At 40.3% G+C, this 507,904-nt stretch overlaps 3 protein-coding genes across 15 annotated transcripts; 2 read left to right on the top strand and 1 right to left on the bottom strand.

The window, feature by feature from the left end:
* The first annotated feature begins 24,525 nt into the window (after positions 1 to 24,525).
* On the top strand, positions 24,526 to 331,764 carry FMNL2 (formin like 2). 4 transcript variants are annotated; one of them, XM_035008027.1, is made up of 27 exons: positions 24,526 to 25,071; positions 198,145 to 198,228; positions 225,302 to 225,382; positions 231,015 to 231,091; positions 240,078 to 240,161; positions 243,364 to 243,516; positions 263,302 to 263,410; positions 267,367 to 267,443; positions 269,120 to 269,213; positions 293,193 to 293,267; positions 297,871 to 297,981; positions 300,419 to 300,568; positions 302,557 to 302,658; positions 304,386 to 304,695; positions 305,015 to 305,227; positions 310,104 to 310,228; positions 311,756 to 311,958; positions 313,508 to 313,742; positions 314,803 to 314,871; positions 315,004 to 315,084; positions 316,753 to 316,882; positions 319,230 to 319,393; positions 320,536 to 320,637; positions 323,046 to 323,144; positions 323,887 to 324,010; positions 327,783 to 327,829; positions 329,729 to 331,764. In XM_035008027.1, exons 1-27 carry the CDS (start codon positions 24,955 to 24,957, stop codon positions 329,765 to 329,767), a joined length of 3,255 nt encoding a protein of 1,084 aa, XP_034863918.1. In that variant the 5' UTR covers positions 24,526 to 24,954; the 3' UTR covers positions 329,768 to 331,764. The 4 variants fall into 4 exon arrangements, with proteins under 4 accessions (XP_034863918.1, XP_034863917.1, XP_034863916.1 ...); XM_035008026.1 differs by having other exon boundaries at positions 327,783 to 327,876; XM_035008025.1 differs by lacking the exon at positions 327,783 to 327,829.
* Positions 331,765 to 337,141: 5,377 nt separating this feature from the next.
* On the bottom strand, positions 337,142 to 393,119 carry PRPF40A (pre-mRNA processing factor 40 homolog A). 10 transcript variants are annotated; one of them, XM_035008015.1, is made up of 26 exons: positions 392,661 to 393,119; positions 391,261 to 391,392; positions 378,498 to 378,578; positions 377,369 to 377,399; positions 375,071 to 375,087; positions 360,164 to 360,274; positions 358,518 to 358,638; positions 358,232 to 358,285; positions 356,673 to 356,697; positions 355,606 to 355,980; positions 353,051 to 353,159; positions 352,518 to 352,582; positions 352,020 to 352,184; positions 350,797 to 350,905; positions 349,795 to 349,945; positions 348,683 to 348,816; positions 345,067 to 345,181; positions 344,804 to 344,907; positions 344,576 to 344,692; positions 344,114 to 344,251; positions 343,681 to 343,776; positions 341,311 to 341,397; positions 341,128 to 341,224; positions 340,803 to 340,864; positions 339,550 to 339,681; positions 337,142 to 338,185 (listed from the first exon to the last, which is right to left on the bottom strand). In XM_035008015.1, exons 1-26 carry the CDS (start codon positions 392,934 to 392,936, stop codon positions 338,093 to 338,095), a joined length of 2,997 nt encoding a protein of 998 aa, XP_034863906.1. In that variant the 5' UTR covers positions 392,937 to 393,119; the 3' UTR covers positions 337,142 to 338,092. The 10 variants fall into 10 exon arrangements, with proteins under 10 accessions (XP_034863906.1, XP_034863908.1, XP_034863912.1 ...); XM_035008017.1 differs by having other exon boundaries at positions 344,804 to 344,895; XM_035008021.1 differs by having other exon boundaries at positions 392,535 to 392,918.
* A 736-nt stretch (positions 393,120 to 393,855) lies between these two features.
* ARL6IP6 (ADP ribosylation factor like GTPase 6 interacting protein 6) lies at positions 393,856 to 428,899 on the top strand. Its single transcript, XM_035008023.1, has 4 exons — positions 393,856 to 394,301; positions 395,895 to 395,948; positions 404,702 to 404,834; positions 427,839 to 428,899. Exons 1-4 carry the CDS (start codon positions 393,902 to 393,904, stop codon positions 427,930 to 427,932), a joined length of 681 nt encoding a protein of 226 aa, XP_034863914.1. The 5' UTR covers positions 393,856 to 393,901; the 3' UTR covers positions 427,933 to 428,899.
* Positions 428,900 to 507,904: the final 79,005 nt, after the last annotated feature.

The raw sequence follows: 507,904 nt of genomic DNA, 5'->3' as shown, positions 1-507,904 counted from the left end.
GATAGATAGATAGATAGATAGATAGATAGATAGATAGATAGATAGATAATCTGTTAAGTCCATCTGGTCTAATGTGTTGCTCAAAGACATGGTTTCCTTATTGATTTCTGCCTGGTGATCTATCCACTGATATAAGTGGAGAGGTAATGTTTCCTACTATTATTGTTTTACTGTCAATTTCTCCTTGTTAATATTTGCTTTTTATATTTAGATGCTCCAATTTGGGATGCATAAATATTTACAATTGTTATATCCTCTTGGTGGATTGATCCTTTTATCAATATGTAATGCCTTTCTTTGTCTCTTGTTACAGTGTTTGTTCTAAAGTCTATTTGTCTAATACAAGTACTGCTAACCTGGCTTTTTTTTTTTTTTTTTTAACTTCCATTCACATGGAATATCTTTTCTCATCCTCACACTTTCCAGTGTGTCTTTGGACAAAGTGTCCAAAGACACTTTGTCTTTGGGTCTGAAGTGAATCTCTTGTAGGCAGCTTATAGATGGGTCTTGCTTTTTATCCAGTCCACCACCCTATATCTTTTGATTGGAGTATTTAGACCATTTAGATTTAAAGTAATTATTGATATGGATGTACTTATTGACATTTTGTTAATTGTTTTCTGGTTGTTTTTGTAGTTTTCTGTTCCTTTCTTCTTCTCTTTCTTTCCTTGTGAATGATAACTTTCTGGAGTGCTATGCTTGGCTTCCTTTTTCTTTATTTTTCATGTATCTATTAAAGGTCTTGGGTTTGTGATTACCATGAGGTTAATATATGACATTCTGAGTATATAGCATTTTATATTAAGTTGATGGTCACTTAAGTTTGAACACATTTAAAAAAATTTTTTAAAAAGATTTTTAAAAAGAGAGCAAGCAAGAGAGAGAGCACAAGCTGGGGGGAGAGGCAGAGGGAGAAGCAGCCACCCCGCTGAGCAGGGAACCCAATGTGGGGCTCCATCCCCGGATCCCAGGATCATGACCTGAGCTGAAGGCAGATGCTTAACCTACTGAGCCACCCGGGTGCCCCAGTTTGAATACATTCTAAAATAACTTCTACTTTATTCTCCCTTCCATGTTTTATGTATATATTGTCATGTTTTGCATCTTTTTATTCATATTTTTTAACTTCTTTTTTTTTTTTGAGAGAGAGAAAGAGTAGGAGATGGGGAGGGCAGAGGGACAGGGAGGGAGAGAGAATCTTAAGTAGGCTCCATACCCCATGCAGAGCCCAACCCCAGGGGTCTTGATTTCACGACCCTGAGATCATGACCTGAGCTGAAAGCAAGAGTCGGAGGCTTAACCGACTGAGCCACACAGGCACCCGTATTTCTTTTTTTGTACTTCTAATTACAGCCTTTTCTTTTCCACTTAAAAAAGTCCTTTTACCATTTCTTGTAAAGCCAGTTTAGTGGTGAAGAACTCCTTTAACTTTTGTTTGTTTGGGAAACTCTTTTTTTTTTAAGATTTATTATTTATTTTGAGAGAGAGAGCACAAGTGTGGGGGTGGGGGAGGAGCAGAGGAAGAGGGAGAAGCAGACCCCTTGCTGAGCAGGGAGCCCACCATAGGGCTCAATCCCAGGACCCTGAGATCATGACCTGAGCGGCAGGCAGATGCTTAACCAACTGAGCCACCCAGGTGCCCCTGTTTGGGAAACTCTTTATCTCTCCTTCAATTCTGAATGATAACCTTGCCCAGTAGAATATTCTTGGTTGTGCGTTTTTTCCTTTCAGCACTTTGACTATATCATGCCTCTCTGGTCTAGCCTGCTAAGTTTCTCCCGAAAAATCAGCTGATAGTCTTATATGGTTTCCCTTACTGCTTTTATTTTATTTTATTTTATTTTTTATAATTTATGTCCACTTTTTTTTTTTTAAAGATTTTATTTATTTATTTGAGACAGAGAGAATGAGAGACAGAGAGCATGAGAGGGAGGAGGGTCAGAGGGAGAGGCAGACTCCCTGCCGAGCAGGGAGCCCGATGCGGGACTCGATCCTGGGACTCCAGGATCATGACCTGAGCCGAAGGCAGTCACTTAACCAACTGAGCCACTCAGGCGCCCTCCCTTACTGCTTTTAAAATGTTGTTTTTGTCTTTAATCTTTGACATTTTATTTATTTATTTATTTATTTATTTTTAAAGATTTTATTTATTTATTTGAGAGAGAGCACGAGTGGTGGGGAAAGACAGAGGGAGAAGCAGATTCCCCGCTGAGCAGGGAGCCCCACGCAGGGCTTGATCCCAGGACCCCAGGATCATGATCTGGGCCGAAGGCAGACCTTAACCACTGAGCCACCAGGCGCCCTCCAATCCTTGACATTTTAATTAGTATGTATTTTGAAATGGGCCTCCTTGGAGTCATCTTCTTTAGAACTCTCTGTGCTTCCTGAAAATGGATGTCTATTTCCTTCCCCAGGTTAGGGAAGTTTTCAGCTATTATTTCTTCAAATAAGTTTTCTGCCCTTTTTTCTCTTTTCTTCTTCTGGGACCCCCTATAATGTGAATGTTCTGTTTGCTTGATCTTGTCCAAGAGATATTTTAACATTCTTTTTTCTTTTTGTGATTCAGCTTATATGCTTTCTATTATCCTGTCTTCCAGATCTTTGATCCATTTTCTGCACCTACTAATCTATTGTTGATTTGCTTTAGTATATTTTTCATTTCAGTTATTGTATTCTTCAACTTTGATTGAATCTTTTTTATAACTTCTCTTTGTTGAAGTTCTGAGTTCTTCTACTCTTCTTTCCTTGAATGATCTTAGTGATCTTTATAATCATGTCTTTGAAGTCTTTATCAGGCCTATTGCTTATCTCCATTTCGTTTAGTTTTTTTCTGTGATTTTGTCTTGTTCTTTCATTTGGAGCATATTCCTCCATCACCTGATGTTGGTTGACTTTCTGTGTTTGTTTCTATGAATTAGGTGGAACAGCTACTTCTAAACTTGAAGGAATGGTCTTAGGTATGGTCATTCCTTGTGTAGGTTGTGTGCCTGGTGACTTTGGCTGGCTGGTTGAAGCTGTGCCTGCTGTGGGCTGGGGTCCTGGGGCACTCCATGCTGAAGCTGTCCTGGTAGTATGGCTGGAGCTGAAGTGGGCATGGGTTGGGGCAGTCCCAGGGCTCTCCATATAGACAGCACCCTGGCAGAACAGCTGAAGTTGAAGTTGATGCCAGCCAGGATGTCCTTTGGTGCTCCATGCAGGGGGTGTCCTGGTAGTTGCCACCCAAGGCTTTTAATTGCTCTAGAAGAGTTTAGGAGAGTTGTTCCATGCCCTTATCCTGGATTTAGGCAAGCAGCTCTGATGGTATTTGATTCGTTTGTTTACACTTCCTTATAAGATTTCATCCAATCAAAGATAAAAACAGGTTTTTATGCCCTGATGCTATTAAAGACAAAGGCTTCAACTGAATCCCTTGTCCTGCAACTCTGGCCTGTGGCTGAAGTTCCAAGACCACAGGCTGCACCTGGAACTCTGTGTGTCCATTTTGTAAACAAGAATCCTAGGGTGCCTGGGTGGCTCAGTCGGTTGAGCGACTGCCTTTGGCTCAGGTCATGATCCCGGAGTCCCGGGATTGAGTCCCAGCGTCGGGCTCCCTGCTCGGCGGGGAGTCTGCTTCTCCCTCTGACCCTCCCCCCTCTCATGTGCTCTCTCTCTCTCATTCTCTCTGTCAAATAATAAATAAAATCTTTAAAAAAAAAAAAAGAATCCTTGACTCACAGGAGAATGAAGAAGAGAGAGGCTGGGTCAGAGCAGATGGCAGGGAGGCCAGGCTAGAGTCCCTTGGCTGTTCTTTCAGTACTAAGATTGGAAACCACGGGAAGCACCTGTGTGATAGACACTGCTAGTGACATAACATACATCTAGTAAACAGAAAAGGGATTACAGTAACATTGTAAGGAAGCATATTTATATCCAGAAAAAATCTTAATTAGGAAATACCATCAAGGAGGAAATTTCCTCACTTCTTCCTTGCTAATAAACCTTCAATTTAGGGGGGTGCCTGGGTGGCTCAGTCAGTTAAGCATTGATCTCAGCTCAGACCTTGATCTCAGGGTCATGAGTTCAAGCCTTGCATTGGGCTCCAATCCTTAATTAATTAATTAATTAAAAATCGGGGCGCCTGGGTGGCTCAGTCGTTAAGTGTCTGCCTTCGGCTCAGGTCATGATCCCAGCGTCCTGGGATCGAGCCCCGCATCGGGCTCCTTGCTCAGCGGGAAGCCTGCTTCTCCCTCTCCTACTCTCCCTGCTTGTGTTCCTGCTCTCGTTATCTCTCTCTCTGTCAAGTAAATAAATAAAATCTTAAAAAAAACCAACCAAACAAAAAACAAAAAGACACTTCAATTTAGTTCAGGGCATCCATGTTCACAGTCCCAGGCAAAAATAATAATGATTAGTCTAAGTCATGATTATGACAACCCTATTTTCTCCTTTCTCTGCCTTTTTTCTTTTGGTGGGGGAGGGGAGAGGCTTTTTTTTTTTTTTTTTTAGGACAGTTTTAGGTTTACAGCACAATTGAGCAGAAGGTTCAAAGGCTTGACATATACTCTCTGTCCCCACACACCTACGACCTCCCCAACTATTGATATCCCACACCACAGTGGTACATTTATTACATTCAATGAACCAACATTGATACATCATCATCACCCAAAGTCTACAGTTTACATTAGGGCTCTTTCTTGGTGTAGTACATTCTATGGATTTGACAAATGTGTAAGTAGTTTCACTGCTCTAAAAACCTTCTATGCTCTGCATATCCATCTTTCTGCCCCCTCTCCATCCCTGGCAACCACTAATCTACACTGTCTTCATAGTTTGCCTTTTCTAGAATATCATATCGTTAGAATCATCCAGTATTTAACCTTTTCAGATTGGCTTATTTCACTTAGTATTATGCATTTACGTTTCCTCCATATCTTTTCATGGCTCAATAGATCATTTCATTTATTTATTTTTATTTTATTTTCTTAGGTCATTTCTTTTAATGCTGAATAATATTCCATTGTCTGGATATAAAACAGTTTGTCTATCTATTCATATACTAAATGACATCTTGATTGCTTCTAAGTTTTGGCAATTATGACTAAAGCTGCTATAAACATTCATGAGGTTTTTGTGTGAATTTAAGTTTTCAATTCATTTGGTTAAATAACAAAGAGCAGTAATCCTGGATTGCACGGTAAGAATATGTTTTATAAGAAACTGTCTTCGAAAGTGGCTGTACCATTTTGTATTCCCAAAAGCAATGAATGAGAGTTTCTGTTGTTCCACATTCTTGCCAGCATTTGGTGTTGTTGTTTTGGGTTTTAGCCATTCTAATAGGTATATAATAGTATGTCACTGTTTTAATTTGCAGTTCCCTAAGGACGTATGATATTGAACATCTTTTCATATGCTTACTGGCCATCTGTATATCTTCTATGGTGATGTGTCTCTTAGAGTCTTTTGCCCATTTTTAATTGGGTAGTTCATTTTTTTATTGTTGAGTTTTAAGTGTTCGTATACTTTGGATAGCAGTCCTTTATCAGATGTGTCTTTTGCAAGTATTTTCCCCCAGTCTGTTGATTATCCTGTCATTCTCTTGACAGTGTCTTTTTCAGAGCAGAAGTCTTTAATTGTAATGAAGTCCAGCTTATCAATTATTTCTCTCATCAATTAAATTTCTTTGGTACTGTGTCTAAAAAGCTATTGCCATATCCAAGGTTATCTAGATTTTCTATGTTATCTTCTAGAGGTTTTATACTTTTGCATTTCTTTTAAAGTTTTATTTATTTAAGTAATCTATACACCCAATAAGGGGCTCAAACTCACAACCCCAAGATCAAGAGTTGCATGCTCTTCTGACTGAGCCAGCCAGGCGCCCCATACTCTTGCATTTTATATTTAAGTCTATAGTCCATGTGGAGTTAATTTCTATGAAAGGTGTAAAGCCTGTCTAGATTTATTGTTTTGCATGTAGATGTCCAGTTGTTCCAGCATCATTTTTTGAAAAAACTATTTTTTTTTGTTGTACTGCTTTTGCTCTATGGTCAAATATCAGTTGACTATATTTATGTGGCTCTATTTCTGTGCTCTCTGTTCTGTGTCATTGATCTCTTTTTTTCTATTGATTTATTCTTTCACCCGTATCATATCACCTTGACCATTGTAGCTTTATAGTAAATCTTGAAGTGGGTAGTGTCAGGTCTCAAACTTTGTTCTTCTCCTTCAGTATGTTGTGGCTACTCCTATTCTTTTGCCTCTCCATATAAATTTTAGAAACAGTTTGTTGATATTCACAAAATAACTTTCTGGGATTTTGATTGGGATTGTATTGAATCTATAGATCAAGTTGGGAAGAATTGATATCTTGATAATATTGGGTCTTCCTATCCATGAATATGGAATATCTCTCCATTTATTTTGCTCATCAAAGTTTTGTAGTAGTTTTTTTAATATATAGAACTTGTACATGTTTTGTTAGATTTAGACCTAAGTATTCAATTATTTATACCAAAATATTTTATTGGGGGTGTTAATGTAAATATATATATATATTAGTTTTATGTTCTACTTGTTCATTGCTGGCATATAGGAAAGCAACTGACTTTTGTATATTAACCTAGTATCCTGGAACCTTAACTATAATCCCTTATTAGTTCCTGGAGTTTTTTGGTTGATTCTTTCCTATTTTCTACAAAGGCAGTCATGTCATCTACAAACAAAAACAACTTTATTTCTTCCTTCCCAATCTGTATACTTTTCATTTCCTTCTTTTGTCTTACTGTATTAATTAGGACTTTTAGTACAATGTTGAAAAGGAGTGGTGAGAGGGGACAATCTTGCCTTGTTCCTGATTAGCAGGAAAGCTTCTTATTTCTCATTACTAGGTATAATGTTTGCTTTAGAGTTTTTTGTATATGATGATCCTTATTTAGTTGAGGAAGTTTCCCTCTGTTCCTAGTTTGCTGAATTTTTACATGAATGAGTGTTCAATTTTGTCAGTGTTTTTTCCAATGATACGCTAATGTGATTTTTCTTCTTTAGCTTATTGATGTGCTGAATTACATTAATTGATTTTCTGCCTTTTTAACAGCTGGGGGTGGGGGCAGGCAGGCTTGTGTCCTGCACTGGTAAACATGGCCTTAGGGGAAGTCTCCTGGGTTTGTGTAGGAGGATGTGCTCTAGATAAATAAGGAGGAATACCACTGACACTGCCCCTTCCCCTTTAATTTGGTGTTGAATGTGGATGCAATAGCTGGAGATACAGCAGCTGTCTTGTCATCATATGGAAGGGAAAGGTCAGAAGAATTGCAGAGACATTAGCTGTGAAATCACTACAGTATCTTGTGCAAACACTGACCTCTAAACTTCTTGTTATATGAGAAAAGTAAACCACTTTTTGTTTAGCCATTATAGTTGGGTTTTTTGTTCTATGTAGCCAAACCTGCTTTTAATTGATATTCATGTCATATCCATAACAAGACACATGGAAGTCATCAGAGAAGACTACATTATTGCTTTGGCTCTTTAAGTGGTATTCTATGTTTGGGCAAGACTGGCCATGAAGGAGAAGCTGAGGGTAGGAAGGAAAGTGGCTGAGTAACAGGGAAACAATAGAGCATCTAATTGCTAGGGAACTCCTGTGTGAGACCAATTCAGGGTAGGGAGACTAACACTTGGCCAAGGGCAAAACCCATGTCCTGGGCAGGGGTGGGGGGGGTGGGGTGGTGGTGGTGGTGGTGGCAGAAAGGTGTTTGAGAAGTTGCAAAATAAAGTGAGGAAGCAACATGATATAGTAGAAAGTAGATGAGCCTAGGGACCAAAGAAATGGGAATTGAGTCCTGGCTCTGCCACTTCTTAGCTATATAACTTCGTCGAGGTATACGACCACTATTGATGTGAAATTTTGGGGTCCTGGAATGAACAGCCAAGAAAAAATTCTTGAGATGTCTTCAGTGCAAAAAAAGTAGTTTTATTAAAGCACAGGGACAGGACCAATAGCAGGAAGAGCTGCACTGGGGTCGTGAGGGGTGATTGTATACTTTCAAGTTGGGAGGGGGTCAGGGACAGCAGAAGTCTCTAAGGAATTTGGAAGCAAGGTTTTCAGGACCCTGAGGGGCTAGTTTTTGTTAGGATAAGGTCATTTACTACTGTCTAGTAAAACCTTAGTCATGAGACCCTTCAGTTGTGTATCGTTGGGCCTTATGTTTGGAGGATGATTGCTAACATATATCTTATGTTATGGGGGGGGGGGGGGGGGGGGGGGGGGAGGAAGTAGAGATAAAAGAAGTTTCCAAAGCGATGTTTAGATGTTAAAGAGGACTTAGAGGATCTTGGAGGTCGGGCTAATGTCAAGCTAAGGTTGCCTTTGCCTCTAGCAAAGTATTAACATTGAGGCAGTTGAGTTCCTGGAGGAAGGTCACTCTGCCTGTCTCAAGTACTTGTCAATGAACTGTAAGTTATAAGGAAGGTTGTTTTTTTTTTTCTATTTCTTTTGCCTTTGTTCTCCACATCTCTATTAGCTTTAACTCTTTTATAATATGGAAAGAAAATTGTCTGCCTCGCAAGGTCATGTGAAGATTAAAAGCAGTGACATGTTTAGAGTTCACAGCGATATCACCTTTGCTCCATCTCGTTCTTCACATGTTCAGTGTCAAAGTAAGGTTAGCAAAGAGATCAAGGCAACATCTATTAGAAAAACAGACAAGAGGGAAGCTTGAGTGTTAATGAGTTATGCTGATAGAAGCTCTGTGAACTAGAGGTCTCTCAAAGTCAGCAATCCAAAGTGTCTACCTGGAGTCATCCAGCATTACATGGCCTGCAGCTAGGGAGCAAAAAGAGCTTTTAAACCTAATTGAATAAAGAAGTCTAAATTAATACTCCCAGGGAGCAATAGAAAATCATTGGCTTTCATGTATGCACTGCTTTGGATAACAATCTGAATGTTTAAGTACAGTCAATATTTGTTGAATTAATAATATGTTAAAACATCAAAACCTATCTAGTAGTCCCTATAACAATATTTACCTGGCTTATAAAATCTTTTGGTATTTCCTTGCAGTTATAACTGGAGAAAACTCTTACAGCTTCTACCCAGGAGGAGGTCTAAGATGAATTAAAGAACACCTTGAGTGTTTTGAACCAGTTTGATATGATATTTCATCACAACCAAAATAAACTTAAATTACATTATTTTAGGAAGAAGCAACATCCAAAGGAGATTTAAGCAGTTTAACCCATGAAGGAATGAGGATTATACTAATTGAAGTTGGGATTATGGGCACATTTAGTAAAAATTGCAAATATTTCCTTAGAGTAGGGAAGATTTCCCATGACTAGATTTCCTTCCAAAGTTAGATTTATTCATTCTTTAACCCAAGGAGCAATTAGTGATAATCTTCCAGGTGCTAAGCACAGAACTGGAAGTACCTGGAGTATTTAAAAAAAAAAAAAAAGTCTGTTATCATAGTATCTGTTCTTACAATACAATGGATCCCAAGCTCTGTATGCATAAGAACCACCTGCGTAGGGGCGCCTGGGTGACTCAGTTGGTTGAGCCTCTGCTGTCTGCTGGGGTCAGGATCCCAGGGTCCAGCTCCCTGCTGGGGGGGTGGGTGGGGTTTGCTGCTTCTTCCTCTCCCTCTGCCTGCTGTTTCCCCTGCTTGTGCTCTCTGTCAAATAAATACTAAAATCTTAAAAAAAAAAAAAAATTACCTGGGTACTTGTTAAAAATGCAGCAAAGGGGGCGCCTGGGTGGCTCAGTCGGTTAAGTGTCTGCCTTCGGCTCAGTTCATGATCCCGGGGTCCTGGGATGGAGCCCCACATCGGGCTCCTTGCTCAGCGGGGAGTCTGCTTCTCCCTCTCCCTCTGCCTGTCGCCCCCCCTGCTTGTGCTCTATTTCTGTCAAATAAATAAATAAAATCTTTTTCTTTTAATATTTTATTTATTTGAGAGAGAACGTGCAGAGAGAGAGAGTGCACGAGCCAGGGGGAGGGGCAGAGGGAGAGGGAGAAGCAGACTCCCCCCTGAGCAAGAAGCCCGATGTGGGGCTCGATTCCAGGACCCCGGGATCATGAACTGAGCTGAAGGCAGGCGCTTAACCCACTGAACCACCCAGGCACTCCATAAATAAAATCTTAAAAAAAAAATGCATGCTAGGAGTCCCTGGCTGGCTCAATCCGTAGAATGGTAACTCTCAATCTCAGGGTTGTAGGTTCAATCCCACATTGGGTATAGAGATTACTTAAAAATAAAATCTTAAAAAAAAATTATACTTTTTGGACTTATTTTAGAAATTCTGATTTGTGGTGATGGAACTAAAAATGTTTATTTTCATAAAACCTTTAAGGGGCACCTGGGTGGCTCAATCAGTTAAGCATCTATCTGCCTTTGGCTTAGGTCATAATTTTGGGGTCCCACAATCGAGCCCCACATCAGGCTCTCTGATCAGCGAGGAGTCTGCTTCTCCCTCTCCCTCTGCCTCTTCTCCCCACTAATACTCTCTCTCAAATAAATAAAATGTTTTATAACAAAAAAAAATAAATAAATAAAGCACTCCAGATGATTCAAGTGCAGATGGACTGAGAATCACACTGTGAAGCACATTATTCTATAGCTAGGACATATAAGCTAGTTGGGAAAATAAAAAATATATATTTCTGGAGGTCAAGGATACTAGATGACAGGTCAGAATGAAGGGCCTCAAGGCAGAGGCAGGAAATCCAAATATGCTGGTGTAGGGAACAGATACACCTAGCATTTTCTGGGAAGCTGTGATCATGAGTAGCTAAAACTAGACAAACAAACCGTCCCAATTAGAACATATAATAATCCTACAAACCAGGGCAAAGCAATAATTGAGACTAAACAGAAGGTCATAGGAACCAAAGTCAGTCAAGAATTACAGATTAAAAAAAAAAGACTAAAAATAGATTCTGATTTAGGTGATAATTCAGTCCTATCCCAAAGTTCTGTTCAGGCCTCCGATTGGGAAAGAAAGGAGTTCAGGGTGAGGCTTCCTAGCAGATGCAGAGGAGCAGTACAGAGAGGAAGTGAAAAATTGGAATGCAACCATGGAGCATAGTCACTCTGGGAGAGCAAGAAGCAAAGCAGCCTGGGAAAGTGAAATAAGCTTCTCTGGCTTGAGTTCACACTCCTTCAGCGTGGTAATGGCCATGTCACCGGCTTAGCAACTGACCGGTAACCAAGATAGGCTGATGGACAGAGGCGACAGACAGAAGTGAGAAATAGCCACTTCTCTTAAATACACTGGCTGATCACCCCTAGGTGCTGGGAATGCTGGGCTCTCAGTGAATAGTCTTCATTGAAGGCAGAGTTCAACATTATTCATCAGTGTCCTCATCGGCAAAATTGGAATAATACCAAACCCATCTAGTGATGGTAAGTATTAAGGATGTAAACCACTCAGCTTCCTGCCTGGCCTACAGTTAGCACTCAGGACAAATTATTTATTTGTAATTATTATCATTATTAACCCTGCTTTGTGGTTTCCACTTTTCACCATGCCTGTTGTTTTTCTGACAGTTGGGTTAAAATTGCAGTCAGGTGTCAACTTCATTTGGGGGTATTTTTCTAATCAACAGTGCCGGAAATCTCGTCACTTCTTGTCCTTTGAATTGTGGGTCCCACTCCTGTAGTTTACTGTTTCTTAACCTCATGTCTTGGGGCGCCTATTGGTTGACATTTATTGAGCTCTTTCCATGTGTTGAGTCCAGTATTCAGTGATTTCTATCAATTATCATAATTATTCCTCCCAAAAACCACTTGAAGTAAATACTGTTAAGATTGCCTTTATTTTACAGATAAAGAAACCGCATCTCAGAGAGTTTTGAAAACTGTTCAGTTCACCAACTGCTCTGTTCTTGTATAAGTAGGATTTCCAGGCAGATCTTTCTCTCCATCTCCTACCTCTACATGTTACATCGGCTTCTTTTCTGTCTGCCTATCAGTCACCATGGTCATCCACCACATTTCAGTTTTATAGCCTACAGCGTCAGCCATCTGAGGAAATGTAACCTGATACTTTTAATCCAAAATCCAAAAATCAGAAAGGAGAGAGAAGGATTTTTGCCAAACCTGAGTTAGAATCCCACCCTTCATCAGGTCAACAGTGCCCAAGAGACCTACAGAACTATAGCAGCTCCTTTGTTAATTATAGCGTGGAACGGAGGGAAGAGCAGTTCCTACAAGAGGGTGATTTTCTAAGAAGTGGTGCTGGGCAGACAAAAAAATACGTGTCCATCGTGTCTACTTGGGCTATGCATTCCCCACAAACTCACTGCATTTTTAAGGTTTTTAACTCCCATTTTTAATCATTGCCAGTGCAATAGAATATTATTTTGGGGACTTGCTTCTTTCTCATAGATTTCAGTTGGGTATTTTGAATGGTTTCTTTAATAATTTTAAGAAACACCTTTCATTCCCTAAATCTGGCAAAACAAAGCAACCAGGCTATGTGAATTGGACCTGAGACAGGTCTGTCTGGCCCCCATTGCAAGCACTTTTTTTTTTTTTAAGATTTTATTTATTTATTTGACAGAGAGAGAGAGATTGAGAGCGAGCGAGCGAGCACACAAGCAGGGGGAGCGGCAGGCAGAGGCAGAGGGAGATGCAGACTCCCCGCTCAGCAGGGAACCGATGCGGGACTCGATCCCAGGACCCTGGGATCATGACCTGAGCCAAAGGCAGCCGCTTAACCGACTGAGCCACCCAGGAACCCGCAAGCACTTTTCTAGTACAGTCGATAAGGTTAGCAGAGTTCAGTTCTCTTGAGGGAGTGGGAGCTCTGCAGGTGTTTGTAACTAGTGATTACAGAGCAGGAAAAAGGGCTTGATACTTTGAGGGTGATCTTTTAGTTCTACTAATTAGCCACCCAGCCCTCTCCCCTTCCTTCCACCAGTGAACTTCCCTTTGATCTTAATTGTGTATGGAAAATGATTGCAATTAGAATGATATAATACAATAAGCATATGTTAGTAAAATTAATTTGATAAAATCAAATGCAAAATGGTGTAAGTAGCATTCAGTAGCTCTGGACAATTTTATTTATTCTGTGTATAATGTCATCTTTGGCATCTATTCAGCCCATTTTTGCATATAAATGTGAGTCTGAGGGCAAGAAGAAAACTGCATACCCCAAATTCCTCCTCAAAATTTGGACACCTGACAAATCCGCCCCTAGATAAGTCATGGACAATTTACACAATGATGCTTTGTCCTCCTCCAAAACCTAAAAAGCACAACAAATCCAAATATGAAGAACTAGTGACATTTTAAAAACTTTAAAAATGTGTATAAATGTATTCTAAATGGAACAATCCCTCTGATTGAAATATTAGCTAATTCAATTTTTTGAGCAGTGTATATAATTATTCAATGGCTTTAAAATAACTTGGCATTGTTCCTTAAGTAGAGGCATTATTGCTTAATTGCAGATGAGTCATTTCTCGAGTCCCAAGCAATTAATCAGTGTTTCCTAAACTTGCCGAAAATAGGAACCATCTGGGGTTTTTGTTAAACATACAGATTCCCAGGCCCACCCCAGACCTACTGAATTAGAATTTCTAGGGAAGGCACGTAGGAATCTGTAAGTTCAATAAGCATCCCACGTAGATCCTATTATCAGACAGGTTTGGAAAACACTGTTTGGATTCCTTTGAAAGTGGCATTAAAAATTTCATTTACTATTATACTGAATCACCAGAACAGAGCTTTATCATTGGGAGAAAAGAAAGCACTCACCAGTGCAAACCAACACATGTGCTATTTTATAACAATATATCTTCCTGTTACCTGAAACAAGTACCGTGTATTTACATATTTTCCCTTTACCCATTCAGGTACTGCAGAAATTTTTATTGCTTCATTAATAATTCCAAGATTAAGTCCATGACCATCTTGAAGAAAAGAATATAAGAAGGAAAATACCTTATTGAGCCTCTCACCATACATCAGGCATGGTCTTGATAGTTGTACGTTTATTTTCCCTAATCTCTACAATTAACTGGTGGCGTAAGTATTTACTTTCATTTTATAAATGCAGAAACTGAGGCTTGAAGGGGTTAATGAATTTTCCTGGGATCACTCAGTAAGCAAGAGAAGCAGGGATCAAATCCACCTAGCACTTGTTCTTACCAGGATACTAGCCCTTAGTATTTAAACTGGAAGTCCAGGAACTCAAAATTCATTAGGCAGAATAATCGTGGGCTTGTGAAAATTTCTTCTCTGAAGGTCAAAAAGGGCAATTTTTTCATAGAAGTGGGCTGAGCCAGAGAGGGAGGAAAGGACAGGTTTCAGAAAGTCTGTCTCTTCTAGGATGATAAGCCTCCTTTTTTCTTGTGATCAGAAAGAAATGTATGGTTCTCCCCTAAAAATTAACTCTCCCAAAGGACAAATGAGAAAAGTAAATAAAATCGTAAACCTAGATATTCAATATGTGTAATATATATTGGTGGAACTAGATTTTACTCCAACTCTTTCTCTGTCTTAATCTCCCTGTGGTGTTTATTCTGGTTGAAATGGTTGCAGCCGGAAACAAAAATGCCCCCTTTGGGCTTTCTTGTTTTAAAAAACCTTTTTTTTAAAGGGATTGTTTTCTTAGACTTGGAAGCTGTTGAAAGGTGCCAGATGGATAGCCATGGTCGCTGTTGAGTTCTGTGTTTATCTGCAGAGGAGGCAGGTGTGGATGGGGCTCCCTGGGCTACCCACGCAGCCTGGCTTAGGAACCCTCACCTCCTGGATGACAGTTAAGTTGGGAAATTAAGAGGACTCCCTGAAATAAAAGCAGACACTTCAAGTCAGCAGCACATTCCTTTGTTGTTGCCATTGTTATTGGTATCACAGGCTAAGACCTCCCCACACAGTCATTTTTAAAGTAGGTTGTTAAGGAGGATTTTGCAGGAGGCAATCCAGTACAGGAATGCAGGAAGAAGGGAGAGAGTAGGTGAGAGAGAGGGGAGGATGGCGAGAAATCGTCTGAACTTGGCTTTTCATACAATGCTATCCACATTTTGTGATGCCTGTCTTCATTCCTTCCCTTTTTTTAAAAGCTTTTATTTATTTATTAATTTGAGAGAGAGCGCACCCACAAGAGTTGGGGGAGGAGCAGAGGGAAGGGGAAAGAATCTGAAGCAGACTCCATGCTGAGTGCAGAGCTCACGGGGGAGGGGAGCTTAATCTCAGAACCCTGACATCATGACCTGAGACAAAACCAAGAGTCAGGGGCTTAACCGACTGAGCCACCCAGGTGCTCCTCTCTTTCTTTTCTTTTCTTTCTTTCTCTCTCTCTTTCTTTCCCTCTCTCTTTCCTTCCTTCCCTCCTTTTTCTTTCTTCCTTTCTTCTTTCTTTCTCTCTTTCTTTCTTTCATGTTTTGATGTCTATAGAGATATAGTTGTTTAGTATATTAGCTATTTTGAAAGAAGTTTCAGTATGTTCTTTATATATATCCATATATATATATTTACAAATGTGTATTAAACTTCTATAAATGAAATTAAGTTTCTGTATTATTATCATTCAAAAATAACCCAGATGGGGGATGCCTGGCTAACTCAGTCAGAAGAGCATGTGACTCCTAATCTTGGAGTTGTGAGTTTGAACCCCATGTTGGGTGTAGAGATTATTTAAAAATAAAATTGTTAAAAGAAAAATGACCCAGATAGATTTTTGCCAAATTTGAAGGTATGTTTATGTGACATGGTACATACATTGGGGCCTAAAGGAAGTGGAATCTCAGAGATATAGGCAAGATAAGAGCTGGGATTCAAAAGCCTACAAATAGTTAATAATTCTCTGGAACAATGTTGGACATGCTAGAATCTATTAAAAATTTTTAAATTATAGAGGTGGCATTATTTTAGATATAGTTAAAATTCCTAATGCTTATTAAAACAAACCAATGCAAAAGAAGCAGATGATAGGTTTCTACCAAAATGGTGAATAGAATATATATCTATGTTTTCTGTCTTCCAAAAATATCTTGAAATGATGGAATAGAGCAGTATTAAAAAAGGAACCAGCAGGTAATAAAGTCAATGATATGGTAATAGCGTTGTATGGTAACAGATGGCAGCTACACTTGTGGTGAGCATAACCTAATGTATAGACTTGCTGAATCGCTAAGTTGTACACCTGAAACTAATGTAACATTGTATTGTCAACTGTACTCAAATAAAACCATTTTAAGAAAGAGATTAAAAAAATAATAAACAGGAACAGGTAGACTGAAAAAGAACTGGACCTTCTTCCAGAAGTTCTCCACCTAGAACTTCTACCACAATTTCATCAGTGAAATTTAAATCTCAATGAACAAGGAAACCAGGGAGAAAATGATACAGTATCTATTTTTTTTTTAAGATTTATTTATTTATTTAAGAGAGAGAGAGGGTGGGTGTGCAAGCAGGGGGGAGGGGCAGAGAGGGAGAGAGAGAATCTCAAGCAGACTCCCTGCTGAGCACAGAACCTGATACAGGACTCAATCCCAGGACCCTGAGATCATGGCCTGAGCAGAGATGAAGAGTAGGCTGCTTAACTGAATGTGCCACCCAGACACCCCTACAATATCTATTTTTAAACAGTAGGTGACAATTACAGTGACAGATTTCTCATCACCAACGATGAGGGCAGGGAGATAATGAACTAATATCTTTAGAATGAGGAAGGAAAAGAACTTTCAGCCTGACGTTCTATAACCAAATAAACTATATTTCAAGACTGAGGGCAAATAAGACATTGCCAGATAATTTTGCCATTCACAAACTCTCATTGCAAGAAACACTAAAGAATGTTCTTTTGGAAAATGAACTATAAATCTAAAAGAAAAAAGGGGAATGCAAAAAGCAAATGAATTTGTAAGCATATTAGTAAACCTAAGGATTGGCCATGCAAGTAATATTACTACTACTAAAGGCTAATGTGAATAAATAAAGAGGAGTTAAAATGATAAACAATATTAACATGGAAGGTAGGAGGAGAGATTTGAGTTAAGGTGTTCTGAGTTCCTTAAAGGATGAGGAGAGAGAAAACAATTGACTTGACTGTTATTTTTTGTAACAGCTTTATCGAGCTATAACTAACCAACAATAAACTATACATAGTTATAGTTTATAATTTGATAGTTTTTTTAATTTTTTTATTTTTTATTATTTAAAGATTTTTATTTATTTTTTAGAGAGCGAGCGAGAGAGAAACAGCATGAGAGGGGAGAGGGTCAGAGGGAGAAGCAAGCTCCCCACTGAGCCGGGAGCCCAATGTGGGACTCGATCCCAGGACCCTGGGATCATGACCTGAGCCGAAGGCAGACGCTTAACCATCTGAGCCACCTAGGCGCCCGATAGGTTTGGTTTTTTTTTAAAGATTTTATTTATTTATTTGACAGAGAGAGAGATAGCGAGAGCAGGAACACAAGCAGGGGGAGTGGGAGAGGGAGAAGCAGGCTTCCCGCTGAGCAGGGAGCCCGATGCGGGACTCGATCCCAGGACCCTGGGATCATGACCTGAGCCGAAGGCAGATGCTTAACGACTGAGCCACCCAGGCGCCCTATAATTTGATAGGTTTAACATAAGTATATGCCCATGAAACCAGCACCATGATCAAGCTAATGAACATATCCATCATCTCCAAAAGTGTGTGTGTGTATCTATATACACAGAAGAGACATTATACATTTTACACATACTAAAAAGGATAATCACACACACACACACACAGATTTTTTCACCATACAGTGCTATTAAAATGCCATCAACTATATTCTCAATACCTTTCATCCCCATGACTTATTCATTCCATAACTGGAAACCTGTACCTCCTACTCCCCTTCACCCATTTTGTCCATCCCCATATTTTAATTTTGTATATCAATCTTATATACTGAATCCTTGCTAAACTCACTTATTAGTTCCAGTAACTATTTTATAAATTCCATAAGCATTTCTACATAGAAGATCATGTCATTTGTGAACAAAGACAGTTTGATTCATTTTTTCCAAACTGGATAGCTTTTTGTTTGTTTTCTCTCTTATTGCACTGGCTAGAACCTCCCATACAATGTTGAATTAAACATTGTTCCTGATTTTAGGAGAAAACACTTATTCTCTTACCATTAAGTATGATATTGGTAGTAGGTTTTTTGTAGATGCCTTTTATCAAGTTAAGGAAGTTCCTTTCTATTTCTAATCAGCTGAGGGTTTTTATCAGGAATGGATGTTGGATTTTATCAAATGCTTATTCTCCATCTCTTGAGATATCATGTGTTTTTCTGTTTTAGTCTGTTAGTATGTTGAATTACATTGATTGATTTTCTAATACTAAAACAGTCTAGCATTCCTGGGATAAACCCCACTTGGTCATGATGCATTACTCAAATTTTGTTCAGAATGTTTACATCTACGTTCATGAGGAATGTTGGCTATAGTTTTCTTTCTTATAATGTCTTTGACCGGTTTTGGGATCAGGGGAATGTTGACCTTCAGAATGAGCTGGGAAATATTCACTCATTTTTAATTTTCTGAAATAGTTTAGGTAGAATTGGTATTCTCTCTACCTTAAGTAATTGGGGAAGTTTCTTTTCTTTCATTCGTTTTCTTTTTTCTTTTTTTTTTAATATTTTATTTATTTGACAGAGAGAGCACAAGCAGGGGGAGCTGGAGGCAGTGGGAGAAACAAACTCCCTGCTGAGCAAGGAGCTCAATATGGGACTTGATCCCAGGACCCTGGGATCATGACCTGAGCCTAAGGCAGACGCTAAATCCCCTGAGCCACCCAGGCACCCCAACTGGGCAAGTTTCTAGTGAAGCTATCTGGGCCTCTAGTTTTCTTTGTGGAAAGATTTTAAATACAAATTCATAGATATGACTGTGCTGGTTATTTATTTCATCTTGAATCAGTTTTGGTACTTTGTGTCTTTCAAGGAATGAATATGTCCATTTCATGTACATGATTGAATTTATTGACATAAAGTTGTTCCAAACATTCTCTGATTATCCTTTTTACTTTGTGTAAAATGTATAATGATGTCTCTTCTGTCATTTGTGATATTGGTTATTTGTGTCCTTTCTTTTTTCCTGATGAATCTGACTAGAAGTTTGTCAATTTAATTGACCTTCTCCAGAGCTAGCTTTTAGTTTCATCAATTTTCCTGTTTTCATTTTACTGACTTTTGCTCTTGTCTTTATTGTTCCTTTCTTCCTCTTTGTTTGGTTTTCACTTGCTTCTTTTTTTCTAGTTTCCTAAGGTGGAAACTAAAGACACTAATTTGAGCCCTTATTCCTTTCCTTTCTTTTTTTTTTTTAAAGATTTTATTTCTTTATTTGACAGAGAGAGAGAGACACAGTGAGAAAGGGAACACAAGCAGGGGGAATGGGAGAGGGAGAAGCAGGCTTCCCGCGGAGCAGGGAGCCCGATGCGGGGCTCGATCCCAGGACCCTGGGATCATGACCTGAGCCGAAGGTAGACGCTTAATGACTGAGCCACCCAGGCGCCCCCCCTTATTCCTTTCTAATAGAGGCATTTGCTGGTCTAAATTTCTAAGTACTGTTTTTGTGGCATCCACAAAATTTTAATATATAGTGTTTTCTCTTTTATTCAGTTCAGAATATGTTATAATTTTCCCTTTTATCTTTTAATTGATCCATGGTTTTTCAGAAGTTTATCTTTTTTCCTAAATATTTGAGGATTTTTCAGATATTTTTGTGTTCTTGACTTCTAATTTAATTTCATTGTGGCAAGGAGACAAAATTTGTAATATTGGAATCTTTTAATATTTATTGACCATTTATTGAGAATTTCTATAGTTCAGAATTGGTCCATCTGGTAAATGTGCCTTGTGCATTTGAAAAGTTATGTATTGTGTTGTTGAGTGAGGTAGTTTATAAATATCAATTAGATCAAATGGTTGATAGTATTTTTAAAGTTTTCTATACCCTTACCGATTTTCTGTTTGTTTTAACAAATATTAAGAGAGGAGTGTTTAACTATAACTGTAATTGTGGATTTATGTATTTCTCCTTGAAGTTCATGTATTTTGAAGCACTGTTATTGGGTGTCACGTTCTCTTGATGAGTTCAGTCATTTATTATAAAATGACCAGCCTTGAGTCTTTTCCTCACCACTTACTAATCAGTACTCAACTGAATACTGAATGGGAACCTCTTCAGGCATCTGAAGTTCTTACAGCTCTTTTTCCCCCAGTATTCTGTGCTGAGAACTCTGGCCTGTTTGGCTTCACTGGACTCTCACCTCTGCCTTCTCAAGTCAGGGACACCAGTAGGCCCAGTCGGGGTTCCTTCTCTGGGCACGGCGGTCTAGAAACTTTCTGCAGGCAGTAAGCTGGGGTGATAGTAGCGTTCAGTTAATTTATTCCTTATCTCTCAGGGATCATTGTTCTTCACTGCCTCCCAAGAGGATAGGGTTGGGCCCAGTCTTCTTTGTAAAACTCCTGAAACAAATCTGTTATGGAGGAATAAGATAGTTACAGACCAATATCATCTCTGAAGCCTCCCCAAACACTCTGTCCTTCTTTTGACATCACATAACTCTTTTTTTTTTTAAAGATTTTATTTATTTATTTGAGAGACAGAGAGAGCACAGGAGAGGGGGGGAGGGTCAGAGGGAGAAGCAGACTCCCCGCCGAGCAGGGAGCCCGATGCGGGACCCGATCCCGGGACTCCAGGATCATGACCTGAGCCGAAGGCAGTCGCCCAACCAACTGAGCCACCCAGGCGCCCGACATCACATAACTCTTGAGGGACATTCTTTAATATATTTTGTCCAGTATGTTATTACTTTCAAATTCAGTCTGGTCCCTATTACTCTATCTTGGTCAGAAGCAGAAATCTCATTATGCTTCTACCTCTGAATGATAATTTTAGAGAACTATTTTTTTTTTTTTAATGCAGTGAAGGATACTGGTTTGGGAATCAAAATACCTAAGCTGTAACTTTATCACTTGTTGTATAAACTAGAGAAAAATCACTCTGTTGAGGTCTAAATTCCTTGTTGTTGTATTGACAGGATGAAATAAGATAAAGCAAGTAAAAGTATTTTGTAAAATATGAAGGCAAATGTAAAGTATTATTCGAAGATATGAAATGTGTGGGGGAGGGGTTAGAAGATGTTTCTGTCTACCCATTTCTTACCCATGTCTATCCTCTTTACCTTTTATCCAAATCTTGATTCTATCCAGGTGAGGAAATGTGTCTAGCCCCAGCCCCCAGTTATTTCTGTAACGGGGGATGGCCGTGTCATTCAGTTCTAGAAAATGAGGAATAATGGACAATAGTCTGCTAATGGTATTTCTGGACAAACTTTTGATTTTCTGACAAGAGAAACAGACTTAACTGAAATTAGCTCTTCCCCATTATTTGTCCCAACACATACTTGATTCATGACACTCTAGTAGCTATTTTGTAAGTATGTGGAAAGACCAACCCATCACATGGATCCTGGTCCTAGCCATACGAAGTTGCTGAACCAACACTAGCATCCACCTTTCTCCAGATTTTTTGTTTAATGAGAAAAGATATTATTGAAGCCATTATTACTTGGGTTTAGAAATTGAATAAACTATGTTTAAACTTTGTTTAAAATCAATAGCAGTAACTGGCTCACAGTAAGTGCTCAATAAATATTTAAAAAATAAATATGGCTAGACATACGAATCTTTCAGGACTCTTGTAGATGTAACTTGACATAAAGCAATCCCTCTAAAATCTCAGATACTACAAGTTCCCAGTTTGATTCAGGGCTATATATGGCTTTGCTCATCATAGGGTGCTTATCTCATTTCTTATAATTATACACACAAAGAGAATCTTCCCTGGGGTTGCACAAGTGCTTTTTTAAGAAGCTAAGTGAACTTAGCTATAGAGCACTTCCTTACCTTTAAAACTTAAGGAGATACCAATGAAACTCAGCTGACGTGTTAGGAGTATTTGTTTTGAATGATGGAAGAGCTTTTGGAAAGCAATTGCACTGTTATGGGGGAATTCCTATCAAGCCATCCTTGGCATAACTTGCAAATGCCTAGTACACAGAATATAAAGGTCTAACATTTCAGTTTGCATGGAAGGTGAATGGATTGTTTTAACAGTTTATTTTTTTGCCATTTTTTTGCAGCATCAGCTATAATAAGTCATATGTATGAGTAATTAGAAAATGAAATTCATATTTAAAAGTGATCACCTGATTTTGATTTTATGGGGAGGATATGAGTGTTACGATTAAAGTAATGTCTTCTTCCTCCCTCTCCACGCCATACCCCAAACAAATATTTTCTTGAGATTTTTGATAGAAATTCTTACAGAAGTCCTGTAATATAATGGAGTGTTTTGTTTATTTTTGTACTAAATACCCCCATAAATAATAACCAAATATCAAAGATTGCAAACCTTGACATGGCTGAGTTCTTTTGGTTCATGGATTTGCACACTATGTCCTTGGCTCTTCTCAAAGTGTGAGATTATGAGAGAGACTAGATGTGATAAAACTTAAGGGGAGAAAAAGGTCCTGGTTACTGGCAGAAATATGGCCAGAGGGAACCATAAATGTAATAAAAAGGATTTCTCAACTGCAGAAAAGAATTCTAGCTTTTCCATCCAGATGGGCAACCCCCTGGGTGGGCTCATTTTGTGTCAATCAGACCCAAAGTATATGTCTAGAGATTGGAAGAAAACAAATACATTTGTGGGTCAGAAATGTCTCACTTGGTTTGAATTAACTGCTTTTCTTTCTCACTCATTTTCACTAGTTGGGGTGTGTGTATGTATCTATATCTCTGTTTTTCTTTCTTTGATGGGTAACACTGTTAACTTTGATACAGTGTAGTTTTGGAATACAGATTGCATTTATTCAGACTTTTAATTTGAATTTATTTATACTTTTTTTAAAAAAAAGACCAGAAGTGCTTTATTTAATAGATGATACCGACACGATGTATCTGTGTGTGTATTTGCTCCATAGGCTTTTGGTAAAACTCACTTGTCAATTCAACAACTAGTCATTGAACATCTACTATGCTCAAGGCATCTTGGGGCTTATAGAGCTGAATCAAATGTGGCCCTTGATGTTTAGTCTTGTTGTGTTACCTTCTCCAGAAGCAGTTGCTTTTTTTTTTTTAAAGATTTTATTTATTTATTTGAGAGAGAGAATGAGATAGAGAGCATGAGAGGGGGGAGGGTCAGAGAGAGAGGCAGACTCCCTGCTGAGCAGGGAGCCCGACGTGGGACTCGATCCCGGGACTCCAGGATCATAACCTGAGCCGAAGGCAGTCGCTTAACCAACTGAACCACCCAGGCGCCAGAAGCAGTTGCTTTTTAACAAGAGAGTAACAGCCCTGCTTGTATATCAGAATAACCTGGGGAGCTTGTTAAAAATACACCTGCCCATGCTCCAACTCTTGGCTCAGGGAAATTCTGATAATAGGCAGGGCCCAAGGTGTGTGGAGTTTTAACAACAAGCTCCCAAGTGAATCTGATACACAAACCAGGATTAAAGAAATGCTCTAAGCTAAGAAAGGATGACTTGTGAGTTCAGTCACAAGTCAACCAGGTGGATGCCCTTGAAATCTACAACATGAGCACCTGGCTAAAGTTGTTTATAAGGTTGTTTCTATTTCCACTGTTTTAAAATGGGTAGTAATAGTCTGGAAAGCATCCCAGAGATAAGGTTGGGCCCAATCTTCTTTGTAAAACACCTGAGACTGTTATGGAGGAATAAGATAGCTATAGCCAAAGATCATCTTCAAAGCCTTCCCAAACACCCTGTTCTTCTATCTCACATGAAATACGCTTATTTGTGTAAATTTTCTCCTTCACTAGATTGTGAAGTATTCCAGAGCAGGAGCAATCCTCTTCTCCTCCCACTAAGGAACCCAGTAACCCATACATAATAGCTATCGACAGGTGTTTGTTTTGAATTGAATCCTCCTTCAACTCCTGGGTCTGACCATATATGCATATATCCATAGCGGATATTTATTTAAAAAAATCCATGAAAGTGTATATTTGTTTATAAAACATTTCGATCACACGCAAGAATACGTTACATAAGGAAGAAAGAACAATGAAACAAGCACCCACGGACCCATTTCCCAGTTCATGAAACAGGACGTTGCCAATGCCTTTCAGGTCACCTGTTAAACTAGAGCCTTTTGAACGGTAACCAGCTTCTGAAATTTAAATCAGAATGCTGGTATTCAATCACCGATTGATTGGATCATTCATTTGTCAAGTGTGCCTAATTAATTAGTGTCAGAACCGACGTAGACGAGGTAGTGATTTCTACTGTTGGAGTGAGGGAGTTCTAAAGGGTCATAAACCATAGCCAGAAGCGCACAGATCGCCTCCGAAGCAAGCGGTCTCGACCCAGCTCTTTCCTCCAGAGCAGGCGTGGATTCGGCGTGCGGACACTTTGGACAGAAACTACGCGTCCCGGCAGTCCACGGGGCAAGCGGGCGGAGCCGGGGCGGGGGCGGGGGCGGGGGCCGGGCGAGGGGGGCATTGTGTCGGGAGCGCGGAGCTGCATTTGTCTGCTCGAGGTGCTCGCCGGACGAGCGTTGTGTGCGCCGGCCGTGGGGCTGTAAGTGTCAGCGGCGGCCGCGGCCCGGCGGAAAACCGAGTTCGGAAAACCACGCGCCCGCTGGCCACGATCGCTGGCAGAGGGCGGCGTGCCAGGGGAGCAACATGCAGATAGGCGCCCCGCGCCCTGACGACCCCTCCCGAGGAAAAGAGGCCGGGACGGCGCTGGGGCGGCGGAGAGCATGAGGGAGGCCGGGGGGCGGCTCGGCGAGGAGCGCTGCTAGGGAGCGGTGCGCGCTGCACACTCGCCGAGGCGCAGCGGAGGGCCGGGGGCCGGGCAGGTCGCGCCAGCGGGCGGGAGCCGGCCGCCGGGAGCTGTTCTGATTTCCGACGCGAACGCGAGGGGCCCGGAGCAGCCCCCGGCCCCGGCGTGCAGCCAACATGGGCAACGCGGGGAGCATGGATTCGCAGCAGACCGATTTCAGGGCGCACAACGTGCCTTTGAAGCTGCCGATGCCCGAGCCAGGTGAACTGGAGGAGCGATTTGCCATCGTGCTGGTGAGTGCGCAGCGGGGGCCCCGGGGCTCCGGGCGGGGAGACGCAGCTGACCCCCGCCCCCTCCTCTTCTCCGCGCGCCGGGAGCGAGCCTCCTGTCCCAAGGGGGAGGCGCCCACCTTCCCCTTTGTGGCCTCGGCAGCCTCGGTCTTCTCCGTTGCCCTCTAGCCCCCGCGCTCAGCCCTCTTGGGGTCCCGGGATGGGGCCGGGGGTTCGGGGCGGGCTGCCGGGCCAGCCCAGAGCCCATTGTCTGGCGGGAGAAGCACCTCGCAGCGCGTGTGCCCGGGAGGTGCGGCGTGGGCGAGAAGGGAAGGTGGCGCGGGCCCGGGAGAAGGGGGCGGCGAGCCGCTGAGGCTTTTTGTTTAGAAAAACAAAAACCAAAACCCCCGCAAATCCCGAGTCCCTGCGGACCATCCGGCGCGCGGGGTCCCGGGCAGATGGGTGCATGTGGCTGGCAGCGGGCGGGGAGCGAAGGCGAACTTGGAGGCGGACGTAGCGGCTTGGCGGAGGGGAGCTCGCCCGAAAGGGGAAGATAGGGAAAGCCGCGGCAGTGCGGCGCCCCGGTCCCTAAGCTGGGAGGGGGGCATCTGAAACCCAGGCGGGAGAGAAGCTTTGCCTCAGCTCGTTCCTTTCGGTCTTAAATCTTAAACCACAAGAATGTGCAGTTTTGCGGGGACGTGTTTCGAGCTGTTCTGACGTCGGGGGCGACCCCTTCCCTCCTCCAGCACACACAGCCAAGTCCCCGGCTCCCTCCCGAAATCTGCGTTTAGCTTTTTAGCTTCTCAAATCCAAGACACTCAAGACTCGTTTCTTTCTCCCTTTTCCTGCTGGGACTAAGTTTCTGAGCTCCTCCCAATTAGAGCTTGACAGTGCTGTGAGCTCAAGAGGGTGTGGCGGCCTCCCCCTCGACCCAGCCAGAGTCTGTCTGTATTGCAGCTGGTCCCCAGACTTCCGATTTTTAGTGACCCAGCCTCCTTCAAGGGATGTTGGGAGGGAAACTGGCAAATCCGATGCGTTCCTATTCCTTACACTTGTCCATCTACCTTGTCCTAGCTAGTTATCTCTGAACTCTACGCGGTTAGGCAGCAAGAGAAACTTGTGCTCCAGGCAGCCAGTTTTGTGTCTGCTGCGGATTTTTGTTGTGTAACCTCCCAACTTTGGGAACGGACCTGAGTCTGAAGACTGGGACATTTAAATTGCACTTCTCAGGCCTTTAAAAAGGGCTGGTTTGAGAGGGGGCGTAGTGTCCTGGATGGCAGGTTAGCTTTGTGCCCTTAGGGAGAACGGAGGCTACAAGCTTTTTTCACCCCCTCCCCAAGGTCTGGTGTGGCTGTGGGGAGATAGAGGAGGCTGCCTGTCTTGCTTTGCAAGATCTCCCACAGCTGCTCCCACTGTTGTGCAAAATGGGACACACTGAAACGAAATGCATCAGCTTAATTCTTTCTCAAGGCAGCCTGGGTGCATACTTGACCTGTCTTTCCAGAGACAAACGTTGTTATTCAAAATCCTCTTCCTTCCAGACACATGGTTCTTACCTCCTAGCTCTGCGTTTTCTGTCTTTTCATCCTGTGGTGGTGTGTGTGTTTGTGTATGTGTGTACGTGTGTACTTGAAATGGAAGGGCCAGTGACACAGGGAAACCAGATAACAATAATGCAATTAAGTTCTGCTAGATTGGGATAGTGTGTTTTGCATGAGCTTTTAGTTACTCTGCTGATTAATAACACATGATCTGAATTGATCTTTAGAAGAATGTTTCATCATTACCATGGTGGATTTGTGTTACTATTAACTCTAGCAGTCACAAATTTAGTATGTAGACATTTATGATTCTACATCACAAGCTCCTTGGGGCAGTGGTTGGTTGTTGCGGTTACTTCTCTACTGTGTGTCACACAGAATTACTGGATGTGGTACTTTTCTTGTTTATAATACTCTGAGCCTCTCAAAATAAAACAAGAACAAAAAATATCAGGCTGAACTTTTTTGAATAGAAACAAAGCTTTTGGGAAAGTCTCAGCTTGGGGTCCCTCTTGTTAGTGATGCACTTGGACATTGATGTGGTGTTTACTGTAACTCTCCCTAGTCAGCTCCAGCTGCTCTTTGGAAACCTACAAGGGGAGTTAAAAGGAGTCCTCTTTATGGGCTGATAGAAGCCCAGAGGGAAGGTGATTCCTCTTAAGGTCAGTTTTTTTTTTCTTTTTTTTTTCCCCTGGAGTTGTACACGTGATGCTCTCAACTTTGCTTTTCTTCATGAATTGCTTAAGAAATCAACTCAAACCATTTAAATCTAGAGATCAAGCTAGAAGGACAAATTTTAGGTGGCAAGTTTTTAAGTATATATGTAGAGAAATTCTTTACCCGGGGGCAAAGGAAATCATGTTGGCATTGTTGATGCTAGCTTTATTTTCACATACGATAAAGATCATATATATCTGTTTTGGGAGGAAAACAAGATAGTAATACTGTACAGGAAAGTACAGGCACCTCATTGTAAGTATGGCTTACATCAATAATTAATAAGACATTTCAGGCATGGAAAACAATTCCATCCTCAAGCTCTAGAATATTTAAAGCATTGGGGAAGAGTAAATAAACATTAAAATGACAGAAGTCCATCTATTTCTGGAAAATCTCCAGACCAGACCTTCTCAATGACTGTCCACCTACCCCTTCATCAATCTAAATGATATAAATCTAAAAAATTAATTGGTGTGAATGGAAAGGAGAGAGTAAAAGATTGCAGAATTAAGATCAATGGAAGGGTAAACTTTAAAAGTAGTGACTTTTTTTTAATAGGAAAAATTTTTTTTAAGTAGATTTAAATTATTGAAGTTCTGCGATGAAAGGCTAGTGCAAATTGGTTCCAAATCTTGGGAGCTTAATCTTCCTAAGGAGAGCCTCTCTCTTCTTAAACTTGTCTTCAGTATTGTTAAAATAGTTATAAAACATATGTATGGGAAAACACTACTGACTCCTTTTATACATTTAACTATTTGCGTCCTTGTACCTACCTTTCAGCTGTAAGGTGATATGCCTTTGCGCGCACATGTGTGATGTTTTTGTTACACTGTTTGATGGAAGTATTTCATAAATTATAAATTCACTCATCTAGTTTTATTCCTTTAGGGTGTATACATGTCACATATTTTACAGGTAATATTGGCGTGTACATATTTTTTGGGGGGGTCCTACACATCTATCATTATCTATGTGGCTCTTTGTTGTATTAAACATTGCCTAAATGTTGGGAATACACATATGCGTGCACACACACACTCCTGTGTCCTTTCTTTTTTTTTTTTTTTAATTTTATTGATTTATTTGACAGAGACACAGTGAGAGAGGGAACACAAGCAGGGGGAGTGGGAGAGGGAGAATCAGGCTTCCCGCCGAACAGGGAGCCCGATGCGGGGCTCCATCCCAGGACCCTGGGATCATGACCTGAGCCGAAGGCAGACGCTTAACGACTGAGCCACCCAGGCGCCCTGTGTCCTTTATTTTCAAAGATGATGCTATGAAGTTTATTTTGGGGTGGGGTGAACCGCTGATGGTCTGTGCCCAAGAATACCTCTTTCTACATTAGACCTTCCATACCATTCGCTAATTTTTGGCTTGAAATCATTACAACAAAACCGTTAAGTCCCCCAATGCCTTTGTCAAGGAGCTGTCCTAAGGATTCTTTCTGTAAATGTCAGAGGAAAGGATAATTTTAAACCCTCTGTCTTAGCTGGTGTGTCTGTGTGACACCAGATGTGCTGCCCTGCAAACTGATTTAGGACCTCTTAAAAAGTGATGGTTTAGGGCAGTATTGTATGTTTGGTACTGGGAACTACTTTGGTGTGTGATTAATTTGAGTCCATTCCTTTCCAGGTTTTTTTTTTTTTTTTCCCTCCTTGCCCTGAGGTTGAATGTAGTTCTTCTGCTTTAGGAAGAAGTGGAAACATTTTGAGTACCTACTCTGAGTACACCCTATGCTTACATATTCATTTAATCCTCACATTAATTCTAGGAAATAGAATTACCTAAGTTGCCTAAAGTCATGCAGTTATTGAATAATTGATCTAGGATTTTTACCCACATTTGTATCTCTAAGCCCCCCCCCCCCCCCCCCCCGGCCCCTCACCCTATATTCTATTATACTTCTGGGGCCCTTGACCTAGGAAGGAAAAAAAAATACTTGGAGCTAGCAGTAAAACTGTTTTAAAAAAAAAAAATCTCTAAATCTAATAAATGCCAGTTTCAAACTGTATAAAATTGGCAAAAATGTCTTAGAAGTGACTGCTGTGAGGTGCGCTTGATGTTTCACATTCAAGGTCAGACATTTTGGCATCTTCACTATGCTGTTTCATTTTTCAGGCATGGCGTTAAATAGTGATTTGGTCCAAGTGTGCTCTTCAGTTTTTTCTATCAAGGTAGGCTTGAACTACCTTGGTTGGGAATTTAGGATTTCCAAATCATAGGAAAGAAACACTCTGTCAGTGCAGTGCATATACCCCCAAATGCAATTACTTGTGAAAGGACAAGGGAAGTCAAGTTTTAGCATTTATTTCCCTCTGCAAGGTGTTGTTCCCTTTTAACTACTTCCAAGGAGAACTCTTGCCATGAAGTCTGCTGAGCAGATGGATGGGTGAGAGTGTAGTTAGGTCATCGTCAGATGCTTGCTGATTTTTCTCACATCCTTTCTCCTGTTAGGGAAAGGAGGTAGAGAAGGGGAAGGGGGTGGAGTGTTGTAACTTTGAGCCATTACAATCTTATCCTAGGTACTAAACCTCCGAGCTGCTTTATTTCACCAAACTTGGGAATATAGGCTTATTATTGGGGTGCATTTCACCCCCCAGTAATGCCAATATATTTGGATATCTAGTATAGAAGTTGATCAAAGGCTGTTATCTAAATATAAGTATTTGGCTACCATGAGAGACTGGCAGAAACACAAATGGATGACCTTTGGGAAGAAAAGGTATGCATGCCGTTACATCCTTAGGTGATAAGAATTACTTTTGCTTGTGGCCTTTCACTTAGCAAATAGCATTGGCCTGGGAGGCAGGAGACCTAGTTTCTAAGAATCATACCTGCTGCACCAGGTTGAGCGAGTTAAATTCTTTCCTTTTGTCCTTGATTTTCTTCCTCTGTAAATTGGAATACAATTTGACACAACTGTTAAGATAGCAAAGAATTTTTTTTTTTTTAGATCCTAGCACTTGAAACTGTAAAACTTCCAGAACATACCATACTGTGATCCATTAGCTGACTTTGCATTTTGAAGAGCTTTGTGCAGAAAAGTGTGTAGTTGTATTCTGTGTGGTCTAGAGAGTAGAATTTCCAGGGTCAATGATGGAAAGTCACATAAGTTTAAGGAAAAGTATTTTTAACATTTAGAGTTGTCAAAGAAGTGAAGAGTGAGCTTTTCATTAGAGTTGCTCACACAGAAGCTGTAGAAGGAATGCTGGTGATTGGGTTATTTACAAACCCAAGACGTGGCTAGTACATTATTGGCCTGAATTGCCCTCCTTGAGGTGAGCCTGCCACCTGCAGGTTTTAGACCTAGAATCCTAGTACCTGAGAGTGGAGAAGGATTCCACTTGTAGTTTCCTCCTGGGCTGGAGAAGAAAATAAGTGTAGGTTCATGTTTTTCTGGAAATTTATTTGGCTTTATAAAAACTGTTGCTTGAGGGGCTTGGTCTTAAAGAAACGTGCTCTTCTCTCCCCCCCCCCCCCTTAGTGCTTGGGGCAAAAGGGCAAGGTGCAATGGGCTTCCTTATGTTTAAGCAAATAATAGGTGCCATGAAAGTGGCTGACAGAAGAAGCATGGATTCCGGATAGTCGTCTCTACTTTGCAAGAGGGTGCTGGTAGCTGGAAGCCTCTTAGGAACAAAGCAGTGAATCCTTAGACAAGAACAAACTGAATTGCTTAGGAGGGAGGGTGAGTTACAAGCTGGCTCTTCTACTCTAAAATGGGGCATGTTTCTTCCCTTCCCCTATCCCAAGGACTGTGTCCCCAGGCTTTGGGGTCACGGTTTCTGTAGAGGGGCTTCATGCACCTTGTTAGCTCTCATCTGCTTGAATCATGCGGGCAGCGACAAGTCATCTCTCATCTTTCCTTTAAGATCGTGTCTGCTCACCCTGCGGGTGATCTTCTTCCCAGATGCTCTGTCCTCTTTTCCAGAAGTCTCTCTTTCAGCATAACACTGAGGAGTATGCAGTTTCTATTGGATATAATTTGGAAGCAACGTCTAGGGATGAGGGTAGGCCCAAGAGCTGTGATTCTGCTGAAGTCCACAGATGTGGGCCAGAATGGCTGGGAATCCCTGCTTGAGGTAGAATGGTATTTGTTGTCAACAGTAGAAGTGTACTTTCTACTCTCAGTCTTAAAAAAAACAAACTGACAAAAACCACGAAACAAAAGTCCCCTGACCAGTGCAGAGCTTAAAGGTAGTCACCTCATCACAAACTTTGTGTAGTTTCTAGGACACACTAGAGGTGTTCTTCTGGTCACTTTTTTGGTGTTCTTGGGCAGCTTATAACTGACTTCTGTGACTTTGAATTCACACAGAACCTTAGTCCACTTTGTTCTTTGATGAAGAGTTGCTGTTTGTAAGCCCCTCTATCCATTGCCACAGAAGCTGACATTTTGAGGTTTTTAAACCCTGCTGTCTATCGCCAGAGGAATCTCTCTTGACTGATTTCTGTGTGGTAGATGGTACACGTGCCTGGCTTATACTAAAAACTTGTTGGCTTTGGGAAAGGTGTCAGGTTGTTGACATTTTTGGCTCTGTGCCTGGTGTTGGGCCCTACGGTGTGACTGGTACCTGAAGGGCCTGCCTCGAATTGAGGATTTGCTCATGAACCTGACTTCTTTTCCTTGTTTTTCTTTCTTTCTCTTCTTTCTTTCCCCATGGAAGCTTGGCTGAACAGTTCATTTAAGGCAGGATTGTAAAGGGATCGACAAGCTGAAATAGTAGTCCTCAAACCTGGCTGCCATCAGTCTCACCTGGGAGCCTCAGAAAATATAGATGCCTGGGTTGGTAAACATGGTTATACTAAGAAAGGAATTGTTTGAAAGGTACCAAAAATTGTGGGGAAATTAGTCAAAGTGGAGAAGGGGTAAACAAACAAACTCTTAAAGATGTTTGATGCAACCAAATCACCAAGATGAGAAATACAGAAGGAATGGATCAAAAAGCCTGTTGAATGTTAGACTTCTTAACTAAGAAATGATCATCAAATAATCATTATGAAAATCTGCAGAAAAAGTTCTACATATAGCTCAGGAGTGAACAGTGACCCTGAGGTGTACTTCTGGAGTAGAAAAATCAATAAATCACTTGTATTTTTGCTTAGGTCTATATTCTCAAGCCTAATTGTTTGTTGGTTCAATGCAGGCCTTTTGCTTTGATCTCTGGTTTTACCACTTACAAAGACTTGATGAGCTTGGCTTCCTGGAGTGAAATTCAAATACACTTGTGAAATGTAAACAACATTCATTTATTAAGAATCCTATAATCAGGGCAAATTGGCATGCTTATATAAGCAATTAGCTTTGAGAATAGAAAGATAAATAGGATGGTAGGTCAAGAATGAGCTGATTGTTCTCAATGCAGGAGTCTAGTTATTCCTTTAGCAGTTATAAGCACATAGACATTCCTTTTATTCATAATCTTTAGCATTTGTGGTTTGGGATTTGAGGACAGCGTATGTGGTTTTTTGAATTGAGAGGATAGGAGCAATTATTGTCTCATTTTCATCTAGAAATATAAATCTTTCAAGGAAATGTAGGTAGTTGAGTTTATGACCAGATAAAACTTTATAGTAATTGGGAACAGGGCAAGAGAAGGTTTGGATTTAGATAGGAATAGTAAGGAATATTAATGGAGTTTTGTTTTTATTTTGGTGGGGAAGGTAAAGAAGACGACTGCTTCACAGTGGGAGAAATATTGAAAATAAGCTCATCTACCTTTAGGGAATTTTTTTTTTTTTTTTTAATGTCAAAGGAAGCAGTAAGAAAACTAATAGAAGTTGATAGAACACCATTAGTTTTGTTTCATGGCAACATTGCTCAGTGAGGTCCGTACTGCCCCATGTCGTCTTTGGGAAAGCTGGGGAGCCCCCATGCAAAGGCGATGAATCGGGTGAATAGTTCTGTGGGTTAGTCTCACTTCTGGCCCCTTCAGTCCCCAGTATGGTCAGCCTTGGTGGTTCTTCCGAGGAAACTATCTCTCAGTGACAGTGGGCTGTCTTGAGTAATTGGGATTCGTTCTCCCCAAGGACTTCTGCCTGGTGAACGTGGGAGGCCAATTCAGTCCAAATGCCTTGGGACCAGGATGTTACACACTTGGAATTGGGAGTCCCCAGGCCTTAGCACAAAATCATTATTCCCTTGCCGACTAATCGGGCTATCCAGATGCAAACCAGGAGGGACCGGTTCAGGCTGTGTGGCCTTCTGGGTTTGGAACCATTCAGCTCGCCAGGGTGCAGCCTCTCCAAAGGCCCTTCACGTTAGGAGTTTTGAGTCTCATAATCATTGGCTTTTTGGAAAGCATTTGTTTGGTTTAGAAATCTCCAGATTGTCTATGAATTCACCAGGTCCCAATCCTTGTTTAATGGAGTCCTCCTTTAACACTAGACAGCAATATTTTTGTTATTTCACCAGTAATTATCAGAAATGCCAGAGTTTCCTCTCAGTTTTCTGTGGATAATGGAGAAATTGAAAAACTTCTCTTGGTTGTTCTTGAGGATGATATCTCCTAACCATCCTTAAGATCTTTCTGTTGTAGAATAATATACAAACAGAAATGGGTCCATAACATTAAGTGTACAGCTTGACGGATTTTCACAACCTGAACACACCATTGGAATCCCTGGATCAGGAGTGAGAATCTTTCTGTTTTTCCTTCATACATGGTTTGGCTTGGCTCCCTGCCACCCTGGCTGCAGTCACTCACCTGAACTTACTTTCCAAGTGGTCAGACTTAACGTGGAAGAAAGTAGACCACAGGATCGTGCCTTGTGGTCTGTCTTTAAGTGACTCTAACCATGAGGTTTCCACTGTTTCCTTTGAGAGAATCGCTCAGTCAAGTAGGAAACATTGACATTGTGGCATCTTCCTGTTGCTTTTAGATTCTTCCTCATTGATAACCCTAATGGGATTCCTTTTGTGTGTGTGTGTGTGTGTGTAACGTCTCTGTTTTTCATAATACTAAGAAGACATTTTGATTTGTATTCCTAGAGTAAAGCATGAATGGGGAGCGTTTGCAGTTTGGGCTTCACTACTTGGAATTCTGCCCTTGCAAATACAAATTATGTTTATTCACTCACAAGCCTAAGTTCTGGCCTTTAGCTTTTGCCATCTATCTTGATAATTCTTTTGAAGTGTTAAGAGGTATAAGGTTGTGGATTTCATCCTGTGGCTCAGTTTTCCCATCAAAGCACTATCATGTTATTCCAGACATCAGTCCAACTCTTTGGCCTGTTTGTGGTTAGCGTTTCCCCTTCATATTCTTGTAACTTCTGTCTTCCCCCCAGCCTTCTCATCGAAGCTGTCCACAGTCTGGCCAGACCCCTCTCCTCTTCTGGTTCCTTGCTTGATTCCTCTCCACAGAACTTTCCCGCCATTATACCTTGGCGCGCAGTGACTCTCCTGCATGGCAGGGACTCCCTTGGCTGGCTCCTCATTTACTGAGATCCTATCCAGCCTTCGAGACTGTTCTGAAATCCGCCCCCCCCCCCCGCCCCGTGTCCTTGCAGGCCAGCATCAGCTGGGGGGAGGTGGGAAAAACAACTCTCCTCTTTTTGATCTTTTTATTGTAGGAATAGTATGAATTATTTCTCTTACTCATCAGGCCCTTGATTAAATACCACCCTGTATGAGGTGTGACTGTAAAATAAAGGGATGCTTTTATGTGTAGCTTCATAGCCACTCATTACACTCCTAGCCGTTGTTTATGTCTGTTTTATTGGCCAGTTCACAGTGTGCGCCCTGGAAGACCAGGATCACATCTTACAGGCCCTGGCGCTTTTCCTTCTCCAGCACAGCGCTTGGCCCGGGGAAGAGTCTCGGCAGACGGTTACTGACTTGATTAGAGAAGGACACGAGACCATGGGGTGTGGGCTGACACAGGACAGGAACTGAGTAGCTGACCACACTGGGCTGACTGTTAATTGCACGTAACTTGCCAGTTGTGTGGAAATGACACTTTGTAACAGATTCTTACTCATTCTGATATTTCCCGTATCACTTGTTTGTAGTAGGTGCCCACGAATACTAAGCGTTCAGAGAGAGAGAGTTGGCATCATGCTTCACTTGGCTCCTTCGGGAAAACTGGTGAATTAGGAGAAGAGGGCAGTGAAGTGGCGGAGAAAATCAGTGGTTTTTTCACTGTCGCTAAGCCAGATCAGTGTGTCGTGATGTACTATCATCGAGTTTGTAGCTCCATAGTGTAGGGCTTTCTTCAAGTAAGATGTCCCTTACGATGTTTTATTTGGAGTCAGGCAAGTTTAAGTGAGCAGCATTCCTTACTTGAGCATTTTGGTGCTTTGCTCTTTGCAAAGCGCTTTCAAATGATGTTTTGCAATTCTAAGAGTTCTTAATAGAGGCAAATGGGGGCATGAGGGTGTGTGGCTTGAAGTTCTAGAGAAGGTGGTGAGGTTTGTCCTCTTTGGCACCAGAACCCCGGGGGGCATTCTGCTGTAAGACAAGACAGTCCTGTGCTTGCTAGTGCTCTGTCCTGCACCTCCTACCCCTTCTCTCTGATGCGCTCAGCAACCTTCGGAGGGAGATACTATCTTCCTTTCACTGATGAGGCAGTGGGGCTCAGAGTGATAAAGTGGTCTGGACCAAGGGATGGAGGCAGGATTGGAATCCAGGGCCGTCTGGTGAGAGAACCTGCTGCTTTTTACTCTGCTACACAATGTATATTTTCTGCATGAGCTGTAAGAGGTCATTAAATGTATGTGCTTTTTTCTTCATTTTTCATATACTCTCTGGACTAAATTCATCAATTCAAACTATTGATGTAATTCGTCTAGGAGTCCATCATCAATATAGCTGTAGGTATACTAAGCTGTAAGGGTTCAGAGGAAAAGTGCCATTTCTATATTTTGAGTATTCAGGAAAAGTTTCCTTGGAACAGGAGGTAGAGAGATACCAGCTTGGGTCACACTCACTGCTAGACTATACTTTATATGACATTATGCAGTTTTGCTCACTTGTCACTGCTTAAGAAGTGATTATACTTTTTTTTTTTTAAAGATTTTATTTATCCATTTATTTGAGAGAGAGAGAATGAGAGACAGAAAGCACGAGAGGGAAGAGAGTCAGAGGGAGAAGCAGACTCCCTGCCGAGCAGGGAACCCAATGCGGGACTCGATCCTGGGACTCCAGGATCATGACCTGAGCCGAAGGCAGTTGCTTAACCAACTGAGCCACCCAGGCGCCCCAAGAAGTGATTATACTTTAATCAGAGCTCAAGAACATGTAGGGAGCCCTTACTATGTGCCATGCAGTGCTGTAGGATGCAGGGGTGCGTGAGGCTGTCTGGTCCTCTGCCTTCAAGGAGTTTATAATCTAAGAGAGGACCATAGGAGTGCGGGGTGGGCGAACCAAACATGAAAGGGGTCCACAGGGTATACAGATATATAACTGTAGCTGTCCCAATGCTGCAAGGTGTGATGGGAATAAAACAGGATCCTGTGAGGTGGTGCCTTGTCTGTAAGATCTGAGGGATGGGGAGCAGGCAGCAGGCAGCCAGCATGTGAAGATCAGGTAAGGGCCCTCCAGCAGGAGGAGTAGCCAGGGTTTCATTGGTTCTCCCTTTCTGGCTCAGGATGGGGCTCCGGGGACCTTGGAGCAAACGGGGGGAGCAGCTTGTAGCTGTCCAGTCGGTTTTAGACCTCTGTAGGGAAACCTCCAGGTGAAAGCACAGGAATCTTCTTTCCTTTGTCCTAACGGAGCTGTTTTTGTCAATGGCTTTGTACAGTCACAACCCTGCCACTTGTTAAATTCAGATGACTTTTTTTTTTTTTAAGATTTTATTTATTTATTTGACAGAGACCCCTCGAGAGAGGGAACACAAGCAGGGGGAGTGGGAGAGGGAGAAGCAGGCTTCCCGCAGAGCAAGGAGCCCGATGCGGGGCTCGATCCCAGGACCCTGGGATCATGACCTGAGCCGAAGGCAGACACTTAACGACTGAGCCACCCAGGCGCCCCATAGATTCAGATGACTTCTAACAAATGATCATTGCAGTATTGTCACTGTTCTAGACCCGTGGGACATACAGTTTGAGAATGGAGTATTTGATTAGTGTGAACAGAGCCCTTGTAAGTAAAGACCTTCTGAAGGCTGGTACTTGGAATGGCCCATTTTCTCTGCTTGAAGCCAGACCTGGGTCAGGCAAGGCACAAAGAAATGTGGTTTTTTGTTTTTGTTTTTGTGGTTTTTTTTTTCCTGTTATTTGCTACTAGTTTGTTCAGATTTTTTACTACTTTTTCTTGATCTTATTCATTCTTAAATTTTAAGGGCATATAAGAGGTTTGATTCTGAAGTTAAAAATACGAGAAAAGTTGTGTAGAGCTAAAATTATCCCTGAAATCTCTAAGTTGCTGTGAAGGTGCAGCATGCACAGTGCTGGGTAGACTATCCTAGGAAGCAATTGTTACGCTTGTTCAAGTTGGAGAATCTCTGAGCTTGCCTGAGGGAGAAGCTGCAAAAGAAAAGCGTACATGCAGATGTCTGGACATGCAGGCCATTCTGCCTTTAACTCTTGAACCTCTGGCCATGACTGGAGGATGTGGGGAGAATTCTGACATCTTGCTTGCCCGTGGATTTACCCCGTTCACATCACAGGGAACCTTTAAATCCAATTAGTGATTGTGTTTCTTTCTCGTGGGTGTGTGAATCTGTTAGAATTTTAAGGCATCCCTCAAGGTAAAGGTGAGCTTGGTGCAGGTATAGCAAGGTAGGGCGCCTCTTGTGCATTTTTTTAATTGCTGCAGTAGGCATGCCCCGGAAGAAGGTGGGTGTCACCCCTGCTTCATATGAGAAACTCAGAGAAGTTAAGGGCCTTGCCTGAGGACATAATTTCTAGAAGGCATTGAAGCTGAAAATCAACTTTGTTGACCCTACAGCTGTTCTTAAAATACTGTTTTGAGTCCCAATTATAAACATATGATACAATAGAAATGTAATGGTTCAAAGTAAATTGAAAGCCCTGTGAGGGTAAGTTCAATATCTTTTTAGCCTGTATTAATTTTGTTGGTATCTACCCAGAACCAACAGTAACTATATATATCCTTCAAAAAAAATTTAAGATAAAATAAGAACCAGATGAATAAGCCACTGTCCACTGTTGAAATAGTAAAGGCCAAGTAAGCTTGCGATCAAATTGGCTTTTTTCTAGTAACAGTTGTCCTCTGAAGGCTTTCTGAAGGCTGTCTTTCAGACAACTGTCTCTGAACCTTTGTTTTTTTTTTTTTTTTTAATGTTCCTAGTAAAATGGCTGTGTTGTTACAGCTTGATGGCTGTGTAGTAAGCCTTTTGATCAGCACTCAGTGATAACCCACAGACTTGGGCTTCCTTGTGTTGGGAACAACCATTATTATCTTGTGTTAATTAGTAGGCGTTATGCCAGGGCTTACTTATTTATTTTTTTTAAGATTTTATTTATTTGACAGAGACACAGCGAGAGAGGGAACACAAGCAGGGGGAGCGGGAGAGGGAGAAGCAGGCTTCCCGCGGAGCAGGGAGCCCGATGCGGGGCTGGATCCCAGGACCCTGGGATCATGACCTGAGCCGAAGGCAGTCATTTAACCAACTGAGCCATGCAGGCACCCCGGGGCTTGCTTATTTTTAATACACAAATTTCATATAATCCCATTCATTCACTAAATAGTTTGTTTGCTCCAAGCCAGACACTGTGAAGATGCTGGGACACAAAATGAAAAAACATCATTTCTACCTTTGAGGCGTTGACTGCGTAGTTGGGGGAGATAGATGTGGAAATGAAAATAATAGGACCTTTAAAGACATTTATATACATGTGTGCTATATATATATATATATATATATATATATATATATATATATATATATGGTGTGCTATATTAAGGGTAAAGTCTTAGAACATTTTAGGTAAGCTGATGAGTCTGGACAAGTTAATGAGTTTGGCTGAAGGTTATGATTCATGAAGTATAGACAAAATGAATTCTGCTCTGTGCCTGAATGCTTAAAGATTCAGGTGTGCCAGGGACAACGTTTCAGGTTGTAGAGGATTCTGCCCCGAAGAGTAGTGGACTGTGAGGCTTACTCCTGTAGGTTGCATGCATTGGAAGCGCAGCCGGTTGCTGTACTCACTTTGCTAGTAAGCTTGCAGTCTTATCTAAAAGCTTACCACAGGAACAGACGGCAATGGATCATTCGGACCCAGAATGGGCATTTAACGCAACTGTTTCTGAATGCTTGTGTCTGAATACAGTCTTTGGAAGGAGACCTGAGTTCGAGTCAGGATTTTCCTGCTTGCTGAATGAGTGTTCTTTCTAAGTCTGTGTAGCCGTGCTTAAGTGCTACCTGTCCGGGTTGTTGCGGATATTAAATGATACTGCTTAGTACAGTCAAGTTGTGACATTCAGGCAAGCACTTCACATAAAGTGGTGGTTCTGATTATTTTGTACCTGTTCTATTTCGTGTCATTAAAGCACTGACTTTAGGGGCTATGCTCTGGACTCTAATGGGGTTTTAGTTAAAGCATCATTGAGCTCAAATGGGAACAGCACCCAGAATTGAACTGATGGTGGCTTGTGCTTGCTGCTCTTACCCTAAGATTGTACTTACTGAACTTTTTTTTTTTTAATGTTTCCAGTGTTTCCTGTCCATTGTATGCACCCTCTAATTGGATATTTTATCCTGATCCCTGGCCTCTGTATATTTTGTGCTATCTAGAAAAAAAAAATCAGTTGTTAACCTTAAAAATAGAGCAGTCATTTTACCAGCAAAAATGGGTTTATTTGGGAATAGCCGAGAATTACAATTTGGGACATATAAGCTACAGCAAAACCATAGGCAAGTCCAACAAGCAAAGGAGAGGAACATTATTTTATGGAGAAGGAGGAGGGAATTGGGTGGGGTTGTTTTGAATGTAAGTCCCATTGGAGAAAAGCAGGAGTTGAAGGTGATGATGGTTTCTCATTGGCTGAGTTGTCGAGATAGTCGATTTCTTGGAGGAGATGCAGTATACATTTTTTGACTCTTGACTCTTTCCTGTTGACAGTTCTTCTGTTGAGGTCTGTATTTGGCAGTCTTCCTGGAATTGATGTGGAATGGTACATCCTGAGAGCTCCCCTTTCTGGCCTCTCGAATCCATCGTCATCAGGTTTCCCTTTATCCGTTCCTACACAGGGCATTGGACTCTTCCATTTAAGAGCCTAATGGAAGCGTTAGTGTTTTCATAATTGGAGCAGACAACCACCATGCAGTGGACAACTGTGACCAGTAAGGAGCTAGTTCACATGAGAAAATACATTCAAGGTCATGACCATCTGGGCCCTGAAGAAATTGCTGTTGAAGTTGTATTTGGCTCCAGCTCCATCCTGGGATGGATGGAGTCATTTGGACTTTATGCTGAATTCCAGGAATGGCAAAAAAAGGATTTGTGTAACTTGTGTATAGATGGCCTTCTGTTTGATCTGATTGAGATAGGAGCATTGTTTAATAAAAGCTTCGTCCTTGTTTCAAATTAAGAATACAGTGCCACCTCGTTTGATCTAGGAAGCAAAGTAATAAAGTCATTATAGTTTGCATTCCCCCAATTACCCCTTGCTTTTTTTTTTTTCTAGAAGGTTTCCTCAGTTTATTTGGGTTGCATATCCTACACAGTTAATCTTGCTGAATCAGAGCAGAGCTTATGAAACAGGCCAGTCTCAAATCAGATCAATACACTACCACCATCTAGAAATGAGAGCCTAAAATTTTTGTTTTTTTAAAGATTTTGAGAGCGAGAGAGAGAGAGAGCACAAGCGGGGTGAGGGGCAGAGGGAGAAGCAGACTCCCCGCTGAGCAGGGAGCCCGACTGGGGACTCGATCCCAGGATTCTGAGATCATGACCTGAGTTGAAGGCAGACGCTTAACCGACTGAGCCACCCAGGCGCCCCAAGAGCCTAAATTTTCTAAAGATACTTTGTACCCTTCTTTTTTCCAGTGAGGAAAATTGTTCCTTTTTCTCTCAGTGGATAAATGTCACTTTTGCCCTAAATTTTAAAGTGGCATTCTACTTTTAAAATTTAGATAAAAGAATATTTGATAAAACTGTCAGACTAGTATGAAATGAAATTCTGTTTTCAGACCCTGAAGGGTCTTTAAATCTCACTGGCTGAGGCTGTATGCATGTTTTTCTTGGTGCCCCATTTCCATATCAAATAGCTGTAATTTTTGGATTTTAGTAATGAAGGTATGAACTCAATCTGTCAGGCTTCTTGTGCCCTGTATTGTAGCCCTTAGCTTAGAATTGCACGAAAGGAAGTAATAAGCCAACTCTGAGAAGGTCCAGATGAAAAGGATTATACCATGGTACAAAAATATTAGCGCGCTCGGCCTAGCCATGTGGCTCATTCCTTTCGGAGTATCCATTTTGACAGCTTTTTTGAATCACGCATCAATCACAGCGTTGGTATTTTTGGCGAGGTGGTAGCGCTTTACCCTAATGCTCGTGATCATAACTGCCAAAAATGAACAAAGAAGAGAATTACAAATGAAACACCACAGCATCACACACACTTAAGTTTTTTCTTGAGCAGGAACAGAATCAGGAGTTCTTTGATGTCCTTTTCACTACCCCAAGAAAGCCACTGCTTTATTCCGGGGAAAATAAGGCCCTGGCGGGTCATACCCAGCCTTTGGTTATAGGAACTATTTTTTACTTTAGTTTTCACTCAAGAGTTTCGCTCCCCCAACCTTTTCTTGTATCCTAGGAATAATTCTTCTAGGGCTCAAGGTTTTTCCTTCTGATGTCCCAGTGACTAAGCTTGCTTTGAGGTCCTTTCACCCCGCACTGCATGTATTCCTTCTGGGAAGAGAATCCTCTCGCTTCAAAGGAGAAGCAGATGCCCAGGGTGTATCTAGAAATAAAACTTTGACCCTTTGTCTCTGTCCTTTTCATCTCTCTCTCTTGCGGGCATCCTTTCCTTCTGTGCCAACAGACCCTTGTAATAGTTGTAGCCTATCATGCTGTTACATGATTGCCGTCACTGCTCCAAATGCGTGCTGTAATTTCATGCAGAAATCTCCTTTCAGGGGCGCCGGGGTGGCTCAGTCGTTAAGCGTCTGCCTTCGGCTCAGGTCATGATCCCAGGGTCCTGGGATGGAGGCCTGCGTCAGGCTCCCTGCTCCGCAGGAGGCGTGCTTCTCCCTCTCCCGCTCCCCCTGCTTGTGTTCTCTCTCGCTGTTTCTCTCTCTGTCAAATAAATAAAATCTTAAAAAAAAATCTCGTACAACGTAACTGCTGTAAAGTACATGTGTAGCTTGCAGCATATGTTCTTCAGTACTGAGAAGGAGCTCTAATGGACATACTCTTGAAGGAGTAGTCCCAACATCACAGAATAGTTGGATAAAAGACCGCCAGACCTAAAGAAAATAAAATGTTATAACAGGCCAGGCTCCTCTGTCCTCGTTTCCTTCTTTTCCTCTTAGGCGAACTGCGCCGACTTGGCATACGTCACTCCTGTGCATGTTTGGCAAAAGTGATTTACAGTTTGAGTTTATAGAAATGAGATCCCAGTCCATGTGTACTTTGGAATTTTTATGCATTTGGTTGGAGAAGTATTCACATGGATGCGCATAGCTTTAGGTGGTTTAACTTGTGAGTCCTATTCCTTGAAAGAATGTACTGTAAATTATTTATAGTTGGTCCTCATTATTTGTGGATCCTGGATTTGCAAATTTGCTTATTCAATAAAATTTATTTGTAACCCTCAAATCAGTACTTATGGTGCTTTTGTGGTGGTTCATGGATCTCAGAGTAATGAAAAATTTGAGTCACCCGATGCACCACCTCCCTGCTGAGGTCAAACAAGGCGGCACTCTGCTTGCTTGTTTTAGCTCTCACAAACAAGGATCCTTTTTGCATTCTTTTTAGTGCCATGTTTTTCGAATTTTTGCGCCTCTTACTGGCGATTTTGCTATGTAAGGTGGCCTCCAAGCTTAGTGCCAAAGTGCTCTCTAGTGTTCCTAAGCTCAAGAAGACGGAAATGTGCCTTAGGGAGAAAATACGTGCATTAGATAAGCTTTGTTTGGGCCCCAGTTAGCTGTTGGCTGCGAGTTCAGTGCTAATGGATCAACAGTAGATATTAAGTAAGGTTTCTTCAAACAGAAACATACCTAACAGTTTTATGTAATGATGTGACCAGAGGTTTGCAGAAACCTAACTCTGTATTTCCCATATGAGCAGTGGTTCAGTATTTGCTAAGTGTTCGCTGGGACTTTCTAGACTTTGACCACTGTGAAGAACGAGAATCAAGCATCACCCTGTTGATAGACATTTAAGGTTATTTGCAGTTCTTTAATACAATCAATGTTATGTTTACAAGTCCTGGTCTATGTCAACTGAGGCACAGGTGTAACTTCTTAAGGTTATATACTTAGAAGTACAATTGCTGGGTCCTGTGTATGCCCCTCTTCAACTTGAGTGATTATCATTGCAGTGATCCCTTAGGTGGTTATTTGCCCCTGGTGTAGCCGATGTTAGTGGGTTCATCCCTTAGGCTGCTCAAATCGTGCCTGTGTGTTAGTGAATGAAATATTTTTTAGTACCTATGTGGTGTTAGAGATTGAGTAATAAAAGTGAGCTGTCATCCAGGAGTTTATCGTATATTTTTGGTTATAAGATTGAGAAACATAAACTAAAAAAAACTGGTTGCCATCCATTTTAACCTTTATCTTTGAGTGAGAGGAGTATAGATTGAGATTGTTTGGGGAGTACTTAATAATAGCTAATATTTATTGACTTACCTTTGTGCTAGACTGGAAAGCTTTTAATGCATTTCATCTTAGTAACAAGCTAAGGGAGTAGATGCTGTCACTCAGTCTTTCTGAAGAGGAAACTGAGGTGCAAAGAAATTGGTCAGCTTTGTCCAAAGTTACACAAATGGTAAGTGACAGGATTTGAACTCAGGCTTCCTGGCACCTCAGCTTCCATTCTTAACTGTTGGGCTACACGTGCCTCAGTTCACCATTTAACTTCATGTAGCCATGACCTAAGAGGTGGTCCGTCTTTACAGATAAAAATACTGAAGGGAAGTTGGGGGATTATGTAGCAGGAAGTAAGTATGAAGTTGTATGTGTGTTTTAAACCAGGGGCAGAGGTGAGGTTGGACACATGGCGCCATCTTGACTCCAGTACTCATTGTCGAATCCATCTTTTATTTTGGCGAGAGGAATTCTTAATATTTAGCCATTTTCATCACCATTTACAAAGCCTTTGAGGAGTTTTGGAAGGAGGGGAAAATTGTGTATTCTGTCTGTTCTTGTTTATTTGCTCAGATGAGGGTTTTGCTACTTTTACAAGACAGAGTTGAGAAACTTTACAACTTTCTGAGGGCTTTCTACAGACAGAGCACTACATATATTTCCAGAACAATGCTGTAATAGCGTAATAATTAGTGTTGGGAAGGATTTGAACTAGGTAGCCCACCTCCATAGGGCTCATTCATCGGCTCTGCTCTGCACTCAGTCCCTTGGTGGAGATGGAGGCTGGGGTTGTCAGGGCAGAGGGTGGAGGGTGGAGCGGGCCTGGAGTAACTACCGCTTAGGAAGGTGACATCCTGCGTCGGCAAGTGGCAGGCTGCCTGTTGGAATGGAATGCCACTCCGCGTGTTAATTTCTCATCGGAAAGGAGAAACCGCAACTGAAGCATAATGAAGGGGTTCCGTAAGCCACCAATAGCAGCGTTGTTCTTCAGGGATAGCTTACCTGTTCCTAGTAAGGTGCATGAAGTCTATGAGATGTTCACCGTGAGGTGTCTGAGCACAATTGCTGCCTTATTTGTTAGACTCGGTCACTTTTTTCTTTTTCTTTTTTTTTTTTTAAAGATTTTATTTATTTATTAGAGAGAGAGAGTGAGAGCAGGAACACAAGCAGGGGGAGTGGGAGAGGGAGAAGCAGGCTTCCTGCCGAGCCGGGAGCCCAATGTGGGACTCGATCCCAGGACCCTGGGATCATGACCTGAGCCGAAGGCAGACGCTTAACGACTGAGCCACCCAGGCGCCCTCGGTCACTTTTTTCTTATTAACATATGAGCTAGCCTTGATCTTCTGAAAGCAAATATTCACGGCCCACTCTGAGAGAATTCAGATTACTCCTTGAATCCGTGTCTTCCAAACTCTTTTAACTATCTATTTATTTATTAAATATTTTATTTGACAGACACAGCGAGAGAGGGAACACAATCAGGGGGAGTGGGAGAGGGAGAAGCAGGCTTCCCGCGGAGCAGGGAGCCGGATGCGGGGCTCGATCCCAGGACCCCGGGATCATGACCTGAGCTGAAGGCAGACGCTCAACGACTGAGCCACCCACATGCCCCACCATGTCTTCCAAACTCCTGATTGCAACCTATGCTAAAATACATTTTACACTCATGGCCCAATGTATGTAAAGTCTATAAATCCAAATAAAAGATGCTTTTTCCTAAAACAGTACTTACCTTGGCTAAGTGAATTGCACTCCATTTTCTATACCATTTTATTCTTCTAAAATATGGTCCTCTTTTAGATGGAGAAGATGCACTTACGTGATTTAAATTCCAGAAATTATTTGTAATACAGTATTGAAACCACGTGGTCTCAGATATCATTTAAAGTCGTTAGCTCATAAAACCCAAACTGAAGAAATGGTCTACTCTTTAGATTTGATCTTGAGACTACTTAAGTCTTTGATGAGTTGCCAATGTCTATTCCTTGTGGTTATGCCAAGATTGGAAACATTTGCTTTATAAAATTTTTGACTGCATGATAAACAGTTGGAGAATCAAGACTCAAGAGGATATTGAGAAAGAGAGCTTAAATGGAGCAGGTATGTTAATATATTTAGATCTATAGTCTCATTTTTTTTTTTCTTCTAGAAAAACATTTATCTGGGAAATACTGTACTTAAAAGTAAAGGAAACCTTTTTTAATTCTTTGATAACTCCTGATGTATGTCTTCTGATGTGTGATGTTTTTCATATGTGCTGGGAATCTGGGTAATAGCACACTTTGGCAAATTTTTGTTTGAAATTTTGCTAGATATCTTCAACTTAATTTTTACTCAATGCAGTGCTTCTGCTGAAATAAAAATGAGAAACCAAAATCACAGGGTAACCTGTTGGAGTGTCTGTTCTAAACGGTTTGTGGGTGACTACTGGAGCTTTTTGCTTTGTTTCAAGTATACTTTTTAAAACGTTCTGATAACTTTATTTTTTAATTGTTTTAATTGTTTATTTTTTAATTTATTTTTTTAATTGTCTTGTTTATTGTGTTTGTATTTTGCTCAGTATCTCTTCTTGACTTCAGTAGTAAAATACTGTCACATTGGAAGGTGCTTTGATAGTTTGTTTCTGTGTGCCTAAATTTTACATCTGTAGACTTCACAAAGTAGCACAATTCTCGAGAAGTCGTTCCTTTTCTGGGGTTTGTTTCTGATTTACAGTTGAACCAGGAGGGCTGGAATGACTTAACCGTAGGGTCTTTAATCCCAGCTGTGCCATTCGCAGTCGTAGGATCTCCTGTATTTTAACTTTCTCATCTGCAAATGGGAGTAAATAGTGCTCTTACCATCTCAGAGCATTGATGAGGGATCAATCCTGCAAAGAGCCTTGTTAGAGGGAAATTTTTTTATATGTAATAATATGGGAAGATGCATTATGCTGAATTTCAAAGTCTTGTTACTATAATGTTACCAAATATATATACCAATTCACAAGCAATGTGAATTCTAAACATATTTAAAAGAAATTTTTTTTCTACTAATGTAAATAGTGGATTCTCGTAGAAGATTAGAAAATGCATTTTATTTATTTTAGAAAACGCATTTTAGATACCAAGTGTAAACGTTTCTAATTCCGGTGCCCAGAGATGAGCACTGTTAACTATTTTGGTATGTATTCTGCCACCATGGTTTTGTTTTCTTGTGTGTTCATGTCATGAACATCTTTTCTTTAAAATTTCTGAGTGCTTGCAAACTGATACACTGATGGACATTTCACAGTTACTTTAGTTCCTTAAGCTTTGAGTCTCAGGATGGCCTATCTCTGTCTGCCTCTTAGATTTTTCACCAAGATGAACATCTGTGTTGCTGAGTCTTGGCACACATTCTAAATCATTTCTGTAGGATCATGTTGAATATGGTTTAAAGAGGCAGTTCACAGTGGTGAAAATAAAATGGGCATTAGGAGAATTAGGTTTGGCTTTTAACTTTACTTTTAATTGTTGCTGTAACCTTTAAAATCACTTTCTTTCCTGGGCTTCATTTTGCTTCTCCATTACATGGGTAAAATGAGCTAACTCCTGAATGGGATTTAATTCTGAGTGCTATCATTTGGGGTATTTTACAGATAAGGAAACTTGGATGGAAAGGGATTCGAGGGTCTCTTCTTTTTTTTATTTATTTATTTGAGAGAGAGAGAGAGAGAGTGAGAGAGAGAGTGCAAGAGGGGGTAGGGTTAGAGGGAGAAGCAGACTCCCCGCCGAGCAGGGAGCCTGATGTGGGACTCGATCCCGGGACTCCGGGATCATGACCTGAGCCGAAGGCAGTCGCTTAACCAATTGAGCCACCCAGGCGCCCTCGAGGGTCTCTTCTAATGAATTCTGTGTTTGGTAGTTGACTCTTTTCTGGTGGTGCTGAAGGTACTGAGCACCCTGTGCTTTAGAGTAGTCATAGCTATAATCCTTGATAATCATCCATGATGATTAATGGTGTCTGAAGCTGAGCCTATTCTGACTTCAGGAAACCCCTTTATTGACAAAACCCCACTACGTAAGTTATTGACTCTAACATTGTTTCCTTTAAAAGTCAGTCTCAGGCCGACTGGATGTTTCAGTTGGTTAAGCATCTAACTCTTGATTTTGGCTCAGGTCATGATCTCAGGGCCATGAGGTCGAGCCCCGCCTTAGGCTCTGCGCTGGATGTGGAGTCTGCTTAAGATTCTCTCTCTCCCTCTCCCCCCCCCCCCGTGCTCACTCTTGCATGTGTGCACGAGCTCTCTCTGTCTCTCTCAAATCTTAAGAGTCAGTCTTACCGGGCGCCTGGGTGGCTCAGTTGGTTAGGCGATTGCCTTCGGCTCAGGTCATGATCCTGGAGTCCCGGGATCGAGTCCCACGTCGGGCTCCCTGCTCGGCGGGGAGTCTGCTTCTCCCTCTGACCCTCCTCCCTCTCATGCTCTCTGTCTCTCATTGTCTCTCTCGCAAATAAATAAAATCTAAAAAAAAAAAAAAAAGAGTCAGTCCTACCACCTGATGAACAGATAAACAAAATGGTATATCCATAAAATGGAATATTATTTGGCCATAAAAAGGAACGAAGTACTTTTAAGCACAACAACATGGATGAACTTAGAAAACATTAAGCCCAAGAAGTTAGTCACAAGAGACCACTTAATATAGGATTCCATTTATATGAAATGCCTATAACAGGCAAATCTATAGGGACAGGAAGTTGATTAGTGGCTGCTGGGGCCTGGGGAAAGAGAAGTCCTGGGTGGAGATTGGGGTGGGTGATTGCTAAAAGGTACAGGGTTTCTTGTTGAGGTGATAAAAATGTTCTGAATTGACTGTGGTGATCATTACACAACTCCTGGAATACACCAAAAACTATTGATTTATATCCTTTAAATGGTTGAATTTTATTTCAGTAAAGCTGTAATCCCTCCCCCCCTCCCCCGCCAAATTCTAAAACCCTTTTGTTTTGTTTCTAGATGTTTGGTAAGTGAAAATTGATTATATTAGAGACCCCTGGGTGTCTCAGTCGGTTAAGTGTCTGACTCTTGATTTTGGCTCAGGTCATGATCTCAAGGTTGTGAGATTGAGCCCCATGTCGGGCTCAATGCATGCAATCTGCTTGTCCCTTTCCCTTTGCTCCTCCTCCCGCTTGTGCATGCTTTCTCTCAAATAAAATCTTAAAAAATTGATTAAACTCCTTATGTGTTATTTGATTTCCTGAGAATCTCTGAATCTCAATATAGGAAGATGACTGAGTTACAGGGCTCTTCTTTGCCATTTGGAATTTGTTTAAAAAAATTTTTTTTTTTTTAAGATTTATTTATTTGAGAGAGCGAGAATGAGAGAGAGAGAGAGTACATGAGAGGGGGGAGGGTTAGAGGGAGAAGCAGGCTCCTCGCCGAGCAGGGAGCCCGATGCGGGACTCGATCCAGGGACTCCAGGATCATGACCTGAGCCGAAGGCAGTCGCTCAACCAACTGAGCCACCCAGGCGCCCTCTTTTAAAATTTTTTAAAGTTAGTTAACATACAGTGTAGTATTGGTTTCCTGAGTAGAATTTAGTGATTCATCACTTACATGTAACATCCAGTGCTCATCCCAACAAGTGCCTTTCTTAATGCCCCATCACCCACTTAGCCCATCCCCTGTCCACCTCCCCTCCAGCCACCCACAGTTTGTTCTCTGCAGTTCATTCTCTTATGGTTTGCCTCCCTCTCTGTTTTTATTTTCCCTTCCCTTCTCCTATGTTCATCTGTTCTGTTTCTTAAATTCCTCATATGAGTGAAATCATATATTTGTCTTTCTCTGACTTATTTTGCTTAGCATAATACACTCTAGTTCTATCCACATTGTTATAAATGGCAAGATTTCATTCTTTTTGATGGCTGAGTAATATTCCATTGTACAAATATACCACATCTTCTTTATCCATTCATCAGTTGATGGACGTGTGGGCTCTTTCCATAATTTGGCTATTGTTGATAGTGTTGCTATAAACATTGGGGTCCATATGCCCCTTTGAATTAGCACTTTTCTATCCTTTGGATAAATAACTAGTAATGCAATTGTTGGGTCATAGGGTAGTTCTATTTTTAACCTTCTGAAGAACCTCCATACTGTTCTGCAGAGTGGCTGCACCAGTTTGCATTTCCAGCAACAGTGCAAAAGAGTTCTCCTTTCTCTGCATCCTCCCCAACATCTGTTGTTTCCTGAGTTAATTTTAGCCATTTTGACTGGTGTGAGGTGGTATCTCATTGTGGTTTTGATTTGTATTTCCCTGATGCTGAGTGATGTTCAACATATTTTCATGTGTCTGTTTTTCATTTGTATGTCATCTTTGGAGAAACGTCCGTTCATGTCTTCTGCCCATTTCTTAACTGGATTATTTATTTTTTGGGTGTTGACCTGTTTGGAATTTCTTCTGAGGACTTCTGTTAGGAAGATACTCCAGATGTCAGCACTTTATCATCTGTTTCCCTTGTTTCTTAGGGGTTCTGAAGTGCTTTTGTGATACTCACTTTGGCTGCTTCTGAAAAGTTAGTATTTCGATAGCCTCAGTGGTGGGCTGACTTTTATATTTCATATCTGATATCTGATGGATAATACTGTACGTTAATTATTTTGCCATAGCAGACCTAAATAGCTTGGGGTTAATATTTTGTTGTTCTTGATGTTGTTTACATTGGAATTCATAGCCTTGGGTTTTCTTGGTTATTTGCCTGAGTATATGGATGAGTTGCCCATGGGGAGCCTCAGACACTTGTCCTCTCTGGGGGCACTTCTTCCCCTTACATGTATTAATTATGGAAAAGTGAGTTTAGCCACAGAAAGCAGAAGTAGGGGTAAGCATTGAGTTCCTTAGAAATTCAGGACATGTTTGTTCATTTTCGGTGAAATTTTCACATCCTTTAGGAATTTCTACCAGATCCATAAACATTAAGGTTAAAATTCAGTCAACAAATATTATTTGTTTTTTCTTACAAGGGCTACAGATTGTCTGTAGGAGTGTGTGGAGTCATTTAAAGGTAGATTACCTGAGGGGCAAATGAAAGAAAATGTTGGCAGTTTTGTCTTAGGGCTTTCTTGTTCTGCCATTACATATTGTCGTGAAATCAGCCAGAGAGCCAGGCTTTTAAACCAAAACATGAGTGAACTATAAAATGTATCTTGAGAAAAATCTAATGCAGCAATAGCAAGTTTGGCAGAATTTCTGAAGCAGCTCCATGACTAGTATTTCCAATAAATTAATCTATTTAGATATGTTTGGGGTACTTTTCCTGGCAAAATGGTGAATTGTGCAACTAGGAGAGACTAACTCGGATCTTGGAATTAGTCTGAGACTTTGATCTTACATAAATAAGTTTCTTCGACAATGTTTCTGTTTAGTATCTGAAATAAATCCAGCTTTATTCAAGAAAGTTTTTATCTGGGTTATTTTCTGTGTTATTGAGAGGTCAGAATGGCCTCCTCTAGAGAGTGAAATTTGTTAACAATGGGTTCCTGAGGGGCACCGCACTGGCTCACTCGGATGCTCAGGGTTGTGAGTTTGAGCCACATATTGGGTGTAGAGATTGCTTAAAAATAACATCTTCTTGAAAATTGAGAGTTTTTTTTTTTTTTTTTCCTTCCCTCATCTGGAACATCCCTCTTGTAAACCCTAAATAATATCTTTATTTAAGCTGTGAGGACTTAGAGAATTGAGATATCAAATGAAGTACAAGTATTTTTGAAGACTTTTCAATCCACATATGATATAGCATACCTAGCACATAACATGTGACTTACTGATTCATTCAGTGAAGATTTATTGGGGGTTGGTGATGTGCTGCAGCATTGTGTGCGGTTACAAAGATGAAAAGGCAATGTATTTACATATTCCTTTTTTTTTTTTCTTTTTAAAGGTTTTATTTGACAGAGAGCACAAGCAGTGGGAGGGGCAGAAGGAGAGGGAGAGGGAGAAGCAGATCCCCGCTGAGCAAGGAGCCCTATGTGTGGGGCTTGATCCCAGGACCCTGGGATCATGACCTGAGCCAAAGGCAGATGCTTAGCTGACTGAGTCACCCAGGCGTCCCTGTATTTACATATTCCTATACAGCATTTACTGTATGTATTAAATGGTAATCCAGAGGCAGTATATATATGTTCTTTGGGGGCAGAGATTGACACGGAGTTAGAAAAGAAATGGAAAAAGCAGTGTCTTTTGAATCAGAGGGTGGGAGGGGAGTGGGATGGCTTGGGGTTAGGGAGAGCTGGGGAGCAGTTTTGGGGGAAGGCATTCTAGGGAAAGGCCCGAAGGTGATGGTGTGTTTGCAGGGACTGCATGTAGTTGATATGGCTAGAACATAGGGTGCCTGTGGAAGTGATGAGAAGTTGTGATAAGTTATGTTTTAGGAGTGTCATCTAGGAACAATCTTAGGACAGCTTAGAGTAGATGAAGTCCGTTAGAAAGCCCAGTCGGAAGTCTGCTGTCATAAGCAGGCAATGAAGGACTGTGGAGCTAGAAGAGATGAGTGTCTAAGAATGAAGAAGGGGAGACCCGAGAGTGGGTGCCTAGGAAGAAAAGGGCAGGACTTGGATTCCTACAGGTTCTTACTTAGATCGGGGATTCCTTTTGAGATTCTGATGAAAGCTCTTGGCCTCTATATCAAAAGAGGTCCATAGATCTATGTGTAAAATTAACATGCAGTTCTAAAATCCCATTCATAGACTAGACTGCCAGAGGTCTGTGGATCCCAGGTTCAGAACCCTTGATCCAGTAGAATGGTAGAGAACAGAATAACTCCATGTTTCCTCGAGCCTGGGAAACTGGCACATTGTTGGTACAGCCAACAGACTAGGCCAGATGGGTAGACTGTCTAGAGGATGAGGATAGATTGAGATTTTTGAATGTATTGAAATTTCCCCATAAGGATAAGAACTGCATTTGTCTCTGTTTTTTTTTTTTTTTTTTTTTAAAGATTTTATTTATTTATTTGAGAGAGAGAATGAGAGCACGAGAGGGAAGAGGGTCAGAGGGAGAAGCAGACCCCCAGCCGAGCAGGGAGCCCGATGCGGGACTCGATCCCGGGACTCCAGGATCATGACCTGAGCCGAAGGCAGTCGCTTAACCGACTGAGCCACCCAGGCGCCCGCATTTGTCTCTGTTAACATTTATTGAACACGTACTCTGTGCTAGTGACAGCCTATTCCAGGATTGGGAATAATAAAGTGTACTTGACTAGATGCAGGCTCTGTGTACACAGACAGTTACTTCCGGAAGAGCTGCAGCTCCAGCTGTGGTGTATCCTGGTCTAAACGCTCTAGCCGTGGTTTTATTTCACTTGTTCTGTGCAGGAAGCTGCTCTCTCACTGTATGTCGTCAGTCTTGACTTCAGGTGGTTAGTGACATTTGTGTTCTTATTCTTTGATGAAAATGTAACTAATTGCTGGAGACTTGTCAGAATTAGGCTAAAAAAAGTGGATTATCACACTAAGCAGTTCTTGTTTCTACACATTGAATGCCTTTGCACTGAGGCATATTTCCGTATTTTAGTTGACAGAGTTCTTAAGTGATCATTTCTGCATCTGAGGCATTGCTGCTTGGAGAATCTCTCGGATCCCCCAAGAGCACTGATAATTTGTAAAACAGGTTGGAAGGGGATTGTGAAATTAAGTCTGTCTTCCAGGTGTGTGAGCTCCTCCGTCTTGCTTCCTTCCTGCCGGGTTCAAGCCACACCTCAGGGCTCCAGGAACCTGTTCAAAGAGACTTTGTATTCTGGTATTTAACAGTTACTTTTCAGTGTTCTTTGTAATTTCCATCTTAAAGCTCATTGATGAGGAAGGTTTATATGATCTGCTCCCTTTGGGCTAGCTTCTTGATCAATACCAATGGGTGTAGGCCCAGGCAGTCCTGTGGGAACCCCGTTGAACTGAACTGATAGAATGAGCAGTCTTACCGCTCTGGTCTAGCTCCTTCTACTCCAGGTTTAAGAGCATCACGGTCACCTGGGAACGCTTTAGAAATGCAAATTTTCACTTCCTGTTCCGAATTAGCTGACTTGATCTGTATTTTAACAGGATCCCGCAAGCGAGTCATGTGTGTGTTAATGTAATGCTTGCAAGTTACCGGAGTAGTTCACCTGCTGTACAGGGACCTGGGGTCTCAGAACCCTTTTGCTGAAGTTTAAGCCTTTTTCCATTTGTTTTCTACTCAGAGGTGATGGGGAACATCTGGTGGCCATCTTTCGTATATAAATTTTTGTGGAATTAAAGATGATGATTTGGGTGCCTCGTAGCCTTCTCTTCTTAAGCTTAATAACTGAAGGTTGTATAATATCTCCTCATAGGATTATCTTTTAGCCTTTTATCCTATAATGCTTCTGGTCTCTGTTTCCTAGATGATTTTTTACAAAATATTTCTGAAATGGGCAAAATACCCTTATCAGGGTCTGGTTGCTACTAAGTCAGCAAAATAATTCCTGATCCATGTATTTTATGTTCTTATTCTTAAGATCTATGGGCATTTGGCTGTATTTTCAGTTTCATTTTGAAGTTATTTTTTAAGCAGTAAAAACAGCAGCTAATTCTTCCTTGAGGGAACTTGAAACCCCAAAAGTACTGGCTTCTCCTCTTGTTTCTGAAGGATGGAACAAGTTGACTAGTGGTCTTGGAGTCTCTTTTGGTTGGTATTTTAGGCTTATTTTAAAAGAGAGAGAGAAAGAAGGATTTAATAAAGGGAGGCAAGAAGGGAGGGAAGGGAATAATTCAAAGCAGAAGAACTATTAAAAGTCAGTCAGTCAAATAGGAAATAAGGAGTTTGATGTTCAGGGTGGTTTTATATGTCTTCTGGTTTTGGGATTCAAAGGAGAATTCCTTGAAGAATTAACATTTTCTCCCGATTTTTAAATATCAGACCTTTATCCACCTCTTGTTAATATAAAATTTCACTTTTGGTGAAGGGGAAAAAAAGAAAAGCCATAAAATATGACCACTGTGGTCAAATTTTTTTTTTTAAGGCATCAGGGATGATACCTAAATCTTTTCCTTTTGCATATTTTTAGTCTGGATGTCCTTGAATTTAGAGTAAGTTGTAGCTCTAAATGAGATGCTCCTTAGTTTTCTGCAATGGAGTATCCAATTGAGAAAGGGACAGTAGTCTAGGCAACATATTTTAAAGTGATTCTTTAAATTATGCCCCCCCTTTTTTAAAATTTGAGAGCACGTGCATGGGAGTGCGAGCAGGGTGGGGAGGGGCAGAGGGAGTGGGAGAGAGTATCTTAAGCTCTATACCCAGCTTGGAGCCCGATGTGGGGGCTCTTTCTCAGGACCCTAAAATCATGACCTGAGCCAAAATCGAGCCAAAATGGACGCTTAACCGACTGAGCCACCCAAGTCCCCCCCCCCCCTTTTTTTAAAGGATATTTGTGTGATTTTAAAACATAAGAGTCGGGGAAACTTGGCACATTCAGGATTTACTTTAGCATCTTGTCACAAAGGGAGGAGACAATGGTGATTAATTCGTTCATTGCTTTCTCTCAGATTTACCTAAGGTTATAGGTTTGGCATTACCTTGTTGGGTTGTAATTTAATGAACATGACCAGTTTCTCTATCTTACTGAAGTCCAAATTAGTACTTACACAAGCCGTGAGACTGATTGGCAAATAAGACTTGGACAAGTGCTTGCTCTGCAGTTAAGTTACAGTGTGCTCACCTTAAGTGTGGCTTTCATTGTCCAGTAATGTGTATTTGCTTGAGGTCCTGCCTTCGATACTTCATTTTATTGAATTTGTTTGCATCCCTGGTAATCCTCAGAATTTGTAGGTCTGGGAGGGCTCTTCATTGAAGGAGGTAGAGGTTCGTTTGTGCAAGCACTGCATGCTGATTGCCTAAGCCACTGAGACCTGCAATTTAGCCTTCCATGACTGGACATGTACCTAGTTACCATGAAAGCATTTCTCTTTCCCTAGGCAGGCATATGGCGTCTGAGTTAGTGTGAAAGAATGCAAGGATGCGGAACCTCAAGGTTGTTTTACTGCTTCTGTGTTTCTTGGAAAACAGCCATTGCCCAATTTTTTTTTTTAAGCTGGGGGAAGCAGCTTTTTTTCTAGAGATGCTATAAAAATCAAATACTTCATGATAAGGCATTTATAACAAATGATGAACTATTGTTTGGCTACTTATGTGCATCTCCTTGGGTCTTTTTGATTTTGTGGTTTTGGTGGTTTCTTCTTTGCCCAGTTTTATGAGTGGGGGTAGAGGGATGAAGCCCGAGGGGAAGAAGGGTGGATGGAGAGTCAGTAGAAGTTCAGGGATTTGATTTAGTTTAACAAGGGAAAGTTCAGGTGACTAAATATTTTTGTATACATAGTTACTGGTTTACATCTCTTCAAGTAATAAGAAATTCTGTTAGCATTGGGATGGACTATATTGACTGAGTTTGTCAAAGTGGAATGTCAGAAGTAATATCCAGCGTGTGTTGATATTGTGAAAAGGTTGGCTGGTAAATGAGAGGAATTTGTCCCTTAGGAATGATGCATTCTTTGCAGAGAAGAGTTGAACAAGAAGTGATGGGAGTCACTTGAACCATTGCAAAGGACAAAATTAAAAATAATTAAAAGCAGATGCTACACTTTTATTTCTGGAAATTTGAGTTCATCAGAAAAAAAGTATATTAGTAATTTATTGCTGTGTGACAAATTACTTCACAACCTAGCAGCTCAAAAACAATAGTAAACATTATCTTAGTTTCTGAGACTTCTATCTCCAGTTCTCAGGAATTTGAATGGTTCTGCCTCAGGATATCTTGTGAGGTTGCAGACCTCTGAGGGGGCTGCCAACATATGAAGGCTTGATTGGGTCTGGGGGCTTCACTTCAAAGTGTTTCATTTGACAGGGTCGGTGAGTTGCTGCTGGCTGTTGCCAGGAAGCCACAGTGCTTCTTAGTGAAGGTTTCCACGGACTGCTTGCTTGTCCCCACAGCGTGGCAGTTGGGTTGCCCCAAAGCAAGCAAGTAATCGGAGAGACCGTAAGGTGGAAAATGCAATGTTTTTTATTCCATAGCCTTGGAGGTCCTGTACCATCACTTTCGTGATGTCCAATTGGTAACACAAGTCAGCCCTGTTCATTATGAGTGGTGACTATACAAGGGCATCAATACCAAGAGAGTAGGATTTTGGGGGGGCTATCTTGGAGGCTTGGCTACCACAAAAGGACACTTGATTTTTTTTTTTAATTTTTTAAAGATTTTATTTATTTATTTGACAGAGAGACACAGCGAGAGAGGGAACACAAGCAGGGGGAGTGGGAGAGGGAGAAGCAGGCCTCCCGCCGAGCAGGGAGCCCGATGTGGGGCTCGATCCCAGGACCCTGGGATCGTGACCTGAGCCGAAGGCAGACGCTTAACGACTGAGCCACCCAGGCGCCCCGATTTTTTTTAATCTTAGATGCTTTTCTCTTTCTAATGGCCAGGTAACACAAATTTATTGCTTCCTTAATTTCACACATGAAGTGGAATATATGGAAGACAAGAGTTCTCAGTTGGGAGAACTCATACATGTTAGGGTAAGGATTTTCTAATGGCTAATGAAAGTATTTAATATAAATGCATATGCTAATTAGCCTTTATTACTAGCCATATGTATTAATGTTAAAATTTTTGAGCTCTAAGATTACTCTCTAGGAAGATGAACTATAATTAGAGGTCCACCAATGGGGAGTCTAATTTGTTATTTGAGGCAGATTTATTGTTTATAATCTCTTAATTATATGAAAGATTCTTTTGGAAATTTGGTCAGTTGCCTGCCCTAAGATAGCTTAAATAAACTGCACAGCATTGTGCATTCATAGTTATTGTCTTGATAGTTGGAGGTTTTGGTTTATTTTTAGATTTTGAGTTTGGCATAGGGTCCTATGGGAGAAAGTTCATTATTACATCTGACAAATGACCCATGTTTATTTTGGGGAGGCCTTCTACATGTTAGTGCAGAGTTTACATTCTGTGCTCACTTGCCTTGATGAAGACCTTGACCTCCCCCATTGTGTTTTAACCTTGGCAAGATCTTTATGGCTGACCTTGCACTTCTCAGGACTTCTTTGCAGTTTCCTCTGGGAGCCTGAACAGTGGCCATTTAATAATACCAGTCAAGAGCTCCTGTTCTCAATGGATTGTGATCAGTTATAGCCCATATTTCAGTCACCTGAGGTGGAGCTGCTGTCTCTATTTTCATTGAAAACTATTTAGTTCCTTTTTTTGTTGGCGGATACAATCTGAGGAAAAGGCAAATGCTCATTTGAGGGTAGGAAAAATATTCTGACCTTAAGGAATGGTGGTAATTTAATGAACATGACAGGTTTCTCTATCTTACTGAAGTCCAAATTTAGTACTTACACAAGCCGTGAGACTGATTGGCAAATAAGACTTGGACAAGTGCTTGCTCTGCAGTTAAGTTAGTGTGCTCACCTTAAGTGTGCCTTTCATTGTCCAGTAATGTGTATTTCCTTGAGGTCCTGCCTTCGATACTTCATTTTATTGAATTTGTTTGCATCCCTGGTAATCCTCAGAATTTGTAGGTCTGGGAGGGCTCTTCATTGAAGGAGGTAGAGGTTTGTGCAAACACTACATGCCCATTGCCCGAGAATCAGAAGATGTGCACCATTCCTACCTTATTGTGGCTGTGTTGGGCATGTAAAGGAAGATGGTAGAGTCCGACAGCCCAGGACCCACATCAGGGGTCAGGGTTCTGGTTCCAGCCTTCCCACTAACTGGTTGTGTGACTTGGAACAAATCATTTCACTTTTCTCTGTACCAGTTTTCTGATCCATAAAATGAAAGGTTTAAACCAAGTTATCTTTATTGTCCATCTGCCCCTAAAATTCTGTTAAAAATTGGCTGTTCTCTTTATAGAGGACATTACATATTATGAGACCAAACAAGTCTAATTCTTCAAGTTGAGGTTTTGAGAATCAGTCTTTTAAAAAGAAGTTCTTTGGGCATTTAGTGGTGATGGGAAAAGTCTGGTCCCTCATGACAGGTATAATTAGTGGAAGATTTCTCCATAGTTTGGGAGAGTTTGACTTTGTGCCAGAACATAGAAGAGTAGAATTGAGTTTGGTGTTTTGGAAGCACTTCAGCTCAGTGGGATTTTAAAGGAAATCTCTAGATAGGATTATTTTTAACTCTTAGAAATCCGGGATATGGGAGTCCAACCTAATTTATGAAGCATGATTTATCTCTATAGTACTTTTTTTTTTTTTGGCATTGAAAAAATCAGGGCACAGTAGGCTAGGAGATGTTCTTGGCATACAAAATAGAATTTCCTAGATATTGTGATTGGTTATGTGGACAGTGGGAAAGAATATTTGAAACTGGAGTTGATCTGCAAGACTCTGGGCATGTAGAGGCTTTGCTTCTAGTACTTTTTCCTTTCAGAGTGGTGTTCAGGGTAGAAACCATCTCAGTTATGTATGGTAAGGGTCATTAAATTAATAGTAATTAATAGTAATAGAATGAATGAAGAGACTTAGTAATAGGTTTAGCATAAAGATGTAGGCTGTAAAGGGGAAATCCTTTACCCTAAATTCTGAAGAGTGGGGTAGGGGATTAACCACTTTGAGGTTGGGGTATTGTTTTTTCCAAGTGCTAAAAGGGAGAGAAATGGTTGTTCTTGACATACGGTCATCAGGGCTCTGTAATATAGTCAACCATGCATTTGTAACAAAATCATTTACTGGGTCTTTAGCACTTAGACTTTCTTCGTTAGGTAATACTTTGACAACTCCCGAAAACTGAGTGATGATCTTGTTTCATTTGTAAGTGTGAGTTTCAAAGTTTCAAAGATAGGAGTTGTACCAGTGGGTTGTTTCAGTTGAGGTATTTGAAAAAAAGATGGATAACTGGGATGACAATGAGGTAGGTAACTGAAAAGTCTTCATTTAAATGGCTTTCCACTTATTAAATATCTTGAGTTAAGCCTGAATAACTAGAGACAGACCCAGCGGAGGGACTGAGAACGTGCTTTGCAATTGATTTTCTTTTTCTTTCTTTCTTTTTTTTTTTTTTTTATAGATTTTATTAGAGAGACCGCGAGAGAGGGAACACAAGCAGGGGGAGTGGGAGAGGGAGAAGCAGGCTTCCCGTGGAGCAGGGAGCCCGATGTGGGGCTCGATCCCAGGACCCTGGGATCATGACCTGAGCCAAAGGCAGACGCTTAATGACTGAGCCACCCAGGCACCCCATATACATACATATATATATATTTTTAAGATTTTATTTATTTTTTGAGAGAGAAAGAGAGACAGACGGGGAAGGGAGAGAGCAAACATGAGTTGGGGGTAAGGGCGGAGGGAGAAGCAGACTCCCCACGGAGCCAAGAGCCCGATTCGGAACTTGATCCCAGGACCCTGGGATCATGACCTGAGCCGAAGGCAGACGCGTAACCGACTGAGCCACCCAGGCGCCCCTGCACTTGATTTTCTATGGGCACCACATCACTGCCATTTGGTCAAACCTATTTTCCTTCTATTCGAGTAGGGAGTTAGATAAGGCCAGTTGGCTGCCCCATCATCTTCTAATCGGCCTGTGATCCCATGTGCTGTTTCTTTTTCCTTTGCCCCCAGATCCACTCCACACTCTGTTCTGTGCACCCCTCCCCTCATGCAGCTCACCTTTATGGATGCTACCTGAGGCTCCCTTGCTCTGATGTCTGGTTTTGTTCAGCCAGTTGAAATCAGAGAGCAGGAGTGAGTAGGCAGCTTCCTCTGTTCCTGTTGCCTCCTAGCTGTCCTGCCTTTAGGCCTACACGTGGTCACCTCTCTTCACTGTTGCTGTTGATCTGGAACTGTAGTTTACCATTGGTGGATATGAGATGTTACAGTTTTTCATATATATGTGTTAGTATATATATATTTCATATGTGTTTTTCATACAAACAACTCATGGAGTCATTTTTATTGTTTCTGTAATGAGTTAAGTCATTGGAGGGCTGAGTTTTATTACTTTCTAGTGCCCAAGAATAGTACTACCTATGCTAGTTACAGAACCTTTTCCTAGAGGAAGAGCTTTGAGATTTTATCAGTTTGCAGTGAATGAGAAGTGGAATCCAGAGCACCGACCAGGTGTTGGAGGCCAGACAATTCAAGTCCTGCCCGTCATTCACTGCTGAACAGCTTTACTACCAGTGGTAGCTCTTTGGACCCTGAAGGAATAGGCACAGGCTCTGGAGCAGGACCCCATATAACCCTAAATCTCATGCCTGAAGATGGGGGGTTATGAGGATTAAGTTTGGTAAGGTTGTGTGAGCGCTTAGAATAGGACTTGGCACGCGGTAAGTACTTGGTGACTGATTATGATCTAGTCCATTCATATTTAGGAGAAAAAAATAGTAGCTGGGAATGTCAAGTTTAATTCAGACAAGAAGAATTTACTAGAAGGCCTTTCTGGTGTGGGTCATCTAAAGTTAAATGTATATATGTGGGACTTAGTTTCTTTATCTCTGAAGAAGTCTTTAAACTTTTAGTTTTGCTTATCTGTAAGTTGGAGATGATCTTGGCTTTTCTTTGACCTTTGTGTTTCTTAAGATTGTTTTTTTGAGCGAGAGAGAGGGAGAGAGCGCACATGCACGAGCAGGGGGGAGAGGGAGAAGCAGACTCCCTGCTGAGCAGGGAGCCTGATGTGGGACTCGATCCCAGGACCCTGGGATCATGACCTGAGCTGAAGGCAGGAGTTTAAGTGACTGAGCCACCCAAGGCGCCCCAACCTTTGTGTTTTTAAAGTTTCAGTGGAAGACAATTTGTGAAGTTTGAATCTGAATTTAGGGAAGACTTCTGGAAAACATCACCATTTGGCTTATTCTATTTTATTTTATTTTTAAAGATTTTATTTATTTGACAGAGAGTACAAGCAGGGGGAGCGGCAAGCAGAGACAGAGGGAGAAGCAGGCTCCCTGCTGAGCAGGGAGCCCGACGGGGGGCTCAATCCCAGGACCCCGGGATCAATGACCTGAGCCAAAGGCAGACGCTTAACCAACTGAGCCACCCAGGTGCCCTGGCTTTCTCATTTTAATTAAAAGTTTAACTACAGCTGGGTTGAGTTCTACCCCTCTGGGCTCCAGCCATTACTTTGTTACTCCAGCCATTACTTTGTTACTCCAGCCATTACTTTGTTATTGTCTTACCAGCTTGTTTCTTTAAAAAATAACTTTATTGAGATACAATCCATATACCATAAAATTCACCTCTTCAAAAATCTGTAATTCAGTGGTTTTGAATGTATGCAGAGTTGTGCAGCCATCACCAGTGTTTAATTTTGGAGCATTTTAATCACTCCATAAAGAAACCCCTTACCCATTAGCAATCAGTCTCTTACTTCCCCCTCCTCCTACCTGTGAGGAACCTCTCTTCTACTTTCTGTCTTTACAGATGTACTTATTATGAGTATTTCACATAAACCGAGTCAGATGATATGTGGCCTTCTGTGACTTGGCTTTTTCCAGTTAGCACGAGGTTTTCAAGTTTCATCTGTGTTGTAACATGTATCAGTACTTCATCCCTTTTTAATGGCTGAATAATACTCCATTGTATAGATATACCCCATTTTTAAAGGATTTATTTATTTTAGAGTGTGTGTGTGGGGGGGGGGGGGGAAAGGGGGGGGGGAGAGAATCCTCAAGCAGACTCCCTGCTGAGCATAGAGCCCAGGGACCCCGAGATCATGACCTGAGCCAAAATCAAGAGCCACTTAACTGACGGAGCCACCCAGGTGCCCCAGATATACCCCATTTTCTTTATCCATTTGTCAGCTGATGGGTATTTGAGTTGCGTCTGAATGATGCTGCTGTGAACAATTGATTGACAGGTTTTTGTGTGGACATATGTCTTCTTGGGAGTTATTCTTTGTTTCTAGCTGAGGCCTCCAGTGCCAGGATCCTTTGAACTCTGTATGTGTCTCTGGTATGGTGAGGGGAGAGGAGGATTCCTCTGAAGTCAGGGAGATGTGCCCTGGGGAGTTCTGCAAGGGGTCACATGGACTGCCAGGAATCAAGGAAGAGTTGTGAGCCAGGGATGTCTGAGGAATGGAGGCACAGCTATGTGGGATGGCCTTTTGGGCGACTGACCTGCCAGCTGCCTCATCTGTAGGGGAAGAGTGATGTCATTACTGAAGGTGGTGACCTCCTGCAGACATTAGGGAAGATTAATGAGTACGTGTTGGCTGTTGTGAGCTATTACTTTGTTCTCCTCTCAGAGGCAGTCCTGCTGTAGGGTTGAATGTAGTGAGATCTTCAAGGAAGCTGGAGAAATGGAACTTGCATTGCTCTCTTGGGAATGGGGGATTGTCTTTTGCTTGGTTAGGACAAATGTAAATTTCCAGCATTCTGGGTGGAGTGTACCAGATTTTGGTGATTTTGGGAGCTTGTGATCCACTACTTCATTGAAAGTCTGAGGTTCAGAGGCCTGGTAGAAACCTTGAGAAGGACAGAGTATGGTCCTGTGGAAATAGCCTGCTCTCTGGAGTTGCGGAGATGGGAGTTGGAATCCAGTTTTTGCCAATCTCTGTAGAGTTACTTAATGAGAATACTGATGGCTACTTGTCAGAGTTGTAGTGAGGATGAAATAGGACCTCAGTTGTGAAGAACCTGTGTCTCAGTGGCTGACACATAATAGGTTATTTGAAAATATTAATTTCCTTTTTCATCTGGTTCATTGACGAACTTCTAGGCAAACTATCGTGGAGAGAGATTGGTGGAGAGGGCCCGCATAGCTTGTAACTCTTAGTATTTATTTGACCTTGGACATGACTTTGCTTCCCTTTGCTGGATCTTGAAGGGCTGTGTCAGTATTAAAATTCTTAGATAGGCACCTGGTCTTATTCTTAGACTTACAGGTGTGAATCTGTCCTCTTTTAAAGACTTCTTGTTGAAATTTAATGCATTTCTTTTTCATCTTCTATAGCTGTTTTCACCAGTATGGTAGCCACCAGCAAGCACCACATGGGGCTCTTTAGATGTAAATTAATTAAACTCAAAACTAAAAGTTCAGTTTCTCAACTGCACTAGCCACATTGGAAGTACCCAAAGGCTATAGATGGTAAATAACTACCATATTGGCCAGTGGAGATCTAGAACATTCCTACCGGGAGTAGGAACTTCAATAGAGGCTCATTCTTAGATTTATTCATATGAATCTTTGTGAGGCTAGAACTCTTATTCCCTCACTTTGGATTGCCAAATGGATGGTACCTGAAGTAATGACCCGCAATAGTATCTTTGTTCAGATACTTGTTTCTCAAGTCTCCTTAAAGTTTCAAACTTAAAAGATACAAGATAAATTTAGCCTACAATCTCACCAGCTTTCCAGACCTTCACCAAATCATGGGGATTGATTTGTGTTTGGGTGCGAGTTTATACGCAAGCATCCTGTCAAGTAGGATCATTTAGAAAGAATGTGTTTGAAGTGAGTTTGCTCTGAGTAGTATTTAACACTTCAATATCCTTTTCTATTTATACAAATATCTAAACAAGATTTATACATCATTCTCAGAATTCTAGTGTTTTTCTTAGTTCTTGAATGACCATACGTCCAGATCCTAAGCTGGGCTTATAAACCTGTCATCCTGATCACATTCGGGTGTAAGTACCTAGATGTTTGTAATATGTAGTTGATTTTATGTTTCACCTCGTCTTCTGTTTTTCTTTGTATTTTTTTCTCAGCATTGAGTTAGTAATGAGACCTAATGTTTATTCTATTCCACCACTCCATACCCCTTTCCTGCTTATTAATTAAACATTGTCTTTGGAAGTTGCTGAGAAAGCAGAATGATCACAGTGTGGTTTCTGCTTTGGAGGGGATCCCAGTTCCTAATGTGTGAGTGGGGATGGTAATACGTGGCCTGTGTGTGCCTTCCTTCTTTGTTAGTGGATTTACCGAAAGCCTAAGCGTGAGGTGCTGTGTAGATGGCTCATTGTTACACCAACATATGTTATTAGCATCCTTTTTAATGGGATAAGTGGAAGTGTGGGCTCTTAATGAGATGCTTCATGGAATGAGTTTTCTGGAGAGATTTTTTTCAGGAGCAAGAAGAGGTGTGCCTTGGAGCTGGTGAGGTGGGAGAACCTGTTCCAGGTGTTGAGAGGGAGCGTCTGGGGAAGGACGAATGGAACAACTATGAAACAGGCCTAGATAGAGGAAAGGAGGTAAAACCCAGCTTTCTGTCCTTTCTGTAAACTGTGGTTTACAAGTGCTCTCTTGTAAAAAATAAATAAATAATAATAAAAAAAATAAGTAAAATAAAAAGGCAAACTTGGCGATCTGCAGAGTGATGTTGAGCCCTGCTGATGAGGAAGGGAGATTTGTTTAGACTGAATATGGTATTGGTCTGTGCAGTGGGTCCACGTGCTAGGGATGAGCCATTTTAAACTGGAAGCCACCCCAGGATGCTTTAGCGCAGGTGCCGGGATGTGGCAGCTGGGGACATGGTTACAGCGCTGTGTTGGTTTATCCAGGAACCCGCTGTGAGTGCTTCTGCGTTGTTAGTGAACTCTGACAGGACTGTCGGGTAGCCTGTGTGCAGTAACTGCATTTAAGACTCTGATGGTTTGTAGTGAGGCACATAATTTTCCAAATTGTATCACCTCATTTTATTGGTCTCAGTTAGGTATCTGGGCCATCTTGATGTGCATAGATCCGTGCTTGACTAAGTGAAGTGCCCTGTTGGAATAGGGTTAATATTCCCTTGTTTGTTGTGCTCCTCACCCTTTAATTTTGCCTTTAAACTTGTATCTAGTATTTTTAAGGGTCTTAACATCATTTTTACTGGGTTTTCCTTTTAAAACCCAAATATTTTAACCACCTGCTAAGGATGTAGTTGTACTAGAAGGGATATTAAATACTATTCTCTTCCCAGGACCAGGTAGGTGCCATATACCTAGCTTTGCTATGGTAAGGGGATTGCTAAAACAAACAAACAAACAAAAAACCTTACTGGAAAGAGAAGTCTTAAATATTGGCGGGCGGTGGGGGGATGGAGATACTCTGCATTCTGACTTGACAATTTTGAGTTGCCTCTCTTGAGTAGATAACAGGGCATGATACAGAACTGGTGTAAAGGCATTTGTTGGAAGGACCCTCCCTTGTCCCCATCTAGTTGATTATGTCTCTTGGATGAAATCTGTGAAAATGGTAGCTTTGTGAAAATGCCTACAGACGTATAAACTAGAAATAGATGCAGTCATATCCGAGGTAAGCCTAGATGTGGACAAAAGGGTGAATTAAGGAAATGTTTCTGCTACCACCTTTGGAATGTGGACCTAGTTAACCGACACTAGCTGTTCCCCATTTGCTATTTTTATGGCACTCATTGCCTTTTAATTTTAGTGGCTGCCTTCTCCTGGGCTTTGAGCAGCCAAGAATAAGGTCAGTTGATCTTTGTATCCCTAGCATCTAGCACGGTGCCTGGCACCTAGAAGGCTTTCAATAAGTGTGCGTTGAATGAATGAACCATTTGTACGTGCAAAATCGGGTCTGCGTGTTTGAGCTAGAGGAGCCATTTGTCCGCCTCAGTGAGCACACGGCTGGGGGAGTTTGTGCAGTGACCTGGCAGCTGAAGTCGTCTGTATACCATGAAAACACCTTCCCGTGACTTATCTCTTTCTGATCTTCATCAGGGCAGCAATACCTTATCCACACTCTCCTACTTGTAGGTAGTCAAACAGAGGCTAGAAGGATGTCCACCGCCCTCCAGAGAGCCTAATGCCAACAGAAGCTGGGTAAAGAGTCGCTGGAGGCTTCAGCTCTGTGACTGCATTATAAAGGCTCTTAAAAATAGGAGTATGGTGAGAGGAGGACCAGGAGGTCAGAGAGAAGTGACAGTCTTAATTTCTGGGAGGAGAGATGCTGATGTTAAATTTACTTTCCTTAGGAACTCTGGAAAGAGGTAAGCAGGTGGGCACTGAAAGTCTAGAGGAAACTTTAGGTGTAGACTCCTGAGAGGCATTACTGTTGTTTGTTTGGTAGTAGTTTGGGAGGCAATACTACGTTAGGCTCTAAATTTGGGCTTTGTAATTTCCTCTTACGAGTTTATTTTCTCTTCTGGAATTTTTTCTTGCAGTGATAAGCATTTGCTCTTCATGCAGCATATTACAAGCTTACCTATATAAAACTCTGAATGTAGTAAGTACTCCATAAGAAGGAGCTGCTATTAATAATATAATTATAATAATGTATTACTATTAATTTCCAGAATGGTTGTAGCAGATTTGGTTTTTCTTTCCTTGTGAAAATTACCATAAACATTAACCTTGGAAATCCAAGAAGGTCGTGGAAGAACTCATAGCTATTCCCAAACTTAGAGGAAATAAATTTACTTAATCATGGAGGGTCTTGATTACTTACGGTGAAGAAATAAGCAGAAGTCATCATGCAGTTTGATCACTAGCATCTGTTTAGAGAATTTTGACATCATAAACTAGGAATTTGTAAAATTGGTGTGTGTGTTTCCTGCATCAGGGTAGCAACCATATGTTATACAGATCTCAGCCTTTACATTTTTTTTAAAATTTGTTTTGGAGTGACGGAGCATGCAAGCGCACCATGAGTGTGAGGGGCAGAGGCAGAGGGAGAGGGAGAGAGAAACTCGAGCAGACTCCCTGCTGAGCACGGAGCCCATTCAGCGTGGGGCTCGATCTCATGACCCTGAGGTCACGCCCTGAGCCGAAATCAAGAGTCAGACGCTTAACCGATTGAGCCACCCAGGCACCCCAGCCTTTACATTTCTAGAGTTGTATTGTCAGAATTGTGTATTATAAAATCTCACTTTTGGCAGGTGTGCATTTGGAATTGTCTTTTGACATAATAAAGAAATGGGACTGTTAATTACCACTTACTGAATGTTTACTTTGTACTCATATAATTTTCATAACAGCTCTGCAAAGTCAGAGTTGTCTCTCACAGAGGGGGATACCAAGATTTTGAGGAGTGAAGTGATTTGCTTAAAGTCTTTTGACAGATGAGTAAGAGTACCCAGTTTGACCAAGGATTCCAGAGCTCGTTTTCTCTTTATTCCTTAAGTGGTTAAAGTCTCTCTCTAAGTGTGTGTGTGTATAATCGATACCTCGTTGCCTTGTTCTCACTCTAGAGTCTAGGTTGCTGGTTTCTGTGGAGTCCAGTAGTAGTCGGGGCTGTTGACGTAGGCTCTGCAATTGGGGTGTAAGCACCAGTATAGCTGGGCAGGTGAGGGCCAGGCCATAGGATGAGTTTGGGTAGAAGTAAGCCGGTGGGAGGTATGGTCCGATAGAAGGCTGACATTACTGAGAGGGTGGCAGGGTTCTTTTGACCGGTGACTGGTTCCCCAGGGCAGAAGCAGAGCTTTCCTTTAGGTTTAATGAGTGGGTAGAGCATCTTCAAGCATCACACTGAAAGATGGACTCTTTGTCCTTGGCTCAGTGAAGGCAGTCTTACTGGGTTCTCCCTCAGGTTCTCTTTCAAACCTGGGACATCTCCGTTCTTAGGAAGCTTGTATCTGGATTTTGGAAAGCAGGAACTTCTGGCAAAGAAAGAAAAAAATAGCTAGACCCTAGGTTTCTTGTTTCTTTAAGGACACTCCTTTAACTCCTAGTCCTGAAACAGTAATCTGCTAATCTAATAAGTCCATTTTAATATCGATAATAGAAGCGTGTTAGAGGAAGAATTCTTTTTTTAGCAGGAGACTCCAAAGGCCATGCTCTACTTCACGGGTGACTCTGGCAGTGAGAATTTTAATCTCGCAGCTCCAGGCAGACACCCCTCTGCACAGAGGGTGGGGTTGCTCCTATCTTCTGCTGCTGCCTGTTTGCTTGAAAGAGTTAAGGGTAACCTTCAACAATGGGGTATCTGTTTTTGGTGCTAAAGACACACACGTGTGCAAGAAGCCACATCTGCATCGGGAATGAGGTGATTTGCTTGTGATGTTACTTGGCAGGTACATTTTCTTCCAGAGAGTTAAAATGAGATAGAATCCCATCCATGGAAGGCAGGAGGGAGGGAGGCTGGAGGGGTGGGTGGGAAATGAGTGCTTGTGGCTTTGAAGCTCAGGCCGAGGCTTTTTACTTCTCTGTGTTCTCACAAATATGCTTCCAATAAAAACAATTTGAAAGGCAAAATACAAAATTCTTCCATTTAGGAGCACCTTGCTGAGATCTAGGGTCGTTGTTTAAGCTGTGCCATGATTAGAACCATACTCCATGAATGTGTAATATGTCATCAGGCCAGATGGTCATACAATGTTCACTGTCCTGGTGACTTTGTATTAAGAAGACCCAAGGTGGGGAACCTTGGCTGGGCAAGGTAGGGTAAGGCAGAGTTGTCGGAGGGGCAAAGTTGCATTCAGCTGATTTGATGTCTGCAAAAGCTTACCATAGCCGCCTGTCAGGATTCCTTGCTTTTTAAATTTTTTTTTTCTTTTAATTTTTTTGAAGATTTTATTTATTTATTTGACAGACAGCGAGAGAGGGAACACAAGCAGGGGGAGTGGGAGAGGGAGAAGCAGGCTCTCCACGGAGCAGGGAGCCCGATGCGGGGCTCAATCCCAGGACCCTGACTGAGATCATGACCTGAGCCGAAGGCAGACGCTTAACGACTGAGCCACCCATGCGCCCCACTTTTTAATGTTAATTGGGGTTTTAGTCATGAGCTGTGCGGTTAGTGAAGTTCTTTGTAAAATGACTTAATGAGGACTGTCAGGGTGGTTGCTCTGAAGGCCTAACTTATGTTCTTTCACTCTTGACTTTCTTTTTTTCTTTTCTTTAGTTTTCTTTTCTTTCTTTCTTTTTCTTTTCCATTCCCTCTTGCCTTTCTGAAGATGCCCAGTTTGACCATGTGGTTGCCTCAGCAGGTTGGCCGCCACATTGTGGTACAAGTAATGCCTCGGTTTCTCTTAGACCCTCCTGGACATGGTGTCTTCTCACCAAGTCTACTTGGTACATACTCAGTACTGCGGACAGTAGTCTGTGCTTTAGCATCTCGAAGGTAGAAGTCGTAAGGTCCCCCAGCTTCTCTTGGGAGGGAACGTGCTTGCTTGTTAATATAGCAGAGAAGAAATGAGAAGTAAGAGTATCAGGAGAGGTTCCATAGTTGGTGACAGTAGAAGGCAGGACAATTTTAGGGAAGAGGTGAGCTTATCTTTCCACCTGCATACCTTGATGAGAGATTTGTTGCTGGCACCATCATGGATGGTTATCTTGAATTCATTCACCAGTGGTCTCAATGAAATGGGAGGAGTAACATAAGGGGTTCTACTCCTGCACTCTGATCCTGGGTGCGGGCTTTTATCCTTGATCTGTAAATGGGAGTGTGAGACGGATTTCAGGGAATATAAAGCTCTTCTGAGGACTTTGAAGGTTGTCTGCTTAGAACCTCCCTCTGCTCACTTTTGTGTTACTTCCTTATTAAGGAAGTTTGCTACTTGTGTCTTTACCCTCTCCCTGAGAGGGTTAGACTTTTAGTTGTTAAGTTATGTGATTTAAAAATACCTCTCAACTTGGTAGGGTCAGTGAAGGAGGTAAATGATTTGGCCATTTATTCATTAACTTATTCAGCGCATTTTAGGCTTAATTTATCACTTTTTTTTTTTTAAGATTTTATTTATTTATTCATGAGAGACAGAGAGAGAGAGAGGCAGAGGGAGAAGCAGGCTCCCAAGGAGCAGGGAGCCCGATGCGGGACTCGATCCCAGGACCCCGGGATCATGACCTGAGCTGAAGGCAGACGCTCAACCATCTGAGCCACCTAGGCGCCCAATTTATCACTTTTTAATTATTATCTCCTTTGCTAATTATCTTATTTTGACTTTCATCCTATAGATTGACCTCGAATATGCCTGCCTACCTATTCTTCACTGTAGGACTTTGGTGACTCTCATTTTCTTGAGCAGTTTATTGTCTGTCTGATTTAATAACACTGGTTTGAGGACTGGGGTCTTCTTACACAGAGGTGTTTTCCGTTGACCTGGATAAACTCAGAAGCGAGTTCTCATAAATTACTGACTTTTGACATCTCCCCATACTACATTTCTCTGTTCAGTATTCACCATAGTCTAATGAAGTACATTAAGTAGTAACATGGAATGAGATGTTTCTGGTTGTGTAGGTAACCATTGCTTCAGGAGACGAGGGGATCTCCTGGACAAAGTTTGCTACTCTTCCCGATTTTTTCCTCCTCCTCCACCATATGTCCAAGAAGCTTGAAGGGCGATGGGTCATGAGGGAGGACTGGTTCCCAGATATTTCAAGAAAAAGTCTGGCTGGTCTTGGGCTTACGCCCTTCCTGGGAAAGAGGAATGAGCTTTGTAGGTGACCACACTATGTAGATAGATGTCTTACAAGAAAAGTCTGGGTTACATACGAAAGCCCAGGCTGCTGTCTATGAAGTCTGTGCTGTTACCAAGCTCCCAGTAAAGTTTTCGTGGAACACACCCCATTGTGGCTGAAAATGATTTGTGTTATCTCTGTTGGATGGCTGGCTAGCCTAAGTTTCTACCCCAGACAGATACTTTTCTTAATGACAGGCACCAGCCCAGAGGCTGGCTTTTGTAGGCCTTTGATAAATGTTAAATTGAATTGCTTGGGAATTGTCAGTACTGAGATGTGATTAGCTTAATCCTAATACTTTGTAACTTCAGCTGCAAAATAGGAAATTCTCTTCTTTATTCTAAGAACATACGAAGTAAAAAACGAAGTGATAAAATAAGCCTAATGGAGGAAGATTGTGACTTCTCAGGGGAAGCCTGGGTGTCCTGTTTGTACTGCTTTCAGTAACTGAGGTTCAGTTCATTTTAACATGTGAGTTTGAACTCCATGCTTGGCTTTTTTTTTTTTTTTTTTAAAGATTTTATTTATTTGACAGAGACACAGCGAGAGAGGGAACACAAGCAGGGGGAGTGGGAGAGGGAGAAGCAGGCTTTCTGCTGAGCAGAGAGCCCGATGTGGGGCTCAATCCCAGGACCCTGGGACCATGACCTGAGCCGAAGGCAGATGCTTAACGACTGAGCCACCCAGGCGCCCCTCGGTACAGTTTTTAAATCTGCCCCCCGGTCATAGGCAAAACTAGAGATCTCACCATCTGTTTTTCTAAATTAGAACTAAAACGGTCTGTTACACATTTTCTTTAGAAGCTAATGCTCATTAAAACGCATTCTATTCTTGGTGGTTTATCATGACAATTACAGGTAATTTTTTTTTTTTTATATATCGATGTCTTGGTGAATTGTTGATAGAGATGGAAGACCATGTCTAAATTAGATTCAGGACTCGTGCCTTTTGGGCAACTTCACTTTGAGCCTTCAAAGTATGACCTAGAGAATGCCAAATAAACACTCTGGAAACTGGTAATGACCTCCTGAGAGATTCTGATAGGTTGAGTGTTCACAGCAATCACAGGTGGAGAGACTTAATTTTTCAGAAAACAGTTCCTGAAACAAGTAAATAAAAAATAACCGTGAAGGCAGTGGAGGTACTTGGAATGTATAAAGGGAGAAGCTGGGAGGACAAGTCTCCTGTGTATGAGGTTGGGGGGCGTGACTAAGGTGGAGAAAGGGAAGGGTGGGGGGGGTGGGAGGTGTAAGGAGGCACGGTGGTAGGGGTGAAGCTGAGTGAGTGCTAGGGATGGCGTGTGGACTCTCATGGTTGGCACCATGCATTCCTCTTAGATTAACTAGAAACAAAGTTAATGTTCATTTTGAGTGAGACCTCTACTTTCCCATATTTCCCTATAGGAGCTTTCGATACAGTGACTTGCAGCAAGGACAGTTACCAGACCTCTGAGGTCACATTATTTATGAGATAATTTTGCTGTTTAATCCCCTAAAATTTGCCCTTTCCCACGTGACAAGTCTCTGTATGTTCTTAATGAAAGAAGTCTGGATAGAGCCCTTACTGAAAATCTGACTTAGAAATAGTGAATTTAAAAGATACGGAAGAGTAGGAACTAGAAATGGATTCTTTTTAGCCCCCATAGAGTCTGGAAAACATGAGTTTATTCACATCTTTGACTTTATCAACTCCTGGATTTAATTTGCCAATTACCCACCTCCTGCTATTTAAAATAACTCATTCTTGGGGTGCCTATGTGGCTCAGTTGGTTAAGCATCTGACTCTTGATTTCTGCTCAGGTCGTGATCTCAGGGTTGTGAGATTGAGCCCCTCGTTGGGCTCTGCACTCAGTGGGGAGTCTGCTTGAGATTCTTTCTCTCCTCTTCCCCGCCCCCCGCCCCGGCCAACGTATTTGTTGTTTCCAAACATTGTGGAAAGTGTTTTCTTTTATAACTTTGCCTTGTTAGGAGAAAAAACAGTTTGACTTCAAATCCCTGTTTCCTCATCTCATCATCAGTTCTTTTTGAAGTGACTAAACCATTCAGGTTCTGGTTTATTGGGTGATCTAGGGTGAAATTGCTTAAGCTTTTGAGATTTACTACTTCCCACTAATCGTCAACAGTGGGAAATCACTTTTCATATTCCCTGTTGGGTGATAGGAAGATAAGATGGTTATTCCTTTATCCCCCTCCCCAGATCTTTTCTCTGCCCTCTCCTTGGGTGAGCAGTGATGCTGACTGTGTCCTCCAGGATTCTGATTGGATTGGCCAGTGGGGGTACTTGAGAGCTGAGGGTGGGAGGAGAGAGGTACCAGGCATCCTGACCCTGTGCCCTCCCTGCTTCTCTCCTGCCTTATCACCATGTCCCTCTAAGGAATCCTTCTGCCTGGTGGGTACTCTTCCAGGGCTCTGGGGGCATGCTTTTCTCCCTTGTGTCTTCACGTTGCTTTCTGCCTGAACAGCCTTTGTTGGTTCCCTCATCATCCCCACATCTTTGTAAGTAAGTCCTTCAATCAAGTCTCTCTTGTTTGGAACTACGTAGTAGTCACTCACATATGAGACAACATTGATTAAAAGCTGCGTCACCATTTTATTATGAGGAAACATAGTACATTAAATGTACCTGATTATAAGATATATCTTAATTTCACATATATTAAAATTTGAAAAAAGACTTAGAGTTGAGGGAAATTTATTAAGCTGTTAATGGTTTTGTTTTTTTTTTATAAGATTTTATTTATTTATTTGACAGAGATAGCGAGAGCAGGAACACAAGCAGGGGGAGTGGGAGAGGGAGAAGCAGGCTTCCCGCTGAGCAGGGAGCCCGATGCGGGGCTGGATCCCAGGACCCTGGGATCCTGACCTGAGCCGAAGGCAGACGCTTAACGACTGAGCCACCCAGGCGCCCCAATGGTTTTTTTTTTTTTTTTTTTAAGATGTTATTAGAGAAAGAGAGAGAGAAAGCGAAAGCTTGGACAAGCACTGGGAGGGAGAAGTTAGACTCCCCACTGAGCAAGGAGCCCAACGCGGGGCTTGATCCCAGGACCCTGAGATCATGAGCTGAATAGAAGGCAGATGCTTAACTGACTGAGCCACTTAGATGCCCCAGTGGTTTTTCACTGTATTAATGATACTGTAATAAATAACTTCATATCCGAATCTGCCCATATTCCAGGTTAGTTCCAGAGAAGCAAGTTATGGACATTTTTTTGGACCTCTTTTTGCCAGATGGCATTGTCAAGGGTGGGACCTTTTGAGAGTGCCACTAGCAATGTGTTAGGTCTTGTTTCATTGCATCCACGACAGCATTGTGTTGACTCTTCCAAAAATCTTTCTTAATTTGACAGGTGAAAGAGATTCTTTTAATTTGGCAGGAAGTGAACATTTTCTTTTTTATTGTGTTTTTTTTCTACTTAAGAAAATCCCCTTTGCCTACTTATTTATTGGGCCTCGTTGTTCTTATGCATCAGCCCTTTGTATAATAGGTCAGAGGTCAGCTAAATTTTTCTGCGCAGGGCCAGATAGTAATTACTTTAGCCCTCGTGAGCCAGGCAGTTTCTGTCCCAAGTACTCAGTCCTGCCACTGTGGGCCGAAAGTGGCCTCAGATAATAGGGAAGTGAGTGTGGCTGTTTTCCAATATGGCTGCTGAAATGTGAATTGCATAAAGTTTTTACATGTCCCAAATAATCTTTCTCTTGACTTTTTTCGACCATTTAAAAATGTAAAAACCATTCTTAGCCCATAGGCTGTGCAAAAATGGGCAGCAGACTGGATTTGGCTTGTGGGTCATAGTGTGCAGACCCCTATAATAGGTAAGTCATTTAATTTTTGGCTATTTGTCCCACTTCACCTTTTTACTTTATTTACTTTGGGGGGGGGAGGGGCAGAGGAAGAAGGAGAGAGAGAATCTTAAGCAGGCTCCACCCACAGGCCCGAACCAGGCAGCAGCTTGATCTTAAGACCCTGAGATCATGACCTGAGCCAAAATCAAGAGTTGGACGCTTAACCAACTGAGCCACCCGGGCGCCCCTAGAGCTGCATTTTAGTTTTACAGAAGTTTAACCTTCCTACATAATCAAAAAATTTAAATTTCGATTATTATTATTATTTTTAAAGATTTTATTTATTTATTTGACAGAGAGAGAGATAGCGAGAGCAGGAACAGAAGCAGGGGGAGTGGGAGAGGGAGAAGCAGGCTCCCCGCAGAGCAGGGAGCCCGATGTGGGACTCGATCCCAGGACCCTGGGACCATGACCTGAGCCGAAGGCAGACGCTTAATGACTGAGCCACCCAGGCGCCCTAAATTTCGATTATTTTTGTTATTATTTTGAAAGTATGTCCTTGCTCAAGATTGAATCCAAAAACACACGACTTGACTTTAGCTTTAAGAAACTTATTTTTTAGAGAATTAACTATTTTTCATCTATAATTTATTTTGGTGTATAGTTGGATTTGAAGGTCTAAATTTTTTTCCAAGTAGCAGACCACTAATGGATGGTTTTTGAATATTCCCCGTTAGTATTGGTTTCCCAGCTATGCTTTTGGGGGCTTTCGATCTCAGCCTTGCACCATGATAACGCTGCCACTTTTCATTTCTGTGCAAGAAGTATGGCACTAATCTAGGACATCAGTTCCCCTTCTTTTTAGCTTGTCTGTTTCCATTTCAGCTTTGTAGGGTAGTCAGTTGGAACCTTTATAGGCAGAGTAGATACATGTGGAAGTAGTTCTATAAAAAAAAAGGCTTATTTTATGTGCACATATATTTTTTTAATGAATGACAACCTGATCTGCTACACTAAGAAATAAATATACAGTTCAGTTAATAGTTTATATTACAGACTTTATCTGTTGTTTTTTGGCCTTTGGAAAATAATGTATTTAAAATCTATCATCCATCCATCCATCTTATCTATCCATCCAACCATCTGTCCATCTAGCTATTGATCACAGGCTACCTTGTAAAGTTTGGCAGGAATTATCTTCTGTTTAGTTACTATAGATGTGCTGAAGTGACTCAAAATATAATTTGAGGATGAGCAAACACCTGTTGTGCTGAAGATTACAAAACTAAATATGCAGGAATGGTTTGCTTACTCCTGAGCCTGGCCTATTCCCAGTTCAGTTGGCTATGAAGAAGAGATACAGTGCTTTTCTTTTCTGATAGCGACAAGTTAGTCCCCCTGAACCAGAATGTTTTTAGAGTGTCAATGATGGATTTGACTTTATTTTCTCAGCTGTACTTTTTACAAAATCTGTTAAAAATTTCTAATTGTTTGGTTCAAAGAGGAAAAACCCCACTGCAGAAGCCCTTCGCCAGTGAGCCCGTATTTGCAGTTAGAATGTTCTTTCAGGCTCAGGAATGTCTGTATGTTCAAGCAGGGTTGCCATGGCGCTCTGGGACATGAGGTGGCAAACCCACACCAGAGTTAGAGATGAGTAGTGCTTGGGGTACAGATTACGGGAAGTACAACTCGCCAAGAAGTTCCAGGCGTGAGGCTGAACGAAATGTCTTAATCCAAAGAGGAAGAGCTCCATTCCAAGGTGCCTTGGGTTTCAGTGAGATTCATTGCTTGATTATGCCCCAGATGGGCTGTTAGCTTTGCTTAGGAAACTCGTTCCAATTTTGTGTCTCTGCACTGGTCCTCAAGTACCATCTGGACTGGTCTCTTAAAATTAAAAGTTAAATTAGATGTGATCTTTTGATTTGAAATTTGAAACCTGTGTTTGTGTTTAAGGTGGACTGCGGTGATTTACTTAGAATTTTTGTTCAACATCCCCCACTCTATGAATTTGGAGAAAAATAGAAATGAGTAAAAAATCAACAGGTTCAGATGAATGAGAGGGCAGTGTGGAGATCTTCTTGAATTCCTGTTTATAAGCCAAATTTATTTTTATAAACCTTTAACAGAAGACAGCGTGTTCTTCTTTGGATAATTTGCCCAGGCTTTGTCCTCCTTTTTCAATTATGCTTCAGCCAGATACCCAACTGTGAGATGAATAGGAAAAATGAATTTGGGAAGTAAAAGAAAAAAAACCTATTTTTTTTTTCTTAATGTGAAAGCAAAACAGTCATTGTGGACTTTTTTTTTTTTTTTAAATCTCATGAGCTGCTGTCTTTCGACAGAGTCAGAAAGTTGTTGTTTAAGCATATTTGTCACTACAGAGAGTAAATGGGATTCTGAAGTCTTTAATGTGGTTCTGTAAATGTAAGCCCTGATGGTTTAATCAGGGCACTGCTGCAGAAATGAACCGCGCCTGCATTTCTCCCTCTCTCTCATTTTGTTCAGTGTCTTAGATCTAGACTAAGCATTTGAACAGCCATTGCTAAGTATTTCCACATTGGAAAACTAGAATAACTTGGCTGGATAGAGTTCTGATTTTCATGGGAGGGAATTATTTTTCCTTTTTCTGCTTTAGAAGTCATATACTATATACTTGCTGTTTGGGCTGAACTGGCTTGAAAAGTCAAACAGGAATGAGTCTTGCTACTAAATTTAGAGAAGGGATTCATAATTTCTTGATCTTACACAGTGGGCAGTATGGTCATTGACTGTTTCATTGTTTCAATGCTTGCCAAATCTAGAGTGAAATCCAAAGCTGCTGCTTAGCCCTCTGTGGCCCTCAGTGTCCTGCTCATTTCTGAAGATAACATGTAACCAAGGGTTCTGGTGTAGTGGATCCTACTGTGGGCAAATTTCTGTATTTCAGAATTTTAGATACTGTCTTGTCCCCCTGCCCCAATTAAAAGGTATGTTTTTATTTAAGCTTGAACATTCCTGTGTCATTAACATTTTCTAAGTCCCTTTGCAAGTATAGTTAAAGCGAGATTTAAAATAGCTGGGGAGAGAAAAACAAAATAGTTGGGGAGGGGTGCCTGGCTGGTTCAGTCAGTAGAGCATGTGACTCTTGATCTCGGGGTTTTAAGTTCAAGCCCCATGTTGGGTGTATTTAAAAAAAAATAAAATCTTTACAAATAAATAAAGTAGCTGAGAAATTACTTTTTGTGTTCTTTAAATTTATTCTCATGTGACATTTCTACTTGTCATTTAGAGCAACAGTTGTTAAAGAGCATTACCTAGATTGCAGCATTTTAAGAAACTATGGCCCCCTCTGCATACTCCCCCCATCATTATTTCTCAAGCTCTCTAAATGCCTGTCTCACTTGAGGAATCGTAAGACCATGGAGGTGAAACGCACTTGGCTTGTCGTTCAGTATTCCATGAATTTGCAGACTAAATATATTGTTCTTTCTGTGGCTCATCCAGAAGATGTCGTCATCTTTTAAAATTGCAGTTAGCACTGTTGTAAAATTGGCTTATGGAAGATGATATATTAAGGCTATGTATGTTTTGGATTTCATGTTGCTTTACTTAAGGATGTTCGAGTTGACCTAATCCTGCTTCACCTGGGATATGCAGGAAGGAAAATTGAGAATGTAATTTTTAAAATTAATAAATTACAAATGGAAGAACTTGGTAACTGGGTTTGAAGAATTTTTTTTTTTTTTTTTTTAAATCACAAGCACAGATGGTTCACCTGGATCATTTGCAAGGAAACCAGATGGGCAGAATGTAGGGGGAGATTTAGGGAACTAGTCTGGATAATTGGGCCCCTTTCTCTTTCACGGAGTCACTTAGAGTAAATTGGGTTTTTGCCTGTTAGAATTACCTGCTGGAATTGTACATGAACTTTCCAGAATAAACATCAAAAGGGAGTTGTTTAATTTTCCAGTATGACATAAGAAAATAAACAAACTGAGACGCTGGGGAAAGTGGTAGAGCACTTCCAGGCTGTGACCCTCGGCTTATTTCCTCGCCATGTCTCACAGCTTATAGTTTAGTTTCCCTCTCCCTGTTTCTCCCTTGCCTCCTTCTGTCACTCCTTCCACTTATCAGTGGAAGGTCTTTGGAGAAAAATACAACATCTGTGAACTTCTGATTCCCTGTCCTTCTTCCCTGAGAGCTGGCATTGGTAGAAAGCCTCAGCCTATTTGTCTTCTAGCCATGAACTTGCCAGGGGGAGCCTGGTATTTATTCACTGTTGTATCCCAGACCTATGTGAATGGGGAGAACTCCACAGTATAGAGGCAGTGGGCAGAGCTGAAGGAAAGTGGCATTTATGGTCAGACTAGTTATCTGACTTTAGGCAAGATACTTTATTTCTCTGATCCTTATGTGTAAGATAAAAATAATACATAATTCAAAGAGGCAAGAGAACTACAAGTTACACAGGAGGTGAAGTACTTTATATGTTGTGTGGTGCACATGGAAGCTCCTCAAGAGATGCTAATTTCTTTCCTGCTAGGCCTTAATAATGGTCATTTTGGATAGCTAGATAAACATGCAACTGGTAATTTTTGAACAATTAAAATGTAAGACTTTGAGCTCAGAGAGGGATAAAACGTGAATGGTAGGTAGCATTTGTGTGCACAGGAACTGTTTTAAGCCATGTGCACATTTTCTCAAGTTTAATCTTCTCTATATGGCTGACATACGCATCATTATTATCCCCAGTTTCTAGATGAAGAAAGAGCATGGAGAATTAATTTACCTGAGGTCACACAGCAAATAAGTGGGGGATTTGGCTGAGGCAAAAAGAGATAAACTAATGAATATAATACAAGGCACAATAGGGTACTTATTCTAAAAAAAAAAAAAAGAGTGAGTCATCAGCAAAATGAAAAGGCAGCCTACCAAAGGGGAGAAAATATTTGCAAGTCATACATCTGACAAGGGCTTAATATCCAAAATATATAAAGAACTCAATAGCAGAAAGAGAAGCAATACAATTAAAATTATCTATTGAGGTCTTCTCATTTTTCCAAAGATGATCTATAGATGGTCAACTGGTACATGAAAAGGTCTTCATACCACTGATCATCAGGAAATGTAACCTAAACCACAATGAGAATATCACCTTACATCTTTTAGAATGGCTAGTATCAAAAAGACATAACCGGGGCACCTGGGTGGCTCAGATGGTTAAACATGTGCCTTCAGCTTAGGTCATGGTCCCAGGGTCCTGCATCGAGTCCCACGTTGGGCTCCCTGCTTAGCAGAGAATCTGCTTCTCCCTCTCCTTCTGCTGCTCCCCCTGCTTGTGCTCTCTCTGTCAAATAAATAAAATTTTTAAAAAACAAACAAATGTTGGAAGGATGTGGAGAAAAGGGAAGCCTCTTACACTGTAAATTGGTGCAGCCACTATGGAAAACAGTATGGAGGTTCCTCAGAAAATTAAAAATGGAACTACCATATGGCCCAGCAGTTCTACTTCTGTGTTTTTATCCAAAGAAAGTGAAAATACTAACTGAAAAAGATACTTGCACTCCCATGTTCACTGCAGCCAGTTCATTACAGTAGCCAGAACATGGAAACAACCTCAGTGTCCATCAGTGGATGAATGGATGAAGAAGATAACGGGTCCACATCATGGAATATTACTCAGCCATAAAAAGAAGGAAATCATGCTATTTGCGACAACATGGACAGACCTTGGCGGGGGGGCATGCTAAGTGGAATAAGGCAGACAAAGACAACAGATCATACAGTAGTATGATCTCTCACAGGTGGAATTAAAAAAAAAACAGAACCAAGCATGTAGATACAGAGAACAGACTGGTGGTTACCAGAGGTGTGGGTGGGGGGAGTGGGTGGGGGGGGCAAAAAGAGGTGAAAGGGGGTCAAGAGGTACACACTTCTGGTTATAAATAAGTCATGGGGATCTAAGGACTCAGGACTCAATCCCAGGCCCCTGGAATCATGACCTGTGCCGAAGGCAGACGTTTAACCGACTGAGCCACCCAGGCACCCTTTCTACATAGACTTTTTTAAAGGCGGTTTTCAAGGGCTTTTGTTTTGTTTTGTTTTTTTCTTTTTAGGGCTTTAGAACAAGGTTTCTTAACCTTAACACTGGTGTGGCATTTTGGGCCAGATCACTTTGGTTCTGTGGGAGGCTGTCCCAGGCATTGTAGGATGTTGAGCATTGTCTCTGGCACCTGTACCCACTAGGTGCCAGTGGGTGGCCTTGGGTAGCACTCCCTCCTTCCACTTGGGACAATCAAAATTGTCTGCAGACACAGCCCAGTGTGCCTGGGGTGGGGGTGGGGTGGGGAGTCACCTCTAGTTGAGAACCACTGCATTAGAAGTTAGCATTTTGTCATTGTCTTTAATTTCTTTTTTTAAATGTCTTTCCCTCCGAAACCACAGCCAGGGAGGAATTATGGGGCAGACAGTGCCAACCCAAGGCTCGAGCCTTTATTTGACTGCAAGGGTTTTGTGACTCAGTTCCCTATAAAGTTAGATGGGAAAGCGTTGGAAGTTGCCCTGGGAAGCGGGTTCCTGACAAGAGGAGGCACAGACTTGCAAGACTGTTTGCTTTCAGCTCTTCAGTTCAGCAGGCCTGGGTCCGTGTTGTGATTGCACTGACGGACGTCAGTGAGGAGCAGAGCGGGGGACTTCAGCTTTGGAAGTTTGGGGAATTTATCAGTTTTAAAAGGAGTATTATTTCACAGAAGTCCTTGTTTTAGGAAAAAAACCATGCATTTAAATGTATCCTATCAAAGAAACATAGATATGTGTCCTACTAAAGCTCCCTAAAAGTTCACCTTGAACACCTCCCTCCACCAAATGAATTGACCTAAGAGGCGTATATACGGTTCCAGTGGTTTCTCTGTAACCAGCACAGTACCTTTTCACCTAGTAGACGAGTTAAGTTAAATGGAAATCCTGGCTGTCTGTCATGCTTGAGGAGGTCTTCCCTTTTGATCTTGAAAGAGGTAAGAGAAATGCTGCGAGGCAAAAAGTGTTCGCTTCAGTCTGCGCAAGATATCAAAGACCAAGTCCGTGGCTATGTCAGGAGTGTTCACGTTTTCACTTGAAACCTCTATTTTCAGGTTGCCTGTGGATTTGGGTGTGCTTATTAGGTCAGCAGAGGGGAGGATATTGAATCAGGAGGTTCCTCCCCCTCCTTGGAGTTCTCCAGGTGCTCCCCTCTTGCCTTTGAACCTCAGATTGATTTCTGACAAGTGGTTGATGAAGAAGTGGTTCCTGTGATCAGTTTGGTCTCCCAGGCTATTCACAGGGCTGGAGACCTTGTCAGGAAAGAGAAGCACAGAGAAAAAGAGAATTGTTTCTAAGTAGTTTCAGTTTTGTGTTTAATCCTCTAGAAGCCTGCAGTGCTGAGTTGGTTCTCATTTATAAATAGTGGTGAAATAAAAGCAAAGAGATGAGAGTGCATGTGCTCTTACTCAGAGGGCGGGCCTAAGCAGTGTAGGCAGATTCCCTTAATTCTTTTTTCTTAAAGATTTTACTTACGTATTTGAGAGAGAGAGAGAGAGAGAGCATGAGCAGAGGGGAGAGGGAGAAGCAGACTCTGTGCTGAGCGGGGAGCCTGACGCAGGGCTCGATCCCAGAACCTTGGGATCATGACCTGAGCCGGAGAGAGATGCTTAACTGACTGAGCCACCAGGTGCCCCAGATTCCCTTCATCCTAAATGGAGTTTTTGGGGAGCAGGTCTGGGGATCCTTTCTGTCTTTGAAAAGCGCAGAAAGTGTCCATTTCACTTCTGGCCACTGATTAAGATTTGGACTACCCCCTGGGTGTGGTCCCGCTATTAACAGAAGCAGATGTAGACACCAACAGAGTTCTTGCGTTCAAGACCTTGGGTAGCGGTTACTAGTCCCTGAAAATAGTAGTGAGGGAAGATAGGCAGTTGCTGCTGAAACGAATCTGGCCAGATTTGACCCATCCATTCTCTTTTACACACTGCTCTCTCATTCCCTCCTCTTTTTTTTTTTTTTTTAAAGATTTTATTTATTTATTTGAGAGAGAGAGAAAGAGAGCGAGTACATGAGAGGGGGGAGGGTCAGAGGGAGAAGCAGACTCCCTGCCAAGCAGGGAGCCCGATGCAGGACTCGATCCAGGGACTCCAGGATCATGACCTGAGCCGAAGGCAGTCGCTTAACCAACTGAGCCACCCAGGCGCCCCCCCTCCTCTTTTCTTTTTTCTTCTTATTGTAGAATAATTTTAATTTATAGAAAAACTGAGAAGACCATACAGAGTTTCCATATACTTTCTACCCAGCTTCCCGTTGCTCACAATTAGTGAACCAGTATTGATACGTTATTATTAACTGAAGTCCATACTTCATTCAGATTTCCTTAGTTTTTACCTCATCTCATCCAGGATACCATATTATACATGTAGTCATCATGTCTTTTTAGGCTTCTTTTGGTTGTGACAGTTTCTCAAAATTTCTGTGTTTTTGAGGATCTTGACAGTTTTGAGGAGTGCTGGTCGGATATTTTGTAGAATGGCCCTCAGCTGGGATTTGTGGGATGTTTTTCTCTGATTAGACGAGGGTTATGGGTTTGTGGGAGGAAGACCTCAGAGGGAAAGTGTCCTCTCATCACATCATGTCATGTACTGTTAACATGAGTTGTCGCCGTGGCTGTTGACCTTACTCAGCTGGCTGACATAGTGTTTGCCCGGTTTCTCCACTGTGAGCTCCCCCTCTGCCTCTCACACACTGTCCTCCCACTGCCCCCTTGCATCCTGCACTCTGAGGAAGGGAGTCACTATGCACAATCCACAGCTAAGGAGGGGGCAGTTAGGCTCCACTGCCTTGAGGGTAGATATCGGTGTAAGTTATATAAGGAATTCTTCTGTGCGGAAGATTTGTCTCTTCCCTTCTCTTTATTTAGTAATTTCTTTAAATCAATATGCACTCATAGATCTTATTCTTTTGGTTATAACCCAACACTATTCAAATTGTTCCAGTTCTGGCCACTGAAAGCTCTTCAGTTGGTTCCTCTGTCCTTTTAGCATATTCTCTTCATTGTTCTATTTACTTGTCTTATATGAAAGCTCTTCCTTACTTTCTGGCAGGCACTACCAGTTCCCTTTTGACTTTTTGTCTGCCTTTGTAACGCTTTCTGCCCAGGGTGTAGTAGTGACAGGGTACAGCTAACGTTTTGGTCTCATTAGTTCCCCCTCACCTTGTGATTCTGCTTTCTCTAAAATACGCCACAAGTCTTCAGCTAATAGAATTGTAAAACTCAGATAAACTAAAACGAATTCAGTCAAACTTAAAAAGCTGCTTTACAGCAAAGGGAAACCATCAACAAATTTAAAGGTAACCTACTGAATGGGAGATGTTCTCAAATACTATATATGCTAGGGGTTAATATCCAAAAAAATACAAAAAATTAATACAACTCAGTACCTAAAGTCCCCAGATCCAGTTAAAAAATGGGTGGAGGACTTGAATAGACACTTTTTTTTTCCAAAGAAGACCTACAGATGGCCAAATAGACATATGAAAATGTGCTCAACATCACTCATCAGGGAAATGCAAATTAAAACCACAATGAGATAGCACCTCACACCTGTCAGAATGGCTAGTATGAAAAAGACAAGAAATAACAAGTGTTCTTGAGGATGTGGAGAAAAGGGAACCCTTATGCATTGTTGGCGGGAGTGTAAACTCATATAGCCAAAAATGGAAAACTGTATGGAGTTTCCTCAAAAAAATTAAAAATAGAAATACTGTATGACCCAGTAACTCCACTTCTGGGTATTTACCCAAGGAAAACAGAAACACTAATTTGAAAAGATACATGCAGCCCCTACATTTATTGCAGCATTTCTTAGAATAGCCAAGCTATGGAAGCTAGTGTCCATCAATAAATGGATAAAAAAGAAGTGATATATATTTACACCGTGGAAAATGGCTCAGCCATAAAAAATGAGATTTTGCCACTTGTGACATGGTTGGATCTGCAGGATATTACGCTAAGTGAAATAAGTCAGACAGAAAAAGGTAAATACCATATGATTTTGCCTACATGTGGAATCTAAAGAACAAAATGAACAAACAAAAAAACAGACTCATAAACACAGAGAACAAGCTGGTGGTTGCCGGAAGGGAAGGGAGTGGAGGATAGGCAAAATAGGCGAAGTTTAAGTACAAACTTCTAGTTGTAAGTAAGTCATGAGGATGAAAATACAGCATGGGGAATATGGTCAATATTATAATGATTTTAGTGGCAAATGGTAACTATACTTGTGGTGGTAAGCATTTCATAATGTATATAATTGTTGGATTACTATGTTGTACAGCTAGAACTTATTATAGCTCTACAGTACTCCAGTTAAAAAATGTAAAAGGGACTTGTTATCAGTCTATGCCTATTTTTTTTTTTTTTTTTGGACATGCAAGCATGTCTTCAGAATTTCCTCTCTGGGCCTTCCCGCAGCTTCTGTACATGTTTATTGAATGAGCCCCAGAGCTCGTTCAATGAACGTGATTCCTACACTGCATTTCGTCTGTTCGGCCAATTTAATGTTTATCCGTCGGTAAGCTTGTTCTTTCCTACATAAGCATTTTGGGGTTTTTTATGTCTCCTCAGCACACATAGTACAACTGACATCTACAGAGAAGCAAATAATGGAGAAAGTGGACACCAAACCGAGTTTAAATACAGAAAACGAGGGGATGTAAATAAGCTTTCTGGACAGTGCCATTTCTTCTTTCTTCCTCTTACCACAACCCTTGAAATGATCCCCTTTCCTTGTAATCCAGACCTTGTGCCATAAGACTGCAGTGATAGGTTAATGAGTGAGAGAATGCGTGCTGGGAACCACACAGAATTCTGATGTAGGGTGGGATTCAGAAGCATTATCTTTTGGATAATTCCCCTGTGAGGTTTCCTAGATGCTAATCGGTGAGCATGGTGGTGGCATTAAACACAGCAAAGGTGGAACGGAGGCCTTACTTACATTGTTAAATCCAGTGGGGATTTGCAGTGAGGTCAGCCACTGGCCTAGAGGCAGCACAGAAATAGATTTGTACTTTTTATATGTTGGTAAATAAATCTCTATCTCCTGTACATATTAAGATTTTTTTTTTTCTTTGTAAAGAGGGAATGGTGGTGGTCAAATGTGACATTTTGTAACATACGTTCCAAAATAAAGCGAGGTGGAGGGCATTCGTGTTGATGTTTCTCTAAGAGGTGAGTTTCGGGAGGTCGGGATGAGCAGGGCCCTCCGTGTCACAGCCCCCCAGAGTGCTGACTTCTTGCCGCCGTTGCTCATCTTCTTCCTCCTGCTGCTCATCTTCTTCCTCCTGCGTGCTTTGAACCTGTCGGGGCTCCTCACTGGCCTTGGTTCATTTTTCCTGCCTCTGAAGGGTATGGCGGGTAGAGGGCGCATTTCTGTGTTGGCATGTTGAGGAGAAAAATGTCTGCTTGGGGACAGGTGAGGAGGAAACTGGTGGCGGTCTCGCTGGTATTGGGAAGCTGCTTTGTCAAACAGCATCTGGTTGCACGTCCGGACTCTGAGGTTCTAAAATAAGTTCTTTCATTCCCCACCGCCCCTCCCCCCACCCCCGCAGTGAGGCTGGGCCTTACTATTAAATAGAAGGCTGGATTACAAAGTGCTTGGGAAGGAAGGAAAGGTCCTTCTGACATTCAAGGAATCCCCCTTTCTGGTTTTTTCCGGAGCAGGTTTTTCCTCTCTCTAGGAAGCCAGTCTGGTTCCTGTCCCCTCACTGACCGGTACCTAGAATGTTAACAGAATGACTCATGTTCCCAACATCCTGTCCTTGTTCTAGAGAAAGGGGACTGTTTGCCTTTGGAAAACACAAAGTTTACCTCTGTGGAAAAACCCCCAAGCAAGCATTGCTTTGGCATAGTTTTCCTTAAATGATGTCTTGCAACTTTTTTTTCTTGGGACTTTTTTGAAAACCATGAAGGTGTTGGGTTTTTTGGTGTATACTATGTGTGCCAGGTGATGGAGAATTTGAGAGCCTGGACATGGGAAGGACTGACCATTTGTTCCAATTCCCTTTTCATGGTTCTAGAAACAGAGGTCTGGGTGAAGTAAAGTGATTTGAGATCAGAAAACTGGTCGGTGATAATCAGGACTAACTACTACCTGAGTCTCTCTCCTGCTTCCTGGTTCTGGGCCTTGACTTTGTGGTTTGTGGTGGGATTTTGAACATCTCATTGGCCTAATTAGAAGTTCTATCTATGTAGCATGATACTGATTGTCAGCGGGTGTTTGCAGTGGCATAGAGCCTAGTAGAGCGGTTAAGAATACATGACATCATACATTATGTTGTTTCTCAGAAACTGAGAAGATGGAGAGAGGTGACAATTGTCCTGAGTCTTAGGACATTCTGTCACATTTTAGCCTCCAGACAGGTTTTGGGCCATTCTTCTCTCTTGGGACTTGACTCACAGCGGGGCTGGATTTGACTCTTCCTTCTGTTTCAAGTTCTGAAACTGTGATTTCATGTTTTTCTGAACATACATTGAACATCTTTTCCACAGTGAAACAGAACATCCAGGATGGGCAAATCCTTATGCCTCAATTCCAGTGTTCTAGAACATGGGTTTCATGTTATTTACAGGAATGTTGTTTTTTCTCATCAAAGAGGGTACTGAGTACCTCAGTTCCTAAAGTTACCTGCTGTGTTGGCTAGCGTTCTGAGTGAGGGGAGGTGTAGTCAGTTAGGTCCAAGTTGTTGTTACAGCAGGTAGAAGAACCGTGGGAGAAGAGGAAAGCAATTAGTGTGTGGGAGTTATGGACCCATCATGTAGCCTCACCTTTTCTGGTGTCTTCAATGCTGTGCTTAAACACATTTGGCTGGTGCCATAAAGACAATAGTTTCAGTTTCTTCCAGAGTCCACACTGTGTTTTAGATTCTGACTTTCATCATGGTGGTAGAATCTTTGTCTGAATGGTGTTAGAGAGTGTTTCACTGCTTTTGCCATTATTATCTCCATTTTTTTTTTTTTTTTAAAGATTTTATTTATTTGACAGAGAGAGACACAGCGAGAGAGGGAACACAAGCAGGGGGAGTGGGAGAGGGAGAAGCAGGCTTCCTGCCGAGCAGGGAGCCTGATGCCGGTCTCGATCCCAGGACCCTGGGATCATGACCTGAGCCGAAGGCAGACGCTTAACGACTGAGCCACCCAGGCACCCCTATTATCTCCATTTTATGGATGAGAAATTTGAGTCCTAGCGAACGTAGGTAATTTGCCTCGACTCCTAGAGCTGGCATGGTGGGATCTCAAACCTAGGTCTTTCTGACGTGAAGGTTCATGCTTTTAACCCTGGTACCTTCCACATGTCGCCTGCTGCCTGCCCCATTTTAAGTGGGCGATGTGTCCTTTACCTAATTTTCGGACTGATTAGAAGTTCATCATTTTCTGTTTTGCACTCAACTCTCTGTTATGGTTCTATGCCAGGCACTAAAAACATTTTTATTAATGATTTAAAGGTAGTGGATGTGATGAACTGAAAGGGAAGAAAAAAAAGGCCAACTAGCTGCTGAGTCACTCAGACTTACACTGGCTCTGTCACTTTGTAACCTTGGCCCAAAAAGTAACTTCTCCATGCATCCATTTATTTCTTCGCCTGAAACAGTAGGGAAACTGTTATTGGCTGCACTGGGCTGTTGTGACATTAGAAACTGAGGACGTTAAACTTGTGGCTAGTGCTTAGCACGTAATAGGTAATTCGTGATGTTAAATTGAGAAAAACCCAAAAGGTTTTCTTTGACTGTATCTTCTTCTTCTTCTTTTTTTTCCCCTCCTAAGGACAGAGCTTGTCATTTCCGCTAAACGCCTGCTAGCCTCAGGGAGTTCTCAGTAATAGGACGAACATGTCATCGATGGAGAATGAGGGTTGGGTGTTATCAGATACCGGTTCTTTTGGTGCCTCTTCCCCCGCAGCCATTGGGGAAAACTGCCGCAGCCGGAGGCCCTGTGGAGTGCAAGCCCCAGCTTGGCACGCGGACTCCTGGCAGGGCCCCCCTTCAGGGAGCTGGATGGAACTTTCATGAGACCATTCTCTTTTCTTCAAGCCTCTGGTGTTCACACGTCTCAGCTCACTGGAAAAGTCCCCAGCCCTTGACTTCTGCTGAATGGTGGCCCAGCAACCAGAGGAGGCCTGAGCATGAAATGCAGAGGAACCTCATTCTGCCCTTGCTTTTTAGCATTTTGGTATTTGAAGTTTTATCTGCCACACTGAGTCTGTTGGGGTCGGCTCATTTGTCAGTTTCATCTAAGAAACAAACCTCTTTATCTTCCCTTTCCTTCAGCTTCTTGGGAGAGATGGATTTTCTAGGCAGAGAAAATTGATCACAGTGACAGGAAATTTTGTATCTGGAACACAACAGGTACTTGGTCGATGAAAGAAACCATAGGTGACTATAGTCTTTGTAGCTCTACGAACATGTTCAGTATTTTGGGGGACTGAGGGATCTGTTTATAAAGGAAGAGAGTTGGGTTCAGTAACTTGGGTTGGAAAACTACTGTTCCATCTCCGAGTGACACCTGAGGATGGGAGGGTGCCAGGGAATAAGGGTTGGGCAAGTGGATTCATGTAGCTCCCCACTTAGAATAAGGTCCATATTTGAAAATTAACAAAGAGCCTTGAATTAGCTACTGCTTGTCGAATAATCAATACATATTGAACAGTTGTGATTGGTCAGAATACGTAGCACTTAGGTCTTTCTGTACAGAACTTAAAAAACAAAACAAAACAAAACACTTTAAACGGTGAATCTACCTTGTATTCATCATAGCCTAATGTTCTCTTCCATGTCTTTGTTGTGTTCTTTATTTTTTTTGGTTGAGTGAGTAAGCCAAACTGGTTTATAAAACATCTATGAATTTCACGTCTCTGGGGAGTGAGAATAGAAATGACAGTATCTAGAACTTCACGTTTGCCAGTAAATTGCTTACTTAGCATTCTTCTCCTATTTGTTTTTCCCAAGCTGCAGACTCTATCAATCAGAAATCAAATGAAATTCAACAGTTGTGAGTTGGGTGTGTTTTCCTTGAAGTAGCTGGTTCTGACCACCAGACCTGGTGAAATGCTCGCTGTGCATTGATTTCTAAAGCCAGTCCTTAGCAGGTACTGGGAAAAAAAAAAAAAAATCGAAATTCACCAGTTCAGAGAGAAGGAGGTTTGCAGTTGGCTTCATAAAGTTTTTCTCAGGCTTTTAAAGTGGTGAGTCCAGAGCCATTGATGGAACACTATAAGGTGTGTCCTGTCTTTTCTTACCTCTTCATTGATGTAACAAGGTACTCACTGGGGCGCCTGGGTGGCTCAGTCGGTTAAGCGTCTGCCTTCAGCTCAGGTCATGATCTCAGAGTCCTGGGATTGAGCCCCGCATCGAGCCTGCTTCTCCCTTTACCTGCTCTGCCTGCCACTCCCTCTGCTTGTGCTCTCTCTCTCTCTGACAAATAAAATCTTAAAAAAAAAAAAAAAAAAAAGATACTGAGGTGCTCCAAGGAAATAAAAATATGATTTTCCAAATGATTAGCTGTTTTCTGCCCAAATCTGATGGCTATGTGCAAGGCTTAAAAACCTCCCTCTGTGGAGGATTAGGAAAATGGCAACTGGCAAAACCAATGTTGTATAAAGGTGATATAATACCACTTATTCATTAGTTCTTTGTATATGGAAATGTTTTCAGTGTTTTTTTTTTTTATTTTTGGGGGGCGGGTAGAGAAGGTAAAATTGTGGCCCTTGCCCTGGACTAAATTATGGTCCGAGAGTGGTTCTTTAGAAGCATAAAGAAGAGGCAAAGAGCAGGGACTGAGTTTGGCCAACTGTGGGGAAAGTTAAGGAAAGGAGTGCGATGCAGTCATGGGAAAGCTTGGTGGTAGTGGAGGGTTTTTCAGTCAGTTGCGTAAGCTTCCTATTTCATGTGGGATATAATTGAATGTTAAATGAAGTCGGCATCAACGAGGCTGCTAACGGTGACCCTGGGTGCGAGAAGACATGGTGGAGAAGTCCAGTTCAGCAGGGATGAAGACCTGGTTTATCACGATGCTGCTGCTGATACCGATGCTTTATCAAGGCTTCAGCACATGCCAAGCACTTGATTTGCTTTTCCGCATTTCATCCTCACACTGACCATTTTCAGATGGTAGTTGAGAGGAATCCGTAATGGGCTCAGGATTATCCAGCCAGAGGTAGAGATGGGGTTTGAAACCCTGATGTCATGCTGCACCCTTAGGGGAAGGCAAGGTCATTGAAATAGACTGGAACTAGAGGAATATTTTGGAGACAGAAACCACAGTGCTTAAAAACAAGTATGTGAGCTTGAGGCAAAATGAGAAGGAAAAAGATGACTTTAAAATTACAGTTCTGGAGAAAAGGCAAGATCACAGTGCTGCTAGTGATGGGGGTACAAAGAGTTAACTACGATGCTCTGTCTTGGGCATGTTTCTGGACTCCTCTTCCTAGAGAACAGTCAGTAACCTTTGATCATGGTTAATTTTGTCTTTTGGCTTTCGGGAAACAGCTGCAATTCCAAGTGCTCGCTGTCAATGTGGAGCACAGGTTGTGAACACGATGTTTTAGTGCCAAACTCCTGTCACGCAGGGGCTGTTGACTCCAGCAGCCGGCCAGTCCCCATTGCAGTGGAGCCCAGATTTACACGTCACACGTGATGACGTTGTCCTCTGATTTAGCCCGTGATGTGACTGGTGTCTCTTTCTGCAGTAAAGTGATTGTCAACGATTGACAAAGACCCTCCTTGGGAAGGACTGCATTTATTCTGACCTCTCCAGATCAGCCTTTGGTCTGAGGTCATGCCGGGTGGAGGTAGCATTCTGAAAGGCCTTGTGGCGAGGGCCCCAGCGTTCGCAGGCCTGTCTGAGCCACATGGAGCTGATCAATTTCTCCCTGACTCCGGAGGAATGCTGACTAAATCTTGAGTTCCGTATTGTGACTTCATTAGTGGATCTGTCAAGGGGCCCAAGCCTGTTGGACCACTGTCCCTCCCCCCATGCCTGTCCATGCATGGCTCTTGGGAATCACCATGAATCATTAAACGTTTTTATTCCCTTTATCCCAGCTTGTTTTCTGAGTTTACTGGGTGGAAAAAGTGAATCTTCCCCAATGAAGGATTTACTTGATTGAAGTAAGCCTCCCCTTAGAAGGGGGTATTAGTGTTGTGAGCTCTGGGGTCTTACGGCAGCTGGCCGGCTGCCTAGACGTGTGCTTGTGCCCTTTGCCCCAGATTATTTCTTGCTCCTGCTTGCTACAAAAATCACTGAATGTACTGGTAACTGTTAATTACCTCCAGTTAAAGAATAGCAAGCCACTGCCCCTCAGGTGGTCTCTGGAATGCTTAGAGCAATGCTTTTCAAGGAAACCTTTTCCTTTCCCACCCTCCTCACCCCCAGCAAGTATTTTCTTTCTCTCTTTCCTTTTTTTTTTTTTTTTTTTAAGATTTTATTTATTTGTCAGAACAGAAGCAGAGGGAGAAGCAGGTAGAGGGAGGAGCAGACTCCCCGCTGAGCAGGGAGCCTGATGTGGGACTCGATCCCAGGATCCTGGGGTCATGACCTGAGCCGAAGGCAGAGGCTTAACCGACTGAGCCACCCAGGCGTCCAGCAAGTATTTTCTTTTAGGAGAAACATAGGAAGCCATCACCTCCTTTGCATTTCCTTTACTAAGAGAGAGTCAGTCAAATACCCAGTCCTGAGAGCATTAGATACAAGCAGGTAGTTTTTTTATTTTTTATTTTTTAAAAGATTTTACTTATTTATTTGACAAAGTGAGACAGCATGAGAGGGAACACAAGCAGGGGGAGTGGGAGAGGGAGAAGCAGGCTTCCCGCGGAGCAGGGAGCCCGATGTGGGGCTCGATCCCAGGACCCTGGGATCATGACCTGAGCCGAAGGCAGATGCTTAACGACTGAGCCACCCAGGCGCCCCAGCAGGTAAGGTTTTGATGTGAGTTGTGAAAAGAGAGAAATTCTTGGGAAGTGAAATTATGCTCCCTGAGAAAAGCCTGGACAAATAGACATAATTGGTTGTGTGTTTGGCTGTGTGAGTCAGTAAAGTGGTATTTTACATACCATCAATGGGGAGAAGAATGTTGGAAGAATGGTAAGTGTTTGTTCAAGACGAGAAATACATGACTTCCTTTTAAGAATCTACCCATTGCCCACATTGCGCATTCATTTAATTGACCATACTCTCCTGGAGAGGGAGAGATAGTATGTGAGGTCAGTTTTAAAATCCCCTCCGTCCCTCTTCCTAAGAGACCCTCTTCACAGGTAACCCACTTTGGGCTAAGTAGGTAAGCCTGCGGAGTTACGGCTGACCTCAGGCACTGGGGCCTGATCCTGTGCTCACTCTACCAGCTAGGGCTCAGTGCTGTCCCTGCCTCCGGATCCATCTCTGTTTCACTCCCATGATACCTCAGCAGATTCCTAGCGTGCTAAACGGTGCAGGTTACTTCAGTGACTCCCGTGTGACTGAACTCCTGGGTAGCTGAGCACAGGGTGGTACCCTTTTATTTGATGTCATAAAGTAACCTTTGTATCCTTTGGAGTTGAGCTTTCAACTGAATGTGGAGCTAATTCCCTGGCGCACGTTTTAAGTGAGCCAGGGGCATGTGCTGCTTCTAGTGCATAGCGTCTCTGGTCAGGGGAGGTGACCCCATGATGGCGGCCCCGCAGCTGAGATCACGAAAGCATCCCAAGTGTTATTTGGAAGTCAAATGCTAGGTCACAGTCATTTGGGGGCATTAATCTCCTCCTCGAGATTTTCTGCCGTGGGATTCTTCAGCAGCTGGAATGCTAACTGTTCACTGCCATTTCCTTGACCGTGTTATCACTTACTCAATTCATTCGTCTTTGTATCACCTGTATGAGTGAGGCTGGTTCTTGCTCTGTCGTGTTGTCCTTGAGCAGGTGGCATTTAGAGCCCTGTGAAGGCTCTCCTTGTGTATTGTTTTCATAAGCTACACGGGGCACAGAAAGAACACCAAAAGACACTTTTTCCCCAAGGGTAGGAGGGAAGGGGAGGATAGACAATATGCAGTTTATATATGAATCTCATATGAGTGCCCTTTAGAGGAGATTATTTTCTGATTCTGTCTTCTCTTCAGTCTTAGAGCTTATCCTTTCTTTCCTCCATATTTGTTACATATACATTAGCTTTTTTAAAATTAGAAACAAAATTTATGCCAGTCTTCTGTTGAATTGATTTCAACTTTTTCCTGGATTAACCTATGTTTAGAGCCTCTTTTAATAAGAGACCTATGTCTTTCTAAAGACAATAAAATTCATATGGGACAGGGGAAAGGCAGAAAGAATTTTTGGTTCCAGTCTGATACATACTCTGTGGTAGATGGCTCGGTAGTCAAAGATTTTTGATCTGTCAAGCAGCAATTTTGTATAGGTATTTCTGATAATTACATATTGATGAATATCAAAATAATAAAAGACTTTCATGGAATATTAAGCCTGTCCATTTCCTTCTATCATTCTTCCTTCCATATCCATTTCCTGTGTCACTTTCTGCCTCATTTCTGTTGTTTGTCTATGCTAATTCAAGTATTGATGTGTTTCTGTTCTCCTTTTCTTCTTCTTTGTGCCCCTCTGTGTGGAAGGCAAGCCAGCCATTGACTGGTCTTGGTAAGGATATTGAAGTTGTTTCTATCTTCACGGAAGGGACAGGGAATAGTCTTCATGTTGATATTTCTTCATCCGTAGGTGTAAAGTGTCTTTGCACCTACTATAAGACAAAAAACAAACAGCCACCCCTCCCCCAACCCAAAAACTAGAGCGACCTTTTGGTAGGGAAAAATGGAGAAACTTGGATTGACCAAAGCATCAAGTTACCAGAATACTTCTCTAGCTAGTAGCTGTATTAAAGAAAAATTGATTTTTTTTTTTTTTTTTTACAAGTGAAGAAACTTAACTCTTAAAGTGGTAATAGAGGTAAAACTGAAATGGAGACTTAAATATTCTGTCTCCACCAAGTGATTGTTTCTATTGCCATTTCTTTGAGCTTTATGAACTTGCTGTTATTACAGGTCAAAAATAGTTGAATGACAGGGATCTCCTGTGGTTCTACCCGGCAAACCTGATGCAGAAATGGAGACCCAGGAGGGTTGATCAGCTCCCCCCAACCCGGGCAGTTCTGTCCTTGAACTCAGTAAGCAGACAATCATATGATTGCTGACATTTGTTTTCTCTTTGACCCGTTTTGAGTCTCTCTTTCTTTTTCCTCCTTCCTTCCTTTCCTTGAAGAGTTAACAGATATAAAGGAGTAAAGGATATCTTTGTAGGAGAGGCAAAGTGACTGATACTTTGGGGAGTGAGCAGCAACAACAGAAGCTGCCTCTCAACGCTAGGACAGTAATTACATCCACATTTAAGGACAAGGATACAGTGGAGCCAGCCTCTATAGAAATGAGTGTATTTAGTCATTGGTCATTTTGTTTGAGCCAAATCTTGTTGTCCTTGAGGAGCATGGATTGTGCTATTTTTCATTGCATTCCTGACATGCTTAAAACAAGGCTGCTGCAATCTACTGTAGTTGATTGATGCCGGGAACGTTTGCTGCACCTAACAATAGCCCTTCTCCATGAAACACTCCATTGATACTTTTAGAACTCATTACTGCTAACCAAACAGTAGTGGTTTTATTACTGCACTAATGGAGCCTGGTACTTGGAGTCTGGGACTTGGGGGGGGGGGGAGGGTGGGGCAAGGAATGTGGGCAGGAAAAAAGGACCCCTTTCCATGATTCATGGTGTCCCCCCGAAAAGTTGGTAGGCAGTTTCCAATAACGCAGTGTGATAATCTAGATACAGTGCAGGGTTTAATATGCATATGCAAGGATGCACTAAATGAATTATTCCTAGCAGGGAGGAACAAGGGCTCTCTTAGTAAAGAACCAGCAAGACAGCAGAGTTTTCTATGGCCTTTCCAATAAAGTGATTTGCTTTCTTAACAGTGCATGGAGGCAGACAAATGAGTTGTGAAAGCTAGAGATACTGATGCACACGGGATTGTGCTCGACTTGGCAGGCTCCTCGTTGTGGGCACCAAGACAGGCCCAAGTGACAGCTTTTACCCTCTTTCATATTTTTGGTAATGTGCTTGCGTCCCTCCTTCTCTCCTCTTGTTTTTATCTGTTACTTTAATCGAAGTGGTTTATTCATTTACCTTTCATATGATTGCTGACATTTGTTTTCTATTTGACCCATTTTATGTTCTTTTCTCAACTTCACCTCTTTTGGGTTAAGCAAAAAGTTCTTGGTCTGTTTATCCTGTTTATTGACTTGTTAATTTATTTTTTTTTTCATGGTTATCTCAAGGATTATAGGATGCATCCTTGACTGATTATAGCCTAAAGCAGGCTCTTCTTTTATCTCTTTGTTTTTGTACACTGCTTGTATTTGGGAAAGTTCATGGTTCTTGATGAACCTAACTGGCAGTGGAATGATTTTGTCCTTCTTTCCTGCTTGAATCCCTCCCACAGGAGGTGTTATTTACTGCAGTTGCTTATAATAACTTTCATTAAAGCTCTCACCCAGTGTCACCTGCCCTTGGAGATGCTCCATTGAGAAGTGGACATCCCCACTGTTGCATTGTTGGCTCTCTGGAATAAGTATGGAAGCTTGCCAGTGTCCCTCTGAGACGATCAGCTCTTCAGCAGCAAAGATGTTTCTATCCTTTGTGCTGTGACATCTGGTGCACGGCAGCCCATCAGGAGAAATCTGAATAGCTAGGCACACTTCAGCCAGATCGTAGGGCCCACCTCAGAGGGTGCTGGAGGGTTTTAGCCCATCTTAGTAAGCTCTAATCTTATAATCCTACCAGTTTCTATCAGTCCCTTCTCGAAGTCTCAGTTGAATCAAGGTGGCCATTGGTTTTTCTTATCTCTGATGTCATTCTGTCTCACACACACTCACAGTAACTTTCAGCCATAGTCACTCACGGGTTGCCATCTGTAATGCTATTACAAAAAAATTTAATAAAGTGATAGAGCCCTCGAGTACATCTGTTAGCTGCCATTATTTTTCAGGGAAACGTGCGGAAAAGGCATGGAAATAATGAATAGAAAGATCCTTCAGTTTCTCTGGGACTTGTTGAGCTTTGTGTGCCCGAAGCATATAAATACGAAAATGTCCCAATACAAAATAACTCCCCACAGAGTCAACTGTGCATAGGTCACTAATAATTGGGTCGTTGTGAGCTGCAATGAGGAAAGCCCGTAGTAGAGGTATAAACCTTGTCTTTTGGCACAGCTTTGTGTCACTTCTGTTATGTCATTGGTTTTCTTTAATAACCCCAGAGATTATCCTACGTGAAGTCCCACTTCTCGGTAATGGAGGCCTTTTTTGAATCATGCAGGTTCTTTGCTTGGCGACAACATAGTCTCTGCAGAAGCAGTTGGATTTGTCAGGGTCTAAGTTCCTCATCCAGCTTTCCTAGCTTTTGAGAACCTGTGGATAAGCTCCATTACTTCTTTCTTAACTTTCAGGAGGGATAACACTCAGCTTATTTCACAGGCTTGTTGTAGGGCTGAAGTTATATATTGGTTCCTAAAAGCAGTTTGAAAAACTGTGAGTCACTCTACAGATGCGTTCTGTGCATTTTTCCCTGCTAGGTGTTTTGCATTTGGGCAACTCAGAATACAGGTGTACCTCTCGTATAGCTTGCTAAGATTATTTATTTTTGAGGTGGGTGGCGGAGCACTGAAGCCACTAACTAATATTGAGTATAAGAGAATCTCTTTCCCCACTCTTTTTTTTTTTTTTAAAGATTTTATTTATTTATTTGAGAGAGAGCACATGAGGGTGGGGAGGGTCAGAGGGAGAAGCAGACTCCCTGCCGAGCGGGGAGCCCGATGCGGGACTCGATCCCGGGACTCCAGGATCATGACCTGAGCCGAAGGCAGTTTCCTAACCAACTGAGCCACCCAGGTGTCCCTCTCTTTCCCCACTCTTTTTTTTTTTCTTTAAAGATTTTATTTATTTATTTGACAGAGAGAGACACAGCGAGAGAGGGAACACAAGCAGGGGGAGTGGGAGAGGGAGAAGCAGGCTTCCCGCAGAGCAGGGAGCCCGATGTGGGACTCGATCCCAGGACCCTGGGATCATGACCTGAGCTGAAGGCAGACGCTTAACGACTGAGCCACCCAGGCGCCCAGTCTCTTTCCCCACTCTTAACTGTGCTATGGTTGGTAGCTTCTCCAAGGACCTTAAGTTATAGTTGGTAGCTTCTCCAAGGACCTTAAGTTATAGTTGGTAGCTTCTCCAAGGACATTGAGTTTGCTCCAGTTTGTTCCAGTCTGGGGCTCCGTGATAGGTACCAGAAGTCCGAGGGGAGAGAGCAGCCGCTGCTTCAAAGCACTGTGAACTTTCAGAGAAGAGTTTTCTCAAGATAAATTAGCAAGAAGTTGTTTCCTTGCACAGAGGCCCCCGGCTTGATGTGAATTGACTCTCCAGAGAAATATTTACCGCAGCTTCTTCTGCCACAGTGAATGTGGTCACCAGGGGCAACAACAGCCGCAGCCTTTATCCAGACAAGTGCAAGCCCTGAATTCAGATGCCCCTTCGTAGGGCTGCCAGCTGGTCTGGAATTTGGAGGGCAGGAAATGGATGGTCAGTGTTCGCTTCCCTGGGTATTGGAAGAACCCTACTGATTGGAGCATCTGCCAAGCATGGGTGGAAGAAAACTCTTGAGAGACTAGTAAGTGGGGGGACTGCTGTATAGATGCGCTGCTCAGGGCTCAGAGGCACTGCTGAGATTGTTTCTTAGGTAACGGTAGAAGAGGCAGAGCTGTTCTCTTCTCAGGACCCTGTGAGGGCTGGGGAGGGGTGGTGGAGGAGAGAAGGACGCCTCTCGGAACAGAGCAGGGCGTTTGGTGTACTTACCGCATTTCTGGAATTGACTTGGAGGAGTGATGCTCACTTCTTTTTTTCAAAGCAAGATTAGTGGATAGTGACAGTAACTAGCGACTAGTATTTTGTCTTTCATGGGGGAATGAACCCAGCTTCTAATTTCTGTAAGAAACCGCACCATGGTTGAGCTCTTACTCTAGGGAGCTGGCTAGATGTTTGGCAAAGCTGCTGTGAAATCGCCCAGGTTTTCAAACAGTTGCAGTGAAAGACCAAAGCCGTAATCGAATAGGTTGGGTGGGGACTTCTTCCCCTCTGCCAGCGGCAGCCTTGACAAATGCAGCGCAGTTGGAAGTGCCTGAATCCAGAGTTGTCTGTGCTGACTTCTAGCCAAACCAACACAGGGACACCTGTGTGATTTGGAGGAGACTTTCAATGAGATGAGATTTTAGTTGCTATATTTAACATTTAATTATACCCTATTGGGATAAATTTTAATTTCTCAAGTGTTACAGCAAAGGCATGAGAAAGTGGGTCAAGTAAGCTAACAGAATTAAAAAAAAAAAAAAAGCAACATAAAACATTCTGAACTCTGTTGTATCTCAGGTAATTAATTAGAATAGCCTGTGGTTATTAACATGGGTGAATGTTTCACAGACCTAGAAAAATAGTCCCACTGTCTCCCATATTGGGAGTCTGCTTTTAAAAAGACTTGAAATAATGGGATTCAGGTATAGGTTGTCTTCTGTGGGTATGTGTGGTGAATTCCCATTCTGATTTCTACATTGGGTGTTTATCATCCTAGTCTCATTGGGGAGTGTAAAGTTATCTGAAGAAACATAAGGTAGCATAGGCAAATCTGACATTTGCTAGGCTCTTTAAGTTAAATAGAAAATACATGAGTTTAGGGGCGCCTGGGTGGCTCAGTCGGTTAAGTGTCTGCCTTTAGCTCAGGTCATGATCTCAGGGTCCTGGGATTGAGTCCTGCATCGGGCTCCAACCCCGAATTGGACTCCCTGCTCAGCGGCGAGCCTGCTTCTCCCTCTCATTCTCCCTCTGTGTTCTCTCTCTCTCAAATAAATAAAATCTTTATTAAAAAAAAATACATGAGTTTATGTGGAGTCCAGTTGATACATGTCCCTTTTCTGCCCCTTGGGGGCCAGTGATTGAGAGGCGACTCCTTGAGGTTTGTGTTGAACTTGGGTTTGTAGTCTCCAGATTAAAAAAAAAACACGTCAAGGTTATGGCTTAACCAGAAGAGTTTGGGAGTTCTGTGAAGGACATTGACACACACTGAAAATCCCTTGGCTTTCTGTCAGCTGAATCTGCTGACTGGTAGACTTTCAGGGCAGGAGACCAGCCTTGCTCTTGGTCAGTACTGTATGCCAACAGTGGGGCCAAGAGGGTTTTAGGCGATAGTCTAGGGCATTGGGGGTGTCGGATGTGCAGATACACAGGTGTTCCTGTGATCTGTGCACGTATATCCAAGATCGTCAGGGCCCTGGGACTTAACACTGAGGGGCTGGCTTTCAAGACAAAACAGAAGAAGGAAAACAGGCAAGCACATGAGGTGTCTTCTCCTTTGCTCTGTTCCCATCTACTCTGGCTGCCTTGACCCATAACCTGGCCTTCCATGGGCCTCACTGAGTTAGTGCTACAATCTCACTGCCCCGGAATTGTTATTTTGACCTGCCCTGTGTGTTTCTTTGTGCACCAGTGAGTGTGTGGGTGAATGCACCGACTTTAAAAATTACAGCAGCTCTTGGAACAGTTGGAACCTAGAAAAGTCGCCCATTGTTCTATTACCTTTGACCCAGTAATTTCCCTTTTCTCTTAATTTACGTGCGTCAAAATTTTTTGCCACATATATATTTTTTTAAATTGTGGTAAAATATACAGAAGGAAAATGTTACCGTTCTAACCATTTTGAGGTGTACAGTTCAGTGGTATTTAATACTTCCCCAGTGTTGTTCGGTCATCACCACACTGTCCGTCTCCAAGCTCTCTACGCAGTCAGCAACGCCTCCTCCTCAAGCCCCCTCCCCCCAGCCCCTGGTCACCTCTACTCCACTTCTCAGTCTCCATGAGAAAACTGAGAATTGGCCTATTCTGAGCACCCCACGGGAGTGGAATCGTACGGTATGTCCTTCTGTGTCTGGCTTGTTTCACTTAGCACCAGGTCTTCAAGGTTTTTATCCGTCTTGTAGCTTATTTCAGAATTGTATTTTTTTTTTTTTAAAAAGGCTAAAGGATATTCCATTGTATGTGTGTACCATATGCTGTTCATCTACTGATAGCCATTTGGGGTGTTTCTGCCTTTTAGTGTTGTGAATAATGCTGTTGTAAACATTGGTGTACAAGTGTCTGTGCTCCTGCTTTCAACTCTTTTAGAAATACACCTACAAATGGAATTGCTGGGTCCCATGGTAATTCTGTGATTAATGTTGCACAACGTCTACACCAGTTTATATTCTCATCAGCAGTGCCCAGGCTTCTGAGTTCTCCACGTCCTTGCCAACACTTGTTATTTTCCGCCTTTTTTTTTTTTTTTAATAATAGCCATCCTAATAGGTGTGACATGATGTCATGGTGATTGTGAATTGCATGTGTGCCTAGATTTTAAAAATGTGTATAAACAGCACACTTCTTGTTTTGCATCCTTGCTTAGTCAGTATTTTATCATGTTCCTTTTTGCCTTTAGAATGACTTTTTTTTTAAAGATTTGAGAGAGAGAGTACACATGTGGGTGTGAGTGGGGGAAGAGGGAGAGGGAGAGAGAGACTCTTCAAGTAGACTCCTCACATGAGGGGCCTGATCCCAGGACCCTGAGATCATGACCTAAAGTGAAATCAAGGGTCAGAGGCTTAACTGACTGAGCCACCCAGGTGCCCAAGAATGACTATTTAATTGTATCTTTCTGAGATCCATGTTGAAGTTGCCACTTCTCTGAAGAAATAGAATTTGAACCAAGAATGCAAATGTGGCCTTTGCTACAGACAGAAAAGGACAGAATGAAAGAGTGTGTACATGCCCTTGAGAATACCCCAGGAGGAAACCGTAGGGCATCCTATGCCCATTTTGGACCTCTGAGGAACTTCATAGGGAACACATGTGTTGGATGCTATAGAATATGAGAAGGAGTCTGGTTGTAAGAGGCAAGTTTCTGGTTAGACAAAGTGGATTAGACCAAGGCCCTCCAGGCGACAGAGACAGAGCAGAATCATCCAATTTATCATCTTTTCCCCAAGGCTGAGAGGCTTTTAAGTAGTTTGGGAAAACTTTGAAGAGGTAGGGAAAGCTTGAGAATAATTTAAAAACATGTACCCTGCAGGCCAGTTTGTTAAAAGCCCAATTTAACCAAAAGGCTAAGGCGGAGATTAAACAAAGCCTTTGAAAAAGAGTCTTAAAATACCCCGTTAGGAGAGATGACGGTGTATGGTCACTAAACACCGACTATTTAAAAGAAAAGAGTCAAACAAAAATGAGTGCTTTGTGCCAAGACTAATTTGGTCACCAAAAATTATAGAAACTTTGAGAAGATAACAGAGAATGCTTGCAAGCAACATGGACTCTTTGTAGACCTGAGTTGAAACATGATTAGCTATGGAGCTTCATTTGTAAACATGATTGCTAAGGCTAAAGCTGAATATTATTTAGAATCCTAGTAGGAAAACGCCCATACCCCTTTCCTACTGACTACTTTTTGACTTGTAGTTTTGGAAAGAAGCCTCTCTTTCTGAGTATTACCTGGAAAAAAAACAAAACAGAACACAAAACAACAACCCAACCATTAATCAGGTCTCTCTCAGTGCATGAGGCTTGTCCTACAAGGCCAAGGTGACCAGGACCACACCCAGGCCTGGGCTATCGGGCATCAGTGGTGAGCTCATCTGTGTTTCAGGAAGGAGCTGACCAGCCATCTCTGAGTCCAAAAATTGCCAGCCAGACACAGTCAGCTCTGAGCTGCATAGTCATTCCAGTTGACTGGGTTGAGATTTGCAGACGAGAGCAGAGAGAGGAGTGAATGGAATGGACCCGAGGGACTTGATTCATGTCTGTGGAATTCAGCTCCACGGCGGGGTTGCAGGAGGTGGCCTCCTTGATGACAGTGCCTCTGTAAAGATACTTAGAAACCCCCTGGTGGAAGGAACTTGACCAGGTTCTACCCTGCATCTCAGTTGGAGAGGCCCAAAGAGCCCAAGACTAGCAATAGGAGACCTGGGTTCCAGACTTGGGTTTGCCTGTTGTTTGTGAAATCTACAAACATGGATGATCAGTGATTCTGCCAGGTTTGTCGGCAGTGGGTGGATGCATCACATAGGTGGGAACTTTTTGGAACGGTAGAATACTGTAAGCGATGTTACTAGTAGGTGAAATAGTAAAACTGAAACGAAAGAGTAACTCCTCTGCCCTGTCCTGTCCTCAACTCATTTCCTCTTTGGGCATTTCTTGGGATTCTCTTATCGGGGGATACAAAGCTCCCACGAAAGTCTTTGGCTCTGAAGACATCAGAATTGAATGAACGACTTCAGAATTTGAAAAATAAATGATGGGCGTATTACAGACCTTCTGGTGGTTTGCCTAATCCCAAAGCCAGTAATGTGAGGTACTTCAGTTAGAGAACAGATGAGTTCTCCTCCTTTTTCTGGACAAGGTTAAGGATGCAGGTCCTTGCTAAGGTGTCTGGGAAACTCGGGCGCGATTCTGAAATGTAGTGTCTACCCACCACCCCTGCACGTAGGAATGGCCACTTGGTTTGTGAAATCTGCAAACACAGCCAAGAGTAAATGGGTGGTATGTACAGACTCCCTCGACTCTTCCTCATAGGGTTTCCTCCAGATGCTTATCAAAGGACCCTGAATTCAGCAAGAAACTTCTAGAAATGCAAGACGACTCAATTCTGTTGTCAGAGCATGCTTTCGTGTTGTCCTGAGTAAAGTGAAGTACAGAGAAGATAGTACAAGGGATTGATGTTGTAGGAATGGTGTAACTGGGTAAATGAGCAGGCTTATGAGCTGCCGTGTTAGTTTGCACTGTGATAGCTTTGCTTACATTTTATTGTGTTTGAACAGAATTATAATGTAATTGCTAATACTGTGCTACTGTGTTGGAGCATCTGCCGTGTGCCAGACGCTGGGTGCTTGACCCTTACCGTCTCCATTCCTTGGTAACGCCTACAAGGTGGGTGGTTTTCTTGATGAGGAAACTGGCTTGGATAGGTCTGACGAAGCCATTCTAGGCCATGAAGGTTGGCTTTGAAATCACATTTGCCTTGCAAACCTCAGAAATCCTGAGCTGGTGAAGTTATGCTGTGCTGCTTCCCATGTTTAGGGGAATAGGCTTAAATTCAGGGAAAGTACTTCCTTGTCGAGGCATGTTTTCCTAGTCACAAGTGCGTAAGTCGTTCTGTGCCTGTGTGAAACATTCTTCCCAGAAGCCAAAAGCTTCCTAGGGATTCTCTTGCTCCCCTGTTTTGCCAGTTATTTAAGTCATGGATACCCAGGGTGAGGAAATCACATGTGTTTATGATGCCCTGGGAAGATGCACCGGGAGGAGGGGCTTGCGTCCTAGAGTCTCACCCCGACTTTGCTTCGAATTTTGATTTTCCTTGTTGTGACTGCATAATTGATTTAGTTAGGTTGATAGGTGGTTGTCTCAATTCATTTTTTTAAAATACTTTATTGAGGTATTATTTATGCCACAACTCATTTTGATGTGTCAGTGGTTTTTTAATAGATTTACAGAATTGTGCCACCATCACCACAGTCTAATTGTAGAACATTTCTGTTGTGCGCCCCCCCCCCAGCCAAGAAACTTCGCTCTGTTTGTCCAGTCTTTAAGTTGTCGTCTATGGCATTATCCTCTGATTTGCTGTCAGGTTTTTTAGCTGATTGTGAAGAGGAAGAAACCACTTTAAAAATGTTATGTTTTAATTTTATCAAACATTTAATACAGTGTTCACCACGTCAGGCACTGTTCTAAGTGCTTGGTGAAGATTCACTCATTTAATTCATTGATTTCTCCTAACAGCCTTTGAGATAGGTACTCTTAGTATTTATATTTGCAGATGAGAAAACAGGTTCAGGGACGTTAAATGTCCTGACCCGTGGTGTCGCAGGGCTGGGAATGGTGGGAATCAGAATGCGTCACTCTTAAGTGTTGTAAAGCACCCAAAGGAACTGGAAAGAGTAGCGGAAGCAATCGTTAGCCAGAGGTGTGGAAGGAGTCCAAGGAGTAAGCTAGTTCCCTGCAGGAAAAAGTCAGAGCCTTGAGTCAGGCCCTGCTCTCAGATGCCTTAGTAAAGTGTTAAATAAGGTCTGATTAAGTCCATACATGGGGCGCCTGGGTGGCTCAGTCGTTGAGCGTCTGCCTTCGGCTCAGGTCATGATCCCAGGGTCCTGGGATCGAGCCCCGCATCAGGCTCCCTGCTCTGCGGGAAGCCTGCTTCTCCCTCTCCCCCTCCCCCTGCTTGTGTTCCCTCTCTTGCTGTCTCTGTCTCTGTCAAATAAATAAATAAAATCTTAAAAAAAAAAAAGTCCATCCTGGTGGTCTGCACAGCACTTAACCTGTCATCTAGGATTCAGAGTTCTGTTCACTCTCCCTTTTGCCTGGGAATTCTAGGAAGCAGAGCATGCTGTCATGGACATACTTTGGTTTATGTACTGGACACCAAAGAGCTAGAGTGTTAGGCTAGAGGTTCCTTACCTGAGAGGGGTGTGTGTTGTGGAGGGAGAGTGTGGGAGCTGTGTTCTGGTCCAAAGATCCTTGGTAAGGATCTGGGAAGCCTGGCCTGGAATGATCTGTGACAGGAACGGCCCAGTTCATTGCCCTGTGTCCTGTCCTTAGCCCGGCCCCATTCTTTTTGTCTTGCACATGGTTGTATTATGGCTTTTGGGGGTCTGCCCATTAACCTTGTTTGCTTTGAAGCCTGGGACCTTGTCTCTGTTTAGGGAGATAGTCTCTTGTTCTCTCAGGTCACTAGAATTCTGGGGAGGCAAGCTCATAAGGATGGTACAGTGTTTGAGGTCAGCTGCCCACTAAAACTTTCTTTGGAAATGGGGAATCTGGAAAATGCCAACCATGATAGTAATTCCATCATAGCCTTAAAGGGGAAAATTGCCCTCTGCTTTTTGCTTATTATTCCTTTCTGTCCTTAGGATGCAGGAATGCTCTAGAAATATTGAGGTAGTATAAATGAGGAACCCCCCCCCCATGCTGGGTATGTGTTCACATTTATATTTAGTAAATATCAATTGATTAGTGGATTTGGTGGGAGAGAAATTTGACTCTTCATAATTAATATATGTGGGATTCAGTAATTGATTTATTTGCTCATTTCAAATACACTGGCTTCATTTGGGGGGGGGGCGGGGTTCTTTTTATTCTGCCAGGTTATGGCCCTTATCTTGCTTCTGGCAGATTTTCATCCAGTTGAAGGCATCTGAACTTATTAAAGATCACAGGAAGATGCCCAAGAGGGAATCTGACAGTATGTGGAATGCAGGGCAATCTGTCAGAACTGTTCTGATGTATGAAAAGTTGGGAAATTGCTGAACTTGAAACCCCACTGCTTTTTTTCTTTCTTGCATCAGCTTGTGTGGATTTGTCTTGGAATACAGACTTTAAAAGCAAAATTTGGACATAGGATCTATACTGACTGAGACAAATGAGAACGTATGCCTTTAATAATTTACATTGCTTAGTTTTATAAATTCAACAACAGCAACAGGTTTTGGGCACTTCTGTTGAGCGGTAGATGCTGAGAAGACATGAAGTGTAACAAAAGCGTTTTACCCCATCTAATGAGTTGATGATGTAGCTTCTCTGTCTCGCGTTCATCCGCTTCTTTCTGTTGGAGTCCTGGACTAGGTGTCGGGCTTCGCCACATGTTACTTGTGGCGATTAAGTCACCGAGGATCACCTGACTTGGTGGCCGGCCCTTTGCTCTTGTTTGTGTAGCCTCTGCTCGGAGAGGGGTAGGATGCCATGGTATTGGCTCAGCGGTAATGTGGCTTTGGAGACAGGCTTGTGAACCTTTCTGAGCCTTCCCTGTCTGGAAAAAAAGGATGGGGATGATTGGCCCTCTGCTCGCCTTGTTGCTCTCAGAGGGTTGTTTCTAAGTCTTGGCTTGACCCATGGGGCAGCAGAACTGAACTTTGGGAACCAGAAGAGGGGGAGGATTCAGAAGCACTCTTTTCCCGAGATGATGTGGATTGGGCCATGGGTAGCTTTGTTGGGGACGCAGGGCTGAGGCTCCAGGCTTTGACCTTTTGTTTTTGCCTGTGAATGAAATTAAGTTTTTGTCATTTATTTAGGGACATTCTTTGGCAAATATAGAATGGGTCAGGTGCTCAGTTTAAGAGACTTTCTTAGCATTTGTCCCTGCATGGGTGCTGTTTCCGGGAGCGCAAAAGGCCAATATATAGGCTGAAATTCAACTCCCACTTTCTTTGGGTGGACCTTCCTTAGCTTTGTGAGACACACAGTCATGGTCATGCCATTGAATGTGAAGAGCCCTCATGTTCTTACTTGTGCAGTGGTGTTAGGTACCTCATGGATTGATGCGTGGTTTAAATTAGATGAAACTAAAGCGCTGATTATAGTTTTTGGTATTTGGTAGTCCCATAATTATTTCCTCCTGCCACATTCCTACCGCAGACCATTCACTGCCTTTTCTACTTCTTGATCCTCACTGACCTACCTTTCTGTGTATACAACTCACTCTGTCACATGGTCTCACACTGCGTTGCTCCATAGCCTAACTGCTTTACATACATGTATGAACATCATTTCCATTTGTTAAATATTTTCCCAGATTTGTAGAGGTCAGGAGTCTGACCATTCCTTTTTGTCTCCTACAGCGTTTGGTATAACACACATCCATCAGACACCCACAGGGAATGTTGATCAAAGACGTGTTGGTGGCAGTGTTCGAGTCTCTAATGTTTATTCATTTTCAACCTTCCCGGTGTCTTTTTTTTTTTTTTTTTTCTTTTTCCTAGTTGTAAATTAGAAGAGGTTTTGAAGCTGAAAGAAGCTGTAAGCAAATCAAGCACAACCTGCTCATTTGACATATGTAGGCATTGAAGCCTAGAATGGCTTAGTCCATTTTACAAAGTCCAGTGAGGGGTTAGACGAGATAAGCAGTCCATTTTCCTACTTACTTCTCTGCTACTTCATCCTGAAAACCCAATATGGAGCCTTGCTGTAAAGCCAAGGACACAGGCCTGTGCGATCTTTACTTCCTGGGTAAATGTGCAATATGCTGTGGTGGGATTGGAGACAGAACCGCTGGGGATCAAGCAACTGCACAGTCTCCCTCTGTTCTGTGCTGTTGATTAACGTGAAGTTGGACTTAAGGATTCCCAATGCAGGTGTAGGAGATGTTGGTAAAATTCTACAAATGACAGTTCTGTAAAAATTTTATTTATTACATATTTTTCTGACAACTCTTCAGTTCCCTGGCTTAATTTCCAAACAAAAACCAAAACTGAACAGTGAATGATCAGGAGTCCTTCTTATATTTGTACTAATTATACTCCTTCATTATAATATTGAAGTAAAATAACAAAAGTGCTCTCTCCTAATATGCCAGAACCAATTAGAGTTTAACAGTCACATTTATACCAGGTGTTTTATTCTGAAACATCCCCCCTCCCCCACCCATCACATCTTGAATGGAGTTCTCATTAGGTGGGGTCTGTAACATTGGAAAGAGATACGAATCCCTGCTTAGGCTAAGTAAGTCAAGGCAGGGCCCTTTGTGGTTTTCCATATGTTTCCAGTGAATATTTCTGGGCAGTTTCCAAGTGATGCTCTGTCCCGCCCCATCTCTCTGGAATGAGCATTCCAAGAAACAAACTGTGTGATCTTTGACTAGAATACACAGGGTTGCCAGGCTTCCTAGCACTGTTTTGTTGGAGGAGATTCTGACTTCACAGGTTGGACATAGCCCCAGTTAGCATTTGGTTATACATTATGGAAGATTTATGGTAGGGGCCTGTCGTTTCCGGGATGATGAAGGTGTTTTTTTATCTACCTCATTGCCACCATGGAAGATTATTGAAGAGTTCTGGCATCTGAATAAATGGAGATGGGAGGTAGGGAGGAAGGGAGGAAGGAAGAGAAGTTCAGGGTGTCTGAGGCCACAGTGGACCTTGAGCTGTGTGAGTCATGGGATATTTATTTGCATAGCTGTGTATGGCTGAAATGTCCACCAGCTTAGCCAGACGTGTCAGGAGTAACAGTCTAGCGGGGTGCTTGTGTGTTTATTAGACCTTCTTTGGTGCTGCTGGTGGCCCAGCCAGCCACTGGAAAGAGACACAGGTAAGCAGCCCTTTCAGTATCTCGTATCACTGGTTTTATTCACATTTCGCTCCAAAGGCAGTGTTCCTGTACCCTCTGAGTGCTCAAGAATTGTTTGTATAATTCCTCAAATAACTGGGTGAATACATACCCTGCCTGAAGTGTGTCCTGGGATCATCCGGGGAAATGCAGTGGTTCTGATTTCACTGGTCTGAGGTGTGGGATGTGCGGGTATTGGGAGTTTTTTTTTTAAAGCTCCCCAGACGATTCTGATGGGCAGCTGAGGCTGAGGTGTGTCTTTCTTAGAAAACACGAAGAGGCTGAAGAGCAGTGATGTGTTTTGCATATGCTTGCTACTTGAGAGTTTCAGAAAGGCTGTGTGTAGCCCGTTGCCATTGTCAGTTTGAACTATCCTAAGGAAATGTACTTAAAGGTCGAGTTCATCACCTGTTCATTTAGATAACTCTAAGAAAACTAGAAGGATTTGTAAGAACAGTAGATGCTTAAGCACAACTGAGCCATGCGAGGAAACAAAAGTCCAGCACTCCCAGCATCCAGGGTGGGTGCCTTGTGCATGCTGACACCCTGGGGCAGGTGCCTGTTCGTCGGGCGGACCTGCTGTTTCGTGTTCCAGATCCCTCTAGGGATGCGTTCCTGCCCCGTAGGGGAGCATCGTGCCCACCTGGTTTGTTTCTCCCAGTCTGATGTTGCAATGAGTGGGAAGAGGAAATGATCCTGATTAGGCCCCAAATAAGCATAAAATGAAAACCAGTGCTCTGACCCCTGACTCCTAAAATGTATTATGCAGAAGAGTAAAGACAAGCAGGGAAAAGTTAGTTTAAAATCATTTGTTGTTGTTTTACCTTACATATCCCTCTTTACCTCCCTCCCTCCCTTCTTTCCTTCCTTCCAGCAACATAACATCCCTCCTAGGGGCACCTGGGTGGCTCAGTCGGTTAAGCGTCTGCCTTCAGCTCAGGTCATGATCTCCATGTTCTGGGATCGAGGCTCACAGGGGAGCCTGCTTCTCCCTCTCCCTCTGACCCTCCCCCCTGCTGTGCTCTCTTGCTCTCTGTCAAATAAATAAATAAAATCCCTCCTAAAAAGGAGATTAAAACTTTCAAAGTAATGCATGAAGTGAAAATACATGGGAAGGGTAGAAGTGAAAAGTAAGACTTCTACCCTTTTCACATGTTTTCAGAATGTCCGTTCCATTCCCCAGTATAACCATTCTGAGTGATCTCTGTGAAGTGCTTTTGTCACTCCTTCTAGAATTTGGTTATGTATTCAAACAGGCCCCTGAGATCGGATATGTGGGTTGCATGCAGGTCACGCTATGGATGACTCCCCACGGCCTTGTGTGGTGTGCACGCCCTGGCCATACGAGCTTGCTGTCGCTACACAGAGTAAGGACCCATTGCCTTCAAAGCAAAACCAAGTAGGAGGACACTGAATGTACTGCGCCGTCTCTTGTCTTTTTCACTTAATAGTGAAATAGTGAAAAATGGAAACTTGGCCTTTGTTTTTAAAGGGTCTTACTGTATTGCCGTATTGCCAAATGACAAGTACTCACACACAAGTACTTGTCTCCCCCCTCTTCTTGCCAACTTGGCATTTTATCAAATTGGGAAAATGTTTGCCAATTGTTTGGTAAAGTGTTCACTCCAAAAATGTTTTACGTGACTCCTATGTGTTAGGTTCTGTGTTCCGTGTTCACAAAGACCATAGTAAATCAGAGGCCTGGTTCCTGCTGTTATAGAAGTTCATGGTTTATATGAGTGAGGGGCAAAAAGTAAGCAGATCACAATTCACAATTACTTTGTGTATAAATTTATCATGGAAACAAAGGGGCAGCTGTAGTAATCTGTTCCGGTTTGAAGCTTAACATGCCACAGAAATAGGCCTTATTGCTGCAGTGTTTTTCTTTTCATTTGTAATATATTTTCCATTTGATTTCTTGTTGTATCTTCTAAGTAATCCCGTCTCTATAATTCAAGAGCCTTTTCCTTTCACGCCAGATGCATTGAGTATACAGCAGATGCCAACTCTGCAAATTCTCTTTTCATATCTTTTCTGAAATGATACCATTTGTCTTTTTTAGGGGACCTAATATACAGTGTGTTGTGAAGAGGAGAAATTTCTATACTTGGAAGCAGGAGTTTATAGAAACCTGGTGTTTTAACTAAATTGTGTTTTATAATTCTATAATGTGCTTATTGCTCTTAAATCATTAGTGACTTTGGATGGCAATAATTCAAGTTGTGGGATAGAAAGTGTTCCTAGTTCTTACAGCATGCCATACACCTTCTAGTGCAATGTCTGATGCTATTTTTCTGGTCTGTCTGGACATTTACTTACCACTGTTGCATGAAAATGCTTAAAGCCTATGGCTGTGTGGAGTGTCCATCCAGATGTGCCCACGTGGGGTTGTTCCCTCTTGAGCTGTTGATGCCCTGCCTTAAATTGCATGTGAACTCCTGCTCCCGTACCGGAGTCTGGTTCGGGGCCTGCTGTGAGAACTGGAGCATGAATTGGCAATAGTGTCCTGCTTGTAGCGATCTACACCCTTTCAGAGATAGAGACTTTATTGAAATTTGAAGGGACAAACAAAAGACTAATATTAATATTTCCATTTGCCAGCCATTGCTAACTCGCAGTAAAGCACTCCTGCCCAATTAGTATGGTTGGTGCTTAACACATCCCTTAAATGGTCCACTTCCCTTATTTCTGTCCTTTCTAATGGTCTTTGTAATACCCATCTTCAGGCTGCCTTCAATTTTGGTGGAATTCTTTCACTTTTAACATCTAGGTTTTTAGAACTTCATTTTGTCAGATTTGTGTCTGCATTGACGCAGAATGGTAGGAATCCAACACCTGTTCTTGGGGCACCTGGGTGGCTCAGTCATTAAGCGTCTGCCTTCGGCTCAGGTCATGATCCCGGGGTCCTGGGATCGAGCCCCGCGTCCAGCTCCCTGCTCAGCGGGAAGCCTGCTTCTCCCTCTCCCACCCCCCCTGCTTGTGTTCCCTCTCTTGCTGTGTTTCTCTCTGTCAAATAAATAAATAAAATCTTTAAAAAAAAAACCCAAAAACCTGTTCTTGCTCCCGAGGGTGTGAATGTTACATTAAACAGGTTGAAATTTCTATGCCAAAATTTTCTTTTCTTTGAAATGAAGATTTTTGGACTAAATAGTCTCCATCTTTTTTTTTTTTTTTTTAAATTTTAAGTAATCTCTGCACCCTACATGGGGCTTGAACTCATGACCCTGAGATGGAGTCCCATGCTCTACCAACTGTGCCAGTCAGGCCCCCTCCATCTTTTTTATTCAGCTCAATAATTCCATGCATTTCCTGCATCTGCCTGTTTGTCTTGAACTTAAAAAGTGGCACCAGGGGCGCCTGGGTGGCTCAGTCAGTTAAATGTCCGACTCTTGATTTCGGCTCAGGTCATGATTTCAGGGTCGTGAGATGGAGCCCCACATCAGGCTCTGCGCTGGGCTTAGAGCCTGCTTAACATTCTCTCTCTTCCTCTCCCTCTGCCCTTCCCGTGTGTGCTCTCACACTCTCTCTCTGTCTCTCTAATAAAGAAACAACAAAATGCCTGTGACAATTCATTAAAAAAAATGTGGCAGCAGATGGGTACTCTGAGCAGTTGGTTACTTTGGGATTTTTATAATACTAGTTTAATCAATTTTCCTCTTACCTGCAGAGTGAAATGGTGTTCATTTTCCATGTGGAAGTTGAGAGATTGTAATATGACTGAGTTTAGGAAATGTGTTCTCTCTTCTGCTTTCGAACTCTGGGCCATGTGCGTCTTTGTTTCTTTGTGAATGGCCCCCCTTTGCCGGTGTGCACTCAGTGTGTGCTCAGCCTCTTTCTTCTTACTGATGTTCTGTTAGGGCTAAATGAACATTGTGCTCAAAGTGTTTTACTCAAGTCCTTTAGATGGCGTAGAGCCTAGCTCTGTGGGGTCGGCTGAAGACATGGACACTGCATGGCAAGTCAAAGTGTATGTACCTACTTTTGCCTCTGTTAATCCCTTATTTTTCTTTAAAGTGTTGATTTGGAATTTATTCATTTCAGCAAATCCTGAGATTATAACACCTTACTTTATTTTTCTTTTTTCATGGTTAGAAGTGCATTTCTGAGGGGCGCCTGGGTGGCTCAGTCGTTAGGCGTCTGCCTTCGGCTCCGGTCATGATCTCAGGGTCCTGGGATCGACCCCCACATCAGGCTCCCTGCTCAGCGGGAAGCCTGCTTCTCTCTCTCTCACTCCCCCTGCTTGTGTTCCCTCTCTCGCTGTTTCTATCAAATAAATAAAATCTTAAAAAAAAAAAAAAGTGCATTTCTGAGACTGCCTTGCCTCTGTTTTGAATGATTGTGTTTTCCTTTACAAAGGGCAGAGTGACTTTTGGGCTAAGTGCTCAGCTGGTGTTTTGCTGCTTTCTGCAAGGATCTGGAAAATAATGGTTCTTTTAAGGTCAGTTGTTATTTTCTTTATCATATGAAGAAAAAATAACACCTTTAGAAACCTATTGATAGCTTTAAATGATCTTCTTGAATAGTAGTTCTCTGTTGGCTTCATCCAAAAATGGAGGAGGGAACCTCCCCTCACAGGCTCACTGTAAGATTCAATTGAGATACTGGTGTGAAAACACTGAAAACTAGACTTAAGAGGAATTGAGTTAATCTAGGATTACTTATCAGTGTCTTAGTAACTGAAAGTCTAAAATGTGTTTTGTCTACCAACTTACTCCATGTGCACAGTTAATCTAAGAGGCTCCACTTTTCAACAAATGGAGAAAGATTAATTTCTTTATGGATCATAGTATGGGATGAAACATAGTCCATTCTAACTGTCAGGAAGTGAGCGAGCAACATTGTTTTTGAAACCAATGTGATTTTGACTTAGTCATTTAAACATCAGATGTACCATTTTTAGTTTCAGGTGCCATAATTTGTGTTAGAATTCTGCAGAACGTGCAGTTCTTTGGCTAAATAAGAGAAATAAATGTGCCATGTGTTTGTTTTAAGATGAAATCTGAACATTTTCAATCTGAGCAGCGTTCTGTTTTTGAGACAAGATTCTCTCTCTGTATGAAACTTGATGAAATACGGTTTGTGCTATTGTTTGTTATCAGCATTTGGCTAATATCTGCGTAAAAGGAAAGTGGGGTACTCATATGCTGACTGTGTGGTTTTCTCTCATAAATTGGGACCAGTGGTTGAATTTTTTAAAGAGCTTCAGATGAATCCGACTTCATCTCCACTTTACTTGCGTTCTGGTATTGCCTGTGTTGATTGAGCGTGTTAAAGCTTGACATCATGATTCAATCATTTTCTGATTTTGCAATAATTCAAAGTGGAGCGGAAGCATCATGAGAGAATCATGCCAGTTTTCTTAAGGTCTGACACACCCACGTTAATTTACAGTCTTGTTCTAAGGATGCACCAGGAAGTACACACACAGCTCAGTGAGACATCTGAAGGGACTTGGCTGCCTCCTGTCCTTTTCCTGTCTCCTCCCTTTGTTTTCCAGATGCATCAGCAGATGGCTGTTCAAAGCTCTAAATTTGTACCTTGGGCGACCTTTAGCCTGGAGAAGGGCAAATTTCTTGTGAGGGTGGACTTCCAGGCCATCACAAGGAGGTCTTTTGTTGTCTTAAGTAAACTTTTCTTTGGATGTTCCTTCTGAGGTTTAAATTGAGTAGCTTTTCTTGGGACTATAACAAATTTGAAGGTGAGTGAGACAGACCTGGAGAATGCTCCAGGATCGTTTGAATCCTGTGGTGTACTTGCACTGAGGGTTGGCTTTGAAAGAAGTTTTCAGGCTTTGATTCCAGTTGTCAGGCTGCCTGGCAGAGGAGGCATTATCTTCGGAAATCAGGCAGTCCTGGGTTTGAGTTCTACTTCTGCTGTATGTGAGCAGAGCTTACCGCACAGAGCTGTTAGCATTTAACGAGGTCCTGTATATACACAGCCCATGACTGATCGTGGACCTAACAGATGCTCGATAAATGGTACGTCACTTAATTTCCTGTCATAAGAGGTCATTCTTAAATCTCTATATTCAAGGACAGAAAGGGTCTGGAACTAATGAAGGAAAGGGAAGTTGTGTGCTGCCAAGCAGAGAATCAGAAAGAGGATCATGTGAATAATTTTATTAGCTTTTTTATCTCTTGTGTAATTCATTGCCTTTGGAGCTTTTAAGCTATTGTAACATAGAGAATGCAGGTTGTCTTGAAGAAGTGGCATGCTTTTGTTTGTGACAAGTCACTGTGGGGAGAAGTCATACAGGTTAACGTATGTTCATTGCCCAAAAGACCTAACATTGGTTAGTAATTGTGGAGGAGAGAAAATAAACCCCACCTCTCTTTTCTTCCCACCACCAGGCTTCGGGGTTAGCTTGAGAATGGGAAGTCTTGTTTTCTGTAGTGAGTTGACTCTTACTGTGGTGTAATAAGGATATCCAGGTTGGTTTGACCATGAAGTTGAATGTTCCTGGGAATTTGGTTGCAAGATGAGAGGAAAAGTTGGAAAAAGTAATTGGGGTTGTTGAGGCCTAAGAGACCTTGAGGAAGACACGTCACCACGTTAGGTCGGATCTGACTGTTAACATCAGAGGGTAGTAAGAGAGCCAGGTCAGCATTTTGCGTCCCTCCTTACTGAATTCTTCTAGCCTGTCCCCATTATTGGCCCTACCCTTCTAAAGAAAAAGCTGTATAGACAGCAGTGGGGGAAAATTAGTCTGATGCAGTCTGGAGAAAATTTGTGTCCCACCCTACTTTCTCTTAGCTTTGAAAATCTAAAATGTAAGGCTAGACAATGAATTATTACTAACATGGTAGAAGGAAACTGGTACTATTAATGTCATGTAAGGGGAAAGCCCATTTTGAGTAGAAACAGAAGGACATTTATGAGGGAGAAGTTGGCTGGCTATGGCACCACTGAGTAGTAGAAAATTTAACTATAATTATTCCATTGAATTTTGGAAGTGCTCTTCAAACTGTTGGAGGTTGGCTAGTAATTAGCATAGTAGCTATGAACACAAGTACACTCTGACCTAGAGCAGCAGGGAAGGGAAAGAGTCAGTTACGTAAATTTTGTGCAGACTGTGTTGTATAGCAGGGAAGTATGCACAGTGAATTTCCACATTAGATCAGCCTTGTTTAAAATTTACAAATGCCAGGGGCTGTGGGTGGATGGAGGCATTAGGATTATATGTGATCTGGTAGCTCTTTGAAAACTGCGTGTTTGGGGTTTGTGTTTCTAGTTGGAGCTGAATCTGAATTTGAGATTTTAATCCCCTTGAATCGAACTGGGTGTATTATAAGAATTAAATATTTGATCTCTTGCATCTTACCCAGTCCACAGGAGCTCGAGTGCTTCCTCAACTTGGACATAATCTGGATCCTAGCTGGCCTTTGATTTTAATTTGTGTGCAGTGCTTTGGTGGCACCTTGGTGACAGCGGGACCTTCCCACAAAACCCGAAGGGCCCCGGCAGAACAGAGAAGGCTTATTACCCCTTCTCCTCCTGCTTGCCCCAGTGGGCTGGAGGTTGGCTTTAGGTAGCCAATTGGTTTGTTTTTGGCCATAATTAGCTAGGTAGGCTTAGCTCTTTTGATTATTCATGCCACTTTGGGAAAACATAAGCTGCCTATTCAGAGTTCCAGGGCCTGGATGAGGGTGGGAATTCTTTGGCCAGACCAGCTGCAGGATTAGCATTAATGTGATACTAATCCCTGGGATGGTCCCTCAGAACAGGGCACCGCGTGTTTTTTCTCGTCCAGAGTCCACAAACCACATGCTCAGTAATGCTGAGTGGGCTCTGCCCCTCAGCATCGAGATGACATGGTTTGTGGCTAAGGAGGTTTGGAGCGTTTGTTAGAGTCACGAGTAGAGAGAAGATCAGAGGTACGGTCTAGAAGGTGTCCTGACATTTAATGTCTCTGGAGGCTCTGGAATCCTATGGCCCAGATTTCTTAGATACCCGTACACACCCGCTATTCATTGTACTCTCCTCATTTAGTGTTTAAGGATCAGTGGGATCAGTTATATAAAAACCTGTTGGAATTTGGTTTAAGTTTTGCCTCCAGCCAAGGTGATTATATTTAGGTATCCCATATTGGTTACACCTGGGCATCTTTTTCTGTTCCATCCTTAGGGCTTAGGATGTGTCATATGTGGTACCTGAGTTACTATTTTTGAAAAGATAGTTTTCTCTACTAGTTGGTGGAATGTAAGCTGCTATTAGGTAGAACCTCAAAGAGCCCAAATAGAAATGGCTTAAAAAAAAAAAAAAAAGAAAAAAACCCCCCAAAACCTAACATGTGATGGTACATTCTGTATCCATAAAAATGGTAAAATGAGGTGAGATTTCTAGAGAATAGGTTTTCCACTCTTTTTCTTTTGTTGATGTTGGGAATGAGTGATACAGCTAGTTGAATCATCAGGGGGTGGGAGAAACGAGAAATAACAAACTAAATTGGTAATTATGTCCTCCCCAGGTTGCTATGCTATTCTAGTATGTTATTGTGTGGTACCTTAGTGGAGTTAGGAGGACCCTGACTATTCCCTCTTGAGAAACAAGTCAGGGTACAGAAACCGGAAGAGGCCGCCACCATCACGTGCCTCCCTGACGCAGCCTGCCTGCTGTTCAGGGCCTCAACGTTGTTCCCTCCACCTCCCTTTTTTTTTTTTTTTTTTTTTTTTAAGAGCGTTAAGCTCCATGAGACGTGTACATAAAACGTTGTCCCTGTCACCAGAAGACCTGTTTATTTCTCTCAGTGTCATGCAGTCCTGCAACCCCACGCTTGATAAACCTGACCCATTGTATTTCCTTGCGCTGTGACAAATCTAGTGTAAAAGTTTAGGAACTAAATGCTTATGTGCTGTACCAAACCTCAGAACGTTACTGACCTGTTCTGAGAATTACTCCTCTAGCAGCTTGACACAGATATTCCTAGTAGGTGGGAGGGTTGCCAGATTTCTTTCTTTTTGGGTCTTACCGCTCCTGTGCCTTTGAAATGCCTGCATCTAGCTAGCCGATGGGAAAGCGAGGGTAGAGATACTCCACTTCCTTGCCACCTTTGCCCAGAAGGGATGTGCCTCACTTCCCCTTGTGTTTCAGGTTGTGAGAAATAGTAGCAATGTGCCACCTAGGTGCAGCGGCCCGGGTGAAAAGCCACTTCCGAGTGACCGGTTGACATATGCAGGGGAAGGAGGAATCTTGGTGGACAGGTAGTCTCCTCTGCCCACAACGTTTGTATATTCAAGAATCTGGATTGGATACTGTTTGGATATCCTGGGGCTAGGCATTAGATTTGTCACTATGTATCTGACATGGGGTCAAGTTATAAACTTCTTGGGATCTGTTTTACCACCTGCCATGCCTGCTGGCATGGGCTGTTGTAAAGATGAGAGAGAGGATGAGCGTATCCTGAGAAGAAGAACTTACCGTGGCTGCAGAGCTGCGGAAGAAGGCCAGTGAGCACTCCTTGCAGTGAAAAAGATGCTCTAGCCCAGCACAAGGGATGCTTCGGGAAATCATTCCTAACTTGCAGCAGATTGCTGGACTGATTCAAGGCTGTGTTTTTGAAAACCTTGCTTATGCCTTTTTACAGGGTACCAGTTTGTCTGAAACCGACTATATTTGTAACCAAAGTGACGGAACAGCTGGGATACCATAGTGCCTTAGTAAAAATCCCAAATTCAAACAACAGAAACAAAAGTGACACAGCAGTCCCCTCTTGGCTATTCTTTGCCACACCTACAAGAATTATAGGGTTTGGTCTTTGAATGTTACTGCCTCTTAACTGTTTCTTGGATTTATCTCCTAAAAGAGACCAATTTGGGGCCATTTACTCAGCTCATGTCTGTTGTAAAAGGCATTAGAATGTGTGAAGGAAGAAAAAAACCAGAGCCCTTTATGAATTGTATACTTGAAACAAGAGAGATGTTTGCCTTAAATTTGGTCACGATACATAGAGGAGACTTAGATGGAAATTTTGGAAGCTATCTGTAGCGAAATTTGTCCTTAAAGTCTGTTTTCTCTTACTGCCAAAATGAGAAGGCAGTGTGCTCAGATGCTAGCATTTGACACGTTACAAAGGGGAACGTTTGCATAGAAAGTGGGAAATGTGTTCAAAGGAGACCAACACAGACATTGGGGAAAATAAGGCCTGTTCAACTCTGGATTTAAATAGACAGTAAATAGGAAATGGTGTCATGCATTGTTGACTCATCCTTCTGGGAACAGGCATTCAGAAATCAAAAGCAATTGGCTAGCTTCCACTTGTTATCTACAAGTAAAAGGGTCACAAATCCAGAGAGATATAGGCCCAGGGCCACACAGATCACCTTGGTGCATGATGCAGTTTTGAATTATGAGTGGGAAATGGGGAGATCAAGTTCCTGGAGGAAGGGGGAGAAAGTAGATATTGAAGCGTCAGACAGAAGTGCAGGACCAGTCTTGTCAGGTCTTCAGATTTTTAAAGAAGCTAGAAATGTGTGTGGGTGTTTTTTTTTTTTTTTTTTTTTTTGAGACATTCACTGTGTACGTTAGTGAAAAACTGTCAGCTTGTCTTAATTGTCCTGAGAGCCACTTGTCTGTGGCTTCTATTTTAGTGGGAGGGGAAAGCCTAATTGCTCTGGGCATGGGATAGACAGGGAGGGCCCTCTGATTTAGCAACACATTCTCTGGGTAAACAATCAGGCTCAGTTTTTGCGGTCATAGCCTCTGGGGGTTAATGCCATTTGGAATCTACAAAGTTATAGTGGCTATATGGAGGACCTGCTGTTAGTTTGATACTCTTTCATAAACTGAAACTTTATTTATAGCAATGCCATATTCATCCGTTGCCCACACTTTCGTTTCTAATACTTCGGATTAAGAGATCAGCAAAGATGGTCTTATTGGGGATTGAAAGCAGAACCAGTTTAAAAATCTCCTCGGTACTGAAAAGAAAGTAAAATCAAAGCATTCAAGTTGTTGGCTGGCTCATAAAATGGATGGAATAATTTTTGTGTGTGCAAGTTGCCACAGCTAATTGAAGTGTTCTAGGTTTAATATCCCTATCTTTTTAGGAGGTTTGGCTTTTAGGGAACAAATATTCCTTGGTGTAGAAAAAAAGAAATTATGTAACATGGGAATTGACAAAGATGAAATATAATCAGAGAGAAATTATGTTAGGAGTGCGGTGTGCCTGTTTAAAAACTGCTAGCTTGGATGATTAAAAATCTAACCAACTACTCCTTAAGAAAACAAACATTGAAAATAAGTCAGGAGCTGAATACTGAGTTAGGTTCAAGATTTATTATTTTAAAAGAGAAGACAGGTCTTGTTGGGTGTATGCCTGGGTGTGTGTGTGTGTGTGTGTGTGTGTACATTCGTTCTTGGTTTTGTTTTTTCGCTTTGTTTTTGTTAAGCCAAGTTTCATTTTATTTTACATAATGGGTGTGGTAAATAAGAAAACAGCTTTTAAAACATTTTTACTTTAAAAGGTGTTTTGTTGAATGCATGAAAGTGACTTTGTAAGTCACTGTATCTCTCTGAACCTTCATCTGTAATTTGGGAATAGTTTTCTCTATTTTGCAGGTTGCTCTTGAGCATTAAATGAGTATATCATGTGCCGGTTGCAACATCCGACACACTCATTCCTTTCTTCAGTGTCTTTGGGGTTAAAGATACCAGGACACTGACTCCTAAGAAGGCTACCATACTGATCTTAGCCAGGGAAGGAATATAGCTTGGACCTTTTCTCCTTGGGGTCATGTTTGACTGAGTTTGCTCTGGTGCGCCATGATTATAATTCTTATGCAGCATTGATCTCTTTTCCTAAACTTCCTGGAAGTTATCGGCATATGATATAGCAGGTGCTTAGAATGGGTTTTACATAAATATCTTTTAAAAATCACACCCTTTGTAGAATTGGACAGAAAGATCAGCATTTTAATAAACCACTAGCAGAAAGTAGATAATGAACTTGAAATACTACCAAGTGGACTGCTCTGCTGAGAACGTCTTAAGAAGGAGCCACAAACTGAGAAGTGGGCTTGAAACACCCTTGGATCAGCCTACCTTCCCAGGTGGAAGAATTGGGGCTTTATTGCATATTAATTTGGCATTTAAGCACCTAACTGCTGTGAGATTGCTTGCTTGCGGGAAGATGTGGAAAAGGAAATCAAAATCATACTGATTGTTAGTGTGGCTGTGAATACTGACATGTCCTTCTACTTCTCGACAAACATAATGCTGATAAGGATAAGGGAAACAGCACGACTGACTGTGTGTGGTGGGGTCAGGAATTCTTTCTTTTTCTTTAGAATAAAAAGTGTTTTCTTGGAACGGGAAGTTGAAACTGCCTTCACACAGTTCAATGCCGTGACATCAGTTAGTTTCAGAAACCCTCCTTGATAGGTATCTGTAGTTCACAACAGTGATTAACTTTGTGGTTAAAAAACAAACAAGAATAAGTTGTTACCCTTAGAGCCAAGTAGAGAAGGCGTTGTTCAAGCTGTAAGTCCTTATGGGAGATTTTGCATGTAGAAGACAGAGACAAAGCTTTCATTCTTTTCCTTTGAAGCGTTTTCTGTAGTCCACCGCGCCCCCCCCGTGCCCCCCCCCCCATGGGAAACTACCTTTATAGGAATGATAGGATGCTACTATGGAAAGGTTATTGAATTCTTGTTTACTTAAATGTGAAATATGGCTAAGTTTTCCGACAAGATGTGGTTGAAATGTGAACCTCCACAAAATGGTGGGAATCAAAGAAAAACTGCTGTTACCTTGCCTTTTTCAAAGAGGGAGATACAGAGAAAGCAAGCTCTTTCCTCTTCATGACTTTTTGGAAGTGTGATTTCTGGAGTCTTAGTCAACAACATTTATGGACTCTGTAATATATGCATAGTACTAAATGTGATTATAGGTAATAAAGCTTTAAGTTGGAATTGACCTTAGTTGTCATTTTATTGAACCTACTCTTTACCTAGAAAGAATTTACTGAAAATGAGACCTAACAGACGTTTGTTTGGGCAATTAAAATTGCAATTCAGGAAGAAACCTAAATTGTGTTCAGAGGAAGACAAAAACGGGGGTGCCGGGTGGGGAGCTGAGTTCTGTAGGCAAAAGACTCTGAGTGTAGTGCTCATTTAGGTCTTTTATGCATAACAGGGATTGAAACTAGGTTAACCAAATTGGTTGAGTTACTCTGCAGATGAGGGACTGAAACTTGTTAAATCACATTGGCTCCTTTCCAGGTGAAGAATGCAGATGATTCGGGGTTATGGTGAGGAAGAAGTTAAGTCTAGGCTGAAGGCTTGAGTTGGCTGAAAGGTTTTTTTTGTTTTTGTTTTGTTTTTTATGTTTCTTCGTGAGCGTGTGCATAAATTCTTCCTCCCTTAGGGCCTTCCGACCCTGTTTTAGGGAGACTCTCCTAGCCAGGCTTGCTTGCTCCATTTTGAAATCTCATTTTACACTACTTATATTGAAAATGAGAAATTGAGGGGCGCTTGGGTGGCTCAGTCGCTTAAGCGGCTGCCTTCAGCTCAGGTCATGATCCCAGGGTCCTGGGATCAAGCCCTGCATTGGGCTCCCTGCTCAGTGGGGAGCCTGCTTCTCCCTCTTCCTCTGCCTGCCACTCCCCCTGCTTGTGCTCTCTCCTCTCTCTGGCAAATAAGAAATAAAATCTTGGGGGAAAAAAAAAAAAAGAAAAAGAGGAATTGAGAAGAGAAACAGTTTTGCCCTTGAGGTAGTTAACAACTGTTGAACAGATGCATGTGTCTTAAGTATTTTTGAGTTTTATGATATGGCAAGTGATTGATACACAAACAAGTGCATATAACATTTAAATACTGAGGATCTATAAAGTGACAGGAGCGTGCCTGATGAGAGTGATATATGTGCCCCAATTTTAGTAAAAGGTGAGGGACTTAGGGCAATAGGGTTAAAATAGACGTGGAATTGTGGTGGGAAATGAGTACTTGGTGAGGACCTTAAAGGCCAATCTGAGAAGTGTGTTTACTTTGTAGGAGCAGACATTGAGAGTGTAACTTCTTACTACTTAGGTTTTTGTTTTTGTTTGTTTGTTTTTAAGATTTTATTTGACAGCACAAGTAGGCAGAGAGGCAGAGGGAGAGGGCTCTGTGCTGAGCAGGGAGTCCAATGCAGGGCTTGATCCCGGGACCCCAGGACCATCACCTGAGCCTAAGGCAGACAGACGCTTAACCGACTGAGCCACCCAGGCACCCCTTGTTTTGTATTCTTAATAAGAAATGGTGGCTAGGGAGTTCTGTGTGTGAAATCTGTGTTGTGGAAGATTTTTTGGTTGGTGAAAGGGGGACAGGATGACTGGATAAGGAACAGATCAAATTTTGACACCTGAGAAAGGAAGGGAAGAAAGTATTATTTGCCACCATGTTTTTGGACAGCCTACCTTTTCAGCCCCACCTCTTGAACACTGCACATTATCTTTTCCCTCAGTCCTCCGTATTTCTCTTTTTAGTCCTCTTCACATGCTATTCCATTTGCCAATAATACCTTTTCCATTTGCCTACCAGAAGGCTGACTCATTATCTCTTCATTTATCTGTTTCATCCTTCCCTCTGTAATTCTCATTTTAGCGCAACTGTTTCTACAAGAAGTTGTGTAGAAGAAGTTGACCTTTATTGTAGGAACAATGACAAGCCATTGTGGAATTATATTTTAGAAAAGTGGTTCTCCAACTTTATCGTGTATAACATTTTTTAAAAAAGACAGATTGCTGGGTCCCACCCTCACAGTTTCACGTTAGGTAGGTCTGGGTGGAGCCTGAGAATTTGCATTTCTAACAAGTTTCCAGGTTCTGCAGCTGCTGCTGGTCTGAGGAGCACACTTCCAGAACCTCTCGTTTTGAGAGAGCACTCAGATTGCAGTGGGAGTGAATGGGGAATGGTGGGTGGTTGGGCAGGATAGGAGACAGGGAAAACAATTTGGAAGCTGTATTAATTACTGTTTCAGATGAGAAATACCCATAAAGTAATAAAGAGAAGTAGGTCTATCAAGAGCTACTTAAGAGCTAGGGATTGGTTAGATATGACAAATGAAGGAAAGGGTGAAGCCCAGGTTTTGGATGGTGGTGCCATTCATTGAAATAGAGCATCTACAATAATCAGATTTTTTTGTGAGGGGTCAAGGGGCAGGATGATGAGATGGTGTGCCTTTGACACATCAGATTCAGTTGTTGGGACCCTGGCTTTAAGCTCCGAAGTGAGTGAGGCTATTGATACTACTTTGGGAATCATCAAGAGTTGAGCCCTGAGAATGGATGGAATTAGCTAGGACGGTGAGTAAGGAGAGCCTGGACAGAGCCCTAAGGGGCACAAGTAATTAATGAAAGTAGAGAAGGGAGATAGAGGACAGCTGGAGAGGTGCTAAAGTGCCAGGACTGTGTACTGCTTCCGTCCTGGAGGCCAAGAGAAGTATGTACTTTAGGAGGGAGTGGGGTAGAAGAAACAGTGCCAAAGGCTGCTGATTCAGCAAGGAAACTAAGCACTGAGCAGGTTGCATTTGATTTAACAACACGGAAACCCACCATGCATTTATTCAGTGCTCACTAAACCTGTTAGGGGCCAGGCATTGACACTTCAACCATGACCTAGAATTTTCAGTGACTTGGAAGAGGTCGAAGCTAGACAGCAGTGCGTTTAGGAGGAGCAGGACAGACTGCTTAAACTACATTCTAGAAAATTGGTTAAGGAAGAAGAGAAGACAGTTGGTAGAGCAGAGGGAAGCAGGTGGCATAAGGTTTGGGAGAAGATTTTTTTTGTTATTATGATGGAAGAGATGTGGGCATGTTTACATGTAATAGGAAGACTCAAAGAAAGAAAGGTGGAAGGTTTAGAAGGGAGGGGAAATTCTGATAGAGGAATGTCTGTAACAGTATGGGATGAGATGGGAAGGGAGACCACCGCATAGACCCTGCATGGGTGGTCTGCCTGCCTATCCCACATACCCCACTGTAGCCAACTTTATTTAGACCAAGTGGTACTGTGATTTGAGGGTGCCCTCACCTAGGGTTTTCCTCACTTGGGTGCCACACTGCACCAAAGATTTATATCTTTGGACTGCTTTCCTTAAGAACCATCAAAAATTTTCCCCAGAGGGATAACGTATTACAGAAAAGACTCTTGAGCAGGTGAGTGCTCATCCTCCCATTCATTCTGATGGGAGATCATGAGCTTGGGGCACTGAAGGGGAGAGTTTCCGGCTCTTGGTTTCAGCTGAGGTTGTGATCTCAGGGTCATGAGATGAGCCCTGTGTAGGGCTTAGTGTGGAGTCTGCTTGGGATTCTCTGTCTCTCTCCTGTCCCTCCCACTTGGTGCACTCTCTAATAAGTCTTTAAAAAAATAGGATAGTCCGTTGAATGTTCAGCAAGCGTTTGGGCAACTCAGTGTTCTCTGCTCCACTGCCCTGTGGGAGGATACATGGAGGATACATATGAGGTCATAATAGTTTTAATATGGAAATGTTGCCAACTCTTGGCTCCTGCCCAGGTGGTAGGCAGGATCTCCGTCCTCTTGACTTCTCTTGCTTGTCTCTGCTGACTTTGCGATGGTTCACAAACAGTCCTGTCCAGTTCTACTCTGGCAAAAGCCACTGGGGGCAGGTATCTCACCTCTGCTCCTGGGAGGATGGCGGCACTGCCCAGGAATTTCATGGAATCCCAGTCTGCCCAACTGTTGAAGAGCCAATTTATACTGATACTTTTGGTCCTGCTGCATCCGAGTCTTATCTTTTTTTTTTTTTTTTTGAAGATTTTATTTATTTGAGAGAGAGAGAGAGAGAGTGCATGGGGGGAGGGATGGTCAGAGGGAGAAGCAGGGAGCCTGATGCAGGGCTCAATCCTGGGACTCTGGGATCATGACCTGAGCTGAAGGCAGACGCTTAACCAACTGAGCCACCCAACCCCCCCCCCCCCCCCCCCCCAACACCCCCGTACACACTTCTCTCTTTAAAGAAAACCAGGAGCTTTACTTCCTCCAGTCTCTGTTACACCACGTCCCTGGTGAGAACCGTAGCTCAGCAACTGCCTTGAGTCCCACCTCTTTTCCACGGACACAGACCTGGCCTGTGTGTGGCCACACTAGAAAACAGTCCTCATGCTCTTCCCCCTTCCCGCCCAATTCTCTGATTTCCCACTATGGAATCAAGTCATGTACCAGACACCTGGAGCCTACAGGCTCTGGAGATCCATGCAGGATCCGAACCCCACTTTTTAGGTCCCCCCAGAACTAGAGAAGCCTTGTATTCTATGGGTTGTACATTATAGTTCAGTTTAAATGCTCTAGACCCCTGCTGCCCAGTGGGACTTTCTGTGATGGTGGAAATGTTCTGTCATCTGCACTGACCCATATGGTAGCTACTAGCTAACTGAATGGTTAATTTTATTTAATTTTAATTACTTTAAATTTGAATAGTCACATGGTTAGCAGCTACCATGTTAGTCCAGAGGTTCTGAAATTTTGGCATGCAGCAGAATCATCTGGAGGGCTTGTTGAAGCATAGGTTGCTGGGCCCTACCCCCAAAGTTTCTGATTCAGTAGGTGAGGGTTAGGGCTTGAAAGTCTGCATTTTCTAACAAGTTCCCAGGTGATGCTGCTGGTCTGGAGAAGACATACGCTGAGAACCACCATTGTAGACTGATTTCTAGTATTTAATTTTCATGCTGATTAACACTGATAGAAATACCATCAGCCCATCATCAGAGCTTCTGGTTGGCTAGTTGACAAGCAGCCTAGTAACTGCCCCCCCCCCCCCAACCCACACTAGATCCTTTTTCCAAATCATCACAGTTCATCTTGAAAGCTGACTCATGATACTTTCTGAGCAGCTACAGTAGCTGAAACAGTGGCCTTCTGGGGAAATTCCAGCCTCCAGCAGACTTTGGTTTTCATTCCAGCTTTATTGATTTGTTCTCTAACCTTATAAGAAATGAGACCATGTGTGTGATGTATGTAGAGTGTGAGGAATTTCATCTTTGCCAAGTTCAGACTTGGCATTATATTGAGAGATGCCTGTATCCTTTCTGGCTGGCTGAGCTGGGCACAGATGGACTGTCCCTAAAATCCTGTCTTAACCAGTAGCCTTTTATTTTAAGCAAATGATAAAGTCATTTTTTAATACTCAGAAAGGCTATCTAATTTAAAAAAAAAAAAGGTTTCTCAAAGAACAAAGCATTATTTTGTGGGTGGTTGCTCATAACAAGGTCCTTCTCAGAATGCGTGTTGAAGTATTTGCAGATGACATGACATGCTCTCTGAGGTTCTCTTTAAAGTAGTGGGTGGGATTGGAAAATGCCCCTGATCGTGGAAGGCACGTGGAGGTGCGGTATACTATTCTGTCTGCTTTTGTGATTGTTTGGAATTTTACTTAAGTTAGAAAAGCATTCTCTTTGAGAATCTAAATAGACCATCTCTGTGAAGTACCAGGTGAATAGTTGAAGCTGAAAATGAAAAGTAGTTTGGTGGTTTTGCTCTAGGGAATTCAGTTGAACAAAGATTTTCATTCAGAGGATGATCTAAAGTAAAAGAAGAGAGCAGCAGTTGTTTCAACGTGATGGACTTCAGACCGTCTTACTGAGGAAGCTGCAGATAAATGAGGTGCTTCATGTGTGTGGTGTTTAAGTAGGGATGCATAACCCCTTGCTAATTTTCCTACATACTGTTACAGACCTCTTCTCTTACAAACATATAGCCCCAACACAACTCGTGCTCCCTTGGATGTGGCAGTTTTCCTTGTTTTAGAAAAGGTAAAGTTTCAAAAAGAAGGGGGTCTGGAGAAGGAAAAGGTCGTGAGGAATCACATCATGGGATTTTGTAGGCAGCTAAGCCCTGGTGGATGACTGAGTTGGGAGTTTTCCCGTATAGTGATGATATTTACCCTGAAGGAGAAGAAGATTTTTTTTTTTTTAGAAAGACTTTTCATGATCTTCTAAAGGCTGTTATGAATAAATTCAACTTATTTTTGATTTAGGAAACACACTCAGATTTTTAGCCTAGACGATAGTAGGAGTTGAGTATTTTAAACTCCCTTGATAATTAGACGAAGTAAAAAAAGTTTATTACATAGCAGTGAGTTTCATTCAGATTTACAGTGTATAACCTAGGCCCGTTGTTTCCCTTTCATATGTACAAATTTATCATCCATCTTTACCCACTTGGAATGTTTCTTTAATGCATTTTCAATCCATTTCTATCCCCCATCACCTTCACCCCCTAATGCAATCTAGATCACCCTCTGCCTAGATGACTGCAGTAGATTGACTCGCTGGACAGTCTGCCCACCCAGTAGTGCCCTGTCCCCTTCACTTCCCTCCAGGGATTTTGCTCCTCTCTGATTGTCTTCTGTCCTTGGACCATGTGTTTTGGCATTTGTTTGTTCCTGATTACACGTGCATCACCTTTGTTTGCCCGTTACATGGAATGTATGCCCATATATCACTGTAGGCTATTTCTTAAAGTTCCTGACATTGCTGGCATTCAGTTGAAAATATTTGTGCAATGTTTAGAAGGCCCCTGTCTCATTTAGTTTTATTACTTACCTGTAATTTTACAGGGAATACATTTTCCAAAGGTGGTATCTTCATCAATATGATACACTGCCCCCAAGCCTGCAGGTTGTACTAATGGTTGTAGAGGTGTTTCCAGGCATGTTTTCCCTACACCTATTGAATTCGCTGAAACATACCTGGCTGCATCTGAGAGGGAGCGGCTTACAATAAATACTTGGCAGCAGAGAATTTTGCACCTAGCATTTGACGCTTGAGAAAAAGTAATGATAAAAAGGCTGTTCTGCACTTGATTGTTTCAGTGGTATTTACTGCTTGATTTCAAATTTTTGGATAATAGGATTGATTTTAAGCTCCTTTTATAGAGCTTCTTCTAAGAGTAGTGCAAAACATTAGTCAGGCAAGTGTTGCTACGTGCTTGGGCCTTACATGTGAGAGTGTGTGTGTGTGTGTGTGTGTGTGTTTTAAAGGACATGATACTTTTGACTCTTGAATGGAGTTTTAGTAATATTCATACAAAAGCAACACAAAAGAATCCTCCAGGGACATGAAATGCTAATTTCAGGACAAGCCTAGGCTGCCCCTCACACTGATAACACTGAGGAGCTTGCTCATAAAACTCTTTCCTTGACTGACCTTGGAAGAACAGGCTAAATGTGGAGTATAATTCTTAGGGGTTTTCACTCTCTCTCTCTTTTTTTGTATTTTTAGTGTGGTATGAAAGGAAACCTTTTGTAACTACTTGAGAATGCTCTCAGAGCCTGGATGCATTCATCAGAGCATTTGTCCAACACCTGTGCATTGGGTTCTGCAATTCTCTTGAAGCGTTGCACCTTTTTTTTTCGTAATTTAAAAGTAGGTCAGTGACCACTTTGGGACTAAGAAAAAATTTTTGAAAAAAGAAAATCCTTGGGAAGTGCTTTGACAAGATCTGTTTGCCTCAATAACTGATTAAATGCACGTGCCTGGATTCTCTACATCTCATGCTCTTGTCCCTTGAAGAGTCTCTAACATACAGAATTGTTTGGTGCTTTTAAGCCTTGCACTGTGGCTTTGTGGCGGGGGTAGGGGGTGGGGAAGGAAAGCCTTGTGCCTGACAAAGGTGTGTTGAAGCCTCTAATTGGGTAAGGTAGTGCTCAGTAGTCAAGGTTGACGCTGAGCTCACCAGGCGGGGGTGGGGGGGATGGGGGTGTGGGGGCTGCTGTGGCATGTTTCTCTTTTTGTAAATTTACTTGGATGCCTCTTAGTTACTAGAAAGGACTAGTAGATGTTCAAATCAAGAACACTTCTTTCCTCCCTTTTGCTTTCTTTCCATCTTTTTGTCTCTCTTTTGTCTTTCTGTCTTCTTCCACTCTCTGGTTTCTCTCCCTTAAATTTTTCTCTTAGCTTTTTATTGCATGAGGCCCCTTAGATGTGTGACCTTCAAGCTTAATCTGTGTTCATATGCAGGGAGCAGACTCTGGGACTACTTCCTTTTCGACTCCACTTACAGGTCGTGGGATAGAATATCTTTTTCCAGGATTTTTCTACCATCTGATGGATTCCTGCAAAATTAATTAATAGTGTAATATTTCTCAATTTTTTCTTAACTCTCCCCCCACCACCCCATCATTTGATGGCAGGACGTTGGGGCTTTCACCCCTATAGGGAAGGGATCCATCAGCTTTTTTTTTTTTTTTTTTACAATAAATGCCTCTTTCAGACATTTAACATTACCTGCTGTTAGCTTCTAGAGAGGAGGGAAAACCTTCTGTTTTAGGTTCACTCCATTTGAGAGGGACTTTGTGTTTGTACAGACGAAAAATATTCCTGCTCAGGTCTTGTTTTCATTGCTTAGTAATGTAGTGCAAATGGATATATGTAAGAGTTGTGGCTTTTTTTTTTTTTTTTTAAGATTTTATTTATTTATTTGACACAGAGAGACATAGTGAGAGCAGGAACACAAGCAGGGGGAGTAGGAGAGGGAGAAGCAGGCCTCCCGCGGAGCAGGGAGCCCGATATGGGACTCGATCCCAGGACCCTGGTATCATGACCTGAGCCGAAGGCAGACGCTTAACGACTGAGCCACCCAGGCGCCCAAGAGTTGTGGCTTTTTAAAATAAAGACAGTCATTTAAAAATCCAGAGGCTTTAAAATGAAATTTACTTTTAGAAGCTTTTCTAATATGGTGTCAGAACTATTTGCTAAAGCATTAATGTGGTCACATGTTTAACCACATAGAATTCCTACATTTTCCCAGAGTGGTCTACTGAATTATCACCATCTTTATATATTCCACCCCATATAAACTTCAGTTTATTCAAACAGATTTCAAGGATGAGTCTTACCCCATTCCAGATGTACCCAGTGCCTCTTCTTTCCTCTTCCCTCCAATTTTCGTGTCTCTATAGCTCTAGGTCTTGCTCAGGTACACTGAAATAATTTTTTTTTTTAAAGATTTTATTTATTTATTGGACAGAGACAGTGAGAGAGGGAACACAAGCATGGGGAGTGGGAGAGGGAGAAGCAGGCTTCCCGCGGAGCAGGGAGCCCGATGTGGGGCTTGATCCCAGGACCCTGGGATCATGACCTGAGCCACCCAGGTGCCCTGAAATAATTTAATTCTTGAAAAGATTCCAACAAGAAGTTTCCATCCCTGCGTGTCCAGGGAATAAAGACCAATTTTAATATTTGCACTGTCAAAGCAATTAGATAAAAACATGACAGAAAATGATGCATAGGGGCGCCTGGGTGGCTCAGTCGTTAAGCGTCTGCCTTCCGCTCAGGTCATGATCCCAGGGTCCTGGGATCGAGCCCCACATCGGGCTCCCTGCTCGACGGGAAGCCTGCTTCTCCCTCTCCCATTCCCCCTTCTTGTGTTCCCTCTCTCGCTGTGTCTCTCTCTGTCAAATAAATAAATAAAATCTTAAAAAAAAAAAATGCATATTTCAAAACCAAACACGTAAAACCCGTATCCATCAGAACTTGTAGCAACATCATACCTTTTTCTCTGCTTCATGTTAATAGGAAAGACAAGACGCAAGGGGAGCTAAAAGAAACCAATTAACAAAACACAAGCTTACTTTTGAGTAACAATGAAATGAGGACGTGGTCAGCTTTAATTTTGACTTCTGTAATAGTATTTGACAGTGAGAACTCATGGAACAGGGACTTAAGGTACTGCAAGCTTTTCATGTGTTGTAAGTACAGCTAGGAATTTTATTAATACATTTTGGTGTTATATTTAAGGGTGAAAAATATCTTTTCTGCTTTTAACTAGATTGATTATTCAAAAATCTAAAACTTTTCTGTTAAAAATGATTGGTTAGTCTTTATTATTTATAACATAGCATTACTACACACATACAAGAATTCCTACAGTGAGAAGCCAGAAAGCAGAGTCCTCCTCAGCTCTTCTTCCCCGCCCCTGCCTACCTCCCCCCTCCCTCCTTCTGAGTAAATTAGTCCCATATCCCCTCTGCTGCCTGACATCTGTGTCCTTCCCATCCGCTTAATTTCAGTGTCTCCTGCCTGAGTTCTCACAAAATCTCATATAGCCAGCCTCTTACCTCTGCACTCCATCCTTCAAAGGCATTGGCTGATGTCCTCTCAAGAGACAAAAACAAAACCAGAACAAGGTCAGGAGATTGGGTCCCTGCTCTGTGCGTTTGTTGCCTGTGGTAATGGTTTTCAAAAGTGTTTCTCAGATGGGGCTGGGTCATTGGGCCTCCCCCCTCACCCCAGCCTCAGTTGGAAAAGCTCCACTTTTGTTTTGCCTTTCAACTTGGAGTAAGATTCTGTTGAACAAAATGTTCCAGGATTAAAAAAAGAGAAGTTTGAAAACCACGGGATTAGATAACTGCTCAAGTGCTTTGTCTTCTCCATATTCTGCTGGAGGTGCTAATTTTGACTTTTTGGCATTTTTTTTTTCCATTAAGTTTTTATATTGTTCCAAAGTACATGTGTTTATGTTCAAATCTCTCAGTTCTGTAGTTCATAGGCTTGTGTTTGAGTGCTTTTGTGATGAGGGCTTTTAGGCATATTCATTTTTTTAATCTGTACCTGATGGACGTCAGTGCTATTATTTAGCACCATTTCATGGATGAGGAGACTGAGGCACAGAGCTTAATTATCTTGCCCAAGGTTATGTAGTTAGTAAGTGGCAGAGCCGGGATTCTGACCTCAGTGACTTTCTCCAGAGAGTCTACACTCGTGAACACTAGACTTCCAGAGCAAACTCAGTGCATTGATGTAATTAGGGTGCTTTTTAAAAACTTGACTTTGAGGGCGCTTGGGTGGCTCAGTTGTTAAGCGTCTGCCTTTGGCTCAGGTCATGATCCCAGGGTCCTGGGATCGAGTCCCATGTCGGGCTCCGCAGGGAACCTGCTTTTCGCTTTGCCCCTCTCCCTGCTCGTGCTTGCACCCGCGCATTCTCTCCCTCTCATGCTCTCTCTCTCTTTCAAATAAGTAAAATCTTAAAAAAAATAAAAATAAAAATAAAAAAACAGTCAAAGACTTGACTTGAAGAAGCACAGCCATCAGCCACTTCTGTCTACAAGCTGAACTTTGAGTTTAGGGCTCAGTGGGCCCTCATGTTATTGCTAAGCTCAGGCCTGTGTGGGGCCCTTTGGGGGAGTGGGTTGAGGGAGGAGAAGGGGAGCAGAGGGGACTGATCACAAAGGGGAAAAAAGGCCGGCTCCCCCAGCCTGGAAGGCTCTGGCTAGCAGGTTCCTGACCTTGATCTGAAGTCTCTAGGGTCCGGTCACTGGTCTGTGCATGTAATTGCTGATGTCAGCACAGAGCTTGCAGGCCCCCTGCCCCAGCTGTATGGTTCCCCTGTCCCCTGAACTCTGGTCACTCCTCAGTGTGGAAGTTGCGCTGTTGTTGCTTTGGTCACTTGAGGTGTTGGAATCTTCTCTCCTCTCCCCTTCCTGAGAGACAGGTGGGGGGCTTGTGGGTAGGTTCTGAAGAAAAATCTCTGAAATCGGATTTTCAGGAGTGTGGCTCATTGAACTCTCAAAAGCAACACGAGAAATGCTGGGCGGCAGAAGGCGGCCTCTCTGCCGAATGCCCCCGCCTTCTGCCTTAGGGAGCATTTCAGAACAACAAAAGCTCGTCTGTGTCTTTTCTCATACAAAGTTTTGCTCTCCGGGAGTCATCACTGGGGGCTTGTCCGGGCTGCCACCTTATTTTCCTGGGCAGAAACTACGGCGCAGTGGGTTGATGGAGCAAAAACTTCTTTATAAAGACAAATAAGTGTGGGTTGGTAGGAATTTGCACACAAAAAAAGGTCTTTTAAAAAACGCTTTTGTAATGGTACAAATGTGACTGCTCAGATCGTTCCCACATGGGTGCTTTGGACTGTGTTCTCTCTCTCCCTCTCTTCTGGAGGTGAGGGGGCCGTGTCAGTACGTGGGGGAAGTCATTGAGCGATTGTTCCAGCTGCAGAGGATGGCACGTCCTGGGCCCAGGGCTTCCTTTGCATCCTCCGTGCAGGGCCAGGCCGGGGGGTGGGGGGTATGGGGGTGTGCCAGGTGGGGTGCAATTAGTGGTTAATCTCACGCCTGGAAGCAGCAGGGTTAGGTTCTCAGCTTCTCAGTCCCAGTGTAAACCGGAGTTGAGCCTCAGTGTGGTGCAGGATTAGAAAGAAAATACGGCGGGATGAAAGGTCAGGAGTGGATTCTGGGACCTGGCTGATCCTGGGTGATTGTGAACAGACTCCTCAATGAGGGGTATTCTGCTCAGAAGTCCCCCTCCCAGATGTATAGTTAAAGGGAACTTTCTGCACGGCACTTGAAACCTGAATTATTGGCTGTGATCAGTGCTGGGAGGGGAGGGCCCTTGGTCTCAGAGGAAGGGTCGATCCAGTTTGTGGATTGCCGGGATGCTTGTTTTCGTTCTTTTCCTGCCTGCTGCCCAGCCTTCTGGCTGTTTTACTGCTTATTAGCCTCTTTGTTAGAGCGAGAAACAAACAAAAGGAGTTAAAATTCAACTTCTGGTTTTACTTCTGGCTTAGCGGCTTTCAATAAAGGTTAGTTGGGTGGGTTAGGAGTGCGGAAGGTAAAGATCTGAATTATCTGTTTGGGTGATTGATTAGTTGAGACTGTCTGCCCTTCTGTCCCTCGCAGTATGGCCATTATGAGCAGAAAGTGAAAAGGGAGCTTCTTTGTAACAAAAGGACAGGCGTGAGAGCCTAATTGGAAAGTATGCATGCCCAAAATGTATAGCCAAGAACATGTTTCAAAAACATGAAAAATGAAAATAAGGCAAGCAAAGAATACTTTAGAAAGCTCAAGCTGAGTTACTTTATGGCAGGAAATGAACAAATTAATATTAGGATTGGGTTTTTCTTTGCAGTTGGAAAAGGCTATGCAATTGACTGATAAAGACAGCTAATTTTCAGTATTTTTTAATCCTTTTTTTTGGGGGGGGGGCTTGTATTAAATTTAAGACTGTAAGACTTATCACTAGTTCTTGGAGACACCATAGGTGAAAATCCTCACACATCTAGCTGAAAATATCTCTCTTTGGGAGGGTGTAACATTTCACTTGAAAAGAAGTGTTAAAAATCCTGCCGGATCACAGGTGACAAATGGAGCTGCAAAGGGCACAGAAAATCCGTGGTTTTGATTTAAGGTGTTACCCGAGCCTGTGGCTGGTTACGAACAGTTGTGTGCCTGCAGCCATCCATCCAAATTTGCTCAGTGCTGGCTTGCTTGCTGTGAAAGAATGTGGCATTAAGGGGATCCAAGGAGCTCCTCATTAAGCTCAGGCTCCATGTCTTCAAGGGCCACTGAACGATTGGAACTTTAATCAACATGCATGAGGAAAAGACCTCGGGTGGCTGTTCATACCATTGAATTAATCAGAAAAGGGACCAGAGAAGGGGAAAGGGGGGGTGATGTGGCCCCCCCCCCCCCCCCCCCCCCGCCCCAAGCACTCAGCACCTGTAGCTGTTTCTCCTGTGATAGAAAAAGCAGTGTCCCTAGAGGCTGTCTGCATCCGGAGTGAGTAGAAGCTTGCCATGAATGCAGCTTCAGGGTGGGGATTGAAGTAGACCTATGATAGAGAGGGTCTCCAGGGGTCCCTAGATGCGGGAGAAGCTGCTGCCCTTGGAAGGCCTGGTCGTATTCAAAGCCCACCTCAAAGGTGGTCTCTTCAGAAGCGGATCTGTGCAGCGGGAGGCAAGCCTCCTTTTTATCGATGGCCAGAAAGGAGGTCAGGGAAGGAGGGCGGGTGAGGGGAGACCCTGCGCCAGAAGGCAGACCAAAGAGAGAAAACTGAACCAGACGGGAAAGTGCACTTAAAAGGGATGGGAGTGGGGGTGGCCGCTGCAAAGGCGGTGGAATAAGGCCTAAGGCCTCCAGGAGAGAAAGCAAACAAATAAGGAAATTGAATCAAATCAGATGAAGTCCTTTTAAGGAAAAGACGGTGTTAGCAAAACAAATAAGTCAATAGAGAATAAGAAAAAGGACACTGGTGAAACTGCCAGAGGAAGTTTCAGCAAGTGTGAAGGAGAGAGGGAAGCTCAGATTGGAAACTGAGGCTAAAGTTCTTAAGGAGGTTGGAGGCTGGGGACATCTTTGAGATGGGGGTCATGTACGCTTTCGTGTCCTATTTGTCTTCATTGATGATGCCCGGAAAGTTCCATGTATTTCAGTGCAACATATGTAATGATTAATGCATTTAAAGGTAAAGGTAGAACATCAGATCCATGTAAGGAGGGACGGTTTTGAAAAGAGGGGCCTTTTAGAGCCAGAAAGTTTGTCCTCCTTTATTTGTGTTGCTTTGACTAACTCCTGCCTTTTTTTCTTTTTCTTTTTCTTTTTCTTTTTTTTTAAGATTTTATTTATTTATTTGACAGAGAGAGACACAGTGAGAGAGGGAACACAGGCAGGGGGAGTGGGAGAGGGAGAAGCAGGCTTCCTGCGGAGCAGGGAGCCCTGATATGGGGCTCAATCCCAGGACCCTGGGATCATGACCTGAGCTGAAGGCAGACGCTTAACGACTGAGCCACCCAGGCACCCCGACAAACTCCTGCTTTAATCAGATTTTCTTTCCAACTGTCCTGTCAGTAGTAGGAGGAAGACTTTGTTAATCTCATTTTCTAGAACCATCGATGTGGGAAGTGAGGTTTGCAGAGGTCAAATGAGTGCCTCCATCTCTTTCCTTACCTGTGTCTTGAGTCAGAAGCAAAGAGAACCAGAATTGTCTGTAAACTAGGTTGTGGAGAAGGTGGTGTGCTGGTTTCAATCAAGACTATTTGTGGTATGTCCTTCAGTTTACTCTTGCTACAAAGAACTTAGACGTGGTATATTTTGATAGCGTTTGCTATTTGCTGGTAGTTTCTTTAGTAATATGTTGTTGAGTGACACTGTATGCTTGCTGCCATATTTGGTTATGATATTGGGGAGTCTTCAGTGCTGGAAGAACGGAATTGGCTCTTAACTGAAGTCTAGTAAAAAGACTGAAGTATCTAGTAAATATCTAAATTAGGAGAATGGTGGGCTAGAGTTGGATCGGAGTTGGTTGAATGTTAAGAAGGAAACTTGGAGAGATGAAGACTTGTCTGTTCATTTATTTATTGAGCACCTACTACAGTTGAAGCACGACGCTAGGATCTAGTAAAATAAAGGTTTTTGAAGAGAGCACTGTTCACGACGCTTATTACGGAATGGGATGACAAACACAAACAGACGCTTTTAAACCCTACTGGGGTTGCAGTATCTGGATTGGCTCCAAGACTTTGCATTGTTTTTGGAGATAAGTGACGCTGGGGGAGAAGTCTGTAAAGATGATGTGGGGTGGAGCTACACTAACTCTACGGTGACTGACTGCCGCTTCTTCACACCTGTAGCTAAATCTCTGAAGCAAGTGACACTTACGGAGCTGGGTTTCTGTGTGCTACTCGAGAGACCTCTCCGTGACTCCTCCTGATGGGCGGATGTAGGTCTGAGGGTGATGCATAGTGGAAGAGGCCTCGGTGAGGAAAAGGGAACAAAAGGTGTATTCGTTTTCTATTGCCGAGGTAACAAATTGCCACGAACCTAGTGGCTTAAAACAACACAAATTTATTATCTTGCAGTTCTGTAGATCAGAACTGTGATGAGTCTCACTCATGGCACTAAAATCCATGTGTTGGCACGCCTGTGTTTCTTCTGGAGGCTCTAGGGAAGAACTAGTTTCCCTGCTGTTTCTCGTTGCCCATATTCCTTGGCTCATGGCCCCATTCCTCCATATTTAAAGCAAGTAATGTCCAGCCATGTCCTTATGCTGTCATCTCTCTGGTTTTCTGGCCACAGCCTTGGAAGATTGGTCCCACCTGGATAAACCAGGGTAATCTCCCTATCACAGGGTCCTTTGACTCTCATCAGCCTTTTGCCATGGATGCTAATACGTATTTCCAGGTTCTGGGGATTAGGGTGTGGACATCTTTGTGTGTTGGGAAAGGAGGAATGGGATCTTGCTGCTGTGTCTTTGGTTCTCTGACCCAGGTAAACGGGCCCCCAGATTTTCTTGCAAGTGTTTATACTGCTGCCATAATTGCTAGACTGCTGTTTTTGATAGGTCATTCTTTGACTCAGAAATACTCCTTGGCAAGGCACTCAGGTCACCCTATAGGAGGGTCCTAGTCATCCCTTCTTATCGTGGTCTTGAACGAGAACTCCGTATTCTGGTTGGATGTGTTTACTTGCCATTGCCCTCTGTCCCCTGCTCAGTTCTGCACATTGCACATTCCTGACTCCACGCCTTTGCCTGACTTGTAGTTTCTGCCAGACCAAAACACTGTCTTCCCTTATTTCTGCCCATCCTTCCTATGAAATCTGTGACATTGACCATCCTTACTCCACATTTGGAGTTGATCATAATTAGCTAGTGCTATTATTTAATTTCTTTGTGAATGCATTTGATCTTTCCCTCTAGATTAGCCATCCTGAAGTGGTTAAAAGGCTGGATCCTGGATTCAGCCTTAGAGAGATTGATTGAGTGGTCTGGGATGGGGCCCAGGAATTTGGCTTTTTAATAGACTTGGTGGGCGATGCTGAAACAGGCAGCCTACAGGCAACACGTGCTGGACGCTCCTGGAGAGGGGGAGTGAATGATCTATCCTCTCCTAGTGATAGACATCATGCTGTCCTTGTCGGGGGAGATGATGGTATTTTTGAGAAATGAATGCCAGTTTACCACAGGTGAGTATGAATCTAGAAAGAGCGTGTCTTCTGGGAAGTGTGCATTAGATTGAGTTCAGGGCACCCGACTGTGCACCATCTTTTTGGAACCAGTGTTGAGTTGTAAAGTTCAAAGGCAGACGAAGAGCCAGTCTGCGCACTCCAGTGGGAGTGGGTGAGACAGATAGGACAGCTGAGATTTGGGGATGACCTGTTTGGGATGGCAAAATTGCCGTGCCTCCTGGTTTACTTTTTTATCGAACTTTTCTGTGTTTCAGGGACCTAACGTGAAATATCAAAAGCAGGAATTCTGTCATGGAAAAGATTCGAAAGAGGGAAGATGGCTAATTCTTGGGAACATGCAGAGGGAACGCTGTGCTTTCAGTGCATTCTGATAACAAGCTCTTCTTGATGGTTGGAATGCAAAGAATACCCCAAAATCTGAATTCCCACTGAACCAAACATTTTTGGAATCATGGCCTTTCATGAATATGCCATGATTTTTATTTCTGCTGCTGTTAAGATTGGAATGGAGTCTTTGTTATTTTACATTTATTTTCTAGACCCCCTAGGAGGGCTTAGGTCCAAATAAATAGATTTATTTTTATGAAATTGATTTTGCCTTTTCCCATTTTGGGGGGATCTTATTGCATTAAGTGAAACTCTTGTGAACTAATTAAGCAACATTTTTTTTTTATTTCTTTCAATTTTCTACTTTTCATTAATTTTTCTATCAATTTTATGGCAGAAAAGAGAAGACGTCAGTTTTTATTAAAAGAGCCTTAAATAACTAGCTACTTTAGAGTTCTTACAATAGGTTTCTACCTATTACAAATAATTAAAAGAATTTAACCTTGGCCAGAAGAGGCGGTACTAAACGTAACGCATGTTTCTGTGAGCTAGAAGCTGTCAGAGAGGCGATACACTTGAATTGGAAATCACCAAAATTTCCTTCTGGTTTCCTAGTCACCAAACAAAACATAGGCATTTAAACAATACTGCTATCTTTTGTGAAAGGGGAACAACTATTATAAGATGAAGTGTGCGAGACACTAATAACCAGTCTCTGATTCAATTTAAGCCAGTTCTCTATGTGCCTGTTAAAATAAAAATATTCCATAAATTGAGTAAATTGTGAACATTCACATGTCTTTTTCAGTGAGCTCATTTGCATATCCAGTGGTCATTTTATCTTCCGTTGGTGGTAAAGCTCTATGACAAGACCAGATTCTGATTGAAAGAAGTCAGGTGGGACCAAAGAATATAGCATGTTCTGTGTGTGTCGGGCTAAATTAAAATATTGATAATTAATGTAACTATTTGGTTTCAAATGCTTGATTTTTTTTTTTTTCCAGCAGCCGTTAAGTGTACAGTGTCTGACCAGATAAAATAAATTGAAAGGCAGAAGGAAGTTACTGCTCAAGTTGTCCCTACATACATGATTTCTTCTGGATGGAAATCTATTTGTTACAAAGCTCACAGTTGAAATTCAACCCATATAACCAAACTTAGGAGCAAGCAAAGTATTTTGGCCTAGTATTGAATTAAATTGAGTCAATATTTGTTTAAAACCTTGTCTGTCCGCAGTGGTCCTCTCTGTAGAGAATAAGAAAAGAGTAATATATATAATCCTTGCCTTCAAAGAACTGATAAGTTAGAACAGAGCTGTACAATAGAAATATTGTGAACCATATAACTTAAATTTCCCAGTAGCCGCATTAAAAGATAAAGAAGACAGGTGAAATTATTGTTTTTTAAAGACTTTATTTATTTAGAGAGAATGTGAGCAGGGGGAGGGACAGAGGGAAAGGAAGAGAGAAAGAATCCCAAATCGACTCCGTGCTGAGGGTGGAGCCCCACATGGGGCTCGATCCCACAACCCTGAGATCATGACCTGAGCAGAAACCAAGAGCTGGTCATGCAACTGACTGAGCCACCTAGGTTCCCCGGTGAAATTATTATTTTTTAAAGATCTATTTATTTTTTGTGGGGGGAGAGAGAGCGAGAGAGAACGCACCTGCGCATGTGGGAGAGGTGAGGGGCAGAGGGAGAGGGAAAGAGAAAATCCCAAGCAGACTCCCCACTGGGCACAGAGCCTGACTCGGGGCTGGATCTCACAACCCCAAGATCAAGAACCCAGCCGAAACCAAGAATCAGATGCTGAACTGACTGAGCCACCCAGGTGCCCCATGGTGAAATTATTTTTAATCATATATTTAAAATCCTAGATTTCTATGTTCTTATTTTTTATTAATATAAAAATTTTACCCTAGGGGTAAATTTACTTAATGAAAAAAATTTTTTTAAAATAAATTTTTGTTGTAAATACTTGATCTTTATTTAGATTATAAAATGTAGAGTTGAAAAAGTAGATTCACATACTGAATTTGTCCCAGATATACTTAGAAATTGTCCAGTAACTGAAGTGGATATCTGTTTTTAAATTTGAATTACAAATTACTAAAATTTTAGTTCATCAGTCACTCTAACTGCATTTTAGGTGCCAGTAGCCACATGTGGCTGGGGGGTTAATTGGATTGGACAGCACAGGTTTAGATGTTGAAACAACGTTTTGCACCTTTAATACTCAAATAATTGAAAATGGTATGTAATTACAAAATGAATTCCTATCCATTGTATAGGATAATTAAGAGAAGTATGGGCTAGAGCAGTTCTGTCCAATAGAACTTTCTGTGATGAAAATAATATACGTTGACATAGCCTGGTAAGGTAGCCACGAGCCTCATGCTTTTGAACGCTTGAAAGATAGCAAATAAAACTAGGAATTCCATCTTAAGTTTAATTCAAATTCAGATAGTCACATGGAACTAGTGCCTCTCATATTAGATGGTGCTGAACAAGAGTCTAATGGAGTAGCTCCAGCATGAATTAGTGTAGGCAGTGAGCACTGCGTGGTTTCCAAACATTACTGCGGGACATCTTTAAAAAAGCCCTATACTCTGTTAAGAAAAAAAAAAGAAGAAGAAGAAGAAGGTAGCGGGAGGGGAAGAATGAAGGGGGGGAAATCGGAGGGGTAGACGAACCATGAGAGATGATGGACTCTGAAAAACAAACAGGGTTCTAGAGGGGAGGGGGTGGGGGGGATGGGTTAGCCTGGTGGTGGGTATTGAGGAGGGCACATTCTGCATGGAACACTGGGTGTTATGCACAAACAATGAATCATGGAACACTTCATCTAAAACTAATGATGTAATGTATGGGAATTAACATAAGAATAAAAAAAAATAAAAAAAAAGCCCTATGCTCAGCTGCCACATCCAAATAGGCTGATTTAATTGGTGTGGGTGACCTGGTCAGTAAGAGTTTCCAAAGCTGCCCGAGTGATTCTGATGTACAGCAAATTTGGAAACAGATCTGTGCTTGTATTATACATTTTCCACAAATCGATTTCCTTGCTATTCATATCAGACATAAGTTTGCTAGAAATAAGCACAAAAAAAAGAAGGAACCAAATAAGTACCTGGTATTTTCTGACTTCCTAAGATGCTTGAGTATATACTCTTATTTGATCATACAAAGGCCCGTGTATTAGATGGAGCAGGAATGATTCCCATTAGGCTCTTAAAATGACAAGCGACTCAAACATTGGTTGACTGAAGGTCACACCGATGGGGTATGAGGGAGTCACGCCTTGAACCTGGATCTCGTGTTTCTGTCACCACATAAGCAAAGCAATATGGAGTATCCAGCCTCCTCCAATTTGTGGCTTGTTTTCTCTCTCCATAATAGAGGCCTTGTGCTTAGATTTATAAAGAATGTTTCTTTTGAAATTTAGAAAAAAAAATCTCATTAACAATTGGATGTTTGTAGTCCAACAGATTCATGATCCTCTACAGAGCACTGTGCTGGGTGTTGGGAGATCTGTCCTCTTTTCCTGGTACAACACATGAGCTTGGTGACCTTGAGCCTGCTGGTCAGCCAGTTGATGCATCAGATTTCTAGTTGTTAGAACAGGATTTATCAAACCTGCCTGTTCTATAGCTTAAAGAATTGCTGTGGAAAAAAAAAAGTCACTGCCCTGGATAAAAGACTGTGTATACTATTGCAGATCTTACTTGGAATACTTAGAGAAGTAACATGTTTTTTTCTTGACTGTGTTTAAATAATAAAGAGCACGAATCATATGCTAGACTTGAATGACCTCAATCCTCACAAAGGCCTCGGGAGACTGGGCTTATTTCCCCATCTTACCGATGAAGAAGTTGAGGTTCAGGGACTTGCCCAAAGTCACACATCTTACGACCGGCAGAGCTGGGATTGGAACCAATGTGGTTTTGCTCCACAACCCATGGTAATATCTGCTCCAGAGAACTAAATCATAGCTCTTATGGCCTGAGTGCAATTTGCCTTCGATAGGATGTTGACTGTGGTGTTCTCTGTTGGTGGTAGCAAGAGGTGGTGGGATTGCTTTGTGACTTTGAAGTTCCCCTCCTCCCACTTAAAACAGATGGTGGCTGTTTCCTCAGTCTCACATAAAGTGTGAGTAAAAGGGGTGCTTGGGTGGGGCCGTAGGTTAAGTGTCTGACTCTTGGTTTCGGCTCAGGTCATGACCTCAGGGTCGTGAGGTCGAGCCCCGCATCAGGTTCTGCGCTGAGTGCAGGGCCTGTTTAAGACTTTGTGTCCCTCTCCCTTTGCTGCCTGCCTCCTCTCTCAAATAAATAAATAAATAAATAAATAAATCTTTTAAAAATGTGAATAAAAATATCTTTAGAGAATACTGCTATTCATATGGCTCAAACTTTAAGAGCAGTGAGCAAGCAAAAGCAGCTTTTAGATGATCTCCTTCCCTTCAGCCTTTTCTAATAGGGATTCTGGAGAAACTAGTACTCTTCAGCCAGAATGTAATTTGAATTGAATTAGTAACTAATTGAATGCTGTTCTCTTCTCCCTGACTCCTCCCTGTTGGAGGAAAGGATTTTAAACGTAGAGTATGTATTTGCCTCATTTCATGGTTAGAGTCTCTCTCCCCCCACCCCCTTTTGCTTTTCTCTTTGGCAACAAATGGAATGGTGGATCCTCTTGTTGTTACCCTTATCTTATCCCCTTTGCTACCTATAAACATGTTCTTCTTTTAGTTTTATCACTTTTCTAAAAGTTTGATGCAGACATTTTTTGTTTGGTTCCCATTCACCTGGTGTGACGATTCTCAGGGTTTCTGTAGTTCCTTGGGAACACATCTTTATGAACTGAACTTCGTCCACTCCAGTGAAATTGTTTGGGGGAAAAGGGAGCAGGATACACTTTCTAGAAGGTTTCTTCTGGCATTTGTTGATGAGCTTTTATAATTTCCATTTTACTGTCCTTCCCCCAGAGGATAACCTTGGATCTTAGTGTAGGCTTGATTGAGTGTAAAATGAGTTAGCACAAGTGAAGTGGAAACAGATCAGTCCATGAGGAGGAGGCTCAGATGCTAAATCCTCTTGTTCGGTGAATTGAAAGCATTTCCCTCAGAGCTTCTCTGGGAATGCCTGTCCTTTTTCTTAGAGAAATAAGCTACCGTGCGCATGCGGCTGCAGTTTATGCCTTAGACATTTGTGCTCAGTTCGGGGGGGTGGGCGGGATACAATCTTATCTCTGGCCTCAGGAAGCTTAGAGAATTGAGGCAGAGGGTGGGGTGGCCTTATTATTTCCTAGACATTCATCTAGCTCCTCTCTGCTAGACACAAGATGTATGAAGATTTAAACAGAGCTATGCGTGCTACTCTTGGTTTACAGCTTAGTAGAGAACTCATCCGTGGCTTGTAATGGTGTGATCAGTACTGCTATTGAAACATGAGCAAGAAACAGTGAGGGCTTACAGCCCAGAGTGAGTGATCACCTCTGCCAGGGGACTCGGGGACACTCGACAGAGAGGTGGAGTTGAGCAGATTTTGAAATGGTTTCCCCTCAGACTGGTGGGTTCGAGTGGTTTTGGAGGCAAGAACCCCGTGTGCAGAGTCACTGAGGTGTGGAACAGCCTGCTGTGTTGGTGAAGGCCCCATAAATGTAGGGGAGAACTGGAAGTACCATTTTGTATGTGGTAGGTAGTACAGAGAAGCCCAAGAGCAGGAGGGCTGAATTCGCCAGATTTGGAAATACACTTCTGAGATGTTCCAGATCTGTGTGCTGCATGGTCAAAGTGGTTGAAGTGGGATGAAGGCATAGGATGGGAAGGAATCATGGAGGGAAGAGGAGACGTGGCCCCTTGAGTGCTCTGAAGGAGGCTTCTGGATATTAGCTCCAGTACAGTGCTCTGTTTTCATTGTTTTTGCTCCTGTTTCTTTAAAGACCCATTTCACAATTATTCCAGATGATGACAACGGATCTATCTACCCTTCTGCCCAAACTAAACAGTTTGCATGAGTAGGGAACAGGAGACTTAGCACTGTTGACTAGAAATACTTTTCTTTACTTTTTAAAAATTTTCAAAAATTTTTTTAAATTTATCTGTCAGGGAGAAAGAGACTGAGCAAGCGGGGGGCGCGGCAGGCAGAGGGAGAAGCAGGCTCCCCACTGAGCAGGCAGCCCTATGCGGGACTCTCTCCCAGGACTCTGGGATCATGATCCGAGCCAAAAGCAGACACCCAACCAACTGAGCCAGCCAGGCGCCCCGAAATAATTTTCTTTAGAGGTCAAGTGTCTTCAGTGCAAGAATGATGTCAATACACACTAATCTTAGTGCCCTGGCTCCCAGGCATCAGTGGCCTTGTACCCAGAGCAAAGGACTGGGGTTCCCTAGAGTTTCCTTTCTGCTTTGGCAACGTACAGGCGTGATATGAGAATATCCTTGAAAAGGCATCAGTTGATGGTGGAAATGAGTGTTTGTGACAGGAATCAGAATGATGGCTGGAAAGGTTGCTAAATAGAGAATTAGGGTTTATTTTCAAGAAGCAACTTAGTGTGTTTTGGAAAAAACATGGGATGAGGAGGATTTGGAAACCTTGGGGTCAGAGCCTGCTGCTGCTGCTTTTTTTTTTTTTTATTCATTTATTCATGAGAGTCAGAGAGAGAGAGAGAGAAGCAGGCTCCCCGCCTAGCAGGGAGCCCGATGTGGGACTCGATCCCAGGACCCTGGGATCATGACCTGAACTGAAGGCAGATGCTTAACCATCTGAGCCACCCAGGCGCCCCCAGAGCCTGCTTCTAACCTAACTCAGTCCAGGACCTCGGTCTTTGCGAGCCTCCATTTCCTAATGGGCATGTGAGGAAAATGTTGGAAGAAGCAAAAGAGCAACACACATGCCTGGCCAAGCCCACAGCACCTTCCAGATTGTGAGCTCTGCCTGAATCCTGTCATTTGGCACCTGTTTGGCCCCATCTGCATCCTCTCAGCTGCCCTGAGGGAGGAGGTGCTCCTGATGGGCCTGGCCTGGACCAGCCTCCAGGTGACGCACTATAGTTGTGCAGATCACCTTCACTTTGAAGAAAATGTTTTCGTTACCAGTGAAACTTCATTTCTTGAGTTTATTTTCTCTTCACAGTTTTCAGAAACTGAGATGACTTCAAAACAACATGTGACCTTTTCTTTGTCCCTTTGCCCTTTACAGCCTACCTATCTCCCTTTACCTGCTCTGTATCTCTAATGAATCTGAACGTGGGCCACTATTTGAGGAATCAAAATGGGAGCCTGGCCAGTAATTGGGTTTCAAGAAGTGTTGAGCTGAAGTCACCTCATGACACAAAAATGGCACAAGGCCATTCTGTTAACATGTGGCCTCCTGTCGTCCTTCTCCCTCATAAGGCCCCTGGGGTTTTAGTATTGAGGGGAGGGGAAGAGAAGATGATGATGTAGACAGCCCTCTAAGTGTGCTATTCCTGAACTAATTACTTGTAAAGCATTATACGTTCTTACAGATTTCCTCCTTTGTACTTTATAGAGCAGGTCTTCCTTTTTCAACTTGATCCAAAAAAAGAGTAACATCTGCGTCCCCCTGAAGTGCTGTAGGCCAGAGGCCAGCAATACTATTCACATCTTTCTGTGGTGTTCAGTTGGTGCCCTTGAGCCTGTTGCTTCTCTTCTCGGGTATCAGGCTGCACAGGTTATGTCCCTCAAGCTTTTGATGATGTGGAGGATTATTCCTCTTTCTTCTTCCTGCCTCCTCTGGCCTGGGAAGCCTCACGTATAGCCAGAGGGGCTGAGGGAGGCAGGGCTGCTCCATCAGTGAGAGAAACCACAGTGTCTTGGCCTTGCCTGTTTTTATTTCATCCCTGGACTGACACCGCCTTACTTTAACCCTTGAGTAAGCCCAGTGCTTGAGCAGAATCTCTGTTCTCCTTTCTTGCTGGGAATTGGGCTCCTTTTCCCCCAACAAGAGGTCGAGTCCTGGGCCTTGCCTCTTTCCCCATCCACCCTACCACCCCACTCCTTTTTCCTGGAAGTGCCCACACGTTTCTGTACACGCTGAACCTGTTCATCACTAATTCTTGATGTATTGTCCTTCCTTTTGGCAAACTGAAATAAAACACAAAAATCTCAAAATAGATGTAACCAGACTCCTCCAACTTAATAAATACCATATGTGCTTACACTTGGAATTCGGTTTGTCCTGTTTGGTGAGTGGTACCTCTCTCGCTCTGCTGCCCCTCTCCTACTTCCCTGTTTTCTGCAGATGGAAGGCTGACACAGCTTTTCCAGCAGCTCATGCCTGTGTAGTTGTGCTGCATCTATTCTGATCCCACGAACCCTGCTTTGATAGTACGTATACCACGTTTAAAGAACCATCTGTGTATATACTATTTTGTTGGTGGAGGATGCTGACAGCATGGGATTAATTCTGCTTGGCGTCTTCATAGTGAGCTAGCTGGGGTCTTTTTCCGGTGTGTGCATGGCTCGTGCTCGTGCACGTGACGGGGTTTTGCCCTGCCCCCTTGACTTCTGAGAGCGGGTCTGGTGAGAAGTTGTGCAGGCCAGTAGCCTTCTCTCCCTGAGCTGTGAATGTGTACCAGGCACTGCGCTCAGCGCTCTGCTTTTGTGCTCATTGGATCTCAAAGGAAGCGTATTTGGTGTAGGTACCGCTGTCGTCACCATCCTCATCCCGTTTTTCCACTGAGCAACCCAAGGCACGGAGAGCGTAAGCTACTTGCCCAAGGTCGTGTGACTAGTGGTCTGGATTGTCAACCCAGTCAGTTGAGCCCCAGAACCCATACTCTCACTCAGATCTAAATTTCTCCTCGTAAGTTGCTAAACAAAGTGATCTTCTGAGGAACCGACTTAGCCCCTGAATGAGAGAGCATCGGATAGTCATGGCTTGGGCTTCACAGTGATACCTTTGTTTGAGGGATTCTGAAGAATTCCGACTTCATTACCTCCCTTGAGGTCTTTCATTAGAAATGACCTTCCCTCCTACATAATGAGATAGCTGCCTGGTTTCCTCAAGAGTACGTGTGCATGTCTAGAGCTGTGCTGGCCCGGACAGGAGCCACTTGATTCGTGTGGCTTTGCAGCTTCGAACAGCGCTTGATGTAACGGGGAGCAAACACTTTCCTTGTACGTCATTTCAATTAACTTGAAATTAGGAATGGATACTCAGTGCAGTTAATGGAAAACTTTTCCGTGTCTTTAGAACAACTTGGGTATGAGCATGTATTTTTTCAGCTGTCTATTTTGTGAAATCTAAACATAAATCAAATATACCTGATGGAAATGTAGCATCTGAATCAGAATGTGTTTTAGGTATAAAATACTCTGAGGATTTTGAAAATGAATTTTGCGTTCTTTTCTTAGGTGATCTCATTGATAACATACTGTTTATGTGTCGATGTACCTTACTCAAACCCACATACCTAAAATATTATTGAAATCATTTTCACTTCATTTTACTTTTTAATGCAGCTGCTAGAAAATTTAATTCCATATGTGGCTCACATTGTAACTCTATTTGTCGGTGCTCTTCTGGAGCCTGGATGTGAGCGCTCCCCTATAGAATAATACTTTGCTAAAGCAAGTGCTCAAAAGGTAATTAGTGAATGGGTGATTTGTTGGCAGGAGCTGTCTAGGAGAACAAATTCAGTGGGGAGGGCTAATGGAACCTGATTACTTTTGTTGGAATTGGTATCTTATTTTAGGATATAAATGAAGTAATAATGAGGCATAATGGGCTAGGCATAACATACATAATGCTTTATGACCTTTCGAATAAATTACCACTTTGCATAGCATGTGATAAAATGAAGGTAGAGAAAACTAGCATGAGTCAATTATTCTCTTGGTCAAGAGGAGTCTCCTGTTTCTGCCGTGTGCTGAATTATACTGTGGCACTTGACCTTCCCTTTGGTGGGATTTGGCTTCTGCCCTGCCGCGCACTGTTTCTCTCGTGAGCTGAGAATCCCTACACGTACGTGCCATTGCAGGCCTCCTTGGGATCGTGTGTGACACGTAGGAGGCAGGCAGTGTCTCTCGAATCAGAATGAAGCGTCTGGTAGCCCTTGGAAGCAACACCCCCTGAGCAGGGACACAGAGCTGTTCCGCCACCAACCTCCCGGTGTCCCTGTCCCTCTGACTCCTCTTTCCTGGCCTCCTTGGTTAGTAGTTCTCTTTCTCCATTCCCCTACATGTTTGTGTACCCCGGGGCATACCCTCCTTCCTCCTTTCATTTCTCTTTTATGCTCTGCCCTTGCTGAGTTTCCCATGGCTCTTGTGACTTCCCAGTGGCTCATGAGATGGGTGGAAGTGCCAAACCTCACAAATCCTTGCACCCCTCTTGGGGAGGCCAGCAGCCAAGTCTGCGTTTAACTGATCATGCAATTAAAAGTCAAAATACACTTTCTGATGATCTTCTTTGCTTTTTTTCCTCTGGGCGTCTTTTTTTTTTTCTTTCTTTTTTTTTTTTACTATTACTGTCTCGGTCCTTTGGTGTCCTCCATTGTAGAATGGGAGCGTTTTACAAAGAAGCGTTATTTACACCATTGTAGAGAAACACGGCGACTCTGTGACTACATCTGGCTTTGTGTTGAATTTCACATCAGCTACCTGCCATTGGGTTTGAAATGGTACATTAAACTGAGACGCTGGTTTTACCAATGAGAATTTCTTCCCGTTAAAGCTTTTTGAAAATGGATATCTTATTTGTCTCTTGCCTCCCTCTTTTCTACCCCCACCCCGTTTTGTGTCTGTAGTCTTTAAAAGTTTCAAACGGATTTGAATAGCTCTTAGCTTTTAAAGATTTTTATTTATTTTAGAGAGCGGGCGCACATGCAAGTGGCAGGAGGAGCAGAGCGAGAGGGACAAGCAGACTCTGTGCTAAGAGCAGAGTCCCATGTAGGGCTCAATCCCGTGACCCTGAGATCATGACCCTGAGATCATGACCTGAGCTGAAATCAAGAGTCGGACACTCAACTGACTGAACCACCCAGGCACCCCTGAATAACTCGTAGCTTTATAGATAGTTTTCCCCCTTCTCTCTTATAGAGGATGAATGTGGCTATTGAAGAGGTAGGTAGGTGATGTTGGAGGCAGAAAAATGTCATGTTTAGGGCATATGTTTAGGAAGTGGTGGGACTTGGGTTCTAGTTCCATTTCTGCCCATTCAGTCATGATGTGAATTGAGTATGTTCCTTAGCCTCAGATGATCTCTTTCTCCCTTAGAACAGGGCCTCTTATGTACTGATTGCTCAGTAAATATTAGCCATTGTTATTGGCCGTTTTCTTAGAATGTCACTTGAAGATTTAGATGAAAGTGTTTGAAAGGTTGCTGTCTAAATCATCAGCTGTGGTTGACAACCACCGCAATGTCCTTAGGTCTTAAGAAGCTGATAAAAATGAAAATATTATCTATAAAGGAGATAGAAAATTTTGTCTTCTAGATTGGAAACTGACTGTAGATAAGAAAAAATTGCTTCATCAAGTCTGTTTGCCCTGATGGCCATAATTAATACATAGTCCTGCCAATAAAGGTTTATAATCTTCTCCTAGTGCTACTTAGATTCCCTTTGCAGGTTGAATTCCAGATTGTTTGCAGGATCTGCTTTGTACTGTGGAATCAAAGTGATGATAACGGTCATAAACAGTTCCAATAAAGAGTGAAGCCTACATTCTGGTTAGTACATGGATGGAAGACCCAAGAGTTCAGTTTGGTAAATTGACATCAAGTCAGAGAACACTAAGGGAGTAAGAACAATTCTCATTTGAAAGTGGGAGCAGAGCAGGAACTTCAGAACTATGTCCTCTTTTAATAAAGGCTGCTAATTTAACTGTTTTTTAAAAAATGAAGGATTGGCTTCCTCCTAACAGTTAACTGGCCTTGATCTTGATTTCTCGTGGTATGACCAAACTCTGTTCTGTGGAAGTGTTAGAGAATGTTTGGCTTCACATAAGAGACCTCCCTTTCATGTCTAAAGAGGCAAGGAATGTAATTTTCAGTTGCTTGGAAGATTTAATTTTCAAAGCTGTGCCATAAAAAGGAATGGAGAGTGCAGAAAAGTCCTGTAGGTTGTTGCTTTCTTAGTTTTATCTGAGTTGAGTTGGTCTTGCATTTTTACCCTGTGGACCATCTGAACAGCCAAGGTTCAGATGGTCAGTTTAACTCCCTTGGCAATTTGGGACCACATTTTGTCTTTTGGAAAATGCAGTTACCAATCACTTTTTTTTTTTTTTTAACAAAACAAAGTAAGGTTGTTCAGCCCCTCGTTTTGATCCTCAGAGGAGTGAGAGGCTGTTTACATTGAGCAAGTAAGATATATTTATTCTTCTTGACAAAGAAAGCCAAATTATTTAGCAGAAAGCTCTTTAGTTTCCTTTACCTAGCACTTGACTGCGGGGTGCCTTAAAAAAGCAAGGGACCAAAAATAAGCAAAAGAATGAGCTCTCAGTACAATCCTTGTGGGGGTGGGGGGTCGGCGCCTGGGTAGGGTTCTGCAGCAGCCCCACTCCAGAGCCTGAGCCAACATTTGTTTCCTTGTGGTTAGATTTAGAAACTTTTAACCCTGCCTTCTTGCACTCCCTGAAATTTATAAATAGGAACTTTTTCTAAGGCTTGGAGGCCTGTTAGTAGTTAGTTTGGGGTTCTGGATGATGATGATGATGATGATATTTTGGAGAATAGTGCTCTTTGCTTACAACGTTGCCAGGATGTTTGAGACAGGGAGCCTACCTTGGTGGATATCTTAACCGCACGGCTCTCAAACTTGGCTGCAGAATAGAAGCCTGGGGGTGGGGTGGGGGGGGTGGGGGTAGCCTTTGAAAGCTCTAACACCAGGCTGTACCCTGTACGGAGGCCAAACTGACTGAATCACAATCTCAGGAGAGGGACCCAGGTGTCGGTGTTTCTTAAAGCCTCCCAGGGGATGCCAGAGCCCAGCCAACACTGAGAATAGGTGATCAGATCTCCTCTACTCAAAAGTTTGGATTGTGCACTGCCCACAAGAAGAAAAGATAAGCTTCCTTCCAAATGCAAGGTGACAGGGTAATAGTGACATTCTTATGATATTATGGTCAAGCAGAGTGATTTCATTGCTCTAATTAATTGGCATTTTTAACATTACAGTAGCTGAGGCTTTATGAATCAGGCACATCATAATCTTCCTTTACTGACATAGAAACCTCCCAGTGGCATCCTCAAGTGTCTTCAGGCACCGACAGGGAAGTAATTTCTAATTACCAGTGATAAAAGATCAACACGTTCTAGATGTCCAGTTAGTGTATGTGAAACCACTTCAGACACCTACATCTCAATTTGTACTCTTCTGTCCAGGTCCAAAACCCTATATTTGTGTTTCTGATGAAAGAGCTTCAAAAAAAGAATTTTTCTTTTAAAATAACTCATTTGGTTGGCGGAGCTGGGCCAGACCTAAGCACACCTGGCAATCACCCTGACCTCAGCTAAAGGGGAAGCTGCTGGACAGGCTTGATTTATTCCACTTAGTGGGACCGTTTATGCTTCGCTACTGTTCTGATTGTGGGATGCTGCCCCAAACACCACGACAAGTGTTAAGAAGACCTGATTGTGTTGATTACCTTCCTAAATTCCTAAAGAATTGTGAATTCTGAACTATATTTGGTTCCAAGGGATTCTTATAAGGGATTGTCGATCTGTGTTGTGTCATCATTGTGCCAGGTCTGGAGTCCCCTTTGGGATCACATGGTTTGCCCGTACTTCCCAGCTCTGCTACTGATTAGCTGTGTAACCTTGGGCAAGTTGCTTGACCTTTCTGAGCCTTTGTTTTCCATCTGTAAAGTGGCACAAATGATGGTGTCTGCTTTAAGGGCTATTGTGAGGATTAAGAAGAAGAATGTACCTGGATTGTTTTAAAAACAGAAGTTTAAGGAGGTTGTGAATACCACAGGTTCTTCCTTTGGGAACTATAATGGCACATGGCAAAGCCTCAAATACAGGTTCCTTCCAGGTGGGGGCCTGCTGTGTATTATAATGATACACAATGAAGTGTTTTTATTTTTTTTTCTTCAAGCTGTGGGTCAAGCATTGGGTCTTGGAATCTGTGTTGTCGGTTCTGATCTTGTGACCACTTTATGTGGGAAAGAAATACAGTAATAGAACAAAAAAAATTTGTGCATTGCCTAAAGTAAAGATAATTTTAGCACGTGTGAGTTGATTTTTTGTACATGTACATTTTATGTGTGTGTTCCGAGTCATGATTCTTGCATTGTGGGAGCAGCCAAACAGGCTTGAGGAGTCCCCAAGTTGTAGTTTGTGGTCTGCTTTGTGTTAATTTACTGAGATGGTCCAATACACACATAATACATGATGAATCAGAGAACTGAGAAAATTATGGGGATGACAGGAGTCAAAGTTCCTTTTGCTTATAATATCCAAAAATCAAGTCCACAGGTTTCATTTTGTTTCCAGCTATCTGAACAGTTACTTTTGCTCTTCATTTCATATTGCATATGCAGACCCAGTAATGAAAGGTCTCCATAGAAAATATGGACAATACTCTTCTGTTAGGAAACTCTCAGTGTACGAAAGGCACATACTGCATTTCTTGGACCGTGAAATATTTGTGGATTTTATTGCCCTTGGGATTTCTCGGCCCCTCAGGAGTTTGTTTATTCAGGGGCCAAATTTACTTAAAACCAAACCAAGGCACTGTCTTTGCTCTTGTCCCATCTTGCTTTCTCAGCCAGAGGTCTTGTCCCTTTACCACTCTGCTGTCACATCAGGAAAGGCTGTTAGCTTTGTGATTCACCATTGTTTTTTGTTTGTTGACCGAAGAGAAGCTCTCCCTCTAAATGTAAAGGATTTTAATTAAATGAAAAATGAACCTAAGTAATTTTTGGTAATGGAGGGTCATTAGTTACTTAGTTGATGTACTTAATTAAGTCAGCGCTTATTTCATATACACGTTCAGATGACCTTTGCGGACAGTGGTCAGTGACCATTAGTTGGGTCTGAATGGACCTGTGGAACTGCAGAGCTTTTACTTGATGGTTCTTGATCTGATGGCTGGGAAGCAGAGGAGACCATTGTCACCTACCCATTTGAAAGGGTGTCCTTGTTGTCTTATTTATATCACTAAGTTGATTGCAGGGATTTTGTCTCTTTTAGAGGCTTCATAACAATAGGGGGTAGAGTAAAAACTTGGAGCTTCACCCTTACAGCTTGCTGTCTTCAGTTCTAAGTGACTGTGAGCAAGTCATTTAATCTTTTGAAACCTGCTCGTTTAGCTAGATACAAGCAGAACTGCATGTACCCAGCTCAGCTTGAGTAATTGTGTGAAAATGAGTGAAATGTGTGAAATTGTTTTCGGAAACTGGTAACTGCAATTCAAATGTAAAAGGCACGATGATGGAATACTGGAAAATTTTTGAGATCGGATCTGTATCGGATTCATCTTTGTAGCCATAAAATACAGTTAATAGATTGCCTTGTAGCAGTTGAGCAAATTCTGGGGTGTTGATTTGCCTCTGAATGACTCTGGAAGCTGTGAGTTTTATTTTTTTTTAGTTTTAGATGTGAATTTGGAGAGGATGAGAATAGATGGTCCACTTCCTAGACTGAAATCTTGGCACCGTCAGTGGGACTTTATCTTAGATTTAGCACTTGGGTGATGATACATTTCTAGTGAGGCCAGCTATCCCTTGAATAGGGCACCTGGAGTGCCGTCATTTGGACGGGGGGGTGGGGGGAGTCCCTTGGTACGCTCTGTCTTCTCTTTTGTGAAGACAGTGACAATTCATTTAGAAATTTCTGCCTTAAATGGTATTTAAGGAGCCTCTGAATGATGTCAACCACGTGGCCTCCCTTTCAGAGTCTTTGGTGGCAGCTGGTTGAAATGCCCCACGCTTGCACCATTCTAGGAATGGCTGTACTTAAAGGACTATATTTATTATTTGATGATATATTTTTATTAGCCATTTGTGTTTTTATTGTCCTATAAAGGGGACAGAAATGTTTCAGTAACCTTTTGGAGATGAGAGATGCAGTTTGACTTGCACAAAGTTATACAGTTAGTAAATAGTGGATTCGGCAAGAACCCACCAGTGTTGCATGAACACCCTGGATAAAGTTAGTGTCTGACCAATGTTTCTGGGGTTTTAAAAAACTAATAAGTATGCTGACCATGCAATCCTTACCTCAAAAAAATAGGAGCTCACTGGAAGAGTTCTGGGTGGAGAGGTGAGTCCATTGTTTGACTTAATTTGGAGGCAGAATTTCCTATCTGGGAAGTTAGACTGACCATTTGTGTAACATCCTGTTTACCTTCTCAGTTTTGAACATAGAATTATAAACACCATTCAGTTCCCAAAGCATAAAATGCCCCTGGTTAGAAATAAAAAGTATGGGAATGCTTCACTTTTCTGAAAAGAGGGCAAGTAGCCTGAAAATGCTCTGCTTAGAAGGCTGATACTGATCTAGCACAATCAAGAAAATACTTAGTTTTCTTAGTTAACAGGAATTCTAGTTCACTCAGCCATGGCAGATAGCTTCTTAAATTCAAAAAAGCTTATGAGAGAAGAGGCTACTACTCATCATTATTAGCCTTCACTTTTGGAGCTCACATTTTCCTTCGTAAATTCTGGGATGGGTAAGAGCTAATGGGATACCCGTACAAACTGAGGAAGTCTCTTCACCATCTGTAAAATGAGGGAGTTGGGATTAGATGACCCTTGAAAAGTCTTCCAGGGAAAGACCAAACCCTGGTGTCGAGGTTCTGGTTCTGTGCCACCCTCTGTCCCACCCTTGTGTTCTCATCCTTTGACGGACTCCTTCCAGCCTTGCTTGCTGGAGATCCTAGATCATGACTGATCGGGCATCTCAGGAAAAGCAGTAAACAAGACTGGAATCTTGAGCAGGTTGTCTGTTGAAGATTATTGTTTAGGTTTTGGCCTATTTGAAGCCTCTCAGGTCGTGGCCAATCCCAAGTGGGTGAGATTCTTACATAATTTTACACTGACAAATTAAAAAAAAGCAGAGGGAAGCAGAAGATGGACTTTTGAGTCTAGGTTGGACAATAACAATATAAAAATGGCTTTGGATTCTTTATAATTATGGTTAGACATCGTTCCAGTAAAGGTGTCTTGGGTTAAATGAAGTGGTACATGGTGTATATATACACACAGACTATATACATGTAAACATAGAAGGTTCTAAATATAATGCTCCCATGTTGCTTTCCACTACGGGTAACTTTTCCTGAGTCAGCTAAGCCAAGCCTCAGGAAGACTTGAGCTCTGGCTTCACCTGGGTTAAACACTACTGATAATTCAGTTGGTGGTTGAAAAAAAAAATTGAAATAGCAGAACCTTTGTTTCCTAAATTAAAACTTACACAGCACTGCAGTACATAACACAGTTAAAAGCAAACAGTTCTGTTTTTCTGGGTTCCTCTGGGGTCTGCAGGAAAACTTGGGGGCATAGGTTACATTGTCTGAAAAATCCTGATTGAAATAGCTCTCAGTTACCAGTACAAGGAGGTAAGATAGACTAACGAACAAAATTTTAACACCATTCGCGTATTAGGGTGGTGAAGTGGTTTTGTTTTTAGTAACGTAGGGGTTCTCTTCATCCTTTATGTTTAATGTTGAATGGTCGGAACAAGTATCCATCCTAATATGACTGATGTAGCGGGAGAACTGAATTTCAGTAAGGTTTTCTGCCTTACGTTTACCGAAAAATGTATGATGGAGACAAAGGTGAGCTTTACTAAGAGCTGATATGCAGTTAAGTAGAAAGAGATTAAAATTTGTGCCTTGGTGAATTTCAAAGCAATATATTAAGTAAATATTGTATAAGCCTGAATATAAGGCAGTCCCTCCAGTAAGGCAATATCCTGTTTTTTCAAGAAGATCTAAAACAAAAGTTGTGAATATACAAACTTCTTGGAGTATAGGTAAAATAATAGAAAGTATATCAATAGTTACATAAAATATTATATCAAATTCGCATTTTCCACTGTTTTCATGGACCTATTTTATTTAAACTCTTGGCATGTGCTTCAGCATCAACTTCTCCCTCACCGGAACCCCTTTTTCCTCCTCTTAGAGTTCAGAGCACATCCTCCTCGCTTCTGCTAAATGTTTGAAAATACGGCATTTTTAGAATCTATATGATGTTGTTAAGTTTGTGCTAACCCTCTGCCTTTGAGGTTTCAAAATTGAAATTACCTTTATGGTGTCAAAAACAATTATTTGGAAAGAAGTAAAAAAAGGAGTACGTTGGTTTTCTGTTTTATAACTGGCACATTAATGGATCATGGATGTTGTAGATTATTTTCATGTCTTAATCCCCTCCTCTGCCATGTGATTTACTTTGCGTGAGAGTTTATTTCCTGCTCCATTGATACTGGGCTTGGCCTGTAACCTATTTGGCCGACGGAATATAAATGAATGCGAAACAAGCAGATGCCTTAAATGGAGTGCCTTAAATGTGATTGGGCTGTTGTGCTCCTATGATTGTCATGAGGAAAAAATGCCGCAGCTAGCTGCTGCCTCTGCAGCCTGGATCCAGGGAGGCAGGGGTGTAGGGGTGAGGCAGGGGTGTAGGGGTAGCTGACCTGATCCATACCCTGGGCAGACAGGCTCAGATCTTTAGGATGTATCAACTACAGCTACCCGTTGACCTATCAGATCTAATTCGACTACTGTCACTCACAAATCTAATAATAATCTTGTTATTTTGTCTCAATTAGCAGAATCAGAAGTTGCACCCAAGAAAGTTTCATTTGGCAATTTCTCTATCAAAAATATCTTTGGGGATGATGACTACCCAGGGCTGAATGGTCTGTGCAGTAACCTAGGATTCTTGGCTGTAGGCATTTTCAAGAATACACCATATACCAAAACCAGATGTATGCAGTAAAAAAAAAAATATTGCCAGACTTGAGTGCACTGTTCATTTTTCCAGTGAGACCTCCAAAGGGCCTATGAATAGAAGCCTGGTGTTTTTCTCTTAGATGACTCATTTTTGAGTAGACTAGGAATGAAATTTTGGCTTTTGTGTTAGGCACAGTTTCAAAGTCTCTCTATACACTTTAATTGAATTTTATAAAGTGCATGAATACACAGACACACCTCATATTTGTCTGCAGGTTTTAAACCTATATATATATATTCGAACATATCTATGTGTTTGTGTATAGTTAATCCGTCTACCTGTGTGGTTGTTTGAATACATTTATTGCATGTACTCTTTTACCCCTCTCTAAAGAAAAGTTAAACACTACCTGTACAAAAAGTTGATTTATAATTTTAAAAATGTCTTAGAAGAGTTTGAGATAAATGCAGACATAACTAGAGCTATTTTATCTACTGCCTACCCAGTTTACCGAAGAGATTAAGATCCCCAAGGCGGTAATTGAAAAGAGCCAGTTTGTGCTATCTCTTCCTAACATACACTTAATTGACCAAATTTTAACCACCTTCCATTCCTAATCACCCATTTCCAGTTTGGTGATGACCTTGACCATGGCTCTGACTGGTGTAGCATTTTCAGCAGCCAAAAAGCAAGATTTGGGCCTCTTAGTGCTTATTTATCCTGGTTTTAATGGAGTTGCATTAAAAAAAAATCTTTCAAGGGGCACCTGGCTGGCTCAGTCCGGAGAGCATGTGACTCTTGATCTCAGGGTTGGGAGTTTGAGCCTCATGTTGGGGGTAGAGCTTACTTAAAAATAAAATTTTAAAAAACAAAACAAAAGACAAAAAACCTGATGGCCAGGTTCCTTCCCCAGAGATTCTGATATAATTGGTCTGTGACAGGGCCTAGGCACTGGTATTTTTTAAAGCTTCCCAGGTGATTCTGACTTGCAATCAGAGTTGACAACCACTGATGTAAATACAGCCTTCCTGCACAGTGAATTATCTAAAGCGATTCAGGTTAGAACTTTGTTTTACATATAGTATTGTCTAGTTAGGTCATCTTCATTGCTCAGAGCAATCTAATAGTGTCAGATCTTCTAGGAAATTAGCATCGTGTCAAAACAACTTTATTTTCTCTTTTCAGTTTGCTTTTGAACCATTCTTGGTAGTTAATGGAGGAAATTAGCTGCATAAATAAACCCTTAATGCTAGCCAGGGGATCACTGCCTTCCTTTATAACTCCAACCATTTGGGTAATTCTCAACATTGTCTCTTAAATCACACCGCCTCAGTCAGTCCTACTGAAACTGATTTCACTTGTGGTGAGCTTGCCTTCACCACGGAGAGGAGCCCAGTGGATTTGCTCAGGTGACCTCAGTTCCACTGAGCACAGTAGAGCCTTGTTAAAGACCCCGAAGGCAGCATCTTACCTTTCTCTGCCAGATGCGTAGGTAAATAGCCAATGACAGGTCGCTGTAAAAGTTTCAAATGCCTAAATGAATACTAAGCTTTAAGAGGGAGAAACACAAAGCCTTAGCATGTGTGCCTTTTAAAAAAACATAACTTAAATCCACAGAACTGAAGCCGTATTTTCTTCTACCTTATAAATCTTTTTCAGAAGCTGATAGGATTTTCTTTTTCCTCCAGTTGCTAGTTATCTTTTGGATATAGCCTAAGGGCATGTACGTGGATTTCTTTCCTTTCATCTGGAGGCAGCATGTTTGTTGCACAAATCAGCAGGATGCATACTAGTGAGAATTAGTGAATTGTGATACACGGAGTCTTTCAGATTCATTCTTTGAGAACCCTCAGTGAGGACTCTCAGCAGCCTGTGGGAATGTTGGTGATCCTTTCGTTAAGGCTGGCTTTGATGTGTGAGGTGGTGTGATGAAGAGTACAGATTCTGGACTTGGGCTTTTTGGATTTGAATTCTGGCTTTTCCACTTCATAGCTGAGTGACTTAGGCACGGTTTTTTTTGGTGTTTTTTTCCCCCCTTTAATCCGTATTTTCTTCACCTGCAACATGGGAATGATCACCGTTCCTATCTTAAAGGGAGGTCCTGATGATTAAATAAGATGTTTCAAGCCTTTAAAGCAGTTTCTGGCATTTCGGGTGCTGCCCACAGCTGTGAAAACTCACATAGCTACTACTGCTTGTCCTGGTCCTGCCCCAGTTATTACTGTTACCATATTACATAGCATTAGGTAAACTGAGATTATTAGTGAATTACTGAGAAACAGATTCAACTATCCTTCCCTAGGCTCCTTTTTGTGAGTTCTTTCCTGTGGTCTTCTGTTTCATCAGTCAGAAGCTCATCTCTGTGTGAAGACTCACTTAGGGCAGGAATCTCTTTTGTTCTACTTTAAAAACTAGTATCCCCCCACCTCTCCTGCCACGTCCCCCTGCCCTGGGATGCACAGTTTTTGTCTATCAGCTATATTGAGTATATGAGGCTATTAATATGAATCTTATGGTATAATCCTATAGTCATAGGAATTCCATAAAGATTGGACAATGTTTGTTCATGAGACATTGACAAAAAAAAAAAGAAAAGAAAAAGAAAAAACCAAACCCAAAACCTAAAACATCTTGGAGTGGCTAAAAACTGGAAGCATACTTCTCCAAGTTCATGTCTGTGTCACTGTCGTCACTGACAGGAAAGTCATCGTTGCCTTTAACCAGAGGAATGTGCTGAAACAGTAGTAGGTGTTGGTTAAAATTAGAATCAAATATTTTCATAACCAGAACTATAGACATGTTAAAAAAAAAAAAAACGACAGAGCTCTACTAGTTTGTGTTTGTGAGTTCAAGAGGTTTTCAGTCCAGTTCAGCCAACTGCAATCGGATTCTGTCCCTGGATTTGGCACATGACCTGCATGGCAGCCTTCCGAAAGCCAGTGATGGAAGCTCAGAAGTCTTCCCAGGGACGGGCTTTTAAGAACTGTCATCGGGAGCAGAAGGGCAAATGGCAACTGGTGTGGTGTGCGACTGCCCTCTCCTGTCCCGTTGTGCCCTCCCTCCCTGATGCTGAGCCCGGGGGAAGGATTCAGCCTTGACGTTATTTGCATTTAATAGCTCATTACTGTGACCACGCTCTCCAGCTCTCCTTTACCAGCAGAGAGCTTGCCAAGACTCCAGCACTGCAACTGTACATGTGTTTCTAGACTACTATATGAATTGTTCCTCTCTTGAAGCTATTTATTTGTAGCTGATAGCTAACATTTGATGTCTCTTGAGAAATGCATACACAGACAGTTTCCATGGAGAGAGGGAAAAAACAACCCACCATCAGGGCTCCTGTTTTTGTGTAAGGAAGATGCAGTTTGTATGAGCAAGACTCTGAAAATGTATTTGTATGGGCTGCAGGTGTTAGTCGCTGGTGCTTACTGGCTCTCCAGAGATGGGACGAGATAATGGCCCAGTGGCCCCTCTGGATCCGTCAGTTTTACTGAAACTTTCAGTTATTGCCAGAAGCTCCCGCGGAAGCAATTTCTAATAGCTGTGGCTCCGGTCACTTTGTGCGTGGTTTATTTTGGCCTCTTTTCCTTCACATGCTGAATTATAACAGTGTCACTGGTGTGCAGTTCCAGAGTTTCTCAGTTTTTCCATCAGATACCTAACATTTACAAAATGACTTTAAATATTTGCCTCAGTCCAGGGTCTTGGCACCCAGCACCTTTTTTCTTGTTGACTTAATTTTGAAAGTCCATGTTGCCATTTTCTTAATGAGCAAGCCTAATTAAAAGAGAGAGAGAGAGAGCTCAGTAGCTTAGGATTTAGGCTGAAAGCAGCGATGCAGAAGAGATTTTTCTGAAGGAAAACAAGATACTCTTGGGGAATGGGGAGGGAGTCTGGTGCATTAATGCTTCGTGTCTTTGAGAAAAAGCTGCATGTGGTTTTGTGAATAGATCCTGGATAGAAGATAGGGTCATTTTCAAGATGGCTTACATGGTAGAGTAGGTGGTATTTTGTATTTATTACTTGTTATTTGCAAAGAGGATTTTAACTGCCTCCATTTTGACTGTACTTAGTGATTAAGTTCTTCTTTCTAGCTTATCCTTTGAACTCCTGTTAAAGACCCTGAGGGCAAGACATCCAAAACTACCCCCTCAAGCAATAACAACCACCCTGAGCTAGCAAGACCCCATAGGATTGACCCCAATACAAGGATCCTCCTGACCTGTACTGCCCACCTGCATATACCCACTGACCTTTGTCCCACATTTTCTTGAAAGAAACCTAGATTTTTCAGCACTTTGGAGACCATCTTTTGAGATGTTAGTCCACAGTCTTCCTGGAGTGGCCCCATGGGAATAAATTTCTTTCTGGTTTCACCACCACTTGTCTCTCTGCCTTTGGATTTTGTCACACATCGAGTGGCCAAACCTGGTCTGTTTGGGACCCCCGGAGCCAGGTGCTCTTGCACCCCTGTGCCCCGGTTATAGTTTTTATTTTCTAAGTAAACTTACTCTGGAACTTACAATAGTCTGATATTGGCAGTTTTCAACTTAAAAATGATAGTGCATGTGTTTTAAAAATTTATGTGATGGTTGTTTGAAAACTGAAAATATTTTCTCCATATAATAATGTTATAAATAAAAAAACCAAGCATATTTAACATGAATGTGGTAAGAGTACCCCATGAAGGGGTGATCCAGTGACTCTTTGAATAGGATATTGTTCTCTGGTGCGGGGAGGGGGTCTCCATTTTGCCTAGCAATTGTAGCGGAAGGGAGACCACCCCCCCAACATTCTACAGGGAAAGAATAATTGGAGAGGAAGCTTAGTGAATCCATTGCCAAAAGAAAACTTTAAAAATACCTATTTATTTGTTATACTCTATCCCAGGCTGTGCCAGGGACGTGGAAGGAGCATGGGATTTTTGAAAAAGAATATTGAGAGGTAGGATTTTATTATATAATTGGCCAGCTCCTCAGCTTTGGGAAGAATTGCTTGATTTCATGGAAAGGGCCACACATGGCTGTCTTGAGGCCTACAGTAAATAGGTAGCAACAAAGCATGCTGGTCCCCATGGTTACCAGGAGCCCAGCTCAAGTGGATTGCTGTCCTGAGAGCATTTCTGTCAGGATCTGCCTATGTCACCTTTTAGCTGTTTAGTATTTACCCTCCTTGATTCAGCAAAGGAGATTGCTGTAAAATTAATCTAATTTGTCGGATGTTCCCCTGTCACACTGGATGCTTGTATTTATCACATGACTCTAGCTTCCTGCTACTCTCTGTTACCCTCTATTCACGGACAGCTCTATTAATGAAGAGCTTTTTATATTCTTAGCAATTATTTGATTCTTTCAGAAGCTCTTTACTTAGCTGGGGCAGGCTAATAGAGAAATGGGGACTAGGTGCTATGCATTTTAACTCAGAAATAAACTTTTGGGGTTATTATGAACTGCCCAGTACAATAAAATCCTCACTTAATGAGGATTACTCTGAGGAAGGGCAGTTTCTGGTTAATTGAATTTTCTTTTGGGAATCAAAGGTTAAACGTTACCGTTTCTCAACCCTTATTAACTTACTTTCTTTGGCTTTTGGAATTCAGATGTCAGGACTGTGAAAATAAGTTTACTTTGCGTTAGTCTTATAAAAGTGCTTTGGGACATCCTTATGAGTTATGAATCTTGTTATTCAGGCTTTACTTTCTATAGGGATTTGAGAGACTCGGAATGGCCGCTGAGTTCTCTAAGTTGTATTCTTTTTGTTACTTTGTTTTCTTGCATCTTAGAGTCAGAATGAAAACGCAACCTCCCCATGTCAGCATCAGTAGGCCTCATTAGTGATACAATCCTATTATTTCAGGGTTTACAGATACTCTAGCAAAATGTAATAACAGCAACAAATTGTCTGTAAACTGCTTAACATACTGATTTTTCTTCAGTGTGAGGTCAAGTTGTCTTTGCTTTAATAGGCTGTTGAGTTGACTGTTCTGCATAATCCAGACAATAAATACAACTAACAAATGTTTTTTGAGCACCTGCTCTGTGCTCTTTATTTACCAGATTAGGCAGTTTCAGTGTCAGTCATGATGTCATAGCATAAATGTACCATCCTCTGACAGCCTTTGCATAAATCCTTCTTTCTAAAAGTAAGAGAAACTTGTTGCTGAGGGACTTCGTAGCCATAGCAGTTCTGATTTCCTTGTTTGAAATTAATGTTTGAAATATTGTTAGGTTTCCCAGCTTTTTTCTTTTGCCCTCAGGACTTCAAAGAGATTTAATTCTAAAGGTTAAAATACTGTAATTTTCATTAATCGTAAATTACAGATATTTAAGAGCACAGAAAATGTTCCTGAACATAGATAGGGAGCTTAGGTGAAAGGATTGCTTTAATTTCATCCAAAATTGCATCCTGATTTTCAAATGTGTAGTTAAAAGTTTGGGGTCTCCAAATAAAGATCGAGTTTACATCTTCATCTGTCAGTGATAACAATGAGAGTTAAGTTGGGAAGTAAGCCAGGAATAATAGTTTATGATCCAGATTTGGCTTAAATAAAAATGGAACTGATTTCCAGTGGTTTCTCCCCTTAGTTGTTGATCTAGCCAGACTATGACTATTGAGAAATAACCTTTAAACCGCACCCCCCCCATATTCCCCCAGATATGAAGGAAAGATAGCAAAGGTTAAGACTTGATAAGAGGTGGGTCTGGGTTCATGGGGGATGCATTATGTTCTCTACACTTGTGTGTTTGAAATGTAATAACACTTATAGATGAGTCATTCCTTTTATAAATTCTTCTGTATATCTGCATTTCATTTGAGTACTGTGAAATGAATGGAACCTATGCAGGGGCTTGTTGGGGTTTGTGATTTATAGATATTAAAGTAGATTTCATGCTTTGAAGCTGAAGCTATCTACCTCTCAGGTTTTTATGAAGAGCTGTGGGTGGTGGTAGCAAGTGTCTTCTTATTACTTGACAATCAAGGGCAAGAGAGAGGTCAGGCTGTTGGTGGAAACGTTAGAGCTAGCAAGTCGGCAGATACGTTTTTTAGCTGCTTAAGCCTATTTTGTTGGCACTGAAGCCTTGATCACACCAGCAATGCTGACAAATGTGCTATTTTTTAAAGGTATGTGCTGGTCATACGGGGGAAAAATGAATGACACTGAGCTAACAGTAAATGAACTTACCTATTGTATACCTACTTTGGATACAGAATGCATATACATGGAGCGCCTGGGTGGCTCAGTTGGTTAAGCCACTGCCTTCGGCTCAGGTCATGATCCTGGAGTCCCGGAATCGAGTCCTGCATCGGGGTCCCTGCTTGGCGGGGAGTCTGCTTCTCTCTCTGACCCTTACCCCTCTCATGCTCGCTCTCTCATTATCTCTCAAATAAATAAATAAAATCTTTTTTTTTTTTAAGATTTTATTTATTTATTTGACAGAGAGAGACACAAGCAGGGGGAGGGGAGAGGGAGAAGCAGGCTCCCCGTGGAGCAGGGAGCCCGATGTGGGGCTCGATCCCAGGACCCTGAGATCATGACCTGAGCTGAAGGCAGATGCTTAACGACTGAGCCACCCAGGCGCCCTAAATAAATAAAATCTTTAAAAAAAAAAAAAAAGGAATGCATATACATGTACACACATAGACAACACAACATAACACACATAGATATTTTTAATCACAGTACTTCCTTGTAATTTATGCAGTTTGTCTCTAAAACTAGTAGCCTCGGGTGCCTGGGTGGCTCAGTTGGTTAAGCGACTGCCTTCGGCTCAGGTCATGATCCTGGAGTCCCTGGATCGAGTCCCGCATCGGGCTCCCTGCTCAGCAGGGAGTCTGCTTCTCCCTCTGACCCTCCCCTTTCTCATGCTCTATCTCATTCTCTCTCTCAAATAAATAAATAAATAAAAAATAAATAAAAAATAAAACTAGTAGCCACATTATTGCCTGTGGGTTACATTAGGTCGGCTTGAAACATCCTGCAAGATCCTAGCTCGTGGTTTTTGTGTCAGTTGGAGAAAGCACTGAGGGAGTGTGGCTGTTGTGGAACCATGTAGAGGGCAGATCCGTTTACAGTACCTACACTTCTGTTTAGCTCTCCTCCTTTATATTGAAATGACAGAAAAGGAATAAATCCATAGGAAACAGGAAAGGAATCCTTAGGGGCCAGAAATACTGAGGAATTTCTGGAAAATAGCAGCTGGGGTCAGAAGAATGCTCTCATGATATTCCTTCCCATAAAGAGAGGCCACTGGAGAAGTCGGAAGTAGTTCCTTGGGGGGACCTGCAAACAGTTTCTGAGTTCAGAGTCCACTGGACAGGGAGTGTGTATGGTCTTGCACTGGGATGGACACAGTACAGGATGTCTCTGGAATGACAGAACCTGGCGGCACCCCCCTCCCGACCTGGGGGTACAGTGAGTGGTTGGTTGATACTGGCCTCCGGGCTAAAACCACCAGAAGAGCTCGCTACCCCAAAGGAGCTTTGGTGGTGGGGAGGAGGCCAAGCAGGGGTTCGCCCCATGGGAAGGAAGCACGGAAACTGAAGGGGAAGGCAAAACAACAACACTGGAAATAACGTCTGGCTGTCGGGACAGATGGACAGGGAAAAAAAAGGGCAAGGCAGCCCCCCAAAAGGAAGGTGGTACTACACCCGGAGTAAGGCCTGCCGCCCCCACTTCTCTTCATGCCTTCTGAGCCCATGGAGAAGCCAGATCTAGAAAGGCCTTCCTGCTGGGGTAGCCCTCACCGGCTGCCTATACCCACAGGGGCTGTGATGTTTAAGGAAAATGAACAGCAGGAAAGAAAGAGCCCAGATGAACAGAAGAGCTGACCCCAGAGCCAGCGACCTAGCCACGCCTGCCCTGCACTCACTGTTCCTGCAGTGTAGTGTTTGTGAGGGCAGGGCAGAGGCCTTAGACGGGACGTGGGCCCCACGGCCCACAGTATGTCCTCTGGAGAGATGGAAATGGAAAGTGGGTGACGTAGATGTGATTTCATTGAGTATAGTGAGGATTTTGACCTTTGGGTGGTTTTTTTTTTTTTTTTTTTTTAAAGAGGTGGGTTGCACCTTGAGTGTAGGAGATGGTACTGTGAGGACAACCTATCACAGAGTCCGGTGTTGGAAAAGTTTGCACGCCTGGCAGTTGTGATAAAAACCGTTTGTCAGTCCAACAGAGTTTTAGTCCTATTCACCGAACTGAAAGTGTGGCCACTAAGGGATATAAAAAAAAATTACCTGTAGTTGTCGTGATAAACCGGCAAGAATAGAATGCGTATTAATGAGCATTAGCAAAGAAAATGTGTAACAGACCGTTTTAGTTCTAATTTAGAAAAACAGATGGTGAGATCTCTAGTTTTGCCTGTGACTGGGGAGGGGGGGATTTAAAAACTGTACCGAGGGGAGCCTGGGTGGCTCAGTCGTTAAGCGTCTGCCTTCAGCTCAGGTCATGATCCCAGGGTCCTGGGATGGAGCCCCGCATCGGGCTCCCTGCTCCGCGGGAAGCCTGCTTCTCCCTCTGCCACTCCTCCTGCTTGTGTTCCCTCTCTCGCTGTCTCTCTCTCTCTCTGTCAAATAAAATCTTAAAAACAAAAAAAACAAAAAAAAAAACTGTACCAAAAAGGTCCTAACGTGTTCATTTTGCCATGGCAGACGTAATGAGGGAAGTTGCAGAAGAGGGCCGGGGAGAGAGGAGTAGGTGCCGTAGAGGTAGACAGAAACCATCCGTGGGGAGTGGGTTTAAAATGATGACTTAAGGGAGGAGGTTGGGGTTTGGGAGGATAAGGGAAAATAAAATACAGATAGAGTATAGATGTTCACTGTTTTTTTGAAAACCAAAAACAGGCGCCTGGGTGGCTCAGTCGGTTAAGTGTCTGCCTTCAGCTCAAGTCATGATCCCAGGGTCCTGGGATTGGGCCCCGCGTCAGGCTCTTGCTCAGTGGGGACCCTGCTTCTCCCTCTCATTTTCCCTCTGTGCCCTCTTTTTCAAGTAAATAAATAAAATCTTAAAAAAAAAAAAAACCCCAAAACCAAAAACTTAGGTCCCCAGGGTCAGGCAGGTTCTGTGAGGACTTGTGTTCATTGCCGTAGGTGATGATGTACCCCGACATAAACTTTCCTGGGAGTCTTTGGCCTCTGAGCCGACTTGTTCCCTGTTGTGTGTGAGCCAGGAATTGTGTTAACAGCTCTGTTGCATGTGCGGGCTACAGACGCTCCTCTAGCTTTTGCGGTCCAAGTTGTGTGTCTGTGTGTGTTTGATAAACTTAAAAGACCGGTCCACTTTATGCCATGGTGATGAGCCACAGCGTAAATGTGGGAATCTCATTCTGCCTCGCCTTACACACCGGGTGAAATTACATTTTCAGGTGACAGTTTATGGAGTTGAAAATAAATAACAAAAAGTAAAATCATCAGGCTCCAAGCAAGTTGTTTATGAACTAGTGTGTGAACAGAACATCTGATTTAAAAAAGAAATTGTAGATGGGTGGGGATGGAAAGGCAAATATGTTATGTAGCTGGCCAAGTTCTATTTGGCTGTGTCAAAAAAATGGAAAAAAATCTTAAATGGATGAAATTATTTCTATTTTTATTTCATCTTGCTTGCCCTTTGCCTTGATGCTGGTGTTTCTTAAGCCTGCTGTGTTACACTGCATTGTGCCCTTTGCCGGGGAGCCCAGCGAGGTTTGGTAGTATTTGTGCTTGTCTCCGCTCGCTCTTGCTGGTGCTGTTTAGAAATGAGTGGTACGGCGAACGTGTTCACATCTCCTCCCCACCCCCACCCCTCATTGTTAGCGCAAAAAGCCTGTAAAAATGAACATCTGGCAAAGAAACCATCCTGATTTCAGGAGGAAGTGCCCTGGATTTATGATCTCCCATTTCTGCTCAAGTATAAATTGGAGACTAGCTGGGGAGAGCATTTTCTGCTGTTATTCACGGGGCCGGGCAGGGCAGGGTGAGTCTCGGTGCTGGGGCTGCTGCCTAGGCCGGAAAAACATTTTGCATCAGCTGAGTGGCTTGCTGGCCTGCCAGGATGCTGTTGTTTTCTGTCCTGATTCAGTTTTGTGGAAGGACAGTGGGTGTGATTGTTGGCTGGGAGCTCTTGTCCTCTTGATCACTAACCAGAGTTAAGCTAGATTGGCAGCAAGAAAATTCAGCCTCTTAAATCCCACCTCCGAACACTCCAAATTTTGCCTATTTACTTCCTTGCCTTGAAGTTACTTTAACTTTGTAAGATGTATTTTTAATGAGTTCATAATGACTAATTTAATTCAACTTAATGCAAACTAAATTTAATTCATAATGACTATTAAAGGTGGTTTTTAAAATGGACTCTGTAATGCAATAGAATGATACTGTTGTAAAGTATATATTTCTACCTAATCACTTTATATACTGTGAAAAGCAGTAAATTGATTTACAAAATTTTTGGACATTGTTCCTGTTGAAGAGGTTTTGTGGATCACTGACGTTTGGTAAATCCCAATTGAAGTATGGTCCTGTTAAACTCCTATAATGACATCTCTTCCATTCTGTCTCCCAGCCCCAGCCCTGAGAACATTTTCCTTGCTTTATGTAATTCCTTGTTGGAGTAATCTCCACCTCCAAAAGCAACTGGGATAGATTAAATCAAGGTTCATGGTCAGCCTATGAAAACAAGAACTTCATTTCAGGATAGATTTTTGTAAGATCACTTTCTAAAATAGCATAGTATCAGAAGTATTTCAGTAATGCTTTTTAGTGGGGAAATTAGTTCAATGTTTTTGGTTTTGTCATCCCAGTAATAGATTTGTCATCTCAATAACAGATACATTGTGTTGTTACAGTTTTTGCTTTTATCAGCTGGAGGATGATTTTAGTTCAAGTGCTTTAAAATTGCTAATTTTTTCTTCCAGTTTTATCTAATGCTTCGTAAGTGGGATGCTCAAGTACATTGCAGAATCAGGAAAATCTGTTTTTCCTTATCTTTCATCATTTTCCATATTTGTGTTGAATTAATTAGCTTTGACTCAGATAAGAAACTAGTATTTTAAAAGATCCTGGTGTCTTAGTATATTTTTTTTGGTTAATCAGCCCTTGTTCCTTCTGACACTAAATTTTTCTCAGGACCCAGGCAAATCAGATAGCTTTCTTTTCCCTTCCTTTATTGAAACTTCCTAATTGAAGTCTGTTTCAGCCGAGAAACAGCTTTTATGGGCTGGCGATAAAAAGAAAATAGCTGACGTGCTAGTAATTGTTCTGTTTTTCTTCCATCTCACTTTGTTGGGCAATTATTTCATTACCTCTCCAACAGTTTCCATGCAAACAGTGGCAACGAGGGTTACATACCTACTGCTGCCCATTACTCCAGCCACAATCATGCGTAGAAATAGTAGATGTCTATTTCCTAGCTTTATTTTTATTTTTTTAAAGATTTTATTATTTGACACGGAGAGAGATACAGTGAGAGAGGGAACACAAGCAGGGGAAGTGGGAGAGGGAGAAGCAGGCTTCCCACGGAGCAGGGAGCCCGATGCGGGGCTCGATCCCAGGACCCCGGGATCATGACCTGAGCTGAAGGCAGACGCTTAACGGCTGAGCCACCCAGGAGCCCCTATTTCCTAGCTTTAAAGAACGTCTCCTCGTGGGTCATGAGATCAACGAGAAGTACATTATGAAGCAACACATGAAGAGAATCAGCTCTGTTGGAGGAAGTCCTAGATGGTAGAGTCTAGGCTGCGAGAGCTATAGGATTTTAAAGAAGTGAGAGACGGTGGTGCAGTTAACGGAAAATGTTCTCAAGGAGGGGAAATGAGTTGAGGGTTCAAACTGTTTTCTCACCAAACTTGTCCTCATTTTAAATTCAGCATTTGATAAGCTTCCAATTTAATATCTTTTTCCCCTCTGCAAAATGCCTCGGGATTCTGAAAGTGATCTTTTTATAAGGAAAGATCCCAGAGTCTTTTAAAACCCAGCTGTGCTAACTTTCTCGAAGGATGCTGTACTGTGGAGAGAAAAAGGCAAAGGTGCTAATAAAATGAATGGTGTCTGTCACTTTTTGGGCTTGTAGGATGGGCAGCATGTAGGGTCCTGCAGTTTTTCAAAAAACCAGGAAAATTCCTTTCAGATATTACCGAACCATTTGGCTTACATATGTTATTTGCTTGGTGAGTACACAGGCTTGGTTAAAAACAAAAGAAAATACACATTGATGATTTATAAGAAAAGAAAGCCAGCTGCATTTCCTGGTGGGTCTTTTTACCCATCTACCCCAAGAATGTATGGATAAGTCAGACTGAGGCCCCTGCACAACTGGATGATAAACAAGGGTCAGCCAAGTGTGAGGCAGGAGGAAGGGACCATCTTCAGGAAGCTCTGAGCTTTTCCTTTTGTGGGGTGAGTTGTTTTGTTGACCCAAAATTATAGAAGGCGTTTGACCTCTGTGTTACTGTTCTTCTTGTTTCACCCTCAGGATCTGACCCAAAATAGCTAGTATCTTTTTAGTAATAGAGACAAAGCTGACAAAAAGCAATCACATTCAGGAGTTTGATTGTAAAACAAAGATTATAAACTGCACCGGGGAAGGTGGGAGCAAAATTCATAAGGAAACTTCTACCATCATCATCCTCATCTGCAGTGTTTCCAGAGCTGGTGTGTACTTTGATTTTTCATGTTTCAGTGGTGTTTAAGTTTGGCTTTTGAAAATACACAGTATTAAAACAGAACTTACTAAATTGCTCCTAGTTTCTGTCCCTCCAAAGAGAATGGGTATGTATTTGATCCAGGAATAGTCATTTTGGTCTAATTAACAATTGCTTAAAAGTTGTTAAAATCCTTGTGGTGAACTGCTTTTTGCCCAAATCATTCATTGCACGATGATTTCAGATTGCTCTTTACATATGATTCGAAACGAAAGGGTTTGGGTCCTGGCGCTTTCCCATGTCTCTAAGCTATTGGCAAAGAAAGCCCTAGATCATTAGGCATTAGGGAAGTGACCTGGTATGCTTTGGGATGCTTGGCTCTGAAAGCCCAACATAGGACCATGTGGACTTTATTCGTTGGACAAAGACATCTTGTATACATATTATGTGCTAGGAACTGTGTATGGAAAGCAAGTAGAGTTCACACGGAAGCAAATGGACCTGTTGCATCAAAACATGGGCCATCCTGCAAAGTCAGCTTTTGTGTTTTAGCTCAATTTCATTAACGGAAGGAGCAAGGTTGGTCTCAGGAATACATTTAACACCTGGAAATTCTGTCTAGAAACACCCATTTTGGCTATGCTGTAGGCTCAGTGCTCCTATTACTTGATCCTTTACAGAGCCTGCATATAGAAAGGCAAGTTTGGAGTTCTTGTAGGAAGAGCTTTTATTTAAAACAACACTAAGAGGCAACAAGAGAGTCATTCGAGGTTAAAGAATCCTTTGAGTCCCGCTGTCATTTCAGATGCTATGGGCACATGTCATCTGTTGGTGTTATTGTATTCCTGTTCTGTATAGATCACATTACCAGATATGGGAATGTAATGTAGAGAAGATGTTCATCAAAAGCCGTGACGTCCTAACTGAGGTGACAGGACGCCCCCACGGGCACGTACACGTACGTAGTTGCCGGCGGCATGTACCGCATGCCAGTTGACTGGAATGCCTTCCTTAGTGTTTTAAACTAGAGGTGAACATGGATAGCTATTCTGAAGCGGTGTTAATATTCCTTAGACTCTAACGCTAGCCCTTTGCACCATTAAGTTGGCAACAATAATTCCCCGTATTTACCCCAGAATGAAGCTTGTGGCTTAAAAATAGGCCAAACTCACTGTTTTTTTTTTTAAACTTTTCATTTTGAAAGAATTTCAGTTACAAACTCCTACCAAGAGTACTGTATAACCTTCACCCAGCTTCCCCACATGTTAACGTTGTACATAACCATAGAGCAGTGATCGAAACGAGGATATTAACGGTGAAACAGCACTAATTGCCACATTAATTATTATTGCCCTTTTCTTTGTTCCAGGATCCTGTCCAGGCTCCCACATGGCTTTTAGTTGTCATGTCCCCTCAGGCTCCTCCAATCTGGGACAGTTCCTTAGTCTTTCTTTGTTCTTTGATGACTTTGATCATTTTGGAGATTACTGGCCAGTTATTTTGGAGAATATTGCTCAATTTGGGGTTGTGTGGATTTGATTCAGCTGATGCATTTTTGGTTAAGAACACCACAGCAATGATGTACACATAAGAGCGTATCATCTCGAGATGTACCTGACATCCACATGGCTTTCTACTTTGCTCTCTTTGTCACTTGGTTACGGTGGTGTCTGCCAGGTTTCTCCACTGTAAAGCTACCATTTTTCCCTTTGAAACTAATAAATATCTTGTGAGGAGATACTTTCCCACTGTGTAAATATCCTGCTACTTAGACTACTTTTGCTCATTAATTTTAGCACACTTTGATTCCCTGCCGGAAAGAATTACCGCTGTGGCATTTGCCAAGTAGTGTTTTTTCTATTTACATCATCCCTCCTTCATTTATTAGTTGGAATTCTGTAAGGAAGAGCCATTCCTTCTCCCCTCGTTATTTATTACATTATTGACACGTGTATGGACTAAATGGCTATTTTTCTCTATGGGTGTATAATCTCTTACTGTCATTTTTTGTGTTGCTCAACTTGTTCCAAATTTGGCCACTAGGAACCCCTTAAAGGAGTTTGGCTCCTGTGTCCTTTTGACATGTTACATCAGTTTTTGGAGGAATTTCTTACTTTTTGACACCATAAGATGTTCCAGGCTCATCTTGAATTTTCTTGCTCCAGCACCAGAATCAGCCATTTCTTCAAGAAGCTGTAATCCCTTTAATTGGAGACAGGTATATAGAATCCCAAGTTTGGGCATGAGGTATGCCTATTGCTACTGAGATGTCAAGGCCCTCTCAGCAGGCAGAGCTAGGAGATAGATTATTTGTATACCCGAATGCACATCTGTATCTCTATCTGGAAGACCACAAGGTTCATTCTAGCTTGCCCATCGAATGTAACTCCTTCCTCTGAAAGTGAGCAACCTGGTTCTCATTAGCCACAGTACATTTACTTTTGGGTACAGCCCTACACTACACATAAAGTAGTTTCAGAATGCCAATAACTACCCCTGTGAGAAATACGTTTCCTGGGATGCCTGGGTGGCTCAGTCAACTAAGTGTCTGCCTTCAGCTCCGGTCATGATCCCAAGGTCCTGGGATCGAGTCCCGCATCGGGCTTCTTGCTCAGCAGGGAGCCTGCTTCTCCCTCTGCCTGCCGCTCCCAATGCTTGTGGTCTGTGGCTCTCTCGCTCGCTCTCTGATAAAGAAATATAATCTTAAAATAAGTTTCCTGATTAGACTATAATATTTGTGTGCCATTCTTTTGTCTTTAGCATTAGAGTATATAGTCGCAGTAGTGTTTTTCCAGAGTTAATTTGGTTCTTCCCTACCCATTTTGATGGGCTTTTGATTTATTTGTAATGCAGTTAGATTGATACCTGCCACATCCTGGTTGATTATATTTCTTTATTTCTAGGCGCTGTGAAATACTGCCATAGTTCCAAACCTTGTAAGTAGATGAGAAGTGTGCATTGGAGGCGTCCTTTCCCTCAGCCCTTTTACATCCTTCTCATTCTTCCATTCTGTCCACTTCATTCCCACTCCCTCTCTGTCCATAAATATTCCCATTACTTCTTAGTTTATCCTTCTTGTGTTTGTTTTGCACAAATCCATAGAAACCTGTATTTTCTTAACTCTTCCTTGATTATGTGAAAGGTGGTATACTTTCTGTTGCTGCACAAAAATTACCACAAACTTAGCACCTGAACTAAACATAAATTTATTATCTCACCATTTCTGTGGGTAAGGAGGTGTAGGGATTGGCTTAGCCGGGTCTTCTGCCCGTGGTCTCACTAAGCTGAAATCAGGGTATTGGTTGGGGCTCAGATCTTATCTGTGGTTCGGGGTCTTCTTCCAAGTTCCAGGATGCCAACGGGTTGTTGGCAGAATTCAGTTCCCTGCGGTTGTGGGGCTGAAGCCCTCATGTCTTAGAAGCTGCTCACCATTTCCTGCCAAGTGGCATGCTCCACAGTGTGTGACTTGCCTCTTCAACAGGAGAGTATCTCTGCTGCTTTGAATTTCTCTGACGTTTTTCTCTGACTCTAGCATGGAAAATGGTCTCTACTGCAGAATGAGAAGGAATTGGTTCTTATTTAACCTAATTAGTGAATGTATTTGACATCTTATAAAGATAAAGGGCCTATATGATGAATATATGGCTTTTTGCAAGGCAATAAGCATGAAGGAAAATGACCCTTCCTTATTATAAGCTGAGTGGGGTGGGAAGAACCAGTGGTGTTCTTTAATAAGGAGGAGAGTCCTTGAGTAGCTTTTCTTATCCGGGAGTTTGGTAAGCTACATTTCCTCTTAAGGCTGATTGGGGAGTGAGAGTCTGACTATTGGAACAGTATCATTGATGAGATGCAGATCCTAGAAGGTCAATATCAGGAAGTCTCTTCAGGCTCATTGGAATTCACCGCTAAAAAGCTGTTGGACCTCCAGAAAAATGGAATGAACATATGAATAAATCAGTCAGAATTTGTATTAGATTTTCCTGATGGTGGTCCAGAGTCCTGAGAATTACTGCTCTGAAGCCTGTCCACGCTCCCTCTGCCAGGCTTTGCCTTGTTGTTTTAAAAGTTAGTGGAGAGTTGGGGTTGTTGGTGTTTTTGATGTCTGGGACTTAATATAGCATGGCTCTAGAACTTTTCATAACTGTGACTTAGTTAATAACTAAGGCTACCACAAATCTAGAAGAAACCAGTAGAACGGTGAGAAGTGAGGACAGTACCTAATTTGTGAAAGGATTTCCTGACTTTGTTACAGGTCACTCAGGACCTGGTATGGGCTTTCTCAAGGTGTCTGTATGTCTTTTGAGCCTGACTGGGTTCTAATCTCTATGAGAAAGTTTGGGTGTGAATAGGTTTTAACCAGCAGATGGTTGACAAACGTGGCCGTCAGCCTTCCAGACTTGTGATTCTAACAAAATTCTCTTCTGTGGGCGCAAGCCGAGAAAATGTGTGATTCACAAAAACACATTTGTGTGTGCCTATATTCGCTGGCATCATACTGAGTTATAAGTTCTTGTTTTTGTCATTTTGGTAATCTGGTGCTTTGGGCTCTCGTGATAATGGTTTCTGGAGAATTAAGTTGTACTGTGTTGCCCCAAGTCCAACTCTGGATCCATTAAATAATTCATCTGGGTTTCTCTCTCATGTTCCCTTCAGCCTGGAGGAAGTCTGTCTGCTTTTCTCTTTTGCACAGTTGGGAGACACAATGTTGACCTCTGAAGCAATGCTGGCTTTACTTTATTGGAGCTAACTCGGTGTTAGTAAAAGCAGAGCAGTGATTTCACATAGCGCTGACTTGGTGGGAGCAGGACGACTTGGGTGGGGGAATCTCTGAAGATAACACATCATGGACAACACCCAGAGGAAAATGGACAAACCCCGTGATAAGGATCATTGGATATTTCTGGCCCACCAGGAAAGGAGGAAAATGAAATTAAATTGTCCTCTCAAGTAAACTTAGATTAAGAAATCCGTCTGATGCTCATTCCACCATATGACTCTCAAAACAAAAAACAAGACTGGCCCTACCCAGAATTGATTGGGAGGGTAAATGTATCGTTCTTCTGTTACCCTCCTTATTTCTACTTAGGTCTCCAGCACCTGATTGATTAAATACTCCTATTTATCCCCCGCCAAAACCTTCCCTCAGAAACCACCCCAGACATTGTTCGAGCTGCTGTTTCAGCTAGATCCCCTGCCTTCAACCATACCCAGGACTCTAGCAATGCCTCAAAAAGGGGGTCCAAATTCAGATGCCTACAGGGTAAGATAGGTCCCTTAAGTTAGTAAAATCTGGTTTGGTTTAAGACGGAAGAGCTTTAGCAAGCCGGAGAGTAACTGCCATGCTCAGGGGCCAGGTACCTCCCGGCTTTGGCCTATACTCTGGGCAGGCAGGCCAGCATTGCGAGGCCTGTCAGATGTTCAGAAGATGGAAGTTTGGATGTTTACATGAAATCTTCCATGTCTTCGGTGACATCTCACAGTTTTAAGGGTTTTGTGGACAATCAGAATGACTTCTTAAGCCCTTGGTGCCCCTTGAGTCAAACCATATATAGGTCAGCACTTCTTAAACCGAGGTCAATGATACAATACACTTTCTGAATGTTAAATTTGTTTAGCTTAGGAATTACCTTTTTATCGTGAGATTTTTGTCCTCAATATATTGTTGGTATAAGAATACAGTTGCTTTTATGAAAGAACTTGTTGGGAGTGGAGTGCTGAGGAACAAGGGGGCTTTTGCTACCCTCCGTTGAACTTGAAGGGTGTCCCTCCTAAAAGATAACTGAGAAACCCTATCTCCAGGATTTCCAAAAGACATGTCTTACAACTTAAAAGCATCATTTCTGGTGAGCTGGTATCGAGTGCTCCGGAAGGGTTGATGGAAATGGTAACCAAGGCTCCATTCATTTAAAAAGCGATCTTGAATGAGCAGCCAGCACAGAGGTTCCAAACCAAACCAGCCAGCTTGCCCTGATGCCTGAGAAGTGAAATTCCTTAGGCTGTCCAGGGTTTTGAGTAAGAAGGTTTTAGGACTTATTTACATAGAAATGAGCAAAGGACCTGATTGTATTCCTCGCTTTAACAAGTCAGATATTCAGTTTCACTCTGCATAAATTTGTGTAGTGCCCCTTACCCCCCCGCTTTTTGAGAAATTAATTGCCCAGACTCCTTCCTCTGGAAGGATGATTTCTGTATGGGTCTTGTGAATGTGTATCCTGTACTGTTTCTCTGACGGAGTCCTGTGCACCCTGGGATTTAGATATTGACAGCAAAGTATGCTATACACTTTGAATGTGAGCCAAATGTTCTTCTAGTCCATTTAAATTTCATAACATAGTTTCCTGAAAGAGAAGCTGGCCACCGAGAGTATGGCAAGAGGTAGGGAAAGGAATGTATAGTAACAGCTTTCCTTGTTGTGCCCCACCATTTAAAAGTAGACCCGAGGAATTGGAAAATCAGCAAAGGCAAGAAAATATTGGTGTCTTAGCTTTTTACCCCTTTGTCCCTCATACTTGGCTGTGAGATAAGTTTTTCTTCCAAAGGTGAGTGATTTATTTGACTTATTTCCCAGGATTGGGGGAAGGTGGTAGCGGTGAGAATTTTGTTTGAAGTATATGCTTCTTTGATTCTCCCTCTCCACTCTGATATGCGGTTGATTGTTTTATCTTTGGAGCATGCACTTGGACACAGCTTTACTGGAAACCTCAATAGTGGAAACAGTTACTATTTATTGACTATTTTTTAATGGGCCACACACTGTGCTTTGTGATACATGGATTAATTATAACAGTTATTTTTCATAATGGCCCTCTGAGTAGAGGATAAAGGAGGGGGATGGTCTTCAAAGACAGGAGGAGATCCTTCCTTTGTTTTACCCTGAGGAGAGCGGAAGAGAAGGCACAGATGTGTGGTAGGTATGTCAGTTTCTTTTTTTTTTTTTTAAGATTTTTTTTTTTTTAAATTTTTATTTATTTATTCATGAGAGACAGAGAGAGAGAGAGAGAGAGAGAGAGGCAGAGGGAGAGGGAGAAGCAGGCACCCTGCAGAGCAGGGAGCCCGATGCGGGGCTCGATCCCAAGACTCTGGGATCATGACCTGAGCCGAAGGCAGTCGCTTAACCGACTGAGCCACCCAGGCGTCCCAGGTATGTCAGTTTCAAAGCAGGAAGTGAAGAGAGTTCTGGAGTGAAGGGTCTTCATTTCCTTTTTGAGGTACAAGGGGTGAGGCTCTTGGAGGTTTGTAGAGATTGGAAAGGAGTTGATGTAGCTTGTGTGCAGAGTGAGATGATGGGAGAAATGAAGATGGCCGTCTTGGCAGTGTCGAGGGACGCTGGGGAGGGGTCTCCCACAGAGAGGAAGTCCCCAGTCAGCCTGCTGGGGTGCTCTGTAGCTGTGCCCGGCTGCTGATCTCAGGACGGACAGAGATGATGACGCAGAGTTCGTCTAAGTTTGGGGGTTCGTCAGATGGCTGCGCTGAAAATACGGCTAATGAGGGGAGCAAGAAACGCCAGTGTGTTGCCAAGGATGGTATTTAGCGGGGCCGTAGACTCGAGGCCGGAAAAGGAGGGAACTGCAGATAGGAATGAGCTGATGGGAGTTCTGTACTAAGCATCAGACAAGTCTGGGGAAGGTGGGGTAGTCCAGAAGGAAAAACCATTAAAATAGGAGCCAAGATGTTTCCTTGCGATGGAGTGTTTCCCCTCGCTCCTGACAGGTGACCTGTTGGCACACTCTTCATCGTGAGGAGTGATTTGTGCATTTGTGATTCGTGGTTCCTTCCTCCTGGCTCCTCCTACCCTTTGCAGAATGACTTAGTAAAAATCTGTCCAGTCTGTCTCCCCATATGTTTCTCATTTTATGGATTTTTTCTTTTCCCAAATACACATTCGTGCTCAGAATCGTGAGGAATGAGTAAATGGGCTATTTACTGAATGTAAGCCTCTCTCTTATGCACGAAGGCACCTTTTTATCGGTAGATCTCAAGGGTCATGTATATAAGGATTCCCCCAGAGATTTGTAAGAGCTCTGGATTCCTGGGCTGGGATCCCAGAGTCCCTGAGTCAGGACCACGGGGCTGGAGCCTAGGAATGTGCATATTGCATATTAACACCCTGGCGACTCTTGGAGAAATGTTACTGTCATTCTGTCATTCACCCTCATCTTAGGTCTTAAGTGTAGAAGGTACTGAAGTGTTGGAAAGCAAGGTTGAAAAACAGTGAATTAATTTGGCTGGGAACACCATCACATTTGAAGCATGGTTGTTTAGAAATTGAGTGAAAATATCACATGGTATTTCCCTTTATTTAGCTGAGATTATTTATTTCTGTCCTGGATGTTATGGAAAGTCAGTCATGAATATGCTTATTCTTTAGTGGTCTGTGTTTTATCTTTTTTTAAATTTCTTTTTCTTTTCTTAAAACTTAAGGCTTGGGAGGTTTTATGAGGGGGAGGAAAAAAGGTATCTTTGCATCTTTGATTTTTAATGAGCAGGAGACGGTGTGAAAACTATTCAGTCACTGAGCTTCTTGGGAAGAAAATATAGTGTCGGCATATAAGGAGTTTTTTGTTTTGTTTTCTTTGTATGAAAAAAGCAATTAGGATTTGCCTTAAGGCAAGCTGGAAGGTTACAAGAAAAAAATGGTAGAATTAGTAAAGATCGAATTGTAGCTATTTTTATTTTTATTTTTTATTTTTTATTTTTTTATTTTTTTTAAAGATTTTATTTATTTATTCATGAGAGACAGAGAGAGAGAGGCAGAGGGAGAAGCAGGCTCCCAAGGAGCAGGGAGCCCGATGCGGGACTTGATCCCAGGACCCCGGGACCATGACCTGAGCCGAAGGCAGACGCTTAACCATCTGAGCCACCCAGGTGCCCTAATTGTAGCTATTTTTAAATGATATATGAAATATGAAAAACTGTTGAACAAATGAGAATTTAGAACTCATGAATTGCTTGTTTTTAAATGATATTTTCTTTAAGGGAAGCCTAGTTATTGGCTTACTATTACAAATCATTAACAACTTACTAAAACGTGAATATGGGATGCGAGGTGCAGAACTAACTCATCAGTAGTTTTGGCTGCTAGACATGCTGATTCACTGTCTGCCCGATTGATTTCAGAGTCACAGGACTGCAGGATTAGAAGGATATTAGGAGTTATCTGGCCTCAGCTGGGTCTTTGGGTGTCTGCTATTGAGGTTTTTAAAAACTGAAATCCAGTATTAAATTTTTTAAAAAGATCTTACTCATTTATTTTTTCGAGAGAGAGAGTGCAAGAGCGAGCGAGCGCACAAGCAAGGGGGAGGGGTAGAGGGAGAGAGGGAGAAGCAGACTTCCCGCTGAGCAGGGAGCCCGATGGAGGCTCGATCCCAGGACCCCGGGATCATGACCCGAGCCAAAGGTAGACGCTTAACCAACTGAGCCACCCAGACACCCACAGTATTAAAATTTTTATTTTTGCTTAGCTCTAGATAGACATTCAAATCTTAATTTCTTCAGCATGTAATTGGCCTTTAAATTAGGGTGGCCATACAATTAGTCATCCTAATTGGAGAGTGAAAGGAGACACTGTTCATAATTATGGCAGGACAACAGGCATTTAGAATAATATTCTATCATAAAACTAAGTTCTAACAAACGGTTTTGAAACTCAGCGTTTAGCCGGAGAGATTTCTTTAGATACTACATAGGAGAAGGTTTATTTAGACTGAAGCTTATTGACCAAGGCGACCAGGCTGCTGTATATTATGTGACACTTGCTTTATATGGAACCCCTAGGGAAATCTTTTTTTTTTTTTAAGACAAAATTTCATTTATCTACTTAAAAAATATGTATATTTTTTCTCAAGTCGGCCTCATCCACATTTTTAAATAATTTTTTTTTTTTAAGATTTTATTTATTTATTTGACAGATACAAAGCGAGAGAAGGAACACAAGCAGGGGGAGTGGGAGAGGGAGAAGTAGGCTTCCCGCGGAGCAGGGAGCCCGATGCGGGACTCGATCCCAGGACCCTGGGACCATGACCTGAGCCGAAGGCAGACGCTTAACGACTGAGCCACCCAGGTGCCCCTTAAATAATTTCTTATGTATGGTTGAAAACAAAAGGGTAAAATGCTTTGCAAAGGTCCTTTTGTTTTAGAAACCTTCCAGAAAGCAATAAGATCAGGTGTGCTGGGTGGGGGTGGTGAATGTATAATCTAGATTAGAGTTTTCCACACTTTCTCAGTTGCCAGTGTCCTGAGTCGCTCAGTAATTTTACATGGTGGCCTGAGGCCTAAAGGAATACCTAACTGCTCTATTTAAGGTGTTGTTTTTTTTTTTTTTTTTTAAAGATTTTATTTATTTGACAGAGACATAGCGAGAGAGGGAACACAAGCAGGGGGAGTGGGAGAGGGAGAAGCAGGCTTCCTGTCAAGCAGAGAGCCCGATGCGGGGCTCAATCCCAGGACTCTGGGATCATGACCTGAGCCAAAGGCAGACGCTTAATGACTGAGCCACCCAGGCCCCTCTCTATTTAAGTTTTTATGTGCAAAGAACGCATTTACTTCCTAATCACTCAGCAGCTATTTGAAAAATTTTTTTATGTCAATGGAAAGAAAGATATTTCCGCTGTATTCTTTACAAAATCACACTTCTGGGGCGCCTGGGTGGCTCAGTCGGTGGATCTGACTCTTGGTTTCAGCTCAGATTGTGATCTTGGGGGTTGTGAGGTCGAGCCCCGCATCAGGCTCCGTGCTCAGTGCAGAGTCTGCTTGTCCCTCTCCCTCTGCTTCTCCCCCTGCTTGTGCTCTCTCTCCCTCTCTGTCAAATAAATAAACTTTAAAAAAAAATCAGTTATATATGAATATGTGTGTATCTCTTGGTCACTGCACAAGTTCTCAGACCTGATTTTACTACCAGCCTCATTTCCTGTTTGATTTTCATTTTCTCCTGTTACTTTATCTTAGCAGCTGCTGAAAAATCAGCTTTGCAAAAGTAAGCTTTCATGGAAAGGAATGTAATGTGACTTAATGTAAAAGCAGTGAACTACTTCAGGGTAGGGGTTTGGGCGGTGTCCGAAGACTTCGAATTTTTTTTGTTGGTGTTGTTTCCATCAGAAATTTAAAATAATTCTGCCGTTCCCCTCTGAGTTCATTGTAGGGTGTTGGGATGCCTTGGCACTCAGTTTGAGAACCACAGAACTAGATATGCGTTAAGTTCATCATTTGGACTGTTGCTAAACATGCACTGTGCTTATAGTAAAGAAATTCTCGTGTAAGTATGTGTTTGAGAGACTCAAAGACATTATGTTAGGGAAGTGAAGATGCTCCTGTCTTTCACCCCTCCCCCATCTTGAGTTGGTGGTATTGGGTTCTGGTCCTCAGTAGCTGAAGTTTATCGGACCCTTATTATAAGTCAGACACTGAGCTCAATGCAACACTTAGCATGTGTTCACTCATTTAAATTTGAGTGACCCTACTGTACAAAGCCTCTTTTGTCAGGTTCCCCTGGAAATCCTCCTGAAGTAGCTTGTGTCCTCCTTTTAGGCGAGGAAACTGAAGTTCAAAAAGTTAAGTCACTTGCTAGTGAACGCACAGCAAGTAGTTTTAGTTCTAGGGTATAAGCCCAAGGTGTTACTGTTTACTCTGAAGACTAGCAGCTTTCTCCCCAGCCACCAGCTTTTCGGTAGATGCCGCACCTCCGTCTCTGTGTGTCCTGCTGTAAGGGGTACAGGTTTCATGGTGACCCTAACAGGGAGGTGGTTTTGTCCTCATTTTCAGATGAAGACACAGACTCAGAGAAATTTAGTTGCTTGCCGAAATGAACTGCTGGTAACTGGAATTTGAACCCAGGCTTCAGTGATTCCAACCACAAAGCTTATCATTGTAATTTATAGGGATGACCAGAAGACCTTGTAAAATCCTTGAGTTCCTTGAGAGTCATTAAAAAAAAATTGAGTTATGATAATATGGCTTTTGTGTTAATATATTTTGATAAGTCCTATTCATTTGGAAATCATGCATGGTATGTGTGGCACCTCTCTGTTAAACACTGTCTCCATTGCCCAATCATGTGGAATAACAGAGAATATATTGTGCTTACCATTTATAAATATATGTATAGAAGAGAGAAAGGGGGAATGAATGGACCTGTTTGTCAGTGGGCCAGCTGACACGCACGGAATATTGCCGCCGTTCTAAGCTGAGACCCCCGAGGTAGGGAAGTGTGGGGAAGACTAGTTCAGGATCAGGTTTTAAAGAATCACTGAGGGAGTAGAATAAGTAAGTACTAGGAAGTTTTTTTAAGTTACAAATGAGAAAGTCTCTTGACTCTCACTTCTCCTTCAAGCTTAATACACAACAGCAATTCATTTATACGTGGAGTTGAATTACTGTCTGGAACAAAACAGATCCAAATCAGAGGCACACTTCAAGCTGGCAAACTCTTCGGATGGAGGTTACTGGATAAATTGTGTAATCCCTCAGGTCCTTGGGACTTGAACTTGAGGTTTAATATACAATAGGATAAATGGGTTCATGGGAGTTGGGTTTGGTTTATTTCTTGAGTGAGGAGAGTAGTTACGGAATGTAAGAATACAAAGATTAAATGGACGCTGTAGTATTTTGGCATTTTCCCCAATACTTACAGCTCTCTTGGAGAAGCATAACACTGCTTTGGAGGAAACAGAAAAGTGTTTACATCCAGAATACACTGAGCGAGTGTACTGAGTTCAGCAGCCCAGGGTCATGTCCCCCAGGCCTACTGTTGCGGTTTACTCAGCTGAGAAGCACAGGGAATCGATCTAGTCAGATTCCATATCCCTCCTTCCAACCCTTGTCTCATCTCACTCTTGCTTGTGTGCTTTGTTGTTCCTTTTTCCTGTATACAGCTAAGTCTAACACTTAAAATTGAATGGAGTGCATGCCCTGGGGCCTGCTTCCCAGAAATTTGTTGTCTGTAAATAGGTGTTTGCTTTCCTTGGAAGATGTTCTCTTTTGTTGTTTTGCTTGGTGCATGCAGTGCAAATGTGATCATTCTTCCTCATTTTAGAGAGACTTAGGTGTAGCACCTTATGCCTAGAACACATCACTGGAGTGTGAGAATATAAAAGCAGGGATAATTCAAATGACTAGATTTTCTTTCATATGAACCTTAATATTCTCCTAGAGAGAAACAACAAAGATGGAAAACCTACACCCCAAAAAAGGGATACCTCTTACCAAGGTGTCTAGGGTTCAGTTCATGTTTGTACCACATGATTTAGTTCAGCTGTTTAATAATCTGTTATGTGATGTCATTGGTGTGCATTGCATGGGTAAAATCTGAGTTACCGTGCACCGAACATCATAAGGGTTGGTTTTGCCAGTATTGCGTTGGTATTTACTAACTCCTGAGTGTTTATTCAATGTCTGATCTGTGTATACATGTTCTAAACATTGTAGAAGAGATCAAACTATGTCAGGGAGTGTTGCCTGTGGTGGGAGAAAAAGCCGACGGTGTGAAATGGTGGAAAAACACACAGGATCATTTGGTTCCCAGCACAAGTGCTTATGGAAATGATCCAAAAAAAGAGCAACTCCAGGCGTGGTGTATGGAGGACCCGGGACCTACATGGAGTTGTAGATTTTGGTGGAGAAATAGGGAGGGCGATAGGAGGGGCAGATTCGGTCCAAGCTGGAGGATGAGAGAATGTATATTCTGGACCTTTTAAATTAAAAAAAAATAAATAAATAAAAATAAAAAAATAAATATATATATATATACACACACACACACACACACACACTTTAGATGATTGAAATAGACATTGTTAATAGTATTTGTATAATATTTAATAAAAACCTAAAAATAAATGATGCCTAACTTTGATGCTTCTCTTGTGGCCCGAATCATTTATTTGTTTAAAAGAATACAAAAGACGTGGGGGGGATATGTCTTTATCAAAATATAGCTTGTGTGGCTGAGCTATATTATTCAGCACACAATTATTATGCACCACCTGAATGTTGGGCAACTTATTGGGACTCTAAAGAGGACTTCCCTCCAGGGACTTGGCAGTATTTTAAGGACAGAAAGATAAATCAGTATAATAGAATATGACCGGTGGTCCCCTCCAAAGGATTTTGAGGTGTTGAATAATTTTATTCTTAATGCCAGTGATTTTGGGAATTCTTTAGTCTTTGTGACATCTTAAGCAGTTAAGTGGTTTTAAAAAAATTAAATATCAAATGTCACATTTAGACACCATGTGTGAATTAACTTGTTGATGGTTATTACCATAAAAATACTAGTGGTGTTGAAGTTGTGCTTTTTTCTTACTTTAAAATCAGATAGTTTAGTAATAAGTAAGGGCATTCAAATAATAATGCAAAACAATGAAGTAAAGGCTGTGTTTTGTGCACATATTTTAACTATGTATTAAAGTCTTCAAATTGGTTATCTAGGTTTTATGTTCTTGTCAACTTTATAGCAGGGTTTCTAAAAAGGTTTTATTTATTTGCGAGAGAGCGAGTGGGTGTGAGTATGGTGGGGAAAGGGGCAGAGGGAGAGGGAGAAGCAGACCTCCTGCTGAGCAGGGAGCCCAAATTGGGGCTTGATCCCAGGACGCTGAGAACATGACCTGAGCCCAAGTCAGATGTTTAACTGACTGAGCCACCCAGGTGCCCCTAGCAGGGCTTTTGACTTAACTGATAGATAATCAGCTGTACCTGAAGTACTGCTTTTTGTGCCAGGATGTTGTATGCTTAGAAACAGAAGCTTACTTGATGGTCTTTTCCACAGCCATAAGGGCCAAAAAAGTAAGTAGTAGGCTAATGGGAGAGAGAACCAGGAGCAGAACCATGCAGATGTGTCACACCTCAGAAGGCCTGCCATCCGAGACCTCTCAGCCTTCCTGCCTGGATTGGCTGGGCCTGTCTGTAGCCACTGTGGATCGTCTTGGAACGAGGTCCAAGACTGACCAGCATACGTTGCAGTGAAAGCAAAGTTTTGCCAGGGTTAGTGTGTTCGTATGGATAGCGTAGAGTTTTATTTCATACCATGTCTTCATAGGAACTGATATGTTTATTTTTAGATTTTTCAGTAATTTAATCTTAGGATATTGTCTAGTTCCCCAAGGTTTTCCATTTCCTACTGTAATTAAATTACATTCTGGCTTTTATCAATTTGAAATGCAGCATATGAGATGAAAACCATGCCTCTAACCATTGGCAGTGAAAAGCAGATATGAAAATTTTGGAATTTGGTGTTGTGGAAAGAGGGAAGCCATGCACTGGGGGAGACAAGGTACTGTCAGCCAGGCTACTAGTTTTCTACTGTTTCCATAACAAATTATTATAAACGTAGTCACGTAGAACAACTCAGTTTAATTATCTTATGGTTGTGTAGGTTAGAAGTCTGACAGGGGTGTTACTGAGTGAAAATCAAGCCCTTCGGCAGGTAGGGCTTCTAGAAGCTCAAGGGGAGAATCCATTTCTTTGCCTTAATCAGCTTCTAGAGGCTGCCTGCCTTCCTTGGCTTGTGGCCCCCTTTTTCCATCTTTAAAGCCAGCCTTGGCTGGTGAAGTCCTTCTCACATTGTGTCACTCTGATTTCTTCCCTCTGACTCTCTTCTGCCTTATTCACCCACTTTTTTTTTTTTTTTAACTACTTTTTTCTTATTGTGGTAAAATATCCACACCATGAAGTTTACCATTTTTAAGTGTATAATTCTGGTAGCATGAAGCAAATTCAGTGTCATACGACCACCACCTTTTTCCAAAATTCTTCATCCCCTCTAACATCGGTACCCATTAAGCAATAATCCCCATTCCCCATTTTCCCCAGCCATGTAACTTGTCACCTATTTTTTTTTTTTAAAGATTTTATTTATTTATTTGACAGAGAGAGACACAGCGAGAGAGGGAACACAAGCAGGGGGAGTGGGAGAGGGAGAAGCAGACTCCCCGCTGAGCAGAGAGCCTGATGTGGGGCTCGATCCCAGAATCCTGGGATCACGACCTAAGCCGAAGGCAGACACTTAACGACTGAGCCACCCAGGCGCCCCTGTCACCTATTTTTTTGTTGTTGTTTCTGTGAGTTAGCCTTTTCTAAATATTTCATATTGGTAGAATCAGATAATATTTACCCTTTAGTGACTGACTTCTTTCACCCAAACATTTTCAGGGTTCACCCATGTTGTAGTATGAATCAGAGATTCATTCTTTTTTATGGATGAATAATATTCTGTTGTATGTATATAACAAATTTTGTTTATCCATTCACATTTCAGTGGACACTTGGGTTTCTGCTTTTGGCTGTTATGAATGATGCTGTCATAAATACTGGTGTACAGGTATCTGGTGATTCTGTTTTTGATTCTTTTGTATACATAACTTGCGGGATCAGCTGCTAATTCCGTGTTTAAATTTTTTGAGAGTTACCACAGTGTTTTCCACAGTGGCTGTATTTTATATTTCCAAGAGCAATGTACAAGGATTCCAATTTCTCTACATCATCAACAACAAATATTTTCCATTTTTAAAATTCTTCTGCTTGAAAGACTCTTGTGATTACATTGGTTGATCTAGGGTGGTGCAGGATAATCTTGCAATCTCAACGTTGTTAACCCAATCACATTTGCAGATAACATGTTAATACATAAGGAAACATTCACAGGTTCTTGGGATTAGCATGAGGACATCTTTGGGAGCCATTATCCTGTCTGTGAACACGAGTCTGCCCTAGAAGTCACAGCTATTTACACATGAGGAACTGTGTATTTCAGGCTGTAATTTTTGGTCTCGGTTGTGGCAGAAAGCATAATTTTTCACCTGTTGTCTCAGAAGATGTGATGTTAGTTGAGCATAAACTTGAATTATTTTCTTCCTTTGATGTAAGGGCTTACCATGAATATGGAACCAGGTTCAGTAGTCTTTTTCAGAGCAATTGGGAAGGGGAGAGGGAGACAAACAATGACCCTAATGATCTAAAAAGGGAAGTTAAGGCATGTTGCTGGGGATGTGTTGGGAGAGAATGAAGCCAGGGCTTCAGGGGAATTGGGCAAGGTGAAAAAATATGCTTGTTTCAGGTCAGCAGGTGATAGAGATCATATTTTTAGGGCTTGATTGTGTTGGAATCTGGCTATCGAATGTGTTATAATTAGAGTTTGATATTTCCAATTCTCAAAATGTTTTTACTCTAAACAATCCTGTGTCATGGAAAGTTGATATTTATCAGTGGAATAAGAACCCTTTGTCTGGAGTTTGATTCATTTTGGTCTGTGCCAGCAAGCCCAGCCCTTGAACACATTTGCCTTTACGTTGTCAAGTGGCTGCCCATGAAATAGTTTTTTAGCATCTTAAGTGTTTCGTAACTCCCCCATCCCAGTACACAAGCGTGTGCAGGTAGACAAAGCTCTTGGCACACTAGTTGGCGAACAATTGATAAAGAATCATTTGAATTCGAGAATATGTCCAGGAATCAGGCATCAGGCTTCTAATGACAATCAGATAGGATATTTGAAAGAAGTTGAGTATTTCTTTCCATTATTCCCTTCAGGTTTGAGTACAACTAGAATCTGTATTTCAGGAGTTGGCATGATGGCCTGAGGAGGGATGTGTGATTTTTGTCATCTATTGGGTGTAGAATCACTTAAACCTAGTGATCTGGGGAGTAGTAGATAGATGGGCTACAGGTCAACTTGGCCTGGACTGCTATAGTTACGCCCTTCTATTCTGTAGATAAGATGGGTTCTCGACCTTGCCTTACCCATATTGACGATAATGGCCCTAGAATTAAATATAAAATACACACACACACACACACACAGAGTCAACACTTGGTTATTGCCATTTGCAAAGGGCAGTGAAAGTGTGACTCATTTAAAGGAGTAGATAATTTACATGAGAATTTGGGAAGTTTTTTGTTTTAATTGGTGTTTACTGGTAAAGACAGGTAATCTTCTAGAGATTCGTAATTTCACAAATAAAATGAGTTGTTCTATGATTACAAACCCCAAGTCAAGGAGGAGTGATGCAGACAATGGCTAGTGCTGGACTTACTATGATACGAGAAAACCTGTACAGTCGGGAAACAATGGAAGCTCACTAAAGTAGAAGAGCCTAATAGATCTTCAAGCATTATTAATTCCAGTATTGCAATTGTATTCCTTACAATGTTGATGATAATAATAGTATCTAACATGTATTAAGTCATGACTGTGTGCAGAATTTTCTGCTAAATACATGCATTATCTGATGTGCTTTTCTCAAATACACATGTATGTCTGTTCACTGATATTCTCTCTCTCTCTCTCTCTCTCTCTCACACACACACACACTCACTCACTCACTCACCCCATAGATATAAGTGGGTTTCCTTTCATGATAATGGAAAAAGAATAATAGTCACCTTGGCCTGGATTCTTGGTTCTAGTACTGGTAATAACTACTTATGATGATGAATGTGGACCTTGCCTTCAGTTTTTTTGAGTCTGGTCACCTATAAAAGACAGAATAGGACTAAAATCTCACCAGCTTCTCTTCTGGCTCCGTACTTTTTGATTATAAAATGTTGTGCAAGAGTCATTTGTATTTAGTTCAATCCTTATATCTTCCAAGAAAACAAGTGTAACTAAAATTGTGAATGGGAGGTTAGAGGTAGGTCTAATTGTCACGGTTCCCCAGAAAGGACAGCTTTCCGGTCAGATTTCGTTTTGAAGATGTAACTAGAACAGGGAGCAGGCTGATTTCTCCTGTTGTAGGCTTTACTGGCTACAGCGAATGATATTAATACTCTCAGTGATTAAATAAAAATAAAGTGGCAGTGAAAGATGTCTGACTGAGGAGTCGTTGTGGAGCCTGTCTGGCTGACTGCCTGAGTCCCGTGCCAGAAAACAAGCTGAATATATTTTAGCAGCATCCTCTGGGCTAGGAGGGTATTGAAACTCAGGCTGTCAGGTCGTTGCTTGGGACTAGAAGGAAATGGTTTGGAGGTCAGTTGAGCAGAAGGGTGGACCATAGATTGAATTTGCAGCCATCCTCTGCTACCCTAAGATGTCGGAATTTTAAAGTAAACCCATGGGAGGATGGGTACCTTACTTAGTATCAGGTGATGAACAGAGGAGAAGCCCTTTATCCTGTGCCATTTGAGGACCCCAGAGGCTGGCTTTTCCTAGGTATTTCTTTGGCTGAGGAATTCCCACTGCCTGTCAAGTAAATTCGAAATTCTGTGGTCTGGTGTCCAGGGTCTGGCTGTTCGGACTTGGTCTCATACTACCCGCTCCTTACCCCCTGGTTTATTCTATAGAGTGCACAGTCCTCTGCCCTTTCCTTCATTTGTACTTACCTCTGTTCACACTTTCCCTTCACCTAAAGTAATGAGAATAAGCTCTAACATATCTAGTGTCTTCCATGTACTTACTTTGTGCCATGTGCATTATCCAATTTAATTTTTCTCAGACTCTGTGAAGCAGGTATCATTATTACCATCCGCACCCTTCTCATCATGATCACCACTATCCTTTCCATTTTACAAGTGAGGAAACTGAGGCCTTAGTCTAAGTAATTTACCCAAGATTATAGTATTGATGAGTAGTACAGTTAGGATCGCAACCCGGGTGGCCCATCTCCAAAGCCCCAATATTAGAAACCATATGATGCTGTTAAGTGCCATTCTTTACTGCCCTCCTCACACATCCAAGCCCAGTCCATAGCAGTTCCTTTAACAAAACAACAAAAAGTAATGGCTTCTTCTCTGAGGGTTGATGATATTATGTAGCCAGTTCTGTTTTGTATTGGTGTACCCCTCTTCTTGCCTAGTGCTTCATTGAAGTCTGAGTTTACCTCCTATTTGTATCTCCTTCATTTGGTTTTTAGTGGAGCTTATTAAGTGTAAGAGTACCTGGCTATCTATAGATATGATTCAGTAACTTGTTTTTTTATGGGGGGGGTGGTTCTAGTTCATATTTACAAAGATATTGAAGACTTGTGTTAAAAATACCAGTAGTTTGTCTGAAAAATATTAATACCTTAAATAATACCATGGATTTTCCTCTTAACCTTGCATGCTAACAATCAGGTCTCTGGTTATTCAAGTAGAATTCTTGGATTGCTTCGCTCAAACAGGTCATGTTGTAGAAGCACTATCGCTTAAGCGTCAAGGGGAAGAGGGTGATCATACAGACTACTCTTGAGTCCTGGCTTTGTCACCTATCTCATGCAGGGAAGTTACTTAACCTCCTTGTCCCTCAGTTTTCTTCTCTGTTAAATGGAGAAGATAATACCTACTTGTCAGGATTATAAAGCAGATTAAATTGGGTAATGCATGCAGAGAGCCTAAGTGCCTGAGACATATCAGACCATCAGTAAATGGTACATCTTGTTGTTTTTGACCCTTCACTTTGATTCTGACCTTCCATTTTAAATTACATTTACTGGCTTCTTCAATTCTGGACTCTGTTCATTTTCATTTGCTTTTTGATTCAAGTTGTGTGGCCCATGATGACCAATAATAAATGGCAGAGTCAGGGTTGGAATCCAGCTAGTCCAACTCCAGAGCCCAACTCCTATATCCCTGCCCCATACTGCCTCATTCAATTCCAGTCCGCCCTGTGCTGCCCAATCATCTATTGTAATCCATCCCATTTCCTTTTTGTAGCAAAAGGTAATGACTCTGGGGAGGGGGAAATGAGGAGTTGTTGTTTGGGTATTGAGTTTCAGTATTGTAAGATGAGAGAGTTTTAGAAGTCAACACTAAATATAGTTAACATTCCTGAACTGTGCATTTAAACATGTGGCTGGAAGTGCAAATTTTATTGTGTGTGTGTGTGTGTTTACTGCAAATTAAAAAAAGTAATGGCTCCTTCTTTTTGAGTTCCCATGAAACTTCTGTACCTTTATCAGTTAAGAACTCTAGAAGATTGTTTCTCTTGTGACATGCTTTTCCTTGCTTCCATAAGTGACCCTGCTTGTGAAGTCCATGTCTTTTCTTTTTTTCTATGCAGGTGGTTATGGAATAAAAGAGTTCCTGTTGTTGAATCTGGTGACTTAATACTTGGAAGTTTTAATTTAGAGATTATGAGAACAAAGATGTATTATGGTTACATAAGGTGTATTTAATAGAGCTCACTTTCACTACTGTGCGTCTGCATATCACTGTGGGTTTCTCAACATGAGGCTCAAGGATATCCTGCAATTTTCATTGCTCCTGTGAACCTAGGCTAAGAGCTGATGTCAGAAAGTTGTATTCCTAGGACATGGGTTTTATTTGGTTCCTTCATTCTGCTCTGTGTTGGTATAATATTCTGTCAGTATAACTTCAGATGTATAGACCATCATTGATTCTTTTTAACCATAATTAATATCTCCAGAAACTTGGATATTCCATTATTTACCTCTGATTTTTCAAAAAGCTTTAAGGTGCAAAGCCCATTTAAAAACAATATAAAATAGTAGAGTTAAGCAGAAAACCAGAATATAGACCATAAGTGTAACTACAACTTGGGGTAGATTAATTGTTATAGTTGATACTGATCTGAATTTACTGGCAGTAAGAACAAAACAAAATGAAATTCTGGTTCCGAGATTTATTATGTGTGGCAGAAGAATGCCTAAGACATCGTTTTTCTTTTTAGGGAATTGTTGCTAGCGTTGACCTTGAAGATTTTTTTCCTCATGAATTCTTGTTTGGAAGATAATTACTAATGATTAATAGACATTATCACTGGGGTTTTATAATAAACAAAAGCACTTGTTAGTGTATAGACTTTGTTAATAGCTGAAGCCTAAACCCTGAATCAATGAAGATATTTTCAGACTGAATAATATTACTGAATTAGTTTGCTTATCTTTTATTCAGCAACCTGCATAGTGTTAACTATTTGCCATATACTGTGCTAGACATTGGGTTTAATGGAAGAAATTGTCCTTGAAGTACTTAGTCCAGTGGGGAATTTAGGTGGGCAAACAGGTTTACTGTGCAAGTTGCTATAATGGAGTCAAGTATATCATTCCACTGGAGCCCGAGAGGGTATGTCTTCTAGAAATAGTTGGAGGGTACGCTTAACGACTGAGCCACCCAGGCGCCCCTGGAGGAGGGTTCTTATGATACGTGATATTTGAGCTGATTCTTAAGTTTGCCTGGTTGAAAGGAAGGAAAGAAACAAGAATGCTCTTGGATGCTCTAATTTATTTTAGGTAGGAACTTGTATAGTCTAGAAATAAATCACTAACATCCACTAAACTTTTCAACTCAAATATCCTATGTCTTCAGTGGATGTTTGGCATGCACTTGAGTGCAGGAACTTCATGATTAAATTCTCTTCTATTCCTATAGTGCAAATATTCTGGCCATGGTCAAAGTCCAGTAAATACTGGATGGATTGATGGATGAAAAGAAGGAGAGGAGAGCCTTATGTCACAGATACCACAAAGAACAGATGAGGCAGAGTTGTCACTGTGTGAGAAAGACTTGGAGGTTGATTTACATTTCAGTCCAGTAGAAGAGCAGTCCATTTTTATAGGCAGCAACGGGACTTGGAGATAGAGCCAGTGTTTTCCTCAGAAAGTAGCATGGACTCTTAATGAATTACCTGCAGAGACCTTTAGCTAGGACTCCAGAGTCCTGCCCTATGTAATAAAAAAGGAATGAGTTCATTCTAAAAAAAGTTTTAAGGGCAGTTATTACGAGTTCATCACAACATCCCTGGACTCTAGCTAGCCTCTGTGGAGTGTCTGCTTTTAAATAGAGTCCCTGTAGAATTATTAAGATGTGCAATGTATGCCTGAGCAGCTCTGAGGCTTGACCTGTGGAAAGGGTTATTGCAGATGCACGGCGAATGATTGCCAAGTGCGGTATTGGCACTTGACGTGTTGACGCGGAGTATCTTCTTCAGACAATAACTAGTCAGCAAGCTCAAAAACACTTCTTAGGACTCTTCTTATTCAGAAGGATGCAGACCTTTTTCTCGGCCTACTTCGCTGTTCTTCAGGATGTCTCAGAGCTATCTCAGACCTGAAAAGAGTTCACTTGGAAACCTTATTCTTCACCACCTCCTCCATATCTTTCATTAAATGGATAACCATTTATCTAGTGACTCAGGGTAGAAGCATAGAAACATTCGTCTGTGATGTCATCCCTCAGTCCTTAAATCTAACCTGACAATTTCCGTTAGTGTTTTTGACATCTATCCACCTTACTTCATTTGCTGTGCCGTTGGCCTTGTCCAAGCCACCATCATTCATTTGAACCATTGGCCTCGCTGCTTCCACTTTGGCTGTTTCTAATTGGATCTCCATGTATACCCAGGGTAGTTTTTGTGAAATGTAACTTGATTTTGTCATCTCATGCTGACAAAGCCTTCAATGGCTTGCTGTTGTGCAGTAGGGAAAATAAAATGTATTTACCCTGGCCTACATGGCTGGGCATGATATAACCTTGACTTAGCTCTCCAGCTTTATCTTTCCCTCCTTCCCTCTCTTTTACTTTCTCTCTGCCCACAATAACTGTCTTTCGGCTTTTTGCTGTGCCAAGCTCTTTCCTGACTTAGCATCTTTTTGCTCTTTCCTCTCCTCAGTACGCCGTTGTCCGCTCTTGACCTGGCTCAGTCCTTCTCATTGGTGTTCTTCTTAATTGTTAATTTTTCCTAAAGGGTCTTTCTAGATTGTCCATTCTAAAGTTGCCTTCTGATAATCTCTATCAAGACTTATAAGAGTTGAAGATGAGTTCTTTTCATTTGTATCTGCCCCACCTTGATATGATGCTGGGTTGGAACCATAGCTCTTTGGTTCCCCACTGTGCTGTATAGAACAGAGCTTGTGCAAGGCTGGTGCTTCACAAACATTTGTGGAATGAAAGACCACTTCTTAAAAATAAAATTTGGTCTAGATGGAAAGGCAATAATAGGGCCAGCATCTAACTCCTGTAGCAGTGTTTGCAAACTGATCCCACATGAGTGTCTAGTAGATACTCACAAAAAGTTAGTTACTGTCATTTTGCCTTGCTAAAAAAAAAAAAAAAAAAAAAAGTGGCATTTTTAGTGTCTGTTTTGGGGAGCCTAACAGACTAAGTTTAGATTGTGTTCTCCTGGAAAGCTGTCGAACTTTGAGCCAGTTAACCAGGGTCTCCCAGGTCTCCTTTCCCATATATAAATTGAGGAAAATTACATCTCATGAGCTTGTTACAAAGATTTACATGAGATTATGTGAAGTGCTTCATACAGTGCTTGACACCTTGGAAGAGTTCAGGCATTCTTTTTTCTTATCCCCTTTATATCTCAAGAGATTAATAAGGATTCAGAAAAACTCATTTAACTTACCTCATAATCTCACTGTTTTTATTTAATGCATAATCACACCCAAGAGCATTAACATGGAGGTCAAAATCAGTTTAGGGGGAAATAATCCATCTCTAGGGTACAAATAAGCAATGATGGACTGGTTATTTAACGGTCAACAACATTGGTTTCCCTCAGAAAGAGACGTGGAATTCTCCTTTGCCTTATCCCAGGGGTGGTGGTTTAACATTGTAAAATTGTAATTACAGATAAATGCAAGTAGTTATTTTTCTTTCTAGTTCAAGAAAATATGCTGTGGATATAAGTGGTATGAAAACATTTCCCCCATTTTAGATATTTCTGGGGAGAAGCCTTGGCAATATCATTGAAAACTCTGGACTCCAAAGCTCTTCTGCTTATATTATCAGCTTTGGGGGCAATTAAGAATTTTAATTTTTTTTTTTTAAGATTTTTTATTTATTTGCGAGAGAGACAATGAGAGACAGAGAGTATGAGAGGGAGGAGGGTCAGAGGGAGAAGCAGACTCCCTGCTGAGCAGGGAGCCTGATGTGGGACTCGATCCCGGGACTCCAGGATCATTACCTGAGCCGAAGGCAGTCGCTTAACCAACTGAGCCACCCAGGCACCCCAAGAATTTTAATATTCTGAAGGCAGGTTGTTAGATTCAAATGGTTTGGGTTCAAATTTGTAGGTGGTCTGTGACTACCACATCCTCAGGCATACTACTCTGGATGCTAAATTGAGTTTAAAGGAAAATGCTTGAGTTACAGCTATCAAAATTATCAAAGGTTAGCTCTCTGCCATTAAGTTAGAATAGCTCACCCATTCTGGCCTCTATTAAATTTATTTCACTGCATGATAAGAGACAGTAACTGTCAAGTTGGATTGCTTCTCTGTAGGTCGTCTCTTTCAGAGAGCTAGGGGCTCTAGCATTAAAATTTGAAGACCTTTGGATTTGTCTACCAAAATATCGACCCAGGCAAGGATCTGTATTGTGTATTTAGGGATAGCTATGATTTAGAGCATTGATACGAGGTGATAGAGCAATTAATAGACATTGACTCCTTAGCTCAGTTTAGAGCATGGAAACTTTAGGGAGGCCAAGGGAATGGACATGAATTCCTTCTGGGACTCTCACTCTGCCCTGTTCTGTGGCCAAAGATCTCACCTCAGACCAAAGCCAAGTATCTTGAAGAAGAATATATAATTCTTCATTTGGGACATGGGACTAAAAACATGTGAATGTACCTGGGCGCAAATCCACAACCAATACTACGGAAGGTGTGCTGTGTTGACAGAGGGAGGTTTATATGAGTTCTGACGTCTAGATGTCTCCTTGAGCTCATGGTCCATTTCTCACTGCAAACCCACCATCATAAACAATATAGCTAAATGGAGAATTACGGTTGCTAATGTTAACATATTTCCCAAAGGAGTGCTTTTCATCTCACAGAGGTGACAAAAACCACTTGCACTTTTTTCATTTTTTTTAAAATTTAAAAATTTTTAATTTTGCAAGGTGTTTTTCTCCCCCTTTTGTTTTATTATGTTAACCACCATACATTACATAATTAGTTTTTGATGGTAGGGTTCCATGATTCATTGTTTGTATATAACACCCAGTGCTTTACTTAAAATTACTTATCAAAGTAAACATTGATGTTGTCTATCAAAGGTTCTGGTCATTGAGTTTTCGTTTGGTGTTTTCTGTGTCTGGTGGGGCAGTAATGCTTTAAAAAGAAATTGGGGTTATATGCTTTCAACTACTGAGTAGAATGGGAACCTGCTCTTAAATGAAGAAATAATGCATTACCTTTGGTGAAATGCAAGTCTGATAGTTCAAAGCAGACCACCTCAGATGTCCCAGCATAAGACTTCAGAGCTTCTCTAGTCCTGTTAAACTGATGTAATGTTTAAATGACCTCTCTAGGGCATTTCGGTTTAATTAGATGCCAGGAATTGCAAAGAAGTCTAAAAGAACCACTGTAGTATTCTTTGGTCTGCCTGTGAGTTAACTCCCCATTAGCAGCCTGTTGTGGAATGTGACATAGCTCTTTCCTTTTCTATTTACAGAATGCTATGAACCTACCCCCGGACAAAGCCAGGTTACTGCGGCAATATGATAATGAGAAAAAGTGGGAACTGATTTGCGATCAGGTAAGACACAGTGATGCTTTCATCAAAAAATAATGAAAGAAGAGAATCAGATTTCCTCCCTAAATAATAGTAGACTTTTTCCAGGATACCTGTGCGTGGATTTCTGTTTTGGGCCTTCCTGTTTCTTAGTACAAAAGGTAAAGCTAGAAAGTGACTTCTTTTATTTGTGCATTATTTTAATTCTCTCCTTTATTTTCAAGCATTTAGTTATTAGATTTTCTGGGAAATCTGGTCAGGTGGGCAAACCAAATTCAGATCTGTTTTGTTTTTTTGTTTTGTTTTGAGACAGCGTGAGTTTGTGGGGGGAGGGAAGGATAGAGGGAGGAGACGGGGGGAGAGAAAGAATCCTAAGCAGGTTCCATGCCTGGTGTGGAGCCTGACGTGGGGCTCGATCCCATGATTCTGAGATCATGACCTGAGCTGTAATCAAGAGTCGGACGCTTAGCCAACTGAGCCACCCGGGCGCCCGTTTTTCTGTTTTATATAGCAGTTTATGCTGCTTGAATAATGCAGGTCCTCTAGTTTAATTGGCTTTCCTATTCATGTATATTGTTGTATATTCATTCAAGAAGGTGGATTGTTTATAAAGAAACATCACTTGGGCTGATAAATTATTTCAGATTTTAGCAATTCTTCAGGTGTTTTCATTTTATCATTAACTCTTAACTCAGATTCTTCAGAGAGATATAAAATAAAAGTGAAATTCCGCATTTTGTTTCTGTCTGCTCTTCTAATTCTTTACCTTAGAGGTCCACTGGTAAGACTTTGAAGTATTTCCTTTCAACTTTTGAAATGTTTTTGTCTTAAAAGTTTTGTCTTAGAAACCCAAAATATGTGGATGTACACACCCTCTATTCTGTGTCTTGGTACATTCATCATTTCTACCCTATTCTTTCAAATGGTATGGAGTATTCCATTGTATTGATAGTAATTTCTTTGGCACTTTGTTGCAGGTTGGTGTGGGCTAGTTGCTGTATTCCTAGGGTCAGTCTGTGGCTACCAGGCTCTGTATGTTAGCTTTTTATGTTGGGCCATGAGCTTCAGGGGGCCTGTGTCTCCTCCACCTCCCACCACCCTGAACACTTCTGGTGAGTGTTCTAATTCCTCCTAAGACAGCTCCCACAGGTTTTTCCTGTGGGGACAGCATGTATCAGAGAAGCAGAGGGGTTTTTTATTGCCCACAGGTAGAACTATTACCCTAAGAAATTCATGCCTGCAGTTGACACGGAGCTTCTAAAGCGTTCATTGTGTGTGGTTTCTCCTTAGCTCCTGAACTCAAACAGTAATGAAATGATGCTAAAAATCCTCCCCTCTTTCTCATGCTATATTTGAGTATCAGGAGTAGATAGAAACTGAAGAGGAAGCTTATTGCTTATGTGACCATGATGCAAAAGCGTAAAAATCTTGCTGACACCTAGACTCTCCTTCCTTGAGAGTTAATTTTTCATGAGTGTTGTCTAAACCTATTACTGCGAGGAAAATGATTTTACAATGATGATGAACAGAGATGATAGGGATAGTTAATATAAAGGAAAGGTAATCGCACAAATGAGGGAGGTCCAACGGGTGTGAAAATTCTAGTATGACAGGTTATGACAGTAACACAGACGAAAGCAGCGTCAGTGGCCATTTTGTTAGCCCTGTGAGGAAGAGCTGAACCTCCCTCAGACCTGTGGGATTTACAGGCCATCAGGCTGCTCTGCTCCTTTCTAGCTTTATTGAATTGTTAATTAAAAAAATAAATTTATTTTTTAAGATTTGATTTATTTGAAGCGATTGAGTGAGCGAGAGCACGAGTGGGGTGAAGGGTAGAGGGGGGAGCGGACTCCGCGATGAGCAGGGAGCCCGATGCAGGACTCGATCCCAGGACCCTGGGATCATGACCTGAGCCGAAGGCAGACACTTAACCGACTGAGCCCCCCAGGTGCCCCGAGTTAATTTTTGCCTCTCTAGTAGCCAGAGGGCAGATTGCTGCTGATGGAGGATTTCTAACAGCTGGACTCTTCCCTCAGCCCAACAGGGGCTTCATAGGGTTGATGGTGGGTCTAGAGGATCTTGGGGCTGGGAGGGGAGCAAATTAGCTAATTATGTTCCTCATTTTCAGATCCCGAGTTCAGCTTATTATTGCCCTTAAATGTTAATGTGCCACGACATGGAGAATTTAGCCACTGTATCTGTTCCTTTCTGGGCGTTACTTTAACACGTGTCGAAAGCTCCAGGCTGGAGTGCCCTCAGTTCAGAGATGTTCTGGGTGATTTGTTAATAAGAGTGACAAATAATTATTATTGCCAGTGGCCAGCATTTACTAAGTAGATTTTTCTTTTTTTTTTTTAAAGATTTTATTTATTTATTCATGAGAGACAGGGGGAGAGAGAGACAGACAGAGGCAGAGGGAGAAGCAGGCTCCCTGCTCAGAGCCGGATGCGGGACTCCATCCCAGGACTCCGGGATCATGACCTGAGCCGAAAGCAGACGCTTAACCGTCTGAGTCACCCAGGCGCCCACTAAGTAGATTTTTCTTAATAAGAGCTTTGTGTTGAATTTTTAAAGCAGTCCTTTGTGTTTGTAGCCCCATTGGACAGATGGAGAAAGTCATTGCTGAAGGTGACAGAGCTGTGACAGAGTTGTCCACTGGTCAGGTGGCCTACATAGTCTGATGGTGGAAAACATGCACATGCCGGGGGCTGTCTGCTTACGCACTGCTCTCTGCTCTCTTCCTCACACAGTGCTCAAGTGTGTTAATGAGCGACCAGAAATAAGGAGAAAATACAGTCTGTCTCTGTTTCTCTGGCTTGTGATCAGATAGGCTTTCCTGAGAGGGAGAGGAGGCCGGGAGCTATAATGTAGGCATGGAGCCTCACCTGCCCGCATTCTCACTATGGTGACCTGTCATGTTTGATGAGTCAGTGGTCAGTTCGAGAACTGTAGCCAGCATATGTCGCATATGGGAGGCCCATTGGTGTTTCATACACATAAATACCATTTCTCATCTGTGTGTATTTGTGAGGGGAAAGGTTAAAAAAAAAAAAAAAAAAAAAAAAAGCATGAGCCGAAAGCATTCATAGTGTACTATTCATATGGTAAGTGTAATGTATTGGTGCTTATTGATGGAATGTTTATCTTGTTATCTACATGGACCTTGTCATATATTTGGTACCTAATCTCTATCTATCTATGGTACCTAACCTGATAGTTCCTCAAAGTATATTTGCTTTTAAAATTCTAATTATATGAAATATCCCAAACAGAAAAATCCATAAAGAAAGTAGATTAGTGGTTGCTGTGAACTGGGGGGGGAGTGACTGCTAAATGAGTGTGCATGGTGTTTGGCTTGGCTTTGTTTTGGTGTGATGGAAATTACACCAAAGAACTTAGTGGTAGGAATTAGAGAGTGGTGATGGTTGCATAGCCTTGTGAATAGAATAAAATTGTATACCTCTTTCAGAGTGTGAATTTCATGGCATAGGAATTATATCCCCAAAATTGCTTTTGCAACAACCAGAGATAGGTTGAAAAGAGGGGAGGAGAATTTAAGAGAGATAACAATGTTTGTGTGGATCTTTTTGGATTCCAATATGAACAAACTAAAAATGCTTTTTTTTAGGGCGCCTGGGTGGCTCAGTTGGTTAAGCAACTGCCTTCGGCTCAGGTCATGATCCTGGAGTCCCGGGATCGAGTCCCGCATTGGACTCCCTGCTCAGCGGGGAGTCTGCTTCTCCCTCTGATCCTCCCCCTCTCATGTGCTCTCTCTCATTCTCTCTCAAATAAATAAATAAAATCTTAAAAAAAAAAATACTTTTTTTTAGAAAATTGGAGAAATTCCTCCAAAGAAATTAGTGGATGGTTCTAAGAAATTATTGACTTGGTTAGGTTTGATTTTGGCATTGTAGTTGTATAAGAATCTGTCTTTTTAAAAAAATTTATTTTGTTATTTTTTTATGTTCAATTAGCCAAGACATAGTATCTTTATTTTTAAAGCAATGTGTACTGACATAGGGATAGAATATGACTGGACTATGGCTGTCTTCATCAAAAGAAAACAGAAAAAGGGATAGATAAAGGAAATGTGGAAAATCTTGATGATTGTTGAATCTTACCAGTGGGATAATGTTGGGGTCTATTATAGTATACTCTCAACTTTTGTGTATTTTTGAAAATTTACAATATAAAATTAAAAAATAAAGTATTTGCTACATAATCTTCATTTTTTTCTTCAGCTGTAAAATGTAGTTAATATTAACTTTTTTTTAAAGGGTTATCTGGCCGGCTCAGTCAGTATCAGGGTCCTGAGTTCAAGCCCCACATTGGGTGTGGAGCCTACTTAAAAAAAAAAAAAGACACAACTAACATTTTAAAATTATTTTGAGGTTTGGAGGCAATACCATGTAAAGTTCATGGACTAACATTTGGCACGTAGTAGGAGCTTCATAAATGGTGTGGCTGCTTCTGCTGCTCCTTAAGGGCCCAGATATTAAATATTAATTTTTTATTTTTTATCTTTATTATTATGTTCAGTTAGCCCACAGAATGGGAGAAGGTATTTGCAAATGATATTACCGATAAAGGGCTGGTACCCAAGATCTATAAAGAACTTATCAGAGGCGCCAGGGTGGCTGAGTCGTTGGGCGTCTGCCTTCGGCTCAGGTCATGATCCCAGAGTCCTGGGATCGAGCCCCGCGTCGGGCTCCCTGCTCTGCGGGAAGCCTGCTTCTCCCTCTCCCACTCCCCCTGCTTGTGTTCCCTCTCTCGCTGTGTCTGTCAAATAAATAAAATCTAAAAAAAAAAAAAAAAAAAAAAGAACTTATCAAACTCAACACCCAAAAAACAATCCAGTCAAGAAATGGACAGAAGACATGAACAGACACTTCTCCAAAGGAGACATACAGATGGCTACCAGATATGAAATATTGGTGCCATTATTTTATCATTAATTTGTCTTCAAAAGATTCAGGGAAATTTACTGTATTGAATCTATCATCATATTTTACCTAAATACAGTTGATGGTTTGAATGCATGTTGTATGATGCTGTCAGGAAAAGCCATAGCTATAGATTTTCTTTCTTTCTTTCTTCCTTTTTTTTTTTTTTTTAAAAGATTTTATTTATTTGTGAGAGAGAGAGCATGAGAGCACAAATCGGGGAGAGGGGCAGAGGCAGAGGAAGAAGCAAACTCTCCACTGAGCAGGGATCCCGATGTGGGGCTTGGTGCCAGGACCCCGGGATCATGACCTGAGCCAAAGGTGGACGCTTAACCGACTGAACCACCCAGGTGGCCCAAGCCATAGCTATTGATTTTCAATCCAGAAAATACCAAGGCAAACCTTGTGTCTTATTTGTGAAGTCTTAAAACAATGACTGTGGTGGGTTGTCATTTGTATCTGACAATAAGACACTCCCTGATCCTGATGCTTTGTGCCCAAATGCTATATGGAATCCAAATATTAATTTTATTTCTTATTAAGCAAATAGTGCAGATACATTATTATCATAAGATATATAGTATAGGCAGAGTGCTCAAAGTGCACAAAGTGAAATGGGACTATTACAGAAATTTAATTCCCAAGGAAGTATATGAGCAAGAATATTGGAGGACTTCTGGAGAGTTTATTTCAGGTTTTAGTTCCAGTGAAGAATTGTCGTGTGAATGATATGAATCACAGAACTGGTCATGTTTCTCCTTTTTTTTCCTTTGCTGCCAGACTGCTCAGAGCCACATCTGTGGTCTGCCCTTACCAAGTACACAGCACCTTAGGGGCACATGTTTTTTTTCCCGGCCTCATCCATGGCTTCATCTCATGATTCCTGGCCACGTTTTCCCTCCACACGGATTTCCTCACTTAAAAACAATCTTGTAAGAAGTCCTAAACTTTCACCAGTTATCTTTTGGAACAAGATGAATATAAAATAATACATTGGGATGACTGGTGAACAAACATTTTATTTGTGCTAATGACTTAACAGATTTTCTATATGCTGTTTTTATATTGAGCAAATTGTTGCATTGTGAACATGATGTCTTTCTCTAAAGACGTAAAGATGGAGGGTCCCAAATGATACTTCATCATGGTGTAGCCTAGGAAAGACAATTGAGTTGAATACAATTCATCAACCTTCTTACACTTTCATATGGTTAGTCTGTCACTTTGTTTTAGAAGTATTTAAATATGTCCCCCCGACTCAAGTGAGTTACTCTAGTAGTAACTGAGCGCCTGGGCCTTGCCTCATTTGTTTGTGTAGCCCCAATACCAAGCTTAGTGCCTGAAACATAAGCAGTACTTATTGAAAGTCTGCTGAGTGAAAGAAAGAAGAGCTAAATGGTATGTTCGGGAGAAAGTGGAGATGGAAGAGGAGGCGGAAGAGAGAAGCAGCTCAGTGCAACCTGGAAGTAGAGGTTTGCTGTTTCTTTATTTTTAGATTTTTAAAATTTATGTATTTTGGAGAGAGCAAAAGAGCAGATGGAGAGAGAAACTCAAGCAGACTCTGCACTGAGCGTGGAGCCCAACATGGGGCTTGATCTCACCACCCTGAGATCATAACCCTAGCCAAAACCAAGAGTGGGCCACTCAACCGACTGCGCCACCCAGTGCCCCATAGGTTTGCTGTTTCCTTATCCTTTGCACCTTCCTCTACTTGTTGGTGTAATTTGCTTGTGATAAGTGAAACTAAACATCACTGCTCAATCCTGGGAGCTCCTTTAAAGTGGTACGTGTGCCTGCTGTAGATTTGAAGGAGTCTATATGGGCATTTCTGCAATGAGGCTCTGTCCACACTTACCCATGGTCAACTGAAAGTCCGGTTCTTTGGCTAATTCTGGAGGCAAAGTAAACATTTTCTAGGAGCTTAAATCCCAAAGGCTTTCTGTAGTAACAGCATTCCGATGATGTCTCTTAGTCCTTTCGTAGGTCACTGCATATATAGAAAGTTGACCTGAGCTTCTAGTGCGTCTCAGTGGTTAAAGTAACGTAGGAGAACTGTCTAACTCTGGTCCAGGTGGGGCTACAGAAGCCAAAGGAGAGGCTTCCTTGTTGGATTTTGGGTAGTGTGAAGTGCATTCCAGGGAACTTGTTTATTGGAGTAAGTGGGCAGGGTTCCCATGAGGACTTCAATATGAGGACTCTGTGGGGACACTGAGGCAGGTTTTTAATAGAATGAGGTGACCATTTGAGAATAAAAGCTGGAAATGTTAGGTTGTTCTGACAACTGCAGATGAAAACCCAGAAGCTGAATAGCAATAAGGGTGGTCTTTCAGTGGGCTCCACACCTTTGCAGAGAGAGAAAGCCCCTTGATCTCGCCCCTTCCTCAATTTTCGGTGCTCCCTAAATGCACACCCTCTTTTGGCTTTGGGGTCCTGGCTACTTTCCACAAGCTTAGGGTAAAGGCTGCATTTCAGGAACTTAAGGATTTCAGATGAACTTTCAGATCACTCTGGAAGAGTTATTAGAAGGGTTGCATTTATTTCAAGCCATTCTTTTTCTTTTCTTTTTTTTAAGGATTTTATTTATTTGACAGAAAGGGAGTGAGAGAGCACAAGCAGGGGGAAGCGGCAGGCCGAGGGGGAAGCAGGCTCCCTGCGGAGCAAGGAGCCTGATGTGGACTTGATTCCAGGACCCTGGGATCATGACCTGAGCCAAAGGCAGATGCTTAACAGACTGAGCCACCCAGATGCCCCTCTTTTTATTTTTCTACTGGAAAAATTAACATATGCTTGTCCAAAAAAAACCCAAACACCATCTTTATTGGAGCAAATGAAGTAAAGCAAAAGATCTTTTGCCTTTCCCACCTTTTCACTAATTAGTGATGAAACTGAGGTTTAAGAGCATTAATGACAAGCCAGCACCAAGGTCCCCTGGGCTAGTTAGTGAGACAAGAACACTGATTTCCAAACTCCAGTCACAGGTCCTTTGAATTAGGTCCTGTTAACACTAGGAACTGGGAATCGGTTTGTGGAAGCGAAACTTGCACTTAGGTAAGTAGCTCTTTCCAAGGCTTCATCCTGTGACTTCACAGGGGATTTTCTTGGAGGAGGAGGACTTATTAGTTCCTAAATGTGTGTCTGCTCAGTGATTAAGTGGAAGTGGTTAGTGAATAATTCAGGACATTTTATTTATTTATTTATTTTTTAATTTTTTATTTTTTTAAGATTTTTTATTTATTTATTTGACAGAGAGAGAGATAGCGAGAGCAGGAACACAAGCAGGGGGAGTGGGAGAGGGAGAAGCAGGCTTCCCGTCGAGCAGGGAGCCCTACGCGCGGGGCTCGATCCCAGGACCCTGGGATCATGACCTGAGCCGAAGGCAGACGCTTAACGACTGAGCCACCCAGGCACCCTAATTCAGGACATTTTAGATGACTAATGCTGATGGTTGTAGATTCCATGAATGTGTCATCCCGTCCCGAAGTGTTAGTGGTGCCACACCTGAGCTTAGTTGGAAAGTTGCCCGGTGGCTTTGCCTGTGTTGATGGTGTGATGTGGGATTTTTGGGGGGTGGTTTGGCATGGCTCGACCTTGCCCCCTGATGGCTGGTGATTGTGTTGCATTATAGCCTGAGGGAGAGGTGGGGGTCTTCCCCCTTCCTTCACTTGCATGGAATGATAAGGGAGAAGGAGGTTAAAAACAAGGAAAACAAAGGTGAGAGTGAAGAAGGGGCAGGAAATTATACCCACGTAGAGTCAGCTTCCTGTGTTAAGCACTTCACGGAGGTTGGATTTCAGCCCTCAAGGCTTGGCTGGCAGCCTGATCAGGAAAGGGGAAGGCCCCTGCTGCCACTCGGCCCAAGCTGAGTCAGGCTGGTGGCGCTGAGATACTCCACGACCGTGAGGGTTGTTTTTTTGTCTTTTTCAACACAACTGACCCATGTCGTTTGAATGTATTTAATCATTAAGAATCCAATTATTTTTTAAACCCTTCGCTTGTATTTCCTAATACTATTTCTTTCAGAAGACAAAGTTACTTTTACTGGATAATTTGGATCCATAGTTAAGCCTATTTGCTGCAGGAATAAAATATCCTAAAAAATGAAAGAGCAACATATTGCTGAGTTTTTTTCTTTCTTTCTTCCTTTTTTTTTAAACGTTCATGTTGTTGTAAGCCAGATAGAGCTCTACTCTGCCAGGTAACCAAATATTAGTGGATACTGATAAAATAATTCCTGCGGGCCATCAGATTCTAGGTGATAAGGGCTTGTCCTTGGCATGAGGGGTAACAGATGAGTAGCAGCACTGGGCAGGAACAGGGGGTAGCCGGTTGGCGTGTTGGTGGCTGCCATGGTAGTTATTTGAGCAAGCATATGGATCGCAGAGACAGTGGGGAGGAGGTATGGGAAGGATAATGATGTACAGGAGCCTTCTCCTTGCTCCTGCCCTTGCTCCCAGACTCCAGACTTAAATCTGCCCTCCGCCCCTATCCTCAAGTTCCAGGCTTTGATTCTACATTTAGCCACATGAACTTTATTGTGGCTTTACCAGCTGTTGGGTTAGCAGACAGCCATTTCTCCACCCCCTACCCCTTATTCAGTCCTCTGCCTAGCTGATATTTTTACTATATTTAATATTGTTTGATCTTAAAATTGTTTGAATTTTTACCATATTTCCCTAACTGGTGTGTTGAAATGCTATCTAATTTTAAATTATTACTAGGTTTTTGTGATCTGTGTAATTCTTTTAAAGTTCTCTTCCAAACCCTTAGTTGTCTTTAATTATTTTAATACGTGGTCTTCGTCCTCTATGTAATCTTTCTTTTGGCTCTGCATTAGTCAGATTTTTTGTTTGGTATTTTATTTTGTGGTTTTATCTTGTTAGAAAATTCAGTGTGTATCTTATAAAAAAGAATTTCTCTTATAGCCAATAAAGTCATCACAACTAAAATGAATAATAATTCCTTTATACCATCTATTGCCCAGTTCATATTTCCCAATTTTCTGTAGTGTTCTTTCCACCTGCTTTGTTCACATGAGAATCTAGTCCACTATCGATCACACATTGCATCTGGCTGTTCGGTTCTTTAATTCTCCTTGAATCTAGAACAGACTTTTATTCATGATGCTTATATAGTGAGGCAACTAGGCAGGCTGTCTTGCAGAGTGTTTTGTTTTCTGCATTTACCCGATTGTTTCCTAGAGATGTCTGAACTCTCCTGAATTTTCTGTTAACTAGAAGTTAGATGTAAAAGCATGATAGATTGATGTTGAATATCTTTTTCTAGAATATCACAGGAGACATGTGATGTCTGATGTCTCACTTTTAGATAACATTGGTCAGTAGTGTAACTGTGTTTTTCCCCTTAAGCCGAAAGGGATCTGTTGCGTGTTCCTTTGGCACTGTTTGTCTCGTTACCTACCAGCCTTGTGCCTGGTGGGTTTAAAACCAATTGATAATCTTCTGCTGAATCAGTTTCTGGAGGAGTTGCACAGAGCTGATTTTATAATTTCATTTCCCTTCTACATTAAGCCAGCAACTAGAGCTTTCAACTGGGTCTTGGTTTACCCTGGAATATAATTATTCCTAGAATTCTTTCTCTCCCTTTGCCATTTTTTGGAGTATAGATTGAGTTTAAAGGATACCTCAGAAGGTATGACAAATGAGTTTTCTCCAGCTTCCTCCTAAGAGTATCATTGTGAACTCATGGATTTTCAGTCTGTGTATTTCAATTAATACGTTATTATTTTGAAGCTCACACTATCAGTGCTTTGATGTATGAGAACCCTTTCAAGCTGGTTTCTGCACCCTTTTGATGGGACTTTGTTAAGCTTTGAGAGCTTGTTTTATGGTTCAAAACCCATCTCTTAGGCTTAACTTGTACCTTCTTCGCTCTGGACCCTAGAATAAGACGTTTCTCTGTGGAGCCCTATTCTTTTTAGTTGGGGGTGGGGTAGGTATTAGAGGGGAGGATGTGAGAGCCAGTGGCCATCACAGCCGCTGGGTGAATCTCCTTCTCAGTTTAAGTATCTGCACCTTGAATAAAATGTGTAAAAAATATGAGTTCATATCGATTTTTCCAAGTCAATTTTTAATACTAATTTACTTAATTTTTGATTTTATAATTACCACTTTTACATTGAATTGTTGGATTTCTAACATAAATGTAATTTATTTGTCTTTTCCTATAATATAAAAAGGTTTCAAAATAACATACCCTTATCATTACTAACTAAGACATTAGTAACTAAAATTACTTATTTTTTCTTTCGCAGTTTTGTGTCCCCTGAATGTATCCTATTGAAGATGTACTCAGTACCTGATTTAGGTCACTTTTCTGTTAGGAACTTCCAGTTTAAGTTAAAGTAACAATAGGATAACAAAAAGGTGCTGTGTTAGTTTTTTGCAGCTGCTGTAACAGATGACCACAAACTTGGTGGCTTAAAGCAATAGAAAATACTCTCTTGCGGCTCTGGAGGACACACGTCTGAAATCAGGCTGTTAGCTGGATCCTGTTCCCGCCCAAGGCTCTAGGGGAGAGTCATTCCTTGCCTCTCGCAGCTCCCGGTGGCTCACAGGCTGACCTTGGTGTGTGGCTGCAGGACTGTAGCCTCTGCCTCCATCTTTACGTGGTTTCTTCTTTTCTCCCCTTGTCTACTTCTCTTCTGTGTCTCATAGGGACACTTATTATTGGATTCAGGGCCCACCTGGATAGGCTAGGATGATCTCATTCAAGGTCCTTAACTTATTACATCTACGAAGACCCTTTTCCCAAATACAGTCGCATTCGCTTTTTGGGGACATAGATGTATCTTTTTGGGGGGCCACCATTCCAACAACTACAGATACCAAGATGTGTAATGATTTGCATAATCTTGACATTCATGTAACAGTCCAAGCTGGTACCATTGACCATTGAGAGTTGAATTCTACCCAGTTAATCAAGGAGCGAGGTGAAGCTGTTTTTATTCATTTGTTTGCCAGAGAGAGAGAGAGTGCACAAGCAGGGGGAGCAGCAGTCAGAGGGAGAAGCAGACTCCCTGCTGAGCAAGGAACCCGATGTGGGACTTGATCCCAGGACCCTGGGATCATGACCTGAGCCGAAAGCAGCCGTTTAACCCACTGAGCCACCCAGGCGTCCCTGAAGCTATTTTTAGCATACAGCTTCAGTTTTGCCCTGAGGTGGTCTCCAATCAAAGGAAGAATGAACATGCACATGCACGCACATATACCTGGGAGATTTCCTGAACCAGGCTCGGAAGTCGCCTGAGTCACATGCAGTCTTATTTCATAGGTTAGGCCTGCAAGGGGGATGCAAAATGTAGCCTAGGTGAATATGCACAAAGAGAAAAAACAGGCCTCATAAATGCTGGTCTCTGCCAGGGTTATCAATTTTGATAGTCTGATAGTTTCACTTGTCTTAGGTTGTAGTTAGTATTAAAACTTGTTTTTATTTATGTATTCATTAATTTATTATTGAAAAGCATTTAGTAGTATAGACTGGGGAAAGCAAAGAGAAAACTGAGAGGGTATGGATCTGATTTTCCCAAAACCGGTACCTCATGTAATACTTCACGTCTGGAAAATCGTTGGAGTCAAATGGTCCCTGGTACCAATTTATTTGTTCTGAGTCCCAGCAGTGTGCCCAGCAGGAACTGGCTATAGGACATGTATTTTTGCCACCTTTAAAACAAACAGCATTTTATCTTTGGGCTGTCTTCTGCTTGAGATTTTAAAGGGACTGTCTTCCTTTTCTTAAAGTCTCCAAATCTGAGGAAAGGTACTGAGTTAGTTGCTGTTAAAAACAAAGCAAGTTTCTTTCAGTTTCCCTCCTGAAAGCAGAGTTTCCCTTCCATTAAGATTCACTCCGGGTCTCTGATTCCTTGCTTCTAAAACACTGGAGAAGCAATCAGAGGATCAGATGCCAACTCTCTGTATGTTGAGCTGTCTCACATTTCATATTCCTGGAGTTGTGGAAAATTGAGTCTGAAGCTTAGAAGGGGGTTTACTTCTTTCCACTACCAGAGGTTCTCTTCGTCAGATGGTTTTTGTAGTGGGGTTCATGCTGGCCTGTCCCATGGGGATTGAGAAGGGGGGCAGAAAATGGGGGAGAATGTAGGCTAAAGAAGGGGTGAGTTACTCCTTTTTAAACTAATCCTTTTTGGCAGCTTGATACAAATGCTTTGTTAGAAGGGCTGTTCGACATCAACAGCCAAGATAAGAAACCCAGGGTTCAGCCTGATTTCAAGCTTTTAGGTTCTTTTCTGTCAAAATGAACATCCTATTACCTGCCTTCTTGCCTTGTAATACAAATGGAGTTGTAGATTCTCCCCGTCACTCCTGCCCTCCTCCCTCTTAAAATTACTTAGTTGCCAAAGTTCTTAGACAACTCCATTATGTTGTGTGAGGTGAATTGTATGGTATGAGCATCTTTTGTAAACTTGGGAATGCTATTATAGGAAATGAAAAATCATATAGCCAATTTAATGATGTATATGGATAGACTGAAGTTGACCTTTGCAGTAGGGAAGGTCATCCTCCATCCTCCATCTTTTAGAAAATAATTTAAGTGACTTATTAAGGTGTATTAGCCAAGAATTTCTAGTAGGTAACACAAATAGAACTCTGCATAGTTTTAACACCTGAACATTTGACTCATAATCTTTGCTGTGGAAGTCTGTGTGTTTAACTTTTCACACACGAAAAAGTCAAACAGCTTTCTGGAAGTTAACCAACAAGTGGTTGAAATGGACACTAAAAAAAATTGTGAAAATTTCTGTGTTCTAAAAAGTACCCTAATGGTTTGGAAAAGTTTTTTTTGAAAAAAGTGCCAGGAGGACCTGGATTACAGTATGATTGTGGCTCTTTTTATCAGCCCATTCATTAATTAAATGATTCAATGAGAACACACTGAGAAGAGTGATGTGCTAGATGCTAGGACCATAGGGGTTCAGAAAACACAATGCTGAATCTTTTAAAAGAGGAGATTGAAAAAAAATAACACATCACCTTAAAAGTAAATTCTGGAAAGACTTGAGTGTATAGCAGAGAGCTTTCAGCCCATATATTATCCCCTACTCATCTGTAGCATTCATGGCAGATCTCGATGAACTTTGACGTAAGTGTTTTAAAAGAAGTTATTTTTTGAAGTCATTGGGGGAATTAAGGTGTCTCTCTGGTCTTTATCTCTGTGATATTACGTAGTAAAACAGCATTTGAATGATTTCACTGAAATAACAGAAATATAAATTGGTTTTGAATTTCTCATTAGACTGTAGGTGCTAGGAGTGCAGGGAGAGAAGGAAAAAAGTAGGAATATGGTTCAGGTTTTGTAAGGAAAACAGAGCTGTGTTTAGGGGCAGAGACTGCATGTATTCTGTATCCACATGGTGGAACTAGACCGTGGCTTGCAGTAGCATCTTCGGGTTTTAGAAATAACCATCATTATGCAGATGCTGGTTACCCTTAAAGCCACTACTAGTTCACTTCACAAGAACTTTGAGACAGCCACTTGGCTGTTGATGTATGTGCTCATAGCTTCAGATGTAACTTCCCAAGTCTCCTCTAAAACCCTGTGGAGTGAACATTTGTAATAGACTGGGTACTATGTTTCTGTATCTGTCACATCCAGCAAGTATCCCCAGCAATGACCAATTTCAAAGGACCTGCTTCCGCCTCCCACTCAGCCCAGTCTGGTCAGGTCTTGTTGGAGAGCTTGATCTAATGATTAATTTTGACCATGTGATCACAGGTTGAAACTACTGTTGGCTTAATCTTGTGATCTGAGGATGCAAAGAAAGACAGGATGTTGATTATAGAAGGGTGTGTGTGTGTGTGTGTGTGTGTGTGTGTGTGTGTTATGTTATGTTAAAACTGAAATGGGAGATCTAAGGACAAACCATAAAATAGCCAACAAAAGCTTAATTTTAAGATTCAGTTTTCAGGTTGTTAGCACGCGTTGTATTTGTTTTTATATCTTAAAAGGCAAAATACTTCTGTGTCTAGGAAACTGGGATATGTGTTGGGTGTGGGGAGGTAGGGAGTGTTGGATGAAGATGGTGGATTAAAATTTCATGAAATGACAGTGAAGATAAAGTAATGGTTTGAGGTATGGAGGTACATTTAGAGCTGGGTGAAAAAAACTGACACATTGCAGAATTTTTAAATCTTTATGAATAATTTATGACATAAATGTTTTGGAAATTATAAAACTAAGAGGTTTACAGGATCCCCTTGGAGTGCTTTATTTTTTGCAAAAGTGTTGGCTGACAAAGTTGACTACATATTTGGCTTGTGGATTTCTTTCTAATTTGGGCAAGTGGAATGAACAAAATATCAAAAACTTTTTAAGAAGAAAGCTGTGCTCAGTAACAAGTAAAATGAATTTAAAGAAATTACTTTGAGATACTGTTTTTTGATCTTCTTTACTGAGGTATAACTTACATATAGTAAAGTTCACCAATTGAGTTTTCCAAAGTGGCTCTACCATTTGCATTCCCTCCAACAATGTAATAGAGTTCCAGTTGCTCCAAATCCTTTACCAACAATTGGGTATTATCAGTCTCATTAATTCCACTCATTTTTATGGATATATAATGGTATCTCACTTTGATTTTAATTTGCATTTCCCTAATGATGAGCATCTTTTTATGTGCTTGTTTGTAATTTGTGTGTCTTTGTTGAAGGATCTGTTCAAATCTTTTACCTATTTTTAAAAGTTGGATTGTTATATTATTGAACTATAGTGTTTTAAAAATATATATTCTGGATACAAATCTTTATCAGATGTATATCTTGCAAATATTCTCCTAGTTTGTGTCTTGACAATTTTCATAGTCATAAAGTGTTTTTCAAAGATGAAAAGGTTTTCTGATGAAGTTAGATTTAGAGATCTTTTATTTTTTAAGTGATTCAAGTATTTTGTGGCTTGTCTAAGGAATCTTTGTCCAAACTCAGGTCACAAAGGTTATCTCTGCCATGTTTTCTTCTAGACATTGTAAGGGTTTAGTTGTATGTTATGTCTGTGGTTTATTTTGAGTGAATTTTGGTACATGGGATAAGTTAAGGCTGGAGATTCACTGTCCCCACCCCCCATATGCACATCCATTTAAGTACCATTTGTTGAATAGACTATTCTTTTTTCATGAACTACCTTGGTATCTTTGAAAAACCAATTGGCCATATGTGTATGGTCCTGTTTTTGTACTCTCTGTTTTCTTCCACTGATCTTTATTTCTACCTGTTGTCAATATGGCAGTTTCGATTACTGTCTTAAAATCAGGTAGTGTGAATTCTCCAACTTTGTTCTTTCACAAAAGTATTTTGGCTACTCTGATTCTTTTGCATTTTTATATAAATTTTACAATCAGCTTGTAAGTTTCTAAGAAAAACCCTCTAGGATTTTGACTGAAGTTGTGTTGATTTTGTAGATGAATGTCAAGAGAACTAACATCTTAATATATTGATTCTTCTGGATGATGGACGTGATGTTGCTATTTATTTAGATCTTTAATATCTCACAGAAATATTTTGAGGTTTTCAGTGTATTCTTAGATTTATCCCTAAGTATATCATGATCTTTAGTGCTATTTTAAGTGATGCACTTAGAAAATAAGTTTACAGTGGTTTTTCCTAGAGAAACACTGTTTTTAAACAACCTCCTACTGCTTCCTTGATACCCATATGGAGAAAGGGTATGTTTCGGCATTTTCAAAACCAAGTTCCATAATTGGACACTACCTTAATGGTTTCTTACTGTAAACAATAGTCATGGGTAAATGAAGTTTAGGTATTCTGAGCTTGGTTCTTAGGTTTAAGTCTATGCCTAAGGTAAATGAAAGCAAGTGGTAAGGGCATGATTAAGACCTAATGACTTTACTCCCAATTATCAGTCCTTATGTTCTGTTCATAAGGATGCTTTCCTTGTGTGTATCAAACACGTGTCGACTTCAGTGGAAGGCAGCTTCCTTCTCCACCTCTTTCTGAGCCATCTGCTTTGAGGGTTTCCTGCCATAAGTTACACCCTTTGCAAATATTACAATTCATTCACTGCAGCAAGCACCTCTTGAGATTCTCAGGACCATGTAACTGTGTAACCATGTGGTTGCACACTGTTTGAATTGGGGCACATGAAATTTCAGAGAATCCAATTAGGATAACTGTAGGCAGAAATCTGTAACATAAGAGTTTGCTGTTCTTAAGGGGTGTGTGTGTGTGTGTGTAATGAAATATTACTCAGCCATAAAAAGAATGAAATCTTGCCATTTGCAATGACATGGATGTAGCTAGAGAGTATTATGCTAAGCAAAATAAGTCAGAGAAAGACAGAATTTCACTAATATATATAGAATTTAAGAAATAAAACAAAGAAGCAAAGGGGTGGGGAAGAGGGAGGCAAACCAAGAACCAGACTCTTAACTATAACGGACACACAGATGGTCACCAGGGGATGGGTGAAATAGGTGATGGGGATTAAGGAGGGCCCTTGTGCTGAGCACTGGGTGATGTATGGAAGTGTTGAATCACTAAATTATACACCTGAAACTAATATTACACTGTATGTTAACTAACTGGAATTTAAATAAAAACTTTAAAATATTTTTAAAAATACTTAAAAAAGGGTTTACCATTCTTTCAAATTCTTGAGTGATTGAAAAATACTAGTACTCTTATCGAAATCTTGAAATACCTAATGATTTCTGCAAGACATCAAAGGCTGCAGCTCCTGCTTCTTTCCCATCCCCCACCCCCACCTTAAGGATTAGGACTTTGTTGTTTTTCTTTTCCTCCCCCATGTTTTATTTGTATGATACATGGTTAGCTCTGGAGACTTTTAAAAGCTTTCCAGCATGTTAATCTTGTTTGGGAAGGCATCCTTAAGTAAAGTTTCTGGACTATGTAGTATGTGGGGGAGAAAGGTTTTCATATCCTCATTTTTCAGATGAAAAAACAATGAGACTTGTTTGTACCCCTTGCATTTTTTAGACGAAGAGTATACCCCAGGGATTTTGTAAAATTTTCATGAAATCGTAGATTGTAACTATAGTTTTATAATGTAAGTCTGTATCTTTAAGTATAAGTGAAAATGTTCCAGAGTCTTTGCCTAACAGCAATATGCACATTCTCTTTGTAGACCAAGAGGGATTTAGGTATCCAAAGTAGGAACTACACTCTAAAGCAGTAATTAATTAGTGTTAGTGTACAGAAGGACCTATTTGGGGAATTTAAGAAAGTGTAGATTTTTGAGTGTTTGGAATTGCGTCAGGAGAATGTTTGCAATTTAACAAGCATCTTCAATGGCTTTAGATGCTGGTTTTTAGTAGTATATATTTTAAGAAATGCCAAGCTAAAAGAAGAGAAAGCTTTGGCTCATGAGGGGAGAGAATGAAGATTTGAAGATGATACTAAAGGTTTTCCAGTATAAATCCAACCTTCCATCACTCTACCCTAGTCCTTAGATCCTCAGTAGCAACAACAACCCTGAGTACTAAACATTGCTACCTGTCAAGCACAGTCGTGGTTCAGTCTTTCCTTAGGATAACATGAGATGATAAACTTTATTAAAAGCATGACATTCCTTCCTAACAAATTCAGTTAAAACCATTTCTAAATCGGGAAAAATGAGAACTCTGAATAGGATTAAATAAGCCCAATTAATATTATATATTAGGGAGTGAGTTACGGGATGTTTTTTTGAGGAAAGACTTTTGAACTAGAAGAAACTTTTGCTAGTCTAAATAAAGGAAATTATTTGGACAGGTCTCATCAAAAGTTATTTTCAGCCTCAGAGTTGTAATGGAACACTTGGAAAGTTGTCCTCTCCGACCAGGAAAATGATTTCATATTCAGAGCTGAAGAATGCTTCAGGGCTCTCCAAGAAACTATGGCTGTGGAATGAATCTGACATGCTGATTTTTTTCAAGTCTAGCGCGGAAATGGCCAACTTTTAAAGTTGGGGATGGAGAAGGGAGGCTTACACAGTATTCTTCGTATGTTCCTCCACTATTCAAAACCCCTTATTAACTTTCTCTTATACCTATTAGCTTATTATTTGACATCCACCATTGTCTGTTCCAAGGTAGCCATTAGATTCTTGTGCCACTGTCTTTCTTAAACTGTATTACTGGAACCCAGCTAAACCCATTGAAGTTAGTAGCACATTCCCCATGTTCCCCATCTGGAAAACTCCTCTGTCTCCTGCCTCTCACACCCACCCAGGATATCTATACACTGCCTGCCTTTTAAAACTCAATTCAAAAACCACTTTCTCTGGGGAAGTTCCTTTGATCTTCTCTGTTGCAAGGAGCCTTACCTTTCTTTGAACTTGCAGAGGATCACATATGGCTCTTATCATAGTCCGCGTTGTATTACAGCGATGTCCGTTGTGTCTCCCAGATCAGATTTAGTGCTTTAGAGTGAATTTGTTTCATTTTGTCCCTTTTCTTACAGTGTCTTGCATAATGTGTTCTGGATGAATGAAATAATAAAAGGATCAAAAAAAATTTTTTTTTAACCTCAGTAATTTTCAGGTTAGTGCCTGGAAATAGAGACCTACTTGTGATAGCAAGATTTAAGGTGTTCAGAGGCAGGGGCTTACTTAGCAAAATGTTTTCACCCAATAATAACCCCAGGGATCCTCTAAGTCGCAGTGCAGCTGACACTCACTGGCTCTGGTAGTGGTTAGACAAAACTGGACTCTCATTTGAACTTGCTTTCTTGGCCGTCTATTATTTTAAGTAGCTAGAGTCTTAATAACTTCCTCATTTGCTCTCAATTGTCCTCTTTCTTCATACCCATACTTTGTGTAGCGGGGGAGAGTCTGGCAGCCTTTCTGAAGTTCCAGAATTTGTCTTTTTGCGGGGGGAATGTGGAATATGCATTTCCTTGGGGACTCTGGTACTCTCAGTTTCTTGGGGAGTCTAGATCTATTTGTGTAGATGTTGTTTTTATTTGTATAAATCGTTGGCCCTGTGAGAGCTGAGATGTTATGATTACCTTAGTCCTTGTTGCTTATTCTGGCCTTGGCACTCCCGTTCCCCCCCACACACACACATACATACATGCAGTATTTCTTGGCCTCTGCTGTACTATGTAACTCATTTCTGTCTATATATAATATTAATGTGGTATTTTATTTTTGTCTTTTATTCTCCCCATGCACTTGTGTTAGCATTATCCTTTTTAGAGGGTAAACCCCTTGAGGACTTGGATTATTCCTGTCAACAGAGCTCTGAAGAGCATTTAGCACCAAGCTAAGTGCTGCAAATTAGTACACGCTAATGGCAATGATACTCGTTGTGATTGTAGCTCATTTAGAGACCACAGTTTGCTGACTCAGCCTTGGGAAACGAAGCCCAACTATTTGCAGCTTCTAGGAAGAAAAATCAAGTGTAGCGAGCTTATGTGCACAAGAGCAAAGTCCTTAGAATTTTCACTATCTAAAAATTATTGCAGGGACAGAATAATAAAACATTAATAATGGCATAATGATGGTGACATCTAATTCATCTGTGAGGGTGTTTCAGCAATTTTGGTAGCTCTGCTAAACCAGAGCCAGTGACCCTGTGACCGTCCCAAACGGGGGGAGAAACTCAGCGGTCAGTGTGTCCCCTCCCATGAGCTGTTCATTTCCCAGAGATTTCCTGGATTTTCACATGTCTCGCTATAATTTCTTTCCTTTAACCTCAGAATATTAAGGTATAAGATAAACTTGACTGAAGCTCTGTTTGATTTTGGAGATGCTTCTCCAAATACAATTCATGGAGCGGAAATGCTTGTAACATGCTTGTCCTGAGTCCAGCTGACACCAAATTAACCTCAAGTAATCTCTCATGTAATTATACACATGGATTGAGAGGATTCAAAGGATCAGAAATGTTTTTGCTGGATGAGCAGAGTGCCCAGTTCCAAACTTTTATGCGGAAAGGCTTTCAGTGACAAACTGTATTAGATTTAGGTGGAGAAAGGAGGGCATGGAGGAAGGTTCCAAAGAAACAGTTGAACTGCTTAGAACCTAAGGCTGCCTGCCTGTCTGATGAGCAAGGCCATGTTGCAGCATAGCTGATGAGTTCCATTAACTGTGACTTACCTAATTAACCCAGTGTCTCCCTGTCCCAGCCCCTTCATTGAGTTCCTTTAAAAATGGCCTGGTTTTCCAATTTGGGCTGCAGTAGACTTGAACCCTAGTCATTAAGTGGAATCCAGTAAATGCTTTGTCTTTTCCTTATCTGCAGGGCAGGCCTCTGCACGGCAGGGTAGGCTTCGTGGTGGCCAGCAAGGGGAGGGGGGAGGCTCGCTAGCATAAGCTTTGGTAGACTGAGTTAGTGAGAAATGTGTAGTTATGGAAGTCACTAGGGCAGTTTCAGAACCAGGAGAGATACCATACAGATATCTTCAGCATGGTAGGCTTATCAGCAAATGTCCTTTAGCTATGACATGAGTTTGGCTAATTTATATCTAGCACATATGTATGCCCTGGACAGCGTTGACAATCTCTTTGCTTGCTTTTAAACTTGAAAAACTTACCCCTGATTTATGAGAGATGTGACTTGTCTATGACATCTAGAAGAAGTTTAATTCCTTGGACATTATTAAGGACTGTGTGCCAAGTGTTCTTCTGTATATACTGGAACTCAAAGAAAAATAGAACATGTTTCTACCCTTTTAAGAGCTTTTATTCTATCAAAAGCAAGATGAGCACACTTATTATGATGTCCTAGAAAGAACAAGGATCAGAGAGTCAGAAAGCTCGAGTCTGAATCTTTGATGTGTGTGTGTCTGATTTAAGGCAAATCATTTCATCTCTGAAGTTCACTTCCTCCATCTATAAAATGGAGGTGATCTCTACTTGGATAGAGAGGCTTGAGTGAGTTAAGAGGTCTAGAGAGGGGCGCCTGGGTGGCTCAGTCGTTAAGTGTCTGCCTTCGGCTCAGGTCACGATCCCACGGTCCTGGGATCGAGCCCCGCGTCGGGCTCCCTGCTCGGCGAGAAGCCTCCTTCTCCCTCTCCCACTCCCCCTGCTTGTGTTCCCTCTCTTGCTGTCTCTCTCTCTCTCTGTCAAATAAAATAAATAAAATCTTAAAAAAAAAAAAAAAGAGGTCTAGAGAATGTGGTAAACTGTAAAGTGTCACTCAAAAATAAGTGAATAATGCTTGAAAAACAAAAAGTGCTGCCCTGGATGGAACGGTGATTGTGTTCTTGGGCTGGCATTAATGAAGTCGTTTTTAGCAGTGAGAAGAAATTTTCAGATCATTACTAGAGAAATTTATTTCTAAGAATCTAATTCATTAAAATGAAATACTGGCAATTGACACTGCAGCTTAATGAAGAGTCTATGATTATCGGATGGGAGGGTGACCTGCCTGCGCCATGTCACCCCATTGGTCCCTTACCACACCTTGTGTGTTCCCCTGTAAGTTGCACTTTTTTTTTTTTTTTTAAAGATTTTATTTATTTATGTGACAGACACAGCGAGAGAGGGAACACAAGCAGGGGGAGTGGGAGAGGGAGAAGCAGGCTTCCCGTGGAGCAGGGAGCCTGATGTGGGGCTCGATCCCAGGACCTTGGGATCATGACCTGAGCCGAAGGCAGACGCTTAACGACTGAACCACCCCGGCGCCCCGTAAGTTGCACTCTTGGTCTAAGGAGGACCTTCCCCGGTAGAGGCGTACCTTTCTTCCGTCAGGGGTGTGTAGTAGCTGCACACCCCTGCCATGGCCTCCAAACCAGCTCTCAGGATCCACGTGTAGGAGAGTGTAGGGTGGTCAAGCTTCCAAGACTACAGACTCCTCCAAATGAGGTGCTGCATGTGGCTGTCTGCCTTTCCTTGGGGGAAAAAGAGTCTGTGATCCTGGGTTTGTTCCCTCCCACACCTAATCCAGTGCAGTCTGTGGCCTAGTGTCCTGAATGTGAAGAAATGACTTTGGGCTCTTTGCGTTGAATGCTTATGGAGAAGGATTAAACACCCAGAGCGATTGTCATTTCCCATCCAGAAACATTTCAGGAGGAAAGTGTGATCACACAAAGAGATAAATGGCAGGGGCGCCTGGGTGGCTCAGTCAGTTAAGCGTCTGCCTTCAGTTCAGGTCATGATCCCAGGGTCCTGGGATCGAGTTCCGAATCGGGCTCTTGGCTCGGTGGGGAGTCTGCTTCTCCCTCTGCCCCTACCCACCCCTCATGTTTGCTCTCCTCCCTCCCCGTCTATCTGTCTGTCTGTCTCTCTCAAAAATAAATAAAACCTTTAAAAAAATTTTTTTAAAAAAGAGCTAAATGGCAGGAGGGCAGGGTGATGGGATGCTGTATGATGAGACGTTTAGAAGGAAATTTGTATTTCAAAAGTTCTTCCAAATGACATCAATTCACATTGACAAGTCACCATGATTAGCGAATATTTTTTATCCCTAAGAATAATAGTTCTATATTGTGGGACTCAAGCTGAGGACTTCATTTAATTAAGCTACTCACGTCAATGATGTTGAGCAAGCACATTAACTAGTTATTGAAAATAGCCTGTGAGATGCAGCAGATCTGGAAGTGAGGATGATGGAAAACTGCCAGCCAAGGCATTTACAGGTTTCAGTGCAAAATCTAAAATTCTAATAGAGAAAAAAAATTGTTAATTTAAATAAATATGATGCCAGTAATCCTTCCAAAGTCCTTCAAAGTGAATGTATTTTGGCAAGGTGCTGACATTCTCCAGTGTGTTCTCCCAAATGTTTCTATTGTCCAAATGGCCGTATTGAAGACACAGAAAGAAAAGGTTTGGTGAGCCAGATACTGAATTTATAAACAGCTCCTTTTGAGATTAGATGAACAACCCCAAGTTTTAGGGAAATGATTAGAACTTTTGTATTCTTTCTCCATACCAGTTTTATTTAAAGCCTTAGACTAGGCTCTGTTTTCTGAGTAGTAGATATAATGTAGACTTACTGTGTTGTGAAGCCTCAGGCTTCTTCATGTTCTGTTTTTGGAAATACGTTAGTAAGTTATTCAGACAAGTGAAAAACGTGACTAAAACAACAGCAAATTTTGATAAGCACGTTTGAAAAAGTATGTATTAATTGTAGACTTTGTCCGTAATTTCAGGGGAATAATTAAAAGGAAAAACTTATAGGACCAATGAATGTATATATTTGAGAAAAAGCTCCCTGGGTCACGACAGTCTTGAGTAGGAAATGAAGAAAGGTGCATTTGTTGCCTGTTATATGTGCCAGGGAACCAGATTTCATTGTTTTATTTTTTTGAGGTGGGGCACGTGGTGGGGGGGGTGGGCAGAGGGAGAGTGAGAGAGAATCTTAAGCAGGCTTCGCACCCAGAGTGGAGCCTGTCGTGGGGCTCGATCTCACGACCCTGAGATCATGACCTGAGCCAAAACAAGTTAGATGTTCAACCAACTGAGCCACCCAGGCGCCCCTAGATTTCATTATTATAATAAATTAGCTCTTCTGTTGTGAAGACATTGCGTAAAATAACAATCATTAGATGTTTTTCAGCAACTGTCCACAGATTCAAATTTAGGTCTTCAAGTAACTACTATATTAGCCAGAGTTTCATTGAGTTTCATGTATTAGGGACCTTTATGAGGTAGGAGGTGTTTGCTGTAATGGAAGGGAGCACAGTTTGAGTTGTCCCTGGTCATAGGAATTTTAAATATGGAAAATTGGATTGTGTTTTTTTTTTTAAAGGTTTTATTTATTTATTTGACAGAGAGAGACACAGCGAGAGAGGGAACACAAGCAGGGGGAGTGGGAGAGGGAGAAGCAGGCTTCCCGCAGAGCAGGGAGCCCGATGGGGGGCTCGATCCCAGGACCCTGGGATCATGACCTGAGCCGAAGGCAGACGCTTAACGACTGAGCCACCCAGGCGCCCCTGGATTGTGTTTTTAAAAAGCGTAAGTTTTCTTGATATTCTAATAGCTATTGTCATACGCAAGGTTGGAAATAATAACTGGCTTCTAGGTAGCTTATCAGTTCCTTTTTTGGAGTTTTTTGTGATTATTTTAGTCTTCAGCTGGGCTATTGCTAAAGTCCTGTGGCAGTTGGATCCTGAAGTGATGGTGATTTAAAATAAAAGTGGGCGGGGGCTTTATACATAGACCATTTGATAGCATTAGAGATGTCAAATATTTGTGAATTGTTATTTAGAAATTGCTTGCAAAATTTGGAGGAATAATTAGAAATAATATGCTGGGGTGCATGGGTGGCTCAGTCAGTCAACCGTCTGCCTTCGGCTCAGGTCATGATCCCAACGTCCTGGGATCTCCACGAGTCGGGCTCCTTGCTCAGCGGGGACCCTGCTTCTTCCTCTCCCTCTTCCCTGCTCATGCGCTCGCTCTCTCTCTCTCTCTCTCTCTCTCCCCTCTCAAGTAAATAAATAAAATCTTTAAAAAATTAGAAATAATAGGCTGATCTTTTTTGTTAGCAGCTCTGTTGAGATTCGGTTTATAAACTATGAAATTCCTCATAATTTTTAACTAAAGGGGAAATATAGACAGGTGTCTCACTATAAGTCCCTTCTATGTTAAAGCATTTTAAACAACAAAGCATTATTTTAACTAATAGGGTAATCTTTTTGATAGTAATGAGATGATCTTTTGGCCTTTCTAAATCTGTAAGCAAGCAAGACTTGAGTGGACCAGGGAGATGCTATGGTTCCCTGTGTTGGAGAAATACAAGTTTGTAGAGGATAAACACATGCTTAAACATGCTGACCAGTTGTCAATATTGTGAAATGCTCAAAAACTCCCTTGTGGCATAAGCAATAATCAGGTTAAAAAGAATTACTAGAAAAGCATAGAAGAGACCCTGATAAGAATGGTTTTGATTTAATGACAAATCTTAGTTTTTTCCTTTTAGAGCGGATTCATTTAAACTTGAACATGTGTGTGAAATGTAGCATAGGTCCAGAAACAGTTGTGAAACCTAAGAAGAGCATAGTGAGTAGGATAAAGCTAGTGCCTGTGTAACCACCTTGTGGATGAAGAAATAGAACCTTGCAGCCTCTTGGGATCACTGGGCATTTCCCTTCCCCCACCTCAGTCCTCTGTTGTTTTAATGCTAATCCTCTCTTCCCCCACCCCCTAGATATATAGGTATGTGTCAATAAATAAAATGGCTTATGTATGTGTCCCTACCATTAAAGTTTAATTTTGCCTGTCTTGTGAATCCATAGAAATGAAATCACATTCTGTTTGGCTCAACATCAGGTTTATAAGATCCATCCATATAGAAGCATGCAGTACAGTTTGTTCATTTTCATTGGAATATAGTATACCATTGTATAAACATAATATGAGCACTTATCCATTTTATAGTTTGCAGGCATTTGGGTTTTACCCAGTTTTTTCCTACTGCTTATTATAAGCTGCTTTGGACATTATAGTCTATAAAACCTGATACACATGGGCATGAGTTTCTCAAAGTGTGGTGCCTCCATGCACAGCCTTAGCATAAGACTCGTTAGTGATGCAGATTGTCAGGTCCCATCCCAGGTTTATATTCAAATACCACCTTGGGATATATATTCTATCTTTATATGCTTATTTCAGTGACTGTGCCTTTGCTAAAAATATTTCTGGGTCTTCTAATTTGGAACAGCCTCAGGAACCCATTAATGATCACATACGTTCATTTGTACTCATACAGATAGGCACACGCCTAGACTCATTACTCATTTTTGAAACAAATGGTTTTTTTCCAGTTTGAGTCAAGGTTTCGGTATTTTCGAAGAATAATATTCAAAAGAAAAGGATTTGCCCACATTGAAGACAACCCAGAGTATGCAGTGGACTGAAGACCTACTGAAGGGGGCCGCGGATGCGGGTTGGGCAGAGCATTGTTCTGGAGTGAGGGCCGCGGAGCCCCACAGACATGGTGGGACAGACCACAGAGTAGGGCAGACGCAGGCTCAGATCCATTGGTACCACTGACTAGCTGTGTCTTAGGGAAGTAGTGAATTTCTCGGAGCTTCGCTTTTCTCCTCTGCAAAGCAAGGATAATAACCTTCACTATAAAGATTCAAAACCATTCACAAGCCCTGCAGATACATAAAGATTATCTGCAGGGCCACACCTACTGTGGAAGCATGTCAGCCCTGGGTCTGGTGTGGCCAACGCTCATGCCTTCATAGCTTTCATGCTTTTTACTTTTGTGCTTCCTGCAGGAACGATTCCAGGTGAAGAATCCTCCCCATACATACATTCAAAAGCTCAAAGGCTATCTGGATCCAGCTGTAACCAGGAAGGTAAGATGGATTTGTTTTCACTCTTTGTTGTCATTTCCTCTGGAGTGTGCATTGGAGGGACCTTCCTTCCTCTGCACTACAGCCTCTGCTGGAGCCTCCAGGAAACCAGTCTTGGGAGACAGACACCATGAGAAAACAAAGAAGAAAGCCATCCTTCTTGTGTAAGGATATGTTTGAAAGTGCTTTCCCAAGACGGGCGTCACGTACCTCTGATGGTTAGTGAGTCACTGCCATTTCCAATTACACAGGGCAGTGAGTCCAGCCCAGAGGTGTTCAGGCCCCTGGAAAAGCAGCCTTAGCAAAGGGAATACTTGTCTTTCATGCCTTGGTGCGTTTCCAGAGGCCTTGAAAAATCACTGGGGCTTTGTCATCCCAGCTGTGCACTCACATCCTATGTTGATGCTCTTAGCAGCTTCCCCCCACCCCGGCCTCACCCTGCCCCTGGCCCCAAGAAGGTAAGGAGAGAATAGTTGATTCCATTCTCAACTGACTGTCTCCTTTTGCAAACAAGCTGTGCTTTGTGCAGACACACAATTGGTTTAAACCGATGCCTTGGGGTAAAGCATGTAGCCTGGCACAGCCCTGCGGGCCAGGATCGGTCCTGGGATGTCTCAGCACCGAGCTGTCCTTGCTCAGGATGGGGATGGGCGCTCTTCACCAGAGAGCACTTGTTTTGGGGTTGACCTTCCACAACTCCTGCTTTCAAGGCTGCAGCAAAAATAACTGGAGCTGAATTCCCCCTGTTGTTTTAGGGTGTGACTCATGAGAGAAGAAAGACGCACTTTTCCTAGTTTCCCGCTGTCTCCAGGGCTCTTGCAAATTTTTAAAAAAATCTTTATCTTCTACTTCTACTCTAAATATTCCTCCACGCCCCCCACCCCCGGCTCACTGCCCCCTATCCAAAAAAAAGGCAAGCAAATGAGAACAGCTATTCCTTCCTTTTGGAAGTTTCTTGGCCTTTTGTCCTATGCCTAACACGAGACAGGCAGAAGAAATACCATCTGGGATGATGGTGACAGTGCGCTGTAGACTTGGCCGTCGGCTACACACATGTGACCTGACTCTGGTGCAGCCTCTTCTAAGAATGTACCTGTCGAAGTATCATGATAGCCCCCTCACAAATATGGCTCACATGTGTTTCTTTTCTTTAAAGAGCTTCTGTTCGGGCCCCTAAATGAGACAGCTGCCCAATTCTTACCTCTTTCTTGTCTCCTTCCCCAAGGATAGGGCAGCCTTCAATTTCATCAGATTACAGAGGGTTAAATGAAGACCCTCCCCCCCTCCCCCCGCCCCAAACACAACCCAGGACAAACCAGGAGGTTTTGGGGGCTGTTTCTTTTTAAAGGAGCAGCAAGATTCTCCTTGAGAAATATTTTCAGAAATCCCCTCAACTTGAAACCCTCGGGCTGGACCGCTCGGACCCCGGCCTTGGACACTCTCGTCTGCAGCTGCGTGTTGCCAAAGCGCTGGTGTTTGTGCCCAGACTGAGTGTTCCTCACACACACAGTTCTCTCCCTATTCATCAGACTCTTAGGAGAAAGGAGAGAGTAAGGGAACTCCCCGAGAAGGCTTCTCAGAGGCCGTCCCTGAGTATGGTAAGGAGGAGATGCTTGGACGGAACAGGAGGCTTTGTCCTGGCACAGTTCCGGTTCTCTTCTGGAACAATTATTCCTCAGTGAAGCAAAGGATGTAAAAGAAATAAGCTGCTTAGTTTTGCTCCATTGCAAATAACTTAATAAAGGACGAAGACAAGGATATCTGTTTGGACTGACCTTCACTTGTGAACTCTCAGCCCCAGACTGCGTGTGTTCATCTGAGTGGCCTCGTTCGGTCCGTGCCTTGCTTTTCAAGTCAGTCATTCAGTCGAGAAGAAAAAAAAAAAAAAGGATGTTGGCGCAACCACTGGCAATAGGAAATGATCTGTTCGACCGAAGCCTAGAGAAAGGAAATTTTGCTTGGAGTAAGGCAGCGCTTGCAATTAGAATGAGTTTCAGATTCTCAGTTATACCGCGGCAGGGAAGAGGGAAGATTTCAAATCCAGGCTTTCAATTTTAGCCAGTCTAGGCTGAGTCGTCTTCCCTTCACTGTGTCTGGAGTCCTTGAATACTTTTCACTCATTTATCTTTTATACACATCGAATAGATGATATTTAATTTGCTGTCTTCTAAAAAAAAAATTTCATAAGTGTATTCTATTTAGATTTTCTTCTAAATAGTTTTAGATCTGAACCCCTGGAGGGCAGGCATGGAAGAGCCTAAATTAGATATCTCTGTGAGCAGGACTCTCCAAAGCAGTCTCTTCATTGCATACCAGGCGGTGCTAGTCTGTGACCTGGGGGGATGTGCCCAGGAAAAAGGCTACATACAGACCGTGAAGAAAGGAGGGGGTTCTCTGCAGGCAGTGCGGTTGTGAAATGAAACCTATTGCATGGATCTTTGGGGGGGCTCATCCCTGGGCCTGCCTTTTATGGGACGGGGCCCAGGGAATGGTGCTCACGACTCGCTGATGGTACCTGCTTCTTGTCGCGGCTCCCCACAGGCACGTGATTTGTCTTTGCAGGGTTTTGAAGCATGCCAAATACGTTTCCGAAGTGCAGAGCATTAGCAATCATTGTTTATGTGTTAGCGAGGTGGATGCCAAGGCTTCTCCATAGCCCCGAGTCCTGCTGGAGATTGCACAGTTCCCGAGAGAACATCATACAGGGGCAGAGTCAGTGTGGTTTTTATCTGTTACCTCGCAGCTGCAAAAGTGTAGTGACTGCCAAGAAATGTTCTCTGCTCCTGGTGTCATTCCTGGTATCTCCTAGTGTTTTGATCGAGGTCCTCTGTTTTGATATATGCCTCTTAGTCCTTCAGCAGATCCTCTTTTGTACCGTGTTGTGTCCTTCAGTGCTGTGCTGGGTGCTTTTGTGGCTCGTGATGACCTTCCCCTAAGGACCCGTGAAGGCCACCGGGAGCCAGTCAGAACTGTGTATGAGGTGTAGCTGGGAACACTGAGCTGCTTTCTAAAGCTCACAGTGGCAGGCAGTCCGAGATTGGTGACTCCGACATGGGAATGGCCTCCCAGGAGCAGTTGTGTGGCAGAGACTCTGCTTCATCAGTAGTCCTCATTGCTGGAAAGCTCTTCGGGAGACACTGGGCTCGGATGTCCCTCCAAAGGATACACGACTCTTCTGTCATTTCTTAGGCCTTTCTTTCTTTTTTTTTTTAATTTATTTTTTATTATTATTTAATCACCATACGTTACATCATTAGTTTTTTTTTTTTTTTTTAAAGATTTTATTTACTTATTCATGAGAGAGAGAGAGAGAGGCAGAGGGAGAAGCAGACTTCCCGCAGAGCGGGGAGCCCGATGCGGGACTCGATCCCAGGACTCCGGGATCATGACCTGAGCCGAAGGCAGACGCTTAACCATCTGAGCCACCCAGGCGCCCTACATCATTAGTTTTTGTTGTAGTGTTCCACGATTCATTATTTGCGTATAACACCCAGTGCTCCATGCAGAACGTGCCCTCTTTAATACCCATTACCAGGCTAACCCATCCTCCCACCCCCCGCCTTTCTTGACAAAAGAGGGGAGTGGCTCTTTTTTCCTTGCATTGGGGATGCTTTAATTTCACATATCTGACTACCTGGATTCTAGCAACCGAGAAAGTCTTTGGAGTTCCTTAAGAATGGCAACCCGGGGGAAACTGTGGGACTCTGTTGGCTTCCCTGGGGCCTTGGTAAGGGGCAGTTTGTTGGGGGTGGAGAGGAGAAGAGGATGACAGGAGCCCGCCCATGCTGAGCAGGGTTCCAATCTTCACTGGGACACCAGGGCCTCCTGGCTCTCCACACCCCACATCCTGCTTTTCCCGCCTTCCTCCATTCCTTCCTGTCCTTGGATGCCTTCACCTTCGGACCTGGATGACTCCATTTCCACTGCAATTGGGGCAGCAGAGGAGAAGGGTCCCTAATATCCTGAGCTGGAATTCTCACAGCCTTTTCTTGGAGACCGTGTAAAATGCAGGTGGTTTGATTTTGTAGCACAGAGAGCGTAGAACTCTTCTTAGAAGGCATGGCCCATCAAATGTCCCACTTCCAGAGTGGCCTAAAACTTCAGTTACTATAAATAAATGTTTCTGGAAGAAATTGTGTTCCTGAGAACTGATGTGCATCATGACCCAGTGATACGTGGGGGTCATTTAGAGTTGAGAGGATAGAGAAGCATACATTTACTGCCAGAGGGGGATTTGTTGAAGAAAGAAAGGCCTGAGGGAGTTCTGGAAGGATTGGTGGGATTTTGATGGGCCAGGGAATGAGGAAGGGCATTCTGAAAGTAGGAGGGACCTTCCAAATAAAGGCTCATGGGCAGAGGTAACTCTGAATGCTTATTTTTGGGAAATGTTAACATGGTTCTGCAGAAAATAATTAACATAGCAGTCCTGAGATGGCTACCTTAGAAAGGCCAGCTTGCCAGGGTGGCTCTTTGTTGGCAACTGAGAACTTGCATTTCAGGAGAGTTCATACCTTTCCCTGATAAGAATGATTCACTGTGCCAACAACATGGTGTGTGCTGAATGCCTTTTTGCTTGCAGGCAGTCTGGACTTCTGGTGTGTGCCAGGCAGAGAATGCCAGAATGACCAGTCCCCAGTAAAAACCCAGGGCACTGAGTCTCTAATGAGCTTCCCCGGTGGACAGCATTTCACAGATACTATCATTGTGATTCCTCTTGCAAAGGACACAAATTGTTCTTACCGTGAAAATCAGCTTCTAAGAAAGGAGACTATTGCAAGCTTGTATCTGGTTTCTTCTGGACTTCACCCCATGCACCTTTCCCTTTGTTGATTGTGCCTTGTATATCTTTGCTGTAATAAATCTTAGCCGTAACAACAACCATATGCCAAGTCCTAGGAGGAAGTCTTAGCAAATCATTGAAACTGGGACCGGGGGAGTCTTAGGGACCCCAACACTTAGGCATATTGGTGAATATTGTTGTAGGGCAGGCAGAAATAGTCTACTTACTCAAAGACACCTAGTACATGAAATAAATTTTTCCCAGTCCTTTCTTAGAAGCTGATTTTCATGATAAGAACAATTTGTATCCTTTGCAAAAAGAAAGGTGAGAGAAGCCCACTTTATTTATTTATTTATTTATTTATTTATTTATTTATTTATTTATTTATTTTAACATTTTTAATTTAAATTCAGTTAATTAACGTATAATGTATTGTTGGTTTCAGAGGTAGAGGTCAGTGATTCATCAGTCTTCTGTAACACCCAGTGTTCATTATATCATATGCCCTCCTTAATGTCCATCACCCAGTTACCACATTCCTCCATCCCCTCCCCTCCAGCAACCCTCAGTTTGTTTCCTATGTTTAAGAGTCTCTTATGGTTTGTCTCCCTCTTTGATTCTGTCTTGTTTTATTTTTTCCTCTCTTCCCCTATGATCGATCCTCTGTTTTGTTTCTTAAATTCCACATATCCGTGAGATCATATGAAAATTGTCTTTCTCTGATTGGCTTATTTCACTTAGAGAGAAGCTGACTTTAAAAGCAGAGATATTTTCATATTGGGGTAAACATTACAAATGGCACTTACAGCAGTTGATAAAATATGTTTTGTGAGAATATGTGTTCTTGAATTCTAGAAATTCAGACGGCGTGTTCAGGAATCCACACAAGTGCTAAGAGAACTGGAAATTTCTTTAAGAACCAACCATATTGGGTAAGTGTGCCTGTTTAACATTTTAGCTTTAAGGCTTTTGGACACTTTACAAAGTGACTGAATCATATCCAAAGAATTAAGCTTCCTTGTTGATCATTAAAAGTTAAGAGACTGAGGTTTAGATGGGTGGAACATTTGTTGGTACTTGAATTGCTCACTGTACAATTATCAGTAGAAGCAGAACAGTCTTTGATTTGGGCTATTATAACAATCCTAAAATTCTTTGCTTGGATGCAGTGATAGTGCTTAGTCTCTTGGGTGCGTAACCATTCCTGGCACATCAGGAACTCCCAACAAGTAATGAACTCTGAGATACTGGAGGATCTCTTAGCCGTCACTGGAGTTCTCCGAGCTCATTAGCTAAAGCAGCTTCATTGTCCTTCCCTCAGTTCCAGAAGGGAAGAGGAGCGGGAGTGATGTCCTCTTACACCCCTCATTGCACTTAGTTGTTCTGAGTCTCTTTGTCCTGCATCCCCCAATTTTTAGGACCGGGAGTGTAAATCCACTCCAGAAAGTAAAGTTTGGGGGATCTCAGCGCTAAGCATTTCTAAGAGTTTTTCATGTGGCTTGCCTCTAGCAAGCCCAACTTTATCACATTCTCCCTTATTCCTAGAAGAGCATAATTGTACAGTACCTTAGAATAACATGGTTTATCTTCATGGCAGAAGGATACCAGATCTCCTATTTTATAGCTTTAGTTCTTCCTAAAGTACCTATTGAACATTGAGCAAGTGATTTAGCCTCTCTGCACTTTCTTTGAATTTAACAGTGGGAAGACTGTAGATTTTAGATCCTTCAGAACTTTCTCCTGTGACACTCTTTGCAGGTCTATTGGAAATGAAGTTTTGTATGTTACAGTATAGTTTTAAAGATTATTCTGTAAAATAAATATACTACATAAATAATAGTTTACTTCCACTTCAGACTGTGTTAGGTATAAGCCAATAAAATGGTTAATTTGCACAGTTATTTCAGAATAAGCTTTTTTAAATTGTGGATATGCAAGGCTGATTGATATGTGATGAAGCTTGGGTGAGAATGTTCATTTCCTAAAGGATAACTTTGCACATAATGTCCCCTTAAGAATGATGTATTTGGAAAATAAGTGATTTCTGTAGTTGATAATCACTTTGAGAAAATGGGCTGTCAAACAGTAGATCATAGAATCATGATTTTAGAACATGATTTTAGAATTGGAAGAGAAATTAAGGATTCCCCAGTTCCTCCTTTTACAGATGAAAAGCATTCAGGACCAGAGAAGGTGAGTGGCTCCTGTGAAGTCCACGCTGTACAGCCCAGGTGCTGGGGTTCAAAATGCTGTGTTCTTTTTCTTATGTAGTTAAATCTGGCAGTTCTTCCCTGGAAAGGAAGTAAGGTAATCAGGGCTCTGGGATCAGAGCAATGAGGCCTGTCTTTTGGGGGTGAAAATGGTGGTGATTTAATATAGTTGGGCATCCAAGCTTGGGAAATTCAAATACTTTCCAATATTTGGGGATCAGGAACTAGATTCCGTTTGGTAAGGCCCAAACCCATGTTGTTGGCACTTCTTACGATGGTGGAATGAGCTGCAGCCAGGGTTTCTACGAATTGTCGAGGAGAATTTCTTCAAGCATTGCTGAAGTAACATGAAATTGACCATCACATACCAAAGCAAGACAGTCATTTCCAATACAGAGTTGGCTGAATAGAAGAGCCCTGGTTGGGAGGGGGCCAGTGCAAATCTGTAAGCAATCGGAGTGGTGTGCTGTTTTGGATGCTATAGGCATGTTGAACGATTCTCACATTTCTTTCATCTTTAGCATCTGAAGTTTCCCTTTGTCTACCACCTCTGTGCAAGACTTTCTGCAAGCTTTGGCTTTAGCAGCAGAAACATTCATGGAGGTGCATTGTCTGGTTGTATGCAAGCATTTATTAGCATGGCCTTATATGGAAGGAAACCACGCACCAGGGTTTTGACCTATCTCGACTGTCCTGAAAACCTAAGCAAGCCTGCACTGGACTCTAACTCCGATGGAAACTAACACGCTTGACCTCGTTTGATTGGGAAATCTTCTGAATTACTCAGTAGTGTGAAAATAATCAATTACTACAGTGAGGAATTCTTGGAATGCAGTGGGCTATCTAAGAGATTCATAGATTTTATTGTACTTTCTTGAGGTACCATAATAGAATGGTAATTGGGTGCCCATTTATTTTATGGAAAGAGAGATTGTGGTTCAGATTTTTGCCATGCCCTTGACTAGTTATTAAATAAATTACTTAGATAAAGTGCATAAATTCTTTGTATTTATTTACCATGTGACCTAAGTTAACTTCTCATCTATAAAATGAGGATAATAATATTTGCCAATAGGAATGTTGCAAGGTTAAATGAGATAATTTATAAAAGACCTAATATAGGGTCTAATACATAGTAATTACTCAAAATATGATAACTATTGTTGTTAGGCTTGTTGAAAATAATAATAATTCAATAGTATGTATCTCTAAGGAATTCCATACAGAGATTGTTACTTTCTCTGTCTGAAATGACCCTGACACCTAGGAGATTGTGATTCCCAGAAATTAAGAGGAAGGATTACATTTAAATATCTACTTGTCCTGAAGAAGTTATTATTGGCACACGCTTGTGTTTTAAGCTTAAAGTCTGGGGCTTTGCTGAGCATAACATTCCAAGCTACAGCTTTGTCAAGCAAAGAGTTTGTTCTGAGTATTGATATAAGCCTAAAACTCTGTAAATGGAGCAGTCTTCTGAGAAAGAAAATTAATTTTCTGAGCCAAATTGAAATAAGAATTGGACTAGAAAAAGTCTTATTCACTTACTCTTAGGAACTATAATAAAAGAGAAGAATTAGATTAGGACTAATCCAAGCCCTTGAAGGGACTTGAAAGGAGCCAAGCCCTGTGAGAACACATTGGCTGTGTGGTGTGAGTGGGCCGATGTCGTGATATTTTGTATGTCAGGCTGATAAGATTCAAGGGGTGGTGATGGTGGTGAGCTGGATAGGTTTATGGGCTTTATTCCATGGCACTGAGGTATAGTTTATCTCTCCTTCCAGGTACTTTATTTTAATAAAATTCTCCATTATGATAGAAAATTGCTTTTCATCCTGAATGCAAGAACATAGAAGTTCTGAAAGATGTTCATTTCACTTTATCTCATTGGAGCTGAGAGAATGGGCCTGAGGTTGTGGGAGGAATGTGCCAGTTGGCAGGGACAAGGTTTGTACAAAGGGGAAGGAGCCTGGAAACTCTCAGTGAAGGTCTGTCTTCCCTCCTGCATTTCCCGGTACCTCGGTGACCTGGTGCTGTGCCAGGCCAAAAAATAAGAGACAGAAGAGTAAGGCTGGTTTTAACAGGTATACAACATGTTTGGGGTATGTGTGTATCAAGCTACCCTATGATTAATTCATTCTTAGATGTTGATTCTTAGAAATCCTCAAGATTACAATCTTATCATTTATTAAACATGTTCAGTGTGTTATTTCTTACAAAAATCTTTTTATTATTGGCCTTTACCTCTGAGCCCATGTTTTATAGATGAGGAAACTGAGTCACCTATTAATTATCTCGCTCCAGTCCACATAACTGAGAAGCACTGAGATTGTTCAGATGTTATCTAAACTGGGAGTTACTAAATTTTTTTGATGTCAGGACTCCTTTACTCTCTTAAATTATTTTGAACCCTAATATGCTTTTGTTTATGTGGGTTTTTTTCTCTTAATGTTTACCATATTGGAAATTTAAACTGATAGATGTTAACTTTCCTTATTCAATAAATTTTAGTATTTATTTTAAAGTAAATAATGTAAATATATAAATACATAATAATAAACATAGCACAGACAACATATTTTGTGAAAAATATTTTCCAAAGCAAGAAGGAAAATTAGTGACAAGGGGGGGGCATTTTTACAAATCTCTTTAATGTCTGATTAATAGAAGGCAGATGGATTCTGATTTCTTTGTCTGCATTTGATTTGTTGTAATATGTTGTATATGTATGTGAAGATGTATATGAAGAAAACCTGGCCTTGCATACATACATCACTTGAAAAAAGTAGTTTTTAAATAACCTTTTCAGATTGTTGTGGATATTCTTCTTTGATAGTACACCATCCTTCAAGGAGCGGTAATTTCTTAGAGTTACTTGCAATGTAGAATCTGAAACGTCATCAATGAGCTTTTGTACTTTGTTAAACTAAAACTCATTGTGCTGTTTTGAAAATTGAATAGGTCTTTCTACCCAGGCGTAATTTTGGGTAACATCATGAATTGGTCATTTGGAAAATATTGTTTCACTGAATTATTCTGATCTTTCAAGAATTGAGACATTTTATTCTACAATATAAAAACAGTTGCATTCATTAATAATTACCAGTCTCATCTGAATATCCTTTAAGTATTGGGAAGTTGTCAAGCTTGTGCTGGTCAAAGCAAGTGTTCCAAAATTTTCATTTTTTTTGGTAGAAACCTCAAATTTTATCATGGACGACAAATACTGTCGGTTGTTTTCCTTGAAACAACAGGCTCACTTCATTCACTTTTGAGAAAATGTCTGCCAAACACCAAACAGAATAACCACAGTTGTTAGTCATTTTCCATTTCATATGTAAAAAAAAAAAATAACCCGAAAAACACACAAATCAAAAAAAAAACACCCAAAAAACTCGTTCAGTGTGTGACTCAAACAACTGCACAGGTGCTTTTCCTGGAGACAACTGTGGTACTAGGGTAGGCAGCAGAAGTGCTTCATTTGGGCTTTCCATTTTGTCACATAGAAAATTTAAAAGAAGTAAACTCAAGGGACAGGCGTTAATAAAAATCCATAATTTTCATTGCTTCATTAAGGACCGTTTCAAGTGAAGCTGACTTTTTGTTTGCCTTGCAAGTGCTTGGGGTGAGAACACAATAAAGAGGTGTAGTTTTCGTCAGCTGCAGTTTTATCCACCATTCCTTTTGTACTATCCGTGCAGGTTCCAGCACTGTGAAAAGCCACTACTATCTTAATATTTTTATGAAAATCGTTGTAACTTCACAAACCCCTCAGAGGGTCTCAGGGCGCCCTGCTGATGTGTGAGCTGCACTGAGAACCATCTTGTGATGCTGTCTTGCAGAATAGATTTGGTAGTTTATGCTGAATCTGGGGGATGCTTACCTTCTTTCTCTTGCTTCTTGAGATTTTCTTTTCGTGATTTTTCAGCAACTGCGGTTTCCACCCTGTGTTAGAAGCACCTCTCTAAGGAGACAGAGAAAGGGAGTTCACCCCTTGTTCCTTTATCTTGTGATCTTGGGTCTGCTTTGTTTGATCTTAGAAATTTGGAGCCAGAAAGGTCCCTTGAGACTTCATTTTCTAGATCAGAACAGTGAGATTCTAAATTGGCGGTGGGGGGAGAGAGAAGCCAGCAGCTCTGAAACAGCTTTGACCTGTCGACAATAAAACAGTGCCTTTTGCGTCTGCACTTAGATCCCTTCCTTGAACAAGATTTTTTTTCCAGAGCTATTTTTCATTATCATGGTTTCTTCCAGCTCCTGAGCAGCTGATTTGGAATTTGCCTAATTCAAATTTACAACATATGGTAATTACCCTGAATCTGTGGGGGTACTCAGTAAGTGATGCGTGCTGTTGGAATCAGAAATAATTCTAGTTCCCAAAACCTATCAGCATCCAATTTGGAATGGTGTGCGTATTGGCAGTATGTGAAAAAGTGTGTGTAGCATGCACAGAAGTGAAAAATGGAAATAAGTTACTAGAGGAACCCTAAATTTATGATATGTCATTGCATGATCACCTGCATAAATCTGCATAACGGGACATCCATTTTTTTAAATGCTTTTAAAGATACAGCTTTGAAAGTTGCCCATTTTTCATCTTCACCCATTTTCTGTCTATATTGGTTTCCTTTCCCTGGAAGTTGACTCTCACCTCTGTTCTCTCCCACACAGAATATCCCAAGTGTGGCGGGGACAGGGATTGAGGGGACGGGGGGAAATGTGAAGGCTTTGTTTTCCCTGTAAATCCATAGACTTTTTGCTGCAATGACTATGCTAACCTGGTATCATTTGACAGAGGGGATAAGGTGGTCAACCATGGTGGGTTTTTATCTTACTCTTTTCCTAGATCACCTAGGGGTGTCTGGGCCAGATCAAAGACCCAGGGAGCAGCTCGGGGCTTAGAAAAAGAGGGTTAGCTGTGTGAAATCAAACTTCTCAGAGGCAGGACATGTCACACTCCAGCCGCCTTGTTAGGGACCGTGTGGCTTGTTCCTGCCCTTTGAAAGTTGTGTTTAAGGCACTTACGCTCAGTCAGCAAGTGAGGGTGGAGGAGCCTATGAGGGCACTGAGCTGAAGAAAGAGAAGCTAATGATAGTCTTTATCCCTGAATCAAAATCTATGCACATTAGCATTTGGAGTCAAGACAATTGTGGCTCTGAATGTACTTGGCTCTTCCTGCCCCCCCCTTCCTTTTTTTTTTTTTTTTTTTTGGATTTTCTTATCTGTGAGTCATTTGCCTCCTATCTACTTTGTGGTTAAACTCCCTGAGTTGGAGGCGCTGGTGGTTAAATGGCAGGTCCATGGGGTGTCCTGGACATCTCTACTGTTTAGAGGCTGTGTGTCTGGGAAGTCAACCGAAGGCATTACAATGGTGGTGGTTCTTAGCTCCTACAGGAGTGTTTTTGTGAGCCACTGGGATAGAAAACGTAGAACTGAGATGGGTCTGAAGACTCTGGAGCGAAGGGTGTCTTTGCATTCTAAAATGAATACCTCCATGCCCAGCCCCAGGGAGGCCTGCTGCACACCTGCCACTGAGCTGAGGGCCACTTTCAGTGGTGCGGCCAGAGCCCACAGGCCAGACCCACGGAGAAGCCTTAGAGAAGCCGTAAGAGGCTTGAGTTTCAAGAGCAGCTAGTCCATGAGTTTTCATAGTGAGTGCCAGCCTTTCTTTAGTCTCCTAACAGTTATAAAAAGAAAATTCATTCATTCATTCATTGATTCATTTTACTCTTTCTAGGCTTCTAGTTATTAGCACTTAAAAATGTCCCATGCCTCCTGAGATCTAGTGGTATAGGGAGAATAATTAAAATTAATCAGCTGAAAGTATCCCGGGGCAGATGCCGGGAGCTGGTGTATGTGGTGGTCTGGAAGGGAAGTTTCAGTGGGACCAGTGACCGGCTCTTGAGAGTCCCGACAGGTGGTTCTTTCACTTGCCACTGTAGGTCTTTTTTAAATTAAAAGTTATTTGCTTCCCTGTGGCTGTGTTGGGTGCCTACATTTTGTGATAGCCTGCCTGAGGCACGTGGGGGAAAATAAAGAGATAAGCTGTCTGCTTTTCCTGCTTTGCTGCCCCTGGGATTACCTGCAAGCCTGAGTTTGCATCATGGAGATGATAGATCTACAAGAAAGAATGAGCTTGCGGGTAAAACAAACGACCAAACAAAAACAAAGGAGAAAGAGCCCCCAAAAGAATTTTAAAACAGGCATCCTGAGTCCACCAGATTTTTTTCTTCCTTTAAGACAAAGATTTTGAGCGGTTGCTCAGCCTTAAAGTTAAAATTCGATTGTGTTCTAATAGTTTACAAAACTGGCTCCCACAGTAGCTATCAGCCTATTTTTTTTTCCCCCCTTGGTGCTTACCGAGGAAAGCAACCAGTTTTGGAATGCATTTGGTGGATGTACCTCAAATTCCATTTCTGTGATGGTAGCAGACCTTTTGACTTGTTATTTATCGAAGTTTTCAAACCTAGAGAAGGTTTAATCAGGTATCATACATTCTTTGAAGAGGAATGCCCTGGAGGAAGTCTGTAATGGGGGCTAACAGGTGTTTATCTTCAATACCTGAAGGTTCGGTTTGACCACTATTATGAAGTGCGAATGAAAACCAGTAAAAATTCTCAGTGAACTGCATTCAAACCCACCATTCATAGGCAAGGTGATACTATTTAAAATGAATTAAAAAAAAAAAACCATGATATGTCATGTCTTGGCTTTGCCAATGTTATGTGGTGCCTGCAAGTTTTTAAGAGGTTTTAACATTCATGGAAAAAATTAAGCAAAGCATTATCCCTATTGAATTTCCAGGAGCCCCTAAACACTGGTTTCTCATTGGCTAGTTGAGTGTTTTCTATGGCTTAGTGTGCCAAGAAGGAGTTGAATGTGGATTTGGAATCACGCCTGGATTTCACTGCGTATATCGTCACGTCCCGGGCCTGCCGCATTCCCTATGCAGTCTTGGCTCCTTTAACAGGCTGTGGGTCAGTTGTGGTGGAAAATGTACATTTAGCAAGTTCCTTTTTTAGAATACTTCTTACACGTTATCTTCAGTCTCCTAAGTAGTAAAATGCAAGGGAAACACATGAATACCTTTTGCCCCTTCTTCTTGCATGTTGAAATTGTGGGTTTTTTTGAAAGATTTATTTATTTTAGGGAGAGAGTGTGTGGGGAGTGGAGGGAGCAGAGGGAGAGAGAGTCTTGGAGCAGACTCCCCGCTGAGCGCAGAGCCTGTCCTGGGGCTCCGTTCCAGGACCCTGAGATCATGACCTGAGCTGAAACCAAGAGTCAGACGCTTAACCGACTACACCACCCAGGTGCCCCAAAATGCTGTGGTTTTTTAGTTGCTCTATGGAAAAGTTTCTACTAGGTGTGATGGAGTCTGGGCCTTCCTCCATTACTCCTTTTGGTGAATGTTTCTGGCAGAACAGTAACAGTGTTCACTGGGCTCTCTCATGGCAGAGTGTGTGATGAACCTCTGTAATAATGGTGTTTATTTGGGCGCCTGGGTGGCTCAGTTGGTTAAGCAACTGCCTTCGGCTCAGGTCATGATCCTGGAGTCCCGGGATCGAGTCCCACATCGGGCTCCCTGCTCAGCTGGGGGTCTGCTTCTCCCTCTGACCCTTTTCCCTCTCGTGCTCTCTGTCTCTCATTCTCTCTCTCTCTCAAATAAATAAAATCTTTAAAAAAAAAAATAATGGTGTTTATTTTTTAACAGATGGGTCAGAGAGTTTCTGAATGAAGAAAACAGAGGTCTTGATGTTCTAGTGGAATATCTATCGTTTGCGCAGTACGCGGTCACGTAAGTAAAACTTGGCTTGTTGGCTTTTGAATTTCATGTGGTCATAGAAGATGGAAGTGAGTGGCAAAATTACATACAGCACTGAGGGGGGAAACCCAGAAGCAGATGTGGTAAGGTTTAAGGAGGCTTGTTTCTACTCAAGTAACTAAAAGCAAATTATATAATCATTATTAGAAATGTTTTTAAGGCAGAAATAAAACAGGGGAGTAAAAATCACCCTTAGAGTAGAGTCCTTATTTTAAAAAGTGCTTTAGGGCGCCTGGGTGGCTCAGTTGGTTAAGCGACTGCCTTTGGCTCAGGTCATGATCCTGGAGTCCCGGGATCGAGTCCCGCATCGGGCTCCCTGCTCGGCAGGGAGTCTGCTTCTCCCTCTGACGCTCTTCCCTCTCGTGCTCTCTGTCTCTCATTCTCTCTCTCAAATAAATAAAATCTTAAAAAAAAAAAAAAAAAAGTGCTTTAGTGCTCAGGTTACATATATCCATATGGTAGAATACCCTGGCAGTCATTGAAAGAGGTGTATGCTATATTTTTGAGTGAATAAAGCAAGACACAGAAAATAACTTTTTTTGTTAAAAAAAAATTCTTTATATGTATATATATGTGTATATTTGTATGTGCTAGTAAATGCAGAGAAAATGATTGCAGATAAACCAAATCAAGTGGGATTGGAAGAAAGAGTAAACAAGAGGCTTTCCTTTTTCTACTTTATATGTATTTGTATTGTTTTGACTTCCCCTTCGTAAGGTGAAGGGGAAAAATTGCAGCAGAGCAGGAAAGAAAATCAATTTACTTAACCTTGTTTTTTGTTAATTCATAAAATTTTCCCATTTGCTAGGCTTCTGGAATGCTTTACAACAGAAATTTCCTTCTTTAGTCAAAGAATATTGCAGTATCCACAGATTCTCTCTCTCTCTCTCTCTCTCTCTCTCTCACACACACACACACACACACACACACATACACACAGATTGAGGAAGTAATACTGTATTTTTAATTTGACCGGAAGACATTTGGGCCCAGGTGGTGTTTTTTCTCCCCTCAATGCTTCTTTTAAAAGCAGTAACTTGTTTTTCATATTGCATCACTCCAAAGAAGTTCTAAGACTTAACCAGATGTTATAATCCTCAGCACTTCCTTGAGAATTCATGAGGAGGAAGCTGTAATTACTCCTTTTTAGTGGATGCAAAAATTACAGTATAAACTGAAACTGACTGGATCAGTTTCAGGTTTGAGATCTCCTGTATATGATATGGAATAGAGTAAGAAACACCGATAGACAAGTTCTTATCTTTCTAAGAAATTGTCCTCTGAAATACAGTCCTAGTTTTTATAGCATATTCTTCCAAAGGTTGTTTCTTATCTATGTCCGTTGTGTCCAAAACTGCTAACCTCTCTCACACTTCATATTATATGCCAAAACACGATAATATTACCCTGCTGCATAGTTTAAAATCTGGAGGAAAAGTTACGGAATTAAGGAAGAGCTAAGAGACTTCATTTGTAATGGAAAAGGATGGCATGCTATGTATTACATGCCGGCTGTAATTAACCTTTTACCTACATCACAGTAGAGCTTGTGCACCCAGTTTTCCCAGACGTACCCTCACCTCAGACCAGTGGGAAAGGGCAGTGCTACCATGAGGGAATTCTAGGTGTGGTGTAAGATCAAACCCAGCAGATCAGAACTCAGAGCTTTGGTTTCCTTCTCTACTTTTTTTTTTTTTTTTTTTGGCATTACCTTTATATTCTCTGCTTATTAGTTTTGGTTTTCTGTTGTTTAATTTAGCAAATTATATATAGAGACATAATTTATGTTCTTTCTTGAAACTAAGGGGCTGAAAAATTTCTTACTGTCCTAGCCCAGGTAATGTGCACCAACAGGCTCATGCTCTGTTCCTAAAACAGGATGCTTCACCAAGGTGTGCGTTTCCTTCTTCGGCTCCATGGGGTGGGCGACCTGAGAGGAGCATAAGCCTGTGGGATAGCCGAACGACGTGGGGGACTGCAGAGTGACTTGGCGAGAATGTTGATGACATGGGTGATCTTGGGGTGCCCCCTCGGCTTACCTTCTCTGATTATCGGTTGTAGTCTTCTATTTTTAGTGTTTAAGGATTTGATTACTCAATCCCACCTCTTTCCTATTCAGCTCTGCTTCCTGCATCCAAAGGCATGACAAAATTGCCAGATGCATTCACTGATGATCCTCAGTGGCTGCCGCCTGGATTAGTATTTAATAGAGGGACAGCATCGCCTAGTTTACAGATGACGGTTCTAACAAAATATTTTATTTTGGCGATGGTACCCTTATAAAGAGTCATTCTTGTTATTGCCAATATGTATTGTTACTGTCTCTTCTGAGATAGCTGCCCAGATTTTCCATCTGGTATTAATTATAGCTGCCTTCTGTTTATTCTCTGTCTGATCAGGTGTTGCTGGGTGGAACTAGAGGTAGAAACAATTGATAAAATATATATATATATATATATTTTTTTTTTTTTTAGAAGGCAGAGCTCCTGTCTTTGGGAGGGGAAAATGCACAGAACACAAAGGCCTGGCTGTTTAAAAATTTTGTTCCTAAAATTATACAAGAATGAGCAACTTAACTTACCATTTATTCTAACATGGTCAACATGAGTAATAACCTCAAAAAATGTCAGAGAAACACCAGTCCTCCTTTAAAGAGCACCACATTGGGAAGAGATTCCAAAATCAAAGCAAATCCATAACTTTGCAAGTAATATATCACATATGGTTGGAAAAGTACACTTGCCAACACACTAGGAGAAAATGTTCAGTGAAAATTGATGGGTAGGAATAAATTAGTATAAGCCTACATATTGACTTGTTAAAGCAAAATGAAGACAGCTGTAAGATCTTTCCTTCCCCTTTCACCATAGCAGTGTTAGCCATTGGTAAGTTAGTAAGCCTTGTAGTAAAATACAAATAATACAGTACTATTTATTTTTTCCTTGTAGTTCGACTCTTCTTTTGCCTTGCCCAGTATTTGTCATTTTGGATTTTCGAAGCTAACTCTGAGTCCGTGGAAATTCTTTTTGCATTGCTTTTTCGGTTTTCTTTGTTTGCAAGGACTGCCCATTATTGGGCGCGGATGCATCATAGGAAGGAGCCAGTTACGCACATCCATGTATTTGTGTGACTGTCCACTTTTTAAGTCTTCAGTGGCATTTCTCTTTTGTTTTAGTTTTGATTTCGAAAGCGTGGAAAGCACTGTGGAGAGCTCAGTGGACAAATCAAAGCCCTGGAGTAGGTCCATCGAGGATCTGCACAGAGGGAGCAACCTGCCCTCCCCCGTGGGCAACAGTGTGTCCCGCTCAGGAAGACATTCTGCACTGCGGTGAGTTCCGGGAACCAGGAGGGAGGCGCGTTTGGTAGGCAACACTGGGATCGCAGAGTGCCTCGCTTCTGTTGATGATCCTGGGCTACGCAGTGCTGTATCTTTCCACACAGCACTTATATCTGCAACGATGCAAATGGAAAGTTTCTTCGGGAGTTCATGGGATCATCTCTTGGGCAATACTCTACAGGTTTAAATAGTTTTGGGGAAACACCAGCCCTTCATTCGGTGCAGAAAGAGAATTCTGCTGCCAAATGATAGAGCGCAGCAGACTCCATAGACAAGTTTTCGAAACCAGGGAGATACTGACTTCGTGATTTAGGCTCTGTTTTCTGGGTAGAGGCAGCACCTCTTGAGATTTGAGGATCTCAGGGATTCCTTGTTGACTCTTCATTTTCTTCTCCCCTCCCTTCTTCCAGTGGTAACTCAGGCATGTGTTCTGTGGGACGTGTTCTTAGAGGTGCAAAATGCTGTAGTCATCATTTTTATTAATTAAATGCTTTTAGGCAGTGTTCCTTTGGTTAAGTGTGTTCAGTTGTCAACCTTTTGTTTCTTCCTAAGGCTTCTTCTCTAGTGTTTCATGGCTGAAATGCCACCATGCTAAGGAAGGATGGGTGCTGACCACCTGTACGACTAATGGGTATAATATCACTGAGATTGTTTATTCACTCATACCTACAGTCATTCATTCACTGAAAAATATTTTTGAGCTTCCATAATTTGCCAGGCACTGTACTTACAGTTAAGATACATGGGTGGGTAAATCAGAACTCCTGCCTGTCAACATAGAGATGACATCCAGAGCAAGTTCATAAATAGTTGAATAAACATTTTATTAATTAGGCCCCCTTCCCCACTGTTGTTTATTCTTCATAGCTTGAAATATTTATGTCATTCAGGCTTGATCTGGCAAGTGGATGTTCGGGTCAGTGTTGAAGATTCCCATAGGTATTGGGTCATTGGTAGTAGGGTCCATGTATCAAGTTGTAAATCAGTGAAAATGTGGCTTGCAGAATTTTCATATTATTAGTCTTTTATTACCTCTTGTCTCTTTGACTTGGGTTTTGGTCATAGAAAGTTAATATCTTGATAATGAAGTTCAGTTTTGCCGAAGGGTTTGATATTTGAATATGATGCTTCCAATCAACCATTCAGATTTTCCATGTTTGGAAATGCCAAAAATATTAATGGGTTTTGAATGGTTTAATAATAATGAAGAGCAGTGTCTCAGTCCGTCTCATGGTATTTGCAACAGGCCAAGAACTCTATAACTAGCTAGCCTGCATCAACTTTACATGTGGACAAGGCTGATTTAGAAGTTGAAGAAAGGCCAGTCATGTGTGAAGAATTCCATTAATGACCTTTGTATGTGAAATGGAAATTCTTACCATTAGTATAGATATAATTATGTGTAAGGAATTTAATTACAAAGCACATTTTAATTTGCTTTTTTATCATTTCTTACCTGGAATGTATCACCTATTGGCCAGCTACCACCTCAAAAAGGATTCATTTTTCTGGTTAATAATTCATTAGGCCTAATTTTGAATTATTGAAGACTGTTCATTGAGAGCACATTATTTGTGGAAGAGTCAATAAAATATGGGAATATCTTCGATTTGAGGAGAACTGTAGTCCTGCACTCTAGAAGGCATAGTACTGGGACATCCGTGTCCAGCCTGACTTGCTTGACTGTTGGCTGAAGGTAGAACTCGCCAGAATTCATTTCAAATTGGAAAAATAGACCCAAAGTGTAAAGATAGACATGATGGAAATGCTCTTCTGAGAAACTCAGCAATTATCTGACCTTTTGGTTGGCAGATGTGCTAGAAGATGACCAACTAAGAAACCAACAACACATTCTTCTGTCTTGTGTTTGAACAGTTTCGGGCTGAGGAATGGAACATTTGGGTTTCCTTTGATTCTTCCTTCATGGGTTCTAGTAACTGAAGAAAATCAATGTGGCAGTAACTTTCATGCCCCCTTATTGACCTGAAGTTTAGACTTTTTGTTTTTAAACAATGTATATCCGTGATATTCCAGCTCTTGTGGTTCATGGATTTGTGCCTGGATTCTAATTCTGTATTTGGTCATTTGATAGCATCTGTGACTTAAAAAAACAAACAGCAATCAGAAGTACAGGCATATGGTACATGTTGCTTTTCATATACCCAAAGATTGTTTACATTTTTTTTCTCTTCCTCCTCCTCCTCCTCTCCCCTTTCTTTCTCTGCTCCCCACACTTCCTTCACTTTTTGGCTTTCTTTTCATTGTCCTTCTTTTCCATTCTGCCATCTCCTTTCTGATTGTCTTCGCCTACTCTACTTTGTCCTTTCTCATCCTACTGTCTCCTCTTCCTCCGGTTCCATTCATTCCTTACACCACCACCAGATGGGTTTCTCTGCCTGAGTATCTTCAGTTCAAATGCCACCAGAGCTGCTTCTCTCCCTGTTGCCTCTGGAGCAGCTTCAGTTTACACACTGATGATGAGGCTTCAAACCGGAACGTCTCGTAAGTCACGGGTGAACATGACGCCCACGAGAGCTCGTCGTGCATGGTGGCAGGGTATCACGACTGCTCCCCATTTTATAATACGATAATCTCAGTGGCTTCCCATCACCTGTACTGGAATGAAACCCACTGCCTTTTAAACTTCGATGCACTCTGTTATCATATTATGATTCCTCAGTTTAAGAATTTGACCCTCTAAGGTGTATTGTATTCATGTTGCGATTTTTTGGGAAAGCATAGAAGGGTATTCATGTTCTGTAGCTTATTCTGGTAGCTTTGTTTGATGGGAATATGTCTTTATTCAAATGTAGATTTTTAGTTCCTTGTCTTAATCTCCAGATGATAATGTAGATTGAGTTATCTTATCTATCACTTGGTAAAAAGTGTTAGTTAAACTTGGAAGAGGAAATGAGATTTCAAGAAATTTAAAACACTTTATAAATGGGGCTTGATTAAAGAAAAACACCGTTTTTAAAGAAAATTGTAATGTTGACACACACTCTCCTCAGACTTTATTTTTTAACTATTTAAAATGGATTAGTAAAAATTTTAAGACATGACATTCACCTTCAGTTATATCAGCTATTAAATGCTGTATTACATGAATTTGTCAGCTTGGCCAGTGGTAAAAATGTTGATATTGATGCAGTAGAGACCGGAATTGTGTGGTCTTGTAAGCTTAGAGTCTTGTGTGCCTTCAGTTAAGATTTCTGTTAACGTGGCTATAGGTCGAGCTAAAATAAATGATGCTGTATATGCACATGTGTACATGCTAGGTTTTTGAAGACAAAGGTTGTATTCAGATATAAGAGAAAGTAATTTCTTAATTTTTAAGAATGATTACTTCATGCCATTAGACTTAAATTAAGGAGTGACATAGACAATAAATAAATGTTTTGAGTTTTTAAAGAAATCCATGGAGCACTGAGAGCCGGTAAGAAGGGGTCAGATTTTAACTGGGACTTTGGGTGACACCAGAGTTGATGTTCGGGGTGAGGAAAGTGCTTCTGGTGGAAGTAAAGTGAAGAAGCATGAGATGAACAAAAGCTTACATCAAAGGTCAGGCATGTTTGGGAAAGAGGGAAGAACCTGTCCTTTCTGGAGCAGGAGCTTTGTGATGAGGTAGAGGGTGATTTAATGGCAAGATTGGGTCATATACATCCAAAGCTGGTAGGCCTTGAGGGTCACCCCGATTGACCCTTCCCAGTGTGGTGAGGAAACCAACACCCACGTTTCCTCTAAGATGTTAACTTCTATTAGTATTTATTCTTGAGATCCCCAGAACAAATTTCATTGTTTTTCTTGAGATTATTATCTTAAAGGAATGACATTTCCTGAATAGTCATCATTCTATTGACCACCTCTATCTTTAGTGAATTTACATGAAGAGATGAAGAGTTCAAATTTAGATGCTTGTTGATAAGCATTTCCCCCCCCCATGGGACTAATTTTTTAAAGTAATTTAAAAATAGGCACAGAGGAGAGCCTGGGTGGCTCAGTCGTTAAGCGTCTGCCTTCGGCTCAGGTCATGATCCCAGGGTCCTGGGATCGAGCCCTGTGTTGGGCTCCCTGCTCAGCGGGAAACCTGCTTCTCCCTCTTCCACTCCCCCCTACTTGTGTTCCTTCTCTCGCTGTCTCTCTCTCTGTCAAATAAATAAAATCTTAAAAATAGGCACAGAGATGTAGATAACATTGATATAATTTTTATTGGGGAGGAAAACATTGAGCGTCTACTGTGTGCCAGGCACTGTTCTAAGGGCCTTCGGTGATTTACTGCTCACAGTGGTTTTACGAGATATGACGACTGTTATCCCTGCAAAGAAACTGAGGTCTCTAGTGGTTAAGCAACTTGCCTGGGATCAAACAGCGAGTATAGGAGGTAGGATATGAAGTGAGCTGGCCTGACTCCAACTTCCAAGCCATGTTATCCTGCACAGGATGATTTTTTTCTCCTTCATAAGGAGCCTGTTTTAATATCAGGGTGTCCACGTGTCTTTATGGGGGTTGTACCCTGAAGGAGGGGCTTTTGCAAATCCTTCTCGAAGATGTGCCTTTTTCTACTTCACACAAAGATGCCAGAGGATCTAGTGGAGACCTTGATCAATGTGCTGGTCAGTATAGCTGGTCAATCTAACTATTACAAAACAAGTTAACACAGAAATAGGAAAAAGTGTTTCCTAAACAAATGACAGGAGTAAGACAAAAAGTTCTGTATTTATACAATTTCATTGTTACCTATTTGCAGATGGGAAGGCATTGAAGGGGGGAAGCTTATTAAATGAAAAAAGTGACTTTTTTTTTTTAACCAAAGGGGAGATTATGAGTGAGCTTTTCTCAAATTTTTGTTTTTATGATGTTTTAGAACTGACCTAAAATACGTGTAGTATATACTTGTGAATCAGGGAGAGGCCACATAATAAAGAACCTTGAATTTTGGAGTTTGGTTTTTATCTGGTAGGCAGTGGAATGGGAAGTCACATGAGGTGGCTGATCTTTTCAGGTGTGTAGAGTCTGGGGAATGTACTGGATGTTGATTGGAGAAAAAGATTGCTATTGCTTGGACCTCTGCAGGCGGTACCTGAAAAACATAGAGCAAAAGCCAAGTAAGAAGATGTTCCGGAAGTGACTTGGTGGTCATAGTGGTAAAGAGAAAATTTTGCATATGATTGATTAGAAGAGAGATAGAATCATTAGTAGAAATAGCAAAGTTGGAATCTGGAAGGGTTCTCAGATATGATTAGTTGGATGAGGTTTGTCGGTGAGGCATTGTGCTAAGACCTTACTCTCCAAGGAGTTACCTAGTTCCTGCAGACTGATTTCCGTATGTGCACCATTGGCCCATAATTTGATTAGGCTTGATTGTGATAAATGCTTGTGTTCACAGCAGTTTTCCTGATTTTATGTAGATATATGGGAACACTAAATCTGTACCAGTTTGCTTATAAAGTAAGCAATATTCTAGAAGAGTGGAGCTCTCGGAAGCTCTTCAGAGTTCTTTTATTTCAACAGTAGCATTTTACCTTCAATTTTAATTGCTGGGGGAAGAAAATCATGTAACCTCTTTAAACCACTCTAGTATGAGGTAAAGATCTGTGAATTGTATAGTTGGAAGCTAAAGCACTTTTTGCTTTGATTCACAACAAGGAGAACTCAATTCTGTTCATTGTCCAGTTTATATAAATTTAGGGATATAATTTCTAAAATGATCACTGTTCTCTATTCTCTTCCCTCTTCTGCCCCCCAAGTTAGACAAAATCAACTCAGATCCTTGATAGTCTTCAGTATTGAGAGTTGTAATCTTTATTTTGTTCTACATGTGTTCCTTCTTCTTAACTCCTTGTATTCTAACTTTTCATATGGACAGATATTGCGAAATCTAATCTATTTCCATATGGTCCAATTTACAGGGGGGAAAACTACAAAGAAAAATATATTAAAAATTTTTTCGCAAAGTTTGAGTTCTCTCTTCATGAGATAAGATGACAGATACTGACTGAAATTTTTATTAACACTGAATTTAGAAAGAGAGAAAAGGAAAGTAAAGAATAAAGGTAAAAAAGTAAGGTAAAAAGGCAAAAAAAAAAAGGTAAGAATAAAGGAGTGGGAGAGAAAATAATAAGAAGATGGTCATTATAGGTAACACCTGAATATTGTTTCTGAGGGAAGAGAGATGTTGAAGAAACTCCTTAACCTGATAGACTTTTGTCCTGAAGATCTGAGGTTCCAGAAAATGCAGTAATTATCTATAAAATAAAGACTTTCTAAATTTGCAGACTCTGTAAAAATAATCTGCAACTACAGATTTTCAGTTTTACTTTTCAGCACATTCTGTAAGCAGAAACAACTGAAGGTGTTGGGTTTATTGTGTTTCAGATTTTTGTATTTGTTTATTTGAAGTTGTAAAAAGAGAAAACTGTATTTGGGTTAAGAATGTACATTTCAGCTTTTCAGCTGGGAGCTTGTTTTAATGGCCCTGCTGGTGAAAATGGTGACAACTTTAATTATAGCTTGTGGTGCACCCTACAGGCAGATTTGTCAAGCATTTCCCACTATGAGAAACATGGATTTCACTTGTTCCATCTCTTCATTGGGTCTTTTCTCCAAGGGAGAGGCTCTCCAACTGAGAGAGGCTATGATAGGAAAGTCATCTGGCCAATGCATTGTTGAGGATCTGTCTCACAGGTACTCTGGTTGGTAGAGATGATAGGCTCTGGGACCTGCCACCCATGTTAGGAGATTAAATTAATTCCTGTAAAGAACTTGGCTCAATAGTGAGTAGTTAGTCAATGTTAACCACATAGGATTGAGAGAAAAATGGAAGATGACTCTGGAACTTCCTACAGCTGTGGTCCAGTACCTTCATCAGCAAGACTTATACAGAAAGATCCTTAAACTGGGGCGCCTGGGTGGCTCAGTTGGTTAAGCATCTGCCTTCGGCTCAGGTCATGATCCCGGGGTCCTGAGATTGAGCCCCACATGAAGCTCCCTGCTCAGCGGAGAACCTGCTTCTCTCTCTGCCTCTGCCTCTCTCTCTCTCTGTCATGAATAAATAAATAAAATCTTAAAAAAAAAAAAAGATCATTACACTATTTGTGTAAGATCTGTGGCTGATAAAGGACACATCTTTATGAAGTCTTTTGGGAGGTATTCAAGGATTATTAGCCCCATTTTCCAGATGAGGACGCCAAGGCTCAGAGAAGTTATCCATATCTAGTGATAGAGCCAGGATTTAGAATCAGTCTTCTGACTCCTATGTCAAGTGTTTTTATGATTTGATTGAGAAAACATGTGTATGTGTGTTCTTGCACGCTGGCGTATATTAAGTGTCCTGAGTCTAACCAAAACCAAAGTATGGAGCTTTCAAGGCTAGAGTGACAATAAAACCTAGGGGAGATTCATGATGTGGTCTGGCTGTGAAGAGCTGTGAGTAAGACCTGGAGGAGGGGCTATGGAAGAGGGGGAAGGAGGGAGAGGGTAATGAGCAGTGGCTCATTGCTAAGACCACATGGTTTGTTTAGGAAACAATGAATAGATGAGTCTGGCTGGAAGCAGTTTAGAGCCAGTTTATGTAATATTTTGAAGGCCAGGCTAAGGAATGGTCATTTTAGCTCATTGGCAATGATCTATTGAAGGTTTGTGAAAAAGAGGGGGTAATTTGGGATAAACATAGAAATATTTCTATTTAAAGGTCACAGGAGATAGATGGTTTCCTTGAACACGCCTCACATAGGGATATATACAGATTAATTAGCAACTCAATAGCAAATGCCTTTGTCAAAGGGAATATAATGAAAAATCAGAAAATTCAGACAAATACTGGCTCTCCATTCATATGATGGGTTGGCAGCCTGTTTGTTCACTTATTCTGTTCAAAAAGTATATATGGAAATATTTTGATTCACAGGTTCTGTTCTAGTTGTTAGCTGGTCCTGTGATGGGAAATGTAGACAAACGGAAAATTTCAATAACTAATAAAATTAATTAGGAGGTTTGTGTGTCTCTCTATCTCCCTCTGCCTTCCCCATCCTCTGTTTCCCTTTCTCTCTTTACCTCCACTTTGAACTGTCTGGATTCAACTCTTTGAGCTCTGTTTCTTTTGGCTGTGGAGACCGTCAGAAAGTGCTTGCTTCATTTTTTTCAGCATCGCATATTTTATGAGTTTAATTGATAGAAGAAATATGCCCAAGTGATGTCATGTCTGAAGGGTAACAGAGGAAACCTAAAACCCCAAATCTTGGTAAAGTTATATTAAGGCCAGACCTTGGAACCATAAAAGACTAGTAAAATTATGCCAAATTATGTGAATATCCAGTTGGCATTGCATCCCAGTTGAGTTAAACCCTTACCTTAAGCTTCCAAGGAAGTTCTAATTACTATTGTTTATTTATAGGTAGATATTAGTTTGATATCTGAATAGTTAGACTGTTTGAAAATACTTTTTTAAGAGAAAAAATATACCTTTCCTTTTTCCTGTTGCCATTAGGACTTCAGTAGTACAAACTTCACAAGTATTGGCAAGAAAGGTCTATACACTTTTGAAAAACATTTTTTGCCAGACTCTGGGAAAGTCTGGTTTAGGTCAGTTCAGGAACTACTCATTCAAGGTTCTGCAGTAATATATTGTCTGTGGAGAGTACAAGGTCACAGGGAGAGGCAGACCTGTCCACAACCCACACACAAGAGGATGTCAAATGTCTAGAAATATGGATATGTTGTTAAAACAATAGATTGCTGATCAGGCTTATTTCAGAGTATCACTGGGTGAGCAGTAGCTTCCATTTTGGTGTTTACTAAGTGCTTGGTGCTTTGCAGATGTTGATCTCCGAACATATCCATTGTTGATTATATCTAGCTTTTGTTCAGAAGTAGTGTTCTTTTTCCTGTATTTCCAGAATTATCATGGACATGCTTCGTATCCTTCATTCTTATGGTTATCACCTCTTCTTTTTAATATACCCCTCTTATTTTTTTATTTTTAAAAAACATTTATTTTTTTAAAGATATTTATTTGAGAGAGGGAGAATGAGAGAGAGAGACAGAGAGAGCACATGGGAGGCGGGAGGGTCAGAGGCAGATGCAGACTCCCTGCTGAACAGGGAGCCCGATGTGGGACTTGATCCTGGGACTCCAGGATCATGACCAGAGCCAAAGGCAGTGGCTTAACCAACTGAACCACCCAGGTACCCCCCCCTTTTATATTTTATTTTTATTTTTATTTTTTACATTTATTTTAGAGATGGGGGGTCAAAGAGAGAGGGAGATGGAGTCTTAAGCAGACCCCATGTTGAGTGCAGAACCCGACACAGGGCTTGATCTCAGGACCCTGAGATCATGACCTGAGCCGAAACCAAGAGTTGGACACTTAACCGAATGAGCCACCCATCTCCTGGAGCCCCATCTCCTTTTATTTTTTTTTATTGTGGTAAGAACACTTAACATGATATCTTACCCTCCTAACAAATTTTTAAGCGTACAGTATGGTATTGGTAACTATTGGCACAATGTTGTACAGCAGATCTCTAGAACTTATTCATCTTGTATAACTGAACCGTTATACCCATTGATTAACAATTCCCAGTGTTCCCCCTCCACTCAACCTGTGGCAACCACCTTTCTATTCTCTGCTTCTAAGAGTTGGACTGTTGTAGATACCTTTAAATAGGCTCGTGCAGCATTTGTCCTTCTGGGCCTGGCTTATTTCACTTAGCAGGACATTCTCAAGGTTAATCCATATTGGTACACATTGCAGGATTTCCTTTTTTTTTTTTTTAAAGACTAAATAATATTCCATTAGATAAATGCATGTTTCCTTTTCACTTTTTATTTTGATATCGTTTATTTTTTTTTTGAAAGATTTTATTTATCTGTCAGAGAGTGTGAGCACAAGCAGGGGGAGCGGCAGGCAGAGGGAAAAGCAGGCTCCCTGCTGAGCAAGGAGCCGAGTATGGGACTTGCTCCCAGGACCCCAGCATCACAACCCCAGCCAAAGGCAGATGCCCAACCGACTGAGCCACCCAGGCATCCTGATAACATTTAAAATTTTTAAAAATTATAAGATTACAGTGATCCCCCTTACACTCTTAATACAGATTCAAAAATTCACATTTTGTCCATTTACTTTACTGTTTACACATTTGCTTTGTAAACATACACCCTTTCTAATCATTTGAAAGCAGGTTACAGAATTGTGTCCTTTTACACCTAATTTTAGTGTAGATTTCCTAAGACAAGGACACACTCTTACATAACCATGGTACAGTTATCAAAATAAGACTGTTTTAATATTGACACTGTTTCTTAGCCCAGTCTGAGAGTTTCATCAGTTATCCCACTGCCTTCCATTTCTTTTTTTTTTTAAAACTCTATCCACACTCTGTAAGGATCATTTATTGTGTTTAGTAGTTGTGTCTGTGTAGTGTCCTTTAACTTGAACAGCTCCTCATCCTTTCTTTGTCTTTCATGACTTAATATTTTTTTTGTGTGTGTGAATATGTAATATTTTATTTTTTATTGAGCTATAATGTGTAAGTTTTAGATGTACAACCTGTTGATTTGAAAAAATTTGTACACTGCCTTATGATTACAATAGCATTAGCCAACACCTCTGCCATGTCACCTAATTACTATTTCTTTATTTAACCACAGTTTCTTTCTCCATTCATCTGTTGATGGACATTTAGATTGTTTTCACATCTTGGCTCTTACATATAATGCTGCCGGGAATACATGTGTGCAGATATCTCTTTGAGATTTTGATTTCAATTCTTTTGGATAAATGCCCAGAAGTGAGGTTGCTAGATCATATGGTAGTGCTATTTTTATTTTTTTGAGGAACTCTGTACTTTTTCCCCATGGTATCTGCGTAATTTATATTCCCCCCCAACAGTGCATAAGGGTTTCACTTTCTCCATATCATTGCCAGCACTTGTCATCGCTTGTTTTTTGTTTTTTGGTTTTTTTTGGTAACCGCCATCCTGATGCAGTGAGGTGATATGTCACATTGTGGTTTTGATTTGCATGTCCTTGATGATCAGTGATGTTCAGCATCTTTTTAGATACCGTCAGTCATTTATATGTCTTCTTTGGAGAAATGTCTATTCAGGTCCTTCACCTGTTCTTTAATTGGGTTATATGTTTTTTTGTTTTGTTTTGTTGTTGAGTAGTGGAGTTCCTTATATGTTTTGGGTATTAATGGTTTGCAAATATTTTCTTCTATTTTATAGGTTACCTTTTCACTCTGTTTCCTTTCTGTGCAGAAGCTTTTTAGTTTGATGTAGTCCAACTTGTCTGTTGTATTCCTAACCATGAGGAACTAGTTCAAAATTACTATAGCTTCCGGTGGTGCCTGGGTGGCTCAGTCGTTAAGTGTCTGCCTTCGTTAGGGTCATGATCCCAGGGTCCTGGAATCGAGCCCCGCATCGGGCTCCCTGCTCCGCGGGAGGCCTGCTTCTCCCTCTGCTGCTCCCCTTGCTTGTGTTCCCTCTCTCCCTGCCTCTCTCTCTGTCAAAAAATAAATAAAATCTTTAAAAAAAAAATTACTATAGCTTCCTTTTTAAATCCTCTTACAATGAGTAGTGGTTTAAGGACAGCATAGCATGACTCTAGCCAGAACCCTAACAAGCGTTACGTGTATGTCAGGCAACCAACATGTGCCTGGCAAGAAAAATTCCTGTGTATCTCATCTGTAGTCAGGAAGATTCCAAGACCGTTGCTTCCCTGGGTTTTCTTTGCTGGCCTTGCCATTCTCTTTTTTCTGGAGGCAAAAATTCGGGTTTGACTTGCCTTGTCATTTCTTACTAGAGTAAGTCAATGGTTTGGAGCTCACTCAGTCATTCCGAAAGGCTTTTATCTTTTTATTTATTTATAAGATTTTTTATTTATTTATTTGAGAGAGAGAATGAGATAGAGCATGAGAGGGGGGAGGATCAGAGGGAGAACAGACTCCCCGCTGAGCCGGGAGCCTGATGCGGGGCTCGATCCCGGGACTCCAGGATCCTGACCTGAGCCGAAGGCAGTTGCTTAACCAACTGAGCCACCCAGGCGCCCCTCCAAAAGGCTTTTAAAACACCTTCTTTCCCTGTGGCTCCTGCTGCCAGTGCCAGGCAGGTTGAGCTGCTCACCACCTGCTGCTCGGCAAGTTCATTGCTGCGCATGAAGTAGGTGGCTCAGGTGGCAGGTGTTACCGTAGTACTAAACAGCACATGTTTTGTATAGGTTTCTTAAGAGGTATTTGTAGAAATTGCGTAGTTTTGTCTGCCTGTTACACTGGTTTGACTTAGAACTTTATTATTTCATGTGCATATAACTACTGGTGCATACAATTAATACAAGTGCTTAGAGTCATTTCTGTTTGGTTTTGATCTCCCGTTGGTTTTGTGATGTTTTTTTTTCCATATCCACAGCATCCTGTGAATTCTGATTGGCAGCTCCCTCCAAGACAGTGTCTCATCTTCAAATGCTAGGGTAACATTTTAGTTTGAATTCAGTGCTTGACAGGATAGCAGACAGTTCTCAAAGTTGATGAACAGGGTCTGAGAAATTTGGTGGTATTAGTTTCCCTGCAAGGTTTTGGTCAAAATGACCTCTCAAAGACAGGATTTCCTTAAAAATCTTGAGACCTCAAAAAAAAAAAAAAAAAAAAAATCCCTAACTATTCATCCCCCATCCCCCCCCCCCCCCCAAATAGCCAGGTGCTCCAAAAATTGGACTCAGGGTTGTTATCTGCCTCTGGGAAACCATCTTTTGTGTCCAGGCATCCAGAGCCCCAAAGGTCTGCCTTGCCCAAAGTGGGAAGAAAGGTTCTTGGGACAGCCAGCATTTAGGTCCTGTACTTGAGTGGTCCCAGCATTAGTTCACAATCCCTCCATTCAGTACTTTATTCCCTTGGTTTTTCCTCTGGAATCTGAGAGCATTCTCTCCAAGATTCATGTCTCCGGGAAGTTGCCCTGAGTCACCAGAGAGACCGAATTGTTTCGGGACCTCATTAGACCTGCTCCCATTAATTTAAAGGAAGAGTGACACATATTCAGAATGACTTCATTGGGCAGAAAATGATCTCTAAATGTCTGATAGGGAGGTCAGTGAAAATGAGGGCGTCAGGACTCTTTGAATGCTGTCATCCATGAAAACAATGAGGAGATGGGCAAAATATGCCAGAGTCAACTGTTTCAGAATTCTAGAAATTAGCTCGTCTTGCAGCAATCTGGGGAGCATTTATTTAGGAAAAATGAGTGACTCTTGGTAGTAACAGCTGGCTTTGTGGCATTTCACTTGCCCTGTTCTCCCTCCCTCCCTCTCTAGGTCCACAGTAGCTCGAAAACCAGTAGCTCCGTAATCACAGTGCAAACCATCAGCCTGGCAGCCCGCAGAGGGGCAGAATGGAAATGAAGTTCTTTCCAAGCCTCTTTTCCTCCTCCTCCTCCTCGATGAAGCTATGATGTACTGTGTGGTTAGAGAACTAGCGAAGAAACCAGTTTGAAGCCTCTGTTAAGGGAACAGACACCATTAGCTGTTGACAGAACCTGGGATCACTCCAAACCTATTACGTGGGTCAGGAATGTGGCTCGTCTGCCTCAGTTATCCATAGGAGACTGGGAGAAATGAGTGCTGCCTCTCACTGGAGCCTTTTAAATACACCACAGTGAACCAGAGCGACAGTCTTCAATCTGGCTCTGCTCAAATAGACCGTTTTATGAGAAGTTTCCTAATAACTTCAGGAAGGAAGTACTGTAGCAATTGGTTTCACTGTGGATAACTCTGTAATGGTACATGTGCCAAATTTATTAGATTACCACGGAAGCACCCATACCTCCTGCTGAGTCACCCACTTAATCCCTTGTAAAGCTCAGGTCTTTGTGGAAAGTCTTTTCAAAGAGCTGAACTAGGATGATCGGTGCTTGTGAAAGGCGAACAGGGTTTAGCCTCAAGGCTGTGGCGGGAACCGGATGCAGGCTGCTCTATCCACCCTTTCTTTCAACTACGATCGAGTGAACCTTATTTACATGTGTCAACATGATGATGCAACAGCACCTGTGCATTTGGTTTCGATGACTAGTTTTGAACTGTTTGAGTTTTTAATTGGTCACTGATTATTACTGATTTTCCAACCCAACATTGAGGGAATCTGTAACTCATACTTTTTTTTTTTAAGATTTTATTTATTTGAAAGAGAATGAGAGAGAGAGAGCACATGAGAGGGGGGAGGGTCAGAGGGAGAAGCAGACTCCCTGCTGAGCAGGGAGCCCGATGCGGGACTCGATCCTGGGACTCCAGGAGATCATGACCTGAGCCGAAGGCGGTCGCTTAACCAACTGAGCCACCCGGGCGCCCCTGTAACTCACGTTTGGTGGAGTTTTATGGCACTAATCACTTACCTTCATCCTTTGTCTGTGGAAACTGTTAATCATTGTATTCAGCCTCCTCCTTGATGTCCAGGTGGAGGTTTGCAGCACCAGGGAATGAGATTTTTTTCAAAGTCCAGTTTTTCCGATGATACTTGGTTCTTTTGTTACATGTGTTGTGGAATTGGGCCTCATGCCAGAAATGCTACATCTTGCTTTAGGAGGGCAGAGCAGGGCCAGCTTTCCGCATCAGAGGCCTTGTGGGAAGCCTTCTACAGGATGATTGAAGTGGAAAAGGCGTTCTGATCACACCCTTAGCTGGCCCTCTGTCTTTAGGGGAATCTAAGCCTAGACCGTCTACAAGTGTTTATTTTTATGCAGCTTTTTTTCTTTCTTTCTTTGGAAAGTAACACACATCCACACTTAAAATACAGACAAAAATGATGAATCCAAGGATCACAAGAGATGGGTAGGTTTTAAATCTGCATTGGTAATAGTTCATGTTCAGTTATCTTCATTGTCATGTCACCTTTATGAGACTCACCCCACAATTTGTCCATCCCTTTTAGATTGACTTCTTGAATCAGAACCCTATTTAAAAACACCTTTCATATGCCTAAAGACCATTTCCAGGAATAGGTCTGTATTAACTCAGTCGAACCTGGCTCGATTGAAGAAAGGTTCACTCCATGGGGATTTTAAGTATGATACTTCTTTGAGATGTGACTGTCATCACTCCACCATATTGTGCTGTGCAGGTGTGTGTCCTGCTGAGTTTATTTTGCACATGATCATGTGCATGCAGCAGAAGGAGGGGCTGGGGTTGGAGTGTGGGCAGAGCACATTTCATACAGGGGCTATCAATGTAGTTACCTCTTGCTTCCTAAAGTAAGCGATGAGTCCTTAAAGGCAGAAGCACCGTCTTTCGTTATCTTTTGTTTTTCCTTAACACTTAGTAGGTTTAGCGTAAACAGGAGATGTTTAATAAAACCAGCATTGGACCTTAAACATGAGTTTTAGTTTGATTTCCTATGGCTGGTGGAGAACATCAGAGGTAAGTACTTTTATTATTAAGTTTTTATTTAAATTCCAGTTAACACAGTGTAATATTCGTTTCAGGTGCACAGTATAGCGATTCAACACTTCCATACATCATCCAGTGCTCATCCCAATGCAAGTGTACTCCTTAATCAAGTCCAGTGCTTTTAGATGGCTCACGTTGTCCAGGTGTCCTTGTTGTGGTTAAAGTGGATCCAGGAAATTGTTAGTCTTAACTCTGTTGGTATTTTAGGGTCAATTCAAAGGGATCTATTCAAACCAGCTACATAGGGACATGTTTTTTGGGTACTCCAATACATTAGAGCTGAATTTAAAACTATGCAAACAGAAAAAAAAGGTGGTAAGTTAATCAGGTGATAATTAAAGCAAATAAACCAAACATCTAATTAAATAGATTGTCAAATTCCACAATATGTGCTTGTTGAAGAGTAGATGAATGTACCTGCTAACTCATGGCACAGTCCCTAAAATCAAGCCAAAGAGATTTAATGTGATCCTAAATTAGGTCATCTGCAAATATTTGTATTTGCAGAGGTAAAGAGTTGTGACCTCTATCGGCTTGTATTTACTTAATGAGAGAAAATTCTCTTAGAATAAGAGTTCCAAAGTATGGAGCAAAATTTCCCATTAAATTAAAAAAAAACTTCACTTTTCTGATAAGTGATACAGGATAAATTAAAATTAAATTAAATTAATTAGATTAAAAATTAAATTATATTAAATTATTTAAATTACATTAAATTAAAAAAAACTTCACTTTTCTGATAAGTGATACAGGATAAAGATTTAAAAAGAAAACTGCTTACCTGGGTGGCTCAGTCGGTTAGGCTTTTAAGCATCTGACTCTTGCTTTCAGATCAGGTCATGATCTCAGGGTCATGGGATCGAGCCCGGCGTCGGGTTCTGTGCTCAGCGCAGAGTCTGCTTGTCCCTCTCCCCACCTCCCCCACCCTGTCTCTGTCACTCACCCAAAATGAATAAACAAAATACTAAAAAAAAAAACAAACTGCTTACCGAGTGCATTGACCACGAAGTTCTGAAAAAATGCCTTAACCCCGCTTGGTGAAATAATTGGTGGGAGTGGGGGAATGGCACCTATCTAGACCCAGTGCTGTCAGGATGACGGAAATGAGCATTCGACAAAGAACTTGCCGGCGCAGATGGCTGTAGGCAGTAGCTTTTTCACATGATCACCTGACATATTGTCTGTGAGTTGCAACTTGTAAGAAGAAACTGCCCTGAATTCCAGTGAGGACACTTGTCTTTTACTTTTTACCTGCTGTGTGGCTGCAGTTTCTTTGGGCTTCCGTTTGCTGATCCATGGCAGGAAAGATTGGTAAAAATGATACCACGCGTCTCCTTTGGCTTTCGATGCTGACTTTTTGTTATTGGTTGTAGTGGTGTTTTTTAAAAGACATACTGTGATGCTATGATTTTCAATACAAGTTCAAATGCTGCCTTTAATTCTCCATTTTTGTATAAACCAAAAATGGGAGGAAAAACAAAATTTAGATTAAATGCTGTACACTTAGAGAAAAAGCTTATCTCTATTTTTTAAGCATAGAATATCAATAAAATATACTTTGTTTTTATTTGACATAAGTTTTAAGCTCCTTAAATACTGATAAGTGTTCATGTGCTGTTTTATATTAAATACATTTTAAATGTTGATCCAAAATGTATATTTGAGATCACCCACCTGCTACAGTAAGTAGAAACCTTTTGTGTTACTAATTAGAATGTCATAATTAATCCATTTTTGCTAGTTTCTACAAATAACGCAAGTAATGACCAAGACATTTTTGCTTTTCAGAGTCTTATTACAATCCTGAAGCTTAAGAACTGGATTATTAAGTGCAAGGAAGGAACCTGCTTATGTAACTTTACATCTTTTAGAAAACACCATTAATGTGTATGTTTGGTCTGTTTGGCAGAATCATTAAAATGTATATGGAAGGGATGCAGAAACGTGCAACTCTGTAGAACTGACCGATCCCTCTGCCGTCCAGAGTCACTTGCTTTGTTCAGTAGATCTGCAGTCATTGCTGCATGTAAATATAATTTAGCAATAAGGACAGTTGATTCCCTTGAAAATCACTTTTTTTCTTTTTTGAACTTAATCATAGATAACTTTGTTTTGCTCTGGTTAGCCACTGCTTTCGATTAAAAATGCCCTCTCTGTATCATCCGCTATAATATACTTAACAAGTGATGACGTTAAAGAAATGCAAAACAGGTTAGACTAAAGAAAGAGGTGGGGAAAGAATTTCTGATACAGACGAAGCAGCCCACAGACATTGGGGTCAGGCTGGCTGTGTGGTTATTGTTTGAAGAGGTACCAATCTCTGTGAGACCTCCATGTGGTGTGTTAGCAGACATGCTCAGGCTGGGGCTGTGGTGAAGCGACATGTTTTAGAGTTGTTCTAGATGTTGAAATTGTGCTTACTACCACCGAAATCGGAATTCATTTCCATAACTTTGTTTTTGCATTCAGAGCTGAATTAGGCCAACTTCCATTGCTGCAGTTTTATTTCCAAGTGTGAATAAGGCAGGAAGTCCTTGAATAATAATCCTCCTCCTCCTCCTCCTCCTTCTTTCTTCTTCTTCTTCTTGTTCTTCTTCTTCCTCTTCCTTTTCCTCTTCCTACTCCTCCTTTTCCTCTTCCCCCTCCTCCTCTTCCTCCTCCCCCTCCTCCTCTTCCTCCTCCTCCCCCTCCTCCTCTTCCTCCTCCTCCTCTTCCTCCTCCTCCTCCTCCTCCGTTATACTAAACTATTATTATAGAAGTAAGTTTTTCTAATTATAGGAAAATTAGAGATTACATGTGAGCAAAAAAGAAAAATCTACAACCACATCACCTGAGATTACTGTATAATTTATTGAATTTCTATCATGTTTTCTTGTAGCTATTTTTCCTTAATACGTGTGTCTGTGCATATTCATGTAAAACAGACATGGCATAAAGCAAAAAAATCGAGCATTCTCCTTGAGGCTAGCATAAGCAAATTTTATACATTCAGGTGTATGGAGGCAAGTGACATATTGAAGGGCTTTTCTCAAATCTATTTGGCTCATTCGTAGGCTTATGTGAAAAAATCATCTGTTTGATAGTTTTTGAATAGAAAATGAATTAAAAGGGCTGCTCAGCGGAACAGTTTCAGACAAACCTGTCAATTCAGTTTTCAACTCTTTGCACCTGTGGGGGCTTTTGAATGTGGTTAATATTAATCAGAACTTCCTTTAAATTCTTGAATTAGTTCAGGAAGAAGGAAGGCCTGTGGCTTATTTTGTGGATCATCTCTGATGCTATCAGAGAGTAGTTGACAATTTTTCAAATTGGCTTTTACTTCAGGCTTGGAGTTGCAGAGAGAACTGCCCTTGGAGGCACTCACTCACAGCTCACTTGGAAGCTCTTGGTGGTGGTGGTAGCTTGTCTCCTAGCACCATGTTGACCTTGCCACTTCCTTACTCTGAGAAATCTCCAGACGGGAGAACTAAGGCTTAGCAATGTGGGATCTCCGAATGAGTCTTAACATGGAAACCTCCTTACCCTGTGAAATACCAGCACATTTCCACCTCAGCTTCAGCTTTCACACCAGGCTTTACTTGAGGGATCAGGCTGAGGAGGCATTTGCATACTGTTAAGGTCTAATATCACAGGCTGATATCGAAGTTGCTAATGTATGGCCTTGCCTAGCCTTAAACTCCTAACAGGGACTCCTGAGAGCAGTAATGGGAAGGTGCAGTTAAACTGGGGTCAGATGATTCAAGGTCTACGTATAAATGAAGCTTCACCCTTTCTCGTTTGCAAATTCATTCTGCAAGCATGTTGTTTGCAGTCACCTCTGCAGATCTCCTGATTAGGAACCTTGGGGGTGTTGATGAATCTCACGTATAATCTGATGTGTTATGTGCTGTGAATGAACCTAAGTGCCATTGTCCGTAGTATCTGGTTTGACAAGATGATGACCAATACATAGAATCGTGTAGCCTTGACGTCTACGGAAATAGCTTCATGGTGATGGGTTTGATGGTGGTGGTTTCAAACTACAATCCTCATTAGGGGGCGCCTGGGTGGCTCAGTCGGTTAAGCGACTGCCTTCGGCTCAGGTCATGATCCCGGAGTCCCGGGATCGAGTCCCGCATCGGGCTCCCTGCTCGGCGGGGAGTCTGCTTCTCCCTCTGACCCTATCCCCTCTCATGCTGTTTCTCTCTCTCTGTCAAATAAATAAAAATAAACAAAATCTTTAAAAAAAAAAAAAAGAATCCTCATTAGGGGCAGGTAAAGATAGAGAACAGTTTCCATTTTTTTAAGTGCATGTGCCTGTGCTGAGAAGGTGATCTATAGTTTTATAGAAGTTTCCCTTTTTATTTGTAGATATAATACTTTGCCAAGCAGAAGAACCCTGAAAAATTCAAGATTAGTGAGTAAGAAAGATGACGTACATGTCTGTATCATGTGTTTACGTGCCATCATGAATTACCAGGTAGGTTTGTGTTCTGATTCTTTAAAAAAAAAAATTGTCAGATTCAGATCTTGTCCTCTTTGGTTTTGTTGTATTATTTCTATTTGAAGTAATACCAGGATTTAATGTGATTCTACTAAAAAAGAAAGGGTGTGGTTCATTTTAATGTTCAAGATTTAACTCAGTGCCTGTGTATTTTAATTAGCATTTATACTTCGTGATGTATTTAGAGGGAAGATGGTTTCCTCCTACAGGCATAAACTTGTTTAGGTTATTATTGGGTAAATGTGACCATTAAAGACAGAGTAAGCCATTGGTTGTGGGCGATAATGGAACGTTAGGAGTGAATAGACTCTCATATGGGTCAGTGGTTCTCAAAGGGTTATATGGTAAAAAGGTGGGAAGTTAGAATTACTGTCTGTTGGACTTAGTGGTTCTTTTTAAAAATTTTTAACAATTTTATTTCTTTATTTGAGAGAGAGAGTGCGTGCAGGAGCACAAGCAGCGGGGGAGGGTCACAGGGAGAGGGAGAAGCAGACTCCCTGCTGTGGGCGGGGAGCTGGACTCAAGGCTCGATCCCAGGACCCCAAGATCATGACCTGAGCTGAAGGCAGACGCTTAACTGACTGAGCCACCCAGGCGCCCCTGGACTTAGTGGTTCTTAATCTTTATAAGAAGCACCTGGAGGATTCTTGTTCAAAGGGCAGATTCCTCCTCTAGGTGATTTTGATGCAGGTGATCCCCATCATAACAGGGAGTGAGCCAGCTTAATGGGTGGGTTGGATTAGCTCTAACAACAAAGTCGAAGTTGGAGCCTGGAGTATCTAGGGTGAACTGATAGGTTCCAAGTTAGATAAGTGGAACCAGGGTTTAAGAATCGGAAAAACCTAATTCAAATGAAAAATAGGGTTTGGTATCCATGGATAGGGATGCTGAAGGTGGGTCCAAGCAGAAGTGGAAAATAAATGCATAGGTAGAGAGGGTCAGTATTAGAATTCAAACTCAACAGAAGGGTGCTGAATTGAATTTGAGAAGGGGAATGTGCATTTTATGTCTTCTTTCGATCACTATTTTTTGAGCATTGCCAGACAGACCCTGTTCTAGGCAGAGGGAATACGGCATTAAATAAATAAATAAATGCCCCAGGGAACTTACTCTCTAATGAGGGGAAACAGATGATAAATAACTTGAGAAAACATACAGTGTTCCAGATGATAATGATGGGGAAATGAAACAAAAGCTAACACTTAGAAACAAAACAAAACAAAAACAAAAACCCAAAAAACAAAACTAGCACTTACAGAGTGCTTCCTAATAGGACCAACACTTTTAAGCCTATTCACTTAATTTAAAGCTGATAACAGTCCTGTGAGATTGGTAATGTTACTCTCCCCATTTTTCTGATGAGGAAACTGAGACACAGAGAAGTTAAGTAATGTGCCCAGGAACATATATAGTCAGTAAGTGGTTTGAGTCAGACTTAAATCCAGGAAGACCAGCTCCAGAGAATTGTTACTAATACTGTAGAAAAACTACCCAAGAAATAGGTGTAGGAAGTGATGAAAATGTGTGTTCAGTTTTAAATAGGCCAGCCCCAGGAAGTGTTACGGAGAAGTAGCAATTTGTCATAGTAGCAATTTTAATGAGGGAACAAGGTAAGAGGTTCTAGGGAAAGAAGATTCTAGGTAGAAAAAGGGGCGAGTGCAAAGGCCCTGGGGCAGGAATAAGCCTGGTGTGCTTGAAGCACAGAAAGGAGGCCAGGTTGGCTGGATCGGAGTAAGTGAAAAGGGGAAGAGTAGGAGATGAAATCTGAAGTTCACACAGGGTCCTTACTGTGTAGGGCTTTCTAAGCCAGTGAAAGGAGTTTGGCTTTACTTGAGTGGAAAGCTATTGAACGGTTCAGAGGAGAAATGTGACATGATCTGACTCTTGATTTTAACATGACCATTCTAGCTTCTGTGTTTAGAATTGACCTTGAGGGGCAAAGGCAAAAGGAGGTAGACCACTTGGGAGGCTGCAGCATTGGTTTAGGTGAGTGTTGATGGTGGTATGGGGCCAGGAAAATAGGAGTAGAGATGATGAGAGGTGACCAGATTCTGGTTTACTTTGGACGGTAAAGGCAACGACACTGGGTATGTGGTTGAGGAGTGGAAGGTGGCCCCAAGGTGTTTGTCTTGGGCCCCCTTCAGATGGAGTTGCCATCTACTAAGATGGGAAAGGCTACATGATGAGCAGATTTGGGAGACAAGATTAGGAGCGAAGTTTTAGGGATGTTCCCTTTAAGATGTCTGTAGTCATCCAAATGGAGATCTTAAGTGAAGTGGTCGGATATGCCAATCTGGAATTCAGGGCAGAGGTCTAGGCTGGAGATGTAAATTTGGGAATTAAGAGATGGTGTAGAAAGCCAGGGGCATGCTCGAGAACAACAGGGGTAGATAGATAAGCAAAGAGGTCCAAAATAGGAACCTGGGTGCTCTGTTTAAATGTGGGAGCGCGGAGGAACAACTAGCTAGAAAGACTGAGAAGTAGCCAGGGAGGTAGGAGCCAAGTGCAGGCAGTGTTTCAAGGAGAACAGAGTGCTCAGCTGTGACTAGTGCTGCTGTTTAAGTCCTGTAAGACGACAAGTGAGAGTTGGCCATGGGCCTAGCAAAGTGTGGGTCATTGGCGATTTTGGCATGGACAGTTTCAGTGGAGAGGGTGGGGATGAAACGCCCCACTGAAGTGACTGCAAGAGACAGCAGGAGGAGGAGAGTCGGAGACCGGGAGTGCTTGGAGTTTTGCTGTAGAGGTTAGGGGAGGAGAAACAAGGTAGTAGCTGGACACGGGTTGAGGGTCAAGAGAGATTTTGCCGTTGTGGTTACTGTTTCAGTTGGGCACATTTGCATCGTGTTTTTATGCTAATAAATCAGAGAGGGAGAAATAATAATGAGGGATGGGAGAATTGCTGGAGCATAGGATATGTTCTTGGGCTGGTGAGGGGGAATGGGGTCAAAGACTCAAGTGGAGGGGTACCTGGGTGGCTCAGTCGTTAGGCGTATGCCTTCGGCTCGGGTCATGATCCCAGCGTCCTGGGATCAAGCCCCGTATCGGGCTCCCTGCTCCATGGGAAGCCTGCTTCTCCCTCTCCCACTCCCCCTGCTTGTGTTCCTTCTCTTGCTGTGTCTCTCTCTGTCAAATAAATAAATAAAATCTTAAAAAAAAAAAAAAAAAAAACCTCAAGTGGAGAGAATGGCCTTGGATTAGAACCCAGGAAAGTTCTTCAGGAAGAGGTGAGGACGAAAGCTGTGGATCTATGTGTGGATTGATGTGGGGGTGCGAGCTTTTAGAAGTTTTTTTTTTTTCCCCTGTTTGCTTATATCTTCTCAAGGTAATTAGGAATAAGGTCATGAACTGAGAGTGAGCTTGGAGGAGAAGGAATAATTCCTCAAGTCAGCAGAATCAAGAGTGTTTCGGGAGCCTGTTGTTGAACTTGTTCTTCATTGAACTAACATGTCTCAGAGCAAGGCAGGTCTTCCTGGGCTTTGGTCCTGAGAGCCATTGCCCAGAGAGGGGACTAGAAGCAGTGGTTGTCAACCTGGGCTGCACAGTGAAGTCAGCTTAAACATTCAGATGCCAGGGTCCCATCCTTGAGATTTGAAGTAAATTGACCTGGGGTGTATCCCGGAAAATCAGTGTAGTGTTTTGTCTACTCTTCCACATGATTTTGATGAGCAGCCAGATTGAGAATCACTGGACTGGAGGCTTTTCACCATTTTAATGAAGAGAAACCCATAGTTCAGTCATCAAGAACGAGACTATGGTTCCTCGATGATAGCATGATTCCTAAAATTTTTCATAGAGAAATACGTTCAGGCACTAGAGACATAATGGCATTTATGATGGTATAAATTACACTAGGTAGAATCTTCGGGTTCTTTTTTTTCCCTTTAATCAGCATAGTCCCCTAAGTTGACTCCTAATGCTTTGTTTTTTTCTAGTATGGTTTCAACATGGTCATGTCTCATCCACATGCTGTCAATGAGATCGCACTGAGCTTGAACAACAAGAATCCAAGGTAAGCTTACCTTGTAATTTTTCAAGTGTAAATAAATCTAGGGAAATAAGAGAGCCAGTCAACACTTAGTCAAGTTAGAGTTCGGAAACTTGCAAGTGCACCTCTTTGAATTAAGGTTGCCAGTGGACTCCTTGGCTATGTAGAATTTTCTTCTCAGCTGAGTTACAGTTTTACATGTGGTGCAGTTGAGAGATTGGCGACAGCATTACCCCTTCACTGTTCTCTTCAAGCTTTCACTTCTTTTGAGGCCTGATTCTTGGCATCCTTGCAAATTTTACCAAATTGGGTAGAGAGCATGAGGTTGCCAGGTGGTTAGGACTGGGGCCAGGAGAGTCTTCATACAGACTTAGTGATACCACTTACCACTGAAAGCTAACTACAACTACTATCCTTTGTCCGCACTTCATTTGCAAACCTTTACATATGTCGTTGGTATGACCAAACAAAAAAAGAAAACAGAGAAAACTGTGCATGCCGATTGCTTCTTCTGTTCACTTGCCTGCAAAGGCCACTGCCATATTATTCACATCACAGATGATCTCTAGAAGCCGGTCTTCATCAGTTTGTTTTAGTTACTATAGTATGTTTTTCATTCTGGTGAGGGATTCTGCATTTCACACATCTTATTCCCTTTCACCGAATACCTCTGTAAACTGTGCATCTGAAAACTTGTTAATGCAACTAAAAAATCTGATCACAAATGAGATCCTTTCTGATACGGAATGAAATGAAAAATTTAAAGTCCTATTTAAATGTTGAATATTATTTCAAACTTCCTCTGATGATAGTTTTTGCAATTTTGCGATCACTTCCTTAGTTTACTAAAAAATCTGGTAGCCCTTCTTCGTCCCTGCCTTCCACTATAGGGAAGTTGTTACTCATTTTTCTTAAGATAATTGACATTGTGAATTATCAGGCCAGTCTTCGTGTAGAGGTTGGCAATAGCTTTTTTTCTAGGAAAAGAAAAGTACTGAAGTGATCTTATTATGAAAAAACAATGCTGTTCTTGATGTTGTATTTGAAAACTTAGACTGTATTGCTAAGGGTTTCCTTCTAAAAATATTTCAGATGGAGTTTTATTTTCTTTTCTCAAGTCAGAAAATATTCTTGTATTAGCACTGCTGTAATCCAGCCCCACTCAGATCTCCTGCATAGGAAGAAGTGGTGATGGAAACTTGCATTGTCATAGGGGATCTTTATGGCACCATGTGCAAATTGCAGAGTTGAATGTAGAGCATTAATTTCAGTAGATTTTGAACTTTTGGGGAAAATAATGAAACAGTGGGTTGTTTTCCTGAATATTCCCAAGTTCCCAGCTGTCCAGCTTATCAATAAAACTTTTTCAAACATATTGTACTGAATCACTCACTGGTAGAAATGAAAGACTAATCTTCCCAGAATTGATTTTCATTAGTGAGTAATTTATAATTTGGGGAGTGGGAAACTTGCCTTCCAAATTTGCTCCCTTGGATAAATTGCATACATAGATGTTAGTAAAGGTGTATTTATACTTTCATATAAATATACCTTAGTAAAAGTGTAAAAAACATACACGAGCAAATATTTTATTATCATAGCCATCTTGGAAGGAGGGAGCTGCTGACTCATCATGTTACTTTCACTGATTTTTTTTTTTTTTTTTTTTTTTTTTTGCTTGTTTCTTCTTGTTTCGACAGGACAAAAGCCCTTGTCTTAGAACTGTTGGCAGCAGTTTGTCTTGTCAGAGGCGGGCATGAGATCATTTTATCAGCATTTGACAACTTTAAGGAGGTAGGATCCTTTCTAGATTGCTCACACAAACCTATTTGGAAGTCTTTGAACAAAATGATTTACCTCTTCTGTGTGCGTTTTATCATTGGGATATAATTGACATTAGTTTCAGGTGTACAACATAAGGACTCAGTATTTGTATGTCTTATGAAATGATCACCACAGTAAGTTTAGTTGACACCTATGGTTTACCTTTTTATGTATTCTGGGGCCTCAGGGGTATAATATATAATTTTCTAAGACGTCACTGAGGGAGAAGTAATGAACTTAGTCTAAATATCTTAAATGGACACATTAAGCTTTCTTTGGTGTCTCATTTCCCAGAAAAGTTAACTATTTGCAGGATCCATTTTCCTTTGGAGACCAGGGAATTGCCAGTTTGAGAAAATGTTTTGTTAAATGTCTGAGGTTTTCATTATGGTTATACTTGAGCATCCTCCATGTACATTTTATGAACTCTTTGATCAGAGTTACTTCCCCCAAATCATATGTATTATCATTGCTGTGCTGGATGACACACACACACCCCCACACCTCCACACACACCCCCACCCCCCCAAATAAATAGAGACACTGATTTGAGCAGTTTGTAATCTTAACCAGGTGATCCTGTCCTAGACACACCGTTAACCAGTGGACATGTGTGGTTGAAAATGAAAACTTAAATGACTGAGGAGGAAGAAAGAATTACACACAGATAATATGATACCAAGGATGGTGGCCCAAAGTATCAAGACATCACAATTGAAGTAATCACTCATTTCCCTTAGTGGTAGCGTGCGGGGTTACATGGCCATGAAGAGTGCCTGTGTACCTCCCGACTATGGGCCTAACAGCTGAGGCTACTTTGAGGTGGGATATCATAAAAGTAAGTAAAGGCACTTGGAGCTCAGGCTTCCGTAGGGCCTTCAGCCAGGTTGTGCCTTCTCCTGGTGATCCCATTTGATTTCACATGCTTCTGGATTCAAATCCAGATCTCAACGGGACTTCCAGACTCTCTCTCATCTTTCCTGGGAGCCTCTGGAGTAAGAACCCAGCTAGTATTTGTCGAAGACCTACTCTAGGGCAGGTGCTGTGCCAAGTACACCCATGAAATCGTGTGGTTCTGTGAGAATATGTGAGACAAGTATTAATGTCTACATGTTCTAGAAGAATAAACTGAAATTCCAAATACCTGGCTGGCCCATGGTCCCATAGCCAGGTAAGTGGCAGAGCGAGGACCCGGATTTGGTGCTCCTGATCCTGAACTCCTGTTTTAGGTGGCATTTGGGCCCAGCTGTGTGTGAAACTCTTGGGGAAATATTGAATTAGACAGGACCTCAGAGCCATTTCCCCCACCCTACCCACTTCATTGGACTTACTACCCCAGGCGCCAGAGGTACTAGTGAGAGACCCGTGATCGCATATGTGGGCTAGAAAGCTTCAAAGATGTCAACAGGGAAGACAGTCCTCCTGCCCTTTTATTTTATGGTTTCCCTCCCTTCAGTCACTGCTTTAAGATTTTGACATTATCCATTTTGTTAATGCTGACCATGGACAAAATCAAATATTGTCTTTTTACCTATTCAGCCTCAGTGATAGTGAAAAAATATCCAGGTTCCAAGAATATGAGGTATAATAGTGCATCTTTAAATCATACTTTGGCTTCAAAAAATAATAGAGGCTTTAGAGAAAAGAAATGTATGAATGCTTGTCTGTGAATGTTTTTATATGTCATATATTAGTACGTAAAATTTGTATTTACAAGTAAGGAGATCTATGGGTAGATGGGTCTAATAGGAAAATGAAACAGCATGCGAGGCTAATATAACTTCCCAGTCTTTATCATTTGATCACATTTGGACATATCCCACATCTAATACCTTCCACATTGGAAGCACTTACTATACAGCTATCAGTGACCCTTGTTATAACATAAGCAATATCACAACAAGCATCTGATTATATTGTGGGTCAAATTATGTCCTCATTATAATTGTGTACAATCAGTAATCATTAAAACCAGTCATTCATGAGATGGATGTTAATTTTGTTTCCTTTTAGGTAAAATAGAGTGCCTTTCTTATGCACGATAATACTTGCAGAATTGAGTTTCAGCGGCCTGGTATCAGAATTGTATACGGTTTAGCCATTTAGTTGAAAAAAAAAAAAAAACTTACTAAATCTAATGGCTAAGTAGCAATGCAAACTAAATTAATTTTGACTTTGAATTTTAAAAGCTTTAACCAAAATCTGCCTCATTTCTGTAATAACTGAAGAGTGATGGTGTTTAAGATCAGATTCTCCTTACACAGACACTGGCATCTTAGAAAAACAAAGCCACGTGGGAGAAGGGACAAGAGGGGGTTCTGTGTGTGTTCTTGGCGTGCATTGACCTTGAGGTGTGGAATCCATGTAGACAGACCAAACAGAGGAATTACCCTAATAGCCATGTGAATGAAGACAGGGCAGGAGCATGCCCCTGAGAAACTTGATTCTTATGGATAGGTTAAAAGGGCATTAACCCATTTATCTGTTCAATTTTAGGGTGAACAAGTATTACTTTATATTGATCTTTTTTTTTTTAAATGTAATGCCATTGTCAGCCCAGAGTGTCTTAAATTTCTTTCTTTTCTCTTTTCTCCCATTTTATGTGAAGGATTTTTTTTTTTCTTATACATCATAGTCAAGAGTGTGTTCTTTAATCATTTTAGCAAAAATGTCAGTGGAATCTTCTGGGTGTAGGGAGATTTGGGAGCCAGCTGTTCCTGATTGGGAAAAGTTGTACTTACGATCTCAGATGCTTGTGCAGAGAGGGTTTGGGTGAGAGTAATGCCTATTGAGCTGTTCATGGCAGAGAGAGTACCATACCAGGGACCAGGATACCAGGGAGTAGGGCCAACAAAGAGTCTTTGCCTTCACAAAGATTGATTTTAAAGCTTTTTATCCCTTTTAGTAAGTTGGGATTCCGTTCATCTCTTTATGAAGGCTGATGGGGATTATCCTTTTTTAAGGGGACTGATGGAGGGTGGTTGTGGGGTTTAACATTAGACATCAGTATCTTGTTTTGCAAATAAAGTAATAGGCACTAGAGTAGCCAGACTCTTTGGGCTTTGATCACTGTGAAAGCACAGCCATGCACACTGTTGCAACGTGGCACCAGATGCTAAAGGGAAGTTTAAAGACCCTGCATCTTAAGTATGTAGCAGGATGTTTTCCCCCTCTACTTCTTGAGCCAACAAATCCATTCTGTCCTACTTGACTACCACCAATTAATTCAAATGTGAATTACAGGAAGGTATCTCTTTGCTTTCGATAGACTTTTATGTAGGATTCCTTAACTTTCTCATATTTCAGTTAATATTCAGAATCTCAACAAGTTTGGTTTTCTGTGTTTTTGCAATGAATTTCGTCACATATCCTTATAATATCTGGAGTACATGCTTTAGGAAAATAGGGAGCACTTCCAATTTAATGATGTCTGATGGCAGGAAGAATATTAACCCAAGGTCTTGCTTTAGGTGCATGTTGAGGTAGGTGCTAGGCCTGGTGTCCCTGAAGAAGCACATATATCACCTCAATATATTTGACGAGAAAGGAGTTCTTACACCAAGCATGGTTTGTGACATGCCTGAAAATTTGAGTGTAGTGAGTAGATAAAGACTAAACCATTTAGTCAACCGTGATGCTCCTTGAATTCTTTTCTCTTAAAATTTTTTTTTTCCTAAATGGAATTAACACATCTGGTTTTGGTGTTGAAACATCTCCTCATGAAAATTTATGGTCCTGAATTGAGGACCAGGGTGAGAACAAGGAGTCATCTGTTTTTCGCTTACTGGCTAATTTTGCCATGTGGAGGGACGTGTTACCATCTTGTCTAAATCGATACTTTCTTAGTTGCATAGCAATATAAGTTTTTGAACATTTGGCCTCTCCAATAGGAAAAAAAAAAAAACATTTGGAAGCAAAGGTCGCTCTCTTGGTATTTGCACTAGTTCAGGGTCTTGTTTGTGAGAAGCAGAAACTGACTCTAACATACAAAAGAAAAGGTTGATTGGAAGGATGTTGCACAGGGTTGACAAGTAGCCTAGAGAAACAGGCCTGAAAAATGGGCAGGTGTTCCTAAAATGTGGCTAGACTCTCAGGCTGCGTGCACTTGAAGCTTAGCCACCCTAAGCACTACTTGAGGTTCTGATCATCCTTTTTCTTCTCTCCCAAATGACATGGGCCATAGCTAGCGATCCGCTGTGTCATAAAAGTACACTTACGGGTTAAGGACATGAACTAGCCCCCACTTCAGAGTTATAAACACGATTTAATCCAGTTTCCCTTAGGAGCCTTGAGGTCTTCCACCTAGACCTTGCTCTCTTCAACTTTTCCTAGTCTTCCTACTGTTTTTCCATTCTCTTCTTTGGTATATCTGACAAACCACCTTTAAGAAAGTGTCTCCAAGAGTCTGGCAAAAAAATACTCCCATTTGAAATGAGAGGGAAAGATGCGGAGGCCCCATAGACTCTGCAATGGAATTGCCTGCTATGATACTAGTAATAAAACTCTTGGAGGACTTTGAGCTACCAGCTCCCCCAGGCTGCTGGGAGGTGCACCTGGAATTCATCAGGATTCCAGAATGATTATAACTGTGTTCTCATCTGCTTCCAAAATGACAGCATCTGGCTTTAACAAATAAGCCTGAGGCCTGACTTTGGTTATTCAAGGCCCACCTCCTTCCCACTTCTGCCCTTCCAGTGTGGAGAGGTGGGGCCTCATGAAATGAGTCACTCAAGGCCACCAGCGCTCCTGTACGCAGTGCTCTTGGCAGTAGTCATTAGTTTTTTCGCCTTTTTCTAGAAGGCTTCCTCAGAAAGCTGATGTGGTTTAGCTACTGGGCACCCGAAAGCACTCGTGCTACACATTATTAAGTTGATTTAAGAAAGCCTGTCAGGTTTTATTTACAGTGAGCCAAATTGGGCAGGAAGGAGAGCAGACATTTTGATGTGCTTCCAGCGTCCTTCTGAGTTTAATCCCATCTAATCTAGCCTCTCAGACGTTTGAGGGTATAGGATTATAAATCCAGCACAAGACCATCCAGATAGCTCCTTTGTTGGTAAAGATTTTCAACATGGAAGGGCACTTTTTTCAGTCTCTCACTGAACTGTAAGCAATGTATTTTCTCGGAACTCAGACTGTGGGAGCTATAGTTCGAGAGCGTACGTGTGTATTTCACCATATGAGGCCAGAATTACACTTACCTGATTCACTGAGACTCTTCTCTGGCCAGTCTCTATCTTCTAGTGGTCAGGAAGCAGAGTCACCACAACTATTTTTGGGGGGACCATTTATTAACTGTTGCAGTTACTGCTCGTGTACAATAAATGAACCCAAACATAGTCTTACTATGCTCATGGATTCTGTAGATCAGGAGGTCAGGTTGGGCATGGCAGGGATGATTGTCCCTGCTCCCTCATGTGCAGGGCTTTATCAGTGAAGATCCCAGCAACTAGGGGCAGGAATTCATTTGGAGGCTTCTTCACTCAAATATCTAGCTTCTGGGCTGTGATGACTCAAAGGCTGAGCTCAGTGGAGCCTACCAACCAGGGTGCCTCCATGCAGAACTCTGTGTGGCTGGAGCTTGTTATGGTGGGAGAGTTGGCTTCCAAGAGGGAGTGTCCAGGAAGGAGCATCCGGAGACCAGGTATTTAAAGTGATAGACGTCACAGCACATCTTCTGAGCTAGTGTCAGAGGTCATCAGTGACATTTCTGCTGCATTCTGTTGGTTATAAGTGAGTCACTAAGGCCAACACAGATGCAGAGGGGCAACAATGACTTTACTTCTCCATGGTGGAGTGGGAGGGTTGCACCACAGGAGAATGTGTGGGGTGGGAGATACTGCTGTGGTCATCTTTGGAAAAGGCAATTCACCTCGGTAACTTTTTGAGAATTACCAGTGTATCTCTGGTGGTTCCTCTTCTGTTTTCTCTCTCTCCTTTTCTCAACCTAATACTTGGTTTCGCCTCAGGACTGAAGCTTTGTAAGCTTTTTCATTGGAGTTAGAAAGGATGGCTGCCACTTCTTCCAAGCGAGTTTACTCGCTTCTAGAGGAGAAAGCCATTTACATAAGATTTCTGAGCCCCTGGTAATGAACAAGTTACTTCTTTATCATCTGTGTCTTTATCATCTTGTAAGGAAGTGAAGGCTGGTCTCCTGTTGGTCATTAGGGGATGAGTCATGCTAACTTGAAAATTTTTCATGAACATTAAAGTGCCCCTTTGTGTCAGAAACATTGATAAACACTGGCAATAAGAAAATGAGGAAGACATAGGCCCTGCCCTTAAGAAGGAGCATCTGAGTCCAGTTAAGAAAACAAATATTTTGACAGTTAAGCTACTAGGCTTTATAAAGTTAAATGTCAGAGACTTTATAAGAGGAGTAACCGCTAACCGAGAGGTGGTGGAGGAGAAAGGAAGGCAGATGGGGTGGGCGCTTTCGGGCGAGGCTTCCTATAGGAAGGGGTGCCTGAGCTGAATTTAGGGTGGATAAGAGTTAACCAGGTATATTAGTTAGTTACTACTGCTGTAATAAATTGCCACAAACTTAGTGGCTTATTACAATGCATATTATCCTGCAGTTCTGTTGGTTGCACGTATAAAATGAGTCTGTAGAGCGGCATTCTCTCAAGGAACCCATTTCTTTGCCCTTTCAGTTTCTAGAAGCTGCATACATTCTTTGGCTCACAGCCTCTTCTGACTCTGATCCTCTGGCCTCCTTCCTCTAGTGACCATTGTGATTCTATGGGGTCCACCCAGATAATCCAGGATAATCTCCCCATCTCAAGATCCTTATCTTAATCATACCTGCAGAGTCCCTTTTACATGGAAGGCAAATAGTCACGAGTACCAGGGATTAGGACATGGACATCTTTGTGGAGGCCTTCTTTGGCCCACCACACCAAGTAAAGGTGTCCTTTTATACAAAGAAGGTGGCATCCTAGTAAAGCTTCAAGGACCATAGTTACTATAGTTTACTGTACTCTCCATTCTTAAAGGGGGGAGGGTGTGGGAAGAGACAAGGTGGAATAGGAAGTGAGGGGCAGATGAGGAAAGACCTCGTGTCTTATTCCAGAGTCTTCATACTGCCCTGTAGCCTGGAGAAGCAAGGGGCAGCGGTAGGAAATGTGTTCTGCAAACTTCTCCAAGCACTTGCTGTTCAGAACGACTCTCTCCATAAAGAAATGGCAGTTACATTTTGCTGCAGGAGTCTGTTGGCAGTGAGTGTAGCATGAGGTCACTTTGAGCAGGGTGTGGTTAGGGTTTGAGATTTGTTTTAGAGATTTTGCCATTCATATTTCTCATTCCTTGGGCCTCTTCCTCCAGTGACAGTCATCTGCTTCATCTGCTAATATCGACAGGACTTTCAATTGCTGTGGGCCTGAGGGAACTAAAAAAAAAAAAAAAAATACAAGAGGATAGTGGTACCTGGGGACAGATGAGATTGTCGTGGTTTCTGGGAGCATTTGTAGAGATGCTTTGCTTTTCAACCTGACTTTAATTAGACCCGCCCCTCTCTCCACAAGCCTGCCTGCAATTTACACACCAGGGAGCCTCATCTCCTATTTCATTCATAGCAGCCACCTTCAAAAAAAAAAAGCATTGCTTCCTTTTGTTTTTAGTCATGTAAAAATGCTGTTTCTAAAATCTGGGCCCTTGGCCAACTGTAAAATAGTAGGCATATGTGTCCTTGTTGCATATTCTGGGAAGATCACAATGAAAGACCTCAGGAAAAAATAACAGTGAGAGCTCTGTGTCACTTTAAGACCCCATCGATGTGTGCTCTGGGCTGGCACAGGCCCCTAAACATGGCACTTTGACTTGGGAAGAGTTTCTGGGACCTGTAGAGGTGGTTATGGTTGTTAGGTACATAGGGATGGTATGAAGCCCTCTGCTGTGACTTGATTAGAGAACTGGCATCGAAGCTCTGACATCATCACCAACTCCAGAAACCATTAGAATGTGGGGAGGTTTCAGTTCCCGGTCAGGATTCGGTTGCCACTCTGACATTTATTTCTGCAGAGTGATGTTAAAGTCTATTTTAGGGTCACCTTGGTTTCTTTTTCCTGTGCGAAAGAACGCCTCCTTATTCTTTTTCTCCCTCGCTCCACCCTGACTTGTATAACAAGGAGCTTTTTTTTTTTTAAAGTCTGTGTCTTGGGACTAAGTGTACTTTAGTAGTCTATATTTGTTCTAGCTGCTTTTTAAAGCAGGTTCATATTAAGTGAAAATAGAATTGTTTTAAAATGTCTGATCTGGGGCGCCTGGGTGGCTCAGTTGGTTAAGCGACTGCCTTCGGCTCAAGTCATGATCCTGGAGTCCCGGGATCGAGTCCCGCATCGGGCTCCCTGCTCGGCGGGGAGTCTGCTTCTCCCTCTGACCCTCCCCCCTCTCATGTGCTCTCTCTCATTCTCTCTCTCTCAAATAAATAAATAAAATCTTTAAAAATAAATAAATAAAATGTCTGATCTGGATTATAGGTTATTTTTAGTGGTCATTAAGTCCAGTGCTAAGCAATGGTTAAGTTCTAGATGCAGGGCTATTAACTATCTTATTAACTAGGCTTCTAGGTTTAAATAGAGCTGTTCAAGTAAGAATGAAAATGCTGTGCTAGCGTTAACTAGGAAAAGGATAAATGACATAGATTTATGTCTTATGTATGCATATATGAGTGTATGCATATTGTGTGTGTGTATTATGAGTAACAGCGTAAAGATACATTTATGCATAGTAACAGACCCTAAAAAGAAAGAAATGAAAGGGATTGGAGTGGCAGTGAGTGTATATTTCTATTGCAACATGCCTCATGTGGTTAAATGTCCCTATTATATGCAGGGTTAGAGTTTTCCTACTAGTAGTGTTTTATATGACTGCGTTCTCTTGTCTTTTCTAAAGATGCTAGTTATCTTTTGTGTAATCTCTTTCCAAAAATAAAGACAAAATCAAAATTCTTTGGAGCTTTTAGAGAGTTGTTGGGTAAATATACTTCTTACCATGGAAAAAAAGCACCATTATAAGATCAGGAGAGTTTGACAGAAAATAAAAAGACATGATTTTCGTCCCACAAGTTTCGGTTGCCTTGAGAAAGACAGGGTTGACTTTAATAGGTAGTTAGTTAAGGACTAAATGTATGCTAAGGTAAACAATAAGAGGACAGTAATTCAGAACGTTAAGAATCATGCTTATATATATATTTTTTTAATTCCCTGTTCTAATTTAAACTAGTTTTATGTGTCATTGCCAATGAATATGCTTTCTGAGCTTGACTCCCTATGTGAGTCAAGCTCAGATTTCATTTGAAATTTAAATACTTGTAAAACTTAAGCACATTAAAAAAAAACTTATTTGGGCTCTGTAGTCAGTACATAAGGGCTTTGTTTGATTGGTTTCTTTTAAACGAACAGTCGTCTTCAGCAAGAAAACATGAGCAGAGTTCTTGAATCTCTTCCATTTTATTCCCATGTTATAAACATTAGCCAGTAGATGATATCGTGTGTACAAAAAAGGCATATACAAATATGGAAATAGACTACCACCTATTGTTCACTGAGTACCAATAGGCTGCTATATATTACTTTAAGGTCCACCCTATGAAGTGTAGGAATAAAGAACAAGAGGTTTAGAGTAGATAGGCCTACTGACATACTTTAGTAAATGGCAACTGTGGGATTTTTACCCAGATCCATTGAGCAAAAGGCTCATAGTCAACCTTCTATAACGTGTTGTCACATACCAAACACTTTCTGCACATGTTCATACAACACCTTCAGTTTTCTGCTACAAAGCCAACCGAATTAGAACATTTATAGATTGGTCAGGTTACTGGAGTGTTTTTAGTTATTAGTAAAATTCAGGACAAACTGGGCTCTTTGTATGGGGCCTGAGAAGAGAGGATGGGTCTTGAGCAGGATTATAAAGGAAGGCAGACATTTGGTGGGTGGGTGGAGGGCATTCTGGGAACAGAAGGAGAGAATGGCGTGAGGTCCGTCCTAGAGCAGGGTAAGTCAGGATAAATGTGCTGCATGGCAAGGGAACATGTCTGGCTGGGGTCCATGATCCAGAAGAAAGCATGGCAGGGCGCAGGCATGATTAAGAATCTGAGGAGGTCACTGTGGAGAGATTGGAAACCTGTGCCGGAATCTCAACTGGAAGATAAAGTAGGAGGGAAGAGAAAAAGGGAACGAGAAGCAACTACTAGTTATAAACACTCTACAGTTTATAAAGTGTTTTTATATCTGTTCTATATGATTCTGTAGAAATCTGTGAAGGGAATTTTATGTAATTCTGATAAATCTTCAGGAGTACCAACACTCTGCATGAAGTACCTGAGCGGGGAGATGCTGGAATTTGGAAGGTGGGTAGTTCAGGCAGTAAGTGACTGGGCCCTGGACCAAGTTTGTGGCCATGATGATGGATGTAAACCCACAAAAGTCAGAAGGAGACAGGATGATCCAGTGAATTTGGGGATGGATGTAAGAAGAGAATAAAATCTATTCAAGTAATACATATTTAATTAAGAAAGTAGCACAGCCATGATAAACAAATATCCGGGATTTTTTTTTTTTTTTTCTGGTAAAGAAGATAAGCTTTGTTTTTATTAAATTCATTCTCTTTGTAATGGTAAAATGTCCAATGTCAGATTCTTTGTTCTGAACTAAAGATGATGAATGAGAGAACAGGTTTAAACAGAGGTGTTGGGGAGTGTGTGTGTGTGTGTGTGTGTGTGTAATCCAAATAGAGAAGGACATTGTAACAAAGATGAACTCCACAGGGTACCAGCCTATAGGAGTAAGGAGGCCAGGTTAGAATGGCCTGAAAGGATGCTCAGAAGAAACCAACACAGAGCATGAAGGACAGTCAGGAGGGTGAGAATATACCTGGTGGGTCTGGTGTCTTGTGGTGCAAATTCCTGCTTTAGGTGACAAGTTAGTCACATGGTCTCTGTCCCCCCTTCAAATTCTACATTTTCAGATTTCTATATATAATTTGGTTTATACATGGCCTATGTATATAATACATATTATGCATATATGTTCAGGTGGTTCCATCTGAGGAAGGTTAAGTGCTTCTTGTACCACAGATAAGAAAACAAGGTACCCAGATAATCAAATGATGGGTACAAAAATTTACAAACCAGAACTAAACGTAACCTAAGGATAGTTGGTAGGATAGAAACAAGCTTAAAATGAAGATAGAGCTCTGTGATTTTAGACTACGTTGTGATGTTAGTCCCTTGTTCCCTTAATAACCACCTGGAAGTGGCTGCATTGGTTTCTAAACCCAAGTGTCATTAAAAAAAAAAATCTGCAGTGTGTCAAAGGTGCTTGCTGCTTCCCTAACCAGAAAGTGAGCTGAGTGTGCTGGGGGGGCACACGTTGGTACCTGCCGCTTGTAAGGGCCTGTCTGGGAAAGCATCGCTGGCTTGAGCAGTGTTTGAAAGACTGAGCTTTCAAGTCATTATTCAGGCTTTTCATTTCCCAGCTCCTCCATCGTACCCAGACTCTGTCTCCTCATTGTACTCCAGCGGCCATTCTTTATTCCTTTCGCCGTAGTGGTGCATGTGACTCCTGCCGAGTTCTTTCGTTCCTTGTAGCCATCTGCCAAGGATATATAGTCACGCTTGGTTTTCATTCACAACAATCGACTGAAACACACTTAGTAGAAGAAAATGGCTGAGCGGTTCCTGATTATGGTCCAACAATCACTGTCAGTCACCCTTCATCGTGAAGCTGAGCTCTCTGACGGAATTTTCCCCCTCAGCCCTGCGTCACTGGAGAGTGGAAATGGCCAATTACAGTAACATGAGCTATAGCTCTGTTTTGTTTCAGGAGTTTGGTTTTGGCTGTGGAAAATGAGGGTTCCTTCCCCACCAGTAAATGTACCAGCAACACATGTGGTATCCTGGATTTACTGGTATACCGCTAAGAACAACACTGAATTTTCCATTTTGAAGTATTTTCCAGGAATAGGTGTAAAGCTAGGAAGTAGCGTATTCTATGTGGTAGTTATCAAGGACATGTTTAGTGCATTGTTAAGATAATCATCTTTTTGTTGCTTGTGTATTCTTGATCGTTTGATATTTTAGTGTGTCATGCATTCTAGGGCAAATATATTTACTTGGGTTGATTCACTAGTACTGTCCCTGAACTTTGGGGAATGCATGTCCTATAGACCATGCAGAAGAAATCTGTTTCTTTATCTCTCTCCTATTCTTGCTCGGAATCCAACATTCGCTTGGCTTTGGGAGAAGAATATCTAGCCTCGTAATGAGCCTCCACGTGACAGAGGTAGCCACATCCCAGAGACAACAGAGAATGGTCAGGGATCCACTGCTGTCTAACCTGGTAAATGCCAGGGATTGTACCTGTCCCTGTGTAACATAATTGAAGGGATGTCTGGTTTTGTGGGTTTTTGCTTTTTGTTTTTGTTTTTAATCTTTATGTTTTTCCTTCCTTGTAAACCGGTGGTGGGTTTCTTGCTATCTAGGGAAACCTGCCCTGCCTGAAGGATGTGACTTCATCTTCGTTGGAGAGATGGCCCATGTAGTTGTTCTTTGTATGGTGTGATTGACTCCCTGACAGTCTTGGAAGACATTTTCCTATTAGAAATCCATTTATTTGCTTCTTCAAGTTTGGGGTTTTGAGAATTCATCATCTTTGTAGAAATAAAGAAGCTATTCTCTAGTAGTATAACGAGTAGTTCTTAAATTTTTGGCCTCAAGACCCCTTTTTATGTTCTTAAAAAGTATAAAGGATTCCCCCCCAATTTTTAGTTTATGCAGGTTATGGATTGATATTTACCCCTTTAGAAATGAAAGCAAACTTTTGATACTTATTTCATTAAAAATAACATAATAAACTCGTTACATGTTAGTGTTAACTTTTTCTATAAAAAAACATTTTTTCTCAAAACTTAAAATCAGTGAAGTGTAGTGGCTCTTTTAGTCATCTTGGGCTCCCATAACAAAATACCATACAGTGAACGGCTTAAACAACAGAAATTTATTTCCTCACAGTTAGAGGCTGAAAGTCCCCATGCAGGCATGGTTGGGTTCTGGCGGAGGTCCTTGTCTTGCTTGCAGATGGCTGCTTTCTTGCTGTATCCTCAGATGGTCTTTCCTAGGGGTATGTGTGTATGTGTGTGCAGATGTCTCGCTTTCTCTTCTAAGGCCATCGATGTCATTGGATTAGGGGTTCATCCTTAGCACCTCATTTAACCTTACTAACCTTAAAAGCCCTATTTCCAAATACATTTGAATTGAGGGTAAGGCTTTGATACATGGATGTTGTGGAGACACCGTTCCCTCCATAATAGTGGCACTACTTCATATTTTTATGCATCTTTTATTTTTTAAAAAATTTTATTATGTTAGTCACCATACAATACATCATTAGCTTTTGATGTGGTGATCCACAATCCATTGTTTTCGTATAACACCCAGTGCTCCATGCAGTACGTGCCCTCCTTCATACCCATCACTGGGCTAACCCATCCCCCCACCCATCTCTTCTAAAACCTTCAGTTTGTTTCTCAGAGTCCATAGTCTCTCATGGCTCGTCTCCCCTTCTGATTCCCCCCGCTTCATTTTTCCCTTCCTTCTCCTAATGTCCTTCATGCTATTCCTTATGTTCCACAAATAAGTGAAACCATATGATAATTGACTTTCTCTGCTTGACTTATTTCACTTAGCATAATCTCCTCCAGTCCCATCCATGTTGATGTAAAAGTTGGGTATTCATCCTTTCTGATGGCTGAGTAATATTCCATGGTATATATGGACCACATCTTCTTTATCCATTCATCTGTTGAAGGGCATCTCGGCTCTTTCCACAGTTTGGCTATTGCGGACATTGCTGCTATGAACATTGGGGTGCATATGGCCCTTCTTTTCACCACATCTGTGTCTTTGGGGTAAATACCCAGGAGTGCAATTGCTGGGTCATAGGGTAGCTCTGTTTTTAATTTTTTGAGGAACCTCCACACTGTTTCCCAAAGTGGCTGAACCACCTTGCATTCCCATCAACAGTGTAAGAGGGTTCCCCTTTCTCTACAACCTCTCCAACATTTGTTGTTTCTTTCCCTGTCCATTTTTGCCATTCTAACTGGTGTAAGGTGGTATCTCAATGCATCTTTTAAAGTCTAGCTTAATAGTAGATAGTTGCATGCTCATATCTGCCTCTGAATTCAGTCACTTGTGTTTTTTTTTTTTTTTTTTTAAAGATTTTATTTATTTATTTGAGACAGAGAGAATGAGAGACAGAGAGCATGAGAGGGAGGAGGGTCAGAGGGAGAAGCAGACTCCCTGCCAAGCAGGGAGCCTGATGCGGGACTCGATCCCAGGACTCCCGGATCATGACCTGAGCCGAAGGCAGTCGCTTAACCAACTGAGCCACCCAGGCGCCCCACTTGTGTTGTTTTGATGGAAGTAATTGAAGAAAATCCAGCCCCACACAAATACACAGATGGAAAATAAAGTATTTTAATAGCATGTTTAGGTAACAGTGGATATTCTTTTTTGAAACTACACAGACACTGGACAGGTAGTAGCTTCTGAAAGGTTATTTGCAAAGTAGAACCTGAAACTGTATTAATGAACTTCTGGTACTCTGTTAATTTAAAATTTATTTGCCTGTCTTGTACCTTGAATGAATGCATAGTTTTATAACAGTATGCGGCAGTCAGTTGGAAAATATCAATTCACTGAATTATCTGGATCTTCTGAAAATTGACACATTTCATCATGCAATATTTTTAAAAAATCACATTATTATCACCACCAATTTCATTGAAAAATCTTTAAATATTGGAAAAGCTGTCAAACTCATGGTGAATACAAATTTTCCAAAATTCTCATTTTTTTCTTGAAAGCTCAATTTTTATCATTGGAAACAAATACTGTCAGTTTCCTTCATCCATTTTAAAGAAAATTACTGCCAAGTTTTTAAGTCTGAATAACTGTGGTTTGTTATTCTTTTCAAATAAGAACAAAAAAAATGGCTAGGTCATCTTGCAACTAGAATAATCCTAGAAGTGCTTTTCCTCAAGGTACCCATATTTTAATAAGCAGCAAAAGTGCTTTATGCAGGCTTCCCGTTTCATCATAGAGAATATTAAAAAGGTGTATATTCATTGGTAAGATTGAATAAAATTAATACTTTTTATGACATCAAGGTTTTTTAAATTAACTTTAATATTAATTGCAGTATAGCTAACATGGAGTGTTATAATAGTTTCAGATGTACAATATAGTGATGCAACAATTCCATACATTACTCTGTGCTCATCACAGTATGTGTACTCTTAATTCCCAACACCTTTTTCACCCATCCCTCCATCTACCTCCCCTCTGGTAACCATCAGTGTGTTCTCTATAGTTAAGGGTCTGTTTCTTGGTTTCTCTCTCTCTTTTTTTCCTTTGCTTGTTTTGTTTCTTAAATTCCCCATTATGAGTGAAATCATATGGTATTTGTCCCTCTCTGACTTATTTTGCTTAGCATAATAGTCTTGAATTCTATCCATGTTGTTGCAAATGGCAAGATTTCTTTCTTTTTGTTATGTATGAATAATAATCCATTACACCCACACACCCACACCCACATCTTTTTCTTGCCACAATTTGGCTGCTTCCACAATTTGGCTATTGTAAATAATGCTGCAATAAACATAGGGGTGCATGTATCCCTTTGGATTTGTGTTTTTGTATTTTTTTGGTGAGTACCCAGTAATGGGATTACTAGGTATATGGTAATTCGATTTTTAATTTTTTGAGAGCTCTCCATACTGTTTTCCACAGTGGCTGCCCCAGTTTGCCTTTCCACCAACAGTGCATGAGGGTTCCTTTTTCTGCAAATCTTTGACAACACTTGTTGTTTCTTGTGTTTTTGGTTTTCGCTATTCTGACAGGTGTGAAGTGAAATCTCCTTGTGGTTTTGATTTGCGTTTCCCTGATGATGAGTGATGTTGAGCATCTTCTCATGTGTCTGTTGGCCATCTGGATGTCTTGTTTGAAGAAATGTCTGTTCATGTCTTCTGCCCACTTTTAATTGGATTATATGTTTTTTGGCTGTTGAGTTGTATCAGTGTTTTATATCTTTTGAGTACCAAGTCTTTATCAGATATGCCCTTTCCTCAAGGTTATCCTTAAGTGAAACTGGCTTTCACTTGGTGGAATACTTGGTGCCACTGCCTTGAGTCATGCCTAAGTGGCAGTGGTTTTCTTCACCCACTATTGCTTTTGTACTACCAGTGCGAACGTCTACTCTGTGAAAAAGGCAAGTAACACCTTAGTGTCATGATAAAAATAGTTTTCACCTTGTAGAATCTGTGAAAGAGCCTCAGAGACCCTTGGTGTTGAAGAACCATGTTTTAAGCACTGCTTCCCAAATACCCTGTCTGCTGTCTTGCTGGGCTGGGTGGAAGTGGTTCCAGGTCGCCGAGAGTAAGATCTTCCTGATGAAGACCCAGGCCTGGGGCAGAGCACAGAAGAAAGTGAAGATGTAGAATGAGCGGAGGAGGGAGCAGTGGACAAACCTCAGGCATTTGCCTGCTTGTGGACTGAGGTCTTTGATGTAGCCAACAAAGAGTCCTTGTCTTCAGGGGCTCTGAATTCATAGCACATCTTTGTTAGACTTAATTTGACTTGTGATTCAGGCATGAAGAGAGCATGGATTGACATCTGTCTCCTGAGCAGGGCCCAAGGTCTGTGGTGAAAATGCCACAGGATTTAAACAACTCCTATCATGTGTTGTTGCTACAATTCAGCGAACACATGATGACCACTACAGATGTGTCACTGTGTCCCCTCCCTTGCCTGGCTTGACCAAATTGGGTATGCTCAAAGGATGAATCAGTGAGGAGAAATGAATAAAATACAGTGTTAGGCCTTCTGCTTCTGAGGGGTCTGATGGGTAAGTCATCCCAGAGATGACTGGAGGCCTTGACTCCTCACTTAGTCCTCAGATAGCTATTTACGTACCAGTCTCTTTCGAATTGCAGTGTATTTTGGTCTTCCTCTAGGAACAGAAGCCTTGAAAGAATCCGTATGAGTTCTTACTGATGACCAAGAGATGTGTCTTGCATTGAAGCCAGAAAGAGTCAAATCAGACATTAGGAATATTTCTGAAAGATGTCATTTATGACGAATTACATTGTGGAGCCTTACTCTCTCGAATTTAGTGAAGGTCATCTTTTTTTTTAGGGGAGTGATTAAAAATGCATTTCTCATTTAAGGTGTGGCGTTTCAATGAGTTACTCTTTGGGGATTTTTAATTAGCCCTTTGCTTCTATGTCAGGATTCTTAGTGCAGCAAAATATATACATGAAAAGTAAAAGAGTCATCTGGCTGTTTTGTGTGGTTGGTGCCAAAACATCTGGATATTTGGAAACATCTGGAAAAGCAACTGAAGCTTTCACAAGGGTGATTAGCATGATGTGGATGAAACCTCTGGCTCATAATCAGATTATTTACCAGTTCAGCATTGATAGAAATGTTTTATTAATTTATGAGGAAGGAAGGTTGAAAAGATTGTAGAATACATTCAGTTGTTTAGCTTTCAGTCGTTTTCAGTGGAGTGAGAGATAAGGTCGTTGAGTTTCCGAATGTTTCAATTCAGTGAACATTTCCGCCCTTAAATCCCGGGAGACAGGAGAGCCAACAGTAGGTCCTGCTTCTGTCCCGGCAGCTGTGTGGTGTCAGTGGATGAAACATCTAGTTACCTTAGGAGAACGAGAGCACAGACCCCTGCAAGCACACAGCGCCCCAGCAAAGTGTTTTTTTGGCCAGGCTGTCATGGCGTCAGATAATCCTCAGGTGGCTGGTGCTCCCAGTGGAAGGTAAAAAAAATGCTCTTCACCTAGGAGTAACTATGAAATAACTGTTTACTTCATGCGGCCCTGAGAAGAAAATGGAACTTTTGTTCCCAGGCAGCAACCCCCCCCCACCACCCAGCCCCGAAGGGTCGTCTAATCAGTCATAATAGACTGTGGCTCTCGAAAACGGTGCCTTCCTGCAAGGAGCCCTGCGGATCACAGGGGCCTATTGTGAGAAGAAAAAAAGAAAGTATTGAGGCAGGCACCCGGCAACAGGGCAAGAAGGAAACACTTAAGCAAGGGGCCTTTAATTTTTATATAACTAACCCAGGAGCATATTTTATAGCTACCTCATAAGATTCAGGCCTCAGTCTGGCTGCAGATGTTGTGAGGTGCCCTGGGAGCTGTTGCTGGGGAAGCCAAAGACAGTCATTGACCTTGAAAGGGGACAGAGAGGTGGCTGAAGGCCGGCCGTCTGTTGTTCATTTCAGCATCTGGCTAGCAAGAATACTTGTTATTACAGGCTTTCGTAAAACCATCTTTTCTCCACTATGAGCCTTGAGGGAAATCATCCCCTCACCCCTGCTCACCCTCAGAGACACTGTAAGCCACTGCCTGTTTTGCATCCAGGGCCCCAGATTTATCCAAATGGTTTGGGACACTGTTCAGAAATGTCTTTCACAGATGTGGGAGAACAGAGTTGAGTTGTTTTTTGGCAGGAGTTGTGCTTTTGCTTCAGTTCTCCTTGAAGTGGAAATGTAGCTCGCTTGTCCTGGGTGTGGCCCGTTTTTATCTGGGCAGAGCAGGGTTGATCTGCTCAATCAGCACCAGGGAGCCAGATGCTGTGAGATAGTGCTTTGGCCCTTACGGATGGATGGATGGACGGACGGACACAGGGCTTGTGTAGCCAAGTGCCTCTCTCTACATTTGGTTTGTGTCGAGCTTTCAGGCTGGTCAGTTTGGGAATATCATGTTATATTGCCATGCCTAGATTAGAATTTTAGAACTTCAAGATATTAAGTGAGGGTTTTTCTTTTCCCCCAAACTTTTATTAGCAATGAAAACCTTCAATGAAATTTTTTTCAATGAAATCTTACCAGGCAACTCAGTTAAAGCAGAGTTGGATAAATGAGGACAGAAGTCCCAAGATCCTTTTCTTATTTGTGTTTTTCCTTTCCCTGCCAAGCTCCCCACCTCTGGACGCCCCCACCCCACCCCCACCCCAGTGTTCCTCTGTAACCCTTATGGCTTCCTAAAAGAAGCCTTGAAAACACGCAGTATAACCTAAGGCTCTTAAATTAATGGATGTGAAAATGGAAGTCCAGAGATTCCAGAGACAACCATGGTGTCCAGCCTCACAGCAGGGTAGTGGCAGAGCTGTGACCTATGATGCAGGTTTTCTGGTGCCCTGTTTGGTCCTGTTTCTGCCCTCATATCCCCTCACCCCCATCAGTGTTAGAGCTTCAAGATGCAAAGGGGCGTGGACGTCAGGCAGGACCTCAGGGATGGGTGGGTGTTTAGTAAACTGAAGTCTGTGGTCTTCAGTTTACTAACCCAGCCTGAGGGTTTTTGCTTTATACAGTGTTAATCGGGGCCAGTGCATTTATTGACACAACACTGATTTATAAATGAAGATGCCTCTTAGGTTTCCTGCAGAGTACATGGTTTTTCGGAGCATAGACTTTTATTTTCTGGCAGCCCTGGCTGTTTGTAGTGGAAACCTAGTTCCAGTTGGAGTATTCCCATGCACAAGAGCCTCCTCTGCAGTCTACTCTGCTTGGCCTTTCTGTGGCCAAATTGTCTTCTTTTTTCTTTTTCTTTTCTTTTTTTTTTTTAAGATTTTATTTATTTGAGAGAGAATGAGAGAGCACATGAGAGGGGGGAGGGTCAGAGGGAGAAGCAGACAGACTCCCTGCCGAGCAGGGGGAACCTGATGTGGGACTCGATCCAGGGACTCCGGGATCATGACCTGAGCCGAAGGCAGTCGCTTAACCAACTGACCCACCCAGGCGCCCTGTGGCCGAATTTTCTTAAATTGGCTCCCTACCCCACCTACTTCAGTGGCTACTTGTCACTGATCCAGGAAATTGGTGTTAAAGCTAGTGGAGGAATGGGAAACACCATTGGTTATATGAAAGGCAAGAAATGACTTATTTCAGTTGCCACAGAACAGTTTTTTTACTTGAAAGTTTTCCGATCGTGTACTGTCTGGCCTTTGTTGGCAGATGGAGGTTATACACGGCAGTACATAACATTCAATAATACACACGCAGATACGCTCCTGGCTCCTGTATCTGTTCTGGTGAAGTCCTTGAGTGCATCCCCACGAAGGCCAGTCAATGTGTGGGTTCTGCACATCACTGAGAGTCGGTGTCTTGTTCCTTTTATCCTCACCATTTTCTGAAGCCAGGTCAGTTTCAAAGGAGAAAAGAGGCACGTTCAGCCATGATTGTTCTATTTGAACCAAGTGTGTGGGGTGGTCCAGATGTGAGCAGTATGAGCTGAGACTGCTTTCCTTTGATGCTGAACACAACTTTACCAGCCTCCCCCAAACATATCTTGCCATTTCCTGTGGGATTACAGTATATACTTGTTTAATGATTGCTAAAGTAATGTAGAAACAAATGTGAGTCTGGTTTGCATGCTTCCTTTCCTCCAGCAGAAATAAAAGGGGGGGCCTCTGGAGTCCCTGCTGTTCCTATGGAACAGTATCAGAAAATACCACCCTGAACTCGTTAGCTGAGATTGGCAACAGAGCTTTCCGCTTAAACCTTTACAGAGCAGGACATGGTGAGCTGATGGGAGAGGGACATGGTGAGCTCACAGTGGGTGAGGAGAGCGATCAGCCAGATCATTCTTTTTTTTTTTTTTTAAAGATTTTATTTATTTATTTGACAGAGAGAGACAAAGCGAGAGAAGGAACACAAGCAGGGGGGAGTGGGAGAGGGAGAAGCAGGCCTCCCGCGGAACAGGGAGCCCGATGCGGGGCTCGATCCCAGGATCCTGGGACCATGATCTAAGCCGAAGGCAGACGCTTAACGACTGAGCCACCCAGGCGCCCCTCAAAGCTTTTCTTAATGTCCATTTCAGCCCTGTCTATCAGGGTGGTGTGTAATTTTTGGGATCTTTACCCAGCATGAAATTCATCTAATATTGCTTGTTCTAGATTTGATGCTGCCTTTTTTTATTAACAGGCTATGAGTAGTTTTGTTTTCTTACTGCCACATGCACCTTCCTCAGCCATATAAATCGCCTTTTTTCTAATGCCTTGAACACAATCTCTGATTATTTGGGAGTTACCTTAGTATTTATTGTACCTCTGCAGGGACTGTGGGTCAATTCCTGCTGCATTCCCATGATACCCAGTTATGGTAACTGTATCTCCTTATTTATTGTTAAGTTGGAGATTGAATGAGTTGGAGAGTTAATGATCTAGTTATCTGGTTTATAATTGGTAGTCAGAAAGGTTGGGGTTGAATCTGCGACTCTATTTTATTTAAGCTGCTGGTTCAGCAGCCACGAGTACTTGTTAAAAGCACAGATTCCTAGTTCCACTGTGGATATTCTCATTCAGTATGTCTTGATTTAGACTCTAGGAACCTGCCGTTTTTAGAAGTTCCGTGGAAGATTCTGGTGCAAGCACATCAAGTATATGCCCGGCGTAATGATTGTGGTTTTTAACAGTAACATTTTTCATCTCTGTTGGTGTCTCAGATAATTCTGGAATGCTTTCAGTTATTGTCTTACATTTATCTGCACCTGCTAGGCTGTGCTGGAGAAGGAACATCAGCCAGGCTGGCAGCTGGGGACCTGGCTCTAGCTTCTGGATTGACCTTTCATCAAGTTACAGTTGTTCGCTCTGTCTAGGTTTCAGTCTCATTCATAAATTGAGGGCACCAGGTACTTTACAGATACTTGACATTCTTTTTCTTTTGAAGGGTTTTGCCTGCCTAGGAATTGTACTCCTCATCACTGTTCAGTGATGCCTGTTGCTGCTTCTAGTTCACTGGGTGCCTGGCAGCTCAACAGAACGTGAATCACTGCTTCGGGTAGTTGCTAGCTGTGTGCAGATCCAGGACGGCTTCTCTTCCTTTCTCCTGCCACTGCCAACCTTCCAGAACAGATGGAAGTAAACCATTCCCCTGGGAAACAAGTGCTTATGTTGGGGCTTCTCTTAAAATTCAGGTTGTGATTCTGACCCTCTCCATATCCAGACTTGGCAGTTTTAAGCCACTGGGCTCTTTTTGCAGGCTAGAGACTTCTGTGCCTCTAGGCACAAGATGTGGCTGATGTCGTAGTCTAGGGAACTGGGCTTGTAATGCCTCACCTCCCCGCCCCCAACAGACCTTTTTCTTCCAGGAACTTGTTGCTTCTTCTCCAAGAGGGGCTGGCTGAGGCCAGCGGCAGAACAAAGTATCCCTTTAAATCTCTGGTTCTCTGTCTTTGTGAAGTTGCATCGAAATGGTCTGTGGTGCTTTTAAAATGGTGCGTGTGCGTGTCATGCAGCCCTGCCTGGTCCTATTGAATCAGGCTCTCTCTCGTGGGATTGGACATGTGTGTTTTTTTTTTTAAAGCTTGACTTTAAACACTTCCTTTGGAGGCTCCTTCTCTTCCTCTGGACTGGGTTCATGCACTGTTTTTTCGGTAATTATTTTTTGTTAAGGCAGGTATAAATGGAGAGTTGTCATCAGAATGAAGTGTGATATGCGTCTGTTGAGAAAATTAAGCTGCTTTGAGATCTAGGTGGCCCTCCGAAGCTGAAGGCTTAACATTCCCAGCACACAGTTGAGGCACAGGAACTATCACGAAAGCCTTAATCCTGGTGCCTGTCTACTCCGGGCTGATGGTTCTTCTTTCATCAACGTGTTAGTGTGGGAAGGTCGTTGATCCTTTCATTAAAGTGTATTTTTACATAGTTACTCGTTTGTCCTTTTTCAGTGTAATTCAACAGCTATTATTGGGAACTTACAACATGCTAAGCGTTGTTCTAGATGCTAAAGATAGAGTAGCGAACAAAACAGACAAAATTGCTATCTTCTCGAATCTTTCTCTTCGTATATAGATATATAAATATGTATAACTTAACATGACAGAACTAAATGGCTGTATTATAGCATTATGAAATGTCATTTTAGGGGAATTCTCAGGATCATCCTATATATTGCTAAGATGACAAATAGAACTGGAAAATTGAGTCAAGCATGTGAAACCTGGATTAAAGTCAAAATGTTAAATAAGACCAGAGACTGTGTCTTACTTGTATTATATGTAGCTCATGGGTGTTCAGGTACATACTTTCCGAAGGCAAAAGGAATAATCCAGTAGGTTCCAAAAAAAGGTAGCCAAGGTCACTGGCAGAATTAAAGTTTATCCTTTGATTTTGGGAATAAGTCTCCAGAGAGGAGTTATTTGTTAGAAATTTTTCTTTGACTCTGTGTTTTTAAACTCCTGTGTAGACCCAGATACTTTGGGGGCCCTGGAGTTCATGGTAATTTATCTGCCTCTTTCACCTGTTCAATGAAAGCATTGATTTGAGGTGAATGTTTCAGGCCTCAGGGGTGCTACTTCATAAATCACTGCAAATTTCTCTACTTGCCTTGAATGGGTTAATAGAGCTTCCCAAGTGTCCACTATAGTAGTAGAATCTTTACTGCTCTGGTGTCTACTTCTGTGTTGTGGTTTATGCACTAAAATAATTTGATTTAGATATAATAGGAACGTTTTCAATCTGCTTTCAAGGAATTTGAATACTAAATTGTCCAAATCTTTTAGCGTGCCTGTTTTAAAAGTGCTTTTGTAAAAAGGAAAAGGGGGTGGGGGGAAGTGGTTGTTTTTGTTTTCTTTTTTTTAAACCATAACATCCTGGGATTCTGAATCCAGGTTAAACAAATGTTGGACTGCAAAGATAACCAATAAAAGAGAAACACATTTGATAGAGATTTCAATATATTAAGGGAACATTTAAAAGAAACCAAGGGCCTGGCTCAAGTTGGTATTTATGAGTTAACCAACTTAGAAGTAAATAGTGTCTGAGAGAGGCAATAAAAAGATATTCTGGAAATAATTATTATTGCTAAAATTCCTACATCTAATTTTAGAATGCCTATGTTTGGAATTTCATATGCATGATGAAAATGTGTATTTCAGGTTTGTGGGGAAAAACAGCGCTTTGAGAAGTTGATGGAACATTTCAGGAATGAAGACAATAACATAGATTTTATGGTGAGTTATTCCAGTACTATATTACATTCAATAAGGCAAACTCCGTTTCTGCACTTTTTTTCCTAAATGCATTTATATTTATATATTATACATATGTGTGTATGTATATGCATATGAATGTTACAAAGGACAGAAAATTGAGTATAGTATGCTATAGATTCAGTCTAGAGTGTTCCTCACACTTTGTATTTTTCCCTTACAGGGGAAATTGGTGTTTATTTCCAGTTTTATCCCTCACGTGCATGCTTATAATAAAGGCCCAAAGCCCTAATTATTTATAGGCGAATAAAGGGTGAAGCCATGCATTTGGGGAAAGGATGTTAACTCCTGGTACAAATTCCTACAATTGCCAGTTATAGTTTTCAGTAAAGAAAGTAGAAACCAAGAATCTTGACCATTTTGTCTTTTGCACACCCCAGCCAGTGGCTTTCTCCAGACTACATTCTCAAAGACTAAAGTGCATTGGTTTGTAGAATTGACTGTATGCATCCCCCAAATTACTATACAGCAGTGATTTCCACCCACAACCCCCCGCCCCCCACTCCACCACTCATGATCTCCTTCCCGCTCTGGTAACTGTGAGCGCATCATCATACTGCAGAGCTCCTTAGCACGGTAGTTCTCATGCAAGAACGTGTGGTTCAGCGGCAGTGCTGTCCTCTCTGGGGACAAACAGCAAAAGGAGTTTGAGCACTGCTGAATTCATAGACTTTAATCTTAATCTTGGATTGAAGATGGAAATCTACCCTAGAGCATTTCTGAGACAGACTACCCATGAGTGCACCCAGATCTGCAGGCTTTCTCTGACCCAATCCAGTTGACCCGGGCAACTTCTGAGCCTAGGAGATCTCACGGGGGCTTCATCTCTCAGCTCACATCTAGCTTGGAGCAGGTGCCCAGCTCAGTTCTTATGTTGTCCAGTCTGCTCAAACCTGCGTGTTAGGGTGCCAGGCACAGTTTTCGTTTGAATTGCTTCAGTGGCTGTAAACCATGAAACACAGCTTTGCAGATTTCTAACCCTTTCATGTGAAAATTTTTTCTGGGTCCTTAAATTTTATATGCATCCTAGCCCTCAACCCCTTCCAAATTCTGTGAAAATGATGCAGTCCTTCTAGAGAAGCTTTTCTGTTCCATCAAAGCCTGTTATTTGCTGTTTTTTTTTTTAAAAAAGATTTTATTTATTTATATGACAGAGAGAGACAGCGAGAACAGGAACACAAGCAGGGGGAGTGGGAGAGGGAGAAGCAGGCTTCCCGCGGAGCAGGGAGCCCGATGTGGGACTCGATCCCAGGACCCTGGGATCATGACCTGAGCTGAAGGCAAACGCTTAACGACTGAGCCACCCAGGCGCCCCCCCTTTTTTTTTTTTTTTTTTAAAGACAAATAATGTGAAACGAATGCTTTCACATTGGCTTTTTAATTTTCTTGTTAGGAATTTCTGGAGTGTTTGAAGGCCCGTGTTGGCACGGATGATAAGTACGTGAAGAAGCCATGCGTGGCTCACTTTACTGGTTTCTTTCCTCTGCCTTCAGAGGGGCAACTTCTTTGTCCCTGAAAGCTGAGGTTGCAAACTGGAGGCTCCCACGCTGAAGCCAACATACAGCCTTGTGAGTTGAGTCTGACAGTGATGTCCCTCCATAAAAAATTTGGAAATGGTGCCTAAAGTAACAGATTTCTCTCTTTTTTTAAACTAAAAATTCAGCTAACACAAGACCCCTGGGCTTGCAGAGTATCAGCTTCTGGAGCCAAGTTGCCCCTATTTTTAGTCTGAAGATCCCCTTTCCAATTTGCCACTGGAATGGTGGTCCGCACTGTTCCTGGCTGTGTTACATGGGGCCCACTTCAGTCATTATCAGACCTCGGGGATCTCCCTGCCACTTGAGTTTCTGCTGAAATTAAAATTTATATAATCAAGCCCTTTAAAATGCCTGCACTGGGGATGCCTGGGTGGCTCAGTCGCTGAGTGTCTGCCTTCGGCTCAGGTCATGGTCCCAGGGTCCTGGGATCGAGCCCCGCATCGGGCTCCTTGCTCCACGGGAAGCCTGCTTCTCCCTCTGCCACGCCCCCTGCTTGTGTTCCTGCTCTCGTTGTGTCTCTCTCTGTCAAATAAATAAATAAAATCTTTAAAAAATAAAAATAAAATGCCTGCACTGTTTAGAAGGGACAGTGTATTTCTTGCCATTTATTTATATCTACATGCAGTGAGGAAGCTTATTTAGGAGCTGCTAGTATGCAGGTATTTTGCTCAATTCCTCTGTTGCCTAGCAGATAGTTGCCTCTCAGACATATCTTAAAACTCAACAGATATTCAGAAGAGAAATGGAAAGTTGCCGGAATTGAACCATATTTTCCTCCAGAAAATGAGGGTTTTTTAAAACTGTCCTTGGGAATGCAGTTAAGTTGTACAACCTCCCGAACAACTTATTCCTCATAAAACATAAATTTTCCTAACACAAGACCTTTTTCTGTATTTTTTTTGTGGACAAAAGCAAAAAAACCCAACTAAACAAACAAAAAAAGCCTGACAAAATCTTTAGCCTATTTAACCACAGCACCTGAAGTCATTTTTTAGTAAATTGCAAAAGAGTCTCCTTGTAACGTAGAGAGTTGACCTGTCTTCCAGTGTAGGACTTATACTCAAAGGAGACTCTAAGTCAACAGAAACAGGGGCGCCTGGGTGGCTCAGTTGTTAAGCGTCTGCCTTCGGCTCAGGTCGTGATCCCAGGTGGGATCGAGCCCCGCATTGCGCTCTCTGCTCAGCGGGAAGCCTGCTTCTCCCTCTCCCACTCCCCCTGCTTGTGTTCCCTCTCTCGCTGTCCCTCTTTCTCTCTCTGTCAAAAAAAAAAAAAAAATCTTTAACTCAACAGAAACAAAAAAAAAGATAAACTGGGTTTGGAGGAGAAAGGAGGAAGGCAGTTTTCAGAGAAAATGTGAATCTGGATCCCTCATTCACTTTACCTCCTTTCGGAGACCGTGTTTGCCCATAGAGGGAAAACATTAGTAAGATATTTTCACCATAAATGTCACTATTAAGAGCAAAATAAGGGCACCTGGGTGGCTCAGTCGTTAAGCGTCTGTCTTCGGCTGAGGTAATGATCCCAGGGCTCTGGGATCGAGCCCCGCATCGGGCTCCCTGCTTGGCGGGAAGCCTGCTTCTCCCTCTCCCACTCCCCCTGCTTGTGTTCCCTCTTTCGCTGTGTTTCTCTCTGTCAAATAAATAACGAAAATCTTAAAAAAAAAAACAAAAAACAAAAAAAACAAAATAGGGGAACTTGGCTGGCTCAGTTGGTAGAGCATGCAACTCTTGATCTCAGGGTTGTGAGTTTGGGCCCCACGCTGCGGGTAGAGATTACTTAAAAATAAAGTCTTAAAAAAAAAAAAAAAGGCAAAACAGATCTAACTTTGTTTTGTTCCTTACCAAACCAGGAACTGGTTTTCTCTGTGGCAGGTCTCAGGGCCACTGATGCAGTTGTGGAGAGAAAGCAGTAAATCCAAGGCTTTTGTGGAATGGAAACCGGTTGATTGTTAAAAATGGAAACTTGGGTCAGAGATCCTGCTACGATCTTGTTGGTATAGTGGGGCCCACGGTGAAATTTTAGAAGTGATTATCCTGTGGTATGATGATAAGTGATTTTTTAAATGTTTTTTTTTTTTTTTTTTTTAAGATTGTTCCATTTTCTATGATATATCTGTAATACCTTACACAGTTTGTTCTGTACACCCATAAGACTTCCTAAAAAGTTTTACTGAGAGGTAATTGTCCACTGAAGGTGGACAATTGAACATAATTTTTGCATATTTGCAGAGTGGTGCGGCCATCCCTGCGGTCTAATTTAGAACACTTTGTCACCCCAGAAGGAATCCCCATTAGTAGTCACTGCCCATTTTCCCATCCCCAGTCTTAGGCAGCTTCTAATCTACTTTCTATCTCCACAGATATGCCTGTTCTGGATATTTGATATGAATGGCATCATAATTTATATGGTCTGTTAGGACTGACGTGTTTCATGTAGCATAATGTTTTCAAGTTCACCCACACTGTAAGATGCATCAGTACTTCATCCCTTTTTATTGTCATTTAATATTCCATTGTGCGGATATAGCTTATTATTTTAACCCATCGGTTGATGGACATTGATGATTTTTCCCCTGCATTCTGGTTGTGAATAATGCTTTTGTAAACACTCGTATGGGAGTTTCTATACAGCCATGCATTTTCATTTCCTGTGGGCACGTACCGAGGAGCAGGATTGCCGGGTTCTTTGGTAACTCACTTTTTAACATTTTGTGGAACTGCCTGACATTTCAAAGTGGCTGCACATGTGGACATCCCAAGTGGATGCGGGTTCTACTTTGTCCACCTCCTTGCCGCACTTTGATTTTGATTATAGTCATTCTAGTGGATGAGGAGTGGCATCTTACTGTGGTATCTCTGTGCCTTTTGAATTTAAAAAAATGATAAAGTATTTTTGAAGACCCAGAGAAATGAAGGAAAAGGAGACGGGTAAGTGCGTTTAGATGTATGACATTGAAAGCATGCGCCCGCCGTTAAACTGAGAAGACCGGTGTGGAGCCATGTAACCCGCTGGCAATTTCATTGCAGGTGGCCTCGATGCAGTTTATTAATATCGTAGTGCATTCAGTAGAAGACATGAATTTCAGAGTTCACCTCCAGTATGAATTTACCAAGTTAGGCCTGGATGAATACTTGGATGTAAGTAGAGCCGTGACCTTTGGCTCCAGTGTAAGCCTTGATTTATTTTGCCTGCCTTCAAAGATAGCTTCCGCCATGACTAACGAACGCTTGAGGCTCTGGGTGGCCGCGTACTGTAGCGCTGGTGTTAAAGGGAACCTATCCGAGTGATGCAATCGGCCAGAGAAACTGGATTCTTGCCGACCTCCTGGGACCTCGGGCTGCCTTCTGCCTGCAGCCGTTTAGTACTGGAGCCAGACACCCTCTTGTGGCCTTGCTGCAGTTTCCTCCGTGTTTGAGCTCTGTCTGGGTCAAGTCTCCTTGCACCCTTCGTCCGGGCTCTTGGGCAATCCACGTTCTTGGTTACCCTGGGGACCTCATCAAACCAAGACTGCTAAAGAGTGATGAATAAATGCTTAGAGCGTGTAAAAAAAAAAAAAAATACTGAGGAAATGGACACTAGAGACTTCCTTGTGTAGCAGTTACATTCTGTTTAATGCTTTGGTGGTTTTGGTCGTTCCACTTTTAAGTTCTTGGGAGCAGGCCGTCTAAAGTTGCTCTTTCTCTGGCTCCCCTGCAGAAGTGCTCAGCCAGCTCCCTGTAGTTCTTCACCTAGGAAATAGCAAGTTGGTGTGAAAATCGTAAATGGACTCGAGTGGCTGTGTGTGCACAGGATGCCCGCATGTCCTTTGATTCTCGAGCGGTTTTGTTTTCCCTCCTGGGCAGCAGTGGTCCACTTGAATTTGAAAGGCCACTAGCGAGAGGGCAAGAATTGTTAACCTCAATTTCCAGTTCATCTCTAGCCATGAAGAAAATAGAAGGGCTTCCCTTGGGCCTCTCCAGAGTTCAGCTGCCCGGCTTCGTTAGGGGGAAAGCCAGGGAATTGCAGGTTATTGCGAGGCAAAGTCATAGCATCGGTTACTGTCTGAGCTCGTGACCTGGCTCATCATACCGGCGAGGCTGCCCCTGGAGAGACTGGCCTAATGTTGTCTCAGGACTGTACTCAGGGAGAGGCATGATGGATTTCCATTAAAGAGTCATTGGAATTGTGTTCTGACTTCAATAATCACTAATATCTTTGACAGAATATGGTATTGAAAGGCTTTTCCTGCTCTAAGATCAAGGTTTCTCTCTGCTCTTTCCCTACCTGCTCAGAGAGGGGCAGGATTTGAGCACACATTGGGTGTGTAGATTGCTCATGGGGTTGTGGGTTCAGTGGGTTCAGTTTTGTGATGGTCGTGTGGAGCTCTTTCGGGCTCCAGGCAGCGATGGCGAGAGGAACACATCAGGTCGTGCCCCTTACTCATCGTGTACTTGGTGAGAAAACCTGCCTAGCTGCTGCTTTATTTTCCTTTCGAGGCTTTGCCCTTATTCAGGTGTCTTTTTTAGCTTATATTCCTAAACTAAGACAGAACATACTGTCTTTAGGACAAGCTAAGTTACGGAATTCCAGATTAGACCTAGGAGTTAATCCATCTTCCCGAGAATTTATGTAGAGCATAATTCCTCTGAAAAATTTCAAAAAATTTTTCCAAAACTCTGTGTTTCTCTAACTTCCTGGTCTGTTGGTTCTGGACCCTGATAGAGGTGGTTAGAAGATTAATGTTATAAGCATATAATATATAAATGCTTCATTGGTTTACAAAAGCCCAGCCTTGTAAGTAGCCATTGATTTGTTCAGTACATGTTTATTGGTGTCCTCCATATGCCAGGATTATTCTAGCTACTCATCTGTTCCCCCAGAGGAAGTCAGGACTTACGTTACTTGTAAGGAAGACTCGCAGATTTTCTTGATCTCTAATTTCACCTTAAAGCTGGTTGACTTCCTTTGGGATGCCTGGGCCTATAAGGCAGGGAGTGGAGGAAGGCTTCCTGATCTGTGCTTTGGGGAGCCCTGCACTCCTTATGCTGGGGCAGTATCTTGGGGAAGTTACCATGGAGGGCGGTAGACTAGCAATTTACTAATCAAACCCAGGGCTGATATATTCTATCCGTGTCTTCCCCACCTCCCACCTAACTCTCTTCCTCAGTCGAACCACCTTCTCTAGTCAGGCAACTTATACTTACTCTAACCGCCTCTGCACACAGATGCCTCTCAAACCTGGGACCGTAGCTCTCTTCCGAAGCTGCTTTTTAATTTTTCTGTTGTCTGATTTCACCTGTATCAAAATGTTTTGGTTTGGAATATGTCGATATGGGGAATAAATTTATAGGAAGAATTAGGGAGGAGATGTGTATATATTTGGGAGAGGGTATTCACCAGAAAGTAATCTGATGGTAGCTTCTTAGACGAACAGTCGAACACTCCGTGATCCTCTTAAGGAGGCTGAGGCATCAAACCCTCTCTTGGAAAAGACTGGAGTATTTGGGAGCAACAAAAACATGTAGGCTGTCGTACCATTATGTTCTCTCTCCACAGCTGTGCTAAGGCCGCCTTCTCTTGCGTTTTGGTTCTTAGAAACTGAAGCACACGGAGAGCGACAAGCTCCAGGTGCAGATTCAAGCTTACCTGGACAACGTGTTTGATGTGGGAGCTCTGCTGGAAGATGCTGAGACCAAGAATGCGGCCTTGGAGAGGGTCGAAGAGCTGGAAGAAAACATTTCTCATGTAACTACGTCTCGGGAAAGGAGACACACACGCACACTTAGCTGTTAGGGCGGTCAGTGAGAGGATTTGGAGTGTAGGGATGAGCTGCAGCTGGAGATAGAGAGCTGTCAAAAGCCGCTCGGGGTTCTTTCAAAGAAAGCATGTTTGTTACTTAAAACCAAGGGGAATCCGTTGCCTTGCCTTAGCTCATCTGCTGAGCTGGTTTCTGCTGAGCCCAGATTTCCTGGGCATCTTAGTTACAGACAGGCACCCAAGAGTGAGATGGTTGGTGCCATGTAGGGGGGAAATGTCGCTCGAGTATGTGAATTTGGGCTGAGGTGAAGAAGTCCTCTTCTACTCCTGTTCTTCTGAATAGAAATCATTTTCTGTCACATGTGCTCACATAGGCCTATGAAAGATGGGTTCTAGCAACTAAAATAAGCCCCAGGGCTAATTAGACTGTTACCTGTGTCTTTCCTGTCTCACACCTAACCCTCTTCCTCATGCAACTACCATGGCTACCCAGGCAAGATACCGCCCACTTCAGCCTCTGTGGGAGTTTGGTTTGGTGTGTCAATAAGTTATATTTCACTCAGTCTTGTGAATGTAAGTCATGCTCCACTCCGTGTGTCCACACAGGCCCGTGGACGGGGTGATCTTGTGGTTTCGTGATGCATGTCTGCCCAGTCTTGCCTTATGCTTACTCAAGTTCTAAAAAGAATCTCTTCAACAGTAGGCATTTTCAAGGAAATTAGTGAGCGTTCCCTTATATCCTCTTCTTTGAGGAGTGTCCTCTTTTCAGGGCAGGGGCTCATTTTTCTTTGAGGGATTTTTCTTGCCACACACTAAGTTGACTATGAGTCTAAAGGCTTTCAGAGGCTGTTCATGTGTTCATCCATTAAGCAGATATTTGAATATTGCAGGAATGAACCAAAAAATGGTGCTTCTTAAAGACCCAAGCATTGTGAGGACCAAATTCTTACGTTGAATTCTGCTTGGCAGTGTCCTTGGTTATAAATCAGTGGTCTCTTTTTGGAGCAATATTATTTTCCCCCATTTGAGTGGCCCATTTATTTTCCTCCACATTTTCTTAGTTGAGAGTATCGGACATGCTTGACATCCTTCACCTTTGTCCATTACTCTGAAATGGGCATCTTCTTGGCTGTGGTTAAGCCAAGTTGGTGAGCCAACCTTTCCCCCCACCTTGTAAGTGCTGCAGTGACGTGGTTGGCACCCGCTTAGGAAGGGCACTTAGCGGCCCGATGTTTCTTACCCTAAAAGATTTGGCTCGTGTTCTGAACCTGATCAGGGTTTTCAGCTCTGCCCTTCCTCCTCTCCTTGCCTCCCTGGTTTTCTTTACTTGTGATCATTCTCAGTGAAATCCGAAGTTGCTCACTTTCAGAGCCTTGTGGGAAGAGTAACTATTTAACACATGGTTCAGCCAATCTTCTTCTGGAAGCCTCAGCCAGCATTGCATGACCATATTCACATAACCCACTTTCGTAGCAGGCCACCCGTTTTTTCGAACTGGCCCTCCAAATGACTTAGTATTTGGGTAGTTTGGGTCAAAACCAGCAGTACCGTTTTGTCCACTGGTTTTCAATAATAACAGAACCAAGTTTTGTGGACCGATGATTTTCAAAAGTTTTGGCCTAATGGCCTTTTCTTCGGGCAGGAAGAGTGAATCTCCCTTCTTGCCTTACCCACTGTCCCCCATCCTCATCAGCTCCTGCAGAAACAGAGGGAGAGGCACCGTCTAGGTCCCAACACTAAGGAGCTGTTGTATGGATTTTATTAAAGATCATGTGTAGATTACTAATTCCTATTAGAAGCAAGTATGTATTCAGAATCCTATTATAAATATTAACATTTCCAAAAAACAGCTTGGGGAACACAGGAAGGACTCTGATGGGCCCCGAATGGTTTTTGAGCTCTACTTTCTGAGAACTGAGGACCCGAGCAGAATGGTCGTGTGTTGTGACCACAGGTTCCCTTTTAAAACTTTACAGTTGTCTGAAAAACTGCAAGACACGGAGAATGAAGCCATGTCCAAGATTGTGGAACTGGAAAAGCAGCTCATGCAGAGGAACAAGGAGCTGGATGTTGTTCGAGTAAGTGCGCTGATGACAGCTGGCCCGGACGGGCATTGCAGGGAATTGTGCACCGGCTTTAGTCCTAGTAGAACGTGGAATACATTCATGTCAGGGGAATGCACTGATGCAGCATATTTATTGGAACCGTTTCAGAGGTGATAGTTGAAAATACATATAGGGTATGTATACACGTGTGTGCAATCAAATGTTGGGGGTTCAGTCCTTCCTTATCACAGATTTTGACGGCAACAATGTTTTCCCATCTGGACGAGTCTGAGTTGATTCAGTGGATCACCCATTTGCTTGGAAATAAAAACACGGCATGGATTTAATTCATGCCCCTTATTTATTTTATTAGGACTTGGACTTCTTTGTATTTTTTTGCTTTGCTTCTACTTGAAACCAGATTTGATGGTTGCCATGGAAATGGTGAAATCAACGTAGGCGAGACCGAATGGCATTCACCAAAAAATTAAAAAAAAAGAAAAAGAAAAAGAAAGAAAGAAGGCAAAGCAAAACCAATCCATTTTGTTATCAGATAATCCCAGCTATTTTATTTGGCCTTAGCATTGTTTTACCTTGTGTCAGGTATTTATGGAGTGCTAGCCGTGTGCTTAGAACTGTCCAGAGCATAAAATCACCAAAACGCCTGGAGGGCTTTCAGGCACAATGCTTGCCTTTACACCATCGTTGATGAAACGGCACATTTTATGCGATGGTTATCATGTCTGTGTGTGTTGCTTGATATTCTGACATGTCCTACAGTTAACTCTAGGAAATTTATTTTTTGGCACACCATCGAGACAAAGTTGTAGCATATGGACTCAATTCAAGTCAGACTCTCAGATTATTAATAATAGACAGGGTGTGAAGAATGTTTCCCTGCCTGCTGGAGGTTTGTGGTGAGAGATCACATGTACAAGACCTAGCAAGTAAGTTCCATAAAATCCTTTCACTGGAACCTCGGTGGGCCCCTAATAAAAGGAACGGGGACGGCCTTTAAATTGAAAATTGTAACTTTTTTGTTTTCTGCTAAAAATGTAGACAGAGCTAAGCAATCAGTCGAGGGAAGCACTGGCCTGTTCTGTTAACTGCATACCAAAGGGAAAATGTTACAAGGATTACTGTCCTGAGCTTGGTCAAGGGGGCGTTGTGAAGGCCGGAGAAACCCATTCAAGAACAATCAGCTCCTGGTTATTCATGAGTAGATCATTCCATGCTCTGCAGATTTTTAATCCCAGTCTGACTTCCATCCAAATCTGACTTAGGGCCTTTTGTCTACTGTTAGCTGATATGTGTCTCGGAGTTACAAATAAATTTTAAAATAAAAGGAAAATATGCTGCCCCATCGAAATACCCTCAGGGTGTTCCAGAGTCAGCTATAAAATTATCTTTGGATTATCTCTGCCTTGTTCCTCTCTACCTGCAGGGAAAATTGAGTTAGCCACACTTCTTAATAGAAAGAACTGTATTAACAGTAACAATTGCTAGAATATACTGCATGCATTACCAATGAACAACTGATAATGAATGGGAGTTTATAGGATCTGGCTGAGTTCCATACGATTCCTATGTATTTATGAGTATCCTTTTTCTCTTTTCCTTTCCTTTCCTTTCCTCTCCCTTTCCCTTTTCCTTTTCCTTTTATTTTTTGTTATTTTCTTGATCCTCAATTTGCCAATCTGATGGTAATAGGTATGAATGTCATGTGAAGTTAAACTCTTGACTGTGGACTCTTTTTGCAGGAGATCTACAAAGATGCAAATACCCAAGTTCACACATTAAGGAAAATGGTCAAAGAAAAAGAAGAAGCCATTCAAAGACAGTCTACTCTGGAAAAAAAGATTCATGAACTGGAGAAACAAGGGAGCATTAAAATTCAGAAGAAAGGGGATGGGGACATATCCATACTGCCAGTCGTGGCCTCTGGCACATTGTCCACGGGGTCAGAAGCGGCAGTGGGTAACTTTATGGGACCAGTAATGGGGGTCGCCTCCTCGGGCCTGCCCCCTCCTCCCCCCCCACTACCTCCATCGGCAGACACGCCTGAAGCAGGTAAGAAGCCTGGGCGGGAGAACTGAAAGGGTATCGGGATATTTGTATTTCTTCTTTTATCCACTGTCCGTTTATGTCCTTTGTTTGCTTTTGTTGGCCACTTTTTACATTTTGAGATTAAGGTTCTAAAGCTGAAGCCTTTACGTATGTTGCCTTGTATTCTTTATTTGCCAGTGGGGAGATGTTATAGTGTTTGAAAAAAATTCCCATGTCATTTTAAGTGTTTTGTTTTTTGGATACTTTATCTGCACATGACATCCTGCAGGTGAAACCATTCCCCTGTTTTCAAAGGCAATTTGTTTCTGCTTTTTTTTGCTAGTGCAAAATGGTCCAGTAACGCCACCCATGCCGCCACCGCCCCCACCCCCACCCCCTCCCCCGCCTCCTCCCCCACCACCCCCTCCTCCCCCTCTGCCAGGCCCTGCAGCTGAGACTGTGCTGGCTTCTCCTTTACCACCCCCTCCTCCTCCCTCTGCACCCCCGCTGCCCGGGACGTCCTCGCCCACAGTGGTTTTCAACTCAGGATTAGCAGGTAAGAGCACAGAATTCAGACCCAGGTACCCGTGTGCGAGATACCCACTGTGTTAGCTCCCGAGACTTTAAAGCTTCTTTGAAAGTCCAGGTCTCTTGCAAGCCCATGTACCTCCTCTTAATCTAAGAGCAGTGCTGCTAATGGAGCCTCAAAAGGGGAAGCCATGCACAGGGGCATTTTTCTCTGGGTAGCTGTTGTGCTCTCTAGCAGGGAGTTCTGATTTTGCAGACTTCCCACCTTCCGCTCTCCCCACCTAGAAAGGGGAAGAAAGACAAGTTACCTTCTTAGGGATCAGTGCATTTTCATGGATTCATGGAACACTTGTGGGCATCTGTACTAGTCGGAGCTCTGACACACGGTGCTTTCGGTGCTCTCGGCTCTGTTTTTGGAAGGTATTCGCGGTGTCATTTACAAAAGGGGAAAATGGCTCTCTGCGTAATTGCCCGATGTAGGCTTCCAGGCATCTCTTCTGCGCATTTGAAGACCTCAGAATTCACTGTAGTGCAACTGAACCTTCAAGGGACGCGTTGCCGACAGTGGTATCTCTGTGCCTTGAAACGCTGCTGAATCATGCACACTGCCCTCCTGCTAACAGGAGAGAATGTGGCATCCCCACCTCACCAGAAATAAAACTGGGTGTGTTGGGGGCGTGGGGGGGGGAAGGGGGCGAGACGAAGAGAATGGTTCTAATGCCTTGAAATAGGAGTTCTGATTTTTTGACTCATGGAAGTGACTTTTTACTCTTTTCTAAAATACCACAAGCCATTTCCCCCGTCATGGAGCATTTCCCTGGCATTTTGAAATTGCCGTGAGCTCTGAGCTTTGCCGTGCTGTCTCTGCGACATCAGAAAATTCTGCTTTCTCCTCCACTTCGGTCTCTTATTTCCGATGAACACCTACCACTCTGTTAAGTGCGGTAGTTCTCAGAGCCTTCTGTCCAGTGTCTAATGACCGCCTTAGCTGTGGGAGAGTTCCCGGACCGCCGTCCCATCAGCAGCTGTAGTGGCCAGTCAGTGCGACTGATTCATCCTAGTGACTGACGCCCTTTCAGGCACCAGAAAGCCACCCAGGAGCAACCTTGTTCTACACCGAGTCTGTGGTGTCTCCTTCCACCCCAACTTCTGTGAAGTTGTCCAAGAAACAAACAAGGGGCCTATTGAAAGTAATGTTCACAGTAATCCAGTGATTCAGTTCTACCATTCAGGGTCACCCCCATCTCCTCCTTTCTTCTAGAACTTTTATTGCTTCCTAAGGACAAAAGTTAAAGGTGTGTCATTGTGGAACTATTAGATTTTAGAATGTGAACCAAAAACCTCCTAGCAAGCCCCAGGAATTCCTTCCATCGACAGGCTGCTCTCAGGCACTGAGTGTGGAAACCTGTAGTTGCCATGGACGCCTGGCTCACGGACGAGGCTTCCCTCATAGTGCCCTGCGAATGCTCCCCGCGAATGCTCCCCGTGGCCCGTGCTTGCTGCGGGGGCTCTCGTTGGGTACCACCTCCTTTCTCTTTGGTACAGCCTGGCACGATAGAGCCTCTACTTCCATCCACCGAGCTCTCATTTAGAACTCAGAACTGCCTTGGCGTGAGGCTGAGATGTGCAGGTCCAGGGCTCTCTTCGGAGTCTTGTCCCCTCTGGGCTCTTCCCACGACTTAATCTTGAACACTTGCAGGGTCTCTGGATGGCCTCAGCTCTACGGTGTGGAACTCTGTTCAGCTGAAGACCCAGCGCTGCCTTCAGGGTTATGCAGCTGGAGGCTGTCCCCTTTGTGTCTTAGACTATTTTTAGAGGGCTGTGGGTGGGACTTAAGAATCTCCTCTTTGGTGCCCTAAGTGTCCATTAAACAATGACAAGATGTTCTGTTTTATAAGATCTAAGGATTATAAGACTGTTATTTAGCACATTTTGTAAGATGGGTTGCCAGTGTGTGGGGTAACTTTCTCCCTGGAATGAAGAAGCCAGACAGAATCAGGATGTCCCAGTAGAGGCAAGGGACAGAGCTGAGATGATATGCCCCGGGCTCCTGGAACCCAGAAACCTGTGACATTGCTAGGCCCTTGGATCCATGGGCAACAGGATGGCCTATCTCTTTGGTAGGCAATGAGCCAGGTGTGTGCATGGTGGCCAAGACAGGGGACCTGAATGCAGTCCTCTAATTTTATCTAGTGAAGTTGTCTTTGCATTTTATAGAGAAAATGCACAGCGTGGAATGTATATTTGAAGCGTTAGGCTTACCTCCCCACATCTGTGCTAGAGCAGTCTGGTTCCCATTTCCCGTGTTGGTCATCTGTGACAGATGCCCAGGCAGTCTGTAACCTTTGCTGTCTCTTTGGGAGAAGGTGCTTTGTAAGTTCACGGTGAGAATTTGTACTTGGCTGATGGTTTTCTTAAAACACTGCTCGTATCTTATGGAATACCTAGCACAGTTCAGTATGGCTGTTTGGGACCATAATGAGATCATTTTTTCCCCTCTTCTAAGAAGGATTACTTTTTAAAACAAAATAATAAGTGAGTCTTTAAGGCAGGCCCGAATGGAAATGCATTTATGGTTCTGTGCTGCCTTGTGAAATGTGTCCAAGAAGCATGAAATTCTCTGCTAAGAGTGTGTGAATTGCTGAGTGGCTTGACTCTAACCATATCTAATTTTTTTTTTTTTTTTGTATTTTCTTTGTTCTTTCTGCTTCCACAAAAGATGGGCCAATCAAGCTTTTCTGTAGGTTGCTCCTCACTGAGTGTACTGTCTATCATGTGTTTCTGTTGGTCACACTGTGCCTTCACATCTTTTCATTCCATCTTACACCGAACCATGCATTTGGACCCTGTGTGTGCGGGAAGTCTCGCTGTTGGCTGACAGTTGGTCTAGGTTTGCCCACATGTTTCTGTAAAAGAGATTACGGCTCTGTAAGCAGGCAGCCTGGATTTCATAGGCCATATTCCTTCTGCCCTGAAAGAAAAAGAGTGTTTTTTTCTCTTAGTTTAATGGTCACAGCTGAATCTAAGGCCTCCACTCTAGAAGGATTTTCGATTTATTCTGGGGAAAAATGGCATTTGCCCCACAGAACAAGGACAAACTTCTAGGTGCTGCTTTTCCAGGCCTTTCCTGCTGGTCTCCGGCTCTCCAGGGAACACACGCCCACCCACACAGAGCCACTCCTTTAGCCTGAACGTTGCAAGCACAGTGTCTGTCATGGTCACCTGTAGGCCCCCTATCCTGTTACCCACCCTTCATTCCCCAGTCGGAGTTAGGACAGCTTTCTGAAGATAACTGTTTTTTTTTTTTTTTGGCCTGTGTTCTGGTCTCAGGCGTATTCCTAATTTTGCCGACGAGTTAAAAGTAGGGTAGCTGCAGATGGGATGACTTTCAGTGCGTGTCCTGGGGCCTGCGGTGTCCATGGATGGATGGCGGAACCAAATGGCATGGACCCACCAGCTCAGATTGTGGGAAGATCCCGCACAGCTTCTCCCCTGCTCCCCCTTCTCCCTCCATATCGCTCACATGCCAGCCTAGAGGAAAGTCTGTTCCTTTGTCCTGCGGAGGACACGGGTTTCCCTGGGCAGTGTAGACCAAAATGAAGTGCGGTGAGCTGTCCAACACTGTCGGGTGGTGGGGCTTATGGTGTCACGGTGGTAGAATGACCTGGTTTGGCAAAAGCTGTGTTTCCGTGTTCCTGCATGCTTATGTGTGGATTTATCAGATGACATTCCTGCTGGGTATGTGGCCTTCGTAACTCTGGAGGAATGGCCGGCAACCAGGGGGATGCCCAGTGTGCATTGGGTTTATTTTGTTCTGTACTGCCCTTCTCCCTCCCTTACTAATGATGGCAAATAGCGGAGCTCCCAAATATGGTGTGCTGGGCAGCCCAGGACAGACTTAAGGTGTGTGTGTGTATGTGTATGTACACATACCTACATATATATATGTATATACATATATATATATGTAGATGGTTTGAGAAGACTTCTTTATGATGTGTAATTCATGGAATTTTTAATAGATTTCCTTTTTTAGCTCATCTCCCCACAGTAAGAGGAGTTGACAATTCCTCACCAGACCCTCAAAGACAGATATCCCTTCCTCTCTTAAGAGGTTTTCTGTGTTTTTCATGGGTTCATGGATGCCTTCTAGTCACATGTAGCTGACTCCTGGGGAGAACTTGCTTTTTAAAGAGCGGGGGACGGGACCGTGGCCATTCTCGAAAACCAATACTAATCCTGATTTCTGAGTACCCCTTCTGTCGTCTTAAATATTTTCTATTTTGAGCTGTTCGTGGCCCTTGGTCTGGTTGGAATAACTCAGCATCAGTATAATCCCCATTGTCAAAATGGCCCACACGAGCGAATTGCTCCAGCAGAAAGCCAGCCTTCCTGACATCACAGTCCTGGTGGTGGAGTCAGCCACTGACTGCAGTCTCTGATTGTCTTTTAACATTGGTTTGGAAATACGTGTTCTAGAACCAAGAATTTAAGATTTCACAATCTGACTCACACTCACCAGTGTCACAGAGCATTTGTCCTCTCTGCTGTCTAATAACATTATTAATAATTTTTGTTCCCCAATACTTTGTCTTAAGCGTTGTCCTAACATTGTGAGTGTAACAGAGCAATCCATTTGCCTGCATTAAAACAAAAACAAACACAAAAAACAACCCCTGGCTCTTAGCCAACTTTACCATAATGTTGCATCATTCAGCCAAATGACCTCAGATTGCCCTAGCCAAAGCCACGTGTGATGTTTTGTGTGTTTAAAAACACTTGGGCGCCTCTTGCCTGTGTGGCCCCAGTGTTGAAGTGTCATCTGCAAGGACTGTTCTCTGATTGTTCTTGAGGATCGTGGGGTTTTGGTGGAGTCCTAATTTCATCCTCTCTGACTTCTGTAGCTGTGAAAATTAAGAAGCCAATCAAGACGAAATTCAGAATGCCAGTTTTTAACTGGGTTGCCCTGAAACCAAATCAGATCAATGGCACGGTCTTCAACGAAATTGATGACGAGCGAATCCTGGAGGTATCTTTCTCATTGGTTAGAAGCAGGGAGGGCTCTCTGGGCAGCAAAGCTAAAATGGGTGCTCTGCTAACCTGGAAGGCTCAGTGACACAATGCTAGCCTTTTAAATGCCTTGATGTAAAGAAGAAAAGGATTTTGAATATCAGAGAATAAAGTTGGACACTGTTTTGTAAGGTGGTTTCAAATCTGTGTTTAAAAAGTTATGTTACGGGGGCGCCTGGGTGGCTCAGATGGTTAAGCGACTGCCTTCGGCTCAGGTCATGATCCTGGAGTCCTGGGATCGAGTCCCGCATCGGGCTCCCTGCTCGGCAGGGAGTCTGTTTCTCCCTCGGACCCTACCCCCTCTCCTGCTCTCTCTCAAATAAATAAATAAAATCTTAAAAAAATAAATAAATAAAATGAAATCTTGGGCGCCTGGGTGGCTCAGTTGGTTAAGCGACTGCCTTCGGCTCAGGTCATGATCCCGGAGTCCCTGGATCGAGTCCCGCATAGGGCTCCCTGCTCAGCGGGGAGTCTGCTTCTCCTCCTACCCTCCCCCCTCTCATGTGCTCTCTCTCTCTCATTCTCTCTGTCTCAAATAAATAAATAAAATGTTAAAAAAAAAAAAAAAGATAAAATGACCCCATAAGTCTGAAATCTTCAATTTATACCTGATTTATATTCTCTACCAGTTATTTAGCTACCATATTATATTATGCTTTGTATTTTCTTGATATGTCTTTTTGCTTAAGAATAGTGACTTAAACTCTTGTATCACACAATAAGTCTATTTTATCCACTAATCATATAGGTAGGATCTAAATGCTTTCAAAGGCTTAAAACTATTAGGGTTTGAAAAAGAAAATGGCTCCAAATCACAAAAAGAAAACTTGTATATTAAAAATTAGTAAATGGGGGCGCCTGGGTGGCTCAGTCGGTTGAGCGACTGCCTTCGGCTCAGGTCACGATCCCAGGGTCCTGGGATCGAGCCCCCCGTATCCGGCTCTCTGCTCAGCAGGGAGCCTGCTTCTCCCTCTCCCTCTACCTGCCGCTCTGCCTACTTGTGCTCTCTCTCTGTCTGTCAAATAAATAAATAAAATCTTAAAAAAAAATAGTTATGTTGCTATGGAGTGGTTGTAATTATCTTCAGTGGATGCCACAAAATATGTATCTGATATAAACCCTGCCCTTCATTTATAAAAGGGCATTAAAAAGCCCTTTATTGAACTCTAAGTGAGTAAGAACTCAATAATTACACTCACTGTCTGGTTTGATAGTTTTAGTCTGTGGTGGCCGGCCCTGCAAGGTAATTAGGGAAAAGCTGTTGAGTTGGCCAGATGGAATCGGTTCTCTAGTTTAGACGTTCATAGCTGTACGTGGGGCCTAAGTCATGCCAGAGCACAAACAGGAAAACAGAGTAAGCCATGGTCAAAGGCAAGTATTGAGTAGAAAAAGTAAGTTCTTTGATGCTTAAGAAACTGTCAGAATGGTTTCTGACTTAATTTTTAGGTGTAATCCAATTTGCCTATTTCATCCCTCTCTACTCCAGGATTTAAATGTGGATGAATTTGAGGAAATATTTAAGACAAAAGCCCAAGGTCCTGCCATTGATCTTTCTTCAAGCAAACAGAAGATAACACAGAAGGGATCCAACAAAGTGACATTACTAGAAGCAAATAGGGCCAAAAATCTTGCCATAACTTTAAGGAAAGCTGGAAAGACCGCCGATGAGATATGTAAAGCTATACATGTGTAAGTTCAGGGCATTCTGGAAAAATCGATTCTAGTGAATTTAGGATAAAAACAAAAATAAGAAAGTTATGATTGGTAGAGAACATAAATATTTCAATAGTAGGGCAAGATGGAAGATAAAAGATGGAGCAATCCTTGATATCCACATACCAAAGGTTCCCTTTGTTACATATGTGTGACTTCAGAGTTGAATGGAATGCCAGCACTAAAGAGGCAGGCCAGAAATTACCCTTGTGAGCGCTGTATTCGAGCGAAAATTATTTTAGAAGAGTAACAACTGGATCATGACATCATTTATTAACTTGGTCTGCTTTCCTGTATGTCTATAGCAATGAATACCTCCAAGGAGTGGAGAATTACAGATGCTAAAAAAAGGGAGAGACTGTTCATTTGCTCTGGAGTATCTGAATTTTCTCTCGATTTGTTGAATACAAATTTGATGGCATTTGTGGAATGATACAATTCAGTGCCAGATGCAAATGTGATACAGATGCATATTTTAGTTCATAACAATAGGAATGTGATTCCTGTTTCTCTTAGCAGCTTTCAGGAAATTTTAAAGTTCAGTTCTTTTCTTATCCCTGGATTGCAGAGAAGGCATTGGTTTTATTTACTTTTCTATGAGAGGAATCTTTCTGCCCTTCTTGTGGTCATGATGGATTTCAAATATGATTAGGAACAAATGTTTTAGATGTGTTAGGAATGAATTCATTGTAAATTGGTATTTCATAAATTTCGGTAAGAGATCTTTAGGGGAGTATATGGCCCTCAGAAATCATTTGTTCCAATTTCATGTACTCAGGATCAAAATCCAATAGTCTAGTGTATCCTATATTCTGTTCTGATTTCTGAAGTTGAAACATGATTGGCATTCTAGTTTTTAATCTATAGATGCCGTATTTATCATGATGATTAGATATAATTCTGTCATTCTGCTGGACAAAGATTGTCCAGGGAAGAAAATAGAGATTGTAGCAAATATTCTGTTTGTTCAAATTGAGCATATATCCAAAGAGACCTGATATACCTTCAAGGGATGTATCCATTTAAACCAAAACATCCATTTAGTACAGTCATTTGGATACATTTTTTTCCTAACGTAGAGAAAATAGCCCAAACTGTTGGTTTAATTGAAAAATATTAGAGTTTACCAGATATTCTGTAATTGTGTATATAATATCAGTCTCCCTAATTAGCAGTACTTAATATGCCTTAAAAACTATGTCCTTGAACCGCTTAAACATCAGATGCTTCAGCCTGCCTTCTCGCTCTTCCTGTCATTTAAGTGTTGATTTCTGGAGACTTAGATCAATAGTAATGGGCTAAAAACTGAGCATGGATGTTGTGATGAGGTCTAGGTTCTCAGAAAGGACCACTGAAGCTACTTGTTGGGCAGTCATGAGCCAGCACCAAGTGGCATCTCCACCGTTTGGCTGTAGACATCATCAGTTTATTGCGATGGTGGTTGATGAGCAGGACCAAATGGGGGTGCGGTTGAAAAGGTAGGAGGTTTTCTCTCTAACACTGACATGTCCACATCTGTCTTCAGATTTGACTTGAAGACATTGCCTGTAGACTTTGTAGAATGTTTGATGAGGTTCTTGCCAACTGAGAACGAGGTGAAAGTGTTTCGGCTCTATGAGCGGGAAAGGAAGCCCCTGGAGAACTTGTCAGATGAAGACCGGTTCATGATGCAGTTCAGTAAAATTGAGAGGCTCATGCAGAAGATGACCATCATGGCCTTCATTGGGAACTTTGCGGAGAGCATTCAGATGCTGACTCCTGTAAGTGGACCAGCTCTGGCAGGGATACAGTATCATTTTTTCTTTTAAGTCTCTTCCAAAATTGTACTTAACATCATGGGCTCTAAAGACTCCTTCCCAGAACTTTCTAGATTGCATTTTTATTTTGTCCATTCCTTTTCACATTGTGTATGCCAACTAAATGTGAAAATGGTGAATTTCCATTTTCCATATTGCTATTCTCCTCCATAGAATGCCATTTTCTGTGTCTACGGATGTCCTCTGGGTTTCCCCTTCAATACATAGGACCCGGAAGATCATTTTCTCAAACTTGTTCCCCTCCTGAAGATACCAGTCCTCTGACTGAGTGGGTTGGCAAGACTGAAAATGTTGCTTTCATTTCTAAAAATGATCCTGTATCTTCAGTGACCAGGCTGATTGGCTTTCATTGGAAGCATTATAAATTTACCATAGGAGTCTTTTTCCTTGGAAATCTGTTATAGTACATCATGGTGATGGAGAAATAGTAGCCAACCATCTCTTGTTTTTTTGTGTTAATCTGGTAGAGACTTACAAATATTGTAAACATAAATATCATAAATAGTTCTTTCCTAGTTTTATTTCTAAATACACTTTTGTTAATTACTGATTACAGTAGCATGTCTGTTCACAACATGTTCTGAGGACTTCTGGAGGGTTTATATTCCTTTGCTGTTTTGTTTTCATTCCTGGACAACTCCATTGATTTAAAAACATGGTTCCAGGTGGTGGGCAGGGAATTGAGTTCTGCTAGAAGATGCTGTTGACTCCAAGCTCTGAGTCCCACTGGTTACAGATTTTGTGATAAGCAAGTTCTGACATTTCTTCTCGTTTCAAATACTTTGAGAGAAGAGCTTGCATGTAAAGGTATGATTGCCTAAGACCCTAGCAGGACAACTTAAATTTGTTATGTTGAGGAAAAATAGAACCTCAGCATTAAGGCTTTAAGGTCTAAATGCAGGTCTATTTTCTTTTGTGTTAAATTTTAGTTTCCAATTAGAGTTTATTTTTAACATGTCTCTTTTTCTCTCCCCTCCCCTTCCTTCCTTTGAATGGAATCTAGCAACTGCACTCAATTATAGCAGCATCTGTCTCTATAAAGTCATCCCAAAAACTCAAGAAAATTCTGGAGGCAAGTGAAGTTTTCCTCATATACATACAGGGAAGAGTTGACTTGTCAGCTGAATTCCTGGGCCTGGGAATGCCTGGGATGCTCTACTAATAGGCTTGTTTCTCTCTCTCTCCCCTCTCTCTCTTTTTGCAGATCATCTTGGCCCTTGGAAACTATATGAATAGCAGTAAACGAGGAGCAGTTTATGGATTTAAACTTCAGAGTTTAGATCTGGTGAGTGAACTAAAAGAAATACAAGGCTATTCAAGGGACAAAAGAGCTGGCAGAGATTTAAGTCCCAGAGTGGAGGAGAGTCAGCTCTTGGAAATGGGAGTGGAATTTTCTTTTTTTCCCCAGAAATAAGCAAAGTTTTTTTTTTATTTTCAAATATCAAAAACATAAATAATGTATGTTTTTCAAACAATGATATTCTAAAATTATAGGAATAATTTTAGTGAATTCAGTGAATGTGAAACCTAAATCAACCAAGTATTGTCTGCTAGTTGGAGAATCAACTGGTATAAATTCTCTGGAACATCATTTGGCAGTGAGCACTTAGAACCTTAAAAATCCTCATGCCTTTTGACCCAGTGTTTCCATTTCTGGGACTCTTTCCTCAGGAATCTGAATTATGAATGCTTTATTTATTTTATAATTGCAAATAATTAGAAACAATGTAAAGATCCAACATTTTGGAAAATTATTAACTATAACAATAGTTAATATGGTGAACTATTCTTCAACTCTTAGAATGTGAAGAATTTTCAAAGAAATAGATGATTTTGTGTTTAGAAAAGAGTATAAATTGCATGGACTAATTGATTTCACTCAAGTAAAATATGCAGGAAAAACCTGAATGGAAATGGGTTAAGATATTAACAGAGAGATTGGACAGAATGAGGGATCTTTTTTTTCAAAGTGCTTCTTTTTACTTTTCTGTATTTTTTTTTTTTTTTTAAGATTTTATTTATTTGCGAGAGAGAGAATGAGAGACAGAGAGCATGAGAGGGAGGAGGGTCAGAGGGAGAAGCAGACTCCCTGCTGAGCAGGGAGCCCGATGCGGGACTCGATCCCGGGACTCCAGGATCATGACCTGAGCCAAAAGCAGTCGCTTAACCAACTGAGCCACCCAGGCGCCCATGTATTTTCTAAATATACATACGTATATATTTTATCTGTATATCTATCCCTCTCCCCCGTCCCTTCCCTGGATGGAAAAGTGTCTGCTGCTTTTCAGAGTCATCTGACTTAGATGGGCAGGGCTAGAGACAATCCTCCGTGGAATCCTCTTCCCCCAAGGCTCTGTGGGGCTAACGTGGCTTCCACATGAGAAGGTTGGGCAGTGGGTTGAGTCCCGAGCCCTGGGGAGACATGGCTGTTTGGTAGGGAGCGTCCAGTGAGTCCCAGCTCTGGCCCGGGAGGGTCATGTGTGGTAAGCCCAGCTGCTTCGTGTCACGGAGGCTGGGGAGCAAGAGAGGGCTGGACTGGGAACGTGTAGCCTGCGGTGTGGGAGTCCTGTCTTGTGGGCAGTACTGCACGCCTGCTGGTTCCACGCTCACTCCTCTGCTCCTTCACTTCGGAAAGCACTCAAACTGGGCGCTTCCTACTCTTTAGCCAGGGGAGGTGGTGTGGCAGATGTGCGGTGGGGCGATTTTGTGTGGGTAGAGATGTGTGTTGGAATCGTCCCCAACACCGAACATACCCCCAGTTGGAGAAGTCCTGTGGTCTCTTCTACAAGTTAGTGGGCTGGTTTAGTGAAGAACATGTCCAGGCTTGATCCTCCCATGGGGGTATTTTTTGTCCACTTTTGGGGTGCTGTACTCAGTTACTCTGAGTGGGAGGGCATCATCTGGGGGGCAGGCTTCCCATCTTCTTTAACGCATATATTCCTTTTGTTTTCAGCTCTTAGATACAAAGTCAACAGACCGAAAGCAAACACTGTTGCACTACATTTCAAATGTGGTAAAAGAGAAATATCACCAAGTGTCCCTGTTTTATAATGAGCTTCACTATGTGGAGAAAGCTGCTGCAGGTACTTGACTTCAGCTCTTCCTGTTACCCTTGGGTATCAGGTGCCTTTAATCATGGGTCCTGGGGGAGCCATCCCCTGCTTAACTGGTCTTCGGAACCCCTTTGGAAAGGCAAGGTGAAAAGTCGGATGCTCTTGGCTGGAGTGTGTAGGCCATGGTGTTGCCCACGCCTGGGAGCCGTAGCAACTAGGGACACGAGGGAGACCTCTCTGTGTCCTCTGTACAGAGTCGGGGCTCTGGACCTTGGGCAGCTTCCCTCTTCCATTTGATGTCCTTCTTAGTCTATTGCTGTTGTTGAAACACGAGAGTGAAAATCTGAAAATCACCCCCCAAGAAATACTTCAGTTTGATTTTGTCCCATCCCACTTGCTCAGGTGTGGTAGTTCCAAGCATTGTGCCTTTAGCCTGAGCACAAGGTAAATTATCAGTACTTTTGGCTGTTATTTTGCCATAGCAGTTATGCATTTTCTCATTTAAATCATCAAAGGGTTCCGAGATGGCTGGGCTATAATAGGTATGTAATGGTATCCCCATGTTACCGATGAGAAAACTGACATTTTTAGAGGTTACATAGCTTGCCCAAGGTCACATGGGTAGAACGTGATAGAAACAGGACTAGAACCCACGTCTTCTCACATACTTTATTGTAATGTACCATGTCCTCTCCAAAGACTGTTCATTTGATCTCAGCCAAAAGGCCAAGAAGCGATCCAAAGACTTTTTCAGCTAGAAAAAGGAACCAGATGCACATTGACCCCAGAGTTGATTACATACTGTGATTCTCACGTTAGGATCTTGAGCCCCGAGCCTCCAAGGTGTTTAAATTCATACTCCCGGGGCCTACTTCAGACTTAGTGAATTGAATCTTTGCAGGGAAGGCTTTCTCTGACTTCCTCAAAGTAAACGGCCTCTCCTTTTGTGTTCTTACTACAGAGCACTCCACACTACTCTTTCATACAAGATTTCTCAAATTTTATTAACACAGTTTGCATGTCCATTCCAACCTGTGGATTTATGAGTATAATCAAGTTTTATTTATCTTTATTCCCGTAGCCCCTAGTAAATTGTTGGGGCGCATAAGTAGATGAGTGAACGAATGAATGAGATGACGCAGTGCTAACTGGGGACAGGTACTGAGGGAGCCCTAGTGGAGGCTGAGAAGCAGGGGGGACTGATATTTTGACTGTGCAGAGCTGTGCAGAGCAGGCTGTGACAGATCCACTGAGGGCTCAGGGCTCAGGAGGCAGTGATTTTCCTCCTTCCAGGTTACTCTTTGCCTAAATTTCGGGGTTCTTTAGCATCACAATTCTAATTTAAAAAAAAGTTTAACAAAAATTTTTGTTTTGACCATTTTGTTTGGCCCAACTGAGATTCCCCAAAAGCGTTGGAAAAAATCAGTCAGGGCAGGTGGAGAGATGGAGGTTCTCTGGCTGCATTGTTCTCTGTGTTCTCTCTCTGATGTCCAGGTGAGCTGACATGGATTCTTTATACCTTCACTCCTTTATCCAGTCACTCCCTTTGCTAATCCAGTGAGCCTTTCTGAGTCCCTGCGGTGTACTGGGCACTGTCCTAGGCATTGAGGAGTCAGAGTTGAGTAAGACCGTGTGAGTCTAGCAAGGGAAAAACCTAACCTTGCCTTGTTGTGTAATTCATCCACGTGCAGAGCTGAGTCGGGCAGCAGGGAGCCAGAGGGGAAGGTGGGTGTGGAAGGTAGCAGGAAGGCTGCTCTGGGAGGGTGGCCGTACTGCAGATGGAAAGGTTCATGCTGAGAAATCCTTCTGAAGCAGGGAAGGCTTCTTTCACAAGAAGCTGTCCAAGCTTGCTTGGTTTCTAGTGGTCAATGGTACTAAAGTTCGACATCTCAATGCTGTCCCCTGCTGGAGAGACACAGAAATGTAAATGAGGTCAGAGTGTTAAAGGATCAGATCCTGGGCCCTGCACAGTTGAGGAGTCTCTGAGCCTACAGACCCACGGATAGGTTATCTTCCTGTAAGAAAAACGGAATAGTTTGGTATAATCCCAGAATGTGGGGTGCATGGTTGTTCTCCGAACTCCATTTTGGCCACTTCCTAGCTGTGCAACATCGGGCAGGCCATGTAACCTCTTTATGCTGCTTTTTGTTGTGGTGGTGTTGGCAAACTGGGCTGATAGTGCAAATGAATTAGTGCCTACACAGAAGTTAATGCAGTGCAGGGCGGTGAGCAGTAGTAAATTATTCACATTGTAAGGTCTTCGCTCTGAAAGATCTAAGGTCCTTGAGTGACCCTAGGAATCCACTGAGAGCTGGGCTTACCAGCCAGACTCACTGGGGTTTTGACATTCATGGGGACATTGCTGTCTCTACTTCAGTCTCCCTCGAGAATGTTTTGCTGGACGTCAAGGAGCTCCAGAGGGGCATGGACTTAACCAAGAGGGAGTACACCATGCATGACCACAACACACTGCTGAAGGAGTTCATCCTCAACAATGAGGGGAAGCTGAAGAAGCTGCAGGATGATGCCAAGATTGCACAGGTAAGTATCTGTGCCCTGGACACTCGCAAGGACGTGATTGGATCCCTTAAACCCACCTGGGTGCTGGCCTGGCTTTGGAGGAGAATTGCCCTCTGTCTGCTGAGGGTAGATTTCTTCTGTAGCTAATGACTCCTGTGGGTGAGATCTTTCTGAATATTGTCCCTGTTCTGTTCCTTGTCCTTTTCTGATTTGGAGTCTTCACTCTCTTCTCTAGAGGCTCTCCCCTTCCCCTCCCCTTTTAGTCCTAGGCTCCTTCTCTGTGAGTCCTATATTCATTTTGACCAACATGTAGTCATTCCTGTGCTTAGCAAAGCACTGCTCCTTCCCAGTGTGTTGGGTTTCTGTAGGCCTTGACCTCTAAATCTTATAGTACACTGGGGGTTAAGTTTACACACTTAAAAAATGGCCAAAGTGGACTGCATGCCATCACAGAAGGGAAGGCAGAGTGTCGTGGGGACTCAGAACGCAGACGGGGTGGGACAGCTCCGGAACGAGGCTGTCTTGTGCCAGGAAAGAGTTTAAGCAGAGACGTGAGTGTCCCTGAGGTGGGGACACTGTAAGGAGCATTGAAGCAGCCAGCTGGGATTGGAGTCTGAGTGACTTCTGAGATCCCTTCTAACCCTTGTCTGCCATGGCCTTAGGAAGCTCTTGAAAGGTGTGTGTCAGAGAGAGAGAGAGAGAGAGGCGGTGTGTAAAAGTGCAGGTGGTCCCCGAGAGGAGCCTTGTGTGGCACTGTTGCCTTCTGCTCTCTCAGCCTAGGCGTCGTTCGGAGGACACCGGAGGCCCGAGAGGGTCGTGGGAGCGTGAGGGGGCCGCAGGAGAGCTGTGGCGGTGGCTGGATCCTCCCTCCTGCTCTGCTGCTCTTCCCCCAGGGGGTCAAGTTCACGTGCTGGACCTTATGAAACTTTTTTTAAGATTTTTATTTATTTATTTGACAGAGAGAGACACAGCGAGAGAGGGGACACAAGCAGGGGGAGCGGGAGAGGGAGAAGCAGGCTCCCTGCAGAGCAGGGAGCCCGATGTGGGACTCCATCCCAGGACCCTGGGATCATGACCTGAGCTGAAGGCAGTCGCTTAACCAACTGAGCCACCCAGGCGCCCCTGGACCTTATGAAACTTAAGAGGAGTTTGCTTCTTTACAGGACGCTTTTGATGATGTGGTGAAGTATTTTGGAGAAAACCCCAAGACGACACCACCCTCTGTCTTCTTTCCCGTCTTTGTCCGGTTTGTGAAAGCCTATAAGGTAAATAGGAGCATGGGGTCCTTTAATGCCTTCCTTGGCATTGTTTGTCAAGTGGGTGCCCTCCCGGAGCTGTGTCTGAGTCTCCACTGCTGTGCAGAGGCCTCCCCTGTTCCTTTGGGCAGCAGATCTGGGAGGTCAGCGTGAGTCTGAGCAGTCTCCAGTCCTGTGGGGGCTGCGTGTTCCTGGGGCCCTCAGCCCACGATGCTCCCTGTCTCCAGCCAGCCAGGCCTGCAGTTCAGCCCAAAGGCAAAAACTCCTGGCTGCCCTTTGGGGCAAGTGAAGACACTCCAGGACTGTAACTTCCTCATTGAATGTTCACTCTTGTGGGTCGGGTGAAGGACTTGGAAACCCCAGGCTTCCCATGCAGTTGTTGGACAGGTGAAAGGAGGGGACTCTGGCCTGTGGCAAGGGTCCTGTAGCTGAGGTCAGGGACAGCCTGCTCGTGTGTGTTCTGCCAAGACCTTTAGGTCGTCTAGACCAACACTTCTCTAGCGTGGACTGAAAGGTGGCACTAGGAAGGAGGGTTGCTGTCTGTTTCCTCATCTGGACCAGTAATGGCCCTTCCTTTAAATAGGTCATTTGACACAATCCAGAGCTATGGTCTTGAAAAAGAATGTGACCCAGAGAGGCATGTGTTGGAAGAATTTGTTCCTTGAGAAAGAATGATGGGGAATGTGGGGGCGTTCGGGGATGTTAGTGCACTTAGGAGACACTGCAGTCTGTACTCTCCAGGGTTGTTTACACATAACCTCGGTAACATTGGTGGAGGAAGGAGCAGTGTGATTATAGGGGGAGGAGGGGGATGTGGTTTTTTCTTTTTTAAAGATTTTATTTATTTTGAGAGGGCATGAACAGGATTGGGGGGAAGAGGGAGAGAGAGAAGCAGGCTTCCTGCAGAGTAGGGAGCCCAATGCGGGGTTCGATCCCAGGACCCCGGGACCATGACCTGAGCCGAAGGCAGATGCTTAACGACTGAGCCACCCAGGCACCCCAGGTCATCTACATTTTTGAGAAACATCCGCTTGGATATAGTGGGTCACTTCTCCAGCTCCACAACTGTCAGGTTACGTTATTTAGCTCTCAGCATGGCTTCCCATACCGCTGACATCACAAACTGTTTGCAGAGGCAGGGTGAGGATGAACCCAGACGCAGCACCGAGTCCATGTGTCAGACATGAGGAGGTCTCTGGTCACCAGCTGCTGCTGACCGTGGTGCTCAGGGTTCACTGGCTGGTGATCCTAGTGTACGGAAGAGATCACTCAAAGTGATTCTTGTTATGTGCTGCAACCACATTTCTTCACATAAAAAATTGTTAAGCCTAAGGTCTATAGGGAAAAATATAGGCTATTTTTAAACTGTAGAATGTGAGCTGGGAAGCGGGTCTGGTAGGTCCCAAAGCCTGATACTTGAGCAGGGGTATGTGTAGAGCAGAGGAAAAAGCGAAGTTCCTTGGTGATCTGTGTGGGGTGACACAGGTCAGAGCCCGTCAATGAGCCCCTTCTGCATTATTGTTTCACCCTGTGTCCTGTTAGCAGGCTCCGTGGGGTGCTCGCCAGGCAGTGGTGGTGTGGGATGTTTTACTGGCCATAGATACTACACAGTGAATGACTCCCAGGCTGGCACTGACCTGGGGACTTTTTGGGAAGATGTTGGGGTTGTAGGTTGTCATCCCTCCTTTCCCTTCCCAAGGTCGGACCAGAATGTAACTTAAGACAGAAGTACAGGGGTCCAAAATGTAAACTTGATTCCCCATAATAGCTGGGCTGGGGGGTGTGGGGTGTGTCTGTGAGCTTATATCTCAGCCCTGAACTAGATAGCTGACTGATCACAGTGAGACCATTAGGAGTCTCTTTAGGGAGGCTGGCCGGGGTGAGCCTGTTTTGATTTCTTGTCCCAAACTCAGTCGCTCTGCAGCCCTTGGGAAGGAGTGAGCTCTGGGGTGAGACCCCTGGAGGAAACAGGAGGCAAGGGAATGGAGGTTTTCCCCTAAAAATGGGCAGAAGGAGAGGAATCTGAACTCCTGGTTTCAGAGAAGCTAGAGGTACGTGGACAGGTTCTGGAAGCAAAACAAGCTCACGTGGGAATCACAGAGCAGAGCTGCCAGAAGGAGAGTTCCCGTCCATGTCTGTGGGACTGAGGCTGAGAAGCAGTGTGAGTGGGGAGGCGGTCCTCAGGAAAGGATTTCTGGACAAGGTACCTCGAGATTGCTGGATTTTGAGGAGATGTGATAGAGACCAACAGGGGAAGCCCGGGTCAGAGTCCTGGAGGGGCCTAAGTGTAGGTCTTGTCAGCTTCCTGTGTGTTCTGACTCCTGGCTTGCCAAGACTCTCTTAGGAATGACTTTAGAAAACCTTGATGGCGGTCATTTCCACTGACATAATCTTTTGGTTCCTTTGACTTTGCCCAGCAAGCAGAAGAGGAAAATGAGCTGAGGAAAAAGCAGGAACAAGCACTCATGGAAAAACTCCTGGAGCAGGAAGCTCTGATGGAGCAGCAGGATCCAAAGGTGAGAAGTGGCCGGGTGCTGAGACGGCCTCGTGTCTCCTCAGTGCCAGCAGGGAAAAGGGGCGAAAAGCCAGATTTGCACACGAGCCCGACGGCTTCCTTCTAGGGCTTGGAAACGTGGCAGATGGGTTTGTTGTTCATTCCTCTGTTCCGCAAACAGTAGAAAGAGGCGAAGAGCGTGTCTGCATAGCCTTTCCAGGTTCATAGAGATCAGGAACTTAAATCTCAGGTGACTCTACAGTGAGGCTGCGCCAGGTAGCCTGACAATGAACTGCGTGGGGTCCAGGAAGGCTTCATGGGGTCGCCATTGGTGCTGGCCTCGATCGCTGGCCGGCTTCACTCTGAGGAACGGGAGGGAGGATTCCCTGGAGGGAAGCAGCGTAGGTGAAGACCACAAAGACTGGCAGGTCAGAGTACTCTTCATCCCAATCCTCTGCCCCGAAGTTTCAGAAGGATGGTTGTCACCAGCTGCCTCTCGTGGCCGTACGATCCAGCCTTCCCGCCGCCACCAGCCTTCCCAGCCTTCCCAGCCACCACCAGCCTTCCCAGCCGCCACCAAACTTTTCAGAGAAAGTTTGTTTTTTTCCCAGAAGCTTTCTGAGTGTGTCTCTGAGCAGGATGTTGGGATGGTGCTGCTTGTGTTTTTTGGCTGAGGCTGCATGTTCGTGATAGAACTTGCGGTTTTCTCAAGCCTCCCATGGGTGCTGGTCCCACTAATCTCTGCCATCCTTCTTTCTCCTTAGTCTCCTTCCCACAAATCAAAGAGGCAGCAGCAAGAATTAATTGCAGAATTAAGAAGGCGACAAGTGAAAGATAACAGACATGTATATGAAGGCAAAGATGGTGCCATTGAAGACATTATCACAGGTAAAAGATATTTTCTCCTGGTGGCCCGTAGAGACCCCACTGATCCTGCCCATAGTGGACTACTTGCACAGTTCGCTGCTACTTTTGTCCAGGGTTTACAGGGTCTTCAGGTGACTTGATGCAGATCCAGAATTATGTGGAGGGACTCCATGCTGGTGTTTCAGGTGTATTTCTAGTAGCCTGCATACTGCCTGTCAGAAAACCCTAGCGCCCCCTGGAGACTGTCTTTCTCGTTATCATTGGAACCCTGCAGATTTCACCAGGCTCCTCCTCCTGATGGTTTTCCCACTGTCTTCGATTTGTTTCCCTGCTCCATTTCCTACCTTGTGGCCACTCCCACCTGCCTGCCTGCCTAATAAGTACCACTGACAAGGCCCATTCAGGGTTGCGTACTAACCACGGTCAGCGCAGGTTTTCCCAGCATGCTCTTTAAAAGCCTTTTTACGGGGCGCCTGGGTGGCTCAGTTGGTTAAGCGACTGCCTTCGGCTCAGGTCATGATCCTAGAGTCCCGGGATCGAGTCCCGCATCGGGCTCCCTGCTCGGCGGGGAGTCTGCTTCTCCCTCTGACCCTCCTCCCTTTCATGCTCTCTGTCTCTCATTCTCTCTGTCTCAAATAAATAAATAAAATCTTTTAAAAAAATAAATAAATAAATAAAAAAAAATAAAAGCCTTTTTACTCATTCGAAGTAACTGAAGACCAGAGAAAATCAGGATCGTCAGCTAGGAATGAGTGGTGCCCAACCAGCTTGGTTCTTACCTGATTAAGTTGTAGCCTCATGCTTGCTGCTTGAAGCAATTCTCCAGAGATTCTGCGTCTCTTACAGTCGGGGACAATGATTTGAGCCACTGTCTGTGGCAGTGGCTGCAAGTGACTTTCATGTCTGTTCATAGGAGTACTGTTCTTTAGCTTCCAAGATACTTACCACTTTTTTTTATCATAGAGAATTTTAAAAACATGCAATGCCCGAGTACAGAGAATAGCATGATGAGTTGTATATACCCATCACCTATCAACAATTCCCACCTCAGGGCCGGTCTTGTTACATGTCTGCTCCCCATTCCCCATCCTCTGGGATTACTTTCAAGCAAATCTAAGACCTACGATTTCATCTAGTTATATTTCAGTGTCTGTGTCTTCAAAAGATAACGACTCTTTAATAAAGAAACAAACATAGCCAGACAGAGTATCATCACACCTCCAAAACTAACAACTTTTTCACATCAGATACGCATTAGTCACATTTCCTGAGCCATCCTAATTTTTTTTTAAAAAATGTAACTCTTAGAATTTTGACTTCTCATTTTTTGGGAATAGCTTCACATCATAGTTAGGGATCCCAAACGGCCAAAACCACCATTTTTTTTCCACCAGCTCAGACCCAAGGAAATAAAATAGGTACATAAATCCCGGACAGGAAGTCGATAAAGAGTTTCTGGCCCAGAGTAAAGTGGTTTGAGTCGTCAGTGGCTAGGTAAGTGGCTGATGAAATGCCTGCGTCTGCATCTGGCACCCCATACAGTCCATATGCGCGTGCCTGCCCGTATCTCATTTTTTCCTCAGCAGTGGTTTGCACGTGGCACCCCCAGGTAAAGTCCCCATTGTTGGGCACCTCTCTTTGTTTCCCCGGCCCTGAGGGAGCAGCTTTGCTGTAAGCAAGACTAGGAGCAGATCTTTTTGGGGTAAGCACCTATTTGCCTCAGTGCCACAGTATGATTAACTTGTAGGGAGAGAAGCATCCAGCCTCACACAGTTAAGAGTTCCTTTTCCATCAGTCTGTTTCTCCATCTCAGTGACCCCTGGCTTGTCAAATGAGCAAAATGTACAGTTTCTGTTTGCCTAATCTCATCGGAGGTGAATGAGTATCTGCTCACAGATACTACAGTTTTTATTCTCTTTAAAATATTTTCCATTTTCCACCCCCCGAGCCCAAGATTGAGTACCTCTTTTAGACTTTATGAACTCCCTTGGGTATAAATTGCCTTTCCCCGTCTCCAGGTATGATTAACAAAGCACTAACCATGTACTAATGTGATAGATCCTGGCTTTTTACTCTCTTCTGTTTGTCTTATTTGGCTGTCATTTTCGATGCAGTGCTGAAGACTGTGCCCTTTACCGCTCGCACCGCCAAGCGTGGCTCTCGATTTTTCTGCGAACCTGTTCTCACTGAGGAATACCATTACTAAACTATTACTCTTTCTCACCTGATGCTCTTAAAAGGTTGCTACAGATTTTTTGACCTCTTAGTTCCCTCTGCATGTCTGTTAGGGCCACCCAGGATGCTAGCTAGCATGGAATCGCCATCTCCGCCATGTTATCTTTTATGTTGCGTTCACACTGCATGGTTTTGCATGTCAGTCATTACTGTTTACTCATTGCCACTTTCAATATATCTATGAATCCACATGGCTATGGTGGTCTGAGTGTGTGTGGGTTAGAAAAATAGTATAAATAGAGCACTATTGAGAATTAGCATTGGGATCAGCTACGTTGTTAAAAGACTTTTGGGCTGATGTCTTTGAACACAAAATGATAGTTAATAACAATAACTACTATACCTAACATTTATTGAGCACTTGCTGTGTTTTAATGGGTTTACATATATTAAACCAGCCTCCTTTCTGTATTCAGTTACCATGCTTTGATAATAAATTGGGCTGTAGGCAAGTGCTCAGGAACACAAAGTGCCTAAAAGTTGAAAAATGATTTGCAGAAGGAATTGTGAACTACACACAGTTGTAAATTGGGTCTTTCTTAACTGTCTTATACTGTCTACAGCCATCATCCACAGTATGATGGAGCTCACGGTACAAGCAAAGAGCACTTTGGACATAGAAGTCTGTATAAGTTGATATAGGCAATCCATAGCTTTATACTCAGCCTCTTTTCCTTCTGAGTGTCATGCCCGAGTTTAGCTATCAGCAGTTCCATGTTGGAGCAAGGCTGTGAGGCAGAAAGTGAAAACAAAGGCTTTAGGAGCTTCCCATAGTCTTCTCTCATTCGCGCTTCTTCACTGTGGCTCTCTGTTCCCTGTCAAATCCAGGGTATTTCTCTTGTGATGAGATCATATCTGGACCTGCATTTTTGGTTAGGATGGTGGCAACCAGAAATACTAATAGCAAATACCTATTATTGGAAAATGCCACTGTTCTTAGAATTAAAAAAAAAAAAATCCCCAAATTTTCAAGAGGTAACTCCCTGCCCTTGGTTCCCGATGGCTACATAAGAAACTTCTTTGCAGTGCCCAGTTGATTAGAAAAGGGACAAGGGAAGCACATACTCTAATTGGAAATATCCATTGTGTAACTCCCATGCTGAGATTGACATGGAACAGGGTACGTGTTTGTTTTGTGGCATTAACTCTTCTGTGAATTGCACTTGTTACGTATGTTCCTCTGTCTTTTAGGATATCAGAGGATGTGGTGTATCATTGTTGCTTGCTCTGCAGTGTACTTACCCACCAGTGCTTATTAACCAGGCTAGACACTGTCGTCTACTCAGCTAATGTTCCTGTCAGTTTTGCTGCTGGACTGTCTTTATCATTCTGGAGCCAAACTTCAAAGCAGCTTGGATTTGGGTGGTCAGAGAGCTGGGTGGGAAGACACTCTGATCTTTCCCTTGTTTTATCTAACACCTCTTGTATTAATGGCCTCCCACTCTCCTCCTCTATTGGCTAACATGCCGGGTATGTTAAGCACTAAGTTGAATTGCTTTCCATTTTCATCCCATTTTTACTTAACCATCATTTTGTGTTTTTGTTTTTTTCTGTTTAGCCTTAAAGAAGAATAATATCACTAAATTTCCAAATGTTCACTCGAGGGTAAGGATTTCTTCTAGCACACCGGTGGTGGAGGATACACAGAGCTGGCAAGCATCACTTTTTACTTAGCTTCCTCCTCTCTCTGTATGCAGATCAGTGGTTTCAGTCTATGGCTGAGGGTAATACTGTTGAGAGTCTGACAAGGGGGAAGTCTTTGTAACCTCACATTCCAGTGATGTGAGGCAGCTTCTCTGTTGGACTCTTTGTGGCTTGCTTCCATGTTTTCAAGTGTGATGGCTTGGGCAAGGGTATTTGCTGGTGATTGTACTTGCTTTGGGTGCTAGGCTGTCCTTCCCCTACCCTTTTCTTGGCCTTCGAGTTAATCAGTTAACCCCTTTTGATCTGAAGAAGCTGAGAGCCAAGTCCTGGCCAGGGAACATGATCTATAGCCTTTGAAGAAAGATTTGGATCTTTAGAGCCAATTGTTCAGAAGACTCAGGAATTATAGAGCTACAAGTCATTGCATATCCTTAGCTAGAAGTGGAATTCCAACCTTCCCTTACCATTCTGGGCCAGGAAGCAGAAGCTTGAGAGGATTAGGGCATGTAAAACTATTCTTCCCTTGAATTTAGAAAGAGTAAGGCAGGGTGATGAATTCCAAGGGGTTGGGAGTTGGTGCGGACTATGCTGAACCTGAGAGCATAGGTCTCAGCACTCAGCTCATTTCTTTTTGCCATGTGAAAACTTGGGCTCAGTATTGCCAGACCCTCCAGTTTTCCAAGGGAAGTCAGAATTCCTCTTTTTTTTGATATTATCTATTAAAAGATCAGGAAGCTGTATTTAAAAGTGTAAGTTGGGGGCTAAATATTTTGTAGGCCAGATATGGCCCATTAGCTCCATTTTCAAGCTCCTGAGTAGGTAAAGGAATAAAAAAGACTCAGTCTGGTTTAATTCTGTTATGTTCCCCCTTCGAAAGAATGTTTCCTAACAAGTCAACAATACGAAGGGAAATAAATACTAACTAAATGAAACAGTGGGGAAAAAAGTACACAGCCTGCCCTGACCCCATCAGAAGCAGCTTACCTGCTGGCTAGGCTACCTATCTTAAGTATTCATCAAGAAAGCATGATTTCATATTAAGAATGCTTACATAAAATAAAATTCCTTTGTTCATCCCAGTGTATTCTGCTAGAACAGTGCCTGCTTGAACCAATATGCAGTGGTTGATTCATTCATTCCACAAGGCTTTTTTTTTTTTTTTAATGTTAGGCATTTTTAAACATTCTGTGCATTTGCAGTACAAATTGGAGAATGCTGGAAGGCCCAAACAACTTCTCCCCTCCAATGAAAAACAGGAAATACGGGGTGGCAGGAGACAATGTACAGGAATGGAGTATTATTTTGATTTAGTGACTATTTTTGTTCAGTGGTTAATTGAGCATTGTGTTTCACAAAATAAAAAACAGACCTCAGCTAATACTAATTGAATAAAAATAACAGAACCTCTGCCTACAAAATAAGCATAGTGTCCTTCCTTGATTACAATTCCAGATAAGATTGGACAGGGCAGTTTATTAATTTTGCAGTTTAAAATTCATTACAATTATTGATATTCAGGTTTCCAGGGGGAAAAAAGGGCAAAACTAAACCACAGCTTTTTCCAACTGAAGAAACATTTCAAAGTAAGACTCCAGCTAGATTCTCTGGCCAGTGACAACAACAGTTGCCTTTCCTATATATTTTTCTAAAAGTTCCAGATTCGCATCAGTATTACATCCTGCTTTAACTATTGAGGGCAAAGTACATGTCTTTGGCTCAAATACTCAATGGATTTGAAGGGCCTGTTGGCTGACTCTCCTACCCAAGCTGCTTTGATTGGCTGCCAGCTGACCTTTGTCTTTGCTTAGACATATGATACTAAAGGTTGCAGTTCTCTCATTGATACTCTCCTCTTTACAGATCTTAGAAACCAACCATACAGACGAGCCGATGCGGTGAGGAGAAGTGTCAGGCGGCGCTTTGATGATCAGAACTTGCGTTCTGTTAATGGTGCCGAGATAACCATGTGAACCTGAGACCTGCCTGTATGAGTAGAGAGTATGCGTGAATGAAACTTTCCACATGAACTTTACGTGCTACCATTTAACTGCAACCTTGAACATTGACAAAATATTCTAAGGGCTCAGATTTAGCAAACACATAGGAATTTAAAAATGATGGGCTCTCCTTTCAACCTGTGTTAACAAGTGCCTAAAAGTGGAAGTACCTGCTCAGATTAATCAAAGCAATAGGGTTTGATTTGATTAGGTATCTTTTTACCAGTATATTATCCAATTTTTTAACCAAAATGTAAATCTCGTATTACACTCGTTATCTGCCATTGTGATTGTCCCATGATGGCACACCCTGGTTTCCTGATAAGTTGTAAATAACATGGATGCATCTGCTGTGGGTTTCCTTTGCTGAGAGCTCTTTTAAGGAATTGCGTTTGTGTTTTAGACATACCCATCAACTTTGTCTTTTTAAGGGCTTGCAACATGGAAGAAGGAAAAAGTCACATAAGCTCCTGTCCATAACCAAGCCCCAGCAAAGTACAAACAGGATGCATTGCAGTGGCAAAGAAGTCACTCAGCTGTGTCTCGTTTTACATTCTACACTGCTATGCTAGGGTATGATGCCCCGTGAGAGTTCACCAGTATGAAAGCAAGGGTATGATGGCATACAAATTTGTGTAAGATTTTTTTGCAGTACTGTTCTTCAGCTAGAGGCAGCTTTTAAAATAATAATGCAAATGTATTTATTAGCACTAAAATTAACATCTCAGTAATCAGTATTAGGATTTCTGAGACCATTATGGGCCTATCCTGAGAACAGAAATTGGTGCCTTGCTAGCCAGGGAGAAGTTCACTAGCTCTATCAAGCATTCAAGATTACTTCTGCTAGCTAGTAGTGATAGTTAACCTAGCCTTATTCTCCTGACAATCGCAGGTCCCCACCCCCACTTCTTCCTCCTTTTGTAAATCGGAGATGTATTTAGCATCATTGCTTTATGGGGAATTGCAATTAAATTGCTTGAAATATTCACATTGGGATTAAGCTTAAATGGTATGTAATGGGACTAAATGGCCAACTAAGCCACTGTTATTTTTCCTTCCTCTCTGGCAGGGCACTTGATCCATTCCAAAGTCAAAAACTGGACTAAAGCCGATTTGTACTTTTCATAATAAACATTCTGCTTCTGGCTTACCTTCTTGGTACATTACATCAATATATTAATTGTAAAGTTTATTGTATAGTATTTAACCACTGAATTTCTTATTTTATGTTGTGCTTATGTGAACTCCTTGGTGAAGGTCCCATTTTCCTTGGATAATGTGTAGTTATATGATCTCTTTTTAAATGTACAGATATTTTGCTATAAAATTGGTGCAGTTTTTTATGGTTTTTACACTTTAATTCCCACCTTAGCCTCTGGGTAATATTGTAAATATTGTTTAAAAATGCATCAGCCTGTGCTATACAATCTGAATGTTATTTTAACTTATAGTTTTTTTTTTAATATATATATTTAACTACAAGGAGAGCTTAGGGATCAGTTACATTTCACTTTAGCATACCTATTTACAAAAAAATTACTTTTAAAACTGCCACCTGCTAGCACATTTTCTTGAATGTGTACTTTAAAAAGAACATGCCAAGATTTTGTCTGTTAACATTGATTTTGATGAAAAAAGCAATTTGACCATGATACACGAGTAGTTGGCCCTTTATGACAAGCAGCTGTTTTCCAAAGCTCAATGCTAATAAGCATATATTAAAATAATTGCATATTTATTAATCAAATAGACAATAATGTTGGCATGTTCTTTTCTGTTTATTAATGGGCTTGCTTCTTAGCAATATTAGAAATGTTTTATAAAAAAGCAGTTCATGTTACTTTTCTGGTCTTTTCATGACATATGAGCAAATAAACTATTTACACTACTATTCTGTAATATGTTGTAGTCTTTGAATGGCATACCTTGGGGGGGGGGTTACCGGTTTTATATACTTTTATCTTCTAGGAAGTTGTATCTTGCTGCTTGCCCTCACGATACAAACTCTTGATCACTTGCTGTATGGAACGTAAGAACCTAATAGATTTTGGTAGTGAGGGATACATCTCCAAAATTGTACTTACCAATTTATTGCTTCCAGAGAAACACTGGTGTTTGGTGAAGATATTACCACCACCACCCCCGCCCCCAAATTTGTTGTGTGTATACGGATAGGTTATGTGTGGACTGCATAGAGGTAACCCTGCAACCAACAACTACATTGGTTGGCAAGGTACGTACAAGCAGTTTAGCCTCCATTGCCCAAACATGCTGGTATTTTTAATGGTAATTCCAAATCATCAGACTGTGCACTCAACGTTCAGTATATTCTTTTTAGGAAAGCAAGGAAATTTGGTATTTTAGAAAATTGGTCAAGTGGCTTAAAACTTAAAAAAAAAAAAATAAAGGTTTTATTTGAGAGAAAACATGAGTGGAGGGAGGGACAGGAGAAGCAGACTCCCTACTGAGCAGGGGAGCCCGACGTGGGGCTCGATCCCAGGGCCCTGAGATCATAGCCTGAGCCAAAGCTAAGCCACCTACACGCCCCCTCAAAATAACTTTCTTACAGAGGCACGGATTAGTTTAATTATTGTAACAAGTCTTTGTTACCAATTTAGCACTCTTCTTACAGCACCACAGTTATACAATGTAGTTGAAGCTTTATTTTATAGAGGGGGAAAGTTAAATTCCAGTTAGTAAAATTCTCTAGTTTGTGCCTCATGGTAAAAGAAATAATATCTTTAATATTCCACAAATTCAAAACATTTTCAAACCCAAAGCACAGCAGTAGTTCAAAGGAGATGGATATGGTTAGGTATGGGGCATTATATACCATTAATATCCACTTTTAGAGATATTTACCAGTGATTCAGAACTAAATCTTATTCCCAACTCCCAATCCTCTAAAAATCTAAATTCTTTTTTTTTTTTTTAAAGATTTTATTTATTTATTCATGAGAGACAGAGAGAGATAGAGAGAAAGGCAGAAGGAGAAGCAGGCTCCCAAGGAGCAGGGAGCCCGATGCAGGACTCCATCCCAGGACCCTGAGATAATGACCTGAGCCGAAGGCAGACGCTTAACCATCTGAGCCACCCAGGCGCCCTAAAAATCTAAATTCTAATCCACTAAAATTCATTGATTGCCCAAGGGACCCTGCTAACTCAACAATGCTTAGCACAGAATGGGACTTGATACCCATCACTGACTGTGGTTCAACATAACTGGATTTTGTTAAATTACCTTTTTACACTGCAAGACCTACTCTTATGATAGCTTTATAACTGGCATACCTATTTGCTTTAATATTTGGTAAAACAGCTCTTAGCCCTAAGACGTTTTTTAAATTATCAGAAATGTCTACAAAGATGATCAGCTCAGTATATACAAAAGGACTAATCTGATAGTTTTTCATTTCTCTTAAAACTAATACCCGATCTAATTCCAAGAAAAAATTTGAAGAAAATGCATGAAGTGTTGGTAAGCTGAAACAAATCCAACTTAGTAAAAGATGCCATTTTTCTAATAAATTATATTTATTTACAAAAGGTCTAAATTTATATAACTATTAGGTTCTTTACATCAGAACAATATATAAACAGAAGAGAAAATCTGGTAATTACAAACACAGAAAATAGAAACCTGTTCCCCCTTATTATTACTCACCTTTCAGAATAAATCTTCAGTTTAGTTGTAGAGAGGTAGGCAAGAGAACAAACCTACCAAGTTTCAGGCAGGACCAAGATAAAGGAATATTTATAAATAGCACATTTTAGATACCCCAAGGAACAGCGTAAAAGGGCATCAAGAAATGGCTTGGTTGGATTATGATCTGATTAGGCAGCCACTCTGTTTCAGTCTATGAATGAAAAGTGCGGTGAGGGGTTGTTAGCTAGCTCCCCTGAAATGGAAACAATCTAGGCCATTATACCTGGGGCAATTACCAATCATTAACAATGAGATGGCCTTGAAGTGTAAATCATATTGAGTCACAAAAGCAATTCCTATATAACAAGTTTTTTGAAAAGCACAGAAAATCTACAGTTAAGGAACTGAGGCCAGGAAGACACACTGAATAAAATGAAGGGCTAGAGGGAGTGTGCAGGTACTTGCGGCAGAATCCTCTCACTTCCCATACCTCACCCTTTGTTGGAAATAGCCTGAAATGATTAGTTCTCAATTTGGAATTTGGGAATTTTGCTGCTGTTTCCAAGCATGGCCTTTAAAGACTAACTCTAACCTAGTTAAACATTAACTCTTCAAACAGAAGTTTACTACTTTTAAAGTACTGTGGTATCTTAATTTATGAATATGAAAACTACATTTCAAATCATCACAAGGGATTTTCTTTCCTACTCAGAAACCACATGGAAGTTGCATGTTCTCACTAACAAGCTTTTGGAAATTTCTGTCGTAAAAGAAGTTAAGATATTAGCCACTAGAACTTATCTTCAGTGCACTTCAATTATGTATGTGGCTTTAGTTGTAGGTTAGTACAGTTTATTGCGATGATGCTTTTTCAAGCCCTATAATACAGTTGCCGGGTACCACGGATGCTGGATGAGTGTATGTCAACTATTTTACATTCATTCAATATATGCCTACAGTGTGCCAGGCACTGTTCTAATCCACAGGATATAGCAGTGAATGAAACACAAATCCCTGTCTCCAAGGAACCTGACCACCATTTAAGTTAACACAACTGAGAAACTTAAGAGAGCAAGGTAAGATTTAATAAAGAAGGTAAGAATTATTAGACTGGTATATGCCATCACCAGAACCATAAAGTAAAACTGTAAGCCTATTTAGAACACAATTCCATGAAAAATTACTCATGACATTATTTTGCTTTTCCTTTATTTAAAATGAGTGGTTTTACTTAGAGAATGTAAAAGAAAATTGTACCTGATACTGAGAGAGATACATCCCCAAGGGAAAAGAAGTCTGATTTAAGATACAAGGAATTAATGTGCTTTGCCTCATTTTGCTTTTAGAAATGTTTATTTGGTTCCTTATTTTGTAATTTACATTTAAATTACATAATATTCTTAAATATTCTATAAATTTATAGCATTCATCACTCTTCCCTGGGTACTATTTGATTAGAAACCGTTCTCTCTCAAATAGCATCTAAGCTTAAAAACAAAACAAAACAAAACAAAAAAACTACATGGCTACCCCTCTCTGGATGCAAAAAGAAAGGTGGCTGCCTAGTCAGCACTGAGTTGACCATTATCACTGGAAGAAAACCAGGATCATCTAGGCAAATGCTTCTTAACACAGAATACAGGCCCTTTGGTAAAAAAAAAATTATGGACTGTCTTTCCAGAAAAATGTACAGAGATGTTTCCGTTTTTACAGTTTCTTCACTCTACCACTATGAATTAATAAGGCCTTACTCTAGGCCATTTTTATTTTACAGCTGTATCAAATGAGGCCCAATTAGCAAAGTCAAGCTGTGACATAGCATTTTCAAATTTACTGGGAGGCATAAAAAGTGAAGTTTTTATTGTTGAAAAACATGAATAATCTCTATTTTTGAAGCTGCTTTGGGTAATAATGAAATAGCCTTGCTGTGTTTAAAAAAAAAAAAAGGACCAATGCTTTTATTTAAAAGCATTAAGTTATTTAAATAGGGAAAGTGCAAAGAATTCATCATACTTGACTAACTCTTCATACAAATTCAATTTTCCCATACAGGAATTACTGGACTGGGAGAAAATAAAAACATCAAATATTGGAGATTCTAATTTTAACTATTATAGTAAATCTATTAGTAAATTTAATCCAATAATTAATGATACAGAGGGAAGAAAAACCCTCAACATTTACTGAAGAGTCTGATGCTTAACTGAAACGTGTAACTTCCCCTTATCTGAAAATAAACACTTTCCTGTTTGAACACATTTGTTCAAACTCTTTGAACATTTCTGTTTAACTCTAACAGAACCAATATTCTATGACATTTCAGCTTTTACCAGACTGAAAATTTAGAAACCTAATCTAATAGGTTAAAAATATTCACATAGAACTCTTGTAACAAAATCTTCCCATCACCTGTGCCTTCAGACTGTACAGTACCTTTTGGTAACTAAAACCCACTTGATGGGATCATTAAAGGTAGACAAGGATTATAGTCACTTCAATTACATCTTTTATAATAACGCTGTTATATTTTGAGTTGCCATTTATTCAGTAGTTGTTTTAAGGTCAAATAATTTTCACGGATGAACTATAGAGAAACTTGAATTTGTATTGTAGGAATTTGAGGTGTTAAGACAGTATCTCTAAGAAATACAGAAATCTATTTTGAGGACATGCTAAAACATATAACTTTTTATTTAAATAGAAAAATTAAAACTTTAAAGTTGCACTTAAAAAAAATTCAGGGAATTAAAACAAAATTTTACAGATTCTAAAATCTCTTATGAAACACCACACTATTTCTGCCAATAACATAAGCATTTTGAAGATTTTGCCACTGACTTCCATGTCAAGTGTTTGACATGATTAGCAATATTAACCTATCATTACGAGACCTCTGAAAATTAAATCTAGGCAACTCCCTATTGCCAAAGTTTATATTTTTTGGTTCTAATATACAATAAGAGACTAACCTCCAGCAAGCAACTTGATTACTTCACATCTTCTAAGAGTGATTCTCATTTTCCACAGTCATGTCAGTTTTCACAACAGAAAAATGACTTGGCAGAGAAAAATTTAGAAATAACTCCCCGCCCCCTCCCCCCTTTTTTGAGGCTTTCAACAGTGGATGCTAGATTTAATTGAAACAGTAGCAAGGGATGGGGAAAGAATAGTCCTGGTCATTTGAACTTCTCAAATTCATTAGAATGGTGAAGGAAAAATAAAATGAAAGTTTTGTTCTTCCAAATCCCAACTTGAAATAGGATTGCTCGAAGTGTCCAAAATAAAAAAATATCTAATGCCAAAGACTATGTGCTAAAATTTACTTATTAAAAAAATCTCCTGCACTGAAGGAAAATAGTATAAATTACATTACCAACCTTCAAAAGTTAGCATGTAAAGAGTATTCTAGCTTCAAACCATTGCCTCTCTAAAGTTTTCTATAGGAAATTTGTAGCTCAAAAACAAATTACAGGGTCCTCAAATGTACTGATTTATAATATTAAATATTAAAAAGGAAAGGAACCTAGCTAAGTGGATAAGATGAAGCAAAATTTCAAGGATTTAGTATCTTTAAATGATCATACAATTTTTTTTAGAGCTGAGTAGTTTAAGTAGAAATAAATACTAGTACACACTAGAAGAGAAGGTTTAATAATTGATAAAAATGTACAAAAATATTCAAATCAGAAATGCTTTAGAATGTGTACCATGAAGTCAATACTTCTCAGTGAGTAGGGAAGGTAAAAGACTTCCTCAATGAAAAAAAGTAAGAGAAAAGATCGGATTAAAAAAAAAAAACAACTGTTAAAGAAAATGTTTAAGTCAACATTGATTTTTGTTTCAGACAAGGATATTGCAGCTATCACTTAAAGTTTGGTGGCACATTCTTTAGTAGGTCCTTAAGGCAATATATTTAAACTAATTTACAATTTGATTTGATGTTAACTTTTAAAACATCACCTCAAAATAATGCCCTCACAACAGCCTTTTTTTAAAACGTATTCAGGTGTTTCATAAAAAATAATGGTGGCTTTATTATAGTAGTGCTCATTAGCACCACTATAGTTAAGGGTCTACCAGGTTTCCGTTAAGAACATCTATTTCTGAGTTCACCATAAAAGATCATATCAGCTTTAACCAGTTGGGTAGTGCACAAAAAAGCAGTTTTGTCAGTTGCTGGTGCTTTTTTTGTACTACTAAATATCAAAAAAATTTTCATTATATCTTCAAAATCCAACTTCTATAAAGTAAATCAAATCGCCTCATGACTTAGACTTCAGAACAAAGTAGAGACATCTGCAGTTATCAGTAAATTGCCACCTTTAATCCATCCTGCAGTGCCCTATGAAAGGGTCACAGAAAGACAGTTATGACCGTATGAAAATATGATTCTTGATACAGAATCAAAAGTTATTTTCAATTTCCTTTGCTTTTTATAAAGTCCACAATAACAATACTTAAATGCACTTTTTTCTCCTGTGATATAATTAAAACCCAGTGTTATTTCAATTGAACTTTAAAATAGAGTCCCTGGTCTGAATTAGACTTTAAATCATACTGTAAACATATATTTGGTATAATTTATTGATCATCATCCAGTTGCTCCAAAAGGGTCCTTCTGCGCTTTTCCAATTCCCCTTCACTCAGTTCACTGCCAGAAGTATCCCAATTCCCCTGAAAAGACATTGAATACATTTACATTTAATGTCAGTACTCAAAAGGTTAAGTAGTATTGAACCTTTGAAAAAAAGGAACCAAAATATATGGACTGCCTTCCACAAAAACAAGCCCATCACAGGGTTTAGGACTGACCTCTTTCCCAAAAGCCTATTAATGAGTTGCTAACTACTCCCTGGTTTTACTAGGGGAGATAGTGAACTCAGAACAAGACTTTTATATGGTACTACTTTCAGTTTGCATTAATATGTAAATCGGGCAGAATGGTACACAATGGTTTCTTTCCCTTCCTCTTACACCACTGAATATGAAACATTTTGTTTCCATTTAATGGAAGTTGGGTGTTCATTACCTAAGGTACTATATTCCTTGCTAATTTTGTAGATTCTAGGTTGCCTTCTAAGTGTTTTATATTACAGAAAAGTATTATGCTTTAAGCATACTATCCTTAGATAAACATTTAAAATTTATGAGGACAATACTTAGACTGAAAAACAATTCAAAAAATAAAAATATTGTACTATTGGTGAAAAACAACCTTTAAAAAGTAGATCACCTATTCTTCCCTTCAGAGATTTCATTTAACTGACTACAAAGAAGAAACTGTTAAGCTGCTATTAAGTATTCAGGAAATCATTCTTCACCAAGGATGTGCATCAAACTCACCAGGGCAGCTTTTAAAAAAAACCTCCATTATCAACTGAATCAGAATATCCAGAGGGAGAACCAGGGCTTATCTAAACAGTTTAAACTCTCCATGGGTCCATTTAGGGGCATTACTCCTGCTAAGTCCACAGTATTTGTAGAATGGCAAGGCTAAGGCTTGTGTTACTTTGCTGTCATTTACATACATACATACATACATACATACATACATACACACACAGATGGGAAACTAAAGACTAATGTAATTTGATATTAAAATGTTAACTTTGTAGTCCCCCTCCTATCCCTTTGCCTTCACCTTTTCCCTCACAATGATTACTCCTAAAAGTTACTGGAATGCTACCTTTTGAAACTGGATTTAGTACTGATGGCTGTGCATATCTGGAGAACCCCTGATCTGTGTCTTATATTCCTCAAAAAACTAGGTAGAAAATGTCCAGTGGTACTTTTTACAACTTACAAAGTAGAAGACCATATCCTTTTTCTTAGTGGATTAAAACAACAGTCATGGAAGACTTATTTTTGAGGAATATACAACTTAGAACACTATTTTGTGTGAGAGGCAGTTAACTGAATTTTCATTGTTTTCTTAAAATGGTAGCCAACTTGCAAAAAGTCTATTCAATGTCATACAAACCACACTATCCATTTTTGTATTTTGAAAACACAGGTATGAAATAATTCTGAACACTTACAGAATCCTTTCCAGTCTTTTTCTTAGGTGATTTGTGTTTTGATTCTGATCTTTGTCTAGTTCTGTCTTTTTCACTTTCTCGGTCTTTTTCTTTTTTATCCTTCTCTCGCTCAGCATCTGACTCTGGAGAGTCCTGTGTACATTAAAAATAACATCAGCATTTTGATGAAGATACCATTATGTTTTTTCGTATCTCCATATAGGTAATATTTAAGAACATCCATGTATTATTATAGGGCATGTGTTCCTAGTATGGTGAAATCTGAATTATTAACCTCAAGGATTCTGTAACATTTCCAAGATTCACTGGAGGGAGTTGGGCTTTCCTTTGGGAAGGATGACATTCTGATACATTAACATCACAAAAGAGCTTCACTAAATTAGGGAAGAAAGCACACAAGATGTGGATTATATCTATTATGTAAACGTAGACAAACATTACATTTTCTGCCAACCCAATATTGTTGGTTTGTTCAGATATATATAGAGAATGCTGTGATTAGCTTAATCATCTAATAGGTTGACCATTATATAATAAATTCTTTCCTCAAAACTGCAACTAAAAGCAGGATTATTATTTTTTAAGAGATTTTATTTATTTAGCACATGTGAACAGGAGGGGGATAAAGAGAATCTTCAGCAGACTACGCGCTGAGCGCAGAACCCAATCTCACGACCCTGAGATCATGACCTGAGCAGAAATCAAGTATGGAATGGATGCTCAACCAACTGAGCCACCTCGGTGCACTGAAAAGCAGGATTTAAAGTGCAATGTCACTGCCTAAATAAATGGTCCTTTATTAGACATGTATAAATTCGAGTGAGTAGCATGAAGGAAAAAAAACTCTCATTCAACAAGTAGTAAATACCCAGTCACTTCTGTTTCGAAAAAGCTCCTTAGGGTATCTTGATGCCTATGTAAAATGAAGAACTAAGAGTAGAGAAATAGGTGAATGTTTAAACTTGTGATTCTCACCACAGCGGCAACACATACACACTTGGGTCTTTCTCTAAGATTACTTTAAAAAGTCAGAGTGGGAATCTTAACACTGATGTGTGTTTGTTTTCAAAGCTCACTATAGAAGATTTTAATGGACGATTACAGTGAAGACAAACTATGTAATTCCCGAGTTTAGGTGTCCACCTCAACTGTGCTAGACTGCATAGGACTAGACAGAAAAGAGTTCTATCACCACTGAACAAGTTAAGGGCTAAAACCTAGCTGCAGTACCACATATTTAAAAGCTTGCTTACAGATTTATGTCTCCTCTTCTTGCTTTTCTTCTTATGTTTTTTTGACTTCTTATAACTTCTCTCTAAGCAGCATGAAAAGAAAAAAAAAAAGTCTGAATTTGAGGACATCCAAGTGCCAATGATTTTTTTTTTTATTTAAAGTTTTATTTTGGAGAGAGAGCGAGCATGGGAGGGGGTGTAGAGGGAAAGGGAGAAGGTGAGTCTTAAGCAGACTCGTGCTGAGCAGGGGTTCAATCTCAGGGGAGATCAGGACCAAGAGCTGGACCCTTAAGCGATGGTGCCCCACAGTTCCAATGATTCTATTCAAGTTAAAAGAAATGCTTACCAGACTCAGCACTAGAAGAATGTTCTGAGGCAGACCGAGACTCTGATCGCTGTCTTTTTTTCTTTGAATGGCTGTCGTCATCATCTGAATCTGATCCCTATATATAATACATATATAATTTCATTCATAATGATGTTAACAAATATTTCAACACATTTAGGGTACCATAATAAACTTCCTTACCGATCTAGAGCGGGAACGTTTCCTGTGATGTTTTTTAGATTTTTTAGAATGTTTCTTGTTCTTTGAATGATGATGTTGACATTCATGCTACAGGCGCAAAAGGAAAAGAATTTCAAAAGTTTACATGTACTTTAGAAGCAGATCATAAGGAATTTTTAGACGCTATACAAGTTATAAGAGTAAAAATCTTACTCTCGTTTTGCACATTTAGGATGTACTTCCTTGAAACTGCAAAGAATTAGCAGTTAAAAGTGTTCTGTTCCTTTCTAACCATCCCATACCCACTCATTTCGATATCTAAAAACAACAAAGTATTAAGAAAGAAAGCACTCTTTATAGGAATGAGAATGGTATGCTTTAGTAGGGACAACTGATAAACTCCAGAGAAGTATAATCTGTAGAACAGTCACACTACTTTCAAAACCAATGAAATAAAATTACATTCAGACATGGTTTTTCTGATCAATCTGGTTTTGGTCAGCGAGCTAGGCTTGGCACCATGAAAAAGAACTACCTCAGAGCCATTCTTGAACTAAGATAAACAGGGCTGGTCTCAGAATAAAGCAAAATCTAATCCTTTTTTTCTCCATCCAAGGAGCATTCTCTTCCTAGTCAAACGTTAAGTCCTCCAAAGACGGTCTAACACCACGTGAAATCAGAAAAGGAAATGTTGTCTCTGTGGATTTTAATTCATTTATTAATGCTGCAGTAAAAGCTCCTTGCCCCCAAACTTATCTATGGCTTTGAAAATAATTCTGCTTCAGTTTACAAGTAAATGGAAACAAAACATCTGACTCAGAAAGGAAGCTCCTTTTACTCTATGTCACTGACTGCTAAATTCCTTGTCCTTTTCTAACTCAAAGACTCAGACTACTAGGGTCCCAAAACTTATTCCAATGTAATTGGCCCTTCCCTATGCTACAATCCTTCAGCTCCATTTATAACCTCACCACTACTCCCAGCACCGGTCACCAGAAAATCTTGATGATTACGAATTGGGGGACAATGTTAAGATACTAGCTAGAGGGCGCCTGGGTGGCTCAGTCGGTTAAGCGACTGCCTTCGGCTCAGGTCATGATCCTGGAGTCCCTGGATCGAGTCCCGCATCGGGCTCCCTGCTCGGCAGGGAGCCTGCTTCTGCCTCTGACCCTCCCCCCTCTCATGTGCTCTCTCTCTCTCATTCTGTCTGTCTCAAATAAATAAAAAAAATCTTAAAAAAAAAAAAAAAGATACTAGCTAGAGCTTCTCAAAATTAAATGTACATTCTATTCCAGTGCTTGAGAATCTTGTTGAAATGATGATTCTGATGCAGGATTTCTGCCAATGGCGCCTAAGATTCTGAATTATTAACAAGCTCCCAGGTAATGTAGATGCTGCTGCTCTCAAACACACTTTGAAAACACTTAGAGGCCAACAGGACTAGATCTAGAGGCAGCTAGGAGATAATAAAGGTGATTGTGGATATATGTTAACAGAGCAAACTGTTGTCGACACTGAAATTCATGAAGAACAAGAAATCCAAGGAAATAGTGAACAATTAAGTGACCTGCAGTGCCCTATGACCACACCATGCCAACACTCTAATGTTAAATATATGCCAGCTTGCAGTATGTTGTAAAGTATCACTATGTCCAGAACTGGTAGGGTAGCATTACTTGTTAAAAGCACTGACCCTGGAGTCAAACAGCCTGGGCTAGAATCCTTTCTCTGCAAATTACTTCTCTTTACCTCAGTTTGCTCATCTGCAACTTCACAGGGTTGTTGTGAGGATTAAGTTCATATATGTAGTGTTTGTAAAACTGTTAAAACAATGCCTGGCCCCATATAGGCACCAAATGTTTTTATTCAGTAATTACTAGTCTATTTAGCATATTTATAACTACATACAAGTACCTTAAATCTTCATCAAAATACCCTTGTTCAGCTAATGGAGTAACTTGCAATTTTATCATTAGTTATTTTAACAAAAACTTACAACTTATTCCATTATTTTCCAGATCTCCCTGAGCACTGAACACATCTGACAGTGTAATATTTGAAATGTGTGCTTTAAAAGCTGTTTACGTTTTCTTTAGGTTTACCAGTCATTACAGAAGGCTGCTGAACTCAATTTTTAAAACACTGTAAAAACATGAAAGAAATATGAACTGTCCCTCCGAACACATCTTTATATTCACATGCAAGCTTGGTTTCTTTTACTTAAAAGCAGTTTCTATAGAAAAATCATTTCCTTAACCATCTCAGGTAATGACATTTGTAGAGAAGCAGTATAATTTAAAAAACACACTTTGATCAATCTAAATTCAATTTTTGTTTATATTTTTTTTTATTTTGAAATAGTGAAGTTAATTATGAGAATACTAAAATTACCTCAAGCACATGCATAAAATCTTTAAATATTCGTTTTCTTTCAGACTCTAGAGTTATGTCCTCAAATGCTGGCTCTTTTACAAATCTCTCCCGGATCTGAAAAATTCAGATAAGAATACATGAATACCAAGAGAAGTATACCAGTATGACAAAAAAGAATCACAACAGCAAGGAGTAACTATGACAGCCCCATCCCCTCAAAGTCTATTAAATTTCTCTTCCTCTGAAGTCCAAACCATTTTCAATAAATATTTCTAAATGCAGGGTCAGACTTGAGTTTATACTTTTAAATATTCTCAGTATATTTAATTTATACTCTACCAATAACTTCAGCTTCTTTTTGTGGCTATAAAATGGGAAGGGAATTAAAGATATTTTTATCTTCAATTGTAAAGGAAACAGATCATTAGAAAGAATTTACAATTATACATACATCTTCCCAGACAGCATCCAATTCTATTGGAGGAGTAGCCTGTTTCAACATACTCTTAAATGCAGATTCTTTTCGTTTCATTTTCCGAGCCTCCTCTTTTTCTCGTTCGCGTTCACGAGCTTCTGCCTTTTCTAATAACTTTTAGAAAATCATATTTAATCAGTTATAATAGTACAATTGAAGTAATTCATCCTTAATTTAAGCATTCTCCCACCATTTCTAAGTTATGGGCCAAATTACAACACCAGTTAATTTGAGCAAAGGAAACTTCATCATTAGCTGATTATCTAAATACATTATTTTCTTTCACTTTACTACTCAGTAAAATCCTAGTCATATGCCCTTATTTCAGTAGCCTACAGCTTAAGTACTTTTAGCTGAATATATTAAGAACTGTACTAAAGTAGTTTAGTACAAACTTTGTAAAGCTAGTTGTTTTTCATAGTAAAGATGATAACTTACACTGTTGAAAGCCAACTTAATATTTCCAGCATCTAACGTGGTTGACCTTTTAGTTGAACTGATTATGGCCACAAAGTCTTCGAAAGTCGTATTTACTTCAACTACAAATCCTTTATCCTAAGAAAGAGAAATCTTGTTAACACTAATAATACATAAAGAAACACAATATCAACTTATAAAATTAAAATATACTACAGATTAACAGTAAATAGTAAGTGTAGTGTTTACCTTTAGAATGTCTTTTATTATTTTCTTCTCATCATGATAACGTGCTTTAAGATCCTCAACATAAAACTTGAAAAGGTCAAGTGCAGTTGATCCTAATGAAAAAACTAAAGAAGTCAAAAGCTAGCTCTAACCAAAGAGCTGCAATTACTTTTTTGTTTATAAAACAAAATAAAGCACCCCTCCATTCCCCAACATAACCGCCTTCCTCTCTGGCCCATCCCAACTACTATCATGACTATAAATTGGGAAGAAAAGAATCTCACCCGGTTGACCAAGCATGTTAGTAAATCTAATGTCGGAACTAATTGTTGGATACAATTCCATCCAAGATGACATAGAATGCAGTTGTCCATGTTCGTGCAATTCATCTAAAAATATCTGGGGAGGAAAACCCAACAATAATGAAAACCCATTATACTGAAAAGTCATCTTTAAGGACATTAGATATATTAATGCAACATGAAAACACATTAAAAACAGCAATATTTGAAACTCTTGTACCAATGTACCCAAATATGTTTAAGGTGCAAAGAATACTTGCTCTTTGATGAAAATAAAATCTTCTTTTAGGCAAAAACCTCTTCTGCACTTCAGAGAAAAGAATCTTTGAAAAACTATGTTATTTTCCAGGCTTCAGTTTACTGTTCCTTAAGATGGAACATCATTTCACTTTTAAAAAACATATATAAAAGTACAAGTTAACTAGAAACATTAGGTGTTATCTCTAATAATGAGGCTAAAAATGTATTTACATGTTGCCTGTAAAATACACTTTTTGTTTTTAGACACAGTGCCCAATGTGTTCTGGCTGGGTTTTTTTTTTTTTTTAATTAATGAATAAATGTGGGGCCTCTAAGAGGATGTATTTTACTGAAGTGATACATAGTTTGAAGTACCAAGACTCAACCTCATTATCTGATTTAAAAATCTATTTCCTGGGGCACCTGGGTGGCTCATTTGTTAAGCATCTGCCTTCAGCTCAGGTCATGATCCCAGGGTCCTGGGATCGAGCCCCGCATCGGGCTCCCTGCTCCGCGGGAAGCCTGCTTCTCCCTCTCCCACTCCCCCTGCTTGTGTTCCCTCTCTCGATGTGTCTGTCAAATAAATAAATAAAATCTTAAAAAAAAAATCTATTTCCTGGGGTGCCTGTGTGGCTCGGTCAGTTAAGCATCTGCCATTGGCTCAGGTCGTATTTCAGGGTCCCGGAATTGAGCAGCACGTCAGACTCCCTGCTCAGCGGAGAGTCTGCTTCTTTCTCCCTCTGCCCTTCCCCCCAACTCTTGCTCTCTAATAATTAAGTAAAATCTTTAAAAACAAACAAACCTATTTCCTTTCTTCCATGTTAATTTTATAGCCTAAATCTAAATCTTTATATGCTTATTACAATTTCTGTTCTTTATCCTTTTTCAGTATTTGCTGATTTTTCAGGGCAACATATTGGGACTTTTGTACTCAACAATTTTTCGTATTTCCTGCTTCCCCAAATCCTTAGGGTGTTTATTTCTATAAACAAATGTCTCTAAAGAACTATGGCCCAAAATTCTGCTCCTGAAATTTCTATGCCTGCACTGTTCAATATGGTAGACACAGGTCAAATGTAGCTTCTAAGTCCATGAAATGTGGCTCGTCTGAACTGAGATATGTCATCAGTATATAACACATGACGATTTTGAAGATTACCAAAAAATCTCTTAAAAAAATACCAATTCCATATTAAAATAGTATTTTGGATATACTGGGTAAAATTAAAGATTACTAAATTAAAAATTAATACTAAAATCATACATGAGGCATACAAATTTTTACAGGCTATCAATGCCCTGAATAAAACCATACACCTATCAATTCCACTTCTCTTCATTCTTGAACGCAAAAACAAAGTAACATGCTGATACCAGTTATAGTAACAGTAATCAGAAACCAGAGCCATACTTTAGGCTTAACTAAAAGACCCATGTGGACTTTACCTCACGATTTCCCTTCCAGTTCCAGCATTGACATAATACATACTATTTTCTGTGACCCAGACTATCTTATTTTTATTGTATTACTATTTTATCATATAGGTCTCCTTATTTTAAACCATTGTAAAACCTTCATAAGAGCCCTTAAAATTTAATGGTTGCAGAGGAATATTAAAAAAACCTAAAATATGCTCTTCCCTTCTTCCCAGGCATAAGGCTGCTCAGTTAAAATGTAGGTTTTCCAGCCTTTTTATCTAGTTGCAGCCATGTGACTAAATTCTCAGCAGTTGAATATGAAGTAGAGTAAAACTTCTACACTATTGGCTTTAAAAAAAAAAAAAAAAAAAAAAGAACAACTATCCTTTCAACTTCTTCCAAGCTGAAATGTGATAATGTGGACAACAAACTCCTAATTATGCATAAAAGGCTAACGGCCTAGGGCAATTCTCAAAGTATGGGCCAGAAGCATCACTATCACCTAGAAACTTCCTAGAAATATAAATTCTCAGAACCCACCCTAGGCCTACTGAATCAAATTCTAGGGGTAAAGCTCAAGAAATCTGTGGTTTTAAGAATTCTTTGCATGATCCTACAGCAAACCACTACAATAAAGGAACCCGTAAGAGTAAGAAATGTTAAGGTTTCATGGAATGAGGACTAAAGGAATGCTATTGTCTATGGCATTTAAGATTGTTTAGTGACTTTTGGCATGATAGTAAGAGTTTATTTAAAAGCCCTCTAGGTGGGATGCCTGGCTGGCTCAGTTGGTAGAACATGTGACTCTTAATCTTGGGGTTGTACAGAGTTCAAGCCCCACACTGGGCAGAAAGATTATTTAAAAAAAAAAAAAAAGTCCTCTAGATGATTTAGATGCACACTAAGTTTTGAGTACTACTGCCTTAGGGAATAGCAATGTGCCCTATCCTACGCCAAATAATTATTATCATTAAAGGAGAAATAAACTTAAGTCACTTTAATTTACCATTTATCTTAATACAGTGTTTAATGGAAGAGCTCCTAGGTGGCTCAGCTGGTTAAGTATCTGCCTTCGGCTCAGGCTGTGAACTCAGGTCCTGGGATGGAGTCCCCTGTGGGGCTCCCTGCTCAGCAGGCAGCCTGCTTCTTCCTCTCCCTCTGACACTCTCCCCCCACCCACTCATGCTTTCTCTGTCTCTTAAGTAAATAAACAAAATCTTAAAAAAAAGACTGTACAGATTCAAATTCTGGCTCCACTACTTAGTCGTTGAATTTGGGTAAGTCACTTTGCCTGAGTCCATTTCCTTATCTTATATAAATGGACATAACAGAAATAGTACCAACTCTTAGAAGGCCGTAATAAAAATTTAAGTGATTATCAATTTAAAATGTATAGCAGTAAACAGTGCTACCTGCTATTAATATAATTACTGAAATGAGCAATCTGGTGAAATATGAAATGCAAAAACTCATTACATTCCATGATATTCTCTATTAATGAGAGGATAAAAATGGTATCTAGAGGTGAAAATGAGCCACTGACCTATATAAAGAATATATAATTTCAACTTCTACGTATAGCATTTAAGAACTATGGCCCATCCCCAAACTATATACGCCATATCATTCCCTACTGTTCTCTAGACACTAAAAATCAACCAATGAGTCATCATACATATTTTTTCAGTCTTCGCTCATGCTTTCCCAAGTGAAACCTTAATTGATTTACCAGTGCTCACCTTAAATATCAAATCTGCTACAGCCTTTTATGTTCCCCTGGCCTAAAATGGCTGTTCTCCTTGAGTTAAATGTGTATGGATCCTCCACAAAGCCTAAGTTAATGATCTGGGATGAGGAAGTCTCAAAATTGTTTCTATCACTGTTGAAGCTCACTAACCATAGTATGAAATTAAACTAGAAAAGATACGTTTTTAATTACCTGAAAAGATTCTCTATTTTTACGCTGTCGTCTCCTTTCTCTCAGCAAACTCTTCTGTTTTTCTTCTTCTTCTTCTTTTTCTAAAGCTCGGATGTGTTCTTCAAAGCAAATTAATGCATCTTCTTTATCCATGTCTAGAGATTTTTCCAGTTAAATAAAATTAAAATGTCCGTTATCAGTAAGGAAAGCAGTTTATTTACATTAACTTCCTTATTATAAATTTCAAATTCACCTTTCCAAAATACTTGTAATTAAACTCAAATATGACTTGTAATCATTTAAATAGGAAATGTTTTTTAAAAATTCCAGAACAACCTCATTAAAAGATAGCTTGAATTCGAGGGTGAAATAAAGACCATGCACAAGACACAATTAAGGAAAATATAACTGTTACTGTAAAGTTTGTCAGCAACATTAGAATTACCTAAGGAGCTTTTAACAGGATAGAATTTTTAGGCCCTATCCCACACCTACTGAATGAAGCATGGTATTCAGAGGGGTAATCCACAAAACTGTAATTTAAAAAGCAACTAGGTAAATCAGAAAAAAAACCGGGGTAAGCTTAATGAAGGATAATGCTAATACAACTTTTGGTGTTTGCAAATCTCTAAAGCCATTACCTCAAGAAGACAGTGTGAGTAAAATTGTGGTAATTAATCTAGTTCATACTAAATTACACAAAAATGGCAAAAAACAATTTCAGGTTTGCTCTATGACAAACATATTTTAAGGATTATCTGATAAAGTTAGTATTTTCTTCCTGAATAATGAAACTCAATTAGACTCTATCTGGAAACCAACAAAACACTATTAGTAATGGACAAACAATGGGTGCCTGGGTGGCTCAGTTGGATTAAACGTCAGACTCTTGGTTTTGGCTCAGGTCAAGATCTCAGCATTGTGAGACTGAGCCCTGTATCGGGCTGGGTGTGGAGTCTGCTTAAGATCTTTCTTTCCCTTTCCCTCTGCCCCTCCCAACATTAAAAAAAAAAAAAAAAAAAAGGAATGAACAAATTGTGTAACATTCAGTTAGTGACCTCATAATAAAAGTAGGAATTCTTTGCTATTGGACTTCTAAAAAAAAAGTTCTCCCATTTAGTCTTTATTCTTACTCTGTAATTCCTCATCTTCTGCAAAAGTTGGATTATCCATCAGATACTGCTGGGCTTCAGACCAGGTAGTAGAGTATGTTACATTAGCCATGTTGTCAAGTATGTTTTTTAAGGCTTCCCAATTTCTCTTCCGTAACTGCTTTGCTTGCTCCTAAATCAGAAGAATGAATACACATTTTGAGGTTCAAAGAAAGTATGGTATTTGAACTGCAATCAGTGAGAGTTTCTTTACATTCTAAATGATGCCCAAATTTCATGTTACCCGTTTATTTTAAATATCAATACTACTTTTCCAGTGATCTTGTCCAACTTCTTAGCCTGGTAACTGCTTACCTTCAGTTTTTTTTTTTTTTTTTAACCTCTCTTCTAAGAAGCTGGAATCTAAAAATCGTATCTCCCCAACAACTCCATAAATCCCTCTTCCTATAACTATGCATTATAGACAGAGTCTAAAACTAAGGTTACTGTTGACAAGTCACACAATAGGCAAATGCCAGTCTTCAACCACTTTCAGTTATGTTCAAATTTTCGTTAATACTTACATTTCTATACATCTCAAGACCGAATAATACATAACTTACTGCAAAATAAAATAGGTATGAGGTATTTTAAAACACTATCGTGCAAGCACATTTTAGTGGTAACAATTACTGCCATTCTTGTATAGAAAACTTACACAAATACATTATGAACAAAAATACTAAGTATTTTAAAAACTTAATGAATTAAAAAAAAGCGTATCTTTCAAAGTGGGCATAAGACAGCCAATTAATGACAATTCAAGTAAGAGTTGGATAAATCTGTACCTAGTGTGTCCACATCAGTACTTACTATTATAGGAGCTATCCATTTTTAAATCTAACTTCTAATAGAGATCTGCTACACCACATAAATTGAATAAACCAACCAACAAAAATGGACATGTTATAAAATAACTCTTAATCAGAATGAAGAAATATCTTGTTTTATCTATAAATATTAACAACTATGAGTGAATAATACCTTTTCTTTTTTTGAAAGGAAGAATAAAACATCTTCATAGATTTCAAGACGATCACGTTCCGATATTGCATTCCAGACTTCCATCTCTCCAAACATTTGCTCTGCTTTTCTAGTAAAAAAAATTAAATGTTACTCTACATTACTCAATAAAAATTAATTTTAAGCTATTTTAATTTTATGGTAAGCCTAAAACCACCCAATGAACACTCTAAGTTCATTAGTATATTATACAGGAAAACTTTTGGATAATTAAGAACAAAATAGCTTAGGCCTCCAGTCCTCCTTAGAGGTGGAGTGGATAATTTTTTTTTTTAAGATTTATTTATTTATTTGAGAGAGAGAGAGAGAGAGAAAGGAGGAGGAGGAGGGAGAGAAAGGCAGGGAGAGGGAGAGGGAGATGGTGAGGGAGAATCCCAAACAGATGCCCAGCTGAGCCAGGAGCCTGATGTGGGAATCCATCTCATGACCCTGAGATCATGACCTAAGCTGAAAACAAGAGATGGATGCTTAACCTACTGAGCCACCCAGGCGCCCCAAGGAGTGGATAATTCTAACTGAGCCATGTTTTGTAGTCAAGACTATATTTCTTAGGGTAGCTATAAGACACTAACAAACTGTCCATGGAACTAAATTATAGACTTCAAAAAGTTGCCCAGAAATTTAGATAATACATAAAACAGGACTATTTAAAGAAATGAAGAATCTTTACCCTAATGCTTTTCTAGAAAACTGAGGAAAATAACAAAGTACATATGGAAAATGAACTTATTGCAAAAATGTTAAATTTCAATTATATATATAATATATAATTAATGTATACATATATATGTATTTTTTTTCAAAGTAGGCTCCACACGTGGAGCCCAACGTGGGGCCTGAACTCACAATCCTGATAGCAAGACCTGAGCTGAGATCAAGAGTCAGACGCTTAAACAACTAAGCCACTCAGGCACCCCTCAGTTTTTATATTAAATAGAAAGGAGTCAGGCTTTAATTATTACATTCAGTCTACCCCTCTTTTGTTCTAGTCCCTAGTTAATAACTCAGTAAGTCTATAAGTTAAATTCCACATTTAACTATTGATTTGTACCTTATAAAACTGCCCTACTCATAGTCATTTAGCTTTAATGAGCATATACTTTGGATTGGTTACTACACTTGGCAAAAAGTCTGACACAGAAACAGTGCAGTAAACATATACTATGCATTACTAAAAATCTTACTTGTATCTGGTTGTGGAAGTCATTTTCTCATGATTTTCAAGAAAACGCTGAAAGGATTCCTTAGCCTCTTTGTATTTCGATCTTGCTTCTTCTTTTTCTTCTTTCTCTGTCTGGACTTTGTAAGCATTAAAGGCTTGCTTTTTTTCACTCAACTTTGCTAAAGCACTAAATAGAAAAAATACCATATAAGAGTAAATGAAGGCAGGATGATCAAATGTCAAAGTTTTGAAAAAAAAAAAAAAAGATTTCATTTGCTAATCAAGAAAATTCCAGTAAGATATTAAAAATTAAGAAACAATTACAGAAAATAATTTCTACTTTAAAATCTGTACTCAAATTGTATGACAAGCTTTTTGGCTTTTTTGGGTTCATATCTGACATATAACAACTGTTCTTGGTATCTAAAATAAGAAAAGACAATGAAGGTTAAAAATTACATTATTTTACATTTTTAATTTGCTAAGGTTGGAAAAGTAAATAAAAAACTTCAAGTGTTACCTGTATCGTGGATCATTAATGATCATTTTCATAGCTTGTTCCCATGAAGCATTAGATGGTACCCGCTGAAAACCATTTAATGACAAAATTAAAATTCTGCAAATATTGTAAAAGTCATACACCAGGAAATAAAGTATAATACTGCAAACATCAAGCACTTCCCTTTACTCAAGTTTGAAAGAGGTCTAATAATTTCTTATTGAACCAAGGCAAACCTGGGTAATATACATATAGACTAAAAAGAAAACTTAAACTGATATTTAACAGAGCAAGAATACTTTTCTTAAGACCCTTGGTTAAAAGAGAAACTATTTTTATGAATAAAAAACATTATATTAAATACAGAGGTAGAATGTGCTGTGTAGTACACTGTACACAAAATATTCTTCAAAAAAAGGCAAATTTTGTTCATTTTTGCTTACAACAGTTTATGAAATTACTATTTTCAACAAAGGCATCAAGGTACTGACTGCATTAAACAGTAACTTCATTTATTAGATAATTATTGTATGTCACATAAAAATCTTTAGTACCTTTTCTTTCAATAATTCTTTAAATGCTTGCTTTGCCTCTTCCTTTGTATTCCAAGTATAGGTTTTCTTTGTTGGTTGGCTTTCCTCCTCTTCTTTTTTGGGAGTAAAACTAGAGGGAAATTCAAACATTGTATTTATAATTTAAGTATAAACATTTGCCTCACTTGGAAAAACAAGGTTTTCATTATTTGTTTGATATTGAGGTTAAATTTTACAATTTTAGAATGAAGTCTCCTATATGAATCCTACACACTTACCTAAACATAAAGACATAAAGGTAATATAATTTTTTCCTGAAACATTCAGTTATTAGGACCTTGCATGACGGCTTCTAAAAGAAACAATTACACTAAAACATTAGTTCCACTAGTCCACAAATGAATACTCTTAAATGGTCTATAAAACTTACCCAGTGTCTTCATTTCAGTGCCTTAATAAGTAAGGATTTGGGCAGTGTGCATGAATATAAAAAAATGCTGAGGATCTAAATCAGAATGGGAATACTACAACTCATGCACCAAATCTAGCCCATTGCCTGTTTCTGTAAATAGTTTTACTCATGAGTTTATATATTGTTATGGCTTATTGTGTGCTATCATAGCAGAACTACATCATTGTGACAGAATTTATGATCCACAAAACTGAAAGTATTTACTCTGTGATAATTTACAAAAAAAAGTATGCCAAACACTGACCTCAAACAAAAAGAATTAACATATCCAAGAATTATCAACTGTACTAGTCTGGGGGTCTTTATGAAAAGGTCATATAATCCCTTCCTATATAAAGGGGAAAAAAATGCAGAAAACCAAAACTAAGTAGAAAACTTAGGGGAAGATACTGGAGCAAATACTAACAACCACAAAAAATATATTCACACCCTCTGAGTCAAGTAACCTTACTTTGGGAAATTTATTTAAAATCATCAGAAATAGTATAAAGGGCCCAGTCAAAAATTAACAGCTATAAATGGTCTATACTACAGTAATTAAAATAAAAAGATTATAATGACTCAGGCACTTAAAGAAATACTAGAAAGAAAATAAGCAGGAAATAACTGTTCATTGCTAAAATTACGAGAAACAAATTACTGTAGAAAAAAATAAAGGATAAAAAAGATGTAAAAAAAATACCATCCCCCAAAGCTTAAATGTCTATCAAAACACTGAAATTTATGTATATGTAAATAATAAAATAATATGCCATCATTCAACATGATGGGGTATCTTTAAAATGTAAAAGACATCAGATACAGGTTTAATATACATATATAAAATGCATGTATTTTTAAATGCGCAGAGAAAGGGCAGAAGGAGAGCGTCTGGCAGTTCAGTTCAAAGAGCATGCAACTCTTGATCTTGGGTTGTGAGTTAGAGCCCCATGTTGGGTGTAGAGATTATTAAAATAATAAAACAGGAGTGCGTCAGTGGCTCAGTTGATTGAGCATCCGACTCTTGCTTTCGGTTCAGGTCATGATCTCAGGATCTTGAGATGGAGCTCCAAGCTGGGCTCTGGGCTCAGAGGGGAGTTTGCTTTCGCTCTCCCTTTACCCTCCTCTCCTGCACGAGTGTGTGCGCTCTCTCTCTCAAATAAATAAATCTTTAATAAAAGAAAACTTAAAAAAAAATAAAAATAAAAAAGGACCGAAGGATATAAGTAAAATGTTACTCTTTTATGCCTTCAAATATACCATTAGATTCCTTTTTCAACTTCTAAACAGAAAAAATTATAAAGCTATTTTCAACTTTGGGAAATGTACATAAAAATCTAAAAAAGTATATTTACAAGAAGGAGTTGGGAGATGAAATCAACATGCTTAAATATTAAGATGGGTGATCATGTTTGGAATTTGACACCATGGTTAACATTTTTTTAAAAATATATGTGGACATCATTAAAGCCAGGAAGCATGGCTCAAGGTTACTTTTTTATCTATATAAAGCACAGCCATATGAAATATGACCAGATGATAGGGAACACAAGTACATGTGAACTATAAACTGACAGATGCAGCTGTTTTGCCATATTAAAAAGTTGTAGCAATTTAATTACAGTAACAGTTTTCCTTCTACATCCTACTAAATATTTTTGTCTACTTAATTTTTGCTTCTATTTGTTCAACATCAAACTATAGCACTTCCTTTCAGGGCTGTGCTAAGTCATATTTGAGACTGTCCGCAAAATAAAGTAATACTAATCCTGTATTTAAAATTTTGTTATTTTAATAATCATGGCTTTTTTGCACTAGTTTTGATTTAAAATTACAGCACCACAACTGACGTATCTTGATTACTAAGGTGCTTGGTACCCCCCTCTAAATTTGTGCCTCACCCTCGATCTCTGAATTCTGCTTCCTAAAACTTGAGGATTAGTTTTTCAACAGTTTAAGAGCATGACCTCACAAAATTCAGCTTTGATAATGATTCATTATCTAAAGGCTCATGTTTTGATTCACACAAAAATTTTGAACACTCAATGGCCACCATGTAAACTGGCAATTTCTTGCATTAATGAGGTCTGGTACTGATTTGCAAAACACAAGTCACTGAACTTACTCAGCTACAGTTTCCTGCTTAGCTGTTTCTTCTCCAGTGTTACTGGATACTTCCATACTCTGTTCCTGAACAGCAGGAGTACTAGTAAGTTGTGCTTGTTCTTCAGTTGAAATTGTCACTGTATTCTCGTTATCTACAACAGTAGCAACAATCGAAGTAACTTCTGGCTCAGGAACGACTGGCCCAGTTCCACCGACAGTGTTTGAAGCAGAGGTGGAGGCACTGGCATTGGCTGCGGCAGCGGCGGCAGCAGCGGCGGCGGCGGCAGCAACGACGGCGGCAGCGGCTTCTGCAGCAGCCATGGTGCTCATGGTGGTCGGAATTTCTGTTGTAGGAACTGGGGCTGTTGATGTTGTGGTGCACTCCTCTTGCTTACTATGTATTAAAAAACAACAAAAACCGGGTCATCTCCTTAAGTAATAATCAGAAAGCCAAACAATACTAGTTTTTATCATAAAATCAAGTGAGTAAGAGAAACTACAAAAGGGAGAAAGGCAATGTGGCAAACTATTAAGCCATTTGAAAAGATGAAAAACACAGAATGACCCTGGATTACTTTGATTTAACTGAGCAAACATTCAGGTTAATACAGGATAGGGACTCATGCAACACTCTGCACTTCCAAAAGTCCAATAATTGTTTTTGTTCACAAAATGCCCTACTATCAGACTGTATTATACATCATAAAATTTGGCCTATATCATAAATTTCTATAAGAACTTTAAATTTTATCCATTTCATATATTAAAAGGGAAACCTGAATACAGGAAGACATATATACTTCATCCATTCCCAAATTAAATCAAACCAAATTTTGAACTTTTCTACAACACAGCCTTCTTAATTCAAAGGATGCAATCCAAACTCCAACAATCACTGTCTAGTAAAGTGTCATTTGTATATCTTGAGTAAATATCCTTCTCCTGCCCCCAATCTCCAAAGACATCAAACCATCAGGCCCAACATGTTAAATACTATTTATACTATAAAGCAAATAGTTAAAACAAGAATGCTATATACAGGAGATACCAAATTTATAAATTGTACTGATGCCCAAAATTGCTTACCTGCTTTCTTCAGCTTTGATCATTGCTATTAAAGAGAAAAAAGCAAAGTTACATATGACATGGATTTTAAATACAATCACTGAAAACAAACATTAAAGGGAGATAAAGAGAAGTTTCATACAGTAAGATTTAATTTACCATCCAAAAAACAAACTTTTTCAGAGCAAATTCTTGCTCCAAAGTTGCAGAGTAGCAATTAAAGAATGAAGACAAATTTAAACAACAGCAGTTTTTAGGAAAGTTTCTCTGCACACTGCTACTTTCCCAAAGGCTGCTGGCTATTGCAAAAACTCTCTGAAAATATCTGTATAATTCTGGATTAAAACACTATTTTCCCCAAGGGTAAAACTAATTGGTTTTTTCCCTAAGATACCAAATTCAAAATGAGACCAAATTCATATCATGAAATTCCAGCACAATATACTAGCATTGACAGGTAGATAGATATACACACCAACTGTTTTATACTAGGGTTATATCAGAAATGAGCTTGATGTTTCTTACACGAATAAAATGGGAATCTACCTATCTACAATATTATTATTAGCCAATGCTAGTATAGAAATTTAAAGACCTTTAAAGATTTGCATTCAATATTTCAGCTTTTATTCCAATTAAATTTTTCTTTATGGGTAACAAAAATATTCAGCATCTTTGATAGGGAATGAGGTGGTCCACGTAAGTGGTAACAAAGCTGAACTTTATGAAAGTATTTTAAAAACTTATCCCCCTTTAATGGAAACCATTTCTGGAAATATGTTTAGGATGTCTGACAAAACATACTAAAGGAGTCATCATTACTAACATATTTTTCAGATACAATGATGATCTAAGCTAATTATGTGACACAAGAAAAAGGTAAGTAGACTTAAGACCACAGTTCTTCTGGGAAAGTTTTATTCTCTGTACTGTCAGATGTCATTCCACACTGCAGACTACTTTATTAGCTCCATTTCTAAAATCTACTGCTTCTAAACCAATAATTTATGATACCAGATTCTATTAGAAGTGAGAGTAAAAGAACTAAATTTTCAATTCTCACTCCAATCTCTGCTATTTGAAGAACTGGGTTTCATATTAGGTAGTATTTCCAGATTCTCAGGGGTATTCTGAACAGTTGAGGATAATGAAAAATACTCCCTCTGTAAGTAAAGCATGGCATTTTGTTTAATTCTCCCATAACATAAAGGCTATTTTGCAATGCTAAAATAATATCAGCATTAAATGTATAGTCTGATAATAAAAAAATTTAAACTGAACTCAAGGCTCTCTGCTATCTGCTATATGGGTTAAGTCACATATTGCATGTATGTACCAACACACACAGTTGTATTTAGAATTATTGTACATGATGTCCTTATTCAATTTTCCAATGGTAAATTTTTTTAAATCAAAGTATAATTTTAAAAGTTACAAGCTCATTTATAATATAACCCTTTAATGAATTTTTAATTAGAGGTTTCTCACTGCAGATTTATCCAATCATGGTTAGTGAACATTAGTAACATACTTTAAAAATGTTAAATAATGACAGAAAATGAATTATCAAAGCAGCTCACCATGCAGGTTTGATTTTGTAATAAGACTTCCAGCAACAATGGTATTCTGGTATCCTAGTTTCAGTGGAATCAAATCAAATAAAAATCTATTTAAAATCTATAGAACTGATATCTAGAGCAACAAGAAAATAAGAGCCCATAAAACTGTTACACCATTTAAAATGTTCTAATCATTTTTAAAAATAAGACCTGTGTTTGAACAATCCTATTTATGAAGGATTGTTTCAATGTGAATGATATAGATATGTAAAAAATTAACATTAAAAATTATTTTTTTCTGTGTTACCTTCAAGATCCTCAAGTTCTTTAGGTTTGGCCCAGCGGGATTCTTTTGTTTGAGAATTATAATAGTAAGGCTTTCCAGAGTCAGATTTGTATTCCTTCCAGGGACATTTAGATAAAAGTTGCTAAAGGGAAATAGAAATCCTCAGTAATGTATTTAGCATCACTAATCATTCACACTACTGTTTCACTAAATATTATCAATATGTACAAATCAAATGCTTTTAAGAGAAGCCACCAATTATAGAATACTTAGTAGGTGATATTATTTAAAATATTATTTAATCTTTGCAGTAATACTGTAACATCCATACTATTATTTCAAATTTATACTGTTACTTACAGAAAGTAACTTAAGATAATACACCTAATTAAGGGGCAGAGGCAAGATTCAAAACCAGGTCTAAGTAAATTTCAAATCTTATTTGCTGGTGCCATTTACACCGCCATCATAGGTGAAATTTATCATATGCATTTCACAGACTTCTCAAATACTAACAAAAGTAGGAAAAACAGAAAAACTGGGAAAAAGCAAAATCTGGTTTACCCATGCTTAGATATCAGTTTTATGGCTAATAATTTATTAAACTTACGTGAACTATCTTATGTAAGGAAACAGTAAGTATGATATACTTAAAACCTAATATATAAAACTGGTTAGCGTGGCATGAGAATGCTACGGAAAACTCCTATTTAGACGGTGTCTTAGTGATGATATTTAAGGAAGAAATAACTGCCTATATCAGTACTGGGATAAAAAAAAATTAGTCTATGCCAACCTCCCATCCCAAGTACTGCTGTGCATATTAGTGTGGTGGCCTGGAAAATATTTTTATATCCTCAAATTCCTTAATTAAGAGGGAGAAAATAAAGATATGCTGCCAACTTGGAAAAATCTCCAAGTGTGGCTTGAAATGCCAGATCAACTTTTACTTAGGACTCCAGAGTTCCTAATTAAACCATTTGCAATAAAGTTTACTCAGTTTAGTCCTTCAATCTAATTACCACACTGTATATTGTGAATGATAAAATTTGCAACACAAAAAGAAATACACATACTTTCAGGGGCTTTTTTCACAAAGACAATTTCCCACTCTAACAGAAGGATACTTATATTTTTAATTTAATTCCATCTCCATTACCCCAAACTCACTGGAAATGTTTAAGAATTCACTGGAAGACATTTGCAATCACCTAGGTTTGCTATAAAGGGAAAACAGTTTAAAATGTGATTTTAGGGATGCCTGGGTGGCTCAGTCGGTTAAGTGTCTGCCTTTGGCTCAGGTCATGATCCCAGCATCTTGGGATCAAGTCCCGCACCAGGCTCCTTGCTCAGCGGGGAGCCTGCTTCTCCCTCTCCCTGCTGCTCCCCCCCTTGTGCACGTGCACTCTTTCTCTGACAAATAAAATCTTTAAATAAATAAATTTTAAAAATGTGAATTTAAAGAACAGAGCACAGAGAGTCCTTTTGCTCTTCCAATTTATTCTTTAATCCTTCTTAATTTGATGCCACCTGATAAAGTTTACTGAGCAGGGGCAGAAATCAGTAAACAAAATTGGTTTGCCTTCTAACAATCACCAATAAAATCCTAAGAAAAACATGACTCAATCTATTTAACAATCCCTAATTTTAAAGCCTCAAACTTTTACCTCAGCAGGTGTTTTCAGATCATCTGGTTTCTCCCAAGTAGACTGTTTTGTTTCAGTATTGTAGTAGTAAGTCCTTCCATCAGGTGATTTATGCTCGGTCCACATTGATTTCTAAAGAAAAAAATTACAAAAAGATTTCAATTATTTAACAGTGCTATGACACTGAATATCAGTTTTCGTTAGTTTCATTAACAATATATGAAGAAATTAAAAGTATAAAAATAGGCATACTTTTCACAGTTTAAGTCATTTAGAATAATTTATCAATGCAAGTAGTAGGGAGGTAACTGAAAAATAGACTTAAAAGTATTTCAAAAGTGGCATGGATCTCTCTCTTCTACAAAGTATCTCAGAAGTTTAAGGATAGGAATGTTTCTCTTAAGAATGGTAATTTTCTAACTAACATACAAAAGACAATCTATGTGCAACATAGGTTATCTTAGCTATGCCGTATAGCTAAAATATATGAAGCAGATGCTATTGTTGTATAGGTGGCTTGATCATGATCTCAACAACGTGAATTCAGAGAATATTTACATCAAGTTAGACAAAGTTCTAGACTGACATGCCATAAAGATGCAGCTGTCAAAACTACAAAGGATGGGTTTTGGATGATACTCAAAATTTAACAATCAAGGTGAAATTTAACAGGGATAAAATGTGAATCCAAATGCCTCAACACAAGATGGGTGAGAAAGTTTTATGTGACACTAGTTTGATATAGAATATAAATCCACTCTTGGACCCAGAAGAACTACTAGGAACCTACTAAAAGTTGCTAGTAAAACTTCAGGCATCAATAAATATGATGCCTCAAATAAATGCTGGTTAAGAGTTTACAAGGTTCCCATACATATATACATAAAATAATTAAGAGGGTAGGAAGAAACTTGGAGAGGTGATAGGTGTCTGTGGTCTTGGTGGTGATAGTTTCTCAGGTATGCATTTATTCCCCAAATCATCTGGTTGTACACATTAAGCATGTACAGTTTTATAAGTCAATCATATCCTTAATAAAGAAGTTGTTTAAAAAAAGTAATTTTACAAGGAATCATGAATGAATTAATTACTGAATGAGATCAAAGGTATTAAGTCCAGTTCCAGGTACCAGATTATTTAGATAATAACAAAGTAGGCTTGAAAGAGTGATTAGAGAAGATCTATATCACATTTCTTCAAATCTAAGACAAAACACTGTAAATATCTCTAAAAAAGAAAAAGTAAAATCATCTTCGAACTATCACATGCTTTTTAACTTACATTTCTGAAAGATATATTCTTAGACACTGATTTTTATCACAATTCAGTTTTTTGAATAAAAAGAAAGGCAAATAGAATAGAGTTCAGCTGTTCTTTAAACTTCATATTGAGACCATTTTGTGTATGAGAGCTGCCGACATCCATTATATTCCACACAATATCATCCCCTTTGCTATCAAAAATATTGGTAATGCAGCATTAAAACAAACACAAAAAACTAAAAACGACCAGTACTTGTTCTTAACTATCTTCTGTCCATACTTAAAGGTGACCTTTTTTTCTTCCTTATTAACTTTATTGTGAAATAGCACATACCTACTTTTGATTTCTGCTTTGGGAATGTGGCTCAACACATATCATTTCATTGCTTTTTCTACTCTCACCATAATCATTTTATTCCTAAGCTGGTAAGAGTGCTATGCCATTACTTCTAGAACTTTCTTTCAAGCCACTAACATTCATTCTTCTGATGCTGGCACTTTTTGTTGTTCAATCATGCACAACTAAGCCATAACTGCTGTCTGGAGAATGGAGATCGTAAGACACAATGGATTACAAGATGAATCTCAATTTCAGACATGTTCAATGGTCAAAGCAAATATGCTAAGTGATTTAAGGAACATTTGCAAAAGGTGGGGATGGAGAACAAGAAAAGGGGACTTAAGAACACAAATGTGATTTTCAGACAAGTAGATGAGGAAGATGATTATTTTCTAAAACTTCTGAGAAGAAAATTAGAGTTAATGTGAAGGAATTTTAAATAGCCATTAGAATTCAAAGACAAAACTTGATAAAAGTTGAGCTGTTTGATAAGAAAATGTTTATCTCTTCTTATACAGATTAAGTCCTCTCACATCACTATTTACAAAATGGAATCTGCATGGTATAGAAAGATAGTTCAAAAAGTATATTAAATTCTTTAACTTGTTCTAGCACTGTGTGCAGGATAGGACAACTACAATCTCTCTGGAGGAAACATTATAGTAACTGCTGGAAAATATTTGGCTTGCTGCCACTTTAACATCTAACCAAAAGGTGATGTGATTTAGAGATACATGAAAGCTTCAACTGTATGAGTATTGCTTCATTTGGCAAATTAAATCCTGCTAAGGTAGACAGAGGTTTATATTTCTTTCATATTAAAAAAAAAAAAGGGGGGGCGCCTGGGTGGCTCAGTTAGTTAAGCAACTGCCTTCGGCTCAGGTCATGATCCTGGAGTCCCGAGATCGAGTTCCGCATCAGGCTCCCTGCTCAGCAGGGAGTCTGCTTCTCCCTTTCCCCCCTCTTGTGCTCTCTCTCTCAAATAAAATCTTTAAAAAAAAAAAAAAAAAAAAGAACTCAGTAGCATCTCAGGACTGCACTAAAAAGGAATCTCTTAAGTTCCAAAATTATATTTAAATTTCCCAAGTAACATCTGCTAAAGGGCATTCAGAAAAGAGGAAGTTCACCAGAAATAAACTCATGAAAAAATGGAATTAAAAAGGGACAAGGTACATTTGACCAAATAATAGGGATAAAGAGGAGAAATGTACAAACCAGTAAAACAAACAATAAAGCAATTTAGTATTCACTAGCTATTATTTTATTTAAGCCTTACAACTAACTACACTGCAAAGCAGCATGAACACTATCCCCATTTTTCAAATAAGAAAACCAAGGTTTAGGAGGGTTAATAACCCGCTAATAGTAATTCAGGAAGTAAATAAAACTAGAAATAATTCAAATTTTCTTCTAAAGATCAGGTTTTACCCACACAAATGCTGTGTGAAGGATACTATATTCATAACAGTCTACTGGTCAATAAGGACACATAAACTCCTGATCTACCAATGAGTGGTAAGCATTGTGCTAATTAATTGCTTTGCATCAATTCTCAAATTAATTCTTTTAATAATCCCGCCAGGTAGATACTATTTATTATCTCCACTTTATAAGAAGAGAAAAAGGAACACAAGAAAGTACAGGAACATGCCCAAGGTAACACAGCTGGCTAGTGAGTTCATTACAACATTGTCCTGCCCCACCCACTAAGGTCCTATTGAAGAGCAATGCTCCAACACTTTGCATTACGAGAAACAGAATCATTTCAAATAGGAATATAAATTCTGTACTAATGCCTTTAACTAATATACCAAATCTACTTATAGAAGTCAATTCTGGAGAAAAATGATTTATCTGATAAATTTTTGTTCCTTTTCCTTAAATGTATCTAATTTGCAACTTAAAGTAAAACTGTATCTTGTTTCTGGCCAAAACTAGTAATATTTTAGAAGAAAAATTTAAAAACAAATGTATCTTGAATGTTGAATATAAGATGCAGAATGGCATAAGATGTTAATGGGTATGTCAATAATTAACAACTGTAAAGATGTCGTCATAGGATAAAACATGACTTAGGCAAGTATTTACTAAATATGGAGAACAGCAGAGTCTATTTGAAAACTTATTTTCCTAAAAATTACTATTTTTTTAAAAAACACAAGACCTTTCAGAGCAATAAACAAATGCCGCCTATCAAATACTTAGACTGCCCTTGCATAATCAGAGAAAACCTAACAAAGAACCTTACAATGTTCTGTAGTAACGTGTAATTCAGATGTGTATTCTGAATGGGTCAAAACCAGGACATAGCATTTAACCGTAAGTTATTTGCTTTGAGGACTTGTAGGAACAATTAAGATAATCCTTGCACTGGAGCTTTAGAATTACTCTGCACTTATGTCACAGATGACAGACTTCCCCAAATTATTGTTATTACTGTGACAGTTACTGTAAACACAAATGGCAGTTCTGGGTAATAAACCAAAAGTCAGCATTTTCACAAATGATAAAGTGGAAGCATAAATTTGCAAAGTAAGACATTAAAAAACTATCATCCTTAATATACAAAAATCTACTACAATCAACAAGACAATCTTATGGGAAAATAAACACGACCATTAACAGAACTTAATACAGATAATATAATTAGATATTCAACTTCATTAGTAAATTAAGGAAGCATACATTAAATGAAAACTTTTTGTTCTTCAGGTCAGTGACAGTTAAAGACTTAGTATAAAATGTTAAAAGGATGTGAAGAAATGTGCACTGTCACACTAGTGTTTGGAATGGAATTGGTATTGGTTCGCTGCCAATTTATTGGTTCTCATCAAAACTGAAAATGCAAATAAACAAAAGAAAAAGAGATGCAAACAACCTCTTGATGCTGATATTTCACTCCACAAAATCTCATTTATATAGTTGCAAAGACATACAAGAATGTTCTCCACAGGATTACTTGTAATAAGGAAAAATTAGAGATGATTCAATATCCACCCACAGGAAAACCATTCAATTAGGGTCCATTTATACTGTAGATTTATCTTATGGAGATCTGTTTTTTAATATAACAGAAAACGTCTAAGATGCAGTTTGAAATACAAAGTGAGACACTGTGATATAGCAGCAAAATATATACAGAAAATTTTTAAAAGAAAAAAAAGACTTGATAAAAGGATAAAAAGCATATATATATTTACCAAGACAACTAATATACTTTTCAGATATCAAGAAGCTAGTCAGCAATTGGGCTGTGAATAAATTCAATACTCAAACTATATAAACATATGTACATCGGGTAAACATTTATACATACGAGTATTTCTGTAGTAACGTGTAAGTTCAACTGAATGAAACCAAAAAAACATGACTAAATCTAAACACTAAATAGGTAGAAAAATTCTAAATAAGGAACTACTCTAAATAAGGGAAATTAATAAAAAGCCAAAATATAAGATTAGAATTAAGGAAGAACATAATCACGAATTTACAACCAATTCCCAAAATCTAGAGGAAATCATTTCCTCAGACTATTATAATTCATCCTAGAAGAAACACATCATACATGAATATTCCAATTACTGTAGAAGCAACTGAAAGATACCCAACCAGATTAATTTCATAGCAGAACACCACATAAGCTTTAAAGAACACAGACTTACAATGTCCTTGTTTCAGGTCATAGGAAAAGATGAAAAGCTCTTTATTAATAATAAAACTCAAAAGAAGAGGTATCAAAAAAGAAAAGCAGGTAATGTTACTTATGAATATAAATCTTAAAAACTTAAATATAACATTAGCCAGGAGAATCCTGCAATGTATATACTCTGACCAAGTAGAATTGATTGTAGCAGTGCTGGAGTGGTTTAATATTGGGAAATCTATAAGAAAGAAATTATTTCTAATAACAAACTGAAAAAAAAAAAAAATCACAGGAGCACACCAATACACTTGGTATGATCAAATCACATCCTGAAAATTATGATGGCTTGGAAGTGTTAAAAAAATAAAAACAAAAATCTTAGAAACAAAAAGAAAAACCTAAATGATAAAGGGCAACTTACTGAAAACTAATAAAAATTATTCTAAGGCCACTCCCATTAAAATCATGACCAAAAGGTGAGTCTACAATCACTGTATTTCAACAAACATGTAATAGCAATAAAATGAAATAACTGGTGTATCTGGGAAAGAGATAAATTCTTTTATCTTTATTGCTAAAGATTCAAGTGAAACCTAGTTGAAATTAAAAAAAAAAAAAAAAAAAGAGTATAATAGACCTGGATCTAAGATAAATATACAAAAATCTTTGAATTGACAATAACTAGCTTGCAATAAAAATGTGAAAAAAAGCCTATTTAGGGCGCCTGGGTGGCTCAGTTGGTTAAGTGACTGCCTTCGGCTCAGGTCATGATCCCAGGGTCCTGGGATCGAGCCCCACATCGGGCTCCCTGCTCAGCGGGGAGTCTGCTTCTCCCTCTCCCTCTGCCTGCTGCTCTGCCTACTTGTGCTCTCTCTGTCAAATAAATAAATCTTAGACAAAAAAATCAAGTTTTTAGAAGGTAAAATAAACTGTAATGAAAACGAGGGACTTACATATGGATAAAAAGTTAGCAGACCAAAAACTTAATCTGAATGTACATGCATTTAGTAATTTAGCCTTGAAATGCACAGCAACAGAAAAATACAAGGAGAAAAAGATGACATCTTTTCAAGCTAAAGACTTTAAGACATTCCTCTTTTTAGGTAGATCAAACATGAAAAATATGCCAAGATATAACAGAATAGCAAAATAACTTTAAATTAAAAGCACACAAAATTATCCCAAAAAGTGATCTTAAAATAGACATAAGTGAAGCTTTAATAAAATGTAAACATTTCAGACTGTGCTTTTTTTCCCCCTTGCTTTCTGATAATATGCAAAAAAGTTTACTTTTTTTCAAAAAAAAAAAAAAAAAAAAAAAAGTCACCCAAAGGCATGATTCATGAAAGAAGAACTGACAGACTGGACTTCGTTAAAAACTTCTGTTCTGCCAAAGACACAGTAAAAAAAATGAAAAAACAAGCCACAAATTGGGAGAAAAAATCTGCAAAAGACACATCCGATAAAAAACTGTTATCCACAATATTACAAAGACCTCTTTAAACTTAACATGAAGAATATGAACAATCCAGGAGCACATGGGTGGCTCAGTGGGTTAAGTGTCCGACATGTGATTTTGGCTCAGGTCATGATCTCAGGGTTTTAAGATCAAGTCCTGCACTGGGCTCCGTGCTGGGTGTGAAGCCTGCTTAAGAGTCTCTTCTCCCTCTCCCCACCTTTCTCTCTCTCTCTCTCTAAAAAAAAAGAATATCAACAACCCAATTAAGAAATGGTCAAAAGATATGAACAGATACCTCACCAAAAAAGACATACATGTGGTAAATAAGCCCATGACAAGGTGCTTAATACTGTACATTATTACAGAATTGCAAATTAAAATTAACCCCTTTTTATTACTGGTGGGAATTCAAAACAGGATAGCCACTTTGGAAGGCAGTTTGGCAACTTCTTACAAAGCTAAATACATTTTTACCATATGATCAAACAAGCATGCTCCTTGGTTATTTACCCAAATGAGTTCAAAACTTACGTTCACCCAAAGATCTGCTCACTAATGTTTAAAACAGTTTATTCATTGCCAAAACTTGGAAGCAAAACTCCAATGTCTTTCAGGAGGTGAATGAACTGTGGCAAGTCCAGACAATAAAATATTATTCACCGCTATTATCATCATTGTTACGACTGTATTATTCAGTACCAAAAAGAAAAAAAAACTATTAAGCCATGAAAAAAATGGAGGGAACTTAAATGTATGTTACTAAGTGAATGAAACCAGTCTATAGAGGCTATATACTGTATGATTCTAACTATATGACATTTAGGAAAAGGTAAAACTATGAAGACAGTAAGAAGATCAGTAGTTGCTAGGGGCGAGGGGTGGAGGTGGGGAGAGAGATGAACAGGTGGAGCACAGATTTTCAGGGTAGTGAAATTATTCTGTACACACTATCATGATGATACATGTCATTAACATTTGTTAAAACTCACAGACTATGTAACACCAGAATAAACTCTAATGTAAACTGGACTGTGGGTAATAATGATGTGTCAGTGTAGGATCACTGATTGTAACAAATGTTAACACCCTGGTGGGAGAGGTTGATAGTAGGGGAGGCTGTAAGGGGAGGGAATATTAAGGAACTCTTTGTTTTGTGTTCAATTGTGCTACTAATCTGAAATTGCTCTTAAAAAAGTCAATTAAAAAAAATCCCAAATCAATCTAGAAACCAAGAAAAACATACCACCCAATATCCTTTCACTAAAGAAATCAAATGAGGGAAAAAGAAAAATTATTGGGAACAGAGTTAAATGAAAACCCTCTATGTCAAAACTTAAGCAACACAGTTAATTTAGTACAAAAAAATGTCTAACAACCATGAGCTAAGTACTCAAGAAGCTAGAAAAAAAGGCAACAGAGTAACCAAGAAGGAAATAAAGATGACAGCAGAGGGCGCCTGGGTGGCTCAGATGGTTAAGCGTCTGCCTTCGGCTCAGGTCGTGATCCCAGGGTCCTGGGATCGAGTCCCGCATCGGGCTCCCTGCTCCTTGGGAGACTGCTTCTCCCTCTGCCTCTCTCTCTCTCTCTCTGTCTCTCATGAATAAACAAATAAAATCTTTAAAAAAAAAAAAAAAAAAAGATGACAGCGAAATAAACCGAATGGTTACCCCTTCCAAAAAACAAAATAATGGCAACGACAGGATTCTAACTCTATGCTAAATAAAAGAGATATATTGAAAAACATAAATAAGAAGAAATTTAAAACTGGAATTGCGCAATAACCACTAAAGAAATTCAAATAGTTATCCAAAATCTCTATACTCAAGAAGTATTAAGTCCAGACAGTTTTTAGTTGTGTTCTATCAAGCTGTTAAATAAGTTTCGCAGCATTTATATAAATTGTTCTAAGGACCAGAAAGAGAAGGGTTATTACCCAGACACAAACAACCTAAATAAAATATTAGCAAATTGAATTCTGAAGGTATTAAATATACATGTGTGCACATATATACACCCTTAACACACTTAATAACTAGGCTTCACCTTAGTAATGCAAAAATGAGATATTAGAAAATATATCTGTGTACTTACTTGCACATTAACAGACTACAGAAGAAATATCATATGACCATCTCAGTAGATAAGAAAAAAAGCATTGTAGAATTTTAAAAATCAAGTTCGTGGGGCGCCTGGGTGCTCAATCGGTTGAGCATCTGATTCTTGATTTCAGCTCAGGTCCTGATGGAGCCCCCGTGTCAGGCTCCAGCCCGCTTAAGATTTTCTCTCTTCCCCTTCCTCTGTCCGCCCCCCCCACCCCGCCCCACTCTGATGTGCATGCATGCACGCTCTCTCTCTAAAAATAAATAAATAAAGTTCATAATGACCTCTCTCAGCAAACCAAGAAAAGAAGTGTCAATAAGGGTTGTTTATCAAAAAGCTATAGTAAACATCCTATTAAATGGAGAAATTTAATACATAATCCCTTTAAGAGAGAAAAAAAGGTAATGATGCCAGCTTATCATCAGTGCTACTTGCTCACCATAGTACTAGAGGTTTTGGCTGAGACAGTAAAAATTGAAAGATTAGAAAAAAAGGAGCTGAAACTCAAATTTAAGCTCTATTACAAAACGACACAAAAGAACTGACTACCATGTTCACTGATATGACTTAGTATTATAAATATGCCCCCACAATCGATAAATTCAATGCAACTCCAATTAAAATACCAAAAATATCTTCTTGGACACCTGAAACGGATTAAAAAAATTTTTATTTTTTTTTAAAGATTTTATTATTTGAGATGTGGGACTTGATCCCGCGACTCCAGGATCATGACCTGAGCTGAAGGCAGTCGCTTAACCAACTGAGCCACCCAGGGCCCTAAAAAAATTTTTAAAAGATACAGTGCAGGAAAACACAGAGACCAATAAAAATATTCAGATTAAAAGGGAAAACAGGTAAGCTATAGAGTAAGATAATACAATGCTATTTATAGAAAAAACATGTATTATATATAAAAAACCTGAAGACTTCACTGAAAAACCTATTAAAAATAAATTCAATAAAGAAGGATACAAAAATCTGTTGCATTTATTAACATGAACAAACTATCAGAAAATTAAGGAAAAAAATCCCATTTACAATTGCACCAAAAATAATAAAATACCTAGGAAAAAATGTAACCAAGGAGGTGAAAGATCTGTACAAGTGAAAACTAGGACACTAATAAAAAAAAAATTAAAGACATAAACAGAAAGACATTCCATGCTCACGGATTGAAAAAAATTAATATTGTTCAATGTCCATACTACCCAAAGCAATCTACAGACTCATTGTAACCCCTATCAAAATTCCAAAGGCACTTTTCAAAGAAATAGAACACATAATCCTAAAATTTGGATGGAATCACAGAAAGACTGAACAGCCAAAGCAATCTGAAAAACAAAACTAGAGGCATCATGCTCCCTGCTTTCAAACTATACTACCAAGGTAATGTAATCAAAATAGTATAGTCCTGGCATAAACAGACATATAGATCCATACAATAGAATTAAGATCTCAGAAATGAACTCATGCATAAATGGTTGATTTATGACAAAGGAGGCAGGAATATGTAAGAAAGGACAGCCACATGCAAAAGAATGAAACCAGACTACTGTCTTCCATCATGCACAAAAATTAACCCAAAATGGATTTAGGCTTGAATGTAAAGCCTGAAACCATAAAACTAGAAAAAAAGATAGGCAGTAAAAGCTCCTTGACCATCAATCTTAGCAATGATTTTTTGGATCTGATTCCAACAGCAAAGGCAACAAAAGCAAAATAAACAAGTGGACTACATCAAATTAAAACCTTCTGGCACAACAAAGGAAATCATCAACAAAATGAAAAAGCAACGTACTGAATGGGACAAAAATATCTGCAAGTCATGTATATAAGGGTTAATATCCAAAATATATAATGAGCTCATACAACTCAACAGCAAAAAACCCCGAATACTCTGATTAAAAAATGGGCAGAGGATCTCAATAGACATTTCTCCAGAGAACACATACAGATGGCCAACAGACATATAAAAAGATGCTCAACATCACTATCGGGGAAATGCAAATCAAAACCACAATGTGGTATCACCTTATATTTGTTGGAATGCCTATTATCAAAATCAGATAATAAGTGTTATGAGGGTGTCGTTGAAAAGGAAATCTTCATGCGCTGTTGGTGGGAATGTAACTAGTATAGCCCCTACAGAAAACAATATGAAGGCTGCTCAAAAAATTAAAAATGGAACTATCATACAATCCAGCAATTCCACTTCTGGGTATTTATTCAAAGAAAATGAAAACAGTAACTCAAAATGATAGATGTACTCCCAGGTTCAGAGCAGCCTTACTTACAATAGTCAAGATACAGAAATAACCTAGGTGTTCCTGGATGAATAAATGGATAAAGATGTGGAATACACACACACACACACACACACACACGAACACATGCATGCATAGAGAGGAAAACTATGCAGCTATAAAAAGAATGAAATCTTGCCATTTGCAGTAACACAGAGGGACCTTGAAGGCATTATGCTAACTGAAATAAGTCAAATGGAGAAAGTACCATATTATCTCACATGTAGAATCTAAAAAACAACTAAAAATCCAAACTCAGATATAGAGAACAGACTGCAGGTGGGGGTTTGAAATGCGTGAAGAGTGTCAAAAGGTACAAATTTCCAGTTATAAAATAAGTAAGTCATGGAGATGTAATGTACGGCATGGTGACTACAGTTAATTCTGTGCGGCATATTTCAAAGTTGTTATGAGAGTAAATCTTAAAAGTCCTCATCACAAGAGAAAAAGATCTGTAACTACGTATGCAGACAGATGTTAACTAAATTTATTGTGATCATTTTACAATGTATACAAATACCAAATAATTTTGTACAATCTAAAATGTTATGTCAATTACACCTCAACAAAAAAAATAAACATGAAATATGTAAAGAAAAAAGGAAAAAAAACACACACAAAAATATCTACACAAAAAATTTCAGTCTTTTCCCAATACATGCATGTCTTAGGGCACATATCAAAGTGAGCACCCATTAGGGAGGGTGCTGTAGGGAAGGGAGTGAAGATGAAGCATAAAGTGAAAAAATGTGCAGAATCCTCCAAGGATCAACGACAGTGACCATAATCTGAAGAGTTTAAGTAATTCAAATTTGTGTACCGGAAATCTTTTTTTTTTTTTTTAAAGATGTTATTTATTTACTTGAGAGACAAAGAGAGACAGAGTGTGCGAGCATGAGTGCGCATGAGTGGGCGGTGGGGGCAAAGAGGGAGAAGCAGGCTCCTCGCTGAGCAGGGAGCCCAATGCAGGCCTCAATCTCAGGACCCCAGGACCATGACCTGAGCCAAAGGCTTAACCAACTGAGGCACCCAGGCGCCCGTGTGTACCCAAAATCTAAAAAGAATTAAAGCAAATATTAAGTTTTCAAATACACAGTATTTTTAGATGGGAAAAAATTTTTTTTAAAATGTTTTATTTATTTATTCATGAGAGTCAGAGAGAGAGAGAGAGGCAGAGGCAGAGGGAGAAGCAGGCTCCCCGCCTACCAGGGAGCCCGATGTGGGACTCAATCCCAGGACCCCGGGATCATGACCTGAGCCAAAGGCAGACGCTTAACCATCTGAGCCACCCAGGTGCCCCTAGATGGGAAAATTTAATAGAAAAGTAGAAAGTGTCAATTCTTCCAAAACTGTAATGAATTAAATATAATCCCAGATAAAAACACAACTTTGTCTTTTGAGTGTGTCGGGGTGTGTATATATTTACAGATTATTTTTGGAGGGGGATACTGGAATTCATATACTAATACCTGAAAATAGCTAAGGATATAATGAAAAGAGAAACCATGAAACCAAGCCTTATTAAATATTTTTTTAAAGATTTATATAAGAGAGAAAAACAGAGAGAGGGAGAACAAACGTGGGGGAGGAGCAGAGAGAATCCTCCAGCAGACTCCCTGCTGAGCGCAGAGCCTGAGACTGAGATCATGACCTGAGGTGAAATTAGGAGCCAGCTGCCTAACCAACTGAGCCACCCAGAAGCACCACCTTACTAAATATTAAAACTGTTTTAATTAAAAAAAAAAAAATGCAATACTGGATGAAAAATAGATATGGACCAATGGAAAAAAATCCAGAAGTAGATGCCAGAATATGTGTGAATTTAATATATGATAAAAAAGATATTTCAGGGCACCTGGGTGGCTCAGTCTGTTAAGTATCTACCTTCAGCTCAGGTCATGATCCCAGGGTCCTGGAATCCAGCCCCACTCAGCAGGGAGTCTGCTTATCCCTCTCCTCTGCCCCTCATCCCCCCACCTGCTCATGTGCGTGTGCTCTCTCCCTCTCTCAAATAAAATCTTAACAAAAAAAGGTAACTTCAATTGGGAAAAAAAAGGTGTGACAGACAAATGACACAACCAAAACACAATGGTCAATCCCTCAAGGTGGAAAGCGTTAGGGTGAAATTTTACTTTGTTCTTTTTAGGTATGTCTACTTCTTAATCCCTCAAGCGAGCCTGCATTATTTAAATAAACAGAAAAAACATGAAGCTATCACCGGTTAAAAATACAAACAGGCACTTATAATGGAAGAATACCACATACATATTTTATAATTATTCAACTTTAAAATAAAAAATTTTATTGGGGTGCCTGGGTGGCTCAGTTGGTTAAGCGTCTGCCTTCGGCTTGGGTCGTGATCCCAGGGTCCTGGGATTCAGCCCCGCATCAGGCTCCCTGCTCAGTAGGAAGCCTGCTTCTCCCTCTCCCACTCCCCGTTTGTGTTCCCTCTCTCGCTCTCTGTCAAATAAATAAATAAAAATTTAAAAAAAAAAGATTTTATCTATTTATTTGAGAGAGAAAGAGAGATCCTGCATGCAAGCAGGGATAGGGGCAGAGGAGAAGGGAGAGAATCTCAAGCACACTCCACACTAAGCTTAGAGCCCAACTTACGGTTGGATCTCATGACCGTGAGATCATGAACCGAGTGGAAGTTGGAAACTCAACCAACTGAGCCATGAGGCGCCCCTATAACCGTTCAACTTTTAAAGCAGAAGATACAAGAAACTTAAAACTTTTAAAGAGTCCACAATTAAAAAAGTCTTTCCCCCCATATTTATAATCAGTTCACAGCTTTTTGCATTTCCCCAACCATAATACGGGGATAACAGCTACCTCTCAGGACTATTTTGATTAAATGAGATTATACATATAAACTCGTCTTTCTAAGGTGCCTGGGTGGTTCAGTCGGTTAAGCAGTTGACTCTTGATTTTGGCTCTGGTTGTGATCTCAGGGTTGTGTGACTGAGCCTTGCATTGGCTGCGTGCTGGGCGTGGAGGCTGCTTAAGATTCTCACTCTGCCCCTTTGTCCCCCCCAAAACAAATAAACAAAATACCCTCTTCTTTCCAATGATCTTTAAGGAATTAATAAACAAACAAACAAAAAATCAAAGAAAACCTTGAGGCCAAAGGGTATGGCTATTATCAATAAGCAAAAAATAAGCATCTTTAAGTAAGGCTTTTGGACTTACATTATTTTCCCAAACATAATAAAAATATATAACAAAACACCATATACAGAAACATTAGCAAAAATAACTGTAACTACTATCTTAAAAAATCAAGTATGGAGAAAAAGAAAAAAACAAAACAAAAACAAACAAAAAAACCACCACAACAAAAACAACAACAAAAAACAAGCCATTTTGAATACTGTATTTGTCTTTCTGACACCATCAGGGAAGGTACAAGCAAATAAGTATTTTAAATTCTGTATATTAGAAAGTCTACATTGGGTTTACAGTAATAAACAAGGGTACATTAATTTTTGTATATGAGTACCTTCTAATGTAAACCTTATGTGAAAATTATCAGGTTAATTACTGTATACCTATAGGTTCTGTTTCCCTTCTAATTGTACTGGGAGGGAAAAATTCAAATCTTTATAAAATCTGATGTATATCTGATTCCTTTTTCTCTCATTAAGTCCCATCAAAATTAAATTTTAAGATAAATCATTCAAACAATTTTTCATCCTTTGGCACAGAAAAGAAAGGAAAAAGATTCAAGTTAGCAGATAATCTTTAAAATAGAAATAAGGATCAATGTTGTAGGCTAAAGAAGTATAATGAAATACTTATGTTCCAGAGGTACTTACTGCACCAGATGTTGTACCTAAAAAAATAAAGGAACAATATTTACAATGTGATAAATCATGGTCTCCTCGAGTGAACATTTTTAAAGTATTTATTCATACTATGTCTTCCTCCTTAGCCTGTCACACTAAATATCCTAAGACTGTTCTTTATGATTTATGTGCATGCTCTCTTTTTTACAAAATAAACATATACGGTGCAAAGCATTTTCAGAATTAAGTGGCACTCTGAACTTTTAAACTGCAAACTCACTTGGATCCCATTGGAAAAGTATTCACAAGCTTTGCCTTTTTCTCTTCTTGCTATTATACATGTCTATCTTAACTAATTCCTTTCTCTACTACACTACTGAAATAAAATAATGCCACAGACCTCAGATTCTATGCTTTAGATCTACAGCACCTTCAACTACATAAACTTCAGACTTGTGGTGTACAATATAATATCCATTAGCTACCACATGTTTCTGTTAAAAATTTTTAATTAAGATGAAATAAAATCTAAAAATTCAGTTCCTCCTTTGCACTAGCCAATTTCAAGTACTCAGTAATCACATGTGGCTAATGACTACCATATCGGACACTACAGATTACAGAACATTTCCTTTTGCATAAAAGTCTATTAGATGGTACGGTCCTAAATTATTATCAGTACCCCTCTAGACATAAGGGGAAACACCCATTAGCCACCAAGTTCAAATGAGTAAGTTTCAACTTTAGAAACTAGTAACCTAAAACTATGTGTGAAAAAGAAAAGAACTGTATGTAAAAAAGGAATAAAACACACAGAACAATCAAAAGAGGCTACTATGGACATCGCTGGTAAAACCAAAGCATTTAAAAAGTAATTAAGAAGAAATTTTATGAGTCTGTTTCTCACTCAGGATACACGAAACAAAATGTTGGTTACCAAAGTGGGGAGGGCAACACAGGTGAACAGGATTAAGAGATACAAACTTCCAGTTATAAAATAAGTCAAGGTAATGTAATGTACAGCATAAGAAATCGTATTGTATGTAATAACTTTGGATGGTGACGGATAGGTAACTAGACTTATTGTGGGGATCATTTTGTAATGTATAAAATTATCATATCACAATGTTGTACATCTGAAGCTAACAGGATATTGTATGTCAATTATACTTCAATTAAAAAAAATTTTTTTAAGGTAATGTTCCAGGATTATTTGGATAATAGTAATCAGCTCTAGATATCTAAATAGGCAAAATATTATACTAGGTATTTCAGAACACCATTTCAGCTTAAATAAATAAATTTGTGAAGCATCTTAAAAAGATCCATTATGCCCCCATATAAACCTGTAGGAAAATGTGCATTTTAAATGTTTCAAACCATGCTCAAAACAAAAAATGTTTTAGGGGTGCCTAGGTGGCTCAGTCAGTTAAATGTCTGACTCTTGATCTCAGGGTCGGGAGATTAAGCCCTGAGTAGGGCCCCACCCTGGGTGTGGAGTCTGCTTGAGATTCTCTCTTGCTCCCTCTCCGCCTGCCCCACTTCCCCACTCTAAAAACCAAACCAAACCAAAAAAACAAAAAACATTTTGGCATAATCATGGAAAAAAAGTTCAGCATCTGGAATACCAATTTATCTGAACATTATTTACTCATGGATAATTGAAGCATTACTAATATATATGAAAGGTACACTAGTCAAAACAGTTATTAATAACTGGCTGATAAAAAAAATTATCACAAGGCTTACAAACTCCAACGGCTACAAGGACCAAGCAGGTAATAGAAAAGACTGTAAAGTAGTCCAGAAGGCCAATGAGAGTACATGCTCCATATCCAAAGTAAGGAGTTACTACCCCATTCCACAGTGTCTGCTGTGTACAAAAAGGGACTCAACCAGAATTTTTCATTTAAACATTCTCTGACTACCTACTGTGTTGATAAGCACCACTGTAAACAACGAATATTCAGATAATACAGTGTTTCAAGATAAATTCAATCTTTTTGTAAAAAGATAAATCTAATTGTTATGTATGGCCCAAGACTTTAAATGTTGGCAACTAATTATAAAATTTAAAAACATTGTATAGGCTAAAGTATAACTGTAGACCAAATCTGGTTCCAGAACTCCTGATCTAAAATTATGGTAATTTTTTATGGATTCAATTATGAATGCCATCCCTACTTCCCATTGCTTAAAACAATAACAAAAAGAAGAAAAAAATCAGAGGCTAATCATAAAGCCAAAGTGACATTGCTTTTATTCCTTGTTATGACAGCTACTGTCCAGATGAAGTCTAATATTTACCACCATAAATGGTGTACATACCTGCTGCTACATCCATATTATTTACTCCTGGCTGTAAGATAAAAAATGAAATTAGTAATATTCACCTTGCTTAAACTATATTTTATATAAGTTCCTTATAAAGCAGAGTTCCCTTTATGTATACTCAAAGATTCTCAGTAAGTTTTAGTTCCTTTAGTTTGCTATAAATTGTAAAAACATCATAAACCTGGAGCTATTGAAGCACTTTAATCTAAGTGTGTTATTTATATGATCATCAGTTACATATAGATTCACAACCATTTACCCACAATTCTGATACAGAAAAAGCTCTAAAAACCAAGTTTTTTCAACTTTCACACCAACACTCATTAAGTGGCAAAATCTGCTCTGAATGACATGAGCTCTTTATCCCACCCCAGAGAATATCCGTTAAGTTTGCCACAGAAATACTGTGTTCGAATTATATAAGGCACTGTCCAAAACCCCAAGAGAACTTTTTATACGATATATAGAATATGCAAAGTATTATTTTATAATATTAAAACATTTTAAAATATATATTTGGCCTAAGAATTTTGGGTAAGACATTGCAAACGTAACACCCCAAGTGGAGTATGTTCATTACAACCACTAGGTTATCAGGTAATAAATAAGTTACGCTAATATGAATATCATAATGATTTACATATTGCTATACAATCCAGTAAGGGTGATAAGGCTGTCAAGGATTTTGTAAGTAATGTGCCAGCACTGAAGTCTCATGAAATGTAAATTTAGAATAAAATCTTCTGATTTCTAAATCTAGGATCTATTACTAAACCATAATACAACAATTTTAAATTAACACCCAGCAAAGCAAAAGCCTATTCTTTAAGATCAGAATGCCACCAGACCAATAAAATGCTTCTGGCTAACAAATTATAGCTGTTAGTATTCTACTCCTGTTTAACATAGAATTAACAATTAAGGATGTCTGTATAAATACAGGAAAAAATGTGAATGCCTATCATTCAAGAACCTAAAAACCCACTGTAATTCCCACCTTGCATTACAGTACTCACACACTTAAAAAGCTAACACGATTGCCTACAAAATACATAGAACGATGTTATTTCATATATAAAAGTAGTCAGAACATCACAGAAAATAATTATTTTTACTAGATTACCGGTAAGGCAGGCTGCATGGAAGCCTGAGACATATGAGACATCATCATTCCAGGCATTACTGAAGACATCATTCCAGGCATCTAGAATAAAAGTAAAAAAAGGTTACTATATAAAACCAAAGCATTTAAAGAACTTTATTAATCTATCTGGTTATCAAAGCTAGTATGTACAACTCAAGATTTAAACCCAGTGAACACTATACTAAATGAATAGTATGCTTAGTAAGTGCTTGTTGAATGAATGAAGTATTTTATCAATGAGCTAATATTTGTCATAATTTATATGTACAGTTAAAATTACTTTTAACAAACTTAAAAGTTTATATTATTTCCAACGTCATTTTGAGAATATTAATTTTCTTTTAACTCACCACTCATGTTTTTCTCCATTCTTTGGAGCAAGACAAAAATTTTTTCTATTTCTCACCTTTGACTATTAATATCTGTATTAGAAGGTTTTACAGCAATCTGGTTCTTTAAAAAATTCAAGATCAAAGGTGCTTAAAAATCGATGACTATAAAAAATATGTAAAAAACAAACTTTAGACACAAATCATCTATGTCCTCTCTTGAAAAGAAAAACTTAATAAAGCACACACCATGAATATCTGAAGAAAGAAAATATTAGTTTTGGAGGTTAATCTAGTCTATCAATGACTGCCATCCAAATCTATGAATGAATCTTCACTACGAAGTATGAATAAAAATCATGAAGATTAACATAAATTTCCAAAGTATTTTGACCCAATACTCATCCATATTATATTTTGATTTTAATATGAGCAAATCTAACAAAAACATGGAGGGGAATAAAAACTGTACACAATAATCATAAGTACTGGAACAAGGTAACCAGGTATTCAACAGTTTCAAATTAAATGAAACTTGGAGAAATAGAAACAAACAAGCATCTTATGGTCAACAGGAACATATAAAGCCTACTAAAGGTAGATGAGAACACTTGCACACTGAATTTTGTTATTTGGGAAAGTCGACTCACAAAGCAAAACCAGGCTAAAGTACCATTAAAATGAAGCAGCATTGTATTAATGGATTAAAAAACAAAGGTTTTTTGTTCCTTAAAATATTCAATAAATTGCTTAAACATCATGAAACAAGAACTTGACAGAAAACATGTGACTACTACTTGGAATATATGGTGAAACAGCAGGTTAAAAAAAGATACAGAATTTGAAAACAGAAGCACAAGCCTCCACCACCCTGACTAGAAGAATTAAAGTAATTTATACATTAAGGGAAAAAAACACAGTGACCAAATGAGAAGTAGGCTCGGAAGTTCCCTCTTTTCTCTACTCCCAACAAATATATCCTCACAACTAATTTTACTTAAGGCTAATGGCAACGTAGGCGTGAATTCTTAAGGTTCTAAATAACTGATTATGGGGGGAAGCATGGTGAGCAACAGAGGGAAAGAGCCCGATATTTAAAATGGCATATATATAAAATCCAAAGCTGTTAACATATCCAAAAACTAGAATTCTAAACTAAATTGAAAAACTCAACTTTGAAAACTTGAGAAAAAAGTATTTTCTCATAAGAATTAAAGACATTAAGGGTGCCTGGGTGGCTCAGTTGGTTAAGCAACTGCCTTCGGCTCAGGTCATGATCCTGGAGTCCCAGGATCTAGTCCTGCACTGGGCTCCCTGCTCAGCAGGGAGTCTGCTTCTCCCTCTGACACCCCCCCCCCATGCTTGCTCTCTCTCATTCTCTCTCTCAAATAAATAAAAATCTTTTTTTTTTTTTTTTAAGATTTTATTTATTTGACAGAAACACAGCGAGAGAGGGAACACAAGCAGGGGGAGTGGGAGAGGGAGAAGCAGGCTTCCCGCGGAGTGGGGAGGCCCATGCGGGGCTTGATCCCAGTACCCTGGGATCATGACCTGAGCCGAAGGCAGCCGCTTAATGACTGAGCCACCCAGGTGCCCCAATAAATAAAAATCTTAAAAAAAAAAAAAAAAAGAATTAAAGACATTAAGAAAAGTGGGATAAAATCTCCATCATGCAACAGAACATCTCCACATGGTAGCAGTACAAAGGAATGTAACTTCAAACTGAAATACTCTGACTTCATAAGACAGTGATCAAATCCCATTTAAAAAACAAGGGACAAAAACCCTTACAATATAATAAGAATTGACTAGACAAGGCCAGTGACACTTAAAGCAAACAATATTTAAAAATCATTAAAGAGAGTTTGACAGAATTCTCTCAATTGTTCGTCTTCCCCACTTCAAATTTTAAAACCTCTCAAAAATTTGCCTTTAGCCTAAAACTTGTGGAACTGGTTATAGAATGAGACTTAGTGTTTTGGTTTCTTCTCCACTCCTTCCCCCGCCCCCAAAACCAACTGTTTCTTCACCTTCTAATTGCTCCCGGGGCTACAGTTACCTTTTAACTAAATAAGATCACCTAAGCCTCTTACAAGTAGATTTTCTTTACATATTTCAAATAGAAAGATGATGAACAGTCAATGTTGATTTTGTAGCAACAAAAAGCAGAGGAGACTGAACCCCAGCTTTGAGGGAGTCCTGCCAGCCCTTCTCTTCATGCAGTCTGAGGACTGACCCTAAAGGGACCACATTTGTCAAGGCTGAGGAGTGTCCAAATACCAGGGCAATGAAACACTGTGGCAAAAAGTCTTCCCCAGAGGTAAAACCTGAGTCTGGGGTCTTTGCACCTTCAATTCCCCGATTTCTGAGGTTGGCATTCTGAGCCACAAGTCTATTTCAAAATAGGGTTTTACATTTGTGGAACTTATGTGAATGAGATTTAGTGTTAAATAAAAATCTGAATTCTCCCTCATATCTCTATAAATTCTGAGGGGCATCAACTAGTTAGGCTTGTTCAACTGGACAAACATTGGAAAGATTATATACAGCTGAATATCTAAAAGTAACTAAATTAACATAATTTTAAACCAAAACTGTAATACTAGCATGAAACCAAGTAACAAAAACATAAATATAGAAAACGATACATTCTTACGAGAAGTTATTACAAGAATTAGACAAATTAAGAGCTCTTCCAGAGGCCTAAGCATCACAAAAAACCTGTCTCCCAAAGACTGAAGAATCTACTTCATGGAAATGTTACGATTTCCTTTTTTCATTAACACTAGGATACACATAACATGGGGACACATGTTTCAACCCATCTGAATTCTTTCAGAGGTTTTGTGTTGATTTAGGCCAGTCACTTGACAGCACCATCAATGTGAAATGATTAAAATTTTCTAAGTTATCCATTATTATTTTGTTTTAATACCAAACTGACCCAGGTTGCAAGCTTATGAGATTTGTGGTTCAAATCCTCAGAAGTGACTTTCCCTTCCTCAGCCCAAATATTCAAAGTTGAGGCATTCAAAAGTTACTTTGTCATCCCTTTTTGCATGGAAGGTTTACTTCTTGCTTCACATGAAGGGAATAGCCCCTTGGTCTCCCAGCTTTATCTGCAGAGTATTTTAGACTTCTCATTAGGTTTTTTTTTCCTAAGGGCACATAACGGAGTGTTGTACCATTTACGGCATCTTAAGTTCAATGAAAATAGGATGTTGGTTCAAAATAGTTAAAGGAAGAAATCTTAACACAATTGCTACAATGTTGCCATTATAAATTCCAAAAGCAGATCATTCTTAAAGCTACAAAGCGGTGGTTCATATAAGCTTAATGAGAAGCACACTATAAAATCACAGCCATGTACAGCTTCACAAATTTTCCATTTAAGCTACTTTCGCAAATATATTAAAGTTTTACAATTACAAATTTTTAGTTGTTAGGAAACAGGAGAAAATGGGAAGGGTAAAACACAACATGAGACATAAGCTAAATTGTCTAAAATATTAAACATCTGAATTTTATGGACACTTCGGAAGTTTTCAAAACCAAAAATTAATCAGATATACTGTTTGGTACACTTTATTCATAAATTGCCAACCATTCCTCTATGTATACTATATAAATTTTTCTATGTATATTTCTATTCTTTTAATGACAAAAGTTAAACCAATTATCAAGATGTCCTCAGAAGGAATACCAGTATGAAGAAAATAAAAAACAAGTAGAAACTAGGGAGCACTGCACAGTCTGCTCATTCTTAGTACCCCAGTATGGAAAGTTCCTAATGTTAGATAAAACAAGCCTGCTACATTTTTCACTAAATATTTTTAAAACTAAAAGTAAAATAATAAAAGCAATTCCGTCAATGCTACAACACATTAAGTTGTACAAAATGTAAAACTAAATTAGCCCAGTTGTTTCATGGTATCAAAAGCAAAGTGAAGATCATTACACATGGGCACTTCAAAAGTTCTTCTCTTCATAATTATTTCCTGGAGTTTTTCCTGGTGGAAAGAAATCACACAACCTAAGGATCTTTTGTCTAAATATTAACTTTTAAATTTGACTGATTTTTAAAAACCATTCTTTCTGCAAACCTGAAGTTTCAAATTACCTAAGAAGTTTGATTCTTGCCTTTTTACTTGGTTCCTCTTTAAGTCAAATTCCATTAAGTCAGTACACAGAGGCTATTAAGTCTAATATTTAAAAACCATTTATACCACTAACTTACCTTATGAATGAACACAAAAAAATTAATCACCAAACAACTGTAAAAGCCACATCTCTGAATGTAACTCTTCATTCAATTAGAAATAAACAGAAATACTCCTGTTTAAAGCATATCCTTAATAACCCAAAATCAGCAGTTAAATTTTGGGACAATCATTTAACCTAACTTTCCCTTTATTACAATTATTTATAGATTCAAGATACTTATCATTTTCTGATATAACATTTAGATAAACAAAAAGACATATTCACCAACTGTTCCACATGGAATAGAACCTTACCATTTAATAAGTTAATTGCCAGTATTAAAAAATATTTAGTTTACTAAATTCTCTCAACCTCGATAGTTTATAACTGTTGAAGTATACACTATTGTTCAGATTCTAAGGAGGTCAGCTTAATTATATAATCTCATACTGCTATACAGGGAAGCAGTCCAGTACAGCTAGCTATTAAGCACACTCTAGAGTGAGACTATCAGAATTCCTATCCCAGCTTGGTCACTTAGCAGCTGCATGATCTTGGGCTAAATTACTTAACCTACCCGGGCCTCAATTTTCTCAACTGTAACATGGGGAAAAATACTACTCATCTGTTAACATTGCTGTAGGGATCAAATGGGGCAATGCACAGAACAGTGCTCAATAAATGACAGCTGTTTTATTACCACTGCTCTCCTTCAACTCAGATAAATAAAGTTTCTCTCCATTGTCCCTTCGCTCATCTATTCCCTATTAGACTGGCACTTAGGTTCTTTAAGGGCATCTAGTAAATAATGTGAAAGCATCATCTTTAGTAGGAATCAACACATGTAATAAGGCAATCCCATTTTAGGCATCACATTTAGTGCTGGCTCTGCAATGTCACTGGACAATTCACTCAATTCCCTGGGCCTTACTATTCCCACCTATAAATTAGACATTCATCCTCTAGCCAACCCTCTTTTCAAGTCAGAAGGATCAAATTCAGTAAGGTATATCAATCTCTCAAATTTATACACAAAGACAGTGATAGAATATAATTCCTTCTAAGAATATAATTCCTTCTAAGACAGATTAGGTATCACAACCCTATTCTCTGAAACCTTAAGAAAAAAAAAATATATGCAAAAGGGAAAGTAAATAGTTTAAATTATTAATGATACTTAGCCACTGTCTCTTACTAAACTCTAAACTTCTTAAACAAGGTCAAAGAAAATATAGAGAGAAAACTGAGTATGGATATATGATACAAAAACTTAAAAAAAGCCAAATGAAAATAAATTATAATTTTAATTTTTAAAAAGCCCTAAACATAGTAGAGATACACACAAACTGTGATGTCTCAAGTGATATAGAATTAGACTTTAAAACTTCCTCTAAAAAGTCACCTAAGCTTTCTTTTGAACACAAGCCCTCTAGGATGCAAGTATGGAGGAACATAAGACTGTTACTATCTCCTACTCCAAAATCCTTTAAAATAGATTGTTTTATATCTAGCTAAATCATTATATATTGTTTACATGAAACTTTACTTTTTAGTTTCTTCTCAATTGTGGGCACCTTTAAAATAAGGAGTACGTCTCATTTATGTACACAGTACTCGTGCAGAGGACAGGTACATCTACATATAGCAGAAATTCAAATGCTTACAGTAGACAACTTTATGCAGACAGTTCTTATTTCTGTATAGAAGAGAAAAATTTTCTATTATATTTAATATTTGCTAATAAATATGTAATGACCTTGAAATTACTGAAAAATCACCTTTCAGAAAATGAACCATTTTCTTTTATCACATGGCCAAGGAAACTATACCAAAGCCCATGTTTTTGAACAGAAACTTAATGCTCATTCATTAATCAAAAAATAATTTAGAAAGTCTTAACCCAAACAGAAGATCAGGCCCTAGGGAGTAAAATTATGTTTGTATTTGTAGTGAGAACTTTGTTTTTTTTTATGTCTAACATAAATAAATTTTAAGAAAAAAAAATCAAAGCTGAAGATAAAGCAAATTATATTTCAACTCAGAACAGTCCTCACTTGCTGACGTGTTTAGTCCTTCAAAAGACATAGCTACCAGCATCACTCAGATTTGGAGAAGATTCAGATTTCCACTTTGAGTGCACTGTACCAAGTAAAAAAGAAGCAATTAGAAGTAGATTTTCTTGGGGCGCCTGGGTGGCTCAGTTGGTTAAGCGACTGCCTTTGGCTCAGGTCATCATCCTGGAGTCCCGGGATCGAGTCCCGCATCGGGCTCCCTGCTCGGCAGGGAGTCTGCTTCTCCCTCTGACCCTCCTCCCTCTCATGCTCTCTGTCTCTCATTCTCTCTGTCTCAAATAAATAAATAAAATCTTAAAAAAAAAAAAAAGTAGATTTTCTTTAAAGCCTATTATGCAAAACACCATTATCTTTAGTACTACCACTAACTACAATTAACTTTTCATTAACAAGCAAAAGAAATGTATGATTACTTGACTAGAGAGAGAAAAGAAATATAAAAGATTCATCTCCACAAAACTTCCAAATGTCTACAAATAACCATGACAGCCAAATCAGCAGTTAGAAGACGAGAAAATAAAGTTCAGCGAGGCATGTGAGGGAATGCCTGTAAGTTTTCAGTGCAGAATATATACATAATACATCTTTTAACACCACAGCCAAGAGAGTTAAATGCCTATTGACTAAAAGTAATATGAAGATATGGAAAGGGTGTAAGAATGAAAGATTAACAACTTCTATATGAGACAGTAAAATAGGACAGTAATCTACTCACTCCTACCTAAAAACCTTCAGTCTTATCATTTCTCTAGTTAAAAACAAACATCCTAGTACAGAGCTATGGGATATACACAGGTAGCTTTAGCTTTATTGTGTATACACAGTAAAATTGATAAACAATTTTATGATGGTTTTAAGTCACATCATCAGTATTTCTAACAAACCCAGTTAAAAATCAACCTGTTAACCTGTTGAGCTTTGTTCTCTTCCCTTTTTAATCCTGTTACTTAATGAATACATTCGTTGCACTCTACAAGTGCTTCATCGTATCTGTTAATACTAATTTCGATGTTGCCTTTTTCCTCCTAAAGACCAGACTAAATGGAAAAACAGGTTCAATACAGCATTTCTCCCAAAATGCTAATTCCTTGCAACGTTAATTCCACGCAATATGCTAGACAAAGCAAAATAAACACATTAACGGGGTAAGGGATTCTGAGAAAGTGGGGAGGGGAAGATGGTTAAAAAACCAACCAACCAACCAACCACCCAAGAAACACTGAGAAAAAGTTTTAAAAGACTTCTGCGAGACTTCTCAGCATCTTTAGAAAATACTGTGCCCTGTGAATCTCAAAGGAGGAGGGGAGTATAGTTCATTCTTCCACACTTACACTGTCTTCTTAGATCTCTCCAAATACTCTCCATACTCAGAAACACTACTCTAGCTAAAGTTTTTAAATAGATGAGTTCATATTTCATTGAAATGTTATCTAAGAAGAAAATAGTATCATTTGTAAATCTATCAAAATCTAACTACATACACAGCCTAGAAGTTATACAAACATATTAGGTCTGGGTCAATCTATTTTTTAGTTAAGTACTTGCCTGGATAATGTAAATGCATACAGAAAGTTACTGAGATTCAAAAATTATGAGCAAATAACCTAACGGGGGAAAAAGCCTTTTTGTCAATTACTAATGTCCAATTCAACAGCATGGATTCTGTAAATACCCAAAATAATGGTAACTGAAAAGCAACAGGAACAAATCAATTAGTCAAATCAGTCAGTCAGATAAATCTAAGATACCAACACTTTGGATTTCTCTGGAAGGCCTATATTCCAAATCATCATTTCCCCCGAGGGTATGGGGAACTTTGTGGTAAAACTTAAAAAGACCATCACTAAAGTCATACAGATAGAAATACATTTGCCTATAATTTAAAATAAATGGAAATATGTATTTTTGCTTTATCCACCAAAAACTATTACATTTATCTTCCATTTTTATCAAATGAAAAAACAACTATAGAGAGGCAAACACTAAAAATAAGAACTGAGTTGTAACAGTATAAAGTCACAAGTAACCACTGAAATAGTCAGATGTAACATCTACTATCTCCATGGCCTATAATATAGGAAAGAATATGTTTTTGTTTCATTCATTCAACAAGTATTTTACTGAGCACCCATGCTGTGCCAAGAACTGTGCTCAGCACCTGTGGACTTCTTAAAAAGTATAAAACACAAACCCTGCCCTCTAAGAGCTTACAGTCTATTACGTGCTGGAAAGACAGAGCAAATACACCATAAAACAAAACAAATGAAAACTAAATCCCAAAATAAGTGAAACAGAGTTACAGGCAAATTTCATAGGATTTTATTTTAATAATTTGAAGGGACGGTGTATGCTGGGCAAAGTATGCTGATCTCCGGGAGAAGGCAGAACTTGAAATGGAAGAACTTAGGTAAGTAAAGGAAAGTTCATGGTGGTAGTGAGCTGTGGGCAGGAGAGCATGAACAGCACAAGCTCAGTCATGAACTAATACAATCAGTCAAGATATCATAAAAAGATCAGCCGGGGTTCAAATTAGGGAGTGTGAAGACATGCAGCTCAGAATCATGCATTGAGTTGTACTCTGGGAGATTCTTGAAAGTTAAATTGTGGAATTTAGAAATTATACCATAGGTACAGAAAAACACTGGAGGTTCTTGGGCAAGGAGACAACACACTGAAATCTAAAAGAATTTGAGGGGGCAGGCTTGAAGCAAGAAAACCAGCTCAAAAGTTGTTAAGAGTATCCTGGGCATGGGAGTATAACTACTTGGGTCCGGATGGCAGCAGGAATAGACTCAAGATCTGTTAAAGCCTGCCTCACTCATTGTAAGAACAAGAAAATCAAAATCAATTGTGAAAAGCATTCATTTATCAATTTATTGAACAAAGGCAAAAAAAAAAAAGTACTGAATGATTAGAATTAGGGAGGCATTACTAAAAGAATTTTGTTTTTATATCCATATCAACCCATAAAATCTCATACATATAACCTATTCTTATCAAATGATCTGAATTGAACCGTAGGTTGTTAGAGCTAAAAGAGACCTTAAGTCTTTTACTCTACTTTTCTCATTAAAAGAAAAATTTAAAATTTAAAAAAGAAAGAGCCACGTAGGAGGGCTCTCTTAGGCTTTCAGTGAAGGCAAAATTACCTGTGATAAAGGTAGGACTTGCATGTCCTTTGTGTAGAAACAACAAAAATGAGTAAGATGTGAAAACCTTTTAAAAGCAAAACATTAGTAAGTAAAAAATGGCCTCACATACAGTCACATCTCAAGGCAAATTTCTACTGTAAATTTTTGAGTACTGCCACCAAGCAGGGATATTACTTTATTAATAATGGTTTTTTAACCAGTGATAAACCATTATTTAATTTCCGTATTATTTAAAGTTTATACAGATTTCAAGGTCCCTTCCAAATGTAAGATTCTATAATCCTGTAAAAGTAGAAGGACAACTTTCCCCTATGAACATATAGTAAGAGGCAAATGTAACCTATACAATAGATAACTGAGATAAACTTGAAATCTATTTTTTAGAAGTAATAGATTCAGCCTGAATTCTAAAAAGGGCACAGTAGGTTATCTCCTGAATAAAAACAAACAAAAAACTCTTCCATAAAACCGTAATACCCTTTTAACCTAAATAACTTGATGCATTTGAAAAATTCTAACTTCTGGCTTCTGTATGTTGTTATTCTGTCCAGTCTGCATATTATTTTACAAACAAGTTTTAAAATTTCATGTCACGTTCAGTAACATTCCGAAGACCAGAATCACTTAGCAAGTAAGACTGGCACTAATTTTCATCTTCAGCTCGTCCCAGAATGAGATATTAATGTGAACTAGGCAATATACATGAAGGTTCCATAACCTTCAGTACCAAAGTCTAAAAAATCTGTAAACTGATTTTTAAAAATTGAATGGCAGAACGCTACCAACTTTGTGTCACTACAGTGAACTATATAGGCACCCTGCTGTTTCTCATTAACTTCTGACCATTAATATCTCAGAGCGGGTAGAAAGAAAAAAGATCAATTTTGCTGTCAACTTTTATTTTTAAGCAAGTTGTTTACAGGGCTTTAAATTAGATTTCTAGATTACTTAGTATATTTAATTATCCATGCCCTCCCAGTCTGTTACCAAAGCTCAAATAAGAATTGGTTTTACCAAGATTTGGGCCCCATATAAGTTAGATATTAAAAGGAAAAAAAGAAACAATCTAATTTTAAGGAAAAACAATGGGGATTCTCTTGGGATCCTAGAGCTGGATTCTTAAATCATTCATTCATTATCCTAATAGGAGCCAATAGGGAGAGAGAGAGACTTTTAAACATCTAAATGGTCAGGTACACTTAAAGGTACATGGCATATACTGGTCTAGGAAAAAAGAAGAAAACCACAAGGTAAAATTCAGAGTATTTCAACAGATGTGTACCAAATAGCAAGTCACCTTACTAGGAAGATGGTCACTGATATAGCTAAAGAGAAAGGGCCATAAAGCAAACTGTGACCAGCTTATGTCAATGAGAAACACGAAAGTACTTTAAAAAAATAAGTAAAATCTGCATTTTACTAGAAATGACTAGCTGGTGTCTTGGTTTGGTAGTGCAACTGCACCATTACAGCAAGGGTAAGCAGGTCAATCCCTTGCAAAACTTACCTTGATTGGCCCAATGGAAACAGAAGGCCCCAGAAAAGAGAGAAGCATCTGGCAGTAGCAAATTGTTTTATTTTATCTTTCTGTGGAAAGAAACTAATTTTAAATAAGAACCAGAGCATTTAAAGAATAAATATTTTTTAAAGCTCATTATCTAGTTAGAGCAGCTCTACTAAGAAAACCAGAAGAGCTCCTTGCTGCTTAGAGATGGAAAGAAACAGAAGAAGAATCCGAGTTGTTTCTCCATCACCTAGGGGAGTTTTAAAACTTGTGTTATTCTAAACAACAGAATAAATGGTTCTTTTTTAAAAACAAAACAAACAAAAAAAAACCCCCCCAAAACTCCTACAGGCAGAATCTTTTGGGCCTGGTCAAAAAAATTTGAATAAAGATTTTTATACAAAATTAAGGGCTACATTACAAATAAAAAAGAAGAAAATCACTTGACATTAAGCCCTTCTACTCCTAAGGTTAAGTTAAAAGAAAAAGACACAAAGCAAGCTCCTTTCTCCACTACAATTTCACCAATAACTTAAAATAGCAAGGCTTAAGTGACTATCAACATAAACAGTATTAATTAGCAAAAAGACCATACCTAATTGACTGGCTTTCCAATATATTTTATCAGCCTAAATTTTGGATGATTTATTGAGATACTCAAATGGAAAGAACTCAGCCACCAAAGAACATGTGTATTACAGAACCTGACAGGAGGCATAAAATTATTCATGGTAACTGAACCTGTTACCTTTCTTGGATGCTTCTCTAGGAACTCAGTTCTACTGAATTCACTGAGTCAGCACTAAAACCTTTTGATCTAAATCACTCCCACAAAATGTCCATTTACAATTTATGCTGGGGGATGAAAGGGACAGCTCAAAAGCAGGAGTGCAGAAGCAATAAGCATTTAAAACAAAACAGAAACAAAATAGTGTAAGTGGAAAATGAACCACCTATTTGGCACTGTCCTATGAAGAATCAAATTGGAGTAGAATCTCCCTACTCTACCCCCACCGCGCACGCATACACACACATACACAAGAAGAAGCTACTTCAGAAATAAACTTTATTCTAAGGCAAAGACCTAAGCAACTGTTATTTTCAGATTCTATGCATTTATGTGGTCCACGGACATAAGTTATGTTGACCTATATAATAATATTCACTCTTCAAACCTTAACTTCAATTGACATACTTGGAAAAAGAAAGTTATTAAACTAAAAAGACTACATATACAGTTACTTGAAAAAAGAACTCTTAGTTTCGTTGTGGTAGAAAATAAATCTTTCATACAGAAGGCTTTTCCTTACATTCAAAATTTGATTAGTGTCATGACTCAACATTTGACTTATTTGACAATATTATTTTGATATAAACTAATCCTTAAACAGCTGCAAATATCGACCCAGGTTTTTAAATCTTGACACAATGATACCACAGGCAAAAATAAACAAATACAAAATAAAACAAAAACATTCTTACTTGTCCCATTGGCGGCCCTCCCATAGGGGGCATCATTTGCGGCATCATTCCATGAGGTACAGGAGGCATATTCGCTCTCTGACCCATAGGGTGCATTCCCATTGGGGCATAATGCATGCCAGGGTGCCCCATCTGAAAAACAGGGACAATTTAAAAATTAGCAAGTAAGAACAAATGCTTCTCAAAAATCTGATTTCCACAGATCGGTTACGCTCAGTGGCTTAATATTAGACCAATGTGTGATTCAATTATTGGGTTAGCTTATACTTTCTTGTCTTAAACAAAATGCACCACCCACCAGTATTTATAATGAGCTTGCAACTGACCAAGTTACAGAACGAAATGGGAAAAATTAAAATAATTACTGGACAGCTAGAGTATAGATTTTATTTTTTAAAGCAGGCTGCTTTAATCAGTTCCTAGTTAGCTTACTAAACTTGGGGAACACGTATGGGAAAGCCAATTTAAAAACTGTTACGGGTGAAAAACAACAACTTTGTTCTATTCCACACAGAAGATAGCTAGTTAATGTCTTAAGTTAAGTAACTATTCTTAAATTTGTTTTTAAGTTCATTTTAAACTCTGAAACGAGAATTTACCAAATTTATTCAGATAAGAGCTTGTCTTAACAGAACACAAACAATACGGGTACCCAGGGACACTTAATTCCTAACACATATACATATTATTTCCTAATAAAGTCTTCAACACAAGTAAAATTACTTCTGCCAAAAAAATAAAATTTTTTTTCAGACTAAGGTCTATCACTCACAGACCCTAAATACAAATGACTAATACATCCATTTTAATTCCCTTTTAAAAGACAACTATTTATTTACTTGTGTGCCCATTGTTCCAGGTCTTAAAACCAGGTAATTAGCCCCTGCCAATCGTCCCAGCCTGTACCCCTTGCAGACACCGCTACTACTGGTGAAAACAGATTTTGGCAGCCTCTTTCGAAGTCTACATAATCAAGGTTCCGCCTTCCCCCTCCCTGCTACAGTGGGCCTACCTCTCCAAAATGCTCACCCCGCCCAAGGCCCAGCACCTCCACCGCGCATCTGTCTAGGCCAAGCCCAGTAAGAACTTCCAAGGACCCACATCCTTCCCTTTGTGCATCCCCGCTCTCCATTTCTCTTCCTCGTTACGTAGCCCACCATCTCGAGCTCTTTCTTCGTCCACTCTTATCTTCTTCTCCTTTTGGAAAAAGCTTCCTGCCTCTCTGACTTCGTTTTTCATTGTGCCGCTTTCCCCCTGCTCCACCGATCCCTTACCGAGGGCCGTCTCCTCAGGAAGCCGTCAGCAGAGACCCAAGAGCTGGAGCAGAGGCTTGAGCCGGACAATCTCCGCTCCCCGTCCCCGGAACCCCGCGAAGGAGGATGGCTCTCCATTTCACTCACCATGAGGCCTCCACGCTCCGCTCCCGTCCCCGGCCTCATCGTCGGGCTCAGACTGCTCCGCCGGCGGCCACTGCCGCTACACATACCAACAAGAAGCGATCTGAGTGGCTGGCGCCCGCTGGAGCCAAAGGTTAAAGGCTGCCCTGCGCTACGGGGCGGGATCAGCGGGGCCAATAAGCTGACAGGCTTCCCCACTGTCCAATCAGAGTGCGCGGCCGACACGCAGCTCTGCAGCGATTCGCCCCCAGCTTCAGCCTCACTCGGCGTCGCCTGCATGGAGGGGGGGGTAGGGGGACGGAGGAAGTTTCTGCGCCTCCGCCGGGAAAACTCCACCAACTTTCCCCGGGGAAGGGAAGACAACCGTGTCCCAGCTTCCCGAGCTTAGACCACCTCACCCCGTAGGGGGTGGGGCAGTTGGGGCCTGCCACCTTTACTCCCTCCGCCCGAGTTACGTACGCCCCACAAACCTGAGGCTGCCCGGGGTAGGGTAGGGTGGGGTGGGGGTGGGGTTAGCAGCTTCTAGCGTTAGCGGTGGCAGGGGCCAGGCGCGCGCGCGGTGCTCGAGGAGGAGGAGAGGGGGCGGGGAACAGGAGAGGGGGGCTCCTTAGGAGAGGGTTCGAGCTCCGTACGCACCAGCTGGAGAGCCCGCGGAGGGGGCGGGAAGGAGGCGTGTCGAGTAGCGTGGAGGGAAGTTGTGATGGGGCGGGGGGGAACAATACGAAAGGAAGGGAAGGGCAGTTAAGGCGAGGGGAGAACGGGGCCAGAGAGGAGTAGGGCTGTATAGCGGAAGAAGGGAGAAAGCAAATCGGTTCGGAAATGTGAATCAGAGGGGTATGGGCGGGCGCTAGGACCGGGCGTCGAAAAGATGCGGCTTTGGGGCTGCCGGGGCGCGCGCTTGCCTGGAGGTGACGCGGCCGTGGCGGAGGTCTCTGGCCGGGACGAAGCACTGCGGGGAGAGGAGACTTGGCTCCCTTTGGCCTCGGCTCGCCTCTTTCTGTGCACTTCTCTGCTTCCTTTCCTTCCTATTGAGTTGGGGTAGTGCTCTGGCCCAGGGGCGCCAAACCTTTCTTTAGATCCCACTGCACCTTCCCCACCCAGTTGCGCACCTTTGCGCACCCCTGCGCGCCAATGCCGTGTGGTGGAGGCTGTGGGGGGGCCTGGCCGCTGATTGGCTGCTGCGAGGGCGGGGCGGGGCGGGTGGGATTCTCTCGACCTCCGCTGGCCCTCTCGTCTTTCCCGCCATGTCGTTCGTGGAGAGCGGGAGGCGCTCGGCTGGTCTGCGCCGACGTCTCGACACCCCTGTCACGTTTTCCCAGCCGGCGTTTTCCGCCTTCGCTCAGGGGGATAGTTGGGGTGAGGGTGAAGTGGACGAGGAGGACGGATGCGACCAAGTGGCCCGTGACCTGCGGGCGGAGTTCTCGGCCGGGGCGTCGTCGGAGCCTAGAAAGGGCTCTCTGTTCCAGCGGGACGGGGACGGGTCTCCAGTTCTGCCCGATAAACGCAACGGCATTTTCTCGGTGGTTGCGGGCGGCCGAGCCCAGGCTCGGCGGTGGCCGGTCCAGGTCCTCTCAATTCTTTGTTCGCTGCTGTTCGCCATCCTCCTCGCCTTCCTCCTCGCCATCGCCTACCTGATCGTAAAAGGTACTGAAGCTCCGGCCTGGAAAGTCTGTCCAGAGTAAAGTTGAGCCTGGACGTGACTCCTGCCTTTCATCTCTCACCTCCCCATCAAAGGCCGGCAAGTTGGTAGTGGTTTTCACCCAGAGTCCTCATTGGCACCTTTCTTTGCTCATCTCCTTTGTTTTGTTCTCTGAATGGTGGAGGACCCTGGTCCAAGCTTAGGAGACCTTTTTTAAGAAAGCGTCTTGATTAAATGGGTAGCCTTGAGGAAACAATAGAGTCAGTGAACACTTGGGGTGAAATGTTGGCAAAATTAAGCAATATGTAGGACAAGAATCATTAAAAGTGGGTGAAAAGTGTGCGATTAAAATAGGCTATACATATTCAAAGACTTTATTTAATCCACAAATGGTTAAAGGTTTGCTATCCACTGATTCCTTTGTACACGCACAGAATTCCAGAAAGAAAGGATTTCCATCCCACAGTCTAAAGTTCTACTTTTATAGATAAAATAATTAGCTCCTCTTGATTTTGTATTAGGTTTTCAACCGAGTGTAGTGGTTAAGTTTTATAAGAGGAGCTAGATAACCTATTATTTTAATGATTATTAGTTTTATTGAGTGTGATGTTTATATATCAGCCAGATTGGAATAGAAAGAGATGTGCCGTGAAAGATTTTTCAAAGTTTATACGGTAAACTATATGGCTGGATATTTATATTACAGTGGAAAGAATAAGACTGGAGTTTAAATCTAAGTTCTCATTCGTGTGTGACTTTGGCCAAGTTATTGACAAAGAAAAATTAACACAAAAACTACTTTAGTTCTATGAGAAGCACCCAACAGGTTGCCACTCAAATGTTAGTTTTACTTCACTAAATAGAATTAAATCAGCTTAACTCCAGTTTTAATTTTTCCTCATTGCTTCCAAGCTCCTACTGGATTGCAGATGGCAGCTAACAACTTAGGCTTGATTTTCATACACAAGACAGGTTGGCAAGTTAATGTGAACCTCTTTATACAATGATATTGGGTGTAAACTGTCAATGTTAAATATGTGGGTGTCAGTGTTCCTTTCTTCTTTCACTCCCCTCTTTTTTTCACTGTATCTCGGAGAGAGTTTAGTAGGTTATTTCCCTTGTGCTGTGAGAGATTTCCTTTTTATCATTAAGTCACAAAACTTAAGTGGAATCCATTGCAGAAGACACTGAGTTGTGCTTACTTTTGAGAATGGAAGAAAGGAACCTAATACGCTGTGTAATTTGCATTACATAAAATATTTTCAGGAGCACCTGGCTGACAGTCGTGGGAAGAGCATGTGATTTGAGGTTTTGAGTTTGAGCCCCACGTTGGGTGTAGAGATTAAATAAATAAACAAACTTAAAATATTTTCACAATAACTCTAAGAAGCTTTGTGTATATTTGGCAGTTGACTCGTACATGCTTTTTTTGCATACCGAAGATCCCATCGCTAGTAAATGGGAATCAAAATTTGGACCCATTTGTTTCTGACTCCATAGCACTTTCCACAACTCCACAATATTTTCCCAGCCTTTGATCTACTATTCAAATTGTAAAATCATCCTTTTTACTCAAGCCCCTTTTTTTGTATTTACAGAGTTACATGCTGAGAATTTAAAGACTGAAGAGGACATAGACACTGGGCTACTAGGTATAAACTTAACTGTCACTTGATTTGCTTTTGAGTTCATTTTTATTTTTTGAGATCATGTTTAAACTACAAAATTTTGGGTAAAATAATGTAATCCCTTGTGCAATTCATTCAGTCTTAATTATTTTGTGTTTGTGTGTGGTAAATTTTATTAGGTTTTCTTTTTATATATACTTGGTTTGTGTGTGTATACACCACACACACTAGAAATACAATTGGAACACAACTGTATGTGACAAAGACCCAGAGACTATTTAACATTTTCTAGTTACTTTCTGGAAAAGTCTTCTTATACTTTTTCTCAGGAATTAAAAACATACAAAGAAAAATTCCTCATGATCTTAGCAAAGATGACATCTTAAGCAGACCTCAGGAGAAATTGAGGTTTCTATCTCCTTATAAGAACTTGTTTTTAAAAAAATGTAGAAAGTATTGGGCATACTTGGACAGGTTAATGATGACTAAGAGTCAGACTTGAGTTTCTATGGAATGTCTATAGAATGCTCTACAGAGGGGCTCCTGGATGGCTCAGTTCTTAAGCGTCTGCCTTCAGCTCAGGGTCCCTGCTTCTCCCTCTCCCTGCTGCTCCCCTGCTTGTGCTCTCTCTCTTGTATTTATTTCTTTCTGCCAAAATGATTTGAAGTGTCCAGAACTTTACGTGTTTGGGTTATTTTACTCCTGTTTGCTGTAATTTATTTGATTAATCATTCTGAATTGGAAAAAAAAGTGGTTGAGATCCTATCCTGCATGTCACCCCCTCTCTCAGTTTTAGCTGACCTATTTAATCTACCTCTTCAAGGCTAATGCCCTCACAGTGATACAAAATACAGTCTGACTGTTTTTATAGAAGGGGATACCTTTATCTTCAAATTATAGAAACAAATTAGTTTGTTAGATGTCCCGTGAAAACTTTTCTATGGTCTTCTCAACTTCTTGCATGAGAAAATGTACTTTAGAGTTACACGTTTTATCAGTGTGTATTGTTACACTGTTCCGTCTCTAAAAACAGCCAAGATTATGAGGCTTTTCATAGCATTTATTGATCTGTCAACTTCATGCCACAAGAATAGAACAAAATCTTAAGAACTAGGCATGAATTCTATGTTGCTCTTTAAAAGTTGGCAAACTTCATTCACATTTATGAAAAGCATAGGTGGCACTTGCCATCTGAAGGAATGGCTTGTACAGTATCAAAAGGAATATAATAAGGCTTTGTGATTGCCCTGCTGCTTTTTCCACTTTTTTGGATGTGCCTGATAGATACCTAATACTATGACAGCAAATATGAAGATCATTAAGTGTTTGCTAATGGCATGAATTCACTTTCAAGATTTAGGAACAATCTCAGGAGTGAGGAGAAATTGCTGTATCTTTGTGACAAAACAACTGTACTAAACAATACTTATGCCAAAACAAAAATCCTTATTTTGAACCAGTGCTTTAGTGGTCAAATAGAGTATGCTCAACATCTAGTGGATTAATTCAATTTCCTGGGGATAACTTTAAAGTGGGCATAATTATAACAAATATTCATTATAACGTGTAATAGAAAACGCTGTTTTATAGCAAGAGTATAGAATTAACCTGTCTCAGAGAAGCAGTGCCAATATGGGTAAGCTCCTACAAAGTTGAGGTTATTGAAATAACACTTGCCCTTACATTGTTCTAAGCTGGAATTCTCTTCCGTTGGGAGAAAAATACAACATAACCTCTTTACAGAAAAATGTTTTGACTTGACTACTAGCCTCCATTTAAAAGTCCAATTGAGACAGCTGATTGTTGAAAATAGGCCAGTTTTTTTCAAATTTTGACTTGCATTCAAATTAACCTTGAGTTAACTTAGATATGAAGAAGGATTGCTGCATTAGCTTATCCGTGAAGTAATGCCTGTGGAATTATATCCTTACCTGTTTATAATTGATATAAAAGTTTTCACATGAAGAAACAATCTTTAATAAAAACTGTGTTGAATTTGTCCACTATTTACAGGAAAAGCAGAATGCAGCCTTTTTAAATCCTACTGATTTTGTTGTATTTCATTGCATGTATTTTGTCTTGTTTGCTAGGTACCTCATAGGTAAGTGTAATGTTTGATTGTTTTGTGTATTACCCTTTTTTTTGCTGTAATTATTATTGTCCATACTCATTATCTTTATATTTCAGTGATTCCTATTTAAATTTTATTATAAATTTCCTCAATTCTTTGAGAATCAGCTGGTTTTTAGAATCAAATAATGTAAGCATAGTAACTTTTCCCATCAAAGAGTTCTCTTTCTAGACAGATTAATAAAAATTTTGCACACTATAGATTTTTTTATTGCAATTTAAGCCTAGTCCAAGATTGGTATAGCTCATTAAGAGCAGATTTTAGCAGCAGCTCTCGCTTTAGTATGCTTAAGAATGACCTGGACTTTCTTTTAAAAAGTACTTCTAGGTTTTCTTTCAGCCCAGGGTAGACTCCAAGAATCTTCATTTTTTACAGGTGATTTTGATGCCCCACAGTTTAAGAAATACTTTTTGCAGGGTGAGAATCTCATTTTTTAAAAGTGTAGTTTTTTTTGTTTTTGAAGATTTTATTTTTAAGTAATCTCTGTACCCAACATGGGGCTCAAACTTAGGACCACAAGATCAAGAGTCGCACATTCTACTGACTGAACCAGCCAGGGGCCCCTAAAAAGTGTGTTTAAGAGCATTTAAAATCCTTGCAAGTTGACTAGTGACAGACTAATAAGATACAATGTATAAGCACAGATGTCTCTTAAGAAACCTAACTTCGAAAGGATCTGCGACACTGCCATTCTCTTGTCATCTTTGCCTAAAAGAAGTCTTCATGGGAAATTGTTTATAATTTAAACAAAAGAGGTTCATGATGAGCATGGTATCAGTGCATTTGGGGAGTTAATTGATCCTAATGGCTAATAGGATTAGGCTATCAGTGTTCATCTTTATTGGTGAGGTAGACCAGCCAGGGAGGTGTGAGAGATAATGTCACCTGGTTTTGGAACTCATCTCCCCAAATCTTCCCGAGGTGGCACTGGAAGGGCTTTCCTTTTATAATTGTCCTACAAACCATCCCCTACTGTAAGCCTGTTTTTCAGGGAGATAAATAAAACTTAAGTTTTAAAATTGCATTTTAGTCCTTCCTGCTAAAGGTTATTCTCAGGCCAAATTGATAGCACTAATATATAACATATGAATTGTTTCATTTTTGTACATTGACTTTTGTATCTGTCACATTTTCCAAGTTTTATGACTTTTCACACACTTCGTTCTATTTCCAATTTTTGCATTTTTTTTCGTAGTCTTACTACAGGGTGTGATAAAATGACCTTTTATTTGAGGCAAACCTGAAATAAGCACATAAGAAAAATAGAAGGATTTGCTGTTACCAGAAAATGCTTAATCTAAGACTACTGTCATTAAATTAAATGTAGGACTAGTACTTTTAATATACATGTGGTAAGTATGCCATATAGGAATTGTAATCGACTTCATGGAGTTCCTTCAGTCTGAAAAGCTTTTGATTTTTGGTACTTGTCACTGTTTGACATCTACTAGTTAATAGTTAACACTAAGTCCCTCTTGTGGATAAGACCAGATATCTAGCATCTTGCATTGTCAAGGGCTTTTGTTTTTAAGCTGCCCATCTAGTTCTGCTTTATGATTGAGATGTTTACAGGCTTCTGAACATTTATAGAGATGATTGATATCTACTCAGTTTAATCAAAGATGAAGCCAACTCATTTGAAGAGTTTATCAGTTATTTACTCTGCCAAGAGATAAGTGAGACTCTACCTTCATAATTTCATGATACAGAACATTAGAGACTTGGTAAAAATTTCTAAGAGAAAGGGTGTGTTGGGAAGTGACCCATTCTCTTAGAAAGGCACAGGTTGAAAACAAGCACTCAGTTTCTTCCTTACAGTGAAAAATGACTGAAACTGTGAACTTGAACTATTTTCAGTGAATGTATGACTGTTGTAATTTGAGGCCACTGTGTATTAAGGATATGATACAGTGCTCTCTGAAGCTGAGTGGGGTAACTCAAATATTTCATGGAAAATTTCACAAATACATTATCCTATTCTGTGGCGGGGTTTGTAAAATTGTGTGTATTGCTTATTCATATTAGTTAAAGAATGGTGACTAAGGCAAAAAAGAAGAGAAAAATGAAAGCCCAAAAGGACTGGAAGGATGCAACCAAAATTTTAGATAGTTTACCTGGGTTTTAGATCTTATTATTCTCTATTTTCTGTAATGAATGACTCTAACTCTCAATAAGAAAAACTTTGTTTAAAGAAAGCACAAATTTAAGTTTAGAAAAATATAAGTAACACATTTCAGCAATTAATAATACTTTTAACCTTTACAACATGCGAACTTTATTAATTTTTTACATGTGTTATTTCACCTAGTATTACCAACCGTCCTGGCACTCATCCGTATAAATTATCTTCTGAACCAAAATTCACCACCATGTATATTAGAATTTTTATGTCACAAGATAGTTTAGGCACAATAGTAAGGGAGAAACAGTGTGGGTTATTAGCAAGAATTACCATTGTGCAGCCAAATTATTAGTCATAAAAATCATTGCGGTCTCCCTACTACATAGAAGCAGTAATGAGAAGCACACATTGGGAGCTCTAAATCTCAAGAAATTGGTGATCTGGGGGATGTTTCTTAGGCTAATGAAGTAAAACTTTAGCTGGCATTAGAATTAGCTGGAAGACTTAAAACTTATTTTACTAGACTTCACCTGTTCTAGAGTTTCTGATCCACTAGGTGTGGGATGGCGCCCAGGAATTCTGCATTTTTAATAAGTTTCTAGTGATGCTGATGCTTGTAGTTATGAGAACCACTGGTCTAGTAGTTCCCAAACCTGACATAATCAACAACAAGAAAATCCTGCGGATTTTCTTTTTTCGAAATTACAAGATCTCAGAACCTATCCTTAACTACTCAAAGTTAAAGTCACTTAACTGGCTTCATGCTTTAATGCTCAATATAATGCAAGGTCTGTTGGACCCAGTTTTCAATTATCTTGAGCAATACTATTTGTAAAAGTGGATATTTTGTGACTTTTATTCTTTCTTGGGGCATTTTCCAGAGACTGAAGTTGAGTTATGTTTTTGATGCAGTAAAGCTTATTTAATCTTGAAATATTGGTCTATTGGATCCTTTTATAAATCTAAGATACATTATGAGATTTTAGTGATCTTTTCTATGTCTTAAATTCTTTCTCCCTATTTTCTCTCCCTCTATCAAATGAATAAGTCTTAAAAAAATGGTGGAATCATAAAAATATGCAATAGAATTGTGGCTATGTGTACTGCTATGAAAGGTCTCACACATTGTTATGTAAGAAAAGTAAAGCACAGGACAGTTTTTCTGGTGAGAATTCCACTTGTGGAAAATGGAATATATATATACCTACATTACCTAGGTAACTATAATTTTTAGAAAAGGTGCACAACAAACTTATTTGATTGCTTTTAGGAGTGGAATTGGTGAATTGAGGTAGGAAGACTTTAACTTTTATATGCTTTTGTACTGTTTACAAATTATGTTAACTCTTGGTAAAATGGGGTTACATAACATTAATTGTCAAGTTTTTAGCTTCAGGATTCTGGAGGAAGGGACTTGTTACAGATTCAGTTATTCCTAGGTGCCACCTAGTATGGCTTTTCTGCTTGTTCACAAACAAATTGAGTTACTTTCTGAAGCATAAGCACTTTTAGACCACGATATTACAGTGTACTTTTTTAGACTTTTCATTGTGAATTGACTTTTATCAGTGGTGTAACTGTTGATCAGTTCAAAGTAAATATAAAATAAAAAAGCCCAAAGTGAGACAAACATTTAGATTGTGGAATAGTGGTCAGTTTTGAAAACTCAAGAATATTCTTGTATTAATTTTGACAGGTATTCTGTTAAAGACCCTGAATGGAAAAGCTTGATGGGCTCTAGAGAGCCTCAGACTTTGTTACTTTTTTAATGTGTTATTTTGTAACTTTCTCACTTTTTTTTTTAGATATTTAGAAGTTTCCATCATTCCACAACAGTCCCCAAACAGATAATTGATTTTTCATAATTACTGTCTTTGTTCTGCAGACTTTATGTATTATACGATATTAAACTTAGTGTAAACTTGTCAATTATTTTCTCCCCTTTAGCAGTATTTATCTAAACTATAACACGTAATAGCTATTTGGCAGAATAACCATCCTTAAGTTGTGGCTGTACATTAAGTACGCTTATAATTTTTATTTTGGTCCCCTATCTCACTGTTGGCAGGAAAGTTGTACCTCAGTCTCTGCTGAGGTTCTCTCTACCACCTAGTCCCGGGTTGGGTTAAGGTTCTAAAGTCTGACATTGTGCCAGGACATTGGGGTGGGGTGCAATCTAGTCCTCAGAACATTTGCTCAAGTGAGTTACTGCTGAAACATCTTGCTTTCTGGCCAGAATGGCCTTTCAGATGTCGTACTTTTATAGCCACATCACCATCTGCTCTTTCTATGCCCCACTTAGGGGAGAGACATCTGTAGGCCTGGCTCTGGGCCCATCTGTCAAGATACTGTATATAGCTATAATCCCTCTGGACTGTTGTGTGGCCTCTCCATGGCTCTGCCAGGAAGCCCCAGCAGTACTAGCCCCCCTTCTCCATATATACACACAAGGACAAACAGACATACCACTTTCTTCAAACAAGGAGAAATCTTTCTCACCTGTGCATTAAGCCCTCGCTTTCTTTCTCCTTGTTCTACACAAACATTTTGTCTGTATCCCAATCAACTCATTATCTTTCATGTCTATTCAAGATATTTTGTGTTGGTCTACCCTCCTCTTGCTTGTATCTATCCTAGTTCCCTTAATCATTTTGCAACATAAAAACCAAAGAGACACTGGGGCTATTTTTCTTTCTCACATCTGGAGCAGTGAATACACAGTCTGTTATCATTTAAAAGGGGGTAAAGGAAAGGGAACTAGTGAGAAAAAATTAAGGTTAATCTTTCAAAAAATACATTGTCACAGTATTTCTTAATACTTCATTGCTCTGAGTTTGTCTTTTAGCTATTAGTCTATTACTGGGCTTTGTATAGATTACAAACAGACTTATGCACATATTTCTTAACTACTTCTTGCTAAAAGGCATCTTGGTTGCACATTTGTGCAGCCAGGAAATTTGGTAATTCGTAAGTCATTCTCAACTGTAGTCTTCTCAACCTTTCCTCCCTCCCAGTACTACTGAGGCCTATGACACACACTTAGTAAACTCTCTTAAGGAGGCAGTTTGAATATATATCTAAAAACCGTCAAATTCCCTCTATTCTCACTTTTTTCATTTCCCTCTTTCTTCCATTTCTGTCTTTTACCCCTTCCTTGAGTCCAATATAATACTATGCTTTTGACTTAAGATTTCTTTGAGAAAATCTTGCAGTCTTCCACTCTGACTGAAACTAAAACCTAGGTCCCAACCCATTTGTAAATTGGGAGTTAAATTTTGTTCATATACTGAGGAAAATTGAAGAATCAGATTAGGTTTATAATGTTTATAGGAAAGCTATAAAGAGTAGACACTGTAAATTCTTTTTTTTTTTGCTTTTTTAAAAATTATGTTAATCATCATACATTACATCATTAGTTTTTGATGTAGTGTTCCATGATTGATTGTTTGCATATAACACCCAGTGCTCCATGCAGAACGTGCCCTCTTTAATACCCATCACCAGGCTGACCCATCCCCCCACCCCTTCCCCTCTAGAACCCTCAGTTTGTTTTTCAGAGTCCATAGTCTCTTATGGTTCATCTCCCCCTCCTTTTCTCCCCCTTTCATTCTTCCCCTCCTGCTATCTTCTTTTTTTTTTTTTTTTTTAACATATAATGTATTATTTGCTTCAGAGGTGCAGATCTGATTCAACAGTCTTGCACACTTCACAGCGCTCACCATAGCACCTCCCCAATGTCTATCACCCAGCCACCCCATCCCTCCCACCCCCCACCACTCCAGCAACCCTCAGTTTGTTTCCTGAGATTAAGAATTCCTCATATCAGTGAATTCTTATGTCAAAAGTGCATGGTATGGAAAGAAAGGAGTCACTTAATACTAGGTAATAAAAGATAGCAAGCTGTGATTCACAAAGTAAATGAAAAATGTCAAGACATTTTAACAGTGAAGTATTTTAACCATTTTGTCTATAGTTGAATTTTATAAAGCTGAAGATAACTTATATTCTTAAGTTAAATTTGTACTCTTTTTCCAATGTTAAATAATTGAAATATTAAACTATAAAATGTTATAACTATTTGTAATTATTTTATTAACTTATAATTGAAATGTTAAGATATTAAATTATATGACTTTTTTTCTTTTATTAAAAGGTTCTATTTATTTGAGAGAGAGAGCATGAGCTGGGGGAGAGGCAGATGGAGAGGGAGAGGCAACTCCCCACTGAGCGGGTAGCCAGATGTGAGGCTCGATCCCAGGACTCTGGGATCGTGACCTGAGCTGAAGGCAGATGCTTAACCCACTGAGCCACCCAGGCGCCCCAAAATGATATGACTTCTAATTGTGCTTTAGTATTTTATACTTTTGCATGGGTTTGCTTGTACTAAGCTCAAATCTCTTATGTCACCTACATGCAATTCAGAAGTTCAGAAATACACATGATCTTTTGAACATGAAGATACTGGTTTAATTTAAATGGCTTTGGTGTTAATAATTAAAGTTTTCCTCCTCTCTTCCCATTAAGGATTCTGGACTCTACTTATAATATCTCTATCTGCTGGATTCTCCTGCTGTAGCTTTTCTTGGACAGTGACTTATTTTGACTCTTTTGAACCAGGAATGTTTCCTCCTACTCCTCTTTCACCTGCCAAGTTCAAGTAAGTATTCCTGTTTCTTCTTTTTAAATCCATTCCAACTCTGTTGAAATGCTAAAACAGATAGGAGCCAGAGGCTGCGTATATGTAAGATAACATGTGGAGGTCCCTGCCTCTATAAAATATAAATGACTTAAGGTTTTCAGTTTGGCTCAGCCTTTAGATGAATGGAGAATATTTTAAACTCCTTACCTAGATAATGCAATAGTTTTTTAAAAAATGAAATTCAAGAAATGTCTAAAAAGAAACTTTGGTTGCTGTTTATCCTTTTGGGATGGAATTTCATTTAAACAGTTGATGAAGGCTAAATTTATATCAGCAATGTGAAAGTTTTACTAAGTGCATGTATAAATGGTCAGATTTTTATCAATTTAATAATTGGATTGGACTTCTCCTTAGATTTCAGTTTTGTGTAATAATTAGCAAGCATTTACGGCACCTAATTTATATGTCTAGATCAAATTAGATGCATTTCATTGTGGAACAACATTAAACTTCGTTGGTCTGTATTTTCTGTATTTCAAAGACTTGCAGAAAATTCAGTAGGCAGTGTTCTAATCTAGTTTATTTATGTCAGGAAAGCTCAAGTTTTAAATACTATAAATTTCCAAATAAGAGTATCTACGAACTCTAGTTTGTTCTACAAACTGAGGGGTTGGGGAAAAGTGAAGAGTAGAAAATAAATTCTAGTTTAAGATACGTGTGTTGCCAGAGTATTATGGTTGTTATTGTTGCTATTATTACTACCAGCTCCAGCTTGCTTCATAGACAGCTTGTAGAGATCAAATAAAATCTATTTGAGGGACTCTGTAAATAGGAAGTTTAATACTCACAATATTTATTAATAATCATTGTATAACCAGCTCTTATTATTAGTAAACTTATATTTTTCTGTCTTATAAATCTATATTTAAAACTTTTGGCTTCACTTCAGATGAAATGTATGTGGGTATTTTAAACATCTTAATAAATCTCTATATGAAACATAAATCATATACTTGCCAGTAAATTTTGTATATGTGTGTTAGAAGTAGTTGATGAGTAATTAATAATCTAAATTGACTAAGTTATACCCAACGGTGCAATACCATCCCATAGTTTACATTAGTACCGTTCAGTTGCAAAGTTTATTTTGCTATGTGATATTGTGTTCAATTCAAATTTATACTCTTGCTGCTCGATGACATTAATTACTTGGTAACAAGGGGTATGCATCTAATGTTGATAATATAATGAGACTCTTCATAAGCCACCAAAAATCATAATCTTATTTTTTTTTCCTTTTATTTCTTTATAGCTCACTTCTCTCCTGTTTCTAGCTAGTAGATCTTGCAGCCTGGATATCAGAAAGCATCTTGCACTTAAAATTATTCAGACTCTAGCCTGTCTTTAAGACATCAGTCTCTATCCACTTATCAAGGCTTGAAACTTTTATTCACTGTATTTATCCTTTGCCAAATGTACTCATTCCTGCGTTTTGAAGTGTTATTGGAATATTTTGTCTTTGTACCCTCAATGTTTTTGCCTTTTATAAGGCCTTGGCCAGTGAACTTCAGTCCTTCTTCTCCCCTTCTCCAAACTTTCACTCTTTGAATTCATCCCGTATATGGTTACCTCTGTGAAAACAGATCTTAGTCACAGCTCTTCCTTGCTTAAAAGTCTTCAGTGGTTTTCTCACTGCCTTCAAAATGATGTCGACTCCCAAGTACAGCAGAACAGTCCTTCCCCAAGTGATCCTACCCAACTTCTCCAGCTTTATCTTCAGCTATTTCTCCAGTGCACCCTATGATAACCCTGGCATCCCTTGAATAAACTGTACTTTTGAGATGCCATGACTTTACTCTTGCTGTTTTCTCTTCCTGAAATATCATTTTCCCTTGCAGATTCTCTTCTACCCCCACCAAAATTCATAAGCATTATAGATGTTAGAAGCTTTTGGAGTTAGAGAAAAGCATTTCAGTATTCTCTTAAATAACTGGAATTCTGTGGGCATTTAACTAATTTTTTAAAAATCATCTTTGCATTTTGAGATGCCTAGGTGGCTCAGTTGGTTGAGCATCTGACTCTTGGTTTTGGCTCAGGTCATGATCTCAGGGTCATGGGATCTAGTCCCAGAGCCCAGTGGGGGGCTCCGTGGTGAGCGGGGAGTCTGGTGGAGATTCTTTCCCTCTGTCTGCCCCTCTTCCTGCTCACTCGAGCGTGCACACGTTCTCTCTCTAAAAATAAATGAATAAATCTTTTTAAAAAATTACCTTTGCATTTTTATTTTTAAGATTTTATTTATTTGAGAGAGAGAGACAGTACAAGAGAGAGAGCAAGCATGAGCTGGGGAAGGGCAGAGGGAGAGGGAGAAGCAGACTCCGCACTGAACAGGGAGTCCAACATGGTGCTTGATTCCAGAGCCTGCCCCCCCTCATTATGACCTGAGCCAAAGGCAGACGCTTAACCGACTTAGCCACCCAGGCGCCCCATCTTTGCATTTTTTATTAAACTATAACCAGTATTGATGACCTCTGTTTTCAATGTGTTATTAGTCATTCAATTTTTTTTTTTTTAAAGATTTTATTTATTTATTTGAGAGAGAGAGAATGAGAGAGAACACATGAGAGGGGATAGGGTCAGAGGGCAAAGCAGACTCCCTGCCGAGCAGGGAGCCCGATGCGGGACTCGATCCAGGGACTCCAGGATCATGACCTGAGCCAAAGGCAGTCGCCCAACCAACTGAGCCACCCAGGCGCCCTAGTCATTCAATTTTTTTTAAGATTTTTTTTTTTAAATAATCTGTACACCCAATGTAGGCCTTGAACTCACAACCCTGAGATCAAGAGTCTTATGCTCCACTGACCAAGCCAGCCAGCTGCTCTTACTCATTCAGTTTTAATATGAGATAGTGTTAGATTAGAGGCTTAGATTGCATATTTCTTAATACAGCCCTAAAACCACAGTTTTGAAATATGTACATTATGTTCACATATATATATTTGAATTCCTTTCAATTTATAAGTTGGATAATTTAATTTTATATATGATAAATCAGCTGTTAAATACTCAGGGCCATGAGTGAAACTGTAATTTAAAATTACCTTGTGTTGATACAGACACAGTCCAAAAAAGGTATATAATAAATATAATGATAGATGATGGCATATTAACAGAAACCACAGACAACAAAGGCATATAATACAGTGTTAATTGGTGAAACTGAGTTTTTTAGTGAAAACCCTGCCATCTAGTGCTTGTGGAAAATAATGCAGTAGCTGTACTTCAGAAATGTCAGAATAAGTATATTCTCTTTGTCACCAGTAGAGTGAGAGCTTGTACTAGGAAACAACTTCTCTACCTTTTGAGAAAGTTGAAATCTTCAGACTTTATTTTCTTAGAAATCTGATTGATGTATTTCATTAATTTGCAATATCATGCATTTACAAAAATATCTTTGTAACAGTCTATGTATTCTTTTATAACTTAAACAATGATGTTAATATAAATATTTTTCCTGATTATATAAAAGTAGTGCAAATTCTTTGTTGCAAATTCAAAAAACAAACAAAAAAACAGGAAAACATAAACAGAAAGTGACTGCCAACATTTTAATGTATATCTTTCCATTCTTTGCATATTTTAAAAATTAAACTTGGGATCATAGTATACATACTGTTTTATAAACCTTTTTTTATTTAACATTATGTTGGAACATTTTTCCATTCGGTATTTCTTTTGAATTTTCAGTGTTTTAAATACACTTTAAAGACCAGTCATCATAGATGTCAGTTTATTTTTAAAGGGAAATTAATAATAAATGATAGCTAGATTCTAAGATAATTTACTAAACAGGGATTTGCTTCACTAGAAACCAAAGAAAAGCAGGATAGTTAAGAATCATAAAATGAAGGGACTTTTTCCTTTATTTTTTTAATTTCTGGCACCATGAATATCAAACATGATGAGAGTAAAATAATTGTGTCTAATTGGCTTATTAAAAAAAGCAGTCTTGGGGCGCCTGGGTGGCTCAGTCGTTAAGCGTCTGCCTTCGGCTCAGGTCATGATCCCAGGGTCCTGGGATCGAGCCCCACCTCGGGGTCCTTGCTCTGTGGGGAGCCTGCTTCTCCCTCTCCCTCTACCCCTGCTTGTGTTCCCTCTCTGTCTCTGTCAAATAAATAAATAAAATCTTTAAAAAAAAAAAAAAAAGCAGTCTTTTGCTCTCCTTTGCAGATTTTAAACATTTAGGCTTATTTTTCCCCCTAAATAAGCTAATTGATAGAAGTGGAAAAAAAAATTGAGAGGACTATGTTTACTGTGGCTCTCGGTTGTTTATCCCTAAAAACATAAACTCCTCAAGGGAAGAAAAAACAACATTTTTTGATATTTAGTAAATATTACATGAAAGGTCTAATGAAATCAGCAATTTGAATCAATAATTCATTGGGAGAGTTGAGATTAGAAATAAAACCCTTTTCTTGTATTCATTATTTTTTCATATTCTTTTATGTTTGTTAGAAATTTTTTTAGTTGAGACTACTACAAAGTACCATACACTGGGTGGCTTATATACCACAGAAATTTGTTCCTCTCACAGTTGTGGAGACTGGAAGTCTAAGATCAGGGTGGCAATTTAGTTGGGTTCTGATGAGAGCTTCTGGGTTGCACATGGCCTCCTCATTGTATCCTTACAAGGCTTAGATCAGGTTTCACTCTCATGATCTCATCTAATCCTATTTACCCCCCAAAGGCCTCACCTCCTAATACTATCACATTGAGGGGTAAGGTTTCAGCATATAAATGGGAGAGAGTGTGGAAGGGGGGACAAGCATAGTCCATAACAAAACTTAGAAATTTTCACTTTTATATAAGCACAGGACCTTTAGGAAATAACAAAGTAAAGAACTTTGCAAAGTATGTTTTCAGACAAGTATTTAATGGACTTCAAAAGGCATATTAAGAAAAATTATTATACTGACTTAGCAAACTTTGAGTTAAAAGGTATACTGTAATGTTACACGTGCAGACTTCTCTATTAGGAAGCATTTTCTTTGTGTATTTGGATCAATTATACTTTTAAGTTATTTTCTTAGTTGTTTCTGAAAATGTTACCATGTTAAATAATGAGACAGAGGCAGTAACTTCAGATTAAAGTGTCTATATGGCTTTCCCAACTTCTCGCTACTTTATAAGTCATTATTTTTCTCTTCTAGTCTACTTAATCAACATCTCCAGTTCACTTCACATTAGTTTTCCCCATTCATTCGTTCTGTTTTCTCAGTGATTGCCGAGCAGGCAAATATAATTATATATGTAATCAGTATTTCACATTGTGGTTATCTGCTTTAATTATAGTTTCCAGGAGTTAATGCATCTAGGTATGTGACCGACCCACGCAAAGGTAACTCGTTATTTAAGTCCTCCTGATTGGGGAGGAAGTTAGGTATGGCTAGGGGCGCCTAGAAGCTGCGTATTTCCTAACAGTGAATTTCACATTACCTGTGCTCCATCTAGTGGAGCAGTGATGTAGCTGCAGGTTTATAGTTCTTCAGCGTGCTAAAAATAAAAACTATTCAATTATTATAATAGGTCCCACCTAGGGTAGAAATGTTACTTTGTAGCCTAGAAATAAATTTAGTGGAAAAATTATTATATAAAAAGTGATGGGTTTAGCAAACAGCACAATGTCGAAAGCTCATTTGTTTTGTAATTAAGTATCAAAATATTTAATAACAGTGATACGGAAAAATAGTGAAAGAAGTCATTAAATTTGTTTGCTTTTGTAGTGATTTTAAGATCTGTAGAGTCAGTCAAGGGTCAAGACCAACCAGCATTCTTAAGTTAAGGGTGTTCCTTCATTGCAGTCAATAGTGTTAGTTAACAAAAGTCTTATTGTTGGAATGAAAAAATGCACATTTAGATAAAAATTAAAATTTAACAGCATATGACTATAACCATCAAGCCAAGAAGTTAACTTTGTAGGCATAGAATTATTATTTTATGCTAGAAATATCCACAGAGACTTATTTTCAAGGAGAAAAAAATCAATGCTTGTGTTTAAAGTTATTAAGGATGGGCTGTATTATAGAAATCAAGGATTATAAATAAAAAGAAACAACAACAAAAGAACAAAATCAAGTATTACTGGAAATTTCAAATTTTAACCTTAATGCTGGTCAAAGGTAATATAAAGTAAGATTTCTGGTTAATTGGCTATCTGAATCCAAAGTCTGGATTATTGAATCTCTTGCTGAGAAACTGATTTTAAATAATTTTTCTCCTTCTTGAGAAATATTATACAAAGAGCATGTCATGCATTCACCACGTGTTGTAGATTTTGGAGAATGTCTTAGTTCTTCATAAAACCTCTGTTGTCTTCTAAGAAATTTATCATCACGAATATTACAAGTGAAGATGAGTCTTTTTGAGGATAGAATGAATTATTGGTTGTAATCATGACTTCTTTGATGCAGAGTTCATGGTCAAAAAGTAGGGAAACTTTACAATTATTGGTATTATGTCATGACTTCTAGGAATGTGCAAATGAAGAGTAGCGTCTTTTCACTAAACCTGCTTTAAATATTATCTATGGCATTTGACTGGCAGTCTACAGTATTTCATAGTTAATTAACAAACCAAGAGCTATCTGCTGCCTTCCTGAAACTGTTGGTCTTTTTTGTCAGGATCATTCTGAGTTATCTGCCTTTCTATATCTTTTTCCAGTCACAAGTGATATTTGGTAAATATGAAGATAGTTGCAAAAAAACACATGCTTTTAATTAAATTTAATTTATTTCTCTAAAGCCTTGTTTGTTTTTTAAGTATATTGCCTATTTGGAATCTGCAAAGTAAAGTAGAAGTGAACAGTTGGTTTTTGTGTGAATTGCTTTTTGGTGAACGGTTTTTGGTAATCGTTTTACAGACTAAAAATTAACAAATGTGATCTGATACTCTTGCATGTGGGTTTTTTTTAGTAGGCTTCATGCCCAGTGTGGAGCCCAACGCAGGGTTTAAATTCACAATCCAGATGTCAAGAGTTGAATGCTTAACCAACTGAGCCACCCAGGCAGGCGCCTCTGTGTTATTTTTTATGTATAGTGTCCTGGATGTAATCAGATGCTGAAATATTTATATTTTCGTTACATTTATATATGAGTATGTGTTGTAGAAGGGAAGCATACAATGAGTAAAATATTTAATCCTAGAAAATTCCAGTTTTAGGATTGGCATTGCTGTATTAGAATATTCTTTTTTTATTCAACATTAGGTTTATTTTTCTGTTATTAAAGAGTTTTCTCTAACTTCTTGTCCTTCTTAACTTTGGGGGCTTTAATTCTTGGGGGTTAAGAAGATACAAACAAATACAATAATAAAATCATAGTAGAAATGAGGTCCTGGGAAGGCCTGGGTGGCTCAGTCCGTTAAGCATCTGCCTTCGGCTCAGGTCATGATCTATGGGTCCTGGGATCGAGCCCTGCATCGGGCTCCCTGCTCAGCGGGGAGTCTGCTTTTCCCTTTCCCTCTGCCTCTCCCCCGGCTTGTGCTGTCTCTCTCGCTCACTCTCTCTCTCAAATAAATAAAATATTTTTTTTTAAAAAAAGAAAAGAAATGGGGTCATGGATTCTTTGGCAGTGATACGAGTCTTAGAGGTCAAGGTAAGTGGGTGACTTAGTATTTAAATTAGAAGTCCTTTTCCAGGCACACTAGATTGAACATTGAGCACAATAAGTTGACTCTACAACTTTTTCATAAAGATTTTGGAGAGCTGCCTCTTCGTTGAATCAGATTCTTTATTGCCTTGAACTAATGAAACAGATGTCAGATGGCTAATTGCAGTAGGAGAGAAAACCTACTGACCAAGGAGATAGATCAAGAACTTGGCCTTGATATTTGAGCATCCTGAAGTTTCATTATCCAGATACTGTTTGGAGCCATCAGTTGCAGTGTGGTCACTATTAATAAATACATTGAGGTACTGCGCTGTGGCTTCTTGAAGTAAAGGGTTAAAATATGTGCATGTCTTATATATTCCATTATTGTTCTGAATGGAGACTTAAATAGATATAACAAAATCCAGTAAGAAATCATACTCGGTTTCCTTGTTTTCATGAAGTAATGTAGCAAATGAGTATTTGCTTTGTACCTGTTTGCTATGGCTTTTGCCTGTGTTAATTTACAATGTTTAATGTATGGGTTACTGAAAAGGCACAGGTGTCCATGTGCATAGAACAGCACTGATAAGAAATACTTGAGAGATAGCACTTGCCAGTTTTGTTCTTGGAACTTTTTATGTGTCAACAATCTTTGTAAATCACAAGAGGGAGCCTAGTATATGAAAGGGCTTATAAGATGGAAGAGGTGGCTTCCAGGGCGCCTGGGTGGCTCAGTCAGTTACGTGTCTGCCTTTGGCTCAGGTCATGATCTCAGGGTCCTGGGATGGAGCCCTGCATCGGGCTCCCTGCTCAGCAGATTCGGCCTCTCCCTCTGCCTGCCGCTCCCCTCCGCCCCTCACTCATGTTCTCTCTCTCATATAAATAAATAAAATCTTTAAAAAAAAAAAAAGAAAGAAAGAAAAAAGGGGTGGCTTCTGAATCCAGGCCACACCATATACTGTCAGAAGAACTTTTGAGCAAGTCAGTGTCTCTAAGCCTTAATTTTTTCCTTTCTAAAATGGGATAAAAACAATGATATCCATCCTCATAGGCAATAAGTGTAAGTTTACTAATTAAAGCAACAGATATACCAGGTGATAAAGCAGTCATGGTCCCAGAGTATTTCTTTTCTTAATTGGGATTTTTTTAAGCTAGACGTCTAACTGTGGCCTACTACTGGCTGCCAATTATCTTTTATTGGTAATTGTTACTTATTTTGATATTTTATCCTTGTGTTCTTTTGATATAGACACTTTCTTTAATGAAATAATGCTGATATTAGATAGTAATGATTTTCTTCTTTTTTTTTTTTTTTAAGAATTTACTTATTTGAGAGAGAGCACATGAATGGAGGGGTGCAGAAGGAGAGGGAGAAGCAGACTCCCCGCCGAGCAGGGAGCCCGTCACGGGGCTCGATTCCAGGACCCCAGAATCATGACCAGAGCCGAAGGCAGACACTCAACCGACTGAGCCACCCAGGCGCCCCTAGATAGTAGTGATTTTCAAACATTGTTCTTGGCAAAGTGAAAGTTTGGCAACAAAACACAGTGTCAGTTACTTCCTTTTTTCAAAATAATCTTTTTTTAACTGACTCATGAAATCTAAAGACTTGGGAACCCATTATTCTTATATCTTTTGTACTATTTGCCCTAACTTCCTATGGAATAAGAACTTTGTTGAATCAAGATAGTACTCAGCACAGATGGATGATTTGGGGCATTTTTCTACCTCAACACACTGGTGAATAAAGTTAAAATGTTTGACTTTATTCAGTTTGCAAGCTAGTAGATTGCTATATATAGATAAACTGTGGGTTAATACATACATACTTTCATCCAACCAGATACACCTTTATTTCCCTTTGACTGATTTTCAAGGAACTGTAGTACAATAAGAGATATTTAAAATGTATACATACGAGGGTGCCTGGGTGGCTCAGTCTTTAAGCATCTGCCTTCGGCTCAGGTCATCTCAGGGTCCTGGAATCGAGCCCCACATTGGGCTCCCTGCTTCACGGGGAGCCTGCTTCTCCCTTTCCCTCTGCCTGCCGCTCCCCCTGCTTGTGCACGTTCTCTCTCTCTCTCTCTCTCTCAAATAAATAAAATCTTAAAAAAAAATAAAATGTATACATATGTAATTCCATTTTAAAGAACTTTGCTCATCTTTAGGATCTTTCAGTGCCCATAGGTCATTACATTAGTTAATATCACACTGGCAAAGCATGGGATTATGACTCAGTTAAAATTTCTAGTTGGCAAAATTTTAGATAGAAGACTAGTGTGTATAGGGAGGGATAATTATTGCAGGATTGAGATCCAAAAGGGATTAAAGACCTCATGCAGACCATCCTTATGCTATACAGGAGATAGTAGGACCAGAGAAGTTGGCAGTATAGCTAGGAAACGAAATAAAATGCTAAGGAGAATAAAGTCTTTTTAAAAATAAGGAAACTCTTTAAAGTTGAAATTTTGAATTCTATTATAGTTTACTAATGTGTAGATTGATAAGTCAACTTGCTCCATTAGGATGGTACACACTTTATTTTAATATTTATTTATAATGAGGTCCTTGAGCCCAGTAAGGGGCTCCATCCCAGGACCCTGAGATCATGACCTGAGCCAAAACCAAGATTCAGACGCTCAACTGAATGAGCCACCCAGGCACCCCAGCTCCCACGTATTTTTAAGAATGATACATTACAGTGAAGTGTTTATGTTTATACTCACCTTTTACATCTTTTAAGTAAATATTTATCCAGATAATCTTTACCTCAGATTTATCATGAAACCCTGAAGTCAGTACACAGTCATGTTTCTTTTCTTTTTTTTTTTTTTTAATTTATCTGAGAGAGAGAATGGGAGACAGAGCATGAGAGGGGAAGGGTCAGAGGGAGAAGCAGACCCCCCACTGAGCAGGGAGCCTGATGTGGGACTCGATCCCGGGACTCCAGGATCATGACCTGAGCCGAAGGCAAGTTGCTTAACCAACTGAGCCACCCAGGCGCCCCACAGTCATGTTTCTAATGACTTTATATTTCAATAGCATTTTCTATTTTTCAATAATTTAGAAGTTTATTTGTTAGGACAGTGACCATGACTTAAAATTTGTCCTTACTGATTTATAATTTGTGATTATAGAATTAATACAAGCTCATTATAAAACAGCACAGAATTATATACTTTTTTTTTTTTTAAGATTTTATTTATTTATTTGACAGATAGAGAGCACAAGTAGGCAGAGTGGCAGGCAGAGGGAGAGGGAGAAGCAGGCTCTCCGCTGAGCAGGGAGCCGGATGCGGGGCTCGATCCCAGGACCCCAGGATTGTGACCTGAGCCGAAGGCAGCCGCTTAACCGACTGAGCCACCCAGGCGCCCCCAGAATTATATACTTTTGAAGGTGAAAGGCTTGCAGAGTCTCATTTTAAATAACCTGAAATATAACTAGTGTTAATAGACTAGTTCATGATTATTTCTGTATTTGTAATCTTCTTGATTAGTAAAACCTTATGACTATATACATATGTGAATATGTGTGTATATGGTTGTGTGTGTGTATGCATTTGAAGTATATCACTCCACTCAAATATAACCATACTTTAAAATCTGGTAAGCTAACTAACAAGATAGTTTTAATCTTATTCTTTGATACTCCATTCTAAAAATATTTTGCTGTATTTTATCCTAAGAGGTTACTTTGAATGTACATATATAAACACACTTATATACCCAGTGTGTAGCCACTGTCCTAACAAGGTAAATCTGTAATAGGAAGAAAGAAGTAGGAGAAATTTTCCTCTTCAGGTAGTCTCTTACTTGATTTCTTACTTGAATTCCCTGTCATAAAAAATTTCAAAGAAGTCATGAAATCTATTTAGAACATGATGCTACAGTGAAACAAATTTTATAAGTGTTCATTCAACCTATTTCTTTGTTTAAAATTACAGTGAATTTGAAGTTTTTATATAGAAAGTAATTGGGATAGATTTCTGAAGTGACGGTCTAGTTAGAAATCTCCTTGCTAATTTGTAGATTTCCAAATAATGAGCAACAGTATTTACTTTGAGGCTTTTAGAATCACCGGAAGATCTAGCTGAAAATAGAGATTCTGATTCATTATGTCTGGGGTGGGGTCTGAGATTCTGAGTTTCCAAGAAATTCACAGGCGTTGCTTATATATTGCTGGTCTATGGACTATACTTTGAATAGGAGGGCTTTACGACAGAAGTCAGCAAACATTTTCTGTAAGGGGCCAAGTGGTGTATATTTTTAGCTTTGTGGATCATATGGTCTCTCACATAGCCTTAAAGTTGAAATAAGTTGATTTTTAGCACCAAAGCAGCCATAGACAATACCTAGAGGAATGAGTGAGGCCATGTTCCAGTAAAAAGAAACAGGTGCAGGACAAATGTGTCCTAGTTTGCCAACCCCTGCTTTAGGAGACTACTCTGAAATTAGATGGTGCTTACAAAAGATTTTTAATTTGGGGGCAAAATATATATATATATATATTAGGTGGGGTAGGCTTGTCTATTTATATAATTTTAATTGGCTAGTTTTATAGCTGGAAGGGTATGACACACATTTCTAAAAATCACATTTCAATTTTGGGAAAACAAGTAACTGCTTCATACCTTATTGATAAACTTAATAACTTACTGAATACCTGAGTTTTAATGAATAAGTGGTGATACTAAAGTAGTAATGAAAGATCAACTAAAGGCTGCCCTTTGAATAAGCAGGAAAGCTTACAACTTGAGGATGTTTAAAATTATAACAAAATAAAATAAGACAGCTGCTCTAAAGCCCATTGTTATTTTACTCACTTCTTTAGATTGTGAATCCAAAGTGACTTCCTTGCCAAGTTTGGGAAATGTTTTTCAGGGTTAAGAAGTGGAGTGGGAAACATAATTTAGTGGCGAGGAAAATAATTTTAATTGAAATTTTACAATAGGAAAGCCAAAGTAAATACAAATTTTTGTTGTTCAGTTGTTATGAACTATAAGAAAAACTGGCTTCCTTTTACCAGGCCTTGTGTAAAGAAAAAAGTTTGATGTGCCTGTCCTATAAAATTGCAAAACTGTAGAGGTCAAAAGAAAGGTCAAGTAGGAGGTAGAGCCTGGAGCAAAGCTAATGAAATGTTAAAATAGCAGAAGACTTCAAATTCATTCTAAAATAGGGCAAGGCCTGTGATGTTCCATATAAAGGGAATAATGAGGCAGAGTTGAATCATCCAAACTAAGATCTGAGTAAACAGAGTTCACAACCCTCGTAGTCTAAACTAAAATCTCAGCTAGCACTATCCATCCATGCATCCATCCATCCATTGATCCATCTCCTTTTTTTCCCCCTGTGGCTATTCCAAAGCCTTATCACATCATACTCTTTTCTGTGGGCTCCACTTCCAGTCACAGAAAGGTCATTGTGAGTGAACTTACTGCTTCTTCCATCCCCTTCTCAGGATTATAAACTTACTTTACATACACACCCATTATCCTATTTCTCTTCTCTCAGAGTATTAAGTGTCCTTCCACCTGCCCAAACTTAATTTTACTTCCTTTGCTCTAGATCCTATACCCTGCCCATCCCTGCAATTCCATTTTTCATATATCTTCAGCCTTTCCCTTTGTAGCTAGTCGTCTTGTTAGAATACTTCTAAAACATTCGAGTTTCTCCTCTGGTAGAGAAAAAAAATCCTCATGCCCAGTTCTCCTCTCCACTTCTAAGCATCTTGGAAGAATAGAGAAGGGGTAGGCCCTGTCTCCACAGTGACTGCATTTGCTAGCAGAGGTATCTTGCAGTTACCCCTACACTAAATTGTTTTCTCCTTGAATTGACTGCAGTCCTCCTAATTACAAAATTTAATGTTCTTTTTTTTTTTTTTTGAGAGCGCTTCAATGCGCATGCATGCACACACACATTGGGGAGGGGGGTGGCAAAGGGAGAGGGAGAGAGAGAATCCCAAGCAGGCTCTGTGCCCAGCCCAGGGCCCAGTGCAGAGCCCAATACAGGGCTCGATCTCACAACCCTGAGATCATGACCTGAGTTGAAAACAAGAATCGGATGCCCAACAGACTAAACTACCCCGGTGCCCCGTGCATTTTTCAATCCATTATTTGAGATGGCTTATGATTCCTCCTCAGAGTTCTTTTCTTTCTTAATTTCTATGACACTACTCCCTCCTGTTATCTTTCAGCCTTCTGATCACTACTTCTCACTTGTGGAATCATTTTTTCAGCTGCTACTAGTTGGCTGAAGTCTTCCAAGTCTTATCTGGCCTGCCTTGAGGCTCTTTCCTGAGAAACCTGCCTTTTGGTTTTTATTTGTATTTCCTGTTGCTTGCTGGGAATTTTTACTTCAGTGTCCTGCAGGCATAATTCAGTTTAGTATATCTAAAATTGACTTCATTATTTCTCACTGCCCACCAGCCTGTTTCTTCTCCTGGCTTCCCAATCGCGGTGAATGATATTTTATCCAGCCAGTAACTCAGGTGAGAAACCTGGCATTGCCTTCAGTTCTTCCTTCTCTCTCAGTAACTCCAGCCAGTCAAGGACACAAAATAAAGGCTGGCATTTATTGTCTGTGTGCTCAATAAATGCTAGGCAGTGTAACAAATATTGCTAATGCTATCTTAGTCTTCAGAGAAACACTATAGAGAGGAATTGTTATTCTCATTTTAAAGATAAAGAATTAGATTTTCAGGTAAGTTAATGTAGTTTTTTAAGTACTAGAGCCATGATTAAATTCCAGTTGAAAGAGAGTTGGCTTTCCAGATCCTTTACTCTAACCATACTAAACCATTAACCACCTCCATTGTTTCTTGCTTCTATACATGTTGTTATTTCTTTAGAACTCTAATTTCCTCATACTCAGTTTTAGATCAGGCATTAACTCTTCTGTAGAATCTCTCCCCTTCTACAAGCCAGACAGCTCCCTTATGTTCCAGTAATGCTGTCTAAAACTTTTAACACTTCAGCACATTGTGTCATTAGACTCTTGTCTTTGAAGGCAATACTGAGGACAGTACTGATTCTTGCTCATTTCTCTATCTCCCATATATAATGCCTGATACAGATAATACATTATGTAAATTTTGGTGAAGTAAAAGAATAGAGAATTGAGAAAATTATAAAGTAAAGAATCAGAGTATAAAGTAAGGGGTGAATGTATGTTGTTCTTTCCTTAACGAGAGACAGCAATTCCTAAGGGAGGGAAGCTTTCTTTTAAAAATTCTAACCCTTATGTCCTAAATAGCACTGGTAAAATTAGTTGGAATACACACATCTTTATTCTCTCCAGCAATTTTTATTAAGTAATTTTTAGGAAAAAGAATACAAAAGAAGTTGTGTCATTTTGTGTTTCTGAAAGGAACATAAAAGGAAATACACTTCGCAAGTAATTGAAATGTAGTTGTGTTTAGTATTTTCCTTCAGATTTTGGGTTTGGTTAAGAAGTTTGATTCCAGATGAGGAACTGATAGTTATTCCAACCAAAGCTCACACAGCTTAAAATTCTTTGGGAATTGGGGATTTCTTGGCCAGGGATAGAACAAAAAATAAAAGGCAACTCACATGTGTGAAGGGGGAATAAATTAGTACCAACTAGCTCGTCCTATCTACATCTGAGCCAGTCAGACACAGAAACAAATAGCCAGTTGGTTCTTATTGTGGACCCTTAATATAAACTTCTTATTCTGGTAAGCACAGAGAGCTTTCTGCTTAGAGCAAAATTGGTTAGCACTGAAATGACTGCTTCAAATGGGGGGAATTCTGTCATAGAAGCATGTCTTAAATGCGGGAACTTAGGGAGAGGAAATATTGGAATTAATGTGATATAAGAATGAAGATTTCAATTCAATAGAGTGTAGTCTGGTATGTAGTATAGAGATTCAGTTCAAGGTCAACCAGTGAGTGCTACAGTAAAAACAATAAACAACATGAAACAAGAAAGGAGACCTGCTAGAACCTGTTGGTCTCTCTCTTAAATAAACAAAGGCAATTTATTTGAAACTTTTGTTAGTGTCTTATTCAGTACCTTAGTTTTAATGTGGTTCCTTTTAATTTCCAGAATCATTGAAGTAATTTGAATCTTAAGTTTTATATATATTCCATTCCTATAAAATATAAATAATTAAAATATAATTCTTTTATAACTTATTCACTTTATAAGTTACTATTAAATATCAATATAAATATATTGCTAGAGAGTATGTTTCCAGAGTACAAAATCTGGATGTAAATATTGGAAGTCTAAGTTCTCTAGAGAATTACAGAGGGAAATGATTATGAATTTGTAGGAAGACGGTAATACCAAGCAGAAATGTACATATACATACACAAACCCATAATTCTTTTTTTTTTTTTTTTTAAAGATTTTATTTATTTATTTGACAGAGAGAATGAGAGAGAGAGAGCACATGAGAGGGGGGAGGGTCAGAGGGAGAAGCAGACTCCCTGCCGAGCAGAGAGCCCGATGCGGGACTCGATCCAGGGACTCCAGGATCATGACCTGAGCTGAAGGCAGTTGCTTAACCAACTGAGCCACCCAGGCGCCCCCACAAACCCATAATTCTTTAGTTTCTTTCTTCTATCTACCTCCTGGGTCTATTTGTATAATCTTATTTTTTGTGTTTTTGTTTTGGCTTTGAGATAGGTCTAGTTGTAGGTATTTTGCTTAAAGGAAGAATGAAATAGAATGTCAAAAGAATTTTTAAAAATCTCATCTGTAGCCAGCTTTCTTTTCTATATAGGCTAACATTTATTATTTGCTATGTGCCAGACACCTGATTCTCAGCTGTGTAAGGGAAAACTGTATTTTTATTTCCATTTTGGGGAATTGAGTCTCAGAGAGGTCAGACAGTTTCTACCTTCATACCCCTTGTAAGTGGCAAAGCTGACACTCAAACACATATCTGCCTAACTAGAGTTTAAATGCGTAAACGCTAACAGGAACCAAATAAATATTTCATTGCAGCATTCTTTATTATTGGAAAGAAAGTCTTTAGAACCAGAACCAAATAGTATCTTTTTTATAACTTATATTTTAGGGTATGGAATTTGTTCTATTATAACGAGTCTATCTTTGTAACCATATTTTTTGCACTCTTATTTTATTTTTAATTTTATTTATTTATTTGTCAGAGAGAGAGAGCACAAGCAGGGGGAGCGGCAGGCAGAGGGAGAAGCAGGCTCCCCACTAAGCAAGGAGCCTGATGCGGGACTCGTCCCAGGACTCTGGGGTCATGACCTGAGCAGAAGGCAGACGTTTAACCAACTGAGCCACATAGGCGTCCCATACTTACATTTTACATACAGTTGACACAAAAGCATTTCGAAGGAATATTAATTTGTTACAGTGTGTTTAGGTATATGGAAAGAATGTGAGTGGCTTGGAAGGAATTTTATCTTGAATTCATTTTCTTGGTCTCATTGATATTTGAAATAATAATTGTAGCAAATCTCTAAAAATAGTCATGTCATTTTCAGAAGTACTTTAAGCCTATTTGAGAGACTGTGAATGCTGAAATAAAATGGAAGGTTTTCAAAGTTAAATATTTCCATTAAATAGTGCTATGAGATGATGGGATTTGATTTCTTTGGGGTGTGTGTGTGTGTGTGTGTGTGTGTGTGTGTTTTCCACCTATTCAGTAGTATAGTCCAAATTAGAAATCTGTATGGCATGACAAAAATCAGCTTGACAGGGCTAGGTATTATCTACCTACTTTTGTGGGTTTGACAGTATTAATATTAAATGATGCTGAAGTTTTACTTATTCTGGATAGAAATTTCTTTATTTTATATCTGATCAAGTTTTTGCTTTGTTGGTTTAAAATATATAATAGAGGAAAGTGTTACCCTTTTATTTTTTTTATTTAAAAAATCTCTACACCCAACATGGGTTTGAACTCACAATCCCGAGATCAGGAGTTGCATGCTCCATCTACTGAGCCAGCCAGGTGTCCCTGGAAAGTGCTACCCTTGATCAAGCTTATCATTTTCCTTTTCCATACCTTTCCCTTCATGAAATTATAGAAGAATTAATGAGCAAAAATTGTATATACTCCACCCAATTTTCCCAACCTTTTATTACCATTTGCCTTGCAATGTGTGACTACTTCAGATCATGAAATAAAAAGTCATGAATGACTTATAACAATAAGAAACATTTTGGAATCCTTAGTAAACCTCATGATAAAACTGAATGAAACAACACACAATAGATGCTTTGGGCCAGTAGGGTTTTCTTTTTATTTTGTGTAAGACCAGTAGTGCCTTGTCTTATACATGCATGCAAATTAAAATTAAGAAAGAGGGGAATCTGGGGGGCTCAGTCGGTTAAGCGTCTGTCTTGTGCTCAGGTCAGAATCTCAGGGTATGGGATCAAGCCCCATGTCAGGCTCCCTGCTCAGCAGGTAGTCTGCTTCTCCCTCTCTCTCTGCCCCTCCCCCCACTTGTGTGTGCTCTCTCTCAAATAAATAAAATCTTAAAAATAAATAAAATTAAGAAAGAATTTGTAATAGACCATAAGTACCTTCTGAGCCTCACACTGAGAGTGAGCCTTTCAAGAACCTACAAACACTAGAATTGCAGGCACTTCCCCCTTTTAATCTTACTCATTCTTTCTTAATATTCATAGAACTTGTGGGATCACAAAATAAAACAAAAGGGCTGAAAGGAAACTGCCTAAAATCACCAGTTCTTTTTACTCTGTGTAAATATAGCGATAGCTCTTTTGAAGATAAGCTGAATCTTGATTTCTCCTACACTGATAAATGAAAAACCATGATTAGGAAAAGGAGGAAGGAACTTGAAATAATTGTCAATTTTGTTCCTTCTGTCTTAAAAATGCCTATTGGTAAAATGTAAAATTCCCATACGTATATTTCCTCACCTCTTCCCCCAGCCCCTATATAACTTATACAAACATAGATCTGTTTCTGGATGCTAAAATCTATTCCAGTGTCTTTTTCTGGTTCTGGTAACTTCTTTTTTTAAAAACGACTTTGTTTTTATGTTATGACTTGATTTCTAGAATTTTTCTTTGCTCTTTTTGCATGTTTACTGTGTAAGATGAACTTAGTACCAAAGTATCATTTTCCCACCAAAGTAATTATGTTGAGCTACTACTGAGATCTCACTGAATTTATAGTTTCTTTCTGAGGTAATTGGTATCTTTACAGTCTTGAGTATTCCCAGATTATGGTAGGTTATTTCTCTTTACTCAGATACTCTTTTAATGTCTTTCAGTAAAGTTTTATTTTTAATTGCAATATAATTCACATAACATAAAACCCACCATTTTAAAGCATATAACTCAGTGATTTTTAGTGTATTCTCTGTGTTGTACAATTACCACTCTCTAATTCCAGAACATTTCCATCACTCCAAAATGAAAATCCCATACTTAATCAGTTACTCCTCTATCATCCCCTCCTCCAGACCCTAGGAGCCCCTGTTCTACTTTGTCTATGGATTTGCTTATTCTGGACATTTCATGTAAATGGAATCATACAAGTTCCAGAAGTGTGATCTTTTTTTTTTTAAGATTTTTATTTATATGACAGAGAGAGACACAGCAAGAGAGAGAACACAAGCAGGGGGAGTGGAAGAGGGAGAAGCAGGCCTCCCGCTGAGCAGGGAGCCCGATGCGGGGCTCGATCCCAGGACCCCAAGATCATGACCTGAGCCGAAGGCAGACGCTTAACGACTGAGCCACCCAAGCGCCCCAGAAGTGTGGTCTTTAATGTCTGGCTTCTTTCACTTAGTATAGTGGTTTTAAAGTTCATCCATGTTGTAGCCTGTATCAGTACTGCTTTCCTTTTTATGGCTGAATTACATTGCATTGTATGGATATGCCACATTTTGTTTAATTTATCTGTTGGTGGACATTTGGTTTGTTTCCACTTTTTAGCTCTTATGAATAATGCTGCTATGAACATTCAGGTGCAAGTTTTTGTGTAAAAACATGTTTTTAGCTTTTGAGTATATACCTGGAATGGAATTGCTGGATCATATGGTAACTCTCTTAACTTTTTGAGGAACTCTCAAACTCTCTTATGCTATACCATTTTATGTTGTACCAGCAATGTGTGAGATTTCTGATTTCTCCACATCCTCACCAATAACCTGTTCCTTTCTTTTCTTTTCTGTTATAACCATCTTAATGGGTATGAAGTGTTATCTCATTGTGGTTTTGATTTGCATTTTTAGAGTGACTTATGATGTCTAGCATCCTTTCTTGTGCTTGTTGGCCTGTGTATATCTTCTTTGCAGAACTGTCTATCCAAATGCTATGCCCTTTTTTTTTAAATTTTATTTTTAAGATTTTATTTATTTTTTGACAGAGAGAGACAGCGAGAGAGGGAACACAAGCAGGGGGAGTGGGTGAGGGAGATGCAGGCTTCCTGCTGAGCAGGGAGTCTGATGCGGGGCTTGATCCCAGGACTCTGGGATCATGACCTGAGCTGAAGGCAGACGCTTAACGACTGAGCCGCCACTCAGGCATCCTGCTATGCCCTTTTTAAAAATGGGTTTTTTGTCTTTTTTTTGAGTCATAAGAATTTATTTATATCTCAGATAGTAGATCCTTGTTATATATATGATTTGCAAATATTTTCTTCCATTCTATGGGTTATCTTTTCACTTTCTTGATATTGTCCTTTGAAGCACAAAAGTTTTTTAGTATGATGAAATCCAATTTATTTTTTCTTTAGTTGCTTATCTAAGAAATCATTGTTTAATTCAAGATTGTGAAAATTGCTACCTATGCTTCCTTTTAAGAGTTTTGTAGTTTTAGTTATTTCATGTAGGTCTGGTCCATTTTGAGTTAATTTTTGTATATTATATGAGTTAGAGGATCAAATTCATTCTTTTGCATCCAGTTGTCCCAGCACCATTTGTTGAAAAGACTGTTCTTTACCTACTAAGTGGTCTTTGGTACCTCTGTTGAAAGACTATAGATCTATGAGTTTATTTCTGGCCTCTTAATTCTGTTCCATTTGTCTATGTTTGTCCTTATGCCAGTACCATACCATTTGATTACTTTGTGTTAAGTTTTGAAATTGGGAAGTATGAGTTCTCCAGCTTTGTTCTTTTTCAATATTGTTTTGACAGATTTATTGACATATGAATTTTGGGATCAACTTGTCCATATCTGCAGAAAGAGGCAGTTGGAAAGGAAAATTGAGAAATTGTACCGAACTTATAGATCAGTTTAGGGAGTATTGCCATTTTTACAATATTGTTTTCAATTCCATGAACACAGGTTATCTTTTTATTTATTTAGATCTTCTTCGGTAAAGTTTTATGATTATCTTCATGTGAGTCTTGCACATTGTTAATTGTGTTTCTAAGATTTTATAATTTTCATTCTAAGGATCTTTTACTTTTAGCATAAAATTTCTTTTTGACTTTTTAAGTTTTTATTTCAATTCCATTTAGTTAACATACAGTGTTACGTTAATTTCAGTTATGTAGCACAAAATTTTTTTAATTGGCTAATGCTGCTGTATAGGAAGTTGTTGATTTTATCAGGGATAAACAAATAGACCCAAAGAATGGAATAGAAAGTTTGAAAACAGACCCAGACATACATGGTTATATGCCTTAGGACAAGGCACCACAGCAATTTAAGGAGGGGGAAAGATGGTCTTTTCAGTAAATTGTGAGGAAAGAATTGGATATCCATAAGGAGTAACAGGAGCATTGGCCACTACCTTATAAATATACAAAAATTTTAGATGAATTATAGACCCAAAAGGTCAAAGGAAGAATAAAGCTTCTCTTAAAAATAGTATATCTTTATAACCTTGGAGTAGTGAAAGATTTATTGAAAAGGCCACAGAAAAGTACTAACCATTAAAAAGAAATAAATTGGACTGTATTTAATAAGAACTTGTTCATCAGAGGATCTTATTAGAGAGTGAAAAGGTAAGCCATAAACCGAAGAAGATATTTGTGATTATTGACAAAGAATTTGTGTGTAGAATATGCAAAGAGCTCTGGAAGCCAATAGAAAAATGAGCAAAAGATGAACAGGAATTTCAAAAAAGAGAATATTTGAATGGGCAATAAGTATGTTTGTCTTCAGAAAAATAAATATTAAAACCACAACAACAGACCCACTAAAATTAAAATTTAATTTTAATTTTATTTAATTTTATTTATTTAATTTAATTTTAATACTAAATGTGGGTGACAGTGCGGTAAACTGAAACTCCTGCATTGCCAGTAGAAGTGTACAGTAGTCAACTACTTTGGGAAAATGTTTGATGTTTCTACTAAAGTCAAATTTACATTTACCTTATAACCCAGCAGTTCCACTCCTTTGAGGAGTGTATCTTCTTCATTCCCTGCCACAGATCTTTTAGGGCTAGAATCCTTCAAATGTTAATTCAAATCCAAGTACCTCCCTTTCTGTGACCTGTACTTAGGAGAGGAGGAGAAGACATAGGCATGGTGACCTTAAGTCCAGGGTTCTTACTATTAATGACTTTGGGCTCTTATTCCTGCAGTGCACCTCCCTGTATGTCCTCCGTTTGGATTGTTCCAGTGAGGAAAAGATTCTGTTCTTCCTCCGGCACCAATTGGATATTAGCTTCTTTTTTTTTTTTTTTTTAAGCATGGCTCATCTTTATGAGGATAAGCAAAGAGTATTATTGCAATAGTTAGTGGAGGGAATGTTAAAGAAAATGTAGTAAAATAAGTAAAATTGCTGTAAGATAGAGGAATCAAATATCAGGGGAAATCTGTGCACGTAAGCTAGTTGGCACTCACAGTAATCATAAAACGAGATGTGTCTTTGCTGATACTTAGGAACTCATTGAAAGCCACTTCAGTCAAGTAACCTATTGAGAACTGAAATGTCTATAAAAGACATAATCTGATTTATGACTCACATATGGACCAGTGCTGTTTTTAGTGCTTACAGAAAGAGTAGTTTCTTCATGTAATCTAAAAATGGTACAAACAGGACAAGTACCTGAAATAATACATATTTTTAGTTCTAAGTGAGAACAAGAGACAGGGAAACAGTGCTAATTAATGAAAGAACATGCTTGTAATGTAACAAGATTTATACTGTAGAATTAGGTTATGATAAACTCAGTGACTATGAAACACAGTAAAGAAGTTTAAGGGATTAAATTGAACATTTTGCTCTAATGAAACTGAAAAATTATATTTGATAACCAGGACAGTTTTTGACAGAGAACTTAAGGTCACTCTATTCACTAATCGTGTAAATGTCCAATATTCTCTTTTAATATGTGTAAAATATTAGGGAAACATATTTTTAGGTTGTAAGCATTTTCAATAAAAATTGATGGTGTTTTGTTATACCAAATTACATTTGCCTTTTTTCATTTGTTTTTTTCCCCCTAGGAAACTGACTGGACATTCTTTCCACATGGGCTATAGCATGGCAATTTTGAATGGCATTGTTGCTGCTCTTACTGTAGCATGGTGCCTCATGTAAACCCACACCGAAGCAATATTTTTGGCAAAACTTAGTCATGATTGCTTTGTAATAACAGGGAAGAACATCATTTCATCATTTGTCTACTCAGAAGACCAAGAAACGTGCTGTTATGTGGTTCAGATATGTCATATCATCGTCATTATGGAGGACCTTCTTTTTTTTTTGTAAATGGAGGGCCTTCGTAAGCACCATTCTAGAACTTAGGCATTGAGAATATCTGAGTATTAAGTTTCAAGTAATTTCTTAAAAATGTGAGCTGTTTACCTCGTCTTTTTACTTTTGTGTGCATTGTCCTTATAAATTATAGAAACATTTTAATGGAATTCAAACGTGAAAACTTGAATATGGGATGCTATGTATAATACTACATTTTTGCTAAGAAATACTAGTCGACTGTTTAAATGAGATAGAAATACTTCTTATTTATTCATGATATTAGAAAAGCAAACAATGCCTACTACTTCGACATTTTATAGAAGCTACTTTGAAATCAGAATATTTAGTTTTCAATAATCATAATCAATGGAAGGTGCATTTATATTTTTTAATGGTATAATTCCTTATGTGTTTTTTTATATATTTTCCTACTACATATTGAATTTGTATGTTTTTTAAATAGCTACATCTAGACAAATGTATATGTTATTTTTTAGCTGGTGGAAAGCTAATACCTACCATTTTAAATAAGTATTTTGTTTTTTTTTTTTAAAAAGCAAAAAAAAAAAAACCCACAAAAAACAAACACATTGATCTGAGTTTAAAATTAAGTAAACCTATTTTAGCAAAAAAGTCTGATAAAAAGTAAATTACTTAAGCCATTAAAATGTTTGAGAAAGTTGAAGTTGTTCATTATTTGTTTCCACATTTGCAAATATTTGTCTTCGTGTGTATATGATTACTCCAACGGAACTGATACTATTTTGTTTTTAATAAATAATAGATCTGAAATTTTTATATTTAGAAATGCTTGAACTACTTTGTTTTTAATCTCAGCGATTTAGTTACCAAAATGGAAAAGGTATTTTGATAGTGTTGTTTCATAATTTTCATATTTAAATATTCTTCTACAATTGTGGTGTTTGTTTTTGTTTTCATAGTCCTTAAGCTTAATTGTTCATACTTCTTTTCTAAATACCTGTTTAGAAAGTCTCTTCAATTTTAGAAAGATGAGCTATTTAAAATGCCGTTTATCCTGGCCATAGAAAAATTTCTATTAGGAAAGCATTGTGTAGCAAAACTACTTATTCAGGCTGAATGGGAAATGAGTATGTGCAGTGTGTTCCTGTTAGGTGCTAAGTGTTGTTACTGAGTAAATGATTTAATGATATTTCTAAAAGTCTTAACACATTTTTGCTACTCAGAAACCTTCCATTGGAAATGACAAATGCTGCTCCAATTTAAATTATCTGAAGTGGTTAGATTAATATGGGGGGAGGGGTGTGTATGTGTGTGTGTGTGTGTGTATCCACTTATATCCATATACAAATCCCATGGCTTAGAGTATTCCTTCCAAAGTGGTCGAAATGAATTTATTTTTACTTTCTCCTCACCCTCTCCCAGCTCTTCCATTGCAATTGAACATACAGGTAACAAAATTAATTTTCCTTCTCTCCACCCTTCCAAACCTTCCCCCCACCCCACCCAATTTGGATAGCTCCTTCCAGATTCTTTGTGTCCTATGACTAAGAAAAATATTACAGTACACCCTCTATATGTAGGTATCTATAAGATATTATATGTATATATAATATAAATACATATAGAAGTATATCTGTAAGATAGTTCTTCTGGACTAGCACTCCTCTTTCTTGGGAAGTTCCTCTCTCCAGTTCATCATAGGTTCCAAATATAAACCATCCTACTTCCATAGCAGAGTGATTGATAAGGATAGGTATGTAACCAAAGCTAGGTCAGTCCTAGCTTCTCATCTCTCTGGGCCAGTGACCCCTGGCCAACAGGGGTGCCAGAAAGATTGGATTTCAGTGAAGACCTCTTCCTGGCTTACAGAGAACTGTCTTCTTCTCATTATATCCTTACTTGGTGGAGAGAGGGCCAGCTATCTTCCTCTTATAATGATACTAATTTCATCATGGGGCCTTCACCCTCATGACCTAATTACCTCCCAGAGCACTACCCCCTAATACTATCTTATTGGGGCTTAGAGTTTCAACAAATGAATTTGGGGAGGGGATAAACCTGCAGTCCATTACAATATCCAATATCAAAAGTACGTTCTTCGAAAAGATAGATTTCTAGTAAAACATTTTAAAAGAGATTTTCTATATTTGTCTATTTTTTCATTTCTGCTCTGTTCTTGATTGTATCAGGGCCCTATATTGCAAGCAACAGAAACCATCTGGCTAACTTAAGGAAAAGGGAATTTAATGGGATATCCAGTCGCTCTCAGAACTGGTGGGCAGGAACCAGGAGAGTACTAGAGGAGAAAAGTACTCAAGGAGGAAGCAAAGGGACTGTTTGATAGTGGGAACAGCCTGGTCAGGATGATCTAATGAATCATTCCTGTCATTTGTTCTTGCTGCTTGCAAGATCAGCTAAGGGTTTGGAGTCCTTGGAGAGAGTGCACAATTGGCCAAGATTGGGTTATGTGCCTACTCTTTTGGCTTCTGTAATTGAGGTTAGCATCTGGAATTCTTTGGGGATGGGTGAACGGGTAGTGACAAAGACAAATGTTCACTACACTTCACTCTTGGCTGTTCAATTTCCACACATATACTATTCCTTTTATACTTAAATTTCCAAATGTACTCATGCCTAACAATGCAGCTATCATTTACTACATCCAAGGCCAAGGCCTTCATGTTCATTTTTCTAGTTTTACCACATTCTCATTGATGTTCTGCAAATTACACTGAACAGTATGTGTGTGTGTGTGTGTGTGTGTTTTAGAAGCATGAATGGGGAAGGGCAGAAGGAAAGGGAGAGAGAATCTTAAGCACGTTCCACGCCCAGCACGGAGCCTGATGTGGGGCTTGATCTCATGACCCTGAGATCATGACCTGAGCTGAAATCATGAGTCAGACACTCAACCGACTGAGCCACCCAGGCTCCCCCTGAACAGTCATTTTAATACTAACACAGCAGGAAGAGATGGGAAATTTGTTTAAATACATGTTATGTATGACAGCAAGAAAATACAGGTGGGAGTTACTGTTTTATTTAAGAACTGGATCATGAGACTTTACTTCTGCATCTGTTCTTTTACTTTTGTCTTGGCTGCTACCTTGACCAATTAGATTTCTTCCCTAATACAGTGACCAAGTTTGTTTTAGACAGGACTAAGCTCTTGTTTCTTTTACCACCAAATATGGTAATACAAGAACACACCTCAGAGAATCTTCAGTTTTCCCTCTATACTCTTCCCTGTTCTTACATGTGACAGCAACTGTATTATAACGTTAAAACACCCCAACTAACATGGCAACCCTCTTTTTTGCCAGATTACCTAGTGGCATAAAGAATCCAAAATTACCATGTGGCAGTTTGAACTTCCAGTTATTTTCAACTAATTTCTTTTGAACTCTTAAATACTAAAATCTTTAAAAACAGTAGGGTCTAGAGTAGGAAGGAACAAAAAGCAAAAACTTTATGAGAGGGTAATTGGGTGTAATAGTGAGAGGCTTCTTAGTTCTTGGAGCTTATATAGGAACAGGAGAAATAGCATTAGAAATCAGTTGTTGGATATAAATATATACTGCATTCAGAAAGACCCCAACTTTAAGTGCTGTCTCTGGGTTGGCTTCATAAGTCTTCAAGAGCTTTATCTTACCTCTTCTGTGTAATTAGTTCCTTGGCCAGAGCAATGTTGTGTGGTAATCCATGATAATGTATAAATTACTTAGTAAATCCATAAATGGTGGTGCTGCCAGAAGTATCACAGATACGCAAAAAGACCATAATGTCTACCAATGAGGACAAAACTAAAACATTGCTTCTTCTAATGGGATTAGTTGGCTACCAGGTAGCTGGCTGACACCCCCCCCCCGCCCCCGCCACCAACACACCAGTAGAAGGGGTCTTGGCAAAGAGAAGTGGAGGAGGTAGGCAAGGTGAGGGAGGAGAGGGAGCAATAGTCAGAAAAGCCTCTGAAAGTGTGGTTCTGTTTGTGTACTCCATCCCTGTCATCCTGGCACTTTGTTTATACTCTCATTTAGCACCAGCTTGACGAGATACCAACATTTACAGAAGAGGTGGTCTTGTCTACCTAATTATTCAGAGCCTCGTTCACAGTGAGGGCTTTGCTGTATTAACATAGCTCAGAGATATTCTCACATTCTGGATCCATTTTAAGAGATCCATCTATATACCCCTTCCAACCTTTCTTAAGTTGACACCAGTCCTTTTCCAAGCCCCTGAGAATCCAGCCAAACCCCATGTTCACTTTCCATGAATATACATGATCTTATTTTATACCATATCTCTTCAGGCCAAGGAGACAAAATGAATTACTCAAAGCTCTGCTCCGTAGGAGGACTTCCCTTTCTCGCCCTTTGCTGCGACCCATGAACGGGGTTTAATGCTCCCCACCACCTCGTTTGTGACAGGTAGTAACATAACACACAGAACCACTTCTAAGTCAAGCTTGAATTTTTTTCCAACATCAGTTATCCAAATGGAGCTCTCATGAGGCCATAGTTGTGAATTGAATGAAAGAGGCAGCATGGCAGGGGAGCGTACTGGGAATGTGATCACTCAACTACTCATGCCTTTAGTACTGGCTCAGGACACTTCCTGAATGATAGAGCTCAAAGGATGCACTTAGGTCAGTGATTCTCAACTGAGGGCAATTTTGCTTCTCAGAGGTAAAATTTAGCAATTTAATATTTAACAAGGTTTAGAGACGTTTTTGATTGTCACAATTGCAGGGTGCTACAGGCAACTAGTTGATAAGAAGCCAGGGATGCTGCTAAACATACACAATGCTCAGGACAGCTCCCCACAAGAAAAAATAATTTGAGCCAATCAATAGTGCCAAGGTTGAGAATCTCTGATTTATATTTATGTCTAGATGAGTTGGATAACATCTTGTTCAGAATGGACCCAGGGTCAGAGTTACCTGGAGTTCAGAGATGAGGTGTTCATTCTCCAAAAAGCCAGATAGAATGAGCTGTTTCTCAAGAGCAAAGAGTTATTAGCCTAAGAGGACTTGTCTCGGTGCCAATACCCATTGGACCTCTGGCTGGCAAGGTCTGTCACAGACACTAGTCATTAACTGCAATGGCCTTGTATATTACTAAAGTTTCCCACATAATACTATTTCCAGTCAAAGAATTCACTTAAAAAATCCACCCACAAAACATTTTCTTCGCATCTCTATATGCTGCCTGTTTTGTACTGACAGGAGAAAGGCTTCAATAAAGATTATATACAACAATGCTATTGTTGAATGGGAAGCTGAGACCACATTTGGCCATTTCAAGTTCTTTAAAGCACTGGGCACTGACAAAATGGGCGTTCAGGTGCTGGAGTGGTTGGTAATCCACCAAGGGGAAATCAAGTTACTGCTACACAGTGAGTATGGACAAAACCCCAGAGGCCCTGAGTTGCTTCCTTCTTAGACTCTCAAGTTAGAAGATCTCAACAACCTTACATAGACAGGAGCTCAAATTCCTTAGGAATGAGGTTTTAGTTACCCCACTGGATAAAAAACATACACCTGTTAAGAATTCTGGCTTAGGGGAGCCTGGATAGCTCAGTTGGTTAAGCGGCTGCCTTTGGCTTGGGTCGTGATCCCAGGGTCCTGGGATCAAGTCCCGCATAGAGCTTCCTGCTCAGTGGAGAGCCTGCTTCTCCCTCTCTGCCTGCCTCTCTGCCTCTGTGCTCTCTATCGCTCTGTCAAATAAAATCTTAAAAAAAAAAAAAGAATTCTGGCTGAAAGTCAAGGGAACATGGAATAGATAATGGACAAAATTAATTCATAAATACTATCTAGGGTTTCATGACCAGTTTCAAAAACAAGAGCCATATAGCCTCTACCTATATTCCTTTCTATGGCATGTGTGTATTTTAACCAAATTTAGCTTTTTTCTGTTTCTTACATTGTTGTAAATAGGATTTTTGACATTGGCTAACTGCAATGTAGTGCATAGATTGCAGAATATTGTGAATGGTATTGCTATAGAACTGAAGAGGAAGGGACATTCCTGAGATCCTGGATATGGAACTTAATATAGTAACCTATGAGACTTGATTGCCTTCGTGTGAGGAAGGGTTCATTCTCAGTTGAGTGAGAAATGGTTGTACTATGTTAGGTGGGATAATTTTTTAAAGAAGTATAATCATGTGTATGTGTATATTGGACAGGCAAAGGAGTGGACACTAGTGGCTATTTTGTCATTGACCGCTTAGCCCCACAACCCATTTTTATTTTGGGAGAATTCCTTGTTATGTGTTTGTGGGAGGCAAGGCTCCACATTACATTAGAGAAGGCTGAGATTAGATATTTTCTTTCTCTCAAACTGGTTAGTATGTAACCTTGGTGCCCACCACTTGTATGCTCCTGCGCAAGTTTTGAGTTGTGATGAATGACACAATAACAGAGAGCTTAGAAATAACAGTTGTACCATTCTGTGACAGTGACAATGGTTTCCAGCGGTGTTCAGCAGTGATTGGGCTAGTAATAGAATTCTAACCAGGCTGCTTTGAAGCCTATCTTAGCTATAATCTCTGCTACCAAGCTTTCTTTGGTTTCCGTCATTTTTTGATCCTGGTGTTTGGCCTTCCCCTCAGTTCTGTGAGCTACTCCCTAATCTTACAATAAAATTACTTAATTCTTACCTAGCTAAAATTAGATTCTGATATTTAAGATCAAGAACTAAGAATTCATCATATATCAACTTTTCACCACTACCTGTCCACAAAGCTTCTTTTAAAAACTTTGTTCTACAGTGATTTCTGCCACCTGGATTCATTGCTTTACTCTCCAGCCTTATTATTTTATAATGACTCATCCTCCTAAAGAGTCTTTTAGACTCTTTTTAATCAATACTTAGGCTGAAGCTTACACATAGCAGGTGCTCAGTAATTGTTTATGACATTTATTGAACATTTAATCTGCATAGAATTACAAAGTGGTGTAAGGAAAAATGAAAAATAATTTTCGAAGAATTGACCTCAGATCTTGTGTAATTTACATAAATAAACACTAAGAAAAACTACAAACACATGAGTGTTCCCTACACTGGTAAAAAAAAATCTTTGTATATACTGAAATTTAAAAAATATATATATAAGAAAGGCTAAAAGGAATGTGTAAGTGTGATTTTTAAAATATATTCTTGGATTTTCTTTAGAGCTGACCATTTGCACTGCCATTGGATTTAGCAGATAAGTGGTAAAATTAAAGGATATTCAAAATGTAACTTATTTAGATTTTCATAAATTAAAATATCAGAACCAGACTCCATAGTAAAGTAGTCTTAGATATTAAGTCACTGGGATAATGACCTAAATTATACAAAACTCTAGGTCATTGCTCTGAGTAAAGAGGTATCCAGCAATACAAGATGGTTTGTCAAACATCAGTGCTTAGAATGGTAATATTTTTTTACTTAGAGGTTGTGTACAACAAAATTTCCAAATTCACAATGATACTGAACTCTCCTACTGGAATTTGGAAGAAACTCTGTAAGAATAGCCCAGAAAGACATACAAATAGGCAGAACCATGACATATTTGGTAGTGGACATCTTGATAACATTATGGGAAAAAGGGAACCTGAGTGGCGCAGTTGGTTAAGTGCCCAACTCTTGGTTTCAGCTCAAGTCATGAGATCAAGACCCGAGACAGGCTCTGCAGTCAGCGTGGAGTCCACTTGAGATTCTCTCTTCCTCTCCCTCTGCCCCTCCCACTCATGCACGCTCTTGCTTTCTATAAAATAAATAAATAAATCTTTAAAAAGAAAAATTATGGGGAAAAAAATCCAAAAGTGTATGTAAGGGACCACCAGGAAAAGTGTTATAAACAAATTGAAATACATACTTTGAATTAAACTTCTGGCCTCTACTACTCAAGAAAAAGTCAGAAATGTTTCAAACCCGTGCTGAAAAGATGGACCAAAATTGGGTGTAAGAAGTCCTCAGTTTGAAAAGTTTAAGCTTAAAAGTGTGTGTGTGGCCTGAGCGCGGGGGGGGGGGGGGTTAGTCGCTAGCGGTTTATGAAGTCATAAAGGAATAGAATTTAAATAGATGTGTGCAAATTCCCAATATATAAAAATAATAAAGGATCTTAGAGCTCATGTGATAGTTTTAGAAAGAAAAAATTCCTCAGTGCATTGCAAACTTAGGATATAGAGTTTCTGCCTATAGATAGTGCGGGCTAAAAATCTAGGTAGCTTTCGGAAAGGTTAATAATACCATGAATGATGAGTGGTGCAGTTTTCGAAGGTAGAATGCTTCAGGGATATAATTAATTTTCTGGGAAAAGTTCTGGAAAGTAACCAAGAGTTGTTTTGTGTTACCACTATGGAAGAGCACTGAACTGCATGGAAATTGCTGACATTTACCCTGGTAGCCTTTTCTTTCCAGCAAAACTTTATAATACTGTTGTCTTGACACCTCTTCTGGTACCATACTCCCTGTCTCTCTGTCTCTCCTCAGAAATCAACATTGTTTTACACTTACTTACATGGATTTACTGCTGAGATGAGCCCATCTTGGACTCACTGAGATCATATTTTCCTTCTCTTTAGAGAAGACCGCAAGGCCAACCATTTAGTGGCTTTGCGTCAGCCCCAGAATGGACCTGGACAATCAGTTCAGTAGAATATGTCAGGGAAGATATGAATTCCTTTTTTTTTTTTTAAGGTTTTATTTGTTTGAGAGAGAGAGAGAGAGCAGGGGGAGGGGGAGGGAAAGAAGCAGACTCCCCGCTGAGCAGGGAGCCAAACGCGGGGCTCAATCCCAGGACCTTGAGATCATGAACAGAGCTGAAGGCAGATGCTTAACCAGCTGAGCCATCCAGGCACCCTGAAGATATGAATTCCTAAGAGCAGTGCAAAATTAAAAAAAAAATCCTGACTTCCCAATCCCCACCTCCCAACTTTTGTAGGTGTTGGCTTTGCTGCTGAAAGTTTAGCCTTTTTTTTTTTTAACTACCATTTTAAATTCTGTCAACACAATTTATGTATCAAAAAGGTAGGACTTTATATATCTGTATTTTAGCTAGATACTGAGAAAGTAATTACTACTTCTAGGCAAGTTATAATCATTTATAATTCTTACTGCTGTACAAATCTGCCTAAGGTGGAAGTCAGTATGCTGAATCTAAAAGTGTAATGAGAGTATAATTTTCCATTTTACATTAAATACAACTAGTGCTTACATTGTTGGATGTTACAAGTTCATATTGATATAAAATATAGAGTGCATGACATTTATTTTATATCAGTTTTTATATAAAATTGCACTTTCAGATTGAGCAAATTTCCATTTGTATTCGGTTTGGAGAAACAATTAAAATGAGAATCATACTTTTAAGTGCACTATAGGCATCCAATAAGAAAAATTTCATAAAGCTGATAGGATAGTTTTATTTTTTATTGTCTTTATTTTTTTATTTTCATTTTTTAAAGATTTTATTTATTTGAGAGAGAGAAAGCATGAGCATGGGGCAGGGGGAGGAGGTGCAGAGGGAGAGGGAGAAGCAAACTCCCTGCAGCGCGGGGAGTCCTGTGCAGGGCTCGATCCCAGGACCCTGAGATCGGGACCTGAGCCAAAGGCAAACGCTTAACCAACTGAGACACCCAGGTGCCCCTTTTAAAATTGTTTTTAAAGACTTATTTATTTATTTTAGAGAGCTGGTGTGGTGCGAGTGGAGGGAGGGGGGCAGAGGGAGACAATCTTCAAGCAGACTCCCTGCTGATCTAGGAGCAGGAGGCAGGGCTCAATCTCAGGACCCGGGAGCTCATGACCCATGAGATCACAACCTGAGCCAAAATGAAGAGTCAGATGCTTAACCGACTGAGCCACCCATGCACCCCATGATAGATTGTTTTTAGATTGAAGGACCCACCAGAGTGAATCTCAGAAAAGGCTTCTTAAAAATCTTTCTTGATAAACAAATTTTTATACTTCACAGGTAGAAGTCTACAGAGACAAAAAGAATCGTGGATGTCTATTTTATAAATCAACATCATTAATAGTTCCTATTTATTTCCCAATAAGAACGAAATTTTTACTTTGTAGAAGTGTCTCAGAAATAAAATTAGTGAAATTAGTTTTTTATAGAAAAAAATCCTAGATAAGAAATTTAAATAAATTTAGTAGTTTATTGCTACCCAAAACAGGCAGATACTCCTCCAACCCAACAATTAAAATCTTAAGCAATTGGAAATTTCTTAGTATTTAAAACATCAATCTTAAGGATATAGATAATACAAAGAATATGACCCCCCACCATGGAATATGAATAGTGAAACCAAAGGACAAGTTTTTAAAGTAAAGCTCTTATTATAATGTGTTATGTTTATTAACATATTCCTATGTTAAGGGATATTTTTCTGATAATATAAGAAGAATAAATATGTACTAAATGGCTGATGTTGATACCATGAAGCTAGAGGGCTGTAGGAGCCCTAAAACTATAAGATATACTCCTTCCTGGTTGACTATCTGAAGGCTTGGTAGGAACAATTCAATGAGTGACTAATGAAACCTTCAGTCTGGCAATATATTAAGAGCTTTGATCTCCCAGTTTCACTTCTAGGGCTTTTCCCTAAATAAGTAATAAAAACACAGAAAAATCCTCTATACACCAACGATATCCTTCACAGCAAATAAGTTGTAGTAGGAAATAATGGAAGCAAACTAAAAGATCAGTAACATATGGTATAGAAACACAGTGGAATATTGCACAGCGTTAAAAAAAGATGGTTATCAAGAGGAGTAGCAGAAAATAGTCTTATAATCTTTAATTAAAAAGCAGGACATGGGGCGCCTGGGTGGCTCAGTCGGTTAAGCGACTGCCTCTGGCTCAGGTCATGATCCCGGGGTCCTGGGATCGAGCCCCGCATCGATCACACAGGCAGAGCAGGGAGCCTGCTTCTCCCTCTCCCACTCCCCCTGCTTGTGTTCCCTCTCTCGCTGTGTCTCTCTCTGTCAAATAAATAAATAAATAATCTTTAAAAAAAATAAAAATAAAAATAAAAATAAAAAGCAGGACATGGAAGTGCATAAAGCTGAGTTTGAACTATGTAAAATAACTGCACAGAAAGAAGATATGAAGGACATGCATTGAAATACTGTCAGGTTTTCTTTGAGCAGTTAAATTATAGGTAGTGTTCGTTTTCTTTATGGATTTCTACACTGTGTAAAGTTTCAGTAAATGTGTATTATTTCATAATTAGAAAATATAAAACTTTTAAAAATAAAAATAGTATTTAGCTACGTATAGTTTTTGTGAGGATTAAATAAGATACTGGATGTGAAATTCTCTAGGACATGTTAAGTATCGCCTTAGACATACAAATAAGAGAAGGGGTGGCTTCCCTATCTAGCAATGAGGGTTCTTGTATTGTCAGGAAATAGTAACAAAAATTCTTGCATGCTGCATAGAATCAAATCCTGTCACTCTATTTATACACATTTTCAGGAATATTAATTGAAGAATTGTTTTAATAGTGAACAGCAGGAAATGCCCTAAATGATCACAACACAAGATTAAATATATTTTGTTCGTTTACACAATGGAATACTGGCCAGTCATTAAAAAGGATGAGATAGATATGTAGGCATTAAAAATGAAGATGTCCGTGATACAGCTTTAAGTGAAAGCTAAATTGCAAAATAGGATTAGTGTATAATCCTGGCTTTATCAGATACAAAATAAAAGAGGAAGAAAGTCCTACATTTAATAGGTCTGATACAATAGTCTTAAGGGGGTAAACAGGTGACATAAAAATCAGAAAAACACTCTGGCTCAAGTGCCCAAATGTATTTAAGATTTTAACTTTAAAATCAGCTTAATCTAGATATCTTTACTTCTTAGTATTACAAGACACCAGTAATTTATTAAGATTAGAGTATCTGTCAAGACTTTTGGGTGTAGATTAAAGAAGTACACTTGGGCCACTATTTTATTATACAATGCTATGGAATCTCTCAGAAACATGCTGAAATACAAAGGTCTTGGAATATTCTCCCTGATAAGAGTGTTTTTATTTGCCTGAGGCCTTGGGCCATGCTGTACCAGTTTGACAAGATAAATTCGTTCTAATGATGTGATTTATGGTGAATGCCTGTCTTTGTTCTGAGATGGGAGGGGCTGGAATCTGAGTAGCTGTGGTCAGTCACACAGGCATTGCGCACGTACATGACTGAATCCTAACAAAAACCCTGCACACCGGGGCGCCTGGGTGGCTCAGTTGGTTAAGCGACTGCCTTCGGCTCAGGTCATGATCCTGGAGTCCCTGGATCGAGTCCCGCATCGGGCTCCCTGCTCGGCGGGGGGTCTGCTTCTCCCTCTGACCCTCCCCCCTCTCATGTGCTCTCTATCTCATTGTCTCTCTCAAATAAATAAATAAAATCTTTAAAAAAAAACAAAAACAAAAAAAACCCCTGCACACCAAGGCTCAAGTGAGTGTCCCTGGTTGGCAGTATTTCACCTGTGTTGTCAACTTGTGTTGGGAGAATTAAGTGGGTCCCCATGCAACCCTACTGGGAGAGGACACTTGAAAGCTTATGCTTGCTTTCTCCTGGCCTTTGCTTCATGTGCATTTCCCTTTATTGATTTCAATCTGTATCCTTTCACTTTACTAAACTATAACCCTGAGTATAATGGCCTTTGAGTCCTGTGAGTCCCAGCAAATCACCAAGCCTGAGGTTAGGTTTAGGAATCCTGAAAGTTTGTCAAAAAATAGAGTTACTCTTCTCTTCCTGGGACCTACATAAAGAGGAAGGAGGCTCCGTTAGTAATCCTCAGACTTCGGTGCAGCTCTAACCAAGTCCCAGGGAATCCCAGGACAAAGATTGCCCATTAGAAGAGTCCTGCAATGGGCTGGCTTCAGTACCCTGCCGTGTCATTAGCTGGAAGCAGCCCAGGAAGAGTGTAGTCTCAGCTGGACCGCTGCTCTGGATCCCAAAGTTAACCGGTGAGAATCAGGTAACTACAACTCTTACAACAAGGTTTATCTTGAAGGAAGATCTGAATGATATACATCTAGAACTGTCACAGTACCAATATCTATAATTCTTAGATCATGACCAGTATAACTGCATGTTTGTGTCCTCCTTTCCCCCCAAATTCCTATGTTGGAGTCCTAACCCCCAGTGTGATGATATTAGGATGTAGGCTCTTTAGGAGGTAAGGTTTAGATGAGGTTCAGAGGGTAGGGCCCCCATGATGGCATTAGTGTGTCTTTTTTACAAGAAAGAAACCAGCGCTCGCTCCCCCAGCCCTGTGAGGATAGAATGAGAAAATGGCTGTCAGCAAACTAGGAAGAGGGCCCTCACTGAATCTGCCAGCACCCTGATCTCAGACTTCCCAGGCTCCAGAACTGTGAGAAATTTTGTTCTTTAAGCCACCCAGTCTATGGTATCTTGTTATAGCAACCTGAACTGAGACAAAAATGATTCCTCATTCTCTTTACCGGGGCGGGGGGTGGGGAGGGAATTTTCCTCAATTTCAGTCAGTTTCACTCAGTTTGAGAGCCATAAGCCAAGTCTGCTGGGAAGCTGTGTCGTGAATGTCCCTGCTTGCTTCAACCCACTCCCCAGCATGTGATGCAGATTTCTTTTTCTTCTCTCTCATGCTCCACGTGTCCTCTCACTCTGAAGCTCCATCCACCTCCTTCCTTTTCTTCTACTAGCGATATGGTAGACAGTCCTGCAAGGGCAGCGGCCCCACAGCAGCCTCTCTTTATGGAAAGCAGCGCTCCTTAACCTTGGCTGTACACTGGAATCACCTGGGGACCTTCAGAAACATCCAATGCTCAGAGCATGCCCCGGGTCAAGGAAATTAGAATCTCTGGGGGTGGAACCAGACATAAAGATGTTTTAAGAATCTTTAGGTGGTCCAATGGGCAGGCGAGGTTAGAAGAACTGCTGCAAAAGATCAGAGCCCAGGGGAAAGAAGCCAGCACATGTTAAATTAGTAAACCCAGTGGCAGTATTTTCTTTCCATTTTAAAGAGACATATAGCTGTTTTTCTTACCTGCTTTTTGAATTAGAATTAAAGGACATTAATTTTATTCAGAAAAGGCCACACATAAAAGTAAAGTTCAAACAAACTGTCCCCCCCCCACTGTTTGCCATTTCAGAGTTTGCCATGCAAAATATTCCTAACTCCATTCTTGTTTTCTCACCACATTAAATTATTATGTTCTACTGTTTTGTACAAGTTCAGGGGGAAGTTATGTTTCAATAATAATGAAAAATGGTTTTTTAATCCCTTTGAGACAGAGTTGATTTCTATAATGCATTTGTGAAGTTGGGAGCCACACTTAGGGTGGAAGAGCTGAGTTAAAGTAGTTTTCCAGCAACATTGGGCAGTTTTCAATGGGACTTGTTTGTTCAGTTGTATACAATCCAGTACAAAGTCACCGCTTTCAGAAAACGTATTTGTTCCTTTTCATTTAGTAAACAGGTATTTATTGTGGGCCTACTATGTGGAGGGTACTGTGGTTGGGATCAGTGATATAAAGAAGAATAAAAGAGGTTGGGGGTCTCAATGTGGAAATAGGTAACGGAATATTCTTACAATGGATATGACTAACTTTCAAAGAGTAAGTTGAATATACACTTAACATACCTTGAAAGTTATTCATGATAATGCTGTTAGGTGTTTGTTATTTATTTAAACATTTGGTTTAAAAATGTGTGTGTGTGTTTGTATGTAAGCATATTAAAATTTTAAAAGAATTCATACAAAACTGGTTAGCAGTGAGTGGTTGAAGCAGGCAGAAGGAATTTTTCAGACTTTTATACAACTTTTTTTTTAAGAACAGTATGATTTTAAGTGACTATAAACATGGAGTTTTCTGGAGTTTTTGAAATTAAAAAGGTCTATAAAAGAAGGAAGAGGTCTATTTCTTCGGGTAGTTGAAAAATAATTTCAAGATGTTTTAAAAGGACTTTGCCAATAAATCAAGGCTCTTTTCCTGGCTTCCCTGAAATAAAAGAAGCTGAATAAATATAATTTAATAGCCCTTATCCTTTCCTGGTATCCTGCTTTGTTTTGAAACAATGGTGCTGCTCTCTAAAGAAATTGTTATTTTCTTTACAATACAAACATATGAAGCAAATTTGTAGCAATCAAAGAACAAACATTTCTGTCAGATCACTTGCTGCAAACTGAACTCAAAAACAGCAAACATCTCTTTAATAGACACTGTATCAGGACTCCAACATAGAAATAGAACCAGTGGGAGATACATATAGAGATACCTATATGTCTCATATATAAGCCTATTCCTTGCCATCTCTTTATATATATATATATATATATATAATCATATGTATGTTTATATGTATATACTTATGTTTATATATGTACATATATATGATGTGTGTGTGTGCACGCACGCGTGTGCACGCACGCATGCACGCGCCTGTGGGCATAGAAATTTATTGCAAGCAGTTGGTTTATGCCATATGGATGCTGACTAGGCAAGTTCAAATCTTCAGAGCAGACTGGAAACTCGGGCAGGAGGTGACACTGCAGACCATAACAGAATTTCTTCTTCCTAACAAAAGCCTCAGTCCAGCTCTTAAGGCCTTTCAACTGATTGGATTAGGTCCACCCAGATTATCAAGGATAATCTCCGCTACTTAAAGTCAAATGAATGTAGATATTAATCATATGTACAAAATACCTTCACAGCAATACCTAGATTAGTGTTTAATTAAATGACTGGGTACTCTAGCCTAGGCAAATTGACACATTAAATTGACATCATGGTCCACCCTTTGTCAACTTGGCATTTGTACATACCTCCTTAAATGATACTTAATCTCCAAATAAAGACAGTAACTGGTCATACGTCCCCCTAACATGATTGAACAATACTGCATACAAGTTAAAATGCACTAACCCGGGGTGCCTGGGTGACTCAGTCGGTTAAGCGGCTGCCTTCGGCTCGGGTCATGATCCCGGGGTCCTGGGATCGAGCCCCGCATCGGGCTCCCTGCTCAGCAGAGAGCCTGCTTTTCCCTCTCCCTCTGCCTGCCTCTCTGCCTACTTGTGCTCTCTATCTCTCTGTCAAATAAATAAAATCTTAAAAAAAAAAAAAATGCACTAACCCTTCCCCTAGATGAAGATGCAAAGTCTTTTGTGAACGTGACTCTTCTTTTGTTATTCTGTAACTTAAATATTACGATATAAAGTTAACAAGTATTAACAAGTAGATAATAAGGGAATAAGAGAGGGAATAAAACAATACTTATTGTTTCCTATATATATATATAAGAAATACTCTTAACTATTACAATCCTTTTCTCAGCAGTGGTCGTCTGATAACTACATTCTTATACTATCCAGTCCATATTCCTTTTGTCCTCAGCAAGCACTCAGGTAATTGTGTTTTTGTGACTCTTTGGGTGACCCAAATATTTCTTTTCTTTTTTTTTTTAAGATTTACTGAGAGACAGAGAGAAGGGGAAGGAGGGTGGGGGCAAGGGCAGAGGGAGAGAGAGTCTTTAAGTAGATTCCCCACTGAGCGAGGAACCCCTCATGGGGCTTGATCTCAGGACCCTGAGATCATCACCTGAGCAGAAACCAAGAATCGGACACTTAACCAACTGCACCACCCAGGTGCCCCACAAATGTTTATTCTTGAGGATTCTGGGCTGTCAGAAGTCCTGCCTGAATTGGGTTGTTGTAGTTTTCCATCGACATTAACCATTAAACATGGTTGTACTAAGAGGTACCGTAAGGAATCTCCTGCATTTTAGCCCTAATTTTACCTCCATTTTGTAGTAGCAGCCCAATATCCCTTTGGTAATCAGGATCACTCACTCCAGACAATATGGAAGCAACCATCTTTTCCTGTTGATTTAGAAGCATGGGGAGCTAAAGTGACTGGGTGGCAGTCTTAACTTGTAGTTCAACAAAATCATTGTTGGGTCTCCTGGCAGAAGCATTCCTACCATTGGGACTAAGACCTTAAGATGAGCAGAACATGAAGTCACAGGAGCAGGAAGCAAACATTTTGCCAGTGGATTACTTGAATAATAGTGAGTGGTGTACTCCCATTTTCACTCCTTGATTCCCGGACCCATGAAATTTGGATATGGGAGAGACAGCACCTTATCTTGGATGCCATTCAGAGCATGTATATAGCCTCCTGGAGAATGTTTGCTCCTGTCCTGCATGGTGTTAGCACCTAGATGACACTGTAACTGAATCTTCAAAAGTTCATTTCACCATTCTATCAAGCCAGCTCCTTCAGGATGCTGGTCAGACCAATAAATTCCATGAGTATGGACACACTGCTACACTTTATTTGCTGTGAAGTGAGTATCTTGATTAGAAACAGTGCTGTATGGAATACCATGATGGTGGATAAGGCATTCTGATAGTTCATGGACAGTAGTTTTGGAAAATGATAGTATGCAGGGAAGGCAGCAAATGTGTATCCAGAGTAAGTGTTCTAGTAAGAACAAAATGCTGCCTATTCAACGATAGAAGCTTCAACCTGCCACCTGTTAACTGGCTAATCACCCTGGGGAATGGTGCCATATTAAAGACTTGGTGTTGGTTGCTGCTGCTGGCAGATTGGGTACTCAGCAGTGGCTTTGGCCAGGGCAGGTTTGTTGAGTGGGAACCCATGCTGCTGAATCTGTGCATAACCTCCATCTCTGCTAGAATGGCTACTTTATTCATAAACCCATTGGGCAAGGACAGTACTGGCTGGGGAGGGAGAATGACTGGTAGGCACAGAATGGGTCACCCTATTCATTGGATTATGAAAATTTTCTTCTGGACTCTCTCATTGTGGATGAGCCAGGTCTTAATGACAAATCCACCTAACATCCCAATCTCCCTAAGCCTTTTAATTCCTTCCTCTACAGTATACCAAGGCAGTTCTGGTGTTTTAACTTTAGTATAGCACACATTTTGGTCCATGTTTCAGTCAACCAAACAACCTGTCAGAGCCCTTTCTAACCTTTCAAGCTAAATCATTCTGTCCAGAATCCCTGCTTAAGAGGCCCATATCAATCAATTTGACATGATCTAATCTTCTATTCCTTCCACCATTTTCCCACACCCTAATATCCACTCCCCAGATTTCTGTCTTTATAAATTGGAAAATTCATGTATTTCTTTTGTTGTGTACAGAAACTATTCTGTGTTACACTTAAGTCTCACCGTGTTGGGCTTTTTGAGACGTGAGTCTCGTTTTAGGTCTAGAAGCAAAGGAAGTGACAGTGGTAGGTCCAGAGGAGAATCAACAGTGCCTTGCAGAGCAACTACCTCAGAAGAGGCTATTAGAGGTTCTTCAGGAACAGCAGGGTTAACCTCCACCGACAGGGTGGCAGACTTGCCTCTACTAGCAGAATTTGAGGATTCTATATCCCCACCTTCATTGGGATCTTCCCAGATGTCCCTATTCCAATGATCAGGATCCCATTCCTTTGCAATCCATGCATTCACTTTAACAGAAGACTCTTAGCAAGGTTGGGAATTCAATTTGCATTGTCATTCAGCCATTAGCAGGGTAAAACTCTGGTTTAGTTTTCAGAAATCTTAGCCTTGCAGCTGCAGGAGATGACGATTTCTTTCAGATCAGACATAGAGACTTTTCAGGTCATTTAAGAAGAGCTTGAGCCAGAAGTTTGAAGCCCTGAGCTCATCCTTTTCCTGCTGACTTTCTCCAGTGCAATTGGGAACAACCAGCAAATCTTATTCCACTCCTTAGTTTGACTAAAATGTTTTTTCTTTTTAATTTTTATTTATTTATTTATAACTTTTTTATTTTATTATGTTATGTTAGTCACCATACAATACATCATTAGTTTTTGATGTGATCCACAATCCATTGTTTTCATATAACACCCAGTGCTCCATGCAGTACATGCCCTCCTTAATACCCATCACTGGGCTAACCCATCCCCCCACTCCCGTCACCTCTAAAACCCTGTTTGTTTCTCAGAGTCCATAGTCTCTCATGGTTCATCTCTCCCTCTGATTTCCCCCCCCTTCATTTTTCCTTTCCTTCTCCTAATGTCCTCCATGCTATTCCTTATGTCCCACAAATAAGTGAAACCATATGATAATTGACTTTCTCTGCTTGACTTATTTCACGTAGCATAATCTCCTCCAGTCCCATCCATGTTGATGGAAAAGTTGGGTATTCATCCTTTCTGATGGCTGAGTAATATTCCATTGTATATATGGACCACATCTTCTTTATCCATTCATCTGTTGAAGGGCATCTCGGCTCTTTCCACGGTTTGGCTATTGCGGACACTGCTGCTATGAACATTGGGGTGCATATGGCCCTTCTTTTCACTACATCTGTGTCTTTGGGGTAAATACCCAGGAGTGTAATTGCTGGGTTACAGGGTAGCTCTATTTTTAAATTTTTGAGGAACCTCCACACTGTTTTCCAAAGTGGCTGTACCAACTTGCATTCTAAGGTATCAAATACGTAGACACCATAACCTGAATTTTTATAAATATTTCATTAGGAGTAGCCAGTGGCGATATTTTGCTTATCTCTATTGCCACATCACACTATAGACTACAAATACCCTCTTTACTGCTGAATAACTTTTAGCATTTTATTTATTTTTTTTACTCTTTTTTTTATTATGTTATGTTAATCACCATACATTACATCATTAGTTTTTGATGTAGTGTTCCATGATTCATTATTTGCATATAACACCCAATGCGCCATGCAGAATGTGCCCTCTTTAATACCCATCACCAGGCTAACCCATCCTCCCACCCCCCTCCCCTCTAGAACCCTCAGTTTGTTTTCCAGAGTCTATCGTCTCTCATGGTTCATCTCCCCCTCCGATTTCCCCTAGCATTTTATTTTATTTTATTATTTGTTTATTTTAGGGAGAGAGCAAGAGCATGTGAGTGGGGGGAGGGGCAGAGCGAATCTTCAAGCAGACTCCCCACTGATCACAGAGCCCATGTGGGGCTTGATCTCACGATCCATGAGATCATGACCTGAGCTGAAACCAAGAGTGGGATGCTTAACTGACTGAGCCATCCAGGTACCCCAATCTTTGTATTTTAAATCTAGTCAGAATAGAGGGCCAGTTCAAGAAAACCCTGAGCCAATTCAGAAAACTCATCCTTAAGATTTTGTTCCTCTAGAAGCACTATAAGTACCAAAATCTGTATCAGTCAGAGTTCCACCAGAGAAACAGATATACTCCAGAGCTCATAATTACCTTGTTTTATTAGTTTCTCTGTGTTTATTGCTAATTCAACCTTAATCTCGTCTCAGTATATTCTGATACAACAGATATTCTATTTGTCTTCTTGAAGAAATGCCTCCTGGGACCTTTGGACTTGCTGCAATTTCTGCTTGATCTCTTTGCCTGCGATACTGTTGTCATCTTGGATTCTCTCTTCATCATCATTGTAGGGATTCCCTCTGCTTGTCCCTTTAAGTTGGATATCTTATTTCTTTTCCCCATTTTCCCTTTTCTTGTTTTATTCCTCACTTTGGTAGAGCACATTTTCCAGTAACTTCTTGAGGAAGGGTTCTTGGGAAGTAACTTATATTTTAGAACATCCATGTCTAAAATGTCTACACCCTAACTCATACCAACTGATACCTGACTAAAGGTTGAAGATCATTTTTTTTCAGAACTCTGAAGGTTTTGTTCCATTATTTTGTGGATTCTAGTGTTGATATGGAAAACTCCACAACCATTCTGAGTCCAGAGTTTTTGAATTTTATCTGTGCCCCACTTTCCATTCCAGAAGCATATAAGATTTTCTTCTTGTGACCAGTGTTCTGAAATTTCATCATACTTTGTGTTTAGTGTTAAACCTTTTGTCTTTTTTTTTTCTTTCTACTTTTCTGAGCACTAAATGAAGGCTTTCAATCTCGAAACTCACATTCTTCAGTTCTGGCAAGTCTTCCTCAATAATTTTATTGTTGTTTTCTTCCTTCTGTTTTTCCTGTTCTTTCTTTCTAGAATCCTTATCACTTGGACATCAGTTCTTCTGCTCTAGTCCTCTATCTTAAATTTTCTCTTTATCATCTCTTTGTCTTTTGGCTCTATTTTTGGGAAGGTTTTTCATTTTATCTTCCAAAACTACACTTAAGTTTTAAAAAATTTCTTCCATCATCTTTTTAATTTTTAAGTTTAAAAATTATTTGAATGGGCGCCTGCGTGGCTCAGTCATTAAGTGTCTGCCTTCGGCTCAGGTCATGGTCCCAGGGTCCTGGGATCGAGCCCCACATCGGGCTCCCTGCTTGGCGGGAAGCCTGCTTCTCCCTCTCCCACTCCCCCTGCTTGTGTTCCCTCTCTCGCTGTGTCTCTCTCTGTCAAATAAATAAAATCTTTAAAAAAAAAATTATTTGAATGTTCCTTCTTTAAATAGCATTCTGTTCCTATTACATATATGTGATGTTATTTTCTTTTTCTTCTCTTAAGCTTGTTTATAAGCTTTTTTCCCTTTTTTTTAAACTTACATAGTCTGTTTCATCTAAGTTGCTTTTTCCCCCTTGCTTGCTTTGTCTTCTTTCTTTTTTTAAAGAATTTATTTATTTATTTATTTATTTATTTATTTATTTATAGCGAGAAAGCATGAGCAGGAGGAGGGGCAGAGGGAGAGGGAGAGAGATAATCTCAAGCACACTCTGCACTGAGTGTGAAGCCTGACACAGGGCTCTATTCCACAACCTGGAGATCATTACCTGAGCCGCAGTCAAGAGTCAGACATTTAACTGATTGTACCACCCAGGCACTCCTGTCTTCTTTCTTTTCTACAGAGGCTCTCGTCAGCTGCTAGGTGATCCTTGGCTTTCTCTTCACATTGAAGAGTAAGGCAGTAAAAAATCACCTAGATTATATACCCGAGAGAATTGAAAACATATGTCCACACAAAAACTTGTACACAAATATTCATAATAGCCAAAAAGTGGAATAACATCATTCATAATAACTACCATCTTTACCTAGAACACATTGATAGGATTCGTAAGGACTAGCTATCTTACATTCCTGGGATAATCTCTCTTGGTCATGATACTGCAGGAGTAATTAAATAATATTTAACTTGGTATATTTGCACCTCATTTCGTAAGTGAAGTTCTCCTAAAAATGTTTGTTCTATTACCCATGAATGGTTTTAGTATTACTACCATTCTAGTCTCATAAAATTAGTTAGGGAACATTCCTTCTTTTTTATTCCATAAGTTTGTTTACAGGAGGAGTTATTCTTTCCTTGAAGGTTTAGTAAGAGCTGATTGTAAAACCCTCCAGAAGTGGTGCCTGTGATTTGGCTTCACTCTATCCCTTTTGCCTAAAACTCTTGATTGATACGAACTTTGATGTTTGTGGATTCAGTAATGACTTAAAGTTATTACTCTAAATTTTACATTTCATAGTACAATTATATTACTATAAAACCATAAGATATTGAACTCAATCTTAACTGACTCCGGAGTATATTCTAAGAACTTGCACTGAAAATTTATTTCATTAATAGTGCTAGGATTACAATAGCCCTAAAATAATTAAATTAGCCACTTTAAAAATTAATTACATAGAATTTAACATAGTTTCTTCCAGATGATTTCATACATCTGAGTTTTGTCTTCCAAGCTAAATTGTAAGCAGTTTAATTCTAAGGACCATGTTCTATACATCTTTGTAGTGCTAAGAATTGTGTTGGACAAGTAGACATTATCACATAAACACTTTTGACTAATTTTGGCATATCTCCTTACCATCTACACCTTTCCTAACGAATGAATGTGGGAAAAAATTCAGTTTATCAAGGATTCTAACTAGTTAAGTTCTAATAATTGATTAAATTTCCTTAAAAATTATACATTAAGCATATAATAATTGATTAAACTTCTTTTGAAATTGTTGCCCAGTTTTACATTAGATCCTCTGACTTTTTATCATTTTATCTTAATGACTAGCTTAGGCTGCTCATAAAGTAATGACCCATACATTTGCTTAATTCATCTCAATAATTGTTGCAGTTCATTGAACCCAGTGGTTCAGCTGGTGATTGATATTGAAAGTAAATGTAACTGAAATAAGTATGACAGATATTGAAAAGCCTTGTTTGTCTACCTCAATGTTGTGACCCCCAGAATAAGAGTTTGTGGGGAGCCCTCTTTGTTGTCTGAGATACCCGAACAAGTATGGTCTGGGCTACTCTAAACTCATTTGAACCAGAATAGTTCATCTCTCTCACTTAATGAGATTCCCCATTAGGTGTTGTGTGAACAAAACTTTCTGGCTAAAAAAAAAAAATTTTTTTTTTTTTTAAAGTAAGCTCTAGGCCCAAAGTGGGGCTTGAACTCATAACCTTAAGGTCAAGAGTCACATGCTCTACCGACTAAGCCAGCCTGGTATCCCTGGCTAAATGCAAATTTTGAAAACCACCCATCAGTTGAATAAATGTGACCAAAGTCTTCTTAATTGTCCGTTGCACTATCATTCATTCATTCACCCATTTATTAATTTATTCAACAAATGTTTTTTGAGCACATACACATGCTGGATACTAACTTAGGCTGTGAAGAGAAGTCCTCCAGAGTATCAATAGCTAGTTGTTCTGGAGGCAAACATTTATTATTATTCATTATTTCTAGTGAGAGTAATTCTACTAATAATTATTCTATTATTCATTATTTCTATTATTATTCATCTCTCTAGGGAGAGAAAATAAAAAAAACAATTTGTAAGGCTCCCTCCTGTGTTCTTATTCTAGTTTATACAGTTTCCTTTTTCCTTGTTTTCAAGATAACCAAATAAGAGAGAACAATTAAGTTTTGACAAGTTTGCAGTTATATTATCCAGAATTTGGTTAAGAGACCAGAAAGTATCACTCTGTGACATTGAAGTTGACCTCTAACTGTCTTACTAAATTCCCCTGAGCCTAAGAGCTACTGGGACAAGACACACGGGGGTCTAGAATGTGCCAGCTAGAAATTGTTATGGGGCTTTCTCCCATCTGGGTCCAGTGCGAGCTTTAAGACTAACACTCCATGCTGAGATCCTGCAGAGAGCTGCTTTAAGGACCCTTGACATTCAAGGGGAGAGTCAACTGGTCATGGTCCAGGAAACAGAGGAGGAACTGAATGGTGAGCTGGTTCTTTTCCACCTTGAACTGGGCGAGTGGAGAGCAGGGAGCAGAGGAGTTTCACCCCGATGATATAGAGGAGGACTGATGATCTTCCTGTTGCTGCACTGCCAGCCCATAGGACCTTCCACCCCTCGTGGTCATCCTCGCTTAAGGTATCAGCCACACCAAAGTCCCAACGGACAAATGAAGAAAATTACAGCACATCTAAGCAGGTCTAACAGTAGAAAGAGATAAATGAAAGGAACAACCTGAATAGGCCTGTAATGACATAGAGATGCTGGATGCTTTAGAGAACAATGTGAACAAAACACTAATTAGAACCTTTAAGGTGTAAAGTAAAGCTCAAGTTAGACTTCCTTTTAGAAATAGGAAAACATAATTTCCAAATAAAAAATTTAACCTGTGACTTAGAGGATGGCTATTTGTATAAGCAGGGAAGAGCAATACATCTATATTTTCATGTGAAAAAATATATTGAACATCTACTATGTGCCTGGCACTATGCCAAGTGTTGGAGCTAAGTGACAATAAGAAAATTATGGCTTTCTTTTCCTGGAGCCAAAAGACTTGAGAGTAACAAAAGGGGTGATCAGGGAAGACCATTCTGAAAAAGTGACATGATAATGCATATGATTAAAATTTCAAAGAGAATAATGCTCATAAGAAAAAAAAAGTAACATGGATGAGATTATTCATCTCTCTGAAATTACCTGACTGGGTTGAACTTTAAATATACCACTTAAATCTGTCCAGTGCGGGCGCCTGGGTGGCTCAGTTGGTTAAGTGACTGCCTTCGGCTCAGGTCACAATCCTGGAGTCCCTGGATCGAGTCCCGCATCGGGCTCCCTACTCAACGGGGAGTCTGCCTCTCCCTCTGACCCTCCCCCTTCTCATGTGCTCTCTCTCTCTCTCAAATAAATAAATAAAATCTTTAAAAAAAAAAAAATCTGTCCAGTGCTTACCAAGGAACTAAGGAGCCTTCAGAATTTTGCCAAGAGTAAAGTATCAATAATATAATAAAGGCCATGAAACAATTGATTTTATTATGACAAAGGATAAGGAAGTGCAGTAAGTTGATTGTGACTAACAGACGTATCTTGCACTTGCTAAACACTACATTTATTGTCCCATTCAGTGCCTTTAAAGTGGTTTCTATACCTTCCCCATCTGATGCATAAAAAAGCAGAGGACAGAGTGGCTATTTGTCCACAAAGCTAGTAAGTAGCTGAGTCAAGATTCAAACATAGCTTTTACTGACTGTAGTGAATTCGTTTCCACTACCCTCTGCCCCTCCCACCTGGAGTCTTGAGAGTCACATTCTCTTGTCTCTGCTACAGTTCTGGGAGAAGGTAGATCTTCTGATGACGAATCCTACCTCTGGAAAAAGAAGTATTCCTTGTGCCTACAAAGCAGTTAATTAAGCAGATTTCTGTATGTTGCTTGAAATGCTCATTTTCATCATTCAGTTCTCTTTAATTGTGGACTCTCAATCAATAAATTGGTTTCTGATCTATAATGTATTTTGCTATGTGAATTGGGGTCTTGTGAATATGACTGCTGGTGATACGGGAGAGCTAGGTTCTTGTCTCATGGAGTCGAAGAATGAATCTCGTGAAAAATGGAGAGTGAGTAAAGCGATGGAAGTTTATTAAGTGAAGATACAGAAAAAGCTCTCAAGAGTGAGAGGGTCCTGACAGGGTTGCCAGTGAGGGCCTTTAGGGTTGGTCTTTTATAGAAGGCTAACCAGGGAACTTAAGTCTTTTAAAAAACATCTCTATTGATAACACCTTCAATGGCTTACTTCCTTTTTAGGGTCTGGTTATTCTTTATTGGTCACAGGTGATTATCATTAAGACACCCAGCCTACACGACCCACCCCACATGCTTGGGCAGGGTGGTCCTCTACCCTCAAGCCTAGGGTAGGGTGGTCTGATTTGTCCCCTTATCTCTGGTTTCCCCACACCTCCACATTTTTAGGATTTCTGTGAGCCTGATCACATAGCCCCCCATCTCTCCCTACCTAATCCTTACTCATTGGCTTTTCTGACAGGTTTCTCCTTGTGATCTTTTTTGACTTCTTAAGAATTTGGTTAGTATGCATCATTTGCTCAGACCCAATCATGGCTTCTAAATGCAATTTCCCCCCCCCCTTTTTTACTTTTAAAACAAATGACAGACACCCTGTGAAACTCATTTCCAGTTGTCATCTCTGGGACTTTTATAATATATTTATCTGCAATAAAGAAATTATCTTCCAGAGAGGGTACTTTCAGATGAAATCAATAAGGCCTATACATTCAGCACTGATACTATAAATGTTCTTTTTCAAAAACAAACATAATACATTAAGCATGCACACAACATCAGTTAATTATGTGAACTCCACTGAAAATTGCACAGGAGAGGCAAATAAGGTTTATTTGTGCTAGAAAAATGATTAAAGAAGACAATTTAGGTGATATAAACAAACTTATGTAACACTTCATGAAGCGGACAGTCTCCTTTCAGAGAACTGCATATTGGGTGGAAGGCAGAAAGCTTTTATCAGATAAAAATAAATAACGAGGAGAGAGAGTCCAAGATGGCGGAGGAGTAGGAGACCTAAATTTCGTCTGGTCCCAGGAATTCAGCTGGATAGGGATCAAACCATTCTGAACACCTACAAACTCAATAGGAGAGTGAAGAAAAGAATAGCAACAACTCTCTGAACAGGAAAGCGACCACTTTCTGGAAGGTAGGATGTGCGGAGAAGTGAATCCGAGGTGATATTCGGGAAGATAGATGGTGTGGGGGCCTCCGTCTGCCGCTTCTGGCAAGTGATAGAGCAGTGGAGCACAAAATCGGAACTTTTAAAAGTCAGCTCCGCTGAGGGACGTCGCTCCAGTGCCTAAGCGGGGGTGAAACCCTTGTGGGACAGTGTGGTCTCAGGACCTTCAGGGTCACAGGAAGACCGGGGGTGCCTGAGTGCGGCAGAGCTCCCAGGTATCGGAGTGGGGAAGCCGGCTGCAGAGACAGAGCTGAGGAGCGGGCTCTCAGCTCGGGGTTGCCGTAAACCGTGATCCATGGCACAGTCGGGCCACTGCTCCTCCAGCAGGGACCCAACAAGCGGCAGATCCGGGGAGACTTCCCTTCCTCTCCTGGGAGGAGCGGCGCAGGAACGCACTGCAGGGATCTGCTGGATTTGGAAACTCCACACGGGGTTGGGTGCCAGAGATAGAAATGCTCGATCACAGGCCGGGTGAGCACGGAGTGCGGCCAGAGACTGGGGAGACGGGAGTGACTGACTGCTTTTCTCTGGGGGCGTACTGAGGAGTGGGGCCCGAGTTCTCGGCTCCTCTGGGGCAGAGATTGGGAGGCCGCCATCTTCACTCTCGTCCTCCAAAGCTGTGCGGAAAGCTTGCAGGGAACAAAAGCTCCCAAGAGCAAACCCGAGCAGATTACTCAGCCCAGACCGGCAAGGGCGGGGCAATTCCACCTCCGGCAAAGACATTTGGGAACCACGGCAACAGGCCTCTCCCCCCGAAGATCAGCAAGAACAGCCAGCCAAGACCAAGTTTACCCATCAATGAGAATGGCAGAACTCCAGCGCTGGGGGGATACAGCACATAGAATTCATGGCTTTTTTCCCCATGATTCTTTAGTGTTTCAACTTTAATTTTTTAAATTTTCTTTTTTTTTAAGTTATTCTTTCCTTTTTCAACCAACTTCTTATCAATTCATTTTTAAAAATCTTCTTTAGTTTTCATTTGTACAATTATATTCTATCCCTTCGTTGTATTTAACCTTATTTTTTGTATATATGTCAGTTTTTCTTTCTTTAAAATTTTGGGATGCAGTTTCTTCTAACAGACCAAAATATACCCAAAATCTAGTGTATGGCTCTCTTCTATTTACCTGCCTGATCACATTCTCTCTCTCTCTTTTTTTTTTAGTTTTTCTTCTTTCTTTTTTCAACCAACTTCTTATCAATTCCTTTTTTAAAATCTTTTTTAAATTTTCATTTTTACAGTCATTCCATCCCTTCATTGTGTTTAACCTTATTTTTGTGTGTGTATATATATATATATTTTTTTTCTTTTTCTTTAATTTTGGGATGCAGTTTCTTCTAACAAACAAAAATACACCCGAAATCTAGCATATGGCTCTGTTCTATTCACCAGCCTGATCTTTTTTTTTTTCTCTTTTCTCTCCCCCCCCCGCCCCCCCAATTTCGGGTCTCTTCTGATTCGTTTGGTATATATATCTCTGGGGTTGTTATTACCCTTTTAGCATTTTGTTCTCTTGTTCATCTATTCTTCTCTTGACAAAATGACAAAACGTAAAAACTCACCTCAAAAAATAGAACAAGAGGCAGTACTGGACATTAGTAAGATGCCAGAACTAGAATTCAGAATAACGATTATAAAGATACAAGCTGGGCTTGAAAAAAAGCATAGAAGACACCAGAGCAGATTACTTAGCCTGGCAGGGCAGTGCAATTTCTGGAGAAATAAAATCTAACCAAGTCGAAATCAAAAAGGCTATTAATGAGATGCAATAAAAAATGGAGGCTCTAAAGATGTCCATCGACAGATGAATGGATAAAGAAGATGTGGTATATATATACAATGGAATATTATGCAGCCATCAAAAGAAATGAGATCTTGCCATTTGCAACGACATGGATGGAACTGGAGGGTATTATGTTGAGTGAAATAAGTCAAACAGAGAAAGACATGTATCATATGACCTCACTGATATGAGGAATTCTTAATTGCAGGAAACAAACTAAGGGTTGCTGGAGTGGGGGTTGGGGTGGGAGGGATGGGGTGACTGGGTGATAGACACTGGGGAGGGTATGTGCTCTGGTAAGCGCTGTGAATTGTGCAAGACTGTTGAATCTCAGATCTGTAGCTCTGAAATAAATAATGCAATATATGTTAAGAAAAAAAGAAGAAGAAGAAGAAGGTAGCAGGAGGGGAAGAATGAAGGGGGGGAAATCGGAGGGGTAGACGAACCATGAGAGACGATGGACTCTGAAAAACAAACTGAGGGTTCTAGAGGGGAGGGGGGTGGGAGGATGGGTTAGCCTGGTGATGGGTATTGAGGAGGGCACATTCTGTATGGACCACTGGGTGTTATGCACAAACAGTGAATCATGGAACACTACATCTAAAACTAATGATGTAATGTATGGGGATTAACATAAGAATAAAAAAAAAAGATAAAAAAAAGTACCACCTACCAAAAAAAAAAAAAAAATGGAGGCTCTAACTGCTAGGATAAATGAAGCAGAAGAGAGAATTAATGATATAGAAGACCAAATAATGGAGAATAAAGAAGCTGAGGAAAAGATAAACAACTTCTGGATCACAAGGGGAGAATTTGAGAGATAAGTGATACCATAAAGTGAAATAATATTAGAATAATTGGGATCCCAGAAGAAGAAGAAGAAAGAGAGAAAAGGGCAGAAGGTATATTGGAGCAAATTATAGTGGAGAACTTCCCGAATTTGGGGAAGGAAACAGGCATCAAAATACAGGAGGCTCAGCGAACCCACCTCAAAATCAATAAAAATAGGTCAACACCCCACATCTAGTAGTAAAACTTACAAATATCAGAGACAAAGAGAAAATCCTGAGAGCAGTTTGGGACAAGAGGTCTATAAGCTACAATGGTAGGAACATTAGATTGGCAGAAGACTTATCCACAGACACCTGGCAGGCCAGAAAGGACTGGCAGGATATATTCAGGGTACTAAATGAGAAAAATATATGGCCAAGAATACTTTATCCAGCTAGGCTGTCACTGAAAATAGAAGGAGAGATAAAAAGCTTCCAGGACAAACAAAAATTAAAAGAAGTTGCAATCACTAAACCAGACCTACAAAAAATATTAAAAGGTGTCCTCTAAGCAAAAGAGAGCCCAAAAGTAACATAAACCAGAAAGGAACACAGACAATATACAGTAACAGTCACCTTACAGGCAATACAATGGCACCAAATTCCTATCTTTCAATAGTTACCCTGAATGTAAATGGGCTAAATGCCCCAATCAAAAGACACAGGGTATCAGATTGGATAAAAAAACAATACCCATCATATGCTGTCTGCAAGAGACTCATTTTAGACCCAAAGACACCTCCAGATTGAAAGTGAGGGGGTGGAAAACCATTTACCATGCTAATGGACATCAAAAGAAAGCTGAGGTGGCAATCCTTATATCAGACAGATTAGATTTTAAACCAAAGACTATAATAAGAGATGAGGAATCACACTATATCATACCTAAAGGGTCTATCCAACAAGAAGATCTAACAATTTACAATAGTAAATATCTATGCCCCTAACATGGGAGGAGCCAATTATATAAGCCAATTAATAACAAAAACAAAGAAACACATCAACAACAATACAATAATAGTGGGGGACTTTAACACCCCCTCACTGAAATGGACAGATTATCTAAGCAAAAGATCAACAAGGAAATAAAGGCTTTAAATGACACACTGGACCAAATGGACTCCACAGATATATTCAGAACATTCCAAACCAAAGCAACCGAATACACATTCTTCTCTAGTGCCTATGGAACGTTCTCCAGAATAGATCACATCCTGGGTCACAAATCAGGTCTCAACTGGTACCAAAAGATTGGGGTCATTCCCTGCATATTTTCAAACCACAATGCTTTGAAACTAGAACTCAATCACAAGAGGAAAATTGGAAAGAACTCAAATACATGGAGGCTAAAGAGCATCCTACTAAAGAATGAATGGGTCAACCAGGAAATTAAAGAAAAATATAAAAAATTCATGGAAACAAATGAAATTGAAAACACAACCATTAGGGGTGCCTGGGTGGCTCAGTCGTTAAGCGTCTGCCTTCGGCTCAGGTCATGATTCCAGAGTCCTGGGATCGAGCCTGCATTGGGCTCCCTGCTCAGCCGGGAGCCTGCTTCTCCCGCTCCCCCTGCTTGTGTTACCTCTCTAGCTGTCTCTCTTTCTGTGTCAAATAAATCAATAAAATCTTAAAAAAAAAAAAAAGAAAAGAAAACACAACTGTTCAAAATCTTTGGGATGCAGCAAAGGCGGTCCTAAGAGGGAAGTATATAGCAATACAAGCCTTTCTCAAGAAAAAAGAAAGGTGGGGCACCTGGGTGGCTCAGTCATTAAGCATCTGCCTTTGGCTCAGATCATGATCCCAGGGTCCTGGGATCGAGCCCCGCATCAGGCTCCTTGCTCGGCAGGAAGCCTGCTTCTCCCTCTCCCACTCCCTCTGCTTGTGTTCCTGCTCTCTCTCTCTCTGTCAAATAAATAAATAAAATCTTTAAAAAAAAAAAAACAAGAAAGTTCTCAAATACACAACCTAACCATTCACCTAAAGGAGCTGAAGAAAGAACAACATATAAAGCCTAAACCCAGCAGGAGAAGAGAAATAATAAAGATCAGAGCAGAAATCAATGAAATAGAAACCAAAAGAACAGTAGAACAGATCAACGAAACTAGGAGTTGGTGCTTTGAAACAATTAAAAAGATTGATAACCCCCTGGTCAGACTTACCAAAAAGAAAAGAGAAAAACCCAAATAAATAAAATCATGAATGAAAGAGGAGAGATCACAACCAACACCAAATAAATACAATTATAAGAACATACTATGAGAAACTATATGCCAACAAATTAGACAATCTGGAAGAAATGGATGCATTCCTAGAGATGTATAAACTACCAAAACTGAAACAGGAAGAAATAGAAGACCTGAACAGGCCCATAACCAGCAAGGAAATCGAAGCAGTAATCAAAAATCTCCCACCAAACAAGAGCCTAGGGCCAGGTGGCTTCCCAGGGGAATTCTACCAAACATTTTAAGAAGAATTAATAACTTATTTTTCTGAAACTGTTCCAAAAAATAGACATGGAAGGAAAATTTCCAAACTCATTTTATGAGGTCAGCATTACCTTGATCCCAAAAGCAGACAAAGACCCCATCAAAAAGGAGAATTACAGACCAATATCCCTGATGAACATGGATGCAAAAATTCTCACCAAAATACTAGCCAATAGGATCCAACTGTACATTAAAAGGATTATTCACCATGACCAGTGGGATTTAGTCCTGGGCTGCAAGCTTGGTTCAACATCCGCAAATCAATCAATGTGATTCGCTACATTAATAAAAGAAATGACAAGAACCATATGATCCTCTCAGTAGATGCAGAAAAAGCATTTGGCAAAGTACATCATCCTTTCTTGATCAAAACTCTTCACAGTGTAGGGATAGAGGGTACATAACTCAATATCATAAAAGCCATCTATGAAAAACCCACAGCAAATATCATTCTCAATGGGGAAAAACTGAGAGCTTTCCCCCTAAGGTTAGGAACACGGCAGGGATGTCCACTATCACCACTTATGTTCAACATAGTACTAGAAGTCTTAGCCTCAGCAATCAGACAACAAAAAGAAATAAAAGGCACCCGGCAAAGAAGAAGTCAAACTCTCACACTTTGCAGATGATATGATACTTTATGTGGAAAACTCAAAAGACTCCTCCCCAAAACTGCTAGAACTCATAAAGAAATTCAGTAAAGAGGCAGGATATAAAATCAATGCACAGAAATTAGTTGCATTTCTATACACCAAAAAGACAGAAGAAAGAGAAATTAAGGAGTCAATCCCATTTACAATTGCACCCCAAACCATAAAATACCTAGGAATAAATCTAACCAAAGAGGCAAAGGATCTGTACTTAGAAAACTATAGAGTTCTCATGAAAGAAATTGAGGAAGCCACAAAGAAATGGAAAAATGTTCCATGCTCATGGATTGGAAGAACAAATATTGTGAAAATGTCTATGCTTCCTAGAACAATCTACACATTCAATGCAATCCTTATGAAAATACCATCAACTTTTTTCACAAAAATGGAACAAATAATCTTAAAATTTGTATGGAACCAGAAAAGACCCAGAATAGCCAGAGGAATGTTGAAAAAGAAAACCAAAGCTGGTGCCATCACAATTCCAGACTTCAAGCTCTATTACAAAACTGTACTCATCAAGACAGTATGGTACTGGCACAAAAACAGACACATAGATCAGTGGAACAAAATAGAGAACCCAGAAATAGACTCTCAACTCTATGGTCAACTAATCTTCGACAAAGCAGGAAAGAATATTCAGTGAAAAAAAGACAGTCTCTTCAACAAATGGTGTTGGGAAAACTGGACAGCCACATGCAGAAGAATGAAACTGGACCATTTCCTTACACCATACACAAAAACAGACTCAAAATGGATGAAAGACCTCAGTGTGAGACAGGAGTCCATCAAAATCCTTGAGGAGAACACAGGCAGCAACTTCTTCAACATCAGCCATAGCAACTTCTTCCTAGAAACATTGCCAAAGGCAAGGGAAGCAAGGGCAAAAATGAACTATTGGGACTTCATCAAAATAAAAAGCTATTGCACAACAAAGGAAACAGTCAACAAAACCAAAAGACAACTGACAGAACGGGAGAAGATATTTCCAAATGTCTTATTAGATAAAGGGCCAGTATCCAAAATCTGTATAGAACTTATCAAACTCAACCCCCAAGGAACAGATAATCCAATCAAGAAATGGACAGAAGACATGAACAGACATTTCTGCAACAGGGACATATAAATGGCCAACAGACACATGAAAAAGTGTTCAACATCCCTCAACATCAGGGAAATACAAATCAAAACCACAATGAGATACCACCTCACACCAGTCAGAACAGCTAAAATTAACAAGTCAGGAAATGACAGACATTGGCAGGGATGCGGAGAAAGGGGAACCCTCCTACCCTGTTGGTGGGAATGCAAGCTGGTGCAGCCACTCTGGAAAACAGTATGGAGGTTCCTCAAAAAGTTGAAAATAGAGCTACCCTACGACTGAACAATTGCACTACTGGGTATTTACCCCAAAGATACAAATGTAGTGATCTGAAGGGGCACTTGCACCCCAATGTTTATAGCAGCAATGTCCACAATAGCCAAACTATGGAAAGAGCCCAGATGTCCATTGACAGATGAATGGATAAAGAAGATGTGGTATATATATACAATGAAATATTATGCAGCCATCCAAAAAAAATGAAATCTTGCCATTTGCAACAACATGGATGGAACTAGAGGGTATTATGCTAAGCAAAATAATTCAATCAGAGAAAGACAATTATCATATGATCTCATTGATATGTGGAATTTGAGAAACAAGGCAGAGGATCATAGGGGAAGATAGGAAAAAATGAAACAAGATAAAACCAGAGAGGGAGACAAACTGTAAGAGACTCTTAATCTCAGGAAACAAACTGAGGGTTGCTGGAGTGGAGTAGGGTGGGAGGAATGGGGTGGCTGGGTGACAGACATTGGGGAGGGTATGTGTTGTGGTGAGTTCTGTGAATTGTTTAAGACTGATGAATCATAGACCTGTACCCCTGAAACAAATAATATATGTTAATAATAATAATAATAAATAATAATAAAATAAAGAACAAGGAAGAGAAAATATCTGATCGACTGGGGCCACGTGGTGAACCTCGTTTGGGATGAGAAGGTGCAGAGTTGGCTTGGCATTTGGGGATTCTGCTGCCCGAACGTACTGTTTCTGGTCAAGTGGAGCATTGTAGAGACATGAAAGTTACCTAAGCTTTGGTTTGCAGACTTGGCACCCTGGTCAGAAGCAGCTCCATTTTGGGCCTACAGTTATTTCAATAGGAGTAACTTATTTTTCCTGGGTGTCTCCTGTGTATACATAGGTATACATCTTAATAAACTTTTTTCTCTTTTTAATCTGTCTTGTTTTACAAGGGTCTCAGCTAAGACCTCAGAAGGGTAGAGAGAAAATTATTTTTCCTCTCTTACATAGTCAAGCTCTTCAGAAAATGCCCAATCAATTTCCTGATATGATAATTAATGGGGAGCAGCTGTCTTTTCTCTTTCATTTAAAAAGTGGGATTTATGGGAGTGATATGAGGATTAATATTTATAAAGTACTTTTTGAAAGGAAGAAGCACTGTGATTATTCAGTAGAGTGTAGAGTTATTGGATAGTAAGATTAATCAATCTCTTGTAAATCTCTTTATGTAGGTAAAATGGATATGACAAACGACTTGATCAGAAGCCCCAAAAAGGCATCATGTGCTCATCAACATGCACTGTGAGGGTTGGCCATATTTCAGCAAAGTCTGCAGAGTAGTACTCCCCGGGCATGCCTCCTGCCAGTGCAGCGTATCCTTTGTATCAAACCTCGGTAAGACTCACGGGCAGCTCTTACTCATGTCCATTGAATTGTTCTCTTTAGCAATATGTCACATTGCAAAAAATAGGCCTGCTCTGCAGAATAATGCCAGTTTTTACTGAAGATTTAATGGGGAATGGAGAAGAGAGTTTAGATTACATATACCGCAGTAATACGTGGTAAGATTTCTATATTATGATTCTGATTTCTTCCCAATGGTTCTTTCTGGCTGACAGTACCCTCATGTCCAGGCCCTAATCTCTCGATGGCCCCCAAAACCTGTTTCCTGGAGTCCTTGGGCTCTGTCCACACCTCACTTTGCAAAACAAAGCATGTTGGCTAGCCAGCCTTTCACCCCTAAGAAATCAATTCAGGTTCAGGGACTATCTTTGGTTACTCCAGTCTGTTCTTGAAGCTTTAGTTGGAACTTTAGGAAGCAAATCCAGGATGCAAAGTGTTTACATTCAAAAAGGTGTGTGGATGAGGGTGGAGAGCAAAGAGAGAAGCAAGTCTGCTATTGAAAGAAACAAGATTTTTCTCTTTTTCTCCAAGTGCTGACTTCTTTATTTGTCCTCCCATCTTTAGACTTAGCTGGTACCTAAAGTCAATCAAGTAAACATAAGATCTGATCGGAGATAAATGGTAACATAAAGCAGTATAAAATCACAGTGCCTAAATTTCATCACCATTCAATATGTCCCAGGGGAGACTTTTGATCTAAAATAGTTTGTGAACAGAGTTCAATTCAAGAAATTGCAATTGAACAATAGTTACTTTCTAAAATGATAATAACAAAAAACCTGTGTGGGCAATAAAATATATTCAAAAAAATTGTGATTACACACTAAGAAAAGAGAATATTAACACTGGTCTAAGAGCAAAGGGATAAAAATTGAATAAAAAATGACATTTGAAAGTTGTCTAAAATAAGCAAGCAGATAAACTTACCTTTGGGAGGATTTTATTTAAGATTCAAAATATTTAGAAAGATATTAAAGCAAAAAAGATAAAGTTTATACTTTAGATATTTATGTTTTGCATGAACTTGATTTGAAATGAATATAAGTAAAATTTAAAATGCAAAAAGAGTACAATGCTTGTTAAAAGATAAACTGAAGCATATCAATATTTTTAAGAGTTTATTTGGGCTGAAATTGATTTAAATTGGGCAGCACCGAAAAGGAAATGGTCAGGAGCGCTCCCCTGACAGGAGCCAGGGGAAAGACTTACTTAGAAAAGGTGCAGAAGCAAAGAAAGGAAATTATTTGATTGGCTATAGCTCAAAGCCTAGTTGGCTGTTTGTGATTGGTTGTCCTTAGGTTTTGATTTTGTAACCTTGAGGCATTTACAGGCTTAAGTTTTGGTTTGCTTACATAGGCCACCAAAGCACCAGAGCCACTTCAATCTAATGGCATCCTTGTTTAATTAATTTAATATACTAAAGACTACAAAACAGATCATAAAGTTAAATTAAGAAAGTATTTATAAAGAACTCATTGCATGGTGTAATTTTCAATATTTAAGATGGGAATAATAAAAAACTTTCAAATAAGTGTTAAGGAGTTATTATCCAGAGATAATTATGAAAGGGGAGAGATCACCGGGCTCTCACCTCTAAGTGGCTCTCAGATGTGAAGTCCAAATGATGGCCAGCAGTGATACAGGTAATTATTGCTTTAGATGTGATATTTCTCCTAATTGTTGTAAATTTTAAATGTTGGCAATTCTGTTTTTCAGACAGTGCTTAAGCATTTTAAAAGTAATGAGTTGACATGCTCTGGGTATATTTTCTAAATCCTTAAGCAGGTCTTCAAATATTGAGATAAGAGGGGGAAATCATGCTTTAGTAGGGAACTGTGCGTTGTCTGGAGCACATCCTTCCAGGTTACCTGATATGGATTCTGTGGGAGCTATTTTACAGCCCTGAGACCTGTAGATAACTGATAGCAATGTGAAATAATTCTTGTCTCTAGATATACGGCCTCTCCCCTGTAGAGGAGCAGGTGACTTTCCTCCCCTCTCTGAGGAATTGAACTAGTTTTGCCTCCATTTGCACACTCCAACATTCCTTGTCTAGAAATGTGCCTGTTCTTTGAATTCTCCTTTGACCTGATTATAACATCTTACCCATTCCTCCATTAATGGGTTAAAGAAAAGCTTTAATATGTGTTCATTTTATATCTGTATGAAGATCACAATTTTACTTATCAAAAAAACAAAAAACAAAACAAAACAAGCTTGTCCTTTAACATTAGGAAACAAGCTTCTTTCTACATCCAATTAGTTGAAATGAGTGACCAGAACATCTATCTCAATAGCATACTATATCTTCCCACACTAATTAAACATATTCTCCGCTTAGTGAATATGTTAAAGAAATTTCTGCTCTAATTAGTTTCCCACTAATCAATCATTTTCAGTCTGATTATCTTCTCTGCAGGGGATGCAGGGGATGCAGGGAAAAAGGGTTTACCCAAGTATAATCTCTATAACTGCATGCTAATGATTCTCCATTGGGACTGTTTTTCCTTTCTTATTGGGCTGATGTTATTCTGTGAAGTATATAACTGAGTCTCCTGGTAATCTCATAGCTGCCAAGTGTGAGACCACAAACTTCCTTTGTTTTATCTACTCTCACACTTCTGACACCAAGTATGTGGGGTTTTACCCACACTGACCAATTCTCCAATTCTCTGTGGACACCAACTGGGAATCCTTCACTTTAATTCAACTCTGACACTAACTGTAGGTGAAGGACTCAGTCCTATGAAACTGCTTCTTCTACTTCAGACACCAAACACAAGTCCAGGTTGTCACTTGTGCTTCTGATGACTTGCTATAAATTGAGGCTTCCCACAGCCCCTTCCTCAGGTTTGATAATTTGCTAGAGTGGCTCACAGAACTCAGGAAAACAGTTGACTCACTGGATTGCCTGTTTATTATAAAAGATACAACTCGGAAACAATCAGGTAGGAGAGATGAGTAGGGGGAAGGGGTGTGGAGATTCCATACCCTCCCAGCATCTTGACGTATTCAACAACCTATAAGTTCTAAATAAATCTTAAAAAAATATACACACACACACACACACACACACAAAGACACTTTCCCATCCATTTTACCATCCAATTGGCAAGAGGAAATTAAGGAGCAAGAAAATAGAAATCAATAAAAGACTAAATTAGTGAACATTAACAATGCAGTAAAGATTCAGAGAAATAAGTAATCAGCATGCACTGGAGCATTAAGGGAGGGCTTCTTGGAAGAGGTGACATTTAAGCTGGTATTGAAGGATGGACTGAAATTAGAAATATGTGTCAGAGGTGGGGGTTTAATTTAACAAGGTTTTTAGCTGGGAATCCATGCTTGAGCTTAAGGAAATCCCTGAATTTGTTTCCTGAATTTTGGGCATATTTTTGCTTGTGCAGTTTTCTTATGAGTGGGTCTATAATTTTTATCAGCTTCTCAAAGGGCTCGGTGACCACTCAAAAGTAAAGAACCATGACTTAAAAGAATCAGGGACCTTAAATCTTGGTCTTGTCCTGGGAAGTGGCTAAACATTACATTTAATGTAATTTCACCACTTATAGTAATGACATACCAGAAAGCAGTCTCTAACATGCAGTGTGACGAAGCACTGATAGGTGGGACAAAGGGGCTAAAGAATTCCTGCCAGCAGCTGCAGGAGAGAAGCCACTTTGCTCCAAATTTCAGTATTATCATTCCTCTTCTATGCATGTGTAAGGGTCTTCCATTTGGGTTTTCTTTTTTTTTTTTTTTTTTAAAGATTTTATTTATTTATTCATGAGAGACAGAGAGGGAGAGAGAGAGGAGCAGAGGGAGAAGCAGGCTCCCAAGGAGCAGGGAGCCCGATGCGGGACTCGATCCCAGGACTCCAGGATCATGACCTGAGCCGAAGGCAGTCGCCCAACCAACTGAGCCACCCAGGCGCCCCTCATTTGGGTTTTCTAATTTAAACTGGATACCATGTGTGTGTTTGTGCACGTGCACACGTGTGTGTGTGTGTGTAGCTTTTACACTGAAAAAGTTTCTAGAAAAATAGATAAATCTGACAAATTAAAATGTGTTCGATTTTTTTCTTCTCAAATTTGAGCATGCTTATAATTTACTCCTATGCATTCTCTCCCTCTCTTTGTCTCTCTCTCTCCTGTTGAGCACAAAGGGACATAAAAGCAAGCAATTCTGGGCAATCTTCACACAAATTATTTCTCATTATTTCCCACTGGAAGGGGAAATCTCCTGACTGGAAGGTAGACACAACACTTTTCCTTTTCCTTTTTCCTTAGAATTTTGTGCCTAATTTAAAGATGTGCTCAATAAGTATAGAACTCTTAACTAAGATACAGTTTCTATTTTAAAAAGGGTGTGTGTGAAAAAAATAGAATCCATTACTTAGAACTCTTTACCCAATTACTTTTACTCTGTCACAGTTTCTAAGGGTGCCAGCTGTGTTTTCCTTGTGGTAACGGCAGGCAATTTGAGTAAATTAAAGAATGTTGGCAATTGATGTGTACAGAGTTGTCCTTGGAAGTGTACATGGTGTTTTCAAGATGATAGACTCTAATATATGTTTTGCCTTTTCAATGTTAGGACTATGAAATTCTGTCTCTTTCCTTTCTCAGTTATGACAAGAAAACTAACAACGATACAAAATTTTATACAATAATATCTGTATTACTTTCCTGTAATGCAGGCTGCCATTACAAAGTACCACAACCTGGTGGCTTAAAATAGCAAAAATGTATCGCCTCACAGTTTTGGAGGTAGAAGTATGAGATAAAATATTGGCAGGTTTGGTTTTTCCTGATGGCTATGAAGGAGAATCTGATCCATGCCTCTCTTAGCTTCTGGTGATTTGCTGGTATTAAAAGATAACCTGAGGTGTTATTAAAATTTTAGGCGTTTATTTGAGGAAAAGTTGATTCCCATCGGCCAACACCAAACTGGAAGTTAGAAGCACTCCGTGGATGGAAGCTGGGGAAAAACTTTTATAGAGAAAAGGCAGAGGTAAAGTAAGGGAATTATTGATTGTGTATAGCTTAAACCCTAGTGGGCTGTTTGTGATTGGTTGTCTTTAGGTTTTGCTTTCATAGCCTTGAGGTATTTACAGGTTTAGACTTTGGTTTGCTTATGTAGCAACAGCGGAATTAGAGCCGTGTGAGTATAATGATCTCCTTGTTTAATTACTTTAACACTGACAATCTTTGGCATTCCTTACGTTGTGGATGCATCACCCCAATCTCTGGCTTTGTTCTCACATGGCATCCTCCTTGTGTGCATATTTCTGTCTAAATTCCCCCTTTTTTATAAGGACAGCCATCAGAGTAGGGACCCACCCTACTCCAATATGGCCTCATCTTAACTTAATGAACTACATCTGTGATGACCCTAGTTCCAAATAAAGGCACATTTGGAGACACTAGGGGTTAGAACTTTAACACATGAATTTGGGGGGCATAAAATTCATCTTGTAAGAGGGTCATTTATTGGGCATCTTCAGTGTGACTTGGTCATAACATAAGCCCATAATGACTGCAAGGTGTTTAAAAATGTTTTTTTTCATAGTATTGAACCAGTAGCATGATTATAAAATCTGAGTTTACTGAGCTCATTATTCAGTGTCAGAAAAAGCCCTATGGGGTTGCCTGGGTGGCTCAGTCGGTTAAGCATCTGCCTTCGGCTCGGGTCGTGATCCCAGAGTCCTGGGATGAGTCCAGCATCGGGTTGCCTGCTCCGTGGGGAGCCTGCTTCTCTCTGCCTGCCACTCCCCCTGCTTGCTCTCTCTCTCTCTGACAAATAAATAAAATAAAATAAAATAAAATAAAAGATAAAGCCCTATGTTCTGATAGTTTATCAAATACAAATGGTTTCTGATGATTCCTACACAGATTACTGGTATCGTGAATTATCTGCACATATTCCAAGATTATTATTCCCTGCCATCACAGCCTTTTTTCTTTGGTAACTACAACGAGAATCTGTTTCTCCAAACTTCTGTGACCCAGTGAAAAGCAGTGGACTGCCCCATTGCCAGGCACTTATTGTGCCATACATAGTCTGCCCATGAGAAGAACTGCGTCATTATCACCCGCGCAGTTCCGACCATGCCTGGCTGGGGATGTTAAAGGCAAGACCTGCTCTGGATACACGTGGGTGAGGTCAGAAGGCAAGATGTTGGGCACAGCTTCTCTGTTGTCTTTTTTTCTGCTTTCATCTCCTTCCTTCCCTCGGTTAAGTGGAATAGGGAAGGGAAAGTCTCCATTCTTGATAATAGCTGTGTTTAGAATCAGCCCTAGGCAGAGATGACCCTTTGCCTATGTCATCAATAGTCTGGCTTCTCCAAGCTGGAATCAGACATGCAGAAGTATATCCAGAACGTAATACTAAAATAATATGTAGAGTCAAGTTTATGAAATCAGTTTCCCTGTTACTCATTCATTCATTCAATAGTCATTGACAACCTGTGTAAAAGTAACGGTTAAGGCCAAGGGCTTGGGAGTCAGGAATATATGAGTTCCAACTGGGATTCTATTTTTAACTAATTATGTGACCTGGGAAAACTTCTTAAATATTTTTGTTTCATATTTTTGTGCCTCAGATTCCTCATCTGTGTATATTTGGAATAATATAGTATGTGTTACGTTATATACATAATACATACAGTATAATCCATTATATACACAATACATTCTATACTAATAGCATAGACACTAATATATTTAATATATATTATATATATACTAATAGTATATATATGATAAATAGTATATATATTTATCTTAATATAATGGGGGGTTTATCTTAATATAATATAATACACACTATAATATTAAGCTAAAATCCCCCAAATCTCAGTAGCCTGAAATGACAAAAGTTTGTTTTTTGCTTATGTCCATCCTTGTTGACTGGGTTCTCTATACTATATCGGTTGTCCCCCGAATGACGGAGGAGCCAATATTGGGAACACTAGTTCTGGACATTGGTTTCTTCAGTGGTAGCATGGGTATGACACTGAGTTGTGTAAAGCACTTAGAATCCTGTCTGGCACCAAACAAGCACTTGAAAGCTGTTACTCCCCTGAAGCAGTTGGAGTTCTAACCCAGGTGTTTATTGAGCATCTACTGTGTGAACCAAGGCCAGGGCTGTCTCTGCTCCTACCCAACTCCCACCCACAACTGGCTCCAGGTCCAAGGTCTTTCACTATAGCTCAGTTGTTGTGCAGCAGGAGAAAGAGAATCTGTGATAACTAAAGTCACATTTGTGATTTTAACTAGTAAGTCCTACATTTTTATTAATTTTCCTCATTGTAAAAGTGTCAAACAGTAAAGAAGCATTTAGGATGTAATGTCAAAGCCCCCTCTTTTCCCTTTGCATTCAATCCTGCCCAGATTCCATTCTACTCCAGAGAGTTCCCTGCAAACAATTTATTGTTTCTGTTGGATTGTTGATATTTTTCTTATTGACTCTAGGAGCTCTTTAAATATATGAATAATCAGTTCACAAAAATAATGTACAAATATTCAATAAACAGAAGAAATAATTTCTTTAAATATTGTAACAGCTGGGGCGCCTGGGTGGCTCAGTCATTAAGTGTCTGCCTTTGGCTCAGGTCATGATCCCAGGGTCCTGGGATTGAGCCCCGCATCAGGCTCCCTGCTCTGCGGGAAGCCTGCTTCTCCCTCTCGCACTCCCCCTGCTTGTGTTCCCTCGCTGTGTCTCTCTCTCTGTCAAATAAATAAATAAAATCTTAAAAAAATAAATAAATATTGTAACAGCAATCATTTGTTGTATATGTTGCAAGTATTTTCTGTAAGTCTCTTGTTTCTCTTTAATATTACATATGGTATCTTTTACTAATACAGAATTTAAAATTTTATGAATTCAGTTTGGTCAGTCTTCTTTGGGGGGCTTCTGGATTTTGTGGGTAAATTAAGAATATCTTACCCATTCAAATAAAAATAATCCTTGGTGTTTTGTTCTATTAATTTTCTTTTCATAATTTGTTTTTTAGACCAGGTGGAATTAATTTTTACCTAGGATCTGAGGTAAGGATCTAATTTTATCTTTTCCTAATGGAGTAGTCAGTTGTTACAAATCCAATTATTGATTTACAGATTCTACCATAGTTATACACACATGATTTTCTAGACAGTTTTTTTAGTTGTATTATTCCATTGGCATTGGTACACTGTTTTAATCACCATAGTGTCACTGTATGCCTTAATAGTGTGAGGACCAATCTCCCCTCTTCATTCTTCTTTTTCAAAATCTTTTTGGCTATTCTTGGATGAACTATGAACTTTGGAATTTGATTTTTAAGTCCTACAAACTGTTCTATTGGGATTGCCCAGAATATATTGATTAACTGGAGAAGAACTAACTTCTTTATACTGTTGAATTTTTCACACTCAGGTACATGATATGTCTTTTATTTATTTAGGTTTACTTTTCTGTCCTGCAGTAAAGTTTTATAGTTTGCTTTATGTAGCTCTTACATATTTCATTTAAAAAAATTTCAGCTTTATTGAGGTATAATTGTCAAATGAAATTGTAAGATATTTTAAAGTATGCACAATAGTGATTTGATATATGTATACATTGTGGAAGGGTTCTCCTTAGCTAGTTAATTTACATATTCATCACTTCACATATTTGCTTATTTAATTCTTTTTGGTGGGAACATTCTACTCTCTTAGCAAATTTTAATTATACAATACAGTGTTATCAACTATAGTCATCATGTTTTACATTAGATCCTCAGACCTTATTCATCTTATAGTTGAGAGTTTGTATTCTTTTACCAACCTCTCCCTATTTCCCCACCCCCAAGTCTCTGGCAATCTCTTATCTACTCTGTTCCTATGAGTTTGACTTTTTTTTTTTTTTTTTTAAGATGCCACATATAAGCAATACCATGCAGTGTTATCTCTGGCTTATTTTACTTAACATAGTGCCCCGCCATGTTGTCACAAAAGGCAGGATTTCCTTCTTTCTCGTGGCTGAATAATATTCCACATATTCCATATACATATACACCACATCTTCTTTATCCATTCATCAGTTGATGGACAGTTGTTTCCATATCTTGATTAGTGTGAATAATGCTGTGATGTACATGAGGGTGCAGATATCTCTTCAATATCCTGTTTTCATTTCCTTTGGATATTTACCCAGAAGTGGGATTGTTGGATCGTGTGGTAGTTCTATTTCTAATATTTTGAAGAACCTCCATACTGTTTTCCATAGTGGCTGCACCAACTTACATTCCCACCAACAGTGCACAATGGCCTACTTTCCTTCATGGTTTTGCCAGCACTTGTTATTACTTGTCCTTTCGATGATGGCCATTCTAACAGGTGTGAGTTGATATCTCATTGTGGTTTAATTTACATTTCCCTGACAATTAGTGACATTAAGTACATTTTGATGTACCTATGGCCACTTGCATGTCTTCTTTAGAAAAATTTCTATTCAGTTCCTCTGCCCATTTTTAATCAGATTTTTTTTTTTTGCTATTGAGTTGTGTGAGTTCTTTATATATTTTAGATATTAACCTCTTATCAGATAGATGATTTGCAAATATTTTTTCCTTACATATTTCTTTTTAGTATTATTCCCAGGTATTTATGAGTTAGTTACTATTGGAATGAATGTTTCTTTTTTTTTTTTTAAGATTTAATTTATTTATTTGTTGGAGAGAGAGAGGGAGCACAAGCAGGGGGAGCGGCAGGTAGAACAGGCCGAACAGGCAGAGGGAGAAGCAGACTCCCTGCTGAGCAAAGAGCCTGATGTGGGACTCAATCGCAAGCCCCTGGGATCATGACCTGAGCTGAAGGCAGACGCTTAACCCACTGAGCCACCCAGGCGCCCCATGGAATGAATGTTTCAATTACATTTTCTAATATAATAGTTCTGATATATAAACTTTATTTTTGTTATTGAGCTTATATTGCTTGACTTACTAAATTTGCACACTGGTTTTAATAATTTTTCATCTGATTCATTTTTTTGTTCTAAGAAAACACTAGAATTTACAAATACCAACAGTTTTCTGTATAGCTGGTCTTACTGGGGGCAGAGGAGCCACTTTAAGTATTTACTACAAACGGATTTTAAAACAGGAAAGTGGTTACAGAGGTGAAGGGGCCCATGAGAAACCACACCAGTAACACAGAGATAACCCAGGGGTCAATAACAGCAGGAAGCCACAACCACTAGACTAAAGAGATAAAGGGAAGAGGCAGTGTTACTAGACCTTGGAGACCAGGGTAACCCCAAAGAAACTGGAAGCATGGTGGATGAGTCTGGTGGGAGGAGGAGTCATGCAGGAAACATAGCTGCTGCCAGAGAAGCTGTAGGAGGCCGAGAGGACGTGGGGGAAATACCTCGTTTTCTCTCCACCACTGCCCCACCCCGGGCCCAATCTCCTACCAGTGTTTCTCACCTGTTGGGTTCAGCTGGAAATCAGCTGAAAAGGAAGTTTGGGAAACACAGCCTGCAGGGATTGGCCCAGGCTGTGTTTCCCAAACTTCCTTTTCAACTGAACCCAACAGGTGAGAAACCACTGGTGGGGGATTGGGCCCAGGTGCTTTTGGTACATTGAATAAGGCTGATTATTCCTAAAAGTGGTTTCTCAAACTTTAAAGATGAATCATTTAGTAATTTAGTATTTTTAATTTGATTCTTTTGTTTTGTTTTTGGTTTTTTTGTGGGGTTTTGTGTGTGTGTGTGTGTGTTTCTTTAATTTATTTTTATTTTTATTTTTTAAAGATTTTATTTATTTATTTTGAGAGAGAGAGAATGAGAGAGAACACATGAGAGGGGATAGGGTCAGAGGGCAAAGCAGACTCCCTGCCGAGCAGGGAGCCCGATGCGGGACTCAATCCCGGGACTCCAGGATCATGACCGGAGCCGAAGGCAGTCGCTTAACCAACTGAGCCACCCAGGCGCCCGTGTTTTTTTTTTTATAACAACTGATAATTTATTAAAAAGGTTGATTTAAGCGTCTGCAATGGGGACTTCAACCTCAGCTCCTGGCTCAATACCGATGGAAGTAATCTGCTTAACAGTCTCAGAAGGACTGTGCAAATCAGTGAGTCACTTGTGGATCCTCACCTGAAAACAATCCCAAATCTTAGAACCTTCACCACAAGGAGTTTTTCTTTTTTTTTCTTTTTCTTTTTTAAAGATTTTATTTATTTATTTCAGAGAGAGAGACAGACTACACAAGTGGGGGGAGACAGGCAGAGGGAGAGGGAGAAGCAGGCTGCCCGCTGAGCAGGGAGCCCAAAGCAGGGCTCCATCCCAGGACCCTAGGATCATGACCTGAGCCGAAGGCACACACTTAACCGACTGAGCCACCCAGGTCCCCCACAAAGAGTTTTTCCTGTAGTGATTCTCAGGTTCTTGGTAGGCATCTGAACTGGTCCTTTCTCTTTGAGATTCTTTTCCTTTGCGCCTCTGATCAAGTCAGCACATACCTTTTCCAAAGATTTTACACTGCGGCTGGTGAGAGTAATTCTAATTTGGTGAATCACGGGTGTCTTTAAAAAGCCACCTGCGGCGCGGCTTCCTGACTGGCTTGTTCTGGGTGAGAGCGGTAAGAGGGAACAGCGACCGGCGGTGAGTCAGGAGCAGGAGTGGGGCGTCCAAAGCTCCACTGTAGCTGCATCCGCGTCTTCCTCAAAGAGAAACTGATTTGATTCTTGGTATGTAAATTTGAGATCTGCTACCTTGGCTATAAGAGCCCAGCTTTTCTAGTTACATAAACTTTGAGTGTGTCTTTGCTGCTTACTATACATGTGGCATTGACAACCGTTTTAAGATTAGTTTTTGTTTTTTTAATTTTAATTATTATTTTTTTTTTTTGAGAGAGAGAGAGAGGTGGAGGAGGGGCAGAGGGAGAGGGAGAGAGAAAGAATCTTAAGCAGGCTCCATGCCCAGCATGGAACCCATCCCAGGGCTCGATCTCACAACCCTGAGATCATGACCTGAGCCAAAATGAAGAGTCGGATGCTTAACTGATTGAGCCCCCCCAGGCGCACCAAGATTAGTTTCTTATATATTAATAATAATATTAAGAATGAGATTGAACATGCGTATCAAGGGCTTAGCACAATGCCTACAACAGTCAGTAATCAAACAATGTCAGTTATCATTACTGAGTTAAGAGACTTGGATTTTCCCCCTAAGTAGTGTGTTACTTTGGACAATTTATATACTTTCCTCAACTTAAGATGGGGTTATGTCCCAATAAACCCACCATAAGTTGAAAATATCATAAGTTATCATACCGTAAGAAAATGCATTTAATAAACTTGACAAACTGAACATCATAGCTTAGCCTGGCTTACCTTAAATGTGCTCAGAACACTTACGTTAGCCTACAGTTGGGCAAAATCATCTAACACAGAGCCTATTTTATAATAAAGTATTGAATATCTTATGTAAGTTATTAAATGCTGTACTGAAAGTGAAAAACAGAATGGTTGTCTGGGTACAGAATGGTTGCAATATAGTTAAGTATATCCATTGTTCACCCTCATGATCACAGGCTCACTGGGAGCCATGGCTCACTGTGTTGCCCTGCACCAGGAGAGAGTACCATACTGCATATTAGCACTGGCTGGGCAGAGATCAAAATTCAAAATTTAAAGTACAGTTTCTACTGAAGACATGTCATTTTCATACCATTATAAAGTCGAAAAATTGTAAGTCAAACCATCATAAGTTAGGGACAATCTGTAATTCCTTTATGCTAATATTGAAACATCCCCCGAAATACATTTGTTTTATTTTTTATAACTTTGTGATGTTTTTATCTCTTAATCTTTAAACAATTTTGTATGGCAAGTATTGTCCATTGTTAAAAGGAGAAACTCAGACAGATTTTTACCTTGCCCAAGATCACAGAGTTAGTCAATAGTGGGTGTGGATTTGAACACAAGTTCTCTGATGCTAGATCCTGATTCTTTTGTCTTTCTATCACAGTGATCTTCAAATGAAGGAGTTAAACATATAATCTGTATGGTCCCTTCTGTCACTAACATGTTGGCATCAAATGTTTTACTCTAAGGGAATTGGGTGCCCAGGGTAAAATCAGGTCTGAAGTGGTCAAAACAACTACAACAAATGAAGAAGTACAATACTTGGCTAACTGCAAAAAATGCAGGCTGTGTGAGGACAATTGCTGGGTTGGTGAGACCCTTTGTGAGGTGCCCAGTTACCTTCGTATATGGGATTAAAGTCCAAACTGCAGTCACCTGTTTGAATCTGGCTTCCCATCCGCAACTGCCACCACTCTTCCACAGAAAAGACATTCAAAGGGAGGGAGCTGGGGAGGGACTCAGTCAACAGGTGAGACCAAGAGTAGGTTCAGATCCACTTTTCGAACAGTGATTTTGAGAGGTAGGACATCTCAGTTGTCCCAGGGTGCCTCCGTCTGTGAGCACAGCCACCAGGAAGCTGGGAATGAAATGGACATGCAGTCTGCCAAATTGGAATGTCTCACTTGAATTTTGGGACCATGGGTCTATGCAAGTGTAACAGGATGTTGAGTGGGGTTTTTCTTCCTTTCTCAGATCCTTCTGCATCCAAGTTTTATTTTCCAGCATTCTTGGAGAGTATCAAAAAGATGTGAGTGAACCCAGAATTTACAAAAAGAGCAGGAGCTGTGGAACTGCTGGCTAAAAACTGGGATGTCCAAGGTTGATGACCAAAGATGGGAAGTACAGCATTTTCCCCAAAGAGTGCCAGCAGTTAGGGCCAGTCTCCTGCCTGCTGGGCTCACAACCAGGGGACAGTGTAGAATCAGCAGGACCACTAGCCATCTGCTTTCCCCACATCTCCCATCTCAAAGTCAAAAAGAAGATGGGGGAGTTGGAGGGCATGTCCTTTTAAGATATTCAATAAGAGTGGTTTATTTTCCCTTCCTTTCTTTGGGGCAATGATCTCTCCTCTCCAAAGCCAAGGGATGGGATCTCCTAAAGAGTCACTCATATTTGGCGAGGGTATCTTCCAAGCAGGGAGTCTGGCATTTTGTTATCCACAGAATGCTTAACGAACCATAGAACCTGTAGGCACAACTTGAATGTCTTCAGAGTTGTATGGAGAGAGAGCTCTTGGAGAATGCACCGTGAAACTAGGAATTCGCTTATATTACATGGTGATTATGAAGTTTTTACCCAAACTGGGACACTTTTGAGAGTGAAAGTAGACACTATTTATAATCTCTGGACAACCGGTATAAAAGAGGACTCTCCCAGGTCAACCAGGATGTCTGACTATTCTATCATCATAGAGAGTATGATATATGCATATTAATTAGTTTTAATCTACTAACCCTGTGGGTGGTTAGTTAATATTTGAAGTCCCCCTAATTGGGCATGCACACTTTGAATGTGGTTAGTTAACATCTGAATGATTGAAGAATCAGAAACCCACTCTCTTAAGGCACCCTGGCTTCAGTTATCCTTGTTAATTAGCAAATGAATATTAGAAATTTTTCATTAGTGAAATTAGTGGTGCTCAAGATCTGTGAATAGACTGGCAATATTGTACAGCCATTTTTCCTCTTGTATGAACAGGATATAAGTACTCAGGGAATTCAGGAGCTTACACTATTTGGAACAACCCCGTAGGTGTAGAATTCCCAGGAAATCAGGAGATTCTGTTCAGTTTCCTCATGAAAGTTTTGTTACCCAACTTTGTTACCCAACTGACCAGAAGGCTAACTGAACATCATTGTATCTGCTTCAAGAGACCCTTTCATGCATGGTTGGACAGAAAGCTAGGATTTTATTAAGCCTACAGTACAGATAGTAAGACTGTTTTCTTGCCTTCCACATACTTGCCAGTATGGGTAGCAAATTTATCATAGCATAGCACGTGGTAGCAAGGTTGAGGGGAAGGACCTACACAGTCCTTACCTATCTCTAACTGCAGGAACTATAGATATCTTCCAAGAAGATCCAAATTGGCTTAGACCAGTGTGCACCACTTGTCATTTTTAGCCTCTCTCCCCACTGTGGAAAAGTGGAAGTGTTTGACTTTAGTCTTCGGAGATTTGAGATATGAACCTAGAGACTAGTGCCCACTGGGGCCTGGACATTTCTGCCATAGGGAGGCCAAGGGAGTAATGTATCCTTTCTGAGATAACTGGAAGACATACTATAGTGTGTCTAAGAAGTAAAGGGGAGGCAGTAACCCAGACATCCAGTTTCCCAAAGTCCTTGGAGAACTTGGAAGAGGACTTGGTGTGCAAGATTACAGGAGAAGCAGGAGCTCTAGGCTGTGGGCTAAAGAAGGGATTTACCCATTATGGAGGGGGCCAGAGTGAAGTTTGACACTATTCCAAGAAAAAACACACACAGTCTTTATGCAGCAACCACCACATCAGCTAAGGCCTACAACACTACCCAGCAGAGCAAGAGCAAGGTGGGGAACCCCTTCCCAATACCGACAGGTAGTCTTCCGTGACCTCTGCCTCCTCAACCCTTCTTGTCCCCATGGGTTATGGGACCTGGAAGAGGGAGAGGAAATATATGTTCAGAGCCTATTTCCTCCTCCCCACTCCAAGCTCTCAGAAACAAGAGAAATGGGTTTTATAGGCCAACCAGTGGTTTCATACTGTATTAAGAGAAGGAAGTTGATCAAATTCCAATTATTCATCTATGTTCTTTCCTCAAATTTGTTCTAGAAAAAGTCTCCCCTCATTCTCCCTTTATGTATGGTTTTAATTAGTGGCTTCAATGAGACCGCTACTATCCATTAAAGGAAATCTGTGAGAGTGTTTTTTCTTCGTTACTATAGAGGGAGGACACTACTGGCTTCGATGAGCTGGAGCCAAAGAAGCTAAAGGTCCTACAATGTGTGGCGAAGTCCAACATAACAAAGAATGGTGCCATGTCTTCCATGACTCTTGAAGGTCCTGCCAGATATTCATGTAAGTGAGAAACCCTGTTTGTCATTATCTGAACCTGGAACTTACCTAGAGTGTGTGTGTGCATGTATGTTTGGCATGGTTTTAGTATACACCAGATTTTCAGCAGTGCAACTACCGTGCAAATCAAAAGAAGCTGGTGGCTTGTTTTTCTTAAAATTTCTAAGAGGGTGTTTGTCATCTCAGAAAATCACATCATTAATGGCTGCACCACTTACAGTATTTGAACAGCCAGTGACCTACCAATATCAGTCTGCATTTATTGGCAATCACTCCCGGTGATTCCATCATAGATGCAAACATCTGACTATGGGTTATATGTCCTTGTGTAGTCAAGGCTGAGCAGTTGTACATTCAAATAACTATTATATTATTGTTTCTTTTATAATTATGGTTGTCACCTTTAGCAAATACAATTACAGGCAGACCAGTTAAATTTAAATTTCAGATAAACAATGAATTATTTTTTAGTATAAGTGTGTCCTAAACATTGCCCCTCTCCTTATCTGGCAACCCTATTTTTAGTACTTTTAAGGGAATGTTATTGAATTGCTTAAAATGTGTATAGATAGGAAATACCCATAACTTAATTTCTGGAGATATTATCCAATATTTATCATAAGAAGGGGTTAGTGGAGCTTGATAGAATTTAAAACCACTGGTTTCGTGCAAAACAGATGTAGCAAGGGAGGAACTACCCATCATCTACAAGCATACTCCTTGGGCAGAGGGTCTCACACTTACCACCCCCATTCCTACCTATTCAAATAGTTAGATAAATATTATCTCAATTAAAAAAAAAATCTTCCTTGGGAAGAATTGTGCTGCTAAGAGACAGGCTTTCTTTATTTGTTAAATCTAAATCCAGATTAAATCAAAGTACATGTTGTGGATATGGAGAGGAGTGTATATACAGCTTTGATGACCTAACACACCTCAAATCTTATAAAATTTCTACTGTTGTTATTAATAAGTAGATTTTCTCTCCTCAAACCTAATAGTCATTTGTATTACTTCCCAGACACCAAGATACCTTTTTTATATCTTTTAAAATAGAAGTGTAATTATATAATTTTAATTCTGCAACTTTAATATTTGATTAAATTATTGCTACCAAAATGGATACAATAATATTTTAAGATAGTATGCCCTACTGAGAACAATCAAAGATTGAATTATGGCTTTTTGATTAGATTCTGGGAAAATATGAAGACTATAAGCATTAGAATGCCTCCAGCTAAGCTTTATAAGGCTCAGGATGAATCACCAAGTAATTTACAAAGGACAGAGATATTTTATGGTTCAGAAAACTGCAGAAGAATAAATAAATAAGAAAGAAATAATAATCATTAGGAGAAGGAAAGGTTTATCTGGTTTATTCTGATGTATTTGGAGTCGCTGGAGCCAGGAACATCTTCCAGTGCTGCCATCCGAACACATTATTTCCCTGCTTAAAACTCCTCAGGGACTTAGCATTGAACTCAGTATAAAGTTCAAAATTTTCTACAAGTTCCTGCATGACCTGTTTCCTGCTTCTTTCTCCAGCCTCTTCTCACACATCTGCTCTAGCTCCACTGGACTTTGTTTACTCAGGTCTTTTTCCTTCGCATTCTGCCATAAGGTCTTTGAACATAGTGTTCCCATACCTCTCAGAAATCTCTCGGAAATCTCCATACCTCTCACCCTTCCCCTGGCTAAACTATTGTTTAGGTCTCAATCTTAATGCATTTCCCCAGGGAAGCTTCCCTCTTTCTCTAGACTAACTTAAGACCCTCATTATATGCTTCATAACACCTCATTTAATTTACATTTGAAGTTATTTAATTTAATGAATGTAATTATTTTTATGAATTGGCAGTGTGCAGCACCTGTCCTTTGCATAGTCTCCACTATGGAGAAGAGGGAGATGGAGAAGAGGGAGAGGGAGGAACTTGTTGGTCCTTCCCTCAGACTCCATCAGAATCTGCAAAACTGAAATCCCCAGGTCATTCATACATATATTACAGTTAAGGAATCCCAAATCCTTAAATGTATCTGTCTACCCTACTAGACTGCAAGCTTTGTTAGGTCTGGGGTTTTATCTGCCTCTTTACCATCATCTTTTTTTTTTTAAGATTTCATTTTTAAGTAATCTCTGCACCCAAGGTGGGGCTTGAATTTATAACCCCGAGATTAAGAGTCATGTGCTCTCCCGACTTAGCCAGCCAGGTGCCCCCCATCATCTATTGACTGACAAGATAGGTGCTTAATATATGAGTTCTGACTAATGCAGTAGTATTGTTAATAGTGTCATCTTTGTGATTAAATAATAAGAATATATATTGTTATATAATTTAGAAATGTAGGGTTCATATATCTTTAGTTTGCTTGGCATTACCCCAAGATATGTATTTTAAAAGATTAATTCATTTATTTAATAAATATTAATTCAGTTCTTATCATGTGTAGGGCACAATGCCAGGTGCTGGGGATATAAAAAACAAGGCAGGCAGGCATAATCCCTGCTGTAAAGGAATTTTGACAGAAAGCAGAGACGTATGCATTTCATTATTTAATTGTAATGCTGATGAGCATTATGAGGTAAAGATTAAGGTGGTAAAAGAGACTGTGACGGGGGGGGCTGCTATAGACCAAATGTGTCCCCCCAGATTTATATATTGAAACTTAAGGATGCCCAACGTGATGGTATTTGGAGGTGGGGCCTTTGGACGTGCCCCTCATGAATGGTAGTAGTGCCCCTCTGAAAGAGACCCCAGAGAGCTCCCTTGCCCCTTCCACCATGTGAAGTTATAGTGAAGTGGGCTCTCACCAGATACGAAATCTGCTGGCACCTCAATCTTAGACTTCCCAGCATTCAGAACTATGAGAAATAAATTTCTGCTGCTTATTTTATTTTTTTTCTAAGATTTTATTTATTTATTTGAAAGGGACAGAGCGAGCACAAGCAGGGGGAAGGGCAGAGGGAGAGGGAGAAGCAGACTCCCCACTGAGCAGGGAGCCCGATGCGGGGCTCGATCCCAGGACCCTGGGATCATGATCTGAGCCGAAGGCAGACGCTCAACGGACTGAGGCACCCAGGCGCCCCAAAGCTGTTTATAAACCATCTAGTGTACTCACCAGTATTTTTGCTGTAGCAGTCCAAACAGCCTAAAACAGTGGTCTTACCCAAGCTGAGAGCTCAGGAAAGGCTACTGGGAGGAAGTGACATTTCAAGTGTGATTTGAAGCAGTGGGGTGGGAGTTGTTGGGTGAAGTGCCTTAGAGAAGAAAGAAGGGTATATGAGGAAATTTTCAAGGAGAACTAGGATGGCCTTGCTGGGGGTGGACCCAGGTGTCAGCTGGTTTATAAACTCCCCAGGTGATTCTGATGTGGACTCAGGACTTTCTACTCAAGATATGGTCCTTGTCCTTGGCATCAGCACCACCAGGAGCTTGTTGGTCCTTCCCTCAGACTCCATCAGAATCTGCAAAACTGAAGTCCCCAGGTCATTCATACCTATATTACAGTTTGACAGGCACTGGCTAGAGGAACTAAAAGAAAAGTGAGCTGAAGACCGTGCACAGAGAATAAGGGGAAGAATGACTGGGTGAGGCTGGTGGAGTAAGCAGAGCTCAGATAATGTAGGGCTAAGAACAGTATCTCCAAAGGGACTGATGATCCTCACTGAGTGTGAGCAGGCCGCTCACTGGAGTTCAGAAACAAAATAGTAGTCTCCTTTCCTTCTTTCCTTCCTCTCCTCCTTCCTCCCTTCCTTCTTATCATCTATTTTTTTTAATCCCAAATGATAAGAAAATAGCATCTACCATATTTTTGATTGTTTCATAGAGGGAGAACGCTACTGGTTTTGGTGAGCTGAAGCCAAGGAAGCTTAATGTCCTATGTTGTGCATCAAAACCTCACACAACAGCAGGAAGGGAAAAATGAAGGGGGGGATATCGGAGGGGGAGAGGAACCATGAGAGACTATGGACTCTGAGAAACAAACTGAGGGTTCTAGAGGGGAGGGGTTGGGGGGGTGGGTTAGCCTGGTGATGGGTATTAAAGAGGGCACGTTCTGCATGGAGCACTGGGTGTTATACGCAAACAATGAATCATGGAACACTACGTCAAAAACTAATGATGTAATGTATGGTGATTAACAGAACATAATTAAAACAACAAAAAACACCTCACACAACAAAGAATTGTATGTGTTCTCCATGGCCCTTATTTTTTATTATAATGGTGGATACATGTCATTATACATTTGTCCAAATTCATAGCATTTACAACACCAAGAGTGAACCCTAATGTAAACTATGAACTTTGGGTGATTTTGTTGTGTCAGTTTAGGTTGATCAATTATAACAAATGTACCGCTTTGTTGGGGGCTGTTGATAATGAAGGAGGCTGTATATGTATGGGGGCAGAGAGTATATGGGGGCAGAGAATATATGGGGGCAGAGAGTATATGGGAAATCTCTATACCTTCCTCTCAGTTTTTCTGTGAACCTAAAACTGCTCTAAAAAAACTATTAAAAAATAAGAAAATATAATATTTAATATGATAGCACTCCTTCCTCAGGCCTGTCCATGCATCAAATGTTCCCATGTCATGTATAAGTACATGAGATATTTGGATGTAAGTATCCCCAAGACAGAGATAACAGAGGCACCCTCATATGTTTGCTGGCTTTTATTTTATTTTTTTTAAGTTTTTAAAGATTTTATTTATTTATTTGACTGAGAGAGACACAGCGAGAGAGGGAACACAGGCAGGGGGAGTGGGAGAAGGAGAAATAGGCTTCTGGCCAAGCAGGGAGCCCGATGTGGGGCTCGATCCCAGGACCCTGGGATCATGACCTGAGCTGAAGGCAGACGCTTAACGATTGAGCCACCCAGGTGCCCCTGTTTGCTGGCTTTTAGAAAAATGCAGTTTGATATGTGTTGTGTGCTCAGTTAAGTGAATTTAAAAATTATATTCTTGGTTTTTACTTAACTAACCACCACAAAATTGGATATCCACAATGGTGTGAATACAGGGTTAGCAAACCCTTTCTCCTTCTGAATAAGAACTTGCCCTTTTGTTAGCTTTCCAGGACTTCCCTTAGAGTTTTGATAAAGGTAGTATGTCAAGTAGGTTGCTAGGCAACATTGCTTATTGACCAAAATGACTGAGTAAAAGGCTGCAACTGGACTTGGGGAACTATATGTTCCTAACGGAGACATCATAGCTTTTGGCTAAGTGGTGATCTTGGAGCTGAGTGTGTCCCTGTGGGAACCTACAGAGTTGCTACAAGAGACACTGACTATCAGGACAGATTCTGAAACAAGATAATGTGGAGGATCTCATAATCTTGAATCTGAGCTGTCACATAGGGAAGTCAGAGGCCACCCTTTGGACTGCAGCAAGAACTGCTCAAGGACTCTGACAGAAGAAGAATGCTTAGTTCTGTTCTTTGGCAATCTGTGATTGCTAGCCTGCATCCTTCTGAATGAAGCTGAAGCCAAGTGTGACCTGTGATGGTCTGGGAATATGAATATTTAGTAGAGCCTTAACGAAAACCCCCAAGTAAGCATCAATGGCCTCAAAAGATTCCTGCACAAAACCTTGCTGCTTAGAAGTAACGTTGATAATACAGACACAGGCAGACAAGAAGAAAATGTTGGTGCCAATACTTCTCTGACTCCTCATCCAAGCTCTTCATCAACCACATTGCAAGGTAAAACACTGGCCGTCTAATCAGCAAGCAGTCAGCGAAAAAGATTAGAATTATCAAGAAGACTCTTTGAAATATGCATTTATATCTACTCTCACTAATGATGTATGTTTTCAGAGACATGATATATATTGAGTTGCATTTTGCTTTGAGCTATTCTGAGAGGTAAACCGTGTATATTATGCCATGAAATTGCAGATGGTGGCATGATGAAGCCTTCATGGTCAGCAAATATTTAAGAACTAACCTTCTGGAATCTTACTAAAAATAGTTTTTTAACGAATGGCTAAAGACCTTTGATGCCATTAATAAAATGTAATAAATTTTTTTGTTTTTATCTTATTTAAAAATTTTTTTGCCTTTGCATATTTTCTAAGCATATAACACATAGTACAGTAAAACTGGCTTACATTTCATAAGCAGATATCTATCTATATCTGTCTATTACAGACACACGCTGAATTTTTTCCACTGTGCACATGAGTAAAAATATTTGGAGACCATTGCTGTGAAGTAATGGTTCTCTCCTCTGTCTACTATTAGAATCACTTTTTTCAAACTTTTAGAATGTTTGGGCTCCTTGCTAGACATGCACTGGTAGAATTTCTGGGAGTGAAATTCAAAGATTAACAGTTTGGGAAGTGGCACAGGTAATTCTGATGGAGAGCCAGGGCTGAGAATCACAGTCTAGGGACAAGGGAAGAGTTTCTCAAAATATGCTTAGTTCCAGACCACCCACAGCAGGATTACCAGGGGGCGGGTGCTCACTGAATCAGGACTATGCTGATACTCTATATTTGGTAATTGGCTCATTATCAAACCCTTAAATACCTATAATGTAGACATAATTCCCATTTTATACAAGAGAATACTGAGGATCAGATAGGATAAGGGACACTCAGGATAAAGGTCACACAAGTTCAGGTGGGGCAGGGAATACGAGTAGTTAGCAAGCTCTACAGATGAGTGGTAACACACCAGAATTTGAGAAGTGCTAGTGCAGAGCAGAGAAGCTGTCCTCCCTATTGGTCACCTCCATATTAAGAAATTCCAAAGCAGTTGCCAGGAGCTATTATACCAGAGAAAAATTACCTTTCTGCCCTTAAACGTGCACAGCAATTATAGGAGTTCATCAGTATGAAATATATTCACATTAGAGAGTCTCTGGGTTAGCATTTATATTATTTTGATAATTCCTTTATTATGATGTAGTAGTCATTCACTGGAAAAGCACAGAACAATAGCTGTCTTCTGTTATTTCATATTATTCATACAAGCAGGATAAATGTAAGTAAAGTGCAATTTTTAAAATTTGAGGATAATCAAGGTTGACAGAGCTAATTAAGTAGGACATATGCAGAAAGGCTCTTAATTAGCCTTTAAAAAATTGTCACTTATCTTGTGACTTCCATGCTTAAGAAAGGATCCCAAAGAAATGGCAAAGCACATGTGTATCGAAGAAGGCCACGACTCAGACCATCTGGGCACAGAGGCAGTTGTTAAAAACACAGGAGAATGGTTAAGGCAGAGTGACTCTGACCTTGTGTTCAAGAATTGTTGTCTAACTAAATGGAGGAGAGACTTAATATAATAATTTTCCCTGCTGGGATTAGCTAAATTCATGTCATCATGTTGGGAAATAATCAGTTTGAAGAGAAATAAAGGGAGGCAGATGGTTTCTGACAATATGTCCCAAGAGCCACGTGTGCACCACGAAATGTGTGCTGTGCACATACGTGTAGAGATGTATTTGTTTATGCATGCCCACATTCAGGTTGTGTTGCAGGTGTTAGCATTTTTTGCCTTTTTCGGTGAGTAAGGATAGCAGACTTATGGCCTTTGGATGTCAAAAACAGTAAACAAGTTTTGTTTGACCTCACAATATTGGCAATACAGTGTTTCCACAATTTTGACATCCCTATCAACATTTAAATGTGGAGAAATTCCACATAGAATTCCAGATTCCTGTTTCACATCCATCATGGGAAGATATGGCAACATTTGGTCTTTACTCCTACATGGCACTCATACTGTCTCTTATACTCAGATTATTTTACTCTTTACCTACATTTAATTTGTGATGCCTATCCTGGAGTGATAAGCCAAAGAGGTGAGATGTGGAAGGGATACATTTATCATGTCCTTAATTTTATGCTTGGTACTATGCTAAGACTTTTGTACTCGTTTTATTTAAAACCGTCAAGGCACATTTTCTAAATGTAAATACTGAGATTCTTATTAACTGAGGATAAGTAATGGGGTGCCTGGGTGGCTCAGTTGGTTGGGTGTCTGACTCTTGCTTTTGGCTGGGGTCATGGTCTCAGGGTGGGGGATCGAGCCCTGCATTGGGCTCCACACCTTCCTCATAAGTACCACCTTAGAGTTAGCTATTGTTATTATTATTACTATAATGTAATACACTCATCTTTTCAATACTCAAAAACATGTTTAATGATATCCATTTTTTGGTGTCTCTCCATTTAATACATAAATAATCACCTATTCCAAAACTGCTGGTCTTAAGTCATTGCACCCTTTCCTCTAACTTTTGAGTTTGATGTAAGGCCAGCTTGTCTCATAGTTAGCACCAGTAGGAAAATTCTAAGAGAGTGGAAGAAGAGGGAAAACAGTAGATTTTAAGTAGTACTGGTAGTTTGTGATGCTTGAACCTACTGAAAACCACCCTGCCTGTCATTCCTTCAATGACTCTGAGATCTGACGTACTGCAGTGTCAGGGAAAGACACCCAACAGGTTTCATGGCTCAGTGTAGAAAGTGCTTCTTTCTCCTCAGCTCCTTATTTAGGTCATGTGCCAAATTTTTTATATTAAGGAAGGATCCCGGACATATAAGAACATGGTTACAGTGTTGATTTCTTTATAGATAATTGTTTTGTTTCATTTTATGAGAAAACATAGATTTTATACTAAAAAAGACCTTAGGTATCCTGAAGCTTCATTTATATGTAGGAAATGCTATATGTTAGCAGTATCGTAGTTCATTCGATTTTATTTATTTATTTTTTTTTAAAAAAGATTTTATTTATTTGAGAGAGAAAGAGTGTGCAAGAGCAGGGGGAGAGGCAGAGGGAGAGAGAAGCAGACTCCCCTGCTGAGCAGGGAGCCCCATGCGGGACTCTATCTCAGGACCCTGAGATCATGACCTGAGCCAAAGGCGGATCCTTAACTGATGAGCCAACGTTTATTAGGTTTTAAATATTTAAATATTTAAAAAGTTAAATATCAAATCCCTAAATTTATCTTTTAAACCACTTTAATGATGTAAACATTCAACAAATTTATTAGGATAAACTTATAACAATAGAACAAGGGAGCACCACTTTTAAGGGTACAGTTATTTGCATTCAAAAGAGAGAAAATGCTCATCCTCTTGAAAAAGTTTACTCATGCCACTCTGCAGTCAATTGCCTTTGCAGTGCTTGGTCCTAGCCAACCACCCTTCTGCTTTCTGAAATTATAAATTAGTTTTGCCTGTTCCAGAATTTCATACAAATGGAATAATACAATATTCTTTCATAAGTATGGCTTCATGTGCTTATTGGTCATTTGTATATCTTATTTTATGTTGTGTCCATTCGAATCTTTTGCCTAATTTTTGAGTTGATTGTCTTCTTATTGAGTTGTAAGAGTTCTCTGAATATTCTGGATTCAAATATATACATATATTCAAAGGATTTGAATCCAGTATATTCAGGGAACTCTTATATCTTATACTCCTAAGCCTAAGCAGGGCTTTGCAACTGCTTCTGCTAACAGAATACAACAGAGATGGCACTAGGTAACTAAAGAATATTGTATTATTCCATATGAAATTCTTCATATGCACATAATGATATTCAAATATTCTTTTTTGTACCAACTGATCAATTATAGTGAAATAAAAAATTTTGGCAATAGGCAAAGTTAAGAAACAGATCCTGAATGACTTATAGGAAAAAATCATTTACATAAGGTTTTCATTAATGCCTAGAATCATGACTGGCGTTTTAAGATGCTTGGTCTAGACTAAGCAGAAGAAACCAATTTTTCCCTGGATTATAAATTTTTTCTTTTCAGTTTTATTGAGAAATAGTTGATATGCATCACTGTATAAGTTTAAGGGTTTAAGGCGTATGGAATGATGGTTCTGTTTACATATATTGTGAAATGATAACCACAAGAGTTTCAGCTAAAAAAAGAAAAGGGAAAAAAATCTCTTTATGTTGAGAACTCATAGGATTACCCTCTTAACAGCTTTCCTATGCAGCAATGTTAGCTATGGTTACCCTGTTGTACATTCTATCCCCTTATTTATCTTATAACTGGAAGTTTGTACCTTTTGACCACCTTCTTCCAATTTCCCTTTTCTCCACCCTCTGCCTCTGATAACACAAGTCTGACCTCTTTTTCTATGAATTTTTTACCCCCACATATAAGTGAGACCATACAGTATTAGTCTTTCTCTGTCTGACATATATCAATTAGCATAATGCCTTCAAGGTCTATCCATGTTGTAACAAATGATAGGATTTCCTCCTTTTTAAGGTTGAATAATATTACATTGAATATATATATACCACAACTTCTCTATTTACTTATCCACTGATGGACATGTAGGTTGTTTCCATGTCTTTGCTATTGTAAATAATGCTGCTATGAAATGGGGGTACAGATATCTTTTTGACTTAGTGTTTTTATTTCCTTTGAATATATTTTTAGTGTGGAATTGCTGGATCATATGGTAATTCTATTTTTAAGTTTTTGAGGATTCTCCCATACTGTTTTCCATAGTGGCTGTCCCAATTCACTATCCCAGCAAAAGTTTCCTTTTCTTCCCATCCATGTCAGGATTTGTTATCTCTTGTCTTTGTGATGATGGCCATTCTAACAGCCATGAGATGATATCTCATTTTGATTTTAATTTACATTTCTCTAATGACTAGTTATGTTGAGCATCTTTTCATGTAACTATTGGCCTTTTTTTTAATCTTCTTTGGAGAAATGTCTATTCATATCCTTTGCTCATTTTTAATTGGTTATTTGGTTTTTTGCTCTTGAGTTATGGGTTTTTTATATATATAAAGATATATATATATATAAAGATTTTATTTATTTATTTGAAACAGAGATAGCACAAGCAGGCAGAGCAGCAGGCAGAGGGAGAGGGAGAACCAGGCTCCTGGCTGAGCAGAGAGCCCAACATGGGGCTCAATCCCAGGATCATGACTTGAGTCCAAGGCAGATGCTTAACCGACTGAGCCACCCAGGAGTCCCTCAACTAAATTTTGATAATTAAACCTCGTATTAATGAAGCAGTTCATGAGAGGAATGCATATTAGAAACCTAAAAAAAATTACCACCTATAGCAATGTTTGAAAAGCAGTGAACCTGCTTTTAGACAATTTAATTGCTTAATTGTTTGGAAGAGACTCAGAGCTAAAAACCAATCCAATGGTAGGTTGGCCATGGGTAGGGGAACAGCCTTAGATCTGGTGCTAGAAAAAATTTAGTCTGGGGCCGCAGGTATTACATGGTATCCAATAGCATCAGGAAGTTTCAATATGTGATCATGATAAGAGAGACAATGTGAATTAATCCTTACTATATCTAACCACTATGCTAAGTGCTTTACAAACTGTAACAGAAGTCCTTTTTTGTTGTTTTTGTTTGCCCTTTTCCCTCCTTTTTGGGTAATTTTCCTTTGGGGAAGCGCTCCTTTCACAGTCAAGGTGGTTTTTCCCCACTCCTTTCAGACACAGGTATGGGCATATTAAGCAGGATCTAATTTTGTTAGTGATTGTTAAAAGGTGCACATCTGATCCACGAAGGGTAAATTAAATTTCTTCCCTGGGATCGACATAGAAATTTTTGAAGGAAGATAATCTCTATTTTTACTGGGTTGCTAATTTGTAATAATTTGAGTCTGTGGTTGCCTGTGGCTATATTCCCTAGGTAGGTGAGGGAAACTCTTCTGTAGTAAGAGAAATGAGCCTAGTGCCCAGAGAATCAGACGCAAATGGTGGAAAGAGGACCTGATGACATCATTGAACTTTTAGATCCATCTGTGCCTAAAATCAGCAATTTTATAGACCCCCTTTTTATTTCTTGAATTAGATTTCAAAGATTTCTGACTAACACACATATTATTTCACTATATTCTGTTTAACTTTATGAAGGAGTGACTATTGTTACCCCTGCATTTCAGAAAAGGAAACTAAGAATAGGTTGAATAAATCATCAAGAAATTACATATACTCAGTAAGGACATGGTCAGAATTTGAAACCAGTCACTCAGACCTCAGAACCTGAGCTCTTTTTCACTAAGTTAAACTACATCTGAATAGTGCCTGCATGATAAATAAAGGCAACTCAATAATGGGGACCACGGGACGAATTCTGAAGTCCAGGCAGGTGTTTATGCTGCCATTCCTCCAGACCTCTGTCAGTAGGTTACCAGGCATCAGCCACAGCCTGGGTTTCAAATATTAAATGCTTTGAGGTGGATGTGATGCAGGATTTTCTTTCTTCTATCATCTTCCATCTCATCACAATCACATATTGAGCCCCTACTTTGTACTCAGGGCCAATCACTTTCTCATTTAATTCCTTAACATTTACCCATTTAATAATGCAGGGCTTTGTATGCCATATTTCTATTTTTTTAAAAGATTTATTTATTTGAGAGAGAGAGTGCACAGGAGCATGCAAGGGGGTGGGGAAGGGCAGAGGGAGAGACAGAATCTCAACAGACTCCATGCTGAACGCAGAGCCCAGCTGGGGCTCCATCTCACGACCCTGAGATCATGACCTGAGCCAAAACCAAGAGGCCGCTTAACTGACTGAGCCATATTTCTGATCGTAATCTAATAAAATAAAGATAAAAAGACAAAAGTTTAAACCTTGAAAATTAAGAAATACACCCTTAAATAAGTCTCTGATTATAGACAACATTGAAAATGATAAAAAGAAGAACATGAACCCCAAAAGTCCATGGATTATAGCCAAACCAGTACTCAGAGGAAAATGTATATAATGTCAATGATGTTTATTAATAAAGAATAAAGACTAAAAAATAAGGAATTTAGGATCTAGCTTACTGATTTTCACACCCTGAACCTGGGCCTCGAATTTTCACTTTGCACTGGGCCCTGCAGTTATATAGTTGGTTCTGTTCAAGGGAACTGGGTATTTCGATACCAACTCTGGAGAGTCATCGGTGGTGGAGTGTTGCTGAGTGAAGATGGTGATGGTATTAATTTGCCAGCGCTTTGGACCTGGGGAGTGTGGATCTAAGGGCCTTTTGTATGTCTGATAAAAAGCTTTCAGGCATAGGGTTTTAGACCTTAGCAGCTGGAAATCTGCCAGGGCACATGGAAAGTTTCTAAAGATACGGGGGGAGGGAGAAGGTACTGACAGCATTTGCTAAATGCCTCTCACTTTATATAATACATAAAAATAAGTACCAGCTGCATCAAATACTGATTTTTAAAAAATAAAAATCTTAGATGAAAATTAGTGAAATACAGATATTTTAATCAAGAAATGGAAATCAAGGGGCGCCTGGTGGCTCAGTCCATTGAACATCTGCCTTTGGCTCAGGTCATGATCTCAGCATCCTGGGATTGAGTCCTGCATCAGGCTCACTGCTCGAGGGGAGCCTGCTTCTCCCTCTCCTCCCCACTCGTGCTCTCTCTCACTATCTCTCTCTCTAAAATAAATAAATAAATGAAATCTTTAAAAAAAACCCAAAGAAATGGAAGTAAAAATGCAGTTTATTTACTTATTTTTTTTCAAAATGCAGTTTAAAAAATATATGATTATATTATAAAGTTGTAGGACAAAATTTCATAAATGAAATTAAAAGACAGTTGAGGCACTGTGAAAAATATGCATTCTATAAAATGGACAAAAGATAAATATCTGTAATTGGGAAAGAACTCATAACAAATGGCAGACACTCCAATACAAGAACTTTTAAAAGTTGTGAATAGGTAGTTCACAGAAGAGCAAATCCAAAATGACTAATAAACATATGAAAAAGTTTTTAAACCTCATTGGTAATCAGGTAAATGCAAATTAACCAATGAGTTCTCATTTTTCAACCACTGATTGAAATGGTGAAAATGAAAAAGACTGATAACAGCAACTGCTGGCAAGGATGTGAGGAATACGTCATGTATTGCCCCTGGAAATGTGAGTTGTTACAGCCTTTTTGGAAAATAATCTGACAGTATCTACAATGAGCAAAAATATACATATGATTTGACTCACCAATCTTATATATGTATGTACAACCTGCCCTTCTGAATGTTTATTGCAACATTTTTGTTGCAATAAATATATAATAAATGTAAATAAATATAATCGTATGAATATACATATGACTATGCATATAAGTATGCATATGGATATACACATAAACATACATATGAAAAAAGGTACACAATGCATAGGATAGAATAGTATGTAACCAATAAAAAGAATATGTTAATTAGTTCTATTCAGATTTGTACTAGTTGCTTGAAGGGTGTTGCATTATGTAGTTTTAAGTAGGAAATAGAAGGTGTATATATATATTAAATATATATTTAATGTATTATTTATTACACTATATATGTTAATATTTAATACACTAAAATATATTAAATTGCATGTACTTATGTGAACATAGACAAGGAATTAAGATCACATGAGTTGTGAACAATAATTTCCTGGTGGAGGGAGAGGGAAGAAGTAGAATGTAAAGGATGGAGTGAGGGAGAAAAAGGGGGGACTAGGGAAGATTCCCACACTAAGAAAAACAGCATGTGTTACAGAGTTTCATTTATGTAGAATTTTATATATGTGTATGTACACATTTGTATACACATGTATAAAGAAATGTGGGTCATTAATATTAAGGCTGGTCATAAGGTATTATTTGGTGGTTATCTCAAGGTAGTGGAGTTTCACGTGATTTTTACTCTGTCTTAGTATCTTGGCGAATGTCACACAGGTGGTTAAGTGGAAGAGCCAGGAATCAATGTCTTTGAGCCCAAAGTCAGCACACTGTCACACACAGCACACCTCTTCCCATGGGACTACGGCACTGGTCAGATTAACGAGGCAGATGTATTAGCAGAAGCCCACTTACCACAACAGGGGAACAAAACCGGGGCCTGTGTGGAGGATGGAGGCAGGAGTCCACTTCTCCCAACTGGACGTTAAAAGGCTGTCAGAGTGCCAGGCTGAGCCACTTAACTGCATCCCGCTGGGCGTCAGGCCTTGTCCAGACTGGTTCTACACAATGGCTTCTGGAATCCCCCGGGGAGAGTGTAAGCATATGATGCTTATCTCCAACCCCCATTTGTATTAATTTGGTCTCATTCCAGGCACAGGGTGTTTCTAATATGTAGCTAGAGTGGAAGAAAGATAAAGCTATAGTTTGAGTGTGCTCCTCCCCCCATTCATCGGTTGAACCCTAACCCCCAACGTGATAGAGTAGGGACTTTGGGAGGTGATTGGGTCATGCGGGCCACCCTTGTGAATGTGATGATTAATAAATTAACTAGTTAAAGTCCTTAATAAAGAGGTTTAAGAGAGCTCTCTTACCCCTTCTATCATGTGAGGACAGAGTGAGAAGTCAGCATTCTGCAACCCAGCAGAGAGTAGTCAACAGCACCCGACCATTGCTAGCACTCTGATCTGGACTTCCAGCCTCCAGAACTATGAGAAATAAATTTCTGTTGTTTATGAAGTACTCAGTCTGTAGTATTTTGTTAGAGCAGCCTGAATTGACAGAGACGGACAAGAAAACCAGCAAACAACCCCAGGGACAACAGAGCGATTTTCTGTAACTGTTCCATGCAAGGTGATGCAGCAGAGCACCAGTAATCCAACCGTGCCGTGCATCAGAGTGCCCCTGCAGGGCTTGGCAAAATGCAGGTTGCTGGGCCCATCCCCAGAATTTCTGATTCTGTAGGTCTGGGGTAGGGGCTTGAGAATTTGCCTTTTTAACAAATTCCTCGATGCTGCTGAGGATCCTGAGTGGAGCCACACTTTGAGAACCACTAACCTCGAGCTTGGAGAGAGATGGGGCCTGAGGTCGAGTGGCTGTAGTTGTGAGGAGAGTGGGTGGCTGAGACTGGGAACCAGACAGGGCCTGATGACATGATTTACCTTCCTGAATTCTTCTCACTTTGTCAATCATCTACCTGCCAGCTCCTGCCAAAGTAAGACAAACTCACCTACTTCAAAAGAGAGATCTGAGCATCATCAGCTGTAATGAGATTTTATACTAATAAGACTTTATTGCTACCCATAAAATACATACTCTGCTGGTATGCCACAAAGCAGTCTGACCTAAATGAGAGGAACTCAACTTTGCCTGGCAGGATACATGCACGTGATACATTTTGTAAAGCAGTATCTTTCATTTTTATGTTGTTTGTTGACATTCTCATTTTCTGAATTCAACAGTACATCATTAGTGTGGTTTCTGGGTAATTTTCATGAAGTGGTAAGAATATAACACTTTCTGAAACCACTGGATTAACTGACCCAGAGTAATCTTCTCAGCATCCCTGGTAAGTAGCTGTATCAGTTCTACTGATAGGACCCTAACGACTTGAAAGGCAAAGAGGGGCTGCACATATGTTAGTGGTTAGGGACTGCATATTCCTTCTGGAATCAGATTCTTTTTCTTTCTTTCTTTTCTTTCTTTCTTTCTTTCTTCCCTTCTTTCTTTCTTCTCTTCTTTCCTTCCTCCCTCCCTCCATCCCTTCCTTCCTTCCTTCTTCACCATTCTACTGTAACCTATTTTGTGACTGATTCAGGGAAGCAAAATTACCTGCTGTGTATATTCCCCACCAGCCTGCTATAGTTTCTTAAATCCTACTATGTCGGATATTCTCTTAGGTAATGGAGTTTTCATGTAGGGTAAGTAGTAAGGAAATAAAGTCTTTTTAACCTCAGTTTAAAAAATTCATCTTTAGTAAAGATTATAGTAAAATCATAGGAAACAGTTTTCAATGGCATCCAACAGGAAATTTTGACCAAATAATTTGAATTAAGATCAATCCTCTGACCCAAAATAAGTCAGACAAAATATACGAAACAATGATTTTCAAAATATTGGTCATTAGGCAATGAAGAAAAGTGGTTCCTGAGAGATGCAAAACAAGTAAGGTGAGCCCTATGATTGTCCCAGCTTGCTGGGTTGAGAGTTTCCAGGCTGTGGTACAGAGAGGGTGAACCCAGATGGAAGATGGCAGACACTCTGAGGTGAGGAAATGGGGCTGAAAGTCCAGAGAGATGAAAGCAGTGAGAGTCCCGCAGAGAGGGTACCAGAAAAGAGAGAGCCATACAGAGATCAACAGGGCACCACTCAGCATCTGTGTATGAGGAAACTACCTGAGACCTAGGAAAGACCACTGACAGGATTAGAGGAACAGTGCCAGGACCTCTCTCTGCACTCGTCAGGACCTGTTCCTATATTTCTGTGTCTCCATCTCCACCCCCAACACACACTGGAGAGAGTATTCTTGGGTAGATGGTCTTCCCCTTTGACCCCCTCTCTCTAGGATCTCTGCCTCCTTTGAGGAAAACTTTCTATCACATTTCATTGGAGCCCAAGCTGACTAATACCCCGAATTTCCAGTGTGAATAGAGTTTGCAGTGCCTACAACTATATTAAATAGGTGTTTTTACTTCTCTGGACCCCAGAGATCTGCCCCTGCTGAAGTTGGGGAGTGAACACTTTAGCAGAGTGATGAAAAGTGCAGGGCCTGATCAGCCTTAGCAACATTTTTCTAGATCTGTCTCCTCAGGCAAGGGAAACAAAAGCAAAAATAAACCATTGAGACTACACCAAAAAAAAAAAAAATTTTTTTTTTTTTACAACAAAGGAAACAGAAAAAAAAAAAGACAACCTATTGAATGGGAGAATATATTTGCAAGTCATGTATCTGACAAGGGGTTAATATCCAAAAATATGTAAAGAACTTGTACAACTCATGTAATCATCAGAAATGCAAGTCAAAACCACAATGAGGTATCACCTCACACCATTTAAAATGGCCAGTATCAAAAAAGGCAAGAAAGAACAAGTGCTGGTGAGGATGTGGAGGAAAAGGAAAACCCTCATGCACTGTTGGTAAGAATGCAAATTGGTACAGCCACTGTGGAAAACAGTATGGAGGTTCCTCAAAACATTAAAAATAGAAATACCATATGACCCAGTAATTCCACTACTGGGTATTTACCCAAAGTAAATGAAAACACTAATTAAAAAAGATATACGCACCCCTTTGTGTATTGCAGCATTAGTTACAATAGTCAAGGTATGGAAGCAACCTAAGTGTCCACTGATAGATGAATGGATAAAGATGTGGTATATATACATAATGGAATCCTACTCACCCATAAAAAGGAATGAGATTTTGCCATCTGTGACAACATGGATGAATCCAAAGGATATAATACTAAGCGAAATAAGTCAGAGAAAGACAAATGCCATATGATTTTACTTATAAGTGGAATCCAAATAACAACACAAATGAACAAAGAAAAGCAGAAATGGACCCATAATTACAGAGAACAAACTGGTGGTTGCCGAAGGGGAGGGGGTTGGGGGAATGAGAAAAATAGATGAAGGGGAGTGCAAGGTACAGCCTTCCAGTTATGGAATGAATAAGTTATAGGGATGAAAGGTACAGCATAGGGAATATAGTCAATGGTATTATAATAGGGTTGTATGATGACAGATGGGAGCTATACTTGCGGTGCACAAAGCATAATGTGGTATGTTGTGCACTTGAAACTAATGTAACATTGTGTATCAACTAGACTTCAATAAAAAAAAGTGCAAGGTCTGGAGTAGGCAGCAGGGATGGGTGTCTGACTGCCTCTGGATTGCTTTGTGACTCTGGGCTACTAACTTCTCTAATCCTCAGTTTCTTCAAGATATAAAATGGAAGTTATAATTATATAATCTTCTTTATAGAATGACCTTAGAGGATTAAATGATAATATGTGAAGCACAGGGCCTGTTACATGGCTGAAGGTATCCCCAAGTCTGAATTCCTAGCAGACCCCAGATCTGCGCAAACAGACTGTAGTTTGTTAGGTATCAGGGGGAGTTTACAGGTGGATCATATCTCCTGTGTTTGGGGCCTTTGCCCTGCAGAGGTACCAGATTAGTGGCCATGGGTGCCAACTAGGATGCAAGCTTGTTCCCCAGGGCCAGTTTGTCCCTACTCCTGGGGCCTGAGTTCCAGGAGCTCTGTCTGTGGTAGCCAAGGTTACTCTCAACGTTGGTTTCTTCTCTGTGGTCTTCCAGCAGGCTGGTGGGGAATATACACAGCAGGTAATTTTGCTTCCCTGAATCAGTCACAAAATAGGTTACAGTAGGATGGTAAAGAAGGAAGGAAGGAAGGGAGGGAGGGAGGGAGGAAGGAAAGAAGAAGGAAAGAAGAGAAGAAAGAAAGAAGGGAAGAAAGAAAGAAAGAAAAGAAAGAAAAGAAAGAAAGAAAGAAAGAAAGAAAGAAAGAAAAAGAAAGAAAGAAAGAAAGAAAGAAAGAAAGAAAGAAAGAAAGAAAGAAAGAAAGAGAAAGAAAGAAAGAAAGAAAGAAAAAGAATCTGATTCCAGAAGGAATATGCAGTCCCTAACCACTAACATATGTGCAGCCCCTCTTTGGCCTTGCCAGGGGGGAGAATTGGGAGGTGTTCTTAAGAACTTCTAGATAGTTCAAGTGTTTCTAGTATAAATAACCCCAGTAACTTATTCCAGTTAAGCCTCTATGATTGTTCTGGATTATAATTATGTTCCTTTGCTATGTTCATTGCTCTTTCTAATAAGTCTCTCTAATCATTTAATCATTTTATTTTATTAAACTCCGGGTTTCTTTTTTTTTTATTTTTTAAGATTTTATTTATTTATTTGACAGAGAGAGAGACAGAGAAAGAGCACAAGCAGGGGGAGCAGCAGAGGGAGGGGAAGAAGCAGGCTCTCCGCTGAGCAGGGAGCCCTATATGGGGCTCCATCCCAGGACCCTGAGGTCATGACCTGAGCCAAAGGCAAATGCCTAACGACTGAGCCACCCAGGTGCCCCCGTATAAATCATTTTATGCCATGGACCCCTTTGGTAGTCTGGAGAAGCCTATAGAATAATGCTATAAAATACATAAAATACCTATGGTTATAAAGGAAGCAAATTACATTGAAATACAGTCATCAGATTTTAAAAATTGCAGTTTTTATTCTTCTTTAGCAACACATTAAATAACAAAATATAGCAGAAAATCTAATGACTCCCTTAGTTTTGAAGTAGCAATAAATATAAACATTGTTTCTGGATATCTGCAATAACTATAATACTATGAAAATATCCATGATTTCTATTGTCAACAAAGTCACAAGTATTCCTCGTTTGCTGTGGTTTGTTGCCTATATTTATAATGGAAGTACATGCTGAATAGCCAATCAGATATTTGTTCCAATAAAGATAATTTTTCCCCCATCCAAGTTCATGAACCTCTGGATTCTTAAGGGGTTAAAGACCTCTGCTCTGCTCAAAGTACATATGCAGAGTTCCTTTCTTCTTCATGTGGATCCATGGCAAAAAATCAGACCAACTTTAGGTGTCCCGACATTGCCTGTCTCAAATGTGCTGTTAGGCATTTTAAACAGAAGGAAGTGTTTGTACAAAGGCACTGGGTGTTAAGGTGGGTGTTAGATATATAGCAAGTAATTGAATGTATCTGAAGTTACCAGGTGTGTCTCGCAGAGTGTTTGGTGCCTATAGAAATGCTCTCCCTCCCCTCCCTTCCTCTTCCCCCCCCCTCCTTTCTCCTCACCCACTGCCTTCTCCTCCTTCAGGAGAACCCCTTTCTTCTAGTGAAAACGCCTAGAGTATGAGTGATCATGTTTTCTAATGACTTGGTCGCAAGCCTTCACTATGCCTTGTAACGTGTGCAGGCCACAGTGGGCTCTCAGGCAGCTTATTGATGGGTTGTATGTGAGGACCGTGAAAATGAAACCCAGGCTCTGGTATCTGTGTGGTGGTAAAGGGGTGAGGTGAGTAGCTTCTCCTAACTGATTTAGAGTAGTTGCTTTCAATTTTTTTCCACAATACACAGGGTAATAAATACATTGTACATAATTCCCCAATACACACACACACACACACTTATATATTAGTAGATAACATACCTACCTGCATACTTATAACTGAAACAGTGTTCCAAAATGATACCTACGTGTGATGCATTCCAATATTTTTATTCTATTCCATTCTATCCTATCTTATTGTGTTCTATCCTTTTCCACTACTTAAAACATGCTTAATTTGTTTCATGATCCACCGGTAGGTTAGCATCCTCAGCTTGAGAAGCACAGATTCTGAGGATCTGAAGCTAAGTGTATTGAATTGCAAAAACGCTGTAATTCTCCTTTAACAAAATGAAAATTATTTCTCTCATGTGGACAAAGGGAGCTGGATAGAAAATCCAGTATTTCTTCTTTCCCATTAAACTCAGGCTCTCTTCTTTACAACCTGTCTCTGCCTTAACTAAGCATTTAGAAGGTTACTATGACTTCCTCCACAAAGAATCTATGCTTTTTCTAAGTTACATTCTGATTAAATACCTGGGTCTTCCATGCCTCTTGGTAGGGAGTGGCTCTTCAGCTGTATTTGTTTGGCCTTCACTGTGGACTCCTTAAGCCTTTGTCCCTTTGCTGTTGCATGCCAATTGGCCCATCTCACAGCTTCCAAAATGGGAGAGCCACTTGTCTTAGGATGCCATGACAAATCCTTCATGGGTTGGGGTACTACTTCTTTTTAGCCACTTCCCTGGACAGTCGAGTCACATCATCCTCATGGAAACAATGACCCTGCTGGTTCTGTGTGACCCTGTGTCACATGAGGACTCTGTCGGGCAGGCAGCTGCTGCCATCTGGATTGTATCTGAAAAGGAGGTTCTCTGACTTAGGGGTGAATGGATGATTGCATGATGGTAATGTCAAGGGCATTCTACCTATTCATGTTAATGAGTTAATTGCTATTGGGATGTCCCTAAGTTGGGCACCGAGGCTGTCTGGCCCTGTAAGTTGTGGGAAAAACTGCTTCCTGTGTCTTACTCGTAGAATACTTAACATTGTGGTCAACCTTATGAGGCTCTCCAAATACATACCAGTGTCAGCTCAGAGGTTCCTGGACATGCAGAGCTGATGTTAGTATCATTCCATGGAGCACAAAACAAGAAAGGGGCCTGATAAGGCACAGTGGTTTTTTTCACAAGTCATTTGGCCCCTTTTTCTTTTCTTGTTATTTCTACTGTGAGATTCATTTGTTTGGACTCTTTGTGATTCATTTAGATTCTTTTTCAACTCAGTGACAAGAGAACAGCTATAACATGCCACGTAATCAATTTATCTGTAAAGTCATCACCCATATAATTTGATTTTAATTAAAAAATGCTCTCTGAACTTTCCTTTTTTCTATTTAGCTTAACACCCACTGAAACACTTAAAAGTCTAATCATGTCCTTGAATGGAGAAAACTGTTTTCAGTGATGTTTTTATATATGAAGGGATTCATAGGGTTTTGAGTCTCTTACTCCCAGGTCATTAGACTGAACCTGGCAGAAAACCGTACTGAGTGTATATTGCACTCATCCAGTTGTTGATCAGTAATTTGCTTCTCAGCCCAGTGTAGCTAGCTAGTTAAGTATAGGAAACATGGAACCATAGTGAAATAGCCTGGTGACTATGGCATTATTAATGGGTGGGATCTACTAGAAAGCCAAGGAGTAGTTACTGTAATTGCTGTTATCAGTATTCTATTGTTTATTTAGAGTCCTAAGTCAGGGTCTGAACTGTTACCTGTAAAGTCATGATGGTACATGTGGGGCCTGTAACCTGGAGATGGACATTGTGAATAAAAACAAACATTTTCAGGGGCGCCTGCATGGATCAGTCGGTTAAGTGTCTACTTCCGCTCAGGTCATGATCCTGGGGTTGCGTTGGGCTCCCTGCTCAGGGGGGAGTCTGCTTTTCCCTCTCCCTCTGCCCCTCCCCCATGCTCCTGCTCTCTCTCACACACTCTCCCTCAAGGAAATAAATCTTAAAAAAAAAAAAATTTCATATTGACTATAGCATCTGGGGAGGAAGACAAATAGCAGTAGGGCAAAGATCCTTTATTTCACTATGTAGAAGGAAAGCTTTGACTAGAGTCCCATTTTGATTAGAGACCTTTGGGGTCTGCTCAGACTTCATCTCTGGAGTCTGTGCTACATTAAATGATTCCTGGGTCCTGACAACATAGATCTGCAGAAGTCTGTAGATGCCTTGAGAGGTACGAGCTGCTTCTGGGCTGGCTGCTAACAGCATGTCACAACTATTCAGAGCATCCTTGAGGAATTTAGAGAAGGAAGCTGAGGAAAAGTTGGAATCCTAGTTGATGCCACAGCTTAAACTCCTGGGTACCTAGCTAGTGTTGCACGTTGGTTCTCAGGGAGCAGATGCTGGGATGGAATTTGGTATGCAGGGTTTTCGTTAAGGATTAAGGCCATTGGAAGGGAGGGAAGTTGGAAGGAAGCAGGATTGAGTGGAGGGAGAAGTTGATGTGTGATACAGGCATGACTAAGCTATGGTCAACACCAGGGGGTGCCCTGGAGCACATTCCACCCATCAGTATCTCCTGTTGGGCTGAAATTGCTGCACCTTCAAAGTCAATCAGTCACAGGGTGTTGGCTGCCTTTTCAGGGTGTGTCTTTGAGTAAGATGCTTCTTGGCAGCTGGGGCAAACCCTGAGGGAGCTGACAGGTGGGGCGACACGTCACCCCTGGAAGGGGATCTGGGTGGCCCATCTCCATGTCTACCACAGCTAGTAAGCCACGCAGTTGAAATTGAGCTTGAGTTCTGCTGATTCCCAACGTGATGATGTTCCTTCCAGCTTTCATTTATTTAATAAATATTTATTGAAGACATTCTTAGTGACAGGCACTGTTTTATGTATTGAGGATTTGATGTATTGAGCATTGAGGGGAAAAGAAAAAATGGGGGACAGTATAAACTGTCACAAAGAAATGAAATACATAGTATATTGGATGATGACAGGTGCTATGGTTAAAATAAAACATGAAAGGTGGTTAAGACTATTAGTGTGGGTATGTAGAAGGGAAAGATAGGATAGAGGTTTTGCTAATAAAAACAAAGTAGTCAAGAGAAGCACTCATAAGGAAGACATTTGAACAATGACCCAAAGAGGAGAGGGGCTATATCTTGTGGCTGCGTGAGAAAGCATTCCAAGCAGAGGAAATAGTGCAAAGGACTGAGGTGGGAACACGCCCAGTGTATTCTTGTCATAGCAGTGCTAGTTTTTGTGCTTAGTACAACATGTGGCATAAGCTGTGCCCAGGATGCAGTGTTTTCAAGGTTTCTTCATTTGTCTACCATTGTGATAATTTTTGTAATATTCATGTACTATCTGTGGTATTATTTAATTAGATTTTATTTAATTAAATTCCTTCCTTACATTTTTTTAAAAGATTTTATTTATTTATTTGAGAGAGAGAGAGTGAGAGAGAGCACATGAGAGGGGGGAGGGTCAGAGGGAGAAGCAGACTCCCTGCAGAGCAGGGAGCCCCATGCGGGACTCTATCCAGGGACTCCAGGATCATAACCTGAGCCGAAGGCAGTCGCTTAACCAACTGAGCCACCCAGGCGCCCCTCCTTTCTCACATTTAAGTACATTTATTTTAGGAGACTTTTGTTTTGTGGAAATCAATGAAGACCACCCAGATGAGAACAAGCAGACTTTTTATTCTGAGCTTGCTATATAGCAAGGGAGTCAGCAAGGGTCTCTGCCAAACACTTGTGTTTGGCAGAGACCCAAAGGCAGGCAGGGGAGTGGGAAAGTGGAAGAAATGGAAGGCTTTGGGTACACCTTGCCGGGAGGCTGTTTGCACAGGGAGGCTGTGCTGGACTAACCGAAGCAGGCCATCCTATGTGATTGATTAGGGGTGCATATTTAGCTTCCTTTGGTTGGTCCTAAGCTGGAAATGGGGGCAAAAACTAGGGAAGCTCTCAGTTAATGATCAGGTTCTGGCCAATTTGAGCCCATTGTTTACAGGGGTTATTGTTTGGCTTTTGGACTGGTTGATAGAGATAGCGATTGGCTTGTTAGCTTCCGGGATTGGTTACTGTAGAGAAAGGGTTGGTTTTCTGGGCTAGTTGCTATAGACTGTGGGTCACAGTTTTCTTTTCTTTTTTTTTTTTTTTTTGAAGATTTTATTTATTTATTTGGGAGAGAAAGAGAGAATAAGAGAGCACAAGTAGGCGGAGGGGCAGAGGGAGAAGAAGACTCCCCACTAAGTGGGGAGCCCGACTCCGGGCTCAATCCCAGGACTCTGGGATCGTGACCTGAGCCAAAGGCAGATGCCCAGCCAACTGAGCCACCCAGGTGCCCCTGCAGTTTTACTTTTTGATATGGTTTCTCCATTACCCATTTGTATAGTCAGTCTCATTTTTTTTATCCCCCCACCCCTTCAGTCTCTCAGTTTTATTTCTTTAAAAAATACAAAGCTAGTATTATTAGAATGTATTCATATATATATATATGTAGGCTAGTATGATGGTATGTTACATACACTTCCAATATAATGACATATAAGTAACTGCAGAAACATATACGTATACACATAGCTATTAAAATAAAAATGTTTTCCATTTGACACCTGAAATAATTTTATGCAGCAACAGAGGTATATCAAGAGGGGTGTGTATCACACTTTGGGAAAAAATGAATTGTAGGTATTCAATATATGTTTTATTTTAAACTATCAGCCTGCGGGGTAATGAATATTTCCTAAATTTTGAGTATATTCCCATCGATTTTTAAAGTGTTTCTGCCTTAAGAAAAATAAAATGTTTCCGTCTTAATACTTCCTAATCACTACCACATTATTAATTTATTCCTTGGTGAGAATTGGCCTAAGAAGATTTGTTCTAATTAATTGATGTTATTTTCCTTAAGATCATAGGAGTTTTGATGCATAGAGAAATGCAATGGGTTAATACCTTGGCAATCCCAGAGAGGTTGCCTCAGGGCATTGGTGCTGGTTGTGAGAGATAAAAGGGTGACAAATGCAAATTGTTTTACAGGTTGTGGGAACTCAGATCCACATTCCTTGGACCATATTCTTCAACCTAGGGTAGAAAGTATCATTTTTCCAGCACTATTTTGTCTCATTTTCACAAACACATCCTTTGTGTGTGTACATCTAATGCACTTACTCATTTGGTTTAATGCCATTTTGTGTTTATCTTTCCCAATTGACTGTGAAATCCTTGAGGGTAGCTAGAATTAGTCTTCCACCTGCTTGAGCTCCCACCTATTAGTCCTGACTTTGCCAAAAGCAGATGTTCAATAAATGTCAGTTAAATAAATTAGCAAACAGATCTTCAAGGGCCTTTGCATTCTGTGAATGTCTTCTTGAGCCTAGTGAAAGTAATGGCCAGCAAGGTCTGTGCCATTCTCCCCATAGAATTTTATGAGCAAATCAGTTCCCATCAAATGCTTGATGACCAGGTAAAAAGAGTGTGGAGGAGGACCAGCTGCCTGACTCCTTGGTGCTCAAGCTCATGACTTAACATTATGCTTCATAGACATTTGGCCAAATGAAACCCATTCTGTGCTCTTTGCCTGATGAATAATCCCAGTCTTCAACTGTGGAGGTTTGCTTTTGTAAAGATAAGAAATGAGGCGTTTGATGGAGAATTTGGGATATCCACCTTGGCACTCATTTGTCTATCTCATTTTCTCATTCAGGATCAAAAATTCTTTTCTTTTCTCTAGACATGCATATTTCTGATGGTTGAGGGTTGTCACACGACCTGTATGTTTTGAATAACCTAAATATATGTGTTCCTCTAAAAATGTGAAATGTATTTAATTTATTTTATTTTATTTAATTTATTTTATTTTTTTAAAGATTTTATTTATTTATTTGACAGAGAGAGACACAGTGAGAGAGGGAACACAAGCAGGGGAAGTGGGAGAGGGAGAATCAGGCCTCCCACCAAGCAGGGAGCCCGATGTGGGGCTCGATCCCAGGACCCTGGGATCATGACCTGAGCTGAAGGCAGACGCTTAACGACTGAGCCACCCAGGCACCCCGAAATGTATTTAATTTAATAAATAATTTTTCAGTGGTTTATATATTCCCATATGAAGGTTATTATTTTAAGGGATCCTCTCAAAGAGTGCAAATTTAATTTTTCACAAACTTTTATTAGGAAAACCCCACCAAAATGACAATCTGAACTTGTTCAGAGGGAGAGACTTGTGTCATCCTTGCTTATCTCAGCCTATCAAGGTCCAGAAGTAGAATTTTCCTCTCTCTCAAGAAATAATTAGGTATAGACAGGCTTAGTCAAACATGTCAGCTTGCTGGCTTGTGATGGGTGTCACAACCCGCAAGATGCCAAAAGAGCACAATAGTTTAGGGAAAACCTGGTTTCCTTTCAGATATTTAGTTACAGTACTTATTATGATGTCTGCATTTTGCTTCAAAATACCTCAAGATAGCCATGTGTTTTCTGTTAGTTTAAGCTATTCTAGGGGGAGGGTGGCAAGTTAGCATTTAATCAGAATGGCTACTCTCTATAGGTGGCTGCTTGCAAGCAAGCACTGTATCTGCTCAACACTAGACGTTTCACTAATCAGCATTATGAATGTTAGAAATCAGTTTTCATAGATGAAATTAGTGTGTGGTTGATCAGCATAATGGGTTTAACAGTTAGTCCCTGATGAGAGAAATTAGTGGTATTTACTTAGGATTATGTGACTTGGCTTATGTGACTTAGTTTAGAGACAACTGCCACTATCGCCTGAAGAAGGTATAAGAAAACTACCAAGTATTGTAGCTTTGGGCAGGGAGCCTGAGCAGTCCTGCTCTTAACGGCCTTCCACTGATTGAATCAGGGCCACTCAGATTACTTAGGATAATATTCTTGGTTTAAAGTCAACTAATTATGGACTTTAATCAGCCATACCTAGACTAGTGTTTAACTGAAAAACTGGGGACTGTAACCTAGCCAAGTTGAGACATCAAAAAGGCCATCATGTCCCTTCTTGGTTTTATAGGTAACCAAGGCAGACTTGGTGCCAATCATTCCTGTCTGGGCCTCCTGGGGGGTCTAATTATAATAGGGCACTTATTGTGCTTAGTCTCAGGGTTTGTTTGTTTGGTCTCTTTCATTATTCTTTTGTTTATATTCATAAAAATAAAAAAATAATGTTTCTAAAGAGATTATTTTAAATAGCTTCTCTTAACTTTAGTGTTTTTTCCTCATTAAAAACCTGTGTGGACTTTCAAAACGGGGTTCTCCAGTCCAGTTCTCTGATGGAAAGAGGCTTTCTCTCCAAATGCATTTTTCTGGGCATGTGCCACTCTTCTGTATTCTATTCAGAGCAATGCTGGCATCTCAGATTGAATGGCACTGGGACAAGTATGGGTTTAGAGTCTCATGGAATCTCATGGAATTGCATGGAGTCCAAGCTCCAAATCTGTCTTATGAGCCCTGAAACCCTGGGCAAATTACTTAGTCTATTTGAATCCTTGATTTCCCCATCTATAATACAGAGGCACTGACAATAATTTTCTTTAAGAATTGTTATGAAGTTCAGAGGTAGCATTGGGAAAGGGACTGAAACGTGGTACATTCTTAATACATGACCACAGTCATCATTTAACCAATAACTGTACCTTCTGCTATACAAGTGCTCTAATCTGTATAACAAACAAACAACCAGAACACTAAGAGGAAGG

The sequence above is a fragment of the Mirounga leonina genome, unplaced genomic scaffold (assembly GCF_011800145.1).
Source record: "Mirounga leonina isolate KUSES-001 unplaced genomic scaffold, KU_Mleo_1.0 Mir_151, whole genome shotgun sequence".
NCBI classification, from domain to species: Eukaryota; Metazoa; Chordata; class Mammalia; order Carnivora; family Phocidae; genus Mirounga; species Mirounga leonina.
The sequence above is the reverse complement of the archived record's forward strand: the minus strand, read 5'-3'. Positions and strand labels throughout refer to the sequence as shown.

Excerpts from the sequence above, each read along its gene's own strand:
- ARL6IP6 (XM_035008023.1), top strand. The coding sequence starts at position 393,902 with ATGTCGTTCGTGGAGAGCGGGAGGCGCTCGGCTGGTCTGCGCCGACGT. Across the intron at positions 394,302-395,894 it reads CGCCTACCTGATCGTAAAAG|AGTTACATGCTGAGAATTTA; the intron begins GTACTGAAGCTC and ends TTGTATTTACAG. Across the intron at positions 404,835-427,838 it reads CTTTCACCTGCCAAGTTCAA|GAAACTGACTGGACATTCTT; the intron begins GTAAGTATTCCT and ends TTTTCCCCCTAG.
- PRPF40A (XM_035008015.1), bottom strand. The coding sequence starts at position 392,936 with ATGCAGGCGACGCCGAGTGAGGCTGAAGCTGGGGGCGAATCGCTGCAG. Across the intron at positions 352,185-352,517 it reads ATTAATGATCCACGATACAG|TGCTTTAGCAAAGTTGAGTG; the intron begins GTAACACTTGAA and ends TTTTCTATTTAG. Across the intron at positions 341,398-343,680 it reads ATTTTATGCATGTGCTTGAG|CATGAATGTCAACATCATCA; the intron begins GTAATTTTAGTA and ends TTGCGCCTGTAG.
- FMNL2 (XM_035008025.1), top strand. The coding sequence starts at position 24,955 with ATGGGCAACGCGGGGAGCATGGATTCGCAGCAGACCGATTTCAGGGCG. Across the intron at positions 240,162-243,363 it reads TTTGCGCAGTACGCGGTCAC|TTTTGATTTCGAAAGCGTGG; the intron begins GTAAGTAAAACT and ends CTTTTGTTTTAG. Across the intron at positions 263,411-267,366 it reads GTGCCATCATGAATTACCAG|TATGGTTTCAACATGGTCAT; the intron begins GTAGGTTTGTGT and ends GTTTTTTTCTAG.